This window comes from Carcharodon carcharias, chromosome 8 (assembly GCF_017639515.1).
Source record: "Carcharodon carcharias isolate sCarCar2 chromosome 8, sCarCar2.pri, whole genome shotgun sequence".
NCBI classification, from domain to species: Eukaryota; Metazoa; Chordata; class Chondrichthyes; order Lamniformes; family Lamnidae; genus Carcharodon; species Carcharodon carcharias.
Window position 1 is genome coordinate 158,412,183 of NC_054474.1, and position 576,716 is coordinate 158,988,898.

General features: G+C 41.8%; 3 protein-coding genes and 1 long non-coding RNA gene across 15 annotated transcripts in view; 1 reads left to right on the top strand and 3 right to left on the bottom strand.

The window, feature by feature from the left end:
* Positions 1-7,076: 7,076 nt before the first annotated feature.
* Positions 7,077-169,752, bottom strand: LOC121281216 (neuronal calcium sensor 1). The gene is made up of 9 exons (XM_041194005.1): positions 169,670-169,752; positions 164,111-164,862; positions 122,952-122,976; positions 15,562-15,700; positions 13,137-13,215; positions 11,957-12,045; positions 8,749-8,826; positions 8,270-8,393; positions 7,077-7,378 (listed from the first exon to the last, which is right to left on the bottom strand). Exons 2-8 carry the CDS (start codon positions 164,172-164,174, stop codon positions 8,295-8,297), a joined length of 573 nt encoding a protein of 190 aa, XP_041049939.1. The 5' UTR covers positions 164,175-164,862; positions 169,670-169,752; the 3' UTR covers positions 7,077-7,378; positions 8,270-8,294.
* Positions 169,753-172,264: 2,512 nt separating this feature from the next.
* Positions 172,265-315,889, bottom strand: gpr107 (G protein-coupled receptor 107). 8 transcript variants are annotated; one of them, XR_005943722.1, is made up of 19 exons: positions 315,778-315,881; positions 299,614-299,736; positions 289,343-289,393; positions 288,338-288,426; positions 288,059-288,237; positions 286,619-286,656; positions 285,629-285,676; positions 285,417-285,527; positions 283,056-283,189; positions 281,260-281,335; positions 272,694-272,767; positions 270,818-270,935; positions 266,491-266,621; positions 265,206-265,249; positions 239,754-239,803; positions 237,457-237,540; positions 228,215-228,336; positions 204,284-204,478; positions 172,265-173,554 (listed from the first exon to the last, which is right to left on the bottom strand). XR_005943722.1 is itself a non-coding variant. In XM_041193146.1 (19 exons), exons 1-18 carry the CDS (start codon positions 315,877-315,879, stop codon positions 204,382-204,384), a joined length of 1,671 nt encoding a protein of 556 aa, XP_041049080.1. In that variant the 5' UTR covers positions 315,880-315,881; the 3' UTR covers positions 173,474-173,554; positions 204,358-204,381. The 8 variants fall into 8 exon arrangements, 6 of the variants coding, with proteins under 6 accessions (XP_041049081.1, XP_041049080.1, XP_041049079.1 ...); XM_041193146.1 differs by having other exon boundaries at positions 173,474-173,554; positions 204,358-204,478; XM_041193147.1 differs by lacking the exon at positions 204,284-204,478.
* A 12,219-nt stretch (positions 315,890-328,108) lies between these two features.
* On the bottom strand, positions 328,109-334,009 carry LOC121280698. The gene is made up of 3 exons (XR_005943691.1): positions 333,934-334,009; positions 331,217-331,256; positions 328,109-331,135 (listed from the first exon to the last, which is right to left on the bottom strand). It is a non-coding gene; the product is annotated as an uncharacterized LOC121280698 (long non-coding RNA).
* Positions 334,010-342,202: 8,193 nt separating this feature from the next.
* LOC121281570 (formin-binding protein 1) overlaps positions 342,203-576,716 on the top strand; it is a 274,207-nt gene continuing 39,693 nt past the window's right edge. For 3 of the 5 annotated variants that reach the window (XM_041194557.1, XM_041194556.1, XM_041194554.1), the window contains exons 1-13: positions 418,563-418,714; positions 428,144-428,259; positions 445,590-445,646; positions 447,084-447,231; positions 490,564-490,626; positions 491,549-491,653; positions 511,954-512,082; positions 513,857-514,003; positions 531,398-531,592; positions 534,902-535,084; positions 554,544-554,558; positions 561,670-561,779; positions 571,118-571,250. In XM_041194557.1, the coding sequence (XP_041050491.1) occupies positions 418,688-418,714; positions 428,144-428,259; positions 445,590-445,646; positions 447,084-447,231; positions 490,564-490,626; positions 491,549-491,653; positions 511,954-512,082; positions 513,857-514,003; positions 531,398-531,592; positions 534,902-535,084; positions 554,544-554,558; positions 561,670-561,779; positions 571,118-571,250 (1,428 nt within the window). In that variant the 5' untranslated portion in view covers positions 418,563-418,687. Of the gene's footprint in view, positions 342,361-418,562; positions 418,715-428,143; positions 428,260-445,589; positions 445,647-447,083; positions 447,232-490,563; positions 490,627-491,548; positions 491,654-511,953; positions 512,083-513,856; positions 514,004-531,397; positions 531,593-534,901; positions 535,085-554,543; positions 554,559-561,669; positions 561,780-571,117; positions 571,251-576,716 lie in introns of those variants that run through there. The other 2 variants (XM_041194555.1, XM_041194558.1) reach the window with 2 other exon arrangements.

A 576,716-nucleotide genomic window follows, 5' to 3' on the forward strand; every position in this document is an offset into this window, starting at 1 on the left:
CCCTGGTTACCCTTTGTGTGGTAGTAATATAGGATGCCTGCAAATCAGGGCAAGATATTGATTGGGTGGGATAGTGTATTTCAGAAGGAGGCACAAGAGAAGATGGTGCCAGAAGGGCTACATGAGTTCTGAGTAATAAAGTGACGGGCTGTTTGCAATGATTTGGAGTCTTGACTTTGGAGGCCTACTGGAAACTCCTTTGAATCAAGGCCTCCCTGGCTCCCAAAAGCTGCCTTATTGCTGGAGCACCATCATGACCCTGAGGCTGAGCAGGCTCTTCCTCAGAGTTAGCACTAGAATTTTCCTCGGTGGGTTTTGGAAGCACATCGCTTTCTTCACCCTTCATCTGATCGTCCCTGGAGACAGCCAGATCGTGCAAGACATAGCACACAACCACAGTGAGGGACAGGTGTTCTGGAGGATATTGCAGAGATCCTATGTAGCAATCCAGACAATAATGAAACTTCATTTTCAGAAGGCCTTTTGTCCTTTCGACGATGACCCTCGTGCAGACATGGCTTCTGTCGTACCTCTCCTCCTTGGGCATTCTTGGATGTTTGATTGGTGTCATTAGCCACCTTTTGAGAGGATATCCCTCATCCCCCAGCAGCCAGCCATCCAAGTGTACAGGGGTTATGAACAGCCTTGACACTTGGGAGTGGCAGAGAATATATGAATCCTGGCAGCACCCAGGATATCTGGCACAAACCTGCAGGATCTGCAGTTGCGGACGTTCAGAAATGGAGCCACTTAAAATTTACAAAGGTCCTTGGCTCTCCAGAAGGTGCCTTGATGGGCACGTGTGCATTCAATGGCTCGTCGAATCCTTGGGAAGTCTGCAAAAGCCGCGAATCCTCTGGGTTGCTCTGCCTGGCTGTCCTCGTCTGTCTTGCATAGCGGTGTTGACTCTTCTGAACAGTGCTTTATGCAGCTTTGTGATGCGGATTGTGACAGTCCACATAGATCTCCCGGGACAAACCTGAGACAAAAATTAAGGGCAACAGTTCATTGTAGCACCACTGGTATTGGGTGCCCACCCACACAGCTAGAAGCTATCTCGGGCCCTAACATCTCACAGATTAAGGTCACTGTCTGCCTTAAGAGGCGGATCCTTCTTCAGCACTGGACCTCGGTCATCTCAAGGTAGCTGGATCTCAGCCTGTACACTCTTCTGGCAGGGTATTGGCGCCTTCTCCTGCTCCTTCTCCCTTGCAAGGCTTGCTGGCCTTCCACCCCTTCAGGTTGTGCTGCTTGGTCTTGTTGGCAGATTCGATGATGCTGTTTGCAGCCACCTGGCCTCCTCTCTCTTCTTGCCCTCTCCTCCTCATCTGAAGCAGTGCCTCCAGCTGAATAAAAAATGCCCATTTCTAACCTTATGCTTTGCAGAGGTTAAACCTTTATTATGATGAGGCCTGTCTGTGAAAGCCTCAAATGACTTAAGTCGCCTAAACTACGTAGAAGATGAACAGAATGCTTCAATAATTAATCAGTAATGCCCAGACTTACAACTCATTTTTAAACTTCTACCTTCTCACTTCTCCATTCCTTCTGATCCTTTTATCCCACCCTGGGTGTAAGAAGTTGAAAATATGTGATTCCCACCTACTCGTTTTGCCCGTGCGCCAACCATAAAAATGAATGGGCCGCTCAAAATTGCTGTCTATTGGCCCTTTAATTGCCTTATTAGGCCCTTTAATTGAAAGCGGGTGTGCTTTCGACATGCGCTCACGCCCATTAGTGTAATCTTGCGATGTGGTGCAATGACATCAGGAACTCCTCACGACGTCATTATGCACTATTTAACCCTATGGTCGGCAGTGCTGGGCACCTGCACGGGTGATGTTACATTCTGGTCAGAGTTTTTTTGATTACAGAAATAGCTGGCAGTTATAAGTCCCTTATTATATCCTTGAAACTTCCCAAACCACTTCACTGTCACTTACTGATTTTTGAGATATAGTATCACTATTATTAAACCAAACTTAGTAGTCAATCTGAAGGTGCTGATTGAAGGAGCTATCAATTATTAAGAGAACTCCCTGAAAATAATGTCATGGGATCTTTTCTGTCCACCTAAACATGCAGGCAGCGCTTTGATTCAACATGTCATGTGAAAGATGGTACCTCCAACAAGGCAGCATTCTTTTGGTGCTACATTTGGTGAGGATAGGTTATGCACTCAAGTTCTAGAGTGGGGCTTGAACATGCCACAGTTTGTCTTAGGCATACTACAGACTGAGCCAGGTTGACACAATGAGGAATTAAAACTGAAAATATGTCTTAATTAATTGTTGGGATTCAGATGACTTGACAATTTGTAGGATTATGAAAATCACTCACAAGATACTTATATTTTGTGTATATTGGAGGGGAGAAGACAACATATTGCTCATATAATCAGAATCAGTCATTACAACACTGAAGGCCACCATTTGGCCCATCAGGTCGGTGCCAAGTTTCTGTACAGCAGTCTAGTCAGTCCCATACCCCCGCTCTATCCCGACAGCCCTTCAAGTTTATTTCCACCAACTGCCCATCCAATTTCCTTTCAAAATCACAGATCATCTTCGCTTCCACTTCATTAATAAGCAGGGAGTCCCAAGTTATTACCAATCACTGTGTAAAAAGGTTCTTTATCACGACCCCCAAATCCCTTTGCCTAAAACCTTAAATCTGTGTCCCCTAGTCTCTTCACCATCGGCTAATGGAAACAGTTTTTCTTTGTCTATCTTGCCTAAACCTATCATAATCTTGTGGGTGCATTTTGTTTTTTCTTGTTAAAAAGTGCATGAAATGTAAGGGGGAGATTTTCTTGTTAATGTGCTTGGGCAGAATAGATTGGCTAGGTGCAGCAGACAGTGGAGAACTGGGCAGGGAGGAACACCTGCTGGGGACGGAACTCACCCCATTTTCCATCCCTTTAAATTAATGGAGAATGGGATGGGCTCCTTTACACCTATGCGATTCATCCCACCTGATCTTTTGCACCAGGCCAATCTCATACACCCAAGCCCTGTAATGGGTGAATCCACCTCTGTCTTTGAAGCTGGGGCAGTAATTGCAACTCTTGCGAATTCGCCATTGAATGAGAAGACCACAACAGGCCTGCTCCCCTTTAATGGGCAAGTTTACTAATCTCTGACAGGAAAAGAAAACTATTCCTTGCAAATAAAACTATTCAACTACCACTGTTGCATTGCAGTCTGCTTCACACCAAATGTCATAACTTCAGCCAGAAAAACAATGTGAAAATTAGTACATTAAAGAAAAAGTAAACAGCTGTTGGGACAGAGAGGGGATTCAAGCAGTTCCAAAGATGGCAGTATAACTAGTGGTACTCTGGAGCTATGTACAATGAAAAGACATTGAAATCATGTCTGCGGTTCTTCACACAGTGATTTTCTGATCTCAGCTGGTCAAAGAGAGAAGTTAACGGGAAATGAGTGCTTCAGGTGAAGGAACGGTGCATAATTTAGGAAGCTGCCTTTTGATCACAGGCAGAGACTGAGAAGTGAAAGTACATACCCGACATTGGCCCCCTCTTCGTCATTCTTTCTGCCTCCAACCACCCCTCCTTTAGTTCCTCAGACCCCAGTAACACTCGTTATTTTACAAAATGTGAGAGCTGTGGCTCAGTGGATTTCACTCTCCCCTCTCCGAGACAGAAGTTTGTTTGATATTGATTTGTTTGTTCGTTCCATGATATAACACTTCTGTTCATATAAAGCTGCACATCCTCTGACATTCCAGAACCATAGGAGCACCAGCCAATCATAAGGGATACGGAAAAAAACCTTTAAAAAATACTGCAACTCCAAATGCATCTGTTCCATTGAATAAAAAAGTCATCTGGTACAGCTTGGTTCACAGAAGCTTACAGCATAGGATGAAGCCACTCAGCCCATTGTACCTATGCTGGTTCTTTAAAAGAGCAGTCATGCTTAGTTCCACATTCGTGCTTTTTGCCTGTAACCCTGTAAGTTCCTCATCCTCAAGTACCTTATCCAACTCTTTCTACAATTATTTATGGAATCAGCTTCCACCACATTGTCGAATAGAACATCCCAAATTACAACAACTCACTGAGTGAAAAGTTTCTCTTCCTTTCCCCTCTAGATGGGGTTAATGATTTTGAGTTTGAGACCCACTTGCCAAAGTGAATAGTTTCTCTATAAAAACCTCTCATCATCTTGAATATCTTTATTAGGTCACTTCTTAACCTTCTCTGTTCCAACCTCTACTCAGAGGTGTAATCCCTCATCCCCAATAACATCCTGGTAAACCTCCTCTGTACCCTCAGGGCTTTACACATTTCCCAGAAATGTCTACAAAACTCCACCTGAGGTCTAACCAGTGATTAACATATTCTCTGTTTTTATATTCTATCCCTCTACTTATAAACACAAATACTTTTAAAAATCATCTTATCAAATTAGTTGATCAAACCCTTCCCCCATTCTAGGCTTATCAACTCTGGGTGGACATATTCTAGATCTTTCATCACCGCCTCAGATACCCCACTATGTCAAACAGTTTTTCTTTTTTATTTCCAACAACTTATTTTATAACTAATTGATAAGAGTGTTCAAAGAAGATAAAATGTCTCGATGGCCCCGCGATTTTTCTCCAAGGCTGCTTGCAGCAGAGTTTATGAAGTTAATCTTTAATTCCGGAAGAGTTCAGAACAACCCTGGAGGCTTGGCTATCCTACCCCATCCCTTTACTTTTTGTAATGAGATAATTAAGGCAGGTTAGAAAGTTATCAGCTGTTTAAAAAGTGTCATGAAGATATGATGGGTCACAGTGCAACCAATCACTACATTCAGTCATCAGCCAGGCATCTTCCAAATGTACCGTGAAATGAATCCACTATTCATATAAAACAACAAGATTCCTCATTACTATATTGGTCTAGTGTGCATCTGTTACAAAATATATGTTTGCCATTACTGTTGAGAGTGGTTTTGTTTTGGTGCAGCTACTGTCCATGAAATCTCTTAAATATGCTGCCATTTAAACAAGAGATTAGACCTCAGCCAAACAACTCAAGGCAAGCCCATTGGATCCCCTGGGTAGATATACTCACAGCCTTTACCACTTTTGACTGAAATTGGCTTGTCGTATTCCTTTTGCTTAAGTTGTTCTGATTACAATAAATTATGATCTACACATGCACTGCTTGTTAAACATGCACAGCAGATAAAGCAGATAATTTTGGAGAAGATTCAGACAAAAACAGGAAATGTGTGCCACAGAAAATGGGAATAACACACGCTAAATTTAAAAGTGAAATTTCTACAAAAAAACAAATTGAAATAAAACCCTCAAAAATTTACCATGGACAAAGAATAGAAGCAAGAAAAATGAGAAAACAGATGATTAAAAAAATTTAAGATGAGATTAATTAAGGTGAGACTAAAAAAAGAATGGTATGGCATGGCAAAAGCCATGATGGTTAGGATTGGGGAAATAGTAAGAAGGAGAGAGGGATAGGGAAGAGACAGTCCAGCAGAGAAACAAGGCTATACCACTTTTGAAATGTTTCCTCTGGACCTGCCAAAAGCAAGAGTGCATAACATGCAGCAAGAGCTGTTAATTGCATTTTAGAACTGGACTTGTCTGGAGTGTTGGAATTTGCAATTGTGTATTAAGTGAACATTATGAACTATAGCGTCAAAGCAAACAATGAAACATTAAGCAAAGCAATTTAAAAATATCAAAAATATAACAAGTAACACTCCGCATTGTAAACCACAAAGTATCACTTCATGCAGCAGTTATAATCTCATTTCTATTTTTTTTAATTTGAAAACAGATATTAAATGCAATAATAAAAAAAATCAAAAGGTAAAAAAACTCCAAAACAAATGATGCACCGTAAAGGGATTACATACATCAATCTAGGTTTTAGAAATACTCTAGAATTTTGAAGGGACGAGTAATTCTATATTGATGATGCTCTGTGCATGTTCAATTCAGGTCAATTATGCTCAACTCAGCACTGTTAAACCACAATACAGATCACAAGTAGTTACTCCCTTATTTTTTTTTAAATTTAGATTCTTGTTAACTGCACATGTGTGGTCAGTATATAGGATTTCCTTACTGGCCAACCTATCAATATCAATGAGGCATTCATCACTCCACAAAATGGGGAAAAAAGATTTCCTTTTAACTTTAAGAAAGAGCACCTTGTGTGCAATGTGCAAAAACATGCAATGGCTGAGGGGTCAGTTTAACCATGGGTGTGACTAACAGGTCCTGGCTTGTGTGGGAGCACTGTGTACATGTACTGTGCCACTCATTTACAAACTAGACCAAAATTAATTCTGGATCGTGGTGAAATAAAATCTCAAAATTGATGCAATTTAGGTCAAGCTACAATCTCCTTGCATTAAGAGCATCCATGATTACGCTATGTGCCATCATGATTGAACCATGGTTAGCCCATTTCAGGCCATTCCCTTTGCTGACCAATGACAGAAAAAAATAAAATATTAACGACTGATGATGAGAACCCTAACTGTGTGTGGTAGATAAAGCAACAGGCAAGCGTGTATTGTGAGGGCACAAGATTGAACAACAAACAGCTTTAATCCTGGCTTTATGTATGCACCAGAATCTTTTGTTGTATTACTGCCCTATAATGCATTCCAATCTGCGCGTTATCTTACGTTAAAACAATCTCTGAGAAGACATTAAATCAAGAAACTATTGCAACTTGGAAACCATTTGCAATGATAGGACATTGAGTCAGTTATGGTATAACATTTTGATATTCACCGTACCTTCAAGTCTGACTTAATGGCTGAAAGATACAAGTACGGTTTTGAAAACTAACCTCTTCTTTGCCTCAAAATAAAAGACAACAGAAAAACACAATGCAATCTCACGATTAAATAAATAAAGAATATACGCGATAAACCACTTTTCACTTAAAGCACGAAACACACACAAAGTCTTCACTTCGCAGTACTCAGCTGCTAACATTTTCTGACAATACAAGACCAGCAATTTCTTTTGTTTCTTTGTTTAAAACACTAATTGAGGCGGCCGGGGCAGCCAAACAAAAATAATTCACAGCTAGAACAATTTAATTCAGTCTCGAATCGTACAAAAAGGCAATTATCAATACTCCTTTCGATCAAGTCTTTCCAAAAAAAAACGGAGGCGTGTGTCTACTGCAGAGTTCTCAAGTCTAAAAAAAACATTTTAGGTTCTTAAGCTGAGATTGGCAAATGGAGACAAGCAAAAGAGCTCAGCTTGCACACACCCGTGCACTCCTGTTCACATCTAGGTGAAGGTGAGCGACTGCTGGACCATCGAGCTGCTGCACAGAACCGTTCAAATGGCACCAAAATGGTTCATCCTTGAGCATCTGGAAAGGAAACGGATAAGCGGTCAATGGATAGAACCACAACTGCCAGTCCTTTGGGTAGTTACTTATAGGATAATGAGGGCCAGTTTACATTCTTTTTTTCCATTCTGACACTGTCTGATGTTCTACAGATCCCAGGTTCAATTTCTAGTCTGTACACAGTTAACTGATCTTGCCCAAGGTGACAGTGGACCTCTGAGTTAGGGAGGGAAAAAAATAAGTAACGGTTTCTGCTTCGACTGTTATCCAGCAGCCTCTGCTGGAATGTATAGACATCTGAGCAAGACATAATCAGAATAAAGTATAATCCCTCTGACCATAATCCAATCACTCACTATCTAAGATATAAGATTTAAGTGTCTAAACCTGGACGCTAAACATAAACTTTCTAAACAATGCCAGAGTTTTTCGACTATATTTGTTCGACAAAAAACACATTTTAGTAGCCCACCAAAATAACCGACAGGCAGCAAATGGAATCACACACTTTCCTTAAGGTCAACAATGAAGGGAGGTAGTCTAAAGAGTATATCAGAAATCTTAATTCTGTGCAAGTGTGGAATGTGCTTTTGTTTTTTGACATGCGGTACATTAATAAATTTACACTTCAAAGTCAGCAGCATATTAAGAAGGAAGATCAATAATTCTAATCCAAGTATCTGATTTGACTGCGACTCAATGCCCAAAACAGCCTCAATTACAATGCATCGGAATGTATTAACCAATATAACATATTATAGTGGGAGTTATCAGGGGTGAATCTAAAAATAGTATTGGGAAGTGGTTTCTAGGTCACATTGAAATATATAGAAAAGTCTTGTAACTTTTTTATGGTAGAAAACATGAGTATCTGCAGTTTCAAGAACTAAGGCTATCACAATTGTAACTTACCATGGCGCAAGGGAGGTGGCAGGGACTATACTAGGCCATCATATAGAGAAAGCGCTTGGACAATGGATGGATCTGCTTTTGATCCCTCTTGAAACTCCTGTAGGGTTAACTTGCCATCAGCATTCTGTAACACAGGTAACCAGAATTACTGAATTGCCATTAATACAGGTACAATGCCAAGCTCCCAGAAACCACCTGATAAGTGGAAGTACAGGCTAAGTTTTAAATGAGAAAGGCACTCTGGTGGTAATTTCCAACTTTTCCACTTGGGCAGTAACTTGGCAGAGTGGATCATAAGGCAAGAAACCATCAATTTTCATGCCATTCAATGGAATACCATTTGGGCAGGTCCTAAAATGGACAGGCAGTCCACTCCACCAGGTAACAGCCCAAGCTCTGAAGTTGAAAATTACCACCTCTGTCTTTTTAAATCAGTTCTTTCCGATTTAAAATAATAAAACAAAACCAAAACTTATTACCTTGTCCATCATGGCAAAAATCCTATCCACCCGTTTCTCTGGCGTGTTCTCCTCTTCAGGAAGTTCCACTGTATTACCCTGAGGACCCAAAACATTATATATTAAGAACTAAAACTGGCAAGAACTTTAATGAACAAAGACAACTAACATTTTATATAACCTGGCCCAAGCACAATCGGCTTGTACCCAACTTTTTTAAATGAGCCAGGAGCCAGGATGTTCCAGGCTGTCTGTTATACCAGTATGCCCCTCAATGTCACTGAGTTTAGTCAGTATTTCATCTTTAAATTAAATCAGTACATAAAGTCAATGGATCCTGAAATGTTAATTTACCTGAAGTGAACGATACAAATTTATGTTTGGATGTTAGGTTGAGGAAGGGTCATATTAATTACACATCAACAATGGCAAAATAGAATGGGGTACGAGACTCATGACTGTGATTGTACCAGCAGCGAAAGAAAAAACAAAATCCCAAAATGAGGGAAATGGAAAATGTAAGAAAAACAGACAATTTCATTTGGTAGGGCATAATTCAAGCAGAGGCATTCTTTACATATTCAGGAGTCTGGGTATCTCCCTCTAACCAAAAGACACAAGAGGATGGTTGGGTACCTTTTAATTTGTTACCATTTTGTGGATAGTCCAGAGTACAGGTTAGGGACCATTTCACCAATTTTATGACCTTTAACGAGTACAAGCTTTGATTTTTTCTCTCAGTTTCACATCTGGCCTCAGCTGAAGCAAGAATTGGTTGAACTGTTTACCCACTTCTTGCAGGGAATTTTGCCCATTCTGGTGCATTTACCAAATAGCCTGGCAGCAATTTCCTTTATTTTACCTTCCATTGATTTTATTAAAATTATTATTAACAGCAAGCTACTAGCCATTTCTCAAAATCAAAATGCACTTTTCATTTGCTTGATTCTTGTACATGCTATTCTGCTTCTCTTATTTCCAGTACCTGCTGCTGGAATTATCATACTCTGTACTGTTTGAAATTTAAAGACAGCCTCCTTTAACCCAACAGGAACTGAACACCCAATTCTCTACCAAACCTTATTCAGATTCCTTGGTTGTCATGAACATTATATTTTAATTTTGTTGGGGTTGGCAATAATTTCTCCAGTTGAAGCCTGCTTTTCAGTTTTTTAAAAAAAGACTTATTACATATATAGGAATAGTCTGAGCAATAAAAGCAGCTGGGGAGCTACATTTTATTGGACAAGCACATTAGGTTACAGTAGTAAAATGATACTTACTTTCTTAAATCTGAGCTTATTTCAACTTCATAACAATGATTAATGATCTCTCTAGAAGTGTTAAAGCCCTGGCTCTGTTTCAGTCTACATCCAAATTGTATATGAATGACAGTCATACATTCCTATTGTCGTGAAATCCATTGATCTTTGGGTCCCTATGTGCTAAAGTAGTCATCGGTGGAGATTATAACATCAATGGTACAGGATGCTCCAATGCTTGTTTTATCGATTCTTGCCTAGTAACAAGAGTGGGACCCTCTGGGACTGTTTTGATAGGTCCCCAGATCATTTCAAGGATCAGTGAGCAGCTCTTCCTGATTCAATTTCGGGAAGTCAGCCTGCAAGTGTCACAGAAACAGGGACAGAGACGGTCCCAGTTAAGTGAAAGAAAGAGTGGCAGGGGGCAGACTTTAAGTAAAGAGGGCCATTGGGGAAAAGGTACCCCTTTGGTGCAGTGGCTTGCCATGGCCATAAATCTGAAAGTGTGCTTGTAAGTTAGTGTTTGAGTATATTCAGGAATTCAGGGAGAAGGAATCTCGGAAGGCGAAATTGAAACCCCTATAAGGTGGGCCATTGCTAAAGCCGTCCAAGTGGGAGCAACTTTTGGAGAGAATTTCAAGGAAAGATCTTCAAATGTGGAGATTGGAAACCCACGAGAGGGAGATGAAGTTTCAGTGAGATTGGCTAACTCACAGTGGGACTAAGGTCTGGGTGATTTGTTGAGAAATCTACGGAATCTGCTTCGGTTGCATCTGTCATTTACTCTGTGGTGTGGTGTGTCCTACCACAGTTCTTCTGTTAATTCAGATGTACCTTATGTTTATCCTGAATGTTAGAGTATAAGATACATATTGTTTTATCTTTCTGAACTTATATCATAAAGTTTATTTTTTTTCTTTTGTTTGTTCAAAACCTGCGGAATCTTGTGGCTTTATTCCAAAAGCAGTGTCTTAAATCTCAACCTTTAAATCTCTACTTTAAACAAAATGTTGCTTGTCCCTAACCAGATCTCCCCCAACGTCATGGGGTCTGGCCAAGGATCGTAACACTATTGTGTTAGAGATAGTTACATGCTGAAGCGCTTCTTCATTTTTTGAATGGAAACATTGCCCACACACCATAACAAAATAAGCTACACATGCTTTCAGTTGGAGCACCAGCAAGAAGAAATGCATTTTTACTTAATGCTACAAAATAAAACTCCACTTACGATTCCTCTTCCCCAACTCCTCCCAAAATATATCCAATAACTGAATTCTGCCTACCAGTTAACATTTCTGGTTCTTCTACACTATTCTGCTTTCAAAAATGTACCTTTAGTTTCTGTACATGGGCTACATCCCTTGCAATCTGTAATCTATCTCTTCTTACTTTAGAATGTTTGTTCAACTGGCTTGTCAGTGAATGACTTAAGACGTAACAATGCAAAATTCTGCATACCATGAACATTTTTTAATTTTAAAATATAAGAATACGTCTCAACGCGGGGGAAACATTATTTTAATAAGAACCAGGCATGAACACACACTGGAGTTTCAAATCAGCCATGATGCAATTCAAAGAAACAATTCCCATTCTGAGCTGAGTGCTGGAAACAATCTACAGAATGGTATCTTGCTTTTACCTGCAAAGCCCACAGCCTGCCACTTACATTCAGCACTTTAGATTTACTGAAGTAATTTCCCAAGAGCAAAGACAAGAGTGAAAAAAACTTCCAATCCTTATTTAGGAGGAAACTATTAGTATTAAAAAAAATTCAATTTTAGGCTAGTACAACTTCTTTTATTTATATATGGTTTTGAAATATTTACTTAAAATGTATTAAAGAAAGATACTGTTCCTTCATAATTAAGAAATTCACTTTTTTCAAAAAAAAAGGAAATATGCTCCAATTACAAACTTGGAAGACAAAAGTACAATTTATATTATCTTTATAATTTACTCACCACCATTTGATAAATAGCATCCACAATGTTCAGCATCTCGTTCCTGGTGATGTAGCCATCATTATCTAGGTCATACAGTTTAAAAGCCCCTGAAACAACATGTCAAACATTAATACATATTCAAAATTAATGCTCTTTGGCATACCAGCAAAAATCTAGACTTCTGTAATTATGTTTATGTTAGTATTTCAATTACAATCTAACCAAAGCTGACATTTGCTCCACTACCACTACCCTGTGAGGGACAATTAGACAAGAACACATGTAGATGAGGAAGAAAAACATGTTGTCATCATTAAGAATTCAGTAACACATTATGAAAAATGTGAAATGTTTATGTGAAGTCCATTTAAACTGAGAATTGATACTGCAGTAGGCTTACAGATTATTTGCTTATAAATTTAGATTGTGAATGGAGAGCATTTTAAGTTGCAGACTGAAGAATTGATGACTACTGATCTGCCATTAGCCAGAACGTTAGTTGATCTGCGATTATCAGTAAGGTAGTGGTTTTGTTATTGGGCTAATATTCCAGAGATCTGGATTAATAAACAAGAGGACATGGGCACATGTCTCACCATGGTGGTTAGAGAATTTGAATAGCAAAAAAAAAAATTTGAAAATAAATCAATAAATGTGACTGTGAAAATCTTGGATTGTCGTAAAAGTCTAACTGGTTCACCCCAATGGCTGGGATTTCACGTCAAAAGCCAATGGACATTTTTATGGGTCACCAAATTTTCCGTCCCACCCTCAATGGGTCTCGCCCAGCGCGACCAGAAAATCCCAGCCCATGTCCTTTAGGGAGGGAAACCTGTCATCTTCACCCTGTCTGACTTATATGTGACTCCAGCCCCTCACCAACATGGTTGACTCTTAATTGCCCTACCAAATGGCCTTAGTAAGTCACTCAGTTGCATCAAACAGCTCTCAGGGGAGCTAGGGACAGGCAATAAATGCTGTGAATAAATTTTAAAAATTATTTGACAGTGGAAGCAAAATGTGGAAGAATATTCCCAAAATGTAGCACTGAAATTTTCTTATAAAAGCATGGAAAGCTACACACTTATTCAATTGTGCATATACAATGGGTGCTGAGAATTAAAGATGGAGATGAAGTTTGACAAAAATGAAGACTGAACAAAATGGACATAAGACTTGAGTCAAGTGAGTTACTTACATCTCAGTTTTTCATCCAGAGTCCCCCTTGATGTTACTGACAGTGCTTGGATAAACTCAGAGAACTCAATTTTTCCATCCTGAAAATCCATTCAAAAAGTATTCTTTATCAATTCACTTGTAAATACTTTGATTTTCAGCTTTGTCTCACTGATAATGCTTTTGTCCCTGATTCAGAAGATTGTGGGTTCAAATCCTACTCCAGGGTTTGAGTATATAATCTAGGCTGGCACTGCTGTGCAATACTGAGTGATTGTGCTGCAGTGTTGAAGGTGCGTCTTTTGAATGAGATGTTCAACTGAGGTCTCAACATCTCTTTCAAATATTTGCAAAAGATGGCATGGCACTATCCCAAGGAGAGCAAGAGAGTTCTCCCAGTGTCTTGGCCAACAGTTCTCCCTCCACTGTAAAACCAAAACAGATTAGCTGTACATTTACCTCAATGTCTGTGGGGCCTTGTTGTAAGCAAATTGGTTGCCCTGTTTTCCAAATAAACCAAGTGATGACAGTTCAAAATAAAATTTATTGGGTGTAAAGTGCTTTGGATGCTGAGGATGTGAAAGGTGCTATGTAAATTAAAGCTTGTACTTTTCTCAAAAATCTACATAGAGACATGAGATGTCACCTGAATTCCCTGAGTCCTGGGAGTGTGAGCAGAGTGGTACTTTGGAGCCCCAGTAGACTGAGCTGCAGAATGGTAGATCTCAGCCTTGTACTTCTGAGGAGTACTGAACTGAGGCAAAGCACAATGGCAATGGGGGCATTAAAAACAAAAAAGCGAGCTCCAGCTGCGCTCTTGCATCTCCTCACAACATTCACTCAGGAACTATCAATAGAGACCTGAGAGTTGCACATGCACAGGTCCGCATGGCTACAAACACTGTGGGTAGAAAAAAATAAGTTTAATTTTATTTGTCCACAAAAAAGTAACCAACAAAAATGTGTGTGTGTTATGGGTCACCACAGATTTTAAAAATAATATATGTTGCTGTACCCAAAGCTAAATCATGCAAATCTCACCGTGCACAAGTCATCCTTGACCAGTTGCCTTACTTGAAATACATTCCAATGCGCAAAGCAGCATTAAGTCACAAGCAGGGTGACTAACTATCAAGGATTTTCTAGGACTGTCCCATAATTTGGCCTTCTGTCCTGTGTTAGGCTTTCCCTGGCCATGTTTTGTCCTAAATTTCTGGTATCCCATGCAGGCCTTTTTTTGCGTATGCATCAAGCACGGTAGGTTCATGGCTTGTGCTCAGGGGTAGATCCAGCAGGCGGCAACATAAGAATTGGGGCAAGTTGCTCTGAAGGTTTCAGCAGCACCGACCCTCCCAGCCTTGACAGGTTCACCTCTCCCTAACAGGTTCACCACCCCCCACCACCATGAAGTTTGCCAGCACCCGCACTGTGAAGTGTCCCTTATTTTTTTCAAATAAGAGTTGCTCACCCTCATCACAATCTGCACTTAGCTATATATCAGGGGCAGGATTTTCCCGTTGGCGAGCGAGGGGTGGGGTCCGCTTGCTGACACATGAAATGACGCGTGGTGAGGTTGGGTGGAACTCCCGACATCACCGCGCCCCATTTAAATTTTCAGGTAGGCGGGGGCATGGCAAAATCAGCTGTGTGCCGCCAACCTGTCAATGGCCAATTAAGGCCATTGACAGAGTCATTGAAATAATTAATGGACCTGCCTGTCCAACCTTAAGATTGGCGGGCAAGCCAGGAGTCCTGGCGGGCTTCAGAAAATGCATGAAACCTCATCCACGGGCGGAATGAGGTTTCATGTAGGTTTTTAAAAATTTAATTAAAGTTTTTAAAAAGTTATGGACATGTCCCAACTCATGTGGCAATGTCAGGGATTTTTTTTTTCTATTTTTAATTTTTTTTATTGTAGAGCAGATCTCCTTGAGGCAGCTCTTAGCCTCAGGGAGATGAATGCACGCTTTCGTGCGCATACGCCAAAGAGTGCACTTTCGGGTTTAGGCATTCCCCCCTGCCCGCACAGGGTGCTTCCGTGGGGACGTCACGCTGGGCGGGCCTTAATTGGCCTGCCCATGTAAAATGGCGGCACGGCCCTGATCGGGGGCGCCAATCGGAGGCGCCCCTCTTGCGCACTCGCACTTCAACTTCCTGCCCCAGATCTCCATTCTGACCAAACATTCACCTAGCTCACTTCTAAACATGTTAACTGACACATTAACTGTTTTAAGTTGACAGTCTGTTCCTTATATTCATTAGCTTGTGGGGAATTATCACCTCCTACCATCTAAGATCCTGAATGTAACTTGTTAACTTTGAGAACATGTATCTCAGCTGAGCTTGAAGTGTGCACAGTATTAAAAGTCCAATTTGCCTCTCTTGTGAAACTCCGATAGAGACAAAATTCTTCTGCCTGAGTAGAAGTTGGAGAATAGACTACTCACTTTGTTTTCATCAAAGACATTGAAGACAAATGTAGCAAACTTAGTCGGGTCTCCACAGGGGAAGAACTGTTTGTAGATTTTCTGGAAGCCTGCAGCATCAAGCTGTCCACTGGGGCAGTCTTTAATGAAACCTTTGTACCTGTCAGAAAAAATATTAGTGAAGGTTATTTCACCAGTGAACATACAAATTAATATACACACTTCAAGTACATGTTTAATTCCAGGATTAAATTAAAGTTCCGTGCTTAAAATAGTTTCATAAACTATAGAATGGCATAGGAGGCAGCCATTCGGCCCATCGTGCCTGTGCCAGCTCTCTAAGGGATACACAACAATCCCCTTTTTTAAACCTACAGCACTGTGTAGGTCTTCTCTTCAGATAATTATCCAATTCCCTTTTGAAAGCCTCGACTGAATTTACATCCACCACATGCTCAGGCTTTACATTCCAAATCCTAACCGTTTGCTGCGTAATGTCACCTCTCAGTCTTTTGCCATTCACTTTGAATCAGTGTCCTCTGGTGCTCCATCTTTCTGCCAATAGAAACAGTTTCTCCCTATCTAAACTGCGCAGACCCCTCATGAATTTGAACTTCTCTATCAAATCTCCTCAAAGGAGAACAGCCCCAGCTTCATCAATCATTAAATATTAATGTGCTTTCTTGAACAAACAATGTTAAAGGAAAACATACATAAAATCTGCAATTGTATAACAGGCTGGTCAAATGCTAAAACTGATGTAAATTAAATAACTGTCCCTCTCAAAGCACACCAACAAATATACTTCCCAAATTATAACGTTTATCATACAAGTTGTTCTGCACTATTTAGTGCTGTTGTTTATGAAATCACACAGCAACTCCTCTATAATCAGAACATTACAAAATGAGAATACCCTTCAGGGACATTTGATCCAACCCAGAATATAAGCTCAGCACCTTCCCACTACACTACCTTGTTGTTTCTCTTAAAGGGCCGGGGTGTCTTGGCTTCAGTTGAGTGTAAAACATGACACTTTGCCCAATTTCCAGCAGAAGAGTATACAGTGATATTATAACATAGGTACAATTCAGTTTCAGACATGATTAAATGGCCATCTTTTATTCTGTTCTTTCACAATCCCAGTAACTCGGCAGAAAGAATGCACTAAATTTATTTTGTTAGAATGAATTTCTACGATTAGATGTCTCCAGCATTTATAAGATCTAAATAGTTGTTTGATAGTTCAGAACTTGAGTATTGCTGAAAAAAAACATTTTTTTGAAGTTTTTTGTCTTGCACTTCTCAGGACAATTCGCAAGAAAATACCAATGTCAGGGGAAACATCATATTTATACTGTAAGAAAAGAGTGCTGATTGGTTGGCAAGTGGATTCTCATTGATAGTGGTGGTGCTGTGGAGAATGCACCAATTGATGGTAGCTGACAGTTAACTGACGAGCATTGTTTGCAATTTAAACCAGGCAGCTTGACTCCGATTGGTTAAAACATTGCCCTGCAGAATGAACCATTAAATGCCGTCACTTAATTTCTTTAGCTGAAACAGGTGCAATGCATATACATGTTCCTTCTGTCTGCAAAGAACAGGACACTATGTATTAATATATGTAGCTTCCAGTACATGCAAATTTTCAAGGGCAACTAGGGATGAGCAATAAATGCTGACCCAAGCCAGCGAAGTCCACATCCGTGAAAAAAAAGCACCACACTCCGAGCCCAACTGAAAATCTTAAGTTGGTTGTCAGCATAATTCTTAACACACTGAGGAGTATTCAGCAAAGGTTGTCCAAATGTGGAATCACATGTAATGTTGGATCACCCTCATGATGCTAAAAACTAGGGTAACAGTGTGTTCCCGATAAATGCATACCTAACCCCAACACCAAAGAATCAATCTTCATTATTTTGCCTTATACCTCAGAGTAACTATTTGGACTTCCCAGGGTAAAGCTAAGTCATACAAACCAGGAAGGTTGTCAGAGTAATCTATAGTCCACATTGAGTTGGCTAATCTCAGCTGTGCAGCAGAGGGAAGGTACAATTGGCCTCAATTCACTGGTGCTAGGAAGTGGATAACAACAATCGGGCAGGGATTACATGGCTGATTACCATTGTGGGACTCCTGCTGGAATATGGGAATGCAACGCAAACTAGAGGAACAGCACCTTAACTTCTGACTAGGCACTTTACAGCCTTCCAGAATGAATATTGAGTTCAACAATTTTAGATCATGAACTCACTCCTCCATCCCCACTCCCTTTCCAATCCTCCCCTTTTTTCCCCAATAAATCATATAGATTTTTCTTTTCCCACCTATTTCCATTATTTTTTAAATGTTTTTCCATCCATTGTTTTATCTCTACCTTTTGGCCTATTTTGATCCCTTCCCTTCACCCCACCCCAGCCCCACTAGGGCTATCTGTACCTTGCTTGTCCTGCTTTCTACCCTTAATTAGCACATTCTTTAGATAATATCACCACCTTCAACAACTCTTTGTCCTTTTGTCTATGACATCTTTTGGCTGTCTCCACCTATCACTGGCCCTCTATCCAGCTCTACCTGTCACCCCCCCGTCCCACCACCCCCCCCCAAACCAGTTTATATTTCACCTCTTTTCTATTGTTCCTTAGTTCAGTTGAAGAGTCATATGGACTCGAAATGTTAATTGTGTTCCTCTCCGCAGATGCTGTCAGACCTGCTGAGTTTTTCCAGGTATTTTTGTTTTTGTTTTGGATTTCCAGCATCCGCAGTTTTTTACTTTTATCTTAAAGGAGAAACTGTGATGGGTTTTATGCCATTGAAAGGGGCAAGGGGAGGAAAAACAAAAGGAAAGATCTGAGATAGGGCAGAGGGTGGGAGAGATTAAATGACAAAGATATCTGGGAACAAAAAGCAAAAGGAGTGGTAATGGTTGTAGTAAAGAAACAAAACATTTATCCAGAGCAAGTGTGAATGACAGACTAATGAACAACTCTGCCCGAAAGCAGAAACATGAAAAACAAGATTCAGGCTGGTACATAGTAAAAACAGAATGAAAATGGGGGACAAAGTTCACAGTCTGAAATTGTTGAACTCAACACTGAGTCCAGAAGGCTGTAAAGTGCCTAGTCAGAAGATGAGGTGCTATTCATCGAGGTTACATTGAGCTTCACTGGAACTCTGCAGCCAGTTTAGGACAAAAATGTGAGCATGAAAGCAAGGTGGTGAATTAAAATGGCAAGCAACAGGAAGCTTGGGGTCATGCTTGTACACTGAGCAGAGCTGTTCCGCAAAGCGGTCATTCAATCTGTGTTCAGATCTCCCTATTGTAGAGGAGAATGCATGGTGAGCAGTAAATACAATATACTAAAAGAGGTACAAGTAAATTGCTGCTTCACCTGCAAGGAGTGCTGGGGGCCTTGGACAATGAGGAGAGAGGACATAAAAGGCCAGGTGTTACACCTCCAGTGATTGCATGGGAAGGTGCCATAAAAAGGGGATGATCGAGGAGTGGACCAGGGTGTCATAGAGGGAACAGTCCATTTGGAATGCTGACAGTGGAGGGGAGGGGGAAATGTGTTTGGTGGTGGCATCATGCTGGAGGTGGCGGAAATGGCAGAAGATCCTTTGAATGTGGAAGCCAGTGGGGTGGAAAGTGGAAAGTGAGGACAACGGGAGGGAGAAGAAGGGATGACAGCAGAAATGCAGGAAATGGGTCAGATGTGGTTGAGGGGCCTGTCCACTGCAACATTGAGCTCTTCTACAGTCACCTTTGCCTCCATGCTCACTTCTTTGGCCAAGAGTCCTCCCCACAATCAATGGGCCCTTTCACCCACCTGCAGTCTTTTCCATCCAGACAGAAGTTGTAATTTCTTATTACAGGTAGGATAACTATTTATTTTAAAAGTAAAGCCCTTAATAAAATATTTTTCCCCTTTCTGCAGCAAATATCGACTCTGGGCACTGTTCCACTGGATTTCTAAACATGCACAAGCATCATAGTAGAACCCCAGCCAATCCTCACTTGGCATCCAGGTGAAGACTTTCAATTAGGACAGTGGGTATAACTAACAGCAGCAAGAACCTGGCAGAATTTTCCCTTCCAGAATTCAACAATGCTAAGATAAATTCCTATCATTCCAACTGTTGCCCGGTCTAATGTCGTGGAACTCAGCATTGACTGAGCAACAAGCCCATTCCCACCTAGTTAGCATGGTTCAGTAGAATGAGTGGAGACATTTAACCACGGTTAAATTTAACCACGGTTAAACCATGGAAGCTATGACACTTAAAATTAAATTAATTATACTAGACGGGAATACTTTGCAATCTCAAAGTGATACTCATTCTCCCATTCTTCATTGAGTATTATTCCACTTGCTTAGGTCTGAGAGCTACAAACTGACTGACCTGCTGAGCATTAACTAGGCAATATCACAGTAATTAAATGTAGCAACACAAGAGAATTATAGATCATAGCTTAAAAATAGTTACAGTACATGGCCAAATTTTATAAAAACCTAAAGCTATTGCATTGCATTCAAGAAAATCAAAGGCATTTAAATGCACTTAGGTATTTCAAAAAGACATGCAATCAAATTACCTATCGACTAAGAATGATTTTGTAACTAATTTGATTTTTGTCAGGATGATGAAAGATTTCTTTCGAGCTTATGAATACTACGGTGATGAGGCAGCAGCTGAAACAAAAAAAAGGCACTCACTCAAGAGGACAACGAACAAAACACAGACGATTGTCTGTGGAATATCACAGCACTTTCTGTACACACAGGCCCTGCAATCGTGGAACCAACAGAAAGGTTGTTTACATTCAACATAAAAAATATGAACCAAGGGCAGAAGCTGACAGACAGGAACAGAGATGCAGGTTTATTGGTCAGATTTATAGGCCTGCATTAGAACCAGATGGTACCAGCTGTAAACACAAGATGAAATATAGAATAATTAGAATAATTAACAGCTCCCAAAGAACGTTAACCCAGTCATTCAAAATGGGCGAATCTGATGATGTCACAACGAGAAAAAGAATTAATTTTCTGTTAAGCAACTCATCCAAACTCCTCCAGAAGGTTGATGCTGAATTTTAATCTTCAAGGATGCTATCTTTTGTTTGCCTGTGTACATATTGATAATAAATACTGATTGCCAGAGCTTTCAATTATGTTGTGGTTGTAAAACAGGCATGATTCAACCAGCCGCGTACTTCCCCACCTGATTTTCTTGCATATTACGTTTAACTGTAGGCACATACACTTTACTTATTGTTATGACGTGGCAGATGATATGTGCCATGCGAATCCAATCCACGAGTGAAACTTGATCACGGGGTCACAACTGTTTTGCAATTTATATTTCATTTCGAGGCGCGTGCCCTGAATTCAGAAGTAATGACTACTGCGATTTCAAGATTTTTAGAAAACTAAACATTTATTGACAAAAGAAAAGGTTTCAAGCACATACATAGGTCTATAAATTACTACTATAACTCCTAAAACCTCTAATTAATCTAGCTCCCACTTACAGCTCCATTCAGGCAACAGTAAAAACAAATAGATTTAAATAGACCCAAGCAAAGCGACACAATACCCAGGACAGTGAGTTTCAAAGTGAGTTTTCTCAGCTTCAGTTGCTGTAGACAGCAACTTGATGCACAGAGGCTGGAAACTTTTCACACTTGTGTCAGATCTTAGAATGCCTTCCCCTCTTACACATAGCCTTATCTCCTTTATACATGTTTTCCCTTTTTAATGTAAATTTCATTGTTCCAATACATATTTGGAACTTTACCTTTCTCATAACATAAATCTTTTCGTAGTGCTAATTTTATCAGTAATCTTTGGGAAAAATAAACACACTGTTTGGCTTAGCTTCTTCTTAACATCTTACCATCTTTTTGAAATTCAAACTAATGTAATTTATCTAAAAATGCAAATGTTCCTTACACCTCACATTCTAAAACTTCAGCCATTTTACGTATTTAGCATTTCAAATCTTGTTGCTTGTTGATAACCCAAAGCCTCCAGACCAGTTGTCTCCAATTCAATTAATTCTCACACATGCACACAGAGAAACTAATCCAAACCCCACTATTAACCCACTTTTAGAATAAATCACAATAATATTATGAAAATGATTATATTTTCATGACATTATCTTAGTTCTTTTAACAGCATGTGATATTGCTGCTGCTCCTAGCTTCAGTTCCCAGGTCAATTCCTTTAGGCAGCCTTATAAATAAGCTTTCTATTTATTCCCTTCCCTAGACCGCTGTGTCCCCTGCAGTTAAATTTTATTTTCAGCTGTTTAAATGCAAGTTTAAAGTTTATTCAAGCTTGTTGTCTGCCATTCTAGCCTTTACTTCTCCTTTTAAATGCAGTAGAAATAGGAGCAGAAGTAGGCTGTTTGGTCCATCAAACCTGCTCCAGAATTTAATAAGATCATGCCTGATCTTCTCAATCAACTCCATCTTCCCATATTGCCATTGTTTCCCTTAGTGCCCAAAAATCTATTAAAAGTCTCAAATATAATCAATGTCCGAGCATCCACAGTTCTCTGGGATGGAGAATTAGAAAGATTTACAACTATTTGAGTGAAGAAATTTCACCTCATCTCAGGGTTGAATGGCTGACCCTCTTTTCCTGAAACTATAACTCTCCAGCCTAGGTGGAACAACCTTTCCGTATTTACTCAGTCAAGCCATTGAAGAATTTTATACTTTTCAAAGCGATCATCTCTGATTCTTCTAAACCCTAGGGAACATAGGCCGAGTTCACTCAATCTCTTCATAGAACACCTTCTCATCCCTGGAATTAATCTAGTGAACCTTCATTGCTTCTCCTCTAAGGCAGGCTTATCCTTCCTTTAGGTGGAGACCAAAACTGTACACAGTCCTCCAAATCTAGTCATTTTCACATTGTTGGCTGTGGGAGCTTGCTGTGCACAAATTGCATGGCCGTGTTTCCTACACTACAATGGTGACTCCACTGTAAAAGTACCTCATTGGCTATAAAATGTTTTGGGTCATCCTGAAGTCATATCAAGTTAACTGGCAGAATTTTACCAAGAGCTGAATTTTACTGATTCCATTCTGAAGGTACAGCGCAGGAATGGTAAGTTAATGATATGAATGAACAGAAATGCTTTTAGTGAAAACCTTCTGAATAGTATGCAGAAAACCCATTTTTCCAATTCAAAAACTGAGAGCGTGACCCAAGCACAATATTTCTTGTTAAATTTGTAATGTGGACATATTTCGGTTCAAATCTACTACAATGACACAAGTATAGCTATTAAGCTTTGTCTCAAATCCTATGCAATTTGGCACTCAAAGCTTTCATTATGTTACTGGGCTTAGAATCTACAGAAATAGAACTCTTAAAGTTTGGTCCAGTTGTAATGCCAACTCTCACTTTTATCAAGAGTGTGTCACCAGAACTTCATCATCAAACCTTACTGTTCTTTTCACATATGCAGGTCCTATGACTTCACCTTCACTGGGGTCCAATTCCATGGATGCCAGCTGCCGTATTGTATCTTGCTAGTTTGCTCGTTCTTCATGTCCAACCACATGCAACAAATTCTGGCAAGCTACTCAATAACAGAATCTGACCCTGCCCATGCTTCAACCTCACTGGATAACTATCAGGAGAGAGCACTCTGGTTGACCTTCCCACCCTGTCCCCTAAACGTGACTGACTGAAATAGTGGCACACTTTTGTCATTTAGCTAATGTTTGTGAGAATGTGATAAAAGACTTGTGTGTATATTGCATCTATGACCTCAGCACATTCCAAAGTGCTATACAGCCAATAAAGAACTTTTGAAGTGCACTCATTGTTGAAAGAAACACAGCAACAAATTTGCACACAGTAACATCCCACCAAGAGCAATGAAATAATGACCAGATAATCTTTTTTTAGTTGTGTTGGTTGAGGTCAGGATATTAGGGAGAACTCTCCTGTTCTTCATAACAGTGCCAATAATTCAGCTGTGTGTGTAAAACTCAGTTTAATATTCCATTGAGAAAAACACTCAGTACTGCACTGAAATGTCAGCCTAAAGTTTGTGCTCAAGCCTCTGGGGTAAGACTACAAGCTTCTGTCTCAGAGGTGAATATGCACACACTGAGCATGACTAATTGGGTAATAGTCTGTTAACAGGGGAATATGGCTTTGATGGGTGCACTCACCAACCTGGGTCAGAATACCAGCATTCATTGTCTCTGTCCTTCAGATGCTGAGCATTAGGCTGAATTAAATATAGTCAAGAGTTTGCACTATTTTGCATACTGAATGAATCTAGACACCAAAAGCCACCAAACCCAAAGGCAAGAAGATGATGCTACCAGTTACCATATAGTAGTCAAAATGTGTTCACACTCATGCAGGACTTGTATCAGGAAAATGGCCTCTTTTCCCATGACTAAAAAATTTTGGGGATATGCAGCATTTTAGTCAGACTGGTGCTGCTCCAGAAAGTACAGCACTGAAGAGCTTTCTGGATCCATACACTGTTCTTCAGAAGTTTAAACAAGGAATCTGTTACTGCACAATCTTCATTATGTCCATGCTTTAGAAACTGAAAACCCACAGACCACCTTGCTACTGAGCTTTGGGCATGTCAGTGCACCGAAAAATTATCAAAGCAACTGGGACTTGTAACTGCAACTTACTTTAGCCACAAGAGGGAAACACTCTGCAGTTTACTGAAAGCCTCTCGTGGCAGGAATCAGTTCCTGTGTACTTAAAATTTCAAGACAGAATTTGAAAATAGCCTGAAATCTGAGCACAGCGTTGCAATTAGATCTTCAACAATGCACAAAAAAAAAATCATTCTACTGGTAACCCAACAGATAATATATATGTTAATCAACAATTGCTCAATAACAACATGTTAATTGCATTACATTTTTCTCCAGCAAAGCTGATCAGTATTCAAGCAATTGTTAATGGAATAACACATTTTTTGCATAAATATTCAATGCTCAAATCATTGTTACCAATAATCTTGAATTGGAACATAAACTAATTAGTGTGAGTGGATGAAAGTGGCAAATTTCATTCTATTCCCACACTGCATGAGCCAAGTCAGTCAGACGTGGCACTTTGAATACTTCAGAAAATTAGTGTGCACCCTGCAGAACAATGAATTCTTTTAATTAATAAATCAGAATAAATGCTCATTTCATCCTTGACAGACTTATGTCCTACGGCGCCATTCTGTGATAAGCAGTGTGCTTTTTACAATCTACACATATTACCACAGAAGTTGGCATGTTATCACTGTATACTAAGTATGGCATGATACAGAGCCATAAACTGTGGAACACCTACTAGTTCTGGAGTGTGACACAAGCACAAATAGCAGCACCCTGTAGATTGAACATGTTCCTCAGTCCATCTACATTCAATCACATTTTTCTGCTGCACACTGAGTCCAGCACTGCATATAAGATTTATGCAGATGAGGAAAGCCATTAAGATCTGAAAGAAAAACAGAAAATGCTGCAACAACTCAGCAGGTCTGACAGCATCTGTGGAGAAAGAACAGAGTTAACGTTTCGAGTCTGTATGACCCTTCTTCAGAGCTAAAGAGAAGTAGAAATGTGATTAAATTTATACTGTTTAAGGGGGGTAGAGCAGGTGAAGCTGGACAGAAGACCAGCGATTAACTGGGGGCTAAGGAAAGATTGACAAAGATGTCATGGACAAAAAGACAAAGCGAGTATTAATGGTAGTGGTAAGGGCATAAAGCTAAGAAAGCAGAATGTGATAATAGCAGATCAAGGGTAAGTACTCTGTGAAAGAACAACACGAAACAAGTGACAGATGGCTCTTTTGGAGATGGGGTGGGGGAGGGGGTGGTGGTTAGGGAAAAAGGATGGAAACAGGGATAAAAAGGGGATGCAGAAGGGGATAAAACAATAAATAAAAATAAGTGGATTAAAAATAAAAATAAATTTAAAAAACAAAAGGAGCTTTAAAAAGGGGTGAAGATCAAGGGGAGAGTTCATGGTCTGAAATTGTTGAACTCAATGTTAAGTCCAGAAGGCTGTAAAGTGCCTAATCGGAAGATGAGGTGTTGTTCCTCCAGTTCGCATTGGGCTTCACTGGAAAATTGCAGCAGGCCAAGGATGGACACGAGAGCAGGGTGGAGTGTTGAAATGGCAAGCAACAGGAAGGTCTGGGTCATGCTTACGGACAGACCAAAGGTGTTCTGCAAAACGATCACTCAGTCTGTGTTTGGTCTCCCCAATGTAGAGGAGACCGCATTGGGAGCAATGAATGCAGTAGACCAAATTGAAGGAGGTGCAAATGAAGCGCTGCTTCACCTGAAAGGAGTGTCTAAGTCCTTGGACAGTGAGGAAGGAGGAGGCAAAGGGGCAGGTGTTGCACCTTATGCAATTGCAGGGGAAGGTGCCGTGGGACGGGGGTGAGGTGTTGATCTGGAAGTCCTTTAACCACAATATTCAATTATTTCTTAAATGATTCCAGGGTTCTTGCTTCCATTGCTCTATCGCGCAATGATCACCCTTTTTGAGAAGAATTTCTTGATGCAAGTGCTAACGCTTGTTCCTACTAGTTTGAGCCAGCAGCCTTTCTAGTACTTCTTGTACAGTTAATTTCAAATAATATTCCAGGTTAACCTTTTCTAATCTCTTGACTATCTTACATATAACTAAGATCATTTGTCGGACTTCCCTAATAATCAAAAAGGCTAACACAGAAGGTTGGCCTTGGCCTGGACTTTCACCCTGAGGCAGGTAGCGGGAGTCCGGAAAAGTCCCATCTTGGCCTGCTTGCCTCGGGACAAAGTGCACAAAAAGGCAGAATCTTCATTGCTGGGGAAGTTGAGGGGCAGTGGCAGAGGAAGGGTGGTGGGGGTGGGTGCGGACTGGAGTCAGGCAAACCAACCTGGGAAGAAATATGGAGGCAGTCATAGGGGCTGCTGGGTGCATAAGCGGGCTGTTTAAAGGTCTGCCTCAGTGCTGTGGGACTTATTCCCAGTTAAAGTAAAAACATCAAGGCCCTCCAGCCCTTACCCCTCACATCACCTCATCTTCCAAATAGTCCCAATGCCAGATCCTTGCCACCTCATATCTCCCACAACCCCTCATGCCCTCTATGCCAAGCTATGACACTTTCACCCATCCCTATGGTCCCTCATTTCCCAATGACAGCCTAGGGCATTTCCATGCTCATTGACATGCTCTACACTGTCTTCAACCAATGAATGCGATAGTGTATAATGGAATGTGTAACAAAAAAAGCTTTAAAACAGTAATTCATTCATAACTTTCTCTTATGTTGAGAAAAGTTATTTCACTACAAGCTAATAGAATCAGCCAGACCCTTTGAAATATCAATAATAAAAACCAAAAACTTCGAAACTGCTTAATTTGTGTAAGCAAACATTGTGAAATTGACAGCAAAGATCAGAGAGCCAAAGCTGTCAATTAAACAATGCTTTCTCTGGAGCACAGGTGTTTTAGTAGGCTAATGGTTGTTCTGTGCTCTCAGTCAAGCATAAAAAAATGAGGCTTGGCTGAGAGCTTACACAACCACTGGAATATCAAAACATATGCGTCCCAGAAAAAACATTGTTTGATTGACAGCTCAGGCACTCTGATCTCTGCTGTCAATTGCACAATGTTTGTTTACATAAGCTAAGTGGTTTCAATGCTTTGTGATTTTGTTATTGATACTTTAAAGGCTCTGGATGATTGACAATTTTATCAGCTTGCAGTGAAATGACCTTTTTTTCCAACATAGGAAAAGCTAAGAATGAATTACTTTTTTAAAAGCTTTTTTTACACATACCATTACACACTATAGGGGTCATTGGTTCAAGACACTGTATAGTGGATCAATGAGCATGGAAGTGCCATGGTTTACATAGGGGCCACTGGGGTGGATAGAAGGGCAGAACTTGGCAGAGGGGCATGAGGAGGTGTTATGACACAGCAGTTGGCAAAGCTGAGGTATTTAAAAATCACAGAGGGAAACTTTAAACAATTGTCATAACCTATATTTTAAGTGGTATGTTTGAGGTGCAGCTCTAAATTCGGGAATCAGACCACCAGCTCTCGAGAGGTTTTTATGTCAAACTACATGAGACATTTATTAATTTACACAAGTTAAATATATGTACATGGTTAAAATTGCTACTACCATAACTTTTAACAAATTCCCAAACTAATCTCCTTTAGGCAACTGCAACCCATAGATTTTAAGCAGACATCAGGCAAAGCATTTTCAACTTACAAATTCAAAATGAGGTTCCTTTCACTTTGATTCTTTTGCAGACACAATGGTAGGCTTATCGGCTTTGATGTACATGCCTCTGCCCTGCACACACAAAACTGCTATCTGTTATACCTAGCACATCTCATTGAATGTAAATTATCATTGTAACACCAACCCCTTTGAACTCCACCTTTTCTAACAATAAAACCCCTTTCATAGTACCAATTTTATTAGTAATATAAACATTGCTTGGTCTCTGCTAGCTAGGTGCCAGATTTCACTCCCCTTCTTGAATGCTCTATTCAACAAAATGCAAATGCACTCTACCTCTCTTACATCTAAAAACTACTATACAAAGCACTCAGACTAACTGGCTTTAATCCAATTAAGGCACACCTACAGACTAACCCTCCATTTAAAATTTTTTTAAATAACATTATATACATTAATAGCTTCATGACAGAGGACCTTTTGAACTTTCCTTTTAAAAGATCCCCTCACGCAGGCTAGGGTTCATGACTCCTCTAAGGGGTGGCGGACCACAACTCTTTTAAGAGCCTGGCCCGACTCCATGAAAATTGTGGAGTAGGAGATAGCTAACTCCGCAATGGAGTCGGCCAGGTCGGGAGTGCCTGATGCGGGCTTTTGACAGGAATCAGCATGCGCCCTTTAAAGGCGCTCCTGAAAATCAAACAGCCCAGGAATGGAGTTAGGAATTCTGGAATCAGAACCACATGCCATTTTTAAAGGGGTCCTTAGGCATCCTAACCCAGTGAAAATCCAGGCCTTCATCTCAAAAGGATTGGAATTAAAACTGATGGAAGTGATGCTTCAAATATACATTCCTTGATCAGGCTCCACCTAGAGTACAGTGTTCAGCTTTTGCACCGCACCTCAGGAAAATATACTGCAGGGGGTACAGAACAGAATGATGTCAGGGCTTGAAGAGTTAAATTAGAACAGGTTGCAAAAACTTAGATTATATCTTTGAGTTTAGAAGGTTGACTGATGATCTAATTAATATGTTTAAAATGATGAAGAATTTTGATTGGGCCAATAGAAAGGAACTATTTTCTTTGGCGGGGAAATCTAGAATAAAGGTATTATCTTTAAAATTGAACCGGACGATGTAGGAACAAAATCAGGAAGAACTCAGGTCAGTGGTAAGCTGGAATTCTCTCCCAGCAAAAAACTGAGCAATAAATATTTGCTTAATAAGGGCATCAAATGATATGGAACGAAGGTGGGAAAATTGAATTGAGGTATAGATCAGCCATGATCTAACTGAATGATGTGTTAGGAAATAGAGACAGTTTAAGTAAGTTATATTTGTATCTGTAGGTGTTAGGAATGAGTTTTAGCTTTAATGTTTAAGTTTGATTTGTATTTCTGTATGTGTGTGTTTAGGAAAGGGCAAATTAAGTTTTAGTTTCACTTTAAAAAGGTGCCTGCAATTCTAATGAGGTTTTTACAACTGTTGCAGCTAAGGTGAATAAACAAGAGTAGAAGAATTGGGCTGTTGCCTAGCAACAGGGGTCCAGAGAGGCAGGTCCCTCCCACAGACACACAAAAGCTAAAGAAACAGTAATTTTTAGTTCAGTTGGTTTTGAAAGTAGCTGCCAGGAGAGAATGGAACAAATGGGACAGATAGCCAGTCCCAAGCTAAAGAGAAGACCCCAAAATCCCAGGGAAGTAGAATAGGGGAAACTCCCAAGCAGGCCTTCTAGTCAAAGGGAGGACAGGAACCTGGAAGAGGCTCTGTTAATGAAGTTAAATGAGAGAGAGGCAGAGAGAAAGGGTCCAAGCTTCAGATTTAAAGAGACAAAAGCTGCAGAAAGCAGATTTAAAGCGAAAGCAGATTGCAAGAGGCAAGAAGGTTCAAAGAGACAACCGAAGGTCTGTAAGGCTTTGCTATGGCCATGTGAAGCAGTGGGTATTGTTGACAGCTGAGTTGGTGAGAATACGTATGGAAGGCAGCTTGAATGCATGTGGTGACCCAGGGAGGGGGAACATCGGAAGGAGAGTTCGAAACCCTGGAGGTGCACCCTTGCGGAAAGAGTCTGAGAGAAAGCGTCTGTTTGGGAGAAGATTCCAAGGCGAGGTCTTGGAGAGTGGAGATTAGAAGCCCTTGTGTGACAGAGTGCAGTAAGATCAGTTGGCTCATGGTGTGACAAGCATCTGGGTGAAGTTGAGGAGAGATCCATTGCATCTGGTTGAGGTGGCATCTGTCACTTGGTTTCAGTGTGGTGTGTCTGACCACAGGGTGTCTATTGGTACATGGACTGAGTACTTACTGTGGACTTTAGAGTATAAGATAGCTTTTGTTAATTGTGTTATCCTTACAAATCTGTATATATCTGTAAAGGAATAGTTGTGGGTGAAGGAGTGTTGTAATATAGTTCATCTTTTCTTGTTTATAAATGTTTTATTCTTTTGTTAAAAGTTCATCGGCTGACTCCTGTGACTCTGTTCAGTAGCTACTCTCCACACATCTAAACAAACAAATAAAAGTTAGGATCTATCAAGCTGGGCCCCACTCTGGGATCAGGCTTGTCCAGGGGTAACCTCAGCTGGGATCATAACAGATGGAACAGGCTTGAAGAGGTGAATAGCCTTTGTCTGCTGCTATCTTTACGGGCTGAAAGATCCAGATTTCTCCAGTCTTGCCTCATAGCTCAGAACCTTGACATTCGGGATCAGCCTTATTGCTCATCTCTCTGCTGCTTGCGGCACTTTAATGGCTCCATGGTGTCTCAGTGGACACAGTACTCATGCTGGAGTCCAATTAGAGCATTGTGTAATCTGATCAGTATTTCCTCTGACTTGTTTTGGCCTTGTAATTCAACATTGTTGGTTTTGTTGATTGCTATTCTGAACAAAGTGCTCAGCACTGCTGCTGTCTTTTGTGTAAGACAGTACATCACCATATACAGTAGCTCACTGGTGCCCTGTACCATCTCAAACAGCAAAAGGCCACCATTGTATGCAAAATACATTACTTAATAAAATTACAAGCAATATGCATTATGTAAAGTGTGACACTTCATTGTAGCTTGGGTATGCTACACTGAGCAGTAAAAATATTGCACATTTAAAACCAGAGTAATTGCCATACTGACCAGTACAGTGAAGCCAGAAACTTTACAGAACCAGGGACCTAGAACATGAGAGGATTTTTTTTTTGTGTATTTAACTTCCAGGTCCTTGGTCACACAAAACAGTCAAACCTCTTTTAATGTGTGGCAGTTTCCCAGCTTCACTGTTACTTCAAATTTAATCAACACTGAGCATAATGGGCCAATGCTCTGTTTTCCCCACATACCAAAGAATGGAGCAAGTTGCCAAGTGGTACAGTAATTGACTGGTGTTAGTCACTTTTGTCACCAGCACACTAACATGTAAAAATCTTAAAGCAATGCCTTGCATTATAAACCACCACTTTTCTTTAAATATTTGAGTTAATTATCAATGAAACATTAATGAGAACTAAACAAGAGTAAAACAATTGATGAAACCTGTACAAGTTCTATTTTTATTAGAAGGTCCAGACTGGAGGTTTTTTTAAAGAATAGTTCTGATCTAGATGGTGTGCCATTTTCATCTCTCACACATGGGGCAGAAATTTCTCCCCGTTGGGGGGGTTTTGAGGGGGTGGGCGGGAACCTGATCGGCACCCCCGATTGGTGGTGCACCGCCATTTTACGTGGGCCAGCCAATTAAGGCCCACCCAGCATGACATGCGCCCGGAAGTGCTGAGCGCTCCCTGTGCGGGTGGGCGGATTCCTTGAGTTGGGACCTGTGCTCTTTCATGCGCAGAAATCACCCTGAGGCACAGAGGTGCCTCAGGGAGATTAGTTTAAGTTTCAAAAATTTAAATAAAGAAAATTAAAAATTTTAGGACATGTCCCCTCATGTGACAGTGTCAATGAACATTAATGGAAAAATGTATTAAATTTATAAACCCTTCATGAAACCTCATCCCGCTCGTGAATGAGGTTCCATGAAACATGTGAAGGCCACCTGGGTTCATCACCTGCCCGTCAACCATAAGGTTGAACGGGCAGCTCAGTTTATTAATTTAATTGCTTTTTAAGTGGCCTTAATAGGCCTTTGACAGTTCGGTGGGCGCGTAGCCGAGTTGGCTGCGCGCCCACCAAACTGAAAATCTAAATGACGTGCAGTGACATTGGGATGCCTGCCTGTCACCATTTTATGTGTCGGGGAGTGGGCCCTGCCCTCGCTCGCCGACCTGAAAATTGTTCCCATGGTTTCTCAGAAAATGACTTGAAACAATGCATAATAAATAGTCAGTGTTTTTTGTCGAATATGACTCTACTTCAAAGAAACGTCATACCAGACTTGAAACATTAACTCTGTTTCTCTCTCCACAGATACCGCCAGACCTGAGTACTTCCGGAACTTTATTATTTCAGATTACCAGCATCCACAATATTTTGCTTTTATTACACAATAAATAGGTTTTTTTAAATACCCATAATCTCTACCATGAGAATAAAAGATAGGAAGAAAAAGCTATAAAGTTCAATAGACATCTCCCTTAATATAGATAAATGTCAATTTCATCAATGCCCTTAAGGCCAGAGTTCTAGATACTCCTTTTAAAAAATGCATTCTACATGTCTGCTCAGTACTGTTGCCATGCCCGGCCCAGCTTTGTCTACACAAGTCTGCAGAGAATTCATTATCTCTATTTTATTGGATCTGCGAGAAATAAATAAGGGTAGCTTGATACTATCAGACAATTTGACCTTAGGGGTGGCAGCAAAGCATCCATCACCCTTGGATGTTCTCCTTGCAATCGATAGATGCATTGCCAACAAATCTAATTTTCATAACTCCAGGGAGGCAAAGATTGAGATAAATTTGAGCCATGGGCAATATTTGTTTTGTTTTCTGAATACTATGCTCATTAAAGTGAGGGTGCTAGCGTTGGGAATGAAACAGATCTCTAATTTCTTCTCCTCTTCCTACTTAAATGGCACCTAAACCTTTCAATTTTTCTTTCTTCCTCTATTTTTAGCTCTTGTGGGGTTTTTTGCAGGTATGTAAGCTTTTTTTAAAAAAAAAAAGTCTATGCTATATTTTCTATTCAATGGATACATTAGTGTCTCTCAAAATTCTAATGCAGGACCTATTGAATTATTCCCTAAAAACTATTAAATTCAAATCACCTTTCCCCTTGAATGCATCAACAGTCCACAAAAATGCACTGGGTCATATGGCTTAACTGTAAACTATGTTTTTGTTGAAATCACTTTTCATTCTCAGGGTGTATGCTTTGCTGCAAAAGTCAGCACCTACTGATCCATCTGTGGTTGCCCTTGAGAAGGTGGTAGTGGAATTTATTCTTGAACCACTGCAATCTATGCTGTGAAGGTGTTCCCAGATTGTGGATGTGGAGAAGCTCCAGGGACAATGAAGGAATGGCAATATAGACCCAAGTCAGGATGGTGTGTGATTTGGGAGGTGGTGATATTCCCTACCTCTTACTGCCCTTGTTCCTTCAAGGTGACTGAGGTCACTGGCACTAGCATAGAGCCTTGATTTTTTGCTGCAGTGTGCACTACAGATAATACAAGCTGATGATTAGGCTAATGAATGAGGTATTAATCTATCCTTTAAGAGCTCTTTGAAATGTTAACATAAAGGATCTATCTTCAGAAGCTCTATAATTCATTATTTTTGGTAGACATATTAATAAATATCAGAAGTAAAACATTGCTATTTAAGCACAAATCTAGCTTTTGCTTGTGGGTGTTCAATTAACATACAGAACAATATTTTTAACTTGTGTTATTTGAAAGAGCCTTGAAATTTTTCCCTCTCCCTTAGTCACTTTCAGTATGTGTTGAAAATACAATTAGGAAAAACAAAAAAATCACCTGCCCACTATCTCAGCCAGCGGCAGCATGTGCTACTGAGAGAGACTCAAATTACAATGAGCTTTCCAATTTTCCAAGTGTTTCTAACACTGGAGTTCCAGAAAAGGCACTTAAGTTCAACCCTTGAGAATATCCCTTATCTTCAACAACTGTAAAATGCTCGCAAGGCTAGGTTAAGTACTTTGATTGATTTTGACTTTTTCCCTTCCCTCCTAAAAAATGCAATCCATCTTGAAAGCACAACTCAGCATTGGCTGAGATAATAAATTGAAAAAACAGTTTATTCAGTAGGGTAAACATTTTGGAAAAAATGGCAGCATTACTATACAGTATGGTATTTTGCTGTAACTTCATTTGTTAGTATTGCGAGTTTTGCTAAAAGCTCCTGTTCAATACAGTAGCAATAACAAATTTCTCAACAGTTAGACAAGGAATGTGCAGTCATTACAGTATGTTAAAATTTCACAACATTGTGAAGAATGCTCTGTAATGCTCAAATATTTCCTGATTTAAACTGCTTTCTTTCCCAACCTTTTCAACTTTGGTGGTCCTCCTGTATTATGGATTTAGCCCCTCCACCTATGTTCCTCACTTAAAAAAACAAACTGAATTCTAATCTCATTCAAACATGTGTTGTTGGTCTAGATGGTTGGATTTCTCATATTAGGTTACTACTGGTGACGTGATGATGATATTCCTGTGTCTTTTGTTGCAATGCTGATGTTTACCCATTTATTTCCAACACGTCAACACTTCTGCTCACATACTGGACAATATCAATATTCAGTATTTGTCCTGTATCACAGTCTATCAAGGCTTTGATTTCAAAGTTCCATAAAATAATAATTACAAAGCTGGCCATTATAGTAACCACCATAGAGGACTATAATCTTGATCGGAAGATGACTGTATCACCTTGGCTTGTGTGACTTACCTTCTCATGCTTTTGGTGCCAGGATCCAATGTACTACTTTGAATCTTAAAAGAGAATGACATCTAGATTTGTAACTTCAGAATTTCCATGTTTATTCTCATTTTTCTCTATCGTTCAAAATATCATAATGACGCTGTCGGTAAAAATCCATTGCAAATTGGGTTTGATCAAAATTAAAAATGGCTCCATGAGTTCACTGAATAATGCTATATAGTTTCATACAATACATGGAATAAACGTGAATAATGGTTAAGCAGAATATGCACACGAATGCGGATAATATAGACATATAAAGTAAACCAGGAATACAACTAGCAAATGAGCGTAGAAGCCATGTGCAAATTATAGCAAGGAGACATGAAGGGGGAGAAGGAGAAATAGAGCTACATAGGTAAAAGGTAAAGGTCATATACACTGAAGAGACAGTGAAAAAACACACAGACATGTACACAGACTAGCATAAAGTGCAACAGCAATGCAACACATTGAAGTTTCACTAAATGATCAACAGAGTGGTATAATCACATATGATTCAGTTGCTGCTTTGTTCATTTTGCTGTAGCTTAACAGCCCAGATGCAAAGAAACATTTGGAGTTCTGAAAAAGTGCTTTGTAAGTTGGTAATGTTATTCAAATGTAAAGTGCTACTGCAAGAACAGTAGAAAAAGGTTGCATTGTACAATTTGAATTGTAAAATTATGTAATTCACCAATAAAATTAATTTGCGCTTTTTATGAACACTGAAGCTGACCTATTAAAGCAAACTCTCAAACACACTTTCATGAAAAGCAAATATTTTCAAACATGACAAAATTGAAAACATCTGGGATGTAAAATATTTAAAAACATGAAGACACAGCACTCTAAATTAGTCTGCATTAACAACATCATAACACATTAGAAAAAGCTGCACAATTATATTTTGCCGAGTTTCATTAATGAGGGAGGCACAACCAATGTACCCTCTCAATTTTTTTTGTTGAATGTGAGCGATTTGTTTAAGCGTGCAAGTCCTTTAAATTTCAATGCACGGTAACTTAAGGGGTTGGCTTGCGTGCAACTCAGAGGAAATATTGGGCACAACATATTCATCGCTTTCAGTACACATAGAGGTGTATTAACTTATTTTAAAAACTGCAAATCATTGATGGGCTATAAAATTCCAGAGAATCATATCTGATGTAAAGTATCTAGAATCCTTGAATAGTGCAGCACAGGAGATGGCCACTTGGCCCATCAACTCTGGGTTAATTCTTATATTGCCTCTGTTGCTTTTGCCAAGTGCTTTAAATTTGTGCTCTTCAGTTATTTTCAGAACCTGCAGCCATCAGAAAGGTTTTCTCTTTACTGACTACCTAAATGCTTCATGATTTTGCACAGCTCTATCAAATCTCCTCTTCACCTTCTCTGCTCTAAATAGAACAACCCAGCTTCTGAAGTCTATCCAAGTAACTGAAGACCCTCATCCCTATCTATCCCATTCTAGTCTATCTCTTCATGTCAAAATCCTCATGTCCTTCTTAAAGCCCGGGACCTCGAACTGGAAATAATACTCAAGCTGGGGCTAAACTAGTGTTTTATATAGGTTTAGCAAAACTCTCAGGCTTTTGTACTCTGTGCTTTAGTTTATAAATCCCAAGGTCTGACGTACTTCACCAGTCCTGCCACCGCCAAAGATCTGTACACAAACATCTTCAGGTCTTTCTGTTCCTGCATCCCCTTTAACATTGTACCATTTAACTTGATTTGTCTCTCCTCATTCTTCCCAGCAAAATGCTTCCCATCTCAACATTTCATCTATCATGTGTGCATCCATTTCACCAGCCTAGGTCCATTACTATCACCACACTGTTCACTACAATTCCAAGCTTTGTGTCATCTGTAAATTTCAAAATTGTGCACCATATCCTCAAGTCTAAGTCATTAACGAATATCATAAACAGCAGTTTCTAAGTCCTGAATCCAGGGGACCACTATATATTCCCTCCAAGCCAAAAAATTGCCAAATAACATAATTCTATTTTCATTCCCTTCAGCAGTTTTGGATCCACTGTGCTACTGCCCCTTATATCCCATGGGCTTCAATTTTGGTAACAAGCCTATTATGTGGTAGTTTATCAAATAACTTTTTATGTACATCATCAATTACTACTGGCCCTCATCAAAAAACTTAATCAAGTTAGCCAAACAGGATTTTCTTTAAAAAATCCATGCTGACTTTCCTTTATTCATCCATACTTATCCAAGTGGCTGTTAAGCTTTTCCTGGATTATTTTTAAAAGTTTCCTTACCATCAACACTAAAACACTAAACCTGTAGTTGCCAGGTTTATCCTTCTTCCCTTATCTGAACAAGGGTGTAACTATTTGCAATCCTCCAATCCTCTGGCACCACCTGTGTATCTAAAGAGGAATGGAAGATTGTGGCCAGCACCTCCGCAATTTCAACCCTTATTTCTCTCCGCAACCAAGCAACCTCAGTATCCTATCCAGGCCAGGTGGATTATCCACTTTAAGTACTTCCAGCCTTTCCAGTACCTCCTCTTTGCCAATTTAGTTGCATCCAGTATCCCAAAAACCTAATTTACCATAGCTTTGGCAAAGCCTTCTTCTTTGGTAAACACCAATGCAAAGCACTCATTTAGTACCTCAGCCATGAATTCTGTCCTCACCAACAGATCTCTATTTTGGTCCCTAATCAGCCTCATCACGCTTCAAACAATCCTTTTTTTATATAATAGAGCATCTTATACATTAAATACGACAAATTTGTATTGGGTCAATGAGTTGTTTAAATTTCAACACAATCAGAAACTATATAGTTTATTTAAAATTATACAACGGAAATATAATGTAAATCTTTCTGTTAGATTACTTATCCATTGCTTATTCAATGGATAACTAATATTAAATAATACAATTGGGAAAATACTACGAGTGTCAGGCTTGCATTATACTTACACTCAGCATTGTGGATCAGTACCAGAATTGTGTGAATGGACAGTGAACTGCCATTTAGTTAGGTGCACAAATATTTTATACATAGTTTTCATTAACTCTTTTTTAATTGTATAAAGCTCCATATTTAGCTGTTGAAAGCTATCTTGCTCCAATGGTTGCATTCTGCATTTGACTCTGAAAGATATTATTTTAAAATAAAGTGCAGCTTTTTAAAATTTAATCATAGGATGTGAGCGTTGTTGGCTAGGCCAGCATTTATTGCCCATCCCTAATTGCCCTTGAGAGTGTGGTGGTGAACTGCCTTCTTGAACTGCTGATGTCCATGTGGTGTTGGTACACACACACTGCAGTTAGGGAGTTCCAGGATTTTGACCCAGCGACAGTGAAGGAACAGCAATATATTCCCAAGTCAGATGTTGAGTGGCTTTGAGGGGAATTTGCAGGTGGTAGTGTTTCCATGTGTTTGCTGCCCTTGTCCTTCTAGATGGTAGTGGTCGTGGCTTTGGAAGGTGCTGTCAAAGAGGCTTGGTGATTTCCTGCAGTGCATCTTGTAAATGGTACACACTGCTGCTACTGTGCATTGGTGATGGAGAGAGTGAATGTTTGCGGGTGGGGTGCCAATCAAGCAGGCTGCTTTGTCCTGGATGGTGTCAAACTTCTTGAATGCTGTTGGAGCTGCGCTCTTCCAGGCAAGTGGAGAGTAATCCATTACACTCCTGACTTGTGCCTTGTAGATGGTGGACAGGCTTTGAGGAGTCAGGGGGCAAGTTACTCGCCGCAGGATTCCTAGCCTCTGACCTGCTCTTGTAGCTACAGTATTTATACGGTTAGTCCAGTTCAGTTCCTAGTCAATGATAACACCCTGGATGTTGATAGTGGGGGATTCGGTGATGGTAATGCCATTGAATGTCAAGGGGAGATAGTTAGATTCACTCTTATTGGAGATGGTCATTGCCTGGCACTTGTGTGGCATGAATGTTACTTGCCACTTGTCAACCCAAGCCTGGATATTATCCAGGTCTTGCTGCTTTTGGACATGGACTGCTTCAGATTTGAGGAGTCACAAATGGTGCTAAACATTGTGCAATCATCAGCAAACATCCCCACTTCTGACCTTTTAATGGAAGACAGGTCATTGATGAAGCAACTGAAGATGGTTGGGCCAAAGACACTACCTTGAGGAACTCCTGCAGTGATGTTCTGGAACTGAGATGATTGACCTCCAACAACCACAACCATCTCCTTTGTGCTAGGTCTGACTCCAACCAGCTATATTACTCCTGATTCCCATTGGCTCCTGTTTTGCTTGGGCTCCTTGATGCCACACTCGATCAAATTCTGCCTTGATATCAAGGGCAGTCACTCTCACAAAACCCCTAGAGCTTACCTCAGAGCTCATGGAGTTGTTGTCCGTGTTTGAACCAAGGCTGTAATGAGGTCAGGAGCTGAGGGGTCCTTGTGGAACCCAAACTGAGTGTCAGTGAACAGGTTATTGCTAAGCAAGTGCCACTTGATAACACAGTTGATGACCCCTTCCATCACTTTACTGATGATCGACAGTCAGTCTGAGAGTAGGCTGAGTTGGATTTGCCCTGCTTTTTTTCACATTGCCGGGTAGATGTCAGTGTTGTAACTGTACTGAAACAACTTGGCTAGGGGCACGGCAAGTTCTGGTGCACAAGTCTATTGTCATCAGGGCCCATAGTCTTTGCAGTATCCGGTGCTTTCAGCTGTTTCTTGATATCACATGGATTGAATCGAATTGGCTGAAGAGTGGCATCTGTGATGCTGGGGACCTCTGGAGGACGCCGACATGGGCCATCCGCTTGACAGGACTGAGTTTGCACTGTCGTTTCTGGTGCCTAGGTCAATGCCAGATGGTCCATATGGTTCCAATCCTTTTAGGCTTTTTAGCGGGTTGATACAACTGAGTGGCTTGCTAGGCCATTCAAAGGACAGTTAAGAATCAACCACATTGCTGTGGATCTGGAGTCACAGGTAGGCCAGGTAAAATGGAACAGTTGAAACTGGAGTCTCATTCCTCTATTCTCTCTTAAATCTATCTTTCTTTCCATTTTCTCTTCCTGTATCTAATGTGGCTGTTTCTTTTTCTATCTTTGAATTTAATTGATTAAGGAGGTTTCTTTCCCTACAGGGCATTGGTGAACCACATGGGGTTTTAAAACAAGCATTGTTAGGCTTCTAATTGCAGATTTTTATTGAATTCAAATTTCACCATCTGCCATGGTAGGAGTTGAACCCAGGTCCCCAGAGCATTACCCTGGGTCTCTGGATTACTTGTCCAGCAAACAATGCCACTTTGCCACCATCTCCTAACTAGCAAAAGTACCATCATGTTGCTTGATATGTTGCAGCCAGTATATGAATACCAAGGAGACACAACAGGCCAGAATTTGCTGGAATGTGGCATCCTGCTTGATGCCCCATTTATTAAATTCTTTCTTCACTCAAACTTTTTTTTGCATGGCAAAGCGCAAGATAAGCAAGTTAATAACAGTGTGACCAGGTCACTGGGGCATCTGGGACCATACCATCTCCTTAATCAATTAAATTCAAAGATAGAAAAAGGAACAGCCAAATTAGATACAGGAAGAGAAAAATGGAAAGAAAGATGGGTTTAAGAGAGAATAGAGGAATGAGACTCCATTTTCAACTTTCCATTTTTGGGCTGGAGAGATTGAGTGGCACTGCAGGGAAATAAATTGAGTTATTATAAGGGTACTTACATAGTTAAATGCAAGTCTTAAATTTCTGCATCAAATTTAATTCATTTTATGAGTGCAAATGCAGAACTGCTTGAAACTCATGAGGAGGGTTATCAGCCAATCCTGCTTCCATGAGGCTAATGTTGGAGCAGCATAAGTTGTCCAGAAGCCTGTGGCAATTCACAACTTATGGAATATATTTATTCTTTTCCAAAATTGCCTGATTATTTAAACACTAATAGTGACATTATTAGTGAGGGGGCTTGAAGGGATAGATACTGAGAGGATGTTTCCTCTCGTGGGGGAACCTAGAACCAGGGGGAACTGTTTAAAAATAAGGGGTCTCCCATTTAAGATTAGGGATTTTTGTCTCTCAGAGAGTCTCTACTCTTTGGAAGTAATTCTTCTACAAACAGCAGCAGAGGCAGAATTAAACAGATTTTTGATTGGCAAGAAAGTCAAGGGGCTATGGGGGACAGGCAGGAAAGTAGAGTTAAGACCACACACACAATCAGATCAGCCATGATCTTACTGAATGATGGGAGCAGGCTCGATGGACTGAACGGCCTACTCCTGCTCCTATTTCTTAAGATGTGCACATTAAGCTAACCATTATAACACCAATATAACATCACAGGAGTAGCACACAATATACTATTTAAATTCTGTATGTATGAGTTCTTTTCACCCAGTTTGAAAACAATGACGATCAAAGTATTCATTATCACTGACTTATGAAAACATTTGCACAAGTGAATGAACTATTCTAATGTTGTTAATGCATCATTATAAAAGAATAATCCCAGCTGATTGTAGGGAACTACATAATAAAAGACAGTTTTGGGAACGGAAAATTTTCCATTCATTACAAGCATCAGGACCATCCAGGGCACAGATTAGAGACTAAATTCTATCCACTTTGTCCAAATGAGGGGCTTTACCCCAAAATCAAAGCAACCTACTCTACACCAGTGTAACATTTCCATTTCAGCCATCCTAATATGGCCTGTATGAGCAAGACTGATAAGTACTTCAAAATTATGGGGAGGTTTCTCTAGAAGGGGATTGGGATTGCCCAAACTCATTTCAGTGAAGATTGAGCTGACAGAGAGAAAATAATCATCCTATCAGACTTGGGTGCATTCAATTTCAGAATAGTCAATGTTGTATCTTAGTGCATCACACAATCTTCTTCCCAGTTTTAAATTATGAGAACAAATGTCTCTTGGATTTATTTTAAATATTGCGGCGAATGAACATATGATCCGGTTAGGGACCAGTAACATTTTGTTTAAAGTAGACATAGTTTGAGATCCCAAGTACTTACCAAGAAGCTAAAGCCACGGATTCTATGGTTTTTGAACGAACAAAATAAATTTTACAATAAGAAGTCAAGAAAGTAAAACAATCTACAATATCGATCTTATACTCTAACATTCAGAATTAATATGAGGAATACGTAAATTAACAGGCAAACACACTCACTGCACAATACATGGCAGATGCCACCCAGATAGATCCCACAGATTTCTCAGCAACCCTCCTAGACATCAATATCCACTGTAAGTTACACAATATCACTGAAACTGTCTCCCCTGTGAGGGCTTGCAAGTCTTCGTTTTTCTCTTTCGAAGATCTAACTTCGGAATTCCCTCCAAAAGTCGCTCCGACTCAGAATGCCTCAACAACTGCTCATCTTCAAGGGATTCAATCTCATCTCCTGAGAGTATGCTCCCCTGGATTCCTGCGTCTGCACTCCAGCACCAACTGACAGGCACAACCCCAGCTCTTCAGCTACGCTGAGCAGAACACCACTGCTTCAAAGAGTTATCTTTGCCCCAACTGCCTGTAGCACAGAATCACTGAACATCTGCTGCCTTTTCGCTCTCCAGGGCTTTTTCCCGAGCCTTCAATAGTTGAAGACTCTGTCAACTGCAGTACTTGTACTGCTTGAAGCCTCTTTCTTTGCTCCTCTCCCCAATGGTTTTTCTCCTTGGTGGTTCCTACCGGCAATAGTATCTCCCCAGCGATAGTCTCCTCCTGATGGCTCTTTTCCTGGTTCCTCTCTCTGGGACCTTCCCTGTCCCCTCTTCCGGAGTTTCCTTTGCCTGTCTGGGGCCTCTCCCTGTCCTTTATCCCTTTATCCCTGTCCCCTTTCGCAGGCCTTCTGTGTATTATGGCACCCCATTCCTGGGGTCCATGATTGGGTTTTTGTGCCGTTTTTCCACAGGCACCCCAGGCACTTGCCCCCGTCTGAAGGTCTCACAACACTGAGTTGCACATGTGCAGCCTGCTCCCGATTCACAAATATGTGGAAAATCCTGGGGCATGTCGGGACTTGTAGTTCCCAACCTCTGCTCAGAAATCCAGTGTTCCTATTTCTTGACAAGTGCCTTTCACGACGTTAGGGCATCCCAAAACATTTTACAGCCAATGAGCCACTTTTGAAGTGCATTCACTGTTGCAACATTGGAAACAAGGTCATACAAGATCCTACAAACAGCAATGTCATAACAGAAATGTTCTCGATTGGTAAGGGGATCAAAGGTTATGGGGAGAAGGTGGGAGAATGGGGTTGAGAAACTTATCAGCCATGATTGAATAGCGGAGCAGACTCGATGGGCTGAATGGTCTAATTTCTGCTCCTATGTCTTATGGTCTTATAATGACCGGATAATCTGTTTTAGTGGTTTTGGTTGAGGGATAAATGTAGGCCAGTACTATTAATTTGTCGAATATAGATAAAGGATCTTTTAAGTTCACCTAAGAGGACTGTTGGATCTGTTATTTAATATCTCATCCAAAAATCACTCAATACTGAAGTGTCAGCCTAGATTATGTGCTCAAGTCTCAGGAGTGGGTTTTGAATTTGAATTCAAAAGATCTGACTCAGAAGAAACAGTGCTACCATTCCATGTAGAATCAAGAAGCAGCTGAAGGCACTGCATACTGCAAAGGCTATGGGCCCCAACAACATTCTGGCTGCATTATTACAAAGACTTTCACTCCAGGACTAGGTGTGCCCATAGCCAAGCTGTTACAGTACAGCTACAACACTGGCACCTATTTGACAATTTGGAAAATTACCCAAGTGTGTCACGCCCACAAAAATCAGGACAAATCCAATCTGGCTGGTCTACACCTGATCATCAGCAAAGTGGTGAAGGTATCATTGACAGAGCTATGGGTGGCACTTACACAGCAGTAACCTGCTCACTGATGCAGTTTGTGTTTCGCCAGGGCCACTCGGCTCCTAACCTCATTACAGCCTTGGTCCAAACATGGACAAAAGAGTTGAACTCAAGAGGTGAGGTGAGAATGACTGACCTTAACATCAAGATAACATTTGACCGAGTGTGGCATCAAGGAGCCCTAGCAAACCTGAAGTCAATGGTAATCAGGGGAGAAAATCTGGAATGGGTGGAATCATACAAGCAGAAAGGAAGATAATTGCGGTTGTTGAAAGTCATTCATCTCTGTCCCAGGACATCACTGCAGGAGTTCCTCAGGGTAGTATCCTAGCTCAATCATCTTCAGCTACTTCATCAATGACCTTCCCTGCATCATAGGATCAGAAGTGGGGGTGTTCCCTGATGGTTATACAATGTTCAGCACCATTCTAGACTCCTCAGATACTGAAGCAATCTGTGTCCAAATGCAACGTGACCTGGGCAACATTCAGGCTTGGGCTGATAAGTAACATTATCACCACACAAGTGCCAGGAAATGACCATCTCCAATAAAAGAGAATCTAACCATCCGCCTGAGACTTTCAGTGACATTACCATTGCTAAATGCCCTACTATTAACATCCTGGGGGTTCCCATTGACCAGAAACTTAACTGGACCAGCCATAGAAATACAGTGGCTACAAGAGCAGGTCTGAGGCTGGGAATTCTGTGGCGAGTAAACTGCCTTCTGACTCCCCAAAGTCTGTCCGCCGCCTGCAAGGCACAAGTCAGGGATGTGTGAAAGGGAGGAAGGAGGGAAAGAGAACATCGCAACTGAATATTTCTTGGTTCTCATCAGAAGTCCACACACTTGCACTTCCCAGTACTGGTCAATGAACAACATTCATAAGATAGAACACCACCTGATTTTCCCCCTTCCCAAATATGGGGAAGCTGAGATCAATTGCAACACCTTCAGGTTGCAGGGTCTCTAATAATTGTTACATATAAAGTATTTTGGGGAACAAAGGTTACTTTAGATGTTGCATTTTAAAGCATAGCATGTTTAGGCAATTTTAAAAAAACACCTATAATGACCGTCTAAGAGGGTTAAATTATGAGGACGAGTTGAATGGAGCAGAACAAGGAGGTATAAACTTAAAGTTGGAAATAAGTCACTCAGGAGTGATATCAGGAAGCACCTCATCAGCCACAGGGTAATAGAAATCTGGAACTCTCTCTCCAAAGCGTTGCTGAGTCTAAGTCATTTGAAAATTTCAACTGATAGAATTTTGTTCGGCATATGTATTAAAGCTTCTGAAACCAAGGTGGAGATGGAATTAAGATATAGGTCATCCATAATCTAAATGAATAGTAGAACAGGCTCAAAGAGATGAATGGCCTATGCAAATAAATTGTCTTTGATGTTTTCTCAGACTGTAAATCATAAGCAATTCATTATCTTGTTCTGGTAATCAATGAAAACTCTCAATCATTATATTGGAGATCCTTATTTTGGTTGCTCACAGAGGCAGATAAGAGACTAGGACACAGGCTGGCAAGTGAGGTTTTTGAAACAGGATGCTGTGTAAGAGTTTTGCAAACAAAAGTTGCAAAGGTTTTTGTCAAGAGCAAGAGGTCAGGAATGCAACAACAGTTAAAACAAAACTTGATGAAGCAAACAATAAGACTAAAAACAAAAAAACTGCGGATGCTGGAAATCCAAAACAAAAACAGAATTACCTGGAAAAACTCAGCAGGTCTGGCAGCATCGGCGGAGAAGAAAAGAGTTGACGTTTCGAGTCCTCATGACCCTTCGACAGAACTTGAGTTCGAGTCCAGGAAAGAGCTGAAATATAAGCTGGTTTAAGGTGTGTGTGTGGGGGGCGGAGAGATAGAGAGACAGAGAGGTGGAGGGGGTTGGTGTGGTTGTAGCGACAAACAAGCAGTGATAGAAGCAGAATATCAAAAGATGTCAACAACAATAGTACAATAGAACACATAGGTGTTAAAGATAAAGTTGGTGATATTATCTAAACGAATGTGCTAATTAAGAATGGATGGTAGGGCACTCAAGGTATAGCTCTAGTGGGTTTTTTTTTTATTTTTATTTTTTTTTATATTTTTTTTTATATAATGGAAATAGGTGGGAAAAGGAAAATCTTTATAATTTATTGGGAAAAAAAAAAAGAGAAGGGGGAAACAGAAAGGGGGTGAGGATGGGGGAGGGGACTCACGACCTAAAGTTGTTGAATTCAATATTCAGTCCGGAAGGCTGTAAAGTCCCTAGTCGGAAGATGAGGTGTTGTTCCTCCAGTTTGCGTTGGGCTTCACTGGAACAATGCAGCAAGCCAAGGACAGACATGTGGGCAAGAGAGCAGGGTGGAGTGTTAAAATGGCAAGCGACAGGGAGGTTTGGGTCATTCTTGCGGACAGACCGCAGGTGTTCTGCAAAGCGGTCGCCCAGTTTACGTTTGGTCTCTCCAATGTAGAGGAGACCACATTGGGAGCAACGAATGCAGTAGACTAAGTTGGGGGAAATGCAAGTGAAATGCTGCTTCACTTGAAAGGAGTGTTTGGGTCCTTGGACGGTGAGGAGAGAGGAAGTGAAGGGGCAGGTGTTGCATCTTTTGCGTGGGCAAGGGGTTGTGCCATAGGAGGGGGTTGAGGAGTAGGGGGTGATGGAGGAGTGGACCAGGGTGTCCCGGAGGGAGCGATCCCTACGGAATGCCGATAAGGGGGGTGAAGGGAAGATGTGTTTGGTAGTGGCATCATGCTGGAGTTGGCGGAAATGGCGGAGGATGATCCTTTGAATGCGGAGGCTGGTGGGGTGATAAGTGAGGACAAGGGGGACCCTATCATGTTTCTGGGAGGGAGGAGAAGGAGTGAGGGCGGATGCGCGGGAGATGGGCCGGACACGGTTGAGGGCCCTGTCAACGACCGTGGGTGGAAAACCTCGGTTAAGGAAGAAGGAGGACATGTCAGAGGAACTGTTTTTGAATGTAGCATCATCGGAACAGATGCGACGGAGGCGAAGGAACTGAGAGAATGGGATGGAGTCCTTACAGGAAGTGGGGTGTGAGGAGCTGTAGTCGAGATAGCTGTGGGTGTCGGTGGGTTTGTAATGGATATTGGTGGACAGTCTATCACCAGAGATTGAGACAGAGAGGTCAAGGAAGGGAAGGGAAGTGTCAGAGATGGACCACGTGAAAATGATGGAGGGGTGGAGATTGGAAGCAAAATTAATAAATTTTTCCAAGTCCTGACGAGAGCATGAAGCAGCACCGAAATAATCATCGATGTACCGGAGAAAGAGTTGTGGAAGGGGGCCGGAGTAGGACTGCAACAAGGAATGTTCCACATACCCCATAAAGAGACAGGCATAGCTGGGGCCCATGCGGGTACCCATAGCCACACCTTTTATTTGGAGGAAGTGAGAGGAGTTGAAGGAGAAATTGTTCAGCGTGAGAACAAGTTCAGCCAGACGGAGGAGAGTAGTGGTGGATGGGGATTGTTCGGGCCTCTGTTCGAGGAAGAAGCTAAGGGCCCTCAGACCATCCTGGTGGGGGATGGAGGTGTAGAGGGATTGGACGTCCATGGTGAAGAGGAAGCGGTAGGGGCCAGGGAACTGGAAATTGTTGATGTGACGTAAGGTGTCAGAGGAATCACGGATGTAGGTGGGAAGGGACTGGACAAGGGGAGAGAGAAGGGAGTCAAGATAACGAGAAATGAGTTCTGTGGGGCAGGAGCAAGCTGAGACGATCGGTCTACCGGGGCAGTTCTGTTTGTGGATTTTGGGTAGGAGATAGAAGCGGGCCGTCCGAGGTTGGGCAACTATCAGGTTGGAAGCTGTGGGAGGGAGATCCCCAGAGGAGATGAGGTCAGTGACAGTCCTGGAAACAATGGCTTGATGTTCAGTGGTGGGGTCATGGTCCAGGGAGAGGTAGGAGGAAGTGTCTGCGAGTTGACGCTCAGCCTCCGCGTGGTAGAGGTCAGTGCGCCAGACAACAACAGCACCACCCTTGTCAGCGGGTTTGATGACAATGTCAGGGTTGGACCTGAGAGAATGGAGTGCAGTAAGTTCAGAGAGAGACAGGTTAGAATGGGTGAGAGGAGCAGAGAAATTGAGACGACTAATGTCGCGCCGACAGTTCTCAATGAAAAGATCGAGAGAAGGTAAGAATCCAGAGGGAGGGGTCCAGGTGGAGGGAGAATATTGAAGATGGGTAAAAGGATCCGTTGAACTGGGAGAGGACTCCTGCCCAAAGAAGTGAGCCCGGAGACGAAGACGGCGGAAGAAGAGTTCAGTATCATGCCGAGCCCGAAATTCATTGAGGTGAGGGCGTAAGGGTATGAAACTAAGTCCTTTGCTGAGCACTGAACGTTCAGCATCGGAGAGGGGAAGGTCAGGGGGTATAGTGAATACACGGCTGGGGTTGGGATTGGAAGATGGGGTGGGGACGGAGGGACAGGCAGGGGTGGAGGGTCCTAGATGGGTGTTGGTGTCGATGAGTTGTTGGAGCTTGCGTTCCTTAGCACTTGAGAGAAAGAGAAAAAGTTTCTTGTTGAGGCGTCGGATGAGCCGAAGGATAAAATGAAACTGGGGGCACGCGCAGCTTTGAAAAAGGGTACGGCGGTGCTGCTGGAGGGAGAGGTCGAGTGTGTTCATATGGCGGCGCATGGCACTGAGAGTGGATTTCAGAATGTGACGGGAACAGCAGTCCGAGAAACGTTTTATGTCCCGGAGATACCTGTAATCCTGGGTGGGTTCGAAACATGAGGGGTGGAATTTCAGTTGAAATCCATGTGGGGTAAGTCGGAGACGGAGACAGTCACTGAGAAAGGAGATATGGCTGTGAAAGCGGGTTTTAGTAAACACCTTGTCAAACACTAGGAGAGAAATGGAAAGCAATGAAGGTGAACAAGGCAACAGAGAAATCCGGAAATCTTGTCGCAGAGAGGAACAGAACTTCTTCAAGGAGGTAGGCATTTCTTGAAGAGCAGTGGCAGTCAATTAAACACAGTCCCTTCCCACCTACATCCGTGATTCCTCTGACACCTTACGTCACATCAACAATTTCCAGTTCCCTGGCCCCTACCGCTTCCTCTTCACCATGGACGTCCAATCCCTCTACACCTCCATCCCCCACCAGGATGGTCTGAGGGCCCTTAGCTTCTTCCTCGAACAGAGGCCCGAACAATCCCCATCCACCACTACTCTCCTCCGTCTGGCTGAACTTGTTCTCACGCTGAACAATTTCTCCTTCAACTCCTCTCACTTCCTCCAAATAAAAGGTGTGGCTATGGGTACCCGCATGGGCCCCAGCTATGCCTGTCTCTTTATGGGGTATGTGGAACATTCCTTGTTGCAGTCCTACTCCGGCCCCCTTCCACAACTCTTTCTCCGGTACATCGATGATTATTTCGGTGCTGCTTCATGCTCTCGTCAGGACTTGGAAAAATTTATTAATTTTGCTTCCAATCTCCACCCCTCCATCATTTTCACGTGGTCCATCTCTGACACTTCCCTTCCCTTCCTTGACCTCTCTGTCTCAATCTCTGGTGATAGACTGTCCACCAATATCCATTACAAACCCACCGACACCCACAGCTATCTCGACTACAGCTCCTCACACCCCACTTCCTGTAAGGACTCCATCCCATTCTCTCAGTTCCTTCGCCTCCGTCGCATCTGTTCCGATGATGCTACATTCAAAAACAGTTCCTCTGACATGTCCTCCTTCTTCCTTAACCGAGGTTTTCCACCCACGGTCGTTGACAGGGCCCTCAACCGTGTCCGGCCCATCTCCCGCGCATCCGCCCTCACTCCTTCTCCTCCCTCCCAGAAACATGATAGGGTCCCCCTTGTCCTCACTTATCACCCCACCAGCCTCCGCATTCAAAGGATCATCCTCCGCCATTTCCGCCAACTCCAGCATGATGCCACTACCAAACACATCTTCCCTTCACCCCCCTTATCGGCATTCCGTAGGGATCGCTCCCTCCGGGACACCCTGGTCCACTCCTCCATCACCCCCTACTCCTCAACCCCCTCCTATGGCACAACCCCTTGCCCACGCAAAAGATGCAACACCTGCCCCTTCACTTCCTCTCTCCTCACCGTCCAAGGACCCAAACACTCCTTTCAAGTGAAGCAGCATTTCACTTGCATTTCCCCCAACTTAGTCTACTGCATTCGTTGCTCCCAATGTGGTCTCCTCTACATTGGAGAGACCAAACGTAAACTGGGCGACCGCTTTGCAGAACACCTGCGGTCTGTCCGCAAGAATGACCCAAACCTCCCTGTCGCTTGCCATTTTAACACTCCACCCTGCTCTCTTGCCCACATGTCTGTCCTTGGCTTGCTGCATTGTTCCAGTGAAGCCCAACGCAAACTGGAGGAACAACACCTCATCTTCCGACTAGGGACTTTACAGCCTTCCGGACTGAATATTGAATTCAACAACTTTAGGTCGTGAGTCCCCTCCCCCATCCTCACCCCCTTTCTGTTTCCCCCTTCTCTTTTTTTTTCCCAATAAATTATAAAGATTTTCCTTTTCCCACCTATTTCCATTATATAAAAAAAAAATATAAAAAAAAAATAAAAATAAAAAAAAAAAACCCACTAGAGCTATACCTTGAGTGCCCTACCATCCATTCTTAATTAGCACATTCGTTTAGATAATATCACCAACTTTATCTTTAACACCTATGTGTTCTATTGTACTATTGTTGTTGACATCTTTTGATATTCTGCTTCTATCACTGCTTGTTTGTCGCTACAACCACACCAACCCCCTCCACCTCTCTGTCTCTCTATCTCTCCGCCCCCCACACACACACCTTAAACCAGCTTATATTTCAGCTCTTTCCTGGACTCGAACTCAAGTTCTGTCGAAGGGTCATGAGGACTCGAAACGTCAACTCTTTTCTTCTCCGCCGATGCTGCCAGACCTGCTGAGTTTTTCCAGGTAATTCTGTTTTTGCAAACAATAAGACTCATTGACACAGGTATACTGTGGTGTATTCTTTTTGTATCATTATGAGAAGTTTTACTTTTTTTTTAGAAAATTAAAAAGTTGCATCATGTGCAATTTACTCATCAAGTTGTATCAGATCTCATCTCACCAAGAGTTTACTTGGTCTACCTTAGAAGAAATTGAAGCTGTACACAAGCAAAACGTACAAACGTTCAGGTCAAATCAAACACCTGGGTTATGCTATTGTGCAAATGGATATACAGCAGTATGAATCCATTCCCATCAAGGTAAAAATGCTCAGACTACATCTGGGACCAAATGATAAGACTGTACCAGCGAAGGTACCTATGAAAGATCTGAATGTGTAACGAGCCACCCTAGTTGAAATCAAGCAATCAGGCACAGATTGAGGGTGAAACTAGGGACTGCCTGGTCAGTTTAGCTCAACAGGACACCAGATGGTATATTTATCCACTGCACAGTGAGGCACCCACTCTAGCTTTATTTTGCTATCAGCTCTGATAGTGAAAAAACTGATAATTGGTCAAAAGTCACAAACCACAAGCATAGTGTCTACTTTCACTAATTGTAACTAGCAACGTAATGCAGAGGGAAAGTGAGATTTTGTTGTTGGCTTTAGGGTAACTAAAATGTCATCCTAGACAAACGTATTTGGAAACCTCCCCTTAGGGACAACACTCCTGCCAAACTCTCCAAACCAATTATGCGTCTGCTGGTTACAATGACCAGTTATAACTCTTTCCTAAGCATGAAATTCGACATATTACCTTTCAAAGAATTGTGAATTGGTTTCAAATCTCATGTGCACAGAGCTTACTGCAGTATTCCTTGGAGCATTTTCACAGAAGAAAAAAGTGAGAGACCATCACAGACACTGCAATAAGAACTATTACAAATACAATCTGTCAAAGAACTTTAAATTGCCAAAGCTCTGCAATCCCAAAGAATACACAATTCCCACAAGCAAACACATCAAAAGCTGACCTTTTCTGACTGTTCCTTATGGATCTGGCTGGTATATTGGATATGAGTAATGCAGAGGCAATTAGTGAAAGCTGACTCCACACACACACAAAGATCTGAGAGCTGCTGTGTCTGGAAAGCTCCATTTCCAAGTGCAGACATTTCCTTCTCCTCACACAGCAAATACTGCTAAGAAATCCATCAATGAAATTAATTACATTTCTGCTGGGGATCGCAAGGTTGATTCAGGGAAGGAGGGGATAGGGAAAGTTCAATTAATCTGTAGCATAAACAGCATATATTGTGGGTACAGTAATTATTGTAAATGCAGTAGGCTGGGTGGGATTAATTCACTAAATTACATTTGCAGCTTTCTTGTCTTCCTCTTATTTTCCCTTTAATATCCTGTGATTTTTATTGCTCTTATTTCTTTGGCTTTGGCAGGATTATGGTTACATTACGGTACTGGATCAGTCTTTGAATGATACGTCTAAATTATAATTCATAGTCTGCTGCATCTGAACTCTAGCCCCCAGGAGAAAGGTCAGTGCCTGTATTCCTAAATGTAAATGTAGAGTTGTGCTCACAGCTGGTAAATATTGCATGCTTTAAGTGTTTGAGTGGCAGCACTTGCAATCTCAAAACATTAAGAAAGATTCTGCTTAAATTGTGTCCGATTGGTTCCTTTTTAAGTCCATTTCAACACGTCAAGCCTCAGAGACACAAGATAGCCTCCATTATATTTCAAAGCAACAGCATAATCACATCCTAAATTACCTTCACTGATTGACATCTCCGAATAAGGGCTTTCACCCATTCCTCTTTGGGGTATCATTTTCAAAGAAAGATCAAAAATAATGTTTTATGTGGATTTTAAATTAAGAGAATCCTAGCTACTTTGAAACATTTTGACTGATCTAGATTATCTACACCACCCAGTGTACCCACAGAAAAAAAAAGCTTCAATTTCCTTTTTAGCATTGGACCCACTAAAATAGAGCAATACAGCCTTCTTAGTTCAGCTTGTTCTGCAAAGGTTGACGGACCAGTGACCAGCTCCACAAGCCGATGTACATGTGCCAAGAAGTGGGAGAGCCGTACTAATGGAATATCTTCTCCTGCAAATTCTGACAATTCTATTCCTTGACATTCACTCACCAAACACATTTTCTTAGACAGAACGATATGCACGATATTAGCAAAATTAAATATCTGTGAAGTTGAAAACTTGAAATTTTTTTCGAAACCTGTATATTTCCTTGATTCAGAGCATACAATATGATCACAGAATTAACAAAATTTTCGACTCCTCTACACACACTTCTACAGCTCTGTCACTGTGGTGTCCACTTGGTAATGTGGAAGCGTTCCCGCCTGAGTCAGAAGATCGTGGATTCAAGCTTAATTCCAGAACATGATCTCACAATCAGATTGACACTGCAGTCCAATGCTTTGGGAGTGCTTATTATTGTTGCAGGTGCTCTCTTACTGATGAGACGTTAAACTGGGTTCCTTTCTGTCTTTTCAGATGGACATAAAAGATCTTGTTCGAATGTTTAAACCAGAGCTAGGAAAATCTCTTGGTATCTTGGCCAATACTTATTCCATATCAAAACAACTATAAACAGATTAACTGGCCATTTATCTCATTGCTTTATGAAGGTCTTGCTGAGAGCAACCAAGTTGCTCTCCGTAAGTTGGCTGCCACTTTCCAAACATAAATAGCAATGACTGTACTTCAAAAGTAGTTCATTGGATGGGATGTGCATTTGAACATCCTGAGAATGTGAAAGGCGCTAGGTAAATTTAATTTCTTAGTTCTTTCCTAACCTCAGCAGTTCAGGTTAGCAGCCAATAAACAAAAAAAATTATCAAATTCCATGAGAGCACATCATCCTTTGAACATTGTAACTTCTTCACAACATGACATATACAACAGCTGTGGTAAAACACACGTGAAAACAGCAACATTTAAAAGAAATTGTTGCAGTGTTTGAAAGTTATACATCTGATGTGAACACAGTTCACATTTTGATAAATCACTCAGTACATTACAGTATATGAAGTGCACCCTTTGAGGATTTTTCTGAAAACCAAGTTGCTCTCCATAATTAGTGAAAACCCAAGCAGTTTAATAATTTCAACAAACATAAGGTGAAGGTGCTTGGCACTCACTCAACCTATCTATATCCATCTGCAACCTCTTTATGCCCTCTTCAAAACCTACTTTCCTACCTATCTTTGTGTCATCTGCAAATTTAACTACCGTGCCTTCGCTTCCCTTATCTAAGCCATGGATATAAATTGTAAAAAGTTGAGGCTCCAGCACAGACCCCTGGGGGACTGTACTCATCACATCCTGCCAATCAGAAAAAGCCCCATTTATGCATACTCCCTGTTTTCTGCCAGCCAGCCAATCTTCTATCCAGGCTAATATGTTACCCCCTACACCATGAGCTTCTATTTTCCATAATAACCTTTGATGTAGCACCTAATCCAAGTACAGTACGCCTACAGGCTTCCTTTTATTCGCAGCACATGCTCCTTCTTCAAAGAACTCCAATAAATTGGTTAAACATGATTTCCCTTTCACAAAACCATGCTGTCTCTTCCCAATTACCTTGGGCAGGATTTTACGTGCCAGCTAGCAGGGGCGGGGCCCGCTCGCCGATGCGTAAAATGATGCCCGGTGACCTCGGATGGAACACCCGACGTCACCACGCCCCATTTAAATTTTCAGGTAGGCGGGGGTGCAGCAAAATCAACTGTGCGCCCGCCAACCTGTCAATGGCCAATTGAGGCTAGCGACAGAGTCAATTAAGTAATTAAAGGACCTGCCCGTCCAACCTTAAGGTTGACTGGCAGGCCAGGAACCCTGGTGTGACTTAGAAAAAGCATGAAACCTCATCCACGGGTGGGATGAGGTTTCATGTAGGTTTTAAAAAATTTTAATAAAGTTTTTGTAAAAACTATGGGCATGTCCCAACTCATGTGACAGTGTTACATGAGCGGACATGTTAGGGAAATTTTATTTTTTTATTTTTAACTTTTTGACATTTAGAGCTGATTTCCCTGAGGCTGCACTTAGCCTCAGGGAGATAAGTGCAATCTTTCGTGCGCGTGCGCGAAAGAGCACACTCTCGATTTTGGGATTCCCCCCCTCCAACCCCCCCAACCCGCACAGGGAGCGCATGGTGCTTCTGTGCGGACGTCACACTGGACGGGCCTTAATTGGCCCACCCACGTAAAATGGCTCTGAGCCCCCAATTGGGGGCGCTGATCGGAAGCGCGCCTGTGCGCGTCCGCCCTTCAACTTCACCCCAACGGGGGGAAAATCCTGCCCCTTGAGTTTTTCTAAGTGCCCAGCTATAACCTCCTTAATGATCGATTCTAATACCTTCCCCACGACAGACGTCTAACTTACTGGCCTATAATTTCCTCTTTTCTACCTTCCTCCCTTCTTGAATAGAGGGGTTACATTTGCTACTTTACAGTTTGATAGAACCTTTCCAGAATCTAGCAAATTTTGGAAAATTAACACCAATGCAGCTACTACTTCTTTAGCCACCTCTTTTTAGACCCTAAGATGAAGTCCATCGGGACCCGGAGACTTGTCAGCCCACAGCTCCATCAGTTTGCTCAGTACTGCTTCCTTAGTGATTGCCATTTCACCAAGTTCCTCTCTCCCTTTCACCTCCTGATTTACAGCTATTACTAGAAATTTTTTTGTATCTTCTATAATGAAGACCTAAGCAAAATATTTGTTCATTTCATCCACTGTTTCCTTATTATCAACTATTAACTAGCCATTGTCATTCTCTAGAGGACCAATACTCATCTTACTTACTCTTTCCTTTTTAAATACCTGTAGAAACTCTTGCTATTGGTTTTACATTTCAAGCTAGCTTCCGCTCATACACTAATTTCTTTCTCCTGATTAACCTTTTAGTCATTCTCTGCCATTCTTTATATTCTGACCAATCATCTGACCTGCCACTCATCTTTGCGCAGTAATATGGTTTTTCCTTAAGTTTGATGCTTTCCTTAACTTCTTTAGTTAACCACAGATGGTGGGTCCTCCCCTTAGAATTTTTCTTTATAGTAGGAATATACTTACCCTGTGTATTCTGAAATATCCCCTTAAATGTCTGCCACTGTTTCTCTATTGATCTATCCCCTAGCCTAGTTTCCCAGTTCACTTCAGCTAGCTCAGCTTTCATGCCCACATAGTTGCCCTTAATTCAGTTTAAAATACTAATCCTAGACCCACTCTTCTCCCTTTCAATCTGGATGTGAAATTCAATCAGATTGTGGTCTTTGCTACCTACGGGTGCCTTTACTCTGAGGTCATTAATTAATCCTGTCACATTACATTATACCAAGTCTAATATAACTTGCTCTCTGGTTGGTTCCAGAACATGCTGCTTTAAAAAACTTCTTGAAAGCATTCTATGAACTCCTCAGCCAGGATACTACTGCCAATTTGATTTTCCCAGTTTATGTGTAGATTAAAATCACCCATGACTATTGCTGTTCCTTTATCACAAAGCACCCAATATTTCTTCTGGTATACTTTGTCCTACATTGTGGTTACTGTTAGGGAGCCTGTAGACCACTCCCACTAGTGACTTCCTTTCCCTACTATTCCTCATCTTTACCCAAACTGATTTTACACGCTGATCTCCTGAACCACGGTCATCTCTAACTATTGCACCAACGTCATCCCTGATTAACAGTGCTAGCCCAACACCTTTACCTAGCTTCCTATTCTTCTTAAATGTCATATACCCCTCAACATTCAGGACACAATCCTTGTCATCCTGTAGCCACGTCTCTGTAATGGCTATCAGGTTATATTTATTTAATTCAATGCACACTCTCAATTCCTTTACTTTGTTATGAATGCTATGTGCATTCAGATATAGAGCTTTTAGTTTTTGTCTGTTATCTTTGTAACATCTAGTCATGATGGGTGTATTCTTAGGTTTTCTTCGCTGTCCCTTGCTGCCATTCTCTGACCCTCATTTTTCATTTTACTATTTTGCTCTCCTGCTTTGACTCTACCCCTTGATTTGCTACCTCTATCCAAGCTTGATCCCTCACCATCCCTGCCCCCTACTTGTTTAGTTTAAAACCCTCTCTACTTCCCTAGTAACAAGGCTCGCCTGAACACTGGTCCCTGCACAGTTCAGGCGTAGGCTGTCCCAACAGTACAGTCCCCACATCCCCCATTACTGATGCCAGCACCCCATGAATCGGAATTCACTTCTCCCATACCAGTCTTCAAGCCACGGATTAATTTCCCTAATTTTATTTGCCCTAGACAACTTTGCATGTGGCTCAGCTAATAATCCAGAGAACCTTTGAGGTTCTGCTTCCTAATTTGGTGCCTAGCACTTCATATGACTATGCAGAACCTCTTTCTTTGTCCTGCCTTTGTATATGACATTCAAGAAGAATACCTATGGTACCTATGTGTACAATGACAACTGGGTCCTTCCCTTCTAAGTTCCTTTCCAGCCCTGAGCAAATGTCCCAAACCCTGGCACCAAGCGGGCAACGCAGCCACATGGACTCTTGCTCTTTACTGTAGAGAACTCACTATACTATCCCCACTACTATTACATTCTGGTTTGCTAAACTGCTTGAATGGCTTTCTGAACCATGGTCAGTTGGTTCATCCAGCCTGCAGACCTCACTTTCGTCCACACAGGTTGTGAGCACCTCAAACCTGTTTGACAATTGGAAGTCTCAGGCTCCCCCACAACTGCGTGCTTGATCCCTTTAACTGCCTCACTCACAGTCACATCCTCCTATCCCTCACCACTGTCCAAAACAGATGACCCTATTCTTAAAGGTATGACCATCTTCTTGAACTAAGTATCCAGGTATTTCTCCCCTTCCCTTATGTTGCACAGTGTCTGCAGTTTGGCTTCCAGATCAATAATCCTGGTCTGGAATTCCTTTAGCTATTTATACTTTCTGCAGACGTGTTTTCCCTGGATCGCCTTGGCATCCAGAAGCTCCCACACTCCACAGCTTCAACATAAAAAGCAATGGCAGGGCAGGTGTTATGTTATTTAGTTAAGTTAATTACTTTCTTAATTAACTTAGAATTATTCTTATGTATACTACAATTTACTGTGCTTATTAAAAGCTAGTACCACCTACAACTAAAAGTTATGTGTTACTTAATTACATAGGTGTGTGTTTTCGATATTTATTTTAATTGTCTTATTTTTATTTTAAAGTTTATTTTTACATACATTTACTTTTTTAATATTTATTTTAATTAATAAACCCCACTACTCCCAATAAGCTTTACTACTGCTATTACAAAAACCTTATTAAGAAGAAAACCTTACAGTTACCAGTAAATTGTATCAGTATTTAAAAGATAAATGAACAAAATGGGTAAAATACTCACCAATCACTTATCTAGTTCTCTAAGACGTCACACATGATTTTCTCCAAATCTGGTCAATCCACTGAGACCCATCGGCAGCAGCTGGCTCTTTTATCTACTGGCTCCTCTATCTCTCCTTCTCATGCTCTTTTATCTCCCAGCTATATGATTTGTATAGGGGGGATTGCTCGAGATTGCTAGCCAGTTTCAAGAAAGGTGACAAAACTGAGGCAAATACAGATCCACTAGTCTTTTATATCAGGAACAAACTTGATTCCTACATGAAAATAATCTACAGTAGTCAACATGGATTAGAGAGTAGTCAAATAGCAGTCAACATAGATTTAGAAGAGGACAATAATGGCTGTCCAATTTTTCTTCTGAGGGAGAACATGAATTAAGAAATAGGTCGAGGGTTAGAAAGTGACAGTTACTTGTTTGAGGAGTGATGTGAGGGCAGGTGGCAGGAATGCTGCAAGGATCGGTGTTGGGTTGCAGCTGGCTGTGCAAGGCATGTCTGTAAGCACGCATCTCAACCAATGAAAAGTGGCTTTAGATGCAGCGTGTTGCTGTGATGTGAGTCAAGTAGGATCATTTTGGGTAATGTTAGTATGGGATGAATGGGCATCACTGTAGGAGAAGGATCTGGTACCTAAAGGATTAACATGAGACTGAGTACAGTACCACCCACGCAGCAATGTAAAAAGGCAAATGACCCGGAGCTAGGGCCAGGATAGAGTTGAGCAGCAATGTGCAAGGACCTTGTACAGAGTCCTCTCCATACCTACTGTAAATATGTACATAGTTCAGCATTGTTAATAAAGACTTCCTTGTTACTTATACGAGACTGCTTCATGTTGTCCAAATAGTATCCTTCAAGCGTAGTGACAACAGAATATATCATGGGAACAGTGGCAGAATCCATCATGATGGCAACAAGGGATAAAAAAAAAATTAATTTAAAATATAAAAATCCTCACTACAGTGCTGAAGAACTAAAGGAAAGGACACCTTCAACACTTCTTACATTGAGGCAACCTGAAGTTAAGATGCTGAGAAAACTCACCAGAGAAGCTCCAGAGAAATGAGAGCCTGGAAGCAAGAAAAAGGTAGAAGTTTAAACTCAGGCAGAAGACTCCACTGAATCCCCTGTGGAAGTGCAGTTTCAACCAAGCAGAGCCAGCAGCCTGCAGGGCGAGAGAAAATTCTTTCAAATTTCCAGGCTAGCCAGACCTGTGAATCCTCTTTTAAATCACATCAGCCAGAAACACCGCTATTAATTTCAATCACTAGCCCGAACCCTGACTTGGTACCCACCCCACGTGGCGACCAAATTCGGAACGGAACGAAGAAAAAGATGATGACCGAGAAAACTTTTTTTCACCTTGTGACTCTTCAGCCTCACAGCCAGCGAGAATTCCGCCCTCTTCATCCGTTCCAATCGCAGAGCAAGAAGTCCCTTGGCAGCCCTCCAACCCTGCAGCCATTTTGGTTTCTCCTTCTCCATCGGAGAGCTGCCCCCATTTTGAAATTCGCACCAAAACATAGGAAGCAAGTGAAAATCCCTTCTTCATTGATAACCAGTGACGCCATCTTGAAGTCAGCTTCTCTCTTAAAGCTACAACTACACTTCAAGAATTTTAAAGATGGATCACAATTCTTCGCTCACACCTCCAATGGGCTTCACCTATGGCCCTGATCAGTCCAGAATTTGAGTTATTGGGGGGGGGGAAATCTTTGAGGTGCAGCACTGCTGCAGGATTAAATAGAAAAAAATCAGAGGCAGAACAAGTTATCACACTATTTACCCCATTGGGCCAATTGCAGACAACATCATTGCAAAGCAAGCTTTAGATGAGTCATCTGCTAAATTTGGCGATGTCTTAAAATCTTTCAACATTTTCTTCAACCTGAGATCCAATAAAATCCTGAATGTGCCAAACTTGACAGGAGAATCCAGCAGCCTGGGGAATCTGTTGATTCCTTCATCAATAATCTCTACTGCATAGCAGAAGGGTGTGAATATGGCAAATTAAAATCCGAGCTCATCCGAGGCAGAATTGTGGTGGGCATAGTGGACAATTCATTCTCTGATCTCCTCCAAGCCAAAAATGATCTTACTCTCAACAAGGCTGTCCAGTTGGTTAGACTCTCTGATCTGCGTGACCAACACAGGCCAATCTCAGAGGAGAGAACACCTCATGGGGTATAAGGCACACCTCAGTCCACCATATCAAGCACAGGGGCTGCCCAAGTCAGAGTAAGCCACCCTAAACTACCCTGCCAAATGACCTTGCTGGTGGTGTAGTGCAAAGCAACCCCACAGGAAAGACCAATGTACTGCAAGTACTGCCCAGTGCTTCCACTGCCACAGACAGGCTCATTTTGGTAGGCTGTGCAAGTCGACACCCCAACACCACAGAGACAACCCGAAAGCCCCAAAAGAACCACAGCCTCTCTTCTTGGGTGACATGAGGTGATGCGGCTTTTCATTCTGAAACACAAACATCATGGTGAACAGCCATCTAATGAACTTTAAGTTAAATTCAGGTGACAGTGACAGTCCGATGGGGAACCATAGCTCCAAGGCCTCTGAGTCTGTACGACGGATACTCCACTTTACGGTGCAGGGAGAGTCCAACTCCTGGTCATTGACATGAGATATGGCAATAAACAGGTCACAGAGCTGATCTCTGTCGTGCAAAATTAGCCTTTCTTTATCCTCAGCAGGGATGCCTGCATATATCTCAATCTTCTCCAGTCGGCAGAAGAAGTGAAGACAACCACGGTCCTCACACAGTCGGAATGACATCCTCCTGGAGGTTCAAAACAATAAAACAGCATTTAAACGTTGACTTTGTTTGTAATCTCCCCTCTTTTCGTGGAGTAGGACTGTTCTTCACCATCTCAGGTCCCCAAACCTTCCCAAGGGCCAGGCCAACCTACCACACTTGAGGCAGCCACCGCATGCCTGGTGGACGTGACAACAAGGCCAGAATGACCTTCAGAGAAGCCTCTACCTCTACCAGCAACAGCAGACACGCCAACCACTGCACAAACCTGACAACCTCCAGCCAGCATGCCAAATCCACAGTGTCTGCTGCAACCAAGGAACAGCCTCACACAACCTACACAACTAAACAAAGGTGAGCTATCTATCCAGTCTTTTCTACCCACAGAAAAGCTCTCTCTCCCAACCTCAAAGAGCTGTCAAACACCCAAAAAGGCAAAAGAAAAAAAAACACCTACAACCTGATGAATACCAGATTCATCCACCTATAAAGAAATCATCACGGCTAACTACAACCAATCATCTGCAAACCATCCAGGCCGACCAGGCATGAGGCACCGTCCATCAATCGAAGATGTGAATGTAGCCATGTCTACATCCCAGAACAACCTCCAAAGCACTGCCAAGAGCAAGGACCTCTAGAGCCGGCCACTCTCCCGACCGGACGGCAAATGAAATGTGGCAGAGGTACAAGACCTCCAGACCGCCTGAATCTCTGATATCAAGGACTTGAGGGGGTGGGAGGGTGGTAGAAGGGGTAATAAGAACATTATTAATGCATGCTGTTAATGTTTAATGTTAATGTTGTTAATGTCTATAATGAAATAGCATAGGGTTAGAATAGTTTATAGTTGTACTATGAAAGTTGGTAGACAAGACATTATGGTAATGTAAGATCTGAAACAAACTGGAAGAAAACTAATGTCAGTTTCTATCCAGGGGATAAAGACTGGGGGGGAGGCATCGTAGAAGGATCTGGTACCTAAAGGGTTAACACGAGACTGAGGATAGTATCACCCATGCAGTGATGTAAGAAGGCACATGACCTAGAGTTCAGGCCAAGCTAGGGCCAGGCTAGAGATGAGTAGCAATGTGTGAGGACCTTGTTTGAAGTCCTCTCCATACCTACTGTCATTATGTAAAGATCAGTATTGTTAATAAAGAATTCCTTGTTACCTATACAAGACTGCGTCATGGTATCCAAGCAGTAGCCTTCAAGCGTAACAACAACAGAAAATATCATGGTAACAGCAGTAGAATCCATCAATTTGTAAAATCTAAGTTTATTTTTTAAAGTTTTGTGATATGTTCCCAAAACTTTGGAGAAACCCTGAAAAATGTTCGAGGTGGAATGTCCAACTTTACAAACTAAAACATTCATAAGCACAAACCACTTCAGGTTATAGAAAAAGCCAATCAGAGCATTACAGTTGTTGAGAATGCCTATCCTTCCTATGAAGCAGCAGGATAATCTAACGGATGGGGCTAATCAAAGGCACCTAATTTTTAAACACCAGTCTCAGAAATGAAGTAAATATGCCAGCCCTAGCTTATAAGCCAGACAGGTGGTGTATTTTGAGAGAAAATCTCTAAGACAAGACACTGGATATTCATTTCAAAAAGTTAAGCGCTCAATGAAAACTGACTGCCTTGACAAGGAACTTATGCAAGGAGTGTGACAAATATCTTACTGAATATTTCGCCAAATAAATAAAATGTTATAGAAAACAGATTGCTTGCTCACTTGACAGCAGAGCTCAAAATGAAAAGTCTGAATACTGCAAGTCTGAAATAAAACAAAAAATGCTGGAATGTGGTAGCAGATGAACAATTCTGATCAGGTAAGTCCAACCTGACATATTAACCTATTCTTTTACAGCTTAGTTGAAATAGTTATTAAATGTCATCTATAACTTTCTAATTGTAGCTCCGAAAAGCATCAGAAAAATAGGGCTACAAAATATAATTAGCATCAGTAAATTTACAATTCTCAGGTTGCCAGTCCAGCTTACTATTAAATGCAGCTTGGCTGCTCATTAATTTCTTTATTGCAACACTTGATCAATAACAATTGATTATTTTATTGCAAGTTTTGTTCAGTACAACTCCCCAATATGTACAAAGTGGTGTAAGTCTTGGTGAAGAATGATGTTCAAACTCTTTTCACTGAAAGAAAAGGTGAACTATATCTGAGAAATAAAAATGCAATAGTCTTGATAAACGAAAGTACATTTCTGTGATTTAAAGGTGGTAGCACTTATTCTCCAAGTCATAAGGTTGAGTGTTCTGTGCCTCCTCTACAGGCTTTAACATATAACCTAGGTTGACAACAAAACACAGTAATTTTGCAGTGGCTTTCATTCAACTGAAACATTAAAGTGAATGGGTCTGTCTACTCTCTCAAGCAAAGGCAAAAGTCCCACAACACTTTGTCGTAGAGGAACACCTAGTGTCCTGGCTAACTTTTATCCCTCAACTAATAACACTAAAACAGATTATCTTGTCATTTATCTCCGTATTCACAAGTCCTTGTTACGTACAAACTGGCTGTTGCTTTACCCTCGCAAATTAATGATTACACTTACTGCACAGAACTTACGGCATGTTCTAAGCTACGTGAAAGGTGCTACAGGTCTGTTGGAAAATAAGTGCGTTATTATTCTATCCTAGCTGCTTTTCACAAATATTCGCACTGTGGGAGGGATGGACTGCCCTTTCCTGTTGAGCTTTATGTGAAGGGGTTTGGGGTGGTAGCTGAATTGATTGACAGTTTTCTGGCCAACTCCTAAACAGGAGTATGGGATCAGAAACCAAGCCCCAACTTCTAAGGGAACAATAATCAACATATGCCTGGTCAGGTTTTGTTGAAAAAGTTGCCTTTGCTCAGGCAGGATCAGAAAGTTCGAAATTTTACTGCAACAGTTCAGTCAAGTGCAGTTGTGCGGTATGTTCTCTATTTTGTATCAATACACAAAGAACTAAGTCAACCTGACAATGACTGTTGCTCTGTATGTTCATCTTATTGTGAAATAAAGCAACTTAAAAATTCCTATTGAGTCTCACCTCACGGAATAATAGTTCAGTACACTTTCTGGGAGACTGAAGTAGCATTCATAGGTCCAGATCACAAAGGGATGTGATTGCTACATCCTCATGTTATGCTATTGCACAAATAATAGGAACAAGGACAATGTAATTCAGCCCTCACAATAGCAAAATGCATAATAGTAGATGCTGGAAATCTGAAATATAAACAAAAAATGCTGGAAATACTCAGCAGGTCAAGCAGCACCTGGAGAGAAAAATAGGGTTAACATTTCAGATCTGTGATGTTGACCTGGTGACTATTTCCAGCTTTCCTGTTTTACTTCTATAAAAGCAAGGTGCCGTGACTAATTAAAGGAGTGACTGATACCACTGAGCCAGGGAAAGTATCAAAAGAGACCAGGATTTGGGAAAAGTCCAACCATTGAGAATTACAAGGTGAAGCAGGAATCAGCCAAATCAGACCACAAAAGACAGCTGGACCTTCACCAAAAAAACTGTAGGTAAAGAAACTCAGGACAGGGTAATGTAAAACTCCGAAAATGAATAAAGACCACCCAACTGCCTGTTGTCACAATCCCAACATTAGCTTAAGGTCAAATTTGTAAAGCCTACAGGAAGCTGGGAACACGGTGTGGTATAAGGCCCAACGTGGAGCACTCAATATCCTTTGGCGAATTATACAAATTTGTTACAGAAAAAAGCTACACAAACATGCATGCTTTAATGAGATTGATAGAAGCTTTCATGACAGGCCTGGGAGTAGAAGGTAGCACCCAGTGCAACACTAAGCTATGAAGTCATTCATTTCGGAAGGTCACAGGTCCGATTCCAGTTTATACTGGGTTAGCTGATGCCAGCTGGAGCAGTGGCTGGGATGCAATAATTGATTTCAGCATATCTGGACTAGGGACATCTCAAGTCAGCCAGGGTTTCCAGTCCTGCTGTCTCATCTATTCAAACATTGATATGTGGGTGCAAACTGAGGACAGGATTGGACTTTGCTGTGATGTCTTATAATGAAACAGTCTAACACTCAGTGCCTTGATTCAAAATGACCAGTTGGATGGAGTCAGAGAGCATGGGGCAGTGAGCATGCAAGAGTCAAAGGGGAAAGGAGAAGGACTAAGAAAGACAAAGTGCAATGCTTGACTACTGTCCTCCACCAAATAATGTGGTAACTTTTAACTCATTCCTATTTGAACCATTTGAAGAAATTCACTTAAAAGTCATACTGCTCAAAATACTTCCAGTAGCTACAATCCAAGTTTGGAAGAATAAAAAACAATGGGTCAATTTTAACCATTGCTTGAATGGGCATCGTATCAACATTTCAAGCAACCATTATTATTATTGAAATGGACTAACTGCACCAAGATTGATATAAAGGCAAGTTGATATAAACAAAAGTTGATCAAGGTACTGAACAACACTTCACTGCAAAGGTGCTAATACATAAAGAACTCATTTCTCTTCAACTCAATAGTTTATGCTTGAGTTACTTGCAAAAAAGTGACAAAAAATGATAAATGTTCTTGCTTCAACACTGACCCATAAAAATTATACGATTTCAAAGAATCCCTTCATGTATACACAGTGTGAGACAGTCATGCATAACCCTTTAATTAGATTATAATTGGTTAGCTCCACTCTTTTCATTCAAGCCTCCAAAGGCTGTATTGCTTTCTATTGTGCATTTATAAAAATGTAGATTTCTAATCACTCCTTTGAGATAATCATTGTTGATTTAAATTATAATTTCATCCATCTGATGTTATCTAGGTAGGTCTGAATGTGTTTCATCAGACTAAAGGGTGGCTGCTGAAAAAGCATCTCAATTGCCAAAAAAATACATTTATTATTCAACACTCAATAGTTTGAGTTTGACAGCCAGTCAGCAACCATCTGTTATTACTGGGCTTGATTTGCTTGCAATAAGCAAGCGAAAATCCAGTGTGCTTACTTTGCCAGAAAAAAAAACAATTTTCTACAAGTGAGTTTAACAAAAATACTGACTCTTCTATGAGTGCAATTGAAGACAGCAAGATGACTGAAAAAAATGCCTCATCACCTATTCTCCAAGACTAGTCATGTAAAGATGCTGGGTATAAACTCCCAAAGGACCTACAGGACTCTGAATTAAGACTGCAGAATCTGTAAGCAGTAGGTCCAGCATCGGAGTCAGTGGCCCATCATCAAAAGAAATGTACCTAACTAACAATGACATGCAATACATACTGGCTATCCTTCAAGGAATATACTCCAAAATACGTGTCTTCTGAAGTTACAATTATAACAAAAAATAAATCAGCCATCATATACAGAAAATGTCATATCTCTCCATTTCAGCAGGATAACAAAAACCCCAATCGACAAAATAAATTATGTACAAAATAAAACAAATTAAAAGTCGATATTATTTGAGACTTCAAATTTAATCAAAAATATCACCCCCCCATTGATACTTTTTCATTAATACTTGCATTTTTCCATCTGATTTAATTTCAAATTTTTTTTCAAAAACAAAATCCCACAACCTGCAAATCTCACCGGAAATTTGAATCAACTTTTAAAATGTTAGTCAGGGATATAGAGGCTTAAAATCAATATTAAGCAGGAGAACAGAAGCTCCTTTAGTAAACCCTCAAGACATGAGAAATAATTTCAACTATTTTCTAATTAGCTAATACTATTGGCAGTTACTTCAATTATTAAACAAATACTGCAGTCTAAAGATCAGAAAAATAAACTGCAGTTCATAAAATTCTTGATTCAAGCATAACATTACCTTAAACCAAGGGCAAGGTTTTTGTATTCATTCATGGTAAGAGGGGATTACTGGCTAGGCCAGGTGTAGGTACACCCATAGTGCTGTTAGGGAGGGAGTTCCAGGATTTTGACCCAGGGACAGAGACGGAACAGCGATATATTTCCAAGTCAGAATGGTGAGTGGCTTGGAGGGGAACTTGCAGGTGGTGGTGTTCCCATGTGTCTGCTGACCTTGTCCTTCTAGATGGCACCGGTTGTGAGTCTGGAAGGTGCTACCTAAGGAGCCTTGGTGATTTCCTGCAGTGCATCTTGTTCATGGTACACACTGCTACCGCTGTGCATCAGTGGTAGAGGGAGTGAATGTTTGTGGAAGGGGTGCTGATCATGCGGGCTGCTCTGTCCTGGGTGGTGCCAAGCTTCTTGAGTGTTGTTGGAGCTGTACTCATCCAAGCAATTGGAGAGTATTCCATCACACTCCTGACTTGCGCCTTGTTGATGGTGAACAGGCTTTGGGGATTCAGGAGGTGAGTTACTTGCTGCAGGTTTCCTAGCCTCTGACCTGCTCTTGTACCCAAAGTATTTATATGGCTAGCACAGTTCAGTTCCTGGTCAATGTTAACCCTCCCCCCCGCCCACACCAGGGTGTTGATAGTCAGGGATTCAGCGTTGGTAATGACACTGAATGTCAAGGGTGATGGATCAATTCTCTCTTGTGGAGATGGTCATTGTCTGGCATTTGGATGGCACAAATGTTACTTGCCACTTGTCAGCCCAAGCCTGGATATTGTCCAGGTCATGCTGCATTTGGACATGGACTGATTTAGTGTCTGAGGAGTCATGAATGGTGCTGAGCATTGTGCAATCATCAGCGAATATCCCCACTTCTGACCTTATGATGGAAGGAAAGTCATTGATGAAGCAGCTGAAGATGGCTGGGCCTAGGAAACTACCCTGAGGAACTCCTGCAGTGATGTCCCGGAACTAGATGTTTGACCTCCAACAACCATAAACATTTTCCTTTGTGCAAGGCATGACGCCAACCAGCAGAGAGTTTTCCCTTGATTCCAGTTTTGCAAGGGCTCCCTAATGGCATACTCCATTGACTACTGCCTTGATGTCAAGGGCAGTCACTCTCACCTCACCTCTGGCGTTCAGCTCTTTTGTCCATGTTTGAACCAAGGCTGTAATAAGATCAGGTGCCAAGTGACCCTGACAGAACCCGAACTGAGCGTCAGTGAGTAGATTGTTGTTAAGCAAGTGCTGCTTGATAGCACTTCCATCACTTTACTGATGATGGAGAGTAGACTGATGGGGCAGTAATTGGCTGGGTTGGATTTGTCCTGCTTTTTGTCTACAGGACATAGCTGGGCAATTTTCCACATTGCCGGGTAGATATCAGTGTTGTAGCTGTACTGGAACAGCTTGGCTAGGGGCACGACAAGTTCTAGTGCACAGGAGTGCCTGGTGCTGCTCCTGGTATGCCCTCCTGCACTATTCATAGAACCAGGGTTGATCCCCTGGCTTGGTGGGAATGTTAGAGTGGGGGATATGCCAGGCCATGAGGTTACATATTGTGGTTGAGTACAATTCTGCTGCTGTTCATGGCCCACAGTGCCTCATGGTTGCCCAGACTTGAGTTGTTAGGTCTGTTTGAAATCTATCCCATTTAGCACAGTGGTATTGCCACACAACATGATGAAGGATATCGTCTATGTAAGACGGGACTTGGTCTCCACAAGGACTGTTCGGTGGACGTGCCTACCGATACTGTCATGGACAGATACATCTGCAGCAGGCAGGTTGGTGAGGATGAGGTCAAATATGTTTTTCCCACTTGTTGGTTCTCTCACCACCTGTCAGGAGGCCAGCCTAGCAGCTGTGTCCTTTAGGACTCGGCCAGCTTGGTCTGTAGTGGTGCTACCGAGCCACTCTTGGTGATGGATGTTGAAGTCCCCCACCTAGAGTACATTTGATGCCGTTGCCACCCTCAGTGCTTCCTCGAAGTGGTGTTCAACATGGAGCTGATTCATCAGCTGAAGGAGGGCGGTATGTGGCAATCGGCAAGAGGTTTCCTTGCCCATGTTTGACCTGATGCCAAGAAACTTCCTGGGGTCCGGAATCAATGTTGAGGACTCCCAGGGCAACTCCTTCCCAACTGTATACCACCACCTCTGCTGGGTCTATCCTGTCGGTGGGACAGGACATACCCACGGATGGTGATGGTGGTGTCTGGGACACTACCTGTAAGGTATGATTCCTTGAGTACAACTATGTCATATTGTTGCTTGACTGTCTGTGAGACAGCTCTCCAAATTTTGGCACATTCCCCAGATGTTAGTAAGGAGGACTATGCAGGGTTGACAGGGATGAGTTTGCCATTGTCATTTCCTGTGCCTAGGTCGATGCCAGGTGGTCCGTCCGGTTTTCTTCCTTATTGACTGGTTTTAAGCTGTTTGATACAACTGACTGGCTTGATAAGCCATTTCAGAGGGCATTTAAAAGTCAACCAAATTGCCGTGGGTCTGGAGTCACATGTAGGTCAGACCAGGTAAGGGCAGCAGATTTCCTTCCCTAAAGGACATTAATGAACCTTTGTAAACCAATTGTCTCAAGCTGTATTCATCCCATTTTCTGAAACCATTCTGCAGCTGTTCTTTTGAAAATTTTTTCAAAAGGACAGCTGCAGAATGGAACTTGGGACTAAGACATCCACCTTCTCATTCTATTGGCAAAAGGCATTTTTGAGAACCTAAATTTGAAAAGAACTAAACAGTTTCTGCACAACCACATTTTGTGTGGACAGTAAACTCCAAGAATTACACAATAAAACCTGTGCTGTAATACTTTGCATATCATCTCCTCTGTGCATGTGCTAAAATATGCCACAAATGCTACCAAACGACAGGCAGGGCTCTTACTTTCAAATGGTGTCTCAATCATTCTGACTTCTGTTAGCCATTTAGTACGTTATATCTGCTTTTCTATTTCTGTCTAATTATCATAGATCGTGGCATTTAAATCAACTTTTGAAGCCTCGTGGGTGTTGACTTATATGCCAAGTATAAAATGCGGACTGCCGGAACTGGAGTAGGTAGTCACCATTTTGAAATGTGCAAAAACATAACACTGGTAATTCAAAGTAAATCAACGTGACACTTTTTATTGAATGAATTAATTTTACAAGGTCGCCTTTAACCACAATCAAAACATTTTAAAAACCATCAAATTCATTCTGAGTCACTTTGGCTATGGCATCATTGTAAGGACCCCGCTCTGGATCAGATTTGGCGTTTTCGGTTTCAGAATCATCCCTCCACAGTAAATCATATTTAACATCTTCTGAACAATCTGATGACAGATTGTGCATTAAAAGCATCCTGTGATTTGACGATGAAACCACACAAAAGATCAAGCTGGGCAGTACACATATTTCCACTCTTTGTGAAGGTTTTTTCTCCGTTAACCATCCACCTATTCCATTCAAAGCAAACATGATTCTCGAATGCCTTGTTGAGACATACGTCCAAAGAATGAATAATGGATGTCAGACCCCCGGTATAACTGTGACGCGGGTGTTATTTCTTCGCCAGGTGCCTCTTGATCTCATCAGTTAAATGGGGTCTGCACATTCCCCACACTAATAAGCTACGGTCTTTGCACAGGCCACCAGGACACCTATTCCACAGATTCTCAATCCACAACTTCACTCCATTCTCATCCATCCAAACAGTGTCATGAAAATGACCACAGGTTTTAATTTCGTTCTGACGGCGATGCAGGCAAGTACCACCATGAATCTTCTCTTCTCATGTCCTGTGGTTTTCACTGGAACTGTTTTCCCATTCCATAGTTCCACTGTTTGGCAGATCAAAATTTATTGGTGTTTCATTCATACTGCCAATGTGACACAAGGTTTTTGATGCTGTCTGATGATGAATCGCTGGAAACTGGCAATTTTGGCATTGAGTTCTTCTGGCATTCTCTGAACAATCTTGGTCTTCTGAAACACTGGACATTTTTGTTCCATGAAGCAGCTACATGAACTAGCCATTACTCTGAAATCTCTGCTGGGCTCAAGGCTTGATATGGCCCATTTAAGTGCATATATATGCATTGTATTTCTGGTGACAAAACCATTCTGACGATTTTTGAGGACCCTTTCCAATATACGCTTCTCAAAGTCAGGCCAGTGGCTGGTCCATGTTCTCAAGATTCATTTGGTCTTGGGCATCTTCTTCCATTCTTGCACCAGTTTTTTTAAGAACACCGAATTCCCTCGTTACAACGCAGTTATTTGATGAATTAGCAGATGTTATGATTTTTAGCTTGAAACCAGCTGAACCCTTTTCTATTTGTCAGTTGCCATGCATGGTCTGCTTTGTGTGGGTGTGTTTAAGGCATGGCCCGTATCATCTGTTTGATCCCATGTGTCAGGCTTAGAAGGTGAGTAAAACATGTATTCTTGAACTGAAAAACTGAGGCCGACTCCTAATGCGGAGGTAGCATTTCTTAGCAGGAAAAGGGGAGCTTGACTTGTATGCTGAGTATAGGTCCAAATATGGTGCTGAGAAAATGGGGTCGTCTCATTCGCTGGGTCTACTTATACAACACAGTCTACAGTATTCCTAATCACATGCTGCCATGGGGCAAATTCTGCTCACCCTGCCCTTGAATATAGCTGCAGCTTAAGTCTTAAATTCACATCACAGTGCAACTATGTAACAGAGTCTGATTTCTGTTTTTGCCCCTGTAGCATAAGGCTATTGGATTTCTTTCTCCTGAATTGTGGAATGTGACCCCCAAGTATTAACAAGAATCCTGAAAACTTATCAGTTGCCTTGAAGTGATTTTGGTCATAGGCCTTCATTCAAGGCTGTTTCTTGAGCTGCATGCTGTTTTTTGTGTTGTCAGCTTTGTTGGATGGTTTGTCAACTTTCCTGCATTTTGTAGGTTGGCATGACTAAAGAAACACTGTTCACAACATATTGCTCTCTTGAAGACAGGGCTTGTATTTGGCTATGGATCATTTGGTGCTCACAACCCCCAATGAATATTCCTTCATAGAAAGTGAGATCAGCAGGTTATACTTAACTGCAGATGCATCACATCAGAGTCCGATTCTATTATCATTTGATGTCAGCATATACACACTTCCTGAAATGAGTTACTGAATAGATCAGTGGCTGGATCTTGACAAATATTTTTCCCTTCCAAGCCTGCGGGTACTGAGACCAACAGTAACTTTGCCCTGGAGAAGATCACCAAATTCTACACAGATCAGGGAACGACCCTGGCACCAGCCTGATCTGTATAGTTTTTATACTGTACCACTTGATACATTACCCACTAAATCAAGAAAGATCTTAATTTCTTAAAACTCAATAGCCTAAAAAGAACTTAAACTGAAACCAGCACATCCTCAAAGGATGTTTAACACTCCATCCATGTAGACTCATGTAGGGATGAAACTGGTTGAGAATGAAACCAAAATTGCAGAAAAGAAAAGGAATGTAAACACCCACCCTACAACCCAATCCAAAACAGCTGAGTGTAGCCTCAAAAAGTTAAAAATTGTTTGGCCTTAGGAAGGCCTATACATTCAAATATCATTCTGCTTTAAAGAGGAAAATATTATACCAAAAAAAGGCTAAACATTCCATATATTTCTGCAAGCACTGAATGACAGGCACCAGCAGTACGTGAATCCCTAATCAAATTGACTGCAGCAGCAAACCTGCAAGAATAGGCATAGCCGATTCACTCAGCTGTTATGCTAATTACTCACAGAGGCAGTTTTAACACAAACACTAGATATCAAATTAACACACCACCACTAAAGAGGCTATCACTTCTAAACGATCTTCACCGACACAATCAGAGGCAACGTGTACAATTCAGAATTTACACATCAAATCGTGTTAATTGATGGAACCATAAATGGTCATGACAAGTCATACCTGTGCACAGTTCAACTTGTGCTTAATGCCTCATTTTATGGTCGTATGCATCTAATGTATAATTGCACACCAATGCATCAGCCGACAGATAACACAGCAATCATGACTTTATTTCAGTCTTGGAACCATTTAGATATGTTGAAATTACTCCTGTACTGCTAATAGTGTAAACAACCACTAGTAAATAGTTTTTTTATTTAAAATAAAGAACAAAACCATTGCTATCTCATACATTCATGAGCTGTTGCTAATCAAACGGGATATTGAAGAGATCAATAGATTTCTAGATATCAGATATACCGAGTGCAGCCTTGGCAAACGGAGTGCAGCTGCCTGAGTGAAACTTGAGTTTTGTGAGAGGGGAGTTTTAAGTGTTAATTTTGTTCTTAAATTTTGTTCTTATATCTAATCTAGTCTGTAATCAGCAGTAACTGGAAAGTACTGTATAAGCAGGCTAAGTTCTTTCTTGCAGTTCAAAAAAACAGGGTAACTCTTTCCAGTGCAAACCCGTTTCCATCTGTTTCAGATGAGGTTATATTGTTTCATAGTTTGCCATTGTGAGATTTGAACTCTTGATAATCTTTTAAATGAAAACCAAATCAACAAAATTGGGATAAATCAGGCACAGCCCCTAATTCAGGTCAGCTGTAAAACCAAGGACAAAGTTTAAAGGAACCTTACAAACTTTAAATCAAAATGTGATTAAAGGGGTCAACAAAACACCCCAGTCCCCGCGGTGTCCACCGAGCACGGAAGGCCTCGAGAGTGTCAGCAGACACCGCGTGCTCCCTCTCCAGGGACATCCGGCAGCGAACGTAGCCGCGGAAGAGGGACAATCGGGCGGGACTCCCCCGTCGATCACCCGCTGCCTGGACCTGTTAATGGCCAACTTGGCCAGGCCCAGGAGCAGGTTCACGAGGAGGTCCTCCTCCTTCCCGACCCCCTTCTGCACCGGGTGCCCATAGATCAGGAGCATGGGGCTGAAGTGCAAACAAAACATCAATAAAAGGTTTTTCAAGTAACTAAAAAGGGAGTGCAGCCTACAACACCCTATGTATACATGGTCCACGGACTCCACAAGACTGCAAAAAGGGCACGTGTCCTGAGAGTCCGTGAACCTATGCATCCTCTTATTATAGGGGACTGCTGCATGCAACACCCTCCAACCCAGGTCCCCGATAGAAAGGGGGAGGACACCTCCATAGAGGGCCTCCCATCGGGGGCTTCCGCCGCTGGACGGCAACAAGGCATGCCAGGGCGTGTCCGGGCGACGGACAAGGGCGAGAAAATGGAAGGTGTGCAGCAGCAGTCCATACAAAAAGCCCCTATTTGCCGTGCCAAAAGGCACAGAGGGCATGTCCCCGAGGCGGCTCATATTGCAATAAGATGTAACTCTTTCGAGTACAAACCCGTTTCCATCTGTTTCAGATGAAGTTACATTGTTTCATAGTTTGCCATTGTGAGATTTGAACTCTTGATCCTTTTATTTTCTACTTTCCTCAGAAAGAAGAGCAGTGGCCTTGGTAAGTAGGACTTGTGTAACTCTTTTGAGTATAAACCCATTTCCATCTGTTTCAGATGAAGTTACATTGTTTCATAGTTTGCCATTGTGAGATTTGAACTCCTGATCTTGGGGTTACAAACCCAGTACCATAACCACTTGGCTATTTAGGCCAAGCCAAAGGATGTAACTCTTTCAAGTAAACATGTTTCCATCTGTTCTTATTCAGATGAAGTTACATTGTTTCATAGTTTGCCATTGTGAGATTTGAACTCTTGAGCTTGGGGTTACAAACCCAGTACCATAACCACTTGGCTATTTAGGCCAAGCCCAAAATTATGTACTTACATTGTTTCATAGTTTGCCATTGTGAGATTTGAACTCTTGATACTCTTTTGAGTAAACATGTTTCCATCTGTTTCAGATGAAGTTACATTGTTTCATAGTTTGCCATTGTGAGATTTGAACTCTTGATAATCTTTTAAATGAAAACCAAATCAACAAAATTGGGATAAATCAGGCACAGCCCCTAATTCAGGTCAGCTGTAAAACCAAGAACAAAGTTTAAAGGAAACTTACAAACTTTAAATCAAAATGTGATTAAAGGGGTCAACAAAACACCCCAGTCCCCGCGGTGCCCACCGAGCACGGAAGGCCTCGAGAGTGCCAGCAGACACCGCGTGCTCCTTCTCCAGGGACATCCGGCAGCGAACGTAGCCGCGGAAGAGGGACAAACAATCGGGCGGGACTCCCCCGTCGATCGCCCGCTGCCTGGACCTGTTAATGGCCAACTTGGCCAGGCCCAGGAGCAGGTTCACGAGGAGGTCCTCCTCCTTCCCGACCCCCTTCCGCACCGGGTGCCCATAGATCAGGAGCGTGGGGCTGAAGTGCAAACAAAACATCAATAAAAGGTTTTTCAAATAACTAAAAAGGGAGTGCAGCCTACAACACCCTATGTATACATGGTCCACGGACTCCACAAGACCGCAAAAAGGGCATGTGTCCTGAGAGTCCGTGAACCTATGCATCCTCTTATTATAAGGGACTGCTGCATGCAACACCCTCCAACCCAGGTCCCCGATAGAAAGGGGGAGGACACCTCCGTAGAGGGCCTCCCATCGAGGGCCTCCGCCGCCAGACGGCAACAAGGCACGCCAGGGCGTGTCCGGTCGACGGACAAGGGCGAGAAAATGGAAGGTGTGCAGCAGCAGTCCATACAAAAAGCCCCTCTTTGCTGTGCCAAAAGGCACAGAGGGCATGTCCCCGAGGCGGCTCATATTGCGGGGCACCAGCACCCGAGGGAGGGTTCGGGGCTTGGGGCCAATGTGGAATTCCGTCCGAACAGGGGAACGCTCAGACGGAAGACCACCGCGCACCTGGGCCACCTCAAGACCCAAAATAACGTCGGGTCCGAGCACGACCGTTCTCAGGTCTTGGATGGCATCGGCTGCGACCTGGACACTCACAGACGCGCGTCGCGCCAACTCCTGCGGGAGCATCCAGCCCAGTCCTCCGCCACCCAGCACGTCCCCGATCCTGGTCACCCCTGCGGCCACAGCCCTCCTCTCCGCCAACCACTGAAAAGGACGGAGGGGCGGATTCCTGAGCAGCGGCTCTCTGACGATAGCCGCTACTCCTGACGGGGGAGAGCTGCGTCGCGAGGCGACCACTTTCCAGACTTTGATCAGGTCCTGGTAAAAGACGGGCAACGCCTGCAAGGAGCCACCGAGGCCCAGCTGTTCTATAAACAGGAGCTGCACGTCATAATTCAGGCCGTGCACCTGACGGAAGAAATATGTCATCAGGGCACACCATCTAGGAGGAGGCTCAACGTAGAGGTATCGCTGCAGGGTCTGAAGGCGGAAAGTCGCCACCTGTGTGCGTAGGCACACTAGCGCCTGACCACCCTCCCTAAGCGGGAGACTCAGAACCTCGGCAGCGACCCAGTGCAATCTTTTGTCCCAGAAGAAGTCGACTAACAATCTCTGGATTCTTGTGACAAAGTCCGGGGGAGGGGTCAAAGTGACCAGCCGATACCACAACATGGCGGCGATCAGCTGGTTTATGACCAGAACTCGACCCCGGTAAGATAGCACTCGGAGCAGTCCTGTCCAGCGCCGCAGGCGAGCGGTGACTTTCGTCTCCAGTTCCTGCCAGTTTGCCGGCCAGGATTCCTCAGCGGGGCAGAGATGGACACCCAGGTAGAGGAGGCTGGACCTGCTCCAGGTGAAAGGCCTGAGCTCCTCGGGTAGGGGATCCATCTGCCACTGACCGACCAGGAGTCCAGAACACTTACCCCAGTTGATCCTGGCAGAAGAAGCGGCAGAGTAGACCTCCTGGCACTCGCGCATCCTCCGCAGGTCAGCCGGGTCACTAAACATAAGGAGCACGTCATCGGCGTAAGCCGAAAGGACCACCCCGATGCCCGGCCCGCGCAGAACCAATCCCGACAACCTCCTCCGCAAGAGGCGCAGGAAAGGCTCCACGCAAATAGAATACAACTGGCCAGACAGGGGGCAGCCCTGACGTACCCCTCTCCCAAAGCGAAGGGGCGCCGTCAGGGACCCGTTAACCTTCACTAGACACTCCGCGGCAGTGTACAGAAGTCGGATCCGGGCGACAAAATGCGTCCCGAACCCGAAAGCTCGCAGAGTTCCGAGTAAGTATTCGTGATCCACCCTGTCGAACGCCTTCTCCTGATCGAGAGACAGGAAGGCGCTCGACAGACCAGCCCTCTGGGAATGGTGGATGATGTCCCGGACCAGATGAATGTTATCATAAATGGTTCGGTCCGGGACGGTGTAGGACTGGTCAGGGTGGATCATGTGGTCCAGCACGGTGCCGAGCCGAGAAGACATGGCTCGGGCGAAGATTTTGTAGTCCGTGCTGAGGAGGGAGACCGGGCGCCAGTTTTGAAGAAGGCGGAGATCCCCCTTCTTCGGTAGCAGGGCAATCACGGCCCTGCGCCACGAAAGGGGCATCTCCCCGGTAGCAATGCTCTCCCCCAGGACCCCCGCGAAGTCGCTCCCCAAGACGTCCCAGAACGCCCTGAAGAACTCCACGGTCAGCCCGTCTAGTCCCGGGGTTTTGCCCCTAGAAAGACCGTCGAGTGCGCCGGTCAGCTCCCCCAGACTTATAGGGGAGTCGAGCTTTCCGGCGCACTCCGGGCCGACCTGCGGCAGGTCCTCCCACAAAACTCTGCAAGCTTCCTCACTGGACGGATCCGGAGAGAAAAGGGCAGTGTAGTAATCTCGGGCAATGGCCCTGATGCCCTCCGGATCCGAGACAAGTGATCCGTCGTCGGCCAGCAGCGTAAAGAGCTGCTTACGGACCCCGTGCCTTTTTTCCAGTGAGTAGAAGAAGGGAGAGCCACGGTCCATCTCCTTAAGGAAACAGATCCGCGACCTCACGAACGCGCCCCGAGACCCGACCAGTTGCAGGTCCCGCAGCGCGCCCTTCTTCTCATCGTACACCGACCGCAGGGCCGGGTCCGCGTCGGGCTGACGGAGACGTGCCTCCAGGTCGAGCACCTCCTTCTCCAACTCCTCGACCCTGGATTTGCGTCTCTTTGTCGACCCCTTCGCGTACTCTTGACAGAAAACTCGGACGTGAGTCTTGCCCACGTCCCACCATAGCCTCAAGGAGGGGAAGCCTCCCCGCTTCCTTCTCCAGCCGGTCCAGAAGCGACGGAACGAGTCCAGGAACCGCTGGTCTTCCAACAACAGGTTATTAAAATGCCAGTACGCGGACCCCGTCCGAGCGCAGAACGAAGTGAGCTCCGCCCACACCAGACGGTGGTCCGTGCACGGAACCTGCTGTATAGAAGCAGCCGGAACGCAGGACACGTACGCCTTCGAAACGTAAAGGCGGTCGAGTCTGGACGCTCCGACTCCAGGTGACACAAAGGTGAACACGCTGCAGTCAGGATGGAGATTTCGCCAGACGTCCACTAAGTCGAAGGACCTGACCAGGTCCCGCAACTTACTCACACCTCGCGTGCAGTGCGGGGTACCGTGACGGTCCCGGACCCCGAGGGTGCAATTGAAATCCCCCCCGAGGACGATGCACTCGCCAGCGTCGATGGAGCCGAGATGAGTGGACACTTCTTCAAAGAAGCTCGCTTGCTGCTGCGTGCCCAGGGGAGCGTACACATTCACAAAGTGAAGCACCGCCCCCCCCAGACGCACAGTCAGGTGCAGCAACCGGCCTGGCACTGGCTCCTTGACCCCCAAGATCTCCGGCTGAAAATGCGGGGCCAACAAGATAGCCACCCCGCCAGAATTGGAGGCTAGGTGACTCATGTAGACCCCCCCTCGCCACTCCAGGAGCCACGTGGCTTCGTCTCCCGGAACGGTATGGGTTTCTTGCAGGAAGCACAACGCGTACTTCCCGTCCCTGAGGACCGAGAAGTTCTGGAACCTGCGCTGTGCGGCCCTGCTGCCGCGGATGTTGAGGCTGGCTATAGTCGTCTTCATTGTCAAAGGTACATCAAACCTTCACCTTAAGTCATTAAAAAGAAGAAGAGGACTTTTTAGTCCTTCCTCTCCTTCAGGAGCCCAGCGAGAAACGTTTGGACCCTCCGCCGCGCGTTCCTATCCAACTCAGGAGACTTGAGAGCCTCGCGAGTGGACCAGAACACCAGCGGAAAAGAATGCCACCGGTCCAAGGCCAACTGAACCCTGTCTCGGCGACCGCGATGACTCGCCAAAAAGTCCCGGAGTTCCCTTGGGGGGATGAGGGGGGAGTCGGTGGAGGGCACCAGGGGATCCACCGCCTCGCTTGAGAGCGACTCAGCGTAATCTCCAGCGCTCACCACGGACACCCCGTCCTCCTCCAGGTCGTCGCCTCCAGCTTCCGACCCCTCCCCCGCATTGAGTACGGGGGCTGATTCGGAGTTGCCAGCTGGCTCTATCTGTGCCTCGATCCCACCCCCAGGATCAAGGCCAGAGGGGTCCTCTCTGGTCTCCTCTAAACGTTTTGGGTCAGAGGGCAGCGGCAGTTCTGATGCCCGCTCTCCTCCCGGCACCGGGTCGTCCGGGGAGCTCAGGACAAGCTCCTGACCTAAAACTAGGACGCCCGGTGCGAAGGTTTGGGAGGGAGCGGGAAGGCCTTCCTTTTCGCCGCCACCCAATGACCCGTTGACATTTTTTAAATTTTGAAAGTTGCAGTCCCCCGATGAGCCAGAAGGTACCTCGGGGGTATCGAGGGTCTCTGTGTCGGGCACCACCTCAAGGGAGGTGCCTTCAGTCACCCCCGAGGGGCCCTGTTCAGGGGACTGCAGCAGGTTGACAGGGGTAATAGTGGTGGGAGTCGGTGCAGGGGTTTTGAGTTCCCCCAGAGGACAGGGCGAGATTTTACTTGGTGGAGACGCCACCACCTCTTCATCGGGGGAAGGGACACACCCAACTTCTTCAGTTTGGGCATCACCCACCTCCTCCTCCGAAGCGTGACGTCTCTTCCGGGTCAGGCTGGGGGCTAGGGAAACCTCCATTTCCGAGGCCCCCTCCTCCTTGTCCAGCCCTCCCGGACACTCCACCCTCTGGGTTTTGGGTGTTAGATACCCCGGCTCGGAGTCCCGCGTCCCTTCCCCGCCGGCCCCGGGAGCACGCGCAGGGACGACGCCGGGCCCAGCACTCGGCGCCTTAGCACCCACGGGCCCGGGAGCACACGCGGACACGACGCCGGGGCCGGATGTTGTCTTTTCCCCCGAGCCGGTGCTTGCAGGTGTTTGGGGGTTTTGGGGCGTTTCAGGGGCCGCCTCCAGGTTGCGGGTCTTCCTCTGCGCCTTCTTACGGCGTGGGGGCTCTCCCCCCGCCTCACCGGCAGCCGAGATGGCAGTGGCCGCCGGCGTCGCTTCCCCTTGCGGGGAGGGAGATGGAGTGGTGGCGGGGGGAGGAGGGGCGGTGCCAGCCGTGGCCACTTGGGTGGGGCTCGTAGCCTTGGAGGCGGGGCAGTTCTTCCTCACGTGCCCCGCCTCCTTACAAGCATGGCACCGCACGCCCTCCACGGTCCAGAAGACCCGATAGGCGGTCCCCTCAAAATTGATAACGAAGGCCCCCTCCAGGCACTCCTCCTGGGCCAAGCGGACAAATACCTGGCGCCGGAAGGAGTACACATGGCGGAGGGCCGAGTCTTTGAGGCCGAGCGGGATTGGTGCAACCCCCGACCTGACCTCCCCCAATTTATTAAGGTGGGGGAGGAGGAGCTCACTGGATAGAAAAGGCGGGATGTTCGAAATAATAATTCTCTGGGCGGTGGCCTCAAGGGGGTCCACCGCCAGAAAAGTCCCGCCCACAGTGAGTCCTTTTTGCAGGGCGAGGCGCACCGCCCGCTCGGACCTCAAGAAGAATATGGCCTTCCCATACATTTTAGAGGCCGCGACAATGGCTGAGGGGCCGACGACCCCAGCCATAGCCTTTACGCAGGCCTCTATTGTCATTTCAGGGTGAGCATAGCTCTTTACCCCAAGGGCCCTGGTCAGGAGGCGGAAAGGTGACAGGGCAGCGGGAGCAGCTGGAGCCGCAGAAGCAACCACCCCCGCATAAGTTTTCTTTTTTTGAGGCCCTGCCACCGGTGACAAAACCGCCTCCACATTAGCCCTCGAGGGCCCGGCCACAGGTGATGGTGAATTGGCCTTAGGGCCAGAGCCACGCCCACCCCGGGAAGGATTGGCCATTTTGTTTTTTTCTTTTTATTTTTTTTTTTAGAAATATAGGGAGGAAAGGGGGTGGGGGAGAGAGGTAGAAACAACCTCCCCTCTTTTAGGCAGGAGAGGAGAGGAGGGAGAGGAGTAAAAGACAGGGAGGCACAGGAGGGAAAGAGGTAAATGTCCAGGTGGGTGTCCTCGATGGTGGATGGACGGTGGGTGGGGGCCTGATGTTCTTCAGGCAGGGGGAGGCGATGTCTTCACCAGCTATTGCTGGCCTTACTGGGAAAAGGGCTGGGTGGGGGGGAGGGGTGGCAGAAAGATGGTTTCAGCACACACACACACACCCTCCCGCTCTTCCTTCCCCAACTCCTCTGGCAGTCTTCTTGCCTCCCCCTACAAAAACACAGTCCTTAATTGCCCCCACCTTAAACAAAAATACACAGTTCAGACACCCACCTAGGATGTTGTTTTCCAACTCAGTCCTGGCCTCCTGGCCTTCCTGTCCTGTAGCAACAGTAGCAACTGTTCTCTTCTCTCCCTCTCTCTCCTCTAGCAGCACAGGGGCAAGGCAGCAGCAGCAGCACTGGAGGAGCAGCAACAGAAGCAGCAGCAGCACACAGCAGAAGCAACAACCCCAAAGGCAGCAGCAGAAACAGTTGAAACACTGAGGAGCAGCAACACCAACACCACACACCTTCTCTCCTCAGTACCAGGAAACCAACTGAATCCACAATTACCTCCACGAGATCGTTAGGAAAGTGAACTCTTGATACTCTTTCGAGTACAAACCTGTTTCCATCTGTTTCAGATGAAGTTACATGTTTCACAGTTTGCCATTGTGAGATTTGAACTCTTGATCTGGGGGTTACAAACCCAGTACCATAACCACTTGGCTATTTAGGCCAAGCAGTTCAAACAGGGTAAACTCACTCTCAGCTGTAGGATTTGGGTAGTTAATTAGCTAACTGGTTGAATCTGGTTACTAGCCCCAGTTCAGTTTACTATAAATTCAAGGTTCTTTAGTACAGCTGACTGACCGAGTGAAGACTTGAAATTTGGTGAGAGGGGAGTTGTTTGTTTTCTCTTGATCTTTCTCACCCCCTGAAATTGGTTCTTGCTCGAATACAGGGAAAGGAGCTAGCTGTTTGGTGAGTATCTGGTAAGTGGGTAAGTTCTATTCTATCCCTAAGGTTTAAAATAGTACACAATTTGGTGGTAAAGTCATGTAAGAAAGCAACATAAATAAATGATTAATTTAATTAAGTAATTATTTAAAACACATTAAAGATGGCAGACAGGTGATGTGTCAAGGCTGCAGCATGTGGGAGCCCCTGACTAACATTGTGATCCAGGGCAAACACATCTGCAGTAAGTGTTTGTGGCTTGAGGAACTTCGGCTCAGAGTCATTGAGTTGGAGGCTGAGCTGCAGACTCCAACACATCAGAGAGAAGCAAAGTTACCTGGATGTTTTATACCATGAGGCAGTCACACCATTAGGATAGGGTCTTCTGATTTGGTCAGTGGCTATGGACAGGGGGGTGTGACTGTGAGTGAGGCAGGTAAGGGGTCCCAGAGGACAGCAGTGTGAGCCTCTGCAATTGTCCAACAGATTTGAAGTTCTCTCAGCTTGTTTAGATAAGAACGGGGGCTGCAGGGTGGATGAGCAAGTGTGGGGAGCAAAAAGGGTTGTAGTGGTGGTAGGGGACCGTTTAATAAGGGGGATTGACACTGTTCTCTGTAACAAGGAGCATGAGTCCAGACGATTTTATTGCCTGCCCGGTCGGTGCCAGGGTTCAGGCTGGAGAGGAACTTGCAGTGGGAGGGGAAGGATCCAGTGGCCGTGGTCCGTGTAGGTTCCAATGATATAGGGAGGATGAGTCAGTATGACAAACTAGGCACCAAATTAAGAAGCAGAACCTCAAAGCTAATCATTTCTGGATTATTACCTGAGTCATGTGCAAATTGGTATAGAATAATTAAGATTAAAGAAATAAACGCATAGCTCAGACTGGTGTGGGAGAAGTGGGTTCTGGTTTGTGGGGCACTGGCACCAGGACTGAGGAAAATGGGATCTGTACCATTGGGACGATCTACACCTGAACCGTGCTGGGGCTGGTGTCCTCGCGAGCTGCCTAACTAGGGAAGTAGAGAGGGTTTTAAGCTGAATAGTGGGGGCAAGGGAGCAAACGTGGGAAGATCTGGTAAACTGAAGAGTAGAGACAAGTCAAAAGAGACAGGTATTAATATGGGAAACGATAAGCAGATTGTGACAGGAAGGGGCAAAGAGTACAATGCTAAGAGTAAATCAGCTGATAAAGTTAGACACTACAAAAGTAATAAAAGGACAAAACTAAAGGCTCTAAGTGCATGTAGCATTTGAAACAAAACAGATGAACTGATGGCGCAAATAGAAATAAATAAGTACGATCTAATAGCCATTGCAGAGACAATGGCTACAGGATGGGATAGATTAGGACCTAAATATTGAAGGGTATGTGACATTTAGGAAGGATAGGAAGTTAGGAAAAAGTGGAGGGATGGCTTTGTTAATTAATGATGATATAGCACATTAGGGAGGGATGACCTAAGTTTAGGAAACCAGGATGTAGATGCGGTTTGGGTTGAGATGAGGAATGATAAAGGGGAGAAGTCACTTGTGGGAGTGGTGTACAGGCCCCTTAATTATAACTACACAGTAGGACAAAGTATAAAAGAAGAGATAATGGGAGCTTGCCAGAAAGATATAGCAATAATCATGGGGGATTTTAATCTACATATAGACTGGAAAAATCAGATGGGCAAAGGTAGCGTAGATGAGTTCATAGAATGTTTTTGGGATAGTTTCTTAGAACAGCATGTTCTGGAGCCAACCAGATAGCAGACTATACTAGATCTGGTACTGAGTAACAAGATAGGATTAATTAATAACCTCCCAGTGAAGGCACCTCTAGGCAGCAGCGATCATATTATGATTGAATTTTACATCCATTTTGAGGGAGAAATGATTGCGTCCAAGACTAGTGTTTTAAACTTAAGGGCAATTATGAGGGCATGAAAGCAGAACTAGTTAAAGTGAACTGGCAAATGAGGTTAAGGGATATGTCAATAGAAGTTCAGTGGCAGACGTTTAAAGGGACATTTCGGAATACACAGAATCGATACATTCCAAAGAGAAAAAAAAATTCCAAGGGAAGGGCCCACCATCCGTGGTTAACTGATACTGTCTTTAACTTTTTTAAACTTAAAGAAAAAGCATATTATTACACAAAAACGGGTGGCAGGTCAGAAGATTGGAAAGCATATAAAGAACAGCAAATAATGACAGATTAATAAGGAGGGAAAAATTAAAGTATGACAGAAGGCTAGCTAGTAATATAAAGACAATAATAAGAGTTTCTATAGATATTTAAATAAGAGTTAACAAAATGTGTTGGTCCTATTTGGATCCGGGGAATTGATAATGGAAAGTAGGGAAATGGTGGATGAATTAAACAGGTATTTTGCTTCGGTCTTCACTATAGACGACATAAGTAAGATCCTGGAAATAGTTGTAAATCAGGAAATGGAGAATGGGAGGAACTCTGGAAAATTACAATCATCAGGCAAGTGGTGTTGAGCAAATTGTTGGGGCTGCGGGCTGACAAATCCCCAGGTCCAGATGGACTTCACGCTAAGGTCTTGAAAGAAGTGGCTAGTGAGATAGTTGCTACACTGCTATTAAATTTCCAAAATTCTCTATATTCGGGGAAGGTTCCATTAGATTGGAAAATAGCAAATATAACTCATTTATTCAAAAAAGGAGGTAGATAGAAAGCAGGAACCTGGAGGCCAGTTAGCCTAACATCTGTCACAGGGAATATGTTAGAAGCTATTATTAAAGATGTTATAGCAGGACACTTAGAAAAATTCAAGGCAATCAGACAGGGTCAACATGGTTTTGTAAAAGGGAAATCATGTTTAACCAATTTATTGGAGTTCTTTGAAGGAGTCACATGTGCTATGGATAAAGGGGAACTAGTGGATGTACTGTACTTAGATTTCCAGAAGGCATTCAATAAAGTGCCACATCAAGGTTATTGCAGAAAATAAAAGCTCATGGTGAAGGGGGTAACATATCAGCATGAATAGAAGAGTGGCTAGCTAACAGGAAGCAGAGAGTTGACATAAATGGGTCTTCTTCTGGTTGGCAGGATGGGATGAGTGGTGTGCCACAGGGATCAGTGCTGGGGCCTCAGCTTTCTACAATTTATATAACTGACTTGGATGAAGGGACCGAAGGAATGGTTGCTAAATTTGCTGACGACACAAAGATGGATAGGAAAGTAAATTGTGAAGAGGGTGTAAGGAGGCTACAATGTTACATAGATAGGTTAAGTGAGTGGGCAAAGATCTGGCAAATGGAATATAATGTGGACAAATGTGAAATCGTTCATTTTGGCAGAAAGAATAAAAAATAGGTTTATTATCTAAATGATGAGAGAATGCAGAGCTCTGAGATTGAGGGATCTGGGTGTCCTAGTGCATGAATCACAAAAAGTTAGTATGCAGGTTCAGCAGGTAATTAGAAAAGCTAAAAGAATGTTATCATTTATTGTGAGGGGAATTGGTTACAAAAGCAGGGAGCTAATGCTTCAGTTGTACAGGGCATTGTGAGACCACATCTAGAGTATTGTGTATAGTACTGGTCTTCTTATTTAAAGAAAGATATAAATGTGTTAGCAGTTCAGAGAAGGTTTACTGGACTAATATCAGGAATGGGCAAGTTGTCTTATGAGGTAAGGTTGGACAGGCTAGGGTTGTATCCACTAGAATTTAGAAGAGTAAGAGATGAATTAATTGAAATCTTTAAGATCCTGAGGGGTCTTTACAGGGTGGATATTGAGAGGATGTTTCATCTAGTGGAAGAATCTAAAACTAGGGGTCACTGTTTAAAAATAAGGGATCATTCATTTAAGACAGAGATGAAGAGAAATTTTTTCTGAGTGTTGTGAATCTTTGGAACTCTCTTCCTCCAATGACGTTGGAAGCATAGACTTTGAATATTGTTAAGGCAGAGTTAAAAAGATTCTTCATTAACAAGGGGATGAAAGGTTATCGGGGGTAGGCAGGAATATGGGGTTGAGGTTACAATCAGATCAGCCATCATCTTATGAATGTCAGAGCAAGCTCAAGGAGTCGAGTGTCCTACTCCTGCTCCTGCTCCTTGTTCATATGTTGGTAGATGTTTAAGATATCAAGGGATATGGGGATAGTGTGGGAAAATGGAGTTGGGGTGAAAGATCAGCCATAATATTGTTGAATGGTGGAGCAGGCTCAAGAGGCTGAATGGCCTACTCCTGTCCTATTTCCTATGAAACTTCACTGGGCAAGGCACTTATAAAAGCATAACTATTTAATCAAGGTTACAAAAGTTGGCTTGGTTCATTGGTTGCACTCTTGCCTCTGAATCAGAAAGTTGTGTGTACAAGGTGAACAGCAGACTTCAGCACAGTTTAGGTTGAATCTTAAGTGCAGTGCTGAGGAGTGCTGTTTTGTTGATGATGTCAGCTTTGGGATGAAATGTTAAACAATGGCTCTGACTGTTCAGGTAACATAAAAGATCCCATGGCACAGTCCATAGCAAAACAAGAGTTCTCCTGGTGTTCTGACCCAAAACGCATTCTTCAATCACCAGCCATCGATTTCATTGCTGTTTGTGGCAATAAACTATTTACAACATTTGGCTACACAATAGTGACTGCACTTCAAAAGTAATTTATTAGTTGTGAAATGCTTTGTGATGAAGACATGAAAAGCGCAATGTAAACACTACTGCTTCCTTCCAAAAGAAGAATGGCCAATTAGCAGTTAACATTATGTTAACATCTTTTTTGATGACAGGATGATTCCAGATGACCCAGTGACCAATCCATTATCCATGAGCTAGACAGGATCTGAGTCTTAGTTCTGATTTGCTGCCCCTTCTAGCACTCGCACTGGCTGGTTCAAAGGCTATCTGGTGGGCTAGCAGTGCAAAGGATCTGCTGTGTAATTTCAGCTTGCTGATGTCTCTGTGAACAAGAATCGCTCAGCCTGTTCTTTCTTCATGTGATACCTATTATAACTTCCATTCCCAAGGATGTTTGGGAGATTTGTGATCAGTCTCTGCCATCCCCTCACTGACTTCCCATGCATACTGTCAGGATCAAGTATCTTTTACACCAACTTATTCAGTACTATTTTCATCTCTAATTATCCCATTAATTGCTCCACCAGCCATACTTTTGCCTTGTTGTTTCCACTATCAGCTCTTTGCAAAAAAAAGGAGCAAAATATTTGTTCAGTATATCAAAATTTTAACCGTTTTAATCATTGTGGTTATAAATTGTTTTACTATTTTTGTTTCTGCCTTCATACCATTTAGACCATCTAATCTTTTATGCTCTCCTACATTTTCTAGACTCTGCTTGTTTTTCCTTTTATCATTAGTCTTCTAAGTGCATTAACTGCCACCAGCCATTAACATAAGAATCCTATTGTCCATTTGGTGTTCAATATTCATTGCCCCAAAGTTTTGGAGCCAGGTTTACAGATTCTAAATCTGTTTTTTCCTGATTAGTTTCCATAAAATCTTTTGTTTTAACTCATTGAAGTGTCATCAGCAGCAGGCCAAAGAGAACCAAGTGGGATAGAATCTTGCCTAGTTGCCAGATTATATTTAAATATGTAACATGATCTGTAATGAATAATTCAAGTCTTATTAATCTTGGTTAATTTGATTTAACTAATTTGTTAATTGCTGAAAGGATCAATGGTGTCACAAATACCAGATTTTCAACCATGTTATAATGCAGGTTTGTTATACTGTCTGAAATTTACCTTAAATTCCCATAAACAATAACTGTAGCATGGAGACAGATGTGAAGAAAGCACAAACATAAAGTGCAAATATGAAGGGTGTGGGTGGGGAGAAAGGGAGAGATGGGGAACATGAGAGAGCACACACATAAGAGGGATGGGGGCGGAGAATGCATGAAGGTGATAGAGAACACGTGTGCAAGAGATGGTAAACACACATGCAAGGGAAAATGGGCAAGAAATATTGGAGAGAAAGATAGAGACTGACTTGTAAGATCAGTTTATTAAGGAAAATGTATGCAAAAGAGAGAAGGAGCATTTACAGGAGGGACGGAGGTGCAGAGCACAATTGAGAGGTCAAGACTGACAGCAAGCATACAAGAGATAACGAGAGAAAAAAGGCATGACACAGTATAGCTGCGTGCAAGGAATATCAAGAACACATGCCAAGGAGAAAGATTGAAAAAGTGAACATCTGAAAGAGAAAAGGTTGGACAGTGTGTGCCCGAGACAAAAAATGAGAATATGTAAGGGGGGAGGCAAGATCTAGAACTAGATCTCTCATGCGAGAGAGACTGACAAAGATGGAGGATGCAAAAGTGGAAGATGTAAATGGAAGGTGTCAAACTTCTCAAGGGTTGTCAGAGTTGCACTCATTCAGGAAAATGAAAAGTATTCCATCCTCTCCAGGTTTACATACAAACATATGAAATAGGAGGAGGAGGCCATTTGGCCCCTCAAGCCTGCTCTGCCATTCAATAAGATCACGGCTGATCTGTTTGTGTTTCGAATTCCACATTCCCATCTATCCCCAATAACCTTTGATTCCCTTGCCTCACAATCTATCTACCTCTGCCTTAAAAATATTCAGTGATCCTGTCTCCACTGCCTTCTGAGGCACAGAGTTCCAAAGTCTCATAACCCATAGAAAAAATTTCTCTTCATCTCTGTCCTAAAAGGGTGACCCTAATTTTCAAATGGTGCCCCCTAGTTCTAGACTCACCACGTCCACCTTGTCAATATTGTTCAGGATCGTATATACTTCAATGAAATCACTCCTCACTCTTCTAAACTCCAGTGTAAACAAGTTCAGTCTGTCTAACCTTTCCTCCTAAGACAACCCACTCATTTCAGGTATCAATCGAATAAACCTCTTCTGAACTGTCTCCAGTGCATTTGCTCCTTGTAAATGTTGGAAAAGTTTTGGGGAGTCAGGAGATGAGTCACTCACTGCAGAAAACCCAACTTCTGATCTGCTCCTTGCAGATACATTATTTGCGTGGCTGGACTAGTTAAGTTTTTGATCATTGTGACCCCAAGGATATTGATGGTGGGGGATTTGACACTGTAATGAGTGAATGTCAAAGGGGGTGGTTAGATTTTCTCCTATTGGAGATGGTCTTCGTCTGGCACTTGAGTGTTGAAATATGTACTTACCGCTTAACAGCCCTATGTGGTTCAGGTCTTGCTCTTTGCAATCATGGACTGTTTCACTATAAGGAGTTGCCAACAGAACTGAACACTGTGCAATCGTCAGTGAACATTCCCAAGTCTAATTTTAAGGAAGCGAAGGTCATTGATGAATGCCTGCAGTGATGTCCTGGAATTGAGACAACTGGCCTCCAGCAACCACAACCACCTTCCTTTTTGTGAGGTATGATTCCAGCCAATGGAAAGTCTTCCTCCTGAATCTAATTCACTTCAATTTTACTGGGACTCCTTGATGCCACACTCTGTCAAATGCTGCTTTGATGTCAAGTGCAGTCATTCTCACTTCACCTCTGAAATTCAGCTTTTTTGTCCACATTTGGATTAAGGCTGTGATGAGATGTGGAGGCGAGTAGTGCAAGTAGCAGGTTATTGGTGTGTAAGTGCCACTTGATAGCACTGTCAATGGCCTCTTCAATCACTGTTGATATTTGAAAGTGGACTGGACAGTAATGGGCCTGAATGGATTTGTCCTGTTTTTCTAGTTTGTCAGGTGGATGCCAGTGTTGTAGCTGTACTCAAATAGCTTGATGAGAGGTTAAGCTAGTTTGGAGCAGAAATCTTCAGCACCACAGCTGGATGTTATCAGGGCCTATATTCTTTGTTGTATTTAATGCACATAGTTATTTATAAGGTGGAGTGAATCAAGTTGGCTGAAGACTAGCATCTGTGATAGTGGGGACTTCAGAAAGGGGCCAAGATGAATCATTCTGGCTGAAGTTGAGTGCAAACACTTCAGCCTTGTCTTTTGCATAGGGAATTAAGGGTGGAAATGACACTGGTCATAAACTTCCAATCTTCCTTAGGTAGAAGGGTGGTGTCAGAGAACTGGAGGTTGCAAGTGTTACATCCTTATTCAAAAAAGGGTGTAAAGATAAGTCCAGAAACTGTAAGCCAGTCAGTCAGTTTAAACTTGGAGGTGGGCAAAACAACAATCTGGAGAAAATTAACAGTCACTTGGACACATGTGGATTAATTAAGGAAAGCCAGCACAATTTAAGGGCAAACTGTGTTTAACTAACTTAATTGAGTTTTTTAATGAGATAATGGAGAGTTGATGAGGGTAATGTGGTTGATGAATTTCAAAAGGGTATTTGTTGAAGTGCCACATAACAGACTTGTCAGCAAAGTTGAAACCTATGGACTAAATGGGAAAGTGGCAGCATGGATTACTACAGCTCCTCACACCCCGCTTCCTGTAAGGACTCCATCCCATTCTCTCAGTTCCTTCGCCTCCGTTGCATCTGTTCTGATGATGCTACCTTCAAAAACAGTTCCTCTGACATGTCCTCCTTCTTCCTTAACCGAGGTTTTCCACCCACGTTCGTTGACAGGGCCCTCAACCAGCCCATTGCCCGTGCATCTGCCCTCACGCCTTCTCCTCCCTCCCAGAAACATGATAGGGTCCCCCTTGTCCTCACTTATCACCCCACCAGCCTCCGCATTCAAAGGATCATCCTCCGCCATTTCCGCCAACTCCAGCATGATGCCACCACCAAACACATCTTCCTTCCCTTCACCCCCCCCGGTGGCATTCCGTAGGGATCGTTCCCTCTGGGACACCCTGGTCCACTCCTCTATCACCCCCTACTCCTCAACCCCTACCTATGGCACCTCCCCAAGCCCATGCAAAAGATGCAACACCTGCCCCTTCACTTCCTCTCTTCTCACTGTCCAAGGGCCCAAACACTCCTTTCAAGTGAAGCAGCATTTCACTTGCATTTCCCCCAACTTAGTCTACTGCATTTGTTGCTCCCAATGCGGTCTCCTCTACATTGGAAAGCCCAAACGTAAACTGGACGACCGCTTTGCAGAACACCTGCAGTCTGTCTGCAAGAAAGACCCAAACCTCCCTGTCGCTTGCCATTTTAACACTCCACCCTGCTCTCTTGCCCACATGTCTGTCCTTGGCTTGCTGCATTGTTCCAGTGAAGCCCAACGCAAACTGGAGGAACAGCACCTCATCTTCCGACTAGGCACTTTGCAGACTTCTGGACTGAATATTGAATTCACCAACTTGACCTCCCTCCTCCATCCCCACCCCCTTTCCGTTTCTTCCTCCCTTTTTTTTCCCAATAATTTATATAGATTTTTCTTTTCCCACCTATTTCCATTATTTTTAAATCTTGTATGCCCTGCTAGTCTTTCCACCCCAACCCCACTAGAGCTGTACCTTGAGTGCCCTGCCATCCATTCTTAATTAGCACATTTGTTTAGATAATATCACCACCTTTAACGCCTCTTTGTTCCTTTCTCTGTGACATCTTTTGATTATCTGCTCCTATCACTGCTTGCTTGTCCCTACGACCACACCACCTCCCCAAACACCCCCCCCCCCCCCACCTTATATTTCACCCCTCTCCTAATATTCACTCAGTTCTGTCGAAGGGTCATGAGGACTCGAAACGTCAACTCTTTTCTTCTCCGCCGATGCTGCCAGACCTGCTGAGTTTTTCCAGGTAATTCTGTTTTTGTTTGGCATGGATACAATGTTGGCTGAATGACAGGAAATAGAGGGTAGTGATGAATGGTTGTTTTTTTGGATTGGAGTCAGGTTCTCCAGGGTTGGTACTGGGTCCACTACTTTTCTTGATCTGTATTAATAACCTAGGTGTCCAGAGCACAATTTCAGAATTTGCAATTGACACAAAATTTGAAAGTATGGCAGAACAATAAGGAGGTTAGTGATAGACTTCAAGAGGACATAAAACTAAAACACTGTGGATGCTGGAGATCTGAAATAAAAACAAAGTGCTAGAAAAACTCAAGGTCTGGCATCATCTGCAGAGAGAAACAGTTAACTTTAAAGAGTCCAACATGACTCTTCTTCCAAATATTATTGGACTTGAAACATTAACTCTGTTTCTTTTTCCACAGATTCTACCAGGCCTTGCTGAATTTTTCCAGCACTACCTTTTTTATTCAACAGGACATAGGCAGGATGGTGGAATGGGCAGATAGATGAAATCTAATGCAGAAAGCATGCAGAGATACATTTGCTTAAAAAGAATGAGCAGAGGCAATATAAACTCAAGGATACAATTTTAAAGTTGGTGCAGGAGAAGAGGGACCTGTAAGCACAAATCATTGAGGGTGTCAGGGCAGGTTGAGAAAGCTGTAATTAAAGCATAATAGTTCCTGGCCCTTATAAATAAAGGAATATAAAGTTAAAAAGCAAGAAAGTTATGGTGAACCTTTATAAAACATTGGTTTGGCCTCAAATGGAGTAGTATCCAATTCTGGGCACTACACTTTAGGATGGACATGAGGCACTGGAGAGGTAGCAAATGTAGATTTACGAGAATGAAGTCCCTCATCCCTGAAGCCAATTATGTGGATAGACTGGAGAAGCTGGGGTTGTTCTCCTTGGGGAAGAAAAGGTTGAGGGGAAATTTGATGATAAAGCTGTTTAAAATCATGACCGGTCTGGACAGAACAGATAGAGAAACTGTTCCTATTGGCAGAAGGGTCAAGAATCAGAAGACAATTTAAGGTGAATGGCAAAAGAACCAAAGGTGACACAAGGGAAAACTATATTTTACACAGTGAATGGTTAGCGTATGGAATGCAGGTGGAGCCAGATTTAATGCTGGCTTACAAAAAGGAATTGGATAATTATCTGAAAAGAAAACATTCGCAGGGCTACAGGAAAAGGGCAGATGTGGGACTAGCTATGATGCTCTTGCAGAGAGCTGGCACAGACCTGGCCTCCTTCTATGCTGTACTATTCTAAGATTCTACATGTTGGGTTCTACCATCATTGAGCATGGCGCCTTCTCTTCCCATTAGTTATTTATTCTCCACCACTTATCACAACTAGATGTGGCAGGAATACAAGTTTTCTTCAAATCCATTGATTGTGGGATCACTTAGCTCTGTTTATAGTGTGCTGCTTCTGCTGTTTAGAGTGCCAGGTTGGCACTTCATTTTTAGCTACATCTGGCACTGCACCTGGCATACTCTTCTCTCTTTATTGAAGCAGGATCAGTCTCCTGGTTTGATGGTAATGTAGAGTGAGGGATATGCCTGGCCATGAGGTTACAGATTGTATTGGAATACAATTCTGTTGCTGCTGACGGCCAATAGTGTGGACACCCAAATTTCAGCAGCTAGATATTTCAGAATCTATCCCATTCAAGACGATGGTAGTGCCACATAACATAATGTTCTTAGTGTGGAGAATGGACTTTTGTCCCCACAAGGAATATGTAGTCATCACTCCTTAGTAACTACTTGAGACAGGTAGATTGTTGAAAACAAGGTCAAGTAGATTTTTCCCTCTTGGTGGTTCTCTTGTCATCTGTCCCAAGACCAGACTGGCAGATATGCCCTTCAGGACTCAGCCAGCCTAGTCAGTATTGTTGCTACCAAGACATTCTTGGTGATATACATTGAAATTCCTCATCCTTCCTGCCCTTAATGCTTCTTCCAAGTGGTATTCATGCAGAATTAATAATTCATCAGCTGAGGGAGGCCAGTAGGTGGTAATCAGCAAAAGGTTATGTTGCCCATGTTTGACCTGGTGCCATGAGACTTCATAGTGGTCAGAGTCAATGTTGAAGACTCCCACGGCCACTCCCTCCCAACTGTAAATCATTGCGCTGCCACTTCTGGTGGGTCTGTCCTGCCAGTGGGCCATGACGTACCAAGGGATGGTGATGGAGGAGTCTGGGATGTTGGCTGAAAGATATAATTCTGAGAATCGGCTGTTGCTTGACTAGTCTATGGGACAGCCGTCTCAAATTTGGCGTAGATCTTCAGATCCTAGCAGGAGAACTTTGAAGGGTTGACTGGGCTGAGTGTGCCTTTGTCATGCCCAAATCCGATGCTGAGATTGATTGTTTAGTGGTCTGTTCAGTTTTATACGTTGTCATAGCTTTTTAGTATAATTGAGTGGTTTGCTCGGCCATTTAAGAGAGCAGTTAAGAGTCAACCACACTGCTGTGGGTCTGGAGATACAGTTAAGCCAGGTCAGGTAAGGATGGCAGATTTCCTTCCAGGAAAGACATTGGTCAACCAGATGGATTTTTATGATACTCCGGTAGTTACAAGTTCAGTGTTACTGATACGACTTTTATTCCGGATTTATTTAATTAACTCTCTAGCTGTTGTGTGTATTTTCATTGTGATCTTATGAGAGCACACCATTAAGTCAATCCATGTATTACTGAGAAACAGTGAGTGATTTTAAAATCTTGCCATTTTTCTCTAACGCTCAGCATTTGGAGGAGAGGCAGAGGATCAAGATGACAGTGCAATTTTAGGGAGATTATGGTGGTGTAGTGGTAATGTTGGTGGGCCGGTAATTCAGAGGCCCAGGATCATGCTCTGGGGACATGGATTCAAATCCCACAATGGCAGCTTGTGGAATTTAAATTCAATTAATCAATCTAGAATATAAAGCTACTTATAATCATTGTTGGAAAGGCCCATCTGGTTCACCATGTCCTTTCAGGAAGCAAATCTACTGTCCTTATCTGGTTGGGCCTACATGTGACTCTAGACCCACAGCAATGTGGTTGACTCTTATTTGGCCTCTGAAATGGCTTAACAAGCTATTCAGTTTCAAGGGAAATTGGGGATAGGTATCACATGCTTGCCTTGCCAGTGATGCCCACAGCCCATGAAAGAATAATAAAAAGAATATTTTGTTCCATTCTTTACTGTCTTGGTTGGAATTTATCTTCCTTTTCTCATGAATTTCTGAAAGTGAGCCTGGGATTTGAACTTGTTTCCTTTTGATTCCTAGTCTGGTTACATAACCACTATGCTGCCATTCCTCATAATTGCGGCCATATGCTCTTAAGCCTCTGCCAAATTTGCTCTATGAAGTATGTAAAATATTCCAAGGAATTATTCTCCCTGTGATACTTTCTATGTATAGAGCAAGAACCTCCCCACAAAGCACAGCCAAGAATAGCAACTCAGTGTCTTAGCAAAATCAAAGTACTGTGCCACTGACCCGGCAATGTGCATTAATACCCTAACATATTATTTGACCCATTTAAAATATATTAAAAACAACCACACAATTCAAAGGTAGTGAAGCAATTCACAAATAAATGTCTCAGCTGTTTTTGCTGAAACATTTTTATCCAATGAAACACAGAAATCAATAAAACTCAAATCTCTGGGTCATAAAAGGTAAATTATGAGCCTGTGCCGTCACACTTCAACTTAGTCAGTTGTTTGAAGCACTGAGTTCACTTAGCTTTAGGTTAAAAATACTCAAAAAAATTATGCACAAGCTCTTTGGCAGCTCTCACTGACTCTCTTGAGAGATTTGCTATTGGTGAATCTAGCACTGCATTGATGTAATACTTTCATGTTCCACACCAAACATCTTAAAGACTGACCTAGAAGATTTGCAGCACATTAATAATCACAATTATGGTTTATTAAGTATTTTCAGATCTCAAATAGCTAAATCACATTTCCAAGTTCTGACAATTTTTCATTCTGGCTTTACACTTCCCACAAACATACTGCAGTTCTATGTAGCAGTTGTGCGAGGGAACTAAGTTTTTTTCAAAGAATTAAATAATCATGGATTGAACAGCCTTCCTCATGTATTTATATTGTGATCTTATGAGAATGCACCATTAAGTCAACCCATGTATTACTGAGAAACAGTGAGTGATTTTAAAATCTTGCCATTTTTCTCTATGGCTCAGAATTTGGAGGAGAGGCAAAGGATCAACACGACAGTGCAATTTAGGGAGATATGGTGGTGATGTCGGTGGGTCAGTAATTCAGAAGCCCAGGCTCATGCTCTGGGGACATGGATTCAAATCCCACAATGGCAGCTTGTGGAATTTAAATTCAATTAATCAATCTAGAATATAAAGCTACTTATAAAGCATGACAACCATCATTATTGGAAAAACCCATCTGGTTCACCATGTCCTTTCGGGAAGCAAATCTACTGTCCTTATCCGGTCGGGCCTACATGTGACTCTAGACCCACAGCAATGTGGTTGACTCTTATCTGGCCTCTGAAATGGCCTACTAAGCCACTGCTTCAAGGGAAATTAGGGATAGGCATCACATGCTGGTCTTGCCAGCGATGCCCACAGCCCATGAAAGAATAATGAAAAGAATATTTTGTTCCATTCTTTACTGTCTTGGTTGGAATTTATCTTCCTTTTCTCATGAATTTCCAATGGCAAGCCCCGGTAATCTCAAATATTAAACACCCAAATTTACCAACAGGGGAGCAGGAATCGTGGCTGATCCTCTGGCTTGCCAAGGGATACAAAGCACAATTCTACCATTCCCTATCACAAAACCACAACTGAAATCAGCTATCTCAACATGGGGAATCAAACTTGGGACCACTGTGGTCTCTGCAGCTTAATATTACACCATAGTAATGTCATATTCCAGTATATTATGAACTTTCTGTTAATACTTTAAAATTTTGAACTCAGCCTATTAAAATGGCTGCTGCAAATTATGTGACCTTTGGCATTTCGAAATCCAGACAGTCGTGCATCTCGAGCAAATACCTATTCACAGACATCTGGAGAATTCACACATCCCTTTGTTTAAGGATGGACCACCAATGAAAGAAACAGCATTCCATCCTGCCCGTCTTTCGGTTTCACCATGGACAAAACATCGAAACTCAATTGTGTTAGACGAATGTGAATGGGTCTCCATCGACCTTGCATTATATTACTATGTTATTATTATTACATTCCCTTATCCAAACTAGACTGGGTGAATTTCAAGGTGTCAAATGACAACATAGGGTGTGTAATCAACACACCATCTTTTTTTTTGAAAAAAGGATTTTTGAACTGGTACAAGTCACATGGTGAGTGAGCCATTTTGTTGTGTGCTTTTAAAATAACAGCGAGTAGCTGTTCTGCAGATAGAGTTCCATTAGGAAACATTTAACCAGCTGCGAGTCATCTAAGCAGCCAAGAGAATAAACAGCAAAAGCTTGAAAGTGGGAGGAGTACTTCCCTCCCCTCCAAACCTGTTCCAACTTAAGTTCGTCTGAGAACCAATCTCCAGGAAATTTGACTACAAGAAGCCTCACAGCTTACTGAGAATCTTCTGCTTTAGAAGATCTTCACTTTGACTAAAGTATCAACTCATCTAAAAAAATTGAGGCCTGCCACAAAAGAAACAGAGGCAATCATAAATTGTAATTGCAAAATACTGCAGAGGTTGGAAATCTGAAAGAAAAACAGGAGACCTGCTGAGTTTTTCCAACGTTTTCTGTTTTTATTATAAATTGTATTGTTTTACCTTCATCTGTATCTAATCTTTGTGTGTGTGATGGTGTACATGAGTCAAGCGAGTGTGACATCGTGTTTTAAACATCTGAGGCACCTATGTAATAATAAATAACTTTCTTAATTTTTTAAAACTCACAAAAAGCTTGATGGGATCACTTAAATTGGGAAAATCCTCAGAGCAAGAAACACACATCTTTTATATATAAACATATTGATCACAGGCAATAAAAAGGAACACACAAATTCTGTCCATGAAAGTACATTTATCCACTAAGGTGCAACCAACCAGATTAGGAAATATATTTATCACCAGAGCCATCAGGTGATCCAAAACATCGTTGATGATAAAGAACTCACAATATCAGGGAAAACAAAATAAAAATGAGTTCCATTACAATATTTTGTAGAAACAAAACCAATGGGATATGATAGAAGACTTGGAGAGCTATGAAATTATCTTTGAGGGATGAAATATTGCTTTCAAAATGGAGTCCAATGAACTCGTTCAAATTCTCAAAGGAACTCCAGACATCCCAACCTGCAACAGCTACACTCACAGTGTTAGTCCATTCGACATCAGTACTGGCTAATTTCTAATGAATTCTTATTTTTTAATTATGAATGGTAAATTTAATTCAATTCATCAGAACTGAGGGCCATAAATATAAGATAGACACTAATAAATCCAGTTTGAAATTCAGGAGAAATTTCTTTACCCAGTTAATGGCTAGAAATTTGGAACTCACTACTACAAGGAGTAGTTGAATAGCACAAATGTGTTTAAGGGGAAGCTAAATAAACACAAGGGAGAAATTAACCAAAGGCTTGCGGATAGGGTTACATGAAGAGGGGTAAGAGGAGGCTTATGTGGTGCATAAACACGAGAATGGATTAGTTGGGTCGAATGATCCATTTCTGTGCTCTACATTCTATGTAGCATCACAAATATCATCATAAAGATACAATCTCCCAATCCTTTGATCAACGAATAATAATTACACCACCTAGAAGTACCCCTCCAAGCCACTTATCATCCTGGCTTGGGAATATATCGCCATTCCTTCACTGTCGCTGGGTCAAAATCCTGGAACTCCCTCCAGAATAGCACTGTGGCTGTAAATACGCCACATGCACTGCAGCAGTTCAAGACGACAGCTCACCATCACCTTCTCAAGGGCAGTTAGGGATGGGCAAGTAATGCTGGCCTAGCCAGCAACGCCCACATGCCATGAATGAATCAAAAAAGTTACATCACAATTTATTACAGATTCTTTATATTTAAATGCATTTTCAATAGTTTTGAATGTTCAAACTTTTACAGTTCATTGCCCAAGAAGCTTGGAGAACAAAATAGTTAGTTTAAAAGTGACAGAAACCAATGCCACCCATAATCCATCGACAAGGAAGGGGCCAGGATTAAGATTACAGTGAACAGCTAAAGTTGCATGGATTGGAGCTTTTCTCTTTAGAAAATATAAAACTTAGGGGTGACAGGATATAGATCTTTGAAATTATGAATGGGTCAGACATGGTAGGTGTGGAGGGGATGTTTTCACTTGTGCAAGAATCTAAAACAGGTGGCCATAAACAAAAGATAGTTCCAATAAATCCGACAGAGAAACAAAGAAAAATTTCTTTAATCAGAGTGGTTAGAAAGTAGGATTTTCTACCAGAGGAAGTGGTTCAGCTAGTTGCTTTCAAAAGGAAACTGCACAAGTACATGAGAGAAAAATAGAAAGATATGCTAAAAGGCCGAGATGAATTAGACGAAATGAGAGAAGACTCTTGTGGAGTATAAGCACCAGCATGGACGAATTGGGCTGAATGGCCTGTTTCTGTGCTGCATATTTTATGTAATTTCACATAAGCTCTCCTTGAACCTCCTGAATAATTCATCCAGAACAGAACTAAAATTGATTTTCTGTTCTTAATCTACACAAAAATATACAGAGCAATAAATACTACTGCAATACTTAAGTTAAAAGGAGAAATACATAGAATCTGCTATGCTTTTAATTAATCAAAAATATCAGAGCACAGGTAGAGTCTACTTTTTTCAAGTGGCTGTTATACACACTGCAAAGTCCAATATACATTTTTTTATTCGTTCATGGGATGTGGGCATCGCTGGCTAAGCCATCATTTATTGCCCATCCCTAACTGCCCTTGTTCAGAGGGCATTTAAGAGTCAATCACATGGTTATGGTTCTGGAGTCACATGTAGGCCAGACCACGTAAGGATGGCAGATTTCCTTACCGTTAGTGACTAATGGTCCACTCATTAGTGAGCTAGATGGGTTTTTACGACAATTGGCAATGGTTTTGTGTTCATCATCAGGCTGTTAATTCCAAATTCACATTTCACCATCTGCCATCACAGAATCAGTGTAGAAGAGGCCCTTCGGCCCATCGAGTCTGCAATGACAGGTGAGAAGCACCTGACCTACCTACCCAATCCCATTTACCAGCACTTGGCCCATAGCGTTGACTGTTATGACGTGCCAAGTGCTCATCCAGGTACTTCTTAAACGATGTGAGGCAACCCACCTCCACCACCCTCCCAGGCACCGCATTCCAGACCGTCACCACCCTCTGGGTAAAAAAGTTTTTCCTCACATCCCCCCTGAACCTCCTGCACCTCACCTTGAACTTATGCCCCCTTGTGACTGACCCTTCAACTAAAGGGAACAGCTGCTCCCTATCCACCCTGTCCATGCCCCTCATAATCTTGTACACCTCGATCAGGTCGCCCCTCAGTCTTCTCTGCTCCAACAAAAACAACCCAAGTCTATCCAACCTCTCTTCATAACTTAAATGTTTCATCCCAGGCAACATCCTGGTGAATCTCCTGTGCACCCCCTCTAGTGCAATCACATCCTTCCTATAATGTGGCGACCAGAACTGCACACAGTACTCCAGCTGTGGCCTCACCAAGGTTCTATACAACTCCAACATGACCTCCCTACTTTTGTAATCTATGCCTTGATTGATAAAGGCAAGTGTCCCATATGCCTTTTTCACCACCCCATAACATGCCCCTCCGCCTTCAGAGATCTATGGGCACACATGCCAAGGTTCCTTTGTTCCTCAGAACTTCCTAGTGTCATGCCATTCATTAAATACTTCCTTGTCAAATTACTCCTTCCAAAATGTATCACCTCACACTTTTCAGGGTTAAATTCCATCTGCCACTTATCATTTCATTTGACCATCCCATCTATATCTTCCTGTAGCCCAAGTCATTCAACCTCACTGTTAACCACCTGGCCAATCTTTGTGTCATCCACAAACTTACTAATCCTCCCACATAGTCATCTATGTCGTTTATATAAATGACAAATAATAGGGGACCAAGCACAGATCCCTGTGGTAAGCCACTGGCTTCCAGTCACTAAAGCATCCTCCTGTCATCACCCTCTGTCTCCTACAACTAAGCCAATTTTGAATCCACCTTATCAAATTACCCTGTATCCCATGTGCATTTGCCTTCTTTATAAGTCTCCCATGTGGGACCTTGTCAAAGGCTTTGCTGAAATCCATATAAACTACATCAACTGCACTACCTCATCTACACACCTGGTCACTCCACAAAAAATTCAATCAAATTTGTTAGGCATGACCTCCCTCAGACAAAGCCATGCTGACTATCCCTGATCAAACCCTGCCTCTCCAAGTGGAGATAGATTCTCTCCTTTAGAACTTTCTCCAATAGCTTCTCTACCAGTGATGTGGGACGCATTGGCCTGTAGTTCCCTGGCTTATCTCTACAACCCTTCTTAAATAGCGGAACCACATTAGCTGATCTCCAGTCCTCTGGCACCTCCCCCTGTGGCCAGAAAGGAATTAAAAATTTGGGTCAGAGCCCCTGCGATCTCCTCCCTTTCCTCCCACAGCTGTCAGGGATACAAATCATCTGGACCTGGAGATTTGTCCACTTTTAAGCCTGCCAACATCTCCAATACCTTGTCACTCCCTATATCAATTTGCTTAAGAACCTCGTAGTCTCTCTCCCTAAGTTTAATACCTTCATCCTCATTCTCTTGGGTGAAGACAGATGTGAAGTATTCATTCAACACTCTAGCGATGTCCTCTGGCTCCACCCATAGATTGCCCCCTTGGCCCTACTGTTTCCCTGGTTATCCTCTTCCCATTGATATACTTATAGAATATCTTGGGATTTTCCCTACATTTACCAGCCAGAGCTTTTTCATACCCCCCCTTTGCTCTCCTAATTGCTTTCTTAAGCTCCACCCTGCACCTTCAGTACTCCACTAATGCCTCTGCTGTTTTGCTTCTCTTGTACCTGCTAAAAGCTTCTCTTTTCCTTCTCATCGTAACCTGAATATCTCTAGTCATCCATGGTTCTCTGGGTTTGTTACTCCTTTCTATCACCCTTGAGGGAACATGTTGAGCCTGTACCCTCCCCATTTCCTTTTTGAACACCCCCCACTGCTCCTCTGTAGATTTCCCCACAAGTAACTGTTCCCAGTCTACCTTGGCCAGATCCTGCCTTATTTGACTAACGTCCCAATCCAAAACATTTTTTTGCAACTTGTCGATTTCTTTATCCACAACAAACTTAAACTGTACCATGTTGTGGTCGCTATCACTAAAATGCTTGCCCACCACCACCTCAGCCACCTGTCTTGCTTCATTCCCCAGAATTAGGTCCAGCACTGCGCCATCCCTTGTCGGACCCTCTACGCATTGACCTAAAAAGTTCTCCTGTAGACATTTCAACAAATCCGCTCCATCCAAGCCCTTAACACTATGTCTATCCCAATTAATGTTGGGAAAGTTGAAATCACCTAATATAATTACCCTATTGTTATTGTTTTTACACACCTCCACAAATTGTGCACATATTTGCTCCTCAATTTCCCGCTGACTATCTGGGGGTCTATAATAAACACCTAACAATGTGGCTGCCCCTTTTTTATTCCTAAACTCTACCCACAAAGATTCATGCGATGCCCCCTCCAAGATATTTTCTCTCCTTACCACAGTAACTGACTCCTTAACTAACAATGCAACGCCTCCTCCTCTTTTTACCTCCTCCTCTGAAGATTCTATATCCCGGAATGTTGAGCTGCCAATCCTGCCCTTCCCTTAACCACATTTCAGTGATGGCTACTTTATCACAATTCCACGTGTCATTCCTCACCCTTAGCTCATTCATTTTACCTGTAATACTCCTGGCATTAAAGCAGAGGCCATCCAGCCTTGCCTTACTCCCTTGAAGCTTAATGCAGCTGTACTCCCTCTGACTTGATTGTTTTACTGTATGATGATGTGTCCCTGTTCTGCTAACATTCTGTGTCCCCTCCCCCTGCCAAATTAGTTTAAACTCCTCCCAACAGCACTAGCAAACCTGCCCGCAAGGATGTTAGTCCCACTCTGGTTCAGATGTAGACCATCACGCTTGTACAGGTCCCACCTTCCCCAGAAACAGTCCCTGTGATCCAGGAATCTAAAACGCTCTCTCCTGTACCAACTCTTAAGCCATGTATTCATCTGCGCTATTCTCCTATTTCTGAGCTTGCTAGCACGTGGCACTGGGAGTAATCCAGAGATTACAACCCGAGAGGTCTTGCTTTTTAGTCTACTGCCTAACTCCCTGAATTCTTGATGCAAGACCTCATCCCTCTTTCTACCTATGTCATTGGTACCAACATGTACCATGACCTCTGCCTTATCACCCTCCCCCTTCAGGATGCCTTGCAACCATTCAGTGACATCCCGGACCCTGGCACCAGGGAGGCAACATACCGTCCTGGAGTCACGTTGATGGCCACAGTAGCACCTATCTGTTCCCCTGACTATAGAATCCCCTATTACTATTGCTCTTCCTCCCTTCCTCCCCTCCTGTACAGACAGGCTGCTTGTGGTGCCAGAAGCTTGGCTCTGTCTGCACTCCCTAGAGGAACTAGCACCCTCATCAGCCTCCAAAATGGAATACCAATTTGTGAGCGGGACCCCAGGGGACTCCTGAACTACCTGCCTATTTCTCTTGGATTGCCTGGTGGTCACCCATTCCCTTCTTTCCTCAAGTCCCTTCATCTGCGGTGTGACCACCTCTCTAAACGTGCTATCCACGATGCTCTCAGACTCGTGGATGCTCTACAGTGTCCCCAGCCGCCGTTCCAGCTCTGAAACCCGAGCTTCCAGGAGCTGCAGCTGGATACACTTCCTGCACACATGCTGGTCCCGGGCACTGGAAGTGTCCCTGGCTTCCCACATGGAGCACGAGGAGCACACTACTGCTTTGAGCTCTCCTGCCATGAATTATCCCTTTAAATTAAACCTTTTAAGTCAATTACTCTAGGGCCCTTCTTTCCTGATCCTATACAAACTATAAACCACAAAAGACCTTAAATTATAAGTGATTAAAGTAGTAAATTCCTTACCCACTACTTACCAGTGATTCCTTTCCCTTGTAGCCTCTACTGCTGCAGCAGGGCAAGACCCATGCTCTGAAGATTTAAGAAGTTGGATAGCAAGGAAAAAATGCAAAGAGCACCTCATCCCCTATGCACCGAATTCCCACTTTGCACCAAATTGCCAATACCCACTCTGGCTGTGCCCCACTCAGGATGTGCCCCATTCAGGATGTGCCCCATTCAGGATGTGCTCTCTCTCTCTTGTTCATGTGCAAGCACACAGATGGTGGGGTTCGAACCCAGGTCGCCAGAGCATTAACCTGGATCCCTGGAATAATAGTCCAGTGACAATAATAATATGACATTGCCTCCCCGTAAATCATCAACACCTATATCCAAGCTGATTGTCACCATTGTCAAAAATTTTATATACAGATTTTCCCTTTATTTACATCAAAACAGGCATGATTAGACTAGCCACAGGGCCTCAAGGCCATGCCATCTCACAGCTCCTACAGCTATCCACCTTAGAAATATACAGCAGAGGGGGAGGCCATTCAGACTGTAGCATGTGTGTTGGCCATTTGGAAGAGCAGTCATGTTTAATCCCACATCTACACTTTTTGTCCATAACCCTTGTAAGCTTTGTATCTTCAAGGAGCTGTCCATCTCCCTTTTAAAGTTATTTATGCAATCAGTTTCCATCACTTCTTAGGTACAGTCTTCCAGATCATGACAAGTCTGAGCGAAAAATTTCGTCTCATCACCGCTTCCAGAACTTTGACCAATTACTTTGAATCTGTGACTTCTGGCTATTGACCCACTCACCTTTATTTTTACCTACTCTATCAAAGCTTCTCATCATTTTGAAAACCTCTATTAGGTCACCTCTTAACAGTCCCAACTTTCCCAACCTCTCCTCATAACTGAAGTGCCTCAGCTGTGGTAACATCCTGGTAAACCTCCTCTATTCCCTTTCTAAGGCCTTTAAATCTTTCCCGAAGTGTATTGGCCTGCATTGTGCAAAATACTCCAGTTTGAGGCCTAACCAATAATTTATAAAGTTACAGCATGATCACTTACTTGTATATTCTATTTCTCTAAGAGAGGCAGCAAGCCCACCCCACGCTGGTCATGTGGGGGATCTCACTTTATTTCCATCTCACGGGTCACACCAATGCCACCTCTGTTCGCCCACATTAAGCACTTACTTTTTTTCACAGACCCCCATTTAAGAACCACTGATCTAGTCCTCTGGCAATACTCCTGCATCCATTGAGGATTGAAGGGTTGTGGCCAATGCCTCTGCTATGTCTACTTCTGCTTTTTTCAGCAACCTCATATGCATTTCATGTGGACCAGGCGACTTATAAACTTTAAGTGATGCTAGTCCTTTTAGTACATCTTCTCTTGATATTAGTATCTTGCCCACAACTTCCCTCTTCTCTTTTAGTGCAATCTTCACAGCATGCACTTCCTTTGTGAACATATTAGATGAAAAATATTCATTTAATACTTTAGTCACTACTACATTATTGCCTCTACCTGAAGATATGCCTTTGGGGCTACAATAGGTCCAACATTTTCCCTTGTTAACTGCTGACACTTTATGTTTATAATAAGTTTTAGGGATCAATTTAAATGTTGCCTACTAATCTATTCTTGTAAACCCCTCTTTGCTTCCCATATTAACTTCTTCCAATTTCCTTCTGTACTTGGCATAATCTTCCTGCTAATTAACTGAATCTTGCTCTCAGTATTTTTATAGGCCTCCTTTTTCTGTTTTATTTTAAACTTTTATTCCCTTTCTCACCTGGGGGCATTAGCTGTGGATGCTTTACCCCTTCCGTTCAAAGAAATGTACCTAATTTGTACCTGAACACACTCCTCCCTGAATGTTCTCTTTTGATTTTTACTGTGTAACCCTTCTCAAAACGTCCATTTTGTTATTATCTAATAGGTTCTGTTGAAGGATATTAAATACTCAGTAGCTTAAGGTACTAAGGTGAACAGGTGCTGGGTATCAGTTAACTAATCATACTCGGGTGTGTATATGAAGAAGAGTCAGCCAGTACTGGGTGTCTGGTGTTAGAGTGGAGAAGCCCTGTACCAAAACAATAAGCAGTCTCCACCAAAGCATCCTAGTCTTAGTGTCTTCTTCACAACCAGGCTTGGGAATTCCACTGACACACCTTTTTATTCACTCATGGGATGTGGTGTTTCCCACCACTAATTGCCCTTGAGAAGGTGGTGGTGAGGTGTCTTATTGAATTGCTGCAGTTCATGTTGTGTTGTGCCATTAGGGAGGGCGATTTTGACCATGCAACAGTGAAGGAACGGTGATACAGTTCCAAGTCAGGATGGTGTGTGGCTTGTAGGGGAACTTGCAGGTGGTGGGGTTCCCATGCATCTGCTGCCCTTACCCTTCGAGGTGGTAGAGGTCTCAGGTTTGAAAGGCACTGCCAAAGGAGGCTTGGTGACTTGCTGCAGTGCATCTTGTAGATGGTACACACTGCTGCCACTGTGTGCCAATGGTGGAGGGAATTAATATGTTGAAGGTGGTGGATGGGGTACCAGTCAAGCAGGCTTTGTCCTGAATGTTTTTTAAAAATTCATTCTTTCATTGCTGGCTAGGCCAGCATTTATTGCCTATCTCTAACTCCCCTTGAGAAGCTTTGAGACACCTTCTTGAACCACTGCATGGAATAGAGGAAACCCACAGTGCTGATAGGGTGTCTGAAGGTTTTGACCTAGTGACAGTGAAAAAAACAGTGATATAGTTCCAAGTCAGGATGGCATGGGGCTTGGAGGGAAACTTCCATGTGGTGGCGTTCCCATACAGCTGCTACCCTTGACCTTTGTCCTTCGAGGTGGTAGAGGCTGCAGGTTTGGAAGATGCTGTCGAAGCAGCCTTGGTGATTTGCTGCAGTGCATATTGTGGATGGAGCATATTGCTGCCACTGTCCATCATGGTAGAGGGAGTGAATGTTTAAGATAATGGGCTGTACTGGCCTGTATGGTGTCGAGTTTTTTGAGTGTTGTTGGATCCTCACTCATCCGGGCAAATGGAGAGAATTCCATCACACTCCTGACTTGTGCCTTGTAGATGGTGGAGAGGCTTTGGGGAGTCAGGAGGTGAGTTGTTCGCTGCAGAATTCCCAGCCTCTGGCCTGTTCTTTTAGCCACAATATTTATATGGCTGGTTCAGTTCAGCTTCTGGTCAATGGTAACCCCCAGCATGTTGATACTTGAGACTTCAGCAATGGCAAAGCAACTGAATGTCAAAGGGAGATGGTTAGATTCTCTCTTGTTGGAGATGGTCATTGCCTGGCACTTGCATGGCGTGAATAATACTTGCTACTTAGCGCAAAGCTGAATGTAGTCCAAGTCTTACTGCATATGGATATGACTGCTTCGGTATCTGAGGAGTTGTGAATGGTGCTGAACATTGTGCAATCATCAGTAAGCATCTCTGCTTCTGACCTTGTGATGTCGGGAAGGGCATTTAATGGTGTTGAGATTCTCGAACGTTTCTCAAGCTGCACTCGACCAGGTAAGTGGAGAGTATTCCATTACACTCCTAATTTGGACTTTGCAGATGGTTAACAGGCTGAGTTACTTGGCGCAGAATTCCCAGCCCTTGGCTGCTCTTGTAGCCACAGGATTAATATAACATAAGAAACAGGAGCAGGAGTAAGCTATTGGCCCGTCGAGACTACTCTGCCATTTAATAAGATTATGGCTGATCTGGTCGTGGTTTCAACACCATTTTCCTGCCTCCCCCCCACCATAACCCTTGACCCTTATACTCATTGAAATTTAGAAGAATGAAAGGCGATCTTATTGAAACATAAAAGATTCTGAGGGGCATGTCATAGGTGGATGCTGAGAGAATATCTAGAACTGGGGGATAGATTCAGAATAAGGGGTTTCCCATTTAAACTGGAGATGAGTGTGGCAATACAAAGGAGGGAAGGGAGACAAGGTTATGATAGCACAGGAGAGACTCCCAGAGGGTTGTTAACATGCGTGTGTTTGAAGCCAGGGAAATAAATCAAGTGGCACTACAAAACAAATTACATTGGGAATATGCTCAAGTGGTGGTTGTGGATGTGGGGGAGGGGGTGTCAGGGCATGCACTAAACATCTGGGAGTGAATGAGAACAGGCTATCACTAACATATCAAAAACAAAAACAGAATTACCTGGAAAAACTCAGCAGGTCTGGCAGCATCGGCGGAGAAGAAAAGAGTTGACGTTTCGAGTCCTCATGACCCTTCCACAGAACTTGAGTTCGAGTCCAAGAAAGAGTTGAAATATAAGCTGGTTTAAGGTGCGTGGGGGGCGGAGAGATAGAGAGAGAGAGAGGTGGGGGGGGTGTGGTTGTAGGGACAAACAAGCAGTGATAGAAGCAGATCATCAAAAGATGTCAATGACAATAGTACAATAGAACACATAGGTGTTAAAATTAAAGTTGGTGATATTATCTAAATGAATGTGCTAATTAAGAATGGATGGTAGGGCACTCAAGGTATAGCTCTAGTGGGGTTTTTTTTTATATAATGGAAATAGGTGGGAAAAGGAAAATCTTTATAATTTATTGGAAAAAAAAGGAAGGGGGGAAACAGAAAGGGGGTGGGGATGGGGGAGGGAGCTCACGACCTAAAGTTGTTGAATTCAATATTCAGTCCGGAAGGCTGTAAAGTCCCTAGTCGGAAGATGAGGTGTTGTTCCTCCAGTTTACGTTGGGCTTCACTGGAACAATGCAGCAAGCCAAGGACAGACATGTGGGCAAGAGAGCAGGGTGGAGTGTTAAAATGGCAAGCGACAGGGAGATTTGGGTCATTCTTGCGGACAGACCGCAGGTGTTCTGCAAAGCGGTCGCCCAGTTTACGTTTGGTCTCTCCAATGTAGAGGAGACCACACTGGGAGCAACGAATGCAATAGACTAAGTTGGGGGAAATGCAAGTGAAATGCTGCTTCACTTGAAAGGAGTGTTTGGGTCCTTACTAACATATTTCTGATTCCTCATACTCCATCTTATCTGCATGGCTCTAAAACACCTTCTGACACTGTTTCTTAATTGTCTCTCAAATAGATGGTGCAAACTCTCACCTTGTTCTTTTCTCTCTCTGCTCCTTTCTCTTTCTTCAATTTTTTCAGTATTCTGTTTTGAATTGGTAACATTGGTATTCAGTGGGATCTGGGTATCCTCCAACATTAATCACGGAAAGTTAACATGCAAGTGCAACAAGCAATTAGGAAAGCAAACAATATGTTAGCCTTTATTACAAAGGGAACAGAGTATAAAAGTGGTGGTCTTACTGCAATTGTACAGTGTTTTGGTGAGACCACACCTGGGATGCTGTGTACAGTTTTGATCTTCTTACAAAGGAAGGATATAGCTGCCTTACAGGGGGTGCAACGATGGTTCATTAGATTGATTAAGCAGTCTGTCCCATGAGGAGAAAATGAATAGTGTATGGGCCTATATTTTCTAGAAAAAAACCAAAATTCTTAAGGGACTTGACAGTCTCAGAATAAGGGGTTGGTCATATTGGACTGAAATAGGGAGAAATTTCTTCACTTAAAATGTTGCAAATCTTTGGAATTCTCTACTCCACGATGCTGTGGACACTCAATCATTGAGTATACTCAAGTCAGACTTCAACAGATATTTGAATACTCAGGGAACCAAGGGATATGTGGATAGTGAAATTGTAGCTGAGGTTGAATATCATTCCATCATCTTATTGAATGGCAGAGAAGGTTCAAGGGGCTAAAATGGCCTCCTGCTCCTAATTCTTGTGTGTTTTGCTTTCATCTGTTTTCTTAGCTTTCCCTCACTCCTCTAGTGATTCAGGGATCACTGGAGGGATCGGCCACACACTAAAACTTCAGGAACTGGAGCTGGAGGTTTCCAGCCAGAGCCATGAGCCAGCCTGAAGAAAGCAAATGGAACAGAAAGGCAGGGGCATTTACAAAAAGCATCTTCTCAGAAGAAAAATGTGAGTAATGTAAATTGAGAAAAAAAATTAACAAGGAACAGCGAATTTTGGTGAAAAAAGCATTGCAGTGAACAGGCCTTGAAAAAAGACTGCTGAAAGAGAAAATTAAAAGCAATAGGCTACTAAGCTTTCAAAAACAATACAATCCAGAACAAACTGAAAATAAGGGAAAAAACATAATGGTGGCCTAAGTTGAGGGAAGAGAGTTTAGAATCTAGTGCCACAGTGCCACCCAGTGTCTAAAGCCTGCAACTGTAAAGATAACAGTTCATAGGAAAACAGCCATTATTTGCACACAGTTTTAGCATTTTAAATCCTAAAAATCATACCGGGGCAGTGCACGCAGATCACTGAAGTTTACAGTCCTGCAGAAAGGAATTTAAGAAACTGGCAATAAGATGTCCTGTTCTGGCTAGAATAGTTTTTAACAGGCTATTCTTAAAAATACTCTGCAGCAGGAGAGGCATATTATAGGATGTGAATCAAAGCTGCATGAGGTTAATATCCTCCAAGAATTTCCATAATGTGGAGAAAGTTGGACTAAGACAACAGGGGTTATGTTTTCAAGTACAGCCTTTTAAAAAAAAACAGCCATGCAGCATTTTTGGACTTTTACCTATTTGACCAAGGTGAGATTTTGCTTTAATGAATGCTATGATGTATTGTGTTCACAAAAGGTAAATTTCCAGAAAGATACAAGTGATTAACAATATTGATTAGGATGGTTCCCAAGTATGGCGGCCACACAGCCATGACATCATGGACTATTTACTTTTGCATGTTATATTAGCTTTGAGGCAATGAGGTTTCTAAAGATATGGTCCCAGGTATTTCTTACCATCAGGATAGAATGAGTGTTCATTGAATACACCCAATTTTGCTGAATAGAAGGCATCAGTTTCCACATCAAGAGGGTGGAGAGTGACATCTTATTCAACTGATAACTTGGTGGCCCAAACCTCAGCACTGAAATGACAGAGTGATCAAAGACTACTCTGGAGAAAATTCAGCCAATCAGGGAGATTGAAAGGCTTCCAATCTTGGTCAGAAACCGTGTGCAACAGAGGAAGTTAGCTTAGGGACAGTTAGTTTGAAAAATGTAAGTTTTATTTAGACTATGGCAGAGTTCCATATTTTTATTATTTGTTGGGATAGTGATTAGTCAGTAGATGAATCTCACTTTGAAACATGTACTCTGCTGAGTCATGTATTCTACGTAAAATGAACAGTTTGCTGGTTTACAATTGTGTCACAAGAATACTTTTCTGTCTGTTGTGAACACATGAGAACACACATGACACATACATGTGCAAGATCAATAGGGTCCATATCACAAAGCCCATGTCACTCCATCACTTAACTATATTCCAGGCAACAACATGGTTTCTAGGTGATAGGACAACCAGATCTACTTAAGGGAATGATGGATGTTGCCAAACACAAGTGGACAACTTGATGGGAAACAATTCATTTTATGTTCCTTAATTAAATGTTCCTCTGTCCCCTAGAATTTCAATCAGCTGAAAGATTGAGGTTGATTTATGCAGCAATGAGAGAGCCAAGTAAAATGTGGGTAGGCTGGAGAGATCAGCAGGCTAGGGAGGCACAGAAGCAGAATTTCCATCTATCAGGTTTCACTCTCTGACCAGAGTGCAGTATTCCAAGTGCAGCCTAGCCAAGGATCTATCCTAATTTAACATAATATCTGCTTTCCAATTTTATCCCTCTGGAATTGAACCCCAATGCTTTGTTTGCTTTCTTTAATGGCCGTATTAAGTTGCGTCACTAATTTTAGTGATTTGTATGTCTGTCCCCCAAATCCCTCTGCTTATCTATCCCTGTTATACACTTAATTTCCAAAGAGTATATGCTCATCATATGGTTTCTACTAAGGTGCATAATGCGCCAACTTATGCTTATCTATACTGAAATATAGAAAATCACCTGTACAACTATAACAACTTATACTGATATAGTGCTTTTAATGTAATAAAATGCCATAAGGTGCTTCACAGGAGCACTACAAAGCAAAATTTGATACCAAACCACATAAGGATGACCAGAGGTGAGGTGAATATGACTACCCTTGACATCAAGGCAGCATTTGACGGAGTGTGGCGTCAAGGAATCCTGGGAAAAATGGAGTCAATGGGAATCAGCGGGAAAACTCTCCAATGGTTGGAGTCATACCTACCACAAAGTAAGATGGTTGTGGGTGTTGGAGGGCGATCATCTCAGGCCCAGGACATCACTGCAGGAGTTCCTCAGGGTAATGTCCTAGGTCCAACCATCTTCAGCTGCTTCATCAATGACCTTCCTTCCATCACAAGGTCAGAAGTGGGGATGTTCACTGATGACTGCACAATGTTCAGCACCATTCCCTACTGCTCAGATACTGAAAGAGTCAATGTCTAAATGCAGCAAGATCTGGACAATATCCAGGCTTGGGCTGACAAGGGGTAAGTAAAGTTTGTACCACACAAGTTCCAGGCAATTACCATCTCCAACAAGAGAGAATCTAACCATCGCCCCTTGACATTCAATGGCATTACCATTGCTGAATCCCTCACTATCAACATCCTGAGGGTTACCATTGACCAGAAACTAACTGGACTTGCCATATATATACTGTGGCTATGAGAACAGGTCAGGAGATGGGAATGCTGCAGCGATTAACTCAACCCCTGATTCCCCAAAGCCTGTCCACCATCTACACGGCACAAGTCAGGAATGTGATGGTATACTCCCCACTTGCCAGGCTAAGTGCAGCTCCAACAACACTCAAGAGGCTTGACACCATCCAGGACAAAGCAGCCCGCTTGATTGGCATCCCTTCCGCAAATATTCACTCTCTCCACCACCAACGCACAGTAGCAGCAGTGTGTACCATCTACAAGTTGCACTGCAGGAACTCACTAAGGCTCCTTAGACAGCACCTTCCAAACCCACAACCACTACCATCTAGAAGGACAAGGACAACAGATAGATGGGAACACCACCTGGAAGTTACCCTGCACATCACTCACCATCCTGACTTGGAACTCCCTCCCTAACAGCACTGTGAGTACACCTACACCACATGGACTGCAGTGGTTCAAGCTCACCACCACCTTCTCAAGGGCAATTAGAGATGGTCAATAAATGCTGGCCTAGTCACATCCCATAAATTAATTTTAAAAAGCCTATTTTTTTGCCCAAGTCTTAAGGTGGAAAGAGAGGTAGAGGCAAGAGCTTTATGGTGGTTATTCCAGAGTTTAGGGCCTTGGCAGCTGAAGGCACGGCCACCAATGTTGGAACAATTCAAATCAAGGTGTTCAAAACGTAGAACTAGAGTACGGATATCTTGGAGGACTGTACGGCTGGAGGAGGTTTGAGGGATAGAAAGGGCAAGGCTAAGGATGGATTTGAAACAGGATGAGGATTTTAAAATTGAGACATCACTTAGCTGAAAGCCAATGTAGGTCAGCAAGTACAAGGGGTGATGAGTGAACAGGACATGGTGCGAGCTAGGCCAAAGGCAGCTGGGTTTTGGATAACCTCAAGTTTACGGTGGGTAAAATGCTGGAGGCTGTTAGAATAGTCAAGTATAGAGGTAACAAAGGCATGGAAGAGAGTTTGAGCAGCAGATGAGCTGAGGCAGGACTGGCATTGGGCAATGCTATGAAGGTGGAAATAGGCAGTCTGGTAATGATGCAGATATGGTTCAAAACATCTTGGGGTCAAACACAAAACTAAGATTGTGAACATTCTTGTTCAGCCCCAACAGTTGCCAAGGAGAGAGATGGAGTTGGAGTCTAGGGAGCAGAGTCATCGGAGGAATTGAAGACAATGGCTTCAGCCTGCCAGATATTCAACAGGAGAACATTTCTGCTCATCCATCACTGGATGTTGGACAGGCTGGCATTTAGGGACTGTGGAAGGGTAGAGAGAGCTGGTGATAAGGTACAGCTGGGTGTCGTCAGCATACCTGTGAGAATTAACTCTGTGCTTTTGGATGTTGTTGCCAAGTAGTCTAATGTAGATGTGAAATAGGAGAGGTCCAAGGATAGATCCTTGGGAAATGCCAGAGGTAATGAAGTGGGAATAGGAAGATAAGCCATTAAAGTTGATGCATTGACTATGATTAGGGAGGTAAGAATGAAGCCAGCATATACAGTCCCACCCAGCTGGATGACAGTAGAGGATCGCTAGTGGAGGATGGTGTGGTCAACCAGGTCAAAAGCTACAGACAGAGCAAGAAGGGCAGAGAGGGACAATGTATGACAGTCACAGGATGCCTTGTGACTTTGATGAGGGCCATTTCAGTACTGTGACCCAGGGCGAAAACCTGACTGGAGGGATTCAAACATGGAATTGCTACAAATATGGGCATGGATATGGGAAGCAGCAACACATTCAAGCACTTTGGAGAAGGAAGGTTGGAGGTGGGATGGTAGTTTGCAGGCATGGAAGTCAAGGATTAGTTTTTACAGCAGAGGAGATATGAATACACATCCCAGAGATAAAAGAACCATCCCTCAAACAGTCCTGTTAGTCAGCACCTTCCACCCAAATCTGGATTTCATCTAATCAGGATTGAAGGATCACATACTGATTTCACAATCTATTTGTATTTAACTTTTATTTCCCAAAAGGGTGTTGTACACTGGGGAGGGAAACCTAATGAGAGGTGGCATAAAGCAACCAGTAAGCTTTTCACAGGCATTCTATTTTCAGCCAATTCCATTCACTCAATGTGATATCAAGTAACGGCTGAGGCATCAGACACTAACAACATTCAAGCAATAGTACTGAAGACTTGTGCTCCAGAACTAGATACACCTGAACCAAGCTGTTCCAAGACAGCTACAGCACTGGCACCTACCCGGCAATGTGGAAAATTTCCCAGTTATATCCCATAGACGAAAAGGACAAATCCAACCCAACCAATTACCACCCCATCCATCTACTCACGATCCACCAGTAAAGTCATGAAAAGGGTCATCAACAGTGCAATCAAGTGGCACTTACTCAGAAACATCCTGCTCAACTGATGCTCAGTTTGGGTTCCACCAGGACTACTCAGCTCCTGACCTCATTATAGCCTCAGTTCAAAGATGGACAAAAGAGCTGAACTCCAGAGGTGAGGTGAGAGTGACTGCCCTTGACATCAAGGCAGCATCTGACTGAGTGTGGCATCAAGGGGCCCTAGCAAAACTGGAGTCAATGACAAGCAGGGGAAAACTCTCCACTGGTTGAAGACATACCTAGCACAAAAGAAAATGGTTGTGGTTGCTGGAGGTCAACCATCTCAGTTCGAGGACATCACTGCAGAAGTTCCTCAGGGCAGTGTCCTAGGCCCAATCATCTTCAACTACTTCATCAATGACATTCATTCCATCATAAGGTCAGGAGCAGGGATGTCCGCAAAAGACTGTACAATGTTCAGCACCATTGCAACTCCGCAAATACTGAAGCAGTCCGTGCCCGTATGCAGCAAGACCTGGACAACATTCAGGCTTGGGCTGATATGTGACAAGTAACATTCCTGCCACACAAGTGCCAGGCAATGGCCATTTCCAACAAGAGAGAATCCAACCATCTCTTATGGCATTCAATGGCATTACCTTGCTGAACACCCCCCCCACCCCACCCACTTTCAACATCCTGGAACTACCACTGACCAGAAACTGAGCTGGATTAACCATATAGATACTCTAGCTACAAGAGCAGGTGAGAGGCTAGGAATCCTGCGGCGAGTAACTCACTTCCTGACTCCCCAAAGCCTGTCCACCATCTACAAGGTACAAGTCAGGAGTGTGATTGGATACTCTGCACTTGCCTGGATGAGTGCAGCTCCACCAACACTCAAGAAGCTTGATACCATCCAGGACAAAGTAGCCCGCTTGTTTGGCACCCCATCTACCACCTCAAACAACCACTCCCTTCATCACCAACGCACAGTGGTATCTACAAGATACACTGCAGAAACTCACCAAGGCTCCTTCGACAGCACCTTCCAAACCCGTGACCTCCACCACCTAGAAGGACAAGGGCAGCAAATGCATTGGAACACCACCACCTGCAAGTTCCCCTCCAAGCCACTCACCATCCTGACTTGGAACCATATTGCTGTCCCTTCACTTTCGCTGGGTCAAAATCCTGGAACTCCCCCCCCTAACAACACTGTGGGTGTACCTACACCACAAGGACTGCAGACGTTCAAGAAGGCTGTTCACCACCACCTTCTCAAGGGCAATTAGGGATGGGCAATAAAAATGCTGGCCTAGCCAGTGATGCTCATGTTCCATAAAAAAACTTCTGAGTTTAGCCAAAAGTAATGCACATTTCTTGCAAACAATAAATGAAATGAGCATTTTGAAAAAAATTACATTGAGCAGCTTAAAAAGTTCTTCTTAAATGGATCAAACTCAGTCTTTTAACTTAACATGAGCAGAGTCTGCTTGCTTATTACATTGCAATCTATATAAATATAGCCGTTGTGCAGATTTTTTTCAAAACAGTATAAACATATACACATCTTTAACCACTGTTGAATATTTGATCACAATATAGAAGTTTTAAATACAGAAAGGTGACAAAACTCATTAGCTCTGACTATGACCATTATAATGTAACTAGATTCTTTGCAAATAAGTCCTTCCAGTCCCTTGTTGCAAATATTGCCGTCTGGGATCTTTATGAATATCTTTAACCTCAAAATCAACTTTCCTTCAGTAAGTAGCGGAGTTCATTCAGCATTTCTCAATCAAAATCATCAAACTAGAATCATAGAATGGTTACAGCACAGATGAAGGCCTTTCAGCCTGTGTCTGCAATGGCCCGCTAAAGGAGCAATTCACCTAGTGCAACTCTCCTGCCTTTTCCCCATGGCCCTGCACATTTTTCCTTTTTGGATAATAATCCCTTTTGAAAGCCTCAATTGAGTTGACCTCCACCACACACTCAGGTTGTGCATTTCAGATTCTAACCACCCGCTGTATGAAAAAGTTTTTCATGTTACTATTGATTCTTTTGCCAATTATCTTAAATCTGTGCCTTCTGGCTCTCTATCCTTTCACAAGTGGGAGCAGTTTCCCCCTTCTACTCTGTCCAGAGTCCTCATGATTTGGAATACCTCCATCAAATCCCCTCTTAACCTTCTATTCTCCAAGGAGAACAGGGACTGCAGCAGTTCGAGAAGGCACCTTCTCAAGGGCAATTAGGGATGGGCAGTAAATGCTGGCTTAGCCAACGACGCCCACATCCCATAAATAAATGAAAAAAACAGTCCCAACTTCTCCAATCTATCTACGTATCTGAAGTTCCTCATCTCTGGAACCATTCTTGTAAATCTTTTTTGCACCCTCTCTAATGCCTTCGCATCCTAACTTGAACTACTAAATATAATTGCATTGTTTCTCAAGATCAGTGAATTAAATTACCCATAAAACTCAATAATGCTGATACATTTTAAAACTGAATTTTTTCAACATCCGACATGTGAAACCAGAAGTGTAAGAAGATGTAAGCAGAATTTTATTCCACTCATGCAGTGACAATGATTAAAACATAGAGATGTTTTCCCTTTCTCAACATTTGAGACATCACATTACCCAGACAAATTTATCTGTGCAGCATGCAGCTAGTAGTGTAACCCAAGTACCACCCTCAGAGGATTTTCTTTTGGAGGCGCTGGTGACAGCAGTGCAGGTTGGGGGTGGGGCAGAAAAGAATTGGCACAGAACCTTGGCAACCCTCCACTTCCTCATCCAAGTCTCCTTCTGTTTTCCTTTTGCTGCTTTCCATCACATTCCACCACACAAACAAACAAAGTAATCTAACACGGCATTGTAGCTTGGTCAGTACTAAATATTTAAAAATAGGTCTGCAGAATGCCTGTTCTTTATTTTATATATACTTGAATTTAAAAAAGTAAGTGCTTTTGGGTTAAGAATGGGAACCTTTGTGCCTCATCATTACCTGGTGACCGCTGGTGGAAAGTTGGCTGGGTCATTGAGCAACCCCAGGACCTGGGTCAGCTGTGTTACACCACTGCAGCCACAGCCAGTTGAATGGCACATGATTTGCTGTTTAGACTCACGTGATGTCTGTGAAATTATACCCCAGTCTATGCCTTCAGGAGAAGAGCAGCAAGCATCAGGACAGAAATGGAAGGGAATTATATAGAGTCATAGAGGTCTACATGTTAAATGAATAATTTTACCAATTTCCACAAGGTGAAGAGAGCAGAGCAGATTTTGCAATTACAATGAGAACATCCACGCATGGTGTTTATATAACACAAAACCTATACAAGTGCTGCAGGGTTCCATACTCGTTGCTCTGAAGCAGCTGGCTCCAAGCTAAGATATTTCAGTAAAATTAGATTATACTTCTCAATCTACCATAATGTTGCATTTGAGGAGTCAAGACTAAGAGTAATCTTCAGATGAAATGGATATTTACAGGGCAAGGGATAACCAAAGGTGGGTACAGAGCCATAATTTTGTCCCATTTTAAAATTATTGATTTCCTGTCTTTATTTTTTATATTCCTCTATTATAAATTCAGATATGCACATTTGAAATAAAAACAGTTTATGTAAATATTTCATGCTGTAATTCTATCCTTGCAAGTAATAAGCAGCAGGCAGAAGCGTGTCATTACAGCATGACAAGTTTACACAGGCAGTCTTTCCTTTATAAATTCGGCTGTGGAAGTTTAAAGTGGAAAATATTGGAAGAGATTGTCCAGATTTAAGATTTACTGGACACACACAAGGACACAAGAAATAGGAGAAGATCATTTGGCCTGTCAAGCCAATACAATCATGGGCTTCAATGTTTTTCTTCCAAGACCAAATGATGACTGTAGCCTGCTGACTATTTCAGTACATTCCTCATCCAGGGAATTATAGACCTGTTATCCTAACATCTGTAATCAGGAAACTATGAGAGTCAATGAGAAGGGTCTCAAGAACAAAATTATTTCAAAGACAACATAAGGGGAGGTTAGAGAGAAACTAGAGAAAGATGCGAATTCAGGGCTAGGGCAGGGGGACCATTAATGGAAGTTTATCCAGGCATGCTAGTGGAAGGGAGGGACGTGGCAGGGACAGCTGATTGGATGGTCTTGATCATAGTGACAAAGAAATCCATGAACTCCTCACACTTACTGTTGGGAGTGATGGTGCAGCAGACAGGGGAAGGGGGTTTAAGAAGATGGTTTGCAATAGAGACAAGAAAGCAGGGTTATTTTTGCATTCCAGGATGATCCTGGAATAGTGAGCAATTTTAGCAGATGAGAACAGGACCCAGTAGTGCTTTAGGTGATCCAGCCAAGCCTGGCAGTGAGTGGCTAAATCATAATCTTTCAAGTTTGTATCTCTAGCCGCTGGCTAGACCAGCATTTATTTCCCATTCCTAATTGCCCTTGAGAACGGAGTGGCTTGCTAAGCCATTTCAGAGGGCATTAAGAGTCAACCACATTGCTGTGGGTCTGTCACATGTAGGCCAGACCAAGTGACAGCAGCAGCTTTTCCCTTCCCTAAATGGCCTCAGTGAAACAGATGGGTTTTTACGGCAACTGACAATGGTTTCATGGTCATCATTAAACTCTTAATACCAGATTTTTTATTGAATTCAAATAGCATCTGCCGTGGTGGGATTTGAACCCAGGACCCAGAACAGTACTCTGGGTCTCTGGATTACTAGTCCAGTGACAATACCATTACACCACTGCCACCCCCCCCACGCGAGAGGGTAATGGTTTTATTGGGGACTCAGGCATCACAGGTGGAGGTGAAGGTGGGGGTGAGTAAATCAGTAGTTGCAAAAATATTGTGGTGAAATGTCTTAACTTTAGACTATACAAAACTGAAAAGTTTTAGATTGGCAGAGGTGTGGAAGGTTGCTAAAAATTCTTGACTACAAATCTGATTTGATGGTTATGCAACAAAGTCAGTCACTTTTCAATAGGAGTCCTTTAGTACAGGGTCAGCTTTCATTTGCAGATCTTTTTGAACCAAAACAATATTATTCATTCAACTCTGGATCAGGGGTTACTCACACAGAAAAAAAATAACTTCTTGAAATATTTCTGCACGTATCAGCTTGTTGCAATGGTAAAAGGACAAAAATCAGTACAATTGCTGATTGGGAGTTACAAGCATCATCTTCCATTTGAACAAAACAGTTGTATTTGCAATTTGTGCCGCAGGATTAAGATTAGGCCTTTTGTCCACGGACTCACAGTTAAATAACGTCTTTCTTCCTGTGCACTCCAGGTAACATGAAATTCATTGCAAACCAGAATAAATAAAATATTTCAACAACATTAATTTGAATTTCCGATTCATTGGTGTCACTAAACGATAGTGACAAGTACCTGATTTCCATTTCAACACTTCAACACTATTCAACTGCAATTAATTGCAACAGAGGAAAGCACATTTCAGGTCATCCTGTCTCTGGTTGTTTGGATTCTTGATGATCTCTTTCAAAGCTATCACATTTTCTCTCCTTCCTCTCCATACAACACAAACTAACAAACAGATTCCCTTCAATAAAGCTGTTGCTTTTCAACTCCATGTCAGTTCATAACTGCAGTTATGTCAGTTAACACATTGTTCTAGCTAACACAGCATGCAGTCTTTTTGTATGCCAGTTTTTCCATGGCAAGATAATCAAATCGTAGTTTTGATGATGCTGTAGCACATTTTGCATTATGAAAAAGGGCTTCTTCTCATAAAACAAAACAATTCAAGCATTGAGTTCTGGTCACCAAACTTTAGGAAGGATGTGAGGGTCATTGTGAGAGTGTAGAGGAAATTTACCAGAATGCTTCTAGGGATGAGGGATTTTGGTTACAAGGCCAGGTTGAAAAAGCTGGAGGCAGATTTACTTAAACCTGATTATCCCTACATTAATCTTCTGAAATGTTAACCTAAATGTCCTCATCCACATCCATCATTCATTCTTCAGTTGGTGCACTTTCTTCCTTGCAGCAAGGGAGATTTGATAGCGGTGTACAAGATTACGACAGGCTTAGATAAGGTAGACAAAAATAATTGTTCCCGTTATCTTACAGTGGAAGGACCAGAGAACACAGATTTAAGGTTTTGGGCAAGAGATGCAGGGGGAACATAGGAAGAACTTTTTTATGCACTGAGTAGTAATGACCTGGAACTCGCTGCCCATGAGGGTGGTGGAAGAGGAAACAATCAGTGATTTCAAAAGGAAACTGGATGGGTGCTTCAATGAAATAAACTTGCAGAGTTATGGGGATTGAGCAGGGGAGTGGGATTGACTGGATTGCTCCATCAAAAGCTAGCGTAGATGGAATGGGCTGAATGCCCTCCTCCTGTGCCATAACTGACTCTGAGACAGTTATTTACAACTGTTTTATTTTATTTGCAACTGTTCAGAGGACAAAAACGATGCAAGTCTTAGAGGTTATCACAGCCAACCAATGTCCTTACACCTTCACCTCTAAGCGTAGGCTATGAGATAACTAACAGCAAAGGAAACCTTGGCTGATGAAACTAATTATATTTTGTCTAGCACCATGGTGTCAGAGATCAGCGTACTTAGCAGAGACAATGGATTGGATATCAGCGTACTTAACCTGCACAGCTGAAGCTACTTGCTTGGCTTTACCAATTAAACCACTTGGGGAACCTGCTGTAAGCACTTCAAATCCACTACTGGGAACATCCAAATGGATGAAATTGAAATTGAAGAAATTGAAATCCATTGCTGATGTTTAATATAATTTTGGAAGCACTAACAAACACACTGTTCTGTAAAAAAAAAATGAACCAACTAAAAGCTTTGGCTGCAAAAACTCTGCTCTAAAATCAAAAATGAATGTGAAGAAAAGCAAGAAAACTTAACAAAGATTTATAAATTGTGACAAAATGGCTATGAACTGAACTGAGACCTTTTTTGTAAAGAAAACAACGCTTAAGGTACTAAATTTTTGTCAGAAGATGAACATGCCATTTCCATGCTTAAAAGTCAGCAAGAACAAGTTGTGGACCACCTCACTGCACAATAATACTGTAATGGGTGAACAGTCTGAAATTAAATGTCAACTGGAGGCAGATTTAATTAAACCTGATTATCCCTACATTAATCTTCTGAAATGTTAACCTAAATGTCCTCATCCACATCTATCAGTCATTCTTCAGTTGGTACACTTACTTCATCACAGCCTGACACACACACTATTTTTCTTCATCCATAGGACTTCACAAGATGAGCCGTTCAAAGGAAATGTTAGCTCCAATGCTTCAATGCTCTCCCAAACATTAACCTTGTTCCTTCCTGACCATACATACATGACTGTTTCCTGGGGCAGCAAAGGCCAACTTTGATACTTCCATCCAAAGCCTTCCCCCGAACTTGTCCTCTGCATCATCCCTATTCCATTTCCCAGTTACTTCCTTCCCATGCATCTGCAATACTGGCAAAACTCCCAAAGCTGCTCATTTGCCATTACCTGGATGCCTAGATCATGAAGTCTTTGTATCAGATGGCAGCAGGGATAAAAGTATTCACTAGTCCAATTGAATACTACCTTCAATCATTCATTAGCCCAAATGGAAGCCCATCATCTCTGGTTTGGACATCATAACGAAGATAACTTGCCATTTGTATCCTAAGGCTAATAATGTTGAAAAATAAGCATTATAAAAACTAAACTGTTATCTTCAGTACTGTTGGTTTTCTGTTTCTGTGCATACTAACAGTAGTATCAAAACATGAGTTACTGATATCAAAGGAGCAGGCAGGTATAAAAGATTCTATATGAATTTCTAACCTATTTTTGTGCTCAGCAATGGTAAAGATGCTAACTTTGGGCAATTTTCCTTTTTGGGCGCCCAGTAAAATCAGATGTAGCACACTTACTGAAAAAATACCACAACTCCAACTGAAGAATGGCATCCTTTACTCACCAATGTGAATTTTTCCATCAATGATGAAACTGTCAACTTTTGACAAAAACTGGCCAACAAAATGGTATGCAGTGGACCCATGCTCTCTGGAAACTGGTTTGAGACAGACCAAATTGAGATACCTTCTGCTACATGGCTTAAGAATCCATTCTAAATAGAAAGTGAGTGTCAGCCAAAGGCCATCAGATCAGTGTTCAACACTGCTCCTTCTCAACCAAGCATTTCCTTGAGTACTCAGTAGAAGAAACACTAACTGATTTTTCCCATCGCTAATCCTGCATTGGTATGAAGTGTTCCAACCATCACACTGGTTCAGTCAATTAGCTCATCACAATCAAGTTATAAAACCTGAGAGCTTCCTAATCCGTAATACGGAGTGCCACAGAAGGGAAGGCATTCAGATTAGACTTGTATGTTTGGCAAAAAATATTTTTTCCCTTTTTAAAAGATTAGGAACACTGGACTCACCACTGTTGGACTTCTTTCTCAGTAACTGCAAAAGAAAAAAAAAAGTTACCAGATTTAACAAATAGTCCATATAATATATACACCCATACATATATGGAATCTAATAACACATGCCAAGAAATATTTCCTTCATACTGCTCATCATACTTTGCCATACTGTCACTTATAATTGTGAAAGAGAAAGGTCACATTTCAAACCATGAATTATTGATTGCTAATTTAATTATTAGTTGCAGTTGCTTTTTTGGGGGAGAATTTGCCATCTTACACATTAGAACAACAGCCCTGAATATAGGTCTATGAGATGCAATTGCAATGGAAATGCATCAAGGTACAGACTCACCAATCCTTAAGCATCAGGTAGACCCAAACTTCCATCACATGTACAGAGAAAGATTATGAGGGAAAAAAGTTAATTTTCGTTCATACCTTGTGTAGAATTTCAAGCTACTGTAAATATATATTGGCATTCTCTGCAGTTAATTCAGATTGTTAAATTGCTTTGACATTTTTGATACAGGTATCATAATGGCACCATCACACTCTCCTTCCTGCCTAGTTCCTGCTGACACTCTTCACATCTTCTTAACTCATTCAGCCTGGCAGGCCAGTGCCCACCCTTGTACATATGAGGGAAAAGAAAAGAAATTACATTTTTTTTTAAACTGCGGAACTGTGGAGAAGCCCATACTACAGGATACCAAAACTGAAAGGAGCAAACCTGACAGCACTCTGGAAGCATCTTCATTATGCGGACTGCAGAGGTTCAAGAAGAAAGCTCATCATCACCTTCTCAGGGTCAACTCAGGATGGGCAAAAATGCTGACCTTGCCAATTCCAAGGATGACAATAAAGAGAGGCCTTGATAAACCCAGGAGTAGAAATGATATGATCTAAAGCTTGAGTTTTAAAGGCTGTATGTTATAAGAGGAGGCAGCTAGGGGTGCAGATTGTTAGGATGTTTCTCAGATTTAGGAAGTGCATGGCCCAGATGCAAATGTACAAAGGGCAAGGGAAAGGAATAGACTCAACAAAAGCAATGCAACTTTTGGTTTTCACTAACATGCATTAGTGGAGTTGGGAGTGACTGAGGGAATTTTTATCAGTTGCAGGATTTGTTATTTTTGCCAGCAGCAGGTGCATTAACATTTAGCAAAGGGCATCAAGTTTGCACAATTAAATCACAATTTAAAATTCAATTATGCCAGGTTTTATTTCACTGAATGGCACAGGGAATAGCACAACCTTATTTGTATAATGTTCAAATTGGGTCCACTTTTGGCATATGCCACACCACTATTGTGGAGGGGTAGGGGAAGCTCAAACAATGGAAAATTCAACAAAAATTCAACAGAATTAGTTGGCCATATTAAAAAAACTGTCCAATTTTGCAAGTTACTGACTGCCAAACTCCCATTTATCAAACATTTATATTCAAGAAAACAAAATGACTGCCAAGAGAGCCATTATGAAAAAGTCATTCTTATTCTGAATTACCTGAAGCACTGTTCTAACTTTTCTTCAATGTGAAGAAAAAAGGCAGCAAAATAAAATGAAAAAGTGAAACATCATCCTAATTGTAGTGGGGGTTTTTTGCCTCTGACAACTAGCTGAGGCAAGAATGTATTTATTTGAAAAAAAGGTGAATGTGACAAAGTTTGAAACCTCAAGCAAGTGAAGAAAGGGCTTTGCATTAATTATTTTATGCATGCAATCAGCCTTCATGGTAGGTCCAAGAACAAGACATTGACCAATATGAGGGAAGAGAGGGAACCTCCCTTAAAATCAGTTTCTTAAAAAATTTCAGTTATGGGTGAGAGCATACATTCATGTTTTCTTTTGTAACCAGGAAAAAGTAGATGCCCAAGGTTTTAGAGGTGAGGGTGAAGGGGCAAGAGAGATGCTTGGTATTGAAGAAAAGGAACTAGTGGTTTTTAGTCTTAGGGCTAATCTGAGGATAGTGGATAATGCAATCATTCACAACTTAAAATGGTCCAGTTCAATCTGGTGATCATGTGTCAACACTTACCAGCCATGGGGAAAAACATGATGCAACTGTTTTTTTTCTCCATTATGTCTGTCGGGACGCATTCTGCCTCCATTCAATGATTCTGAGTAATAATACGGCTGCGATTGGCAAATTTGCTATATGGCTATAATTGAGGCTGCATTCAACTTCTCTCAGCCCTCAGATGGCACCAGCCAACCAATAATTCATCCCTTGGTGTTAAGGGTGGATTTTGTTGCCTCGCTCAAAGAATCTTTACTGAAGGTACAATATGATTTTATCTCTTCAAATATTGAAACTGTAAATATGAAAAGTATTCAAATATTCTGCTCATGAAAAATAGGAACATAATACACTGTACTTAATAAATAGGACTGTTTGGAATGAAGACGTTTATTGTTTGGCTATAAGAACTGCCTCCATGTAGCAGCAGTTTGCCATCAATCTTCAGGTCATTTTTTGTACCAAAGACCAATAATTCACATGGGCAGATGAGTAGGGCTCTTATTCCCACAGCTGCCTCTCAGCAGAACTATTCTACACAAGATTTATTTTTGGATGTCTTGTCTGTCTGCTCCTCTCAACATAAGAACAGTGGATACCACAGATAAATCTGCAGAGAAAAAGATAAATAAGGACAGCACTGGAAATACATGCACATGAATTTATAGGCTTTTTCATCCTATTGTATCACCTTTCCTCCTCCATACTTATTTCCATCCAGTGCTTTCATTCAGTCAGTACTTCACCAATTTCTGCAACTGCGAAAGTAATAATACATACCTAACTAAAATTATTTCACCGGAAGTTTTAATACCAAGCCTATAATAAAAATCTAATTTATTTGTCTTCTACTGTCCTTGCATTTTATCATTTTAAGCAGTCAGTTTTCACCCTTTTTCTGAAGCAAACTACTATAGGTGATGCAATCAAATGATTGATTCCTCAAGTGTAGCACCACAGTCCTCAACGAGTCCCAAGTATCAGTTTGACTTACTAGTGGTCAAGAGCTTGGCCTAAATAGCCAAGTGGTTATAGTACTGGGTTTGTAACCCCAAGATCAAGAGTTCAAATCTCACAATGGCAAACTATGACACAATGTAACTTCATCTGAAACAGATGGAAACAGGTTTGTACTCAAAAGAGTTACTAGTGGTCAAGATTGAGAGTTCAGCCACAATGTAGAACTTTAGCACATGATCTAGGATGAGACTGCAGTGCAGTGCTGAATTAATTCTCACATTTTGGTTGAAACATTCTAGAACAACTGAATGCAAGCCCTGAAACGTAGAAAATAAGAGGAGTGGGTCTTTGAGCCTGCTCTGCCATTCAACATGATCATGGCTGATCCTCTATCTCAACGCCATACTCCTGCGCTCTCCCCATACCCCTTAATGCTTTTAGAATCCAGAAATCTATTTCCTTCTTAAATATATTCAGTGACGGCCCCCACAGACTTCTGAGGTGGAGAATTCCTTCACTGCACTCCCTCTATGGCAAGTATATCCTTTCTTAGGTAAGGAGACCAAAACTGCACACACTACTCTAGGTGTGGTCTCATCAAGGCCCTGTATAGCTGCAGAAAGACAACCTTTCTCTTGTACTCAAGTCCTCATGCAATGAAGGCCTCCTTAACTGCTTGGTGCATCTGTATGAAAATGTCTATTGCCTCCTAACATACTGCAGATGGTTTCAATGCATATTATGCAGTTTTTTTAAAAAACATTTTTGTGGTGGGGCTGTTGTGATGGAAAAATGATAGATCCAGACTCTTGCAAGTGAATTGTGTGATGACAAAAGTGATATTTGGATTTTACTGACAGATAAGGCAAAATAATTGTTTCTGTGCAAGGGCAGGTGAGACATTGACATTAAAATTAGGACTATTACCCAAGTTTAATATTAGTCTGGAAGACTCCCACAAACATCTGGGAAACAGTGATCAGAAATGCAGCTAGAACAAATGAATATATCCTGTTACCCAAGTAAAGGAATGTGTATTCTGCTCATTTAGCACTGGGTTCTGGAGACCACATCAATTACTGAGCACAATATAACACTGACACCATATAGAAATTTAATTAGTCACATACTTTTTGATAAAGAATAAAGTATAGGATTATATGAATTTAAAATACAGCACTGCTGCTTGTCTCTGCACTAGCCGTCACATATCATTGGAAAGACAGCAAAGGTCAGGAAATTATGTAGTTATCACTTTAGAAATGTGACTGTCTATGCAAATAGTTTCATCTCAATTTTGACATTTATACAATTCAATTCATATGATCATCACCTGAGGATTTCAATGGGATTTTGACGGATAGAGCTTCCAAGTTCTTATTTATAATCCTCTGACTCTTAGAATAGAATAAATCATGTCTTCCAAACCTCCATTGCCAACCGAATCCAAAGCTCCCATTCTAACCCACCGCTTATCCCTTTTATGGGAACGTCTCCTCCACTTTACACGCCAGATCCTTTTTGACAGCTCCAGCTGAGATTGGAAGTACTCCACGTTAGAAAAATTGCCCAGGCAAATTTACGTTTTACAACACAACGTGCTTCACCATTGATATTAGTCGGATTTCATAAGCTATTTTTCCCTTCTGTCAAATATCATTTGGTCCCAGATACACAAGAGCCTCCACTTCCAAATAAATACAGTTTTTTCAGATGTACCATAGACCTTGGTAATTATTTTGAGCTTGGGTTCTTGTAAGCTTTCCTTGTTCCTTTCTCTTAACATATAAGTTAATATATCTCCTACCTTAGCTAGGAGCAGTGGTTCAAATCAATGACCAAGTAGCTTTAAATGTGGTGAAAGAATTAAATGTGGACATAAGCTGAGCAGGCTCCTTCATCTGTATTCATGACTATGGATAATTTCTGGTGCTCCTGTTATTTCTAAGCCAAATAAAATTTCTGTGACTTAGTTTCATCGCTTTCTGAAATCAGAAATTTTCACATCAAACAAGAATACTTTAAAATATTAAGGCAGGCTTCCATAAATTATGGCATTACAATAACCCAACCAATGCAAATTGCTTCAAACATAACAGCACTGACAGAATACAACAAGGTTGTGAGGCAGTAGGGATAGTTTAGATTGGTCTCACAAAACGGTCAGCAGAGAGCTAATAGGCAGGACTTCTTTCTGTGCTATAAATTTCTATGGTCCTTCCTCAACCTCTCTGTTGGGTAAAATGGCAGAACTGCAGGTTGGACCAGTGTCAGTGAATTCCAGAAATGTCCACATCCCAAAAAAAAGAATTATCGTTGCTTTAAGCTCTCTACCAATGTCAAATTGGGGAAAGACATGCTGGGTTGTGGGCCCAATGGTCTACGCTTAGGCATGGTGTGAGCCAGGAGGCTCATCAAAAAACCATAGAAGATTCCCTCTTTTTATTAAAATCCGTGAGCTGTGTGAAACATCAGAAATAAAAGAAAATCAACAATAAGGAAACATCTGTTAGCCTAGCAAGCTTGTCCTTCGAAGACTAAGCAATATTTGTTGCCCAGCATTAATTGTCCTGAGGATTAAGAGTCAACCACGCTGTTTGTCCACGCCAGACTGGGTGGGGTGGCAGGTCACTTCCCAGAATGACAATAGTAAACCAGTTGAACTTTTAATGACAAACCACCAGATTTCATGGTAATTGTTTCTGCTATTAGATCACTAATTACCATTGTGTTCAATTTCACAACTTATTATGGTGGGATTTGAACTCTAGATTGCTAGCTCAGGAACCTAACCACGTAGCAACTGTACCTGAGCATTACATTTTCAACTCCCCCAAGATGAATCCATTTGTAGACCACTCCTAATGGTTATTGTCTTATCGTCCTTTGGGCAAATCAGTTTAAATGCACTTTGCAACAATTCTAAATTTATATTCCACTTGACTTAAATTACCAACTAGTACCAACATGTAATACAGAAAATATTTAAAGTACAAGGTAAATTTATCCCTCTTATAATTGGTTATTTGAAACTATATGGCCTACTGAGCAGAAAGATTTCCCAAATATGGAAGGTCCTCAGAGTCTAAGGAGCTGTTTGCAGAGAGAGCTATTTTTGAGGATAATCTATAACAAGCAGCTGGAACAAGGAGATTAAAACTAAAATTAAAGCTTTTATTGTGAATCTACTCCAAAAGGCATTCAATAAGTGCCATATAAAAGGTTATTGCACAAGATAAGAGCTCATTGTATTGGGCTAACATATTAACGTGGATAGATCATCAGCTTGCTAAGAAGAAACAGTCAGGTTGGCAAATTGTAACTAGTGGAGTGTCACAGGGATCAGTGCTGGGGCCTCAACTATTTCTGATCAGATTAGTTCCTTAGTTGAAGGGACAGACTTCATTGTAGCCAAATTTGATGATGCAAAGACAGGTCAGAAAGCAAGCTGTGGAGAGGATACATGAGTCTGCAAAGGGATATAGATAGGTTAAATAAGTGGCAAAAAAACTGGCAAATGGAGTATAATATGGGAAAATATGAGGTTGTCTACTTTGGCAGAAAGAACAGAGAAGCAGAACATGATTCAAATAGAGAAAGATGCAGAAACTGCATGGAATTTAGACTTGATGTAGGAACGTTACTTATGCTAAATATGTCCCCATTTTACAGCACCTCCGTTCACACAATGCTTAAACGCATCAGGCTAAAATTCCAGGAATTCAACCTCAATTCCAGGAAAGCAACTCCTTGCCTAGGGTTAATTGAGATTGTGATTTCTTGCATTGGTCTTCATTGGCAAGTTAGGAACAGCTTTGTGCTATGGATCCATGTCTATTGTGTTGAGCATTTCCAAATTCATGGCATTTAAGACGCCTACAGTCAGTGGGTCAGTCCATTCATTTCACAGCATGGACTAGATTCAAAACAAGGTCCTAGAGAACTAGCCCACTGAGACACCCAGCTCTTCAAATGATTTATGACAACCGTACAAAGCCTATTAATTTAGATTTTTTTTTAAATAACCTTTCTTGGAAGTTAAGTGGTCATTTTTGCTTAGGGCAAAGTTTATATTGCAGTTTATTGTCAACAAGCCACATGCTTGCAGTGAGGAGACATTAACTGTAATTAGGGCAATTTACGAAGAATTCAGATCGAGCAACTATATTTAGTGTTGTTACATCAAATATTTGTGATAACAGCATCTGTACTTGCCATAAACAACATTTAATACAGGATGGATATTACCGATTGTCCATTTCATTTGACAAAGGATTTGCTTTGTTTCAAACAGAAATTAACAAGATTTCAATTTTTAAAGATTAGAGTTTTTTTTAAAGGTTTTATTACATGAATTGAAATCCTACAGCAACTGCTGAATCAGCTATTTCAAATACTTTATAGTGAAGAGTATTATACCTTAGGGGCTGGTTAGTTCAGTTAGCTAAATCGCTAACGTATGATTCAGTATAATGCCAACAGCGCAGATTCAGTTCCTATTCCGGCTAAGGTAGACTCGAGACCTCCTCGCTCTGCCTGAGAGTGGAAGGCAATGGTGTAATGGTATTGTTGCTGGACTAGTAATCGAGAGATTCAGGGTAATGCTCTGGGGACCCAGGTTTGAAGACCGCCACGGCGCATGGTGGAATTTGAATTCAATAAAAATCTGGAATTAAAAGTCTAATGATGACCATGAAACCATTGTCGATTGTTGTAAAAACCCATCTGGTTCACTAAGGAAATCTGCCATCCTCACCTGGTCTGGCCTACATGTGGCTCCAGACCACAGCAATGTGGTTGACTTTTAAATGCCCTTTGAAATGGCCTAGCAAGTGGGTCATCAGCAGCAGCATAATTGTACTCGATCACAATGTGTAACCTCATGGTCCGACATATCCCCTACTCTACCAACACCATCAAGCCAGGGGATCAACCCTGGTTCAATGAAGAGTGCAGGAGGGCATGCCAGGAGCAGCCACAAGCATACCTAAAAATGAAGTGTCATCCTGATGAAGCTATAACACAGGACTACTTGCATGCCAAACAGCATAAGCAGCAAGTGATAGACTGATCTAAGCGATCCCACAACCAATGCATCAGATCTAAGTCCTGTCACATCCAGTCGTGAATGGTGGTGGACAATTAAACAACTCACTGGAGGAGGGGGCTCCAAAAATATCCCCATCCTCAAAGATGGAGGAGCCCAGCAGGTCAGTGCAAAAGATAAGGCTGAAGCATTTGCAATAATCTTCAGCTAGAAGTGCCAAGTGGATGATCCATTTCGGCCTCCTCCAGGGGAGGGCCCCAGCATCACAGATGCCAGTCTTCAGCCAATTCGGCAAAGAGCAGTGAGAAACCAGGGGATTGGGAAGCCTACAAAGACCAACAGAGGACAACTAAAAAAGAAATAAGGAGGGAGAAGATTAAATATGAGGGTCAACTAGCCAGTAATATAAAAGAAGATTGCAAGAGTTTTTTTTAGGTATATAAAGGGTAAGAGAGAGGCAAAAGTGGACATTGGGCCGCTGGAAAATGATGCTGGAGAAGTAGTAATGGGGAACAAAGAAATGGCGGAGGAACTGAATAGGTACTTTGCGTCAGTCTTCACAGTGGAAGACACGAGTAACATCCCCAAAGTTCAAGAGGGGTGAGTATGGTGGCCATTACCAAGGAGAAGTTGCTAAGAAAACTGAAAGGTCTGAAGGTGGATAAATCACCTGGGCCAGATGGATTACACCACAGAGTTCTGAAGGAGATAGCTGAAGAGATAGTGGAGGCGTTAGTGGTGATCTTTCAGGAATCACTGGAGTCAGGGAGGGTCCCAGAGGACTGGAAAATCGCTAATGTAACCCCCCTGTTTAAGAAGGGAGTGAGGCAAAAGACGGGAAATTACAGGTCGATTAGCCTGACCTTGGTCGTTGGTAAGATTTTAGAGTCCATTATTAAGGATGAGATTTCAGAATACTCGGAAGTGCATGATAAAATAGGGTAAAGTCAGCATGGTTTCATCAAGGGGAGGTCATGCCTGACAAATCTGTTAGAATTCTTTGAGGAGGTAACGAGTAGGTTAGACAAAGGAGAGCCAACTACTTGAACTTCCAGAAGGCCTTTGACAAGGTGCCGCACAGGAGGCTGGTCAGTAAGATAAGAGCCCATGGTGTTAGAGGCAAGGTACTAGCATGGATAGAAGGTTGGCTGTCTGACAGGAGGCAGAGAGTGGGGATAAGGGGTCCTTCTCAGGATGGCGGCCAGGGACTAGTGGAGTTCCACAGGGGTCAGTGTTGGGACCACAGCTTTTCACTTTATACATTAATGATCTAGATGAAAGAACTGAGGGCATCCTGGCTAAGTTTGCAGATGATACAAAGATAGGTGAGGGACAGGTAGTATTGAGGAGGTGGGGAGGCTGCAGAAGGATCTGGACAGGTTAGGAGAATGGGCAAAGAAGTGGCAGATGGAATACAATGTGGGGAAGTGTGAGGTCATGCACTTTGGTAGGAAGAATAGAGGCAGAGACTATTTTCTAAATGGGGAGAGAATTCAGAAATCTGGAATGCAAAGGGACTTGGGAGTCCTAGTCCAGGATTCTCTTAAGGTTAACTTGCAGGTTGAGTCGGTAGTTAGGAAGGCAAATGCAATATTGGCATTTATTTTGAGAGGACTAGAATATAAAAGCAGGGATGTGCTGCTGAGGCTTTATAAGGCTCTGGTTAGACCACATTTAGAATATTGAGAGCAATTTTTGGCCCCATATCTCAGGAAGGATGTGCTGGCTCTGGAGAGGGTCCAGAGGAGGTTCACGAGAATGAACCCAGGAATGAAAGGCTTAACATATGAGGAACGTTTGAGGGCTCTGGGTCTATACTCGATGGAGTTTAGAAGGATGAGGGGGGATCTGATTGAAATTTACAGAATACTGAAAGGCCTGGATAGAGTGGACGTGGGGAAGATGTTTCCATCAGTAGGAGGGACTAGGACCCGAGGGCACAGCCTCAGAGTAAAGGGAAGACCTTTTAGAACAGAGATGAGGAGAAACTTCTTTAGCCAGAGAGTGGTGAATCTATGGAATTCATTGCCACAGAAGGCTGTGAAGGCCAGGTCATTGAGTGTACTTAAGACCAAGATAGATAGGTTCTTGATTGGTAAGGGGATCAAAGGTTACGGAGAGAAGGCGGGAGAATGGGGTTGAGAAACTTATCAGCCATGATTGAATGGTGGAGCAGACTCAATGGGCCGAATGGCCTAATTTCTGCTCCTATGTTTTATGGTCTAATTCAATTCACTCCACATGATATCTAAAAACAGCTGATAGAGCAGCTCTGAAGATGAGTTTCCAATTTTCACTAGATACAAGGGAGGTACCAGAGGACTGGTGGAGAAATGCAAACATAGCTCCATTGTTTAAAAAAGGATCAAAGGAAATGCCAAACAATTATAGGCCAGTTAGTCTTATATCGGTGGTGAGCAAATTAGTAGAATCAATCCTGAGAGATAGGATTAACTGTCATGTGGAAAGGCATGGACTAGTCAGGGATGGTCAGCATGGATTTGTTAAAGAAAAGTCTTGCCTCACAAAATTGATTGAATTCTTTGAGGAAGTGACAAGAAGGGTTGATGAAGGTAATGCAGTGGATGTTGTGTATGTGGATTTTAGCAAGGTATTTGACAAGGTCCCACATGGCAGAATGGTCAGGAAAGTAAAAGCCGATGGGATTCAGGGTAATGTGGCAAACTGGATAAAAGGTTGGCTTTGTAACAGGAAACAAAGGGTAATGGTCAATGGATGCCCTTGCGAATGGAAAGTTGTCTCAAGTGGTGTTCCACAGGGCTCAGTGTTGGAACCCTTGCTGTTTGTGTTATAAATTAATGATCTGGACGTGAACGTGGGGGGCACGATTGGGAAATTTGCAGATGACATAAAGATTGGCCGAATAGTGGATAGTGTAGAGGATAGCCATAATATCCAAAACGATATAGATGGGTTGGTGGGGTGGGCGGTAAAGTGGCAGATGGATTTTAACATAGAGAAGTGTGAGGTCATACATTTAGGGAGGTCAAACAGTTACCAGGGATTACAAAATAAATGGGAATATACTAAGACGGGTAGATGAAGTGAGAGATCTTGTACACAGGTCCCTGAAGGCAGCAGTTCAAGTAGACAAGGTTGTAAAGAAGGCATATGGAATGCTCTCCTTCATTGGTAAAGGTATAGAATATAAAAGTAAGGATATAATGTTGGAATTGTATAAAACACTGGTGAGGCCACAACTGAAGTACTGTGTGCAGTTCTGGTCACCAAATTACAGGAAGGATGTAATAGCTCTGGAGAGAGTGCAGAGGCGGTTACAAGAATGTTGCCAGGGTTAGAAAAGTGTAGCTATGAGGAGAGATTGGATAGGTTGGGATTATTTTCCTTAGAACAAAGAAGGCTGAGAGGTGACTTGATTGAGGTGTACAAAATTATGAGGGGAATAGATAGAATGGACAGAATAAAATTGTTTCCCTTGGTGGACCACCTTCAACTGCTTCATCAATGACCTTCCCTCCATCATAAGGTCAGAAGTGGGGATGTTCACCGATGATTGCACAATGTTCAGCACCATTCGCGACTCCTCAGATACTGAAGCAGTCCATATCCAAATGCAGCAAGACCTGGACAATATCCAGACTTGGGCTGACAAGTGGCAAGTAACATTCAGGCCACACAAGTGTCAGGGAAGCACCATCTCCAACAAGAGAGAATCCAACTATCGCCCCCTGATGTTCAATGGCATTACCATCACTGAATTCCCCACTATCAACATCCTGGGGGTTACCATTAACCAGAAACTGAACTGGACTAGCCATATAAATACTATGGCTACAAGAGCAGGTCGGAGCCAGGAATCCTGCGACGAGTAATTCCCCTCCTGACTCCTCAAAGCCTGTCTACCATCTACACGGCACATGTCAGGAGTGTGATAGATGCATTGCCTGGATGGGTGCCGTTCTCACAACACTCAAGAAGCTTGACACCACATCCACAACATTCACCACTGACACACAGTAGCAGCAGTGTGTACCATCTACAAGATGCACAGCAGGAACTCACCAAGGCTCCTTCGACAGCACCTTCCAAACCCACAACCACTACCATTTAGAATGATAATGGCTGTAGACAGATGGAAACACCACCAACTGGAAATTCCCCTCCAAGTCACTCACCATCCTGACTTGGAAATATATTGCTCTTCCTTAGCTGTCGCTGGGTCAAAATCCTGGAATTCCCTTCCTAACAGCATTGTGGGTGTATCTACACCACATGGACTGCAGCGGTTCAAGAAGGCAGCTCACCACCACCTTCTCAAAGGCAACTAGGGTTGGGCAACAAATGCTGGTCTAGCCAGTGAAGCCCACATTCTGTGAATGAATAATAAAAACAAAACACTGAATAACTACAGAGAAAACAGCTCAGGATGAAGGATCAGCAAACAATAAGCCAAGGGCCAGAGCACACATGATGATGAGACCTAAACTCAGAACTTAAAACTTTGGTTCAAATTGTATATATATTTTTAAGAAGGAACAAACACTCCACTCTCTTAGCCAGGAGTTTTCAATGAATCTGGACTGAGATTCCTCTATAAGCATGCTAATAATCAAATAGAAAAATTGGCTTAGTCAAAAATGAGTTGCCATCATAAACTGAACTCAATTCTGTCCTCACCAGAAGTCCACACACAAACACTCTCAGTAGGCATCACAGTTACTAACCTGGTTCAGGAACTACAGGCTATTTTCTCTTCCCTAACTGACTGATAATGAGGACCATCAGTAGACATATTGTTGTCCCAGTTAAGATCAATTAATCCAGGAGAAACAAGGAAGTTTTGATATTCAAAGTTTTATCAGTGGCCTTTTATATACATCAAAACCAATTAGAGTGAGACAATTATGATGAGATCTTTTCTGTCTATTTTTTGTTCAATACATGTGATCAAGCTGAGAAACAGCAGTGCTAAGGAATGTTGTGTTTTCTTCATTTATCCAAGTCGATTATCAACATCAGATACTGCATGAATCAGGTAGGACATGGAAATCTCAACTGGATTCAGTATACTGCCTCCTACTGAATCATGGCATTTGCATTTATGAAGTTTTATTGATGCGTGGGTGATTATTATAGGATACAGTGTTATCAGACACAAATGGAAGGAGTTCAGGAACACTCATTAAATTATCATTTTAAGAGTCAATTTCGTAAAGGATTTTTCTATTGGTCAGTAACAAGGCTGGATGCAAGATCACCTTAAGAACAAAGGGAAAGGTTAGGTTTTTTAAAATAACAAGTAGCTGTTAGGACACAGAATGTGCAACTAAATAAGTGCTGGAAAGAACCTATATTCGCTCTAAAAATAGAAAGCTGATGTTATAAAAATTGAAAGGACATGGGAAATGGGCAGAGGTGCACATCTGGGTGGTTAGTTCTTTCTGAAAGCTTGCACTGACACAATGGGCTGTGTTGTAAAAGTCCTGTGATTTTGCAAGTCATGAAGGTGCAGTGATTCAGTGGTGACTGATATGGAACAAGGACAAAATCTTCCATGGCTTATCTTTGGTTCAGCAAAGAGTGCATAAGAGGAACAATGTCCTAGGTGTTGGCAGCCCTATAAGCAGGTGAAGCTGTTCCGCTTCCAAACAAGCATTCCCATTTAAATGTTAAATTGTAAATAACTTTCAATTGTTGATTTCCAACTGCATTCAAGATTGATGATTACCAAAGCTGAATGGGAGCCAACTTAAGTTCATGATGTCTTTCATGTAAAGAATGCCCAAAACCATTTGTAAAGGAAGCAGCAAACATGAATTGCAAGAGGGAAGAAATGGAAAGTTTAGAGGGGGCTTTTGAAAGGAGGTAGTAAAGTCATGATGGACGTGTGGGACTTTGTATGGAATGGGATAGACAAGATCTGGCCACAATATTCTGGATGAATTGTTTTTTCGGTGTAGAGTTGAACTGAAAATGGCAGTGAAGGGGAGCATTACAGAAATTGAGTCTTGTAATGATGCAAGTATGAATAAGGGTTTCAGTGGCAATGATTAATGGTAGGAGCAAAAGTGGACAATGCTCTGGAGATGGAGGTAAGCTGTCTTGAGGGTGAAATTAATTTGTAGTTCAGTTGGTGATCAAACAGGCAGTCTAAAGAGGCACACTTGCAAATTTAGTTGAAGCGGACAACTGAGGATGAAATGGAATCAGCTTTTACTGAAAGCCAAGCAGGATAGGTCTGGTTTTACCAATGTTGCATCAAAAAAAATCTGGCTCAAACCAGACTGGACGGACTGAATATCAAATAGGCATTTGAACAGCACAGTGACAGTCATGGAATAAAGGTAAGAGATGGGCCAAGTGTTACTGGTATGCAGAGAGAAGCTGACCCTTCACACTTTCATTGCAATATCACATGGGAGCTGAGTTCAAATCCCAGTCGAGAAGCAAAATGGAAGATGTGTACTATTTGTAAGGAACTCACGTGAAAGGAGTTTGGGTACATTTTTTGTAGCTGTTAGTTCACAGCACAAAATGGCCCTTAGTTTAGCACAAATCCACAACCTTGATAAGGTCAGAGGGATAACTAACGCAGGAAATAAAAACTGCTAATAGATCTGATTTGCATTGCTCACACATAAAGGATTCAGTTTTATAACAATAAGCGTGTTTATGCTATACAGGGGACAATATCAGGGCCACTGATTTACTATGAATGAATAAGTCAAATTCAATTTTTATTATGATATCCTAGGATTTTTCCTGGTGCTCTGGGAATTGAACACCACAAGTCTATCTATTATTCTGTCACTTTCTGTTTGATGCATAAATGCTAGAAGCAAAAGAAAATGTTCAACGTTGAAAGGTACTGATGCAGTCTGGGAAACTGAACATAAAGCATGTTTTCAGACTGCACAATCTGAATTCTGCGAGCAATGTCATAGTCCTGGGTAAAAAGACATCAAGTCTAAGTCTAGGCTTTTGCAAAAGGCTGAAGCCAAGTTAAAGTTTTCAATGAAAGCATTAAAAGACATAAGATTATTCAGAAGATAAATGTAATCCTGTAATTGTGAAAGATATAAACTTTATATTTTGCTTAAAATACATTTGACACAGAAGTTGCTGTTATTGAGAAAAGGGGGCAGTTAATTTTTATTTCAGAAAGAAGGTCAAGAGGAAGTTTGATAGAGGTGTTCATGAAGAACACCTTTGATAGAGAAAACAGGGGAAATTGTTTCCAGTGACAGAAGGGTCAGTAAACAAAGTACTCAGATTCAAGTTGACTGGAAAAAAGCAGAGGCGACATCAGGGATTTTTTTTCTTTAAACACTGAGTTGCTGTGATCTGAAACCCATTCCCTGAAAGGATTGTGGAAGCAGATTCAAGAATAACTTTCAAAAGGGAATTGGATAAATACAGGAAGATAAAGAATTTGCAGGGCTTTGGGGAAAGAGGAGAGTGGGACTAATTAGCTAGCAAAGAGCCAGCATAGGCATGATGGGCTCAATAGCCTCCTTCTGTGCTGAATCATTCTACAATTCTCAAGCAATTTGATTGATTTATGACGAATCAATAATGGATGCTCTGTAGCACATTAAAGCAGTGATTTTGCAAGACAGCATGGTGTAACACCTCATACATTGAACACCCTATCACACTGCCATCCACAGGCACCACAGGCAATTGCCAGTAATTAGGACACTATTACATTGTGCAGTCATAAGATTTCCCTTACGAACTGGTTTACAAAGGTGTTTTCAATGAAGCATACATCCCATGTGCCAAATACAATAAATATATTGCTTAAGTGGAGTGCTTTGCTCAGTGTTGGGTGAAGGTACAATTCCTGGGATGGTAGACAGAAAGCTTTACATCAACATTTGGCCCATGTTAAACTTGAGTTTGAAGCATTTCATGTTGATGAGCGTAAAGGGCTCACATTAGAAGCACCTGATACTGATGTAACGATGATGCAATGACACACGACTAAGTAACACGAGATCTGGAGGGAGGTAAAGTCCAACCTCATGCAGGGTTCCTAAGATGTACATAGAGCTGTAAATAAATAATAATGGTTTTAACGAACCACAGTCTTGAGTGGCTTATTTAAGGAAAGTAAACAAACCCCAAAGAACCCCATCTAGACTCCGAACATGTGACAAAACATGGTGACAGCGAATGAAAGGCCCAGAAAAACTCCAAGAGAAGATCACAGACCTGACAAGCCTACAGATCCTTAAAAGAAGAATGAAAGGAATGAATTGAAGACTCACCAAGAAAATAGTTGGAGCATCACGGGTACAGCAGATGCAAGGTGAGACAGACCTGGAGTCCGGACATCAGTGAGCCAACCAGAATCAACAAGCAACAGTGAAACCACAACAAGGCCAGAGCTTGGTACAAACATAAAATCTACACTACCTCTCCCAGAACCTTTCCAAAATGTTGAAGGCTCACAACAAGCTCAGCACTGGAATAAAAGGAAAAATAAGTTTTCCGGGTATAGAACCACTTTTGGTTTGCGCAAAAAGATCAGGTCAGTACTTTATGCAGTTGGTGCTAATGCTGACAACATAACAGCGAGACAGGGAGTCAATGAGACTTCAGCCTTTACGAGGAGGTCCTCCAAACATTCAATTCATATTTCAATGTTTGCAAAAATTTAATTATCAAACAGGCAAAATTTAATTATCAAACAGGCAAAATTTAACAAGCGTAAACAAAGACCAGGTGAAAGCATGGATTCATTCATCAACAATCTATACAAGTTGGCAGAAAATTGCAACTATGGAACATTGAGGGAAGAATTTATTCGTGATCGCATAGTAATCTGGGTCCTAGATAAAGCTCTATCAGATCTCTTGCAAATGAGAGAAGATTTAACTTTAATTAAGGTAGTACAAATAAACTGCTTGTTCACAGGGAAAGAGAGGTCCCAAGAAAATGAATGTGAGGCCATTCAATATGTAAGCCAGAAAACAGAAGCCTGCGAAAACAAGGAAAAGCGCACCAACTGTCAGCTGGAAATGCTCTTGGTGGGGCAGGAAAAACATGCAAAGGCAGGAAGAATGCCCAGCAGGGGGAGCAGCGTGCCACAATTGTGGGAAGTTAGGACATTTTAAAATTGTTTGTCAATCTAAAACACAGCGTGCAAAAAGAAGAAAAAATATTAAGGCCAAACCACATGCAAGAATTGGAAGGACCACAAAAAAACCTCAGAAAAGCACGTGAAACAGAAAATAAATACCGGAGCATTAAACTTGAAGTGGAGGAACATCCCAGAGTTTAAATTAGACTCGGGGCAGGTGCTTTAGTCTCATCTGACGAAGTAAAGTGGCTTAAACACATTACACTTCAGCCATCATCCATCCAGTTACAATGTGCAGGTGGGACTACACAAAATCATAGGACAATACCTGGCAAAATTAAAACACAAGGGTAGAGAAACGATTGAACCTCCGCGTGTTACGCAGAGCCAAAAATTATTATTAAGCTGGAAGGCATGCTTACAATTGAAGCTTATCTACAACAATGATGAATTTATTGACAAGCAGTACAGTAGCACATTCAGGAATTAATTTCCAGGATTATTTACAGACTTGAGAAAGCTGAAGACTGAATATCATGTTTCCCTAAGAGCTCAAGCTAAACCAATTTGCTTCTTCAAACCGAGGAAGGTCCCTCATCCACTCTTGGACAAAGTCAAGGGTGAAACTGAGCACATCCTACACCAGGGGATTATCTCTCCAGTAACCATAGCAACAAACTGGTGTTCTGGAATGGTCATGGTCCCCAAAACCAAATGGCTCAATTAGAATCTGTGTGTATTTAACTCAGGCTAAACAGATCAGTGGAATGCAAGATCCACCCAATGGCCTCAGTGGATGAGTGTCTTGCCAAACTGGCTAAAAATACTCTATTCACCAAATTAGATGCAAACAACGGATTTTGACAGTTGCCTCTGAATAAAGCATCCAGACTGCTGACTACTTTTATAATGCCAGTCATTATTGTTTTAATAGATTACTATTTGGAATTGCTTCTGCTCCAAAAATATTCCAGAGAGCAATGTTTCAGACCCTAGAAGGAACAGAAGAGTAAGCTATTCCGTCACTGTCACTGGGTAAAATCCTGGAATTCCCTCCCTAACAGCACCATTGGTGTACCTACACCACATGGACTGCAGAGGTTCAAGAAGGCAGCTCACCACCACTTTCTCAACGACAATCAAGGATGGGGCAATAAATGCTGGCCTAACAGTGACACCCAATGTCATGAATGAATATTTGATGACATTCTAATACACGGCTCCATGAGGACAGAGCATGACCATGGAGTGAAAGCAATCTTGAAAGTTCTACAGGATGTAGGTTTGAAATTGAACAACAAATGTGAATTTGCAAAACGTATGATTAAACTTTTAGGGCACATTGTACAATCTTCAGGGATAACAGCTGACTCACAGAAAACAAAGGTGATGAGAGAATTTCCACAACCCAGAAGCGTCACAGGGATACAAAGATTCCTGAGAACGGTTAACCAAGTAAGCAAGTTTCTACAAATTTGGTTAAAACCAATGAGCTGTTGAGACAACTTTGTGAAAGAATATGGATTCATTCACATGACTAGCTCATCTCGATAAACTCAAGCGAATGGTGAAGCTGAGAGAGGTGTTCGAACCAAAGACTTGGTAAAGAAAAATCAACATCTCAAATCAGCCCTTCTTAGTTATCGAACCTCACTGCTACAAAATGAGTTCTCACCATCAGAGATGTTAATAGCGACTGAGAACACAACTTCCAGCTCTGCAACAGAAACTAGAACCAAATATCACCTCGAATGACCATGAGAGAGTTAAAAAGCATGTGGAGGAACAGAGATACAAGCAAGCTTGTAACTTCAACTTTAGGCACAAAGCTCAAGACTCATCAATTCTGCAGCCCTGGGAGAGGGTATGGATATGAGACCAACAGAAAGAACGCACAATAATAGAAAGAGCTCCACAACCAAGATCTTGATAGATTAAGACACACTAGGGAAATATAATGGAGAAACCGCAGCGCCTTAATATCCTTGGAAAGAAAGCCAATATCAACTTGAGTTTACTATTCAGACCCAGAAGGAGATAAGGAAGAAATAAGACAAGGCTCCACAACCATCCAGGAGTAGGACATTCATATCGAACAAAGTTAGAGTACAAAATGTCCTCAACCTCAGAAAGAAATCAGAACAAGATCAGGAAGATTGGTCAAGGCACCTCAGAGACTAACTCTGAAGTCTGAGATTTTGGGGGAAGATGTAGGATGACATATGTAATTGGGATAAAGACTTGTGGGGGAGATGTGGGGCAAAAGGTTAACATTAGACACTTGGCGCAGGAGGGGGAGGGGCAGGTGGGCATGCAGGTGGAGCAACATAACAGAACATCCTTGCTTAAATATCACCATCAGTAGCTTACAAAGCTAAATTTTCAGATGGTAAATTTACAAATGGCAATTGGACTTGTTAAGACAAGTGAGATAGAATTGCAGGTGATCAATAGTGCTCAATCCTGGAACTCCCTTCCTAACAGCATTACCTGTGTACCTACACCACATGGACTGCAGCAGTTCAAGAAGGCAGCACACCACCACCTTCTCAAGGGCTATTAGAGGATGAGCAATTAATGCTAGCCTAGCCAGCAACAGCCACATCCCATGAACGAATAAAAAATCCTGCTATATATTGGATTATGACTTTAAGCACTGGAGCAGGTAAGTATCTGTCACTTCTCCAGATTGCCTCTTTGAATTTTCTTCATCAATTTATCTCATTATGTGCAATTCTCTACAAATAAACAAAGCAACAGCAACCAGCTGACTATAGGTTTCCTTGACAGACACTTATACTATGTGACCTAATATTGTGTCACCCAGTTCAAGAAAGCTCTATGGTCAGTTCCCTGTGTGTCTGAATTATCTGTCTTGGTGGGATTTTAACACTCATATTCAGGGTTATTTGTTTGGGCCTCTGAATTAATAGTCCAGTAACATAACCATTACACTAACTTGTCTTCTATGTCTGCACTTGTGCCCTGTTTGCTTATGATGCAAACTATCTTTTGATTCTCATTTCAGATCAGCCAATGAGAGTTGAATTTTTGTCTGAATCTGCCGACTGTCTTTGTCCAGAAGATACAACCATATCAAAGATGTTACAAAGCATACAAAAAGGACAAGTGTCAAACTACTGGCGCTGAATTATATAATATCTTTGCAAAATCTTGAAGACTGTTTATAGTAAAACCGGACAGCTAATCTTTCCACTGCATTCTTAACCACCTCAATTAAATTCAACTTGCCTCCATTAATACAAACTGGAACTACACATATTAATGCAAGTCCACACAGATGGATTAATTATTAGCCACAATTTCAATGTTTAGCTTTTACATGCCCTTTAAGGAAAATAATTATTACTTAGAATAGTCAGCCTGGGACAAAATTGGCAATTCAAGACAAGGAAACAACCAAGATGACGAGACAGTGGGCATTGTTTGAACCTCTTCTAAAATGCTCCACAATTTGGGAAAAATAAAACAATGGACACAAGACAATCACCATTTTTTTTAAACTCCCTCCAAGCATCACATCCCATCAAAGGTCAGTGTGAAATTAATTACTAACGTATATGTGTGTGTAGAACAAGCCTAACAGAAAGTTATTCTCTCTCATGATGGAGAAGTTCCTCGTTTTATTTGGCAGCTCATGAAAATCCTAATGGAGACTGGCAAATTGCGTTCCATTACCCCATGTGACTGACATATCAATATACTATGCAAATTGGTCACTATTGAAATTACTGTTTTTCTGTGATTTTGCTAAAAAAGCATACTTGATCCAATAATTAAGATAAAATTCTCCTCAGGTATACAAACCAGGAAAAATACAATCATCTTTACACAACGTTAAAAACAAAAAACTGCAGATGCTGGAAATCCAAAACAAAAACAGAATTACCTGGAAAAACTCAGCAGGTCTGGCAGCATCGGCGGAGAAGAAAAGAGTTGACGCTTCCGAGTCCTCATGACCCTTCAACAGAACATCTTTACACAGCTATTGTCATTTACCTTTACCTCTCACCAAACTATATGAATAAAATATTTTGTAATGCACTAACCCTATTCCTTCCACAGGTTTCAACAGCTTCAGTAAAAACTTTCAATAACCGTATTGACTCAGTTCATGAAGGACAGTGACAATTACTTAGGGATTGTTCTGTACACACTTTTTATTCTTTTGTGGGATATGAGCATTGTTGGCAAGGGTTGCCCATCCCTAATTGCCCTTGAGAAGAAGGTGGTGAGCCACCTTCTTGAATTGCTGCAGTCCATCTGTTGTAGGAGCAGCCAGAGTGCTGCCAGGAAGGGAGTTCCAGGATTTTGATCCAGCGACAGTGAAGGAATGGTGATATAGTTCCAAGTCAGGATGGTATATCAGTTTGATGCGGAATTTGCATGTGGTGGTGTTCCCGAGCATCTGCTGCCCTTGTTCTTCTAGGTGGTAGAGGTCATGGGTTTGGAAGGTGTGTTGAAAGAGGCTTGGCAAATTGCTGCAGTTCATCTTTATTATGGTCCACACTGCTGCCACTGTGAGCTGGTGGTGGAGGGAGTTAATTTTAAAGAAAAAGGAAAACACGTTTTCTAAAAATGCTGTCTCTGTAACTGAGTGATAAGTTAATACAGTCTTTTCGCTTTGGACAACTGAGATTCTATTTAGCTTAGATGGCAGGGATGACTGTCGGCAGGCTGTACAAATTCTAGGTTAAATGATAATGATAATAAAATGATAAGTCTCAACCCAATTTCTCAACACTACTTACAGCTAAACATCGCTCCCTATGCTACACGGTAAACCATGATAACTGGTGTGAGAAATTACAAATATAAAACTGGCATAATTCTGTAGTTGGAGGAAAGGCTCATTACTACTGCAGTGCATACACAGCTTTATTCCATAGTTCCCTGCACTTTAGCCAATGCTAAATGCTTAAATTGAGGAAGTATTCCATTTCTTAACATCTGTCTCTCACAATGAAGATAATAAAATTACTGCAGTTTTTAAAATAGCTGAAAAAAATTATAATAAAAAAGAAATTGGATGACTTCAACATAATTTCTAGACAAAATCAGCACTTCATGTACCCAAACAAAAACAAGCGTAATACAACAGAAATTATCATTGCAGACATTGTAAGAATAAACGCTGGAATCATTGAGTAGGTATTTGTACCATTGCAAATAACACCTCAATATTACTCTAAAAGGCTAAAATTTTCCAACAGCAAACATATTGATTACGATCCTTGCCTTCCCGAGGGAATCAATGGAAAGCTAGTGCAAAGCTGCAAGCTTTTGTTTTTAGGAAGACACAAATAAAACTGCCTGAGCCTGCACGGGCTGTGTTACCATGTGAATGAGGTGAAGGTTTAAAAAAAATAAAGAGAAAATTACATTGTCTAAAATATATTTTCTGTGATAATAACTAATTCGTAACCACAGACAAAGCACTTGGCCTTTATGAATGAACAGTCACACAATAAACAACTATGGATTGATTGGGCTGTTAAATTCTAGACCGTATACATCAAGCCATTTTAAGACAAACATTCTAAACACACAGATTCCTCCAAAGTACTTTTCAAGCGTTAGATTATCACATCATCTGGATCTTACCAATGGTAATATTTTCATTAGAAAATATCTATTTTGGTCAATAATGATTCATCTAATTTGTCACATAATCCTAATTATTATAAACAGAAATCAACTGAAGTACGTCTGCTCTCTTTAGATTGGGTTTTCTGCTTTGCAATTGGAGGGTGGGGGAATTGAAGAATCTTAAGTTCACTTGTGGGTTTTTTCCAGTAACATTGTGAGCACAGAGTGTTATTTGAACCCACAACTCCACAGATAATACTCTTCCCCCCATTAATTAATCCAGAACTGAAGTTAATTTCTTAAGTGCACGGAGGGAACTCAATACAAAAAAACATTTCCAGGACGAGCAGGTTTTAATGCTTTAAAAAGGTATATAACTGAAAATACAACAGTAAGTGCGCATATATTTACTCCTTATAACAATATATAGCTACAATAGAACATTTAAAAATCAATTTGATAAATACATTAAATTTAGTGTTCTCCCCAATTAGTCACATCGCAAAGTCCGATTCCAACTGAGACTCCAGAAAACAAAAATCATACACTTCCTCATGGCCCATCACCAGTTACACAGCAGTAGTGACAGAAGTCTGGAAGTTGCAGAGCTTAGGACAAGAAGTAATAATGACTGTTAAAAATTTATAATTTCTTTTGCCAAACCAAAATTTGCATTTTGTCAGGAAGATATAATAATGTTATTAGAATTTATCATAAAATCGTGATGTTTGTGTGTGTGTGTGTGGGTGTGTGAGAGAGAAACTTAATTGGATTAAAGGCAGCTGGTTTGAAGGCTTTGATGTATTAGAAGATAAGCTAGGTTTGAAAAGTTTAAGTAGGTAAACATGGGGGAAGTTTAGAATGTAAGGTGTAAAGGACATCTGCATTTTTCAATAAACTAGACTAGCTTGAATTCAGGAGTGAGTGAAATATTATGCCTAACCAGCAGAACTTAAGAAACAGTGTTTATTTTTCCCAAAAGATTACTGGTAAAATTGGTACTATGATAAATTTTCATGATCAGGAAGCTAAATTCCAAAGATATAGTGAAATAATGGGAATCTGCATTCAAAGGGGAAAATAGGTATAAAGGAGAGAAGTGTGTGTGTAAAGGCAGGCATTTTAAGATCTAACACGTGTAAAAAGCATTCAGCATCTACGCCTCAAGCTGCTGTCTACAACAAACTGAAGTTAAGAAAACTCATTTTGAATGGATTGTTCAGGATGTCATGTTTCTTTGCTTGGATCTTTTAAAATATGTATGTCTTACTGTTGCCTTAATGGAGGTGTAACTAGGAGTCAAATTAATTAGGGAATTTAGAAGTTATTATGGTAGTAATTTGTAGATATATGTATGTGCTTAAAATAATTTCTCTTATCAATAAATGTTTAATCTAATTTTGCAAAAAGGCTCGGTGGTCTTATTACTACTGAATTCAAAGCCCGCATCTTGAAACACAAATTGCAAAAACAGTTGTGGCAGTTGTCTCAAGTTTCTCTCTGGGATTTGAACAACTCAGCATTTACCATCGGCTGTGCTGTAACACATTTCAAATATATGTCTCAGTGCTATACATTATATGTAATAAGCAACCAAGGCAGAATAATATGCTTATTATCCCTGTAAACATATTTTGAAAATTCCATGTGAGATCACGGTTAATATTAGTTACAATTTCAAAAAGTTAATGGTATCTATTGTGATTCAATTGTAACTTATTCTTTCCCCATCCACCCCCTCCCCATTCTTTAGCTGGGAATTGGGTTGAAAGTCCATTATCCTTATATTACTTACCTTCAAAAATTTAATGTAAGGATAGAGCTTTATAATAATTAAAGGATTAAAGTTACAGTTGAATTGCAAGCCATTAAGAGCCACAGGCTGATCAACAGTCTGAATTTGGAATAAGATGAGAAAACTTGGGTTTTGTAACTTTGAAAAGAGAAATTTGAGGGATGTTCCTATAAAAGGGTATACAATTGCTCACAGTATAGAAAAGGTAAATAGAGTCATAGAGGTCTACAGCACAGAAAAAGGCCCTTTGGCCCATTGAGTCTGCACCAGTCAAACAAGGACCTAGTTATTCTAATCCCATTTTCCAGCACTAGGCCCATAGCCTTGTATGCCATGGCTTCACAAGTGCACATCTAAATACTACTTAAATGTTAGGAGGGTTTCTGCCTCTACCACCCTTTCAGGCAGTGAGTTCCAGGTTCCCACCACCCTCTGGGTGAAAGAATTCTTCCTCACATCCTCTCTAAACCTCCTGCCCCTTACCTTAAATCCATGCCCCCTGGTTATTGATCCCTCCACCAAGGGGAAAAGTTCATTCCTGTCTACCCTATCTACGCCCTTCATAATTTTATACACCTCAATCATGTCCGTCCCCCCCCTCAATCTCCTCTGCTCCAGGGAAAACAACCCCAGTCTATCCAATCTCTCCTCATAACAAACTCTCCAGTCCAGACAACATTCTGGTAAATCTCCTCTGCACTCTCTCTAGTGCAATCACATCCTTCCTATAATGCAGATTCCAGAACTGCATGCAATACTCTAGCTGTGGCCTAACCAGAGTTTTATACAGTTCCAACATAACCTCCCTACTCTTATGTTCTATGCCTCAGCTAATAAAGGCAAGTATCCCATATGCCTTCTTAACCACCTTGTCTACCTGTCCCACTATCTAAATCCAGAAAATTATTTTAAATTGCAAGATTTGAACAAATTAGTAGAAGGCAAATTTAGGCCCGGAATCAGGAAAGTTTTCTTCAGAGTGATCAATATATGGAACAGGCCCCCAGACACAGTTAAAGAAACAAAGCCCTGGAACCATATAAGAAGCAACTGGATTAACGGAGGAGAGAAGTTATTTTGAACAATTCTGAAATGATGAGCTAAAAATCTAACAGATTAACTTTATCCATAATTATCCTGTGAACTGGAGATTTTTTTTTATTTGTCCTTGGGATGTGAGCGTCACTGGCAAGGCCAGCATTTATTGCTCATCCTGAATTGCCCTTGAGAAGCTGGCGGTTAGCCGCCTCCTTGAATTGCTGCAATACATCTCAATGCCCACAGCGCTATTAGGAAGGGATTCCAGGATCTTAACCCAACAACAATGAAGGAAGGGTAATGTGTGGCTTGGAGGGGAACTTGCAGGTAGTGGTGTTCGCATGTACCTGATGCCCTTGTCCTTCTAGGTGATAGAAATTGTGGACTTGGAGGGTGTCACTGAACAAGTCGCTGCAGTGCACTTGTATAAGGTACACACTGCTGCCACTGTGCACCAGTGATGGAGGCATCGAATGTTTAAAGTAGTGGATGGGGTGCCAATCAAGTGGGCTGCTTTGCCTTGAATGGTGTTGAGCTTCTTCAGTCTTGTGGAGCTGCACTCATCCAGGCAAACGGATAGTATTCCATTACAGTCCTGACTTGTGCCTTGTAGCTTTTGGATAGGCTGTGGGGAGTCAGGTGGTGAGGTACTCTCCACAAAATTCCCAGCCTCTGACCTGTTCTTGGTCCAGTTAAGCTTCTGGTCATTGGTGACTCCAGAATGTAGATGGTGGGGGATTCAGCAATGGCAATGCTGTTGAATATCATGGAGAGATGGTTAATTCACTCTTGCTGGCAATAGTCATTGCCTGTGGGAATAATGTTACTTGTCACTTATCAGCCCCAGAGTGAATGTTGTCCAGGTCTTGCTGCCTGTAGGCATAGACTGCTTCATTATTTGAGGAGTTGAAAATGGTACTTAATGCTGTGCAATCATCTATGCATATCCCCACACTGATAAAGCAGCTAAAGGCAATTGGGCCTAGGACACTACCTGAGGAACTCCTGCATTCTTAAACATGGGCTAGTATTTACACACATATTGGACATCACCCAACCAGAAGAAATGTTTTTAGCCTGCTCTCATCCCTCCCTAAAGCAGCTGGTTTCAAAACAGAACAAACCTGCATCAGGTCAGCAGCGTCTCTGCTTAGCGGAGTCCATTGCTTTGCAAGCCACAGCAAGAAGGAATGGAAATTTGTTTCAGTGGACAGGAAAAATATAAAATCAGAATTGCAACCTCAAGTTTCTGCAAAACAACTTATATTGGAAATATTCAATAGGACTAGGTTCCAATTAGTTTAGACAAAGCTATCATTCATTAACAAGTCAGCATTCAGTCCCCAGCCAATTTCTGGAAGGCACCAAAATGCTGGGAATCAATGAAAGCAGATTTAGCTTTTGAACACTTTCTGCTGGATTCCATCGATCATTATTTCATGCTGCAAGAACAGAATGTTAGGAATGCAAATACAAAGTTATTTTCCTTTGCATCACTGATAAAGCATTGTGTATGTCTCCCAGGACTATGCTAAATGTTAGAATGCACCTCAGGCCAGATTTCATTCATTTAGCACATTTAAGCTTCTGCATCATTGTTTTAACCCTTTCAATACTCAAGTAGCATGTTTGCGATTTATGCCTACGTGGCCTCATCAGTAGTTAACTGCAACTTCACTCACCTCAGTGATTTTCTCACCTCACTCCCGATCCCAAAGGCACTGACTCCTCATTCCTAAGGTGAGGTATTACAGGTGCCAACTATCCTCCACAACATTGTCCTAATGGCTGTTACTAATGTATGAGCCTCAACAGGAAGTGTTGCCATGCAAGTGGTGGGATAGGGGGAGAAGAGGAATAGAAGAGGAGATACATTAGGCTGCCTCTGCTGCTTCCCTCTCTTCCCCTAGCCCACCAAGTCAAACTTCCCCCAAGTTCTCCCTAGTCCTGAATATGCATCATTCTCTAGTTTATAGAGTTATACAGCACAGAAACAGGCCCTTCGGCCCATCTTGTCCATGTTGGCCATCAAGCACCTATCTATTCTAATCCCATTTTCCAGCATTTGGCTTGTAGCCCTGTATGCTATGGCATTTCAAGTGCTCTCTAAATACTTCTTAAATGTTGTGAGGGTTCCTGCCTCTACCACCTTCTTTCCTATTTCCCATCATGACCACGATACCCAACTCCTGCTCCCTTGACCCTATTCCCACTAAACTGTTGACCATTCAACTTCCCTTCCTGACCCTCGGGTTAGGTGATATTGTTAATGATTCCCTTTCTTAAGCTAATCTCCCACCTTCAAATTTTCCGCCATCACCCCTCTCCTCAAAATAATAACCCTAGAACCCTCTGTGTTTGTAAATTACCGCCCCAACTCCAAACACCCTTACCATTTCTAAGCCCTTGAACATGTTGTCGCCTTCTAAATCTCTGCCTTGTCTTTCCAGCAACCCTGTGCTTGAATCCCTCCAATCAAGTTTCCAACCCTGTCACAGTACTGGAATGGCTCTCTATATCACAAATGATTTGCTATGTGGCTATAAACTTTGTAAACTTTCACTCATTTTTCTCAACCTATCTGTTGCCTTTGACACGCTTAACTGCAAAATCCTCCTCCAATGCCCTCCTCTGACACCTGGCTGGGTGGGACTACACTTGCTTAGTTCCATTCTTATCTATCCAGTCATAGCCAGAGAATCACCTCCAATGGCTTCTCCTTCCAAACCATTACCTCTGGAAGCTCCAAGGATCTATCCTTTGCCCCCTTCTATTTCTCATCTACATGCTGCCCCTCAGTGATATCATCCAAAAGCACAAAGTCAGATTCCACACACATGCCAACACCATCCAACTTTACCTCATCACTACCTCTCTCTGGTTTGTCAAACTGCTTGCCTGACACCCAGTTCTGGATCAGCAGTAATTTCTTCTAACTAAATATTGGGAAGATATAGGGAACCAAAACCCTGCTCCCTAGTCATCAACTCCATCCCTCACTGTGGCCACTGGCTGAGACTGAATCAGACCACACACAACCTTAGTATCGTATCTGACCTGGGTTTGACCTTCATCTATGCTCACTGGTCTATGCTTATTCCCAGTCTGGCAACATGTTGATTTGAAAATTCTCTCGTTTTCAAATTCCTCCATCCATGGCCTCACCCCTCCCCATGTCTGTGACCTCTTTCAGGCCTACAACCATCCGAGAACACTATACTTCTTTGTTTCCAATCTCTTGTGGACCTCCAATTTTAAGTGCTTCACCATTGGTGGTGTGACTTCAGCTGTCTAGGTCTGGAATTCATTCCCTAATTTCTCTGCCTCTGTTTTCTCTGACTTTCATCAAGCCTTTGGTCATCTGTTATAATCTCTCATGGTTCAGTATCAAATTTGGTTTGATAATGTTCCTGTGAAACGCCTTGAGACACAAAGTCGTTATGACAATTAAAGTTGTTGCTGTGCCTGTCACCATCTGCCACTCCTCTTCTTTCCTTCATTCTCACAACACTTCCCTTTGCTGCTCATCTCCTCCTGTGCTCTCTCCCCATGATGATTCTCTCTCTCTCTCAATAACTTCTCACCCTCTCTTTTGTTTCTCTCTGAAGCTGCTCAGAGCCGATATGAGCAGGCAAGGGTGACTGAGAAAGGAGCACTGCAGCAGCCAAGAAACCTTGCAAAAGCAGCCACCGAATGAGCATATAAATATACGAATTAGGGTAGGAGCAGGTCACTCGGCCGCTCAAGCCTGCTCCACCATTCAATAAGATCATGGCTGATCTGATTCCCACATTCCTGCCTTTCACCCCCTTGTTTTTCAAGGATGTCTTAAAAATATTCAAAGACTCTGCTTCCAATGCCTTTTGTGGAAGAGTTCCAAAGACTCACGACCCTCAGAAAAAAAAAATTCTCAACTGTCTTAAATGAGCGACCCCTTATTTTTAAACCTTGCCTCCTAGTTCTAGAATACTGCACAAGAGGAAACATTCTCTCCATATCCACCCTGTCAAGACCCCCAAGATCTTAAAGGTTTCAATCAAGTTGCCCATAACTCTTCTAAACTCCAGTGAATACAAGCCTAACCTGTCCAGCCTTTCCTCATAAGACAACCTGCCCATTCGTGGTATTAGTCTAGTAAATGTTCTCTGAGCAGTTTATAACACATCTACATCCTTCCATAAATAAGGAGATCAATACTGTACATAGTACTCAAGATGTGGTCTCACCAGTGCTCTGTATAGCTGAAGCATAATCTCCCTACTTTTATAATCAATTCCCCTCACAATAAATGATAACATTCTATCAGCTTTCCTAATTACTTACTGTAACTGCATACTAGCCTTTTGTGATTCATGTACTAGGACACCCAGAACCCTCTGAATCTCGGAGCTCTGCAATCCCTCACCATTTAGATAATACACTTCTTTCTTATTCTTCCTGAGTGAATGAGTGTAGCGGTGACAAGTAGAGTTTATCGCTTACCATAGCTTCACTGATTTCTTCAAACTGAGCGAAAATTGTCAATGTTATAACCAAAGGACAGTTGTTGTAACATGTAACTAAGTTAGGAACTGCAAACATATCAGGAAGCACAATCACCTCTAAATGGCATTATAAAAACAAAAGGGGGGCCGCATTTGTTAACAGATGGGTTGAGGCTGATAAATTGTTCTCTGGTCTAGATGAACCTTCCCTACAAGCAACCCTTTAGTTATTTTGCAAGTTAAACTATGACGTAGAAACTGTCCTGCAACATCTGACACCACACAGGGGGCCTCAGCAATTATAAATGTACTCTTAAAGAGCTGTGGAGGATGTACAATGGCAAACTTGTAGAAGCCTTTAACTTTCATGATGCCTCACAGTCTCAGCAATCTCAAAAATTAAAAATAATTTGATAATCCTTATACAAGCAGTTAATGGAATCATTACCATTAACGTTTAGCATAACACTTAATCCCATTAAAGGTAAACCAATTTCACATCTCCAATCCCATACAGAATACTGCAGAAATTTCGAATGATGCTGCAACACTAACAACATAAGAAATTGAAGCAGAAATAGGATTGAGCCTGCTCCACCTAAGATCATGGCTGATCTTTTATCTCAACTCCTTTGCCACCCAATCCTCATTTCCCCTGATTTGCTTAGAGTCCAAAACTCCATTATCTTAGTCTTGAATATGCTCAATGACTGAGCATTCATAGCCCTGTAGGATAGAGAATTCCACAACCATCTGAGTGAAGAAATTTCTTACCTCAGTACTAAATGGCTGTCTCCTTATCCTGAGACCATGAATCCCAGTTCTTGACTCTCCAGCCAGGGGAAACAGACTCTCGGCAAAACTCTCAGAATCTTACATGTTTCAATGAGATCACCTCTCATTATTCTGAATTCTAAAGCATATACCATTCTACTCAATCTCTCCTCACAGGTCAATCCTCGCATCCCAAGAATCATCAGTCTAGTGTACCTTTGTTGCACCCCCTTCCTAAGGCAAGTATACTTCTCCTGTACACAGAACTCAGGTGCAGTCTCATCAAAGCCCTGTACAACTGTAGATAGACTTCTTTACTCTTATACTCTAACCCCCTTGCAATCAAGACCAACATGGCATTGGCCTTCCTAATTGCTTGTGGTACCTGCATGCTAACTTTATGTTTCGTGTACGAGGACACCCAAATCCTTCTCAGCATCAACATTTATTAGCTTCCCATGCCTTAAAAAATATTGTTTTTCTATTCTTCCTCCCAAAGTGAATAACCCCACATTTCCCCAATTGTACTCCATCTGCCATCTTTTTGCCCACTCACTTAACATGTTTATATCTCTTTGCAGTCTCTGAGTCCTCTTCAGATCTTACTTCCCCATCAAGCTTTGTGTATTAGCAAACTTGGGATACAGTACACCCGATGCCTTCATCTAAGTCATTACTGTAAATTGTAAATAACTGAGGCTCTAGCACTCATCCTTGTGGCATGCCATTAGTAACAGCCTGAAATTGACTAGTTCATTCCTGTTTTCTGTCCTTTAACCAATCCCCTATCAAAACTAACATATTAGCAACAGCCCCATCAGCCCTTGCCTTATGTAACATTATTGAATGCTTTTTAAAAATTCAAATATACTACATTCACTTGTTCTTTTTATCTACACTGCTAATTACATCCTCAAAAACGCTAACAGACTTGTCAAACACAATTTCCCTTACTGAAAACCAGGCTGACTCTGCCTAATCATTTAATTTTCTAATCATTACCACTCCCTTAATAATAGATTCCAACATTTTCCTGATGACTGATGTCAACTAACTGCCTGTAGTTATCCTGCTTTCCCTCTTCCTTTTTTCTTGAATCACAGTGTTACATTTGCTACCTTCCAACACAATGGAACCGTTCCAGAATCTAGGAAATTTTACAAGATCACAGCCAATGCACTGCTATTTCTGCAGCCATTTCATTTGGAACTTAGGATGTAGGCCATCAGGTCCAGGGGGATTCTTCAGCTTTAAGTCCTGTTAATTTCTCCAATGCATTTTCTGTATTAATATTATTTTAAGTTCCTTAGTGTTTTTTTAATTCAATCTGGCTAGGCCAGATTTTTATTTATTGCCCATCTCAAAATGCCCTTGAGAAGGTGATGGCGAGCTGCCTTCTTGAACCACGGCAGTCCATGTGAGATAGGTACACTCACAATGCTGTTATGGAGGGAGTACCAGGATCCTGACCGAGTATGTCATGAGAATCTTGGTTCTCCACTATATCTGCTATGTCTTTTGTGGACGTGTGCACATTAGACTGCACAACGATACATAAGCGGCAATCGATGGGAATCTTGGTCTAATTTGATTAGTAAAACCATTAAGAGAAACTAATCATGGTGTGGAAATGCAATCATACTGGAAGAATTTGAACACAAATGGGGGCTGAGCTATTTGGTCTCAAGCCACCCTCCTGCAAGGAAGCTCTAATTTAAGGCAAACTATCCCTGTACAGGTTGGGAGATAAAAAGGATCAATTCTGGGTCAACCTATAATATCGGAGTGGGTGAGGAAGGATGGGTGCAAGTCAGAGAATTTCATTCACTGTTCACCTTTAGTAATCAGTGCTGAACACTGCATGTGTAAACATTAGTCAGGACAGGGTCAGACAAGGGCAGTCAAACAGCCTGTATTCATTCGCAGCCTAGCCTCATGCATGAACAATGACCACTTCAAGATACATGAGTATCTTTTGGAGATGGTCTTAAGGAGAGAAGAAAGCATGCAAAAATGAATAAGTTAAATTTGAATCATATGGCTAATAGAGCTACTTCAAAGGTGACACCAGGAAATACAGTGCTTTTTACATATAGTGAACTCTACTAAATGTCAGCCATGGCTCAGTTGGTAGCAAGCTCATCACTGAGTCAAAAGTTTCTGTGTTGAAGTCTTACTCCTGCTTGAGCAGGAGTCAAGGCTGACACCCTAGTACAGTACTACTGAGAGTGTGCTACACTGTTGGAGGTGCTGTCTTTTGGATGAGCCATTAAACAAAGGCCCCATTTGCTTGCTCAGGCGGATGTAAAGATCCCATGGCACTACTACGAAGAACAGCAGTTTTCCCCGATATCCAGGCCAATGTTTATCCCTCAATCAACAGCATAAAAACAGATTATCTGCTCATTACTACACTGCTGTTTGAGGGAGCTTTCTGTGTGCAAATTAGCTGCCCCGGTTCATACATCACAAAGTGACTATACTTCAAATTCATTAGCTGTAAAGCGCTTTGAAACTTCCAGTGGTCGTGAAAAGCACTGCACAAGTGCAAGTCTTTCTTTTTATTAATTGGGATATTGCTCCTGGAAATGAAAATTATTTTGCAATTACTGAATTAAACTATGATCTTGCACACAAAGTGGATTTAAGGGTACACATCCAAACTTTCAAGTGTTTTCACTTTAGATGCCAACCGTGTATTTCCAGTATTTTTTAACTTTTATTTTCACAGGCTTGATCATAATCATCACAGAAGGCAATACATCTATATTAGCTTTTACATAATACAATATTGCAATTGATGATAAATTGTAATACCTGACATATCTCTCAATCTAATCTAGAAATAAAGCTGCAGGGCATTTAGAAACAACTGTTTTTCCATTGTTTCTGTATGTTGGTTGCTAAAAGGCTTAGGAAATATGGGATTAGCATACTGCCCTCAACCAAACCCATGTGACGAATATCATGAAGCGATAACAACATAAACGTCTATATTTTCAGAAAATTGCAAACACTCTATATTGTTTTTTATGATGCAGCAGAAATTGCTCTGCAATTGACAGCCAGGAAATCTTCTTGCTATGCAGGAGCATCTGAAATTATTTATGCTGCAGTCATTAGATAGGCCAATACACCGTGCCTCGAAGCAGCAGAACATTAGTTAATTTCCATCACTGACTCCAAAGGTTGGCAAAGTGCTTACCTCAGAAGGAAGCAAAGAAGGAAATGGCAAATCATACCATTTGCTTGTATTCCATTGTCACTCAGCTAATAATAAGAGCTACATTAAAAAAAAAGAGGGAGCAAGTTGAAACAAAAGAAAAATAAAATCATGCATTATACTTTGGGATAGAAGGCTAGTTTTTTTTTTGTCACTCAGTCTCACATATTGAGATGTACCAGCTATATCTGTCGGTGAAGTATCAGTACTGAACTACCTATTCTTATATTTTTCTGGTATATTTTTCAATGAAGTTACTTTTCTTGGCCATTTAGGTGGCTAGCCATTGCACATCTGGCTTCAGCCTTGTAGCTGGTGCGTAGGTTTTGAGTGGTCAGGTGATGAGTGGCACATTAGAATACCCAACTTTGCCCTGGCACTGTAGTTATGGTATTGATATAGCAAGTCCAGTTCAGCTTCTGGTCAACAGTGAAATTAGTAGATGAGAAATCAGCGATAGTGCTGCATCTCAAGTTCAGGAGGACATAGCTAACCTTTCTCTTGTGCAAGATGATCATCACCTAGCATTTATGTTCTTTTTCATTCCTTCACAGCACTTGGGCGTCACTTGCAAAGCCAACATTTTTATCGCCCATCCCTAATTGCCCTTGAGAAGGTGGTAGTGAGCCGCCTTCTTGAACCGCTGTAGTCCACGTGGTGTAGGTAGAGACGGGGTTCCAGGATTTTTACCCAGTGAGAGTGAAGGAATCGAGACACAGTTCCAAGTCAGGATGGAGTGTGGCTTAGAGGGGAGCTTGCTGGTGGTGATACTCTCATTCATCTACAGCACTTGTCCTTTTCGAGGGTAGTGGTCGCGGGTTTGGAAGGTGCTTTCAAAGGAGCCTTGGTGAGTTGGTGCAGTGCATCTTGGAGATGGTGCACACTTTGCTACTGTACATCAGTGGTGGAGGGTGGGAATGTTGAAGATGGAGAATGGGGTACCATTCAAGTGGGCTTCATTGTCCTACATGGTGGTGAGCTTCTCAAGTGTTGTTGGAGCTGCAATCATCCAGGAAAGTGGAGAGTATTCCATCACACTCCTGATTTGTGCCTTGTAGATAGTGGGCAGCCTTTGGGGAGTCAGGAGATGAGTTACTCTCTGCAGAGTTCCCAATCTCTGATCTGCTCTTGTAGCCAGTGTTTATATGGCTGGTCCAATTCAGTACCTGGTCAATGGTAACCCCCAGGATGTTGAATACTGGGTGATTCAGTGATGGTATTGCCATTGAATGTAATGGGGAGGTGGTTGGATTCTCTCTTGTTGGAGGTGCTCATTGCCTGGCACTTGTATGGCAGGAATGTTGCTTGCCAAATGTCAGCCCAAACCTGAATGTTGTCCAGATCTTGCTGCAAATAGGCATGGACTGCTTCACTATCTGTAGGCGTGAATTATGCTGAACGTTGTGCAATCATCAGCGAACATCCCCATTTCTGATCTTAGGATGGAGGGAAGGTCACTGACGAAGCAGCTGAAGGTGGCTGGACAGTACCCTGAGGAACTCCTGCAGTGGTGTCCTGGGACTGAGATGACTGACCTTCAACAGCCACAGCCATCTTCCTTTGTGCTAGGTATGACTCCAGCAGGTGGAAAGGTTTCCCCCAATTCCAATTTACTCCAGTTTTGCTAGGGCTCCTTAAGTTCAGCTCTTTTGTCCAAATTTTGACCAAGGCTGTAATGAGGTCAGGAGCTGAGCAGCCCTGGCAGAACCCAAATTACATCTACAACTACAAACTACAGCATCAGTCAGTAGGTTATTACTGAGTAAGTGCCGCTTAATAGCACCGTCGACAATTCCTTCCATCACTTTGCTGATGATCGAGAGTAGACTGATGGGGTGCTTATTGGCCAGGTTGGATTTGTCCTCTTTTGTGTGTATAGGAGGCACCTGGGCAACTTTCCGCATTGCTGGGTAGATCCAATGTTATCTGTACTGGAACAGTTTGGCTAAGGGCGCAGCTAGATCTGGAGCACAAATCTTCAATACTATTGCCAGAATATTGTCAAGGCCCACAGCCTTTAGAGTATCCACTGCCTTCCACCATTTCTGAATAAAACAGAGTGAATCAAATTGGCTGAAGACTGGCATCTGTGATGCTGGGGACCTTGGGAAGAGGCAGAAATGAATCATCCACTTAGCGTGCGGCTGGCTGAAGATTTTTGCAAATGCTTCAGGCTAATCTTTGGCACTGATGTGCTGGGCTCCCCCATCATTGAGGATGAGGATATTTGTGGAGCCTCTTCCTCCACTTAGTTGTTTAATAGTCCACCACCATTCAGGACTGGATGTGGCAGGACTGCAGAGCTTATCCGTTGGTTAAGGGATCACTTAGCTGTCTGTCTGTCTGTCGCATGTTGCTTTCACTGTTTGGCACACAAATAGTCCGGTGTTGTGGCTTCACCAAGCTGACATCTCATTTTTAAGTATGCCTGGTGTTGTATCTGGCATGCCCTCCTCCAAACTTCATTAAACCAGAGCTGATCCCCTGGCTTGATACTAATGGTAGAGTGGGGGATATGCTGGGCCATGAGGTTCCAGATTGTGGTTATATACAATTCTGCTACTGCTGATGGCCCACAGCATCTCATGGGTCCCCTGTTTTCAGTTGCCAGATCTGTTTGAAATTGATCCCATTTAGCATGGTGGTAGTGCCTCAAAACATTATGGATGGTACTGTCAATGTGAAAATGGGACTTTAGCTCCACAAGGATTGTGCAATGGTCACTCCTACCAATACTGTCACGGACAGATGCATCTGCGAAAGGCGGGTTGGTGGGGACAAAGTCAAGTAGGTTCTTCTTTCTTGTTGGCTCCCTCACCACCTGCCGCTGACCCAGTTTCGTAGTTATGTCCCTTAGGGTTCAGCCAGCTTGGTCGGTAGTGGTGCTACTGAGCCAGTCTTGGTGATGGACGTTGAAGAATTTTCCAAAATTTGCCAGGTTTTGGAAAGGTTCCATCAGACTGCAAAGTAGCAAAGATAACCCCTCTACTCAATAAGGGAGGGAGGTGGAAAACAGGAAACTATAGGCCAGTTAGCTTGATGTCTGTCATGGGGAAGGTGTTAGAATCAACCATGGAGGAGGTTAAAGCTGGGCACTTAGAGAAACTCAAGGTAATCGGGAAGAGTCAGCATGGTTTTGTGAAAGGGAAATCATGCTTAACTCCAATTTATTGGAGTTCTTTGAAGGAGTAATGTGCACTGTGGATAAATATGAGACTATATACATGTGTACATGGATTTCCAGAAGGCATTTGTTTAAGTGTCACATTAAAGGTTATTGGGGAAAATAAAAACTCATGGTTTAGAGGGTAACAACATATTAGCAGGGATAGAAGATTGACTGGCTGGCTGGCAGAAAACAGAGTATGCATAAGTAAGTTTTTTTTTTAAATTCATTCACAGGATGTGGGCTTCGTTGGCTGGGGCAGCATTTATTGTCCATCCCTAGTTGCCCTTGAGAAGGCTTTCTTGAACAGCTGCAGTCCATGTGGTGTAGGTACACCCACAGTGCTGTTAGGATGGGAGTTCCAGGATTTTGACCCAGCAATATATTTCCAAGTCAGGATAGTGAGTGACTTGGAGGGTAACTTCCAGGTGGTGGTGTTCCAATCCATCTGGTGCCCTTGTCCTTCTAGATGGTAGTGGTCATGGGTTTAGAAGTTGCTGTCTAAGGAGCCTTGGTGAATTCCTGCAGTGCATCTTGTAGATAGTACACCCTGCTGCTACTATGCGTCGGGGGCGAAGGGAATGAATGTTTGTGGAAGGTGCTGTCTAAGGAGCCTTGGTGAATTCCTGCAGTGCATCTTGTAGATGGTACACCCTGCTGCTACTATGCGTCGGTGGTGGAGGGAATGAATGTTTGTGGATGGAATGAATGTTTGTGGATGTGGTGCTAATGAAGCGGGCTGCTTTGTCCTGGATGGTGTCAAGCTTCTTGTGTTGTTGGAGCTGCATTCATCCAAGTGGGGAGTATTCCATCACACTCCTGACTTGTGCTTTGTAGATGGTGCTGATGTTACGAGTGGAATACTGCAGGAGTCTGTGCTGGGACCTCAACTTTTTACAATTTATATCAACCATTTAGATGAGGGGAGCGAAGGCATGGTAGCTAAATTTGCAGATGACACAAAGATAGGTAGGAATGTATGTTGCGAAGAGGATATAAGGAGCTTGCAGACTGACATAGATATATAGGGTGGGCAAAAGTCTGGCAGATGGAGTATAATGTAGGGAAATGCGAAGTTGTTCACTTTGGCAGGAAGAATAAAAAAGCAGAGTATTACTTAACGGAGAACGACAGCAGAATTCTGAGATGCAGAGCGATCTAGGTGCCTTAGTGCATGAGTCACAAAAAGTTAGTAAGCAGGTACAGCAAGTAATAAAGAGTAATGGAATGCTATCCTTTATTATGAGAGGAATTAAACATAAAAGTAAGGATGTTATGCTTCAGTTATACAGGACATTGGTGAGACCACATCTCAAATATTGTGCGCAGTTTTGGTCTCCTTATTTAAGGAAGGACGTAAATGCAATGGAGACAGTTCAGAGGAGGTTCACTAGATTGGTAGCTGGAATGAGTGTGTTGTCTTATGAGGAAAAGTTAGACAGACTGAGTCTATTTCACTGGAGTTTAGAAAAGTGAGGGGTGGCTTGATTAAAGTACATAAGATCCTGAATGGAATTGACAAAGTGGATGTGGAAAGGGTGTTTCCTCTTGTGAGTGAGTCCAGAACTAAGCCGGGGGAGGGGGGGGGGGGGCTTAATAATTAGGGGTTGTCCTTTTAGGACAGGGATGAGGAGAAATTTCTTCTCTCAGAGGGTTGAGACACTTTGGAACTCTCTGCCTCCAAAGGCTGCGGAGGTGGGGGTCATTGAATATTTTTAAGGCTTGGAGTGAGTGGCTTGGAGGGGAACTTTCAGGTAGTGGTGCTCCCATGTGTCTGCCAAACTTGTCCTTCTAGATGATAGTGGTCATGGATTGGAAGGAAGTGTCTAAGGAGGCTTGGTGAGTCCCTGCAGTGCATTTTATAGATGGTACACACTGCTGCCACTGTCCATCGGTGGTGGAGGGAGTCAGATTTTGTGGAAAGGGTGCCAATCAAGCAGGCTTGCTTTGCCCTGGATGGTGTCAAGCTTCTTGAGTGTTGTGGGAGCTCATCCAGGCAAGTGAAGAGTATTCCATCACACTCCCAACTTATGCCTTGTAGATGCTAGACAGGCTTTGGAGGTGTCAGGAAGTGAGTGACTTGTCACAGGATTGCTAGCCTCTGAGCTGCTCTTGTAGCCACAGTATTTATATGGTTAGTCCAGTTCAATTTCTGTTCAATGTTTTTTTTTTAATTCATTCATGTGATGTGGGCATTGCTGGCTAGGCCAGCATTTATTGCCCATCACTAATTGCCTTTGAGAAGGTAACCCCCAGGATGTTGATAGTGGGGGATTCAGCAATGGTAATGCCATTGAATGTCAAGGGGCAATGGTTAGGTTCCCTCTCTTGTTGGAGATGGTCATTTGCACCACACAAATATCAGGCAATGTTACTTGCCACTTGCCAGACCAAGCCTGGAGATTATCCAGGTCTTGCTGCATTTGGACATTGATTGCTTCAGTATCTGAGGAGTCATGAATGGTGAGTATTGTGTAATCATTAGTGAAGCAAGGTCAGTAATGAAGCAGCTACTGATGGTTGGGCTTAGGACACTACAAAAGATATGTTGATGAGGACAAAGTCAAGAAGCTTATTTACATATGTTGCTGCAAGTCCAGTCTGGCAGCAACGTCATGGTTAGTGGCGGCAGTACCAAGCTACATTTAGTGCTGGACAAAGGTTGGAATGAAGGAGTCTGGCTGACATTCTTTAAGTATAACCATGCCAAGTTGTTCCTCAGTGAGGAGGACTTTCTGCAGGTTTACAAGGACTTGCCGTCCCAAAACAATCCCAATGGATTCATCTGCAGACTAGATTGTACCCGTCGGCCTTGCCCATAATAAATCAGCTGGGCTTTTAACAACAGTCTGGAAACTTTGTTGTTTTTTTGATGAGAGCCCGCAAAGCATATGATTTATTGAACCCAATTTTACAACTTGTCATGATGGGATCTGAACTTAGACTAACAGCCCAGAGAGTTTAATAAAGGACAGGAAAGTAGAGTTCAGGCCACAATCAGATCAGCCATGATCTTATCATATGGCAGAGCAGGCTCGAGAGGCCAAATGGCCTACTCCTGCTTCTAATTTTCTATGTTTGTGTGTAATAACATAACCACTCATGCAGTACAGGATTCATCATAAACTCAAAACTGTGTGGTCTTGCTGCAAAGATGTTTTTCTTCAAATGTGCAATCTTTGCCAACATTCCAATGCCTTACAGAGTGATGGATGGTCAGTGAGAATGCCCTTCAGATAAGGAATTAAACAGAGGGTCAATTTGCATGTTTGCGTTTAATATTAAAGATTCCATGTTTACATTCCAAAAAAAACTGTGTTCTCATATCCAAGCTAATATTCTTTCCTCAGCCAGTAACGTTAAAAAAAAATTAACTGGTCATTGATACCGTTGTAGGAAATAGCTGATGCAGAACGGCTACAAATCTATCACACAATGTCACATTTATGACAATTAACAATTTTTGCATGGAGTGGAGTGACTGAAAAGTTTGATTATATGATTAATATGACATGACAGGGTGCTAAAAAATTAAATATTGAAGGGAGACTACCTGGAGTATGAGCAATCAGGTTGAGGTCAATAATTATTCACCAGAACCATTCCCCGGCAGAAAAAGACTCAGCAAAAATAAATAACGTTATCATTAACTTGCCTCCAACCACTCTGCAGCATGACTTAGATTAACTTTATTCAGGAGGTTATGTGGAGAAAAGGGCAGCAGGGAGAAATCACAGAATTCCCCCCGAGCCTGCCAAACAGGAGTCACTTTTAAAAAATAAAGTGGGTCACCTCAGCTGCTCTTGTGCACCTCCTAATAGCTTGTTCTCATACTGTGTTAGCTGGGCGACGCTAAGTTCCATGCCACTTGCCCAAAATGCAGCCTAAAAAAAATGTGCATGGCACAGGGAAAGAGAAAAAAAAAACCGAAGTTGAAAAATAAACATGCCTTCATAGTTCACATTTTTCTTTAATACTTACAGTATGTTTTCCTCGTCAGCTCCTCTACAACTTCAGGCTTCAGCTTACTGTTGGATTTCCCCATTGCAGCAACTTAACACATGGGAAAATGTATTTTTTGGTAAACGTACATTAAAGTTTGAAGAAATCTGAGATTCAAACAGGTCAGAAATATTGATGGTGAGCTTAAGTTAGTTCTTGAAATGAAATATTCTCAGGATGCCTCCTGTGTTCTCTCTACGTAATGTTGCACAGCTGTGGTTTCCTTGGTGATGGTTTAATAATGGCCTGTTTGTCGCTCCACCACAGGCTCGATAAGCAGCCCAAACACAATGTCAAAATTCACTCCGGATTTTTCTTTTCTTCAGAATCAGAGAAGCTTTTCTTTGGTGTGAAGCGTCGATAGCCGTTGTCCCCAGTTGCCACGACAGTTTGCTCAATTTAGCCCCTTGGGGAGGTGGGTGGTGTTTCCAGCTTTCCTTTGGTATAGTGTTGATAATCACTGACCCTGGCTGCAATGACGATTGCTCAATTTAACCTCTATGGGCAATGGGTGGTGTTTTCAGTGTTTCTTTGTCTTTTGTATCCTCTGGGTTGAGTCAATTTAATGAGTTGTTTTATTCTGTTCTATTTTTAGAAATTGATGATGCACTTTAAACTGTTCAAGCGTGGTTACAGCATTACAGTACTGCACATGGTCAACTCTCTCAATGCATTGGTGTCCTGGGTTACAGTGCATGGAGCAGTTAATCAATGCTACAATCCTTGGAATCCTGGAAGAAACAAAATAGCACAGGTACTGTACACAACGATATGATTATACAGATCACAAGAGGTCAATTCATTGCAACTGGGTGAAAAAGATCCATTAACAGGACACCTCATGCTCCCTTAAACTAAGGAGGTAATTACACTGTCTGCACTGATGGTTCAGCTCGGTAAAGCAATGATCAGCTTAGCTGTGCAGATCTCAAAAGTCCCCATGTTTGATTCTCTAACTGTATTGAATTTGCTGATCTCAGCTGGGCTACCAGTAAGATGCTGGAATTCTATTAATTCATGGGATGTGGGCATCGCTGGCTAGACTAGCCCGTCACTAATTACCCTTGAGAAGGTGGTGGTGAGCTGCCTCTTGAACCGCTGCAGTGACTGTAATGTAGCTACACCTACAGTGCTGTTAGGGAGGGGGTTCAAGGATTTTGACCCAGCGACAGTGAAGGAACAGCAAAATATTTCCAAGTCAGGATGGTGAGTGAATGGAGGGGAACTTCCAGGTGGCTATGTTCCCATGTGTCTGCTGCCCTTGTCCTTCTAGATGGTAGTGGTCATGGGTTTGGGAGGTGCTGGCTCAGGAGGCTTGGTGAGTTCCTGTAGTGCATCTTGTAGATGGTACACACTGCTGCTATTGTGCATCAGTAAATTTATTACTGAGTGGCAGAGAATGGAAGAGGAAATGTAGAGGAGTCCAAAGTCAGAGCTGTGCAGGAAAGAATTTGATGAGCTACAGGGTGGGGCAAGAGCATGGAAAATTTGTAAATGGTACAAGGATTTAGAATTTGCTACATGTGCGAGACAGGGAATCAGAGGTGGTTAGTGGGTAACAAATGAATTAAACTTATTGTGGAAAATGTGGGTTGTGAAGTTTTAGCTGAGTCATGTTTGAGGAGGAGTTTGGGGGACAGTAAAGAGGGTGTTCAGGATGTCAAGCCAACAAAAGCACAGATAATAGCTAATGCAAAGATCTGGTGAAATGGAATGAAGATAGGCAATATTGCAAATGTGGAAGCATGTTGTCTTGATAATGGATGATATGCAGTTTGGAACCCAGCTTAGGGTCAAATAAGACAGCAAGGTTGTGCAGGGAGAGGAAGAGAGTTATCAGCTAGATTACAGATTTTTTTAAAAAAAAACTGAAGCTGAAGATGGCTGAAACTCAAACAGGAATCCCCCTTCCGATCACTATCCAGCAATGCCTGTTGGAATTGTTTGTGGTGTGGGTACCAGAGGAAAAAACATGCTTGCAGCAATAAGCTGTTAATGACACTCATATTCCATGCAGGCAACAAGAAGGACATGCTTTGTTCCAACGAATCGCCTCCTTCAGAGGGGCACAGGTAAAAGGAGAAAACTGGAAAAAAAGTGTATAGATCAATTAAGCCATCTGCAATAAAGCTTAAAAACAAAAAAACTGCGGATGCTGGAAATCCAAAACAAAAACAGAATTACCTGGAAAAACTCAGCAGGTCTGGCAGCATCGGCGGAGAAGAAAAGAGTTGACATTTCGAGTCCTCATGACCCTTCGACAGAACTACTACAGTTCTGTCGAAGGGTCATGAGGACTCGAAACGTCAACTCTTTTCTTCTCCGCCGATGCTGCCAGACCTGCTGAGTTTTTCCAGGTAATTCTGCAATAAAGTTTGCTTTGCTGGATTCAGATAATATACAATGCAGCCAAGTGAATTTGATTTATCACAAACTCTATTGAAAATAAATTTGGTAGCACAGTTTCTTAATGCTCCACTGTTTTTCATCCCATTTCTCTACCCCACTCTCCGTGTTGAACCCTCACACTATGGTATGGATCCATGGACAGAACTTATCCTTTCATATTTTGCACAGAGTTCTGGTTGGCTAATTGACTGCAGGTGAGACAACATAATTACACCATCTAGTTCATACTCAGCATTCACCCATTTCCATTAGGACTTGTGCAGCTGTCAGAAGTGAAAAGCTTGATTAATTTTCTCCTCTATAAATAATAGAGTTGATCAACTTTTGAGTTCTGAATGACTCTGGCTTTACCATAGAACCACCAAACCTTCTTTTTAAATAAAGATATCTATATACAAAATGAATACCCAGAGTCTTCACAACAACCAAATGCTAGCAAATGCCTTGTCTCAGTTCACAGTGAGCCTTTGATCTTTCCCACACATACCCAAATAGCAAAGCCTGCATACAGCATGGTGACTCCACCAGTTCAACATATTCCCTGTGTACACAGTGGAATATAAAAGCATTGTAAATACTGCAGAGACCCCTAGGGTGAGCACATCAATGTTACACCAATTTTAACTTCTGGGATTCCCCTTCGCAGTTAGATTTCAAGCTTCCTTTTTAGAATCATAGTAGACAATACAACTTTCAGCCAATTCACACTACACCCATGAATTCTTAATTTGCACTATTTTTTGACACAGCATATGTAATCATATCAACAGAAAAAGAAATCAAACATTTATGGGGCTGCACCTGACCCAACATCAATGCCCTCAATCAAGTGTTAGGAATATGCATCACCCTCTAAGTGCTCTCCAGGTAAATCTGATATCATCCTTGATGATGTCGGTGGAATTGACTGCTTCAATTCAAATACATGGCCAAATGGCATGGAGCAGAAATATGCAATTTTCAACTTAAATCACTGCTTAAATGAAGCTTAATTAAGTATGGAAGAAATAAAGCACAAAACAAAAGCAAAATACTGCCAGTGCTGGAAAACTGAACTAAAAACAGAGAATGTTGCAAACACTCAGGTCAGGCAGCATCTTACTTCAACAAAACAATTTGCATTCATATAACACCTTTAACATAGAAAAACACCGAGATAAAAACAAAAAAAACTGCGGATGCTGGAAATCCAAAACAAAAACAGAATTACCTGGAAAAACTCAGCAGGTCTGGCAGCATCGGTGGAGAAGAAAAGAGTTGATGTTTCAAGTCCTCATGACCCTTCAACAGAACTCGAAACGTCAACTCTTTTCTTCTCCGCCGATGCTGCCAGACCTGCTGAGTTTTTCCAGGTAATTCTGTTTTTGTTATAGAAAAACACCCCTTGGTATTCCACAGGAGTATAAAACTTACAAGAATCAGTATTTACATGCTATTGTTTTTACAACTATAGTAACCCTTGCACTAACATGTATGAATATGTGAATAGTTCTAACTCACTGCAGCAGTTTCCCAAAGCAACATTTCGGAAATTTCATATGCAACACTACTGATTGATTGCTTGTTATGTACTGACCATACAGGTACTGTGAATGAAATAGACCATATTCCCATCACAGTTAAGCCATTAACTGTTAATCAAAAGTAGAGCTTAGTTTCAGTGTAGATAATATTGTACTATAAACACAATTTAACATTTAATTGATTTTAATAGCTTATTTTAAGCTCGAGTTCAAAATGTTTTCTTCATAAGAATTTTTTTCTTATACATATTGGTATAATAAACTTTGACTGTTATTTTAGTTAAAATTTTAACTATTTGAGATATCGCGTTCCTAGAAATGAGCGTTTACATTTGTCACTCTGATCGTTAATCTAACTCCGGCCTTATGATGCTGTCAGCTATGTGGCATAGACAGTGCAGACAAAGAGAAAACCCTGTCGCTACAAATGTCAACACATTCCTCCCTATCACACCAGCAGGCTTAAAATCAGACCTTGCGACGAGTAAAAGCAAAGACCCTGAGACGCAGATTTAAAAAAAAACAAGATTTCACACATACATGTATACATAAGGAGAGAGAGGGGGAGAAATTAATCTCTAAATAGAAGGGAGAAAAAAGAAAAAACACAGATGCAGTTGCATCTAATCCGAAGAAAGAAAGTGCAACAGATGCAAGTTCGTATCCCGAACTGCGGTTCATCCACGCCTTCTGGAAATCATTGCCCAACACCCACTGCATTTGTCTAACGAATATATATAAACCTCCATCCACCCACAAATGAAAGGGGAAAAAGAAATTATATACACAAAATATGAAGGCATAGCAGCCCACACACACACACACACCAACTAACGTAGTTAGGGTTTCTACAACTTAAACAAGCTACAGGATTTGCAAACTAGCAAATATTTGGGTCGAAATAGGAGGAGACTTTTGTCCCCTTCAACTTAAATCAGTGTCTGATATGCGGTGTATTAAAATATGGACTACGTGCCACCCAGCAGGTCAAGAATCGTGAAACAAGGGGAGATAAATAAAACTACCAGAACGCTCTGAATCATTGCAAACACAAAAAGGACATCAAATGGGAAGACTGGAAACAAAGCTAGGCCCGTCACTCTTTGTGTGTGTGTGTGTGTGTGTGTGTGTGGGGGGGGGGGGGGGGGGGGGTGTCGAGGGGGAAAAAGATGCATTGAAAAATAAAGAAACGACACTCTCACAACAAATTGATTTCGAACCTGAGGGAAGATAATACTTCCCGCTGGCTGCCGGAAAAAAAAAAGTTTCAAACATTTTCAAAGAAAAACTGCACCTTTCGGAGGTTTTCTATCTGTGTGCGGGGGGGGGGGTGGGGAGGTGTAAATCAGGGCCAGGCCAGTCCTCCCTCCCTCCAAAGCAACCGCAAAGCCTCCGAGTCTCCCCCCTCAAAAGGCTCCCTCAGGTCTGCGGGAGGGGAATAAAGGAGGGGGGGGGGGGGGGCATCTACTTTAAATACAGCTTTCCCGCTCCATCGTCGCGGAGGCCGGATCCACTATTGACCGCCCCCCCCCCCCCCCCCCCCCCCCCCGCCGGCCGCGCCGCTATATATTTCCCTCCCCTTGTTCATTTTCCCCAACCCACTCACCTCTCCGCCCGGCGCTCCCTCCGCCTGTTTGAATGAAGCGGAGCCGCTTCTCCCAGAGCAACCGCAGCGCCTGCGCGCGCATCCGCCTGCGTCAGGGGGCGGGGCCGTGCGCCTAACGCCATCGCATTCCAGGACCGTGACGTCACGGGACGCCACCCCGCCCCAATCAAAAACTTCTGTTGTTGCTGCTGCTGGCAGAATCGGGAATGACTTGCATTTATATAGCGCCTTTCACGGCCACCGGAACACCCCCTCCCCCAAAGGGCCCGTGACCTCTACCACGTAGAAGGATAAGGGCCGCAGATGCATGGGAACAACGCTGCCCGCAAGTTCCCCTCCAAGCCACACACCATCCTGACTTGAAATTATATCCCAATTCCTTCACTGTTACTGGGTCAAAATATTGGAACCACCCGCCCCCCCTCCTAAGAGCAGTGTTGGTGTACCTACCACCTCATGAACTGCAGCAATTCAAGAAGATGACTCACCACTACCTTCTCCAGTGCAATTAGGGATGGGCAAAGAATGCAGGCGTAGCCACCGATGCCCACATCCCATGAAAAAATAAAAAATGCTTTGCTGTCAATGAAGTGCAGTCCTGTTGTAATGTAGAAAACGCAATAGCCAATTTGCACACAACAAGCTCTCACAAACAGCAATATGATAATGACCAGATAATCTGATTTTTGTACTGTTGGTTAAGGGATAAATATTAGCCAGAACTCGAGGGATAACTGCCCTTGCTCTTCTTCGAAATAGCACCATGGGATCTTTAAGGTCCACCTGTAAGGACACAGAGCAATAAGTACATTAAAGGCAGATAGGTCCTAGGTTTATCATGTCATCCAAAATACAGCACCTCCCACAACTGTAGCACTCTCTCAATAATACACTGAAGCATCAACCTTGATTGTTGCACTCAAGATCTCTGGAGTGGAACTTGAAGCCACAACCTTCTGTCTCAGAAGCAAGTATGTTACCCACTGAGCTACAGCTGAACCAAGCCATCCTTTGTCTCTAGCCTCTTGCAATTCTGATTAGCTGGTGTGCCTCTTCAGTATGCAGCAATGCGCCTATCAAGAATTAATAACTTTGGAGAAAGAGTTGATATGTGTTTTATATGTTGCTTTTGTTCCATTAAGGTTCGTGCTGCATGTTAAATCTTGCTTCCATTTCAGACATCCAGTGTTACTCTCAAGCCCTCCCAGGTCAAGTATAGCACATAGCCAGGTGCAAGGTAAATCTCCCCTTTTAATTGTGTTAAAATGCTGAGGATTAAGTTAAAAAAGGAAAATAGGAGTTTTAGTGAGCTAAACCCTTCCAATCAATGCAGAGCAGCAAGCAACAAAATAAACTACAAAGCCACACTTTAGGATGTAAGTCAGAGGACATCATGATCAAGTTGTACAGTGTTCTGGTCAGACCACATATTAAGTGCTGTGTCCAGTTCTGCTCACCAAGAAGCAAGGGATACATGCAAACGTGGGAAGCAGTTGAGTAAACAGCCATAAACTGATAGAATTAAAGCTCTATGTTATGAGGAAAGGCTATCATTTTTTTCTTTACACCTTTGTGAATGTCATGGATTACTGATAGAATTAAAGCTCTATGTTATGAGGAAAGGCTATCAATTTTTTCTTTACACCTTTGTGAATGCCATGGATTGTATTTCTATATTAAAAACACTATATAAATGCAAGCTGTTGTCTTTGAGAAAAGCAGCCTTTGATAAAGGAAAGCATCTTGCTGATGAGCTTGCAAAGATATACTAGATAGTTAAAGGCAGAGAAAGGTTAAATACAAAATAGGACTTAAAACTAAACTGTGAAAGGCACAACTAATACCAGAACCTCCTTCTCACCAAGAGTGATTGAGACATGGAATGGATTTCTGGGTAGAATGGCAGAAGTAAAAACTCTAGAAACATTGAAGAAAATATTAGATGCTGCAATGAAGAAAAACAAAATTTTTCTGGATTGAGATCGCCAGAAAAACATTGTCATCTATAATTATCTTGTGATCGCCATTCTGCCTGAAAACATGCTTCATTTCCAACCTCAGAATACACTTGCTTCACCGGTGCAACTTTCTTTCTATTCCCCACTAAATATTTTCTCTGGCTCCCTCTGAGTGAGATTTCCAAATCAGGAACAATTCTGGACTGCAGGCTCAAAAGGAACTGGTTGAGGATGCTCAAACTTATTTTGCATTTTTGCAGTGAATATATTCCTATGTTTGGTTAATGTGCTTATTCTTCTGCGAATAAGGATGGTAACAAGCTACAGTTGTTGCTCTAGTTCAGGCTGAGCGACATCACAATTCTGTTGCATGATAGCGCGCATTTGTAATAGCTGGTACTCAGTCAGTGCAGTGGTCCACCTTTAAGACAGAGTAAAATGTGTTTAGTTTCAGGAACACAAAAGAATGGAAGACAAACTAATCCACAAATTACAAGAAGGAGTCAATGAATGGCTGAAAATTATCAATGAAGAGCTGGTGTGGCATAAAAGGTACAACTTGGCACAATATCAAGCCTTTAATGTGTGCAAGTCTAAAGTGAGCAGCCTTGATCGTGTTCTTTTCCAAAAATATACTTTATACACAAAATTTGTAAAGGTACATTACATAACAATTCAAATTTGACATTACATAAAGTGTAATACAGATCATTATTTTTAATACAGTATTTCATGTCATACATTCTCTGGTGCATACAGCCAAAGGGATTTTACCACCACCCACCCCCAAACCAGTATACAATGGTGGGAGTGCCTTAGCCAGTGGGCTTTCCCCATTGAACTTTTGTGGTGGCTGCCCCAAGCTTTAGTTCACCCCTCAGCATGGAATCATGGACCCTGGAATGTGCTAGTTTGAAACATTATGTCGTCAATGGCTCTTTGCACTGAAAGACCCACTAGTTTCAGGTAGACCAATGAGTGTCTTTCGCTAAGTTCATGGCCCTCCAATAGTAGTTGATGTTTATCTTGGTTTCCGGCAACTGTCCGTAGAACACAGAGTCCTACATTACAGAGCTGCTCAGGATGAACCCTGAAAAAAACCATTTTCCAATCTCTTTCCAGACCTGTTCTGCAAAAGCACATTCTCATCCTGAGAAAAACTTGGTACTTGACTAGCAAGATGTTGTATTACAGCTGCATCCCTCTGAGAGCTGACTATCTTTCCACTTTACAAAACTCTGTTTGTACTCAGCAGCCATTCTAAAGTTACCACCATTAGACCCCTTCCTATCGCCTTTTATTACCCCTTCCATACTACCTTTTTTGTTATTTGAAATTGTTCCCCTATTTTTTGTTTTCATTCTTCTCCTGACCACACTGACTCTTGCTGGGTATAATCCCATTGTTACCAGCAGTTCTTTGGTAGCCTGTCCAAGTGACAGGGATTTGTATGTGCAAATCTGGACAGCGGATGCTGACCATGGAGAGGTGGAAATAATTATGAACGTGAAAAAAGGAACTGTAAACTGTTGTGTAGTCTATCTGACTAATCGTCAACATCAGAGCTTCTCTGATACTGATACAAAAGTAGAAGACAAAGCAGCCATTACACTAGATGATGCAGTGATGCTTAAATTTCCAATGAAATCACTGTATTCCTTTTTTTTAAACTAAAATGCCTTAATTGAGAAAAAGGAAATGCAAGAGGTGATTGCAGAGGTTTCAAAACCCATTTTACCGACTGAGTGATGCATTTAAAATGGTAACCTCAGCTCACAGTTGTAGCTCATCATCTCAGTTGCAAACTCCAGGAGAGAAGGCAAGGTTAATCAATAAGTAAAGGTCAGGTGACACAGAACTTGGGTTCTAAAATTCTGTTGATTGTAGGATGAAGGGCAGACTGCAGAGGATAAGGAGTTCTTTAGTCCTGAAGTACAGGATAAAAACAAAGTTAGAAAGGAGACTGGTACAGCAATTCTAAATGTCAATAGTCTTGATGACGGCAACAGAATCCTCTTAAAAATAGGTGGAATCTTGTAAATTGGATTCTTTCTTTAGCAAATGATCTCCCTCAACCAAAGTTCTGTGAACATAGTTATTGACATGTGTTTATGGGAAATGCATGAAAAATTACAAGAAAACAGCCCTGTTCCTTTAATTTATGATGCCTTCCATACTCCCAGCATCAACATTGTGAAATTATTTTGGAAATTTGAAAATTAACTTCCAACACATATGCTGGATCTTCCAGCTTTGCCTCAGTCCCATCTGTTATCTCTGAGCCGTTGATTAATGGGAATAGCTCTACCCACAATGTAACAAAGCTGCAGATTGGCTGCATAACTCACCAAAACCTTTTTATCACTTCACACTGAAACACAAACAAGACTTGTGTGTAACATTGTATTTATTATGTGATAATTATGTAATGCCTGGGAATAGCCTGCTACAACACACAGCCAGCAATGGCAAAAAATAACTACAAATGCAGTTTCAGGGATTCCAAATTCAGTTGTCCTCACATTTTTTTATGCAGTTGAATATCATCTGTGCAATTCCTCAGTACTCCATTTAGTTTTATTTTTCAGGAGAAATTATTTCTATGCTCATTAAGAGCTGACCCTGTTATAGTACTGTGCCAGACAGACACAGCCTTCCTAGATTCAATGCCTGGTCTGCTGGAGAGAGGGGGAAAATAGTCTTGTGTCCCACACCTCTGCTGACAATGTACATATACTGATGTTGAGTGAGATTAACATTCACTCTTTAGATGCTCATGAGCAACATTACCATTTGGATGTACTCAGAGAACTGTGGCTCAGCAACTTTAAGAGAGAAAGAGGAAAAAAAAATTCCAGAATAGAATATGGCTTAAACTTCCAACATTTATATTATAGCGATTGAAAACACAAGGACTGTTTTCAACTGAACTCAATTTTCTTATAAAAGCAAGTTGCTCCATTCACAATTTATTTCCTTTCAACTGAAAGCTGGGCTTTTCTATCGCATTGTAGCAGCGATTACAGCAGAAGACTCCGCATTCAGGCATTAAGTGCATTATCTGGTTATTATGAAGGAACAGGTTTAAATGTCCACACATTAATTCAGCTGACAAATGCATTGTGTTTCCTAAAGATCATGTGTGGGAATTAATTGCAAGGTTAGTCAGTGAGACTATAATAAAGTAATCCAGTGTCCTTGCAAAATTGCACCGAGATGTTCTGATGTCATAAATGTGACCTTCGGATAAAATGTTGTTGCTCTGCATTAATAATAAGCTGACTTTATCCTTCCATTCTCCATCCTCCTCTCCCAAAGGCACTGACACTTGCTGAGACATAGTTCACAGTGATTGACTCTTAACTGCCCTCCGAAATGGCCTACCAGCCACTCAATTGTATCAAAACATGACAAAAATGTCACCTTGGGAGTGCCTTCCCCACAATGACATGTTGTAATCCTGGAGCAGACCTCTAAGTTTTTGATAAGATCTGGTTAGGGACCAATAACATTTTGTTTAATGAAGACAAAGTTTGAGATTCAAGACAACCTGCTCAGTGACTAAAGCCACAAGATTCCACGAGTTTTGAACAAACAAAAATAAACTTTACTATACTAGGTCAGAAAGATAAAACAATTTGCAATATCTATTGTATACCCTAACATTCAGGGGTAATATGAGGTACATGTGAATTAAAAAGCAAACTGTAGTTGAACACACCACATTTTACAATAAATGACAGATGCAACCAAGACAGAATCCACGGATTTCTCAACAACCCACCCAGACATCAGTGAACACTGCGAGTCAACCTATCTCACTGAAACTCCATGTCCCTCACAAGGGATTCCAGTCTTCACCTTTGAAGATCCAACCTGGGAATTCTCTCCAAATATCGCTCCAACTCAGATGGCATCAATGACGGCCCAGCTCCCAGGGTTTCAATCTCAGCTCCCAAGATTCTGTTCCCTGGATTCATACATATGGACACAGGAACTAGGAGTAGGAGTAGTCCACTCAGCCCCTCGAGTCTGCTGCGCCATTCAATAAGATCATGGCTGATCTGATTTTAACCTCATATTCCTGCCTAATAACCTTTCATCCCCATGCTTATCAAGAATCTATCTATCTCTGCCTTATAGATATTCAGGGACTCTGTTTCAACCACCTTTTGATGAAGAGAATTCCAAAGTATCACAACCCTCTGAGAGAAAAATACTTTTCGTTATCTCTGTCCTAAAAGAGTGACCCTTTATTTTGAAACAGTGGCCCCGAGTTCTAGATTCTCCCACAAGAAATATCATTTCCACATTCACCCTGTCAAGTCCCCTCAGACTTACACAAGGGAACAAGTCAGCTCTTACTCTTCTAAACTCCAGCAGATACAAGCCTAACCTGCCCAGCCTTTCCTCATAATTCCCGAATCTGCACTCAAGCACCAACTCACAAGCACAACTTCAGATCTTTGGCTGCGCCAAACAGAACACTACTGTTCCAAAGGGGTATCTTTGCCCAACAACCCATGGCACAGAGCCACCAACCTTCGACTGCCTTCTTCACTTCAAGTCTGCTCCCCACAGCCCTTCCCCTGTTTGGAGCCTATTTCTCTGCATCTCTGTTTTTAACTGGATTGGGACCTTTTCCTGTCCCTGACCCCTCTATGGGACTCTATTTTTGGGACTTCTCCCTGTCCCCTCTCTCTTTTTGATCTCTCCCTGTCCCCAATCCCTCTGCCATGCCTGGGACACTAGTCTTCTATGATACGCTGCTCCCGTTCACATGACCAGGTTTTCGCACCATTTTTCTTCCTGCACAGGCAAGCTGGGCACAAAGGACATAAAAAGTGCAAAACTGCACATTTACAGCTCGCTCCCCGTCTGCACATGTCTGAGGTCCGTCGGGTGTTGAAGTTCCCGACCTCCGCCTTCAACGAGGTAAGTACGGTTGTCATAACACCTTTCCCCTTGGAAGAAAGAACGCTTCACTACAGTGAAGGGTTCTTTACAATGGCTTTACAATTGCTTCACAAGGAGTACTTATCATAAAGTTCTAACAAATATTTATTGCATGCTACACAGGTAAACTTTTTCATTTTGTTCCACAATTATACATCGCATTATAAAGTTACAAAAATTTAACCAAAACAAAAGCCAGTACATATAACAAGTAGGGTCAGCAGGATGAAAACATCATAGAATTGTCATAACTCAGAATTTGCCTTTTCACCTACACCCTTTCTTTGAACTCTGAATAGAACACCAACAATTATTTGATTTTTGGCCATAATCTTTTCATGGTCAACCAAAGGTGGTGAAGATACATTAAAGTTTTGTTTAGAAACATTTTGCTCAGCTTGTATTTCTATTTTGTACCAGGGTTTTTAACCTTGGTGTGACTGCAAACCAATACTCTGGTGGTCTTCCCCTCTTCAAAAATTGGTGCATGTTAATCATACTATGTGATACAAATGATTTTTGCATTGGTTTGTCAACTTTAATACAGAATAACATGAGGTTTTTTTTTAACTCTTCTCCTCTGTTAACAGAAACATGTCTCCCACAGGTCCTTTAAGTTTGCGATGGAAACCATGTTTGTCTGATTGACAACCAGTTTCAAAATAACCACCTTCAATCACTTCCCCATAATAGACTTTCTCTTTTTATTGTTTTGATCAATGCCAGATGTATAAACTTCCACTGAGGGACTTTTCCTCTCTTTGTTCAAGGCATTTTCTAGCTTATTCAAGATATGTGCCACAGCCTTCTACACGCTTGCACACTCTTCCCATTGATGGGAAAAATTGAGCCTTCATCTCCATCTCTTTCACAATTTTATCCAAGTGCTTGTTTACTCTCTTATTTTCCAATTCTCTTCCGAGTTTACGAATCTTTTCATTCAGCTTAGCACCTACTCTGGTGAGTTAAGTTGCCTTTGTTTCAGAGTTATCTGCGGAACCCTTATACAACTTCACATGGGCATTCAGTTCATTTTGGAATCTTTCTCCCATGGTTACTGTTTCTTAGACTCTTTCAATTCACTTGTTCCATTCTCAATCTCTTTCTTAGAATTTTCCTCAGCTGTATTTAAAGTCTGGATTTGCTCTTCCATACCACACATATCATCTTTCATTTTCTCCAGATTGCATCAAAGTTCAAGAATTTAATTGCTCTTTTCACAATGAAGTTCTAACAGTTGATCAGTCTTTAATTCAGCCTTGAACCAACTGTTCTGATGCATCAGCAATTCCTTTTCCAGTTCAAGATGTTTTTCATGATACTTAATAGAGATTTCTGATATTTGATGTTCATCAAGTTTTATTTGAAGATCTATTTTCATTTAATTTGCTTCTACAGTTTATCATCTAGACAGTTCAAGCCCTGCTTCAAGTGTTCAACTTCCTGTGACCGACATTCAAGTGTTCTCACCAGTTCTCATTTCTCATTAACAAACTCAATTTTCGGGCAAGAGAGTCAATTCTCTACATGAATCAGATTTTCCTTCAGTTGCTTGTTATCAGCAATAAGCCGTTTGTGTCTGGCCACAGTAATTTTTGGGAGTTTGCCAAGATCAGCATGATCAAGCACCTGCCACAACACTGTTGTTGCCATAGACTGGCCAAATCATTATCCAATATAAAATCTAGCCCCTTGATAGGTAAATTAGGGACAACTGCTACTGTAACAATTCTGTTAACTAAGGCACTTCATAAAGTAACTTTACACAAGGGAACAGGTTCATAAATCCTATTAATACCCCCCATTAATACATTTTCCTTCATCAAACCATCTGGAACACAAATTGTATCATCAGTCACTATCAATAACTGAACTGCCCCAGTGTCTCTCAAAATATTAATTTGTTTACTTGTTTTGTTTGAGAAGTAAGGAAACACTTCTCTCTTTGAAACAAAACCTCTAAAACCTTCAGTAGCCTGACTTATTTTAGCTGTAGTCAAGGAAGAATTCCCTTGATTATCCTGAGCCATATCACCTTTTCTAGCAGGTTCTGAGGGAACACATTTCACTTGTGCTATTGCTATGGTTTTAACACCCATTTCCTTTTGAGGTACAGCCTTTTCTAAAGACTCCTTAAGAGTTCCTATTACTGCCGCTAGCTTACTGTTCAGCTTCCAATAATGGGCTTCAAGATGCCGTCTTATGGCAATAAAAGCATACTGGTTTATTTACATCACTTTTATCCTCTAACCTACCAATTTTATAGACTGGGACAGCTTCTGCCTTCTCCAGAAAGCTAGACCCTTTTCTGTTTCTCCAGCTTCCCCGTGGTCTTAAAAATGGAGATCTACTGCCCCTAGCAGCCTATGCAATAAGTCATACCCATCTGCGGAACCACTGCTTCCCATACCTTAGAAACCCTACGGTTTTCCAGGCGTGATCTAATAGCTATCAGGAGGCTATTTTGAAATTCTTCCGGTATCATTCGCTCCTCTCACATGAGAGTCCATGTATCTTTTGTTCACTTTAATATTGTAGCCACCTTTTCAAATGATAAAATATCTCTCAATTCTGTCTTCCGTGAATTTAGGCAATAGGCAAAAACTCTTTGTTATATCAAAGCTCAGGATGAGTCCCAATTTCTCATCCAAACTACTAGATCTCTTTCACCCCGTACCCTGAGCTATTCTCTAGCCAGTTCATGCTGTATGATTTCTTTCTCTCTTTGAAACTCTCTTTCCCTTTCCTTATCTTTTTCTTCCTTTACTAACCTCTCTCTCTGGAGTTCAAGCTCCAGCTTTTGCATTTCCCTTTCCATTTCTTTTGCTCTTTTTCAAGCTTTTTCATTTCTTTTTCTATCTCAAGCTGCTTCATCTGCAACTGAATTTTAGCTAACTCAACTGAATTGCTATCTGGATTAACTTTTTCTTCTTCCAATCCCAGATGCTGATCTATTACCTCAATCAATTCTGCTCTCTTAGCCTCTGCTTTTAATTCTAACTTTTCTGCTAGTGTGATTAACCTAGCCTTGGTTAATTGCTGCAAATCATTCAGGGATAAATCTACCCTCTCTAGAAAAGTCGTAGCAATTGATGAAGCCATTCTGCTTTTCCATCCGTATAGTAAAATTCACTGTGGAAATCTTATAAACCTTAATCTTGCAAGCTCCGAGGTCTGTCAGGAGTTGAAGTTCCCAGCCTCCACTCTCAATGAGCTAAGTGTAGTTTCCATAACAACTATAGTGGTTCAGGAAGGTGGTTCACTACCATCTTCTCAGGGACAATTTAGGGATGCGTAATGAATGCTGACCTTCCAAGCAAAGCCCACACTGATGAATGAATGTAAACAAAAACACACATTTCTTGTTATTCCAGCAAGTCAGTCTCCTAAAGAGAGAGAGTGTATGTGCGTCCATGTGTGTTTGTGAGCAGGAAACGAAAGGAAGAAAGAAAATAATATATAAAAACAGGTTTTGGGAGAATACGCTTATTTGGAGTTCACACATTGGGTAGAAATTACAGTGGAAGCCAAGAATTCACAATGCTGGTCTTTCAGTTACAAATTATAAATGACTGGTATTGCATTATTTAAGAATTATTGTACAGAACTATGCATTAAAGGAAAAATAAATAAAATAACTAACATCAGCCAACAGATAAGTGCTTCCTAGGAAGAAAAAGCTGAATCCAGAAACTGTAATATAGTATAGTCTGTATTCATGAAATCAATAATTTCTCTCCACAACTATTGTCTCTGACAATTTTCCCATATATTATAAATGCAACCCAATTAAACAGTGAATAATGGATGCTGTGAAAGATGTTTTAAGACAGCAATTCAACTGACGGAAGCTTAGCTCATGATCAACAACAGCAACAACTTGCATTTATATAATGCCTTTAACTTAGTTAAATATCCCAAGGTGATTCACAGCAGTGAAATCAAGGAAAGATTGTCACTGAACCAAAGAAGAAAGCTTGGTCAAAGAGCTAGGTTTTAAGGTGCATCTTAAAAGAGACAGAGGTGAAAAGGTTTAGGGAGGAGACTCTGAGCTTAGGGCTGAAGGCAGGGCTGTTAATGGTTGGGTGAAGGAATTGGGGGGTGCACAAGAAGCCAGAATTGGAGAAATGCAGATTTGTCACAGGGTCGTAGGGCTGAAGGAGATCAAAGAAATAGGGAGAAGCAAGGCTATGGAAGGATCTAGCACAAAGATGAAAATTTTAAAATCATACCCTGGATCAACCTATGCTGAAATAAAAGCAAAATACTGCACACCCTGGAAATCTGAAATAAAAACAAAGGCTGGATGTTGTCAAACCTGCTGAGTATTTGCAGCACTTTCTGTCTTTATTTTATCAACCTATGCTGGTTCACGGACAATTCTCCACACTTCCTTGGCTCTCCAGTTTTAATTTTAAAACTTCTGGAAGTGTGCACACTGGAATTCTGCCCCTCAAACAGTTCCTGGGCTTATTTGCCTGCCAATCCTGTCTCCGAATCTGGGCATCAGTTCATTGGTGCTCCAGTCTTACTCTACCCTATTAATATTAAGTTCTTACCTATAAAGGATTTCTAACTTCAACTTTGGGCCATAATTATTGTCTCTTCCCTCTTCATGATTTATAATCAGGGCACATCTATTTAATCTTTGTTATGCCTTCATAGCCATAGTTTCCATGTGTCCATTTGTGTGTCCACCTTGGCTGCTGTTCTGGACTCGAGCCCATGGTTTGACTCCTCCCTTTTCTTTTTAACCCCTCTTAAACCATCCTCGACAATCTCCTTGCCTCCCTTTACACAGTCATGCTTTTCATTTCTACCCTCCCTCACCCCACATTCTTTGCCTCCATAAATAAATACCCCAATCCTTCACTACTCCTCTACATTCTTACCAATTCTCTCTTAAATATGCTCACATTTCACCTCTGTACCTGTCTTGGCATTCTCCAAAAGGCACTCATTGCAGGCTCCTTATGAGCAGCAACTACATAACCCTACTCTCACCAACTTTTCAGCTTAACACAAAACTTGCCCTCACCTCCTGCAACAAATGCGAGGCACTCATGTACCAGTCACTATGATTGAGACCAGCTGTTCAGCTGCATTCTTCCCTTCCCCTTTCCCACTGCCAAGCCTCTCTGCTCTCTAAGCCATCCTGTTTTAGCCCTGATCTTGAACCTTTTCATCTCATATGTCCTCTCACGCTTTCTCTAATCTTGTCCAGGAGACCCACTTTCTGCTCCCTTGACCCTACTTTCACTGAACCATTTCCCTATCTGGATCCTGTGCTCACTGAAATCGTAAATAGCTCTCTCTCTTTGGGTATTGTCCACCTCCACTTCAAATGGAGCGCATCATCTGAAATCCACAGCTGAATCGGTCACAAGTCTTGACTTACTTAACCTGCATTCTATAATACCTATACTCTTCCAGCTATAAAGATTTTCACTGCCTTTCCCAGGTTCTCGTGCATTGTGGAACTCTTGAGCATCTGTAAAGTAAAGATGATTACACAGTTGCAGTTCCCTGCAAGGATTAGATGGCAGAGCATGACCCAGGATTAAAGGGAAAAAAATGTCTCCATCATTTAAAAGTAATACAAAATTGGGATTCATCCTAACACTATCAGTCTTCCAGAATGATAGATGGCTGTGTTCATTAAAAACTTTTGTCTAGAAGTCAATGATTGCAATACCCAATCAGGTGCTTATTTCAATGTATTGACTTAAATAGCTCAGATTTACAAACTGGTGTTCACAGGCATTCCAGATTTGATGCTTGTATGAGTTGTTGGAGATGGAATGCTTCACCTTTTAATTGGATAAATACCTGAACCAGTGGAAAATACTGGCTGAGTGGAAAGAATGGGGCAGTGGTTTAGGTTTTGCTTGCTTTGGTGAACAGTCAGCACTGATCCGATAGGTTAAATGGCATCTTTCTGTGCTATAAGCTTCTACGATTCTATAGTACAAGAAATGAGAAATGACCAAGCTTTCGGGGACTGGAAAAGATATCACAAACAAAGAAATTGGTGTGGTTCAGATGCACAGCAGACTGGATGAAAATTCTTTGTCTTACAATAGGTTGTAATCCCAAACTCAACATAATATTTCCCCTTCCCGTCATTTCATCAGTATGACCTTTCTATTTCACATTCGAAACATCCTTTCAAACCTCTCGATATGATCTCCAGTTTACTGCTGTGTGTTCAAATCTGTGGGGAACTGTATTCAGAGTATGCCAGACTGATTTCACTTAGGACCTTACAGTTGGGAATCAGAAAGTGCAACTGTATTTATTCCCATCAGTTTGGGCTAGATTTGAACCTAAGCTCCAGGGTTGAAAAAAAATGGATCAGGCTGCCATCTAGTTCAGTTTTTGTTTCACATTTGTTTTTCTTGCCTTTAGATTTCAGTTGTGACCTTTCAGCAAAGACCTCTAGGTCAGCTGGTCAGATAACCAGTCCCAGCACTTCTGCAGGACATCTCGAGTTGGTATGATACCTTTTCTTTCCTCCTGTATTAGAATTATAGAATGGTTACAGCACAGGAGGCCACTATTTGGTCCTGTGTGTCTGTACTGACCCTCCGAAGGAACAATTTACCTAATGCCACTCTCCTATCTTTTCTTCATAGCCCTGCGAATTTTTCCTTTTCAAATAAAGATCCAATTCCCTCTTGAATTCCTCAATTGACCCTACCTCCACCCACTCTCAGGCAGTGCATTCCAGGCCCTAACCACTCGCTTCATGAAAAAGGTTTTCCTCATGTTGCAATTGTTTCTTTTGCCAATTACCTTACATCTGTGTCCTCTCCTCAATCCTTCCACCAATGGAAGCACTTTTTCCATATTTACCCTGTCCAGTTCCCTTAAGATTTTGAATACCTCTATCAAATCTCCTCTCAATCTTCTCTTCTCTAAGGAGAACTGTCCCAACTTCTCCAGTCTTTCTACTTAAGTGAAGTACTTCATCCCTGGAATCATTTTCATTAATCTTTTCTGCACCCTCTCTACTGCCTTCACATCCTTCCTAAAGTGTGGTGCCCAGGACTGAACACAATACTCCAGTTGAGGCTAAACTAGTGTTTGATGCAAGTTTAACATAACTTCCTGGCTTTTGTACTCTATGCAGGATGCCATATGTTTTATTAGCCACTTTCTCAACCTGTCCTGCCACCTTGAATGATTTATGTGCACTTATAACCAGGTCCCTCTGCTCCTGCACCCCCTTCTGAATTGTACCCTTTATTTTATATTGTCTCACTGTGTTTATCCTAGAAAATTTAATCACTTCATAATTCTCTGCATTAAATTTTGTCTGCCACTTGTCTGCCCATTCTACCAACCTGTCTACGTCCATTTGAAGATCTACACTATCCTCCCCCGGTTCACAATTATAATTCAAAGTTTTGTGTCATCCGCAAATTTTTAAATTGTGCCCTGTACACCAAGTCCTAGGTCATTAATATTGTGATGAACCTCAGAAAAGGAAAGAGAAAACTTTGTTTTTAAAACGGAGATCGGGGTCCAACGGTTTCTGTACACGTGCCAGCCCCAAAAGGTGGCACACGCGCAGTGTGTTCTTTTTATGATCTTGGGGGTTTCTGTGCATGTGCCAGCTGGCAAAATTTACTACTTAAAAAATAAAGACTCACTTCTCTTCTTCTGTTGTTACTTAAATATAGGGTGGTTAATTGAAGTGCTTTACTTAACCCTTATTATCAAAAAAATTGAAATTTTTAATTGCCAGTTCCTTAGATTAACTTCCTAATTTAGAAATGTAGTATTAGGGTGCTCAGGGCTGAAAGGGTTAATGTGTGGGATTGGAGAAACAGTACCACCCACATGATGTTGTAAGAGAGTCACTTGACTAAGAGTCTAGAAGGAGAAAGCTCATGGTTTAGACTGAGTAACACCTGTAGTCTTGTCTATCTGCAAATAGCTATGTTCACACAATAAACAGTTATTATTCTGACATATCTATGGTTCTGCAACTGTTCCTTAGCCAGGCACAAACAACGTACAACATGATTCTAAACGTGGGATCTTACGTGGCAGCAGTGAAGGACGCCGAAATCTTTGAAAAACAACAGGAAAAAAATAGCTGTGAAGGACCCCAAAAGATCCAAAAAACAACTTTAAAAATGTTTGCAAGTCTGATCTGAAAAAAGGCGCCAAAACTGAAGATTTCAGTATGAGTTCCAAAAGAACTCCATGGAAGTCACAGAGGCTGAGAGGCAGAGAAAAAAAATCAACTGTTTGTCTTACTGAGGGCTACACCGTAGCATGTGGTGATCCATGAAAAATTCTGATTCAGCAGCAGAGTCAAAGAACCAGGCAATGATCGAGGAAGGGTGAGCATACATTGAAAACGGCTCCAAGTCTTCAGATAAGCAGCTCAATAAGCAGGCAGCACTGGGCAAATTACATTTTTAGCAAGTGCAGGTTTGCCTACACCCTGCAGCCGGAGTCTGAGGTCGGCACCATTACATGTGTTGACAGCATGGCAGCAATGGAAAAAAAAACTCGGCTGCTCAAACACCATTCCCAATGTGAGGAAAATAGTGAACAGAACTTAATAGTAACTTCCAGTGATTATTAAAAAACTCCACAGAGTTCCTAACCGATTACCAAAAAGTGTCAGTGACCGAAGCATGTATCATGGAAAGGCTGATTAGTGCAGAAAAACTCCATTACTGCAACAGAAATTTGAAAAATCATGGCAAACCTCCTAAGAGCTTAAAATAGCTATGGATTCCACATTCACCTTGCCAGACCAATCTGGGAGGATGGAAGGGCCAGACCAAACACAGAATTGCGAAATTGGGCATCGAATTAACAAGGTGAGAGTGACTCCTTATGACATCAAGGCAGCATTTGGCCGAGTGTGGCATCAAAGAGCCCTAGCAAAACTGAAGTCAATGGGAATCGGGGGAAAGCTCTCCACTGGTTGGAGTAATACTCAGCACAAAGATGGTTGTGGTTGGTTGATATCACTGTAGGATTTCCTTAGGGTAGTATCTTAGTGTCAAACATCCTCAGCTATTTCAGCAATGACCTTCGCTCTGTTATAACGTCAGAAGTGGGAATGATCGCTGATGATTGCACAATGTTCATCACCATTTACGACTCCTCAGACACTGAAGCAGGCTGTGCCCATATGTCACAAGACCTGGACAGCATTAAGTCTTGGGCTGATAAGTGGCAAGTAACATTTACACCACACAAGTTCCAGGCAATGATCATCTCCAGCAAGAGAATTTAACCATCGCCCCTTGACATTCAATGGGATTACCATCACTGAATCCCCCATTATCAACATCCTGGAGGTTACTATTGACCAGAAACTAAACTGGACTAGCTCTATAAATACTGTGGCTACAAGAGCAGGTCAGAGGCTGGGAATTCTGTGGAGAGTAACACACCTCTCGAGTCCCCATAACCTGTCCACCATCAAGGCACAAGTCAGGAGTATGATGGAATATTCTCCACTTGCCTGGATGAGTCTAAAAGCACTCTAGAAGTTCGACACCATCCAGGACAAAATAGCCCACTTGATTGACACCCCACCCACACCTTCAACATTCACTCCCTCCACCACCAATGCACAGTGGCAGCAGTGTGTACCGTCTGCAAGTTGCACTGCAGCAACTCACCAAGGCTCCTACGACAGCACATTCCAAACCTGCGACATCTATCCCCTAGAAGGACAAGGGCAGCAGATGCATGGGAACACCACCACCTGGAAATTGCCCTCCAAGCTACACACCATCCTGACTTGGAGCTAAATCACCATTCCTTCACTGTTGCTAGATCAAAATCCTAGAAATCCCTCCCTAACAGCACTGTGGATGTACCTACACCACATGGACTGTAGTGGTTCAAGAAGGCAGCTCATCACCTCCTTCTCAAGGGCAATGTCACTGTCACCGACATGCCATGAAATAATTAAGATGAACTATGGAAGAAGAGATTTTTAAGATTCAGAATTTCTTCCTGATTAAACAATAAGTCAGAGGCTGAACAAGTCAATACATTATTGTACTTTATTGGCATAATTAATGATGATGTGATAGTAAGACAAGGCATTAATGAAACATCAGACAAATTCAAAGAGGTCTTAAAAGCCTTTGATAATTATTTTAATTTATAGAGTAACAAGGTGTTATAAAGAAGCAAGTTTAACAAAAGGGTCCAGAAACCTGGTGAACCAGTAGGCGCCTTTATCAATGACCTGTATCGATTGGCTGAGGGTTACGAATATGGTGAACTTAAAATTAGCTGATGCGAGAGTGCATCGTAGTCGGGATAACCAATGACGCCCTATCTGGCCTACTGTAATCCAACGAAGACTTAGCTTTGGAGAAAGCGATACAGTTAGTCAGACAATCAGAGGTCCATCAGCAAAATAGAGCCATACTAACAGGGGACGACAAACCATGGTTCAAAAAATCCCCAATGACGGTACAGCTAATTAAACAAAAGAATGTCAAAGATACTCCAGGGAAAATAACACCTTATGGAACAAAAGTTCAAGATGGCACTAAACCATGCCAGCGCTGTGGTGCCAAAAAGCCCCACAGATGCAAACAGTGTCCTGCAAGGACTGCAGAACGTAAATAACTGAAACCTCTAGATACGTAGAGGATAACGAGAGAATCTTCGCGCACAAGGCAATGAACGAAATAGAGGCATCCCAAGCAAGAAGGGGAACAACAATGTTTCCTAGGCAAGATCAAAGATCCAGGATACACATTCTTGAATGTGAACATTTGTGTCAATGGACACATCACTAATTTCAATTTGGATACAGGAGCATTTATAACAATCTTGTCCAATAAAGAATTGTGCCCAGCAAAACTATGGCTGAGGACTACTGAAATCCAAGTTATACAATCCATGAGGGATTAAACTACAAGTCATAGGCATGTTACAAGCAACACTCCAATACAGGAACAGATGCTGGAAACATTATATGTTATTTGCAATCAGGAATTTTCTCTTCTGCGCAGAAATGCCTGTGTAAATCTCAATCTCATCAAGACACCAGAAGAATCAATGAACAGTCATCGATGACACCAAATCGGAGCCCTTCAAACCATCCAAATGCTCTGATAACCTTGATTGGGACTTCAGTGCAGAATTTTTGACACTCTTCACTGAGGCTGATAATCCTGCCCTTTTCCATCATTGTCTAAGGGACGGAGAATAAACTTGCTCTTACTGAAGTGGTAATGAACCAATAGGGCCAACGAATACCTGAGTACGACCATGATCTTCATCACTCCGTGCGCTAGCTGAGGTGGAAGATGAAACTCAGGCTATAGAACACACTGGTACAATATCACATTCATTTAACAGTGGTGACCCCCTATCCATCCACCAAAAGTGGTAGTCCAGGATGCAAGCAGCCAAATAAGTCCAGAACCAGAGACAGAACAGAACTAGGCAATGTCCACCTCTTCTGTATTGGAGGACACTGACCTTCCTGCTACGCCGGGGTTACTGGAGTTTGAAGGAAAGCAAGATGAAGATGATCAAGTGCCTTCCTTACAGCTTCCTCTCTTACCTACTCAATTATCTCTGGAAGCAGCAGTCCAGGATTCCCCAAGACTTCACAAGCCAGAGGTTACAAGGAGTCATCGTTTCCAGAAATAGAGAGAGGCAGAAGAAACCATCAAAAGGAACCAGGGTCAACTCAACAAACAAGAATAGAGAACATAGTAAACGTAAAGAAAGGGATAAACCCACAAAATCGAACCATGAGAAACAATGGGCAGGATTTTTAGATCGGTGAGCAGGCGTGCGCTCGACCTGATCAGATGCAAAATCGTGCAAGATGCCATCGGGCAAGCGTCCCGACGTCATCCGGTGTGCATGATATGTCGGTCGGCAGGCGTGCGCAAAAGTCAGAAGCACGCCCACCAACAATTAAGAGGCCAATTAAGGTAATTAAAGGTACAACTGTCTACCGATTTTTTGTGGTCCGTCCAACCTTATGGTTGGCAGATGGCCGAATCATCCAGGCGGCCTTTGCATTTTTCTTGAGACCTCATCCAAGGGCAGGATGAGGTTTCCGTTATTAAATGAAAGAAAAAGAAAAATCTACGGACAGCATGTTTATGTTCAGGTGACCGATTGTGATGCTTGCACATTTTCTTTCTGCTTTAAAAAAACTTTATTTAATGCGTTTCAGCTCTCTGCCTTCAGGGAGCTTTTGCCCGTGCTTGTGCTGACATCAGCACCCGCCCTCTTCCTGCCCCCACCCCGGCAGCGCTGAGCTTCTCAGCGCACGTTTCACTCTGGCTGGCTGTTAATTGTCCAACCAGAGTGAAATCGCGCCACTCGCTAACCTAAAAATTCTGCCCAATGGTTTGAGAGAGGTATAACAGCAAGGAGAGGAAAAAGAGGATCAAGTCTAGATCCAGATAAGAGAACCTTCCATTACATATTTAGGAGAACCAGATATTAAGAGTCAAACTGACAATGCGCCAGATACTGCAATTTTTACAGAGAACCAACCAAGTCAAAGCAAAGAAGTCCAAAAGGAGATTACTGATCTTCCAAGCCTCACAAGGACACAATCAGACAGAGAGTTGTGAAACCTCCAGCCCGATTAAACCTATGGGCCAGGATTTTCCCCTCGGCGATTTGGGGGCTTGGCCCGCTCGCCGAGAAGAAAATGACGCGCGATGATGTCGGGAGGAATCCCCAAAGTCATCCCGGTCCATTTAAATCTTAAGGAAGGTGGGCGGACAGCGAAATCAGCTGTCCGCAGGTCAACCTGTCAATGGCCAATTAAGGCCATTGACAGGCTCAGTAAGGTAGTTAAATGGCCTGCCCGGCCAACCTTAAGGCTGGCGGGCAGGCCAGGAGCCCCAGCGGCCTCATGAGTTTGTTATCAACATGTCCCAACATTGTCACATGAGGGGGACATGCTAATAATTTTAAAATGTCTCTATTTTTTGACTTTACTTATCTTTCACTAAACTCCCTGAGACAGGACTTTGCCTCAGGGAGCAGTGCGCTATTTTATGCACATGCACGAAAGAGCGCACTTTGACAGCTGGGGATTCCCTCCCCCCCCCAACCCCCCACACAGTCAGGCAGGCCGCTGGGCAGGCCTTAATTGGCCCACCCACTCAAAATGGTGGCGGGCCCTGTTTTGGTGGTGGAATTCGGCTGCCCGCCCGCCGCCCAGCCGGTGGGGCCCGCCCGCCAGCCAAAGGCTAAATTCTGCCCATGGAGTCAGAGACTTGTAGGGGGAGAAGGGATAGTATGTAAACATAAATGTAAAATAGGTTTGGACAAAGACTTGGGGGACAGATGTAGTACTAGGGTGTTCAGGGCTAAAAGAGTATCGCCCACATTGTGATTTGAGAGTCACGTGACTAGGATTCTAGAAGGTGAAAGCTCATGGCTTAGATTGAGTAACACCTGTGGTCTTGTATATCTGTAAATAGTTATGTTCACATACTTTCCCGAAGATCATCATCCTGCCGTGGTGGAGAGGCTTGTGTGTTCAATGAACCCAAGAGCGATACCGTTCAGAGCTCACGCTCCTGGTAGGATCTCCCATGGTGGCAAGGTCGAGGAAGAGGTTCCAGACGAAGGACATTCCAAGAAGTCCTCAACGTCAGAGCAGGTGGAGGAGGGCTGTGGCCCCACCGGCTGCAAAGGTGGAAGGCGGCTGCAATGGGAAAATGGCCCCTGTTGTCGTGGTCCACCATGTCACTGAACCCGGCCACCAACCACCAAGACCTTGTGGAACCCGGCTGCGTATACGAGTCCCCATGGTAAACTACACCACACGCAGGCCTGTTAGGCAAAAAGCTTTGTGGTGATGCAGGATTAGCGACAGGGGCAGGGCTGTAATACCTGGAGGCCCCCAGCCAAGATTCTGCACACAGGCAGTTGTGACAGGACAGGGGTGCCTTTCGGCAGCTGCATCTGTGACTGAACAGTTCTCTTCAGGACACCCTCTGCTCACCCCAAACTGAGAGGGGGACAGAAAAGATGCCATCAAGGTGCAAGCCACTTCAAGACTCAGCAGCTCAACAGCGAGGCAGAACGGCGTTGGCAGAGGAAGGAGAAGGAAGCCAATCTGGGGGTGTGATTTCCACTCCCCTGTGCAACAAGATGCTCCCGCTGCAAAAGAACACGTGGACCAGAATTGGGCTCTTCAGTTATCTGAAGTTTCACCAAGCCGGACGGATGTCATCCTTGATTCCGAGTGCCCACTGACAAGGTTCACACAATACACAGTTATTATTCTGACATATCTATGGCTCTGCAACCATTCCTTTGCCAGTCACAACCAACATACAACATGGAGAAAGGAAAACAGAGCTACAATACTCACCAATCAACTCATAGCCTTCCTGTGATGTCACAGTTTGACTATTTTTCTCCTTCTTACTTCAGTGATCCCAGCCTGTTTCACAGTGATCCTAATCTGTTGCACATGCCTCCCAATACTCTTCAGAGTGATCCTGACCTGTTGCACATGCCTCCCAATCTGCTTCACTGTGATCCTGACCTACTGTACATTCCTTCCATTCTGCTTTAGTGATCCTGACCCACTTCACACTCCTCCTGGTCTGTTGCAGTGATCCAGACCCACTTCACACACTTCCTGGTCTGCTTCACAGTGACCTTGACCCACGTCACACTCCTCCTGGTCTGCTTCATAGTGATCCTGACCTGCTGCACACTCCTCCTAGTCTGCTTCACAGTGACCTTGACCCATGTCACACTCCTCCTGGTCTGCTTTATAGTGATCTTGACCTGCTTCACACTTCTCCTAGTCTGCTTCACAGTGATGTTGACCCATTTCACACTCCTGGTGTGCTTCACTGTGATCCTGACCTGCTGCACACACCTCTTAGTCCTCTTCACAAATACCCTGGCCTGCTGCACATGCCTCCCAATCCTCTTCACAGTGATCCTGACCTGCTGTACATTCCTTCCAGTCTGCTTTAATGATCCTGACCCACTTCACACTCCTCCCGGTCTGCTTCAGTGATCCAGACCCACTTCACACTCCTCCTGGTCTGCTTTATAGTGATCCTGACCTGCTGCTTATGCCTCCTAGTCCTCTTCAGTGATATTGACCTGCTGCATATGCCTCCCAGTCTCAACAATCTGACAGCTTCATGGTCACTTTTAGGTGACAATAATTTTTTATTTCCTGATTTTTTTAAACTGAATTCAAATTCTGGAGCTGCCATGGTGGGATTTGAACTCTCAAACTCTGAGCTTTTTAGTCCAGACCTCTGGTTTGCCAGTCCAGTGACATAAACACTACACTACCCTTTGAGGTTGTCGTTGCATTTGTCCTCAAGAGGAATAGCTACTATACAACGAATAACATTTGATTTAATTGAAAGATTGCATACAATACAAAAGAAAATGAAAACGGTTTTTGTTGCATTGACCTTTTATTGTGGAAATGCACAGATATTGATTGATTCACTTCCCCGTGTCATCAGGTTTTAAATAGCTTATAAACTAAATCGTCACTTAGAAATGCAGCCTTTGTTGGCCAGTCACCATGTGGCAGCCTTTGATTTAGTGATGGATGTCAGTGTTAATTTAAGGTTCAAGGCAGTAAGCCAAGGTAAAAAATCTGAAAGTTAAGCAATATCAAGATGCAGCACCATGTACTTAGAAGATGGATTGGGCAAAGTTCCATTCAGTCAGGTGCTATTGGCAGACAACAGCCATCTGCTTGGGACATGTGTCAAGCCATTGACACAGAACAAAGGAGGAACATTAAATTTAGGTCAAGACCATTAAAAGTGAATACCACTCTACCCTTGCATAAAACAGATTAAACCTGAGGATTGCAATGAAGTGAAAAACAAGAACACCTGATGTTAATAAGTTTCTATATGTGTAGCTATCACTTCATCTGAGCTCCAACCTTTCACAGCTTATGTACGACAGGCTGTCCAACCCTTAATAATTGCTGTCCTGGTATCTTTTTTTTAAATTAATTCATAGGATGTAGGTATCACTGGCAAGGCAAGTATTTATTGCCCTTGTTCAGAGGGCACTTAAGAGTCAACCACATTACTGAGAGTCTGGAGTCACATGTAGGTCAGACCAGGTAAGGACAGCAGATTTCCTTCCAAGGGACATTAGTGAACCATATGGGTTTTCACAACAAACAACAATGGTTTCATGGTCATCATTAAACTTTTAATTCCAGATTTTTATTGAACTATCTGTCGTGACGGTATTCAAATCCAGGTCTCTGGATTACTGGTCCAGCAACAATGCCACGACGCCATTGCCTCCCCTCTCTATCCACAATACTAATCAGCTGAAGTTCAGAACTGAAGACGTAGAACGGAAAATGCTGGAAATACTCAGCAGCTCAAGCAGCATCTGTGGATAGGGAAACCGAGTTTGCACTGCAGGTCGAAGACCTTACATAACTCAAGGTCAGTTTACCCCTACCCTAACTATACTTTAACACAGGAGCGAGTAGGAAGAATAGCAGCTCTTGACAGCGGGGTGAAGACTTTCTTATAGTGGTTACAATACCCATAATATGTGCATCTAACTCAAGAAAGAAATGCTGTGATTTACTGTCACGAGTAAGATATTATCCATTTATTGGTGACAATGACATGGAGGTGCATTACATAAGGTACTGTACTGTGAAGAGCCAAAGAATGCTTTCCTATGTACGCTAATGATCCCCAGATTTACCTTGCCATCACTACCCTTGATCTTGAAGCTGTCAAAATGCAGTCTGACTACTTATTCCACCTGAAGTCATGGATGAAACACAACTTTCTGTAGTTCAATATCAGTAATGCAAAACCGGCCTGTTAGGTCTTGCCAGAGACTTTGCACCTCCATCTTCCTGGATCCCCGCTAAAACTGAAACCAATAGCACACAACTACAATGTCCTGCTAGACTGAGTTCAGCTTCAAGCCTAACATCTAGATCACCTGCTTTCAGCTCAAAAATATTCCTGGTGCCTGTTCCATTTTCACCCCTACTGCCTCTGAAATCTTTAGTCATGTCTTTGTTATGTCTCAACTTAACTTTATCTCTAATCTCACAGGAAAACCCCTCCAACTCTTTGCTTCCAGCTATCTCCTCCAGCCACGTCTCTGCTTTGAAATCCGACTTTTTGAAGAGTATTCCTTTCTCCCCACCTCAACCACCAATGGCAAAGCCTTCTGCCATCTTCCAATCACTTCAAGCACCGCCATCTTGCTCATCCCTCCCCATCTTCAAAGGCCTCCTTAAAACATATTCCTGTAATTTTTTCTTCACTCACTTTCCTTAATTCTCCTCTTACTCAAGCCCAAATCCAAAGTGAAATGCCTTCAGATGTTTTGCAACATTAGAAGTGTAAGTTCTTGGGTAGTATTCCGGGAGTACCAGCAGCTCTTCAAAACTTCACCCAAGTGGCCAGTTTTGGTGTGTTGTTCAACCATGGATTCATCACGGCTGAGCTAAAACCTGCCCTAAGCCAACATTCAAACATTAGTAGAATAAGTATCTGAATAGCAATCAGGAGCAGGAATCTTGTTTATTTAGGTTCTCAAAGCTCAGGAATAATGAGGTCCATTGTGCAATCTTCTACTGCCACCCTGAGATCTGCAAATTTAGCACAGATGGATCTACAAGTCTACGTGGCATTGCATTTACCAATTGAGCTACTTGATGTCTTTAATCACGAGGGCAATGTCCATGGTTTAGGATCTTTTTCTCATAAGGACCATTTACAAAAGATGCAACGCAACAATTTCCAAAAGTTGTCAAATCATTCACATTTATTAGCACAACCTAGAAATACAGATCACTCCAAGGACATTTCATTGACTTTTCTATTTTCTGGCAAATCAGACTTATAAGTTAAAAACACTCATGATTATTGAAATCCCTTACAAACACCAGCCCATTAGGTCAAGCCAGTTTGATCTCAAAACGCCAAGTGACTGAGTATCCTCATTGAAAAGGACAGCAAGTGTTATACACATACACTCCAATCTGCGCAATGATTCAAGTGCCCTTATTGCATTGTTTTTTAAATTGATAGTAGAGACGGCCCAGAACTGTGACAGGCAAGAATGCTACATTTTTTACATGCTTAAGAACAAAAAGCACTATCCCACAAGTGGAATTTCACCATCACGTCACATTAATTCTGAGTGAACAGTGTGTTCAGAATATTAAATATCTACAAAGCATTTGTTTAAAAACAAAAGTAGTGCATAGCCCCATTCCCCATACCATTCCGCTGTGAAGAGATCAGCAGGTTATCTGTTCCAGACCTCCAATTTAATTGAAAGCAAAAAACTGCAGATGCTGGAAATCCAAAACAAAAACACCTGGAAAAACTCAGCAGGTCTGACAGCATTTGCGGAGAGGAACACAGTTAATGTTTCGAGTCCGTATAACGCTTCAACAGAACAGTTCTGTTGAAGCGTCATACGGACTCGAAACATTAACTGTATTCCTTTCCGCAAATGCTGTCAGACCTGCTGAGTTTTTCCAGGTATTTTTGTTTTTGCCTCCGATTTAATTGTTATTCTACAGACAATAGGTTGTGTATCCGCGTGGCCTGGGGAAGTGGATGATCTGCCATGGTCTCATCCTATGCTCCCCAGTGAGGAATCACTCAGCTACTGTTTACTCCAGATGAGCCAAGCCAAGATCATGAGATACTGATAAGGAAAACTGTTGCATGTTTTGAACTTTGATATCGCAGGCAATCTACTCCTTCAATCCCAATTTAGCCAAAATTTTTAACAGCACGTTTGAAAGCTCAACATGTAGAGAGTTAAATTTATGAAACAGCTCGAAGTCAAAATGATCAAATTCAAACCATAAAAGTAAAACAAGCCACAGTTTGAACACAACCCACATTGTGATCTGACAAAGGGATGCTGCTGCAAATCAGTTACTTTTGTTCGTCTGAAGATTCATTACAGTGAAGCAATTGCTCATCTCCTGTGTTGCAGTTCCAAGAGGATGACTGTGTGTCAGCCTCTAGTGTGGGGCTGGATTGGTACTGGGCCTTAAAATGAACAAGGCTGTGGGAAAGCAGCAACTGAAAAAATCAAGCTCAAATTCTGCTGGTGCACAAAGGGTCTAAGTCATATTACCTGAATTGTTCTAAGTTTTCATTAACATGCATTTACTTTGCCTTCATTTTTGTTAATCGGTCAGGATTCTCTGAGCAGTGGCCTAGTAGTTCCCATAGGAGGAAATGATAAAGCCAGAGCCATGTGCAGACTACTTGTACACATTTACCTTGCACCTGGTTCAGTGTTGCATCAACAGAAAGAGAAATTCAAGTCTGTTACCAATCTGCCCCCTCAGCCTGAGCCAGTCTTTTTCGGGGGAAGTTGGAAGGGAAGAGAAAGTAACTTGTAAACATGTGCCCACATAAAAATATCAACATTTTGTTGTTTATAGTTCTCACTGTCTATAAATTAATGATCATCTTCATGGCCTGTCAGTTTTAAAAAGCAGGTTCTTGAGTACAGATATATTGCAGCATCAGCTTAATTTGTAGAAACAGATATTTACATGAAAAATTGTATTACTGATAATTATACACATTCACGTCATTAACAGGAAACTTATTGGACATCCCATGGGTGTGCAGTTAAGCAAAGCCCTCAGGCTCTGTAATTGTCACTATATACTTGTTCTAAAGGCAGTCTTCCCTTCACTTGGTCTGAACTTAAATGTGCTGAAAGGCAAAAAAAATGCCAGCGATTAAGTTTCCAGGTATTAGAGATGCTTCAGTTAAAACCTGAAAAATGAATCAGCATTCTCTCCCTCTTTCGTATATGTCCCCTTCCAGGCATTTTTAAATGTACTTCCCTGTAGGCTTTCGGGCCAAATCTGTTCCATCAATCATCCTCCTCAGCCAAGCCCTGCCGTTACAATATTTTAGTCATCCTTAAGTTTCCCTGCTATCTCTCTGGAGAAATGTTTGTAACCCCTTTCATTGGGCAGCTGGATAAAATTAGGAGCTCAGCAAGTAGGCAAATCTATCAGTGGAGAACCACAACTCTGTAATTTGGAGCTGGTACAGATTTGCTGCTTATTTTCTGGAGACAGAGATTGTTCCAGATAGTGGCACAGCACTATGTGGGAGAGAATGGATTTGATCTTGCTGATGATGTCAACATAAGAATCAGCATTTCTGAAGTGGAGCTGGGGATGGCAATCGATTCATCTGCTTTAATCCTAAAGGCTGCTTGTTTTAACTGCATGGCAGAAGGAGAGATTTTTAATAAGGATGTGTGGAACATTGTACCATTTTTCTTCTTAAGCAGTGTTTTCAATGGATTGTGGGGGGGGGGGGGGGGGGGGGGGGGGGGGGCGCGGGGAGAAGAGGAAAATGTTGTTGTCAGCAGGATCAGACGCCATCTTTACGAAAGCTAGATTTACCTATTACCACATTTGGAAACTTTCTTTTTCCTTTAAAATATTACAAGTGCAGCTAGGCCAGGCCTTGTCCTACATTCCAAAATCTGTCCTCAGGGATGAACCGGAGTTTTTGGTCAAACAACAGTAGCACTGCAGTGAGGCCAGCATTATACTATACTAGATTTTCATGTATGGGAGGGTCCCATTTCTAATCAAATATGATTTTTGAATAAAATTTACAATGGGCAGACCACCTGGTGCTGAGGTAGAAACTAAGAATGAGATGAACTACAAGCAGCAAACTAAAAAATATTCCACAAAATTCTGTTGTCTTTTCCAACAAACAATGACAAGAGATATTTCTGACAAAAATAAGTGAGTTATTGATATTGATAATAGTTCTGCTCACAGCCTGGTTAAATTCACACCTTGTTTAAAATGTGAATGGCATTTGTGCTTCATTTCACTTCTGTTAACTTCATGTGTGTTTGAAGTAGGAGACTTCATGCTAAGTGACATAAACTCTTAATTATAAACCAACAGGACTTTTTACATTTCTTTTAAATAGGTTTCTAAAGAAAATATCTAAAGTGTATTGAATCAAAAGATTGATTTATTTGGGGAAGCAAAGATAAAACAAGTAACATATTTCATATTCCTGATCATTTTCTTTTCAAGTGGGAGTAGCAAGGTGGTGGATTGCCTTATGTATTTATACCAATTTAATAGATATTTCACTCTGGTTACTTCAAATAGGAAATGCAAATTGGACATGGTAATGAAAGCAGTCTATACAGCTCCACAAATTCAACTGTGGCTCTCGCTTCTGATTTGCCATATGTGGCACAATGTGGGCTCAGGTGGGGAGGGATTAAAATATACGGTTACTTCTGCATTTCTAATAATTCTCCCAAAACACAGTGCACTATGTGCTGCATCCATGCAATATTGAGCAGCATTTCCATGTTGATGTGTACCATCTTTCTCTTAAAACACATAATATCTATAATAGTTTAAAGGCTATTAACAGCTTAACTTCCCCTCACCCATGTCCTCAGCAGACCAGCTGCGCCATGTCTCTGGGCCTCAATTAGGAACCATTCAGCTCTGCTATGGTGCTGCAGCTGTGATTCAGACACTGTTCAGGTCTGAGGCTCTGTATAATAGATTGCTGAATACTTGCACATAATATGGGTTTCACAAGGCTATCAAAGAATACCACAAAATGAAGTTACACTATGCCACAGCATTCTAACACCAACAGAGATTTCTACAGGCACAATTAACAATAATTAATTACAATCAAGTCTATCTAATGGAGTTCCTGAACAGTCTCCTATATTCCATTATATGTAGTAAGTCCTTACAAACAGAATGCCCCAAGGTATCAAAAGTGTTAATATGCTGCTACATTTCTTTTAAATAGGTTTCTAAAGAAAATATCTAAAGTGTATTGAATCAAAAGATTGATTTATTTGGGGAAGCAAAGATAAAACAAGTAACATATTTCATATTCCTGATCATTTTCTTTTCAATCCATTAGTGTTTTCAATGCAGAAACCCACCTTCTCTTGTAACTTGTCTCTGACCACCTACAGATCTGGCATTAATTAATGCTGTAACATTCGCACCCCTACATCCACTGATCAAATTTCCTCATTGCTCAGACATACTTAGATCCCTTTTGCTACCCTGCGCTATTGGATATCAACATCACTGTGTCTCTCCAACTCTTACCACACTTGTTTTCCTTGCTCTAAGTCCTGCTGTGCTCAAATTAAAATGGCACTGTGACTCACCTTAGGTTCGGGATTTTCAAACTGAGAGTCCACCCAGATTCCTGCCTCAAAATTTTCCTGGGGTCCAATACTGGAATCAATTTACAGAAAAAAAAATCTGGTACAACACTCATGTTCTACACACAATTTCCTTCAATTTTCCCTCTCCTTTACTCCAAAACATTGAGTCTTATTGGGAAATGATTCAGACAGTTCTCTGATAGCTGATCCAGATGACCATACTTCATGTGCGTGCCTAGATATTGAGTGTTCCCACAACCATTGAGGCATCACAGCAATATAAAATTGATCATGTTTTTAATATACTTTGTAAACATAAGATTTTAGTTTTACTATGAGGAATATCTAATGTAAAAATATCAATACTGACCTAAATTTTCTTATACTGACAGGCCACCTAGTTTGGATATTTGCAATCATTTCTACTGCATCAAGCTGGGATCTGTCTACTAGATAGTTTGGGCGCATGACTAAATCAATCTTAACGCCAATCTCAATCCTAGAAAATAATTAGTCAACATCACCTGACAAGTAAAGTCCTCTCTCCAAACGGTCAGCATCAATCATAATTCAGGACACTGTTCATAATGAATCAGCTTACTTTGGTTGCCCTTTGCTACATACAAGAATGCTGATTTTAAGTTGCTACTGTGCAATTTGGAACAAATCAATTTTGCAATGAAATGATATAAGAAAAACAGAAACCCTATTTGCAGCATCAGTTCTGAACACTTACAAAGGTGCTGCAAATTCTCTCTCACCAGGATTGCGCCATCCCATCAGGTTTTACAAGAGATCTGGCAGAAATTTTGAGGCTGTAAAAATTATCCTTTGTGACCAATTACCAATGGTGATATTCAGTGAATAGCCAGGGAAATCAACAAAAGGTCAGTCCCTGAGATTCTTGCTACAGTATAATGTGCAAAAAAGGAGTGCCAGATTGTGCTGTTAAATTGTTTTCGGAACACTGCAGTTGTAAAATAACACTTTGCCACTAAAAGCCTGCAGTAGACTCATCAGTCATCTACCTTCCTTATTGTAAAATAATGACAAAGCACTAAAGATATAGTAGGAAAATAATTTCTTACATGCTCTTGACTTTGCTCTGGTTTGTAAGTTCAAACTCTTTGACTCACGTGATGACTGCGAGAGCTCACTTCAAATTCAGTTTTCTTTCTAGTCCTATTGAAAGTTCTTCTCTCCTAACACTAATAACTGAAAAACCATTAAATGCAGAGAAAACACATGGACGATGCAACCGTAGTAACACATCCACCATGGGTCTCGGAGCGCCATCGCAATTTCTGACACTGCCTGAACCATTTCATTCATCATCATCTTGTAATGCACTCCGATGACATCTGCCTAACCCACTTTACATTTTAGGGTTGAGTTCAGAGGACATAAACTGCGAGTACGAAGCAGATGATTTATGAAGCTTGACAAATCCCTCAACTAGTCTACTTACTATTTGCAAGTCATCTGAGGAGTTGGACTCCTTCCCTGTGATAGCTGCTATGACTGACAAGCTAGGCAACACTGGTGATTTTTCTGAACAAGTTTTTTTTTCATAATTGTGACCAGGAAGGGCATTCACCATGTAGCATATTTAAAAGATTTTCCTCTCAATTTTCTCACCTGTCTTTCTGAGGGTTCAAGCTCATGCTGGTGTATGGTTTCACAGGGATCAGCTGCCTTCTGGTACCCTGTACAAGTGACCTGATACTATGCATACATCAGCATGAGACAGTTTTGACAATCAGGTAAATCACAGCCAATCATGATCTTAGTTTCACCTAGTGTCAATACGAGAAAAGAACATTCCCTTATCAGGAGGAACACTGGTTGATTTTTCACCTCTTAACACAGGAGTACCTGGGCCAACCATATATCCCTAACTTAGATCAACAAACACAGCACTGACTGGGGTGTTGACCCTGGGATTTAGTGCAACACTGGGTGATACTTTTATTCACTAGTTTTCAGGGAGTTTATCTAAGGTACGGCATGAAATTACTATTTACTTATATTTTAAAAATCAGATAAAGTCAGAATTTTCTATAAACCAACAGAAGTAACTAGCATAGTGCTTTACTCTGTCTCTGAGAAACTTCTCAAAGTTATTCATTCACAATTAATTCAACAAATTATGTAGGTGAACACGTGAAAGAAATTAATCTAAAATGTTAAGATTAGAGAGACCTTCATCAAAAGGTGATGGAGCATTACAACACATCTAAAACTCAACAAAGAATGATCAAAACACTTTGAAGTTAAATATTAATAGTAAAAGTTTACATGATTTACTAATAGCACATCGATACTCATGTTACTAATCCCTGGAAAGGAAAATCAGAGTAATCTGTTATCCATGCTCTACAAGTATACTTACAAATGGACATGATTGCAATGCAACAATTATTTGCTTTACGAAATTACTGAAACCAATATCAGGCAAAGGGTCTAACGACCTATTAGCTCTGTGTTAGCAGCTGGTATGATTTTCATTTGATTCATGCTCCTTCCATGTGCTCCCCACTTCTCTGAAGGTCTCAAATCATGCTGTAGGTACCTGTCGCCCTCCAGTAACTCACTCAGGTAGTCAAACTTCACGTGAACACAGTAATTAACTATTAACCAATGATGGGTGGGAGCGGCTATGCGCTTGGTTTCCTGGCTATGATCTGAGGTTAACAGTCACAAACGCACACGCAGACTCCTTCAGAAGCCTCAGCTGATTTGTCTTCCTCCCTAATTTGGGACAACGGAAATCAATTATAGCACTTATAATATACCATCTGAGATCAACTAATATGGCACTGATTGTGATTGAAGCTTAGACTTCATTGTCTGATCTCACCTAAAGATTGCTCATTTGGCTCAGTTCCACACCAGGTAGTGTGCTTACTCACGGTACCATAGAGATCCCACCTTTGGGTCTGAGAAACCATTTTGTTCCTGTATGCAGCATTCTTAAACTTTACTTAAAAATCCAAAAATTTGCTTCAGTAAACTAATGCTAGCATTAAATAAGGTTCAGGTTCTTTTGTGAAATATATATCATCATGCTTTGCATTGGTCCTATTCAGTTTCATTCACATCCTCACCAAATCCAGTTCTAATGGAAAAGAGCATCAAATTGTCGCACAGTGAGTTACTGTAATGCACTAATGTCCTACACTACTGCACTGCATACTTAAAAGTGACTAAATCAAAGAAATTCACACACACAAACAAATCGGGGATCAAGAAGTGCACACATAGAAGAGAGTTCAAAACAAGAAGATCTGCTGCCTCTTTTCCCTACCAGGCCCTTGAAGCCCCTTCCCTAATCATGCTTTTCCATGATCTAAAACAATATAATAACTACCCCATTTTCTCACTTTAAAGTACTACAGACAACTGGATGTCAAATTTTGGAAAATGACTGCCTGTTATTTCATGGGTACATTGTGCAGTGATCAGTGAAAGAGAGGGTCCAGGAAGATTATTTTGGGATGGGTAGTTATTTTGTAGAATACACACTTCCAATTAAGACTAGTACCCTGCTACCCTGCCTTTCATAGGAATATAAATCTGTAAGAATTCTGTATCTAAAACCCCCATTGAACAAGAGAAATTTATAGGCTCAATGTGTCACCGTACCAACATGCTGCAGCAAAGAGTGGTACTAAGTAGTGCTGTGCCTCGTTCCCTCTGCCATAGGAAGCACATTTCTGATAACAGCTGCATCATCCTGGGATGTTCCACACCAAGGACAAATTGGTGCAACCTCAAAAGGGGAAGGAGAGGTAAGAAGGGAGACTGAGCAAATCATAGTGCACAGCAGTGGGCAGTCCTTCTATCAAGACGGATGTCAGCAAGTTGTCTGACCAAATTCCAAATCCGCAGGAAAAAGGCAGAACTATATATTTAAGAAAAAAAAGGTGGAAATAAAACATAAAAAGGGCAAGACAGTAATTGGTTTGTAAAGAAACATTTCACTTCCATCCTCCGGGTTTGCAGCTTGTAACACACGTGGATTGCAGTATTTGTGTGATAAAGCTTTTAAGGGTAGTGTGCCTTGTACGTTAGACTTTCTAATGTAATGTAATGAGCTCTCACTGCTCCACACAGCGTATTTCTGACAATTCAGCCTCACGATGTTACTCCTACACACTACTTAGCAATCCAAGAGCTGTACAGATACACCAACATAGCAGCCAAGTACCAGAAGCTGAAGGAGTGGAGGATCTGAGTCACAAACTGCAGTAAATTCTGCCTGATTTTAAATTCAATTTTCAGAAGAAAGTAGCGTAAAATTTAATTTAAAAATCTAATCAGTTTAGATCATCTAATTTTAAGTATTAATTTAAATCATTCACTGCTGTCTGACTACTCTGCACAGTTAGAAATATTAGATTCAACTGTAATACTGGCTTTCTTAATAAATTTTCTCTTATTTTGACAGTGTCCATTTATACTGGGGACCAAGTATCACATGCTGGTTGCCACTGGTACTTTGCACAAGTAACCATTCTTCATCTGAAATCCACACACACTTTACACAAGGAGTCATAATTGGACAACATTGAAGAGTGGCAACCCTGGGTGATTTCCCCTCCCTTCCTCCCCAGCCTAGGGCTGCTGAGACCAGATTAACAACTGCTGGCCTGCTGAAATCAGCAAACTAAGTTCAGACCAAGGATTAAATCCTGGTGTGTTTGGCTCAATTACACACGAGACAAGAGCAAAGAGACACTGGGGAGCCCATCAATTACATCCTGAATCCAGGAACTGCTGTGCAAGTGACAATTTGTATCTTTAGTCATGAATCAGTTAATAATTCTAATTTTAAAATTACTCTGTGCCATTTGGTGGAGTACAAAATTAAACAAAAAATATAGTTTCCATTCAATGGTTCTTGGCTGAACATGCCCTACTTTTACCTGAGATGACAAGCAAACTCAAGTTGCACTCTTGCCCCTCAGATTTGATTTCAGTTCGTGTTTGATCTGAGTTGCACTACTCATCCCCCCTCCTCATGCAAACAACGACCTGCTTTGTTACTGTAACCCGCTCTGTACATTAAGTCTGGTTCAGAAAAATTCAATTGATCACAACTTCAGTTGGGGAACTAAAGTGTTCTGCAGCCTGGAGTTTGCATTTATGGCCACAGAGTTATGACAGAGGCTTGTCTTCAGCCTTAAAATGTGCACAGTTCAATGAAGGAAGCTTATATCAATATACTGACAGAAGAAGTACCAGTTCGCTGTGAATTACAGGAAACCTGTGACCCAAATTAATTTGCATAAATAAAGATAAAGACCTCATAAGCTAGGAACTACCTTTAGACTTGTTTGAGCTAAACTGGTAATCAGGGTGGGTATGAGCAGCTCTGGCATCAAATGGAGTCCTGTGCACCAGGCAAATGGAAAACTGCAAATATTTCATGGGAAAATGTTATTTTTCTTAACAAAATACTGAGCTTTAGTTGGTGTAGAAGCACCTCTTTGAGCCCTGAATCAAGTGTTTTCTGTGCATATTCCATACAGAATGAAGAAGGAAGAGCACTCAAGTTACACTCGTGTCTCTGTTGGTGGCCCATCATGCCACTCTGTCCTGTTCTCCTCTCTGCTCTGCGGGGCCATTCGATGTTTGGTTAACTTTTTTCATTCCTTCCATGATTCCAGTTGTAGTCACCCTGCAAAATAAAAGAACATACAACTTCTGTACCACTGTAGATTCAAATAAACCATCAAGAAATAATGGGGTTGACATTTCGAGTCCTCATGACCCTTCGACAGAACTTGAGTGAATTACAGGAAACCTGTGATCCAAATTAATTTGCATAAAGATAAAGACCTCATAAGCTAGGAACTACCTTTAGACTTGTTTGAGCTAAACTGGTAATCAGGGTAGGTATGAGCAGCTCTGGCATCAAATGGAGTCCTGTGCACCAGGCAAATGGAAAACTGCAAATATTTCATGGGAAAATGTTATTTTTCTTAACAAAATACTGAGCTTTAGTTGGTGTAGAAGCACCTCTTCACTCAAGTTCTGTCGAAGGGTCATGAGGACTCGAAACGTCAACTCTTTTCTTCTCCGCCAATGCTGCCAGACCTGCTGAGTTTTTCCAGGTAATTCTGTTTTTGTTTTGGATTTCCAGCATCCGCAGTTTTTTTGTTTTTATTTAAGAAATAATGGGTATTGTCCCCTAGGTTAACAGTAGCTCTTGGATACTTCACTCAAGTGGGCATTCTGCATGTGTGAGCTCGGACAGAAATACCTGTAAAGTATATAACCAGAGGGGAACTATTGCCAAGCCTGATCAAGACTTCATGAGACACTCACAAATGTGTTCTTTCCAGGTGGGATCACTAGAAAGCATTCATGAGTGAGAACCCTGGGTGGTATACGCTTCATAGATCAGAGGCTCTGAGGCTAAACACTAATCCAGCCACTGGTCTGGCCAAGATTTCCAATTCAACAAGCTACTGAACTCCTCCTGCAGAATGTCTTAGGCAGATGATAAAGAGGAGAGAATGCCAAGCACAAAGTGAATTCAGCATTGACCATGAATTCAACTTTGGATGTTTATAGTCTTGTGACTCAGCACCACACCAAAATGTCACTGAGCATCGTCGGAGGGGGCCCTTCCATGTTTTGGAAAAAGTGCTCTCTTTTTCTGTTCAGCTATTCTCACAATTGCTTTGTTTTGTCATCCCCCTACCAGCCCTTTTAAGCCTTAGAATTCTATGTTTGAGCTTTGGATATCCAATTCAAGCACACCTGCAGTTACCATGAACAGCAAGTTCTCTCTTCAGTTAATGGGCAGTAACAAAGGGCAGCTCTCATACCTCCATTCTTGTCTCTCCACCCCTCCCCAAGATAGGTTCCTCTTCAATTTGCCATCCTGGCATAAGGTCCTGAAACTCACTTTAAATGCAGCCCACTGCAAATATCTGTTACTGTGATGAGTGCTACAAACCAGTACAGGTTGTGCCCTTGACTACCTCATCACCTTTCAGAATATCCACTTTAGAACTGAAATAAGTCAGCCTTAATGTTGTGGAAATAGTACTATTCAAAAATTAACCTGAGAGGGAAAATAGATCCCCAAAACTACAGAACATAAAGAAATGCACAGATAAGTAAAACCTATATAGTTTAAAGAAAACAGCTTGCTATCTGGATTCAATGTAGAATCATTACTGCAGTGCTCAAATTGTTGATTAGTTCATCATAATATACCAGGTAAGATTCCAGTTCAAGGATGAAAATCAATAGGAGATCAATTAGATCAACAGGACAGACCACTACAGTGATACTTTTTAATGTTTACCAAGCTATCCTAAATCATAGGGTATACAATATAGTTAAAAGCATTTACATGAAGTCCAGGGAATCAACGCCCAAAAACCTAAATTCAAGTGACCTTTTACAGTCTGGTTTCAGGTCTGCCAAAAACAAAACTCGTCCTGCTCAAGCAGAACTGCAGCATTGTGAAGAGATAGCAAGGAAAACTGCAGACCTGCAGTGCACACAAGTAGTCCGCAGACAGAGGTTCATCTGCCAAAAGCATATCCCAGTTGCCCTTCATAACACAGATGCTGCTGCATCTTCACAAAGCTCAGCACAGCAGAGGTGAAAATGATTAAATAGAGCTGCGTTTCAGGGGCTTTTTAAAAGAAACATTATAAATGTACAGATTTCTCTGCCTTTTGATCCTTCCTTTGCCACCCTCCTTCCCCAACTGGAAAATTTACTCTCTGACTTCTCTTAATCCCACTCATATAGCAGAGCTAGGAGATACTTGAAAGCAATCTGGTGTAGCTGGCTATTCAAGGTCTTCTCTGTACATGGGAAAAGGGTAAGTGGAGAAACAATGGTACAACATCTTATACTAGTATTTGGTGGCACAGAGCTTGGTGTCACTCCTCAAGTAGCTCTCCAAAAGGAGTCCCTCTGGTAAATTTCAAGAAATGTCACTAAGACAAAACCTTGTGTGCTATGTGCTGCCATTTCAAAATCTTCCCAGTTTATTTTAAAGAAAAAGGCTTGTATTTTATAGTGCTTTTCACAACCTGAGCGCTTTATAGCCAATTAAGTATTGAAGTGTCGTCACTGTCATAACGCAGGAAACCTGGCAGCCAATTTGTGCACAGCAAGATCCCATAAACAGCAATGCGCTAATGCCCAGATAATCAGTTTTTTGAGATGTTGATTGAGAGGTAAATATTGGCTAAGGCACTGGGGATAGCACTCCTGCTCTTCTAACTAATGCCATGGGATCTTTTACAGCCATGAGAACAGATAGATGAGACCTCAGTTTAAGGTTTCATCTGAAACATGATACTTCTGACAGTGCACCACTCCCTCAGTACTGCACTGGACTGTCATCTTGAATTTTGTGCTCTAGTCTCTCTGGCATGGAGCTTGGACCTGAGTCAGAGGGCTGCAGAGGTGAAAGAGTTACCCACTAGGCCATGGCCGACAACACATGATTTACAAAATTTCTCTGAATTTTTTTTAGACAGCACTCCTTCCTATTGAACATCTTATGCACGTGACAAGGAGGAAAGCTTCTTTTCATTTGTTCCATCACTGGCTAGGCCAGTATTTATTATCCGTCCCGAATTGCCCATGAGAAAGTGGTGGTAAGCCACCTCCTTAAACCACTGCAGTTCATATGGTATAGGTATACCCACAGCACCGTTAGGTGAACACTAAGCAGGAGGTAAATTTAGCAGTGATGATTCTACCTAGAATATTTCTAGTCTTGTGGTGCAGCATCAGGCCACAATATCACGGTGACCCTTAGAAACAAGTCCTCCACACTGCATGACTTTATTTTAAAAAGTGCTCTCTTTTTTTAGTTTAAGTATCCTTATTTAGATGTACCTACCTATTCCGTTAGATAATTTTGTGTCCCAGAGAGACTGACACTAAATGAATGTAGACAAACCTTTTAACTTCTTTTCAAGCTTCATCACTTTCATCACTATTGTGCCAGCAGTTTATCAGTTGATAGTTTTTGAGATTAAATTTTCCATGAATTCAGGTTTTAAGAAAATCAGTCACTTGGTAGTACGGAAATTAAATATTGCTGAAAGAGAGACATGTTGCCAAAGCTTTTCATCTTGCATTCAAGGCAAATGCAAGAATGCCAAATTTCAAACAATCACAACAATTTATGCTGTAGGAGTAGAGTGATTAGTTGGCAAGCCGACTCTGATTGGCCAAGGAGTTGCCATGGCGAAAACAGGGAACTATAGGTTCCTCATACTTCCAGTTGGTTCAAAAAAGGGCTTAAAGAAATTCAATGTGAAGGAGCACTATCTAAAAAAAAAACTTAATTTCTGCTCTGGATCAAGGTTCCCTTTTCACTTAAGAGGCAGGGTGTTAAAAATGTTATCACCTTAATCTAGACCAACTTCAAACTCAGATTTGAGCTCACGGCTAGTGATCTAAGTTCCTACACTTTTGCCCATAACTTTCAATCTCTGGGGTGTCGTACCCAAAGGTGCAGAGGGGGACTCTCCCTCCCCCTCCAGAAGTCCCCGTGTGAGGATTGCACGGCCATTGCCTGGGAAGTTCCAACTTCCGTTGGGAAATTATCCTGCACTGGGAACCATCCGAAACTCTGATTTAAATTGCAATCTTCAGATGGTTCCAACTGTCTTACAGGGACAGTTACCCAAGAAAGGTTAGAAGAATTAAAACCACTTCGCACTCCTCTGTAATTATAATGCTGACCCCCCCCACCCACCCCACACCCTCCTGACTACTCCCCAACTCCAACTACCCTCCCCACCCACCGACTATGCTCCCTATCACCCGCAGAAACCCTTGACCACCTTATCCACCCCCTGACTACCTTGCCCACCCCCTGACTATGTTTACCAATCACCTCCCCACTAATCACCTGATCCCTCTCCCCCAAACCTATTCACTTACCTTACAGACCAACCTTCTCCCTGATTTCTCAAATAGGCAGGACCTTTAAACCTGCCTGCTTTATGGCACTCAACTGAAGACCTTGGCAACCCACTGCGCCGCATTTCTCTCAGCTGGCCTGAGTCGGAAGGTCAGGCAAGAAAGGTGCAGCTGCATTTCAGTGTAATAACTGGCAGCAGAGTGGCAACCTGACTGTGATTGCCACTCCACAGAAGTTATGGCCCTAATTAACCCCTATTTGGCCTGGACTCAATCTCAAAATGCAGAGGTGAAAGAACAGAAAATTATTTATAACTTCAGTTTTACAACGAACAAACTTAAAAATGAGCAAAAATGACACATGGAGGATAATACAGTGACCCATTTGCTGGCCACCAACTGTTGATCATTATCAGGTAAACCTGTAGCTGATCATCCTTCAATATGGAGCTTGTAGATTTGTGCTCACTTCCTAGGTATTTATTACTTACTGCAATGTTCTTGTGTGAAGACACAGTGACATAGAAAATGGTTTCCTCTGTTGAAAGCTAAATTCTTAACATGACAGCTTACGCCAAGCTCCTGCTGACTGCCTCATCGTGTTTGACAGATTTAGTGATTTGTACAGATTCTGTGGACACACGACTATAGCTCAGCTCTCAGCACTGTTCTGGCTCAGTTCTTGGTCTGGAATTGGTTTTGGATGTCACTTTCACCATCTGGTGCAAGCAAAAAGCAGCATTGATTCACAGGTCAGAAGTAGGAGCTGCTCTTCATTTTTTTTTAAAAAAGCGACACGTCATGACTAAAATCAAAAATCTTTCGTCATCTGATAGCAAGAGAGAAAAGTAAATCACTCAATTCAAATACAAACATTCTGTGTAATTTGTTTAGGCCCCATAAGGTCAGAGAATATGGAGCCTGAGGATAAGTGGCAGAATGGATAGGAAGATGGCTTCAAGGCAGAAGGTAAGAGTGCAGGGCACTTATTCAGGGTGGTAGGAGGTGGGAAGTGATGTTCCACAAGGATCAGTGCTAGGTCGACTGCCGTTCACAATTTATATTCATGATTTGGACTTTGGAATCAAAAACACAACTTCTAAGTTTGTGGATGACATCATAGGAAGACTACAACAAATTACAGGAGCACATCAATAAATTTGTAGAATGGGCAAATAATTGGGGCAAATGAATTTCAGCACAAATGATTGTGGGGTAGTACATTTTGGTAGGAAGAATAGGGAGCTCAGAGGGACAGTAAGGGAATTATGCTAAACCTGCCTCGAACCTTGGTTAGGCCATACTTAGGTGTACTTTGTGCAATTCTGATTGCCAAATTATAAAAGGGATGTAGGGGCACTGAAGAGTGTGTAGAGAAGATTTACAAGGATGATTCCAAAAATGTGAGGGTATACATACAGGAAAGGAAGAACAAGCTGGGTCTCTTTCATAATGAAAAAAGGCTGAGGGGTGACCTAATAAAGGTCTTTAAAATTATGAAAGATTTTGATAGGGTGGATACAGAGAGAATGTTTCCACTTGTGGGAAAGAGCATAACTGGAGGCCAAAGATAGTCATCAAGAAATCCAATAGAGAACTCAGGTGAAATATTTTTACCCAGAGATTGGTGAGAATGTGAAACTCACTATCACAAGTAGTGGTTGACGTTAATAGTATAGCTGCATCTAAGGAGAGGTAATATAAAAAAATAAGGGAGAAGGGAATAGAGGTTATGATGGTAGATTTAGATGAGGTAAGATGGGAGGAGGCTCGAGTGGAGCATAAAACTGGCATGGACTGGTTGGGCTGAACAACCTGTTTCTGTGCCCTATATCCTATACAATCCTATGTAAAATTGCCATAATATTTCCATTGGCCATTTTTTCTCTTAGTAGCTCAAATTTTTAATGTCATAAATATGGATTTAAAAGTAAAAACATTCAAATAAATAAATATAAAGAGTCAGTTATGGCAGAGTTGGAGACCATTCAGTCCATCAAGCCCATGCCAATCTGTTACAGTAACATGATTAGATTTATCAATTAAATTTATTGTGTATTTTAATGCCCTTAATAAAAGCTTGAAGTTTTAATAGCCTTTTAATAACACTGAAAAATAAAGGCATATATTTCAAAAGTTTTACTGGGCTAAAATTTATTTTGAGCATTTGTTCGTGTCTGCTGTATGTGAGACGGGAGAGTGTAGCTTTTGTTGTGTTGTATAAACTTTAGAAAGCATGTTAAGCTGCACTGGCAAGTTAAGAGAAATGTCAAGAGAGTGGGCAATTCTTCAGCTGAATGTTAATAATCCAAAAAAAACACCAGCTGCAGCACCATCATTGGTAGGAGGATATAATTACAGCATGGCACATGGACATAGGTCGTTCCCCTTATAACGCAAGAATTTATAATTGAAATATAAAATATGACTTCCAACCATGAAATGAGTTGGATCTATGCACCCTGGTCCAATTAACCCCTAACTATTATCTTCAACTTGTGCAACACCAGGAGAGATCATTCAATGAAAATTATTTGACTGGAGGAGCACACACTATTGCTTTTTTTTGCATTATATAATTTAGTGCATAATATATTATTCTACTGCTAAAATGAAGCTGGTACATCTTTTTCAGGCCCAATTGTTATATAGGCACATCTTGAGATCAATTAGAGGCTAATTACTCCAAGACAGATCCACAGGTCACTTAAGAGTAAGTTTGATGTTGAAGAAGTTTCTCTGTGGGTTGGAGACCCCAGCTTCTTCCCTAGGTCAGAAGAAACCAGCAATAAATGAGTACACCCCAGAAGTTTGCAAGTGTAATGTTTTAAGTGTAGCAGTGTGTTTCAAGACTTTTATATCTCCAGCTGTAGCACAGAAGGTGTCCATTTATAGTGAATTATACTGGGAAAAGTGGGGAAAACAAGAAAAGATTTTAACAGAAAATGCTCAAAATACACAACAGCTTAATCGCAGTTTTAACTGCTGTCGAAGGGTCATGAGCACTCGAAACGTTAACTGTTCTCCGCCGATGCTGCCAGACCTGCTGAATTTTTCCAGGTAATTCTGTTTTTGTTTTTGTCAACAGTTTAATCAACAGCTGAAAGAATAACAGAGGTTATATTTCAGGTACAGCTTGAGATGTTAACTTACTGATCTATTAAGCATTTGACCATTTATTCTTTACATTTTGCTTTAACATAGTACTGTGAGTGTGCTGCATTATTGAAGGTATTACCATTTGGATGAACTGTGTACTGTCCTCCTAAGCAAATGGAGGTTAAGAATCCCAAGGTGCTACTTGCAAAAGAGCAGGGAGTTCTATAGTTCTGGCCGACATTCTTCCCTCAACCACCACCACCACCAAAAACAGAACAACTGTTTCTTCATCTCACTGTTAATTATGGGGCATTAGTACACATAAAATTGCTGCTGCTTTAACCTACATAGCAGCTGTGATGGCTTTTACTGTATAAGACGCACTTCGGGACATCCAGAGAGACGTGAAAAAACATATCATTAAATAAATGAGATATTAAATTTTATTTGCGAATTTCATATCTTGCTTCTGATTATGCTTTACAAAGTGTGACTTCAATCTTGCACTGAAACATTTAACAAGATAACCGCTACTTGAGACAAATCACAGTAACCTGTGGCACAAGAACTGTCAACAATCACTCACAGCGTTCCCCAGATTTAGGGCTTGTACAGTTTTTCCACAGCCTACAGCTCAATCTATTTTTGGCAGTCAATGGGTAGAAAATTAGGTCCAGCCAGTGTCATCATGCAATTTTCCTTATATTCCCCACAAGTGAAAGAGAAAGGCAAAAAAAGTTCAAATTTTGTCATGTTGAGCATCACTGCTCACTCCACTCACTAACTACTATCTGGGCTGCATGATATCAACGCAGCAAAGTATCTTTTTAAAGCTAATAGGTATAGGTTGTATTCACAGGTCAATTCACTACAAGACAATACATGCCATTAAAAGACTGAGGTAAGGCTTCATCTAGAATTATGTTCAGGTTTAGTCCCTGAATAGGACATGGGATATTGAGGCTTTGGAAATGATGAAAAGGAGGGCCACAAGATTGAGTCCCAATTTAAAACACCTCAGCCACTCAGGTAAATTTGAAGAGCTGGGTCCGTTTATATTACAGAAGCGCAGACTTGGGCTATCTGATCTGAGGTTTATAAAATAATCAAGTGACTAGACTGTATTTATGTGGATAAATTATTTCAACTGGGTAGCGGAGGTCATGCTTACAAGTTACTTGGGGGCAAAATTAGATTGGATGCCAGAAAGTATTTATTTTCCCAGAGAACAATAGACCTATGGAACAGCTTAATGGCTTGTGCGGTGAACACAAATTTGCTGCATGCTCCCAAGAGAGAGTTGGACCTGTTCTGGCTAGGGCAAAGATCACGGTTTTAGGTGAGAGTGACTGCCCCCGACATTAAGGCAGCATTTGACCATGTGTGGCATCAATGAGCCATATCAAAACTAAATTTAAATGGAATCGGAGGAAAACTCCGCTGGTTGGAGTCATACCTAGCACAAAAGGAAAATGGTTGTGGTTGTTAGAGGTCAATCATTTCAGCTCCAGGACATCACTACAGGAGTTCTTCAGGGTAGCGTCCTTGGCCCAACCATCTTCAGCTGCTTCATCAATGACCTTCCTTCCATCATAAGGTCAGAAGTGGGGATGTTTGCTGATGATTGCCCAATGTTCAGCACCATTCGCAACTCCTCAGATACTGAAGCAGTCCATGTTCAAATGCAGCAAGACCTGGACGATATCCAGGCTTGGGGCTAACAAGTGGCAAGTGACAATCACACCCCACAAGTGTCAGACAATGATCATCCCCAACAAGAGAGAATCCAACCATCACCTCTTGATGTTCAATGGCAGTACCATCACTGAATCCCCCACTATCAACATCCTGAGGGTTACCATTGACCAGAAATTGAAGTGGACTAGCTGTATAAATATTATGGCTACAAGGAGAGCAGGTCACGGACTGGGAATCGTGTGACAAGTAACTCACCGCCTAACTCCCCAAAGCCTGTCCACCATCTCTACAAGGTACTAGTCAGGAGTGTGATGGAATACTCCCCACTTGCCTGGATGAGTGCAACTCCAATAACACACAAGAAGCTTGACACCGTACAGGACAGAGCAGCCCGCTTGATTGTTTGTGGATGTTGTGCCATTCACTCTCTCTACCAGTACCGACGTACTGGTGGGTGGGGGAGATAAGATCTAGAAAATTTGTCTCCAACTCCTTTAGGCAATCCTAACAGCAGTGTGTACCATCTACAGATGCACTGCAGGAATTCACCAAGGCTCCTTTGACAGCACCTTCTAAACCCACGGCCACTACCATCTAGAAGGACAAGGGCAGTAGAAAGATGGGAACACCACCACCTGAAAGTTCCCCTCCAAGCCTCTCACTGACCTGACCTGGAAATATATTGCCATTCCTTCAGTGTCACTGGATCAAAATCCTGGAGCTTCTTTCTTAACAGCACTGTGGGTCTACCTCCACCACATGGACTGCAGTGGTTCAAGAAAGCAGCTCACCATGACCTTGTCAAGGGCAGCTAGGGATGGGCAATAAATGCTGGCCTAGCCAGTGAAGCCTACATCCCATGAATGAATTAAAAAAAAGAGGGTACACTCCTTGTAACATAAATTAGGACTAAAATGGTTTGCTGAACTAGTTTGGATTGCCTAAAGGAGTCGGAGACAAATTTTCTAGAACTCATCTCCCCCACACTAGTTTGGGTTTTTTAGTCTGTTTTATTGCCTCTTCCAGGTGTTTATGTGGCTACAGGTGGGTAGTGAGTCTTTCTGTCATGATGCACAAGCATCCTCAATAATTGAACAACTTCTGGTCCTGATACAGGTGCACTTAGAGGTCATTGTACAATTAGGAGAAGAACCCTGGCCAATTTTACCTTCCAAACCACAGTACTAACAGCAACTGCAGCGCCCAGAACGTTGGCTGAAATCAGTCAGCAACATCTGCCACAGTGTGGGTAAATTTAGGAGTTCTCCCACTTGGATGCCACAGAATGACTTGAAACAAGTCATTCGATCTCTTGAACGCCAGTGAAGCTAAGTATTCTGCTTACTTTTAATCCCCCAGTCCTTGTCTGGGAGGTAGAGTGATCTTCTGCCTTGAATCACACACTGAAGCAACTTAGCTGAGGAGCTACTAGCTCCGGCATATGCCCCTGAGTGAAGGCATTCCCTTAACTTGAGCTTTCAAGGTGAAGGGGCACTCTGCAGCCTACAATGCCCAGGCTGGCACAACAATTTACCAACAGACTTGTTTTCCTCCTGAATATTTAAAGAAGAAAAGATATTCCATAAAATCTTCATGTATTTTGAAAGTACCCAGGGCCAGTTTTAATACAGTTTTGCTTTAGCCTTGGCTTATTTGTCAAAAATGTTTTAAATGGTCTGTACCATCCCAGACATTTCTTCTTTAAAAATCATATTGAATAAACTGACATACATAAAAGCACGAAAATGTATCCCAATGTTTTGCAAGGACAGCAAGCACTGTTGCTAAGGAGACAAGGTACAGATGTCACAGTAGAATCTGGCAATTTCCACTGTGAGCATCTGTACCTCTCTCTCTGTCGTTTAGTTTAAAACCTACCTAATCAAACAAGCATTTGGTCACTTGTTCTCATGTCTCCTTTTTTGGCTCGGTGTTAAATTTTAATGCTACTGGGACATGCCTTGGGAAGGTTTATAACATTAACATTTAACAGCGAATGCAATTTGTGAGGAGAGAATAGAAAATGAAGGACACTATAACCCGATAAAGAGGAGAATAAAAGGAGGTATTATAAGAGATTTCATAAGATACATAGCAGAACTGTGAATGTGCAAAGGGAGCAGGGTGGGGGGTTGAATGGAAGCAGGAGGAATTTGGTGGCAGATGAGCAGGGAAAAGAAGAGAAAGGGTGAGAAAGGCCCACAGCTAGGAAATCAATTTGCAGGCAGTGTGTCTATCAAGAATTACCTGTCTTTTTTTTGGGGTGGGGAGGGGGTGGGGACTGTTATGATCCTAGACCAGACTCCCAAGCTTCTGGCAAGATCTGAATAGGAACCAAGGGTGTTTTGTTTAATAAAAACAGAAAATGCTGGAAAAATGGCAGCATCTGTGGAGAGAGGAACAGAGTTAATGTTTCGAGTCTGTATCATTCTTCTTCAGAGTTCTTGTTCTTTAAACAAAACATTCTGTTTAAAGTAGACAAAGTTAGAGATTCAAGACACTTGCGAAGAGAATAAAGCCACAAGATTCCATGAGTTTTGAAGAAACAAAAATAAACTTTACTATAGAAGGTCAAAAAGGTAAAACAATTAACAAGATCTATCTTTCAGGGTTAATCACACATTCAGGGTTAATATGAGGTACATGTGAATTAACAGGCAAACTATGGTCGAACATGCCACACTGTACAATAAATACACCAAGACAGTTCTCACAGATTTGTCAGCATCCCACCCAGATGTCATTAAGCACTGTGAGTCAACCAATCTTGTTGAAACTCTTGTCTCTCTCACAAGGGGCTCCAAACTTTTCACTTTCGAAGGTTAAACCTCTGAATTCCCTCAAAGCCACTCCAACTGCCTCAACGACTGCACATCTCCCAGGGTTTTAACCTCATCTTCTGAGGCTCCATTCCTCTGGATTTCCGAGTCTACACTGTAGCCTCTACTTACTCGCACAATTTCAGCTCTTTAATAGCTGGCTAGCTTCACTTGGCTGGCGCTGCCCCTGGATTTCACCAAGCTCCAATGGCCTCAGCTACACCAAGCTACAAATGGCTCTTAGGGTTTCTTCTGAGCCCTAGCCCTTTCTAGCATGGAGTAAGTGACCTTCTCAGCTCCCCAGGGCTTCTACTAAGCCCCAGCTACAGCAGCACCTTTTCCCCTGCTGCAGAGCACTCTCTCCCACAGCAAAAACACAGATAAATTGAAACCCTAGAACCTTAAGCTCCAGTCATCTCCATGACAACACAGCCTTCCAAGGCTCACTGAATGCTTTTAAATTAATTGTAGCTCTAACTGCCAAAACAAGAAAACCTCTCCGGGCTGCACTCCTCTGCAAGCAGTGTAGACACCTCGTCTCCAATTCTCCAGCTAAGTAAGCCACCTGTTTTTAATAATCTTACCCTTCTAGCTGTTATACCTTTAAGTCAACATTGCCTCAGCCTTTTAGGTGTAATAGTCTTCAAGCTGCATTCGTTGCATTTATCCCATTTTCTACAATATCTTACTCTTCCCAGAACTAAAAATACCTCTAAAATATTACTATGAGCTATGAACCAGGTATTTATAACTGGGGGGTGTTAGTTAGGACAAGTGGTGGATGGAAATATTCAATAGTGGCATGGGGAGAGGAATATCAAACATCGAAAAGTGAGGAATTTGTTGCCTCCACGTTTCACAGTGCAGTCACATCTTGGGGTTACCATGGTACCGAGGCTGATTCAGGCCTGCACTCAGGTGCTGGTGACTGCAGTCAAGAAAATACTTCAGGAGAACACGATAGGGAATAACAGTTTGTTTACTTGCTAGAAAACGTATTTTTCCAAACATTTTCCTGCATTTCCTTCCTCTGGTATTCTTCCCAAATTCTTTTTGGGGGTCATTGACACATAGAGCTGAGGTGTAGGTAGAGAGAATAATTATTGAGGCTCAAAGAAGGATCAGTAAAATGGCTAATTTTACTTGTAATTTCAGGCTGGAGCCTGAAATATCGTACAACAAAAGAATACTTGAAAGCAGTGGGAACCTGAAGTAAGAATTTAACTGCTGATAAAACACAACCCAAGCTCTTAACTTTTTCCAGTGAGGCTGTCTGTACACATGCAGGATAGAATGCCATCAAGTAGATCAAATTTTATAATTATGGTTTGACGGGTTTTACATATGCAAAATTCATTATAAATGTAAACATGCAAATTTATAATGGAGGATAAAGTCGACAGAAATGCACGAAGGGAAGTCAAATGGTGCAAACCAGAAATGCATACACACACACATAAAGTGGACCAGAATGCGATGTTATGATGGTTTCTAGTTTCTTTAACAGAATAATTTCACCCTGTTAAGCTTTCCTCAAGTATGCTGAAAATGCCCAGCTCTACTTCACCACGACTTCTCTGGGCCCCTCCACTGTCTCTAAATTGTCAGATTGCTTATCTGACATTCAGGATAGAATGCTCAGAAATTTCGTCCAATTGAAAACTGTGACGATTAAAGCCATTGTGTCCAATCCCCAGCAGGTACAACGTCCCCTAGCTACTGGCTCAATCCCTCTTTTGGTAACTGTCTAAACTGAACCAGATTGGGGACCAGACATTTGACCCCGAGCTGAACTTCCAACTACAGTACCATCACGAAGACTGCTATACCATCACACAACTTCACCCCACCTCAGCTCATGTTTTGCTGAAATCCTCATCCTAGGCCTTTGTTACTCCCCAGACTTGACTATTCCAACACTCTCCTGCCAAGCCTCCCACATTCTAAACTCCATAAACTGGAGGTCATGTAAAACTCTGTTGTCCTTGCCCTAACGCTCACCAAGTCTGGTTCATATATCACCCCTCAATGACCTACACAAGATGTTCAGCAACATCTTGACTTTAAAATTCTCATCCTCGATTTCAAATCTCTCCATAGCCTTATCCCTCTGCAATCTACTCCAGCCCCACAACGCTCCAAGAAATATGCATTCCAGCATCCGCAGTTTTTTTGTTTTTATGCATTCCTCTAATTCTGGCCTCTTGAGCATCCCCTATTTTATTTGCTCCCCCATTGATGGCTGTGCCTTCAGCTGCCTAGTACTAAGCTCTGGAAGTCCCACTCTGAACCTCTCTGCCATTGCAACTCTCTTTCCTCCTTTAATACATTCTTTAAAACCTATCTCTTTGACCAACCTATTGGTCATCTGACCTAATATCACGTGACTCCCTCAAATTTCACTTCAAATGTTCCTGTGAAGGAAACACCTTGGAAAGGTTTATTATTTTAAAGGCACGATATAAGTACAAGTTGTTATTCTTTCCAAAAACTTCCTGTAACCTACAGGGAGTGTAAAATAATTGAAATTCTGTTCTTGACTACCTCTTAAAGGTGCCACTTTAATAATGATGTGTACTGCATGCAAATATTTAACATGGTGAAATTGCCCTGGTAAATCACTGACGCTGCAAGGACATTCAACTTATTTGTTGAAAGTGTGCAACCCAAAATCTGTGTGTTTTGAAGGCCCCTGTTTGACAGTAGAAAAATCAGATTGGGAATGAGGAGAATCATCCTGCTTTATGTACTTATATAAATATATTGCAACACAATGCAACAAAAACACAAACTAGATGCCAAGTGTCACTGGAGTAATTTGCATTTTATCTCTTCTATCATGGACAACACATTCCAGGCAAACACACATTAGAAACAAGTTTTGAAATGACAATGCAACTTCCTAACTGGTAGATTTTTACCAGTGAGGGAGTAGCAATCTACCAGTGAGGGATAGCAATTTTCTATGATTCACCATGTGTACTATCATCTAGGTCCAGGGACTTTAAAGGGCTGAGACATCCAAGTTCACCAGTTCTGAAGAAGGATGGTGAGCAGCCAACAGTGCACCAGCCACTTCTGAGTGTGCAGAACCCACACTTCTAGCCACCAAGCTCCTTCAATTTCTATTCAGGCTACCACACTGCAAATCATAGTCCCTGCCAGCCTCACCATTGCCACAGCTGCGTACTATTTCCCTCCTGGCCTATTACTCCTCACCTTTTACTCAAATTTGTCCCCTTTTTTTTATTCTTTCGTGGGATATGGGCACCACTGGCAAGGGCAGTATTTGTTGTTATTCTTAAATTGAGTGGCTTGCTAAGACATTGAAAAGGGCACTAAGAGTGGATTACTGTGGATCTGGAGCCACATGTAGGCCAGACCAGGTAAGGGTGGAAGATTTCCTTCCCTAAAGGACATGAGTGAACCAGATGGGTTTTTACAACAATCAATGAATTTTGTCATGGTCATCCATTACTGAGACTAGCTTTATATTCAAAATTTATTAATTATCCTTAAATTCCACCAGCTGTCATAGTGAGATTTGAACCCATGTGACTAGTGCTGTGACACTGCCACTACTAGTCCAGTGACATTACCACTACGCCATCTCCCCTAGTTTACAGCTGTGCCTTAAACTACTCCTTTCTTCACTCCAGTTCAATTTTAGTCTCTACAGGATATTTCCCATACAGCTTGCTACCCACTTCTGTTGCCAATTTCTGTGGAAACTCCCCAACTTGCAACTCATGTCTTACATCTCTAGGTTTCCCAGCTTTTTTCTTCAGCTGGACAGCAAGAAACATTTACCACTTCAGTGGTCCTGTTCTTCAGTCTCTCCAACTACCCAACACCAATGCAGATCACAGGCCACTAAGATAGCTCCCTTTGACCATGTCATCATCCTCCTCTTAAGACATGGCCAATCATTCATTGGTTCCTACAACTCCTATCCAATTCATCCACAATTCTAACTGATAGAAATGTTAATTGTAACTAAAGGCTGCTAGAACACATAACCCATTTCACCTTCACTTTAGCAACCATTAGGTTAAACTCTAAAAAGTAAATCACTTTTTAATGGAAAAAGGCTTGTGCATGGGGGCTTGGAATTTTTATGTATGGGTGGTTCGTCATCTTTTTGTATGTTGGAAGCACCATACTCCGAGTGTAAAGAGATCTCACATTTGCAAAGTTTGTTTATTGTGTCTATGTGGTGTCTTGCATTTTATGTATATGGGGATTTCCACTTCTATACAGTCAAAAAAAAGTTTTGACATGTACACCTGGCTCCTAAGATCAATAAGGTAGGAATAGAAGCTCCACTCAGACTCAAATAAGAAGCCAAGGCTGCAAGCAGTCTGATTGGAGTGGGACTAGTAGGAAGAGAACACAAGAGGCCTATGACAATGCAGTTTGCTGATTCAGCTGTCTCATTCATATTGAAATTAACAGTCATTTCAACTCTATATCACTCTATCATTGTTCATAAGTTTTCACTTCTGGCAAATTCTATTATGATAACGGGCATTATGTTCCACACTCACTAAATGCTATTCTCACATTCCCCAATGCACATTTTACACAGGAATGAAAACTGTTAGTCTCAACCCATGTTGCACTGTTGCTATTAGAAGCACCATATGGCAACCAACACATCCCACATTTTCTCACCAACCTCCTTCGACTCTTCCCCACCTGACAACCCCGTAACATTCAAACTAATCCGCAGAATAATACAGACAACAATCTGATGGGAAGACTCCACCTTTCTTTTCATGCGTTTTTGTCTAGTTTCCCTACATTTGTTTTATCTTTATCGAAGCAACATCAATGGGCAACAGGGCAAGCTACTGACCTCTCTGGACTTAGTCAATTCTTCAGCAGTGTTCTGAGAAGTTAAACAACCTGCCTTGCAACCTTCCATTCTTTCTTTGGGAACAGTTCCCAGCTTCTGTTGAATACTTTAATCAAATAGTGCAGACACATTTCACCGAGTGGACAGGTGCACGCAAAACTCCACCATTACTGGTGTTGTATCAGACAAGATTCTACTGTAATAAAATGAGCCCTATGTTCCTTTGTAACACTCTGCTTCAATCTTGTACAGTGATGTGTCAAACCATTTTAAAAAGGTCCAGACTCATTTCTGTCACTGCTTTCCAAGTCCAGTTAATACCAATGCAGGATGTCTAGGCAATGGATTAAAAAATATAAACCCAACTAAATGTTCTGTTCTGGAAATGAGGTTAACAATCTCACCTGTGGCAGGGCAGTATCTGAGCTACCAAGTCATCCTTGTACGTAATGGTACTCTGAAACGGACAAGCTGAATGTCAAATCTAGTAATTACTTATGCTCAATATAAATTTTTAATGGATTAATTAGATTATAAACAATTAATCAACACCTCCACAACTGTCATAATAATAATTCTTGGTGGGAGTGCAATTGTCAACTGTCTCATTAGCATTAAAATATAATTTTCTCCCTACAGAACAAGCCATTCAGCATGATCACTTTAAAGTGAATGAAGCTAGATTGGACGGCGGTGTTTGATCTGCGTTCAAACCCAGTCCAAGAAGATAGGATGAACAACTCCTGTTTGCTGACTTAAATAGTCCTATAAAAGATGACGTAAAGCATTCTCAATCTAGTTTCAACTAGTCATGGGATTATAGCATGAAAATTGTTCCTTAGTTCAGCTGTACATTGAATTATAAATGTAATACTAATCAGAAATGCCCCGAACATTATAAATTTAGAAAATTGTAAGAATTTGAGCAACAGGTTCCATGAACCTACTTTCTCACCCTATCCTTAATCACTTTTGCCTCCAAAGTACATTTAGTTGTTTTTGGAACTTATTTGTATTGACTCCTCCTGTGTCTTAACTGAGCAAATTATTCCTAACTTTTTTATCCTGAGGAGAGAAAAGTTCCTTTTCTGCTAACAGTATAGTCCCTAGGGTATGAGTCATTTACTGCAGTATCCAACTTAATTTGCACAAATTTAGGCAATCTTCTTCATAATCTCAAAGTATTCAATTTTTGCTTCAATTAAGTTTGCTGAATTTTGCAGAATGAAGATTTGTCACTAAATCGCTTGCGGAATGAAAAGTTGTAACTAAGCTCATTAATATAGAAAAATAAGTGAACAAGGCGCCCTCATGACAAGCAGATGGCAATATCAGAAACTTGCAACTCTGCTGAGTATTGTTTTATAATCTGTGAATTAATATGTTAACAACTCAGTACATTGTACAGATAATGAGACACCAATCATGGTTGATACTATTGTAGAAGACAAAAAGCCAGCAAAGAGAAAAACTGCTAGAAACACATAGCAAACAGAATCCACGAGAAAATGTTTCAAGTCAGTTCTAATGACCAGATACACTTGGAACATTGACCCATGATGCTGATTAGCTGCTGTGAATTTCTTGCATTTCTTTTTTATATTTCAGATTTCCAGTAGTGCTTTTATTTTCTCACAGGTGAACACTAGGTTACCTCACCAAGTTAAAACATGGGATGTTCAGTTAATCGAAGACCATACATTGGCTGTCTCTAATTTGTTACACTGCTAATCTAACATTCAGTACTGGATGAGCAGAAACTGCCTCCAACTAAATACTGGGAAGACCAAAGCCATTATCTATGGTTCCCACTACAAACTCTGTTCCCTACCCACTGACTCCATCTCTCTCCCTGAAAACTGAGAGTGAACCAGGCTGTTCGCAACTTTGGTGTCGTATTTGGCCCGGAGATGAGTTTTAAATTACATAACCGCTGCATCACCAAGATTGCCTACTTCTAACTTGTGACATCACTAGATTCTGCCCATGCCTCAGCTCATCTGCAAATGGTCTAATTTAACTTCAGGCAATTGCCATAGAGAGGGATGGAGTCGTTGGCTAGGGATTAAGCTTTTGATCATCTGTTCTACTAGCTCCATATGTAGCTTGATGTCAAATTCTGTTCTATTTGGGATGTTTGACTATAGTAAAAGTACTATATAAAAGCAAGCTGTCACTGTGTAAAACATGTGGGTTCCCAGAGGTCAACAATGTTTTCCTACTAGTTTTCGAGGATTGTTGGGTCTAAAAAGTCTGTTGGCCCCATTTCCTACACCATTGGTCCAGATACAATAACCTCAAAAAGTTTTTTGCCATTTTCCCAAGTTTCCAAAGGAACGGAGAAGAATGGGCTGCATTCCCAATGAGATAGTGGTTCAACGGCGTTTGTGAGTAACTGAGGCATAAAGTCCCAACAGATTTCAGGTTTGATCAAAGACATTCTAATGGGGAACCAGCAAATGTAACGTATTTGTATTTCCAAAAGGCTACTGATAAGGTACCACACATAAGGCGACTTAATAAGATAGGAGCCAATGGTGTTGGGGGTAGTATATTAGCATGGATAGAGGATTGGCTAACTACTAGAAGACAGAGTGTTGGGATATGGGTGGCATTTTCAGGATGGCAATCTGTAACTAGTAGAGTGCCAGAGGGATCAGTGCTGGGACCACAATTATTTACAATATATATTAATGATTTGGATGAGGGAAATGAATGTACTATTGCCAAGTTTGCGGATGACACAAAAATAGGTGGGAAGGCAAGTAGTGAGGATGACAAAGAGTCTACAGAGGGATATAGACAGGTTAAGTGAGTGGGCAAAATCTTGGCAGGTGGGATATAATGTGGGAAAATGTGAGGTAATGCACTTTGGCAGGAAGAATAGAGGAATTGAATATTACTTAAATGGAGAAAGACTGAATAAAGCTGCAGCACAGAGGGATTTGGGGGTCCTCATGCATGAATCCCAAAAAGCTAGCATACAAGTTCAGCAGGTAATAGGTAAGGCAAATGGAATGATGACCTTTATTTCAAAGAGAATGGAGTATAAAATAGGGAAGTCTTGCTAAAACTGTACACGGCATCACTTAGACCACACCTAGAATACTGTGAACAGTTTTGATTCCCTTACCTAAGGAAAGATATAGTGGCATTGGAGGCAGTCCCAGAGAAGGTTCACTAGGTTGGTCCTGGGTATGGTTGAGTAGGTTGGGCCTGTACTCACTGGAGTTTAGAAGAATGAGAGGCGACCTTATTGAAACATATAAGATCCTTAGGGGGCTTGACAGAGTAGATGCTGAGAAGTTGTTTCCCCTTGTGGGTGAGTCTAGGACCAGAGGGCATAATCTCAGAGTGAGGGGTCGTCATTTAAAACAGAGATGAGAAGGAATTTCTTCTCTCAGAGGGTTGTTAATCTGTGGAGTTCTTTACCACAGAAGGCTGTAGAGGCTGAGTTGTTAAGTATGTTCAAGGCTGAGGTAGACAGATTTTTAATTAGGAATCAAGGGTTATGGGGAAAAGGCAGGAAAGTGGAGTTGAGGATTATCAGATCAGCCACGATCTCATTGAATCATGGAGCGGACTGGATGGTCCGAATGGACTACTTCTGCTCCTACGTCTTATGGTCCACTGCAGCATCATCACAACCCTGACAGCAGCCTTTTACCCTCTCTGACCCAGAGGGGCACTGCAGAGAACAGTATTCACAAAAGGTGAAACCATAGGTAGCCAGGCTGTGTTAAAGCTGCAAATACTGCTTTTCCAAATTAAAACTGGAAAATGAAGAGTTTTAAACCAGAGTATTAACTTACTTTTTCTCTTTCAGATCCTGCTGTGTTTTTTTCAGCAATTCTGTTTTTAAATCAGGGAATGTAACAGCATGAGCCCAAAACCATTTACATAATAAAGATTTGCACAACAGGCAGATTGAAGACGATTCACACTCCAGCAAATAACTGCAACTCAGCCTAATGCTTGACATTTCTGCTTTGCTCAATAAGAGTCACAATTATATTAACTAAATTACTTCATTAAAATTAACATATGGAGGCGTGCGGAGCTTGCACCCCATCAGAGAAAATCATATCAGGGCATTTCTATGTTCTACTTACTCATTAACAGAGAAACAGTGTAAAATTAAACTGCACAATTAACTCATTACACTCTGAGCAATGTTTCTCCACCCACCAAAAGTTGACAGTACGGCAATCGGCGCTGGCATCACATGTCCATCAGCGCACTTCTTGTAGAATGAAGTGCAATGAAAGATTAAAAACTGCTACTGACATGTTAATATCAGCATTTTTATGTTGTGAAATCTGAACATTATAGACTTTTTTTTGCCAACAAGCTGTCTTGTTTTGGAGAGGGTGAGAGAAAGAATTGCAGGTTCACAGAAATACCCAATTCATCAGGCTCATGCACCATTCTTTGTGCACTGTTAACTGGCTACAGTACACATATATGCAATTGAATTTTGATATAATGCACTTGAACATCCACTGCCCTCAAGGATTTGGTCAAATTGTTGAGTTTCTTCAAACTTTGCGGATGGACATCTCACTCAGCAAACCACATCTGCCCTGGGCCCATTTACTGAGAGAAGATGGTCTCTTTCAGAGTAAACAATATTCCTTGCTTTTCATTTAAACTCAACATGGATTCAGAGCAGTAGTGAAACTCGAGATAAGAGACGATCTGTGGTGAGGTTTCACAGGATCAGAGTGAAATCAAGCTTAAAACAAAAAGGGGTGGGGAGGAGAACCTGATGCAGGCAACCACAGAGCCAAAATGAATAACAGATGGACGAATAAAAGCAGTTGTATGGCATTGACTGGAAGAGTACCTGTACAGAAATAGCTTCATAAAATATCAACTTAGAAGGGAAAGCTCCGCTTGAAACATCTCATTAACTTCTTTCAGATTACAAGTATGTAGCTTAGACATAGAAAAGTTTACACAGAGGCTTCTGATAGAAGCAAAACCATGAGAATTAAAGGTAGATTACTGCTAAGGAATTGCAGTCTGACAGGTGTCATGGCAGACAGGGAACAGCTGCTTGATGGAGGATTATAAGGTTGATGTCTGCAGCCAAGTTATTTCTAATTTACATAATGACCAAGGTGTAGAAGTCAAATTAAGCTTGTGAAATCTGCAGAAACAACATTAAAATGGCAAGCGCAAAAGGGATAAAGAATGCAGTTAATGATGGGGAGATTTTAATCAGTTGTGAAATTGCACAAGGGACAGATCAAATTCAAAGCTGCTAAATGTTTACTGGTGAAAATGAATGAGCCAAGTTTGCAATTCACAGAACAGGGACTTTTAGAAGCAAGCAAGAAGCATTAGGGTTGAACAGTATCCTCACCCCCTTCCAATGTTGACAAAAAATTGGTCCAGCAATTCAAAATGAAAATTGGATACATAGCCAGAAGAGTAATAAGTCAATAGGTGTAGGCCAAGGCTTTATAATGCAGTGGTTATAATACAATTGCCATATTCCAGACAACTGTGGACAACACACTTCAGCAAACATGTATTGGAGGAGGATGAAACAAAAAGCGATACAAATGTGTTCAAGTGTATAGGGATGAGCTTATGAGGAAAGGTTACAGAAACTCAAGCTAAAAAGACCTGTGAAAAAAATTAAAGGTGTATAAAATATTGAATTATTTAATACGAACACAGTAAATAGTTCTAGAGGGCATTATATATTAAATATGCAGCTCAATTTTCATGCAATACTCGTGTCAGTCATGTTCCAATGAGAAACCTTGTTATATTCAGAAATGGCACTGTGACAAGAATTTTCAGTATTAAGGGTGTCACACCCTATCAGATTCACCCACAACGGGTGGTACACACAATAGTTACTATTGTGCAGGTATTTGCCTGTGTGTTCTGATAGCCTTGCGTTTAAAATATTAATTTAAACTTTTTTCACAGTTGGAACAATCTCTCAAATGAAAATTAAATTATTAAATTCAACTTTTAATTTTTCACCCCTCAGCTGGCCTGCTCCCTCCCCCCTTGGCCTCCTCTTTAGGAGCATATTTTGAAACTAGCCATCTTGCTTTGCCTGAGGTTGTTATTTCCTGCTGGAGACCACCCACCTTCAGCATTTCTCAGACAGAACGAAGAATTTGGCATCAATTTGTAAAATTACGCTTCATTTAGTATGACACAGGATCCGCACAGGTGAACTACATGATATACATGAGTATTATTAATGATGCCTGTACCATACCCAACGAACAGAGACAATAAGCATCAGTTTCGAGATGTAACCCAAGAAGTGGAAATCAGCATCTAATAATAATTCAATGGTTCACTGCACATCATAATGGAGCCACCAATCACTCAATACAAAATGTTACAGACAGATTTCTGGAAGTTCCTGAATATGCAGTCACAAGAACAACAAAAGCCAGTAACTCTTAACATTCTGAAAGTGAAGGTTCAGAATGAAACTGCTTATCCCTATATAATCCCTCTGGCCCATCCCCAATTCTGAGAGCACTCAACATAATCCAATTCAAATTATTGCTTGCACTATATGTGAAAATCATGGCTTGCAAAGCTTCCCCTCCGAACATGATGATCCATCTTATTAAAATGAAATAAAGCAAACTCTGCAGGACCAACCTGGGATACAGCGCTTCACATTTATTGTAATTATCGAAGGCAACACCAGCTTCACATTCATTCTTGCAGAAGCTGGTGCCTCAGATAAGAACTTCCAGCGTCTTTAGCACCTGATTCCTGTGGTTCAGTGGCCTAGCCAAGTCCTTCTTACATTGATCAGGCTAAGTCGTAATCATTCAAGTCTTCAATACAGTGAAAGTGAAAAAAAAAGAATTTTGCCTCATTTGTTCTCTTTCTCCCTCCCACCCTCATTCCAGAGGTAATCATGCAGGTTAATACGGACATTGAAACAAGCAAGCAAGTCTGTCACAGTCACTAAGCACAAAACGACATAAAGCAACTGTTCTGGTTGAAGGTAAAACTTTAAGCTGAAATTACTTACACTTCATCCATCTCTACATCTTCCTCATTCTGAGGTAGTTGAAGATAGGGATTGTCTGAAGCCGGTCGGAACTTGTAGCCCGTCAAGCAGAAGAATATGAGTGTGGCAAGTTCATCTAGGAACTAAAATTAATAGAACCTTTATCAGAAAATAATGCAATGGATTTTGGATCAATGAATGTGAAGTTCCTGAGCTCTGAAAACTTGATGCCTAAAGTTGCACTTTCATTCAAGTTTGTGTTCTTAATCCAGAAATGTACATAAAAGATTAATTACATTTTTTCTAAATTTTAACAACATAAAAAGCAGAATTTATAAAAATGAAAACATATTCTCCAAAGCTTCAAATTTTTCAAACAATTAAGACACTTGATAATTAAAAAACGCTATTACAAAGCAAGTGGTTTTCACCATTTCTCTATTACTAGGTCGCAGTGTCCCTTAAGTATTTTCCCTTTCCGCCATTGCTGTCCCCTCCCCATTCCACAGCTTCAAGGTTGACAATCATCTTTATGCACATGATTTCTACTGAAGTTTAATAATAACTCTTGTGATGCTCATTTTTTTGTTTTAAACTGCTTGCTTCACAATGTTTTCAACAGAGGCCTGTGACTAAATTACCCAACCTCTAGTTTAAGGGTATTGTGAGGGGCAGGCAAAAAAAGTCCCAAATTGGTGAATGGGGCAAAATAATTGTAGAAGAAACCTTACCCTTCCTTAAAAAACATGGCCAAAAAAGAAGCACTCTCTTGTTTAGGGCCAATGGGACACCTGGAAGAATGGCATAATGCCACAGCAGAACACAGCAGAGATACACAATGGGGATTCAAAGAAAGACCATGACAGCCCTGACTCTCTCTACCTTTCTGCAGGATCCTATAATCTTATGTCGCAAATATCGGTGACAGTTCCCCTGATAGTCTCCTGAATTAAAAAGGTCTCTTCTCTAGAGGTGTGACATAGGACCAAACAATCATAGTATGAGGCTCTGATCTTGTCGGTGATATCAGTTATAAGGGAAAGTTAAATTTCATAATTAAACTAATCATCATAAGTAAACTAAATTAACATAACTCAGGAAGACATCACTTTTAGCAAAACAGGCACATTCTGCAAAATCGGTAATGTAGAAAATAATCATTTAAGGGCAGCATTTCTAAATTAATTAATTTGCATATTTAACTTTCAAAACATGTTTCTCTTATTATAACAAGTATATTTCAGTTCCAATGGTTGTGTTATTAAACAATTACTCCAAATAATGTCATAAATCAGTCTTTAAAAGGTAGCATGCATTATATCATTTTTCTCTTATGTTGTATAATTTTGTCAGCTTTCTCCTCCTCCTCTTCCTTGATGGGATTGACTCGAATTCCCATAGCACCCTTCAAAAACTCACTTTTTTTTTCTTTCACGGAACGTGGGCATCACTGGCTAGTCCAGCATTTTTATTGCCCATCCCTAATTGCCCTATAACCGAATGGCTTGCTAGGCCATTCCAGCGGGCAGTTAAGAATCAACCACAAGAGTCAACATGAACTCACATGTAAGGGTGGTGGATTTCCTTCCACGAAGGGCGTTAGTGAACCAGATGTGTTTTTACAACAATCACTGCAACTAGCTTTCAATCAAAGATTTTAATAAATTGAATTTAAATTCCACCAGCTGCTGTGGTGGGATTTGAACCGCTGCTGCCAGAGCATGAGCCTGGACCTCAGGATTACTGGTCCAATGACATTATCACTAAACCGCTGCCTGGAAAGGCAAGAAATCTAGACCACAAATCGAGACAAGAAAGTTTAGAAATCTGTAATAGGTGGATACAGATTGGATCTGTAGGGCTCAGTTACATACCCACCTTTACCACTGAGCCAGTGGAGGAGCAGTCGAAAATGGTTTTAAATTTTATAAGATTAACAAGCTGCATAACCTGTAAACTAGGCCATCTTCAATCACATATCTATGATAAAACTAGGGAATGAATAAGGAACTGGCTATAGCATCAAAATCAGTAGATTAGAGAAAAATGTCATGGGAAGAGGAAGATCAGAGAACTTCCCAGGGATTGGTGTTAGGGCCACTAGAGTTTGTAATGTTGATCTACAATATGGGTTCAGAAAGTCAAATGCAAATTGGTCAAATTTTCAAACAAATCAAAAACAAGGAAAACAAAAAGTTTCTTTCAAGCTAGGAGTAATCTCAGTTGACAGCACTCTTGTCTCCAAGTCAGAAAGTTGTGGGTTGAAGTCCCACTTCAGGACTTGAGTACAGAAATCAAGACTGTACTGAAGACATTCTACACTTTTGGAGGAGCCATTTTTTGGATGAGACATTAAACCGAGGCCCTGTCTGCCCTCTAAGATGGATGCAAAAAAAAAAAACCCATGGCACTATTTTGAAGAGCAGGGAAAGTCCTGGCCAATATTTATCCCTATCACATCACAAAAACAGATTATCTGGTCATTATCACATTGCTATTTGTGGGAGTTTGCTGTGCACAAATTGGCTGCTGCATTTCCTGCAGTGCAAGAGTGACAACACTTCAAAAGTACTTAATTGACTGTAAAGCGCTTTGGGACATCTGGCGATCATGATAGGTGCAATATAAATGAGAGTGTTTCTTTCTTTCTTGGGAGGAACCATGGTATCAGGAGAGGCATCCCAGAAATTACACAATGAGTGATAAATTATGTAAATCGACAGATGAATTTTAACACAGACAAGTGTAAATGATTCATCCAGGATGGAAAAATGGGCCAGACATGTACTCCATGAAACTGTTATAACTGCCAAGGAAGAAAGTGAAAGAGGTCTAGGAATCTTCATAGACTCAACAGGTGGAATTCTCCATAAATGGGGCTAAGTGCGGTGGTGGGTGTTTTTGGCAGTGCTGGAATGGCGTGAACTTGCACTCGATTTTGTGCTTGGAGGCTCATTAATTATGCAAAGGCGCGTATCGGTTTGAATCAGCTGGCGGGTCAGGAGTTCATTTGTGTGGCTGCTGTCAGCTGGTGCGTTCGAAGGTCTGGGCACCATATTTAAAGGCCAGTCCAATACACAATCTCACTCTCTTCAGCCCACCAGAGATGTCTAGTGGCCAGAAGAGGAAGGCCAAGAGCCTCAAGAAGGAGGCAGCACCCTCATGTACCGGGCCCTCGAGGCCTTAATCAGAGGGGTGCAGGCACAAAGGCACACATTCTAATCCAAGATGGCTGCAGGAAACACAGCAGCCTCACCTCTCCGGCCTGGGTGGTCACTGTGGAGGTCAGCACAGCTGACAACCATGCCTGAAATGCCAGTGCAGGAAGAGGATGAATGATCTCATCCGCTATGCCAGGGTAAGTCATCCTTCAGCTCCCTCCAATATCAAACTCTGATCATGGCATCATGCACGCAAACAGCTACTCTCTTCAGGGATCTCACACAACCATTAGCAGGGGACACATTTATACACTCTTTCTCTCACCAAGACTTTCACTTCACCATCATCCCATCTATCATGTTGCTCAAGTTCCATCCTCTGGCTCTTCTGGGGAGGGCTCAGCACACACCCAACCTTTGCTCCCTCCCTTCTCATCACATGCTTTTCTTTTTCTTCATACAGGCCAAGCTGGCACACAACTGGCATGAGAGATCACAGACCGGAGAGGGATGGCCGACATCATTGTCCTCAATGAATTTGAGGCTGCTGCAGCCAAGCTGGCTGGGGAGGACAGGAATCACTCTCGTGGGGAGGATTGGCCTCTCTCACCAACCTAGCACTGATCATAGCTCCAACACTTCATCAAATCCAGACATTCACAGTGAGTCACATGCAAGTCCTATCTAACTCATGCTCATTAACTGAAACTCTATTTTCTATTTTCTGGGCAACAGCAGATCAAGACCCTCAAACCAGTCCAGCACCAGTGTGAGCTCACAGATTTTACCCAAAGAGGAAGCTGCAGAAGAATCGTTACGACACTCACACGAACCCTCCACCAGTTCAGAGAGACACACGTCAGTGGGGCACAGCTGTAGATTAGGCTCTGCCTCACTTTCTAGGGAACACCTCACCGGCGCAGCCCCCCAGCAGTCGGAGGCAGGGACAGCCCAGGGCTCCAACACTTGGAGGGCTGCTGGAGACCAGCCGCCCACTCAGTCCAAGTCAGATGATGAACCTCTGCAAGTGGCCAAATCAATGCTGCAGATGCAATGAAAGGTGGCAGAACATCAGGCAGAGATTCGACAGTCACTCAGCAAAGTCGAGCGAACGATGGAGGAATCCGTCCGCGTTCTGTTTGATGTTGTGGCCCCAACATGCGAGTGCCTCAAGGTCACCATGGGAAGGCAGGCGGCCACCATGAAGACCTTGGTCCAGCAGGTCTTGCCAGATTTTCACTCGGCCCTGCACTCCATGGTTATGCACCCTGGTGGGTATCATCAGGATGTAGGCGACATGGGGATGAGGCACTTTGACCCTCCCCTCCAGGTACACCATCTCCTGCAGGAGTCAGGGCAGGGCCCTCGGGCATCCACAGGGAAGATGAGTGTCAGCTGGACCTCCCAGGGGCTTCCTCTCAATACTCCAAGGGTGTGCAACCGCTCATAGCCCCCTCTGTCTGTGACCCTATCTACGGTAATTTCTCAGGCTGCCGAAGACACTTCTGCCCCGAGCAGGTGACACTTATCAGGCAGGAGCCCTCCAGTCCTCGGACCACCAGAGGCTGTCCACCAAGGTCATCACAGGCATCAGGATGTAGCAGTCAGCGGGCTGCCTCCACCTCTGCAATGGATATCAGGGCTGCACCCAGGCGTAGTGTTGGAGTTAGGAAAGTTAAGAAAAATTGATGGCACTTTTGGGTCACAGGTGTGCTAGACATGTAAATAAATTGCACTTTTGTTACTACATTTGATGGTTATGTGAATGTTCCTGTTAACTGAAGGCATTGTGATTTTGTATTTTGGAATCCTCTTATTTAGAGATTTAGCTTTGTTCCCACTCAATGAGTGTCCCACTGCGAAATTCATATTCCTGTGATGTCAACCTCAGTTGAACTAGTCTCTGCACCCCTTGTGTGATGTCAGGGAGATATGTTTAAATCTTCATTGGACATGTCTGATATAAGCGTTTCTTACCCTTCTTTCTCAAGAAACTCCATTGAGTGAGGGCAGCTCATCAGCATTGATATTCTGGCGGCATTTGCCTCTTCAGAAGAAAAGACATGCACAGGAGGAGGAGATCCCTAGGAATGTCCACATCTCAGTCGCAGCCGTGTTTGTATCGTTAGATGGCGGCAAAAGTTCAAGTCTTCTCCCACATCTCTCTTTTTCTGAAGTGGGTTCTCAGTTCCCAGAGTCAGCTCACTCACAGAGCCCCATAGACCAAAGCAAAGATCATGGCCTGGCGAATCATGAGGTCAGAGCGTGCAAGTGTGAATGCGGGACTTGGTCTCACTGCAAGTGGTGGACACCTCCTGAACTGAAAGAAAATAGCATTGAAGGCTAGGAGAGATGTGGCTATATTCTCTTACATAACTTTATTCTTCCTGGAACCTGTCAGCAATTAATGTATCACGAGCACATCTTCATTCCTCCATGGTGTGATCACGTTGATACTGACCCTCAGCAGCCTCACGGGGTTCCTGGGCCTCCAGATCTTCATTCTCCGATGAGCTTTCATCCTCCTCCAGGTCATCCTCTGGCAGGGGTTTGGCACTGCCAGACTGTGAAGGGCGCAGCACCCTGCGATGATGTGGGAAACCCTGTTGGGAGTGTATTGTAGTGAGCCACTTGAGTGGTCCAAACATCCGAAGCACATCTTCAGAAGCCCTATGGCCTGCTCTATAAGGGAGTGTGTGGAGCAGTGAGCAGCGTTGTATCACTCCTCGGAATGACTCTGAGGGTGATGCATCGGTGTCATCAGCCAGCGTTTCAGTGGGTACCCCTTATCTCCAAGCAGCCAGCCTTGCAGGTGTAATGGCCCCTCGAAAATCTTCGACACATGGGAGTGGCTCAGGATGTAGGAGTCATTGCAACTCCCAGAGTACCATGCACAAACATGCAATATGTGCTTCTGGTGATCACACACCAGTTGTACATTGATGGAATGATAGCCCTTGCGGTTTATAAACATTGGGGCCTGCTGCCATGGAGCCCATATAGCCACATGGGTGCAATCTATTGAGATGGCGGCGAAGCTGGTGAATCTTGCAGCCTGGCTATCTTCATCCAGAGCAAACCTGACATAATGATAGGTCTTCTTGTAAAGGGCATCAGTGAACTCCTTTATGTGTTGCGGACTGAGAGACGCTGCACAGGTCCCTGTTGATCCTTGGAAAGACCCAGAGGCAAAGAAATTTAGCACTGTAGTCACCTTCAAAGCCACTGGCAGGAGATACCCTCCAACTCCATGTGGAGTCAGGTCTTCATGAAGAATGTGGCATATGTGATGTACCCCAGAGCTCAGGACAAGTGCAGACGTGCACAGCATTGCTTCTCACTCATTTGTACACAGGAGACGCTTCTATGATAAACACCAGGTCTGGTGAGTCAGGGGCTCTCCCCTGACCCTCCTGTTCATGCTCTGATTCCGCTTGACCATGCCCTCCTGCTGGAACTCTGTGCGAAATCGCCTCTCCCTCCTTCGCTTCCTCCATTGCATTAGGATCCTGACAAAGGCAGCATTGAGCCCTGGATCCATATGCGCTTGTGTCTTCTCTCTGAAAGAAAACATTGAGGACATTAATCATTATAGGGGCAAGAAAGTGAAGCTCAGAAGATGGCACATTTGGAAACTGTAAGGGTCCATAGTTTTTCCTGCCCTACTTGCATGGTGGCTGATGCCACCTTGTCCCTGAGATACCAGCACATATATTGAGGTGATCAAGAATGCATCGCAGATATGTCACATCTTGGGCCCTACATGGGATGCTAAAGTTTCAGTGAGATGAGTGACCCAACCTAGCTCTGTGCTCCAATCTCTGATGTGGCATACTAATGACCAATCAGTTGCTCATGGTTAATGAGTGGATGCCCTTTGACCTGTTAGGAGTGTCAATTCTGGTGAACATGTGACAGGCCTTCATTGATGGAATGCCATACATGCTTCACTATTGCCTGCATTCCCAAATTCTACATTCCTATGTGTTACTCTCGAGATGCAGCAACTGTGATGTGAAGCCATTGAGTTCTGAGTAGCCCCTTAACAGTGCTAATGAAGCCATTGGCTTTCATCACAATGAGGTCTTCCTCCTTTCTTTCTAAGCAGAATCCTGCTCACTCCTGCAGCAACAAGGGATTAGAGAGCGATCCCAGAAAGGCCCCACCTTGTGTTCACCATTCCCTGACTGCCATTCCACAGCCTTCTCTCCCCATTGTCCCCCTAGCGTTCGCCCTTCCTTCTGACTGCTATTCCATAGCCTTCCTTCCCCGTCGCCCCCATGCTCACCCTTCGCAGGGCTGCCATTCTACAGTCTTCCTTCCCTGCTTCCCCCCTCGTGTTCATCAACCCCACCCTCGCCTCATAGCCCACCCCCAGTTGAAATCTTAGTTCCTGAAAGTGCAGACCTGCATGAGCACCACAGCACAGCGGTGTTCCTCGGGGCAAAGTAGGCAAAGAGCAGGGGCAAACCAACCCTACAGCCCCAGCAGAGTGGCATTTATCACAACAAGACCAACATTGCGCTATGGCTGGTAGGCTGTGTATGTTCCACTCACCTCGAAGTTACCAGCGAACTGAGGTCCGACTTGTGCACGCCAGCCCTTTTCAAACGGATTTGAGGTTGACGTAAATCCTCGCTGGCGTGACACAAGATTGGAAGGCCTGGCAAGATTCTGGCAAGCAGCTGACATGTTAATGAATGGGTTATGGCATTCACGCCACCAGTCAGCAGGATAATCGACCCGCCATGAACACACAATCGGGAGAATTGGAACCTATTTTTACGACAGTGGATTTGCGACTTTTTGCCTGGCACTGGATTCTCCACTCTCACCCACCATGAAACATGCTGCAGGTGGGATGGGAGCATTCCACCCAACATGTCCAACCATTGCTTTGCAACAAATCAACTGAGCCAATAGAATGTTGAACAATATCATGAGGACAGTGGAACACAATCAAGAAAATTACAATCAAAACTGACAGTGCTCTGGTCAGACACCTTGCAACTCTGTCCAATTCGGTCAATGAAATGCTGAGGAGACACTCAAGCACTGGAGGCAGTGCAAAGAGCTGTGAGGCTGATCTTCTTGTGTCAAAGGTTTGAGTTAGGAAGAAAAACTTGGCCTTTTCTGTCTTAAAAGGAAGTTGCCTGAGAAGTAATCTTGCTGAGCCACAGGAGGTATTAGTCAGTGTGGAAAAGGTAAATCTGGATAATTAGAGTGTAAAACAAGTAAATACAGGTCCAAATTAGTAAAAGGCCAAAATAACGCTGGTATCAGGGATGTACTACTTCACACAGAGTACTCAACACATGGAAGGGATAGACTAGTGAAGTCAAAAACCTTTGAAAAATTGAATAAATAACTGGATGTTACAATGACTACCTTTTAGGCTATTTCTGGATGAATAAACTGAGATTGGCCAAATGCCCTGCAATCAACTTCTGATAAAGCAGTAAAACGCAATATGTCATCACCTCCTGCCCCCTTCCTTTCTCTTTCGATTCAGTAGAAATCCTGAACAACATTATAAAACAAGTCAATTTTCTCTTGATTGATTGAATCTGAACTGCAATAGCAAGCAACCCCATGACCAACTCATCTACATTTCACCAACTTTAACTTTAACACCTATGTGTTCTATTGTACTATTGTCGTTGACATCTTTTGATGATCTGCTTCTATCACTGCTTGTTTGTCCCTACAACCACACCCCCCCACCTCCCCCCCCCCCCCCCCCCCCCCCCCCCACCCCCCACCTCTCTGTCTCTCTATCTCTCCGCCCCCCACACACACACCTTAAACCAGCTTATATTTCAGCTCTTTCCTGGACTCGAACTCAAGTTCTGTCGAAGGGTCATGAGGACTCGAAACATCAACTCTTTTCTTCTCCGCCGATGCTGCCAGACCTGCTGAGTTTTTCCAGGTAATTCTGTTTTTGTTTTGGATTTCCAGCATTCGCAGTTTTTTTGTTTTTATTTTTTTGTTTTCATCTACATTCTTGCGTTACAATATAGAATACAGTAAGAAAGGCCTCGGAAAAAAATAATTAACTAATTTCTTTTGGTGAAAGTCAGGCCAAATGATGAGTGTACTTACCTGATAGAGCCATTTCCATTGGAAGGGCACAATGATTTTGATCAGAATTGCTATGATTCGTGTAAAATAAATGTAACACACAATCTGAAAGACAAAAGAAGCAAAATTAGCATTTTAAAAACAGCATCATGACAGGCTAAACCTGGCTGAGTGTACATTTCAACGTATATTCCTCATTTAAATTCTAATTAGCACTTAATCTAATTAGTGGAGATATTCATGATAAAGTGGGGTACTGCAGGAATAGCAAAGGATGTCATGGGATTCTCTGGAACTAATAATCTAAAAGCAATGATAACATTTGAAGTGCATGATCTCAATTCAGAACATTTAAAGTTTAAATAGTTACTAGAGTTACAGCTGCTGAACATATTGTCCAGTTTGTAAAATAGTGGTTTACTTCAAAATCATCACTAAACATAACTCAATTCAATTGTGACTAACTGATCTCAGCTGGGCAGGGAAGTGGGCTGTTATAACTGGCTACAGTATCTGTGGGCTAAGTAAAAATAAAATCAGCTAGGATTCCTGCTCCTGATCCCCATCAAGTGGCCCCCAACTAAAAGGGGCACACGGGTGGTCATTAGTGAGAAAACTATTAAGGTAACATTCATGGTTGAGTATGTTACCTATATTTGTTGCTGGGATCCATGCATTAAGGATGATTACTTGAATGAGGTATTGGGCTGAAGGCTCCATAGATTTCCACCATAAAGCCACACCTTCAAGTGAAGGGAGAAAATTGGGAGACAAAAAAAAAAGTGCAACTTTTCAAACAAATTAGGAATGGTAAGTCAACAGTTCTGTCGAAGGGTCATGAGGACTCGAAACGTCAACTCTTTTCTTCTCCGCCGATGCTGCCAGACCTGCTGAGTTTTTCCAGGTAATTCTGTTTTTGTTTTGGATTTCCAGCATCCGCAGTTTTTTTTGTTTTTAAGTCAACAGTAGGGCCTTACTCTTTTAAACTAATATGCAACGATGCACTTCTAACAGAACAATATATTTTACAGGGCACCTTGGAGCTCTTCCTAAAATTATTCTGGAAAGCAAATTAAAGGACATGATTTCTAAATCCTATTAAGTACTCAAACCAATTCTCTTTCAGGAATCTATTTAACAGGTAAAGGCTTATAGAAAGCAAAAATGTAGATATTTACACTTGACTGAACATAAGTGTGTTGACATTCGTACTTCCAAGGTTTTGTCTGCTAGCACTGAGTTTTATAGCATGAGTTAATTGGAGCAGATTTTAACATCAGTCCCTACTGAATTTATATTATCCAAGCGCTAAGACAGGCAATGCTGTTACGCCAGCAACAGATTCAAAAATAAAGCAGCTCAGAAGGTGCTACAAGATTCCAAGTATCATAAGATTCAGCGCTAGCCAACAAGCAAATTCTGTGGGGATCCAATTGTTTATAATAACTATGTCTGTGCGAAGGCAGCTGGGAATTTAGAGAAAGAAACTGACTGTCTGGCTCAAAACAGATGTTTGGATAGATCTAAAGAGTTGGTGTAATTCTGAAGTCTATCACTCTGGGACAAATGATTGGGCAGGCAAGGGTAATCTGAAACCCAAAAATGGGTGAATTTTAGTCGAAAGGGAAGAGACAGACAGACAGAAACAAAGAAGCATGAGAGAGAAGGAAAGAACGTAAACCCACTTCAAACTCACCCACTTCCAGTTTTAATGGAGACGGGATGAGGGACAGGTGACCAGTCCACCACTCTCATGAGGAGGGTTGGTCATTAAAACCTTTTAAATAGGCTGTGAGCCATAATTTTATCAAGGTTTGTATTTCTGGCTGCTATCATTCAGGTTTCTCTGGCCTCGGGAATCCTTTCAGGTAAAAGGGTGTGAGAAAGCCTGGATCCATAAAGTTAAGTGTCTTTATAGCCATGCGTGTGGCCAGGTACAACAATCTGCCATGTAAACACCCCGGCCTCCAAGATCTCGCCCCAAACCAATCTCTCTCCATCGCTGACAGTTCCCCTACCACTGCCAAACAACAACCCAGAATCCTGGTCTGTCACCTTCCTGATCGCCCTGCCGACATGCTCCACCCAATCACCCCATCATTCCACCCTGAACTAATCTAAGTTTCTCCTTAGCTGTGGTCTTTTCTGGAGCCTTCCTCACCTGACAGGTAGTCAAACATGTCAATTAGGCTGGCAAGCTGGAAAAATGCCCCGCATTTCCTGACCATAATTCCTGGTGTCAGTGCTTTTTACTTGAGTGCTTACCCTAGCATCATTGTTTCCTTTCAATCATACCAACAGGATGAGCTAAAACTTACCATAACATAATAATGTCTGAAAAGCTTCAGTTTCGCCAAGTTAACTGCAGCTGTAAGAAGACAATGAGAGGAAAAAAAATAATAGGATCCTAACACGAATTAAACTGAGAATCAAAATACAACATCAGTCCTAGCAACTTTGAGAAGAAATTTCTTACTACATATTTCATGTCCATTTCTTTACATGGGTGGTTGTTTTGCTAGCTACCATTCTCCCTTGCTTACTTTTTTAATAAACAGTCAAGACCCACAGCAAAAGATACCATCAAAACTGAACAGGATAGGAGAAAAGGTGTGTTACATCTTTGATCCTAAAAGCCCATAGATTGTAGAGGGAGGAGGTCTGAAGGTGAAGAATTATACAGTTTTGAAGTCACAAAGTCAGACAGGCAGACATTCAGTCCATTGAGTCTATGCTGGCTCTCTAATCCAATCAGTCCCATTCCCCCACTACCCCATGGTCCTGCAAGTTTATTTCTCTCAGGTGCCCATCCAATTTCCTTTGAAATCATTGATCGTCTCTGTTTCCACCACCCATGTAGGAAGCCTGTTCCAGGTCATTACCACTCGTTGCATAAAAAAAGTTCTTCCTCATATTCCCCCTGTATCTCTTGCCCAAAACCTTATATCAAATCTCCCCTCAATCTCCTTTGCTCCAAGGAAAGCAACCCCTGTGGGAAAGAATAAATCAGGGCAGGCTGTGGTGGAATAAGTATTTATTCCAACCCAAGTGATAATGCAAGAGCAAGAGAGTCTGTAGATCTTAGGTGAATGAAAGTGGAAAATTCGGAGGTGCATTAATCATACAAGAACCAAGTGCACCTATCACATATAATAACACAACCTCTAAACTAAATCCTAACCAATGCAAACACTAAGGCTATAAGGACTGATGCATCAGGAGCATGCTTCTAAAGTGCTGTGTTGTCTCTATTGACAGGAGCCCATGTAAACAGCATATTGTATCTCCAGTCATCTATGAGGGATTCAAAAGGAAGGAAGGAAACAAATGGCCTGTCAGCCAGTGTATCTCTGGTTCTGTGTTACGCAGATGGTAAAACTTGGTTGTGGCTGTTTGACATGATGGTTAGTAGGTTACAAGTCAGCAGGTGCTTAGCCTCTTCACATTGTTTGTGACTGAAGATCTGCGCTGAGCTATTCCCTGGGCAGCTGTGTGCCACAGATAAGAGACTTTTAAACAGAATGTTCCAGCATTAAATATTAATGGATGCTCAATTCTGTTCATTCGGGACCTGCCACAGGAAGGCTGCCATGAAATTTTTGTACTGAAAACTTACATTCAGTTCCGCCAAGAAATAATATACCGAGATCTTTAGAATCTATTTTCCATGTTTAATGTTATACAGATGATTCCTATTAGAAGTCTTAGATATTTATGCATTCACATACGTTATCACATCAGCATTTCTGCAGCTTTCTCCTTTTTCTTATTTAAAGCTCAAAATCCCACACTCTGCGGCAGCGCCCCTCAACACCCCAGCTCAAGTAGGCCCACTCCTCAGCCAAGGCTAGGTTGTATAGAAAGTAGGAGCTCAATCTCCTCCTTCCACTGTTACAACCGCAGACAATGTTATTCGCTGAGCAAACAAAACCCAGAGGGAAACTTGTATTACTGATCATAACCTTTTTTTTGTATTTTGGAAACAAGGGGAAAACTACTCATTCCAGAAGCAAAATCCAAGTAACACCTTTAGGATTTTAAAATTAGAAGATTTAACAAGAAGGTAAAAACTCAAGCACATGAGATTAAAATTACACAGTTAAACAGTCTTAACAAAACATTTCCCCCCAAAAAAACTACTTGGTCAAAACACACAAACCACTTGGCTACAGCTCCCTAACAGATTTTTAACCACAAAAATCCAATAATATCACACAACACAAAAACAGCTGCTACTTTAATAAAGTATACCACATGACTTCTCACTCTCTTCCACTCTGCTGTAGAAAAAAATCAAAGGAAGTTCAGGAACAGGCTGCTCTCTGAAAACAAAGACTTCTCTGGCTTGAAACTGAATGGCTGTTTCAAGTTCACAACTTTCCTCAGCACAGAGCTGGTCTCAGGCCATCTCCCCCACACAGCCAACACAACCCAATTTAACATCTTTCCTTAAATATTCTTTTTAACTTTGATCTTAGACTCCATTGTTCTAAGCACCTCTTTGAATTCAATTTTTCCAAAATATAAAAATCCTTCATGTCTTCCTATTGCCTCCACTTTCAGGTAAAATAAAATTTAATAATCTTCCCTTATTTACCTATGGAAACCTTTATAAGTTTAAAAGTCCCTTGTCACTTCCAAACTCCCTTTGAAACTTAACAGCTCAAAAGTTAAGTTCCTACTTACCTTAAAAAGCAAAATTCAAACCCAACCTATTTACTCGTACATTAAACACCACAGCCTCTCATTACAAATGCATGCATCTATCAACTTTACCTTTCATCTCTCAACTTTACCTTTCATCTCTCTGCTCCCACAGACAAACTGTCTTTACTAATCTTCCCCCAGTTTAATCTCCCTCACACACATATGCACGCACACACACACACACGCGCACACACACATAACACACAGCCTTCTTTACAGAATGCCACCATATTCCCAAAAATATGTATTTTTAAATCCATCTTGACACTATTCATGCGCGAGTTATGTGTAGAAGCTCGTTGTTGCCAGCGGAGTTCCACACAGCATGTGCTTTCAGCTTCAGGATATGAGCATGGACAGCAATGGAAAAACAATAAGCTGAAGACTGTATTTTGGAGCAACAGCCTAGAATTGTACAGCACAAAAGGCGGCCATTAGGTCCATCATGTCTGTGTCAGCTCTTTGAAGGAGAGGTAATTAGTCCCCAGAGCCCTGTAAATTTCTCCTTTTCAAGTATATATCCAATTCCTTTTGCCTAACAATAGACCAGTGAAATGTGTGTAACAGATGCCACATTTTGCCATTATTTCTTGAAAACTGAAGGTCATAAAATGATATAATCAAGACCTGAACATCAAGACTATAATAAAGAAATACTTAATTTCATTTAACAACTGAATCGAGAACTCATGATTTGAATTTGACACAGCATTTGCACTGACCAAGAATGATTTTTCTTATGCATCCTGGAAAGTGCATGATATTAAGGGCTTAAATCCACCCACAATGCCACAAATTGCAGAAACTGAGAACTGATGAGTTTCCAACACAACCAATTATAATTGAGGAATGCACAAAACCAGCAGGAAACTGTAACTTTTCAATATACTTCCTGATCATTTGCTAGGCTAGGTTTAATGTAGTCCATCTGAGAAAGAGGTGAAGCAAACCAATCTGATTCATTTTGTCAGGCAAGTCTGGACTGGTATTCAATTTCTGTTATAGAATATTTTTTTCAAAAGCAAAAATCCGGTTCTAATTTGAGAAAAACAAGACTTAACCCCTTGACTGGTCATACACTTGGAATACATTTCCGTACTGCAGTTTATCAGCATCTAAAGTAACAGCTTCAGGCATTGCATGCAACGTGATCCAAATACCACATGTCACGAACTTGCTCAAACCCTATAAAATGCAGACGGTCAAGCTCTTATTTTTCTTGCCATGCAAGAAAAAATTAATTGTAGTTTCTGGCAAAATAGACTACAAAGCATTAGGCATTAACCCAGATGAGTAAATTAAACTCAGATGTTAGAGTGATTTTAATTTTCTGCTAACTGAATTGCAATTCATTGAGTTCATACCACATTTCATGGCCTGGCCTTTATGGTCAGCAGCGAAGCAAGGGTGCTCGCCACTGATCTTGTAGAAAGCTGCCCACAATGATCTAGCGAGCTCTGTGGCATGGTGCTCCCCTTTCCTAATGGCAGTTTAAATCTGGCGCTAAGTCAAGGGGATGTCTTGGCCTACAGTAGCAGTGGTGTCACTGAGAAGGTAGGCAACTAAATCGTACACACAGCAAACCAGGAAGTTAAAGGCACTTAATTTCCTTCACTTGGAATCTATGTTTTCAGAGAGTGAAATAAATTATGATAGGATTAAAATAAAGATTGAAAAAAAGACATTAAAAACAAGAACTTTTTGTTTTAAACATGTGGATTTTTAAAAACCAATATTGAATAATTTGATATTCCACAGGGTCAATGAAGGTGTTCAGCAGTATTTATAAAATTAGCACTCAATGAATAGTAATTCAGTTAGCAATTACATTTAACAAAATGTGACTTTCAAGGGTTTTATAGCAAGATTAACAGTGTAAGGGTGAAGGTTCCCATCAAATCAACTGATTTCCATTGACTGCAGTCAGCAGTGCCTCAACAGCACACCCTCGGGGAGTGTATAATCATAGGCAGTAACTTCTGGATTTCCGTGTTTTTCTGCGCATCTGCGGACTCCAGAAGTTACTGTCAGTTTCACTGGAGTAATGACGGTGAATGCTGACAATTACCAATGCAAAATCCTGGTCAATATGATAATGGATTGTGAACTAAAATACAATGTTGCACACTAAATATGAATTCCATCCCCACCCCACCCTCAACCCAAGTACAATCGTGTTCTCGCCTGATTTTCACATACATGCACTTACTTCCCAGTAGGAGTGATAGCAGTCACGGATGGAACCACAAGCTGATTTTTTTCCCCCTCTGCTTAATGAATTAATCTAAATTAGAAACTGTGTAATAAGTTTTTCAGTCTGGGTTACAAATAAAAAACTTTCCCTGCCACCCACCCCACCACTCCAACTTATTAATTTGGGAAGTTGTTTTCCTCACGTCCTACCTTTCCCCAACAGCCAGGATGCTGTCTGCTGGCAATAGTCTTAAAGGACACAGCTGAGTGCAATAGGGTCACTCTTCCCTCTGCTTCTGTCTCACTTACCAAATAAACCCATGTAAAAAGTCAAAGGCTCACCATAAATAAAACATTGGGGCAGGAGGAGAAAGCAAAGAAGATTCCACATTCCAGAATACAAATGCTCGAAAAGTCTGAAAGGTTATCTGATGGACAGAAGCTTATCTTTGCCTGCATGTTTATCCTATTCCATCATTCTAGCTTGAGCTGTCAGAAGAAATTTTCATCATGTATCAAAACAAACAGGCTGACATTGCCACTGCTTCACTGGGGCCTAAAGTTAGCAAATTCCCTTCACACTTGTATTTTCTCATTTTGACAAGTCAGTTTAAAATAGATGAAACTATATTTTATGAATAGTAAAGCTAATGCAACAACCAACACCACTGGTCTCAAGCAGACCCCTCAGCAATTTGCTGAAGATCACTTCAGTCAGAACCTCAACAACACAAAGTCTGAAGGCAGTTATTAACATCATAAACTCTAATTCTTTCCCTGAACTTCAAAATTACAGAACAGCTTACTATTCTGCACGCTCCCGTCTTCCTATGATCTACACCAAAAACAAAATACCGTGGATGCTGGAAATCTGAAACAAAAACAAAAAATGCTGGAAATACTCAGCAGGTCAGGCAGCATCAATAGAGTGAAAGAAAGCTAATGTTTTAAGTTGAGATGATCTTTCATCAGAACTGATGAAAATTCTGATAAAAAGTCATCTTGACCTGAAACATTAACTCTGTTTTTCTCCACAGTTGCTGCCTGACCTACTGAGTATTTCCAGCATATTTTGCTTTTATTCCTATGACCTACAGCTGGGCTACTACTCATTCAGCCTGGAGACCATACTTGTTCCTTGCAAGTTTCCACTTAGTCCATTTGTTTCTGGTCATATCTGCTGCTTTGCAGCTGCTGATACTGCCCCCAATGCCACTGCTGCCTATGGGATGATTTACCATCCCCATCCCCTCACTCACTGTTCTCATGCTTAAGTGTTATGAATACTATCTAGAATGTGCAATGTGTCAATCCCTTTTGCTGATGGATCGAGTGCTGGAATATCACATTTGTTCTCTCGGTAAGTTTGAATATATCTGTTAAATCAAAATGTGCAACGCTCTTGTTTAAATTGAAAAGTTTATGAATGTTTAATATAAATATCAAGCCAAAGCTTTAATTAATGATTGAACAGGGAGAAACTGTCTATCAAGAATATATCCAGTCTCCTCAATATCAATGGCCACTGCAGCACATGGCCAATCAGCATGAGGAAAACCTCTGAGGTAGACTAAGGACACATGGCCAGACAGCGGCACAGATATATCTGCATGCAGACACACAGACACTAGAAAGAAGAATCCACTGTTGAGTTACTGGCTGAGGAGACAAACAATGGCACGTAATCTCTCTGCTCAATTATTGAATGAAACACAAACACTAAAATAGACACAGGTATGGAGACACATGGACATAGGTACGCAAATGAAGAAACATAGATGCAGCACAGAGAAAGACCAGAAGATAATACCACAAATTCACAAACGTTTCCACATTTTGGATGCAAAATGTGCACAACTGGTATTGTTAATACATACATGAGGTTGCATTGCAATGGGTCCAAGGAGGTGATGCTCAAGTAAGCTTCAGATGTTGGTCCTTGACCAAAAGTTATAGATTTTTAAAAGCCAAGCTCTCCATTGTGCAAATACCAATTCCTTTGCCTCACATTCTTTATGATTGTTTTCAGCCAAGACTCATTGCACTATTGGCCTAAGGCCTTTATCCTGGCTTCTCAATAACAATGACTTTTCTTTGTAGCTTTGCTCTTATTTCGCAAACATGTTGCCAAGACAAAACTCTCACTAATCCCCTCTTTGCCTAATTACTTCTCTCAATTCTGTGAAAAGCGTCCTTCAAATTTACTTTTTCAATCAACTCCACTAATTTCCCTCCAACTCAGATGTGATCCCCTCTTTCCCCCTCCAGGTGTGAAGCACCTCAGATGTTTTACTAGGTTCAGATGCAATTATAAAATCAAAGCTATGCTGTTGAAAATGAAAATGCTGTGCTGGCTGGGATGAACTGAGATAGGTCTTCCCAGCTTTAGCTAATCCAGCAAGTATACTGCAGCTCAGTGCAAGAGACCTACACACTGCACTCTGAAACCAAACGCAAGATGCAACGAAGAACAAGGACTCAGATTGTCTCTCTCTCTCTCCAGAAAGCTTGAAGCAACGGCCAGCCACTTCTTCACAGCCAACAGCCTTTATACCTGCAGCAAAAATTCCAAAGTACTTCACTTGGGTGTTACCAAAAATATTTTCACACTGAGTCACATAAAGGAGGTATCAGAACAAGCTTAGTCTAAGAGGGGAGAGGTAGATCTTAAGGAGCATCTTAAAGGAAAAAAGGTAGTGATACGGAGAGGTTTAGGGAGAGAGAGTTCCAGAGGGTAGGGCTAGGCAGCTAATAGAAAAGGAGCCATTCAACCTACTCCCAGCAATGGTCTATAATACACACAGGTTGGTGGGTGGGGTGGGCAGGGTGGTAAGCAGGGAGCTACGAGTTGAAGAAGCCCGCTTCTGGCAGGCAAAAAGAGTTGAGGTTTTTTTTTAAATATATGAGGCGACTCAATTTTCTTTTTCTCTGTCCTAGCGAGCTGTGCACTATTCCTGGCCAAGATTGCACTCAGGTAACTTGTTTACAGACCTCTGCCAATGTCAGTCAGTAATCAGCTGTACAATGGTGCAAAGAGTACTGGAGAAAATTGCTGTCTGATTTTCTTTTATGTGGCAGGGAAGCAACTAATCTCTGGACAGTGCCCAGGTTAGACTGGGGAATGACTGGGCAAAGAACTACACATCTGACCCTCAGGAATTTGCTTTTCCCTTTTTGTGCACATGAATTCTGTACTTTTCTCTTTGTTTCTCATTGAGTAGCTGACACTGTCTTTTAGAAATTAGGACGGAGAATCCAGAGGAGAACCCGAATATTTGTATCCCATACATGAGAAGTTTGATAAATACTTGTTAAGTACAGTGTATCCAAATGATGTCGATACCGTTAAAAACTATATAAAATAGCAGAGATGAACAGGGATTTCTGTTGTTCCTGTAGTAAAAATCAAATTAAGTTTATTTTTACATGTTTCTTTCAGTGTTTGTGAATTCCCAGAGATATGCAGTATATCTTGCAACTATTCTGATCACAAATGTCCTTCCAGCAATGTGTGCATTGCTAATGGAGGAAACAAGCTAATGCCATGGTTCTCTGCCTCCTGGACAAAACAATTAATTCCATTATAAAGAAAAGTAAAAACTCATGCTTCAGCTGCATTGCTCTGTAAGTCTGAAAACTGATCACTGACATCAATTTCATCTGCAACTACTTCTGCAGCTACCAAGAGCTCCAATGACCCAAAGGTCATTTACAGAGTGCTCTGCGTTTAAACTCTATTCTTGCATTATTTCGTATCTTTGGACAAAAGTCGGTGTCACTATTACTTAAGTACAATGTTTAAAACTTGTTTAGTTTTCATTCTAATACATCACAGGCAATACAATACTGCTCTTTTTGCATTTGCTGCACTTTGATTTGCCTCCCTTCACTCCATAGAAAAAGTTAAATTATACAGATAAAGACCATGTCACCCATTGCCTTCTCCATTGGTTAATTCCACTTCACTTGCCTGCCCGCCACACAGTCATGTTTCTCAAATTCTGATCTCTTCAGAACAGCAATTAAATGTGTTCTGGACTCATTTATAATGACACAATTCTTATACCCTTTGAGTGGAAAAAGTTCTACCCAGCTTTGCTTTTTAACTCCTAACTTTCCAAAATTGAACGTGTTCCTGGGATTTGAACTACTTGGCACAATGAACAACTTGTCTAAGATAGTTTTGTCGATTTTCTGCACCACTGCCCCATCCAAGTTGATCTGCTTCCAAACCTGCACCAATGTTGTCAAGTACAAAGCTGCCCAATGCAAGGTCAGTCAAACAGGAAAGAAACAGAAACTAGCCTAATACAACAAGCAGACAGTCATATAGTTTCCTTTAAAAGATCAATCACAAGTTTCAGAAGCACCTCAGCTTCAAGAAACTAACTACCTTAACGGCCAACAGATGTCATGAAAATAGAAGGTGCTTTCCAGCAAATTTCTTCTTAGACAGTTTTATATTTTCTCTGTTAAAACTAACTGTTGCAAACATTTTTTTATTCATTCATGAGGTGTGGGCGTCGCTGCCGAGGCCAGCATTTATTGCTCATCCCTAATTGCCCTTGGAGGTGGTGGTGGTGGTGAGCTGCCTTCTTGAACCACTGCAGTCCATGTGGTCTAGGTACACTCACAGTGCTATTAGGGAGCAAGTTCCAAGATTTTGACCCAGTATGAGTGAAGGAATGGTGATATATTTCCAAGTCAGGATGATGTGCGGCTTGGAGGAAAATTTCCAGGTGGTGGTGTTCCCATGTGTCTGTTGCCTTTGTCCTTCTAAGTGGTAGTGGGTTTGGAAGGTGCTGTCTATGGAGGCTTGGTGAGTTCCTGCAGTGCATCTTATAGAAGGTACACACTGCTGCCACTATATGTCGGTGGTGGAGGGAGTGAATATTTGTGGAGGGGTGCCAATAAGCTGGCTGCTTTATCTTGGATGGGGTCAAGCTTCTTGAGTGTTGTTGGAACTGCACTCAGCCAGGCAAGTGGGGAGTATTCCATCACATTCCTGACTTGTGCCTTGTAGATGGTGGACAGGCTTTGAGGAGGTGAGTTACTCGCCGCAGTATTCCTAGCCTCTGACCTGCTCTTGTAGCCACAGTATTAATATAGCTAGTCTAGTTCAGTTTCTGGTCAATGGTAACCCCCATGATTTTGATAGTGGGGGACCATTGAATGTCAAGAGGCAGTGGTTAGATTACCTATTGTTGGAGATGGTAATTGCCTGGCACTTGTGTGGCACAAATGTTACTTGTCATTGTCAGCCCAAGCATGAATAATGTCCAGGTCTTGCAGCATTTGGACATGGACTGCTTCAGTGTCTGAGGAGTCGCAAATGGTGCTGAACATTGTGCAATTATCAGCGAACTTCTGACCTTGTGATGGAAGGAAGGTCATTGATGAAGCAGCTGAAAATAGTTGAGTCTAGGACACTAATCTGAGGAACTCCTGCAGTGATGTCCTGGAACTGAGATAACTGACCTCCAAAAGCCACAAACATCTTCCTTTGTGCTAGGTATGACTCCAACCAGCGGAGAGTTTTCCCCTGCTTCCCACTGACTCCAGTTTTGCTAGGGCGCTTTGATGCCACACGGTCAAATGCTGCCTTGATGTCAAGGGCAGCTATTCTCACCTCTCCTCTGGAGTTCAGCTCTTTTGCCCATATTTGAACCAAAGCTGTAATGAGGTCAGGAGCTGAGTGGCCTGGGCAGAACCCAGTCTGAGTGTCAGTGAGGAGGATATTGCTAAGCAAGTGCCACTTTACAGCACTGTTGATGACTCCTTCTGTCATTTTCATGATGATGGAGAGTAGACTGATGGGGCAGTAATTGGTTTGGTTGGATTTGTCCTGCTTTTTGTCTACAGGACGTACCTGGGCAATTTTACACATTGCTGGATAGATGCCAGTGTTGTAGCTGTACTGGAATAGCTTGGCTAGGGGTGTAGCAAGCTCTGGAGCACAAGTCTTCAGTGCAATTGCCGGAATGTTGTCAGCGTCCATAGCCTTTGCAGTATTCATTGCCTTCAGCAGTTTCTTGATATCATGTGGAGTGAACTGAATTGGCTGAAGACTGGCACTTGTGATGCTGGGGGTCTCCAGAGTAGTCTGAAATGGATCATCCACTCAGTATTCTGGCTGAAGATTTTTGTGAGTGCTTCAGCCTTATCTAATACATGACCCAATATCAGGATAGTTAAGAATCCTGCAGAATCAGATGAATGTTTGAGAAGTGCATATTACTTATTTAGAAAGTAGTTGATCTCCCATGGTGCTGTTTACAGATTCATACTGATTCACGCTGTTGGTGCTCAGGCCTGTGAGAATGCGACATCAGGGATGAGGTAGTAACTTGGCAGCTATGTCCCTTTTTTGAGCGTGAAGCCATGACCAAGACTTCGTTGGGAAGGGAACTGTCAAAATGGGGGTTTCCTGTTTGAGGTAAACTTTCTTTCTGGTAGGTAATTGTTGTGGAATGCTGATTGATGAGAAAACCAATTAGAAAGCACAAAAATAGACATGGCCAGAATTTGATGTCCTGCAGAGGGGCACGTGCCTGACCCAAACAGGCGTAAAATCGCTTGAGATGACATCAGGAAAGCGTCCTGACATCATTGCACACTCTTGCGATATTTCACTTAGTGGGTGCGCGTGGCAGTCGGAAGAGCATCTGCCAACAATTAAGCAGGCAATTAAGCTCATTAACGGCCCAATTGTAAGCAAATTTTCATGGCCTGGCCGACCTTACAGTTGGTGGATGGGCCAATTGGCCAGGCAGCCTTTACATTTTTGATGAAACCTTATCCGGGGGCGGGATGAAATCTCCATAAGGATATAAAATAAAAAGAAATATCTAGGGGCAGCATTTTTATGAGATATGCTCTTGTTATTCACAATAAGAGGTGTGTTGGAAGAATTAATCCAGGCTGATCTTTTGGTTCAAGCTGGTTTATTTTCAAGACAACTCCTCGGTGCTACTGACTTCCAAGTCACTTCCACACAGTGTTCCAGCTGTATCTTTTTATTCTATTTAGATGGGATAATCAATGACCACCACCTGTTTAACTAGCAATTGTCTCTAACAGGGTGATTGCCATGCAGTATGATTATACATTGAAAAAAAATTTTTCTTAAACAAAGGAGAAAGAAATAATCACTTATTTCCACATCTATATAGTTCCCATATTTCCTTTACTGAATATATATATTGTATAAAAATATATATATATTTTGTATAATATAAAAAAAACAAAAAAGTTTTTTTCTCATTGTATATCATAAGACACTCTTCTAATACTTTTAATAATTTCTTAGAACAGGCACTTCTTTTTATAAAACAGTCTAATAGTTGGTGACTTGTGTCTCTTCTCTCTAACATATTTTACGCTGGCTAGGTCTATTCTTAGCCTTTTTTCAGTGACACCCTTCGTGGAATGAACATTGTCCCAAAGAGACCAGTTGTCAACGTAACATTCTATGGGCAAACTATTCTCACATTGCCCCTTATATAATATTTCTGTCAGTATATTGGATAAGTAAACCCCTATATCTAATGCTTCTACCAAGGCCAGCATTTCAGCAGCTAAGGTGCTTTTCACTACCCTTTATTTTCTTGGCCAATCAAGCCAGCGGGCAACATTTATCATTCTTTCCCACCAAGAATATGATAAACCCTGCTGTGCTTGAGTACCCATCTGGAAGATTGGCATGTGAAGCATTGCTAAAAATAACCAATCTCATATCATCTGGATCACCCAAGGCTGGAAACTTGAGCACACATCCCTCAGAATTTAATTTTTAAAGTATTTTATTTACTCTCAGAACTTGTTCAACTGTAGCATGTTTCATCATGGTGCTCAGCACCACACATCATAACTAGCGTCAGGCCTAGTCTGAGCGCACAACCAGTTCAACTGCCCAATCAAACTTCTCAACTGTTCTGTTTCTTCCTTGGTAGCAGGATCCTCTTTTTGTGAGGATCTAACCCGAGTTACTGGGATATAATTAACATTTTCAAGATAAGATTGTTGATTCAATGCAACTCCTAACTCGCTCTGCTTAATGTCTAAACCTATGTATTTAAAGGCCCCTGAAACCTGACTTCCGACCTGGAATTCCTTCTTTATCTTCTCGATTACCCATTGGTCAAATTCTACAGAGCCTCCCCACAGGAAATCATCAACAAGCATGATAAGAATTCCAGCTAGTTTTTCCTTATGGTACCAGTAGGACATCATGGGGTCTGCCTTTAACTAAATGCAGGACAGGACAGACTTCACAGAAAAATACAGTACTCTTGATGCATCATTCAACCCATAAACACGCTTATTCAATTTCCATAGCTTTCCTCCTACATCCCCAGCTTCTTTGGGTGGTTTCAAAAAAAATTTCCTTTGAAACTTCTCCCCCTGTAAAAATGCAGCCTTTATATCAATCGATTTACACTCTCGCGAACAGGATGCCAAAATAGTTTCAAAAATCTTCAAACTCACTTTCCCCACAGTAGGCAAGTCCACTCTGACATCCTGATCTCCTAGTCTCTCTTCAAAGCCTCGCTTTGGCCTTACACGTGCCATCTGGCAGTGCCTTTTCTGTACAGATCCATCTGTGAGATAAAGCTGGCTGTCCTCTGGCAGGTATTTCAGAATATACCCCAAATTCCTTCCAACTTTCTAACTCTTTCCCTTTGGCTTCCTTTATCAGCTTATTTTCCAATTTATTAGCAGCTACTAGAATTTCTCAGTCATAAGGACTTCTACTTCTATTGAGATTGCTAGCTTGCTCTCTATTCCTCCTTGTTAAGCTGCGGCCTCTACTCACATTCCTCTCCCTTTCTGGACTGCTACTATATGATAGTTCTCCCATGCAAGCAGAACCCAGTTCGCAAGTCTGTGATTTTTTTCCAAGGTCATGACCGCTTTCTGGTCCACTGTCAGAACTCATACTGTGCTTTCTGGGTTTCCACATCTTTACCTCGTTTGCCAATCGATAGGTCTTGTCTCCTGTCCTTCATCCTGCACATTAGCCAATGTTTGTATTTACCAGTGACCTTTCCTGCTCTCCCTATGATAGTGGCACCCCTCCACACACTGGTCCCTTCTGGCATGTATGTTACCTTTGTTCCTACTTGGGTAATTGCCCTTTTGGACGAATAGTGTTATCCTGTACCTCTGTGTTCCTTTGTTCATAGTCAATCAACCCTGTATCTGCCATCGTCTGCTCCTCATAACTACCCAGTGTGTGTATGTGTATGTGTAAGTGCATGGCGCCTCATGTTCTACGTCCTGCTCAGAACCTGTAAAGATATAGTCAGTATCAATTAACTGGGAAGAATGTGCCCTAACAGTTTGATTGCCGTCTTGCACAATTACTACTTTCCCATCACTCCGTATTACCTTGCCAGGTCCTTTCCACTCTTTCTGGCCTTCTCTTTCAAAATATACTATGTTGCCTTGTCTAAACTGTATTCCTGATAGTTTTATGTGGTGCCACAGGGCTCGCCAAATTTTCTCAGAAACCTCAGCTCTAATGAAAGCTTTTCTGCCCGCATGCAAAGCGTTCAGATGAGCAGAAAAGGTGGAGCTAATGCTAGTCCCTTCTAGAGCAGGGGAAGCATCCAATAACACCAACGGCAATTTCAGATTTCTTCCGTATACCAACTGGTACAGACTGTATCCCCCAGCCATTTGCAGAGAGTTGTTTGCGGCACCGCCCATGCTAGTGCCGTTTGCAATTTACAATCTGGTTGATCAGCCAATATCTTATGTAACATATCACCTATTACTGCATGTTATTTTTCACAAAGACCATTACTAAATGGGCTCTCAGCTGCAGTGTGCTTAACTATGATGTTTAAATTTTTGCACATATCTCGAAATTCATCATTGGCGAATTCCCCACCATTATCTGTGAGGAACTTTGTTGTTGTTCCTAATTCTGTTCCAACCCATTTCTCCATGACCTTATCAACAATGGTCCTTTTGTCTTTACTATGTATCACATTGGATAGGCTAAATCTGGCTGCCATATCTATGAAGTGTAGTAAAAAAAAATACCCCTATCCTTGTCCCAAACTTTCAAGTCCATTGCCACTGCATCGTTAAACTCCCTGGCTAGTGGCAAGCTCACAACAGTGGTGTCTTGCAATATTTAAGGCAAATTTCGCACTGAGCAATGATTTGTTCAATAGGTCATCATAACCTTTATCAATCACTCCCACATCTCGACGAAGAGTCTTCAGTTTCTGTGGTGCCGGATGTGCAAACTGTCAATGTAATTTTCAAATGATCTTCTTTTTGTCCACTAAATTCCTATTCTCAGCAGTTACAAAAACTTCATGGACTTTTTGATGAGAAATATCTGGCTTCCTTAGTGGCAAACAGAATGGCCTGAGTAAAATGTAGATCCATGTTTTTTTCAAACGTGACTGCTCTATCATATCTAGCGTCATCTGAGCCTTCTTCGTCGCAGAGCGACTCAACAATAGTAGTATCTCACTTGAAACCACATCAGTACTGATAAAGAGATTGATGCCTGCTCTCTTACAAGGAACGACCACCCGTTTGGGGGATGTTAATGTATTGTCATCTCCAAACCTGAAGCAGGTAGAGCTTTCATGCTCTTGAAATTCCGCTGGTCTGCCTCATCGAGAGACCCCAGATAACAGTCAAGCCAGTCCATGCCACACACCGTAGAAGTGCAACCACAGACCAGAACTGCACAGTTGAAGGAATCTACCATCAAGATACTCATCACTGGATTCAAATTCTCAGTGATCAATACAATTCCATCTTGGCAGTCACCATAGTCATTTTCAGTTTCAGATGAATCTGTCTCATGGGTCACTTCAAAAGCACGATTCCTTCGCTGTGGGGAGTTCGTCATGTAATGATACTAGGAATCACACCGAAAACACCGACTAATCATTCCCCATGCATGTTTTGAGTTTAAACGCCTACGGTCCCAGACACACCTTTTTGTCCCGACTCTCAAATTGGCTAGGGTTAAAACAATTTTCAGACCTCTTGTCACTAACCCCATCTTTGTATTGGAATCTTTGTCTAATATTTGGTCGACCTCGAAATTCAGTCGCCATTGAATCCTCCAGCCTGTGTTTCACAGCATAGTTGTTCGCATTTGCTAAGAAAGTGGAAGGGAAAGTGGAAGATGTTTCCCCAGAAATCTTTTCAGGGCAGCAGCCATTTGATCTAGGCGAGGTTCTTTCCCTGAACGCCTGTTAGTGCTAAAAGACTATCAATGTGAGAAATGCAAGCACAGTCCAGTAATTTAAATGCCAATACCGATTCCAGAATTTCAAGTTCAGATCTCTGTAGTCTCCTGTACCATTTATCAAAATCCATGATATATTCTCATGGACCGCTCATCTGATTTCCTAAACCTATAAAAGATCATCCAAGCTTCATGCACTTCCAATAACTCATCCTTTTTGTAATACTTATCCAAAAATTGTAACAGAAGGTTCAATCCCTCTTCATGATCCAAATCATCCACTCTCCACCTAACTCCTTTTCTTACTTTTGGCTGGCAATGATAATGCCAAAACCATACCTTGCTTCTGCCAGAGTATGGAAGTAACCCGGGTCCACGTTTCAACGTCAGCTTTTCATTGCTGATAAGGTTCAGAGTCAGAAAAAATTGATGGATAGTCAAAACTTGAGATTTTGCACCATCCTTCCTCCAATCCGTAACTTAAATTGTCAGCAATAGTACACTTCTTTTCCATCAGAGGATTGAGACAAAAATCTTCATATACAGCAATCAATCAGCAAAGCTTAAAGTTCATCCTCTGCTACCACGTTACTCACAATAAGAGATTGTGGTGGAAGAGTTAATCCAGGCTGGTCTTTTGGTTCAAGCTGGTTTATTTTCAAGACAGCTCCTCAGTGCTACTGACTTCCAAGTCACTACCACACAAAGTGTTCCAGCTGTATCTTTTTATTCTATTTAGATGGGATAATCAATGCCCATCACCTGTTTAACTAGCAATTGTCTTTAACAAGGTGATTGCCATGCAGTGTGATTATTTATACATTGACAGCTCTCAGGTGCTTGACTGTGCTGCATGGACATTTTTTGCAGCATTTGTGTGCTTTTTTTTTTATTAATTGGAGGTCTGCAGCTCTCTGCCTTCAGGGAGCTCAGTGGAAGCGCTCATCAGCACCCGCCCTCACCTGCAGTGCTGAGCCTTTCTCTGGGCGTGTTTCAGGCTGGCTCTCCGTTAATTGGCCAGCTAGCATGAAATCGTGGTTGGGGGACTGTTTCCCATCCATACCCGGGCACGCTAATCGCGTGCGCCCAATGAGCGCGAAATTTAGGCCATAATTTAGGTCCTGGACTTGACTGATGTGTATTGTGCCCCAGTGGAAAATTCAGGTGTGGATGTACTTGGTTGTAGTAAGTCGCAGTCCAGGCTCAAACACAAAGAATGATCACAAGAGTGAGGTTCTGAAGAGTTCCAGTACTCAGCAATCAACAATGTGCCCAGAAAAATTGCTGGGGGCAGGGAGCAGAGAAACCACAGGAGAGTGCATAATTTTGTTTTAAATTATTGAGTGAGCGGGTGGCATGGTGGCGCAGTGATCAGCACCGCTACCTCAGAGCTCCAGGGACCTGGGTTCGATCCTGACCTCCGGTGTCTGTCTGTGTGGAGTTTGCATGTTCTCTCCATGCCTGTGTGGGTTTCCACCGGGTGCTCCGGTTTCCTCCCACTATCCAAAGACGTGCTGGTTAGGTGGATTGGCAACGGTTAACTTGTGTCGTGTGCATGTGTATGCTTGGTGATGGACTGGCGTCCCATCCTAGGTGTAACCCGCCTAGTGCCCACTGCCTGTCGGGATAGGCTCAGACTCCCCACAACCCTGACTTGGATGAGACGGTTCTGGAAATGTGAGTGAGTGATTATTGAGTGAACTTTACCTCCATCAGTAAAGTTATCAGATTAAATCCAACAACCAACTGCTTAGACAGAAAGGCTTACACGCAAAAAAGTAAATACATGTTTGCATCATGTCTAGCGTAGCAGAGGGAGTGGGATCTCATCATAAAGCAGCCAGTTCTAGGACAGTGTCAGACTTCGATGGCTGCAATATTGTAACTGAGTGCTGCACTTATTAAGTGAAAGACTGGTGCGCAAAAGATCTCTGCCTTTAGCACGGGCGAAATAGCTTCAAACCTAATGATCGCCTTTCAGGCAGAACACAGCAGCTGCAGGACGGAGTGACTGGAATTCTAAGAGAGCTCTGTTCTCCCCACAAAGACACTCCATCCATAATATAATACTAACCATTAGTGCTAGAAAGGAGATGCAGCAATTGCTGCAGTTATATCTACCATAGGAACAGGCAGTCATTTAACCTTTTCAGTCTAAGAAACAAATGCATGAAATCGACATACTCACAGGCATCATTTTTCCATTTGCTTCTATACAGCCAATAAACAAAAGACAGCTACCAGGAGAGCAAGCAATTAAATTGTTCAAAAAATCTCAAACTACTTTCAGTAATAATGTTGATTGCTCACCGCACTCTATAACTTGCAGCTCCTGTCCTTCAACGAGAAATTTAGTATAACATTTTTAAATACATTCCCGGCTTTTGACTATAATTCTCTGGACCTATTACAAAATCTATCTATTGCTACAATTTTCTGTCCAGACTCCAACACAACTCATATGTAAAGGTCTGCTCAACACCAGACTATGACGACACCTTCCAATAACTGTATGACAGTACCTCTACCACCTAGGGGGACAACGGCAGCAGGTGCATAGCAACACCACCACCGGCAAGTTCCCCTCCAAGGCACACACCATCCTGACTTGGAACTCTATTGCCGTTTCTTCACTGTCACTGCGTCAAAATCCTGGAACTCCTGTCCTAATAGCATTGTGGGTTTATCTACACCACATGGCCTGCAGCAGTTCAAGAGGGTGGCTCACCACCACCTTCTCGAGTAATAATTGCTGGCCTTGCCAGAAATGCCCACATCCTGTTGCCAGACCCTGACACAACTTCACAGGGTTGGCATTCACTTTTCCACAATTGGTGTTTCTACTACAAATCCCACAGCGCATGAGAGAGAGAACAAACTGCAAATCCCACAATGATTGACAGGCTCCTGTTATGGAATCCTAAAATTTAGGGTTGCTTAACACTCCAGTTCTGACAAGTTGCTCAGAGAGGCAGCTGATGATTTTCTATGTGCTGAATTTTCAATAAGGAGGAGCTTTGCAGAGGTTTGGAAATTCTACATGCACAGAGAAAAAATACAAGTATCAGCCACTCTGGACCACCTAGAGATTTAGTGCAGAATGACATTATTAATTAGCTGCTAGTGAAGGCAGAGGAAGGCTCAAGTAGTGAAGAAAAGGTCGGATTACTCAGAATTTCATCCATTTCCTCAGAAAGTCTCCTCTGTACACCATCCCTGACTGAGAGGCCAGCCTCAAAACTTGCTCTCATGCCCCCATCAGTATCATTTACTTAGACATTTGTGAAAGCAGGCCAAGTATCTTTTTCTTCAGGCCTTCCTCTTCAATCTTTCTACTGCGCTACAGCTGAGATTTGAAGCCCACAGTGCTTGGGGAATTGCAGACACAAATTTAGGTTAAAACACTCTGGCACAACATTCAACATGCTGTGACACCATGAATTCAGCCTTATTTACAAAACTAGTAGATCTCCTGTGGAATTGCTCACACTGAGTCAGACAATACATGGTTGTATAACAAAACTATTAAGCAATACGAAAAACAATGTATTAAATTATTAATAGATCTCCCACTGAGCTGCTTCCAGGAACAAGATACAGAGGGAACACGTGGGTGATAGCTCAGGTCACACTGGTAGGCAAGATATATGGGAAAAGTAGGTGGAATTTTAAAATTAATGTGAACTCTTACATATAAACTGAAAATACTTATGTTTTTTTAAAGACGGGCAATAACAGCAAATTATCTTATTTTCTCCTTGCTGTTTGTGGGACCTTGCTGCATGAAAATTGGCCGCTGTATTTCAGTACAATTTACAGCTGGCAAACATCACAATGCCAACCAATCAAATTAGTTAAACTGCTTTCTCTTATTCTTTTGACTCACCTTGTCTGTTCCATACAATTAAAACAAATACGTGTTAAGTACTCCACCAGAAACAAATAGCATTTGCTCCTTAGAAAATGCATCCAAGGTTTTTTCCCCCTCCCAAAGACTTCTTGCAGAGGTCTGAGTGTTAATTCTGCTCCATTTCTAGAACTTGTATTGTGCACATGAGCCTTCACTGAATGAAGAGGCTGATTCATGGAGTGTACAACTTGCACCACTATGTACATGTCTCAGTTATTCTGCTGAAAATACAACTCCCTAATTGCAGCTGCAGGAGCACTGTTGCTTTTTTAGGTGATGAGTTTAACCAGGGATCAACAGTGACTATACTTCAAAAATACTGCATTACTGGTGAAGCACTTTGGGACTAAGCAAGTTTGTGGAATGAGTTATATAAATTCTTCCTTAATTCTGGAGACCAGCCAAAAGCAACGCGACATTCTGAATGCAAATTAATTTTTGTAATCATGCTAGACTGCCCGACAATAAAGTTCAAGCATTCCATCAGTTATTACACAGTGTATGCATGAGAACCCTGGTGCTTAGCAATGCAATACAGAACAATTTTATCTAGGCTAGTTGCTCAACAATTGCCCCAGAGTTTTTCCCTCTCTGTGTACAGTTCTGGCATTTTTGTTGATGTGATGTCTCTGATATAGTTCATTTATTCACCCATTCTCTCACTCTAATCATCCTTTCTGTACAATTCCGCATGCCCCTTCCAAAGTACCTTTACTGTTGCAATGGATTTCTGTGCCTTACCTCTAATGAAGTCCAGCATACTGAGAAAGACAGCAGCCAATGTGAACCAGGTCAAAGATGGGTTTGGAGATCAGGGGCTGACAGGATGTCATGGAGTTGGTACAACACACACAGAAGGAAGAGAAAAAGGAGCGGAGCAGAGCTGGGGTGGATGGAAAATGGACGAGAGGCATGGGTAGATGTAATAAGAAGAGTGGAAAGGAGTGAGTCATCTAATGCCTAGTAGGGCTCGTGGAAAAGTGTGTGAGCTTGTATCACTCTTTTGGACAAAACGTTAAACTAAGAGCCCATCTACCCTTTCAGAGAATGCAAAATATCCCATGCTGTGATTTGAAGAGAAAGGCAGTTCTACTCCGGTGTCATGGCTAATATTTCTCCTTTACCAACATCACAATAACAAATTACCTGGTCATTATCACACTGTTATATGGGGAACCTTGCTGTGCTCAAATTGGCTGCTGTGTTTTCTACATTACAACAGTGACTAACTAACACTTCAAAAGTACTTTTTTGGCTGTAAGGCACTTTGTGACATACTGAGGTTGTAAAAGGCACTATACAAGTACAAATTTTTCCTTGATACGGAGTGTTCAAAGAGAGAAGAAATTGGGGCTGTTTAAATTAAACCTCCTCCTGTCCGTAACATTATAATGGCCTCTACCAGGTCAACCCTCAGTCTTCTCTTTTGTAGTGAAACGAATTGTGCAAAAAGAGGTTTTTTTGTGTGGTATTACCAAGCTACTGTGAATGGAAAAATTCCTCCTCAGCTGCAAAGATTCCATGGAAAACAGAACAATTCCTATTTTTGTGAGAGAAATCCACCATTCTAGACAGCTATAGGATCAATCTGTAGGAATCTCATCAACATTAAGAATTTCTGGGATCCATTTCCATACTAATCTATGCTATTGTTAGTTTTGCTCCAGTGAAGCTGAAAAAAAATTTTAAACACTTGAACACAGTGAAATGGGTTGCTGTTGCCCTTTAAATGTTAATTTACACGAGGGAATCATCACGTGATAAATGAAGTATCAATTCTGTAGGCAGCCAGATTATCATTGACGCCCCCAGAGTAAACAATAACTGTGCAATGCTCTAAACTCATGCAGTCACTGAATTCAACAATTATGGGAAGGGTTTCAGGTGAAGATGCAAACCAAGCCAACCTGCTCATCATGGAGAAGTTGTTAAATATCAGGGGACATATGTTCAAAATTATGTAAAAAGGGAGAACTTAAAGGAAAAAAAAGTAATAAATCGAAGCTTTTCAGTTAACAGACAAAATACTTGGTAGAACAAGTGGGCAGGATGAATGGGTTTGAGAGACAGTTGAGATGTGTTTCTACAGAGAAGCGAATGATGAACGTAGTGAGAAGGTGGAGTTTGCCTATTAAAAGGTTTCCATGTTTTTCAGAGATGTTCTCTGTAAGATGTCACAATCATTCATGGTTACTTTAATGATGTTAGCACCAAAAATCATTCCTGCACATTTCAGTCTTTCCATAATATATTCTATTCTATTATTTTCTTCTTCCAACAGCTACTTCTTTCTTCCCAGTGTGGTGCACTGCCTAGTTTGATTGGCACCCCATCCACCACCTTCAACATCCACTCCCTCCACCACCGATGCACAATGGTAGCAGTGTGTACCATCTAGAAGATGCATCGCAGCATCTCATCAAAGCTCCTTCGACAGCACCTTCCAAAACCACAACTTCTACCACCCAGAAGGAGAAGGACTGCAGATGCATGGGAACACCACCACCTTCAAGTTCCCCTCCAAGCTACACACCATCCTGGCTTGAAACTGTATCGTCATTCCTTCACTGTTACTGGGTCAAAATTCTGAAACTCCCTCCTTAACAGCACAGTGCGTGTACCTACATCACAAGGACTGCAGCAGTTCAAGAAGGCAGCTCACCACCACCTTCACAAGGGCAATTAGGGATGGGCAATAAATGCCAGCGATGCCCACAACCCGGTAAAGAATAAAAAAATCCCTGGGAATCAGCTGTTTCTATAATTAGGCCATTATCCAATCTCTCACTAGATCTTGGGAGCTGTCTCAATTTGGGCTGCTTTTGGACTCTTTTCCCTTGCTAAAGAAGCCAGAATTCTGCAAAGTTAAGAATTTGATATGTTGAAAATAATGGGGGCAAAATGATGAAGCACCAAATGTACTGTGCCTCTCAACTTGATAGACCTTATTAAACCACTCAAGTCTAGTATGCTTGAGATGAGAAAAATAGATATGTACAAAAATATTCTCAGTCTAAACGTCCTCCAGCAATCTCTCCCCCATTTCACTTTCGTGAAAAACAGTTCAACAGGATATTTTTTGTGAGATATTGCTAGTCAATAACAGACCTATGGAAGAAAAGGAGGAATCTTTCCTGTTACATTTACTTTGATAGTTAAGCAGAGCCACTGCAATGATGATTCAGTCGCAAATAAAATGCAGAGATCTGCATTCAGAAATAAGGATGAAAAATCAGAGAATGCTAACATACAGCAAAAACACAGCTCTGCACAGGTGGAGGAAGAAAGAGTGCAAAATCTGTTTTGTTTTCCAAATCTATAATTTTCAAACATGCTTGGAATGTGTGAAACACTTTACTCCTCTACAAATCCTGCACCTGTGCCCCTTCCCAATGCTCCACAGAAATAAATTTGTCCTTCAATTTCTTGACTGGCCTCCAAAATATAGCTCAGCAATCAATAAACCAATCAGCACTCAATAAATAATCTGGAAAACTCCACCAGAGACTAACTCCTCATTTTTTCCACCACCAGGTCAAATAAGTTGATAGGCAAAGGGTCAACGGGGAGCTAGCTTCCTTCACATGGATTTGTTATTAGGGAGCTGGGCAGCAGCACTGGCTCCACAGTCTGAAAATAAATAGCAGCACTATTCTGTCAAAAATACTTGGACACTTGATCTCTTGAAAGACATATCTTCTGCTTCAAAAAGAAAATACCAGTATGGGATCAATAATACATGTGAATTCAGAGTTCCCCCTGGCTTCCAGTAACATTCTGAGTATCATGACCTAATGGTGGAACAGGATCACTTTCAGGAGACAAGTTGAAATGAAACAAGGTGCTAAAGAAATGTTTCCACAACACACATCCACTCCAGACTTAAATGCCAGCATTGAAACGTAGGACATTTGTAAAGTCCAAGGACTTAATTCCATCGGCTTCAAATTGCCAAGTATTAGATATTAATCCACAGGATTAATATTAATATTAAAATTAATATTAATCAATAGATTTTGGAGACTAATGACATCAGGTGATATGGAAATAGCATGGGAAAGTGGCATTGAGGCAGATAATCAACCATGATCTAATTGAATGGCAGAGCAGGTTTGACGGGCTGAATGGCCTATTCCTGTTCCTATGTTCCAATGATTAACTAATTTTACCATAGACTAGCCCTGCATGTGAAAGCAAATGTGACATCAATCCCAACATGTAATAAGAAACTGTATTCTTTTATAGTGTGGCAATTAGAAGCTGAATGTTATGATTAATCAAATATAAGTCACAGCATTGCACCAGAACGCTATAAAAGCATATTCCGGAACTTTAATTTATCCTCCATCTCTTCTTTTATATGTCCCAGGTTGAGAGGTTTATTAAGTAACTAAATCTCAGATCTTGCTGCAGAATTGTTGCTAAAGATTCCAAAATGTTAGCTGTTCCTCAGCGGCTCCGAGAAATATTTATCAAGCTTATCCTGTGAAGTTCTGACCATGCTAATCACTGAGATTGCAGGTTTGATAGCAGCCTACATTAATTTAACTGATCTCAGCTGAGCAAAATAACAGCTGATTGTAGCAGTATTATTGGATTTTGGAAGGAATGGGGTGGTAAGGGAGAAGTAGACAAGGTTCTTGGCCCCAATTGCTACTCATGACCCTTGAAAGGTCAATCGGTAAATGTCAAGTCAAAACAGGACTGGCTGCAATAATTTCTAACACCCTATTCGCATTGCCCTGGTTCAAACTTAAAAAATATCTGCACGTACAAGGTAGTGGAAGGGAGCAAGTGCTAATCTAACCTAACCGAGCCAGAGGAGCAAGGAATTTTTAAAAAGAGAAATGTATTAAAAGAAAGAAGTTGTGGACTGTTGATACCTGACTGTGTTCCTCCATAGACAATGCATGAATCCCAACTGTTGTGTTTCACACACTCTGCGCTGTTTCAATTTTAAGATCACTACAAACTTCTAAAAGAGCATAAGACACCAGGCTAAACATTGTCTTCCATTCTTTCCCAGTTACCAGCTTTATTTTCTTTCCCATATCTGTATATGCATTGCTTTTGCTGTTTTAGATACCAATTCAATGTTTACGGATGAACTGCACAGCCCTGAGGTGATGTTTTGCTGTAAATTTTTTGAACCAGGTATTTTTTTCCACAATGGTCCATTGTTTCCGTGATATGGGGGAGGAGGTGGGTCGTGGCATTGCCACTGGACTAGTAATCCAGAGATCCAGGGTAATGCTCTGGGGGTCAGAGTTCAAATCCCACCATGGTAAATGGTGAAATTTGAATTCACTAAAAATCTGGAATTAAAAATCTGATGATGACCACGAAACCATTGCCAATTGTCGTAAAACCCATCTGGTTCACTAATGTCCTTTAGGGAAGAAAATCTGCTGTCCATACCAGGTCTGGCCTACATGTGACTCCAGGTCCACAGCAATGTGGTTGACTCTTAAAAAATGCCTTCTGAACAAGGGCAATTAGGGATGGGTAATAAATGCTGGCCTAGACAACGACACCCACATCCCATGAACAAATTTTTAAAAAAGCAAGCATCAAAGAACCTGAATTCACGAGGTGCAGGTTTTCCAAACATATTCTATAATACTTGACACCCACACTAATGTATCTTCTGCACTGTCCAGTTTTTGGCTGCAGTGATAGTGTTCTGATTAAAACTGCCTACACAGCAACCATTCAGATTTCTAGATTCTTCCTTACCTTTTCCATCTATAGCTGACACCTCTTGCAAATGTCTAATTGACCTGTGAGTGCAATGATGAATAAAAATTAGAGTGTACTCAAGCTTGTGGAAAAATGCTGCAGTGTCAAATTAAGCCACAGACAAACTGTTCAAAATACTTGAGGTTTTTACTAGGAATGTGTAAGTTATATTTAAAGATTAATGTAATGGAATTATCAAGTCACTACACAGGCTTTTATATATTAAAGGCCACCACTATGCAATAAATGATACATGCCTACATCATTAAGTGGCCTCTGAAGACACCTCTCATAATTTTGCTAACAACGCACCACTTGTCCCCATGCTTTATTTATGGAAATGGGCACAGAGAGGAGCAAAGCAGATTTTCCTACCATCAACATCTGTTTGGATGTTAGTCAGGCAGAGGACACCCTCCAATATCTGTTGCGCCTGACACAGAATTATCAGGCACTCTAACAGCACAGGCCGAATGCCTGATACTCCTGCAAACCTGAGGAAAGTTAGCCACTGCTTCAGCTCCAAGGTGCCTGTACCCATCCTGACCACCCTGTGATCTGGCTGTTGTGGGAAGCTCGGGTCAGGGTGGGCCTGGGTACTAATATGGTTCAGAGATCCACCCATGACCCCTGGTGCATATGTCAGATGAGATTGGCCCCTTGATGCCTTAACTTGTACATGAAGAATGCCTACCTGGGAAAGATACCAAAAGGCTGCTTCCACGTGAACTCGTAACCTTCATGAAAAGAAGATCTAAAGAGGCCAAACAGAAATTGACTGCTGTGGTAGTGGTGGTTTGGTGGGGAGAAAGAGAGAGAGAGAGAGAGAGAGAGAGATCTGAGGTGTATTTTCAGCTTCTTGGGTGGAACCAGGGTCTCAGCAGCATAGCACCAGGGGTAACTCAACTTGAATTGGTTAAATTGAATTATCTGAATGACGACTCCTAATACTATGTTTTCTAACAGATTCCAGGGAGTGGGCAGTCTGGATAGACAAGGGGACATTTTGACTTTTCCTTCCTCACTCAAGGCATAATTCATCATGGACACCATTAAGTGACCTCTGAAGACAGCTCCCATAATTTTGCTAACAGCGTACCACTTGTCCCCATGCTTTATTTACAGAAATGGGCATAGAGAGGAGCAAAGCAGATTTTCCTTCCATCAACATCTGTTTGGATGTTAGTCAGGCAGAGGACACCCTCAAATAGCCGTTGTGCCTGACACCCAAAATGTTGGCCGACACCCAAAATCAGCAAGATTAAATCATGGCCACACTTACCACACCACAGGGAACAGGATGGCACCACAACACAGGAGGTCGACAAGAAAGAGGATCTCCTTCCACAGTCCATATTCAGTCGTCCCTTCTTCTGTCGACTCAATAATGATGTAAGCGACATTAGCAAGGACCTAGAGAACAAAGTAGTTTTACTAACAGCCAACTTCGGCAACAGAGAAAAGATTTCTCTCTGCACCAAATGATCTTGGATTAAGCAATGGGTCTGTATGAACACATTTAATTCAGCTGCTTAAAGCAGTTTGATCTGGATCATTCATTGTTTGGGGGGCAATGGGGGAGTTGAGAAAATGGAGATGGAAGAGCAAAGAACTTTGCACTCCAGGTAAATTTTATCAACATCAAACACCCCCTGGTCAGGTACAGCATGGTCAAGATGCAGTCTAAAACTTGCAATACTCTGCTTTAACACAACACATGAAATCTCACAGCACCCTCCACTGGACCAGTATGATATTTCTATTTCCTGGGAAAACTCATTTCAGGAGTTTCCAGATAACACTCCCAATTTAAGAGCAAATTTTGGCCACTTTTTACTGTGGGCCCACAAATACCAGAAACTATGTCCAGGCTACACCAAAATCATTTCAAGTAAGATTGTTCAAGCTGGACAGGGGAAGAGAGAGAAAGGTCTATCCTATCATAAGATAAAAGCAAAATACTGCGGATGCTGGAAATTTGAAACAAAAACAAAAATTGCTGGAAAAACTCAGCAGGTCTGACAGCATCTGTGGAGAGGAAGACAGAGGTATCGTTTCAAATCCGTATGACTTCATCAGAACTAAAGAGAAATAGAAATGTGGTGAAATATAAGCTGTTTAAGGAGGGTAGCGGGGACAGGCAGAGCTGGATTGAGGGCCAGTGATAGGTGGAGGCAAAGGAGAGATTGCCAAAGATGTCATAAACAAAATGTCAAAGGGGTGTTGATGGTGGTGATATTAGCTAAAGGATGTGCTAATGGTGACATTAAGGGTAGAAAGCAGGATGAGCAAGTGACAGATGGCCCTAGCAGGGGTGGAGTGGGAGGGGGGAAAGGGATCGAAAATAGGATAAAACAATGGATGGAAATATATTTTAAAAATAATAATAGAAATAGGTGGAAAAAGAAAAATATATATATAAAAAATATATAATAATTATTAGAAAAAATGGGATCAAAAAAGGGGGTGGGGATGGAGGAGAGAGTTCATGATCTGAAGTTGTTGAACTCAATGTTAAGTCCAGAAGACTGTAAAGTGCCTAATCAGAAGATGAGGTGCTGTTCCTCCAGTTTGCATTGAGCTTCACTGGAACATTGCAGCAGGCCAAGGTCGGACATGTGGGCACGTGAGCAAGGTGGTGTGTTGAAATGGCAAGTGATAGGAAGGTCTGGGTCATGCCTGGGGACAGACCGAAGGTGTTCCACAAAGCGGTCACCCAGTCTGCGTTTGGTCTCTTCAGTGTAGAGGAGACCACATTGGGAGCAACAAATGCAATAGACTAAATTGAGGGAAGTGCAAGTGAAATGCTGCTTCACTTGAAAGGAGTGTTTGGGCCGTTGGACGGTGAGGAGAGGGGAAGTAAAGGGGCAGGTGTTGCAACTTCTGTGGTTGCATGGGAAGGTGCTGTGGGAGGGGGTTGAGGTGTAGAGGATGATGGAGGAGTGGACCAGGGTGTCCCTGAGGGAAAGGTCCCTATGGAATGCCGACTGGGGGGTGAAGGGAAGATGTGTTTGGTGGTGGCATCATGCTGGAGTTGGCGGAAATGGTGGAGGATGATCCTTTGAATGCAGAGGCTGGTGGGGTGATAAGTGAAGACAAGGGGGACCCTATCATGGTTCCGGGAGGGAGAGGAAGGTGTGAGGGCAGATGCGCGGGAGATGGGCCGGACATGATTGGGAGCCCTGTCAACCACCATGGGTGGAAAACCTCAGTTATGGAAGAAGGAAGACACATCAGAAGAACTGTTTTTGAAAGTGGCATCATCAGAACAGATGCGACAGAGGCGAAGGAACTGAGAGAATGGGATGGAGTCCTTTCAGGAAGCAGGGTGTGAGGAGCTGTAGTCGAGGTAGCTGTGGGAGTCGGTGGGCTTGTAATGAATATTGGTGGATAGTCTATCACCAGAAATTCAGACAGAGAGGTCAAGGAAGGGAAGTGTCAGAGATGGACCATGTGAAAATGATGGAGGGGTGGAAACTGGAAGCAAAATTAATAAATTTTTCCAAGTCCAGACAAGAGCATGAAGCGGCACCGAAGCAGTCATTGTATCAGAGAAAAAGAGTTGTGGGAGGGGGCCTGAGTAGGACTGGAACAAGGAATGTTCCACATGCCCCATAAAGAGACAGGCATAACTGGGGCCCATGCGGGTACCCATGGCCACATCTTTTATTTGGAGGAAGTGAGACGAGTTTAAGGAGAAATTGTTCAGTAAGAGAACAAGTTCAGCCAGACGGAGGAGAGTGGTGGTGGATGGGGATTGTTCGGGCCTCTATTCAAGAAAGAAGCGGAGAGCCATCAGACCATCCTGGTGGGGGATGGAGGTGTAGAGGGTTTGGACGTCCATGGTGAAGAGGAGGTGATTGGGGCCAGGGAACTAGAAATTGTTGATATGATGTAGGGCATCAGAGGAATTGCAGATGTAGGTGGGAAGAAACTGAACAAAGGGAGAGAGAATGGAGTTAAGATAGCAAGAAATGAGTTCTGTGGGGCAGGAACAGGCTGACACGATCAGTCTGCCAGGACAGTCCTGTTTGTGGATTTTGAGTAGGAGGTAGAAATGGGTCATCCAAGGTTGGGAGACTATGAGATTGGAAGCTGTGGAGGGAAGATCTCCAGAGGAGATGAGATAGTGACAGTCCTGGAAACAATGGCTGAACAATAGTCCAGGGGGAGGTAGGAAGTGTCTACGAGTTGGCTACCTCTGCAAGGTAGAGATTAGTACGCCAGACAATAACAGCACCACCCTTGTCAGCAGGTTTGATGACAAAGTCAGGATTGGGCCTGAGAGAACGGAGTGTGGCAAGTTCAGGAAGAGACAGGTTAGAGTGGGTGAGATATCCTATCAGTCTGGTCTGGTTATAAATCCCTGTTTCAAAGATGAAAGGAGTGCATGCTGACATACAAGGGCCCAAGTATCACAGCTGGTCTTTCCTAGTTTACAGTTCCAAGTTTCAGTAGGCCATGAAGGCATAATTCTAGATAATGACAATATTTCAAGATTATTTGTACATGTAAATGCATGCTAGAGATCTATAAGTTTAAAAATCAACTTAAAATGGAATCACATGGTAGATCTCCACATAATTAGAGGTTGCTATCTTCACACTGTCCTCAGAGGGGATGCTGAGCTTAACATTTCTGAAATTTCTATTTCCCCCACCATATCATTTCCCCCAAGATGTCCAGCAATTCAAATACATGGTTTAAAAGAAAATCCCTACTGATAGTGCAACATTCATTTTGTTTGCTTGAATTTCTCTCATCCTTCAAAACACCCATTTTTCAGGTTTAGGCAATCCTCCATGACTCAAAGGATAAAATGAGCAAAATCTCACGGCAGCAGTAAATGCTGTTCTTGCTGCAGTCACAAAGGTGCACTGTCCAGCCCAAAACCCAAGACACTGCCCAAATATTAGGGGTAAGCCAGCAATTCTCCACTCCTTAAACTGGTAGACAAACCTGGGGTAGTATCAGCACAGAATAAAGCATAGCATCATGTGTCAACTTCATGACATTGGTAGGCTAATATGCCCAATATATGCTCCTACCACCATGCCACCATCAATCCCTCCCTCTGTATCCCCCATCAAACTGTTTCATACTTCAACTCACTTGCATGCCATCTCAAATCTGGGAAAATTATTTCAGCTTTCCAATCCTGCTACAATCTCATGCAACATCATCTAACCAATAATTCACTTACTGCATCTTTGGCTATGAGGGAAGAGCAGGGGAGTGGGAATTATCGGGTAGCTCTTTCAAGTGTCAGCAAAAGCAAGATGGACTGAATGCCCTCCTTTTCTGTGCTGTATCGTTCTACAATTCTTTCTTCCATTTCTTTCAAGTATAGCACCTGCACAATGAGTACTGGCCCTTCAAGGTTTCACAAAAAAAAAATCTAGTTTCATCCAAGGAATTTGCATTCAGGATTTGAAAAAGCCCAGAACACTGATATCTAGTCACATAAAGGTTCAGCAAGGTCTCGTGCCTATATTTCAGATTTTTACAATGGAATCAGTGAAGAAATAATCTAAGCTCAGACAAATGGCAGATGTGTGTAGACTGTGAATGCTGCAAAAGGGACATTAGGCATCAGCATTGATCTTTACCTGGAGTGGAATAACTATCATGAAGATTTTCTTGTCTTTGTCTGAAAGAATGTGTTTAACGAAAGCCCAGCCAGTTCCTATCAATGCTATCGTGATGAACAAGAGAGCACCTTTCAACCTGTAGAAGAAAAAAAGGAACAGCATAAAGCATTAGTAAAAAAGAAAGGACAGTCGGCCACAAAGACATTTTCCACAGATGGAACTATGTCTTTGTGGCAGTAAGAGTTACAGCTGTCACTGCAAAATTAATCAGAAATGGTGCTCCTCACTTAATTAGATACCCGGAGTTCAAGCCATTTGTCTTATAAAAGATATTTACCAAATGGAGTACTTTAATGCAGATGTCTCTTATTAAATAGGAAATGGTGGATTTCTCAAACACTCAAGTAATCAAGTTGAGGGGTTCACAAAATGCTAACCAGAAAGAGCTTAGCTCAAAGATTCATAACCTATTATCTGCATTTCAGTCTAAATTATTCCAAGGTGTTGCTCACATCCCAAATCCTGTGAAGGAGGAGGGTTAGTGATCTGCTCTCACACCTCCACCAATGTTATCTCTGAAACTGGCTGCAAGAATACTTGTGAGAGCATTCCAGGGCAGCTGGTGCAATTTAAATTCAATTAATAAATCTGGAATACAAAGCTAGCCTCAGTAATGGCGAGCATGAAACTATTACTGATTATTATAAAAATGCTTCTGGTTCACTAATGTCCCGAGCACAGCACAAACAGTACATAAGATTAAATAGATGTGATATTTAAAAAAATCAGCTCCTATGTCATATGGTTTTCCCCAGCTATTTTAGTGGTCTATTACCAAGAAATATGTGTTAGACTGCTAAGGTAAAGTAGAGGGAACTTTGCTCTGTGTCTAGCTATAGTTGAGTTCCATTCCCCTAGCACTCCTCACTTTGAAGAGTACAAGAGGACTAAAAGGAGCTCACTATCCTTAATAAGTGCAAATGACAACAAAGTTACATTAAGTAAAATTTACGGCACACTTCTTACTGTCGCTCATATCTCTTACAACTCTGCTTCACACTGGTTAGCTGCATCCTGGCAATAGGTACTTTGTGCACAACACTCCCATCAGTTTTGTCACATAATACTACTGCTTAAGGCCATAAGGGAGCAGAAAAAAGCTCTAAACACAAAACGAAAAAATGAAATGCTAGAAATACAGAGAGTGCCAGAAAAGATAAACAGTTAATATGCCATGTGTAGGCTTTTTTGTCAGAACTCATCAGAGCAGATGAAGAGCCTATACATGAAATGTTTATCTTTCTTCTTTCAGATGTTGTAGGATTTGCTGTGAACTTCCAATTTTTTTTTACGCTGCTTTAAATTAATTGCTTCTACCCTTCATCAAGATATATTTTTATTTACATCCTTTGGTGCATATGAAATTTAAGATAATTTTATAAAAAACTGTTTTTCTCCTTTAAGTTTCCTTGCTGCTGAGAGAGTATGACCTGCTCTCAGGCCTCAGTCAACATCTTTACCAAACTTGCCTCAAGGAGGAGCACGTGAACACTCAAGCAATGGGGCTGCTAAATGATCCAGTGAGCAAGCAACTCCACTAGCCTTCGCTTGGAGAGGCAAACGTATAAAATATAGTGCATGCGGATTCATTTACCGAGACCCACTCGATTTCTTATGACCCACACTCCACAGTTCCATGATGCGCTATTTGATCATCTTGGTGCACACTTAACAGTCTGTGAAGAGTTGTGATTCTTTAATTGTTCCTTTCCCCCACCTCCCACAATTTTTTTTTTGTAATTTTTTTTAGTCATTTGTTTTAGAAACACCTTTGGGCTTGACAACTTTCAAAAAATATCCCATTGATAAAGGCTCAACACGATAGACTACTTACAAGTGAGTTATGTAGTACACCACAGCCCAACCTTCAATGGGGTAACCCTGAGTTGAAATAAAGTGATAATCAATCTGTTTTGAGAGAAAAAAAAGAGCATTAATGTCAATTAATTGATGATCTATGGAAGGAGTACAAATTGATTTTATGGGAGTGATTTCTCTGGAATCTCTCCACACATCCTGCCTCCCACTCACTATTAACCTCAGCATTCTTGGTGGAGATGGTGGGTCTCAGCCCTCAGTTATTGCTTCTGGGAGCTGGTTGTGAGGTACAGCAGCAGAATAGTTCCCTCCTGACATGTGGAGATACCTAGCCCCAGATCTACTGTTAAAAATTATCTACGGCTCCATGTCTTCTTGAATTCTGGTTTATAATAGAAATGTTGAAAATTCATAATGAATCATTTCTGCAGAGGTTACATGATGGAATTTGCACAGGCTATGTTATAAAAGTCACATATTGATCTGGAGATTTAATACTTTTAGGGTTGATGAAGTTTCATTCTTAATTGAACAATGGCCTCAATAATTGTTTAACTAAGCCTATCTATTTGTCTTGCACCATAACTGCATAAATTGTCAGTAACAAAGTAATCTCATTAGTCAGCTACAGCTCTTGGGTACTTATGTCGCTGAACAGACGATGACGACAAATAAACAATCAGGTCAAGGTTGTATCACTGAAGAAAGCAGACAGATACTTTTGCAGAAGAATGTACACAGATACAATGCCTTCTGTTAATTTAGGGTGCCTGCTGTCACATAATCTGACCCCATCCCACCCCACCATACTTCAGATCTAAGTACTGCACTTCAGCTGGGGAAGCTGTTGTGGTCTTCAATAAAATTGCTGAAGCTCCTTCCCACTGAGCCGACATGGACAAATAGTACTCAAGGTTTCTTCTTTCTTTCTCTCTGAACAGCAACCACCCCTGCCCCCCACCACACTCCCCGACAAAGGCTCCAGATAATCTCTCCAGGGACCAACCAACATGAGTTTTAAAGAAGAATCACGCTGGACTCGAAACGTTAACTCTGTTTCTCTCTCCACAGATGCTGCCAGACCTGCTGAGTGTTTCCTATTTTATGTTTTCATTTCAGATTTCCATCATCTGCAGTATTTTGCTTTTATATTGGCATTATGGAGACTGATGCTCAAACACTAATCTTTGATGCACGACTGCCTGCTCTCATGATTTTACCTTATGTGTCTTTGGCCCTGACAGAATCCCATTGGTGGCCCAACAGAGGTGGAGCCTTTCAGTTGCCTTTTGGTGGTATCTCTCAGGATTTTAAACAAAAGCAATGTTTGAGGTGTGAAAATTGCATTATTTACATCAAACAGCATTTTGCCAGCAAGGAGTATGAGCTGGGTTTTATATGGGTTTTAGTACTGATACGGCTGGTCATTTAAATGTGACACAAAACAAAATTGGTCGTGTTCTGTTAGGGGGGGATCAAATATAATAACAACAGGGAAAGGGGGTAAATACTTTTGTTTAAAACCATGCAGTTATTAAAAATGATTTTCCTTTGTACTTTGACATTTATACATTTGTTACAGTAGAAAAATTGTGAATATGCATCATTTATGTTGGTGCTACAAAACTCGAGTGTTGTACCTGTATTTGTGCAGTGTGCTCATTCTAAAATGCTAATCATTTAATCCCCATGCACACTGAAATGCTTAATTGTCCCATCATCAAACCACAGGAACAAAACAGTGAAAGAAACTCAGCCCATCTCCCCATTCCACTCACAAAACCATCTATCTGAGGATATCAGTGAAAACAAGCAAACATCATCGCCAGTGCTTTTGTTCAAACCGACAGCCCTGATTTTTTTCTTTATTCTTTCATGGGATGTGGCAAGGCCAGCAATTGTTGCTCAAACCGTAATTGTCCTTGAACTGAGTGGCCTAGCAGTTAAGAGTCAACCACATTGCTGTGGGTCTGGAGTCACATATAGGCTGGACCAGGTAAGGATAGAAGATTTCTTTCCCTAAAGGACATTAGTGAACCTGATGGGTTTTAACGACAATCAATGATAATTTCATGCTCACCAGCTGCCATGGTGAGATTTGAACCCATGTCCCCAAAGCATTTGGTTGGGCCTCTGGATTACTAGGCCACATTACCACAACACCACCATCTCCCTTAGGGTTAATATTAAGCCAGCTTATTATGTTGTTGGCAGCGCCAGCAATCATCACTCAGGATATTGTTTCTGAAGAGTACTTAATGAGAACAATGCTGTATCAGTTTGATGATGGGACAATTAAGCATTTCAGAGTGCAGGGGATTAAATGATTAGCATTTTAGAATGAGCACACTGAACAAATACAGATACAGCTCTCGAGTTTTGTAACACCAACATCAGTGATACATAGCCACAATTTTTCTATTGTAGCAAATGTATGAATGTCAAAGTACAAAGGAAAATCACTTATAATATTTGCATGGTTTTAGACAAAGGTATTTTCTCCCCTTTCCCCGTTAGAATTACATTTGATCCCCAAAACAGAACAAGGACAATTTTGTATCAGTACTAAAACCCTGAAAAATAATTCCAAAATATAATATGGATTAGGTAGCACAGCCTCGACCAGTATGTTTTAGAGTCAGGAGCTATGATAGATATTCCAGCGCACTTTTTCCTGATTCAAGGCAGTAGGTGGGAACTAGCATACTGTGGCTGAATGGGAATGAAGAGCTGTCCCACCTCAAATTAGAATAAAATAGTATTCTTCCTGGTACAAGTATGATGAAACCAAATACTAAAAGAATGGATTTCTTTCATAAATAGCAAGTTAATTTAAAAAAACGCTATACATTACTTTAGCAGATTCAAACATGGAGTACTGATGGGAAACTACAAGCCAGTTAGTTTAACATCTGTCATAGGGAAAATGTTAGAAGCTATTATTAAAGAAGGTATAGCAGGGAACTTGGATAAGCTTAAGGTCATCAGGCAGAGTCAACATGGTTTTGTGAAAGGGAAATTGTGTTTAACCAACTTATTGAAGTTCTTTGAGGAAGTAACATGTGCTGTGGGTAAAGGGGAACCGGTAGATGTACCGTACATAGATTTCCAGAAGGCATTTGATAAAGTGTCACATCAAAGGTTATTGCGGAAAATAAAAGCTCATGGTATAGGGGGTAACATATTGGCATTGATAGAAGATTGGATGGCTAACAGGAAGCAAACAGTAGTCATAAATGGGCCTTTTTCAGGTTGGCAAGATGTAATGAGTGGCACAGAGATCAGAGCTGGGATCTCAACTGTTTTCAATTTCTATAAATGACTTAGATGAAGGGATTGTTGCCAAATTTGCTGATGACACAAATATAGGTAGGAAAGTAAGTTGTAAGTAAGTAGAGGACATAAGGAGACTATAAAGTGAGATAGATGAGTTAAGTGAGTGGGCAAAGATCTGGCAAATGGCGTATAATGTGGGAAATGTGAAATTACCCATTTTAGCAGGAAGAATAAAAGAGAAGCATTTATCTAAATCATGAGAGGTTGAAGAGCTCTGAGGTGCAGAGGGATCTGGGTGTCTAGTGCATGAATCACAAAAGGCAAAAGGCTAGTATGCAAGCATCACAGAATTGCACAATTGTTACGGTGTAGAAGGAGGCCATTCAGCCCATCGTGTCTGCACTGGCTCTCTGAGCATTTTAACTTAGTACCAATCCTTTTTCCTTGTAACCCTGCACATTGTTTCTATTTAGATAATCATCCAATGCCCTCTTGAATACCTCAATTGATCCTGCCTCCACCACACTTCCAAGCACTGCATTCCAAACCCCAACAACTCACTTTGTGAAAAAGTTTTTTCTCACCTCACTTTTGCTTCTTTTGTAAAACACTTTAAAACTGTGCTCTCTGATCTGTTTATGAGCAGGAACACTTTCTCCCTATCTCCTCTCTCCAGGCCCCTCATTATTTTGAAAACTTCTATCAAGTCTCCTCTCAGCCTTCTCCTCTCCAAGGAAAACAGTCCCAACTACTCCAATCTTTCCTGATAACTCAAGTGTCTCATCCCTGGAGCTATTCTCATAAACCTCTTCTGCACTCTTTCCAACACGTTCACATCCTTCCTATAGTGTGGCATACAAAAGTGGGGAGGTTATGCTTCAGTTGTACAGGGCACTAGTGAGGCCACATTTGGACTATCTTGTACAGTATTGATCACCTTATTTAAGGAAGGACGTAAATGCGTTGGAAACAGTTCAGAGACGGTTTACCAAACCAATACCTGGAACGGATGGGTTGTCTTGTGAGGAAAGATTGGATAGACTAGGCATGTATCTGCTGGAGTTCAGAAGAGTAAAAGGCAACTTGATTGAAACATATGAGATCCTGAGGGGTCTTGACAGGGTGGATGTGGAGAGGATGTTTGTGGGAGAATCTAGAACAAGGAGCCACTGTTTAAAAATAAGGAGTCACCCATTTAAAACAAAGATGAGGCAAAATTTTTTCACACAGGGGGTCTTGAGTCTTTGGAATTCTCTTCCTGAAAAGGTGGTGAAATCAGAGTCTTTCAATGTTTCTAAGGCAGAGGTGGATAGATTCATGGTAAGCAAGGGGTTGATAAGTTATTGGCGGTAGGTGGGATTGCAGATTTCAGGTTACTATCTGATCAGACATGATCTTATTAAATGGCAGAGCAGGCTCGAGGACTGAATGGCCTACTCCTGCTCCCTGTTTGTATGTTGGTATTCAGTGTTAACAGATTTTTAAATTGAGGTTAGAGACCCAATCCCATTCAGCACTTAATCTTAGCTCTATCAATGTAAATGAGCTGAGTGTAGTGGGGGAGAGTGAGAGAGGAGGACACATTTGGTAAGTCCACAGCACCTACTGCCAGTCAGCTATTGGGGGCATAAGGCTACCTGAGGGGCAGAACAGAAGTCTATGAAGCCAGATGGAACGGAGCAAGAAAATCTTATCCAAACGTCTCTCTTAGAAACAGCCACAAAATAATTGGCAGCTCCAACTTGATGTTAACAATTGTAGCTCTGGCTAAAATCCATAAACTCTATACGAATCAAACTTGGGACATTGAATACATAAGCTATACAGACCAGCAATGTAAAAACTTGCTGAGGCAACAGGGAATCCCCAAACATCAACTTAAACCCATCTCCTCCCTGTGTCTATATTTTTAAGGTTTTCATATATCCATCTATACCATTTCCCAACAGATAAGAGAGGAAAGTAACATCATGCAATCACTGCTGGGCAACAGGCTGATTGGATGTGCTGCACAACAGTATATGTCAATTTTTCCTTCCAAGGAAGCATCTTAATTACAAGTCAGTGCAGTACTTTAATTTCTCAAGCCCCCTCATCCTCCTCTTTGATCACAATCGAGAACTTGGTCACTACAGATTTTTTTTATTCTTATGGTTGGGGAAGCAATTATAGTTTGATGTTGAGGTTAATGATCAATTCAATGGCTTCAGGTGACACAGTATGAATGGTTACTATGCCACCAAGAATGGATCTCTTATGGCAGAAGTTCAGTATGTGGGCGATGGTCTGACTTGAATGGCCATAATCACAACTTGAGCTGTTCTCGTATTACACACATGGAGCAAGTGGCCACCTCTTCCCTGGCCTGTCATCAAGCAGTGGAGGGCTGCTCAGATTTTCCTTGGAAGAGTGAAACTGGGACTTCACCATTTGGGTCAGTTACCAGGTTGCGGTTGGTGATGTTTACAGTCAACCAGGAGGTACACTATCGAGAGGTGGGGTTGTCATCAGTTTGTAGGATGTGGAGTGTGATTGACTAGGGTCTATGGGAGTCCAAACGGGTGCATGGGTTTTTTTTTTTAGATCCTATATCAATGGGAGTGCTTTGTTAGCTCTCAGTTGGTGGTATTCTTTGAGGAGGATGTTTTCTCTGCAGACATCAGAGGTTCGATATTTGCCAGCTTAGGAAGCCACTCAAGCTGTGCTGGTCTCAACATCCTAGAAATAATTCTGATGGTTTCCCATAGGTGAACATCTACCACATTTGTATAGTGGATCCTGAGCCAGGTTGAGCAGCAGTATTCTGTTGTTGAGTAGACCAGGGTGTTACAATCACTGCAGATGCTATTTGCTGAGCAAGCCAGATCCCAGAGGGAAACCTGTCTTACTGATCATCAATCTTGTTTTTCTGTAATTTGAAAACGAGGAAAAGCTGCTGACCCAAAAAAATTAAACTCCAGTAATACCTTTAGGATTTTAAACATTAAAAGATTTACTAAAAAGAAAAAGAACTTAAGCACATAACATTAAAGTTACACAGTTAAAACAATCTTACAGAACAAATCCCAAAAAACTCACTTGGCTAAAACACACAAGTAAACAGCCTTCTTGACAACAACTCCCTTATAGATTTTAACTATCTTTGTCCCCTTTCATCTCAAATTCCACTGCAGCTCTTTGAACTCAACAAATTTTTATATTTGGAGAAGTTATGTTCTCCTATTGCTTCTACTTTCAGGTCAATAAAATTTAATATACCTTCTCCTGTTTACTTATGAAACCTTTGTAAGTTGTAAAAGTTCTTTGTCATTTCTAACGTTCCCTTTGAAATTCAACAACTGAAAAATCAAGTCACTACTTATCCCATAATGCAAATTTTAAATCCAACCTATTTACTTGTGAATCCAACCCCACTGTAACCTCTCATTATGGACCTAACATCTTTACCCTTTTATCTTCCAGTTCTCACAGGCATGGCATCTTTATTAACCACTCCTAGTTTAATTAATCATAGACACACTCACAGTCTTCTTTACAAAATACCACCCAAAAAATATTAAAGAAGAATCCATCATCAGAAGGTTGAGTGAAGCAGAAGGTAGTGTGTTGGCTCTGTTGTCTCAGGCAGTACCTGCCAGTTTTGGTATGAGATTCACTCTTGTCTTGACTTCGGCTCCAGTGGTTTTGAGGTGTTGCCAGTAGGTCAATGCATGGTCAAGGATGATGCCAAGATATTTCAGCATTGGGTCAAGGGTGAGTTGCCAGTCACAGAACTGGACGTGAAATTCTTCCCTGTCCTTCGAGTTGATCAGGTGAAAGGCGGAAACGACAGTCTTAGCTGAAGTCTCCATTTGTTTGGTTGTAGTCTCCATTTTCTGAAGTAGACTTCTAGAGAACACTGATTCTCAGTGAATGTTTTCACAATGTCCTAGAGTTCTTTAGCCTGGAAAGCCAGGACCAAGACGTCAGCAAACGCAAAGAGCCATTACTTTGTGGGGGGCGGGGGGAGAGTGGTCACTGTATATATGTTGAAGAGAGCTGGGATGAAAACTGATCCCTGTGGGACCCTGTTGTTGGTTGATTTGGTGGTTGATTTGATCTCCAAGGTTGGAGGAACCTTCACATGGTCCTCCTGTTAAAGTAAGTTAATGTTGTCAAGGAGGCACCGAACCCCAGCCACCAGGCTCCCAGTCCAAGCAGTAAAGCACACTGGAAAATGGATTCTCTCAGGGTTAACAAAGTCACTATTGTTATGATCCCAGCTGATGTTAAAACTGGACAAGTCAGATCCCAGAGTGAAACCTGGCTTGGTAGGTCCTAACTTTGTTTTTTTTTTAAAGAAACAGTGGAGGTCAGTTACTGACATATTCACAAAAATCTGCCAGTATACTATTAATACAAAGAATAAAATGTTTATTAAACAAGAAAAATGAACTATATTATGCTAGACAAAAAGATTGGACAAATAAATATCAGAAAATGATACCCAACTCACACTATTCCTTTTAGCCCAGCAACCCTTACAGACACAAAACCCCAGTGAAGATTTATTCCTGTCTCAACACCAAGGTTTCTTGTTTTGGCAAGCTCATTTCAAACAGCTTTCTTCTGGTAGACTTCTGAACATTCACTAGATGCTTTCTTCAGCTGGTATCTCTCCCTGAGACACGCAAAAACCACAATCCAAGTTCACTATTACTTCAACTTCAGAGCAAATACATCAGTTCCCTAAACTCAGTTCCACAGCAGGCTTGCAGAATTTCTTATTAGAGAGATTAGATCTTCTGCCTGCACTCTTTGGTGGATACACACTCATTGACCACCATTCTGTTTCCTTGTCTCTGGACCCCTGTCGCTAGGCAATAGCAGTTTTTTCTACTTTATCTTCTATTTAACTTCACTAAGTTGGTAACCCATCTCTTCACGTCAAGAGTGTAAAACCTCATTAAAAATGCACATATACAAACAGGGCCCTAGACTTCACGGCACCCAGCTCACAAAAAGCTCTAAATGAAACTAAAACCAGGTTTCACCTTTCTTAATAGCCAAATACAAAATATAAATTAAACTTAAAGCTATACATTGTTCCTAACACTATAGGTAAATCAGAGGGATTGCCCAAGTGCAACACTCCACTTCACAGGACACTGCAATCACAATAATATTAATACACCAGTGTACCATTCAACCACACAGAGCCTGTTAAATAGGCTGATCTTAAACAATTCATAAACTGACTTTGTTACAAGGCGTTGTGATGATTGTTCTTGTCATAAAAATGCTGAAATGATATTCAGGTCACTTACAGCATGGAAAACGAGAGAGAGGGATTTGGTGAATGCAAGCGCCCCCATCAGCCAATGGATCTTAAACACATCGTTGCTAGGGAGAAAAGAATTCAAGTGGTAAATATGCTGATCACATTGTCCATTTTATTACATGATGGATGGAAGTTAAGGCAAATCTTAATCATTACATTTTCACTTTCCCTATATATATGAGCGTAAATTGCAAGCAGGAATGAGTTGGATTCTGTATTATTTTAAAGTAATAAAATGTGGGAAAATTACAATCTGATCACTTCAGACTTCTGATCTACAGTGGCCTCACCTTTAAGTACTAGTAGGGAAAATGTTCCTACCTCAATCATGTATATAGCCTGGATTTTTTTTTCTCCTTTTAATGTTTATTCCCTTCCCATGTTCTCTTCCTTTCATCAGGACCCTAATTTCTAGCAAAAGGACAATCTAACTGCTGCAAATTGCCCTCTAATACCTCAACCATCGTTCATGGGTGAACCCAGACAGTACGTTCAAAGAAGGGAGCATCAGAGCCAAAACTGATCCAATCACAAGCAGTGTACCACAGGAATCAAAGGCTAGTAACCAGCAGTGAAAGTCCTGATTGAGCTTTCTTCTCCTCAACCCAGGGAATATAGGATCCTTACTGGTAAAAGGGTAAAATCATCCATCATTCTCAGATCTAAGATCCAATGTGAAAATGCTCTGGTCTATGTGGTTTAGCACAGAACCATAATGTATTTACCTACTGAGGCTACAAAACATGTTGCATAATGTTATTGAAATTCAGACTAGCAACAGAGCAAGCTAATGGAATCGGATCACAGTGTTTGAATGAGAAAGATTAGTGAGGTGTTATGTTTATGGCTCTTGTACGAATCCAGACTTATCTCTAGATGTTCTTTAATACGTGTTAAACCACTATGAAAAGGTCCCGGGAGCCAGGCACCTTACCAGGAACACCTACAACTTAAACCACAGAGCTTTGGATATTTTCATGTAATCTTAACAACTAATTTAGTGAAGGTGCAAGCTAAAAACGTGGTGTTGTCTCTTGTAATTCAGTAAATTTTAGGCATGAATTTACTGTGTTATGCACGACCACTTGAATGGTGAAAACCATCTAGTGATACACTGAAAAGGCATCTAGAGCTGTGTATTAACAGGGTGAAGTACGACTGAATAAAGTCTGCCATTAACAATGGTAATAATGAGAGCTATTTGAGCTGATGAACTATTAACAATACATAAACCAGTACATAAATAATACTAATAAAACAATACATAAACTGGCTTAAATTGGATTATTTTACAGTTTGTTGAAATCAATATTTTAGCTAAACCCAGTAATAACACCAAAACTGCAGATAATCACCAGGGCCATTGGCTTACAATAACCAAGGAAGTTAAATTCTGTTTTTATTGTGGGATGAGTATTATGTTTTGAGATCATATTCCACAACTCTATTCATTTTTACATAACATCTACAAACGTTGATCATCACTTCAACAAGCAGAAACACGCCTCCTCTCCACCCCAGCAACACATTATAATTAACACCTACCAGTGTAGGAGGTCTTTGTACGTTAAATAAAAAAAAATACCTAAGAAAATTTCAAAACAGAATGATTTATTAAACATGTATAAAAATCTAACATGGAAATTAGATCGAAAATGTCATAGATGGCTGGAATCTATGAACACAGCAGTATTCTAACTGCGGATGTTGCTCCGTAAAATTCATATGTCATTAGCGCATTGCAGACCCTGTCCTCCAGGGTAATAACTATTTGCACTGTACCTGCGTTTCCGGAGGATGTAAACCCAGACAACTCCAGCCAGGAAGAAGAAGAAAGCCATGGAGATGTAGAGTTTGGGGAGGGGGATCTCTCCTGCAGACAAATAACTGCCAGGGTTCTGTTCCACTATTGTAATCTAGAAGAAAATCACACAAGACCAGAAATGTGAGGGAGCAAAATACTATACCATGTACTTTCTTCTTCATCCTTCTTCAGACTTGAATGGTTTAAGGCGCATTGGAGGCAATTAGGGAGAAAGTCCATAACAGTCTTATAGGGACTAAACTAGTCATTTCTGGTTCATTAATAGCTACAGCAATAAGTTTCCCAATGAAGGGTTAAGTCATCAGTGAGCTGAAGTCCTCCTGATGAAAGGGACCCACACAGAAATGCACCTGTTGTTTTGCAAACTTCTAGGCCGGATCTTGCGGTCAGCAGCAAAGCGGAGGTGTACGCCACTCAATGTGTTCAAAATTATGTGCCGACCTTTCTCGTAGGCTGCAGCGGGAATTTGCTCTCCTGGCTGCTGTGTGGATCTATCAGTGAGGTGAGTAAGAAGGCCTGGCGGCAAGGTGCAATTCCTGCAAAGCCACGCCCTCTTTTAACACTGCAAGCTAAGGGAACTCTCCTGAAGATCTGCCTTCAACTTAATGACAGGCAACTGTGCACAATGATTTGAAATGTTTTCCTTAATCAACTTTTAATTCTAGCTCCCCAAAACACACTCCCTACCATCTCTGGCTCTGCTCACCATCCCCACCCCTTCCCCTACTGCACCAACGCCCGGCTCTTCTCCGACATTGGTAATCACATCTACCTTCAATCCCTGCCACTCAATTGGCTGAAAAAACTAGCAGAGCCAGGGTACAGCCAATCAAAAAACAGTTAATCAAATCAGCTGGGATTGAGGAGCTGGGGATGCGGGGGTATTTTGACACTCGAGCTGATTTAAAGGGCTTCGCTCTGAGCAGGCTGCACACTAGTTAGGAGCAGCCCTAAATAAATCATTGTAAATAACAGTGCAATTGCAGGGCAGTCAGCCCAAGTGCCCGACTGATAGGTCACGGCAGAGACCATTGCCCTTTCTGGCAAACTGCTTAAGTAAGTTAGTGTTTGCTGCTGTAGGAATTGCAAGATCTGGGCCCCACTTTCTAACTGACCTCACCCACCCCTTGCCAAGCATTGTGACTTGGCCACTCGGTCAATCATCTTCAACTTGGGTAAACTGTAAAACCCCTGCAGATACCATTTGTTCTGCTTATAGCTCCTTCAACCTGCTCTTCATCACCGTTAGGTCCGTACTGTTAAGTATGGATTCACAGTGCTTGTTTTAAAAGGAGCTGGATGAGTTCCTAAGACTCAGGATATCTCCAGTTATAGATGATAGTTGGGAGAGGCAGTGGAGCAGGGTCGCTATAATTATTGACATCAGAGGCTGCCGTCTTCTAGGGTTTGTCCAATTGCTTCAGGGGGAGTTAAGAGTGCTATCACTGAGCCATTGCTAACATCTATATAATGCACATTACCCTGTTGCTCAGCGGGATCCATCCCTTTCCAAGGTCTAGCTGCTACATTAATCAGGTTTTAATTGCTATTTGATGGCATAACTTTGCAATACTGTTAAGTTTCAAGCTCTGGGTCAATTAATGACTCCTTTTAAATAAAAATGATTGTTTTGCGCCTATAACAAAATATAACATCTGGTGTGTGATGAATGTTTGATATTTTTAGTTAGGTTTTCCTCAAAACTTATCATTTAAATCTTGCGGCCTCCAGAGTGGTGTCACACTCAAGAGTAGAGAGATTTCTGCAATATCAATAATGAAGCAAAGGCAACAGCCTCAAGGCAACTGATGATTACTGTGTTTTGTAACAAGTGTTAATGGCTGAGAAGAAAAATTCAAAGTGCAATTCGACAATATTGTTACATGTGCCTGAGCTCATATCCCAGCAGAGCAGGGGATCTGGGAGATTTTTTTGACTGAATGAAAACAGAAGTGATGTGAAACTTGAAGACGACGATGACAAAAATGTTAGAAGTCTAAAACAAAAATATAAAATGCTGTAAAAACTAAAGAGGACAGTCAGCATCTCAAATCTAAATCAAGTTAACATTTCAGACAAGTCCCAATAGTTTACAGCAGAAATATAAATCTTTTTCTCTCTGGTGCTGATCAATGTACCATGCATTCCAGCATTTCCTGTTTTTATATTTAATAAATTTAGTTTCAAATTTGCATTTAAAGCTTTCACAATGCTATAAAAAGGATAACTGCTCTAAACTAATATTTAGCAGATTTGCTTAAATGTTCCTAATAACTCTTTTGCTCCATAAAGAGTAATGATGCCTTCCTCGTACTCACATCCATATCAAAGCGGAAAGACTGCAGAGATGGCTTTTTGTCGGTGTAGCAGTTATGGAAGTACAGACTGTAAAGTCCCTGTTCCTCCTCAGTATTAATGGTAAGTGAGAACTGCAGAGAGAAAACCATGTGGTTAGACAATTTGTCAGTTAGAGTAAGTCAGTGCAAACATTATCTAAAACGTAAAGGATCAACTCGTAAATCCTACTTACCGTGAATGAATAGGATGCATTTTTTTCCTTCAGTGGAATAGTTTTAGCCTAAAATAAAAACACAAATTATTCTTTTGCTGCTTTTGTTCCCCACATTAATGTCCAATGATCCTCACTCTGCAATGACCTGTTCCTCCTGGCGCCTGCAACACTCTGAAAGCAGCGACCTGTGTTGTAGCAGTTGCTCTCCAGTAGCTCAATCAAATAATACTAAACCGATCAGAGAGCATCAATTTTCTTATCTACACTGCTCTCTCTTCCCTGCCTACCCAGACTTCCCATACTTTATAGTTAGGGATTATGTACAGCATTGAGTGTCCAGCTTTAGGGAATATAATAATAACCTTTATTTTGCTTCCTCTACTGTTGTTTGTTAGAAATGTCAAGCAATTATGACTCCTCCACTGTACAGCTATTCCAGAACTTGTGCTCTGGTTGAATACTGCACATCTCAAACATAAGAACATAAGAAACAAGAACAGGAATAGACCATTCGGCCCCTCGAGCCTGCTCCACCATTCAATAAGATCACGGCTGATCTTCTTGTGTCTCGATTTCCTCATTCACATCTAACCCTGATGACCTTTGATACCCTTGCCTAAAAGAATCTATCTACCTTTGCCTTAAAAATATTCAAATGCCTCACCTCCACCGTCTTCTAAGGCAAGAATTCCAAAGTCACACAACCCTCAGAGAAAGAATTTCTCATCTCTGTCCTAATAGGGTGACCCCTAATTTTAAAACAGTGCTCCTTAGTTCTGGACTCACCCACAAGACTCACCTTCGATGTCAACCTTGTCAAGGCTGTTCAGAATTCAATCAAATCACCCCTCACTCTTTTAAACTCCAGCATATAACACCCTACCTAATATTTCTTTCAAAGGAAATGCTTTGTATCACAGTTTCCTAAGAAAGAGACCAGGCCTTCATCTTTAAAAGAAAAAGACTTGCATTTATAGCAACGAAAATAAAAACAGTACATTTACTGACCTTTGGTTCAGCAACACGTTTCACAGATTTTGGCTTTGCTGTGGAGGAAAATAAATGTGTCTTTAGCATAAAATAGCAAGTGGTTATCTGTTTGTTTTAAAAGAATCTTCATCCAGATTTTGTGCATAACTTCTCAAGAAGACAGGAATTTGACTTATTAAAACTCGCAGGCATAACACTCAACACAATGGATACCATTGGTAATGTGCAGAATCAGAGCTGTGTCAAGCCAGCGTTCCAAGAATTACATATTTTACTGGTTATTCCAATTATTAAATCAAATAAGTGATGGAAAATACTAAGTAGCCAAAATTTGCCTTTAATTTTATCTTTCCCACTTTAAGGCCCTTCAGTATGCAAGGTTACCAGCAGGATTAACAAGAAACTGACCCAAGACATTTGTTGCTATTTCCTCATCTTTGTTCCCATCTTCCACTTCTAGTGGTACACTAAGCATCAAAGTGCACTGCATCTAAGGAATGTGTTAATAGAAGAAGCTAAATAAAATGATTATATGCAAACCTACACAAAAGCTCCACTCTCTTTGGCAGGCCTCATCACAAACTAACAGGGCATACCCTACCACAACAGGTGAAATATTGCCCTCAAGGTTAAAGGCGTGTTAAATCCAAGCACTGATCAAATTATCCCAACCTCAAACGTTACGTAGTTCCCAACATGCACACAACAATGCAAACGGCTCTGAGTGTGCCTCGCTATCCTGCTTTCAAACACTATTATAAAACCAAAGTGACTTCACAGTATGTGTATTGTTACATTCCAGCAACCCAGCTGGTAAAGGATAGAACTGGAGCCAATCTTTACCAACTTTTGTAAGCATTTATTTATGAGTTACACATGACAAGTAAGCATCTCCTAACCCACGAACCACACTTTCAGTCAATGTTTATAGGGCACAAGTGAATCCCCAGTTAATGCCACCATTTGCATATAATTAATACGCAATTAACATGTATGCTCTGTTTTAAAAAATATAAAAAGCTCTACAGTGGAGAATTTAAGTCTACAACAAAGCTTCAGCTCTTGGAATTACAACAGTTATTTTGTCATTCTCGGCAACAGTTACCTTAAGCTTCCACAATCCATTAATGTGTCTAAGAAATGTAGAATCAGAGGTGAGAAAAGACCATTTGGCCAAAAATATTGCTCCCTCTAATAGTGATCTTCAATATCATATTGCCAGAAACCCTAGAGTTTCTTCGAAAACTTGCAGGTTGTTAGCCCTTTACTATTCCCCAGCTTGTGGGGAGGGAACAAGCAGGTGACTTATATTAGTTCTTTTTCAGGTCTCCTCTCTGTGTAATTACCAGACAGTGCAGAAGCGTATCTTGGGGGTGATGTGATTAACAACTTTCCTTCTTGCTCATGTTTACCAACTATTGGAGGAGCCAAAAATGAAAACACGCATCAATTTCTTACCTTTCTGCGCTTCAAGCTGCTTCATGGTTTCATTCTTCTTCTGTGGTTCTGTTAAGTTCTCTGGTTCACTCTTTGGTTTCACATCTGTCTTGCTGCTTTTGACCTTGGCTGGTTGGCTTTCTGCAGTCCCAACATCAGTGGCCTTTGGCTGATTGTTGCCAGATGTCAGGACTCTAACTCTGTGAAGCAATAACAGGTGGAAGTGGAATATGAAGGAACAACCAAGGGGCCATTGGCTGAAGATTCCAATGGGAAATTTGTTTTTTGATGCGTACTCACTGTAGTTTTCCAAAGTCAAAAAGGAAAAGTGTGACAGGTACATCAATTGGAGGCTTTTTCTTCAAAAAGCAAAAATCAATATCTTCTTCCTATTAAAAAATCAGATCACTACAGAATAAAGAACAGTTTTTATGTGGGTTGTTGAATACAAGTTGAATCAACAGCAATCCGAGGAAAGACTGCATTCACCAAAATGATCCTTGTGGGTCCAGCTTTCTGCAAGTTGAAATTCTTCACCTACACTTGCACTGAGCCTGACACGAGAATTCATGCAGAAGTCAAGCGTGAATCTAGCTGGGCTGTGTACCTCACTGGATGCTAACTATATTAATTAGATACCAATTGTGGGAAGAAACCGATTCATAGACCACCGCTTTAGACAGGATGAACTTCTGATTAGGCTTCCATGTGTGGCATAGAAAAGCTCACAAAGAGATCAATGAAGGTGGTCCTCCTGAATCTGGAGGAAAGATATATTGTTAGGGTTTAGCATTTAGTGCAAGAGGTAATTCAGATTTTTGTTTTTACAAATTTCAAGGGGAAGGAATACATTGAATGCAAAATGTATTAATCAAAAGTGGTCCATTCAAAAGGTTGTGGCAAACAAATCAAACCCCTTGTTCCAAAAACGAAACCTCTCCCCTCGTGGGTAAAGGTACTCTCTGAGCTGATTTGATGAATCTCAGTCAAGGCCACAGATGGGCTATTGCCAGTGGCTTCAGCGCCCCTTGCCTAAGGGAGGGCAATATCCATTTGGGATTTGGGATTCCTGCTACTGCTAAGTATCCAGTGGACCCTGGCCAAGAGTACATCTGTGGACATCAGAGGAGGACAGCTCAGCTGTGATACCTCCAAAGTCCAATGATCTGTTTCCTCTCACAGAAATCACATAGCAAGAATGGCCATTTGGGTACAATACAAGAGACTTGATGATGTTCTTGGAACTGTACAAAAAAAAGGGCGAAAAATTTAATTGCAAATCCCATGCCAAAAAAGCTAACTTACCAGATAGGATGAGAAGCCATCATTCTTGGTTCTGTCCAAACTGAGCCCCAGCTGAGATGAATGCAAAGGAAAGAAATACATTAGTTAGTTATAGTTAAAGAAAGAAGGAGAGAAAAATGTGTTTATATCATGCCTTGCACACCTCAGAACATCCCAAAGTGCTTTGCAGCCAATGGATTACTTTTGAAGCTTTGACACTGTTGTTACGTGGACAAATGTAACTGCCCATTCAATAAAAAGCCAGGAGAACCAGGTCCAGTTGATCTGCTTTGGTGTTGGCTGAGGGATAAATTTTAACCAGGATATCCAGTGAGATTATTTTTAATTAAGTATTCACCTGAACATTCAGATGAGTTAAATATCTCAAAGTTAGAAAGATTTCTAATTTTAAGTAAAATCTTTTGAACAATCTGGAATGCATCAATATTGAACATACCTTTTGCACATATATTTTTGGACACAAATGCAAGTCTTTTCTTTTATTGCATGTCAGAAAAATTCTATGAGCAAGCAAGAGCCTTAAATGCAGCACTGTAGGGTGTACCTACACATGTCTACTGCAACGGTTCAAGAAGGCAGCTCACCACCACCTTCTCAAGGGCAACTAGGGATGGGCAAGCAATAAACGCTGTGAAAGAATAAAATACACGCAGGTCTTTTCAGTCGTTTCGTGAGTGTACAAGTACAGGCCAACCGGCAGAAAATTGGTAAAACTAACAGAGCTAAGAATTAACAAAAGCAGCTAGCATTCTCACTCCTTGTCACAACTCTTGGTGGAAAGTGCAGCCACATGGAAATCAGGTGAGAACACAACTGGCTTTGGTTGTGATGCCTCCCAAAGGCAAACAGCTTACTGACATTCACCATAAAGGATTATACAAGGTCCATTCGTTCGAAGCAGATCCTCTTTTCAAATTTAAGGATGGCACCAATCTCAAAAAGGACAAAGAATGTTTTAAGGGTACTCTGAAGGCCTCATTATAAAAGGGACAAATTGACATTGGTGTGTGGGAAGAGCTTGCCACAAACTGCCACGTGGCAGCCTCATCCAACAAGCCGCCATACAGTTGGAAACTGACCACATAAACCCTGCTGTGGAGAAGTGACGAAAGGAGGAGAGAGAGCAGAACCCTGGGAAGAACCCCCTCCCTATCGCCCACCTCAGGGGAACTCGTCTTCTCTGCAAAGACCTGTGGCTCCAGGGTTGGCCGGCTGTGTTACCTGAGGACACACAAATTCATGGAGCCTGGCAGACTTCATCCTTGTTTTTTGCGACTGACAACATCAAAGGTCAATAATGAGGGTTGGCCATCAGGAATGTAGCAGCACTGAAGAAACAAATCAGAATTTTCAAGAGAGTTGGGGAGCTCTGGGGTCTACATACCGTTTTGCTTTCTTAGGATTGACATCCAATTATTTAGCATTTTAGAATATTTTCCTCCTAATCTGGTTATCTCCTCAAGACACTAACACTCCGGGACATGGATGACAAGGTAATTAAGAATGTTGAATGCTAATCAAGGCATCTCAGTACATCCATCCAGAAAGGTCCAACGTTCCTCCACTGCAGCATTTAATAAGTTCTTAAATTATTTCCAGGTTTCCACCTTCACAGCAATCTGGATGTTCATTCCATATATTTATCACTATGTGAAGAACTTCCTGATATCAGTGGTCTATTCAAATTTTACTAGTTTGAATCTCTGACCATTTGTTCTGCTCTCACAATTTAGATTAACACTCTGGATTTATCTTTCATGTTGCATTCACGACCATGTATTTCTCTCTGTAAGATCATCTTGGAGATGTCTGTTTTCCAGTTCAAAAACTTCACGTTTCCCCCCGAGTATTTCTTTAGAATTTATATCTTTCACACTAGGTCAGCCTTGAGGTTCTTTTCTGTCTCCAGCATTTGAATGTTTTCTTTAACTATCAGTGACTGGGGCTGGACACAATAATCAACCTGTAGCCCCGACATGACTTCCTCTGACAGGTACCCAGCATATACGCGTTATGCCATTGAACATTCCATCCACATTCTTTCTTGACTGCTGGCCTGTATTAGGTGGACATGTTAAGTATCAAGGATGCAAAGGCTCCTAGATTCGCTTTCAACTCCACTTGTGGTAATTTCAACACCAACTGAGAAGCATAATTTCTCCCCTATGAGTAACATTTAATAATATATTAGAGATCTGCCGTTTTCCTGAATGCATGATTTGTCCAAGTCATTCAATAATTTTGAGCTGCCTCCTCCAAATCCACTGACTCTCCTAGTTTATCATCTGCAAATTTAACTGCTCCTACTGAGGTTCAAATTATTGTCACTCCAACAACACTCAAGAAGCTTGACACCATCCAGGACAAAGCAGCCCGCCTGATTGGCATCCCTTACTCAAACATTCACTCCCTCCACCACAGACACACAGTGGCAGAAGTGTGTACCATCTACAAGATGCACTGCAGAAACTTACCAAGGCTCCTTGGGCAGCACCTTCCAAACGCACAACTGCTACCATCTAGAAGGACAAGGGCAGCAGATGCCCAGAAGTTCCCCTCCAAGTCTCTCACCATCAACACTTGGAAATTTATCGCCGTTCCTTCACTGTCACTGGGTCAAAATCCTGGAACTCCCTTCCTAACAGCACTGTGGGTGTAACTACACCACATGGCCTGCAGCGATTCAAGAAGGCAGCTCACCACCACCTTCTCAAGGGCAACTAGGGATGGGCAATAAATGTTGGCCCAGCCAGCGACGCCCACATCCCGTAAAAATATAAAACAAGGAGAGTGGATCATCACCAGTTCCTGCGGCACCTTACACAGTACTCCTCTGCCATCCTGGCATGACTTCACTATGAAGTACCTGTTGTTTTCTACAGCACTCAGCCAATTCCTTATCCATTTCCAAGATTCTTCCTGGATCCGCAAAGCTTTTGAATTTAACCAATAGCCTATCAGGTTGATCAATGTCAATTAACTTTGGGTGGCCTTGATACAGGTTTATTCAAAACCCAATTAGGTTGTCACTACAACAAGATGTCTAGCAAACATGTCAAGGATATTTTCCTTTTGAATCCATGCTGATGGCTCTTTATTACTGTTGGGCAAAACTTCAAATTTAGTCAAGATAAACTATTCCATTGCCCTTGACACCAAGTGTGGCATCAAGGAGCCCGAGCAAAACAGGAGTTGATGGGAATCAGGGGGAAAACTCCCCACTGGTTGACGTTATACCCAGCACAAAAGTTGTGGTTGTTGGAGGTCAATTATCTCAGTTCCAGGACATCACTGCAGGAGTTCTTCAGGGTCATGTCCTAGGCCCAGCCATCTTCTGTTGCTTCATCAATGACCTTCCTTCCATCACAAGGTCGGAAGTGGGGAGGTTCACTGATGATTGCACAATGTTCAGCACCATTCATGACACCATCCATGTCCAAATGCAGCAAGACCTGATCAAAATCCAGGCTGGGCTGACAAATGGCAAGTAACATTTGCACCACACAAGCGCCAAGCAATGACCATCTCCAACAAGAGAGAATCAAACCATTGTCCCTTGACATTCAATGGCATTACCATCACTGAATCCCCCACTATCAACATCCTGGGGGTTATCATTGACCATAAACTGAACTAGGCCAACCATATAAATACTGTGGCAACAGAGCAGATCAGACGCTAGGAATCCTGTGATGAATAAGTCACCTCCTGACTCCCCAAAGCCTGTCCACCATCTACAAAGCACAAGTAACGAGTGTGATGGAATACTCCCCACTTGCCTGGATGAGTGCAGCTCCAACAACACTCAAGAAGCTTGACACTATCCAGGACAAAGCAGCCCGTTTGATTAGCACCTCATCCACAACATTCACTCCCTCCACCAATGATGCACAGTAGCAGCAATGTTTACCATCTACAGGGTGCACTGCAGAAACTTATCAAGACTCATCACGCAGCACCTCCCAAACCCACCACCACCAACATCTACCAAACCCACCACCACCAACATCTAGAAGAACAAGGGCAGCAGACACATGAGAACACCACCACCTGGAAGTTCCCCTCCAAGCCACACACCATCCTGACTTGGAAATATATCACTGTTCCTTCGCTGTCGTTGGGTCAAAATCCTGGAACTTCCTCCCTAACAGCACTGTGGATTCAAGAAGGCAGCACACCACCACCTTATGAAGGGCAATTACATTGGGCAATAAATGCTGACCTAGCCAGCGATGCCTATGTACCATAAATTAAATTTTAAAAAATAGTGTCACTCTAAATCGACGTAAAATAATGAGTTTATAACTGCCCATATCAATTTTGCTAGCCCTTTTGAATATGGTGCCATCTACCTGCAGCTTTCCAAACCTCCCCATAATGATGTCAAAATTTCACAAAGATTCTCTTTGGTCTCTTTCAGCACTGAGACATGTATCATCTACCCCAGCATTTATTAATTTTCAGTTTGTAAAGCCTGCATAGGACTTCCAGTTTTTTTATTTATCAGTCAAAAATTATGCTTTGATGAATGTTTTTATTCATTCATTGGATGTGGGAATTGCTGGCAAGGTCAGTATTTATTGCCCATCTGCAACTGTCCTTGAGAAGGTGAAGGCAAGCCACCTTCTTGCCTGGCGACAGTCCACATAATATAGGCACACCCACGGTGTTGAGTGCAGGAGGCATGCTGCTTATGCCTTTGCTAGTGAATGCTCGTTCTTGTTGCAATGTTTTTGGTTCTGCAGATATTCTTCTTTTCTAAGTCTCTCTTCACTCCTCTGACCACCTTACCAATTGTAGAATCATAGGATCATAAGATGATATAACACCATCGTGACTGTGCTGATTCTTTGGAGTCATCCAATTAATCCCAATCCACTGCACTTTCTTCATAGCCCCATAATATTTTTCCCTTTCAACTATTTACCTAACGCACTTTCGAACGTTATGACTGGATTTGCTTCCACCTCCCTTTCTAGTAGTGTATTCCAGATCACAACTCGCTGCGTAAAATTATTTTCCTCATGTTGGCTCTGATCCTTTTGCCTCTCACCTTAAATCGGAGTCCTCTAATTACTGACCCTTCCGTTACTGGAAATAGTTTCTCCGTATTTAACCTTATTGACACCATTTAGGACCTTGAACATCTCTATGAAGTCTGAGCTCTCGCATCCCTGGAGCTATTCTAGTAAATCTGGACTGTTGTATCATTTGTGTTGCACAAATGGAGAACATAAACTTTCCAGCTTAGACAAATATGAAAGAAAAATGAAGTTTGGGTGATTTAGGTTTACATAGGATCATGTCATAACTTAAATAAAAATTAAAAATCAAATTAATATGCAAATATGTTAGTTCCATGGTCTCACAGCTCCCCCTGGTGACACTATGGGCAGAATTTTCCCATTGGTGTGTGGGGGTGGGCCCCACACATCCACGCGTAAAATGACACTGGGCGAGTGTCCCGATATCACTGCGCGCCCTCGCAATATTTCACTGGGAGGGTGTGCGATGATGTCTGACACGCACCCGCCATTAATTAACGGGCCACTTAAGACCCTGGACTCACCAATCGATGCAGATTTTTCGATGCCCGTGCAATCTTCAGGTCGGCGCACGGGTAGGCGGGTAGGACATTTGTATAAACCTCAGCCACGGGCGGGATAAGAGGGCTCACTGGGGCCGCGAGTATGCTCTGTCAAGTATTTATTTATGAAAGATTTTGAAACTTGCCTGTGTGATCTGCAGTTCTTCAGAACGCATACCAGCTGCTTCAGGTCAGTACTCTGCAGTGAATAATCTTTTCTGGGCCTGCAGGTCTCAGGAAGCCTTCCCTTAGCCTGGGAATGGGAGCTGAACTGTCCACTGGAGACAGCTCCTCTGAGGAGGAAGGGAGGGCTTGTAGGGGGAGGAGGCCAGGAGTGCAAATTCACTTCCGGAGAGTCACCTTTGGGAGGACAGGCGCAGGCACAAGGGGTGCAGGGCCAAGAGGTAGTCGAAGGCTGAAGGGGCCACAGAAGACACCACTATCCTGCTGCCAGGGTATACAGGCGGTGAAGCAGCTACTGCAATATGTCTGAGGCGCACTGCCAAAGGAGGCTCCGTCTCGCTCAAAGTAGACAGTCAACTATATCTGTCAGATAATTGGGCCTGAGATCTCTGCTAACTGTGTGGGTGGACACCCCATGCCAGCAGCTCTGAAGGTCACAGCTGCCCTCAACTTCTATGCCTCTGGCTTCTTCCAGGGATCGATGGGTGATCTTCGTGGTGCCTCCCAATCAGCTGTGCACACTTGTGTCAAGCAGGTCACTGACGCTCTGTTCAGGTGGGCATCAACCTTCATTCCCTTCCGCTGCGACCAGGCAAGCCAGACACAGCGAGCCAGAGGCTTCGCGGCCTTGCTGGCTTCCCCCGCGTCCAGGGTGCTATAGACTGTACACATGTGGCCACCAAGGAGCCAGTAGGTGAGCCCGGTGCCTTTGTCAACAGGAAGGGCTTCCACTCCATGAACGTGCAGATAGTGCATGATCACAGGATGCTGATTCTACAAGTCTGCAAGGTACCCAGGCAGCTCCCATGATACCTACATCTTCAGACACTCCCAGGTGCCAGGGCTCTTCAGTGCTCCAGCCCAGCTGGATGGATGGCTGCTGGGTGACAAGGACTATCCCCTCAGAAAGTGGCTCATGACCCCTCTCCACCATCCAAGAACAGAAGCTGAGCAGCGGTACAATAGGAGCCAGGGCACCACAAGGGCTGTGGTGGAGAGAACCATCAGCCTTCTCAAAATGTGCTTCTGATGCCTGGACCACTCAGGGGGTGCACTCCAGTACCTCCCAGATCATGTCTCGGTGATAGTGGTAGCATGTTGCGCTCTCCACAATCTTGCGCTGGAAAGGGGGGATGCAGTGGACGATGAAGTGGCTGCGGCTGCACACGATGAGTCCAGCAGTGAGTCCGAGGATAAGCGTGCACAGGGAAATGCTGAGGGGATAGACACCGACCCAGGCATACTCCAGGGAGGCAGGGACACTCAGGCGGCTTTAATCCAACGAATTTTCAGCTAGCACACAACAGACGGACTTCCAGGACAAGCCTGGGCTGTAGGCTCGATACTCGACACCTGACTGCAAAATCTGCCAGGTTAGGAAGTCACTAAGGGCTTTGTTAATAAAGCTGAATGTTCAACAAAGCACTCATTACAGTTCTGGAAACTATACACATGCAGAAGAAAAGAGGCACCTTCAGCCATGGTGACATCTCTGAATTTAACATGTCAAGCAAGCCAACTTATTCCAAAAAAAAGAGAATAGTGTTACAAATCAAAACAAATCATAAGGACCTCATCTTGGGCCAGCACAAAAGCACCAGTGAAAAACCCGTGGTGTGTCTAAGGTGCTTTATGTTTTCATTTCCGGGTGCTACGTCTTGGTGCTGCCCCATCGCTTGGAGTGGCATCTGAGACAGCCTGCTGACTCTGCTGTCCTGTTGGCCTCGATAACCTTGGCAGTCGTCCTCTGGCTAGTGGAGCCAGTGCTGGGAGGGAGCTGCCAGTTCCACAGCTGGCATCTCCCCAGTAGTCGCAGCCTCACTGGATGGTTCAGTCACTGGGAGAAGGGCGGAGGAGCTGCTGCCTTCATCCGGAGCGCCCTGAGGTGCCCGCAGAGACGCCAGGCAGCTGCTGTGCCGACGTGAGGTCACTTCAGACCTCCCTGCTTGCCGTGGATGGATGGGCACTGAGCTGGTAAACTTGATGCCCACACCATCTCCCACACTGGCACTGACCAGCTGAGGTCAATGCCAATGTGAGGGCTTGCTGGTCAGAGCGCATCCCCAGGAAGCCCTGATGGGTCTTCTGGAGGAGCCTCTCCACGACAGTCACCACTCTCTCCATGGAGGATGCATGGTGCTCGGACATGTGGCTCATTGCTTCAGTGATCATCTGCGTAGACTCCTCCACCACGGAGACCAAGCCAAGCATAACCTCGTGTATCGCCCCCAGATGGACCCGCACACCCGGCCGCATTTCCTGTAGCTGCTGCATTGCGGCCAACTCCAGAGGCACATCATCAGGCACCGACTAAGCATGTGCCTGGTCCCCTGCAGTCCTCCGACTGCTGGCGCCATGGGCACTCTCTGTCTCTGCCAGCTTCTCCAACAACTGTGAAGTGCCCTCACTGCTGTGCCCCAGGACACCAGCCGACGTTCTAACTCCCGAGGTGCTAGTGTCTGCGCTGGTGCCTGCCTGGCAGAGATGGTGTGATGCTGGTGAGACTTCAGGGCCCTCAGGTATGAGAGGGGACCTCTGCTGCTCCTCCTTCTGGCCCTGCTCCACTGATGCTGAAAGGAAGAACAAGGACATTGGATCAGTTAATGTGCAGACAAGGTCAAAGTGCATCCTTGTCCCCCGGATCATTATGCGCTCATCCTTCCATAAGCAATGGTCAAGCCATGTTACAAAATTAAATTACTTAACATTCAGCACTGCTATGACTGTTGGGAGAACAATGCTGACCTCACTGCTGGGCATACACACCTGGCTGTGGCACCCCAGCCTCACTGACACCAGTGAACCTGGGCACATGGCACCTCTCCAAATCCAGGGCTCCTGCTCAAACTGGCTGAGAATGGCTAACTGCACCTGGCCGCCACCAGTCCTCACACGCTCTGCAGCGTTATGAGCATTCTTCTCCTGAAAATGAGAGAAGAGCATTGATTTGTGCAAATTGTACATGGACTCTCTTCGCGCACGGCCCACCCCAACCAGAGTGGGACATGTCAGGGCTCCAGTGCCTCCTCACCCCACTGCTGTCGAACACTTGAAGCTCCCCTCTCAGCATGTCATCACCCTGACTTGAACGTCCTGCAATTCAAGCATAGCACCTAGGTGCAGCTCCTCCAGGTTGTCCCCAAAACAGTCATGTGGGTCTCAATGTAACACATGCTGCAGGCGCAGAACCCATCTCTTCACCACCGTCTCAGGCTGATTTTGGCATGGGCAATATCTGCTGGCCCACCCAGCAAAGGACACATGCCATCAATAATTCATTGCAGTCACTACACTCAGACTTGGTGGGGAGGGGGTGCAGCAGGGGTGGAAAGCCGACCTGCTGGGTTAAGTGACCAGTGCCAACATGGTACTCACCCTTCCAGAGCGCAACAAATTTTGAAGCGCTTGCAACACTGGATCCAGGTGCGCCACACCACGTCGCAGCAGCTCACCACCTCCGCCACCTCCTCCCAGGCACGTTTCATCATGTGGGGGGGTGCCTCCTCCTCCCATCCTGGGGAACCAGCACCTCCCGCCGTGCTGCCACTTCCTCAAGGAGGGCAGCAAGGCAGTCATCGGAAAAACAAGGGGCACACTGACCCTACCCTCCGGCCTGGCCTGTCCCGCTGCCCTACCCTTTGGACTGACCTGCTCAGCAGAAGCCCTCTGGTGAGCCCCTCCTCTTGCCATTGTGAGCAGCCTTGCAAACGCTGCCAGTGCTTCAGATAAACAGGCCGCCAGGTTGCCATTAGACCCAGAGGACAATGCACTCCCACCACCGCCTGCCCACTCCCACTATCCTCAGGAGTCGCGCATTACGCTGGGCGGATCAATTATGGTGGTGCTGATCCGATTGTGGGCAGTGATTGGGTCCATGCCCACCCTCCCCCCCCCCCCCCCCCCCCCCCCCCCCCCCACCCCCGCCCCCCCCAACCAGAAAATTCCATCCTACGTTAGTTCTAAGGTCTCACAGCACCCTCGGTGATATCATGTTAATTCTGTAATCCTGCAGCGCCCTCTGGTGACTGTTAGTTGTACAGTCTCACAGCAACCCCATGGTAACTTAGTTCCCTGGTCTCACAGCGCCCCCTGGTGACAGTGGGTGAGTTTAGCAGTCTCTTCATGCTCACCGGTGACTGTTAGTTTAGCAGTGTCATTATGTGCATGATGTTCCTGTGCTGCTGCTGCCAATATACCAACAATGGAGACGGGGAATTCACACATCTTCTAAGTGTCAACAATGCCTAAGCAAGTAATGATTACCCTCAACATGGAACAATAATCCCATTTCCAGACAACATAGCACAAAAAAAGCCACCGGGATTTGTTATAAGAAAAATACACGTTGAGATAGTGGTGTATTATACAGAATAAACCAAACACCATTGCAACTGAAACAGCACGGCACTGCTTTTCTCTTCATAAACCTCTTTTACCTGCTAAGTGTTACTATAACAGAGTGAAAAATACTTGAATACTTCATGAAAAATACTGAACTCACCGCAGGGTTGTCAACAGTTTTGAAGTCGAAACCCTTTGAAGTCAAACTGGTCATTTCCACAGTCATATTTCCATTCTTGAAGAAACCAAATGTGTTTAAATGGATCTTTTGCCTAACATCATCCTGTAAAAAGAAACAGCCATATTTACCCAGATTAGAAGACAAAATTCAGGACTTTTACAGGCAGGATGCTGGTCTAATGAGCCTGTGCCCACTCTTTGAAGGAGCTGGCCGCTTAGTCCCTTTCACCCTCTGTTAGGAAATAGAGATAGTTTAAATAAGTTATATTTGTACTTGTGTGTGTTAGGAATAAGGTTAAGTTCAATTTATATTATTTTCAATTTGTGGGTTAAAAGGCGAAACCTGGGATGTAGTTTCATCTTTTGACTGGAGACAACAGGGCTAAAACTCTGTTTGTATACCTGCATTCCTAGTAACAAGGATCCAGAAAGGGGGACACGCATGCAGACACACACGCGCATGTGCACAAGACACACACACGCACATGCACACACAAACATGTGCACCAAAAGCAGTTTGAGTTCAGTTGGTCATTATGCTGCAAATTGAAGAGAGCAGTTTAAGTTTCTCTCTACCTGACATACTAACAGACTGCTGAGGGAAATAAGTCTAAGAATTTTCGATTAATTGCTCTAAAGTTAAATTAACAATGAATGTCAAGGGATTTCTGGATCTCAAGGGAGATACCAAGTTGTTAGCAGTCTACTGGGAGAGGGAACTGCAGAAAGAGTAGATTTCCCAAAAGAACCAAAAGGTTCCAAGGCCAAGGAGTGAGACAGAAAGAACGGGTCCCAAGAAGACCTTCTAGTCAAAGGAAGAACAGGAGTCTAGAAAAGGTCCTGTTCTGTCGAAGTGACAGTAAGGAGCAGAGAGGAAGGCACCAAGTTTCAAGCTTAAAGGGAGAAAACTGCAGCAAGCAGATTTAAAGCAATACAGGCATGCGAGAAGCCACAAGGTCCAAGGAGACAGCTGAAGGTCTGTAACTTTTTACTACGGGCATGTAAAGCAGTCATGTACTGTTGACGGCTGAGTCAGTGCATGGAGAGTACATGGACAAAAACTTGAATTTGTGTGGTGATCCAGGGGGGAGGAACATCAGAAGAAGAGTTTGAAACCCTGGAGGTGGACCCTTTATGGAAGGTGTCTGAGAGAGGTTTGGGAGAAGATTCCAGAGCGAGTTATTCACAAGTGGAGATTGGAAATCACCGTCTGAAAGACAGAGTTCAGCGAGACTGATTGGTTCACGGTGTGAGAAGCGTCTGGGGGAGTTGATGAGAGATCCATAACATCTGGTTAGGGTGGCATCTGTCACTTAGTTTCAGAGTGTGGTGTGTCTGACCACAGGTCACCTATCGGTTTACATGGATTGTGTACTTACTGTGAACATTAAAGTATAAGACAGCTTTTGTAACTTGTGTTCTCCTTACAAATCTTTATATACCTGTACATATATTACAATACTCCTTCACCCACAACTATACCTTTTTTTAAATTCATTCACGGGATGTGGGTTTCGCTGGCTAGGCCAGCATTTATTGCCTATCCCTAGTTGCCCTTGAGAAGGTGGTGGTGAGATGCCAGCAACTGGGGATTGGCAATAAATGCTGGCCGAGCCAGCAAAGCCCACATCCCATGAATGAGTAAAAAATGAGGTATAGTTGTGAGTGAAGGAATATTGTAATATAGTTAATCTTTTCTTGTTTAATAAATGTTTTATTCTTTTAGTAAAAGTTCATCCACTGACTCCTGTGATTCAGTTCAATAGCCACTCTCCACATACCTAAACAAAAATTAAAGTTAGGATCTATCAAGCCGGGTTCCACCTGGGATTTGGCTTGTCCAATAATACCATCAGTTGGGATCATAACATCTCCAACTGTTGTACTTGATAACTTCTGAGTAATGTTGAAAGAAGAAACTTGCTGTTGAAGCTTTTTGTCTTGCACTCATCAAGGCAGATATGCAAGAATACCAATTGTAAAGAGGACAACAATTTATACTGCATGAGAAGAGACTGCTGATTGATTGGCAAGTGGGCGCTGATTGGTGGAGGCATTGTCATGGAGAATGCACCAGGGAACAGCTAACTGCCAATCTTTTGTCCAAATTCGAACCAGGCAGGTTGACTCTGATTGGTCAAGGGGGATTGCCACGGGGAATAAACCAGGGAATGACTGACCCCAAGCTTTTGTTTAGTGAAAAAGGTGCAATGCGTGGACATGCTCCTTCTGTCTCAAAGGATACGGCCCTGTGGGTGCATATATGTAGCTTCTAGCACACGTAATTGAGCTACACTGCAAGCTTGACTGATAATCTTAAATTGGTTGTTAGTTAATTCTTAGCACAATCAGGGTTGTTTAGCAAGTGCTGTCCAATCATGGAATCACATCTAATATTGGACACTATGTTTTGAGTTTTGCAAGCATGGGCTTTTTGGGTATGGTCAGTACTTTGCCTGTTGCAAAAAGCCAAAGGGATGTGTTGTTTGATACATTCCGCCAATCATTAGAACGTACAGTCTACATACCTGGCATCATGAAATTCATATGCCACATTACTCATTTGTGTGATAGGCAGAATGTCATTTTGGCTTGATGGCAGCATCCTGTTAGTGGAGAATACCACTTGTGTTGTTACTGCATAGCAGTGTGAAATGGTTCACCTGTTGCTCCAATTTTGTGAGACAGCTCACCCTTCCTAGATAATCTGAGATAGACTGTGCACCTTTTCAGGATCAAAAGAGGTGGCCTTCAGCCCATTCCTGAGTTTGTGTGAAACAATGGTCTGATTAGGCTAGCCATTGTCCTGCAGGATGGCTTTGATGTGCCCTATTTCAGCACCAAGCTTGCACAGTGAGCAAATGGCTCAAGCCCTATTTACAAGTTTGCTAATAAGGCCAATCTTATAGCACGTGGAACTGTAGGAATCCCAACATCTATATTAACCAGTGAAGGCAGGCTTGCGGTAGAGAACCCATTGGCAGAGTTCTCAGATAGCACGTCAAGGAAAGGGGGCTCATTTGGCGGCTCCATTTCAAAGGTGAGCACAGGATGAAGCCCATCCCTGTAAGGAAGTTCTTAGGTGCAGCTGTGGGTTCAAATATTGCAAACATATCATATACGGTTCAGTTTTTGGTTTTTGCAAATGCGAAAGAATCCTTCACCATGTATGTGAAAAACTTGCTCAAAACTGGTTGTAGCAAATCGCCCAACCATTTGGCCAATTCATGTTAGGCAGAACCAGCTGTAGATAAGATAGATTGTGTAGCCCATAAGTACACGGATGTGAGGGCAAATCCTATCATATATACCACCCAGCAGCTCGTTCCCTCTGCCATGAAAATATAACAATTTTCATAATACTCTAGTGATTTATTGTAAAAGTGGGCTAATAGTGGGATTTGGAATGGTTTCTCTGTGTTTATCTGTGTGTGTGAGGGATTTAATTGAATTGGAGGCAGCTGGTCTGGAGGTTTTTGCATCATCAAACAAGAAGCTAGGTTTGAAATGCTAAATATGTAAACGTGGCTCAAGTTTTAGAATGTGAGGTGTGAGAACAATTTGCATTTATAGATAAATCAGGTTAGTGTGAATTCCAAAGAGATGGTAAGATGTTACACCTAGCTGAAAGAAGCTAAGCCAAATAGTGTGTTTATTTTTCCCAAAGGTTGTTGATAAAATTAATACAATGAAAGATTTATATTACAAGAAAAATAAAATTGCAAAAACATATGGGAACAATGGATTTAGCATTAAAAGGGGGAAACATGTACAAAGGAGATGAGGTTATGTGAACAAAGAACAAAGAAAAGTACAACGCAGGAACAGGCCCTTCGGCTCTCCAAGCCAGCGCCGATCATATTGCCCATCAACTAAAACATTTTGCACTTCCGGGGTCCGTATCCCTCTATTCCCATCCTATTGATGTATTTGTCAAGCTGCCTCTTAAACACCACTATCGTACCTGCTTCCACCACCTCCTCTGGCAGCAAATTCCAGACACTCACTACCCTCTGCATAAAAAACTTGCCCCGCACATCTCCTCTATAGTTTTCTCCTCTCACCTTAAATCTATCTCCCCTAGTAATTGACTCTTCCACCCTGGGAATAAGCTTCTGACTATCTACTCTGTCCATGCCACTCATAATTTTGTAAACTTCTATCAAGTCGCCTCTCAATCTCCGTCGCTCCAGTGAGAACAATCCGAGTTTCTCCAATCTCTCCTCACAGCTAATAACCTCCAGACCAGGCAGCATCCTGGTAAACCTCCTCTGCACCCTCTCCAACGCCTCCATATCCTTCCGGTAATGTGGTGACCAGAATTGCACACAATATTCCAAGTGTGGCCTAACCAAGGTTCTATACAGCTGCAGCATGACTTCCCAGCTTTTATACTCAATACCCCTGCCAATGAAGGCAAGCATGCCATATGCCTTTCTGACTACCTTATCCACCTGCTTTGCCACTTTCAGTGACCTGTGGACCTGTACACCCAGATCCCTCTGCCCGTCGATGCACTTAAGGGTTCTGCCATTTACTGTATAATTCCTGCCTGTATTAGACCTTCCAAAATGCATTATCTCGCATTTCTCCAGATTAAACTCCATCTGCCATTTCTCCGCCCAAGTCTCTAACCAATCTATATCCCATTGTATCCTTTGACAATCCTCTTCACTATCTGCAACTCCTCCAACCTTAGTGTTGTCTGCAAACTTACTAATTAGCCCAATTACATTTTCCTCCAAATCATTTATGTATACTACAAACAGCAAAGGTCCCAGCATTGATCCCTGCGGAACTCCACTAGTCACAGCTCTCCATTCAGAAAAGCACCCTTCCACTGCTACCCTCTGTCTTCTATGACCAAGCCAATTCTGTATCCATCTTGCCAGCTCACCTCTGATCCCGTGTGACTTTACCTTCTGTACCAATCTGCCATGAGGGACCTTGTCAAAGGCCTTACTGAAATCCATGTATATAACATCCACTGCCCTTCCATCGTCGATCATCTTTGTCACTTCCTCGAAAAACTCGATCAAGTTAGTGAGACACAACCTCCCCTTCACAAAACCATGCTGTCTCTCACTAATACACCCATTTGCTCCCAAATGGTAGTAAATCCTATCATGAAGAATCTTCTCCAATAATTTCCCTACCACTGATGTAAGGCTCACCGGCCTGTAATTTCCTGGATTATCCCTGCTGCCCTTCTTAAACAATGGAACAACATTGGCCATTCTCCAGTCCTCTGGGACCTCACCCGTAGCCAGTGAGGATACAAAGATTTCTGTCAAGGCCCCAGCAATCTCCTCCCTTGCCTCCCTCAGTACTCTGGGATAGATCCCATCTGGCCCTGGGGATTATCCACCTTAATATTCTTCAAGATGCCTAACACCTCCTCTTTTTTGATCTCAACATGATCCAGGCTATCTACACACTCTTCCCTAGACAACTCGACCGTTAAGTCCTTTTCTTTGGTGAATACTGATGAGAAGTATTCATTTAGTATCTCTCCCATTTCTTCTGGCTCCACACACAGATTCCCACCTCTGGGCCTACCCTTTCCCTGGCTACCCTCTTGCTTGTTACATATGTACAAAAGGCCTTGGGATTTTCCTTAATCCTGGTTGCCAGTGACTTTTCATGACCCCTTTTAGCCCTCCTGACTCCCTTGCTTAAGTTTCTTCCTACTTTCTTTGTATTCTCCATGGGCTTCATCTGTTCCCAGCCTTCTAGCCCTTACGAATGCTTCCCTTTTCTTTTTGACTAATCTCACAATATCCTTCGTTATCCAAGATTCCTGAAACTTGTCATGCTTATCCTTCATCCTAGCAGGAACATGCTGGTCCTGAATTCTTATCAACTGACGTTTGAAAGCCCCCCACATGTCAGTTGTTGATTTGCCCTCAAACATCCGCCTCCAGTCTAGATTCCACAGCTTCTGCCTAATATTATTATAATTAGCCTTCCCCCAATTAAGCACCTTAACCCGAGGACTCCTGTTATCCTTATCCACCAGGACCTTGAAACTTACTGAATTATGGTCACTTTTCCCGAAATGCTCTCCCACTGAAACTCTGACCACCTGGCCGGGTTCATTCCCTAATACCAGGTCCAGTATTGCCCCTTCCCTAGTTGGACTATCTTCATATTGTCTCAGGAAGCCATCCTGGATGCACCTTACAAATTCTGCACCATCCAAACCCCGAGCACTAAGTGATTCCCAGTCAATATAGGGAAACTTAAAATCACCCACCACAACAACCCTTTTGCTTTTACATCTTTCCAAAATCTGCCTACATAACTGTTCCTCAATCTCCCACCAGCAATTGGGAGGCCTATAGTAAACCCCCAATATTGTGACTGCATCCTTCCTATTCTGGAGCTCTACCCATATTGCCTTGCTGCATGAGCCCAACCAGGTGTCCTCCTGTCGTACAGCTGTGATATTCCCCTTAACCAGCAGTGCAACTCCCCCACCTCTTCTACAGCCCTCTCTATCCTGCCTGAAACATCTAAATCCTGGAACGTTTATCTGCCAATCTTGTCCATCCTTCAACCAAGTCTCTGTAATAGCAATAACATCATAGTCCCAAGTACTAATCCAAGCTCTAAGCTCATCTACCTTGTCTGTTATACTTCTTGTGTAAGGAGAAGGAATTCTAAGATCTAACACAAGTGAGAAAAGCTTTTGTGCATCAAGTTTCTGTCTACAGTAACCAAAGCTGAGAAAACTCATTTTGAATGTGACTGTGCAGGATATTGTGTTGCTTTGCCTGGGTCTGTTTAAATCTATTTGTTTTTACTGTTGCCTTAACAGAGGTGCAACTGCGAGCCAGATTAATTAGGGATTTTAGGAGTTATTATAGTAGTAATTTGTAAACCTATGTATGTGCTTGAAATCTTTTCTTTTATTAATAAATGTTTAATTTAGTTTTTGTAAAAAATCTCTAAGTCTTGGTGGACTTATTACTACTGAATTCAGGACACACATCACGAAATAAAATACAATTGCAAAATCATTGTGACCGCATGATCAAGTTTCCCTCGGGAATTTCATCAGCCTGGCGCACATCATCTGCCACGTCATAACACTTCTGTGTAAATTTTTCAAAATATTTATCCACTTCATCTTCTAAAAGCTATTAGGGATTCCTTTTCCAGTTTCTTGTGGAGCATTCCACATCTTAACATTCCCCATATAAAAAAAATTCACTCAGTCTCTCCATTCTTTTTAATAATGGTCGTAAACTTTCTCTCCATTACCTAGCTACCAACCAGTGGAAATAGTTTTTTTTCATTTTATGAAAACTTCTCATAATTTTGAATTCCTATCAGATCACCTCTCAATTTCCTTTGTTGAAAATAAAGCAGCCTTACTTGCTTTTGTCTCTCCTTAAAACTAAACTCATCCCTCTACATCCTCCGTCTAGTCTTTACATATCCAAAATTGGACAGACTATTTTAAGTGTGGTCTAATTAATCTTTCTATAAGTTGTTTCCCTCTTAGCTCTTGTGATCTTTCCCACTATTGACAAAACTTGGAATCTCATGTGCTTTTTTAAAAAATTACAGCTTTACCAGCATATCCTACCACTTTTAAAGATTTGCACGTCAATACCCTCAAGTCTCTTTGTACCTCGATTTTACAATTTCTCCATTTATTGTATATGTCCTTTCTTTATTCTTCCTTATAAAATATATTCACTCAATTCTCCAGAGTAAATTTCATTTAACTGCTCAATCTACCAATGTGTTTGTATCCTGTTGAAAGTCACTCATTTTCACAGTTAACAATGCTCCCCACTTTTGTGCTATAAATAACTACACAATAAATATATCTCCTGCTTCTTCGTCCGCTTCAGCTAGTTGCACATTACTGTCCTTCCTCCACCACTCCGAGTCAACTTACACATCTCACCCCACATACAAGAAGCATGTTTAGGAGCAGACAAGGAAGGAGGAGAGAGGATGTCATTGTAGATACACATTGTGCCCATTTTTACTTTGTAGGCAAATAGTTGAGTGGTTTTCTTCCAATGCTGAAGAATTAGAAACTCAGAACATTTGGGATATTACAGATTGCGGTGTGAGTGATTGGTCTGTGTTGTATGATACATGCCCACATAGACCGATTCTATTCCTGTCTTGTACTATTTGCTAATCATAATCTAGATTACAGCAGATACACTACAATTGGAGGTTGTGCCCCTGGGGCATAAAGTGAAAGAAAAATCCCACCCCTCACAACTTTCAAGCAATCCATGCAAGAAAGAATAGTGAGGGTAAGATCATGCTCTGTTGTGATGTTTGAATTAACAACAAGAGCCACTCTCTGACTTCACATGTTAAGAATGGTCACTATACTGAATGTGTTCTTCCCAAAAGACACCATCTTACACAGGAACCTGAAAGTATTGACAGTCTTATATTAAAAAGATTATTATATCCCTTTGGGGACAGGTATTTTCAGGCAGAGTCCTGGAACAATTTGGGAACTCTACAGCTGGCAATATTTCCTGCCACTCAGACTCTACACAGTTTCCAATTTCAAAAAAAAGTGTGTGAAGTACTTTCGCAGTGTAAATGAAGGCAAGTAAAACTTCTAATTTGGAAACAATTAACTTGACTTCAGAATTGAAGAAACACTTTCAGGATTGCATACGGATACAGCGCAGAAAGACTTGTTCCCTAACTATTCACTTGCCAATTTTTTCCCTCCAACTGGTTAACATGCCCACCCTCCAGTTACACCTAATAAACTATTATTATTCAAATGCTTCATGAACTTTTAATTATAATTCAATGTTAATCAATTTAAAACTCCTTCTCAAGGGAAAAATGGATAAGCAAGGTAACAATGGACACGTCAGTCTATCACAAGCATGAGATGGCTTCTCGAAGCCTTATTACAGGTTACAATTAATAATTGGAAAGATAAAAGTTAATTAAAGTCAGCGAGCAAGTATTTTTTCTAAATTTTATATTAATATTAACTTGATAAAATTATGGATGTTATGTATATGAATTTTGAAAAGGCAATTGATAAGAAGCAACACAAGAGACTTTTTGCTAAAATTAAGATATCCTCTGTTAAAAGGATTGTAGCAGCATAAAAGGAGTTGTCTAAAGGACCAAAAGTGAATTGTGTCATTATTAGTGCAACATTTCTGAAGGGGTTTATATAGCGGCGACCGAGGTGGTCAGGTATTGGGATCATGGCTCAAAAACAATCTGACTCTGGGAAAGGGGTAAAATATCAAATTTTACAGCTGACACAAAAAAGGGAAGAATCTTTAGTAGTTTTATAGGGGAAGCAAATAAATATTTGAAAAAAACGTTTAAAAAGGTCATAGAGGATGAGACTAAGTGGGCAGCTGTTTCAACGATCCAGCATGGACACATGGGCTTCTTCTTATCGTATCCACGGACAGTCTGTACATGGCCCAATCAGAACTGGTTACATTTTTGCGCCTTGTTGTTGAATTCGGCAAGATCTGCAACAGTGCAGAGTTCCTCTAGTGATAGGCATTGCAGGAGATGTTGCATAGTCTGTGGCTCAGTTCTACATTCACAAGTTTAACGGGCTGGTTGTATATCCCCATTTGCTTAGTGATGCCTTTGAACAACCTACACCAGTCCGAAGTCTGTTAAGGCACTTCCAGGTTGCCCAGTTGCAAGTAGCTCCTGGGGGAAGGCTTTCATCTGGTAGAATTTCCATCACTGGGGGTTGTTCGAGACTGGCGAGCTGGTCTTTCCACAAGGCGATGTAAGCTTCAGATGGGGTTGATTGTAATGGAACAACACTGTTCATGAAGCTCTTCCTTGACTTTAGGCGGCTGGGTGTAGGTGTATGACCATGTTGAGGGTGCCTCTCATCTGATGTTTGACGGAGTCGCTCTTTCTTGCTGGCTACCATTCTTCTTATATCAGGGGGAGCGATACCCACCAGGACATATAGGCAGGATATATATATGGGCTGATTGAATTTTACAGCTCAGAATGAGATCAATGATTCATCACGTTAATCTACTGATCTATTTACTATACTGCAACAGCTCAGAGGAAAGCTGCTATGGGGCTATAAAATAATTGAATGGCTGGATAGCATCCCTATTGATAAACAATAGCAGTTTAAAAGGCTGGGAAGAAATCAGGGGACATGAATGTAAGCTATAGGCAACAGTCGGAAGAGACTAGATGTTTGATAATTTTCCTTCTCCCAGAGATTAGTTACTCCCTCTGGAATACAACACCCGCTGCTGTGGTGGGTGCTGGCTCTGGATCCCAAAGGGGAGTTTTTGAGATTGCAACATATAGACAGTGAGTGTCTTTTACAGGTAACATTTGGTGCATGTGATCTTCTCAACTGGTTTTGATTGCCTCAGGTGAAGAGGGAAGAATTTCCCAGAGTATTTTATTATCCTTCATTAGCCCTGTGGGTTTTTCCTTTGGTTTTTGCCTTTCCTAGGAATCTACCTGGGGATGGATGGGAGGAGGGAAGAAGTATGCAATCGTGATGGTCTGGCCTTCATGATTTGGAGTAAGTTTGTTGGACCATCTGATCTTATCCTGCCCGTCAATTTTGTACATTCATATTTGCAAAGAAAACATTTATTAATGTGGTAAAACTCTAAATGTCTTTCATTTTGCAGTGAATTTCAAACAGAAGGGAGTTGTAGTTTTGCCACAGGCCTGAGCAGGAGGCAATTCAAGAGGGGGTAGCAAAAAGACAAGTGGTAGTTGTAGGGGATTCGATAATTAGGGGAATGGCTAGGGTCCTTTGTAAGCAGGATCGAGAGTCCCACATGGTATGTTGCCTGCCCGGTGCCAGGGTGAGGGACATCTCTGACCGGCTTGAAAGGATATTGGAGAGGGAAGGGGAGGATCAAGTTGTTGTGGTCCACATTGGGACAAATAACATAGGTAAGACTAGGAAAGAGGACCTGTTTGGGGATTATCAGGAACTAGGAACTAAATTAAAGAACAGGTGCTCAAGAGTTATAATCTCCGGATTACTACCCGAGCCACATGCAAATTGGTATAGGGATGCGAGAATAAGGGAAGTAAACACGTGGCTAAAGGAGTGGTGCGGGAAAGTGGATTTCCATTTCGTGGGGCACTGGCAATAGTATTGGAACAGGAGGGATCTCTACCATTGGGATGGTCTCCACCTGAACCGATCTGGAACCAATGCTCTAGCGAAAAGGGTAAATAGGGTGGTCAACAGGACTTTAAACGAGAAAGTGGGGGGCGGGGGGGACTCCAAGAAGTATGACTAACGGGAAACAAAGTAGCAGGTTAGCGTGTGGTGGTGGTGGGGGTGGATTCAACTTCATGGAAAATTATGAAAAAACTGAAAAGAAATGAGAGCCCAGGAGAGGCGATTAAAGTATCCAGAACACAAAATAGGACAGAGTGTTTGGAAAGGGCTAGGAATCTAACTTCAACCACATCAGATAAAGGGACGACAATGAGAAAGGGGACAGGAAATACAGGACTGAAGGTGTTGTATCTGAATGCACGCAGTATACAAAATAAGATAAATGAGCTTGTGGCACAGATTGAAATTGGCAGGTATGATGTGGTGGGCATTACGGAGACATGGCTGCAAGGGGATCCGGACTGGGAGCGAAATATCCAAGAATATACATCCTATCGACAAGATAGGCAGGTTGGCAGAGGGGGTGGGGTTGCTTTGTTAGTAAGAAATGAAATTAAGTCGATAGCAAGAAATGATGTAGGGTCAGATGATATTGAATCTGTGTGGGTAGAGTTGAGGAACTGCAAAGGAAAAAAATCATAATGGGAGTTATGTACAGGCCTCCAAACAGTAGTCAGGATGTGGGGCACAAGGTACACCAGGAGATAGAAAAGGCGTGTAAGAAAGGCAAGATTACAGTGATCATGGGGATTTCAATATGCAGGTAGACTGGGAAAATCAGGTTGGTAGTGGATCCCAAGAAATGGAATTTGTGGAATGTCTACGAGATGGCTTTTTGGAGCAGCTTGTGGAGCTCACTAGGGAACAGGCAATTCTAGATTTAGTGATGTATATTGAGGCAGATTTGATAAGGGAGCTTAAGGTGAAGGAACCCTTAGGAGGAAGTGACCATAATATGATAGAATTTACTCTGCAATCTGAGAGGAAAAAGCTGGAATCAGATGTAACGGTATTACAGTTGAATAAAGGCAACTACAGAGGCATGAGGGAGGAGCTGGCCAGAATTGACTGGGAGATGAGCCTAGCAGGAATTCAGTGGAACAGCAATGGCAGGGGTTTCTGGCAGTAATTTGGGAGACACAGCAAAAATTCATCCCTAGGAAGAAGAAGCATACTAAAGGGAGGATGAGGCAACCATGGCTGACAAGGGAAGTCACGGACAGAATAAAAGCTAAAGAGAAAGCATACAATGCGGTGAAGAGCAGTGAGAAACCAGGGGATTGGGAAGCCTACAAAGACCAACAGAGGACAACTAAAAAAGAAATAAGGAGGGAGAAGATTAAATATGAGGGTAAACTAGCCAGTAATATTAAAAAAATTGCAAGAGTATTTTTTAGATATATAAAGGGTGAGAGGCAAAAGTGGACATTGGGCCGCTAGAACATGATGCTGGAGAAGTAGTAGTGGGTAACAAAGAAATGGTAGAGGAACTGAATAGGTACTTTGCGTCAGTCTTCACAGTGGAAAACACGAGTGGCATCCCCAAAGTTCAAGAGAGTCGTGGGGGGTGCAGAGGTGAGTATGGTGGCCACTACCAAGGAGAAGGTGCTAGGAAAACTGAAAGGTCTGAAGGTGGATAAATCACCTGGACCAGATGGATTACACCCTAGAGTTCTGAAGGAGATAGCTGAAGAAATAGTGGAGGCGTTAGTGGTGATCTTTCAGGAATCACTGGAGTCAGGGAGGGTCCCAGAGGACTGGAAAATCGCTAATGTAACCCCCCTGTTTAAGAAGGGATTGAGGCAAAAGACGGGAAATTACAGGTCGATTAGCCTGACCTCGGTCATAGGTAAGATTTTAGAGTCCATTATTAAGGATGAGATTTCAGAATACTTGGAAGTGCATGGTAAAATAGGGCAAAGTTCACATGGTTTCATCAAGGGGAGGTCATGCCTGACAAATCTGGAAGAATTCTTTGAGTAGGTAATGAGTAGGCTAGACAAAGGAGAGCCAATGGATGTTATCTACCTGAACTTCTAGAACGCCTTTGACAAGGTGCCGCACAGGAGGCTGCTCAGTAAGATAAGAGCCCATGGTGTTAGAGGCAAGGTACTAGCATGGATAGAAGATTGGCTGCCTGGCAGGAGGCACAGAGTGGGGATAAGGGGGACCTTCTCAGGATGGCGGCTGGTGACTAGTGGAGTTCCACAGGGGTCAGTGTTGGGACCACAACTTTTCACTTTATACATTAATGATCTAGAGGAAAGAACTGAGGGCATCCTGGCTAAGTTTGCAGATGGTACAAAGATAGGTGGAGGGACAGTTGAATTGAGGAGGCAGGGAGGCTGCAGAAGGATTTGGACAGGTTAGGAGAATGGGCAAAGAAGTGGCAGATGGAATACAATGTGGGGAAGTGTGAGGTCATGCACTTTGGTAGGAAGAATAGAGGCATAGACTATTTTCTAAATGGGGAGAGAACTCAGAAATTTGGAGTGTAAAAGGACTTGGGAGTCCTAGTCCAGGATTCTCTTAAGGTTAACTTGCAGGTTGAGTCGGTAGTTAGGAAGGCAAATGCAATGTTGGCATTTATTTTGAGAGGACTAGAATATAAAAGCAGGGATGCGCTGCTGAGGCTTTATAAGGCTCTGGTCAGACCACATTTAGAATATTGTGAGCAATTTTGGGCCCCATATCTCAGGAAGGATGTGTTGGCCCTGGGGAGGGTCCAAAGGAGGTTCACGAGAACGATCCCAGTAATGAAAGGCTTAACATATGAGGAAGTTTGAGGACTCTGAGTCTATACTCGATGGAGTTTAGAAGAATGAGGAGGGGTCTGATTGAAACTTACAGAATACTGAAAGGCCTGGATACAGTGGACGTGGGGAAGATGTTTCCATTAGTAGGAGAGACTAGGACCTGAGGGCACAGCCTCAGAGTAAAGGGAAGACCTTTTAGAACAGAGATGAGGAGAAACTTCTTTAGCCAGAGAGTGGTGAATCTATGGAATTCATTGCCACAGAAGGCTGTGGAGGCCAGGTCATTGAGTGTATTTAGGACCGAGATAGATAGGTTCTTGATTGGTAAGGGGATCAAAGGTTACAGGGAGAAAGCAGGAGAATGGGGTTGAGAAACTTATCAGCAATGATTGAATGGCGGAGCAGACTCGATGGGCCGAATGGCCTAATTTCTGCTCCTATGTCTTATGGTCTTATGAGCAATTTTATGTCTCTTTCTCAAATGATTTTTAAAAAAAATTTCTTTGTGGTCAGTTTGATTACCATCAGGCTTAATACAAGTTCAGAAGGTTTTCTTCCAGAAAAGATCTATGCAAAATTGGATGATACATAATGACATTCCTGAACGATCCCAAATCATTCATTTACACACAGGTTAAAGGACTAAAATCAGACTGCCCCTTAATATATGTAGAATGTAAACCCAATGATGCCAGACAATAAGGGTCCCTATCAAGAGACAGTAAACAGACAATGGGGCTGCAGCTGACAAAGTAAATATAACACAAGACATCTGAAACTCAAAATTCTACAAACATTAGTTTCATATGTCCATCTCACCCATTCTCACTGATCTATTCAGCTCCCAAGCTCCCAGTGCTTCATATTTGCAACTTCGCTATTGTGTTTCAATCCCTCCATTGCCTCAGCCCTCCCATCCCTAACCTCTCCTATACCTACAAATCCCGATTTCATTCCTCTGATTCCAGTTTCTTGTGCACTCCCCCTCCCATATCATATCACAGGTAGCCAGGCTTTCAGTTGTCTTTATGTTCTGAAATCTTGTTCCTAAACACCTTCCAACTTGTCACCTCTCTCTCTACCGTTAAGACACTCCTTAAACTCCACCTCTTTGACCTACTTTTAGTCACATCTTGTCATCATTTTTGGTTCATCTAATTTTTTTCTCACACATTTGCTAAGCACCAAGGGTCTTCTGTTAAAGGTGCAATACAGGCACAATTTGTTCTTCTGTGATACTCTTAGTTCATCATTTTATTATGCACCCTCTATCATGAAACTAACATTTTTTTCATTATATTATTGTGGTTTATTGTAAAGTAGGTTTATGGGTATGAGTGTGGATGGTTGTCTGTTTCACTGACTTAATTGAATTAGAGTCAGATAGACTGCAAGTTTGAAATTATCAAAAGAAGTAAGGAGTAAAAGGTATTTGAAATGCTAACGAGTAAACATGGATGAGGTCTTAGCAAGTAGGATGTGAAGGAAATTTGCATTGTGAAATATGTGAAAGGATTGTTTAGGTTTCAAAGGGATGATAGGATGTTTACAATTAACAAGATAAGCGAGGCCAAGCAGTATGTTTATTTTCCCCAAACATGTTGACCATATTGGCAACATGAAAGATTTTTATATTATGGGAAAAGAAAATTTCCAAAGACATATAGAACAATGGAATTTACAGCTTAAAGAGAGAGAAACATATATAAAGACAATGGAATGGTATGTTTGGGGGTGGGGGCATGTAAGATCTAAAAGGAGTGTATAAAACAGCCACTTTAGCAGAAGTTTGCTGTGTCCAGTAACCAAAGGTGGAGGAAAGCCTTTGGAATTCCCCTCTCGAGTGGATGCCAACTCAGTGTACAGGCTGGCTTACTCCGGCACCCGCTCTCTTAGCTCAAGCGCAGCAAGAGTTAATACCTTCAGGAAAGGGCGGAAAGACGTGAAGAAAATGTGACAGCCATCAAAACACATCCAATTATTCAACCAAATATTTAATTATTCTAACGAGAGGTGGTAGAACTCGCACCGGACGCTTTTTACAAGAAGGGGACTCTGACCAGTTGGGAAGAACACAAAGCAGCAAAAGGCCGGCTCCCCAACCAGAGAGAACTGTCCAGATGTCAAGCTGGATCCATTGTTATAAACCATTCCCACCTACAGTGAATTCATCGCGAGAGGAATAATAAACACAATCGTCAGTTCTCCGGGCCTCAGCCTTTACCTTCAGGATCAGGCGATGGATTCGGCCCCGCACCGACGTCGACAACAAAATCCAGAGCAGAAGCGTCCAGCTCCGAACAACAGACACATTCAACGCCGCCATTTTTTGAGCAACGTCAACATCCGGATGAGCTTTTGAAGTCAGAGGTCACTGGGAGCCATGGCAACCAGCAACAGCGTCAACGTAGCAGGACGTCATGACGCCATCACGATGGCGGCCCGAGCACCAGCGATCCAGAAGCTGACGCAGGTCCCTGTGGGGGGCCAGTAACAATAAGCAAGTAAACCCGCAAGGGAATTCCAGAAGGTCCAGGAGTCCACAAAGAACATTAAGGACGACTTAACTCTTCTGATGAAGAGTCATACGGACTTGAAGCGTCAACAGATGCTATCACACCTGCTGAGTTTTTCCAGCTATTTTTGTTTTTGTTGAAGGATAGCAACAGGCTAGCAGGGGATAAAAGATTTAAAAATAATGGAAATAGGTGGGAAAAGAAAAATCTATATAAACTATTGGAAAAAAACAAAAGGAAGAAGGAAGAAACAGAAAGGGGGTGGGGATGGAGGTTGGGAGTTCAAGACCTAAAGTTGTTGAATTCAATATTCAGTCCGTAAGGCTGTGAAGTGCCTAGTCAGAAGATGAGGTGTTGTTCCTCCAGTTTGTGTTGGGCTTCACTGGAACAATGCAGCAAGCCAAGGACAGACGTGGGCAAGAGAGCAGGGTGGAGTGTTAAAATGGCAAGCAACAGGGAGGTTTGGGTCATTCTTGCGGACAGACTGCAGGTGTTCTGCAAAGTGGTCGCCCAGTTTATGTTTGGTCTCGCCAATGTAGAGGAGACCGCGTTGGGAGCAACGAATGCACAAGGATGGTCTGAGGGCCCTTAGCTTCTTCCTCGAACAAAGGCCCGAACAATCCCCATCCACACTACTCTCCTCCGTCTGGCTCAACTTGTTCTCACACTGAACAATTTCTCCTTCAACTCCTCTCACTTCCTCCAAATAAAAGGTGTGGCTATGGGTACCCGCATGGGCCCCAGCTATGCCTATCTCTTTATGGGGTATGTGGAATATTCCTTGTTCCAGTCCTATTCCGGCCCCCTTCCACAACTCTTTCTCTGGTACATCGATGATTACTTCGGTGCTGCTTCATGCTCTCGTCGGGACTTGGAAAAATTTATTAATTTTGCTTCCAATCTCCACCCCTCCATCATTTTCACATGGTCCAGCTCTGACACTTCCCTTCCCTTCCTTGACCTCTCTGTCTCAATCTTTGGTGATAGACTGTCCACCAATATCCATTACAAGCCTACCGACTCCCACAGCTATCTCGACTACAGCTCCTCACACTCCGCTTCCTGTAAGGACTCCAACCCATTGTCTCAGTTCCTTCACCTCCGTTGCATCTGTTCTGATGATGCTACCTTCAAAAACAGTTCCTCTGACATGTCCTCCATCTTCCTTCACCGAGGTTTTCCACCCATGGTCGTTGACAGGGCCCTCAACCGTGTCCAGCCCATCTCCCGCGCATCCGCCCTCACGCCTTCTCCTCCCTCCCAGAAACATGATAGGGTCCCCCTTGTCCTCACTTATCACCCCACCAGCCTCCGCATTCAAAGGATCATTCTCCGCCATTTCCGCCAACTCCAGCATGATGCCACCACCAAACACATCTTCCCTTCACTCCCCCAGTGGCATTCCGTAGGGATCGTTCCCTCCAGGACACCCTGGTCCACTCCTCCATCACCCCCTACTCCTTAACCCCTACCTATGGCACCACCCCATGCCCACGCAAAAGATGCAACACCTGCCCCTTCGCTTCCTCTCTCCTCACTGTCCAAGGGCCCAAACACTCCTTTCAAATGAAGCAGCATTTCACTTGCATTTCCCCCAACTTAGTCTACTGCATTCGTTGCTCCCATTGCAACTCTACATTGTAGAGTCCAAACATAAACTGGGCGACCGCTTTGCAGAACACCTGCGGTCTGTCCACAAGAATGACGCAAACCTCCCTGTTGCTTGCCATTTTAACACTCCACCCTGCTCTCTTGCCCACGTCTGTCCTTGGCTTGCTGCATTGTTCCAGTGAAGCCCAACACAAACTGGAGGAACAGCACCTCATCTTCCGACTAGTCACTTTACAGCCTTCCGGACTGAATATTGAATTCAACAACTTTAGATCTTGAACTCCCTCCTCCATCCCCACCCCCTTTCTGTTTCTTCCCCCTTCCTTTTGTTTCTTCCAATAATTTATATAGATTTTTCTTTTCCCACCTATTTCCATTATTTTTAAATCTTTTATGCCCCGATAGCCTTTCCACCCCACCCCCACTAAAGTTGTAACTCTTTCGAGTGACCTACCATCCATTCTTAATTAGCACATTCGTTTAGATGATACCACCACCTTCAACGCCTGTGTTCTTTTGTTTTGTCTGTGACATCTTTTGATTATCTGCTCCTATCACTGCTTGCTTGTCCCTACAACCACACCAACCACCCCCCCTCCCTTAAACCAGCTTACATTTCACCCCTCTCCTTAGATTCAATCAGTTCTGTCGAAGGGTCATGAGGACTCGAAACGTCAACTCTTTTCTTCTCCGCTGATGCTGCCAGACCTGCTGAGTTTTTCCAGGTAATTCTGTTTTTGTTTTGGATTTCCAGCATCCGCAGTTTTTTGTTTTTATTTAAGGCTCTTCTATACTTTAAAAAAAAAGCACCGATACCATGTTCCAGGCACATAGAGGTTCTCTCCACCTGAAACATCCAGTTTTTTTCCTTTCCACAGCTGCTATGACCTGCTGAACATTTCCAGCATTTGTTGCTTTTATTGCAGGTTTTCAGCATCCACAATATTTAATTGCATGTGCTAAGAATAAACTAATAAAGAACTTGCACTTATAAGGAAAAAACAGTAAAACTTGGAAATTAAGGGTGCCAGTAAAACTGGTCTGAACTGGTCCTGTATACCTTAAAGTCAAACTCAAGTATTACTGGCGCCAGTATATGGATTTTTGGACGGGCGCCTATAATCCAGTAACTCGGAGGCTGAGGCTATCGGATTGCTTGAGGCCAGGAGTTCTGGGCTGCTGTGGATTATGCCGGTCTGGTGCCCTCACTAAACTGGGCTGTCCCCAGGAAATGGTGTCCCTGGAGGAATCGGGGATCTCTAGGCTGTGTGAAGAGGGGTGAATTGGCAGAGGTTGGAAATGGAGCATATCAAAGCCCCAGTGCCCATCAGTAGTTGGATCGCGCCTGTGAATAGACGTTGCCTGGTTGACATCGTGAAACTTAGTCTCTATATGGATTTTGTATTAGGATTTGGAAATTTTGAACTGTTTTTTCCTTCAGGTGACTTTTTTTTGAATTTACATAAAGGCTGACAAAACTATGTGGTTCTAAGAGCAGAGAAGGTTAGGGAAGAATTGATAAGTCTGCAAAGTTATAAATAATTTGAGTAAAAGAGAAACTGTTCCTGACAGAAATGTTTCAAGCAAGAGGACATGGATTTAAGATGATTGGCAAAAGAACCAGAGGGAGGATGAAACAAAAACAAATATAACTGGAAAAACTCAGCAGGTCTGACATCATCCGTGGAGAGGAAGAAGAGTTAACGTTTTGAGTCCGTATGACTCTTCGAGTTTTTTTTTGCATAACGAGTTTTGATTCAGAATGCAGAAAAATCAGTGGAAGCAGATTCAATAACTTTCAAAAGGAAACTGGATAAATAATTGAATGGTAAAAGCAATGCAGGACTTATAAGAAAGTGCACGGGAAAGGGACCAATTGGATTGCTCAACAAAAGAGTTGTCAGGCTCAACAGGCCTTCAGGTTCAGGCGCTGGATTTGGGCCCAGACTGACATTGACAACAAATTCAAAAGCAGAAAATTGCAAATGAGATGCTACAGGATTATAGAATCCTCACTAGATACAGATGATGTGCCAGAGGATTGGAGGTCTGCGAATGTTGTACCATTACTTAAAAAGGGTGCATGGGATAGGCCAGAAAATTATAGGTCAATCAGTCTGGCTTTGATGGTGAGAAAATTATTGGAATCAATTCTGAGAAGCAGAATAAACTGTCACTTAAAAAGGCAAGGATTGGTCAGGGATAGTCAGCATGGTTTTGTTAGGGTAAGATGGTGTCTCACTAACTTAATCAAATTTTTTGAGGAAGTAGCAAGGAGGAATGATGAGGGTATTGCAGTGGATGTTGTCTACATGGATTTTAGTATGGCATTTGACCTCCCACATGGCAGACTGGCCAGAAAAGTGAGATCCCATGGAATACAGTGGAGGGTGGCGAGTGCATGTCCACGGGTCCCTAAAGGTGGCAGGACACGTGGATATAGTAGTAAAGAAAGCACATGGAATGCTTTCCTTTACTGGACGAGGTTGAGAAAACAAAAGCAGGGATGTAATGCTGGAACTGTATGAAACGGTATAAAACCTTTCACATGCACAAAGGAGTGCACTTTGACAGATGGGGAATCCCTCCAACCCCCGCACAGGAAGCACATAGCGCTTCCTGTCGGGCAGGCTGCTGGGCAGGCCTTAATTGGCCCGCCCACTCAAAACGGCAGCGGGCCCCGTTTTGGTGGCAGAGTTTGGCCACCTGCCCACCAAAGGTAAAAACTATGGCCACTAGTTAGGCCACAGCTGAAATTTTGTGTGTAATTCTGGTCACCACATTACAGGAAAGATATAATTGCTCTGCAGAGAGTACAGAGGAGATTTACAAGAATGTTGCCATGAGGGAAGAATGATTAGGATAGGCCTGTTTTCCTTAGAATAGAGGCCAAGGAGTGACCTAAATGTGGTATACAAAATTATAAGGGGCCTAGATAGGGTAGACAGGAAAGACTTAATTCCCCTAGCTGAGGGGTCAATTACAGGGGGGTGGCAGCGCATGCATTTAAGGTAACTGGTGAAAGGATTAGAGTGGACATGAGGAAAAACATTTTCATCCAGGGGTTGGTGGGCTCCTGGAATTCACTGCCTGAATTGGTGGTTAAGGCTGAAATGCTCAACTCATTCAAAAGGTGCCTGGATATGCACCGGAAGTGCTGTAACCTGCCACGCTATGGACCAAGTGCTTGAAAATGGGATTAAAATGAGCAAAAACTCAGCAGGTCTGGCAGCATCGGCGGAGAAGAAAAAAGTTGATGTTTCGAGTCCTCATGACCCTTCGACAGAACTTGAGTGAATCCAAGAAAGGGGTGAAATATAAGCTGGTTTAAGGTGTGTGTGGGGGGGGTGGGGGGTTTGGGTGGGAGGAGAGAAGTGGAGGGGGTTAGTGTGGTTGTAGGCACAAACAAGCAGTGATAGAAGCACATCATCAAAAGATGTCACAGACAACAGAACAAAAGAACACATAGGTGTTAAAGTTGGTGATATTATCTAAACAAATGTGCTAATTAAGAATGGATGGTAGGGCACTCAAGGTATAGCTCTAGTGGGGGTGGGAGTGGGGGGAGCATAAAAGATTTAAAAATATTTAAAAATTTTGGAAATAGGTGGGAAAAGAAAAATCTATATAATTTATTGGAAAAAACAAAAAGGGGGAAGAAACAGAAAGGGGGTGGGGATGGAGCTCAAGACCTAAAGTTGTTGAATTCAATATTCAGTCCAGAAGGCTGTAAAGTGCCTAGTCGGAAGATGAGGTGTTGTTCCTCCAGTTTGCGTTGGGCTTCACTGGAACAATGCAGCAAGCCAAGGACAGACATGTGGGCAAGAGAGCAGGGTGGAGTGTTAAAATGGCAAGCAACAGGGAGGTTTGGGTCATTCTTGCGGACAGACCGCAGGTGTTCTGCAAAGCGGTCGCCCAGTTTACGTTTGGTCTCTCCAATGTAGAGGAGACCACATTGGGAGCAACGAATGCAGTAGACTAAGTTGGGGGAAATGCAAGTGAAATGCTGCTTCACTTGAAAGGAGTATTTGGGCCCTTGGACGGTGAGGAGAGAGGAAGTGAAGGGGCAGGTGTTACATCTTTTGCGTGGGCATGGGGTGGTGCCATAGGAGGGGGTTGAGGAGTAGGGGGTGATGGAGGAGTGGACCAGGGTGTCCCGGAGGGAATGATCCCTACAGAATGCCGACAGAGGGGATGAAGGGAAGATGTGTTTGGTGGTGGCAGCATGCTGGAGTTGGTGGAGGATGATCCTTTGAATGCGGAGGCTGGTGGGGTGATAAGTGAGGTCAAGGGGGACCCTATCATGTTTCTGGGAGGGAGGAGAAGGCGTGAGGGCGGATGCGCGGGAGATGGACCGGACACGGTTGAGGGCTCTGTCAACGACCGTGGGTGGAAAACCTCGGTGAAGGAAGAAGGAGGACATGTCAGAGGAACTGTTTTTGAAGGTTGCATCATCAGAACAGATGCAACGGAGGCGAAGGAACTGAGAGAATGGGATGGAGTCCTTACAGGAAGCGGGGTGTGAGGAGCTGTAGTCAAGGTAGCTGTGAGAGTCGGTAAGTTTGTAATGGATATTGGTGGACAGTCTATCACCAGAGATTGAGACAGAGAGGTCAAGGAAGGGAAGGGAAGTGTCAGAGATGGACCACGTGAAAATGATGGAGGGGTGGAGACTGGAAGCAAAATTAATAAATTTTTCCAAGTCCTGACGAGAGCATGAAGCAGCACCGAAGTAATCATCGATGTACCAGAGAAAGAGTTGTGGAAGGGGGCCGAAGTAGGACTGGAACAAGGAATGTTCCACATACCCCATAAAGAAACAGGCATAACTGAGGCCCATGTGGGTACCCATAGCCACCCCTTTTATTTGGAGGAAGTGAGAGAAGTTTAAGGAGAAATTGTTCAGTGTGAGAACAAGTTCTGCCAGACGGAGGAGAGTAGTGGTGGATGTGGATTGTTCGGGCCTCTGTTCAAGGAAGAAGCTAAGGGCCCTCAGACCATCCTGGTGGGGGATGGAGGTGTAGAGGGATTGGACGTCCATGGTGAAGAGGAAGCGGTTGGGGCCAGGGAACTGGAAATTGTTGATGTGACGTAAGGTGTCAGAGGAATCACGGATGTAGGTAGGAAGGGACTGGACAAGGGGAGAGAGAAGGGAGTCAAGATAACGAGAAATGAGTTCTGTGGGGCAGGGGCAAGCTGAGACGATCGGACTACCAGGACAGTTCTGTTTGTGGATTTTGGGTAGGAGGTAGAAGCAGGCCATCCGAGGTTGGGCGACTATCAGGTTGGAAGCTGTGGGAGGAAGATCCCCAGAGGAAATGAGGTCAGTGACAGTCCTAGAAACAATGGCTTGATGTTCAGTGGTGGGGTCATGGTCCAGGGAGAGGTAGGAGGAAGTGTCTGCGAGTTGACGCTCACCTCCGCGAGGCAGTGCGCCAGACAACAGCACCACCCTTGTCAGCGGGTTTGATGACAATGTCAGGGTTGGACCTGAGAGAATGGAGTGCAGTAAGTTCAAAGAGAGAAAGATGAGAATGGGTGAGAGGAGCAGAGAAATTGAGACGACTAATGTCGCGCCGACAGTTCTCAATGAAAAGATCAAGAGAAGGTAAGAATCCAGAGGGAGGGGTCCAGGTGGAGGGAGAATATTGGAGGTGGGTGAAAGGATCCATTGAACGGGGAGAGGACTCCTGCCCAAAGAAGTGAGCCCGGTGACGAAGACGGCGGAAGAAGAGTTCAGCATCATGCCGAGCCCGAAATTCATTGAGGTGAGGGCGTAAGTGTATGAAACTAAGTCCTTTGCTGAGCACTGAACATTCAGCATCGGAGAGGGGAAGGTCAGGGGGTATAGTGAATACACGGCTGGGGTTGGGATTGGAAGATGGGGTGGGGACGGAGGGACAGGCAGGGGTGGAGGGTCCTAGATGGGTGTTGGTGTCGATGCGTTGTTGGAGCTTGCGTTCCTTAGCACTTGAGAGAAAAATTTTCTTGTTGAGGCGTCGGATGAGATGAAGAATAAAATGAAACTGGGGGCACGCGCAGCTTTGAAAAAGGGTACGGCGGTGCTGCTGGAGGGAGAGGTCGAGTGTGTTCATATGGCGGCGCATGGCACTGAGTGTGGATCTCAGAATGTGACGGGAACAGCAGTCCGAGAAACGTTTTATGTGCTGGAGATAGCTGTAATCCTGGGTGGGTTCAAAACACGAGGGGTGGAATTTCAGTTGAAATCCACATGGGGTAAGTCGGAGACGGAGACAGTCACTGAGAAAGGAGATATGGCTGTGAAAGCGGGTTTTAGTAAATACCTTGTCAAACACCAGGAGAGAAATGGAAAGCAATGAAGGTGAGCAAGGCAAAAGAGAGATACGGAAATCTTGTCGCAGAGACGAACAGAACTTCTTCAAGGAGGGAGGTATTTCTTGAAGAGCAGTAGCAGTCAATTAAACACAGAGATAAAAACAAAAAAACTGCGGATGCTGGAAATCCAAAACAAAAACAGAATTACCTGGAAAAACTCAGCAGGTCTGGCAGCATCGGCGGAGAAGAAAAGAGTTGACGTTTCGAGTCCTCATGACCCTTCGACAGAACTTGAGTGAATCCAAGAAAGGGGTGAAATATAAGCTGGTTTAAGGTGTGTGGGGGGGGGAGAGAAGTGGTGGGGGTTAGTGTGGTTGTAGACACAAACAAGCAGTGATAGAAGCAGATCATCAAAAGATGTCACGGACAACAGAACAAAAGAACACATAGGTGTTAAAGTTAAAGTTGGTGATATTATCTAAACGAATGTGCTAATTAAGAATAGATGGTAGGGCACTCAAGGTATAGCTCTAGTGGGGGTGGGGGAGCATAAAAGATTTAAAAATATTTAAAAATAATGGAAATAGGTGGGAAAAGAAAAATCTATATAATTTATTGGAAAAAACAAAAGGAAGGGGGAAGAAACAGAAAGGGGGTGGGGATGGAGGAGGGAGCTCAAGACCTAAAGTTGTTGAATTCAATATTCAGTCTGGAAGGCGGTAAAGTGCCTAGTCATAAGATGAGGTGTCGTTCCTCCAGTTTAAATGAGCAGCTAGTTTATCTTAGATAAAAACAAAAAAACTGCGGATGCTGGAAATCCAAAACAAAAACAGAATTACCTGGAAAAACTCAGCAGGTCTGGCAGCATCGGCGGAGAAGAAAAGAGTTGACGTTTCGAGTCCTCATGACCCTTCGACAGAACTTGAGTTCGAGTCCAAGAAAGAGTTGAAATATAAGCTGGTTTAAGGTGTGTGTGTGGGGGGCGGAGAGATAGAGAGACAGAGAGGTGGAGGGGGGGGGGGCTGTGGTTGTAGGGTCAAACAAGCAGTGATAGAAGCAGATCATCAAAAGATGTCAATGACAATAGTACAATAGAACACATAGGTGTTAAAGTTAAAGTTGGTGATATTATCTAAATGAATGTGCTAATTAAGAATGGATGGTAGGGCACTCAAGGTATAGTTCTGGTGGGGTTTTTATTTATTTATTTATTTATATAATGGAAATAGGTGGGAAAAGGAAAATCTTTATAATTTATTGGAAGAAAAAAAAAGGGAAGGGGGAAACAGAAAGGGGGTGGGGATGGGGGAGGGAGCTCACGACCTAAAGTTGTTGAATTCAATATTCAGTCTGGAAGGCTGTAAAGTCCCTAGTCGGAAAATGAGGTGTTGTTCCCCCAGTTTGCGTTGGGCTTCACTGGAACAATGCAGCAAGCCAAGGACAGACATGTGGGCAAGAGAGCAGGGTGGAGTGTTAAAATGGCAAGCAACAGGGAGGTTTGGGTCATTCTTGCGGACAGACTGCAGGTGTTCTGCAAAGCGGTCGCCCAGTTTACGTTTGGTCTCTCCAATGTAGAGGAGACCACATTGGGAGCAACGAATGCAGTAGACTAAGTTGGGGGAAATGCAAGTGAAATGCTGCTTCACTTGAAAGAAGCTAGTTTATCTTTTTTGGCTGGCACAGACACAATGGGCAGAAAGGACTCTTTCTGCACCATGACTTATCTATGAGTCAATGGAAGGTTGGATATGAAGCAATTGTTGAAAAGAATAGAGGATTTGAAGTCTTTTAGTAGAAAATTATGGCAACCATTTTAAAAGGTTTAGAGTCTGAATCAGAGGATAAGAACAGACTGATGATATCAGTGACCATCAGGACAGGGATGGGGAAAGTTGGGTGATCAGGATCTGGGACATTAAAAGTTCAATGGTACAGTTGGTAGATTTTAATGAGGGAGATAAATTTTGTGATAGTAAAGTTGAAGATGGATGATAAGAATAAGGGAAGATGAGCATGGAGAGGCTTGGATGGTGGAAACGGTCAAAGGAAATAGGCAGCAGAATGTATTTAATATTGATTTTCCTTTGCTCCCAGTACAATTCTATCTTGTAGATGTGAGAAAATTCTGGATAAGAACTTGTATAAAGCAACCTAAGCAATACAGGGCAGATCAGTTACACAACTTAAGAGACTAAATGAGACAGAGGACCAAGGGGATCTAAGGATACTACGTACAAATCACTAAATGTAGCAAAGTAGGTTAATAAAGTCATAAAAACACCAAACAAAGCAGAGATTAATTTCCAGAGGGATGGAATTGAAAAGCAAGGAAGACATCTTACATTTATATAGAATCTTGGTTAGAGCACATTTGGGGCACTGTGCACAATTTTAGTCTTCACTTAATGAAAAGAAAAAAGATTTACAGGGATGATAGAAGAATTAACTGTTAGGAAAACTGAACAGGCTGGGGCTCCTTTCTCTAGAAGGGAGAAGGCTGAGGGGTGATCTTTATGTTAAGAATTTGATAGCATAGGAAGTGGAAAAAAAATTTCCAATTGCAGGGGAGACCAAAACTAGAGATCATAGATATAAGTCACTAATAAATCCAATAGAGAAGTCAGGATAAAATTATTTACCCAGAGATGGCAAAGAATGCAGAACACTTTTTTTTTAAAATTTGTTCTTGGGATGTGGGCACCATTGGCTCAGCTAGCACTTATTACCCATCCCTAAATGCCAGTTCAGAGGGCATTTAAGACAATGTAGGTCTGGAGTCATATGTAGGCCAGACCTGGTAAAGAGAGCAAATTTCTTTCCTTAAAGGACGTTAATGAACCAGTTGGGTTTTTCTGACAAACAACATTAATTTTGTGGTCATCATCAGACTTTTAATTCCAGATTTTTAATGAATTCAAATTTCACCATCCGCCATGGTGGGATTCAAACTCGGGTCCCCAGAGCATTACCCTGGGTCTCTAGTCCAGTGACAATACCACTACACCACCTCCTACAAGGAACAGTTGGAGCAAATAGCATAGATTCATTTGAGGGTAAGTTAGATAAGCACATTAAGGAGAAGCAAATAGAAATATATGCTGGTCGGATTAAAAGGGTGGGAGGAGGCTCATGCGAATTATAAACACCAACATCAGCCAGCTGCACCGATTTTGTGCTGTAGGCTTGATAGCACTATATTAATATTCTTCAAAGAGCTTAGATATGGAAGAAATTCCACTGATTTTCCACATGCTGATTTCTCTGGTATTTGATCTTCACTATTCCCTGTTGAATGAACAATTTGTCTATTCACTATCTCTTTGACCATCTGTTTTGATTCAACTGAGACATCCAATACTTTCAGTAAGTGACTGTCAATTCAATAACTAAGTATAAAGCAGTTGTTCCTTAAATAGGTACATAATCCTGAAATGCTCCATAATCTTAATCGTTTTAAAGGGAATACATGCAGCTTGGTATATTTACGGGTGTCCCATGGCAACTCTTCTATGCTGTTTTAGTTTTTACATCTTAGAAGCAGATTGGCAACAGTGGTCATCCTTCAATAACATTTTGAACAGGTAACACTCTCAATGCACTGACTCAAGTCATGATGTCAGTGGAATGAAGTTTCACGATATTATCAGCTTCTAATTAGTTCACCCATGTAAAATTGAGCAAGAGGTGATTAAGTTATAAAGATACGCCCACAGGGGTGCAGAACGTGACAATTAGGTAAAGGAACAAGGTTACTCTGGGGTAACAAACCACGTAAACGTTTCCCAGTTATTCTTCCGCCACAACTTCCACCTTCCCTGAGTGTACCACAGACAGGAAGCTACTGCAGGGAGGAAGGCAAAGTCAGAGCGATAGCTATGGTATATAATTCTCTCACACAGGGCATTGTTCAGTTGCACAAACAGGTATCTGGGAAGCAGGTCATCTCACCAACTTCTCTGCCAAAACATGGTACAAACCAAACATGGTTGAAACAGTGCAAAGAGGATTTTTTAAATCACTTAACATGAAAGAAAATAAATTCTGAATGAATTAAGGAACTGTAAAAGGAAAGCCAATAACTTTAACAATTTTTTGACTTTATACAATACAATCTTAAAACATCATTCAACATTTTATTGAATAAATCTTTTATTGGGTTCTCAAGAATGTACATACACAATTCATGAAGCTATTATCCTGATACATGTACCCTCATACTTTATGAAGGCATTGTGCAATTAACGATGCATTCACACCGATATTTTGAGAGCATTATATTTTTGGTTAAATTAAGACATAGCACATTCTCATCTAGTATCATTGGGAGGAACGCATTGTCACATCAGGCTACTTTTTTTAATCTTTCATGGTATATGAGCATTGTTGGCAAGGCCAGAATTTATTGTCCATTCATAATTGCCCTTGAGGTGGTGATGGTGAACTGCCTTCTTGAAACATTGCAGTCCATCTGATGATTAGGAAGGGAGTTTCAGGTTTTTGACTTGTACTGTGAACTATGTGGGTTGTGAGGGGAAGAGGTTGGTGGCTTGTTTGGCCTTGAGTGAAATTGTTTTGGGTATACTGAAAAGGGGCCCTGAATATTTATGGTTAAGTTGCTTGGGGTTGGTGAGTTTCATGGTGAGCAATAAGGGGTTATCTTGTTTTCAGGGGCTCTCCAAGCAAACTGGCTGGTATTTCCCACATCTGTTTTTAAATATACATTTATTCTTTCCACTCCTTAATTCAGTGGGTGTGGCACTGAGCTAGTCAAAGAATGTACATAGAAAATTAAATGTCAGGACGAGAGAAGCAACCTGGCCAAAATACATTTTTTTTGTTATTTTCCCTCACGCTTTGTACCCACCCCACCAGCCAGACCACACATCATTTCCAAACATATTTTGAGAAAGTCTAGTATTGAAATTACAATAGATCCCAGCAAATGCCTGGAAAATGACAAGAATCGAGGTGATCTAAACTTGGGAGCTCAGCTAGATCTGGGAGAACGATCTCTGCAGGGATAATGCAGAATGTCTCCCTGGTCCAGGCTTCCTGAATTTCAGTCCCACGATTTTTTTGTACTTAGTGCTTAATGCAATTTTGTTTTTAAAACTGATATGCTATTACTTAGATTGTCATTGCTTGCCAGTGGCTCAATATTATGCTCAGTTGGACATAATTTTTGCATGTTCCTATTAGGGTGTTGGTTGCACAAGCAAGTTTGAGCCTACAATAAAAACAGAAAATGCTGGAAAAACACAGCAAGTCTGGCAGCATCCTTGGAGAGAGAAACAGAAGAAACATTTTGAGTCCGTATGACTCCTCTTCAGAGCTGAAGAGAGGTAGATATGTGATGGATTTTATACCGGTTACGAGGGGGTGGAGCAAACTAGAAGTTCATGGATCGGTGAGAGCTCAGGAGAGATTGACAAAATATCATGGATACAAGGCAAAGGGAATGTTAATGGTGGTGTTAAAGCCTAAAAAAGGCACTGATAGTGGCATGAAGGTAAGATAGCCTTACATTTTGGGGGGGGGGGGGGGCATTTAATAATATTAATAGAAGAAATTATTTTAAGCACGTACATAGGTCTACAAGTTACTACAACTTCTAACTCCCCTAATTAATCTAACTCCCAATTACAACTCCGTTAAGGCAACAGTAAAAACAAAATACATTTTAACAGACTCGGGCATTGCAACACACAATACCCTGAACAGTCGAATTCAATGTGAGTTTTTCTCGTCTTTGGTTCATTGTAGACAGCAGCTTGAAGCTTAGATGCTGGAGGCTTTTCACGCTTGTGTTAGATCCTAAAATGCCTTCTCTTGCACACAGCTTTCTTTCCTTTATACATATTTTCCTCTTTGAATGCAAATTCCCATGGTTTCACTATGTCTTTGGACTTTACCTCTCTAATAAATCTATCATAGTACCAATTATACCAGTAATCTTTGGGAAAAATAAACACACCGTTTCTTAACTTCTTCTGGCTAAGTGAAGCATTTCACCCGCTCTTGAATTCAAGCCAGTCTAATTTATTTAAAAATGCAAATGTTCCCTTTGCACTTCACATTCTAAAACTTCACCCATGTTCACATACTTTATATATCAAACCTAGCTTATCTTCTGATATATTAAAACCTTCAGACCAGCTTTCTTTAATTCAATTAAGTCCCCCACACACATACAGACCCGTAGACACAGACCCCACTATTACTCTACAATAAATTCCAATAACATTATGAAAATTATTATATCTTCTTGAAATCCTGAGGTCTGTTTTTATATCAGATTCCCAGCATCTGCAGTATGTTACTTTTAAGATTGAGCCTTTGATAGATAGCCTGCAACCCAAATATTAAATGAGGAATAATGGATGATAAGGAATGAATATGAGCAGTCACCACAACAAGGTTCTCACAACATTGCACTTTAGCAGTAAAGCCTGACAATTTATCATTTGAACATGGAAACATTATTTCCACTGAAAATGTTATCATTCAACCTTTATTTTATAATAATATTTTTACTGAAAGGTTGTGATGGCAACACTACATAATAGTCATTTTTCTTTCTTTTGCCAATTTTCTTCCCTCCCTTCTTCAAACTGCTGACTCTTGATGGAGAACAATTCCATGGATGCTGGAGAACAATTCCATGGACAACAGCCACCTTCTTGCATCACAGAGCCTAGAGGCTGAACGCTGGCAGGTTGTTAGATTACTGGGTAGAATTGTCAAACCTGATACTGTGCCCAGTAGATTTCCACACTTACGAACCTTCACTGGGGGTCACTAGATTTTGTGCAGGACTGGGAGATTAAGTTGATTTTCAGCATGAATTCACACAACATCCCTTCCAATAGTCTTGTGGATGTAAAGCATGAATTACAAATGTTCAAATACTTAAAGTTAGAAGTTTTCAATATACTGTATGGAGTGTACCCATAACCTGGAGAAAGAGCATGGGGCATCTGTCGAATTGCTCGAGGCCTTCTGCAACAGATGGCCACTGCAGAGGCTGGAGTGTGTCGTAGAAATGGGAAATAATATTATTTAATTTGTTAATTTTTCTTTCTTCTCATGATTTAGGAGTGCTTTTATTGGATTTTTTGTGTTGACGACACTGGGGAAATCCAGTATCTTGTTTGTCGGCTAAGCAAATGAGACACACTGCATCAGAACCAATACATTAAACCACCTTCTCATGCAACTGAAAATAAGTTATATCTTTACCTTTGTGATTTTTCTTGTCCATCCTGAGGATGTGGGCTCCCTGTTAGGAAACATGTCAATTGATGTTGGTCATATTGAGCTAGTGGCCAATCTCCATGTCTGAGCCTTAACAAAGAGTGTGAATGGGCCATTTGACAATTGCGTATGATAGCTAATCATATACATGCATTTTCCAGCAAAGATCACTGAACAGCAGTCAAGAGTAGGAACCCAAATAACTTTATGCTCCCTAATGCTGGGGCTGAGGATAAACCAGCATAGACTAGGGATGAAATCTTGCTTTACCATCTCATTCAGAAATGTGTCACTTCCAACAGTACTGCACTGAAATGTCAGCTTAAATTATGTTCTTAGATAGCTGGAGCAGGAGCTTGAACACCTAACCTTGTAACTCAGCAGCTATTGCACTACAACTGAGCCAAGACTGGTTAGAAGGCACCATATCATAGAATCATACAGCACAGGCTTTTTGGCCTATTCAGCCCTTCTGCCAGCTCTTTGCAAAATAACTACAGAATACACAGCACAGAAGGCCATTCAGCCCATCATGTATGCACCAGCTCTCCAAATGAGCAATGTACCTAGTGCCATTCCCCCACCTTCTCCCAGTAACCCTGCACATTCTTCCTTTTCAACAGCTATACAATAAGTCTCACTCCCACATGCCCTTGCCCCTTAGGCCTACAAATATTTCCATTTTGAATATTTTTCAAACTTACTATTGAATCTTGTTCCACCATGTCTTCCAGCAGTGCATTCGGATCATAATAACTCGCTGTCAAATGTGTCCTTGCCAACCCTCTTGCACTTTTGTCAATTATTTTAAATCTATGTTCTCTGATTACAGATCCCTCTGCCAACGGAAAATATTTCACAGATTCACAATCTTTACAGTGTAGGAGGAGGCATTTGTACAAGCTCTCCAAAAGCACATTCTAGTCCCACTCATCTGCCTTATCCCCATATCCTTGCACAGTCTCTCTTTTCAGATAGCAATCTAATCCCCTTTTGAATACCTCAATCAAACCCGCCTCCACCACCCTTTTTCTTCTATACCTTTCTTGAACAACTCTAATAAACCTTGTCTTTGCCTGCTCTGCTCCAAGGAGAACGATCCCAGCCTCTCCAGGAAAGAACAGGGGAGTGGGACTAATTGGATAGAGCTGAAATAGACTAGATGGAAAGAACAGGGGAATGGGACTAATTGGATAGAGCTGACATAGGCTTGATGGACAGAATGGCCTCCTTCTGTACTGTACAAATCTCAATCCTCACGCTTCTCTTCAGAGGATGACAGCCCTGTGAATAACATATCAGATGAATATCAAAGGTGGGAGACATTAGCCTATGAAATACAGTGACCAGCCATCTTTCTTGATTATAATTCATATTCACTGGCAATTGCAATGTGGCAAGTAAAATTCATGTCAGGCATTGACCCATCGCCAATGAGAGAGAATCTAACTTGACACTCAACATCATAACCATCACTGAATTCCCAACTATCAACATCCTTGGAGGGGGGAGGAGGTGGGGGGGGGGGTGGTGGTCAGAGGAGTTACCACTGACCAGAAACACAATATAAATACTGTGGCTGGAGTAGGTTAGAGGCTGAGAATTCTGCAGCAAGTAACTCACCACCTAACCCCTCAAAACATGTCTAACATCTATAAGGCAGAAGTTAGGAACGTGCAGGAGTGTGTGATGGAATACTCTGCCTGGATGTGGCAGCTCCAACACTCAACAGCACCAAGGGCAAGGCAGCATGCTTGATTGGCACACCATTCACAAACATTCACTCCCTCCACCACTGGAGGCACAGTGGCAACAATGTGTACCATCTACAAGGTGTACTGCAGCAAGTCACGAAGGCCCATTAGACAGCATCTTTCAAACACCTGACCTCTCCCAAGGGCAGCAGATGCTTGGGAACACCACCACCAGCAAGTGGCCCTCCAAGCCACTCACCATCCTGACTTGGAACTATATCACCATCCCTTCACTGTCACTGGGTTAAAATCCTGGAACTCCCTCCTGTGAGTGTACCTACACCACATGGACTGTAGTAGCTCAACCTCAAGGGCACTAAGGGATGAACAATGAATGCCAAATATGAGAAAAAAAAATGCTGTGTTGAGGGCTTCTCATATACATGTCACGTCCACTATAAATACTAGCGTGTTAGGGGCTGCAGAAACCTATCTTGTTCCTCACTGAGTGGTTCAGATGCACTTCCCCAGTCCGCCGGCGGGGTCGTTGCCGAGACCCAGAACTCCGCCTCCGCCAGGCGCGTGCCCGTACTCCGGGCACTCCAAGAGCGCGCAATCGTACACGCGCCCCTTTCCACTTCAGTTGAGTCAAATAAATAAATAAACAAACAAAAAGCCCACAGACCATATCACCCTCCATTAAGAAATTCCACCCTTCTATTTTCCGTACGCGTTTCACACCCTCCGCCAATGGCCCCGCCCGAAGGCAGCTCGCGTGCGTGGACGCCCTTCTTCAGCCTTCCACGTGCGCCATCGGCGCACAGGCTTTTTGAAGCGTTAATTTGTCCCTTTTACGCCGCCAAATCAGCCAAGCAGACCGTTACTCACGGTAATTGTGTTTGCACGCGGTCTATTAACTGTTATTCAGGCCCTTTTCTCTCCTCCCGCGCGGACCGTTACTCTGACCCCGCCCCCTCCGGTTTTTTTTTTTGGTTTGTTGACTCTCACCGGAGATCTCGAATGACGCGCCGCCTGCCTGACCGAAACCGCCGATTCACGCCCACATTCTGCGCAAATGGTGTCACAAGCCCCGCCCATCAATACACAGACGCACCCGTTGACACCCCCCCCCACGTCAACACTGCCCCTCCCCGACTGGGAAGAACCCCATACCCATTGGGACACACCCCCTCACACTGGGACACACCCCCTCTCTCCCACTGGGACACACCCTCTCCCTCATTGGAACATTTCCCCACCCACTAGTTCACACCCCTTCCCCAATTGAGACACTTTCCCAACCCATTGGAGCACTTCCCCCTCTCCCACTAGGACACAGTCTCTTTCCCCATTGGGACATACTCCTACCCAAAAACAGAATTACCTGGAAAAACTCAGCAGAACTGTCGAAGGGTCATGAGGACTCGAAACGTCAACTCTTTTCTTCTCCGCCGATGCTGCCAGACCTGCTGAGTATTTCCAGGTAATTCTGTTTTTGTTTTGGATTTCCAGCATCCGCAGTTTTTTTGTTTTTATACTCCTACCCCAACTAGGAAGAATCCTACCCATCTGCCCAATTGAGACAAACCCCTCCCCCACTAGGACACACCTCCTTTCCCCCACTGGGACACTCACACCACTGGGACAGACTCACTATTCCAACTGGGACACACGCCCTCCACCCTCCCATATTGGGATAAACACACACCCCGAACTGGGACACACCCTCTTCCTCCAATTGGAACGCACACCCTACTGCATTAGGAAACTCTCTCTGCCAACTAAGACAACCCCTCCCCCACTGGGACTGCCCCATTGGGACACATCCCCTTCCCCACTGGGACACATACCCTTGAACGTTCTTTCGCCACTGGGACAACCACTCCCCCACGACTGAGACAAACCTCCTTCCTTCACTAGTACACAACTATTCTACCCCACTGGGACATGCCCTCCACCAATGGAACACCCCCCTTTATCCCACTGGGACACCCCTTCCCCTTCCCCACTGGGACACATTCCCCAACCCTATCCATCCACACTTGAGCCCCAGGCTGCTCCTATCGCACCCATTCCCTCTCCCCATATCACCCCCTCCTCATCTCCCTCATCTATCCTGCACCTACTATCTCCCCCTCCCCCATTTCCCATCTCCCATTCCACCTACTCCCCATCTCCCCCATCCCAATCCTACATTTCCCGCTCCCCCAATCTCCACTTCCCCCTATCTCACCTTCCCCTCCCGCCTATTTGCCTGGTAGACCTCACATCCCCCTGTCCGCCCCTCCACTCCCCTATCAACCCCTCCCCCATCTGCAACCACTCCCCTCACCCCATCTCCACGACCTTGCCTATCTTGCCCTCTCCTCCCCTCCCCTCTCCATCACCGTCTCCCCATCACCCCTCCTCTCATTCCCCCCTCTCCTCCCCCTTCGCCATCACCCCTCCTCTCCTGCTCCACCTCCTCCCCACCCATCTCTCCTCCCCCCTACTCCCCACCCATCTCTCCTCCCCCCTACTCCCCACCCATCACTCCCCCTTCCCTGTCCTCCTCCTCCCCCTCCTCCCTCCCCCTCCTTCCCCTCCCCCCTGCCCCTTCCCCCTCCTCCCCCTTTCCCTTCCCACTTCCTCCCCTCTTCCCTTCCCCCTCCCCCTCCTCTCCCCTCAACCCCCCTCCTCCCCTCTTCCCTTCCCACTTCCTCCCCTCTTCCCTTGCCCCTCCCCCTCCTCTCCCATCCCCCTCCCCCTTTTCACCCCCTCCCCCTCTTCACCCCCTCATCCCCCCTTGCCCCTCCTCCTCCTCCTCCTCCCCTTCCTACACCCTTCCCTCCTCCCCCATCCCCCCCTCACCACCTCCTCCTCCCCTCCCCCCCTCCCACATCCCATCCCCCCTGCCCACCCCTTCTCTCCCCCTCCCCTTCCTCCTCTCTCCCTCTCTCCCCCTCCCCTTCCCCCTCTCTCCCCCTCCCCTTCCCTTCCCCCTCTCTCCCCCCTCTCCCCTCCCCCCCTCCCACATCCCATCCCCCCTGCCCACCCCTTCTCTCCCCCTCCCCTTCCTCCTCTCTCCCTCTCTCTCCCCCTCCCCTTCCCCCTCTCTCCCCCTCCCCTTCCCTTCCCCCTCTCTCCCCCCTCTCCCCTCCCCTTCCCCATTTCTCCCCCTTCCCCTCTCCGCCTCCCTCCCCCTCCCCCGCTCCCTCCCCCCCTCCCCCCTCTTCCCCTCCCCCTTACCCCTCCTCTCCCCCCTCCCCTATCCCCCTCCCCCTCTTCCCCCTCCCCTCCCTCTCCCTCCCCCTCTCCCTCTCCCCCTCCCTCACCCCACTCCCTCCTCTCCCTCCCTCCCCCTCTCTTCCCCCTCCCCCCTCTCTCCCCCTCCCTCTCCCCACTCTCCCCCCTCTCTCCCCCTCCCTCCCCTCTCTCCCCTCCCCCTCTCCTCCTCCCTCCCCCTCCTCCTCCTCCCCCCTCTTCCCCTTCCCCCCTTCCCCCCTCCTCTTCCCCCTCCCTCCCCCTCCCCCCTCTTTCCCCCTACCCCTCCCTCCCACCTCCCCCTCTTTCCCCCTCCCCCCTCTTTCCCCCTCCCCCTCTTCCCCTCTTCCCCCTCCCCCTCTCCCCCCTCTTCCCCCCTTCACCCCTCCCCCTCTTCCCCCCTCCCCCTCTTCCCCCTCCTCCCCCCCTCCCCCTCTTCCCCCCTCTTTCCCGCCTCCCCCTCTTCCCCCCCTCTTTCCCCCCTCCCCCTCTTCCCCCCTCTTTCCCCCCTCTCCCCCTCTTCCCCCCCTCTTTCCCCCCCCCTCTCCCCCCCCTCTTTCCCCCCTCCCCCTCTTTCCCCCTCCCCCTCTTCCCCCCTCCCCCTCTTTCCCCCCTCTTTCCCCCCTCCCCCTCTTTACCCCTCCCCCTCCTTCCCCCTCTTTCCCCCTCCCCCTTCTTTCCCCCTCCCCCCTCTTTCCCCCTCCGCCTCCTTCCCCCCTCTTCCCCCTCCCCCTCCTTCCCCCCCTCTTTCACCCTCCCCTCTCCCTCTTTCCCCCTCCCCCTCCTTCCCCCTCCCCCTCCTTCCCCCTCCCCCTCCTTCCCCCCCTCTTTCCCCCTCCCCCTCTTTCCTCCTTCCCCCCTCCCCCCTTTCCCCCTCTTTCCCCCTCCCCCTCTTTCGCCCCCTCTTTCCCCCTCCCCCCTCTTTCCCCCCTACCCCCTCCCCCCTCTTTCCCCCTCCGCCTCCTTCCCCCCTCTTTCCCCCTCCCCCTCCTTCCCCCCTCTTTCACCCTCCCCTCTCCCTCTTTCCCCCTCCCCCTCCTTCCCCCTCCCCCTCCTTCCCCCCCTCTTTCCCCCTCCCCCTCTTTCCTCCTTCCCCCGTCCCCCCTTTCCCCCTCTTTCCCCCTCCCCCTCTTTCCCCCTCCCCCTCTCCCTCTTTCGCCCCCTCTTTCCCCCTCCCCCCCTCTTTCCCCCCTACCCCCTCCCCCTCTTTCCCCCTCCCCCTCTTCCCCCTCTTTCCCCCTCCCCCTCCACCTCTTTCCCCACTCCCCCTCTTCCCCCCTCCCCCTCTTCCCCCCTCCCCCTCTTTCCCCCCCCCCCTCTTTCCCCCCTCCCCCTCCTCCTCTTTCCCCCCTCCCCCTCCTCCTCTTTCCCCACCTCCCCCTCCCCTCCCCCTCTTTCCCCCCTCCCCCTCTTTCCCCCTTTCCCCCTCTTTCCCCCTCCCCCTCTTTCCCCCCTTTCCCTTCCCCATCCCCCTCTTTCCCCCTCCCCCTCTTTCCCCTCCCTCTCTTTCCCCCCTCCCCCTCTTTCCCCCTCCCCCTCTTTCCCCCCTCCCCCTCCCCCTCTTTCCCCCCTGCCCCATCCCCCTCTTTCCCCCCTCCCCCTCTTCCCCCTCCCCTTTCCCCCCTCCCCCTCCTTCCCCCACCTACCCCCTCTTTCCCCCTCCCCCTCCCTCCCCTCCCTCCCCCTCCCCCTCTTTCCCCCTCCCCCCTCTTTCCCCCTCTTTCCCCCTCCCCCTTCCCCCTCCCCCTCTTTCCCCCTCCCCCCTCTTTCCCCCTCTCCTTCCCCCTCCCCCTCTTCCCCCTCTTTCCCCCTCAACCTCTTTCCCCCTCTCCCCCTCTTTCCCCCCTCCCCCTCTTTCCCCTCCCCCTCCCCCTCCCTCTTCCCCCCTCCCCTCCTCTTCCCCCTCCCCTCTTCCCCTCTTCCCCCTCTTTCCCCCCTCCCCTCTTTACCCCTCCCCCTCCTTCCCCCACCTACCCCCTCTTTCCCCCTCCCCCTTCTTTCCCCCTCCCCCCTCTTTCCCCCTCCGCCTCCTTCCCCCCTCTTTCCCCCTCCCCTCTCCCTCTTTCCCCCTCCCCTCCCCTCTTTCCCCCTCCCCCTCCTTCCCCCCTCTTTCGCCCTCCCCCTCTTTCCTCCTTCCCCCTCCCCCTCCCCCCTCTTCCCCCCCTTCCCCCTCCCCCGCTTTCCCCCTCCCCCTCCTTCCCACACCTACCCCCTCTTTCCCCCTCCCCCTTCTTTCCCCCTCCCCCCTCTTTCCCCCTCCGCCTCCTTCCCCCCTCTTTCCCCCTCCCCCTCCTTACCCCCCTCTTTCACCCTCCCCTCTCCCTCTTTCCCCCTCCCCCTCCTTCCCCCTCCCCCTCCTTCCCCCCTCTTTCCCCCTCCCCCTCTTTCCTCCTTCCCCCTCCCCCCTTTCCCCCTCTTTCCCCCTCCCCTCTCCTCTTTCGCCCCCTCTTTTCCCCCTCCCCCCCCTCTTTCCCCCCTACCCCCTCCCCCTCTTCTTCCCCCCTCCCCTCTTCCCTCCCCTCCCCCCTCTTTCCCCCCTCCCCCTCCCCTCTTTCCCCCTTTCCCCCTCTTTCCCCCCTCCCCCTCTTTCCCCCCTCCCCCTCTTTCCCCCCTCCCCCTCTTTCCCCCCTCCCCCTCCCCCTCTTTCCCCCCTCCCTCCCCCTCTTTCCCCCTCCCCCTCCCCCCCTTTCCCCCCTCCCCCTCTTTCTCCCCCCCTCCCCCTCTCCCTCTTTACCCCTCCCCCTCTTCCCCTCCCCTTCCCCCCTCCCCCGCCTTCCCCACCTACCCCCTCTTTCCCCCTCCCTCCCCTCCCTCCCCCTCCCCCTCTTTCCCCCCTCCCCCTCTCCCTCTTTACCCCTCCCCCTCTTCCCCCTCCCCTTCCCCCCTCCCCCTCCTTCCCCCACCTACCCCCTCTTTCCCCCTCCCTCCCCTCCCTCCCGCTCCCCCTCTTTCCCCCTCCCCCTCTTTCCCCCTCCCCCCTCTTTCCCCCTCCCCCTCTTCCCCCTCTTCCCCTCCTCCTCTTTCCCCCTCCTCCTCTTTCCCCTCCTCCTCTTTCCGCCTCCCCCTCTTCCCCCTCCTCCTTTTCCCCACTCCCCCTCTTTCCCCCTTCCCCTCTTTTCCCCCTCCCCCTCTTTTCCCCTCCCTTTCTTTTCCCCCTCCCCCTCTTTCCCCCCTCCCCCTCCCCCTCTTTCCCCCTCTTTCCCCCCTCCCCCTCTTTCCCCCCTCCCCCTCTCCCTCTTTACCCCTCCCCTCTTCCCCCTCCCCTTTCCCCCCTCCCCCTCCTTCCCCCACCTACCCCCTCTTTCCCCCTCCCCCTCCCTCCCCCCTCCCCCTCTTTCCCCCCTCCCCCTCCTTCCCCCACCTACCCCCTCTTTCCCCCTCCCTCTCCCTCCCCCTCCCCCTCTGTCCCCCTCCCCCCTCCCTCTCCCTCCCCCCTCCCCCTCTTTCCCCCTCCCCCCCTTTCCCCCTCCCCCCTCCCACCCTTTCCCCCTCCCCCCTCTTTCCCCTTCTCCCCTCCACCCCCTCTTCCCCCTCCCCCTCTTCCCCCTATTTCCCCCCTCCCCCTCTTCCCCCTATTTCTCCCCTCCCCCTCCCCCTCTTTCCCCCTCCCCCTCTCCCTCTCTTTCCCCCCCCTCCCCCTCTTCCCCCTCCCCCTCTCTTTCCCCTCCCCCTCCCCTCTTTCCCCCCCTCCCCTCTTTCCCACCTTCCCCCCTCCCCCTCTTTCCCCCCTTTCCCCCCCCCTCTTTCCCCTCCCCCTCTTTTTCCCCCTCCCTCTCTTTCCCCCCTCCCCTCTTCCCCTCCCCCCCTCTTTCCCCCCTCCCCCTCCCCCTCTTTCCCCCCTTTCCCCCTCCCCATCTTTCCCCCCTTTCCCCCTCCCCCTCTTTCCCCTCCCTCTCTTTCCCCCCTCCCCTCTTTCCCCCCTCCCCCTTACCCCTCCCCCTCTTTCCCCCTCCCCCTCCTTCCCCCTCTTCCCCCTCCCCCTCTTTCCCCCCTCCCCCTCTTCCCCCCCCCTCCCCCTCCCCCTCTTTCCCCCCTCCCCCTCCCCCTCTTTCCCCTCCTCCCCTCTTTCCCCCCTCCCCCTCTCCCTCTTTACCCCTCCCCCTCTTCCCCCTCCCCCCTTTCCCCCCTCCCCCTCCTTCCCCCACCTACCCCCTCTTTTCCCCCTCCCCCTCCCTCCCCCCCTCCCCCTCTTTCCCCCTCCCCTCCCTCCCCCACCTACCCCCCTTTTCCCCCTCCCACTCCCTCCCCACCCCCTCTTTCTCCCTCCCCCCTCCCTCTCCCTCCCCCCCCCCTCTTCCTCCCCTCCCCCCCTTTCCCCTCCCCCCTCCCACCCTTTCCCCCTCCCCCCTCTTTCCCCCTCCCCCCTCTTTCCCCTCCCCCTCTTCCCCCTATTTCCCCCCTCCCCCTCTTCCCCCTATTTCTTTCTCCCCTCCCCCTCTTTCCCCCTCCCCCTCTCCTCTCTTTCCCCCCTCCCCCTCTTCCCCCTCCCTCTCTTTCCCCCTCCCCCTCCCCCTCTTTCCCCCCTCCCCCTCTTTCCCACCTTTCCCCCTCCCCCTCTTTCCCCCCTTTCCCCCTCCCCCTCTTTCCCCCTCCCCCTCTTTCCCTCCCTCTCTTTCCCCCCCTCCCCCTCTTCCCCCTCCCCCTCCCCCTCTTTCCCCCTTTCCCCCTCCCATCTTTCCCCCCTTTCCCCTCCCCCTCTTTCCCCCTCCCCACTCTTTCCCCCTCCCCTTTTTACCCCTCCCCCCTTTACCCCTCCCCCTCTTTACCCCTCCCCCTCTTCCCCCTCTTTCCCCCTCTTTCCCCCTCCCCCTCTTCCCCCTCCCCCTCTTTCCCCCCCTCCCCCTCCCGCTCTTTCCCCATGTCCCCCCTCACCCTCTTTCCCCACCTCCCCTCCCCCTCTTTCCCCACGTCCCCCTCCCCCTCTTTCCCCACCCTCCCCTCCCCCTCTTTCCCCCCTTCCCCCTCTTCCCCCCTTTCCCCCCCTTCCCCCTCTTTCCCCCCCTTTCCCCCCTCCCCATTCCCCCTCTTTCCCCCCCTTTCCCCCCCCTCCCCCAATTTCCCCCTCTTTCCCCCCCCTCCCCTCTTTCCCCCCTTTCCCCCCCCTCCCCCTCTTTCCCCCCCTTTCCCCCCCTCCCCCTCTTTCCCCCCTTTCCCCCCCCTTTCCCCCCCTCCCCCTCTTTCCCCCCTTCCCCCCCTCCCCCTCTTTCCCCCCCCTCCCCCTCTTCCCCCTCTTCCCCCCTCCCCCTCTTTCCCCCCCTCCCCCTCCTCCTCTTTCCCCCCTCCCCTCCCCCTCTTCCCCCTCCTCCCCCTCCCCCCCTTCCCCCCCTCCCCCTCCCCCTCTTTCCCCCCCTCCCTCTCCCCTCCCCCCTCCCCCCCCTCCCCCTCCCCCCCCTCCCCTCCCCCCTCCCCCTCTTTCCCCCCTCCCCCCTCCCCCCCCCCTCCCCCCCCTCCCCCCTCCCCCTCCTCCCTCTCCCCCCTCCCCCTCTTCCCCCCCCTCCCCCCTCCCCCTCTTTTCCCCCCTCCCCCCTCCCCCTCTTTTCCCCTCCCCCTCCCCTCTTTTCCCCCTCCCCCCTCCCCCTCTTTTCCCCCTCCCCCTCCTTTCCCCCTCCCCCTCTTTTCCCCCTCTTTTCCCCCTCCCCCTCTTTTCCCCCTCTTTTCCCCCTCCTTTCCCCCTCCCCCTCTTTCCCCCCTCTTTTCCCCTCCCCCTCTTTCCCCCCCCCTCCCCCTCTTTCCCCCCCCCTCCCCCTCTTTCCCCCCCCCCTCCCCCTCTTTCCCCCCCCCCCTCCCCCTCTTTCCCCCCCCTCCCCTCTTCCCCTCCCCCTCTTTCCCCCCCCCTCCCCCTCTTTCCCCCCCCCCTCCCCCTCTTTCCCCCCAAGTGCCGCGGTCCCTCCCCGCCGGAGCGCGCTCCCGTCCCGCTCCCGCCCTGTCAGACGTTGTTGGCCATATTTGTCGGCAGCTTCAAGAGTTGCGGGGACAAGAGGCCGGTGGGAGACCATGAACGGGAAATAAAGCCCGAAGCCCCCCCTCCCTCCCTCCCTCGGAACCAACTCCTCCCCGAGCCCTGGCGGATTATCGGCACTTGGTGCCGTGCCTTTTATCGGCTGCCTGATCGCTTTGAGATCTCGTCTCGATTATTTCTCATCTTAATTCTGGAATCGCCCGCCAACCATGAGCTGGGGAACGGAGCTGTGGGTGAGTGAGAAACAGGAGGAGGGGGGAAATTTTTTTTTTTAAAAAATAGGGTCTTTTATTAGTAAATTTCTCGGCTGTTTAATGCAATATAAAAATGTTGGGATTTATTTCCCCCCTCAGCTCAAAATCGGCGACGGTTGGGTGGGGGGGGGGGGGTTGGTGGAGAGAGGCACTGGGGAGGGAGGTCGATCCATTTGTTTGTGGATCACTTGTAGAAATATTATTAACCGTATCAATAATGACTTGTGGTTTTTATTTAAAAAAAAGAAAACAACACTTAACAGGTTTTATATCCTCAAACGCATTTTTATTTTTTGTGAATGGATCGGACGGTTGGAAATATTAACTCGAGCTTGGATGCAAACCCGGCAGGGGAGGGAAGGAGGTTGTTTAATTTTATTGTGGGTTTTTTTTTTATTATTATGGTTAAAACCGTTTTGTGTTTTTTTTTTAAAAAAAACCTGACCAGAGGCGAACCGACCGTCTGAGCCAAGAGGAGATCAAATAAGCTGAATTGTTTGCGATCCAACCTGACTGAATTGGAAATTTGCAGCATCTCTCTCTGGTGGCTTAATTTTTTTTTTGCCTTTAAAAAAAAACATGAGAATTTATTGTCAAAGGCAGAGGAAGTGAAATGGTACGTTAAGCAAGAAGAAAGTCGTTGGGTGTATGCATTCAGCACCTGACCATGGCAGACAAAGGTATTTTAATAGGTTGCAAGTTATTACTGTTCCTTCCCCCCCCTCCTCCTCCTCCTCCTCCTCTCTCTCTCTCTCCCCCCGTTAGTAATGTGGGTAAATCCTGAAGGAGAAATGCTGCCTCTCACGCCTTGGATACGCATGGCAATGCTTGGCTGTATCGAACCTATCCTGCATTTAGATTCTTCTGGAAAGGGGCTTTGCCAGAAGGTATTAGGTCCCAATATACGCCGGTGGGATCGAGGTGAACCAATAAGGGCGCAGAGGTCATCGCTGAGAAATGGTGTTTTGCTGAAGGGAGCCGAAACTGCTCTTCAAAGCCAGAAAATGACCTTGCTAATAATGCAAAATTTGGTTGTCTACCTGGGGACGCCGAATGATGTTTATGGTACAAGGTTGGGACGTGATTCGTTTAAAAAAAGATTGAAACCAAAGTTAAATCCAGTTGGATTGAAATGGTTACTCGTAATTTGGAAAAAAAAATTGGGGTTTGTAAACGGTGTAGAGAAGTTAGGGATATCGTATAATTAACTCTTTGTGGGAGATCAGAATTTGTCTTTGGGTAAAAAAAAAGATTGCATTCTAGTGAATTTCAAGTGATTTACTTAAGAATTTAAATTTCAATTATCACATAATCAACAGCAGTAAATATTCTGGCCAGTGATTGGGTGTGATACTTCTGTGCAGTGGGGAAAGTTTTAAACATGAGCAAGTAAAACTACCTAACACATATCTATCTGTATTCTGTATAGTCACTTGGTTTGTGATCTTTTTCCATCACATGTATCTGGTAACCCTTTAAAGTGGACATATTTACAGATGAATGATAATTGCTGTCAACCTCCTGGAAGCTGTTGTAAGCAGAACCTAACTAAATTGGAAACACCACCATGAACTTCACAACCAGTGAGAATACAGTTCGCATTTTGTGAATGTCATTACAACGTCATTGACAAGGTCGCTATAATCTGCTCCTAGGCCATTTTGTTTCTATTTAGTGGTGTGATATGGGTGACGGTGGCATGGCTGCATTTATTGTCCATCCCTAGTTGACCTGGTGCTATAACGTCAATGACTCATAAGTGAACAAGTAGTTTGTAACAGTGATCTGAATGATACATTTGCCTTGACATTATTCCTGGGCATATTTTTAAATGCAGTCTCTTACTTTTGATAATTAGTTTATTCTCTTGTATCTGTCATTCAGAAGACTGACTGACTGCCTTTACTATTGATGGTATTATGATTTTAATGATTAAATTAGTTAACGGTTGTAATAGATCAAGAAATAGCCTACAGTTGAATCCATGATGATTTTATGACCTTTAGTATTTTATGATATATTACAGTAATATTAGTGTTTATATGCTTTTAATACTTTTATCATATCTACAGTCCACCATAGCAGTTCTTAAGGATTTTTTAAAAAGGGATCTATTTTATGTGGGGTGCTTTAGATTTTGAACCAAAAATTTCCCTGCATCTGCCAATCCGCTAACAGCACTTAACCCTAGGATTTACAACAATTAGACTGGGCAATTTTAAAGCCACCGATCAGCTTAAAAACAGCTAGCTCCATAGCTAAACAATGTATTGTTAAGTTAATGCCTCAATCATTATTTAAATGATCTGCTTTATGGTCAGTAATGCTGCAGGAAATTGGCTAACTTGCATTTAGCATGCCCACCAACAGGAAATGTTACATTTCTACATAGTATGCATCATATCAGTAAAGCAGTAGTAAATCGTGCCTGATCTGACATTTCCTCAGCACAACAAATGCTCTTTAAATTGCTCTTAGAATTTGCTTTTTTAGAGCACTCCCTCCCCACCTCGAACCAAAGTCTATATAAGTGACTGTATCTTTGTCCTTTATAAGGGACAACTGAGTTAAACATAACTCCACCTTAGCTTATAGCTTTTCTCAATGCAGCCCCTTTAAGCCTGTTCATGAGGGGACAGCAGATGCAAAATAAAATAAAAACAAAACATTGCAAATGCAGGAGATCCGAAATAAAACTGAAAACGCTGGAAAAACTCAGCAGATCTGGCAACGTCTGTGGAGAGAGAAACAAAGTTAACATTTTGAGCCCAACATGGCTGTTCTTTGGAGCCTGAAGTTGTTGGACTGCTGATACCTGAGACTTCTCTCGAAAGACAATGCATGAATCCCACCTCTTGTGTTTCACACACCCTGCATTGTTTTTAAGATCATTGCAACCTTCTAAAAGGGCCCAAACCCAAGTTCGGAAGAAGAGTCATACTGGACTCAACTTTAACTCTGTTTTTCTCTCCCCTCAGATGCTGCCAAACCTGCTGAGTTTTGCCAGCATTTTGTTTTTATCCCAGACGTAAATGTTTCCTCGTTAAATAATACTAGGAGTGATATGGTTGACGCCTCTGATATACAGCAAGAAATATCATGAAAGATCAGCTCCTTCTGTGAATAATCCCTGAAACAACATTTCAAAATAACATAAATTCGCCTGTGATGATGAGAACTAAGCACTTATTATGTGATTCAAACTCCTTGACCAAATTGTATCTTTTTAGCTCACCCATCATCCATTGCTCTATTTTCAAGTAAATCAATAACCTAAATTATTAACTAATAAGACTAAAGCAGCCTTTAAGTTTTAGGATTTTAAACACTTTATAATTCTAAATTACTGGGGGGTGCTAGATGGACAGTTGGTTACTGCTCTTTTTTCACCTTTGGAATTTGGGTTTTGATCCAACTTTCCATAGCAGGATGAATTTTTAGTTTTTCTGATATTGTAAAGATTTTACTTGAAATGACTTTAGGGAGATTTTAGCAGACGTAGGTCAATGATAGAAACGGCCAATGATCTTGTTCAAGTTGACACAGTCACTCAGGGTGGTTGGTGTGAGACGTGGGAAATTTAACATTGCTGCTTTTCTAAAATTTGGGCAGATTGGATGAGTTCCATTCCCTAGCACTGGCGTTTCTGCTTTGATATTAAGAATCTAAATGGCGTTTAGGAGCAAAGGGATTTGGGGTACAAATATGCATATCACTAAAAGTTGGGACACAGGTTAAACAGGGCATAAAAAGACCAAACTAGGCACTAGGGATCCTACCTCGAACCTTGGTTAGACCACACCAGGAATACAGTGCACATTTCTGGTTTGCATTTTCTATAAATGATGTAAAGGTGTTGGATAAGACACAAAAAAGATTCAAAAGAATGATAACAGAACTGAGAGTTTATAACTATTGCATTATATAAATGAATAGGCTGGGGCTCTTTGCCCTCGATAAAAGAAAGCTAAGGCACAACCTGATAGAGGGTCTTTAAGGTAATGAAAGGGTTGAATAAAATTGGTGAAAATGTTTTGACTTGTTGGGGCGACCAAAATTAGAGATCATAAATGTAAGATAGTGATTAATAAATCCAGTAGGGAATTCAGGAGAAACTCTTTTGCTTAGAGAATACTAACAATGTGGAACTTGCTACCACAGAGTCGTTGAGGAGAATAGCATTGAAGCATTTAAAGATAAGTTAGATAAGCACATGAGGGAGAAAGGAATAGAAAGGTATGCTGATGGGGTGGATGGAAACTTTGTGGAGCGTAAACAAGAGCATAGACCAATTGGTCCAAATGGCCTGATAGTAGTGTACAAAAACCTTGAACTTGCAGCTTTATTTTGCAGACTTTTTTTCCCCATTCATGTTGGACATGCTACTCAAGTAAACTGTTGAACTCATAATACCAATTCTACTTTTCATTTGGAGAAGAAGGGAGAGACCTCATTTTGTCAGTAAACTCAGAACATTTATCAAATCTTGAACACTTAGTTTTAATAAGTAAGACACCCATTCATTCTTTGAATTTTAAAAGTACACTTTTAGACTGTGTAACTTTTAATGGATAGTTACCTGAAGTATAATAATAGAATCTTTATCTGTAAACCAATATGAAAATGCAACAACTAGGTTTTCAGTCAGGATAATACTTGGTTAAGGAGCTAAAATTTATTTCAGCGTATATCAAACAGGAGCAGTGAAAGTAGTCTTCAGTTAAACTGAGCAAGAATGCGTTATACAAGTGCTATTAATGTTGAAGTTTACATTTTAAAGTCAAAGCTACGCAATTACATGTAAAGGAAAATAATAAATATCTCAAGTTTATTTTGTAAGTAGCAGCCAGTGCTTGCTTTACTTTTGAAAAGTGTGAAATGGCTGATACAACAGTTGATATATTGTGAAATTATTATTTACGTCTTTAAAAGAGACTAATTGACTCAACTTGCTGTGATCGCGTGTTGCTGCTTAGTTTTGAAGTGTGGATTGATTCTTGAAACAATTATTTCACACACACTTTCCTTCAGTGTAAACAAGCTTTTAATTGTCCACTGTGTGTATGTTTCTCATCTTGGATTAGATTAGATTTTGTTTAGTGGTTTGTTGTTGAAAATGCACCATAATGGAAAGAGATTTACTCCCTTAGATTAGGCCAGTGGTTTAAACTGAATTCTCAAGCTGCCATGGTGGGAATTGAACTTGTGTTCTCTAAATTATGAGCCCAGGCTTCTTTATTATTCAGCCAGTAACCACGACCATACCCATGTCTAATATTCACAAGCTGTGCCTAAATATCTCAACAAATGTAATCAATCTTTAACATCCTTGTAGGCCATAGCATTGGAAAGATCCTTTTATACATATTTGGAAATGAGAAAGTGAATCAGTTGTGTTTACAGTAGCTTTAGACTACAGACATACTTGAAACTATCCTGGTCTACTTAGCTTAGTTACTTACAAGTTTACCAACTAAGCTATTGGAGGAACTAATTTTAATGTTTTTAGTGCGTTCTCTCAAAAATAAACAAGAGCTTGAGAGCATGATTGGTCATTTAGTAAACTTGTTAAACCATATTTCTAACTAGGTAGGCAGCAGAATCATCTTGATGTGGCTTGAATTCCAAGAAAGGAGAAGGATGATATCTGTTATATACATCTGTTTAGTGCCTTTTTTTAGACATGAGTTGACAGGAAGGAGTTGGTATGAATGATGTGCTGTGGTAACAATCTTAACTTTTTTAAGATTGAATGTTGTATGCAAATTCCAGGAAGCAAATTAGTTGAAGTCACCAATGAATTATTAACAACCGTCTCATAATCCATAGGTTTTACATTTACCAAAGTTTATTAATTAAAAATGTACATAAGCACTGGAGGCTTGCAACATCCTAATGGCCTAAGATACCTATTGCAAAGTAATACACAGTTGTACTTTTTCTCCATTATAATAACTGTGATTGATGGAAAATGTGTTAATGAGACCGTAATTATCATGGATCCTTGAAAAAATAGTTGGATTTTCTGGGAATAATAAATTATTTGTGTTTCACAGTGCAGTGATATCAGCCTTGCAATACTTTTTCAAATATACATTTACAAATTTATAATTCTTTGGAGCAATGAAATAATTGTTTAAATTGCTGTTGACATTAGAATTGGATGGCATAGGATCATTGGGAATGAGATGGATAGTACTAGCTGGATTGCTGAATATTAAACCAGAAATACACTTAACAGAATTGTTTTACAACCCCTGTTGCAGCAGTCTTAAAACCAGCTGAATATTCAAATTTATTTGAATTGTAAAACAGGATTGTAGAACCGCAGAGGTATATGTAAAAATATTTTAAGTGGATTTCATTGTTCCAGAGTATTGGTACTGCAGAACTTTTTCAAACTTCAGGTGTAGAATTCTTAATGACTTGATAGTTTAGCAAGGAAGTTATGGTAAACTTTTATAAATCATTTGTTAAACCACAGCTAGAGTACTGTGTCTAATTCTGGACATAGCCTTCATCACATCCTTCCTGAAGTATTATGGAAAGGGTACATAAGAGATCTACCAGATAGGGGTGAGGGATTTTGGTTATTTAAAGAGGCTGAAGAAACTTGAATTATTTTCCTTAGAGCTGGGAAGGTTAAGTGGAGGTGTTCAAAATTACAAGGGGTTTTGATTGAGTAAATAATGAGAAACTGTTTCCAGTGACAGAAGGTGGGCAAACACAGATAATTGTAAAAAAACTGGAGGATGGAGGAAAGGATTATCAGTAACGCACTGCCTGAAAGGGTGGTAGAAGCAGATTCAATAGTAACTTTCAAAAGGGAATTGGATAGTTATTTGAAAAGGAAACATTTATAGGATTATGGAGAAAGAGCAGAGAAGTAAGACTAATTTGTTAGATTTGTCAAGAAGCTGGAAAGAGCCCATTTGTACCAAGCTGTATGATGCAAATCAAGTAAAGATTCTGAGGAAAGCTTACAAAGAAATACCATAGGCTGACTGTTTTTCAAAATTCTTTGTAAAGTTCAATTGTGCTGAAGGTTTGACGTGGCAAATGTGATGTTTGCCCGGCTCCTTCAGTGATGGTGTGGTCTTTATTACCAAGTCACATTGTGCTGTCTTTCCCCCTGCTCCTAGCACCTTGTCCTCCTTTCAAGAACAAAATCTTGTTCCACATCTCATAGCTTCCTTTCAGAATTCCAATTGTCTTTCACACCCTGAAGCCTCTTCCCCCAAGATATTTTCTCACTCCTCCTCCCTCAGCCAATGAAATCACCAATAATATGAAATTACTAAGTCAGCTCTACTTCGTCTTTTTGCTTTGAATTCATTGACTTTCTGACCTCTGAAACTTTTCTTATCAGCTTTCACAGTCACCCTTTGCCCATCCCCTGTGGCTTCTTTCTTCCTTTGGGCATCTATGACCAGTTACTTGTATATATACCAACCCGCATGCCCCTCCCTTAATTCCATTTACCTCTGTGCCTATGCCTGGAAAAATTCTCCCACAAGTCATTTAAAAATGCAGTTTCAACCTTTCAACTGTCTTTTCATTTGTCATAGTACTTCTACAGCAGACTAATTCCACAAAAACTCCCATACATCCACTCTTGTCCCCATCGAATCCTTAACTTCTTGTATCCTGTTATTTTCCTCTGGCGTTACTCCCTCACACACTCCAGTGCAAGGGATGCAGCCTTCACTTCAATGTATCTACTGCAAAGTTGGTTTAACCAGACATTCCTGGATCACATGAACTGTTATCATGGTCCTCTAAAAATCAACCACTACTTCCAGAATCATCCTGGAGAGCAAAGATAATTATAGCTCTATTTTCCATTATAAACTGTGCCCTTAAACCTTCCTAACACCACCGCCCCAACCATCCCCTTTCTCCCTTTACCTTCAACATGAAGTGTGCAGAGCTTATGGACATCTTTGTCACTTTAGTTAACACCATTCACTGCTTCTAGTGCATCCCTGCTTTCCCCATTCCCAGCCCTGAACCCTCATCTCTCTCTGGTTTCTTGGTGAGCTCACTGAATGCTCTCGCCAAGGTCATCTTGTTGAAGACTCACCCCCAACCGCTGTCCCCCGCCCCAGCCGCTGTTCCCTTGCCCTCATTTTCACTGTTATGAAGTGGAGCTAGAGCATTAGGAATGAGTTAATGCTTAAGTTTGATTTGTATTCCTGTATTTGTGTGTTAAGAAAGGCCAAATTGAGTTTTAGTTTCACTTTTAAAAAGGTACCTGTATTTCTAATGAGGTTTTTTACGACTGTTGCAGCTAAGATAAACAGACAAGGGTGGAAGAATTGGACTGTTGCCTAGCAACAGGGGTTCAGAGAGGCAGGTCCTTCCCACAGACACAGAAGAAGTAAAACTGCAGTTTGTTTTGGAAGCTGTTGGAGTTCAGCTGGTTTTGAAGATAGCTGCCAGGGAAGCAACCTGGAAGGGTCAGATAGCCAGTCCCAAATAAAAGAAAAATCCAGGAGAGTGGAACAGGGGAAAGGTCCTGTTAATTGAAGTTAAGAGCAAGGGGCAGGGAGAAAGGCTCCAAGCTTCAGATTTAAAGAGACAAAAGCTGCAGAAAGCAGCTTTAAAGCGAGAACAGCTTGCAAGAGGCAAGAAGGCCCAAAGAGACAACTGAAGGTCTGTAACTCTTTGCTATGGGCATGTGAAGTGAGGTATATGTTAACACTGAGTCAGTGAGAGAGTATGTGTGTGGACGACAGATTGAATGTGTGTAGTGACTCAGGGAAGAGGAACAACAGAAGGAGAGTTGTAAACCCTGGAGGTGAATCCTTGAGGAAGGTGTCTGAGAGAAAGCGTCAATTTGGAAGAGGTTTTCAAGGTGAGGCCATGGAGAGTGAAGATTGGAAACCCTTGAGTGAAGGACAGAATTCAGTGAGACTGGTTGGCTCATGGTGTGACAAGCGTCTGGGTTGGGCGGGTGGGGGGGTGGTAGTTGAGGAGAGATCCACAGCATCGGGTTGAGATGGCATTTGTCACTTGGTTTCAGAGTGTGGTATGTCTGACCACAGGCTGCCTATTGGTTTACATGGACTGTGTATGTACCGTGAACATTAAAGTATAAGCTGGCTTTTGTAACTTGTGTTATCCTTACAAATCTGTAAAGATATGGTTTTGGGTAAAGGAATATTTTAATATAGTTCATTTTTTCTTGTTGAATAAATATTTTGTTAAAAATTCATAAGCTGACTCCAGTGACTCTGTTCAGTAGCCACTCTCCACATGTCTAAACAAACACTAAAAGTTAGGATTTATCAAGCTGGGTTTCACCCTGGGATCAGGCTAGTCCTGGGTAATCTCAGCTGGGATCATAACACCACTAACTGCTGACCAAATACTTCCCTTCCAGACATTTTGGAAGCTCATTCTCCTTGTTTACTGGCCCCCTTCCTTTCAAAACTACTGTCATAACAACCCTGCTTAAAAAAAACAGATCTCCTTCCATGACTTCCTGTTTGAATCTCTCCAGTCTAGTTTCTGTGCCTGCTGTGGCACCAAAACCATTGTCCTCCTTTGAGCTGTGCAGCCTTTGGCATAGGCAACCACACCATTCTTATTCAAAGGCCCCCCTCCATTGTCCAGCTCTGAAGGACTGCCGGTGCTTGGTACCTCTCTTACCTATTAAATCATATCCTGGAGCATCTGTAATAATGACTTCTCTTTCAGCACCTACACCGTGGCCTCCAAAGACCCCTCTTCTTCTACATCTACACACTACCCCTCTCTGATATCATCTGCAGACATGTAGTCAGCTTCCATGTACAAAACGATCACATCCAACTCTAGCTTTTCATTAACTGTCTCAATCCTTTCATTGTCTTTGTCATCATACTGCTTTTCTAACATCCAGTGTTGGATCACTTACAATTTCCTCCTGCTAAGCAGTAGAAGGATTGAAGCCAGCATCTTTTCTCATTACTTCCCCCCACCCCTCCCAACAATCTCCATTGCTACAGATTCTGTCCACTTTGCTGGCCACTTCAGAACATCTGCTTTGCATGGAGGTTCTTGATCTTATTGCCTCTCCATCACAAAGGCAACCTGTTTTCACCTCTGTAACATCACCACTATCTTACCTCATTTGTTGCTCAAACCCATATCCAGCTGCCTCCAGACTCAACTATTCCAGTGCTTTCCTGCCAAATTCCCATCCTTCACTCATTGTAAACTTTAAGTCATCCAAAACTCTGCTGCCCTTATCTCATTCTATATGAATTTCCACTCATCTATCATCCCTGGCCTTAGTGACTTACACTGGTTCCCAGTCTCCCAATGTTTCAAATTCTTTCATGATCTCATTCCTCCAGCCATACAAATCCTTTGCTCCTCTGACTCTTGTCTTGACTTTTCACCTTTCCACCATTAGGAATGATGCTTTCAGCCACCTAGATCACATCTGTGGAATTCTGTCTGCCCCTCTAACTTCCTTTTGGATCCTTCTTAAAACCAAGCTTTTTGATCAAGTTTTTGGTTAACCCATCTAATATCTACTTCTCTGGCTCAGATTTTTTTCTTACATCTTTGTGAAACACCATGTTTTTCCCTCTATTTTAAAGGCTCTATATAAATACAAGTTGTTTTATTCTCAACAGGTGGGACCTAGGTGGCTGAGGGCATGGTTGCTTATCATGAGGTTGGGGAGGCAGCAGGGTAGGCTATATATACATGAGGTGAGAGGCAGAGGAATAAGAAAAAAGCTTGAAATTCAAGGCCAGTTAAATTTACATTTGTTATTGGTAAACTTCTTGAGTCTAGAGTGAAATCACTTATTGCTTGGGAGGAATCTGAGCTAATCAGAGCCAGTCAGGATGGATTTCTAAAGGACTGATGATGCTTTACCAACCTAAAAGTTGTCTTTTGAAGAAATGAGTGCATAAATGATTATTAGAGATGGAATTTTGTTATTGAGATATAATTTTAGTGAAAAATTAATGTTTTTCCCATTACTTTTTTAGGAATTTCACTTTGGCTTTTTGCATGTGTTTGGGATCAGCGATGTAAAGTTAAAAATGAAAATATTGTAAGAAAAATTTAAAGATTCTAAACAAGGAAGAAAATAGTTGGGGGAGTAGAACCCAGTGTTGGGCATGTGCAGAAAAAGTTTAATTTGTGACCCTGTACTTGAGCGGTTATTAGAAATTTGAAAAAAAGTCTAAGAATGTGTGTCTCATTAGCAAGATGGCATAGTCTGGTACAATTAATTGGCTTTCTATTTCTGAGGGCTGTTAAGCACCAACCATATTGGTGTAGGATTGAAGTCACCTATAGGCCAGATTTTTGTAAATTGAATTCAAAGACCCATGGTGGGATTAGAACTTGCATTCTCTCAATTTATTAACCTAGAAATATAAACACTACTGTACTGAGAACTCTAAGCTGTTGGATTCTCTGCTCGCCGGTTTAAAAAAATATTCTGGAGACTTGCAGAGAGATATTTTATCCTAAGCATATTTGGGGCAACCTTTCAATCCAGCACATCAAACTTGTGTATTAGCACAATAAACTAATATTACACAGAATCACAGGAGGTCATTTGGCCCATTGTGTTTGCGTCGGCGTATTGAATGAGCAATTCACTTTGTGCTATTATTCCGCCTTCTCCCCGTAACCCAGCATACTCCTCCTCTTCAGATTACAGTCTAATTCCCTTTTGGATGCTTCAGTTGAACCCGCCTTCGCCACACTCTCAGGCAGTGATTTCCAATCCTTAACCACGATAGATCTGCCTTTTTCTGCAACTTCTTTAATCACTTGTGCTGGTGGAAAATGAAAATACCAACTGTTTAACGTGCAAAAGGAGTGGATTGTGTTACACTGCTTGGTCTCTGCTTTTTAAGATGATTCATGCGAAGAATTAATAGTTTACAGAAACGGCTACAAACCTGGGAAAAACCTGTTGTGTGTAATGGGACAAAGCTGATTAAAAGGGCTGAGCTATTTTCTTCTTGCTTCTGTGACATTTTTCTGTGTGCATAATTGCTTTAGTCAGGAGAGTGCACCAGTGTGATATTTTCTATTTTCCAGAGCAGTCATCATTAACCTTGGTCTGAAAGATTTTGAAGCTGCATGCTTTCCTTGGTTTTCTATTGCAGACCTATGCCTGTGCAAAAACTGATTACACTGTCCAAACTTATTTGAGTTGGGACACTTGGGCAGACACTTTGTTCTAAGATTCTAAGGTAGATTTGAACTGGGACCTTGGAGGTCAAAGGACATCTTACTCACTGTGCTACAAAGACTCTCAAAGACTGCCATTTTTAAGCTTTAAATCTTGATAATAGCTCTGCCTTCTTGGTCTCTGGAATTGTTCAATTCTATGGCATTTTTATGACAATCCAGCACCAATTTTGTTTGTATTGTGTATTGATTCTTTCATGTACTCTGTGATAGAAATCATCTTTAATTTGTTTGATCCACAAGTGCAGCTCAAATAATATAAAGAAGCTTATTCTTAATTAACCCATTGGAGATTGCAGAGAAAGGCTCACATTTTCACTGAATTGTGTTTTTGTTCAGATGTTCATTATCACCACTATTATCAAGCAGTAACTAATTAAGGTGTTTAGACACAAATCATGTAAAATAATCAATCAAAACCTGAGATGACTTTTAATTCAATAAAGCATATCTTTTTTAACATATATACTGTGAAATTTATGTAACAGTTATTTATTTTTGGCTTTTCTGTCATTTTTCATTAATAGTTTAAATGCAGGCAGGTGATGACCAGTGTGTTCTGTATCATTGAATTTATGACATCTACACTAAATGGTAACTTACTGTTATGTGATCACCATGGTTTAGTGGCAAAAAAAATGCAGCAGAGAACCATTAATTAACATAGCATATGTATTTGAGTTTATGTAAATTTAGATCACTGAATTCATTCAGGAGTCAGTGAATTTGACTTGTTCAAATCCTGTACCTGTTTGCCTCATTGAGGATTTTGGATTTAATCTTTAGTGCAATGCGCTTCAATTTATTCATCTGGTGTGTTACCAACTCAAATTTATTCTGCTTTGGCAAACTTACAAAGCTGGGTGTAGGTGTTGGAAGGTTTAAGAGAAAGTTGGAAAGTTTTAAAATAATTAACTTTTATTATAATTGAGATAATTTACACTTTCTTGCATTCTTGTCTCTCTTCCTTGCAGTCAGAAAGCGATCTTAGCGTGCAGTGTTACTTTGCCTCATTCCTTCAAGAACTTGCAAGTTTTTCAATGTCCCCAACTTAATTGAAGATAGCACACATGCATTATATTTTACATGGTATAATTTCCTTTTATAACAGACTTAACTTAAACAGGAGTAGACCATTCAGCTCCCTTGTCCACCATTTGGTTAGATCATGGCTGATCTGTATCTCAACTTTATATACCCACCTGTGCCCTCTTAATCAACATCACACCCACTTGGACTAAGTGTGCTTCTGATCTTAGTACCCTTTATGCGAGGAAGTGCTTTCTGTCTTCATTTCCAAATGACCTCACTCTAATTTTAATAGTATGTTCCATTGTTCTTGATTCCTCTCCCAGGGGACATAGTTTCTCTGTGTCCCATTTGAATCATTTTAAACACCTTGATCAGATAACCCCTCAGTCTCATATCCTCAAGGGAGTACAAGGCAAGTTCATGCGACCTGTCCTCACAATTTAACCCTTTTAAGTTGCGGTATCATTCTTGTGAATCTGCACTCTACCCCTTCCAATGTATTCTACATGAGGTGTGGTGTCAAGAACTGAATGTAGTCTTCCAGATGGGGTCTGACCAAGGCCAAGGGTGAACTGCCTCAGAAGATACACTTACAGTAAGGCAGTATATCTGGTGCATATTTCCTGTTTATTATTATCCTTTGTGTACATGCTATAATTACCTTTCTTTGAAGTGTACGTGTTTCTAGGACTGACCATCTCCCCTTTCCTCAAAGAACCTTACTTGTCCCCCTCTGCCCATGTAAGCTGCAGTCTACATTTGCCTGGCAGATGTTAAACTGAACACTGTAATGAGGTGCATCACTGGAACTCTTATGCCGACCCCAACATCCTGGCTACCCATTCTGTCGCACACATTCCCCCCCCCCCCCCCCCCCCCCCCCCCCCCCCCCCCCCCCCCCCCCCCCCCCCCCGGCACCGATTCACTACAAAGCAGCGACCCTCCATGGAGCGCAGCAAATTGAGGAGAACAAACAACAAACACCTCTGCACTCACCAACTCCCCTCACCTGTCGGGGATAAGGCAGGGCAAGTGGGACTAGGTGAAATGCTCTTTCAGAGAGCTAGTCAGACTCGATGGCCTTTCTGCACTGTAAAGATACTGTGTAAAACATAAAACATGATGAAGAAACAAAAGAATTCACCAGCAGTAGACAGTACTGTTGTCAGATAATACCTGCAGGCTATTAATTGACATCTTGATCAACTAGCATTTAATAAAATTTAGGCTTTACATAGTCTTGCACCCCAGAATAATATATTGTGATTTACATGGTATAATTTTCCTGTCTGTATATAAGGCATATTCTCTAATTAATGTGACCAGTGCCATATAAGGTTTGGTAGTTAGAATAAATGAGTGTAAACGATGAGTTTATGTGCACTATGAACATAGTTGTTGCTTTTCTGCTCCAGTAGGATTCACTGAGTAGCAATCAGAAGCATGAATCATGGCTCCGTGAGTCAAGAGAACTGAAGCCAATTAAAGTGCTCCAATTGTCGACCTCTGAGATTAGCTAACTCAGTGTAATCTGGGAATTGAACCTGCATCCTTAGGGAAGCCAGATCCTGTTTTTAAACATAATTGGAACCAAACCACACATGGAATGTTGGAAAGTGGTTCAAAATCTTAGAGCAGGCAACTTTATGATCAAAAAATTATGGTTTTTACTGTATTGTAGAATATTTTAAAGCACCTCCTTAGTACATCATGGATAAGCGATTGGGAAAACTTGACAAAGACTTGGCATATTTAGAATTAAAAACTTTAAATTTGGTGAAACATTAGTTTTCTTTGGAGTCTTGAATATTCTTCATAATCATAGGTGAAGCTTTAAGATTATGAGTAATTTGGAATATTTTCAGTTCAGATTTTTTTTGTCACTTCTAATGCAAGTGAAAACCATCAAACGAATTTCCCCTTTCTGATACGGTGGATCACTTCTCTGTTTATTGATTATAAAGATGTGCAGTTTGTCAAATAAATCTTCATCTTTGAAGAAAAAATTTAAAACAAATGGATCATCCAAGATCAGATTCTATTTCATTTCATGTAAAGTTGGTCAGGGTAAGTGGTATGCTATTGCATTGAAGTGAGATACTATATCACAGTTGGTGTAAAAGCAGATGACCTTCAGGATCCACATTAACTCAGGAATGGAGTATTTGTGCTATTTGTTTCTTTTTAATAGTGCACTGTTTCTGTTCCATTGTCTTCAAGGAGGTCTCAATGGAACATTAAATCATTAGCAGCATGATGGACACCATATTAGTGTTTCAGAAGGGCTTACCATGCAGTATCCCAGTGTAAATTTGATTATTGGTGCTGTAGTTCCCGTTCTCAACCATGCTGTTGGAGCCAACATGTAGTACCTACTCAAGTACTCTTAAAGAATTGCATCATTGTTAGACACGTTATTCAGGAAAATTTTCCTAGAGTTGTTAATATTCGGCTAAAGACAAACGTCACTAGATGCAGTGTACTTTGTTCTCACTCCTTTGTTAATGCCAATCTTACATTGGAGTAAAATAAAATATATCTGAGTTGTTATGTGCGCTTAAATAGCACAAGGATGACTCCTTCTGTGCAGATACTAAATACTGGTAATGGCAGCCAGAATAAAAGCTCGTCATTGCAAGTTGTAGCCAAACAAGTGATAGAAGTAGTGTTTTTCTTGTATACGCATATACAACACATCTGGTAAACCTTAGGAACAAATACTTCTCATTATAATTGTATTTGAATGCCAAGAAATATAAAGCCATTGAGATGATGGTTTTAAAGAATGTACTCTGTGGCTACAGTAGAACAGTAGATCTAATTAGATTGTCCTGTTTCTTAGGAAAACTCAGTACTGAAACTAGTATCATTCAGAGCCATAACCAGTTGAAGAAAATTAGAATAGAAATTTTAACACATTGCTATAAATCATAGCTTGAAAATTGTTGATTGACATCTAATTTGGCAAGGATATACTGTTCCAAGTGAATGTGTAGTGAAAGTAGTAATAATTCAATAAAACAATTGTTTCAGTTTTTCTATAGTTTTGGGGGATAGATGTGACACTGGACCATGCAAACTGTATTAAATTTCTCACCTGTCATTGTGCCTCAATTGGGCTCAGTGTTCCTGGATTATAGAGGAGGGAAATCAGCTGGGGTTTCCCAGTACTTGTTGTGTTTCCATGGTGGAAAGCCTACACACATTGCTTATGAGAAATTGTCAGGTACCAGAGGATTGCAGGCTCTCACTTAACTATATCCTAGAATGACTTAAGAATTTGACAGTAGTAAATTATAATAAATACTCAGCTAAAAAGAAGAGCACACATTTTGAAGGATAATTAATTATATTGTTAATTTTATTAAACTCAGGATTTTGAAATTTGATTGGAAATCAGTATTAAGTTGGTCTGGCGGTTTCTGAAACTCTACATTGTAGCTTAGGAGTGTGTAGATTTTCTTTGCCACAACTAAGCTGTTGTTTCAAATTTATAGCAGTTCATTAGTAATTATTTTCTAGCAGGGAATCCAGTGATGTAAGAAAATCTCTCAAACTCTACATGTTAGGTACACTAGAAAATAAAACTGGTACATTTTCTGAAAATATTGTTGATTGATTGTTTATGAAAAGGGGAAATGAAGCAGAAGTATAATCTTATGATGCAGAAAACACAGAAGTGAAATAATTGTTGGTCATGTGTCATATACAAGTTCTGAATCATCAACAGAAAAGGAAATGAAAAACTGGTGTTCAAAATATTAATATTTAAGCTGTACGAATTATCTTAAATAGGATTTGTTCTGAAATTAATGAACATTTAAAAGTTCAAGAATTCTGGTTTTGAGCAATTAGTTGTATTGATGTTTGTTGAGTTGAATCATTAATTTTATTTTTTAGTCAAACTGAAATTGATTGGAACATAAAATCTGACATTTCCAGGAGTGTGTTCTATCTAAACTATTCAGAATTAGTTTATAATAGTATTTTTTGAGATATTTTTGGTTGCATTCTTCAAAAATGCGTCCACCAAATATTGTTTCTGTGCATGAATCACAAGCCGCTTTATAACCAAAGCTTCTTTTATTGTTCATGCACATTAGACAATATCTTTGTGGAATTAATATATTGAAAATTAACACACTTCCATTTCTTACACAAACATTAAGTATATTATACATATAAAACATAAGATTATTTTGATTGAATTGAATTATACATTTCACGTTATATTAAACCTATGTGTCACTTGACTTGTCCCATATCCGCACCCGTTTTTTCATACCACTTTCACCCATTACTACAACTTGGAAAAAGAAAAAAGATCAGAGCCCCATAGCCAAGACAGGAAATGTCTGTTAGAAACTCATTTACAACCCCCCAAAGGCACTTGTGCCAGTCCAAAGATCTCTCAACCCATTGGTTCTGTTAAAAGACTTACCTTCTGATGTCGTTATTTCATAGTTTTCTAAAAATTTGTTGATCAGCTGAAAGTCTGAAAGCTGGCAGTTCTCAATATGACCTCCAAGTTTTTATTACGTGTTGATCACCCCATGAGAAAAATAAAACTTGATGCATATCCAATCTCCCTCCCTTCTTACTTAAATTTAATGGATGGTTTCTAGCTTTACTTAGCTACATCACCTCCAACAATCTATCCATTTGTGTGTTGTTTTCAATGATTTTGAAGAGCTGAATCAGACCCTGTCCCAAGTGTGTGCCTCTCCAGCTATCCAAACTCAAAGCATGAAGCCTTTCTCTACAGCTCAGTGCAGTTAAACGAGGGATCGTCTGTACTTTATCTAGAGCCAAAGTGATCATCTTGGGGTGGAAGTGATCAAAAAGGTGCAGGAAACTCCAAATAAGATGTTTCCCCAGTTTCACGTTGCCTTATTATAATGGCCTTAGTTTTATTCTAAATAATCCTGTCAGTAAAGCCCAGGACTTTGTTCACTTTGGCTGCAGCAACCAGATGCTGAGCTTGAACCTTTGAGGAAAGGTTGTTGACCATTTTCAGGTCCCTCCCTATTGCTGTTACCTTCATTATAAATATGTCCATGTGATATTTACCTAAATTCTGTGTATCCACAGAATTTATCAATATTGCAAGGTATTTGCTAATCTTGGGCTGATTTCCTCAATCTTATCAAAACCAGTTGTAATCTATTTCCATCTTTTAAGATCCTGCCTCCATGGCACAAATTAATATCCGTATAATACTATGTCCTGCCCCAGATAATTAGTAATTGGTGGGGACCCAGCAAAGAACCCTGGAGCACCCAACTAGTAACTTATGATAAAAGCAAAAAATTGCGGATGCTGGAAATCCAAAACAAAAATAAAAATACCTGGAAAAGCTCAGCAGGTCTGGCAGCATCTGCGGAGAGGAATACAGTTAACGTTTCAAGTCCGTATGACTCTTCAACAGAAGTAAGTAAAAATAGAAAAGAGGTGAAATATAAGCTGGTTTTAAGTGGGGGTTGGGGGGAGGAACACAGGTAGAGCTGGATAGAGGGCCAGTGATAGGTGGAGATAGACAAAAGGACAAAGAGGTGTTGAAGGTGGTGATATTATCTAAGGAATGTGCTAATTAGGGGTAGAAAGCAGGACAAGCAAGGTACAGATAGCCCTGGTGGGGTGGGGTGAAGGGAAGGGATTGAAATAGGCTAAAAGGTAGAGATAAAACAATGGATGGAAATACATTTAAAAATAATGGAAATAGGTGGGAAAAGAAAATTCTATATAAATTATTGGAAAAAAGGGGGGGATCGGAAAGGGGGTGGGGATGGAGGAGAGAGTTCATGATCTAAAATTGTTGAACTCAATATTCATTCTGGAAGGCTGTAAAGTGCCTAGTCGGAAGATGAGGTGCTGTTCCTCCAGTTTGTGTTGAGCTTCACTAGAACAATGCAGCAGGCCAAGGACGGTCAGGTGGGCATGAGAGCAGGGTGGAGTGTTGAAATGGCAAGTGACAGGGTGGTCTGGATCATGCTTGCGGACAGACGGAAGGTAGTCCGCAAAGTGGTCACCCAGTCTGCATTTGGTCTCTCCAATGTAGAGGAAACCTCATTGGGAGCAACAAATGCGGTCGACTAAATTGAGGAAAGTGCAAGTGAAATGCTGCTTCGCTTGAAAGGAGTGTTTGGGCCCTTAGACAGTGAGGAGAGGGGAAGTAAAGAGGCAGGTGTTCTGCAGTTGCATGGGAAGGTGCCGTGGGAGGGGGTTGAGGTGTAGGGGGTGATGGAGGAGTGGACCAGGGTGTCCCAGAGGGAACAATCCCTGAGGAATGCCGCCGGGGAGGTAAAGGGAAGATGTGTTTGATGGTGGCATCATGCTGGAGTTGGCGGAAATGGCGGAGGATGACCCTTTGAATGCGGAGGCTGGTGGGGTGATAAGTGAGGACAAGGGGGACCCTATCGTGGTTCTGAGAGGGAGAGGAAGGTGTAAGGGTGGATGCGCGGCAGATGGGCTGGACACGGTTGAGAGCCCTGTCAACCACCATGGGTGGAAAACCTCGGTTAAGGAAGAAGGAAGACATGTCAGAGGAACTGTTTTTGAAAGTGGCATCATCAGAACAGATGCGACGGAGGCGAAGGAACTGAGAGAATGGGTTGGAGTCCTTACAGGAAGCGGGGTGTGAGGAGCTGTGTAGTTGAGGTAGTTGTGGGAGTTGTTAGGCTTGTAATGGATATTGGTGGACAGTCTATCACCAGAGATTGAGACAGAGAGGTCAAGGAAGGGAAGGGAAGTGTCAGTAATGGACCATGTGAAAATGATGGAGGGGTGGAAATTGGAAGCAAAATTAATAAATTTTTCCAGTTCCAGATGAGAGCATGAAGCAGCACCGAAGCAATCATCGATGTACCGGAGAAAGGATCATGGGAGGGCGCCGGAGTAAGACTGGAACAAGGAATGTTCCACATACCCCATAAAGAGACTGGGGCCCATACGGGTACCCATAGCCACACCTTTTACTTGGAGTTAGTGGGAGAAATTGTTCAGTGTGAGAACAAGTTCAGCCAGACGGAGGAGAGTGGTGGTGGATGGGGATTGTTCGGGCCTCTGTTCGAGGAAGAAGCGGAGAGCCATCAGACCATCCCAGCGGGGGACGGAGGTGTAGAGGAGTTGGACATCCATGGTGAAGAGGAGGCGGTTGGGGCCAGGGAACTGGAAATTGTTGATATGATGTAGGGTGTCAGAGGAATCACGGATTTAGGTGGGAAGGGACTGGACAAGGGGAGAGAGAATGGAGTCAAGATAGCAAGAAATGAGTTCTGTGGGGCAGGAACAGGCTGACATGATCGGTCTGCCGGGACAGTCCTGTTTGTGGATTTTGGGTAGGAGGTAGATTTCTCTGATCTATTGTTGTAGTGACTTCAAAGGGTCAGGTTTACCAAATTTGGCTTCTGTTTACTGAAGTTGTGTTGACCACCTGCTGTCAAACCCAAAGATTCTTAGTGACGATTAACATCATTGCAAATTATGCTTTCCATTAATTTTCCCACCTGGAAGGTTAAACTCAACAGTCCATAGTGTCTAGATTGTGAGGTTAATCATTTTTTAAATAAGTGCATTGTGCACTTTTCTTCCATTATTTGACTCCTTTGGATTTTAGTAAATTGTTGAAAACATTCATCATTAATTTCAGCCATTTCCGTCAGTACATTAGGATAAGTTAAGTCTGATGCTTTTTTCTATTTGAGTAGCTTTTAATTTTGTGTGCACCATGTCCCCCAGTGCTAAGCACCTTATCTGAGTTCTAGCTTTAATACCAAAAAAAGGCAGGCCCAGCTCAGATTTAAACTGTTGGAAATTTTAGAAATTGTGTCAATCTCCATAGAGACTGATAACCTTTGAAAAGAATTTTGAACTTCCAGTTAATAGTTGAAGGGATGATACAAGAAGATTCCACACCTTAAGACTTCTAGTGAACAAAGTACTAAAAGCACTATTAACTAAACACTATATTTGTAGGCAGCTTATAGTTTAAACTACAAAACAGAACAGTCCCCTTTTTTCCTATTAGCATAATGGAAAACATAATTCATAGATATACCTTACACTACTTTTAAGAAGCCATTCAATTCTCCTAGAACCAGTCCAAGGGGATTCTTAGCTCCCAAAAGCTTACTTCTGATTTTTTCCTTTCCCAACCTGGAAACTTTAAACCCCAGAGCTGTCTTTCACAATGCAACTTTTCCTGGAAACTTCCCCCTTTAACTAAAGCTAGGTGAATCTTCCAGCCTGGCTTTAACTCTTCATGAATTTGGTCTTTCCAATCCAAGTGCGAGCTCCCACTCGCAATCCTGTGTGGTGACCCACAGCATTTTGCTGCCCATAGCTGCTCTCCTCCTGAATCCTGGCAGACTCACTTTGTCTTTTCAGGGATATCTTACAGACCCATCCCCTCTCAAATCCATCTCCATGGTAACATGAATCACATGTACCTTGTATCCAAGTAGAAAATCTGATTAGCAATCCTTGAGAGTCCAACTCTCCATCTTGAATCTACATGGACTGCTTAAAACAGAAGTGTTTACAATCTGACATTCTGAAATTTTCTGGGACTTTGGAGACTCCCAGTCAATTCACTGTTAGCACACAGGCTGCTGCTGTTGTCTCCAAGTGTAAACACCTTGCATCTTCTCCCAGTAAAACAATCTGGGCCCCCTTTAATCTCTAATAATTAAACCACCCTGGCCTACTGTCATGCAGACTTCAGAACAGAATATATACCCCTCTGCTTCATTTTACCTTAAAGACACAGTCCCAAAATATAACAATTTTATAAACCTCATAATTTTTAAAATTTTATATTGTTATAATTAACGCTTCCTTTGTCTTTCCCTTTTCCCTCTTTCAATGCAACCTTCCTTCTCACTTTGTATCTCCTTCTATACCTGACTAGATGTTAAATTCATCCATTCTAATTTGCACTTTGGCCTTAGTTCTTGTACTGTTTATTTCCCCAACCTTCAATCTGAGATGTTAAGGAGATGCACCTTTGCTTCCCCTGTGCACTGAGACCCCCAATGCCTTATTTTCTTTGCTACAACGTCATCAGCTCTTAATTTTATCAACTTGCCACGTAAAAAATTTTGAAACTTGATTGTGCAAGTTTAACAGCAGGCACCATTAGATAGATGCCTTGCTACATCCAATTCCGGCTAATATTTTAAACTGTGTTCAGGATTGCACCACAGTTGACAGGTGACCTAAAGGTGGTGGACCGCCTTGCTGATTTAGATCATGCTATCATAATACAGTGTTAAAAATGTGGAAATGAAATAAGCAAATGAAAAATGACAAAGTTTCAAGATGCTCAGTTACAGGAATTGAGAGACTACCTCATTGTGCTTAATAAGAGAGGGAGCTGGGTGAAAATTAATGTAACAAACTAAAGAACAAGGACATATTGTTACAATCCAGTTAGGGGCCAGTAACTTTTTGTTTAGAGTAGACCAATCTTGAAATCCCAGTTACCCACTAGGAGGAGGAAACCACCGGATTCCACGGTTATAAACAAACAATAAACTTTTACTTTTCTGACTTTGTATAATACAGAATTTATTATATCTATGTTATACTTTAACGTTCAGAATTAGCATGAGGTAAATTTGAATTAACAGGCAAACTCTGGTTAAACACACCAAACTGCATGTAAAATGGCAGATGTGACCAAGACGGATCCCACAGATCTCTCAGCAACGTCAATGACCACTGAGAGTCAGAGTCTCGTTAAAACTCCATCTCCCTTATGAGGGATTTCAGTTCCTCATTTTCAAAGATCTAGTCTCTAAATTCCCTCAAAATCTGCTCTGACTTGGACTGCCTCAACAACAGTTCACCTACCAATGGTTCAACCTCCTGAGACTGTGTTCCACAGGATTCACAAAGCTGCACTCTCACCTCCTAAGTACCTGCATAATTCCAGCTGTTTCACAAACCCTTAGCTTCACTAAGCTGGCACTGCCCCTGGGTTTCTCTGAATTCCAGTCTCTCGACTGCTCTGAGCTATAAATGGTTTTCAGAGCTTCTCTCAGCCCTAACTGTCTCCAGCACAGAACCAGTGACTTTCTGCTCCCTTCTCAGCTCCCCAGGACTTTTCCTGAGCCCTAACTGCACCAACCAGCTCCTAGTGCTTCTCTGTGAGCTGCAAACCACACAAACTCCAAACTGCAATTCTCAGCTGCACCGTTGGCTCCCAGGGCTTTTTTGAGCCCTGCCTGAACTCTGCCAACAGCAGCATCTTTTAGGTATCCAACCTCTTCCCCTGCTGTAATACACTCATAAATTGAAACTAGAAAGCCTTCTTAAGCTGGACCCATCTCTCTGACTATGTAGCCTTTCAAGGTTTGGTGAATGCCTTTAAACTAATTTAACTCTAAACTCCCAAACAAAATATCTTTCTGACTGTACTTTGCAAGCAGTATAGACATCATATCTCCAGTGAAGTAAGCCCACCTGATTTTTTGGTTAGGATCTTGCCTTTCTAGCTGTTAACCCCTTAAGTCAACATGGCTCCAACTTAAATGTAATAGACTCCAAGCTGCTTTAGTTGTATTTATCTCAAATTCTATTGTTAAACTTTAATCTTCCCAGAACTAAACATTACCTCTAAAATATTAATACGAATCATGAAATAGATATTTGTAACAACATTCAAAACAGAGTTATATGGAGGAGAATTATGATGATCCTAGTCCAGAACCCCAGGTTTTTGGTAAGATCTGTTTAGGGACCAATAACATTTTTAAATTTGACAAAGTTTGAGATTCAAGACACTTGCTAAGTAAATAAAGCCACAAGATTCCATCGGTTTTGAACAAAGAAAATAAAATTTACTATACAAGATCAGAAAAATAAAACAATTTACAATATCTATGTTATACTCTAACATTCAGGGTTAATATGAGGTACGTGTAAATTAACAGGCAAACTGTTGTTGAGCAAACCACACTAGTAAATAGCAGATGTGATCAAGACAGATCACATGGATTTCACAGCAACTCACCCAGACATCAGTAAACACTGAAACAACCAACTTTGTTGAAACTCTTGTCTCCCTCATGAGGGACTCTAAACTTTTTGCTTTCGAAGATCAAGCCTCTGTATTCCATCAAAGCTGCTCCAACCCAGAATGCCTCTACACACCTCCCAAGGTTTCAATCTCGACTCCTGAGACTCTATTACCCTGGATTTCTGAGTTTGCACGGCAGCTTTTAATTACTGGCATAATTTCAGCTCTTTAATAGCTGGCTAGCTTCAATGAGCTGGCATGCCCCTGGATTTCACCAAGCTCCAATCTCCCCAGCCACTCCAAGCTCCTAGGTCTTCTTGTGACCCCTAATCCTTTCCAGCACGGAACCAGTGACCTTCTGCCAATTTCTCAGCTCCCCAGGACTTCTAAGTCCTAACTGCACGTCGGTTAGCTCAGTTGGCTGGTTGGCTGGTTTGTGATGCAGAGTGACGTCAACATCACGGGTTGAATTCGTGTACCGGCTGAGGTCATCAATGAAGGCCCTGCTTTCTCAACCTCGCCCCTCACCTGAGGTGTGGTGATCCTCCATTTAAACTTGCCACCAGTCGTCTCTCTCTAATGAGAGAGCAGCCTATGGTCCTGTAGGACTATGGCGACTTTTACTTTCATCAACTGCATGGAGCTATCAAACGGCTCCTGGGGCTTCTCCTGAGTCCTAACTACACAAGCCAGTTAATGGCAATACTTTTGCCTGGAGCCTGCTAACAGAAGCCCCTTTTTGGTATGGCTTTTTTCTCTGTAGAACGCTCACTCCCCCAGCAAACATAGAGATAAATTGAAACCCTAGAACTGTCTTAAGCTTCACTCACCTCCATAACCTTACAGGGCTCACTTGCTTAATTAATTATAGCTTTAACTCTTAAAAACAACTCCCTGGGCTGCATTTCTTTGCAAGCAGTGGAGATCCTCGTATCCAGTTGTCCAGCTAAGTTAGCCCACCTGCTGTTTTATGATAGACTCATAGATGTTTACAGCACAGAAGGAGGCCATTCGGCCCATCGTGTCCACACCCGTCAGCAAAGATCTGACTACATTAATCCCATTTTCCAGTGCTTGGCCCATAGCCCTGGAAGCTATGGCACTGCAAGTGAATATCTAAATACTCCTTAAATGTTGCAAGATTTTCTGACTCAACCACCCTTTTAGGCAGAGAGTTCCAGTCTCTCACCACCCTCTGGGTGAAAGAATTTCTCCTCAACTTCCCTCTTAGCCTTCTACCTCTTACCTTAAATCAATGCCCCCTGGTTATTGACCACTCTATGAATGAAAAAAGTGCCTTCCTATCCACCCTATCTATACCCCTCATAATTTTATACACCTCTATCAGGTCCCCTCTCAACCTTTGCTGCTCCAAGGAAAACAACCCCAGCGTACCCAACCTTTTCTCAAAGCTCAGACCCTCCAGCCCAGACAGCATCTTGGTAAATCTCCTCTGCACCCTCTCCAGTGCAACCACATCTTTCCTATAATGTGGTGACCAGAACTGCACGCAGTACTCCAGTTGTGGCCTAACCTGCGTTTTATACAGTTCCAGTATAACCTCCCTGCTCTTGCTTTTATTAGCTGAGGTGTAGAATACAAGTACCCAGTATACCTTCTTAACAACCTTATCTACCTGCCCTGTTGCCTTTAGGGATCTGTGGATATGCACACAAAGGTCCTTCTGATCTTCAGTACTTTCCAAGGTCCTACCATTCATAGTGTAATCCCTTACCTTGTTAGTCCTTCCCAAGTGCATTTCCTCAAACTTTTCCAGGTTGAATTCCATTTGCCACTGCTCTGCCCACCTGACCAGTCCATTGATATCCTCCTGCAGTTTACGGCTATGCTCCTCATTATTCACCACCCCAATTTTTATGTCATCCGCGAACTTTTTTATCATACCCCCTACATTTAAAGTCCAAATTATTTATTTACACCTCAAACAGCAAAGGCCCCAACACTGAACCCTGTGGAACCCCTTTGGAAACAGACTTCCAGTCACAGAAACATCCCTCTACCATCACCCTCTGCTTCCTGCCTCTCAGCTAATTTTGGATCCAACGTGCCACTTTCCCTTCGACCCTATGTCCAGTCTGCCATGAGGGACCTTATCAAAAGCCTTGCTAAAGTCCATGTAGACTTTACCTTTCTAGCTGTTAGCCCTTTGAGTCAACATGGTCCTAACCTTTTAAGTGTAATAGTGTTCAAGCTGCTTTAGTTGCATTTATCCCAGTTTCTACAGTTAACCTTTAAATCATCTCAGAGCTAAAAATTACCTTTAAAGTATTACTATGAACCATGAACTAGCTATTTATAACAATATTGAGAGTAAGCTACAATGGCTTCTTAAAAACTTATTTTAAATTCATTCATGGAACGTGGATGTCGTTTTCAAGGCCAGTGTTTATTGCTGATCCCTAATTGCCCATTGAGAAGGCGCAGTCCCTGTGGTGAAGGTGCTCTCACTGTTCTGCTTGGTAAGAGTTCCAGGATTTTGATCCGCAACAGTGAAGGACCAGTGATAGATCTTTGAGTCAGGATTTTGTGGAGTGAAACTTGCAGGTGGTGGTGTTCCCAAACACGTGTTGCCCTTGTCCTTCTAGCTGATTGAGGCTGTGGATTTTGAAAGGGGTTGGGGATGGGGTTCTGATCAAGTGGGTTGCTTTGTCCAGGATGGCATTGAACTGCTTAAGTATGGCTAGCAGTGCATTGATCCAGGCAAATTGAGAGTATTCCATCACACTCCTGACTTGTACCTTGTGGATAGATGGTGCAAAGGCTTTGGAGAGTCAGAGGTTCTCAATACTGAATACCCAACCTCTGATCTGTCCTTGTGTTTACAGTGGACTGCAGTAGTACAAGAAGGCAGCTCACCACCACCTTCTGTAGGGCAATTAGGGGTGGACAATAAATGTTGGCCTAGCCGGCAACACCCACATCCCATAAACAAATAAAAAAGATATTAATGTGATTGGTCCAGTTATATTTAAGGCATTGGGATTCAGCAATAATAATGCTGTTGAATATCAAGGGGAGCTGGTTAGACACTTGTTGTCTGGCATTTTGACACAAATTACTTGTCACTTACCAGCCCAAACCTGAATGCTGTTCAGGTTTTGTTATATGCAGGCATGTACTCCTTCATTATCTGAGGATTGCAAATGGGACTGAATACTGTGCAATCATCAGCGAACATCCCCATGTTATGGAAGCAAGGTCATTGATGTAGTAGCTGAATATGACTGGGCTTAGGATATTGCCCTGAGGAACTTCTGTAGCAATGTCCTTGGACTGAGATTATTGTCCTCCAAAAAACACAACCATCTTTTTCTGTGCTAGGTATGACTTAAGCCAGTAGAGAGTTTTCTCCTGATTATCACTGATTTCCTTTTTACTGGGGATCCTTGATTTAATGAGGTCCCCTGGCTTCATTGTAATGGTAGAGTGAGGGTTATGCCTGGTCATGAAGTTATAAATTGTGGCTGACTACAGTTCAGTTACTGCTGGTGATCCATGGTGCCTTGTGGATGGCTGGTTTTGAATTGCTAGATCAGTTCTGAATCTGTCCCATTCATCTCCGTTGGTAGCTTCACTCAACATGATGGAGTGCATCCTCAGTGTGAAGATGGGACTTCATTTCGACAAGCACTGTATGGTGGTCATTCTTAACAATGCTGTTGTGGGCAGGTACATCTGCGACAGGTAGAATGGTGAAGATGAGGTTGAGTAGATTTTTCTCTCGTGTTGGTAATCTCACCACCTGCCATAGGCCATGTGCAGCAGCTGGGTCCTGGTCAGTAGTGGTGCGACTGAGCCACTCTTGCTGATGGATGTTGAATACCCTACTCAGAATACATTCTGTGCCTTTATCATATCCAAAGCTGATGCCAACCATGTGATGTGTCCAGTTTTATATTTCTTATGCTTTTTTCATAGCAATTTGATGCAACTAAGTGGCTTGCTGGGCCATTTCAGAGGGCAGTTAAGAGTCAGCCACATTGTTGAGTGTCTTGAGTCGCATATAGGCCAGACCAGGTAAGGACAGTAGATATCGTTCCTTATAAGGATATTAGCGAGTCAGAAGGGCTTTTATGATAGCCTGGTAGCTTAATGCTCACCAATTCTGATGCTAGCTTTTTATTCTGCATTTTTAAAAAGTTTAATTAACGGAATTTAAATTTCCCAGCACATCGCGGTGGAATTTGAACTCCTGTCTCCAAATCGTTAGTTCATGCCTCTGCATTACTCGTCCGGTTAAATAGCTAATATGCTACTGCACCCCCAGAACTAACCATGAGAAGCTGTAGGCTCATTGTCAGCTATCCTCTCAAATTTACAGAAATTAAGTTATGTTTTCAATAATGCAGATGATTGGGCAGTATTCAGAATTTTCAAATTTCTGGTACTTGCATGTTGCAATATGAACTAAGATACACATGTTGAAAATTATGCTTTTGTGCTTGTATCACTGGATTGTCCCTTGTCAAATGTTGCCACAACAATAATGCTGTGCACCATTTGTTTTTTGACTCCTTTATACCATTTTTTGGGGAAGCAAGTGATCCAGACGTCCACCAATTCCAATCTTGCATTCAGAGCCAGTTGTATGACAGAAGGTCCCTCTCTCAATTCATACATAGAACCCTGTTGGAAAACTTTTTATATTTTATTGGTACGGTTGTAGCCAATACATGTAAAATTTGCTAAGATAAAGGCAAAATACTGCGGATACTGGAAATCTGAAGCAAAAACAAAAAGTGCTGGGAAAACTCAGCAGGTCTGACAGCATCTGTGGAGAGAAAGACAGAGTTAACGTTTCGAATCCACATGACTCAGAGCTCTGAAAAAGAGTCATATGGATTCGAAACGTTAACTCTGTCTTTGTCTCTGCAGATGCTGTCAGACCTACTGAGTTTTCCATCATTTTTTGTTTTTGTTTGTGTAAACTTTGCTGTTGCATTTATTCTAAATTGCAAAGATTTCACTCTGTTGCTTTCTTGTTTCTGTTCACTAAATTTAGTGACAAAGCCAGGATGTTATGATCCTGGACCCAAATTTTTGGTATGAGTCAGTTAGGGGCCAGTAACATAATTAAAATATGCAAAGTTTGAGATCTAAGGTACTTACTTCGAGAATAAAGCTACAAGATTTCATGGTTTTCTCAGCAACCTACCCAGATGCCAGTATCCACTGTGGGTTATACAATCTTATTAAAACTCGGTCTCTATCATGAGGGATTCCAAACTTTTCACTTTTGAAGATCAAGTTTCTGAATTCCGTCACTGCTGCGCTGATTCGGATTGTCCCAGTGACTGCTCACCTCCCAGGCTTCAATCTCATCTCCGAGGCTCCGTTTCCCCGGGTTCCTGAGTGTGCATTCCACCAACTCACATGCACGACTTAAAATCTTCAGCCGCACCAAACAGAACACCACTGCTCCAAAGAATTTCCTTTGCCCCAATGGTTTGCATCACGGAGTCACCAACTTCCCGCTGTGTTTGTCAGCTCTCTTGGGTTTCTCCTGAGCCCTCACTACTTGGAGCCTGTTAACCGCAGCACTTTCACTGTTTGGAACTTCTCCCTTCGCACTGCGCCCCAGTGATTTCTCTCCTCCAAGTGGTCTCCTCTCATTTTCTCTCCGTCTCTGGGAGTTCCTTGTCTCCTGTCCTGGGACTGCTCTCATTATGGCGCCCAACCCCTGTGCATGGACAGTTCACTTCTGATCCATTCGTGCGTGGAAACTGCCAAGGTATGTTGGGTCTTGTAGTTCCTGACCTCCACTCGAAAATCAAAAGTTCCTATTCCTTGACAATCCTCTCAGAATTTTGCACTAACATTAACGCATGAAGGAAATTATATTTACTTATGAAAATTAAGACATAACCTTATTTTTTATCCCAGGAATATTCAAGTATTATGTTTTTGTGGGTTGCTGCAGTGCATACCCTGAAATCTTCAGTCACATGAGAAATTTAAATCAGTGTTCCTGTTAATTAAACAGATCTAAGTCTTCTGATTTGGAATTTATTCTCAAGTTAGGCAACAGGGTTGAGAACAGTATTTGTTCAATCTTGACATCTACCAAATTCATCTGGTCTCTCTTCTCTTCATCCTTATCAGTGTCATGGATTATGGACTGTAACCCTTCATTCCTTAATTTAAAAAAAACACATGCAAGGTATGTGAAAACAATGCGAATTGAGTTTGACTTATTTTACTGATAACCCCTTAAAGGAATTGCATGATTTTGCCATGCTCACAAGAAAGCTCACTTGTAGAGAATTCTTCAGTGCTTTAAAGCACCAACGTAGTTTATTTCCAGTCAAGCCAAAACATATTTTGTCCATAATAAACATCTATTTTAAATAAGTCCTGGAAAAATGCGAGTGCATCCAGTTCTTCAGTGTGTTAATGATGGTCTCAACTGCTGCACTTAGAAGCCTGATCAGCTGAAAGAGCTTACTAAACTTTGCCTATTTCAGTAAGCAATCTCAATTGATTTGATTTGAGATTTGAACTTGGGGCCTATTTGTGTAGAATAGTGTTATGAACTATGAAACAAGATAGTCACATGTTTTGGAAATAGCTTTTAGTTTGAGAATTTCATTTTTTAAATAAATGAAAACACTTTTTGTTTGAAAATGGTAACAATTCCAATGTAATGTAAATGCAATCAAGCCTGGGTTAATTACAGTTAAAAGGTAACCTGTGTTTATTCAATAAGATCAGAGTTGATAGTGAGAATAGTGAAACAATGGATGACTTGTCTTTTAGCATTTGGTAGAGACAGTTTATCTCAAGGCATTTTAAAATAGGCTTTGTAGCTGGGTTAAACCAAGAGTATAAATTATGTAACCCCATATGAAAAGGAGCTAGGGACATATATAAAAAAGGGAATTCCTTGGTATCAGCCAGTCTGGAAAGAGGACAATCATATCCATTAGGGATATGTTACTCATGTGGATCACAATGTCAAAAGGTGTGTTGAAGGTTAAAAAATTAAGTAGTTTGCATTTCTGTTTGGAGCATCCAAAAGCATATCATGTTGACATGGAAATGGTCAGTGGGGATTAGGAAGATCCCTTTGTTTATGTGCGTGATTGCTCAGGGAGTTTGGAACAGGCAAATAGAAAGCGTTTGCCAGGAGTTGTGAACCAAGAAATTTGTGATGGTGCTGATCTTTTTTTAAAGTCACCAAGCAAGAAAACGGTGAAGCCTGTGCTTGATCTGAAGAGTCCATGGTCATAAGGTTGTAAAGGAAAGTTGGAGGGTCCCTTAGCCAAATGCTGATGGAAGGACCCCCATAAACCTTGTATGTCAGAGAATAGCTGGAGCACATTGAGACAAAATCAAAGTGAATTCCTTAGGACTGTGGCACACCTTTGGGTTAGTCCCAGTAGAGAAATGAATGAACCTTCAAGATTCTTGTAGAGTCCAAGGAAACTCTTGGGAGGGAGTGAAAAGTAGAACTGGGTTGATAGCATAAGTCTATATAAACTGTAGCGTCACGTTAGTGGTGCTTGCTTTGCTTAATTTTATTTTTCACAGTAAAGTTTGTTTTTGTTTAAAAATGCAAAAACCTATGGCATAGTTCTTTAAATTAATCAGTGTTCAAATTTATCTTTAAAAGTTAATGCGCTCTGTAACTTGAATTTAACAAAATAGTCATACTGTAATAAATAATTAACATTGGTCAGTAGATTTTAGAAATGCTTTTTTCTTACCCAAGTAATTATGTTAAAAATATCTGAAGCCCTTTATTTCACTTGAATTTGTTTGTCAACATAAAGTAAATCGCAGAATCTTTACAGTTCAGGAGGAGGCCATTCGGCTGGTCGAGTCTACACTAGCTGTCTGAAAGAGCATTCCACCTAGTCTCACTCCCCTACCTTATCCCTGTAACCTTGCACATTCTGTCTTTTCAGAAAGCCAGCCAATTCCTTTTGGAATGCCTTGATTGAACCTGCCTTTACAACCCTCTCAGGAAGTTTGTTCCAGACTCCAACCAACCCCTGGGCGAAAATTTTTTTCCTCAGATCAGTTTTATTCCCTTTGCTAATTATTTTGAATCAATGCCCTCTGGTTCTTGATGCTTCCTTGAGTGGAAACAGTTTCTCACTACTTACCCTGTCCATACCCTTCAGGATCTTGAGTACCACTATCAAGTCTCCTGTTAGCCTTCTTTTCTGCAAGGAGAACAGCCCCAACCTCTCCACTTCATCCATGGGATCATTCTCATGAATCTCCTCTGTGCTCTCTCCAATGCCTTCACACCCTTCTTCAAGTATGGTGCCCAGAACTGGACGCAGTATTCCAGATGAGACCTAATTAGTGTCTTATACAATTTCAACATGACCTCCTTACTCTTGTACTCAATGCCCCTATTAATAAAGCCTAAGATACTATCTGCTTTATTAACTGCTCTCTCAACATGCCCTGCTGTCTTCAATGAATATGTATATGTACACTGAGGTTCCTGCACCTCCTTTAGAATTTCTCCCTATATTTTATACTGCCTCTCCATGTTCTTCCTGCCAAAATGAATCACCTCACACTTCCCTGCATTGACCTTCACCTGCCCTTATCTGCCCAATCCACCAACATATCTATGTCCTTTCGAAGTTCAAGACTATCCTCATCACAGTTGACAATTTTTCCAATCTTCGTATCATCTGCAAATTTTGAAATCATGCCCTGAATACCACAGTCTAGGTCATTTAATATGTATCAGGAAGAGCAAGGGTCCCAAAACTGAACCCTGAGGAACCCAACTGCAAACCTTCCTCCAATCTTAAAAAAAACTAGTAATCATTATTGTTTGTTTCCTGTCACTCAGCCAATTCCTTATCCAAGTGCCTGCTCTCCCTTGTATTCCATAAACTAGAATTTTGATCACAAGTCTGTTGTGTGGCACTGTATCAAATGCCTTTTGAAAATCAAAATACACATCAACAGCGTATCCCTTATCAACCTTCTCTGTTACCTCCTCAAAAAACTTCAAGTTAGTTAAACATGATTTTCCCTTAATGAATCCATGCTAGTTTTCCTTAATTATCCTGCACTTGTCTAAGTGACTATTGATTTTGTCCCGAAGTATAGTTTCCAGAAGTTTCCCTACCACTGAAGTGAAACTGGTCTGTAGTTGCTGGCTTAATGCTTGCATCCCTTTTTGAACAAGGGTGTAACATTTGCATTTCTCCAGTCCTCTGGCACCACCCCTGTGTCTAAGAAAGACTGGAAGATGATCACTAGTTCCTCTGCAATTTCCACTCTCACTTCCTTCAATACTCTTGGATGCATCACATCCAGTCCTGATACCAAATCAATTTTAAGTAAAGATAGCCTTTCTTAAACCACCTCCTCCTCAATGGTAAATTCTTCTAGTGTACCTTATAATAGAGTGGTCACTGCCCCCTAAATGCTCTCCCACTGATATTTGATTCACTTGGGCCAACTCATTCCCCAGAACCAGCTTCAACAGTGCCATCCCTCTCTGTGGACTGGAAACATACTGTTGCAGAAAATGATGCTGAACACATGGACTATCTTCATTCCAGGAACTCTCACCCCTTTTGTCCCTTTGCACTATTCCTATCCCAGTCTATATTTGGATAATTGAAGTCCCCCATTGTAAATACTCTATAATCCTTGCACCTCTCTGTAATTTCTTTGCAGATTTGTTTATATGCATCCCTTCCACTAGTTGTTGGTTTATATTGTACACCGGTCAGTGTTATTGCATTTATCATTCCTTACCTCCAGCCAGAGAGATTCTGTCCTTGTCTCCTCTGGAACATCATCTCTTTCCAGTACAGTAATGCCACCTTTCCTCACTGCCACTCTCCCCCCGCCCCTTTTCTTCTTTTCCTGTCTCTCCTAAACTCCTTGTATCCAGGAATATTTAATGCTCAGCCCTGCCCTTCTTTCCAGATCTCTTGTTATAGCAATGATATCATAATTCCATTTGTCAACCTGTGCCTGTAGTTCACCAGTCTTATTAACCACCCTCCATGCATTCACATACACGCACATTATCCCTCATTTAGGCTTTTTTACTCTCTCCCTTACTCTGACCCCATCTTGTGATTTAGTATTGCCTACTCTAATTCTATCAAGCTCGCCAAGTATTTTCTTACCTTAACACTACTTTCTGATACATCCTCCTTGTCAGTTAAAAATTCTCTGCTTCCCATTGCCAGTTCCTCTCCTCTCCTCCACTCTGAATTTCCCCTCAGGTTCCCACCCCCTGCCAATCTAGTTTGAACACCACCCCCCCCCCCCCCCCCACCGCCCTGGACAGTGCTAGCAAATCTCCCAGCGAGGACATTACTCCCAGTTCTGTTAAGGTCCCACCTGCCCCCGAATCTGTCCCAATGCCACAGAAATCAAAAACCCTTCCTCCTACTCCACTTCATCAGCCATGTGTTGAACTGCTCAATCTTCCCATTCTTATGCTCACTTGCATCTGACACTGGGAGAAATCCTGAAATTACTGCTTTTGAGGTCCTGATTTTTAATTCCCTTCCTAGCTCCCTAAATCTTCTTTCAGATTTCATCCCTTTTCCTATCTGTGTCATTGGTCCTAATGTGGAGTACAACCTCTGGCTCACCATCCCCTAAAAGAATGTTCTGCAGACGCTCTGTGACATCCTTGACCTTGGCACCATGGAGGCAAAATACCACCCCGACATCATGTCTATGGCCGCAGAAACGCCTGTCTGCTCCCCTAACTATGGAATTCCCTACCATTATAGCGTATCAAATCTTCCTCCTCTCCTCCTGTGCAGCTGAGCCACCTGTGGTGCCACAAACTTGGCTCTTGCTACAGTCCTCTGAGGCACCATCTCATTCACTAGTATCCAAAATGGAAAAACGATTAGAGACCGAGATAGCCTTGGGACTCCTACACTACCTGTCTGTTTCCCTTAGATACTCTGGTGGGCACTCATTCCCTCTCTGCCTGTATAGTTCTTTGCTGCGGTGTGACCACCTCTCTAAACGTGCTATCCACGTAACCCTCAGCCTTGTGGATGCACCACAATGACTCCAGCCACCGCTTGAGTTCCACCAGCTCAAGTTTCTGAAGATGGTGACACTTCCTGCAGATGTAGTCATCGTGGCCATTTTGTGCCTGCATGACTTTCCACGTCCCGCATGATGCACATTCCACATGGCCGAGTTGCACTGACATAGCCTAAGCTTTATATAAAAGTGTTTGGTATAATAAAGCATGGTATAATATAATAATTAACCTGTCACTCACCAATTGTCATCTCTGTGCCGAGTCCAGAAAGGCCTATACTTGCCAACCAATCAGCTTATGGGACTCCTGTAATGTAATTTATAGATTTTATCTGTAAATTTCTGGCTATCTCTCTTGTCGAACTCCTCTTTTATGTTGTTTAGTTGGCTTAATTCAGTTACTTTCTTAATTAACTTAGAATAATTCCTATGCATACCACACCTCTTTCCCCCGTGCACCGAATTCCCACATGAACCTAATTCGCTACTCACTCCGTCTCCGTCTCACTCAGACGTGGTCTCCTGTCTCCTCATGTGCCTCTTTTATAACCTGTTGTACTTTATTTATCTTAGGTTGGTCTCGAGTGATGTTTCAGTCTAAAATGTGTTTTATAATTACTTATCGATAATAGCATATTGGTGTTGGTGCTTCAGTGTGCTTTAATTCAAAACAAGGAATAAATTGTTGATTACTAAAGGCTTGTATAGTAACCCATGGACTGGGGAAACTACAGTAGATGCTGTAAATCTGAAATACAAACAAACAATACTCGGCAGGTCTGCCAACATCTGTACAGAGAGAAACAGTGTTAATGTTTCAGATTGATGACCTTTCATCAGAAATCATTAGAGCAGATGAAAGGTTATCAACATGAAATATGTATTCTCCTTCTCTCTCCACTGATGCTGTCAGACCTGCTAAGTATTTCCAGCATTTTCTGTTTTTAATTAAGTAAAGGATTGAGTTGCTCCATGGAGCATTATTTATTAAGGCAATTGACTTGCAGTGGAAATTTCAGCAAAAATCTGTAAATACAGTGAAATGGCATTAAAAGACATGAAGCACCAATCTTTATCTCAGATATAAAAACAAAAAAACTGCGGATGCTGGAAATCCAAAACAAAAACAGAATTACCTGGAAAAACTCAGCAGGTCTGGCAGCATCGGCGGAGAAGAAAAGAGTTGACGTTTCGAGTCCTCATGACCCTTCGACAGAACTTGACTCAAGTTGTGTCGAAGGGTCATGAGGACTCGAAACATCAACTCTTTTCTTCTCCGCCGATGCTGCCAGACCTGCTGAGTTTTTCCACGTAAATCTTTATCTCAGGGTTGCCGGAATACAAAGGACAGGAAGATATCCTTTAGTTATACTGAGCATTGTTCAGGACCTGTCTGGAACACTGTTCACTTTTGGACATCACAATTCAGGAAGAACATATTGAACTTTTGAGAGAATGCAGTGCATGTCCACTAAAATTAATCTGGGGCTTAGAGTTATAAAATGAGGACAGGTCATATAAACATGACTTGTATTCTTGGTGTTTAGAAGATTGGTGATCTAATCAGGTCTTTAAAATATGAAAAAGATCTGGTAGATATTTTCAAAGAATTTCACAGCGCAGAAGGAGGCCATTCAGCCCATCATGACTGCAATGGTTTTCCGAATGAGCATTTAGTGTTATTCTGCTATTCTCCCTTTAACCCTGTATATTATTCCATTTCAAATAACCATCTAATTCCTTTTTGAATGCCTCAGTTGAACCTGGCTCCACCACTTGAAATGCCTGCTAGATGGGAATGAGTGTGTGCTGTCAGAGATGTGTGCTCATCCTGATGAACCTGTCCACCTGTGAGGATCATAGTTTGCTCGTAAATGGCTGCCTAGCAGTGCTTCACAGAATCCCTCTGAGGTCACAGAATGCAAGTTGATATGCCATCAGTGGCATGACTGTGCACTCATTGACTTTGGGTTCCTATAAATGATTAGCCTTTGTGAGATGGACAATGTTGAGGACTAATGGTATGAAAGCAATGCTTTGGCACAACTCCTGAGTGCTGAGCAGTATTGATGAAGGGAATAAGTTACCATTGACTACTATGTCAAAACTGACTGGGCTACATTTCTCCCAGATGCCAAGACAATGCAGAACGTAAACTGGCTGGCTTTCGACAAATGTAAGGTTACAAGCATTTGACAGTAATCACAGGATGTTCCCGCTGACCCACTCTCTGAGGACAATGCTAATCAGAACTGGGGGGCACTGTTTTAAAATTAGGGGTCGCCCTTTTAGGACAGCAATGAGGAGAAATTTTTTGAGGGTTGTGTGACTTAGGAACTCTCCGCCTCAGAAGGCGGCAGAGGCTGGGTCATTGAATATTTTTAAGGCAGAAGTAGATAAATTCATTGTTAGGCAAAGGAATCAAAGATTATTGGAGGTAGATGGGAATGTGGAATTTGAAACACAAACAGATCAGCCATGATCTTATTGAATGGCAGAGCAGGCTCAAGGGGCCAAATGGCCTACTTTTGCTCCTATTTCATATGTTCGTATGTGCACTCTCAGGCAATGCATTCCAGAACCTAACCATTTGCTGTGTAAAAGTTTTTCACATCGATTTTGCTTCTTTTGCCAATTACTTTAAAACTGTGCCCTCTCATTCTCGATCCTTTCATGAGTGGGAACAGTTTCTCCCTTTTTACACTGTCTAGACCCATCGTGATTTTGAATACTTCTATCAGATCTCCTCTCTATCTTTTCTTCAAGGAAAACAGTCCCAACTTCTCCAATCTATCTTCATAGCTGAAGTTCCTCAACCATGGAACCATTCTAGTCAACCTCTTCTGCACTCCCTCTCCATTGCCATCACATCCTTGCTAAAGTTTGGTGCCCAGAACTGAAGAGGTTTTTAACTCTGGTGGGGGAGTTGAGAACAAGGGGACACAAAAACATAAATAGGAACAGGAGTTGGCCATATGGTGGACCTACTCCACCTTTCAGTAGCATCATGGCTGAACTTCTACATCAGCTCTACTTTCCTGTCCTTTCCCCGTATCTTTTGATTCCCCCAGTGTCCAACAATCTATTGATCTCAGTCTTAAATATATTCATCGTCTGAGAATACACAATCCTCTGGGGTAGAAAATTCCAAAGATTCACAGCCCTTTGAGTGAAGAAATTTCTCCTCATCACAGTTCTAAATGGCTGACCTTTTATCCTGAGACTATAGTGCTATGTGTTGTAACATGGTTAGTTCCCTTATAATTCTGCTTTAGAGCTTTTTTCCAGTGTGTTGCTTGAAAATGTTCTTCATGCTATGACCACTGTGTTATCAACACAGTTCACTTCAACTGTATTATTGTTAGCAGCTTTAATTTTTTTCAAGACAATAGTTACATTGCAAAAATTATAGATTGTAGAATATATGAATATAATTCTATTTCCCAGGTTCAACTGCTATCTGCATAATCCTGGTTAAGTTTTAGTCAGAATTTGAGCAAATTGCTATCTTGTTCTTACTGATAACAATTATCCCTTATTTCTCTGAATCCTAAATTCAGTGCGTCACTAATTCAGTCCTTAAAAATATTTGCAGTCACATATAATTTACTAGAACAATACCAGAGCATAAAGGGTTAAATTGGAGGACAGATTACATGCCCTATATTTTTTGAGTTTAGAAGGTTGAGGGGGTGATCTAATTGAACAGTGTAAAATGATAAAATGATTTGATATAGATACAGAGGACATTTCTTCCAGTGGGGGAAATCCAGTGCAATATCCAAATTAGAGCCAGGCTATCCAGGAGCAAAATCAGGAAGCAATTTTATGCACACAGGTTGGTGAAAATCTGGAGTCCCAAAAGGCTCTGGATGTTGGGTGAATTGACATTTATATCGATTATATATATTAAGGGCATCCAGGGTTATGGAGAAATAGCAGGTAAATGAAGTTGAGGTCAGCCCTGATCTAATTGAATGGTGGAACAGGCCCAAGGAGCTTAATGGCCTATTCTTGTTCCTGTGAAAGAATATTAGGAAATGGCTCAAATTGTGTCAGGCTTTTTCCATATAGGAAAATCATATTACATAGAATTATGAAGTAATGTGGACAGAGGCCATTTGGCCCAGTCAGTGATGATGCTTATTCTCTGGATGAGTAGAGTTCAAATTCCACCTGCCCACACTGTTCTAAAATAAGTTTATCTCAATTTCCTTCTCTGTAAATCATAGGTCATCTATCTGACCTATTCTTAAAAAATTGAAATGGAAATCCCTGGAAATAAATATAGACCTGGGATTTCTAAGTGAACCTGTGAATCTACACTGGAGGAGAGAAAAAATAATTTTAAATGGAGGAATGAAGAAGTGATAATTGGAGTCAGTTATTTGCATATGTCAGCAGCGAAGGATTATAGAAACAAGTGTTACTATAATGACAATATGCACAAGTGGTAAAATTCATCTCTTTTACTAGTGACAAAAACAATACTAGTACTGTTCTACAATAAAGAATCCTGAATGTATTACTTTTTGATTATGTTACCATTTAAAAAGAAAATATCAATAGAAATCTATAAGTAGACTTATTGCTGTTTGTGCCTCTGGACCTTGATTCACAGGGATTATGGGGAAAGAAGATAGTTATATAGTCAAAAATAAAAATTCAAATTTGAGAGAGACATGTGCACATGGAGATGTTTTATAATCAACCTATAAAGGTGTTCTTTCAACAGTTATTGCTCAGGATTGTGTTTTATTTTTTTTAAAAAGTTAATACCTTTGGTAGTGAGGTATATTTGAGAACCTTTGTGTGACCACACCATGGGGTTAAAGTTAAGCATTGGTGTAAAGCAGCTACTGAATTTGCAATGTAAATCTGGAGTTGAAGTCCAAGCTGACTGGAGAATGCAGACCGAGATTAACTGGAGATAGAGCCTCAGGCTGCTTCAGTTTGATACTGATCGATTTTAAACTCAATGTGACCAAATTTGTTTCTCAAAGTTTTCGGGGACATTTGGACAACTTGCACCATTTGTAAACCTATCTGATCGTTCTTAAGATATTGAGTTTCCCTTCTCTCTCAAACATAAATATTGAACATTTGGAATATTATTCGATAATTATATGTATCCAGGCACATAACTGTCTCCTAAACAGGACTGTTTGAGTGCTAGCCAAAAATGAAATGCTGTAAACAGGGTTCTTCTGCCTGGCTAGAATCCAAAATGCACACTATAACACTTCTACCGTATTTGAAGATGGTCCAGTTCTATTTGGATAGCAGTTTGCTCAGACTTAAGTCAAACAAATGTATCATATAATTTGTATGATATAATTCATTTTTTTGTGATGAGCTGGCTAAAATTGGCTATGCACCATGTCTAAAAATGGAGCTAATACTATCTTATTCAGTTGTCTGCATTATAATTTTGAATTCTTAGTTGGAAGCAATGATGTGCAAATGAATCATAAAATAGAAACATAAAATGGTTGCAGCACAGAAGGAGGCTATTCAGTCCTCTGTGTTCATACTGGCTGTCTGCAAGAGCAATTCAGTGAGTCCCGCTCACTTGTTCTTTCTGCATAGCCCTGCATTTTTTTTCTTCAGATAATTATCCAATCGCCTTTTGAAACCCACAATGGAATCTGCCACCACCACACACTCTCACAGTGCATTCCAGATCCTAGCCACTTGCTCATGTTGCCATTGATTTCTTTGGCCATTCATCTTAAATTGAGGTTCACTGGTTCTCAACTCTTGTTTCCCCCTATCTATTCTATCCTATCCAGATCGCCTTATGATTTTGAACACCTCTATTAAATCTCTCAGCCTTTTCGAAGGAAAATGGTGTCAGCTTCTCCAATCTGTCCACATAATTTAGGCCCCTCATTCCCCAGAACAATTCTCATAAATCTTTTCTGCACTCTTTCTAAAACCATCTTGTCCATCCTACAGTGCCCAGAATTAGACACTACCCCACCTGAGGCCAAAACAGAGTTCTGTAAATGTTCAACATTGTTTTTGAACTCTGTGCCTCTATTTATAAAAGCCCAGGATTCAGTATGCCTTTCTCAACTTGTGCTGTCATCTTCAATGATTTGTGCACATATACCGTTGGGTCCCTCTGTTCCTGCGTACCTTTCAGATTTGTACCCTTTATTATGTATTGCCTCCCTTCATTCTTCCTACCAAAATATATCACTTCATACTTGCAGCTGATAGAATTTAATGCAGACATGTTTGCCCATTCCACCAGCCTGTCTATGTCCTCTTGAAGTTTATTGCTATCATCCTCACAGCTCACAATCCTTAGAACTTTTATGTCATCTTCAGGTTTTGAAATTGTGCCACGCATATCAAGCCTAGATCATGAATGTATATCAAGAAAAGCAGTAGTCCTAGTATTGAGCCCTGGGGAAGACCACTGTGTATAACTTCCTCCTGTCCGTAAAACATAAATTCACCACTACTCTTTCCTGTCACTTAACCAACTTAGTATCCACATTGCCGCTATTCCTTTTTCGTCCATGGGCCTTGACTTTACTGAAAAGTCTCTTATGTGGCACTTTTTAAGAAGCCTTTTAAAAGTCCATGTGCACCATATCAATTTCATTATCCTAATCAATCCTCTCTCTGCTACCTCATCAAAAACTCAATCAGGTTAGTTAAAAGTGATTTGCCTTAAAGAAATTCATACTGGCTTTACCTACTTAATCCACCTTTGTCCAAGTGACTGTTTATTTTGTTTTGGATTATCATTTCTAAAAGTTTTCCCACTACTGAGGTTAAACTGACTGGCCTACAGTTGTTGAGCTTATCCTTTTGAACAAGGGTGTAACATTTTCAATTCTCCAGTCCTTTGACACTTTCCCTATATCTAAGGAAGATCATTGCCAGTGCTTTCTCAATTTCCATCCTTTCTCCCCCAGCATCCTCAAATGCATCTCATTCAGTCCTGATAATTTATAAACTTTAAATATGGCCATTTTAATACCTCTTTATCAATTTTTATCCAATCCAGTGTCTCAATTGCATTCTCTTTCATTATGATTTAGGTAACATCATCTTTGGTAAAGGGGAATGCAAAATACTCATTTAATACTTCAGCCATGCTTAACACCTCCATGCATAAATCCCCTTTTTAGTCCCTTTTTGGTCCTTTTGCTACACTTTTGCTATTTATATGCCTATAGAAGACTTTTGGATTCTCTTTTACGTTTGCTGCTAGTCTTTTCTGATACTCTCTGCTTCTCTTTAGTTTTTTTTCACTTCCTTTCTGAATTTTCTATACTTAGCCTGGTTTTCATGTTTTATCAACCTGGCAATCATCTTGTTCACTCCTTTTCTGCTTCATCTTACTCTCCTGTGTATTTTGTCATCCAAGGAGCTCTGGCTTTGTTCTACCTTTTCCCCTTGTGGGAGTGGACTTTGACTGTACCTGAACCATCTCGTTTAAAGGCAGCACATTGTCCAATTAGAGTCTTGCCTGCCAATCTTTGACTCCAGTTTACCTGGGCCAGATCTGTTCTCCATTCACTGAAATTGCCACAACCCCCCCCTCCCCCCAATGAATTATTTTTACTCTGGATTGCTCCTTGTTCTTTTCCATAGCTAGCCTAAACTTTATGACACTGATCACTGCAGTGATTAAAATATTTTTCATCGAGGGCTGCTCCTGAGATTTTTTGCGTTGAGTGCACTTGCACTTCCCTCAATTTAATCTACTGCATTCGCTGCTCCTAATGTGGTTTCCTCTACATTGGAGAGACCAAACGCAGACTGGGTGACCACTTTGCGGAATACCTTCGGTCTGTCTGCAAGCATGACCCAAGCCTCCCTGCCCCTTGCCATTTCAACACTCCACCCTGCTCTCATGCCCACATGTCCATCCTTGGCCTGCTGCAATGTTCCAGTAAAGCTCAGCGCAAACTGGAGGAACAGCACCTCATCTTCCAACTAGGCACTTTACAGCCTTCCAGACTGAATATTGAGTTCAACAATTTTAGATCATGAGCTCTACCCTCCATCACCATTCCCTTTCCGATCCCCCCCCCTTTTTTTTTCAATAATTTATATAGATTTTTCTTTTCCTACCTATTTCCATTATTTTTAAATAATGTTTTATCTCTACCTTTTAGCCTATTTCGATCCCTTCCCCCCACCCCACCCTCACTAGGGCTATCTGTACCTTGCTTGTCCTGCTTTCTACCCCTAATGTCACCTATTAGCACATTCCTTAGATAATGTCACCACCGTCAACACTTCTTTGTCCTTTTTTCTATGACATCTTTTGGCGATCTCCACTTATCACTGGCCCTCTATCCAGCTCTACTTGTCCCATCCCCCCCTTAAACCAGTTTATATTTCACCTCTCTTCTATTTTTCCTTAGTTCTGGTGAAGAGTCATACGGACTCGAAACGTTAACTGTGTTCCTCTCCGCAGATGCTGTCAGACCTGCTGAGTTTTTCCAGGTATTTTTATTTTTGTTTTTGTTTTGGATTTCCAGCATCTGCAGTTTTTTGCTTTTATCCATGTTTCTTTTCCCTCAGTACTTTTGTTTAATGTGAGTGCCAACAAATATTCAGGATACTGACTTCTAAAGGTCCAACTTTACAGCAAGAGGAATACGCACTAATTCTGCAGGAATACTTGCAATTTAATTCTGCAGCACCAAGCTAACCATTCTTTTTACAATAGACATTGAAAATCTGTACACAAATATAGAAACGGGCAAAGTTATACTGGCTGTCTGAAATGTATTTAACAAATTTCCCAGCCTGACAGACCAGATGAAGCTATAATTTGCTTACTACTTTTAGATTTAAAAAAACAAATTCAATAATGAATTTTATCTTCAAAGGCACAGCTATGGGGAAGAAATTTGCCCTAGCTTATGCAAAGGTGTGCTGGGCAAAGTAGGAAGAAAGTGTATTTAAAAAGTATCTCAGACTCCCTATCTGTTACTGTGGACACTTGGATGACACATGGGGTATTTGGACTCACACAGAAGCAGAATTAGAAGAATTCAATGTCCTTTATAATCATCACCCCTCCATTAAACTTAAAGCCACAATACACAAGGAAAGCATTAATTTCCTCGACACCACAGTATTTACATCGGCACAAGAAAACAACCGGCATAAATTAGCAACAAAAAGCAATTTTTTTTCAAAATAACTGAGATAGATACATAGACACACACAGACTGAAGGTCCTTCTGGAGAATATCATGAGTTATTTAGTCACCAGTCAAACGCAGGACAATCACTGCCCTGTATGTGGTGTTTGCCCTGAAATGGCAGGGATAGATACTGTACGGATTTGGTGGTTTTAAAAAAAACAGAAGCTAAAATAGCTAATTTACCCTACCTCAACCATAAAGCCCAAACACAAACCCTATGCTAATTTATCTAAGTTACCTAAACCTAACAGCAGAAGCCATTACTTACCCCCCTTCAAAACAGCCTCCCCTCAAATTAATTCATGATGGCGGCAACAGAACCAGCCAGAATAACTACTCCAGCTCCTCCAATCACAGGTTCCCTTTCTCCTGCCCTTGCTGCTCCTCCAATCATAGATCCTGACCCTTGAGCAGCAGCAAGAGAGAGAGAGAGGGAACCTGTGATTGGAGGAGCTGGAGCAAAGGAGAGGTTTAATCTGTGATTGGAGGAGCAGCTGCTCACATATTTAGTCTTCCACATATGGGGCTGACTTTTCTCTTATTTTTTGCCCCCATCATTGGGGGCTTTTTAGGAGAAGTTCACCTGCTGCTCCCATGTATTTTGAACCCTGGATCACTGAACACCTCCCCCAGTTCCACTTAAATCTTTTGACCTACCTCATTCCACAGAACCAGATCCAGCAATACCACCTTCATTCACCTGGAACATACTGAGCTGGAAAATACTCCAGAAAGCTCTTCAGAAACTCTTCCCCCTCTGCTGTTTACAATATTACTGTCACAGTTTATATTAGAATTCTTAAAGTCCCCCATTATAATAACTATATTTTTTGCAATTTGTAATTTCCTTGCAAAATTGTTCCTCTCTATCATTCCTACTAGTTTCTGGCCTATAGAATGCACTCCGTAGTGTAATGGCATCTATATTGTTTCTTAGCTCTAATCAAGTAGATTCTGTTCTTGACTTCTCTCGGGCATGGCACAAAAATATTCTCCCTAAATAATACTGGTACGCCTTCTCCATCCTTTCCTTCCCTATCTTTCTTGAATGTCTTGTATTTAGAAATATTCAGTACCCATTCCTATACTTTTTTGAGTCAGGTCTCCATTATCACAGAACATCATACTCCCATATGTTTATTTGCACCTGCAGCTTACCAAACTTACTCATCACACTCCGTATGTTCATGTGCATGCTCTCCATACCTAATGTAGATCTTAGTGCATCCTCTTAATTCTCTGACCCTACCTAGTGTCTTCCTATTTCTTACACTGCTGGTGGCTGTCTCACCCAGTCCTTTGTGTATCTTGTTTTTCCTTGCTAATGTTACATCCTGGTTCCTAACCCCTTCCTAAGTTAGTTTAAACCTGCCTCATAGCATGAGCAAACCATTCTGCAAGGACGTTGGTCCTGGTCCCGTTGAGGTGCAGTCCACTGGTCTGTACAGGTCCCCCCACCTTCAGATCTGGTGTGTCATTATCTCTAGAATCTATAGTCCTCCCTCCTGCACCAACCCTCCAGCCAAACAATCATCTGTTCTATTTCTGTACTCAATAGTGTGTTGGACTGGGGATAATTTGGAGTTTATTATCTTTTGAGACCCTGCTTGCTGGTCTCCTTCCTAGCTCCCTAAAATTTGCTTGCAGGACCTCATCACTTTTTCTGCCTGTAACTTTAGTGCCAATATAAACATGACCACTGGCTGTTCACCCTCACGCTTCAAAGTGCTCTGCAGCTGTTCAGTGACATCCTTAACCCTGGCACCAGGGAGGCAATGTACCAACCTGGATTTGCAGCTGTAGAAACACCCCTCTATATTCTTAACTATAGAATCCCCTATCCCTTTTGCTTTCCCCTTCTTCCTCCTGCACCCCTATACAGCTGAACCAGCTATGTTGCCGTGGGCCTGGCTCTGGCTGCACTCTCCAGAGAAGCCACCATTCTCTCCAGCATTCAAAACTTTGTACCTGTTGGAGAATGAGATGCATGCAGTACTGCAGAGTTACTGCCTGGTCTTTCTTGACTACCTGGCGGTCACCCATTCAATCTCTACTAATACTGTCTTGAGCTGCGGGAGTGAACACAACCAGAAATGTGCTATCAACAATGTCAATGGAATTATCAGCTTCATGGATGCCCCACAGTAATTCCAGCTGCTGCTGAAGCTTGAAACTAGGAGATTGAACTGCTCCAGCTGCTGACACTGCTTGCACATGTGATTGGCCAGGACAGGAAAAGCATCCTGGAGTTCCCATATGGAACAAGATGTGCACTCAATGGGACTGAGATGCTTCACCAAGCCCCTATTTATTAGACCATTAATTAACAACAGAACTAAACTTAGGACGTAAATAAGGATTAGCCAGCTAACCACCAACCAGCTACTTTCCTTGTGCTGCTGTCACTTTATAGGGAGGTTATCTTAACTCATTATCTATATATCTCACTTAATTTATGGAAAAATTCAGAACCCTTTGGTGTTACCATCCCTGTTAATTTAAACCTTATCCCCTTAGAACTGATTATTTAATTAAATTCTTCATAAATTATATGATAAATTATCAAATTAGCTTTAGTTTTTATCCTAATTAATTGATCTAGGCTTACTTTTATAGTTGTTTAAATTAAATTAAACATTTACCATTATACTCATCCTGCATGACTCCTTGTGCCTTTGACGTCACTTTGAATTTATCCCCATCGTGTTCTCGGATTGCCGCAGCTTTTATTCTTGCTTTACTAACTTTATTTTTTAAATTTCTAATTTTTGTGGGAAATAATTTGCAGATTTTAAGTCTCTGTGCTGGACTTCCTCCTGCTCAAACCCTGTTCTCTAATGATGGTCTCTGTTTTCGAATCCTAGAATGCAGAAGGAGGCCATTTGGTACATCATGTCTGTGCTAGCTCTTTGAAAGAACTAAAATTAATTCCATTCCCCTAATCTTGCACACTAAACCTCTTCAAATATATATCCAATTTCCTTTTAAAAGTTCCTGTTGAATCTGTTTACACTAGCCTTTCAGGCATTGCATCCAGCTCGCCATAACTCACTACCTGAAAAACATTCTCCTGATTTCCCCACTGTTTCTTCTGTCAGTTATATTGAATCTGTGTTCTCTGATCGCTAGCATATAACTATTAATACCTGTCCCTCAATTATTGTTGTTTTCAATTTCATGTTCTTCAGGCTGGAGCATCTAATATCTGTTGTTCAGGTTCTTTATTTCTTTCCTTGTGTGAATGGAGCTGTTAATTATACATCTTATTAAACACCTCCCTCCCTTGGTACTTCCTTGCCTTGTAACAAGGCACTGCACTGACATACCCAAGAACTCCCACTAACCAATCCAATAAGACTAGAGACCTGTCCAAATTCCAAGGAACTGAGCGCTATTGAGGCAGCTACAATACCACTTACATTTTTTGGTTTTTGAAATGAATGGGAAAAGTAATCTGTGGACTGAAGTACTTTTATGTATAATTTAGAAACAGAAATTGTTGCAAATACTCAGCAGGTCAGGCAGCATCTGTGGAAAGAAACAGAGTTAACGTTTCTGGTCAAAGTGATCCTTCAGCAAAGGGTAAAAGTAATTTTATCTTGCTTACTGTAGATCTTGGACTTCATTTTAGATAATTTGTTCATTTTTAAATTTAGAAAGGCCTATCATGTTGATTCTTTGTAATGCAATTCATTGACATTTGAATGCTGAAGTAAGAATTGGCAATTGTACTGCGGAGGCAAGCCTTTTATGTATTAACAGTATGCTTTAGTTCAGATAGTGATTTCCTTTGTGAGTTAGTGGCTTGTTTTTAAGATAGGAAATGGTTTTCCTGTCATTCTGATGCCTATAGCATAATATTTCCTGACGCTGAGCTGAATTAATTAGCACAATGATGTTTAAATCTAAATTAAAAATTAACTAGCCATCTCAGATACTTGTGATTATAGTGAATCTGGTTGCAGATCAGGCTTTGAGGCTGCTAAAACTGCTTCATCCTTAACCTATTTTAACACCTCTCATGGAAAGCATGTACAAATAGAACGTTAAACAGACACCATGTGTCAAATGTCACTATCAGTCTCTTGTGTTTGCCTAATTTGCATACCTGATGTACAGATAACTCTGTTCTGGAATCAAACCATGTATATTAGTGCTCTCGAATGAGACCGCAAAGAATCCCAAATGATGCATTGTACAGCACGATGCATTGTTTGCTTATTCACAATATGATAGCAATTCATTTTGAGATCAGTATTGTATTGATGAATGCAGTGTACTGCAGTTTTACACTTAAATTCTTAAAAGTGCTTGTAGATTTTTAACAATAGTTTTAATCTTGCCTAATATATGTTCCCCTTGATGGGATGGCTAATATTGTTCAAAAACAATAGGTTATTACCACTTTTTTCTACAGTCCAGTGATAGAATTGAGTTTTATTAAGCAATTTCATAGATCACTTGCATGGTATTTCAGTAATCATGTACTTCTAGACTCCTTAAAAATAAGCATGTTAATGGCACTTCAGTATGAGCATATTTTTTATTATTTTTATAGCAATATTACCAGAATTAGCACTAACTTAACTTCAGTCAGAAATTCAGAAATGACTATACTGAAGTTAGAAAGTACAAGTTCCTTGTAATTCAGTTTGTAGTACCATGGATGCAGAATATAACTGAAAACAATGTATAGTTCTTGTAAATATTTGGTATAAGACTGGAAATTTAGGCCACTTATTTTTGCTGAATGTATATAGATATTCTCAGTGCGCGTCTTTGTGGTCCTGACCCAGTTCAAATAGTCTGTCAATTTTGCAACACCTAGCACTGTTCTCTTCACTCCAGTTTCCAGATTTCCATTCTTCATTTGTGCACAGAGCTAGTGATAAGTGGAACACTAAAACCAAATTTTCCACTCTGAAGAACTACAGAGACAGAAGCCTCCTGTGTTGTATATTTTTGATGTGAAAGTAAGGTCGGACATTTTCTTTGTAAATCTCCTTTTATGTCATATGTGCAATCTTTTGTGTATAACGGTGTAATTTAAATAGAACAGATTATTTGAAAAACTAATGAGGGTACATTTCCTGAAAGGTAGACCTTAATTTCTGATGTAGTTTAGTAGATGCATTTAACAGGATGGATCTGTTTGAACTAAAAAGAGAGTTCCATTAGAATCCAGGTTATTGATGCCCATTTTTGTTGAGCCATCTGCTTTGGGGACAAGGAGTCCATTAACGCCTAAATCTAGATGCGGAGCTTGATTGATATGCCAAATTTTGATATCGGGTTTGGGGAAAATTTCTACCTTTCTCTAGTTAGTTTGTTATCTCCCCTCCTCCTTTGTTCATGAGACCCATGTACTGCCCTCTTGACCTCATTGCCACTAACCATTTGTCAATACCAATGACATAGAGAGCAGATGTTGATACCTCTATGGTCAGACTTTCAGGAGCTAGGGAGGAAGTTAAAAAGTAGGACTTCTTGAGGTAGTAATCTCTAGATTACCTCCCAGTACTACATGCTAGCAAGAGCAGAAATAGAAAAATAAGGATAATCAATGCATGGCTTGAGACATGGTGCAGGAGGGAGGGCTTCAGATTCTTGGGGCATCGGGACCAGTTCTGGGATAGGAGGCACCTATTTAAAAGGGATGGGTTGCACCTCAACAGGACAGGAGCCAGTATCCTCATGGGGAGGTTACTAGTGTGGAAAGTTAAATTGGCAGGGGGCTGGGCACTAGAATATAGAAGTAAAGAGGAATGAAGTGCATAAAGGAGTGAGTGCTGGACAGTACTAGAGAAGAAAGTCACACCATATTAAACTAAGAAGGACTACAAGAACGATAAAGATGGGATTAGAATGCATGTATGTAAATTCACTAAGTGTGATGAATAAGGATGGTGAGATACAAGCGCTAATATATCCCACATATCCACGCCATCACTAAGACCCCTTATTTCTACCTCTGTAACATCAGCTGTCTCCTTCTGTGGAAGGGTCATGAGGACTCGAAATGTCAACTCTTTTCTTCTCCGCCGATGCTGCCAGACCTGCTGAGTTTTTCCAGGTAATTCTGTTTTTGTTTTTAACTGGGCGGTAATAGTTTCTGTGATAGCTGAAACCAATGTGACAATTTTAGTGAAAACTGATAACATTGCTATTTAATTGCAATAGTTAAGGGAGATAGAAAATTTATGGCAGAGAAGGAGGTCATTCATCCCATCATGTCTGCACTGGCCAAAAGCAGAATAAAAAAAGAAACTCGCCGCTCATTTTAAATCCCACTTTCCAGGACCTGGTCCATAGCCTTGCTGGTTACAGCACTTCAGGTACAGATCCAGGTACCTTTTAAATGAGTTGAATGTTTCAGCTTCTACCAACAATTGAGACAGTGAATTCCAGGCACCCACTGCCCTCTGGGTGGAAAAGATTTTCCTCATATCCTCGCTAATCCTTCTATCAATCACCTTAAATATATGCTCCCTGGTAATTGACCCCTCAGCTAGGGGAAACAGGTCTTTTCTGTCTATCCTGTCTAGGCCCCTCATACTTTTGTACACCTCAATTAGGTCATCTCTCAGCCGCCTCTGTTTTAAGGAAAACAACCCTAGCCTATCCAATCTTTTCTCATACCTGCAATTTTCCAGCCCTGGCAACATTCTTGTAAATCTCTCTGTTCTCCCTCAGAGCAATTATGCCCTTCCTATAATGTGGTGATCAGAACTGTACTCAAAATTCCAGCTGTGGCCTAACCAGTGTTTTATACAGTTCCATCAGTCCATCCCTGCTTTTGTATCCAATACCTCGTCCAATAAAGGAAATCATTCCATTTGCTTTCTTTACCTGCCTATCCACCATTCCTGCCACCTTCAGGGACCTGTGGGCATGCACTCTCATTTCCTCAAACCTTCTCATTTATTGAGTATTCCCTTGCTTTGTTTGCCTTCCCCAAATGCATTACCTCTCACTTTTCTGGATTGAATTCCATTTGCCACTTTTTCGCCACTTTTTTGCCCACTCAACCAAACCATTGATATCTTTCTGGAGATACAGCTACCTTCTTCGTTATCAACTACATGGCCAATTTTTGTGTAATCTGCCTCCCACATTTAAGTCCAGATCATTAATATATGGGAGGTGGTGGCATAGTGGTATTGTCACTAGACCAGTATTCCAGAGACAGAAGGTAATGCTCTGGGGACCCGGGTTTGAATCCCATGACAGCAGATGGTGAAATTTGAATTCAATAAAAATCTGGAATTAAAAACCTAATGATGCCATGAAACCATTGCCAATTGTTATAAAAACTCATCTGGTTCACTAATGTCCTTCCCTAAAGGAAATCTGCTGTGCTTCCCTAGTCTGGCCTACATGCGACTCCAGACCCACAGCAATGTGGTTGACTCTTTAAAAAATGCCCTGTGACATGGGCAATAAATGCTGGCCTAACCAGTGATACCCATATCCCATGAACGAATTTAAAAAAAACAGCAAGGGCCCCAACACTGAGCCCACTTTACATTCACAAAATCATCCATCAACCATTACCCTTTGTTTCTGGTCGCTAAGCCAACTTTGGATCCAATTTATCACCTGTATCCCATGGGATCTCACTTTTCTGACCATGTGGGACCTTGTCAAATGCTTTATTAAAATCCATGCAGACAACATCTACTCCACTGCCCTCATCAATCCTCCTTAAAAAATTCTATTGAGTTAGTAAGATGATTCATATTGCAATAAAAGTGAAAAAAATTAAGATATGGAGGATTTACAAGTTGACTCAGTGAGAGCATTTGCACTTCTGAGTCATAAATTTGGGGGATTTGAGCTGCATTCCAGGACTAGAATGAATAATCTAAGCTGATCATTAAACCTGATACTAAGGAAATGCAGCATTGTTGGAGGTGCTATCTTTTGCATGAGATGTTCAGGCAAAGTTTCCCCTTTTGGGAGCAATTTTCCCAATGGGAGGTTTTCCCATTGACCAGTTTTCCATTGACCAGTTTTCCTGGGCCATTTGGTATGCTTGAAATTACACTGATTAGTTGACAGTTCAGTGATGTAACTTAGGATACAAAATTTGGCCACGTGATTGAGGAGGATTACTGTAGACTGCAAGAAGATATCAATTGACTGGTCAAGTGGGCAGAAAAGTGGCAAATGGAATTCAACCCAAACAAGTGTGAGATGATGTATTTGGGGAGGCCAAACAAGGAAAACTATTACAGAATAAATGGAAAGATGCTGAGGGCTGTAGAGAAAGTGGGAGACCTTGTAGTAATTGTTCACAGATCCCTGTGAGGGCCTTTCTAAGCAATATTACGATAAATAGTCTTGATCAGCATGTCCTTCCCGTTTGGGGCGATAACCGGTTCAAAACATCCCGGTATTGGTTAAACCACCCCCCCCACTCCCCCCGAATTACCAAGTATGTTAAATATTGTTATTGTTTAGATTGGGTATGGTGGATACACCTGGTGACACTGCAACAGCTACCAAATCCTCTCTTACGCAAACTAATGAGGATGACTTTGGGAGACCTCTTACTGATCCTATTTTGTTAATAAGTGGAACTTCTAATTTGGAAGACTATAACCAGTTGTTACTTAATACGGATGGGACTATTATGTGTGCTCAAGACAACATAAGTGTAAGAGATCAGAGGATGGCTACTGAAGTTGGGCTGCTCCTTGAAACTGAGCCTTTATCTATGCGTTGAAGTTTGACAGTTTATAATACCGATTTTAAATTATTTAAAAATAATAGCGAAATTCTCTTTAATCCGGAATCTATAAGAAGTCATATTATCAATAATCAGGCTCAGTTTTCAAATTTTTGGATAAAAACATTTTGAAAGTCAGTATCGAGATAAATTGTCCCTGTAGTTACTTTATATGTCAAATTTATGATTTAATCTAAACTTAGGGAACACTGTAGAAATAACTGTCGGATTTTAAAACTTTTGGTTATTTGTAGTGAATGGTAGAAAAGCGGTGAATATCGTGCTCTCATTGCATTTTGCATAACGGCATGCAATTGCATTCATGAAATCAATGCCAGCACTGATTAAGGATGCGGTCTGTGTGAGAATTTTAGTCTTTTTGACGCAAAGAGATTTGAGTAAACATGAAGATCATGTCCATCTGGAACTTAGAAACCAGAAAAGAATTGCTGCATTAGGCCGATCTAAATTGTTGGAAAGCAAAAATTCCACCTGGTCTAGAGAAGCAGTACTACTTCTCCTTCGATTAGAGAAAGAATTTGTTGGTTTTAAAAATATTAATGTTATGATAGCCAGGGCATTAACAACAAAAACTAAAAAGCAAATCTCCAATAAACGGTGCAACGTAGAAATAAATTTAGTGCTTCAGAGGAGATAAAGGTTAATAGTAATTTTTTTAGCTCCGTTTCTTCTGCTGAGGGCGAGAGTAATATGATGCCCCATAGGGAATCAGTTAAAGAATTACCGGTAAATAGGGATATTTTGCAAGGGATATATTGTTGTTTAGAGGTTTAGGGATATCTGGTCATAAACATAATAATTTTGGCACCTTAACGTTAATTAGTATGACCCTTAAGTTGTCTATGGTTCTATGGTTAGACAGCCATACAGCAGGTTCTAATAATGATCAAATTAGTGGTATGGTAGATCAAATTTTTGGGAAGGTAATGTATACTGGACAAAAAGATAGAAAAGTTAACAATTAGCAATTGGTTGTGATTGATCACTCTAAGCCTGTCAAAAGAAATCCACCCTTTAAATATACTGGGCCTCGGAAGAGATTCACTAAAAAGGAAAAAAAAAAGAAATTCAGACATAAATTTAATAAAAACGGCTTGGCTAGGGAATTAATGGGTGGTCCCAGCCAAGTATCATGTCCTTTGAGTTTGGGTGATTTGGAAGAATATTTTAAACAAAGATTATCTAAAATTAATAGTAAAGCAGATTTAGGGAAATTTTCTTAGTGTCCAAATAGGGCCAACAATTCTAAATTGTTTAATGTGATTAGTGAGAATAAGATTAAGATAACTAGTGATCAATTTAAGAAAGATACAGCCCCAGGTCCTGATAAAATTACAGTTAAAGTTTTAAATTACTTATTTGCCAAAAACCCAATGTTATTTCCCAATATATTTACAATTTGGCTTAGATCAGGTATCATCCCAGATAACATTAAAGATTATAGGATGGTTTTAATACCAAAATCTGACACATTTAAGACACTTGAAAATGTCAATAACTGGAGTCCTAAATGATTAGTTCCAATATATTAAGATTATTCAGTAAGATTATTGCCAATAGGTTGTCTAAAGCAATAGAATTAAATCAAAGGCAAAAGGTTTTTTATAATAGGGTCCTCAGGTTGTGTTGAAAACATCACAATCTTTCAAAACTGTATTAAGGGCGCAAAGAAACATAGGAAGGATTTTGCTGTCATATTTGTCAATTTAGCTTAGCCTTTGATGAACCCATACGACATAAGTGTAAATAAGTGTAAAATTCATTAATCTTATTGGTAATTTATATAACAAGCATAATAGAGATTAACATAGGTAAATGAATCTGATTTTAATCAAGAAACATGTCAAACAAGGGGATCCCTTGTCACCGTTGCTTTTTAATATTGCCATGGACACTTCATTAACTACGTTGGAAGAAAAAGATATGGGCTTTAGACTGGATGGTGACTCATCTCATTGCATTGTACCTTAGACGCATTACCTAAAACATCTTTAACTATTTTAAGGTTGTAAATCTGATCCGTTTTGTGTGCCTTTACCGACGATATAGCTCTTCTGAATGATTCTTTTTCAAACTTGGTTAAAAACCTCTCAATTCTTGACAAATTTTGTGGTAAGACAGGGCTCAAAATAAATATTAAGAAAACAGCTAGGTTTTGTAAATCTCATCCTTTTAATTTAATAATATGAGCCCTTGGAAAATCAATGGCAACGATCTCAAATTTATCTCACCAGGGAACTTTGAAAAATATCTTGGTGTGAGGATTGACCCCGGGTAGGACAAAGAATTGAAACCTAGAACACCAAATTTCAATTATGGGTCAGTAATTTAATGCTGAACCTTCTGAAATCCTCTTAATGTTCCGATATTCTAAAAGCCTTTATTATTCCTTGTTTTTATTATCATCTGGTTTTAACAGAAGCCTCACAAAATACATTGATTTGGATGGCATCATTAAGAAGGTTGTTAAGAATATGTTACATCTGCCAAAGGATATATCTGATGGTAGTTTATATTCTAAGACAAGGAATGGAAGCTTGGGATTTCCAAATTTGCAATTCAAATTCCTATTGCAATATTCCAGAAAATGGATTCATTGAGATCTTATACTGATAAGACAGTTATGGCTTCCTCAATGTGGACATTGTGCAGAAAGTGGATCAGATTTACAATCTTAAACTAGTTAAAGACATTTTAGATAATGCATCTAAGGTGCCTTTGCCAGTTGTTTGCCATGTCCCTGTTCATGAGAGTTTAATAATTTTAATAATATTCTTCTGGGCAGTTGTAAAGTAGGTTTATGGGGGTAAGTATAGCTGGGTCTATCTGTGTGTGATTTAACTACATTTGGAGTCAAGCTTTAACTCATCAACAGAAGCTTCGTGCTTGATATGCTAATGAGTAAACATGGGTGCTGTCTTAGCATGTAAGGTGTGAAGGGAGATTTGGATTTCAAAGGGTTTGCAGTCTGTTTACAACTAGCCAGATAAACAAGGCTAAGGAATGTGTTTATTTTTCCCCAAGATTACTGACAATAAATAGTAGCAACATGAAAGCTTTTATAAAAGCAAAATACTGTGGATGCTGGAAATCTGAAACAAAAACAAAAATTGCTGGAAAAACTCAGCTGGTCTGACAGCATCTGTGGAGAGAAAGACAGAGTAAACGTTTCGAGTCTGAAGAAGTTCTGAAGAAGTATGTTCTGAAGGAGAGTCATATGGACTCGCCATGAAAGTTTTTATTTTGTGAGGAAGATACAGTTTCAAAGATATACTAAACAATAGAATTTACATATTAATAAGAATTAATAGAATTAATTAATTAATATAATTTACATAATAATAAGAGAGAAACATATATAAAGGAGAATGAGGCTATGTGTCAGGAGAAGGCCATGTGAGATCTAACAGAAGTGTGTGAAGTAGCTTTAATAAAGCCTCCAGTACTTGTGCATAAGTCTGCCGTCTACTGAAGATTGAGGAAAGCCATTTGGGGACTTCCACTATCCAGGGTATTCTGTTAATTTGCTGGATCTGTTTAAAATCTCAAATCTTTTTGGACTGTTGCCTTAAAGGGGGTGTAACTAGGAGTCAGGTTAATTAGGAATTTTTAAGAGTTATTGTAGAAATTTGTAGCCTTATGTATGTGCTTGAAATCTTTTATTTTGTTAATAAATATTTTAATTAATTTAGTTTTAAAATCTCAAAGGCCTGAATTTTTCCGTTGGTGAGTCGGGGGCGGGGCTCGCCGATATAAAAATGATGCGGGATGATGTCGGGGGGAACCCTTGACATCATCCCACCTCATTTAAATATTCAGGAAGGCGGGTGGACAGTGCGATCAGCTGTCTGCCCGCTGACCTGTCAATGGCCACTTGAGGCCATTGACAGGATCATTAAGGCAATTAAAAACCCTGCCCGTCCAACCTTAAGAATGGCAGGCAGGCCAGGAGCCCCAGCAGGCTTCTGAAAAAGCATGAAACCTCATCCACTGGCGGGATGAGGTTTCATGTCTGTTTTTAAAAATTTTAATAAAGTTTTAGTCATATTTATTAACATGTCCCATCTCGTGTGACATTGTCGCATGAAAGGGACATGTTAATTTTTTTATTATGCTATTTTTGATATTTAAAACACTGTCAGTGATCTCCCTGAGACAGCACTTAGTACCAGGGAGATGTACGCTCTTTCACGCCTTGTTAGAATTCGAAAATATGCATTTGATAATTTTATCAATGTTTTAGCTAGCAGGACAGGTTGATAAGGTGGTCAAGAAAGCATATGGGAGCCTTTCATTTGTTAGCTGAAGCAGAGAAAATAAGAGCTGCGTGGTTATGCTGGGACTATATATAACATTAGGCCACAACTTGAGTACTGTGTGCAGTTCTGGTCACCTCATTACAAAAAGGATGTAATTGCTGTAGCAAGAGTAGAGAGGAGATTTACGAGGATGTTGCCAAGTCTAGAAAATTGCAGCTGTGAGGAAAGATTGGGTAGGCTGAGGTTGTTCTCCTTGGAACAGAGGTGGCTGAGGGGGGATTTGATTGAGATGCACAAAATTCTGAGAGGCCTGGATAGAGTGGCTGGGAAGGGCCTGTTTACTTTAGCAGAGAGGTCAGTAACTTGGGGGCACAGATTTAAAGTGATTGGTAGAAAGATTAGAGGGGAGATGAGGAAAACGTTTTTACCCAGAGGATTGTGAGGGCCTGGAACTCACTGCCTGTGAGGGTGAGAGAGAGGCAGAAACCCTCAACTCATTTAAGAGGTATCTGGATATGCACCTCAAGTGCTGTAATCTGCAGGGCTATTGACCAAATGCTGGAAAGTGGGGTTAGTTGAGGTGACTCGATTTTGGCCAGCGCAAACACGATGGCCCAAGTGTCTTCTTCCTGTGCCATAAGCTCTCTATGATTTTATGATGTGAGCAATGCTGACAAAAATGAACTTGTTGCCAAACGCTAGTTGCCCTAAAAAGGTGGTGGTGGGTCTTGCCCTTGAACTACTACAGTCCCAAGTAGTGCACTGACAAAGGAATTCTGAAATATCGCCTCAATGATGATGAAAGAATGCAACATACACCCAAGTCGGCATGGTGTGTAATTTGGAGATGCTTCCATGACATTACTGCCTTTGTCTTTGGTAGTGGGATTGGTCATGTTGTTGGTACTGGTCACAGAGGGCAGAGTTGTGAGGTTGCCAAAGTAAACTTGGTGAATTACTGAAGCGTAGATTGTAAATGCAGTGACATTGGACTTGTCCTAGGCAGGAACTAGCTGTAGTGCACAAGTCTTCAGCATTACAGCCAGGATGCAGTCAGGTCCCCTAATCTTTGCTGTGTCCGATGCACTTAGCCATTTATTAATGTCATGTGGAGTGATCCAAATTAATTGGACATGGGCATTTATTGTTGAGGGGATTGTCGGCAAAGGTGAAGTAGGATCATTCACTAAACACTTTTAGCTGACTTGCAAACACTTGAGCTTTGTTTCTCTCACTTCTTTGCAGGATTTGTAGGTGTGTAAGTGTAGGTGACTTTGCAGGTGTGTAAGAAAGGCAAGGTTACAGTGATCATGGGGGATTTCAATATGCAGGTAGACTGGGAAAATCAGGTTGGTAGTGGATCCCAAGAAAAGGAATTTGTGAAATGTCTACGAGATGGCTTTTTGGAGCAGCTTGTGGTGAAGCCCACTAGGGAACAGGCAATTCTAGATTTAGTGATGTGTATTGAGGCAGACTTGATAAGGGAGCTGAAGGTGAAGGAACCCTTAGGAGGAAGTGACCATAATATGATAGAATTTACTCTGCAATCTGAGAGGAAAAAGCTGGAATCAGATATAACGGTATTACAGTTGAATAAAGGCAACTATAGAGGCATGAGGGAGGAGCTGGCCAGAATTGACTGGGAGATGAGCCTAGCAGGAATTCAGTGGAACAGCAATGGCAGGGGTTTCTGGCAGTAATTTGGGAGACACAGCAAAAATTCATCCCTAGGAAGAAGAAGCATACTAAAGGGAGGACGAGGCAACCATGGCTGACAAGGGAAGTCAGGGACAGCATAAAAGCTAAAGAGAAAGCATACAATGCGGCAAAGAGCAGTGAGAAACCAGGGGATTGGGAAGCCTACAAAGACCAACAAAGGACAACTAAAAAAGAAATAAGGAGGGAGAAGATTAAATATGAGGGTAAACTAGCAAGTAATATAAAAAAAATTGAATGTTTTTTTTTAGATATATAAAGGGTAAGAGCGAGGCAAAAGTGGACATTGGGCCGCTGAAAAATGACACTGGAGAAGTAGTAGTGGGGAACAAAGAAATGACGGAGGAACTGAATAGGTACTTTGCGTCAGTCTTCACAGTGGAAAACATGAGTGACATCCCCAAAGTTCAAGAGAGTCGGGGGGGCAGAGGTGAGTATGGTGGCCACTACCAAGGAGAAGGTGCTAGGAAAACTTAAAGGTCTGAAGGTGGATAAATCACCTGGACCAGATGGATTACACCCTAGAGTTCTGAAGGAGATAGTGGAGGCGTTAGTGGTGATCTTTCAGGAATCACTGGAGCCAGGGAGGGTCCCAGAGGACTGGAAAATTGCTAACGTAACCCCCCTGTTTAAGAAGGGAGTGAGGCAAAAGACGGGAAATTACAGGCCGATTAGCCTGACCTCGGTCGTTGGTAAGATTTTAGAGTCCATTATTAAGGATGAGATTTCAGAATACTTGGAAGTGCATGGTAAAATAGGGCAAAGTCAGCATGGTTTCATCAAGGGGAGGTCATGCCTGACAAATCTGTTAGAATTCTTTGAGGAGGTAACGAGTAGGTTAGACAAAGGAGAGCCAACTACTTGAACTTCCAGAAGGCCTTTGACAAGGTGCCGGACAGGAGGCTGGTCAGTAAGATAAGAGCCCATGGTGTTAGAGGCAAGGTACTAGCATGGATAGAAGGTTGGCTGTCTGGCAGGAGACAGAGAGTGGGGATAAGGGGGTCCTTCTCAGGATGGCGGCTGGTGATTAGTGGAAATCCGCAGGGGTCAGTGTTGGGACCACAACTTATCACTTTATACATTAATGATCTGGAGGAAAGAACTGAGGGCATCCTGGCTAAGTTTGCAGATGATACAAAGATAGGTGGAGGGACAGGTAGTATTGAGGAGGCAAGGAGGCTGCAGAAGGATTTGGACAGGTTAGGAGAATGAGCAAAGAAGTGGCAGATGGAATACAACGTGGGTAAATGTGAGGTCATGCACTTTGGTAGGAAGAATAGAAGCATAGACTATTTCTTAAATGGGGAGAGAATTCAGAAATCTGGAGTGCAAAGGGTCTTGGGAGTCCTAGTCCAGGATTCTCTTAATGTTAACTTGCAGGTTGAGTCAGTAGTTAGGAAGGCAAATGCAATGTTGGCATTTATTTTGAGAGGACTAGAATATAAAAACAGGGATGTGCTGCTGAGGCTTTATAAGGCTCTGGTCAGACCACATTTAGAATATTGTGAGCAATTTTGGGCCCCATATCTCAGGAGGAGGTTCACAAGAATGATCCCAGTAATGAAAGGCTTAACATATGAGGAACGTTTGAGGACTCTGGGTCCATACTCGATGGAGTTTAGAAGGATGAGGGGGGATCTGATTGAAACTTACAGAATATTGAAAGGCCTGGATAGAGTGGATGTGGGGAAGATGTTTCCATTAGTAGGAGAGACTAGGATCCGAGGGCACAGCCTCAGAGTAAAGGGAAGACCTTTTAGAACAGAGATGAGGAGAAACTTCTTTAGCCAGAGAGTGGTGAATCTATGGAATTCATTGCCACAGAAGGCTGTGGAGGCCAGGTCATTGAGTGTATTTAAGACCGAGATAGATAGGTTCTTGATTGGTAAGGGGATCAAAGGTTACAGGGAGAAGGTGGGAGAATGGGTTTGAGAAACGTATCAGCCATGATTGAATGGCGGAGCAGACTTGATGGGCTGAATGGCCTAATTTCTGCTGCTATGTCTCATGATCTTATGGACTTCACCATGTTTGTGGATGTTCACAGTACATCTTCCTTAGATTAGTTGCTAGGTTGTCTGCTGATGTGCTCAGATGACAGCTTTACCCCGACCCTTTGCTGCTTTTAGCACATGAAATAATCCTATATAATCACTTCACTAGGTTCAGAGATCATTCTAAGAGATACCTGTATTGTGCCATGTCACTCATATACACTCTGAATTGAACCAGGGTTGGTGTCTTAGCTTGACTGATGATCAAGGATGGATGGATATGCCTGGTCATGAAATGCAGATAGCGGTGTGATCCAGTTGTGCTGCTGCTGATGGCTCTCACCATTTACACCCAGGGCAATACTGGACAGGCATGCCTACGACAAGTTTGTTGGTGAGGATGGAGTCAAGTAGCTTAGTCCCTCATGTTGGTTTCCTCATCATTGAAACAAGCACAGTTTGGCAATAATGGCATCCAGGACTGCCTGCTTGGATAGTGGTGTACTACTAAGCTACTTTTCATCATGGACATGATCCAGGGAGCCTTCTATTCTCTGGCGTCCCTCAGCTTTTCAATGTCATGATCAAGATTCATCAGTTGACCAGGTTTTCTTGACCTTGTTTGACTTGAAGCCATGGGGTTTCATAGAGTCTGGAGTCAGTAAGACTGCCATGGCCATCCTTATCCAAATATATCCCTTGTGTTCTCACCTCTGCTGGTGGGACAGGACATACCCAGGAGACAGAGGAATCTGGAATGTTGACTCATAGATAAGACGATGTTGGACTGTGGATTGCCTTGTCTGAAGGGCAGCTCTTCCATCTTGGATACCAGCCCTTAGATATTGCAGCGTTGACTGGAGAGAGATTGCTTTAGCCTTATCCTGATGGGATGTTTGGGTAATAGTTGATTAGCTCCATCTAACTTTTTTTCTTACTGAATCTTGCTTGTTTGTAGCTGGATAACTTGTTGGGCCACTTGGAAGGCATCAAGACTCAACCAAGTAGTGTGGAACTTGAGTCACATATAGGCTAGACTGGGCAGATGTGGCTGGCTATTCTCCCTGCAGGACTTGAGTAAACCAGTTGGATCTTCACAACAATCTAGAAGCTTTCATAATTATTTTTTCTTAGTGTTGGTCCACAAATTGCCAGATTTCTTGAATTCAGATTCGCAACGTCATGGTGAAATTTTAAGTGCATGACCTCAGATGTTTTTCTATTTTTTACCAGAGGTAAGAAAACTTTGAATGGGTTAGAAGAACATATCATTAAATGAATGCTACTAATTGTTCGTGTTGCTGGTAAAGTGCTGAATGATCTGCTGAATTATGCTACTTTAGATTTGAAAAAATGAGCTTAAATTCCACGTGGAAAAATTTGCATTCTTGCAGTCTAGTGCTGAATGTTGAACTGTTTTAGGTCAGTAGTGCTGGCATTTCCTAATTTATGCTATGAAAATAACAATTGTAGACTGTTTTGTTGCATTAGAGAACTGAACACATTCTTTACAAGATGAAAGAATACACAGTTTGTAAATAAGAGAAATATATTTGCATGTAAAGTAATTCATGTTTTCATAGAATTTTAACATTTTGTGCTGTTTCAGTATTTAGTAGAACTGCCCGTGCCCTTCGATGAATACTAATGGCTTTTATTTATTTCAAAAACAGAATTACCTGGAAAAACTCAGCAGGTCTGGCAGCATCAGCGGAGAAGAAAAGAGTTGACCTTTCGAGTCCTCATGACCCTTCGACAGAACTAGGCGAATCCCAGGAAGGGGTGAAATATAAGCTGGTTTAAGGTGGTGGGGGGGTGGGGTTGGGTGGGGGGGAGAGAAGTGGAGTGGGGTGGTGTGGTTGTAGGCAAAAGCAGTGATAGAAGCAGATCATCAAAAGATGTCACAGACAGCAGAACAAAAGAACACATAGGTGTCGAAGTTGGTGATGTTATCTAAATGAATGTGCTAATTATGAATGGATGGTAGGGCACTCAAGGTATAGCTCTATTGGGGGTGGGGGGAGCATAAAAGATTTAAGAGTATTTTAAAATAATGGAAATAGGTGGGAAAAAGAAAAATCTATATCATTTATTGAAGAAAAAAACAAAAGGAAGGGGGAAGAAACAAGGGGGGTGGGGATGGAGGGGGGAGGTCAAGACCTAAAGTTGTTGAATTCAATATTCAGTCCGCAAGGCTGTAAAGTGCCTAGTCGGAAGATGAGGTGTTGTTCCTCCAGTTTGCGTTGGGCTTCACTGGAACAATGCAGCAAGCCAAGGACAGACATGTGGGCAAGAGAGCAGGGTGGAGTGTTGAAATGGCAAGCAACAGGGAGGTTTGGGTCATTCTTGCGGACAGACCGCAGGTGTTCTGCAAAGCGGTCGCCCAGTTTACGTTTGGTCTCTCCAATGTAGAGGAGACCGCATTGGGAGCAACGAATGCAGTAGACTAAGTTGGGGGAAATGCAAGTGAACTGTTGCTTCACTTGAAAGGAGTGTTTGGGCCCTTGGAAGGTGAGGAGAGTAGAAGTGAAGGGGCAGGTGTTACATCTTTTGCATGGGCATGGGGTGGTACCATAGGTGGGGGTTGGGGAGTAGGGGGTGATGGAGGAGTGGACCAGGGTGTCCCAGAGGGAACGATCCCTATGGAATGCCAACAGTGGGGGTGAAGGGAAGATGTGTTTGATAGTGGCATCATGCTGGAGTTGGCGGAAATGGCGGAGGATGATCCTTTGAATGCGGAGGCTGGTGGGGTGATAAGTGAGGACAAGGGGGACCCTATCATGTTTCTGGGAGGGAAGAGAAGGCGTGAGGGCGGATGCGCGGGAGATGGGCCGGACACAGTTGAGAGCCCTGTCAACAACCGTGGGTGGAAAACCTCGGTTAAGGAAGAAGGAGGACATGTCAGAGGAACTGTTTTTGAAGGTTGCATCAGCGGAACAGATGCGACGGAGGCGAAGGAACTGAGAGAATGGGATGGAGTCCTTACAGGAAGCGGGGTGTGAGGAGCTGTAGTCAAGGTAGCTGTGGGAGTCGGTAGGCTTGTAATGGATATTGGTGGACAGTCTATCACCAGAGATTGAGACAGCGAGGTCAAGGAAGGGAAGGGAAGTGTCAGAGATGGACCACGTGAAAATGATGGAGTGGTGGAAATTGGAAGCAAAATTAATAAATTTTTCTAAGTCCTGACAAGAGCACGAAGCAGCACCGGAGTAATCATCGATGTACCGGAGAAAGAGTTGTGGAAGGGGGCCGGAGTAGGACTGGAACAAGGAATGTTCCACATACCCCATAAAGATACAGGCATAGCTGGGGCCCATGTGGGTACCCATAGCCACACCATTTATTTGGAGGAAGTGAGTGAGAGGAGTTGAAGGCGAAATTGTTCAGTGTGAGAACAAGTTGAGCCAGACGGAGGAGAGTAGTGTGGATGGGGATTGTTCGGGCCTCTGTTTGAGGAAGAAGCTAAGGGCCCTCAGACCATCCTGGTGGGGGATGGAGGTGTACAGGAATTGGACGTCCATGGTGAAGAGGAAGCGGTTGGGGCCAGGGAACTGGAAATTGTTGATGTGACGTAAGGTGTCAGAGGAATCACGGATGTAGGTGGGGAGGGACTGGACAAGGGGAGAGAGAAGGGAGTCAAGATAACGAGAAATGAGTTCTGTGGGGCAGGAGCAAGCTGACAAGCTTGCCCCACAGAACTCATTTCTCGTTATCTTGACTCCCTTCTCTCTTCCCTTGTCCAGTCCCTCCCCACCTACATCCGTGATTCCTCTGACACCTTACGTCACATCAACAATTTCCAGTTCCCTGGCCCCAACCGCTTCCTCTTCACCATGGACGTCCAATTCCTGTACACCTCCATCCCCCACCAGGATGGTCTGAGGGCCCTTAGCTTCTTCCTCAAACAGAGGCCCGAACAATCCCCATCCACACTACTCTCCTCCGTCTGGCTCAACTTGTTCTCACACTGAACAATTTCGCCTTCAACTCCTCTCACTCACTTCCTCCAAATAAATGGTGTGGCTATGGGTACCCACATGGGACCCAGCTATGCCTGTATCTTTATGGGGTATGTGGAACATTCCTTGTTCCAGTCATACTCCGGCCCCCTTCCACAACTCTTTCTCCGGTACATCGATGATTACTCCGGTGCTGCTTCGTGCTCTTGTCAGGACTTAGAAAAATTTATTAATTTTGCTTCCAATTTCCACCCCTCCATCATTTTCACGTGGTCCATCTCTGACACTTCCCTTCCCTTCCTTGACCTCGCTGTCTCAATCTCTGGTGATAGACTGTCCACCAATATCCATTACAAGCCTACCGACTCCCACAGCTACCTTGACTACAGCTCCTCACACCCCGCTTCCTGTAAGGACTCCATCCCATTCTCTCAGTTCCTTCGCCTCCGTCGCATCTGTTCCACTGATGCAACCTTCAAAAACAGTTCCTCTGACATGTCCTCCTTCTTCCTTAACCGAGGTTTTCCACCCACGGTTGTTGACAGGGCTCTCAACTGTGTCCGGCCCATCTCCCGCGCATCCGCCCTCACGCCTTCTCTTCCCTCCCAGAAACATGATAGGGACCCCCTTGTCCTCACTTATCACCCCACCAGCCTCCGCATTCAAAGGATCATCCTCCGCCATTTCCGCCAACTCCAGCATGATGCCACTACCAAACACATCTTCCCTTCACCCCCACTGTTGGCATTCCATAGGGATCATTCCCTCTGGGACACCCTGGTCCACTCCTCCATCACCCCCTACTCCCCAACCCCCACCTATGGCACCACCCCATGCAAAAGATGTAACACCTGCCCCTTCACTTCTACTCTCCTCACCGTCCAAGGGCCCAAACACTCCTTTCAAGTGAAGCAACATTTCACTTGCATTTCCCCCAACTTAGTCTACTGCATTCGTTGCTCCCAATGCGGTCTCCTCTACATTGGAGAGACCAAACGTAAACTGGGCGACCGCTTTGCAGAACACCTGCGGTCTGTCCGCAAGAATGACCCAAACCTCCCTGTTGCTTGCCATTTCAACACTCCACCCTGCTCTCTTGCCCACATGTCTGTCCTTGGCTTGCTGCATTGTTCCAGTGAAGCCCAACGCAAACTGGAGGAACAACACCTCATCTTCCGACTAGGCACTTTACAGCCTTGCGGACTGAATATTGAATTCAACAACTTTAGGTCTTGACCTCCCCCCTCCATCCCCACCCCCTTTCTGTTTCTTCCCCCTTCCTTTTGTTTTTTTTTCCAATAAATGATATAGATTTTTCTTTTTCCCACCTATTTCCATTATTTTAAAATACTTTTAAATCTTTTATGCTCCCCCCACCCCCACTAGAGCTATACCTTGAGTGCCCTACCATCCATTCTTAATTAGCACATTCATTTAGATAATATCACCAACTTCGACACCTGTGTTCTTTTGTTCTGCTGTCTATGACATCTTTTGATGATCTGCTTCTATCACTGCTTTTGCCTACAACCACACCACTCCCCTCCACTTCCCTCCCCCCACCCCCCACCACCTTAAACCAGCTTATATTTCACCCCTCCTGGGATTCGCCTAGTTCTGTCGAAGGGTCATGAGGACTCGAAAGGTCAACTCTTTTCTTCTCCGCCGATGCTGCCAGACCTGCTGAGTTTTTCCAGGTAATTCTGTTTTTGTTCTGGATTTCCAGCATCTGCAGTTTTTTGTTTTTTGCTTTTATTTATTTGTTGCCCTAACCTAGTATAGTGGAAACCCATTTAAAATAGCATAAAGGAACATTGACATTAAAATTTTTATATATAAATTTCTCTGCTTAAACATGTAACAGAGTGTGCAGCGACGTTCATTTTGGTATTGATCAAAAGCTCTATGTTGATCAGCACTGAAACAGGGGAAATTGGCTTTGAATACTCCACCTCCTCCCTGACGCACAAGTTACAGAGGCAAGACGAACATGTTGTTGAGTTACCTCAGAGATCATATGGGTCATACCTAGCACAAAGGGGGATGGTTGTGGTTATTGGAGGTCAGTCATCTTAGTTCGAGGACATCACTGCAGGAGTTTCTCAGGGTAGTGCCCTTTGCCCAGCCATCTTCAGCTGCTTCATCAGTGGTCTTCCTTCCATCATAAGTAGGGATGTTCGCTGCTGGTTGCACAATGTTCACCACCATTAGTGACTCCTCAGATACCGAAGCAGTCCAAATGCAGCAAGACCTGAACAATATCCAGGCTTGGACTGACAAGTGGCAAATAACATTTGTGCCACACAAGTGCCAGTCAAATACCATCTCCAACAAGAGAGAATTTAATCATTGCCCTTGACATTCAGTGGCATTACCATCACTGAATCCCCAACTGTCAACATCCAGGGGGTTGCCATTGATCAGAAACTGAACTGGATTAGCCATATAAATACTGTGGCTACAATAGCAGGTCAGAAGCTAGGAATCCTGTAGTAAGTAACTCACCACCTGACTCTCCAAAGCCTGTCCACCATCTACAGGGCACATGTCAGGACTGTGACCGAATGCTCTCCGTTTGCCTGAATGAGTGCAGCTCCAACAACACTCAAGTAGCTTGACACCATGCAGGACAAAGCAGCCCGCTTGATTGGCACCTCATCCACAAACATTCACTCCCTCTACCACTGATACACAGTGATAGCACTGCAGGAACTCACCAAAGCTCCTTCGACAGCACCTCCCAAACCCATGACCACTACCATCTAGAAGGGCAAGGGCAACAAATGCATGGAAACACCAACACCTGGAAGTTCCCCTCCAAGCCACACATCATTCTGATTTGGAAATATATTGCTGATCCTTCATTGCCACTGAGTCAAAATCCTGGAATTCCCTTCCAGATAGTACTGTGAGTGTACCTACAGCTAATTGACTGCAGTGGTTCAAGAAGGCAGCTCACTACCACCTCCTTGAGGGCAAGTAGGGATGGGCAATAAATGCTGGCCTAGTCAGCGACGCCCACATCCCATGAATGAATTTTAAAAAAAGACTCTTCATTGCTATATTTTTCATTATTATACACACAGATAGAAACATCAGTTTGACACCAGCTTATAATATACTTACTCTAATGCTCAAGAATACTGCTTGTTTAAAAAGAGATTGCATCTTTCCATTGGAGAGCTTGACTCTTCCTATCCTCTACATTATATGCCATTGCATATGGTCACTATTTTTCTCTTGTCATTTTCAGTAATGCTTACAGTGCTCTAGGCAATCGAAAATATTTTCTGTTCAGTGATATTTGGTTTTAACTTCTTTTCCAATTTAGTCGGCTTCTCGCAATAATATTGAATGATGGCTCCTTTTCGGTTTGTGAAAATTCTCAAAGCTGTCAAGACAGTTAAATATTATTTCCTCAAAAATGTTCACTGAGATTTTCAAGTACTTGAAGTTTGTAGGAGCAATGACTTCCACCTTTTGGCCATGCCCCCATACTGGCCATAGAAGGAAACAAGATGTTTCATTAGACCTATCTTGCATATGTCTAACTTAATCTTATCAGCTTTATTAAATATCATTTAAAAATGTATTCAGTATCTATATTTATAGGGCAGTTGTCTGGGAATGTGGAATAGTTTACTTTCCAGATACATTTTCAGAGGTTAGATTTGTATCTGTAAAATTTATATATCCAAAGTAAAGTTAGTTAAATAATAGATTTTCTCAATTTGTGATGGGGGAGGAAAGAGAAATTTTTTTGTAACGCTACCTCTTGTGCCCATGGTTATTGTTTGAAAATTGAAGCTTTCTTAGTATTCATAGCTGGATTTATTTAACTATTTATCCAGTGTTAATAGAATAAATACACATGCGATATTAATACAATAATGATCTGCATATATCAGGAGTGGCCAAACCGTGGCTTGCGAGCCATATGTGACTCTTTTAAAGTCCAGCTCCCAATTTTTACACACACACTGCAGCTTTACAGATAAAGTGGGCCGTTGCTAAAGCAGGGAATTAATCAGGACCATTTTGAAGAATCCTGGGGCCCTGGCTGGGCACGTGGAGCCACTGCAACTTCCAGTCCAACCCTGACCTGACTAGTCCAGCCTGATTTCTGAGAGTCGGTGATGCAGAGGCCACACCCCCAGTAACTGATGCTCCCGCGTGTAGCCAACAGGGTGCCTTGCTGCACTGGATCATCTGCAAGGTGCTGCCTCGGCTGTGGGAATTGATCCCCTGAATGGGGTTGGAGGGAGACCGAGAGCCGGGATGGAGTGAAAAGGTTGAGCCTGAGGTGGGAAGCTGAGAGCAGTGGGGTGGTGGTGGTGGCGGCAGTGTGTGAGACTGAGAATTGGGGCCTAGGGTTTGTCTCCCACATCTGGGCAAGGTGGAGAAATCCAGGTTGCTGGGAAGTTGGAGTAGAAGGAGGGGATGTGTGGGTCTGAATGGTGAAGGAGGGCTTGTGTGAGTGAGCAGGGGCTGAGTGGCAGAGGGAGGGTATGAGTGAGTGTGTGTGGGCTGAATGGGGATGGAAGACTCTCGAATGTCTGGAAATTATCGTACGTGGCTGTAAGGTTCAGATAGTTTGGCCACCCTGGCATACATCCTTATTTGTTTGTTTCAGGAACCAGGCGATGGATAATATACTCTGCTTTTTAAAATTATATTCAGCTTTTGTGGTTAAAGGTTACTAAATTATTCATGCCCTAACTATGCCAGGATTTCCGTGACCAACTAAACCGGTAATGGCATGAATTCAGTGCATCATGATGTAGTTTCACCATACTTCAATTGAGACTATCTGAAGATGATAGCCAGATATTTGCATCGCCTTGCTGATTACATTATAACAGCTGAACTGAACATAATGCCTCACGTACCAAGTATTTTGGAATTGTGTCGTGAGGTTATGATCTTCTGACGTGAGTCTAGCTCCAGGAATCCAGTGTTATGGCACCAGATTTGTGTCAGTGCATTGATATTAGAGACAACGGATGCTTCAGTGATAAATATCATGCATATGTACTTAGTTTGGTTAGATTAGACTGTTTCCAAAAAGCAAGTGTTTGGGATTTCAGGTATTTGACAACACATTCAAATCATTTAGAAATGGTTACGACTAGCCCTCTGCTGACATGCAGAAGGGGTTAGGGATTATGGAGACTGGAGCAGTACACAGAAGTGTTCCCATTATGATTGCTGCAGAGTCAGAGGGGGGATGAGAATTTTTTTTCAATTTTTTGTGAATTATGATGAAAAGGAATGTATTGCCTGAAAAGGTGCTGGAAATAGATTCAAAAAGAAACAAAAAATGCGGGATTTTGGGGTGAAGGGAAGTGGGATTAATTGGTCACTCTTTCAGAGAGCTGGCACAGGCACGATTTGCCAAATAGCTTCCTTCTGTGCTGTATGATTCCATAATAGTCAGTTTAAACACTCATATTTTGAATAATCACTTTGTCACTTTGTGTCACTTTGGAGCCCTGTCTTTTGAATAATTTCTTGCTTCATTGAGGAGCCCATTAAGCACAGGCTAAGAACCTTTTGGAGACCGCCTGAAACCTTCTAGTGCGGCCTTGGCTTATTTGGCACTTTCTTGTAAATTTCAGCCATTCTGAATGGACTGAAACTATAAGGTCACAGAACAGTGTGTTATTTTCAAAATTCCCACTGAGTGACCTATTCAAAGGAATGTTGATGTGATTGTAAGTGCAGCATGCATTTTGTTAGAATGGTTCCAAGTAAATCTGAGAAGAGATGTTGTGATGTGATGTAAAGCAGAAAGAACAAATGTAATATATCAAAAAGGAACCTTCCCAGCATCGACACAGTTCTGTTTATTAGGGAAATGTCCATATATTAACAATGGAGTAATAATGGCTGTGACTGGAGGAAAAAAAGCTTAACTTGCAACTTATAAGAGAAGATAATATCACCACCTTCAACACCTCTTTGTCATTATGTCTATGACATCTTTTGGCTGTCTCCACCTATCACTGGCTCTCTATCCGTTCTACCTGTCTTCTCCACCCCCACCCCCCAACCAGCTTATATTTCACCTCTTTTTTCTATTTTTACTTGGTTCTGTTGAAGAGTCGTACAGACCCGAAACATTAACTGTGTTCCTCTCCGCAGATGCTGTCAGACCTGCTGAGTTCTTCCAGGTATTTTTATTTTTGTTTTTGTCTTGGATTTCCAGCATCTGCAGTTTTTTGCTTTTAACTTATAAGACACATTTGTTTTTTATATGGTGTCAGAGATATGTTACTTTAGGGAAAGTGATTTTTTAAGTCTCTTTTACCTTGTTCATCTTCATTGCTTTCTATTTCCCTCTCAAACTTGATCAGGTTGTTAGAATTACGAGGTTAATAAGATTATTTAATTTTAGGACTGTAGCTTTAAATTTAGGGTAAATGAAGGAGGGGGTCACATGACCTGTTGTGCAGCCTGCCTGACATTACACCTAGGTGGATTGATTGTTAGGGATCAAAGGAAGACTGTTTTACTGAAAAGAAGGTGCAAGATATTTGCATTTGGAGACAATTGCAACAGAATATACCATGGATAGACCTTAAGTCTCCTAAAGTCCAGAAGGGTGTTACAGGTATTGGATTGTTAATAGTTGTGCCATAAACTATACATTTATTTCAAAGATGAAAGGGAGTTGGGCATTTCTACATAGATACAAGCCTAATGTGTGATAAGTATGAAGGAAAATGAACCTTTCTGTAACCTAAAAGTATAGGTTGCCTACAAAAAAGAAAATGGTGTTTAGTCAATGGTGTTTTTTTAAACCATTTGTTACAGTAAAAGTTTTAAAAAGTGATATCTTCCCATGTTATTCTTTCAGCTAATAACTAGAAGTTTGAATCTCTTTTAAAGTTATTGCCTCTATGGAGATTGTAACAAGCTGTCTACGAAAACTTGCTTTCATTACCATATCTTCTTTCTCAGCAACTGGTTCCAACCTGTTCCACATGGATTCCAACTAAAATTTCACCCTTCATGTTTCAGATCCACCCCCAGATATAGGCATCTCCGAGACACTCATCATTCCTCAAAGGGCTATTCTCACTCCTTCCTGAAATCCACACTCGATACCGTGCCCTGCCGCATGCACACACTTGACCTCTCTGTATCTGAAAACTATCCTGGTCCACAGTTTCCTTTCATCCTTTGTCTCATCCAATGTCTGAACAACAAAACTGATCTTAAATTGGTTGTTAGTGTAATTCTTGGCACACTCTGGATTGTTCAACAAGTGCTGTCCAATTGTGGACTCGGCCTATTGCAAACAGCTGAAATAACATGCTGTCTGATACTATCTGCCAGTCATAGGGACGTCCAGCCTATGTACCTGGCATCGCACCAGCACTGAAATTAATTTACCACATCACTCACTTGTGTGATAGACAGTCTTTTGGCTTGATGGCAGCACCCTGTTAGTTGAAAATACCACTAATTAAGATTATAAGTTAGGCTCACAGTGTGGCTTGCAAGAAGCTACATATATTCATGTACAGGGGCATCTCCTCTGCAGGTAAAAGAAACATGTCCAGCCATTATGCCTTTTTTTAATTAAAAAAAAAAAGTGGGGGGGAGAAAATTCCCTGGTGCATTTCTCCATGGTAACGTCTTGACCAATCAGCACCCTTTTCCCATGCAGTATTAATTATTGCACCCTTTGAAATTTGGCATTTTTGCATCTGTCCTGATGAGTACAAGATGAGCAATACTCATGTTAAATTGTCTTAAACTCTTTTATGTCATTATTTACCAATGTCATTTCAGCACATTGCTGAAAATAGAAGAAAAAAGAAATAACTTAAGTGTTAAAATAATGTAATTTACAGGCCTGGCACAAATAAATTTGGCTGTTGATCAAATCCCTTGAAGTTCTAAGGTTAGATTTCAAGCTTCTAGTTGGTTGTCTATTGAGAGATGTTACATTTCAAGGTCTCTGCAATTCACTATTCACAGCAATAATTACAATTCCTTCAACTTAATGTGGCTTTATATTTATTTGACACTTCTAGAAAAATATCCCTCTTCATATTTTTATGGCTGCTAAGACAGTGACGTCGTCCATGTACATGGAGGCTTTGACCCAATTGCCTCCACTGCTTGGGATCGTCACCCCTCTTATGCCTGGATCCTTCCTGATGGACTCAGCAAAGAGTTCTATGCAACATAAAAACCGGATGGGAGAGAGGGCAGCTCTGCCTGACTCCAGATTTAATTGGAAAGCTTTCTGATTCCCACCCATTGATTGAATCTGCGCTACTGATGTTTGTGTAGAGCAGTTGGATCCAGTTTCAGATTCCCTCCCCAAAATCCATTTTGGTGAGCACATCCAACATGTAGGTGTGTGATACTCTGTCAAAGGTCTTCTCCTGGTCCAAGCAGATGAGGCAGGTGCCCACAATCCTGTCCTGTACATAGGCAATCGTATCCCTGAGTGGTGTGAGGCTGTCAGAGATCTTCCTGCCGGGTACAGCTCAGATCTGGTCAAGGTGGATCACCAACTCCAGAGCAGACTTGACCCGATTGGTGATGATGTTGGACAGAATCTTACGGTGTACATTCAACAGTGAGGTGGGTCGCCAATTTCTAATTTCCTCCCTTTCCCCCTTGCACTTGTGGATGAGGGTGATGATGCCTTTCCTCATGAATCCCAACATGCTGCCTTCTAGAAGCATACTCTTGTACACTTATAGCAGGTCTGGGCCGATGCATCCCAGAGCCGAATACAACTCAGCCGGTAAGCCATCGTTTCCGGGAGTCTTGCTCTTCTCGAGGGACTCAAGGGCCTTAGTCAATTCATCAGGAGTTAGCGGTTTGTCCAGTTTCTCCCATATGCTGTTGTCTAAGACCTCTGTGATTGAGGACAGGAAGGACAGGGAGGCCATGCTGTCTGTGGGCTTCACGTCATACAATCCGGCATAAAAGAACTTACTGATCCTCAAAATGTTGGACTGTAATGACTTTACTGAGCTGCCTTCCTCCTTGACATCGACTGCAACCAGAGCAGGTTCAGCATGTTTTTCTGGCATTGGGCCATTTTCCTCAGTTCCTTCTAGACACCTTTGAGAATGAAAAACTTCTTGATGTTCTCCTCAATTGTTTCCCACCAGTGCCTTTGCAGGTACAGTTGTAGCCTTACAGGCTGGTTAGATCTTAAATGCCTCTGACTCACAACACAAACTCCTTTCTGTTTATACCTAGCTTCCCCTTTGAATGTAAATTTTCCATTGTATTACTCGGTTTTTAAATTTTACCTCTCCTAATAATAATCCTTTCATTCCACCAATTTTATTAGTAATATAAACACATTGCTTGGCCTCTCCCAGCTAAGTGCAAGATTTTACCCACTCTTTTAAATGGTTTATTCAACAAATGCAAATTGCACTCTAGATAAACATAAGGAAGTTAAAAGGTAATTAACACCTCAAAACTACTATACATCAAAGCACCCGGACTAGTTGGCTTTAACCCAATTCAGACACACATACACACAGACCCTTCTACAATTCCAGCTAAAAAATAATTTCCAATAACATTTTAGACATTAATATTTCTTCATGACATTAGTGACCATTGATGAGTATCTGAAAAATTGAGTCATGGAGTTTTGTAACTTCTTCTCAGGTTTTTATCTCAGGTTATCAGTGGTATTTTTTTTTTGCCTGTGATGTTTCTTGTTGCATGCTGCTACTATTTGTGTTTTGCTTCAGATAATTTTAGACATTAATTTTGTGGCATTTATTACTACTGAAAATAATTTGCTCAAGAAATTTAGCATTAATATTTATTTTTAAAATATAATAAAATTCACCAGGCAATAGGGGTTATCACAATTCAAAAACAGAAGTAAGATCATAAGAAAATCTCTGGAAAGAGAGGAGTATAATTACACCAAAGCTAGCACGTTAATAGGAAACGAGCAGGATCATCAGCAATGCTGGCTTTTACATAACAATTTTATTCTCCACTCAGAAAAAGAGAAACAGACAGACACACATACATGTGCACGCACACCCACACACACTACACCAACTTGCGTAGGTCACAGAGCATACAATAGAATTAACATTAATGTTTATATTAGACGGAAGGAATCTCTTTAGCTCCTTTCACATAAAATCTTAATAATTATGAAAGGGCTAAATTATTTCCTGCTAGTTTTTTTGGGGCTATAACTAATGTTTTATCTAGATTTTTTTCTAGTTCTCTTAAAAGATAACTCTTTAAAAACGCAAGAATTGAATAGTGCAATTTGCACTCCTAAACATCAGTTTGTGTATTTAGATCTTGTAGTAGTGGCTATAAGGTATGCTCCATGGCCCGTGCAATTCAGTGTACTGGGTGTATGGTGTTTCTCTCTGTTTCTCTGTAGAGAATAAAATTGGTTGGGATGTAAAAGCCCGCATTGCCCACAATCTTGCTTGTTTCCTATTAACATGTTTGCTCTTGATATAATTATATTCAGACACTTTCTTACGATTTTAACTTCTGTTTTGGAATTGTAATCCTAGTAAATCTAATTTTCTTATTTTAAAAATATTTGGTTCTTATTAGCGTAATTAATATGTCCTTCAAATTTTCTGTCATTTTTTGGTGGGGGAAGCATATTCTCAACAGAAATATAGGAATATTCGTACTATCAATAATTTTCCCTCTTTGTTATTCCTATAGTTTGCTCCATAAAAATGTCTAGTTCCTCCTTCCTCACACTGCTCACTTTTATAACTTAAAGTTGCAGTTTGTAATTGTTTAAAGAAAAGCTGATTTAAGATAGGAAGAAGCAACGGTAATTATAATTTTGAGTTGCTCTTATTTGATTTCAAATAGCAAATTTTCCAGGCAACATAGCTTTGTAACTGCTGTTTGAGTTGTGTGGTTTGAAATGTGCTTGAAGCTTGATCATTACAGGATGTGGTCAGGCACATGCTGCTGCAGCTTTTACACTTGCAATGAAGAGAGGTTGAAAGCTTCATGCCACTGGGTTTATGTCATGATAGAGTTAGTTGCAAATAAATTTGGAAACAGATGACTTCCTGAATCATTTTGGGTATCCCTGATTTTAAGTAATTTGCTGAAGATTTTTGTTAAGCATCCCTGAATGTGGCAAGTGATGTAAACATGGGAGACTGTTGGAGCAATACTGAGGTAAAGTGAAGAAGTGATTTGTAGGAATGTGTAAGCTGTAAACTGTGGCAGTTTGTAATTTAATGCCACCAGGTCTGGGGTGAGGTGATATTTGATATCCTTTGTATTATACTGAAATATACCAATAAAGCAAAATAACCAAGTTTATCACTTAGTTTAATGTAAATTATTACAGTGGCTAAAGACTTATACAAATTTGTTTTCGTATCGGTCAGACTGATGGAAACATTTTTTAAAAGTAGCTGCAGAATTTAGATTTTATGATCATCTTGTCACAACAAAATGCTATTTTATATTCTTGTTAAGATTTTCAATATAAGTAGAAAAGTGTTGAATGCAGACTATTTTAATGCCTGAAAAAATCCTTTAATGATCTCAAACATACTTTGATTTCTTTTTAAGTATCTGCCTCTTAAAAAAAGTCAATGTTTTATTGTAGTCTAAGGTGAAAATTTTCACTTGTTCTATAATCTTTTCCAAATATCTCTGTGATATGTGACTTGGGTATTGAGTGTCAAGTACTTTGTTGTATTGAAAACGTAATGTGTTGTACAAGTTTAAATAATTCTGTGATAACTGAGAACAGAAGGTTGATGAGATTTCCTTCTGAAAAACGTGTAGACACACGCACATGATTAATGTTCGAATTTTATTAAACCGATGAGCAATTTTTCAGTAATACATTACCTATTTTGAGGTACGTTTAATTTCTGGTGTTACAATCAGAAATACATTGCAATGTGGCAGTTTTACAGAACCAGTTTCTATTTATCGCAGCATTTGTTGGATGCTTTGGAGTCGTAAATTCATTTGTCAGGAACCCATGCATGTTTGTTGACTAAATATTCAGATCAGTGATAGCAATAAACCAATTTGATCTATTATGTGTTTACATATTTATCATTACAGGTTAAATATTTTTATATATTTCCTTGGCTATTGTCAATAACATTCTGTTTGGTATTTTTACATATTTTATGCATTTGTTTTGAGCTTGTCTTGGTGTTCCCATTCTTTGTACTGACTTGGGCCTTATAGAGAGATTTTAATGCCTGAAAAAAATCCTTTAATGATCTCAAACATACTTTGACTTTTTTAAGAGGCAGATACTTAAAAGAAATCAATGTTTTATTGTAATCTAAGGTGAAAATTTTCACTTGTTCTATAATCTTTTCAAACTATCTCTGTGATATGTGACTTGGGTGTTGAGTGTCAAGTACTTTGTTGTATTGAAAATATAATGTATTGTACAAGTTTCTGTTACCAGGTTTCTGTCACCAGGTTTCTGTCACCAGTCCAGTAATTTAAACATTTCACAAGAAAATCTTGTGGGAACTCTTATTTGGACATTCCCCTTTACTATTTGAAGATTTCTGTAAAAAATTGCTCTTTGTGCAAATAGATTAAGTATTCAATGTCAAATATATCTAATTTCTTGGAATATTTTATGCATTAAAGGTGCTCTATAAGTGCAATTGTTCCTGTTAAGTGCACCATCAGTATAATAGGAAGCTCTTAAAAGGAAGCCTGATGACAGCAGCTTGAATTACAAAATATTTTGCATTTTAAATGCATGTGTTGGACATTTAGTGAAAAACATCTTGTGCCACATCAGACAGTGCAATTATTTCTTGAGTAAGTTGATTGCTTGTTTAATCCAGTTTGTGGATTCATTATTTTATTGCTTTTTATCAAATGCACTGCTGAAGCATGACATATTTACTTTAGGCACTATAGTTTTTATCTGTTCTTTTTGCAGGGCACTTTTTTTTCCCACATGAACCATCTAGTTTACCTTGTTCACTGCCCTTATATTTTAATATCCCTCTAGTTATTTAATAGCTCTTTAAAAATAATTGATGAACTCTTTCAGCAAAGGTTTGTAACAATTCTCTGAAGAAATTTTTCTAATCTCTTCTTTGATAATTTATTTTAAATTTATGTCCCTTCATTGAAATCAATGGAAACAACACAATCATAACCTTACACAACCTTGAATATAATATCAGGCTATATTTTAATCTACTGGCCTTAAATGAAAAACCCTAATTCTCCTCATAAGACCATAAGACGTAGGAGCTGAAGTAGGCCATTTGGTTAATTGAGTCTGCTCCGCCATTCAATGAGATCACGGCTGATCTGATCATCGTCAACTCCACTCTCCTGCCTTTTCCCCATAACCCTCCATTCCCTTACTGATTAAAAGTCTGTCTATCTCAGCCTTGAATATACTTAACCAGCCAGTCTCTACAGCCCTCTGCGGTAAAGAATTCCACAGATTCACAACCCTCTGAGAGAAGAAATTCCTCCTCATCTCTGTCTTAAAGGGGCAGCCCCTTACTATGAGATTATGCCCGCTGGTCCTAGACTCTCCCACAAGGGGAAACAACCTCTCAGCATCTACCCTGTCAAGCCCCCTAAGAATTTTAAATGTTTCAGTAAGGTCGCCTCTCTTTCTTCTAAACTCCAATGAGTGCAGGCCCAACCTACTCAACTTCTTCTCATAAGAAAATCCCTTCATACAGAGGATCAACCTAGTGAACCTTCTCTGGACTGCCTCCAATGCCAGTATACCCTTCCTTAGATAAGGGGACCAAAACTGTCAGTATTCTAGGTGTGGTCTAACTTGTACCTTGTTTGGTTTTAGCAAGACTTCTCTATTTTTATTCCTCATTCCATTTGAAATAAAGGCTAACATTCCATTTTCCTTCCCTATTATCTGCTCAACTTGTATGTTAGCTTTTTGGGATTCATGCACGAGGACTCCCAAATCCCTCTGTGCTGTGGCTTCCTGCAGTCTTTCTCCATTTAAATAATATTCACCTCCTCTATTCTTCCTGCCAAAATGCATAACCTCACATTTTCCCACATAATATTCCATCTGCCAAGTTTTTGCTCACTCACTTAACCTGTCTATATCCCTCTGTAGACTCTGTGTTATCCTCACCACTTGCCTTCCCACCTATTTTTGTGTTGTTCGCAGACTTGGCGATAGTACATCGACTTCTCTCATCCAAGTCATTAATATCTATTGTAAATAATTGTGGCCCTAGCGCTGATCCCTGTGGCACTCCACCAGTTACAGATTGCCATCCTGAAAATGCACCCCTTATCCCAACTCTGTCTTCTATTAGTAAGCCAATCTTCTATTCATGCTAATATACTACCCCAAACACCATGGGCTCTTACCTTATTAAGTAGCGTTATATGTGGTACCTTACCGAACGCCTTTTGGAAATCCAAATATCTTACATCTACTGGTTCCCCTTTATCTTTCCTGCTTGTTACCGCCTCAAAGAATTCTAATAAATTTGTCAGGCATGATTTCTCCTTCATGAAGCCATGCTGACCCTGCTTGATTATATTATACATTTCTAAATGCTCTGCCATTACACCCTTTATAATAGACTGTAACATTTTCCCATTGACGGTTGTTAAGCTAACAGGCCTATGGTTACCTGTTTTGCCTCCCTCTCTTATTGAATAAGGGCATCACATTGGCCCTTTTCCAATCTTATGGGATTTTTCCAGAATCTAAGAATTCTTGGAAGATTACTACCAGTGCATCCCTATCTCTGCAGCTACCCCCTCTAATATCTGAGGATGCAGCCCATCAGGTCCAGGGGACTTATCAGCCTTTAGTCGCATTAGTTTACCTCGTACTTTTTCTCCAGTCATAGTTATTGTATTTACCACCCCCCCCCCCCCCCTCCCACTCCCCCATAGCCCCTTGATTTAGCATTTTTGGAATGCTATTTGTGTCTTCTACTATGAAGACTGATGCAAAATATTTATTCAACTCCTCTGCCATTTCCTGGTTCCCCATTATTATTTCCCTAGTGTCATTCTCTAAAGAGCCTATGTTCACTTTGGCCTCGCTTTTTTTTTATATATTTAAAGAAGCTCTTACTGTCCATTTTTATATTACTAGCTTGTTTACCCTCAGAGTTTTTCTCTCTTTGTTTTGTTTTGGTCATCTTTTGTTGGTTTTTAAAACTTTCCCAATCTTCTGACTTACCACTAATCTTTGCCTCATTGTATGTTTTTTCTTTCAATTTGATACTAACTTTAACTCCCTTGGTTAACCATTGTTGGTGTATCCACTTCCTAGAATCCTCCTTTCTCACTAGGATATATCTTTGCTGTGAGTCATGAACTATTTTCTTAAACATCTGCCATTGTTCATCAACCATCTTTTCTGCTAAACTCCTTTCCCAGTCCACTCCAGCTAACTCTGCCCTCATTCCTTTATAATTACCCTAATTTAAGTTTAGCCTAGTTGTTTCCAACCCAAGTTTGATAACTCAAACTGAATGCTAAATTCTATCATGTTGTGGTCACTGTTTCCTATGGGACCTTTAACTCTGAGACCATTTATTAAACCTGCCTCATTATACATTACCAGATCCAAAATAGCCTGATCCCTGGTTTGGATCCACAACATATTGTTCTAGGAAACTGTCCCGAATACACATTATGAATTCTTGCTCATGGCTACCTCTGCCAATTTGATTTTCCCAATCTACATGAAGATTAAGGTCACCCATTATTAATGTACTGCCTTTTTTACATGCCCTCATTATCTCCTGTTTTGTTATCTGTCCTATGGTATAACTATTGTTAGGGGGCCTTTAGACTACTCCCACCAGTGTCGTCTTCCCCTTGTTATTTCTTAGCTCCACCCATACGGATTCTACATCTTCCGATCCGAGATCATTTCTTGCTATCGTATTTATTTCATCTTGTACTACAAAGCTTCCCAACCGCCCTTTACTACCTGCCTGTCCTTTATAGAAATCGCATACCCCTGAATATTTAGTTCCCACTTTGATCTTGTAATCATGTCTCCGTAATGGCTATAAGATCATACCCATTAACCTCTATTTGTGCCGTTAATTCATTTATTTTGTTCCGAATAAAACTGTGTTTAAGTAAAGAGCCATTAATTTTGCTTTTTTACCATTTTTTCCCCTCTTTGACCCTATTTGCTGTTTTTTTTTTAAAGTTTGTATACACTCTACCCCTTCCTGTCACACTCTGGATATCAATATAAATAGCTGCCCTGCAATGCTGCCATATCCTTTTGCTTTGTTAGCCTACATGTCCCCTCTCCATAACCCTCCCCCAGCCATTTAGTTTAAAACCGTCTCTACAGCCCTAGTTATTCGATTCGCTAGGACACTGGTCCCAGCATGGTTCAACTGAAGCCCGTCCTACCGGAGCAATTCCATCTACCCCAGTACTAGTGTCAGTGCCCCATGAACTGAAACCCATTCCTCCCACACAAATCTTTGAGCCACGCACTTAACTGCTTGACTTTATTTATCCTATGCCAGTTTACCCGTGGCTCAAGTAGTAATCCCGAGGTTATTACCTTGGAGGTTCTGCTTTTTAATTTAGCTCCTAACGTTCAAATTTTTTCAGCAGTGCCTCCTTTCTAGTCCTATCAATGTCATTGGTACCAATGTAGACGACGACAGCTGGGTCCCTCCCCTCCCACTCCAAGTTCCTATCCAGCCCTGAGGAGATGTCCTTAACCCTGGCACTGGGCATGCAACACAGCCTTTGGGATTCACACTCATGGTTGCAGTAAACAGTATCTATCTCCCCAATTATACTGTCCCCTACCACTACTATGTTCCTATTTCCTCCCCCCTCCTTGCAGTCCGTACTCCATTCCACACTGATTCCAAGAACATCATAACTGTTGGACAGTTGCAGGGGCCAAGGTGCCTCAAAAGCTACCTCCTGGGTCCCCATACCTGCTTCACCTGCAGTCACACCCTCCTGTCGCTGATCACAGACCAAATTTTAATTAACTAACTTGAGGGGGTGTGACCGTCTCCTGGAGCAGAGTGCCCAGGTAACTCCCCCCCCCGCCCCATCAATGTGGCGCAATGTCGACAGCTTGGACTCCAGCCCCTTAACTCGGATCTGAAGTTCCTCAAGCTGCAAACACTTGTTAACGCTAATATAACTGTAATCCCCCTTGCCAGTAACATACAAATGAAATCCACACTGCAACTTTTCTATTATATGCACATCTTTCCTACCATGGAATATCCCTAAGTGAATACCGCAGCTGAATTGATATCTTGCGAAAATTTAATATAAATCTCTTGCTTCTTTTACTCCATGCCTCCAGGCACAAAGCCAAGCCTTTTTAGTGGCTTTATTTTTGCTTAAGCTGCATTATTAAATTACCTGTTATCTGCAACCAAGATCATGCTAAACCTCTGCTCCATTTAAAAGCTTAACATTTAAGATGCATTTCCTTTTCCCATTGCAGCTTCCAAAATACATTAGTTCATTATTTTCTACTTTGAACCAGATCTGCTACCAATCTTCCCAATCTGCTTGTCTATGGGATGCCACTTACCAGTTCTGTAGCATTCCATATACTGTATGTTAATTCAACCTGATTTAATTCAAGATACATATGACATGAAAAATTACTTTGAAAACATTTCCCTACAGTTTTCTCTGCATTGTGCTGATGGGTCATGTTAGAGTATGGTTTTAAATATGCCAGATGTTCTCTGGCACTTCACTCAAGGAGTCATTCTTCATGTGTGTGTTTCTAGAATATTCCATGTCGGGGCAAAACTGCTGAGCTTGGTCCTGTCTTCACTCAATGTTCATAATTGCACTTTCCAGCAAAGTACCACTTGATGGCCATCAATGCTGAGGCCCTTGAAAGATTTCTGCCCTCAGAAATGGTGTGCTGAGACTAATTGTAGCTGCCCATTTGATGCTTTGGCTGTGATCAAATAACTTAGCACTGATTGTAAATTGAGTCTTTGATTTTTTTTATTGTGGTCTCAACTTCACTATCTAAGGCATTAAATAAAATATTTCTAACTGAATAATGCAGAAGTAAATTACTGTCTACCAAGGAGCTAAATTTAGGGAAAAAATTGGACTGTGCAAAAGTTGAACTTCCAGATGACGAGCGTTGTAACATTAGATACTGTAGAAGTACTGTAGCTGTGATTGTAGTGACCATTTCCATTGACTTGATTCTGTCTGCCAGTGTGTTCATTGGTGGTAGTCTGATTGTAAACAGTGTCTGTTGATACTTTCTTCCATGGTTAAATAATTTAAGGCTTGATGGTGTTCTCATGGAAGCTGAATGTTGCAGGGTTCAGTGTGAATGTTGTATCAGGATAATTTTAATAACTGCTAATGAATATTTTACTGGATCTTTAAAGCATATTAGTTGAATAGCCCTAGCACTTGCCTCAGAACATTAGATAAAATATTTAGGCTATTAAAGACCTTGATTCTAAAAGCATTTAACAGTTTGTGCTGAAACAGTGTTGCTCCCTGCACATGAGATCAAAAACTCATTGAACTGAGGGAATTGGAGTTGCAAACGGTTGTGTAGTGGTTATGGTACTGGATTAGTAGCCCAGTGGCTGACAATTCAAATCCCACGGAAAAACTCAGCAGGTCTGGCAGCATCGGCGGAGAAGAAAAGAGTTGACGTTTCGAGTCCTCATGACCCTTCGAAGGGTCATGAGGACTCGAAACGTCAACTCTTTTCTTCTCCGCCGATGCTGCCAGACCTGCTGAGTTTTTCCAGGTAATTCTGTTTTTGTTTTGGATTTCCAGCATCCGCAGTTTTTTTGTTTTTTAATTCAAATCCCACCTTGGGTTGTGAAATTGAGTTAAATAAATCTGTTAATTTGAGGGTTAGAACCCAAAAAGTGACAGTGAAAGCAGTAGATGGTTGTAAAAAAAACAACTGGTTCATTAATGTCCTTCAGGATGGGAATCCATACCTTAACCCAGTTAGCTGAAAGGTAACTCCAGTTCAGCACCACATGGTCAACTTTTGATGTCCTCAAAGCAACTTGGGATTCGGAATGACCCATATCACAAGAACCAAGGAAGGCTAATTGCTCCATTGTATTGGTGCTGTGATGTTCTGCAAATTATACTGAAGCAATTGATTTCTTAGTAGTACCAATTAAAGTAACTTTCTAGAACAGTTAACACTTCTTTTTAATGTCTTATAGTTCGTGGTATTTGAAAAATAGTCTTCGATTATATTCATTTAGCGAGAATACAGGAGTACTGGGTTTCTTTTTTAAATGGAAAAATGATTTGTTTGCTGAAAGTGAATTGATTGCCCTTTTCAGATTCTATCCTCAATGCTGAGAATGGAAGCAGTTGTCCCCTTTCGTAGGATTTGTTGCAACTATGATTTGGGGATATGATGTTAAAGCATAGATTCATGGAAAGCATGGTTTTCATTTTATATTTATTTCACAACTCCATCACCCTTGGATGAAAATGTTGTGCATGATTTCATTTTTACTCCCAATTTCCTAATTTTAAGTCTTTAAATAATATGCCAATTTTTCCCCAGATTATCTTGTAAACTTCACACTAGGGTCATGTGAAGTATTCATTTCTTAAATGGTTCAATGTGTCTAAACCTGTGGGGCATCTAGTCAGGCTTCTTTAAGACAGCATTGTGTGGTGCTGGAGTTATTGTTCAATGAAGAAAGATGCTAAAATGAACTAAGGCATAAAGTGACACTTAATCGAGTTCTGAAGAAATGAAACATCTTGTTTTATAATGGTAATTGAATGTCAAAATATGAAATCTAATGAAAAACCTGTTTACACAATTGGTCAAATTCCCACTTACCTCTTCAACAGGTTTCATATCTTGATTCATTTCAGTGTCATGCAGTTATTGCAGCTCTTTTTTTTCCTCTCTGCATCTGCTCAATGACTTAAGCTGCCCATTCCTCTAATGTTTCTGCGAAGAGGTGTTTGGCCATATGCTTGGTGGACTGCTTGATGTGTGCATTGCACTAAAATCAACCCTCACTTGAGGCTGCCTATTGAGTTCTGATTACAAGTTAAAAATTTTTATAAAAATAATACAGGGTTGTTTTTCTGATCTTTTTAAAGGGGAAAACTTTTGTATCCTTTCTGTTTTAAATCATAAATACTTGTTCATTAACAGTTGCTCCAGCTCTCTCACTCATTTGATTCGTCCATTGCAATTGAACCAAATGGTCAACAATGTGCTTTAACCCAAAGCACTTCATCCCGGAATGTATGCATGGTTTTCCAGTGCAATGTGCAGCATTCTATAATCTAATACTGTATAGGAGTGCAATATGATATTAAAGACCATTTCCATTCCCAAGAAAATGTGGAAAATAAATTTTTCACATTCTGTAAACTATTTAAGTATTTGGGGAAATAAAGACTTGCAATTTGAATGTAATTCTGAAATACATGAATATTTATTTTCCACATGAAAACTGGGTAAAATCATGTAATGCCAATGATGTATGTCTGGTTTGGGAAATGTGATCTTGGGTGAGTGAAAATATGTAGCAATTTGAAAATAGGCTTGAAACTTGACAAAAGAAAAAATGATCATAATCTTTCTCTGTCCAACAGGATCAATTTGACAACTTGGAAAAACATACACAATGGGGTATTGAATTTGTAGAGAGATACAACAAGTTTGTTAAGGACCGAACAGACATTGAGATCAGCTATGCAAAGCAGCTTAGGTGAGTACTGTAAAAAGGTAATGTAGTTAATTGCATTTCTGATCAGTAAATAAGAGGTGAGTAACATTCCTAATCATAAGGCAGGTGATCTCAATGTTTATATCCATGTGGTATATACATGTGTACTTCAACATTTTTGTAGTTTTGTTGGTAAAATGAGAACACAAAATAAGTGTTTTTAATCATTGCTTTAATTTCTTTTGTTGCTGGATGGTGGTAAGTGCTTATTAAATATATACAATAAGGGTACATATACCTGTATTGCGTAAGTGCATGTAAGGTTTTTTGTGCAATTTTACAGGCCCTGTTAGAATTTAATTACTTACAGGATTAAAGATGATATGAAGATCTAGGCAGGCTGCTATAAAAGGATAATTAATGACTTGGGGTAGGTTAATTATCAAACGTTAATTACCAAACCAATAATTTTATTTATCTACAATCAGTAGTAACAGGTCAAATCGATGTACTGCTATCTACACAGGTTGCACCATAAAAATTGGCAATTCCTGATAACAAATCAAGTGAAAAGCAGTTTGAACACTTGCAGGTCTGTGGTTTATATTTAGTAGCAGATGTGGTTCAACTGGAAAAACCTCCCGCTTTCTTTTGAATTATTGGAAACACAATGCAAGCTAAGAATTGGAATAGGGCTAGCCAACTTGGGATATGGTTATACGCTCAATATCTGTGGTAAGTAAAACATTGGCATCACTCTGAAGGAGGGAAGAATGAATCAGTTGGAGACATATAGAATAATAAGGGTGTTGACATGGTTCTATGTTTAGGTGCCTCAGAGATTTAACTGGAGCCGCACAACTTTTCTGCCCTCTGTGCCCATTTGAGGGACTGGGCATTGGGGAGGGGAGGGGCTGTTGAAAGCCACTCCCATACACTCATCCCCTCACAACCCCCACCCCATTGGCCCCATCCTTCCCTCACTCAGCTTTGGTCTGGGGTTCCACAACATTCCTGGGCAGTGGTTGCATTGCTGACAGCTGCGAGTGCTCCTGCTGGCACTGGCAGCAATGAGTAGTTGCAGGCCTTTGACCGGCAGCTCTCAGCAGGCAGGACTCCTGCCGTTGGGGCCACAATCCCAGGGGAGGCCCTTCAAGTATTGAAGGGCACTTGATTCATTTGGGTCTCCCCCCCGCTAAACTAATGGGGACTCCCTGCTGGTTTACTGACCAATGGATGGGACCCCTGTTGTCCTCACTAAATCCAGCCCAAAGTCAGAAGGTGTGATAAAGTTATTAGGGTGAAGTTCGCATCATGCAGCAATGAACTGGAGACTGAGGTTCAGAAGCTGTTTGAAGGGTAAAGTGTTGGCAGACATGGTGATAGAGGTACTTGTGTGAGAAAGAAGATCCAGCTGGTGTGCAGGATTGGTGGTGGGGCAGGCCAAAAAAAAAATGGTGCTGAAGGTGGAGTCAGCATAAAACCCAAAAACAGTTAAGAAGTCCACTTAGCTCAGGAGAGTGAACCTGAAGTGGAAAAACCAGTAGACCAGTCACAGGCTCAGCAGGGAACAAGAGCTGTGGGGGAAGGGTTGTAAACTGAATAAAGTTATATTAAAATTCAAGGAAGATTCAGCAAATGAATCCGGGGATGTTTTCTAACGCAGGAGCGTAGTCTTGATGTCCAGAGAAGTCCAGAAATTTGGAAGTGGAATTTGAGAAAAGATCCAGTGCTTATACTGAGGAAAGTGAAGAGCAGGCATGGTCAGGGAGTGGGCTGTCACAGTTCAAGTTAGCAGTTAACTTATAGTTAGGGCTAAAGTGCATCCACAATTAGAGCTGCCTTTGGTGGTGGTGGTGGTGGTGGGTGGGGGAGGGGGAGAAGGAGGCGGTGTGGGGACTTAAACAGTGGTGGGGAGGAGATTGAGGGGGAAAGGACAAAGGATGACAGTGGATGGCGAAGGAGAAGTGAACAGTATGAAGCACTCAAAGGAGTGAACCACCCAAAAGTTCTTAACAGACAACAAGCCAATGATAACTCAACAAATGGCCTTTCTTTACACATGAACTAACATACAATGTATTGGTCTGTGTTCAAATATGAAGGGCTGAGCTTGACCTTGCGCTCTCCATACAGACATTTTTAAATGGGTGGGTTACTGGACAGTAAGAAGTGCACATCTGGCAGATTTAAAATAGAATGGGTAATATGAATATAAGTGCCAAAATAGAAGGGACAAGTAGTACATTCAAACGCCTCAAGAAACAGAGATAGGAAGAAATTGTTTTCAACATAATGGTGGGTATATGAAATAAGACCTATAGCGGAAAAATTGTCATGGTTTTGAATAGCTCAAGTAGGATTGATATTAGGGATTGAAAACTTTGGAAATTGATATAAATGATCAAATTCTCCATAGAGCACAGTGGTTTGTTTTCTGCTGGCGATATGGAACTGTCATTAAGGAAGTTACTGGGTTTTAGTAATACTTAAGGTGTAAGGATATGTGGTTTTCAAAAGATCTGCCTCCTCAATGATGGCTGAGAACAGCGTGTTGGCCCAAAAGTCAAGGTTGAAACATTTGCAATCACCTTCATCCAGAAGCAGAGTTGATGGTCCGTCTCGGCCTCCTCCTGAAGTCTCCAGCATCACAGATGCCAGATTTCAGACAATTTGATTCACTCCACATGATATTAAGAAATGTTTGAACATCCTGAATACATATGACCCTGACAACATCCTGACTGTAGCACTGAAGATGTGCTCCAGATCTTAGCGAAACTGTTCCATTACAATTGTAACACTGGCATCTGATGGGGAAAATTGCCCAGGCATGTCCTGTTCACAAAAAGCAGGACAAACCCAACCCAGCCAGTGACTGCCCCATCGGTCCATTCTTAATGATCAGCACAGTGAGGGAAGGTATTAAAGACGGTGCTATTAAGCAGCATTTATTTAGCAACAACGTGCTCACTGATGCTCTGTTCTGCCTCGGACACTCTGCTCCAGACGTCATTATAGCCTTGGTCCAAGCATGGACAAAATAGCTGAACTTGAGAGGTGAATTGAGAGTAACAGCTGTTGACATCAAGACAGAATTTGACTGAGTGTGGCACCAAGGAGCCGGAGCAAAATTGAAGTCAATGGGAATCGGGGAAAGCTTCCCATGGGTTGGAATCATACCTGGCAAAAGGGAACATGGTTGTTGTTGTTGGAGGCCAATCATGTCAATGTAGGACATTGCTGCATGAGTTCCTTAGGGTGGTGTCTGAGACCCAACCATCTTCAGCTGCTTCATCAGTAACCTTCCTTCTGACCTTATGGTGGAAGAGGGACATTCACTGGCGATTGCATTGTTCAGCGTTGTTTGCCACGGCGCAGATACTGAAGCAGTCTATGCTCACATACAGCAAGATCTGGGCAATATTCAGGCTTGGAATGAAAAGAGCTGTAACATTCGTGCCACAGTGCCAGGCAATGACCATCTCCAACAAGAGAGAACCTAACTTTCTCCCCTTGAGGTTCAACAGCATTACCATTGCATAATGCCCCTCCATCAACATCCTGGGGGTTACCATTGACCAAAAACTTAACTGGACTAGCCATATAAATACAGTGGTTACAAAAGGTCAGAGGTTGGGAATTCTGTGGGCGAATAACTCATCCTCCTGACCACCCAAAGCCTATCCACCATCTAAAAGGCACAAGTCAGGGGTGTGATGGAATACCCTACATTTGCCTGGATGAGTACAGCTCCAACAACATCAAGGAGCCCCTTGCCACCCAAGACAAAGCAACACATTCATCACCTTAAACTTTCACTCCCTCTACCACTGGTGTACAGTGTCAGAAGTGTGTACCAGCTACATATTTTTCCTAAATATGTTTTAAATTATGATATTTAATTTCCAGTCTGTATACTTCTGTAGGCATATCTCAGTCATCCCTACTATATCTGCTTCCTTGCAACCTGCCAGTGTCTCCAGTTTCCTGATTTATTACAGACAGTGCATTTCTGCACAGATAGTTTAACTCATTTTTAATAGCTCTTTGACTCACTTTATTTTTAACCAAGTTTTCCCACTCTTGTTCTGCAAGGCTGTTTATTCCTCACTTAGTTCTCCTACCCTATCTTCTTCCCCAATCTGTTTATATTTAAGCTTTTTTTTCATTTCTGATCTCTCCTTTGTAGAATTCAACTTTGTCACCTTCTAACTGCTGACACTTCTTTATTCTCCATTCCTATGTTTGTTCTAGAAATGAGTAATATAATTATTCAGGTTCTGTATTTTTTTGAAAGTTCAACAACATCGCTCCATTGTTTTAGAGATAAAAATATTACATTTAAATGTAATTTCTATGCATTGGAAAATTCAGCAACATATACTAACAAAAATCAGTAACATAGGCCAGGATTTTCCCCTCGGTGATTTGGGGGTGGGGCGTGGTCGCTGAGGGGAAAATGACGCGGTATGACGTCAGGAGGAATCCCTGATGTCATCCCGGGCCATTTAAATTTTTAGGAAGGCAGGCAGACAGCGAAATCAGCTGTCTGCCCGCTGACCTGTCAATGGCCAATTGAGGCCATTGACAGGCTAGTTAAAGTACTTAAAGACCTGGCTTGGCTTAAATAGCCAAGTGGTTATGGTACTGGGTTTGTAACCCCAAGATCAAAAGTTCAAATCTCACAATGGCAAAACTATGAAACAATGTAACTTCATCTGAAACAGATGGAAACAGGTTTACTCAAAAGAGTATCAAGAGTTCAAATCTCACAATGGCAAACTATGAAACAATATAACTTCAGGCTTACGCCGATGACGTGCTCCTTAACTTTTATTGATGTTTTGTTTGCACTTCAGCCCCACGCTCCTGATCTATGGGCACCCGGTGCGGAAGGGGGTCGGGAAGGAGGAGGACCTCCTCGTGAACCTGCTCCTGGGCCTGGCCAAGTTGGCCATTAACAGGTCCAGGCAGCGGGCGATCGATGGGGGAGTCCCGCCCGATTGTTTGTCCCTCTTCCGTGGCCACGTTCGCTGCCGGATGTCCCTGGAGAAGGAGCACGCGGTGTCTGCTGGCACTCTCGAGGCCTTCCGTGCTCGGTGGGCACCGCGGGGACTGGGGTGTTTTGTTGACCCCTTTAATCACATTTTGATTTAAAGTTTGTAAGTTTCCTTTAAACTTTGTTCTTGGTTTTACAGCTGGCCTGAATTAGGGGCTGTGCCTGATTTATCCCAATTTTGTGGATTTGGTTTTCATTTAAAAGATTATCAAGAGTTCAAATCTCACAATGGCAAAACTACGAAACAATGTAACTTCATCTGAAACAGATGGAAATGGGTTTGTACTCGAAAGAGTTACTTAAAGACCTGCCTGGCCAACCTTAAGGCTGGTGGGCAGGCCAGAAGCCCCAGCGGGCTCCTGATTATTGATGAAACTTCATCTACTAGTGGGATGAAGTTTCATGTCCATTTTGTACAAAAATAATAAAGCTTATATGTTCTTTCTTAACATGTTCCATCTCGTGTGACGTTGTCACATGAGGGGGACATGTTAATTTTTTAATGTTTCCAATTTAAAGTTTTTTTATCACTCAGTATTCTCCCTGAGACAGGACATGCACGAAAGAGCGCTCTTTGACAGATGGGGAATCTCTCCCCCCTACGCAGGAAGCGCATAGCACTTCCCGTCGGGGATGCCGCTGGGCGGGCCTTAATTGGCCCATCCAAGGGCAAGAGTCTGCCCATAGTCACAGCAATGGGTGTTGCCCTGACTAAGCACAGTAGTGGTTGAATGTCATAATGAAGTCTGCCAAGGCTTTATACATATGTCTGCCACATGAAGATTGTGTTGACTGATTAGATCTAAAAGTGTACCATATTTTATGAAGGGAGGAAGAACTGTCTTTTTTTTTCCCCGTTCTCTACCTCTGCCTTGCACCATTTGGGGATTAAGGGTAAAAGTATGCTTTGCTTCTACCCTCAAAAACTTCTGTGTAACGAGATTTTAAAGAAATCAGGATAATACTAAATATCACTCACTTGATAGGCATCCTGTCCACCAATTTAAATATTAATCGACTCCATCAGTGGCACACTGACACAATCAAGGCTGTTCCAACAGAACTTTCAAACCAATGACCTCTACCACCTCAAAGAACAAGGACAACAGGTGCATGGGACCAGCACCACCTGCAATGTCTCGCAACATCCTGAGTTGGAGCTTTTTTACTGCTCCTTCATAGACACTGGGTTGAAATCCTAGAATTCCCTTTCCAACAGCACGTGGATATACCTACACCTCATCTCTGCAGGAGTTCAAGAAAATGGCTTACCAACAGCACCTCATGCTGGTCATCTCATTAATGAATATTTTAAGAAAAGCCTTCATATTTTTCCTCCACTGATAGCCTTGCTGTGACCAAGAACTTGACGTAGGAAGTATGTTCTACCTGTCTGGCACAACATTTTTTAAAAATTCATTCATGGGATTTGGGCTTTGCTGGCTATGCCAGCATTTATTACCCATCCCTAGCTGTCCTTGAGAAAGTGGTGATGAGCTGCGTTCTTGAACCGCTCCATGTGGTGTAGGTACACCCGCAGTGCTGTTAGGAAGGGAGTTCCAGGATTTTTGACCCAGTGACAGTGAAGGCATGGCGATATATTTCTGTGATTGCCATTGTCGTTTCCAGTCCCTCGGTTGATGGCGGGTGGTCCGTCTGCTTTCATCCCTTTTTTTGTGACTTTGTAGTGGTTTGTTATAACTGAGTGGCTTGCCAGGCCATTTCAGAGGGCATTTAAGAATCAACCATATTGCTGTGGGTCTGGAGTCACATTTAGGTGAGACCAGGTAAGGACGATAGATTTCCTTCCCTAAAGGGCATTGGTGAATCAGATTGCTTTTTACAACAATCAACAATGGTTTCATGGTCATCACTAGACTTTTAAGTCCAGATTTTTATTGGATTCAAATTCCACCATCTGCCCTGGCGGGATTAATAGTCCAGCGACAATACCACTACGCCATCGCCTCCCCCATATTAGCACACCTGTGACACCGTGTAGTTACCAAAAGAGTTGGTTATTTTTCCATTGTTCTCTTCAATCTTGAACACTTCTATCTTGTACATCCACCCATAAGTTTGAAGAGTGAAGGCACAGATTGTGTTCTTTATTAATATATTTGCTTTATAGCTGTAGCATTACTGCGAAGCAGTTTAGCTGTGTGCTTTGGTTATAGCATAAATGTAGTCTGTATTTATACTTGGGCTGGTCTGACAGTACAGAAAAGTGCAATAAGCTTCCTAAAAGGGGGATTGTCACCCTGTTTCCTTTCAGAGTTGATTTGTTCCTCAATGCCCAATTTACACAATGTGTTTATTGTTGGTGCAAGGCTGAAACTATTTCTCACTAATACCAGACTTGTAATGTAAGTGCTGCTAAGACTTCATTTGTAGTAATGCACCTTGTCCAACCTACAGAAAGGTTATAAATTAAGACTGGCTTGCTTCTCACCTTGCTTTCCCCCCATGTAATATCACATTACTGCTATTCTTAGAGTTGCAACTTCCCATCACAGAGGTATTGATGGATTTTCCAGCTTCAGTCAGCTCTGGGTTGACAGGTGCTGCTTGTGTTGTCTTTCCTGTGATCACAATGGATAAAAATTTATCACATTTCATTTTAAAACTTTTAACTAATAATTTTACATCAGTGCAAATGTGGTCTGGCTGTTTGAAAGAGGAGAGAGAGAGAGCAAACAGTTGGCCTGACATCAGTAGTATTGAGAATGTTAGAATCAAGATTATTAGGGATGTGATAGCAAGGCACTTAGAAAGTCGAAATGGCTTCGGCAGAATAAAGGTGGTTTTATGAAAGGGAAATCATGTTTGATAAATCTATTGGAAGGTGTAACGGAGAGGGTAGGTAAGGGACAAACCAATGGATGTAGTATATTTCGGGTTTCAGAAGGCATTTGATAAGGTGCCACACGAGAGGCTGTTACATAGATTAGTGCTGATGAAATTGGAAGTAATATATTAGCATGTATTGAGGATTGGTTAACTACGGAAAATAATAGGTGTAACTGGAGTATTGCAAGGTTCAGTGCTTGAACCTCAACTGTTTATAATCTACATCAGTGACTTAGCTGAGTGGACCAAGTATAATATACCCAAGTTTGCTGATGATACATGGGAAAGTAAGCTATCAGGAGGACACAAGCTGCAAAGGGATATAGTGATTGGATAAGAAGATGGCAGATGGAGTATAATGTGGGGAAAAGTGAAATTACCCACTTCTGGTAGGAGTAATAGGAAAGTGGAATATTTTTTTCAAAATGTGAGAGCCTAGGAGATGTTGGTATTCAGAGGGATTTGTGTGTCCTTGCATGGGAATTACAGAAAGCTAATTTATAGGCTCAGACAGAAATTAGGAAGACAGTTGGTCTGTTGACCTTTACTGCAAAGGAATTGGAGTATAAAAGTAAGGAAGTCTTGCAATTATAAAGTTGATGAGATCACACCTGGAGAAATGTGTACAGTTTTGGTCTCCTTCCCTTTGGGGTATATACTTACCTTAGAGACTGTGAAACAAAGGTTCAATTGTCATGACTCACTGGGGATAATGCGCTGTAATATCACTGTTCCCCGAGCCACGACAGATGTGAAAAAGTTTGACCAAACCATCAGATTGCCCCAATTCTACATAACTATTTAATTTAGGTTAACAGAATACGAGCACCAGTTTTGTAAACTTAATAAGTAAATAACTGTTTATTGAACAAATTGTCTTTAATTAGTAGCAAAAGAAAGAAATATGAACTGCTAACTTCTAACTCAATAACTTAAACTCTACCCCCTTCTTAAATCCCTGTATGTATACACACACACCACACAAGACACACAAACCATGGATTTTAGGGGTAGGATAAAACAGTTCAATAGCACCAGTCAGGAGTACAGGATTTGTAGGTTTGATTTAGATCGACGTCTTCCAAATTCCTTTCCGTTCTTGTTGATGACATGAAGGTAGTCCTCCAGAACTTTCAGTATTTAGTTCACTAGTTGAGAACTTGCTTTTCAATGTCTCTAACAATGGTTTCCCCCTTTTCCTTTTACAGGGATTTTAGAGAGAGAGCAGGATATAGAGATGAGGAGAAAAAAAACAGTTAGCCATTATTGTGGAATTACTGGAATCTTCCAAACACAGGAGAAAGAGGCTTTAGGTCTTGTTCCTTTCAGGCTCAGAGTTATTCTGCTGCACTCGCACAAAACCGTGTCACCTGGTCAGGAGCCAATTAAAATGCTGTTGTCAAGGTAGCACCCTTGGTCCAGGACTCCATCCTGTCTTTCATGACACAATATGTTCCAGGACTGCAACATTGTATATATATCTCATCCTGTTGCAGTGGACATGTCTTTCAACTGCAGCCACTGTAATTTTACCACAGTCCAACAGAAAATAAAAAGATGTTCTTTACAGGATTCCAACAGAAATAAAAGGATATGTTCCTTACACAATAGATTGGTTTTTGGGATGAGAGAACCGTCCTATGAGGAGAGATTGAATTGCAAGGGCCTTTATTCTCTGGAGCTTAGAAGAATCTTATTGAAACGTATAAAATTTGTGGCACTTGGCAGGGTGGATGCTGAGAGGCTGTTTTCCTGGCTGGAGAGTCTAAGGATCATAGCCTCAAGAAAATTTATAACTATTTACAACTGAGATAAGAATTTTTTTCTGCTCCAGTTGTTAATCTTTGGAATTCTTTACCCCAGAGGGTTTTGGATGCTCAAGTCATTCAGTATATTCACGATTGATATCAATACATTTTTGAGCACTAAGGAAATTGAGGGATATGGGTATAGGACAGAAAGATTGAGCTGATGTAGAAGATCTTACTGATTGGCGGAGTAGGCTTAGGGTGCCATATGGCCTAATCCTGCTCCTATTTCTTGTGATGGGGTATGATTTGTCAGTAGTCTGGGATTTGATCCAAGAGTTGAAGTCTGTTGTTGCATTTGTCTTACTGCTTGTTCCCAAGGTTTGTGAGATCTGGCGGCCTCCTGTGCAAACTATCGTAACATTGATGAATAAATCTTAACAGTCAAAATTAAAATATTTTGATAAAACTAATTTGTATTTGAAAAAATGTATAAAATACTGCTATTTTGGCAGTTTAAAACAATGATAATGTATTCAGGAAAGGTAGATAGAAAATTGAAAAACAGATACAAACAGAAGGTGTGAATGAAGCATGGTGACACAGCATGATGAAGATCAGTTTTGTGCCCATTGTTTTCCAAAGACTGAGTTTCTGATTTCAGCAGATCTGTTATTGGGGTGTGCCAATTGCAGGCATGTCATAGATTTAAAATTATTGGCAAGAAGAACTAGAAGGGAAATGAGAAATTTCTTCTCAAGAGGGCTGTTAAGATCTGGAATTCGCCACCTGAAAGGTTGGTGGAACCAAATTCCATAGAAACTTTCAAAAGGCAATTGACATGTACTTCAAGAAGGCTTATTTGCAGGATTATGGGCAAAAAGGTAAAAACTAAATTGGAAGCTTAATTGCATTGTATTGCATAGTATACCTGCAGTGGTTGTATATTCTTTCCAATCTGTTTCATATGGCCTATAACAATTAGTATGAAAGCAGTATGAAATGGTTAGAGTGCTGTGAAAATACATGATGAGACTGGTGTAATTTATAGTATATTTATAATTGTTGTAAACTTTTCATCTGTAAATCTTTAACAATTGGTATGAAAGCAACATCCAAAGTTTGGCGTACTGTGAAAATGTTTTTTTAAAAGAGTTCATCAAATAAAATTGTTGATTTATCTGATTGATGGGGTAATAGTCGGGAGTTGAAGGGAGCAATAATATAGGCCTTCACTACTGGGCTAGGGAGAACGAAAACAAGATCCTGTTCCAGATTGCCAACCAATGACCCATGTTAGAAAGTACATGTACATATGTCCAGTGAGAACAAGATCAGGTTGGCCTTTCAGCCTCTATGTTTGAATACCCTGGCAGTACTTATTGTTGAGGCTCACAGAAGAAGAGAGGAAGTGGTGGCATAGTGGTATTATCACTGACTAGTATTCGAGAGACCCAGGGTAATGCTCTGGGGAGCCGGTTTTGAACCTCACCATGGCAGGTGGTGAAATTTGAATTCAATAAAAATCGGGAATTAAAAGTCTAATCACGAAGCCATTGCTGGTTGTTGTTAAAACTCATCTGGTTTATTCACATCTTTTAGGGAAGGAAATCTGCTGACCTTACCTGGTCTGGCCTACATGTGACTCCAGACCCAAAGCAATGTGGTTGACTCTTAAATTCCCTCTAAGCAATTAAGGATGGGCAATAAATGCTAGCCTAGCCAGTGACGCCCACATCCCATGAACGAATAATAAAAAAAAATTTGGGCAAGGTATTGAAGAGTGGCTTGTGCCCAAGGAACTGCCTAACCCAGCAATCATTGGTGCCTCAGAAGAGGAAAATATTGACAAAAGGGTCATATTATGTATAGTAGTTTTCAGATGTTAATTAGACAAATGTAAGGAAGGTAAAAGGTAAAGTATAAATTTGCATTTGTTAAAATAAACCATTCAAGACTGCAGGTGAAATCTTGCACCTAGCTAAAAGACGCCAAACAATGTTTATTTTCTGCTTTCTAATAAAATTGGTGGGTTGAAAGGAAGTTGGTAGGAATTCTTTGTTACTGCTTTAAGTATAGAATCTGTAAATTGTATACAAATACAACCAGCAGCTCAGTATTGTGTACAATGTATTACTTTGGTTCTTGAAGAATGGAATTAATGCCATAAAATTGATGGGATGTCCTGACAATGTAATTTTATTATTTCTCTTGCTTATGCACTATTCTCAACCACTAATGCCACCAGTTCAGTAGTAATATTGAAGCTTCCCTATTCCACTATGCATGGTATTTATGTTATTTAAAATATTAGCAGATCTCCTGTGGCATTTCTGACTGAGTCAGAAGTTCTATCAGAACAGGGGCACGATATCAAGAGACCTCAATTTCTCTGCATTAAGGCAGCCTTGGGAACTGGGGTAGGCTAGTATTTCCAGCAAAACTTGAAAACCCTGGAAACAGTAGGGCAGGTACTGGCAAATGGAGAGCAGGACCTCCTGATCTGGGTGCATTGGAGCAGTTTTGTGATCAGGGAGTACAGGGATTGTAGTCTGTGTGAGGATCATGGTAGGGTGGAGTGGAGATGGAGGAGAACCCCAGCATATAGAGTGGGGAAGTTTGGGTTGAGGGTCCTGGGGTTCAACAGGGCTGAGGACTGGATTTTGGAGCATGGGAAGAGTAGAATCTGGCAGTATTATGTTGATTTAGACTCTGCTTCCTCTGATATTATCAGTTCGAACTTTCTGGAAGAGGAACACAGTTTTTCTTTGGCCTCTTTTGAGCCATCAGCCCCCAATCCTCCACTGTATTTCTACTCATGAAACTTCTCTGACTCATCTACAATCCCTTTTCTCTCCTTTGACCACCATCCATTGTTAGCCAGTTCCAGTATTTTTGTTCCTCTCAAAGCATTTAAGCATAAATGTTTAGCTCATTGAACTTATGGGTGGAAAATTATAAGCTAGGGGTGCAGTTTCCTGATTTGCATTTCAGATATATGCTGGGGATATAGAAGTAGGAATTGAATGCTTCATTAGTGACATTTCGGACATATCCATTTTTTATTAAATATATATATTTGTGGCAAACAAACCTTGTATCATAGAATGCTGAAAAATGCATTGTTTACATAGTTTCTACAGTTTCATATAGCTGTCTACATCACATTTAAAATATCTTGCATCTGCATGCACTTCCTTCTGCACAACTTGACTTCCTGCTGTCACACTTGTGTCAGCTTTTTTCTCACTTTCTATTGATATTTCTGTATCTATAATCTGTTTTTCCTATGTAAACTTTTTGTTTTGTTTATACAGTCTGGCCACATTTAATATTAACTGCAATTTTCAAAGCAAAAAAGTTGAATTTTTAAAACATCTACTTACCTGCACCGTGCTTTGGTTGGTGGTTGGAAAAAGGCATTGGTAATCACTTGCATCTGTCAGAAAGATTGTAATTTCTAACATTTGTAATAAAGGAGAGAAATAGACAGAGGAAAGCAGGTAGATGTTTTCTTTCCACATTCTCATGGGAAGTTCTTTAAAAATCCTAAATAGAAAGAGGTCTTTGGGGCCCAGCACTCCATGTTATTGTTTATCCTCTGCACCAGGAACAGTTCTAACTTTGTGTGCCCATCCTGTTTCCAAGTTCTTTATGCCCCTTTCTTTCAGCCACTCCCCATCCTATTCTTAAATGCTGACATAGTCTTTGCTTCGAAATACTAACTCGAGTCCTGCAATCCACAGTTGAGATAAATCTTTCCTTCTTTCTTAACCTCGGGCAAACAAACTACAACCTCACATGATGCTGTTCATAGTTGTTACTGTTCATTGCTATTAAATGAACGTTAAACTTGACTTAGCTAATGCAACCTCTTTCTTTCAAAGTCTTTAAGAAAAAACCCAGAAAATTTAAAATGATCACTCACTGAAGGCATATACTTTTCAACTTGTTAAAATTCTCATCCTTGTCTTCAAATCCCTCTATAGTCCAACCCCTCTCTATCTCTGTAACCTTTTCCAGCTCCAGAACCCTTGAGAAACTCTGCCCTCTTAAACTCCCCCCTCTTCCTATGCCTCACCACTACTGGCTGTGCCTTCAGCTGCCTAGGCCCTAAGCTTTGGAATTCCCTCCCCAGACCTCTCTGCCCCTCTCTACCTCCTTTAAGACCATTCCTATAATCTGTGGCTTTGACCAATCCTTAGGTCAGTTCACCAAATAGCTCCTCCTTTGTTGTCATGTCAATTTTTATCTAATTAAATTCCTAGGAAGTGCTTTGGGATCTTTTCCTGCTTTGAAGGTGATACATCAATTGAAATTTTAGTTGTTATGATCCCTGAACCATGGTGTTTTCTTTAAATATTAGGCCTAAAAGTATCCTCCAGATTGTAAAGGGGGTGAGGTGGGGGGGAATATTCGATTATCTGAATCAGACACTGAATCAGAGTATATCTGCTGTATACCTGTAAAATTTGTAATAACAGCTTTATACAAAACAATGGTATCATACCAGCTATGTATTTGTAATTTTGTGTACTTGAAATACAATTTGATAAGTTGCTTACTGTTCTGATCTGCAGTAGATCAGTTGTTATTTGTGTCGTTTTTGTGATACTACAGCCAAATGATTGTGACTGATTAAGGCCTGTTTCATTTGAGATTTATCATATTTCCCTTTAATCACTGGCCTTTGCAAAATCCCATCTTTAGATTGTTTTAAAAAATGTTTAATTTAATATTATAGTTTATAATCTATAAAAGTAAAATGACTTTGGATAAATGCAAGTCCTCCGTCCCCAGAAACCTAGCAAAAGTTGGCCAACAGCTTTAAAAAAATTGGCAAAAAACACCCCAAAAAGCTGACAGCTCCAGAACAACCTTGATGAGAAATCTGTGGAGGAAAAAAGCATGACCACATGAACACCTGATGGAAGAAATACAAATGTTAAAGCCACAGTTCAAGGGGAGTCCATAGCTCTGTTCTACCAGTGAATGTTGAAATTTTACTTCACAGAGTTATGTATTGTGTATTTTGAGCACTCTATACTTGGATTTATTTTCTTTTTTAAAGGTTAACTCTTTAAGCTGATTGCAACTTAGGTTTTCAACAGACCAACCAAGTCATCACTTATTTCTATAAGTTACCTCAACATTCACCTTGACCAACTTGCGCAAATTCAAAGATACACTGCACTCCCCCTGGGCCCAGTTTAGAGGTACTATAACCCAGCTACTTTCCCTTAAATAGAAACTCCTTTGCTCTAACTTCCCTGTCCTGCAATACTCGAGTGCCGTCAGTACTGCTGATGAGCAGCTTAAAGCTTCTCTTAGCATGAATGGAAGTGAGTTTGGCAGCTGTTATCGTGCAGGCAGGAGTTCCTTAATCTCTTGAAAACTATCTGTTTTACTATCGGTATACAACAGCCAGAATACCTATCATTAGGAACAGTCTGCTCCTGATACATTAAAATTAGAATTCTTGTAGGAGTGAAACTGAAAGAGAGTGGCCTGGGCCACGCTAATTTTAGTCAGAAGACATTGACAGTAGATGTGAAATGTTGATGTCTGGCATGTATGTTGGCCAGCTCTACAATTGATTAACCTGGTGTCAGTCTTGTAAAATTGATATTAAATGTTTTATGTGAATATCTTAGTATAAATATGCCTATATTTGGAAAAAACATTATTTTTATGTTGACCTGTGTTACTTTTTAAAATTGAAACAACTGGATATTCCTAATTACCTTAGTGTGTGTGAGGCATCTTTATGCAGCTGTTTCACTGTTTCATCATTCATTACAGCAATGAAGAAATGGCATCCAATGGATGAAGCATTAAATGAAGGCAACTTTTGAGTGAACATAAAAAATCCCATGTCACTACTCAATGAAGAAGAGGGGATTTCTCAGCATTCCTCCAACTTTCACTTCTAATACACACACACATTTTACCGTTATCAGTCATGCCTTTAACCATATAGGCCGTGTGTTCTGGAATACGCTCCCTAAATTTCTTTGCATCACAAACCTTCCTGACCTCCTTTAAGAGTTGCCTTAAAAATCTACTCCTCTGACCAAGCTTTTAGTCACCTATCCTCATGTTTCGTGATGAAATCCCATCGACCTGAAACCTTACCTCTGTTTCTCTCTCCACAGATGCTGCCTGATCACCTGAGTATTTTCAGCATTTTTTTTTTACTTCAAATATTTCCTTCTTTGCTTTGACTTGATTTTTGTCTTGTAAAAGCATCTTGAGATTTTTTTTGTTTGTTGAAGGCACAAAATAAAAGACAAGTTGTTGATGTATTGGCCAATGGCTGTTCCTCAACAAGTATCTCTCAAACAAATTGCCTGGCATCCGGCAGTTGTGAAAGGCATAATATAAGTGCAAGTTCTTTTTTCTTTCTTAGTTAACAGGTTGATCTTCACTGTGTGGATTTCACTGGTGGCCAGGGAATTCATTCATTATTCAAGATAATTAAATTAAAAGCTCTTTAATCTAATATTCAGGAGGGTGTGTTTGAATTCTAATTAGGATGGAAAAATTAACCATGTACTTTTTAAATAACTTAATGTTTAATTAAGGTTCAAGAATGTCCATGTATTTCTGACAGATAATGTAGACTGCCATATTCATACTGAATAAAAAATATTTGAACACAAACAAGGTTTGTGTGTATTCTGGTGCTATTTGTTCCCATACTACCAATGTAATTGTAGGGATCTGTAGGTGAATGTGTGTTTTGTGCATAACATTGGTACAACTATTAAATTTTATCAGTCCATGTAACATTGTCATAGAGACTTCTGAGCTTTCTGGGGGAAGCAACTGGTGCTGGTTTGCAGTCCTGGTCACACACTGATGCTGGTTTGAACCCATAAATCAGTGAAATGTGATTCAGTGCTACTTATTATCAATTTATGCCCACTAATAGGATTTAGACTGCAGGCTTCTTTGTGCGCCATAGACTTGTTCAATATCTATTTGAAAACATATAGTGCAAGAATACCAGCATTTTGATAGTTAACCAGTGACTGCCATAACTTTGTGCACTTTTATTGATGCTTGTGCAATTGTGATTACAGAAGACTGAACTTCATGCATTGACTCCTGCTTTATATTGTTAAAACTGTCTCCTATTCTAGCAGCATAGGAACATTAGAAAGAGGAGGCCATTCAGCCTCTGGAGCATGCTCCACTATTCATTTAGATCATGGTTGATCTGTACCTCGGCTCCCATTTACCCACTTTGCTCCAAATCCCTTATTTACCCAACAAAAAACTCTCTCTTAATCTTGAAAGCTCCAAGTATCCTAATATCCCCAGTCTCTTGGAGAGTTTAAGATTTCTACTACCCTTTGTCTGAAAATGTGTTTCTTGATTTGGCTGTTAGATGACCTGGCTTTAATTTTAATGTTATGTCCCCTTATTCTTGACTCCTCCATCGGAAGAAATAGCTTATCCATATCTTTTTGTCTCTCTACTCCACTTTCCTCCTTTTAAAATATGTAGTTAATTGTATGATGATGTATATCTGGAATAAATTATTATTTGAAACCAATGTTTATTTTGCTTTGATTCAAAAATCCTGTAGTGCCATGAGGATGCACTATGAAGCAAATGGGTTTATTAAGTAAGCAGGTACTTGTGCTATACAGCTTAATTCGCAAAACCTTTTTGAGTTAATCTAGCTTATTTGTATTATTCTTCAGGAATCTTTCAAAAAAGTATCAGCCGAAGAGGAACTCCAAAGAAGAGGAGGAACAGAGGTGTGTTCCTTTCAGATTCAAAATAGCAATACAATCTTTTAATACTTCAAATACAGCAAAGGCATCCAGATACAACTGGTGTTATCTGTAATATTCTATCTTACTTTGTTGTAAATGATAATGTGAGTCACCTGTGCTTTCAAATTAGTCTTCCTAAAATCTAAAAATCAAAAAGTAGATTTTTAGAAAACTAGAACTTGTAGCAATGTTTTATTTTATGTACAAGGGTAATTATTTTTCAATATAAAGAAATGACTCTTAGGGGTGGCTGGTGGGGTGATGTTAGCAGGGTTTTACTGGAAGTAGAAAAATATTTTGAGGTTCAACATCAATAGTTCTTTAAAAACTTGAGCTTGTTCATACATAAAGGAAAAAGTAATTTGTGAGAATGTTGAAAATTAGATAATATATAAAAAAACAAAAAAATTTCCTATCTGTTGGGCAACATTTGAGTTTTTGATCCATCCCCTTTCCCTATTTCTTCTATGGATACCTATTGGATTTCAATTGTGGTGCATGTAAACTCAGAATAATTTTTAGGCTAATACTGCTGAAAGAAATTTTCCCTGAGTTAATCCTTTAAACACAAATGAAAGCTTAGGACATGGGCAAGGTGGAAAAGTTAATTACTGTAACCTAGTTTTGTCTTGTGAAGTAGCACACTGGTAAATTACAGAAGTTGCCAACTGTGGTAGTGTTAACACCTTCTGATGAGTGGAGGAGACAGACAATAAATCATAGGGTAATTCAAACCTGGTTAATCTAATGTACTACTTATCATCTTGTTATACAGTGGTAGTGTGAAAGTCTGGGACTTTTAATCTGTAAGATATTAAATTGATCAAAATGACTAGAAGAACAGAACAAAGAAAACCATGAGAGGGAATGAAAAAAAACACTGCTTCTTCCGTCAACGTAAGACCATGGCTTTGGTTTCTAAATCCTACCTTTCCCCTGAGAAACTGCTAATGGATTGCTAATGTAAGCAGAGAAAATGACCTAAACTGACCACTTACCATCTTGTTTATCCTACAAATCAAAAACCAATGATCACAGGAATGTTTTAAACCAATATATGCATTTGTTTTTACTTGGTGATATTACTTGGTGCCAATATTGCCCGAGTTATTTGGATGATATACAAAATCCTCAACACTAAATTGATCTGCTTTGAATGCATTCTCTCTTGTAGATCAGTTTCTGTTTGCCTGTACATATCAATTGTTAAAACATTCTCAGAATAAGATATTATGACATAATTACAATTCGTATTTTAGGAAATTTGGGAAGTCAACACATCCAATTTTTGGAAGTTCAGGATAAATTTTCAAAGTAGTTTACTTCTAGGCTTACTAACCCTGTGATCCTCAATTTAAAATTTTTGGAATTGAGTTTTTAAAGAACAAGTAGACTATAACTGAATACATTATTTTATAGATACACATCATGTCAAGCATTTTTAGCTGTTCTGAATGAAATGAACGACTATGCAGGCCAGCATGAGGTGATCGCTGAGAACATGAGTGGGCTAATATTTGCCGAGCTGTCACGCTATATCCAGGAGCTCAAGCAAGAGCGGAAATCGGTAACTTCTGTGTATTGCTTATTGCTGTTATTAATATAAATTGCTTTAGAAGGATTGAACTCTTAATTAAACTCTTTGTAAATTTTAAGGATCATTTCTGACATCTCCTAAAGTGGACAGAAAAAAAGTCAGCAGGAATTAAGTTTTTTATTATTTACGAAAGAATAAAATTTGCCATTTTCACCTGCGTCAATTCAAAATTCAAGATTTATTTTAATGGTGTTGATGAATTTTTTGCTCATTGATGCTCTTAGTGATATTCTAGTATCTTTGTATTTTACCTGAGGATTAATGGGATAAGCTTTTTCTAAGATAACCATCCAGAGATGTTGAAAGTTCACACGGGTTAATTATGTAACAATAAAAATTCACTACGATAAGAGTTTGGGATACACCGCTTACAGTCAAGTTCTTATGACTCAACGAGTAAACCATGTGGTGTAACATTGAATCTTGCATACCAAGGAGACAAGTGTTTATACATTTGAAGTCAGAAAATCGCAGCCTCTCAGTTACTACAATTGGTTTCAATGTCCCTTGCCTAGGGCTGGGGAGGCAGAGTAAGAGGGGAATGAATGTTTGTGGTCCAGCTAGGAAATAAGTGAACTCTGTTGAAATTGCATTTATGCATATTATAAGTGAGGACAGGTTTGGATTTTGTTGCAAGAGTGAAACACCATGTCAGTGCCAAGCACTTCAAGATAAAGTAGTTACATGCAAAGTAGCATTTCCTCTACTGTACCAAAGGAATGTGTGCCAACCCCAGGTTGAAATGAGTAACCATCCCTATGCTACCGTGTCTTTTTCCATTTCCCATGCTGCAATTGTATTTGCTTTGAGAGTATTTAGTATTGCATATTCGTTTGGTGTTCCTGGAATAGGTCCATATCCTTGCCCATTTGGAACTGGATTGAGAAGAAATTAAAAATAAAGATATTTTCTTTCTTGGAAATATTGTGAACTGTGAGGAGGCTAGTGTTAAACTCTAAAAGGACATGGACAGTTTGATGGAATGGGCAGACAAGTGGCAGGTGAAGTTTAAGGCACAGAAGTGTGAAGTGATCCATTTTGGCAGGGAGAAGGGGAGAGGCAATATAAAATAAAAGATACAATTCTGACAGGATGCAGGAGCAGAGGGACATACGGATATGTTTGCACAAATCATTGAAGGTGGCAGAGCAGGTTGAGACAGCAGTTAAAGCAACATATGGGATCCTGGGCTTTATAAATTGGGGTGTGAAATACAAAAGCAAGGAAGTTGTGATAAACCTGTGTAAAAAAACTAGTTTGACCTCAACTGGAGTATTCTGTCCAGTTCTAGACAGCACATTTGGGATGTGAAGACATTTTAGAGGGTGCAGAAAAGATTGACGAGAATGGTTCCAAGGATGAGGAACTTCAGCTATGTAGAAAGTTTGGAGAAGCTGGGACTGTTCTCCTTGAAGAAGAGAAGGCTGTGAGGAGATTTGATAGAAGTATTCAAAATCATGGGGGGTCCAGACAGAGTAGATAGAAAGAAAACCCTTTCCCTTAGTGGAAAGATCGAGAACTGATTTAAGGTGACAGGCAAAAGAAGCAATGGTGACACAAGGAAAAACCTTTTTATGCAGAATCAAGGAATTGTTGTGACGCATTTGGCCCATTGTGTCTGCACCGACTCTCCAAACGAGCAACTCACCTAATGCCATTCCCCTGCTTTCTCTCTGTAGTCCTGCACATTCTTCCTTTTCAGATAAAAGTCTAACTCCCTTTTGAATGCTTCAATTGAATCTGCCTCCAGCACACTTTTGGGCAGTGCATTCCAGAACCTAACCAGTCGCTGCATGAAAAAGTTTTTCCTCATGTCCTTTTGCTTCTTTTACTAATTACTTTAAATCTGTGCCCTCTTGCTCTTGATGATTTCATGAGTGGAAACAGTTTCTCCATATCTACTCTGTCCGGACCCCTCGTGATTTTGAATACTTCTTTCAAGTCTCGTCTCAGCCTTCTTTTCTCTAAAGAAAACAGTCCTAACTTCTCCAATCTATCTTCATAACTGAAGTTCCTCATCCCTGGAATCATTCTTGTGAATCTTGATTGCACCCTCTCTAATGCCTTCACATCCTTCCTAAAGTATGGTGCTTAGAATGGGACATAGTATTCTAGCTGAGGTCAAACTGGTGATTTACACAAGTTCAACATAATATAAAATTCAACATGAAATCAATGAATGTTTAGGACCTGGAGCACAGTCTTGAGAGTGTGATGGAGGCTGATTCAGTTGTGGCTTTCAAAAGAGACTTGGATCACTATCAGCAGAGGAAAGATTTGCAGGGAGAAGGGTACTGTAAACATTTGATAATGTGCAATGATTTAGCTACAATCATGTGCAATGTTTCATTTTCCATGCAACAAAGAGAATTATCTTTGCATTACATAACCTCAGTGCTGCTGTTCTGAAAATCAATGAAGGGATTGCAAGAAGTAAGTGTGTAAGTTTAGTGATGTTTCTCAGTTCACAGATGTCTGATATTAAGATTTGCATTTGTTTGAATATGCAGCTTCTAGGGTATGTGCACTTGCAAAACTGTATAATGTTCATTGCTCTACAGCCCCTGGCGGATTGTGTTTCTCTTTGTCTCAAAGCTACTTCAGGCTCCAGTTGCCTGCTTCTTTGAGAAATCTCACAGATAAACCCAAAACCAAAGAAACCCCTCCCTCCAATCTATCCCTATGGCAATGTGGCACACCTGGGATGTTCCAGATAGAGATTCAAACTCATTACCTCCTATTCCCAGACCTTCCCGTTGTTCTGCGAAACCATAGGAATAATTTGAACCCCTTATGAAAGCAGCTTTAGACATCTGTGTCTTCAAGAAGCTCACTTCTAACTCTGATCTTGCTAAATAAACATAGGCCGCCCTTTGAATTACAATTATTTCAGATTTGTTTACCAGCATCTCACCAGGTGTTTTCCTTTATTTTGCATTTAAAGATTTCAATCCCCAAACTAAAAGTTATGTTCCTAAATTATATGAACAAAATGAGGCACATGGTTACAAAAATTAGCATCAACTTCAGACCTCCTTTACTCTTTTCAATTTCCCTCACTCAAAAGTGGAACAAATGAGGTAATATGGGAGGCATATCAGCATGGCACTAGAGTTGTTAGGCAACAGACCTGTTTGGATTTGGCTAGTTTGGACTGCAATGCCTGTAGAGTTGTTTTTATTCTATTGGTCTATTGGAAAGTGGTCATTTCATTTGGGCCAAATCCTATTTCACCCATCATTCCTGTCCTTGCAAGCCTACGTTGGTTCTTGATCTTCCACTGTCTCCAATTTAAAATTCTCTTTCACATGTTTAAATCATTACATGGCTTTACCTGTATGTAACTTTGATGGCCTCCAGTTATACAGCCCTATCAAACTGCCCATTCCTCCAACTTTTTATGCACCCGCTTCATTTTGTCTAACCATTGACAGTAACCTAGGCCCCACACTTTCAAATTTTCCCTCCATTTCCCTGTCTTCCTTAAAAGCCACTTATTTGTCAAAACTTTGACTCATCCCAACTAATAGTATCATTTTTGCCTGATTAAACTCCTTTGATGCATCTAAGAATGTGTTCTCTTAACTTGCATTTATTTTGGTGTAAATGCTGTACTTTTGTTGGTTAAGAAACTGACAGTATAAACCAGATACAAATCTTTTTAATCATAATTACTTACCCTCTAAGACTGAAGCATTCTCTCCAGCCAGAAGGATGTACTCAGCTCCTCCAATGGCCAAGGGGGAAAAAAAAACATTTCTCAGTGTAGTGCAATGTCATACAGTCCAAAAGCTCCCATATCTGATACTGATTCATACTGAATTAATGAATTGCAGCTTGGGCAACAATAGGGTACTGCAGTTGGCCTCAGTGCCACTCAGCTAGGGAGGGGAAATTAGTCATGGCTCTTTGTTTCTCATTGCTATTCAGCATGGGAGAGAATTTGTGCAAGTGCACATTCTCAATTAGAATTGGCTAGTCAAATAGCTTTCAGACATTTTTCTCAGCTCATAGTTGAAAACATGACTATTTGAGTTCATGGACTTTTACTCCAGCTTCTGGCAACATCTTTCAAAAAGTGGGAAAATGTAAAAATCTGTATTGAGTAAAACTCCAGATATTTATGATATGAAGGCCAGAGACATCCTTAAGCCATTGACACAAAATACAATTCATGAGCATTTTTAGCTCAGGAGTGAAGTAATGATTTCTGAAGGAATTGAATGCTGGTTTTATGTAAAGATTAAGAGTGAATTATGGAATCAGAAATTCTTAGTTGGCTAGAAGACATGTAGAATATTTTCCCAACATTCCAATAACCACACAGACAAAGTTCAGCTAAATAAGTAATTTATTTAGAGAATTAAACGAATGATTTAGTTTTCAATTCTGCAAATCTAGATCCCTTTATAGGGTAATGTAAACAAGTTGTCAAAAAAGCAATACAAATAACAGTGACTGCATTGATTTAATAGCCCTAGTTGGATTAACAAATAAATTGAGGATTAATTATGTACTTCATGTTGCTGTAAACTATTGAAGATTGATATTTTATTTCAATCTAGTTAGCATAGTGGGATGTGTACTAATAGTCCTGGGGTGCCTGTATATGTGCCTTACCTGCTGTCTTGGCACCCCAAATGGAATCTAAGGTTCCATATGAAGCCTGAACACTCAGACTAGGTGTGCACTAATGGAGCTATCATTATCCTCAGAAAAGCAGAGGGGGAAATAATGGTATAGTGGTAATGTCACTGGGCTAATAATCCAGAGGCCCCAGCTAAAACTCTGGGGGGCACAGGTTCAAAGTTCACCATGGAAGCTGGTGAAATTTAAATTCAGTTAATAAATCTGGAATTGTAAACTCATCTTTATAATGGTGACCATGAAACTATTATAAAATTCCAACTGGTTCACAAATGTACTTTGGGAAAGGAAATCTGCCATCCTTACCTGGTCTGACCTACATGTGTTTCCAGACCCACAGTATGCAGTTGACTCTTAACTGCCCTCTGGAATGGCCTAGTAAGCCAAGGGCAATTAGGGATGGGCAACAAATACTGGTCTTGCCAGTGACACCCACTATCCATGAAAGAATGAAAAAAGAACAAATTTGCCATGAGCCAGCCTTGACTCTAGGAATAGTAATGCTAATTTCAATTGTTGCGAAGTATGTTTATTTCATGTAATTACCACACTGAGTAAGGCATCATTGTAAATGACAGCATGTGTAAAAAAAAAAAGCAGTAAAAGTGAAAAGGCTGATCAGCTGAAAGATGTTTCATTACACTTGAAACCAACATTGGAGTCAATATTTTAATGTTGATTAACAAGCTATGCATTTCCAATGTGTTCTGCTTTTATGAAAAAAATTATGGTAATGTATTCAAAAGAAAGGGCAAGGTGGCCAGCAGCAAAGTACATTGGCATATTTGCTATATCACTGAGTAGTTGGTTGTAGATTTTGTCCCAAAAACCTCGTGATTGTCATCTACCTGTTTTGGAGAGGGGGTGTAGTGGTTTCAGTTGAGATCAGGGAACTCAGTATAGAAGCTTCAAAAGCTATTTATAGGGGTAAATGAACAAATTACCAAAACACAGCAAAAGTTACACTGACTAGATTGTAACACTAACTATTTTAAAATGAATTTACAACACTCCTATGCTGTACAGTGTTATTTGTTCCATACAGAACACAAGTGGACAGATGTTTTAGAGAGAACTTGGTTAATTCTGCAATGTAACAAACTTGAAGTTGTTCTCTGATAACAACTCAAAACAAAACTTATGTATCTTGTTTACACTCTTGTAAAAAAGGAGTCATATAACAATGTAGGTCATAACTATGGAGCCTTGTCTGAAGGATTCAAAATCAGAAACTGTTGTCATTCACTCATGTGCATTGCAGCAGAACTAAGACTCCCAGTCAGATTTGCTTCTCGATAACCAATTGTAGCATCCCAAACAGTATGATAACTAACTCAGCACATGGGATTGCACTTTCAGCCTTAGGGTTTTTAAAATGTAGTTTTAATCTAATAACTCAATTTTCTGTGATTCTGAAAACAATTCATGTTTCAGTCCTCTACAATTAAATTTGTTTTAATCATGGTTGTGCAACATACAGTCAGTGGGCCAGAGTCTAGCCCGCCAGGGTTTCTAACCGGTCCGCGAACTAGTGCTCAAAATACACGCAAGCAGAAATAAGATTCTGTAAGGAACTGCTCCTCCAATCAAGGCTGTTTCTCTCCTGCAATTGCTGATTGTTTCTCCCCTAGTAAGCCTGTCTACGACTGGAGTACCAGTGAGCACTAGGAAGACGTTTCTCCCCTAGTGAGCCTGTCTATGACTGGAGGACCAGTGGGCACTAGGAAGATTTTTCTCCCCTAGTGAGCCTGTCTACGACTGGAGGACTAGTGAGCACTAGGAAGATGTTTCTCCCCTAGTAAGCCTGTCTATGACTGGAGTACCAGTGAGCACTAGGAAGACGTTTCTCCCCTAGTGAGCCTGTCTATGACTGGAGGACCAGTGGGCACTAGGAAGATTTTTCTCCCCTAGTGAGCCTGTCTACGACTGGAGGACTAGTGAGCACTAGGAAGATGTTTCTCCCCTAGTGAGCCTGTCTACGACTGGAGGACTAGTGAGCACTAGGAAAGTGAGAAGAATAGAAAGGCACTATTACCATTTAAATAGAGAGATTTCAGAACTCGGTGGTACAGAGGGACCTGGGTGTCCTGGCACATGAATTACAAAAAGTTAGCATGCAGGTACAGCAAGGGAAGCCAAATGGGATGTTGGCATTTATTGCAAGGGGAATGGAATACAGCAGCTATGCAGGGCCTTGGTGAGACCACATCTGGAATGCTGTGTATAGTTTTGGTCTCCTTATTTGGAAAAAAGGAGAAATTGCATTAGCAGTTTAGAGAAGGTTCACTCAAATCATTCCTGGGATGAGGGGCTTTTGTTATGAAGAAAGGTTGAACAGGTTGGGGCTATACCCATTGGAGTTTAGAAGACTGAAGCATGTAAGATCCTGAGGGGATTTGATGGGGTAATTAATGGGAAGATACCAGGGACAGTTTAAGAATAAGAGATATACTGTTTAAGACAGGGATGAGGATTTTTTTCTTCTCCCCTCAAAGGGCCAGTCGTATGTGGCATGGTCTTCCTCAGAAGAGCAGTGGGGGCTGGCAGAACCCTTAACTGCATCAACAGGCAGAGGGATCTGGGTGTACAGGTCCACAGGTCACTGAAAGTGGCAACACAGGTGGATAAGGTAGTCAGGAAGGCTTATGGCATGTTTGCCTTCATTGGCAGGGGTATTGAATATAAAAGCTGGGTAGTTAGGCTGCAGCTGTATAGAACCTTGGTCAGGCCACACTTGGAATATTGCGTGCAATTCTGGTCACCACATTACCAGAAGGATATGGAGGCATTGGAGAGGGTGCAGAGGAGGTTTACCAGGATGCTGCCTGGTCTGGAGGTTATTAGCTATGATGAGAGGTTGGAGAAACTCGGATTGTTCTCACTAGAGTGACGGAGATTGAGAGGTGACTTGATAGAAGTTTACAAAATTGAGTGGCATGGACAGAGTAGATAGAAGCTTTTTCCCAGGGTGAAAGAGTCAATTACTAGGGGACAGATTTAAGGTGAGAGGAGAAAATTATAGAGGAGATGTGCAGGGCAAGTTTTTTTTTTAAATACACAGAGGGTAGTGAGTGTCTGGAATTCGCTGCCAGAGATGGTGGTGGAAGCAGATACGATAGTGGTGTTTAAGAGGCAGCTTGACAAACACATGAATAGGATGTGAAGAGAGGGATATGGATGCCAGAAGTGCAAAATGTTTTAGTTGCTGGGCAATATGATTGGCGCAGGCTTGGAGGGCCAAAGGGCCTGTTCCTGTGCTGTACTTTTTTGTTCTTTGTGTGGTAGTGCTCAGCTTGAGGCCTGAGCACCAGAGCAGTGTTGGGGAGGGGGAGAAGAGACTGAGGGTGAGGCTGCCTGCTGGGTGGGGGAGGAGGGAGAAGACATCAAAGGGTATGGGGAATGCGCAGGATTATGGCATTGGGATAGAGGATCAGCCATGTTTGTATTGGATGGTGGATCAGGCTCAAAGGGCTGAATGACCTACTCCTGAACCTAATTTCTATGTTCCTAAGAGGCTAGGAAAAAGCTGTCTGACGGGGGTGGGAGCAGTTAGGAAGTTGATAGTGTCCTCTATGATTCTATGGAGAGGTGGTGAATGGTGGCATAGTACTTAACCATTGAATCCAATCCTCTACCATACAATTTACAGCAAAGATCACTGATCAGAAATCAAGAGCAGAATGATTTCTTTCACTTTAGTCAGGAGTAATGAGACTAATTATAGCATGCTTGCTTCCAGCCTAGGTAAGGTCATCCAGTCAGCACTTGAATGGAATTTTCCTAATCTGTGGGAGTTGTTTCTGCATGTTGCAATGCCTCCAACTTTGAGACTGCAAGGAAGTTTTTTTCTTTACTACCTTGGGAATATATGCATGGCATGGAGAAATACATTTTCATAAAATGAGTGCATGCTCTATTGTGCAAAATGTGACAGGATGATAAGAGTGTAGGTAAAGTTTTATTGATGTTGGTTTAAAATAAAGCACTTGGGTGATATCCAAATGCTTGTCATTTTTGTTGCACTCTGTCTAAATTTCCTGACTCTGATTTCAATATGGTATAAGTGTAGTCTGTTTTTACACTTTTGAAAACCTGAATGGATGGTGCAAAAGTAGTAACTATTGCTGTGGAAGGATGGAGGAGAAGTCACTTTCATTATTAGCAGAGAACTGTTTCCACATGTTCATACCATGTAATTTATCACTGTTTGGGCTCATGTAACCATTTATTTATTTCTTCATTAATACCTAGATATGCTTTCTTAAAAGCGGCAGACATGTTTAGGGAGGGAATCTGCATTAGTATGTGCTTTGGGGAGGAGTTGATCTGATCTGTCAGCAGAAAGCCACCATACAGGGTTGTGTATGCATAGGCAAATGAGGTGTGATTCAAATGCATGAAGGCAATTGTCCAGTCATTTAGGAATCACCTACCACCATTGTAGTAACTACAATGCTGGACATCTTATTAAATCAATGTTCAATATAGTCATGAGAAAGTAAGCTAATAAACTAGTATTCTCATTTGAAGTTTGTTAATGAAAACTGCAAAGTATGTGCATTTTTATGAATGACAAGATAAATTTCTATTGCCTTATCTTTGAAATTTTCACACTGGCCCCTGAGTGAGAAAGAAATTGAAATTTGACCCTTCACACAAAGTTTAGGCACCCCTGGTTAAAATAAAGTGTGTGCATAAAAATATGTTTCTCCAAAATAAACAGTTTGATATGGATCAAAATATTAACTTTGAATTTGCTGCAAAGTTATGACCCATAATCTGATATTTTTGCAGTCAGTCCATCATTCATAGCCTGCAGCTCAATGAGTAAATGGGTGGTAGAGTTTTGATTTGTGGTAATCTGTTTCTATTTTTTAAAAAACCAAAAAATGGAGATTGTTACAATACTGCTTAAGGAAAGGGGCTTGCTCTTCACATGCTCACTGCCTTATTAACAAATTCATAATTAACAAGTTGAGTATAAAGGAAACCTGTAATGTATTGATTTATATGAATTGCTGTCTTTAGAATCTGGTGTTTGATGCAATTCAGCTTTATGGTAAACTTTTAAAACTTTGTTTCTTGTAAGCATTGATTTTTGTTAAGAAATCAAAATGAAGGGCCAAGCTGTATCTTGAAAAGGACATAAAGTTTAAAAAGAATACAATATAAGACAAAGTAAATAAAAAAGGGGGGTTGATTCTGCATAACATGGCATTATGAACCAGGAAAACAGAATAATGAAAGCTGGGAAGAAAAGCACACTATTTGTAGCTTGAGTTTATGCCAGTTGTGTAGGTAGATGAAATTACTGAATTAAACAATGACTCTTTAAAAAAAACCTCTTCTCAAGCTGGGCTTTTGTCCCCCTATGGTGTCTCTCCCAATTACCCATTCTTCATGCAGTTCAGAAAAGTGAATGTCAGCTGGCTATTCTGCCATGTAGAACATCATAGTTGAATGAGCTCCTATCTTCACCTAAAAATGTAGGGAATATTTGGTAGCTTTCAGGAGTCTTTGCCCTATATGGTTTGCCCCCTCACCAGCCCACATTGCTGAGACCAACTATTTGCACTTAGCTCATGCTTGTCAGAGAAGTCTAAGTCAGCAGAGGCTGAAGATTGAACATCTGCATTCAGTTCCACAGTGGGCAGTGGGCTTTACCAACTGAGCATTAAGGGAAGTGAAATAAAGTGTTCATTAATAGATAGTGAACATGGCTTGATACAGTTTAAGAAATATCACCCTTGACCATTAAGTATGCATATTTCATATTGCACCATTAACTAGATGAAGTAGCCACACCCTTGATTTCTAACTGAAGGAGGATGAAACTAGGAATGATGACATTGAAAGTATAAAATATTAAGGATTTTACAGGGTGAAAACTAGGTTTGAATTTGAGTATTAAATGTTACAGTTTACAAGTATGCATATTTTCTGATGGTTAACTACTTTTAAAAATTGTTGAAGGCTGAAATGTACAGTATTAAAGGTTAATTCATAATTTAGTTTTCTGAAAAATTAAAAGCATGTGTTGCTTTGCTACTGCCATATCTGCTGAAAGTACCCCATGCTGTTGCTTGGTACCTCATGTAAAATTCTACAGATCAGTCCTGATAATTTGATCAACAGTTATACACAACTACATTCCAGCAGAGAAAAGCAAAATACTGTGGATGCTGGAAACCTGAAACAATAACAAAAGTAACTGGAAAAACTCAGCAGGCCTGACAGCATCTGTGGGAGAGAAAGACCATTAACGTTTTGCATCCATATGACTCTTCAGAACTAAAGAAAAATAGAAATGAGGTGAAATATAAAGGTGTTTGAGGGGGGTGGGACAGGTAGAGCTGGATAGAGGGCCACTGAAAGGTGGAGGCAAAGAAGCAATTGCCAAAGATGTCATAGACAAAAGGACAAAGGTGTTGACAGTGGTGATATTAGCTAAAGGATGTGCTAATGGTGATATGGGAAGGTGCCATGGGAGGGAGTTGGTGTTGGGGGTGATGGAGGAGTGGCCCAGGTTGTCCCTGAGGGAATGGTCCCTATGGAATGCTGACTGGAGGGTGAAGGGAAGATGTGTTTAGTGGTGGCATCATGCTGGAGTTGGTGGAAATGGTGGAGGATGATCCTTTGAATGCAGAGGATAAGCGAGGACAAGGGGGCCCTATCATGGTTCTGGGAAGGAGAGGAAAGTGTGAAGGCAGATGTGCAGGAGATGGGCCAGACACAGCTGAGGGCCTTATCAACCACTGTGGGTTGAAAACCTTGGTTAAAGGAAGGAGGAAGACATGTCAGAAGAACTGTTTTGGAAAGTGGCATCATCAGAACAGATGCGACAGAGGTGAAGGAACTGAGAGAATGGGATGGAGTCATTACAGGAAGCAGGGTATGAGGAGCTGTAGTTGAGGTAGCTCTGGGAGTCGGTAGGCTTGTAATGAATATTGATGGACAGTCTATCACCAGAAATTGAGACAGGGGGGTCAAGGAAGGGAAGTGTCAGTTATGGACCATGTGAAAATGATGGAGGGGTGGAAAATGGAAGCAAAATTAATAAATTTTAAGGTCCAGATGAGCATGAAGCAGCACTGAAGCAGTCATCAATGTACTGAAGAAAGTTGTGGGAGGTGGCCTGAGTAGGATTGGAACAAGGAATGTTCCACATACCCCATAAAGAGACAGGCATAACTGGGGCCCATGTGGCATCCCAGCAGTATTATTTAAAGGCTTAGCAAATTTTTAGTGGATTTAATGCACTATTAGAAGAATCAAATTTTAACAAACAGTGCAGTCAAGTGTCCACGGCACCATGTACATCTTAGTTATTGCTGTAAATTAATGAAATATTTAGAGTTTAGTAGGGAAGCTTGAAGAGCTCAAAGATGCTAAATCTTTCTAAATTAATCATATTGCACAGAAGGTGGTTATTTTTCCTGTTGTGCCTGTGCCAGCATTTTGGAAGAGCAATCAAATTAGTCCCACACCCTGCTCCATTTTCATAGCCATTCAGAATTTTTACTTTCCAAGTATAGCAAATTCCCTGTTGTTCTGCATAATTTTGATCATTCTTTGGTCTGTCTAATTTTCTTCACAGGCTGAGACTGAGTTCAATCATGTCTTATCCTGAAAGTTGTGTTAGATACCTTTTCCAATCCATTCTGCTGCTTGATTCCATTCCACTACAGAAATATGGTTTTGTGAAGGATGCAATACTTTAAATATAATATTGGAGTGTATCACAACAGTGGAAAATGTACAAGGACATAATGATAAAATGTATAAACCAATTTAAGTAATGAGGCATATATTAGTTTACCACTTCACAGTATGCCCAAATCATGGGTGTATTGCAATTCATGATGTCACTGTGTAGATATGTTTTTAATTGTTCATAGCCACAAATGCAGCTTTCACCTGGGCCATAAACCTACGGGTGAAGTCTCACATTTGATCCTTGAAAACAGTTCAGTCTTAATTTTTCTTTTGGTGTATATTTACTTATCCATTTAATTTTTATGGCAGTGATCTGCAGTTTCAGTAATGTTCCAATTTCTAAATGACTCCTGGTACAGAGTATTTTTATTGTTTCATAGGAAGTTCTGGAAAATTGTACTCATTAACTGAATGCTTTTCCAGCTAAAGCTAGCTGAATTACAAAACAACCTACTCAAGCTCCCACATATCTTTAGTCCTACCTTTTTCAATCCTTCACTTCTTTATGTGCTTCTTCATTTAGCTGATTTTTTTTTTTGTTTGGTTGCACATTTTCTCTGCCTGTTTGCTGGCTCCTGATGTATAATAAATTTGATACTTGCATTGTGTTAGGCTTCATGTTGATCTATCTCAAAGTGCTTTAGACAAGCAACAGCTTAAATTTACATATTAAATATATATTACATATTAAAACATTCCCTAGGCACTTCACAAAAACTTTATAAAGCAAAATTAGACACAATCACTTGAGAAGGCATTAAGGTAGATGACTAAAAACTTGGTCAAGGTCAGTTTTAACAATACCTTAAGGCAGAAAAAGAGGTGCAAGTCAGAGGGGTTTAGGAAGGCAATTCTAGAACTTAGGGCCTAGGCAACTGAAGGCATGGCAACCAACAATGAAGCAATGAAAATTTGGTTGCTCAAGAAGTCAGAATTACATGAATGGAGGTATCTCCGAGGTTTGTGAAGCTGGTGGAGATTAGTGATAGGGAGGAGCAAGGCCATGAAAGGGGTTGAAAACAAAGATGAGAATTTTAAAATCAAGGTATTGCTTGACCAAGAGCCAATGCACTTCAGCAAGCAAGTAATAGGAGAACAGGACTTGGTGTGAGAACATGAGCAGCAGAGCTTTTGATGACCCCAAGTTTACAGGAGGGTACAGTTTGGGAGACCAACCAGGAATGTGTTGGAACAGTCAAATCTCAAAGTAACAAAAGCATGAATGACGATTTCAGCATTAGTTGGACTGAGGCAAAGTAAAGTCTAGCGATTACATAGATACAGAAATAAGTGGCCTTTGTGATGGCATGGACATGTGACCTGGAGCTGATCTCAGGCTCAATCCAAGCTTGTGAGCTGACTGGGCAACATGTAGATAAAAAGAACTAAGGATAGATCCTTGAGGAACACCAGAGATAATGAGACAGAAGTGGGAAGAGAAGCCATTGCAACTGATTCTCTGGCTACAAATAGATAGGAAAGGAACCAGGTAAATATGATCATGCCCTGCTAGATGACAATGGAGAGGATTGGAGGAGGATGGTGGTGTTAGCCATGTCAAAGGCTGCAGACAGGTCAAGGAGGGATTGTGTACCTTTGATGGTCACAGAATTGTTATGGTGTGGAAGGAGGCCATTATGCCCAGCATGTGTGCACCAGCTCTGATCATTTTAACTTAATGCCACTCTCCTGCCTTTTCCCTGTAACCCTGCAGTGTTTCTATTTAGATAATAATCCAATGCCCTCTTGAATGCCTCAATTGAACCTGCCTCCACCACATTCCCAGGCAGTGTATTCCAAACCCTAACTACTCACTGTGTGAAAAACTCTCACCTCACATTTGCTTCTTTTTGCAAAACACTTTAAAACTGTGCCCAAGTTAATCGTAACCTCCCTGCTCTTGTACTCTATACTCCTATTAATGAAACCTGGAATACTGTATGCTTTAGAAACATCTCTCTCTACCTGTCCTGCCACCTTTAATGACTTGTGTACATATGTATCCAGGTCTCTGCTCCTGCAAACCTTTTAGAATAGAATCCTTTATTTTATACTGTCTCTCCATGTTCTTTGTACCAAAGTGTATCACCTCACACTTCTTTGCATTGAGCTTCATCTACTACCTATCTGCCCACTCCACCTACATGTTAATGTCCTTTTGAAGTTCTGCACTGTCTTCCTCAGAGTTAACAACTCTCCCTCCCAAGTTTTGTGTCATCCACAAACTTTGAAATTGCCCCCCGCACACAAAGATCTAGATCATTTATATAATATTTCAGGAAGAGCAAGGGTCACAATACTGACTACTGGGGAACTCCACTACAAACTTCCTTCCAGCCCAAAAAATACCCATTAACCATTACTGTTTCCTATCCCTCTGCCAATTTTGTATCCACATTGCTACTGCCCCTTTTATTCCATGACCCATAACTTTCCTCAAGTCTGTTGTGTGATACTGTCGAACGCCTTTTGGAAGCCCATATACACCACATCAATGACCTTGCCCTCATCCATCTCTGTTACCTCTTCAAAACACTTCAGCAAGTTAGTTAGATATGATTTTCCTTTAACAAATCCATGCTGGCTTTTTGAATCAATCCACATTTTTCCAACTGATTGACCTAGTCTATCCCAAATAATTGTTTCTGGAAGTTTCCCCACCACCTAAGTTAAACTGACTGGTCTGTAATTACAGGGCAGACTTTTACAACCTTTTTTGAACAAGGGCATAATGTTTGCAATTCTCCAGCACCTCCCCCAAATCCTGGAAACATTGAAAGATTATTGTCAGCACCTCTGCAATTTCCACTCACTTCCTTCAATATTCTTGGATACACCTCATCCATTCCTGGTGCCTTATCAACTTTAAGTACTGACAGCTTATCTAATACCACCACCTTATTAATTTTGAGCCCTTTTCTCCTCCTCTGTCACCATGGCCTGGGTGGCATCTGCCTCGTAGATAAAGACAGCTGTAAAGTATTCATTTAATATGTCATGCCTCCTGCCTCTGTGAATCCCCTTTTCAGTCCTACTCCTTTTTACCACCCTTTCACTATTGGTGTGCTTATAGAACACATTGGGATTTTGTTTTATGTTAGCTGCCAGTCTTTTTTCATAATCCCTCTTTGCTTCCTGTAATTGTTTTTACACATCTCTTGCAAACCTTCTGTATTCAGCTTGGTTCTCAATTGTATTTGCTACCTGACACCTGTCGTTAGCACAAATTTTCTTCTTTAACTTAATTTCTATCTCCTTTGTCATTCAGGGAGCTCTGGATTTGTTTGTCCTACCCTTCCCTTTTGAGGAAACATACCTTGACTGTGCCCAAGCCATCTCCTCTTTGAAGGTAGCCCATTGTTCAGCTACTATTTTTCCTGCCAACCTTTGGTTCCAGTCTAACTGGCCCAGCTCCATTCTTGCCCCATTGAAGTCCGCTCTCTGCCAATTGATTATTCTTACTCTAGATTGACCAATGTCATCCTAAACTTTACAATACAATGATCACAGTCTCCCTGAATGTTCCCCCACTGTCACTTGACCTACTTGGCCCACCTCGTTCCCAAGAACCAGGTCTAGTAGTGCCTTTCTTGTTGGACTGGACACATACTGTAGGAAACTCTCCTTAACACAATCTAGGAACACTTGTCCCTTACTACCACTATCCCAGTCTATATACAGATAATTAAAGTCCCCCATTATAACTAATTAAAGTCCCCCATTATAACTAATTAAAGTCCCCCATTATAACTAATTAAAGTCCCCCATTATAACTAATTAAAGTCCCCCATTATAACTACTCTGATGTTTACACCTCTAATTTCCTTGCAGATTTATTCCTCTATATCCTTTCCACTAGCTGGTGGTCTATATATTAGACCGAGCAATGTAATTGTACCCTGCTTATTCCTTAGCTGTAGCCAAATTGATTCTGTCCTTGAATCCTCTTTCTCCAGTACTGCAATACTCTCCTTAACCAAAAACACTACCTCTCCTTTTCTCTCCCTTCCTATCTTTAATGAACACCTTGTAACCAGGAACATTTAACACACAGATCTGCCCTCCCTTAAGCCAGGTCTCCATTATCACCACAACATAATCATACAAGGCAATCCATGCCTGTAACTTCCCAATCTTATTTACTATACTCTGTGCATTCACATAAATGCAGTGTAACCCTGATTTAGACTTCATTACTTGCTCCGACTCCATCTATTAACTTACTATTCTCTATTTTAGTGCTTTCTGCCTCACCCAGCTTTCCAAGCACCCTGGAATTACTTTTTGATATTCTCCTCTGGTTCCCACACCCCTGCTGAGCTAGTTTAAACCCTCCCCAACAGTACTAGAAAAACACCCCGCAAGGAACTCAGTCATGGCTCTGTTCAGATGCAACTCATCCAGCTTGTACTCATCCGCCATCTCCCCCAGAGCCAGTCCCAGTGTCCCAGGAATCTAAAGCCTTTCCTCCTGCACAATCTTTCTATTTATTCATCTGCCTTATCTTCCTATTTCTGTACTCACTTGTACATGGCACTGGGAGTAATCCAGAGATTACTACATCAGAGGTTCTGCTTGCTAATTTTCTACTTAGCTTTCTAAATTCCAATTGCAGGACCACATCCCCCTTCCTACCTAAGTCATTGGTACCAATGTGGACCATGACCTCTGGCTCATCACCCTCTCCTGGAAGAATGTCCTGCAGCTGCTCTGACATCCTTGACCCTGGCACCTGGCAGGCAACATACCATCCTGGAGTCACATCTACAGCCACAGAAACACCTGTCTGTTCTCCTAACCAGTGAGCCCCCTATCACTATTGCTCTTCCTTTCTTCTTCCTCACCTCCTGTACTTCCAAGCTGCTCATGGTGCCACAAACCTGACTCTGACTGCATTCCTCTGAGGAACCAGCAGCCTCACCAGCTTCCAAGCCAGAAAACCAATTTGTGAGCAGGATCCCAGGGGACTGCTTCACTATTTGCCTACCCCTCTTGAACTGCCTGGTGGTCTACCATTCCCTCTGTCTCCAGGCCCTTAAGCTATGGTGTGTCTATGCTATCCACATAGCTCTCAGCCTCAAATGTGCCACAGTGACTCAGCCACCTCCCCAGCCCTGAAACCCAGATCTCAAGTTTCTGCAGCTAGCAGCACTTCCTGCATATGTGGTCATCTAGGACACCAGCAGCATCCATGACTTTGCACATATTACAGGACATACATTCCACTCAACCGAGCTGCTCTCCCATTTCTTAACTCTACTTCCCTTATGTTAACTTTAATCTACTTTGGATTATTTCTATTACTTTATTATATTGGCCCTAAATTTATCTTATTCCTGGCACTTCAGTTAAATCCAAGTACAGCTACTTGTTTAAAAATATTACACTTTTTTAATTTACTCACCAGGTCCTACTTACCAAGGCCACCACTCTTTCCGAGGAAAGGAGCACCTCCTCCCCAAACTCCCTCAGTCACCAAATTCCAACTAAAGTATTCTATTGTAGCCAAACACAGCACTCCAGTGCAATTGCAGTCAGTATTATAAGATAGAAGTTCTGTTCCTCTCTGCGACTCGAACTCAAGTTCTGTCGAAGGGTCATGAGGACTCGAAACGTCAACTCTTTTCTTCTCCGCCGATGCTGCCAGACCTGCTGAGTTTTTCCAGGTAATTCTGTTTTTGTTTTGGATTTCCAGCATCCGCAGTTTTTTTGTTTTTATCTCTGTGTTTAATTGACTGCCACTGCTCTTCAAGAAATGCCTACCTCCTTGAAGAAGTTCTGTTCCTCTCTGCGACTCGAACTCAAGTTCTGTCGAAGGGTCATGAGGACTCGAAACGTCAACTCTTTTCTTCTCCGCCGATGCTGCCAGACCTGCTGAGTTTTTCCAGGTAATTCTGTTTTTGTTTTGGATTTCCAGCATCCGCAGTTTTTTTGTTTTTATCTCTGTGTTTAATTGACTGCCACTGCTCTTCAAGAAATGCCTACCTCCTTGAAGAAGTTCTGTTCCTCTCTGCGACTCGAACTCAAGTTCTGTCGAAGGGTCATGAGGACTCGAAACGTCAACTCTTTTCTTCTCCGCCGATGCTGCCAGACCTGCTGAGTTTTTCCAGGTAATTCTGTTTTTGTATAAGATAGCCTCCTTTTATACTCTCTGAACCTAGCCTCTGAAAACATGATTAAGCCAGTTATCCAATTAACTAGTTGCAGCTGCAAGCTGAGCCTGTATGAGCCCTCTTTTAAGGCTGGGCTAAAATTCACCTTCTTCCAACCCTAACAGCAGCTTTTAGTTAGTTGTGAGATTAAAGAAATGCTACACTTTAGATAGAATGTAACCCTTAATTTAACTCTTAAACTCCTTCACTCAGCAAACTCCAGCTGAAGCACTCTTCTGCAGCCAAACACAACACTCCATAGAATGTAATTTGTGACTTTGATAAGAGCCATATGATGTTGTGGTAAGGGCAGAAACATTACAGCGGATTCAAGCATGGAGTTCTGGGAAAGATGGGCTCAGATTTAAGAGGCAGCAGCATATTCAAGGAATTTGGAGAGGGAAGGGAAGTTGGTGATGGATCACATTGTCCTATTGGACCTTATTCTCCTCTATTAAAGCTACTTCAGGATTATACAGGAGAACAAAGATGAGCCTTGGATTCTTGTCTCCATTACCAACCATCTCCTTAAACTCTGATCACTGCGCTTTCCACCTTGCCTCCAAAAAAATATTGAAAACCAGCTAGAGTAAAAACTCCGAAACATAAAACATTCTTGCTATAATGGGGTGTCCAGAACTGCATGCTATATTCGGTGCCTTAACCAATATATTGTATAAATTCTTCATCATTTCCTTGCTTTTGTATTCTGTGCTCCTGTACATAAAACCTTGAATTCTATTTCCCTTTTTATGGCTTCTCTCTGCACTCTTGCAACCTTTATCCTTCCACTGCGAGTATTTTACCATTTAAGGTTTATGTAGGGTCTGTGTTGTAGTCTGTCATTTATGCAGTCCAAGTTGTGACTAAGCTAAAGATAATTTACAGTCGTGCCAGCCATGGTTACAGCTCTGTTTAAAATGATAGCACTCTAATAGACAAATTGTGGTTTGATTGTGTAATGTACATCATGTAGGATTGCGAGTCACGTTTGTTTCTTTAATATTACATGATGACACCTGTTAAAATGCCTGAATTGTTTCCGAAATCTATTAGCAACCTGGTTTTTGCTTGAATTCTCTGACCAGGTATATTTTTGATACAATCCATAAATATCACAAGTAATATATTTTCCATAAACCTTTAGTCACATAAACTTTATATGCCATATACTAATTTAAAGTCATATTTAAAATATGCATTTAAAATGTAGCCAAAATGTAATTCAGCAAGCATACCAAAACAGATTATCTGATCATTTATTTGTGGGACCTTGTTGTGCGAATATTAGCTGCCATGTTACCCTACATTACAGAAGTGACTACGCTTCCAAAGTAATTGGCCATAAAGCAATTGAGACATCCTGAAGTCATGAAAGATGTTATGTAATCACTATTTAGAATTATTTTATTATACTGTCATACTGCTGATGCCTTTGAGATAAACTTCTTGGCTAATTAAAATTGCAGCAGGCATGGCTTCCTGCTTATGTATTGTACCTGTCATGGGGAGCCGATCATTCTTTGTTTACCACATAGTATGATGGGCATGTACAGACTTAATTTGTTATTGAAGCACATAGATACAATTATTTGTTTCAAGGGACATATTTGTTATAAGTCACAGCTAGTCATAGTACATTTTTCAGTCTGGGTCAATGCAGCAACTTGTCAAGAAACTGTTGTTGAATTAAGAGTTCAGCTAACCAATTAACATCTGAATATCTGGATGTCTGATTGTACATACATTTAAAATTGAAATATCAGCTTCTCCATTACAAGTTCTCCACCAATGTTAAAGGACATATCACAGAATCACAGAGTGCAGAAGAGGCCTTTCGGCCCATCGGGTCTGCACCGACACATGAGAAACACCTAACCTACCTACCTAATCCCATTTACCAGCACTTGGCCCATAGCCTTGAATGATATGACGTACCAAGTGCTCACCCAGGTACTTTTTAAAGGATGTGAGGCAATCTGCCTCCACCACCCTCCCAGGCAACGTATTCCAGACCGTCACCACCCTCTGGGTAAAAAGGTTTTTCCTCACACCCTCCCTATACCTCCTGCCCCCACCTTGAACTTATGCCCCCTTGTGACTGACCCTTCAACTAAGGGGAACAACTGCTCCCTATCCACCCTGTCCATGCCCCTCATAATCTTGTACACCTCGATCAGGTCGTCCCTCAGTCCTGTCCATGCCTCTCCGCCTTCAGAGATCTATGGACACACATGCCAAGGTCTCTTTATTGCTCAGAACTTCCTAGTGTCATGCTGTTCATTGGATACTTCCTTGCCAAATTACTCCTGCCAAAGTGTATCACCTGTCACTTTTCAGGGTTAAATTCCAGCTGCCACTTGTCTGCCCATTTGACCATCCCGTCTATATCTTCCTGTAGCCCAAGCCACTCAGCTTCACTGTTAACCACCCGACCGATCTTTATGTCATCCACAAACTTACTAATCCTACCCCCCACATGGTCATCTATGCCGTTTATATAAATGGTGAATAATCGGGGACCCAGCACAGATCCCTGTGGTACGCCACTGGTCACTGGCTTCCAGTCACTAAAGCAGCCTTCTGTCATCACCCTCTGTCTCCTACAACTAAACCAATTTTGAATCCACCTTATCAAATTACCCTGTATCCCATGTGCATTTGCCTTCTTTATAAGCCTCCCATGTGGGACCTTGTCAAAGGCTTTGCTGAAATCCATATAAACTACACCTCATCTACACACCTGGTCACCTCCTCAAAAAATTCAATCAAATTTGTTAGGATTGACCTCCCTCTGACAAAACCATGCTGACTATCCCTGATCAAACATTGCCTCCCCAAGTGGAGATGTTTCTCTCCTTTAGAATTTCCTCCAATAGTTTCCCTACCACTGACGTCAGACTCACTGGCCTGTAGATCCCTGGCTTATCTCTACAACCTTTCTTAAATAGCGGAACCACATTAGTCCTCTGGCACCTCCCCCGTGGCCAGAGAGGAATTAAACATTTGGGTCAAAGCCCCTGCGATCTCCTCCCTTGCCTCCCTCAGCAGCCTAGGACACAAATAATCCGCACCTGGAGATTTGTCCACTTTTAAGCCTGCCAACACCTCCAATACCTTGTCACTCTTTATATCAATTTGCTCAAGAACCTCGCAGTCTCTCTCCCCGAGGTCGATACCTTCATCCTCATTCTCTTGGGTGAAGACGGATGTGAAGTATTCGTTCAACACTCTACCGATGTCCTCTGGCTCCACCCATAGATTGCCCCATTGGTCCCTAATGGGCCCTATTCTTTCCCTAGTTATCCTCTTCCCATTGATATACTTATAGAATATCTTGGGATTTTCCCTACTTACCAGCCAGAGCTTTCTCATATCCCCTCTTTGCTCTCCAAATTGCTTTCTTAAGCTCCACCCTGCACTGTCTGTACTCCACTAATGCCTCCGCTGATTTGCTCCCGTTGTACCTGCTAAAAACCTCTCTTTTCCTTCTCATTGTATCCTGAATATCTCTGGTCATCCATGGTTCTCTGGGCTTGTTACTCCTTCCTATCACCCTTGAGGGAACATCTTGAGCCTGTACCCTCCCCATTTCCTTTTTGAACGCCCCCCCACTGCTCCTCTGTAGATTTCCCCACAAGTAGCTGTTCCCAGTCTACCTTGGCCAGATCCTGCATTATTTTACTAAAATCCCATCTCCCCATGTCCAAAACATGTTTGCAATTTGTCTTTTTCTTTGTCCATAACAAATTTAAATTGTACCATGTTGTGGTCGCTATCACTAAAATGCTCCCCCACCACCACCTCAGCCACCTGTCCGGCTTCATTCCCCAGAATTAGGTCCAGCAATGAGCCGTCCCTTGTTGTACCCTCTACATATTGACCTAAAATGTTCTGCTATACATATTTCAAGAAATCTACTCCATCCAAGCCCTTAACACTATTTCTATCCCAATTAATGTTGGGAAAGTTGAAATCACTTAATATAATTACCCTATTGTTATTGTTTTTACACACCTCCACAAATTGTGCACATATTTGCTCCTCAATTTCCCGCTGACTATCTGGGTGTCTATAATAAACACCTAACAATGTGGCTGCCCCATTTTTCATTCCTAAGCTCTACCCACAAAGCTTCATTTGATGCCCCCTCTAAGATATCATTTCTCCTTACTGCAGTAACTGACTCCTTAACTAATAATGCAATGCCTCCTCCTCTTTTACCCCCTCCCCTGTCTTGCCTGAAGATTCTATATCCCGGAATGTTGAGCTGCCAATCCATCCCCTCCCTCAACCACGTCTCTGTGGTGGCAACTATATCGCAATTCCATGTGTCAATCCTCACCCTTAACTTATCCTTGTTACCTTTAATACTCCTGGCATTAAAGTAGAGGCCATCCAGCCTTGCCTTACTCCCCTGAAAATTAATGCCGCTACACTCCTTCTGACTTGATTGTTTTCCTGTATGACATGTGTCCCTATTCTGCTACCATTCTGTGTCCCCTACCCCTGCCGAATGAGTTTAAACTCCTCCCAACAGCACTAGCAAACACACCCGCAAGGATGTTAGTCCCGCTCTTTTTCAGATGTAGACTGTCCCGCTTGTACAGGCCCCACCTTCCCCAGAAACAGTCCCAGTGATCCAGGAATCTAAAACCCTCCTTCCTGCACCAACTCTTAAGCCACATTTTCATCTGCGCTATTCACCTACTTTTGTGCTTGCTAGCACATGGCACTGGGAATAATCCAGAGATTGCAACCCGAGAGGTCTTGCTTTTTAGTCTACTGCCTAACTCCCTGAATTCTTGATGCAACACCTCATCCCTCTTTCTACCTATGTCATTGGTACCATGACCTCTGCCTTATCACCCTCCCGCTTCAGGATACCCTGCAGCCATTCAGTGACATCCCGGACCCTGGCACGTGGGAGGCAACACACCATCCTGGAGGCATGTTGATGGCCATACATGGACCCCAAATTCCATCTTTTCAAAGATCCAGACACACAGCAGTTACAGCATTCAGTACAGATGGCCTTGAGACAAGGATATTATTGTGTGCTCAAATCACATTACAGTAATTGGACTGCATTGCAGATTGCCACGTGATGTGAGTGACTCCTATCCTTTTTTTTAAAGTACTGTATCTTGAGAGCTTCAATGGGCATTAACCTTTCAGCCACTGAAATTTTTTACCAACCATCAATTGTTTTAGTTAAACATCTACCTTAAAACTGATTTTCAGCACATATCTAAAAATTAATATAATGTAGAATTACAAGTGTACAGGATCTCTTATTTTAGCTTTACTTTAGTACTTTTGAATAAATTACTTGTAATTTTGAAAGGAAAAAAGTAATGCTTAAGCAGTGCTAAGATCACAACAATTTCATTTCTCTCAGGGTTGGTAGTATCTCTTGCACTGCATACATAATATTTTGTTATGCTAAGTACTCTTGAGCAGTATATGCGTGCATGGCAGTGCATTCAAATGTGCTTAATTTTTGCACAAGGCTGTTTTGATAGTTGCAGTTCACTACACTATAATTAGAGTAATGTGGACTGCTACTAAACATTTGGCACTAGAGATAGTTGTGTTTTTGAGGATTCGAAATCAAGTGAATTTTGTAGCCATTGAGATGCTAGTTTTGGAAATATGTAGATGAAGCCAGTAAATGAAAATAGATTTTGCCTACAAAAGGTGTAGCTATTAAAATATGAATTTCTCAACAGGTGGAATGTATTGTTACATTTTTGAAAGAGAGGTTTAGACTCCCATTTTGCTTAATCCACTCCAGACTTACCTATATTAATGCCCTCCTGCTGGCCTCCCATTCTAGTGCAACATAAACTCCAGCTCTTGCAAAACAGTCATCAGGTGTGATGTCCCTCATAATCAAATTGCCTGTTACATATAAAGGATAGCCACTTGAGCAAAATAATGGGCAATGACAGCCCATTGAATACCAGCGGAAGTTGATACAGTGTAAATGATTAACCATCAAGAATTATGTTTGTTTTAAGTTACTTTTAGAGAAAATTTAATTTAGGTCTCCAGACACTTATCTAAGAAAGTGATGAGGCAGTGAATCTGTCAAACTCACATATATAATAGATTATGTTATTCATATTCAAGGATGTCATTTAGGCAGATTATTGTCCTTCAGTAGGTTAAGTGATCATAGCACTGAAAGCTGCTGACATGTTGCTTTTGGTGTTTGCAGCCTTCATAAGTTAAAAATGGGATAGGAGCACAGAAATAATGTAAAGAAAATTAGTAAAAATTTGTTGCCCTGAATATACTATGCTGCTGAATCCCTCGCCTTCTATTTACTATTTTTTCAGATTTGTGTTCCCCAGATGGGAGCATTAATGATAGTGGTGACTGATTTTAAGACTTATTTTGGTTAATTATATTCATTAAAAAGTCAGTATAAAGCAAAGGAATCGAAAGATACTTGCATTTTACTCTATCTTTCACTAACTTTCCAATTAGTGACAAACCTAGCGAGAGGAGATGCAATTCTAGACCTAGTCTTGGGGAACGAAGAAGGGCAAGTGAGTGAAGTGACAGTTGGCGACCATATCGGGGACAGTGATCACTATTCGTTTAGATTTAGCATTACCAGGGAAAAGAACAGAGATAAGGCAGGAGTTAAAGACTAGGCACTTTACAGCCTTCCGGACTGAATATTGAGTTCAACAGTTTTAGATCATGAACTCTCTCCTCCATCCCCACCCTCTTTCCAATCCCCCCCCCTTTTTTCTTTTTTTTCCAATAATTTATATAGATTTTTCTTTCCCTACCTATTTCCATTATTTTTAAATGTATTTCCATCCATTGTTTTATATCTACCTTTTAGCTTTTCAGATTCTTTCACCCCACCCCACCCCCACTAGCACTATCTGTACCTTGCTTGTCCTGCTTTCTACCCTTAATTAGCACATTCCTTAGATAATATCACAACCGTCAACACCTCTTTGTCCTTTTGTCTATGACATCTTTTGGCCATCTCCACCTATCACTGGCCCTCTGTCCAGCTCTACCCCCCGCCCCCCGGCTAAAACCAGCTTATATTTCACCTCTTTTCTGTTTTTACTTTGTTCTGTTGAAGAGTCATACAGACTCGAAACGTTAACTGTGTTCCTCTCTGCAGATACTGCCAGACCTGCTGAGTTTTTCCAGGTATTTTTATTTTTGTTTTGGATTTCCAGCATCCACAGTTTTTTGCTTTTATCTTATGTAAAAGCCTTGAACTGGGGGAAGGCAAATTTTGCAGAAATGAGAAGGGACTTGGCTGAAGTTGACTGGACAGCACTGCTGGAAGATAAAACAGTGGAAAACCAGTGGGAAGCACTAAAAATTGAGATCCTACTTCTACAAAGTAAACATGTCCCCTAGAGTGGTACTGCCAAATTCAGACCCCCCCCCCCCCGTCTAGAGGAATATAGGGGAAGATCAAACAGAAAAAGAAAGCGTACGATAGGCACAAAGAACTAAGCACTTCAGATAGCCTAGACGAATATAGAAAATGCAGGGACAAAGTAAATAAGGAAATCAAAGAGAGGGCATGAAAAAAGATTAGCAAGTAAACTTGAAGATAACCCAAAGATGTTTTACCAATACATTAATGCTAAAAGGTTAGTTAAGGAAAAAGTGGGACCTATCAGAAATGGAGATGAAAACTTGTGTGTAGATGCAGAGGCTGTGGGAAAGGTTTTGAATGAATATTTTGTCTCCGTGTTTACAAAGGAAAGGGAGGATGTAGATATAGAAGTCCAGGAGGAACACTGCGAGATATTGGACGGGATTGTCATAAAGAGAGAGGAAGTACCCGAAGGGTTGAAATCCTTGAAAGTTTATAAGTCACCAGGGCCAGATGGATTGTTTCCGAGGCTGCTGAAGGAAGTCAGGAAGGAGGTAGCAGATGCTCTGAGGATGATTTTCCAATCTTAACTAGATACGGGGGGAGGTACCGGAGGACTGGAGAAATGCAAACGTAGTTCCATTGTTTAAAAAGAGATCAAAGGAAATGCCAAACAGTTATAGGCTAGTTAGTCTTACGTCAGTGGTGAGCAAATTAGTAGAATCAATCCTGAGAGATAGGATTAACTGTCATGTGGAAAGGCATGGACTAGTCAGGGATGGTCAGCATGGATTTGTTAAAGGAAGGTCTTGCCTCACAAATTTGATTGAATTCTTTGAGGAAGTGACATGAAGGGTTGATGAAGATAGTGCAGTGGATGTTTTGTACGTGGATTTTAGCAAGGCATTTGACAAGGTCCCACATGGCAGATTGGTCAGGAAAGTAAAAACCCATGGGATTCAGGGTAATGTGGCAAACTGGATAAAAGGTTGGCTTTGTAACAGGAAACAAAGGGTAATGGTTGATGGATACCCTTGTGAATAGAAAGTTGTCTCAAGTGGTGTTCCACAGGGCTCGATGTTGGGACCCTTGCTGTTTGTGTTATATATTAACAATTTGGACGTGAACGTGGGGGGCACGATTGGGAAATTTGCAGATGACACAAAGATTGGCCGAGTGGATAGTGTAGAGGATAGCCATAATCTCCAAAACGATGTAGATGGGTTGGTGGAGTGGGCGGTAAAGTGGCAGATGGATTTTAACATAGAGAAGTGTGAGGTCATACATTTAGGGAGGTCAAACAGTTACAGGAATTACACAATAAATGGGAATATACTAAGAGGGGTAGATGAAGTGAGAGATCTTGGCATACAAGTACACAGTCCTTGAAGGCAGCAGTTCAAGTAGACAAGGTTGTAAAGAAGGCATATGGAATGCTCTCCTTCATTGGCAGAGGTATAGAATATAAAAGTAAGGATATAATGTTGGAATTGTATAAAACACTGGTGAGGCCACAACTGGAGTATTATGTGCAGTTCTGGTCACCATATTACAGGAAGGACATAATAGGTCTGGAGAGAGTGCAGAAGAGGTTTACAAGAATGTTGCCAGGGTTAAAAAAGTAGCTATGAGGAGAGATTGGATAGGTTGGGGTTATTTTCCCTAGAACAAAGAAGGCTGAGAGGTGACTTGATTGAGGTGAACAAAATTATGAGGGGAATAGATAGGGTGGACAGGATAAAATTGATTCCCTTGATGGAGAATTCTAGAACCAGGAGACATTCATTCAAGAAAAGTGGCAGAACGTCTCGGGGGGACATGAGGAAGAACTTTTTTATGCAGAGGGTAGTGGGTGTCTGGAATTCGCTGCCCAAGTTGGTGGTAGAGGCAGAAACTCTGAACTCTTTTAATAAGTACCTGGATTTGCACCTTAAGTGCTGTAAGCTGCAGGGCTATGGGCCGGGTGCAGGAAGGTGGGATTAGAAAGGACACCTGGGTGTCCTCGGGCTGGCATGGGACAAGATGAGCTGAATGGCCTCCTTCTGTGCTGTAACTTTTCTATGGTTCTAACTCGGAGAGGAAACTGCGATCTGAAGAAAATAAAATCCCATAGTCACAGACTGTCCCATTTTATGTAATGAAAGTGAAATTGACAACACATGTGCCATTTTGAAACTGTCAGTCATTTAATATTCTTGTTCAGGCAGCAATGGTGACTGACTTTTGTGAGTCTCGAGGTGTAACCACATTCAGTTTTGCCCCATTGATGGAAAACAGCGCCAATGGAAATGGAATAATTGGACAGCTCATTGAGGGACATGGTGACTGTACTGATGCAGGACAAGTGAAGTCTTATTTTTAAAATTAATTGAATTTGTTAGGTGGAAACCTATTTTTGGAACTAGCAAAATGATATCATAATGAGAGAGTTCCAAATTTTTATGCAACCTGTAGAGAGTGTATAACAACCTGAACGTAAACATCTAAGATGGATATAAATGGAGGGAAACTAATGATTCATGGAATATTTTAGCAAATAGAATCACTATTTCTGTCTATCCTTCTCTTAGCCTCAGCGAATAACAGCTCTCTTTATTCTCCTACCCATAGCTACACAAATTGTAAGAATTTTATAGGTTCTGGAAAATTATTCTTCTTTAGAATGGGTCAAATTTTGAGGTCTCTAGAAAATGGTGCAACAGTTAAATGTCATATTCAGAGGCTGGTAGTCCAAGCAACAGCCATCAGTAACAAGGAAACAAAAGGAAGCCGAAAATGTTTACCCAAGAACCTAGTGTCTCAAGCAGGAACTCATATGATCTAATTGTCCATGGTTGAGAAAGCTGATGATAACACAAAGCATAGAACTACTATGATGGAGGAAACACGCTTTCTGTTATACCACAAGGAAGGAGAGCCAGCAGGATGAGATTCACTTGCTAAAGACTAACTTCTGTGTATTACAATTTGACCCATTCTAAAGAAGAATAATTTTCCAGAACCTATAAAATTCTTACAATTTGTGTAGCTATGGGCAGGAGAATAAAGAGAGCTGTTATTCGCTGAGGCTAATCGAAGGATGGACAGAAATTGTGATTCTGTTTGCTAAAATATTCCATGAACCATTAGTTTCCCTCCATTTATATCCATCTTAGATGTTTATGTTCAGGTTGTTATACACTCTCTACAGGTCGCACAAAATAGAGATCAAGCTATTTGGAGAGATTCAGAAGAAAAGGGAATTTACCTTGCATGTATTTTTTGACTCCTGTATTTTTAAGCTTTTCTATTGTACTCAATTTTAAAGACTGATCCTAAATGTGAATTTGCTCTGTGTGAACCAGTGTGTGACTTTATACACTTCTGGGAACGTAGCATTATTGATGGATGATCTGGACCAGAATCAGTAACACATTTTAAGTGTGTGGCTTTGCTTAAGCACACAAATGTACCACCTTTGCATAAGTGCAACTTTATGAATAGATACTAGTTTCAAATGAATTAATGCTCGATTCTAAGTGCTTTTAGAACAATAACTAGCATTCATATAAGCTCATTTTAAACAAGGACGTTTCACTGTGGCATAAGAAAAAACAAACAAAGATGTTGGGCTGAGTTTTGCCCTTGGCCAGCGGGCCTGACTGACTTGGCGGCGGGCAGGCCAATTAAGGCCTGCCCAGTGTGATGTCTGCCAGGAAGCGCGGTGGGGGGGGTGGTTCCCCAAATGCGACAATGTGCTCTTTCGTGCATGCGAAAGTCCCCCCCGACGTCATCCCGCATCGGCAAGCGGGCCCCGCCCCCTTCTCGCCGACAGAAAAATTCAGTCCATTAAGTGTGGTGACCAAAAGCTTAATCCACAAGGTGAGTTTTAAGCTCTCGGCTAGCATCAGACTATCTCCCAGCACAGAGAAAAACTTTTCTTCTTGCTTCTCTTTAACCAGTCTTTGCTTTTTAAAGGGTTACTATGATTATATCCCAAATATGGTTTCTTGTAGATTCTGCTTGTAGTAAACATATATGCAATATATAGTTCTAGTATGAATCAGTAGCAAATCATGTTGAATAATGAATTAGGAACCAAAAGTATCTACTTAATACAATTAGTGTTGTACTACGATAATATAAAGCAGAGTAGCCAGCCCCCTTCTATGCCTTTTGACCTGTATGCAATTTTGAAAGATTATCTATACATTAAATGTATAATTAAGCTAGAAAATGGATAGCAATCTGTGGAGAAAGAAACAAAGTTATTCTGTTTCCACAGTTGCTGCTTGACTTCCTGATTATTTCCTGCATTTTCTGTTTTTATTATACTCCAAAGACTCCTTAATCAGGCCTTCCCAGTTATCAGCCATGGAAAATCCCAGCAACTTTGCATTGTGTATCAGGGAACAGCATAATTGTTTATAATTGAGTGCACCATCATATCTAGTGAAATTTAAAAGATTTAAAAGATTATCATATCCAGTGAATCATCATATTTGAGCAAGCCAATTGGTTGAGATGAGGATTAGGTAGGCCAAACCAGCTAAGAGTTGAAAGCTCTCTCTCTGAAAGCTATTAGTGGGCCAGTTGAGTTTTTATGACAATCCAGTGGGTTTCATGATATTTTCTCTGTTGCTAGCCCAGAAATTGTCAAATCTATTGAATTCAGTTTCACAGATTGCCAAATTGCTTAAGTCTCGGAATGGCAATCACGGGCTCATCTAGTTCTATAAATACTATAGTACCATATCGGATTATAAAAGCAGCTCAAGCAGCAGGAGGGTGTGCCAACCTCAGAACTGATTGTTCATGCTGAGATCAAGCCTGTCTGGAGTGAAAAGCCATTGGCTTTATTTTTAAAATGAATGCTTGAAGGCAAGGCTATTGTGGGGCTTATCAGGGGTGCTACTCCTTTTAATAGTTCATTGAGCTTGCTCTTTCATTTTGTCAGTGCAGATCAACCATGTATGATTTCCTGAAGTGCAATGTGCTGCTTGTTTAGCATGTATTACCCGGGAAACTGATGTAGAATTTTCCACCTCATAACAAATAATTGTACCATGGGAACTGAGACACGGCTCCTAATTCTAAACAGAGATTGCCTGATTTAGATTACCATTGACTATTTTTGATTTATGCCTTTCTTTTCTCAAAACTAGGGTCAGTTAAATTACAATCAAACGTTTTCAAAATTGCTTGGTTGATTGTACACTTTCTTATTTCAAAAAATATTTTAGTCAACAAAAAAATTGAGATAATTTAGTATTTGTAGCTATGATTGTTTTGAATTTAAGATTTTCAGAATGAAGCACAGTTACCATGGGTTTCCCTAGAGCTTTTGAATTTGTCCATTGTATTAGCAGAGCCGTACAAACAGGAAAGTTCTAGGTTTGTTCCTCACTCAGTGTCACTACTGAACAGTTTAGTAAAATCATTTGCTTCTGTGCATCTGGGGTAGTGAGGGTGAGAAAATAGTCAGGGTCCCTGCATCTGATCACTTTCCAGTAACCCATGGTGCAAGATTGTGCATGTGTATCTGTGTGCAGTGGATGAGGAGAAGTTTGGGCTTGGCTGTGAAACTCCTCACAGTTGAATGCTTCTCCGATATGCAGAATCAAGGCTTACGTTCAGCTACCAAAGAACAACCGTTCACCTTCCCACTTGGTGATTTGATCTACTTCTAACCTTAAAGTTTAAAAAAGCCCTCTCTCCTGACGATGTAGAAAAATAGTTTTAAAAAGAATTCTGGGCATGCACCAATACATGATGTGTGTGCATAGCAAAAAGAACTTGCATTTGCATGTGACTGGTGCATCTGCAGCTTAAAATATTATCTGTCGATGTCAATATGGACAGAAGATAAGGCAAGTCTAAGTAATAAAAATCTCTTGAGATTCTGAAATATGAAAGACAAAGTGCTAAAATGCACAGCATCAAAACCTGCACACACAGCGCTAATCTGCCATTCTCTTTCAAACGTGACATGACCTGCTATACATTTCTGCAATTTGTGTTTTCATCCAGTAAGAGGGAAGTCAAATTTGTTTTCTGTGCGTTAGGCTAACAATGATAAGATGACTTCATCAGGAGGAAGTGGTTTCTCTGACTGTTCAGACTCTTCATTTTGGCTGTAGGTGTGAGCATAAATAAGGTATTTTATCGAATGGGGTTTTGTTGAACACCATAGTTTCCATTTCTCACTATAATTAAAATGCAAATAAAAGCAAACCAAAAAACTTATCCCTTTTTCTCAGATTGTTTATCTTCATAGATGTTTAAGGACACAAAAAATAAAATCTTATCTTATCATTTGCCAAGAACTGATATGTTTAAATTTTAGCCTAAGTAAAGACTTTGTCAAAACTCAAATCCAAATTCCAAACAAAAAAAAGCAAAATATCCATCGAGACAATTCAACTCTAAACTATTATCAAATCCTTTCACATTTAAGCTCTTATAGATAACAAATTTGAGTTTTTGTTTTGGCCATTCTGTAGCTGATCATGTTTTTGGGTGGAATTTTTTGTACCCGTTGGCGTCAGGCGTGATTGGTGGCGTGTGTGGACATTATGGCGTGATTGCTTTTAGGATGACAGGAAACTAGTTCTTGACCATGGATGGCGGGAACCTCATTGTAATACATCATATCATTATCAGGCCAGCCCGCCAAAACGTCCCCCATTCTCCCCCCCCACCCCCAAGCTGGATCAGCCGTCCATATTGGCAGGAAAACACGCTGGTGTGTTTCACAACAGCATATAAAAGGTGTGCACTTGGCAGCCTGCACACGGAGCTGAGTACACAGTAACATTGTGCAGCATTCGCCAGGGTCGCCTGTTGGACTTCAAGCTTTTGGGAAGTTGGGGTTAAGGGCAGCCCTGCCGTTGAGGCAACTGGTGGTGGGAGATTGGCAAGGGCAGCCCTACCATTGAGGCAACTGGTGGCAGAGGGTTGGCAAGAGCAGCCCTACTGTTGAGGTGACTGGTGGTGGGGGGATGAGCAAGAGCAGCTCTGCCATTGAAAATAGCGCACAAGCATTCGGGGTGGGGGTAGGTTGGGTGGGGGAAGTGGCCACATTTAGGGAAACCTGTATAAAGTGACCATTCCTCTGCAACTGAGGCAGTTCAGGTGCAGCCACGTTGATATGATTGGGGTACGGCTCCTGGCTTATCTGCCTACTCGAGCAATGCAGAGGCATCAAAATGCCACCAAGCGATCCAAAGCTTTTCACCCCCCTGCCCCTGGAACAGACTGCAAATTCATGAACATTTTAGTGGACTGCAGAACAGTTGGACGACTGCACACATTGTACAATCTCCTCGCTAAAGCTGCCCATGGAGCAGTCACTGCTGGAGGCACTCACAACCCCTTGCAATGTCAGCATTCCGGGTTTGGACCAGTTTCCTCCATAGATCAAACTAACAGGACAGCCATGCAGTGTACTAATCTTTGGCCATCCAAGTGGTGGCCAGCGCTCTCTGAGAAGCGTTAAGGGGTCGTCACACTTAACCGGACAGGTTCTTAGTACATCCATGTTAACCACCTCCAGGAGGGGTACATCAGGATCATGGAACCTGATGAACTAGCTGTATGCCTGATGGTCTACAGAGTGCGAAGACGACGGAGGAGAGAGAGACTGAGGCTCCTGGCTGCGCAGAAGCAGGAGCAGCAACCTCAGGAAGAAGGGGAAGCTGGGGCTCTGACACATGCCGCCCAAGAGCCACAACGAGCTGTCACTGGTCGGCCTCTAGCGACACCCAGGATCTGTAGACATCTAGGGTCGTTCCTGCAGATGACCGAGAACCAGTGTCGCCCAAGACTGCGCAGGTCTCGGGAACTGGTGGGTCACATCTGCCAGCTACTGCAGGATTTGGCACCATGGGGACATGGAAGGCATCCACTGCCAGTGGCCGTGAAAGCAGAGGCTGTGGCTGATGACATCCATGCGGCGGCCTCTGGCTGCAGCAGAGTTAGGATAAAATAAGGCTCCTGCTGCAGCTTGCAACTTGGTGGAGCAGACCATCGGGATGCTGAAGATGAGGTTCCAGTGCCTGGCCTAGTCTGGTGGAGCCCTGCAATACAATCTGCAGAGGGTGTCACGCATCATTGTCGTCTGCTGCACCCTTTACAACCTGTCACTCCAACAGGGAGATGAGCTGGCTGAGGAGGAGATGGAGGAGCTATACGTCTTCTCCGATGAGGAGGCTGCTGATAGATGAGGGTGACGAGGTCCTTGAAGGCAACGATGATGGGGATGAGGCCCCCGCACTAGTCAAGGCAGGTGCGCTCGGGAGGCCCTCGTAGCTGCTAGATTTGTGGCGGATGATGATGACGTGCAGTGAGGTGACACCATAGATCCTCACATCCCATCTGTGAACATTTGACTCCAGTTTGTCCATTTGCAGCGTGAATACCCTCTGTGAGAATGCCCCTGTCATGGAGACACAGTGGAGGCCATAATAGTCCCTCAATTGCAGGAGAATGATGATAATGATGACATGCAATGAGGACACTCCATAAATCTTCACATAGCCTCTGAGAATGGCTGACTCCTGTCTAGCTGAGGACAGCTCGCTTGCACTCTGTGATCAGCATCCTATCATAGAGATGCAGCCATGAAATTTTAGAAGCATCTGATCCTTTGTCCGCTTTCAGCACCTGAGCCTTTCAGGAGTACAGCATCAGCGGTCACAGATGCTGAAGGAATGGGGCCCAGCCACTCCTTAAAGGTGCTGAATGCACACCAAGAGAATGAGAGAATTCTGAGGCGCCTGCCCATTACATTCTGGCAGCAATGACAAGCACCGCTGAGGTACAGGCATCAGTAATGTTTCCAGGAACTGCGAGGCCGGACCATCACCTTGGTCTGAAGGCTGCGCAGGAAAGGGGCCCTGAGCTGAAACACTTGTCTTTACCTTGTGCAGAAAGGTTTCATATCTGAGTGACCAGAACACTGCTCATCAGAACAAGGAGCCATAGGCAGGGAGACATTCTTGTGAGTTTATTGACAATAGTGAGCAGCATGTATAAGTGATTAACACCCTTGCCCAGTCTGTGCAACTAATTCTCTTTAACTTTCCTAACCCTGCTGCTACTTCTTGGTGCTCCCCAGACATCCACAGTGGAGGTGGAAGCAGCCTGCTGACTGCGATGCCCTGTCTCTGATGACCTTGGCAGGCATCCTGTGGAGGGCCGAGACTTGGAGGGCCCAGCCTGCTTTTGGGGTGCTGCTGTGTGGCAGTGGCACCCTCCTCAACCTGTGGAACTGGAGCTGCTGAAATCACAGGAAGAGGGGAGTCAAATGGGCCGGACACACTTGGAGTCACCTGGATGGATGGACTGGAGTGTGCACCTGCTGATCCTCCTCCTTATGGGTGCCTGGGGGCCCCAGGCTGACTCCTTGAGGAGCAGGGGTAGCTGGAGTGAGATAGAGCTGCCTGGCACCCCTCTCGCGTGCACACTGTTGGAGGCCAAATATGACATTGGTGATGGAATTGAGCCCGCGAAGCAGTGCGAAGTCCTGAACCAAGGTTTCCATGGCGGCTGCCATCCTACCAGTGTTGACCTCGATGCATTGGCATGCCGGCGCTATCACCTCAGACTGAAGGCGGACAGATTCCTCCATCGTGCCTTGCAACCTGAGGAGTTCAGCAGACACCCCTATCTCATGTTTCTGAGTCTGTCTTTGCAGCTCCAGCAACTGTGTTATGACCGAGTCCAGAGGCTCGTCATATGACTTGGGCTCAGCAAAGTTCTGGCCAGAACCTGGGAAGTCCCTGCCTCCACCTGCTGTGGATCGGACAGTGCAATGTGCTCACCAGATCGTGATCCCCGGGCTATTCTAAAGCTAAGTCTCACTGAAGTGCGTGTCTCTGCACTGGTGGAGCGCGTGGGTGAATGCTGTGACAGATTTCGGGGAGAGTGCCTCCAGATTCTTCTTTGGGTCATGGACTCAGTCGGCTGTTTGGCAGATGTGCCTGCAGAAGCAAGGGGAGAATATTAGTGCATGGCAGTGGCCTGTGAAACAGGACACATCACTCAAAGCATGGTTGTCTGATGGACGTTGCACTGCTGGACCCTCACTTGGTAGAGCACCACCAACCTCACCATCAGCAAAGGACTGGTCTACATCTTCGCTGGCCAGCTGGATGGCTTTGTTTTCAAAGTCCATGAGGACCTTGATTTTGCGCATTCCGCCACTGGTCTGCGACTTCTCCTTCCTGTTGTGTGCCAGTTTGTCCTGCATGAAGAGAGATGGAGAAAGTATAAACAGTACGCCTGCCAGGTCAGATGATCAGTATGCCTGGCCTGCTTGAGAGGTGAGTGGTCCCATGGATGCCATGAGGACAATGAAGGTGCGTGTGAGAAAGTGAATGGTGATGCCCTTGAACTGGCAGTGAGTGAGATCACTGTGGATTTGTGATGGGTTTGTCAGTGTGTGAGTTGAGATTGATGAAAAGAGTGACTTACCCTGGCAGAACGGAGGAGATCATTCATCCTCTTTTAGCACTGGGTAGCTGTCCTCTCTTGAAAGGCATTGGCTTTGACCACCGCTTCCCAAGCTGGGTTAGTGCTGTTGCTGCCCATCCTGCAGCCAGAGTGGGGGCAGAGGACATCCTAACGGGTCTCCACGGCAACCAAAAGGCATTTGAGAGACGTGTCGCTGAACCTGGGGCTGCAGTCGTCTTCAGTTTCAGGGCAATATCTTTTTTGCAGCAGTGGTGGTCTGAAAGCACTGGAATGTGTGCTAGCGGCTGGACTTTAAATATGGTGCTGGCGTGATGCAGCGGTGGGGTGATGGCAGGCGGGTGGAAGATAGCCCGCCCACCATGGAAACAGTGTGTTTCCCGGGTGTGCATAAATAACGTGGCAGGTTTGGGACAATAAGGCATGAAAACCTGCCACCGCTGCCAGCTACCACAATTAGTGCAAATCTGGGACGATTCCACCCTTTATATTCACATTTTTAAAAAGGGATACTTCTCTTAGTGGTTTATTGAGTAACTGAACTTTTCACCCTGTTTTGTGTAGCTGGATGGAAACAGAATCAGTATAATTGGCCTCAACACCCTTGGATCACAGAAGAAAAATACCAGCCAGTGTACCCCTGCTGGAAACGTGTGCATGGATATCTAATTAAAGACTGGATCAGTTTTGGCTCTGGTCAAATTATTTGCCAACAGCTACTTTTGAAGCTCTCACACAAAGAACGGCTAAATAGGCATGGCACCAGAAAAGACACTTTGAAAGAATGCTTGTGAAAGAATAGTCCAATAATAAGTGAACTGCTTCAGCTGTGGGGCAGAGAATATTGGATAAAAACTGGAAGATTTACTAAAATCTGAAAGTGTATTTAAAAATTCAGTAGCTAGATTTCTTTCACTGTCAATAGCTTGCAAGAATTTTTAGTTTAATTTATAATAGCATAATTTGTAATGGAACCTTACTGCTGAGTTAATCACTTTGAATCTTGGGTTGTACCAATGTCATCCTTAATTAACAGAGCTACCCCTCCGTCTTTACCTAGCTCCTAGTCCTTCCTAAATATCCTGTTCCCTTGAATATTGAGGTTTCAATCTTTGTTATCCTGCAGCCATGTCCCTGTAATGGCTATCAGATCATCATATTTATTTCTATTTGTGCTGAGAATTCATCTATTTTGTTATGAATGCTACGTACATTCACATACAGAGCTTTAGTTCTGTCTTTTTTTTGTAACCTCTCGCCTTATCTGCTGGTGCACTCTTAGGTTTGTACACCTTGTCCCTTTCTGCCACACTCTGATCATCATTTCCCTTATCCCTACTTTGCTTTCTTGCCTTGTCATCCTTAGTTAATTTATCACATCTTCCCAAACTTGATCCTTCACTATTTAGATTAAAGCCCTCTGTACCACCCTAGTTATACCACTCATCCCAGCATGGTGCAGGTGAAGTTCAATTCTCCCAAATTCAATTCTCATTCTAGTTCGAGTTACTTGGTCTTGTCCTAGAGAGTGGTTGGGTGCCACAAACCTGGGTTTAGAAAGGAAGAAATTAGATGTATTGCTATTCCTGGTTGCTATCCAGCAACCTTTGCTGGAAAGTGTTTCACTTGTGGATGGAAGTTGGAGGTGGCATTAGATTTGGTTGTATTGTTCTATAGTGCTGTTGCCTGCCATCAGCGGCACTATATGCCAGCAACCATTAGGGAGAGAACTGGCAATGAAAAAAAATTAAAAGAAGGAACAAAAAAGAACAATGGAGTTCTGTGAGTCAAGTAAGCCACACATTCTAATGAAGTTCACAACGGAGTGATGTTCCACAGTCAGGAGACAAGGTCCGATAACTTTACCGCAAAATATCCCTCTGTCAGTGAGCCTTATTATAATGATGAGCTATACTTAAAGGCTTGACTACTTATCACATTTTTTGTGAATGTTCATCGTTGTTTAGTTGTTAGGGTTATGGCCATTTGCCATAACAGTAGGAGTCTTGCCATCATGCTTTTAAGATTGAAATATTTGAAAGAAAAGGCTGACTTTACCACCCGTACACTTATTATACATCCAGTATCAGTTTGGGAAGACTGTTCTTTTTACATTTTCATTTTCAAATTTTTAAGACAATGGACAATATTAATTCACAAAGTACAAACTGCTGTAACAAACAATCATAAAGAATGAAGAATTGCATTTAATAGCCCTTTTCATGACCTCAGGGTGCTCCCAAACCCATTACAGCTAATGGAGTACTTTTTGAAGCATGGCCATTGTTGTAATGTAGGTTATAATGAAAGTAATGTCAATCCTGCTGTTTCAAAATTCATGGAAAGAATCATGAATTGTGTAGCCTGAGCAAAAATAACCAGCAATATGAAAACCAAATTTTCAGCATTGAAAGTTAGCCACAAAATGCTTAAACAAATAGTGAAGGAGGTAATACCTCCTCTTGTGCATTAAAGCTGGATGGCTGCCAGCTCTGTTGGTGCCCTTAAAGGTTGACAATATTCAAATGACAGATTGGTCAACCAATTATGAACCAGGCTGAGAGGTTATATATTCTTTTGTGATAGGCTATTTTAGAGATATATTTATATATATCAATGATTTAGGTTTAAATGTAGGTGGCATGGTTATGAAGTTTTCAAATGATATCAAAATTGGCCATATGGTTGAGAGAGAACACTGTAGACTGCATAAAAATATCAATGGACTCATCAGGTGGTCAGATAAGTTGGAAATGAAGTTCAATCTAGCCATGTGTGAGGAAATGCATTTGGGGAGAACAAACAAGGCAAGGGAATACACAAATAAACGGTAGGATTCCGAGAAGTTTAGAGGAACAGAAGGACCATGGCGTGAATGTCCACAGACCCCTAAAGGTAGCTGGGCAAGTAGATAAAGTAGTTAAGAAGGCATACGGGACACTTCCCTTTATTGGTTTAGGTATAGAATATGAGGGTGGGGAGGTTATGGGAGAATTGTATAAAATACGAGTTAGGCTACAGCAAGAGTAGTGCAAATAAGATTGGATAAACTGAGGTTGTTTGCTTTGGAACAGGAAAGGCTGACGGGAGATTTGATTGAAATTTATGAAATGGGCCTAGATACAGTGAATAGGAAGGACCCATTTTCATTAGCAGAGAGGTCAATAACCAGGGGGCATAGATTTAAAGTAATTGGTGAAAGATTAGAAGCGAGTTGAGTAATTCATTTTACCCTTAGGGTGCTGGGGTCTAGAATTCACTGCTGAAAAAGTGGTAGAGGCAGGTACCCTCATCCCATTTTAATAAAAATACTTGGATATACAATTAAGGTGCCACAACCTATAGGGCTACAGACCAAAAGCTGGATGGTGGGATCAGGGTGTATAGCTCTCTTTCAGCTGGCATGACATGATGGGCTGAATGTACTGCAAATCTTCCTATTTCTAAGAGCAGCTTGTCTCCAGAAAAAAATCTACTTGCTGCAAGGAGGTAAAGCCAAAATCAAGTCAACATTTAGTCAAGGTGTCACCTTACTGTCCTGTAAGTGGTGAATCAGCTGCATGATCTTTGTGTTTGATATAAGTCCAACAGATATGCGCCATGGTGGCCAACCCCTGCCCTCTTCTGTTTGATTTTTCATGTAGGACCTTCGACTAGGCATTGTTTAAGGGTTCACTCAGGATGCCCTGAGTCATTGCAAAGTAGATGAACGTCTCCTCCATAGAGATGAATTAAATCCAACTTCCAGCCTTCGGTTTGTTAGAACTGTAAATATTCCTTCTAATTGGTTTGTTATAATAACCATTATCCATAAAAGTGTCAATAATAGAACGTGGAAGATTTGTGACTTATTAGCAAATATTTGAGTGTTTTTCTGTCAACTATAAAACTAGTGCCCTAGGCCCAACTACTTTTAACTGCTTGGTCAATTACCTACCCTCTATCATAAGATCAGAAGTGGGCATGTTCGCTGATGATTGCACAATGTTCATCATTTGCGACTCCTCAGATACTGAAGCAATCCATGTCCATATGCAGCAAGACCTGCACATATTCACGCTTAGGCTGAATGGCAAGTAACATTTGCACCACACAAGTGCCAGGCAATGACCATCTCCAACAAGAGAGAATCTAACCCAGGCTGTTGAATGAGGCAAGGAAGGAGATAACAGAGGCGCTGGCAATAATTTTCAATACCTCTCTTGGCCATCGGAGAGGTGCAAGAGGACTGGAAGACAGCCAATGTGGTACCGTTATTCAACAAGGAAGCAAGGGATAAACCAGGGAACAACAGGCCAGTCAGTCTAACCTCAGTGGTGGGGAAACTATTGGAAGCAATTCTGAGGGACAGAATTAATCTATACTTGGAGAGGCAGAGATTAATCAAGAACAGTCACTATGGTTTTGTTAAGGGGAGGTCATGTCTGACCAATTTGATTGAATTTTTCGAAGAGGTGACCAGGTGTGTAGATGAGGGCAATGCATTTGACGTAGTCTACTTGGACTTCAGCAAGGCTTTTGATAAGGTCCCACATGGGAGACTGATAAAGAAGGTAAGAGCCCATGGGATCCAAGGCAGTTTGGCAAATTAGATCCAGAATTGGCTGAGTGGCAGGAAACAAAGGGTGATGGTCAAGGGGTGTTTTTGTGACTGGATACTTGTGTCCAGTGGGGTTCCACAGGGATCGGTGTTGGGTCCCTTGCTGTTTGTGGTATATATAAACGATTTAGACTTGAATGAAGGAGGGTTGATCAGTAAGTTCACAGATAACACGAAAATTGATGGGGTGGTAAATAATGAGGAGGATAGCCTTAGATTACAGGAGGATATAGACGGGCTGGTCAGTTGGGCTGATCAATGACAAGTGGAATTTAATCCGGACAAGTGTGAGGTGATGCACTTGGGCAGAACAAACAAGGCACAGGAATACACGATGAATGGTAGGACCCTCGGAAGTACCAAGGATCAGAGGGACCTTGGTGTGCATGTTCACCAGTCCCTTAAGGTAGCAGGACAGGTAGATAGGGTGGTTAAGAAGGCATATGGGATACTTGCCTTTATCAGCTGAGGCATTGAATTTAAGAGCAGGGAGGTTATGCTGGAACTGTAGTTAGACCACAGATAGAGTATTGCATGCAGCTCTGGAATCCGCATTATAGGAAGGATGTGATTGCACAAGAGAGAGTGCAGACGAGATTTACCAGGATCTTGCCTGGGCTGGAGAGTTTTAGTTATGAGGAGAGATTGGATAGACTGGGGTTATTTTCCCTGGAGCAGAGGAGATTAAGGGGGGACATGATTGAGGTGTACAGAATTATGAGGGGCATAGATAGGGTAGACAGGAAGGAACTTTTCCCCTTGATGGAGGTCAATAACCAGGGGGCATAGATTTAAGGTGAGGGGCAGGAGGTTTACAGGAGAAGTGAGGAGGAATTTTTTCACCCAGAGGGTGGTGGGAATCTGGAACTCACTGCCTGAAAGGATGGTAGAGGCAGAAACCCTCATAACATTTAAGAAGCATTTGGATGTGCACTTGTGACGCCATGGCATACAAGGCTATGGGCTTAGTGCTGAAAAATAGGATTAGAATAGTTAGGTATTTGTTTGACCAGCGCAGACTTGATGGGCTAAAGAGCCTTTTTCTGTGCTGTAGACCTCTATGACTCAATGGGCAGAATTTTGCCCTTGGTGGGTGTGCGGTCCCCACTGGCTTCGACGGTGGGCGGGCAGCGACCCCCGCCACCGAAATGGGGCCTGCTCCCATTTTCAATTGGCCAGCCCAGTGGGCTGCCTGATGGGAAGCGCTATGTGCTTCTTGTGCACGGGGGGGAGGGATTCCCCAACTGTCAAAGTGCACTCTTTCGCTCATGCACACGAAAGAGCGCGCTGCTCCCTGAGACTAAGTGCTGTCTCAGGGAGAGTGCTGACAGTCTAAAAACTTTAAAAATAGAAAAATTACAAAATTATTAACATGTCCCCCTCATGTGTCAATGTCACATGAGACGGGACATGCTAGTAAGAAGTACAGAAACTTTATTAAAGTTTTTAAAAACGGACATGAAACCTCATCCCGCCGGTGGATGAGGTTTCATGTTTTTTCAGAAGCCCACTGGGGCTCCTGGCCTGCCTGCCAGCCTTAAGGTTGGACGGGCAGGGTCTATAATTATCTTAATTATCCTTTCAATGTCCTCACTCGGCCATTGACAGGTTGGCGGGCGGACAGCTGATTTCACTGTCTGCTCGCCTTCCTGAATATTTAAATGGACCGGGATGACATTGGGGGTTCCCCCCGACATCATCCCGCGTCATTTTTGCATCGGCGAGCAGGCCCCACCTCCAGCTCGCCGACGGGAAAATTCTGGCCTATGACTCTAACCTTTGCCCCTTGACATTCAATGGCATTACCAGAATGGAATATGGTATCCAAAAGTCCAAAAGTGCTGCTGTGTAAATAGTCACCTGAACTTATATGCCAGTGGACACTCTAAATTTTTCTCTCTTGTGTATGAACTGCTATTCCTCCACTCAGTGCATTTTGTTGAAAACCTAATTGAGATCAAGAACTCACCAACTCTTTTAAAATAGAATATATTTCAGATTTGCAATCTGCATTCATTTGAGATTTACAGACATTCTTAGGTGAAAACTAATAAATCAAAGAAGGTTTTAATGGTGAAAAAACATGCTTTAATTTCATTAATACTTTTAGAACATCAGAAAATGCAGCTAGTTACTAAAAGCTACAGAAAAAATTATTGCAAGTACCTGTGCTATACAATTGTCAACATTATTTAAAAGTAGTTTTTTAAAATGGATTTTCCCACCTGATATTCTCCTGAAAGGAAAGTGCAACTTAGAATCATAGAGGGAGTTGAAACAGTGCATTAATCCATTGGTTATGTGCCACTGCTTGTTTGGAACCAGAACATTTTTTATAGAAAGATTAATGTGCGTTGGTTCTCTTTCAGCATTTCCAAGAAGGGAGAAGGGCACAGCAACATATAGAAAGCTGTTGGAAACAACTTGAGGCAGTAAGTCTGATCCACATTTCACATTTTGGTGCATACAGCTGTCTTGGTAACTAAGCAATATATCATTCCTGATTGTTACTGAAAATTATCTTGTTTTATTTTGCACCACTGTCTTAAGAGTTAGATTTAAAATTAATTTAACAATTATAGTTGATGGTTCTCATTGTTCTGGTCAGAACATTCTATGCTCACTAACTCGAGATGCCTGGATTGCCATAATATCTTTTTATTCCTGCTAAAGATTGTGGGTGAATGATTTTGGTGCAGACTTTGTGGATCTTATATAAAATTCAGTTTCCATATAACACCCTAATTTTTGTAATGGAAGTTATGCCTAATGAATTTTACCCAGAAGCTGAGAATCCTTCATTACCTAATTTTGCGCATTTTTTTAAAGTGGTGATGAGATGTTGGGGTCGGGGCAGGTGCAACAATGCGCAAACAGATAACAGATAAAATAATATGAAGTAAAGTGCATATAAAAGCGTATGTTGCCACAGCAACTCGGACTCCTTGGGAAGACCAGTTGGCTCAGTTGGCTGGATGGCTAGTGTGGATCAGATCGGTGCCTACAGCGCAGGTTCAATCCTCATTCCAACTAGAGTGGATTTGGAACTTGCCTCCTTGACCAACCCGTGGTGGAGGTCATGGCGTTGTGTGTCGGATCTGCCTTGTATAGTGAACTCAATAAGAAGTAGAAGAAAATTGAGAAATCTGGTGCTCACAATATAGATGAAAGATTATTCCTTCCGCTATCCTGAATTAGCTGTTATCCCATAAGATTGGTAAATGCATTGTGTCATATGCAAAGCAGTTTCCAATTTAAATTGTTAGCATTAAAAAGTATACATATATTGAAAACTGGCAGAGCTCTACTTAACTTGGATTGCTTCTCTTAATTCTAAGTTTTGTTTTCTAATAGAGCAAAAGGAGGTTTGAGAGAGATTGTAAAGAAGCAGAACGAGCTCAACAACATTTTGAGAAAATGGATAATGACCTCAACGTAACAAAGGCTGATGTGGAGAAGGTATGCTGAAAGTAGCTAATAAATAGTTCAAAGTTGTTGCCATATGATCAGCCACCTGCCTGGTTTAGAGATTGTTTCTATGTTATAAATGTTACTTTTTGAAAAGCAGAAATAATTTTGGAGAACATACCCTCCAATTATTTGTGACAACTGATAGATAAGTGCTTTGTCAAAATTACTTTCTGCTCATTTTATACACAGCTGAAATAACAGATCATGCAGAAGAGAAACAGAACAATTTCTTAATTGGTGAAATTGAATTCTCAAAATGGAGTTCAGCTAATCTTCATTATGCTGCAAGGTGTACTGATTGATTGACAGCTGGGAATGGTAGACCAAGTGTAGCCTATAGATTCAGTTTGATGTAGAAATTGTGGAGTTTTGAGAATGATTACGTTGCTATAATCAAACTTGGAGTTCAGGTCATCTTCAACTTTAGACTTGTATGTTGCTCCTGGCAATGTTACAAGAGAGTGAAAAGAATACTGTTGGCAGCCTCCGTTTTCACAGCTGGCAGGGGATGTCTTCACCAGATGTTATCCAAGCAAGTATCTCCCATGATTCCAAAATGGATGTTCAAGAGGTACATTTGGATTTGTTGGATTGTAAATATCTCCTCTCATCAAATAGATACATTTGGTAACCTTTTTTATTTATAAACATGTACTTTATGCAGCTCTTTGGTTGAGGTAAGGTTGCTATTTCTGAGCCTTGCAGTCCTACAGGGCCCCAGTTAACTGATCTCAGTTTGGATGCTGCATTTGGCCACACCATCCCTAGGTTTGTAAATCAGCCAGAGATCCTGCTCATGATTGCTGTAAAACAATTCCAGTGGAAATGTGTATGTTTGTGCTCCATGAAGATAGGTTTTATTAGGCTTCTTTAGTTTTATATTCACAATATGTAACAGAACATTTAAATAATTAAGCATTTCAGTGATTGGACTCTAGTAAGTGAATAATGAAGACTTAGTATGACCTTTTTGGTTGAACAAGTTATCACTGCTCCAAATGTTAATGACGTGTGTGAACATTTTGAGCTTTAAAGAACAACAAACCTAATTATTCTTTTAATAGAGCATATTTCCATAGAAACAGGTATAGGGAAGTTTGGGCTTTGACTCCTTTCTAGAATTTGCTGAAATAAAATTTGGGCTTAAGGTAACATAAGAAATAAGAATGGAGGAATTGCTAAGTGGTGGATGTGGCAACAGTCCAGCATTTCAAAAATTAATGCAGCACATGCCACAGTACAAAGGAAGCAATTTATCTCTAATAAACCTTCGGACTACATATTTTTAAACGCTTGTTTTTTTTTCTGTATTGTAATATGTCAGCCAGTGAAGCAGACATTGTATGATCATTGGCCTGAAAATTGCAGGCTGTCCAGAATAAATAGTCTGCATTGTTGGCCAGAATGGTATGGTTATACAGTCCACATGTCTGCTTTTCACCTGCAAGAATTTGGGGCAATTAGTTGTTTCTGGAGAAGGAGCAGTCTGATCCAGACCAGTGCATCTGGGGATTACACCTGCAAAATCAATCATGTATACTTCTGCTTATCCAGGACAAATTTCTGAAGAAATTTTATCCCCTTCTCAAATATTATTTCAAGATAGGTTAAGTTTGATTAGCTATGTTTCATTAAAATTATTTTACATTCCTCAGCAACTGTTTTGTTTTTTGAGTCTAAACGATTTTTGCTTCCTTACCTGTCTATCTACTTTATTTTTCTCTTTTGTTACTCGGCCTCCCAATTTGCACCTCCGAGAGAGCTGCTGATATCGATCAAACTTGGCTCAATTAGAGGAAGCAAAGGATAGTTGTGTATAGACTTGCATTAGAATAAAGATGGTGATTAGCGAAATGTGAACAGGAGTCAATGCAAGGATCATTTATATACAACGTAAGCAATGATTTGGAAATGGAAGCCAGAATCAAAGCTGTCTCAAAATTGTTGTTACAGCCTGAGAGTAGAAGCAAGAAACAGTGTACATGTAGACTAACTACAGAGAGACCTGAATAGTTTGTAAGGAGAGGAGTTAGGGGAGAGAAGGACTGCTCTTACAAATACTAAGTGTTGCATATTGTGTTTTTTGACAAATGATTGAAAATAATGAGATGTATTTCAAAAGAAAGTTTATTACTCACCGCAAGGACTGCACTGATTTCCTCTGGTCCTGTAAACCTATTTTCATTTTGGTATGTGAGTGATGAAATATGATAGCTACATTCTGACAAAATAGAAAACTGGAGAAGCTTCTTGTGCTAATATTGTTATTATACTGGTAGCCTTGCTTACTTTCTCTTCTGTTCTCTCTTATATTGATATACATGAACAGGAATTTCAAATTAGTAGATCTTTTATTTGTCCTGATTTTTGTTGGCTGCTGCTGCAGTGCATAGTTTGTTGTTATTCTGCATGTGGTTTTTGAGCCATTTTAATGTACTTAACTGTTGGATTATCAATAATATTTATAATTATATTTAAATGTGTTATTGCCCAAATATTAAATGTGAATTAACTAATAAATAACATACTGAATTTTTTGGCATTTATTGTATGCCATGACAGATTGGTCTTCCCTTCCAAACAAGTTGACTATCTCAATACTATTCCCTTGCACTTTTTTCCAGAATGTCTTCATTTCTAATGTATTTGGCTTTAATCACCTCTTGCTTTCTGTGTTCTAATATTTTCCCTTCGATTCGGTTTCCTAGGTATCCCTTTAGCTTATTCTATCATTGTCTTTCACATAAATGAGATTACCACATTTGCTTTCCCTGCTTCCGTCTCATCAAATTTCCTACATTTTTTTATTCAACTGCAGTTTGGTTTTCGTTAAAGGATATTCAAAGCTTTTCAAATGTACAGGCATTTGACACTTTGGAAGTATTAAGCCAATTTAGTGCTGCTATTGAGGTGGTTTCTATCTAAGTAGCAGTTCTATGTAAAATAGATGAGGATCAAGAACTGTCTGATAGAAACATTGTGATTATGATGATATTTTTGTGGTACCTGCAGTGATTGTTTGGTGTGTACATAGAAATTACAGCACAGAGGCCCACCCTGTCCATATTGGCATTTGCTCTCCATGCAAGTAAATAGTTCTAATTGCGTTAACCCACCCTCTTCCATTCCCTTTCCCTTCATCCACCAATTTAATATAAATGTGAAACAAGAAGTTGATCCATGTCCATTTAGAAATAGAAATGGGTCTCTGCTCAGTTTCTACATCCTTCAGCAGTATCATCTCTGGATTGGTGTCTTGGCTTTTGTTTCGTTTTTAAAAAAAATTCTCACTCAAAAAAGCATTCACCCCACACTGCTCCTTTTGTCCCAGTTATTTTCTTAATGCGACAACTCAGGAACACAAATGATTGAAAATTTGGATTACATAGATGTACAAAACAGTTGAGAATTTGAGCCCTCTTAAAAACACTAATAGGCAGTAGTGTCACTAGACAAATTCAATTGATCAGAGGCATGTTGACATTACCAGATGACAATAAATGTTGAAAACACATGAACTGAAAAGATGAAAGGATTTCATACAATCTCTTAAGTGGCAGTGTGTGCCCATGTGAGGGCTAAGTAACTTAGGATTTTGGTACTATAGTACCAAAAGACCAAGGTGCCCTTCAATGTCAACCATGACTCAGTTGATAGCGCTCTCACCTCTGAATCACATGGTTCAGGGTTCAAGTCCCACTCCAGGGCTTTAACACGTAAACTGTTACAAGGGTTCAGACTTGAATACAATAAGTAATGAGACCGGCAAAGATATAAGATTATAAAATTCTTGAACTATTACAAGGATATTAATAGCACATTGATAGCTGATGAACAAGCGAATAACGTCATTCAGCACCCATCAATGAAAAATAAAACTTACAAATTGATTTCTTTCAATTCGCTTGTGTCTTCATTTTATAAATACCCATAGAAACTGAATACCCTCAATCAATCTGTGTTTTACCCTTTTAAACTAGCGGACAACTGGCCTTTTTCATCTAGCTCCCTGTCTTACTCTGAATTATGAGATCGAAGGTTTCTATATCCAGTTGTCTGAATGATACCCAGAAAGTTGAATCTTTCACACGGTCCCCAGCCTTGCCCCTCAATCTCTTTATCCACTTAAAAACTACTGGGTCTCTTTCACCCAGGCCTTGTGCCTTTAACTCAACCAGGAGACTAAAGGTTATGTGCTCCCTGAACAATACTCTCAGTACCCTAGTCCCTGTTCACACCCAGAGGGCTCATCAGGAGCCCAGGGAAAAAGATGTAACTTCTGACATGTTGGCCTACGTCTGGCTGTACATCACAGGACAAAGGAAATGTACACCTTTCTTATGCCCCTCTGTACATGTGTTTTAAAAAAAAACCTGTGGTGATCAGAGATTGGTTAACTCCCTGCCTGGTCACCTCTGTAGGTGGTCAAAGACGATGCAAGCCCTCATGAACAGAGTCCCTATAAATTGTTTCAAAATGCCTTTTTTGACTGTTACAGGACCCCCAAATATTGTACATGTTTGATAAGCATCGCACAGGTGTGCCTTCACAATGTTTCAAGGCTTTTCACTCCACTGACCACAATGATGACCCCATGAAAATAGAAGAAGTCTCAGGATTTCCTTAATGTGAATGCCTTGATAATCAGGCACAATTGGACTGCTTCCTGACCCCTTAAAGGCTTTTTGATCATTTTATTGCCTATATTCTCTTTAAGACATTCAATTTCTGTTTAAATGCTTGCTTGCAAAGGTAAATTGACCATTACTATTTTCCACTCCCTTAACGTTGTGTCCCCATAAAGATCAAGCTAGCAAACTCAGCAGTGGCCAGTCCGACTTAATCCCATCGTGTGTTATGTACATTCCCACATCATAATAGACATAACTATAGTCATAATATGCAGCTGAAAATTAATCAGTTCTTTCATCAATTCAGTCCATATTACGGGCTTGAGAACTTGAAAATTCAAAGCTGACACTCTAGCACAGAACTGTGGGAGTGCTGCATTGTCAGAGGTGCCATCTTTTGGATGAGATGTTAAACTGAGGCCTCATCTGCCTGCTTGGATGAATGTAAAACATCCCAAAGCACTATTTCAAAGAAGCACAAGTGATTTATCCTTGCTGGCCTGGCCAATATTAATCCTTCACTCAACATCACAAAAACAGATTATCTGGTCATTATCACATTGCTGTTTGTGGGAGTTGCTGTGTTCAAAAGTGATTACACCTCAAAAGTGCTTAATTGACTGTGAACTGCTTTGAGGTATCCAGTGATCATGAAATGTGCTTTATAAATGTAAGTCTTTCTTCCTTTTTCCTTCATGTTGAAGTTAATTAGAGGTGTCCAGAAAGACGTCAAAGGAAGTTTGCGTTGATGAATCATGCAGGCACTTTGACCACCAGAAGTTTATAACGAAATAGATTACATGTGATATAGAAGAAGCGTGTTAGATCCTTTGATCCATTCTAATGTATCAAAAAAAGCTCGAAACTTGAGCCAATGTCTTTATGGTAATATGCTTTTGTCTGACTGATGGTTTCTGGTACTTGTGATTTTGGAGTTGACTGCTCAAGTTCTGAAAGTACTAAGCTACTCTTGCGCTTAGATTCTTGTGGTTATTCTGACAGTGCTATAAGTCTAAGCACAATTCTATACAATGACGCAGTACAGCAATAATTGTGTTCTGGTTCTCCTTGGTTAATGCAATGTAATTTCTTGATACGTAGCAGTCTGAAGAATGAAGAGTGTTTTAATTACTGAGAAGTAGAGAGCTTTTCCAGTAGTTAGCAATATAAGGAAGTACAGAACTGGCAAAAGCTGCACTTGTGCTGATTCCCAAAAAATAATACCTCCTAATCACTCCTTCTTTCAAATATGTATCCAGTTGTCTTTACATATTCCATGAAATCGGCTTCTGATGCCAGTTTGTTTCTCACATTCACAGTCCTCTCTGTAAATTTTGCTTCTCTTGTGCTCCATTCTTTTTTAAGTTTGAGCCTGCCTGCTCTGTTTTTAGTGTCTGTGGCAATAGCAAGTGAGATTAAATTCATCTAATCTATAAAGATTTTAAATAATACTCCCCAACTCTTCTCCAGAGCAAACAGTTTTCGGCTCTTTAACCTCTCTAACACTTAATACTGATACTTAATATGGGTAACAGTTTCGTTGTCCTCTCCTGCAGTGCCTGAATATTCTTCCTGAGTAAAGTGACTAGATTTGTCAACTGTATTGTAGCTATGGCTGCAATGGCTATACCAATGCCTTGCACAGGATCATTGTCCTCTGCTGAAATTTGTGTTGTATCCCTCTATGTGCATTCCCAAGGTCCAGTTAGCTCTTGGTTATTTTGAATTACTACGATCCCTTTCCTGTGTTGTGTCCAATAGCCTAGAATCATTTAGATTTCTGCTGTTCATTTCTCTTGCCTGTTATTACCTTGTATTTGTACAACTTAGCAGCCCATCTTCCCTTTATTTAGTTTGCCCTTCATTCTTGTTTGAATTCTCCCTTTCTCCAATTTGGTGTCCTCTACAAATTTAGACAACTTTATTTCTGTCCAGTTCCAGATCATTTATAAACAATGTAAATACCTTAGCACTTATTCCTGTGGCATCCTATGATTGCTAACTATGTTGATGCAGTTCCATTCACAACCACTTTCTCCAGAGTAAACGGTTGCAGGCTCTTCAGCCTCTCCTCTGAGCACTTAATACTTAATTTAAGTATCAATTTGTTTGTCCTCTCCTGCACTTTCTGCATTTTCTGGTTCAGCCAATTTTGAGTCCACCTCAGAAGCTTGTCTCCTATACCATGTCATTCCCAATTTGTGGGCTAATCATTTGTGTGCCGTGGTATCAAAAGCCTTTCTGAAATCTGAAGGTAAGTCACCTCCACAAAAGTGCTTTTATGAACAAGTTTTGTCTTTTCCTCAAAGAATTCCAGTAAATTTATTAGGCTAGCAATTCCACCCATAAATCTGTGCTCACTCCTTTTCATATTGTATCCATCTTCAGGATGCCTTATAATTTATATACAACCATTGTTAGGCTCACTGATCTGTAATTCCCTGGGATGTCCCTCTGCACTTTTTAAAGATTGGTGTTATGTTAGCTATTTTCCAATTCTTCGTCACTACCTCTGTTGATAAACTGCTGTTCATAATGAGTTCTTAAAGGCAGTGAGTGACAAGGTCATAACAGATTTTATGTGCAAACCACATTTTTAAAGAAATGTATGTAGCCTGTCCGGCCTTGCTTTATCAAGAGCAATTGACTGAAAATCTGAAATAAAAACAGAAAATATTCAGCTGTGTTTGTGAAGAGAAAAACCGAATTAGCATTTCAAACTGGCGCTGGTGACTCCTTGTCAGATCAGTTTTGTGTTGCTTTAACTTCCTTAGCCTATCAGTGACTGTGTTAGCTGAAATTGTGATCTCTTTTAGAGTCAGTTTAGGGTCAGTGATAGGACCGTTGCCCCTGTGTCTGAGGATTGTATTTTGAAGACCCACTCCAGGACTTCCGCAAATAAACCAGACTGATAGTTCAGTGTGGTACTGAGGGAGTGCTGTATCGATGGAAATAGTGCCTTTCAAAAGAGATATCTGCCTACTCAAGTGGATGTAAAAGAGTACTATTTGAAGAAGAGAAGCCAGCTGTTATGTCTTGGCCAACATTCATCACCTAACCAAAATGGATAACCAGTCAAGCACTTTATTTGCTGTCAGTTGCTATACATTTGTCTATGAAACAATAATGACTTGATTTATACAAAACTGGTTTAGGTTTGTTTTTATAATTGCAAAGGGAGAGAACAGTAAAAGGACTGAGGAGAAAGAAATTTCAGCAAGGAATATAAAAGGAACAATTCATAAATTTCAAATAAAAATTGGCATATAAGGCAGCAATACAATATGAATAATGAGATGATATGGATACGTATTTCCAAAAAAGTAAGGGCTTTGCAGCAAAAACTGGAGTTTCTTACCTGAATGAAAGAAATTGGAGTTGAAATGAAACTTAACCTTTAAAAAAGACGTAATCACTTTGGGACTAATAAAACAAAGAGAAATCAATTCAAATAGATAAATGAAGAAGGAATCCCAGAATTTATGATCAGGGGCATAGAGTACAAAAATTTAAAAAAATACTAAACCTATACAAATCTCTGGTTTGGGTGGAGTAGAAATATTGTGTCCACTGTTAGTCTCCTTTCTTTATAAATGACCTCAAGGCTGTGAATAGTGACCAGAAGTAGTTTATTAAGATTATACCAATGATGAGAGGCTCCAGTAATTAAAAGAATCTAGAGAAATTGGGCTCTTTAAAACATTGAAATATAACCATAGCAGTGTACCAGCTAATCCAATGTATGGAGAGTCAAGTGAGTTTGAAAGGGTTATCATAATGCATGGAATGTGGAACAATATTACAAAACACTGAGGATAGTGTTTGATAAATGCACATGTCTAGAATGTCTCATCCATGCTGTGTCTCAAATAACGCCTTTGTTTTGTGCTAAGCCCCATGTGACCATACCCACAAAAATGTAGTTAACTTAGATTTAGAGAGACTTCTGTGAATGTGCATAAATTATATTTAATAGTTTAGGATTATGCACTTTCTTTAAGAGTTTACAGAATTGTAATTATGTTTACAATATTTAACTCTTGATAATTACAATATCAGTTATGAAAAATAAATGAAATCTAAATGCTGCATAATGACTAAACATAACCAAGTACTAAAGAACATGCTGACTTCTTGAGCAAATCATTATATTTCTAGTTCAAGCCAAACACCTCCTGAAAGATAGTTGATTACTTTTAAAATATCTGCCAAATTATTCAAAATTTTGAAGCTATTAAAACTAACATTTAGTATTTGTTAGGCAGATTTACAAGTAATTGCTAAATCTCCACATAATATTATGCACTTTTTAAAATTGGAGTGCAATACTATTTTAAAAAATAGTAATTTCTATCAATAAACTCTTTGAAATATTTACAGATTGTTTGACCTGATAACGTTTGTTTTATTATTTTTGTAATCAGTGCATTATAAAATATTTGTTGAAAATGTCAACAATTTGAAGAAAAATGGGTTCATATTCCAGCAGGGTTAACTTTGGTTCTACACCACTAAGAGTTTGCCCCTACAAATTGATTTTAAGATTAGTGTTATCCATGGGGCCACTCGATCTTCTTTGTCAGATCTTATCATTAAGGAAGTCTTAGCAATGTACTTAGAAAATCATAGTATGATTAGACAAATTCAACATGGTTTTATGAAAGGGAAATTGTGTTTGACAAATTCATTAGGGTTTTTTGAGGGTGCAACAAATAGAGTGGATAAAGGGGAACCTGTAGATGTAGTATACTTGGATTTCCAAAAGGCATTCAATCAGGTGCTACAAAAGGTTAATATGCAAGGTAAGGACTCGTGGAGTTGGGATAGATGATTGGTTAACTGACAGGAAACAGAAAGTAGGGGAACTTTCAAGGTGGCAGGTTGTGACTAGTGGAGTGCTGCAAGGATCAGTGCTGTCGCCTCAGCTACATACTCTCTATGCTAATAGCTTGGGTGAAGAGACAGAGGCCAAGATTTTCTGGCCACGTTGTGGGCGGGACCTGCCGTGGACGAGGCAACGCCCCAGCCAGAAGTCCATTGACTTGGTGGGACCAGAAGATCGCGGTGGTGGGCAGGTGCAGAAAATCCCACCCACAGAGTAAGGTATCTCAGTTTGCTGGTGATACAAAGCGTGGTGAGAATGCAAGTTATGAGGAGGACACAAAGAGGCTGCAAAGAGATGTAGAGAGGTTAAGTGAGTGGGAAACAAGGTGGCAGATGAAATATAAGATTGGGAGTGTGAGATTATCCACTTCAGTAGTAAGAATAGAAAAGCAGAATATTTTTTAAAAGGCATGAAACTTGGAAATGCTGATGTTCAAGAAACTTGGATGTTCTTGGGCAAGAAACACAAACAGTTAGCATGCAGGTATGGCAAATAGTTAGGATGTTAAATGACATGTTAGCCTATATTGCAAGGCGATTGAAGTACAAGAATAAGGTCTTGCTACAGTTATATAGAGCTTTGGTGAGGCCACACCTGGAATACTGTGTGTGGTTTTGGTCTCCATATTTAAGGAAGGATATGCTTGCATTAAGGCAGTACAGTGAACGTTCAGTAGATTGGTCCCTGGGATGAGAGGATTGTCCTATGTTGGGAGGCTAAGTAAATTGGGTCTATATTCTCTGGAATTTAGAAGAATGAGAGGCGACCTCATATAAACACACAAGATTCTGAAGGGAAAAACAAAAGTTGCTGGAAATCCTCAGCAGGTCTGACAGCATCTATGGAGAGAAAGACAGTTAATATTTCGAGTCCGTATGACTCTTCTTCAGATTGATAGAAGTTCTAAAGAAGAGTCATACGGACTCGAAACTTTAACTCTGCCTTTCTCTCCACAGATGTTTTGGTTTTTGTTTCAGATTTCCAACATCCGCAGTATTTTGCTTTTTATATTAAGATTCTAAAGGGGCTTGACAGAGTAGACAGAAGTTGTTTGCCCTGGCTGAGAAATCTAGAACACAAGGATGCAGTCTCAGGATAAGGGACATTTGGGTCCAAGATGAAGAGAAAATTCTTTACTCAAAAGCGTCACAAATCATTGCAATTCTACACTCCAGAGTGTTGTGGAAACTCTATTGCTGAATACCAGAGCACAAGAAGTAAGAGCCGGAGCAGACCATATGGCCCATTGAGCCTACTCCACCATTCAATCCGACCATGACTGATTTTGGGCTTTAGTTCCGTTTTCCTGTCTGCTGCTCATATCCTTTAATTCCCTGCGAGACCAAAAACTCATCTACCCCAGCCTTAAATGTATTCAGTGATGGAGCATCCACAACCCTCTGGGATCGAGAATTCCAAAGATTCAAAATTCTTCAGTGAAATAATTTCTCATCTCAGTCCTACACAAACGGTCCCCCTATTCTGAGACTGTGCCCCTGTACTTTAGACTCCCCACCCAGCAGAAACAATCTCTGTATTTACCCTATCAAACCCCCTCAGAATTTTATAAGTTTCAATGAGACCACCTCTCATTCATCTAAACTCTAGAGAATATAAGCCCAGTTTACTTAGCCTTTCATCATAAGACAACCTCCTCATCCCAGGGAGCAATCTAGTGAACCTATGCTGTATTGCCTCCAATGCAAGCCTACCCTTTCTTGAATGTGGAGACCAAAACTGCACACACTATTCCAGATGTGGTCTCGCCAAAACCCTGCACAACATAACAGGACTTCTTTATTCTAGTATTCCAATCCCCTTGCAGTAAAAGCCAACGTGCCATTTGGCTTCCTAATTGCTTGCTGCACCTGCATGCTAACTTTGTGTTCCTTATACAAGCACACCAAGTGTCTTTGAAAATCAACAGTTTAAATTTCATACCTGCTAAAAAATATTCTGCTTATTTAAGGCTGAACTGGACATATTTTTGGTGTTTCATGGAATCAAGGGATATGGAGAGGAGACAGCAAAATGGAGTTGAGACTGAAGTTCAGTCATGATCGTATTGAATGGTGGAACAGGCTTGATGGGCCAAATGGTCTTCTCCTATTTCTTTTGTTATGTTCTTATAAACTTAAGCCAGAGCCACTATTTGCAATGTTAAAACAATCCATTCCAAGGTCCAATATTTTTCGGTGTAAATGAGCCATAATTAGCTGTTTGTTTCCTTAGTTTAAATGAGTATCATTGAGCTTACTGTTGTCTTAAACTGTGACGTTACTAATGTCTGACTAGGGCTCAGTAGAAAAGAATGGAGACTGGTAGCCCTGAGTGATATGTCAGGTTTTATTTTACTGGCGAAACAAATGATTACTTCAGGACCATCTCGAGAACTGTATGTGTCCATGTTTCGCAGTACGGTTGCTTCTTATGAGAATGCACCATGTTAATGTCACAAAACTATCATTTTTCATAATATTATTGGGGGATATTGTAAAATAGGTGTGTGTGCGGCTGATTTAATTAAATTAGAGATGGATAGACTGCAAGGTTGAAATTATCAAAAGAGTTAGGTGTAAAAGGGCATGTGAAATGCTAATGAGCGAACTAGGGTAAAATCTCAGCAGATATGGTTGAATGAAATTTGCATTTAAAGATAAGTGGAGAGGTGTTTGGTATTCAAAGCGACATGATAGGGTGTTTACAACTAACAAGGTAAATAAGGCAGGTTATCACGTTAATTTTTCCCAAAAGTGCTGGCCATAATGACGACATAAAACAGTTTTATACTATGGGAAAAGTAAGTTCCAAAGACATGGGGGAACAATGGGATTTACTAATTAAAGAGAAATAAATATATTTAAAGAAGGATTGGAAGGCTACGGGTGTGTGTTCGTGTAATACCTGAAAGGTACCCCATGTGAAACAGATGTGGAAAAAGCCTCTAGCCAATTTTCAGAAGTCTGCTGTTCCAGTAACCAAAGTTGTATTAAAAGCCTTTGGAATTCCACTGTCAAGTGAGTGCTTGTGGTAACCTTGCTGGATTGTCGCGATAAATTTAAAATCTACCTTGGACTGCTGCCTCAAAGGGGGCGTGTAGTAGGGAGTCTGGTTAATTAGGAATTTTGGAAATTGTTATAATATTAAGTCACCATGTAATTGTAATCTTCTGTATGTGTTTTATTCTTTTCCTTTGTTAATAAATATTTTAATTCAGTTTGTAAAATCAAATCATTGTAGATTTGGTCAGCCTGGCAAACACCACCTGCTGTTTTATAACAGTCAGTCACTCCAAAAATGCTTAGATCTACAGTGTACGTTATTAGGAACTATAAAGGGCTGGAAATGCCAGTCTTACCAAAGAGAATATAACAGCTGTTGATGGACAAATAGAACTGTGAACACTTGTAGTTATTTGCCCATGGATGATATTCCACGTAATTACTTAATGATGTACAATGCAGGAATAGTTATAACAGGACTAATTTAAAGGCAGAAATAATTTGAGAATTGAACAGTTGTATCTACAAGCCATTTGCTGTTGATGTATATATCACATTTTTGTAATGATGGACATAAATATATAGTTAACCATATAAATTCTAATTTGGTAAAAAGGCAATTCCTAATAAAGAAAACTTTTATACTAATTTCCAATTTGTTTTGGCATAAAATCTTTATAGTTGAAAATCTGAACAAAAAGGAACTTGATTTCACCTGAAAGAATCCCACTGATTTGCCATCCTATGTTGTGAGATCAATTTATTTTAATAAGATTTTATCTTTATTCACTCTAGCTTTATTTGCTATGGCAATATATCTTGGCCAACCAGAGAGATCATCTGCTGCCAGGTGCAACACTGTGTCAGTGAGTTGCACATTTTTTTCAGCCAATCCCCTTCTTTATGTTCCCATTAATTGGAGTTATTTGACATTGCTCAAAAGGGACTCCCCAATGTGCATACATCATGCCACTTTGCTGCAGACTTAGATGGACTGTGGTGTTTGTTTATTTTCACTTTGTTTAACATGCACCCCCAAATAGGTAGTATTTGAATTTTAAAATCATATGAACACTACAAAGTTGTAGCTTTTAGCATTGCAGAAGAAAAAAAATTCATCTTCCTTGCCTCTGATTTCAATAGCCAAGAATTTGACTGGATAGTTTTTTTTATTCTTTCATGGGATGTGTGTGTCGCTGGCAGGGCCAGTATTTGTTGCCCATCCCTAATTGCCCTTGAACTCATAGGCCATTTCAGAGGGCAGTTAGGAGTTATCCACACTGCTGTGGGTCTGGAGTCGCATATAGGGTAGACCAGATAAGGATGGCAGATTTCCTTCCCTAAAGGACATTAGTGAACCAGATGGGTTTTTATGACAATCAATGATAGTTTCATGCTCACCATTACTGAGACTAGCTTTATATTCCAGATTTATTAACTTAATTCAAATTCCATTTGGAATTGTTGGGATTTGAACTCATGTCTCCAGAGTATTAGCCTGTGCCTCTGGATTACTAGTCCAGCAGCATTACCGCTAAACCCTGTATTGTATCATTATTGGGAAGATTTTCTGTGACATAGATCAGGTACTTGCATTTCTGAATGAAGCCTTTATTATTAATATATCACAGTTGGATTCTCAATTCTTTCAGGAGCTTATTTGCCATGGCCTCGTCAGGTTTAATTCCAGAATGGAACAGTATCGGAATAGCAAATTTGTGTGTCATAAAGGCAACAGTTCACTATCTATTTAGTAGCACATTTAAACAGGAATGAGTGAAAAACAAACAAAACTGCCAAGCAAATGTGAGGCTTATTTTTCCACTACACTTCCTAGTTTAATGAGATCAAAGAGTATCGTACTTATATATCAGATACAGCACACCAGCTCTGAGTTTAACAGGTGGAGGTTAAAAAGGGAAGCAAGGATTTGTTATGCACAGTACTTCCATTACTTAAGGGTCCCTAAGATGTCAAGCTGTTGAGGGTGGCAGAGAAAGTAGTTAAAATGGCGTATGGGATCCTGGATTCCATAATCATCGGCATCGAGTGTAAAAGCAAAGAAGTTATAATGAACATTTATAAAACACTGGTTCAGCATCAGCTGGAGCATTGTGTCCAACTCTGGGCATCACACAGTAGGAATGATGTAAAGTCTTTCGTGATGATGCAGAATGGTTCCAGTGATGAGAGACTTCATTTGCGTGGACAGATGGAGAAACTGAGGTTGTTCTCTTTCGAGAAGAGAAATGGAGAAATTTGGTAGAGTTGCGCAAAATCATGAAGGGTCTAGATAGAGCAGACAGGGAGAAACAGTTTCCATTGGCAGAAGGAACGAAAACCAGAGGAAATTGATTGAGGTGAATGGCAAGTAGACTAAAGGTGACATAAGAGAGAACTTTTTAATGCAACGGGTGGGTAGGGTCTGGAATGCACTGTCTGAGGATGTAGTAGAGGCAGATTCACTTGTGGATTCCAAAGAGGAATTTGATGAGCATCTGAAGAGAAAAAAATTGTAGGACTATGGGGAAAGAGTTTGAGAGTGGGACTGACTGAGTTGCTCTTGCAGAGAGTGGGCACAAACATGGCAGACCAAAAGGATTCCTTCTGTGCGGTAACCATTCTGATTCTATTTTATACAGCAGTTTTCTGCACCCTTACTATTCCAGTATTTTTTTGAAATTATTCAAAAAAAAAACCATAGGGCAACTGGCTGTTCGCTTTTGTACAATTGAGAGCATGTAAATGTTGTATGTACTTAGTCTTTGCACACAAGATCCATCAAGTGATCCTCATCAGTCATGCTAGTTGGTTTGAATTTGCAACACACTGCTCCAGTTTTATCCAAAACGGAGAGAGTGCTGCTGCACAGACACAAATGTGATGCATCATGGCTCACTTGCATGGCTGTTCAAAGATTATGGACCTCAGATTTCAACAATCCTGGTGCACCAAGTACAACCTGACAACAGGTAAGTTCAGTATATTCACTAATAAGGATTGCTTGCTCAGAAGTTGAGTTACTCCAGTGAGTAGGTGTAGCACACTTTCATGGTAACGTGGCATGCATTAAATTCTAGACATTGTTAGACTTAAATACTCGATTGAAGCTCGAACATCACAACTGCAGTTCATCACTGTCTTAGCTGAAAGAATTCAGTGTGATATTTGACCAAATTATTAATGTTCAACAGAGTAAATATATTAAAATGTAAAACTCAATTTTTAAAAAATTGCACATTGCTTTCACAAAGCTTGTGTGGTACTTCAAAAAATAATTTTGGCAAGTTTTCAAAGTTGCAAACTGATTTTATTTAAAAAGGATAATGTACTTTGAATATGTTGGGTTGGCACATTAAACAAACTAAAATGAACAAACCAATAATTGTTTTTTATTTAAATTAAGTTTGCAACTTTGATTTACTGCCTTTAGAAGAGATTTTTTTTTTGCAAATTGAGGCCCCATGGTCCTGCTTCAAACAGATGTACTGTTCTTTCATTTTAGTCTTCAGCAAATGGGCATTAGTAACAGTTTGTGCCCATTGCTTCAGAGTACTAGTAAACAGAATCCATCTTCCTCGGGCCTTTAAAACTGACCTATGGTGGAATTTACTAATCATCTGGTGTTTAGGATTAGCAGCCAAGCTGTCTCCAAGCTCTGTTTTTTTGTTCATTGTGAAGTTTGCTTGACAAGTAAACATTGTATTCCCATATTAAAATATTTCACTTGTGAATGTGTAAACAGGGTGGTATTTTGTATGTAGGAAGTTTTGTCTTTTTTTCCTTTTAAACTAAGGGACAATTCCAGTTTTAAACGGCAAAAGTGCAAAATTATTTTTTTATTCATTCTTGGGATCTGAATGTTGTTACCAAGGTCAGAATTTGTTGACCATCCCTATTTACCTTTGAGAAGGTGGTGGTGAGCTGCTTTCTTGAACTGCTGCGGTCCATTGGGTGTAGGGACATCCTTATGCTGTTATGGAGTTCCAGGATTTTGACCCAGGAACAGTGATATGGTTCCAAGTCAGGATGGTGGCTGACTTGGAAGGGAGCATGTAGATGATGATGTTCCCATGTGTTTGCTGCCCTTGTCTTCCTAGGTGGCAGAGGTCGGAATGTTTACAAGGGGCTGTCAAAGGAGCCCTTGGTGAGTTGCTGCATGAAGATGGTACACATTGCTGCCTTTTAGATGATGACAGCTTTGGGGAGCAAGGAGGTGAATTACTTGCTGTAGAATTCCCAGCCTCTGACTTGCTCTTGTAGTCATAGTACATACAAAACTGGACCAGTTAAATTTCTGGTCAATGATAACCCCTAGGATGTTGATGGTGGGGGTTCAGCGATGGTAATGCTGTTGAATGTCAAGAGTAGTGGTTAAGTTCTCTCTTGTGCAGATAATCATTGTCTGCCACTTGTGTGGTGTTACTCATCATTTATCAGGCAAGCCTGAATGTGTTTCAGGTCTTGCTGCATGGAGACATGGACAGGATCCATCCACCCCCCCCCCACCCCAACTGTGGGCGCGAGGCCAGTGCAGGTGAAGGGGGGCATTCCCTGAGCCGGGCGTGCAATCCTTCGTGCATGCGCGTCAAAGAGCGTACAGATCCCCCTGAGGCAAAGTGCTGCCTCAGGGAAATTGGCTCAGGTTTTAAACATTGAATAAAGATGATTTTTAAAAAGATTATTGACATGTCACCTCATGTAACACTGTCACATGAGCTGGGACATGGTCAATTTCTTTATTCAAACATTTCATACAAATTTTAATACCCTCATGAAACCTCATCCCGCCCGTGGATGAGGTTTCATGTTTTTTCTGAAGGTTGCCTGGGCTCTTCGCCTGCCCACCAGCCTTAAAAGTTGGGCAGGCAGGTCCATTATCTATTTGATTACTCACCACTGACCTTTTGATGGAGGCCAGGTTACTGAAGCAGCTGAAGATGAATAGCTCTCGGATGCTAGCCTGAGGAACTCCTGCATCAATGTCCTGGGGCTGAAATGAATGGCCTCCAACAACCACAGGCATCTTTCTTTGTGCTGGATATGACTCCAGCTAGTGAAGACATTTCCCCTGATTCCCACTGACTTCAATTTAACTACGGCTATCTCATGCCACACTGTATTAAATGATACCTTGATGTCAAGGGCAACTGTTCTCACCTCATCTCTTGAGTTCAGCTCTTTTGTCCATGTTTGAACCAAGGCTATAATAAGGCCTGGAGCCAAATGGCCCTTGCAGAACCCAAACCGAGCATGTTATTGCTGAGTAAGTACCACTTAATAGCACTGTAGATGACTCCATCACCTTGCTGATGATTGAGAATAGATTGGTGGGATGGTGATTGATCAAACTGGATTTGCCTTGCTTTTTGTGAACAGAACATACCTGAGCAAGTTTCCAATTTGTTGGATAGTTACCATTATTATAGCTGTTCTGGAGCAGCTTGGCCAAAAGTGTGACTAGGTATGGAGCACAAATCTTCAGCACCTCAGCTGAGACATTGTCGGAGTTATAGCCTTTGTTGTATTCAGTATGCTCAGTATGTTCCTGCTGTTTAGCACACGTGTAATCCTGTGTTCTAACCTCACCTTATTTTTAGGTATGACTGGTGCTACTCCTGGCATGCTCTTCTGAACTCCACATTGAGCCAGGATTGGTTCCCTAGTTTGATGGTAATGTTAGAGTGAGGGATATGCTGGGTCATGAGGCTACAGATTGTGGTGGTATCCAATTATGCTGCTACTGATGGCCCAGCGTACTTGTGGATGTCCAGTTTTGAACTGCTAGATCTGTTCTGAATCTATCCCATTTAGATGGTAGTGCCACTCAACATGGTGTAGGGTGTCTTGATGTAAAGATGGGACTTTGTCTCGACAAGGACTTTGCATTTGTCATTCTTTCCAATATAGTCGGGGATAGATGCATCAGCAATAGGTAAATTTTGAGGATGAGGTCAAGTGGGTTTTTCCCTTTGTATGTTCCCACATCATTTGCTGCAGCCCAGTATGACAGCTATGTCCTTCAGGACTCTGTCAATAATGGTACTGCTGAATCACCCTTGATGGACATTGAAATCCTTGACCTTAAGTTTATTATGTCCCTGTGCTACCCTCAGTGCTTATTCCAAATGGTTTTCAACATGGAGGAATACTGATTATTGAGTTGAGGGAAGGCAGAAAGTGTTAACAGCCAGATTTTTCCTTACCCATGTTTGTCCTGGAGTCACAAGTAGGCCAGATTGGATAAGGAAGGTAGATTTTCTTCCTAAAGCACATGAATGACTCAAATGGGTTATTATGGAAATCCAGTAGATTCATGCTCACAATTACTGAGACTCCCGATTTGTTGAATTCACTGAATTTAACTTCCCAGCTGCCATGGTGGGACTTGAACCCTATTGACCATAAGTCCAGGCTTCTGGGGTATTAGTCCAGTTATCAAACCACCAAGCTACCACGGCCAATGAATTGCTTTGCTATTGGGAGATTTTAAGGAGTTTTGAATAGCCTTAACTTCAATTCATTATCTGCTGTGGCTTGGCCGAAAAGTGCATTAAAACAGAGGTTTGCAATTAATAAATGAGTTTACTCCACACTTCATTGATATTTATTAATGTTATATTGTGTTTCAGTATTTATGTGTACTAGTTCTTATTTATATGTTCATGGGATATGAGCATTATTGGCAAGGTGAGCATTTATTGGCCATCCCTAACTGGCCTTGAGAAGTTTTATACACAGTTCTCCATGGCCAAAAGTTAACTGAATTTGACTTTCTTCATGTCCCTTTCCATTCCTCAGCTTTTGCAAGTGTCTCATATTGAGGTAATGCCCCATGAACAGTAAGAATCCTCAGGTACCTTATGTAAATAGCCAGCTATCTTCTGAGCTTAGACAGTGAGAGATGCCAGATTATTGGACTATATGGGGCATCACAACCAAGACTAGTCTTGTTCTTGCATATTATCTACACACATATTCTTCTTGCATGATTCATCAAGTAGAGATCAGACTGTGAACTTCAGCTGGCATTTTATTTCCCTTCCTATCCTACAATTCTGAGGCCAACAATTGTACTGTCACTGGCACCCTCATGTACATCAGCTAGCCAAGCAGTGAGCAGGGGACCTAACAGCTAATATTTATCAGTACAACATCTTATAGTAAATGTATCCACCAGGGAGCACTTCTTACAAATAAGCCTTGCCATACAAGTCAAAAGAATTGGAAACCTGCATTCATAAGTTTCTGTTACTTAGTATAGGTTGCCCATTTGCAACACAATCTGTGGCCCCTATGTAGGTATTAAGTGAAGGGAATAACTGTAATTGAAAGAAAGTGACAATTTAAACTCATCATTAGATTCTAGCATTATAAATTGAATTCATGTAGGTTTCATGTGCTGTCCTTCAGAATTCACTGGTTTTCTAAGAAAAACTATCAGGCCGCTAGAAAAACCCTACAAGTACTTGCCTGCTATCACTTGTGAAATATTACCTTATCCACAGATATTCATTCGTAAATGTCCTATGTAAATTTGTTGATGATACACTCTTATCTTTTATTTCAGGTTCTTGCTAACTTTCCTGCATTTCTATTGTACAATTTTTGTTTCTCTTTCTTCCATCCTTACATCTACTGGCTTGTACGTCATCTTTGTTAACTATTCACTGAGAAATAAAATAACTCCATCATTTATGAGAAAATGCACAAACATACAGTATGAAACTCAAGTATGGTATTATTGATTTTGTGAATATTTCTGAACAGGCACGGCAGCAGGCCCAAACTCGGCATCAGATGGCATCTGATAGTAAAGGAGAATATTCCAGTGTTCTTCAGAACTTTAATAAGGAACAACATGAACATTATTACACAAATATACCAAACATCTTCCGGGTAAGTTGGAATCTGGCTTCTTTCCATTATATAAGAATGCAAGACTGTAAATAGTCAAAAAAAACAGTGATCCACAATTTCACATTTTCCAGCAAATGACTTCAAAAATCCATGTATAAAATTTTACATACAGAATACACCCGTGCAGCATCACATCATAGAGTGGTTTTTGCACTTAAGGCATCACATGACCTTGTCAGTGAGTATACACATTTGTGTAAAATGTTTACATTTTTCATCATGCTGAGGTAGCAAAACAACTATTAGAGTTTATGTTTGCTTAGTAACGGAAGATGTGTTGTTCCAGTGGATTTAGCAGACAGATCGCTGCCAAACAACTGCCTGGTGCTTTCCTCATTGACACTGAGGCTTCCAGCTCATACCTGACACTTTTGTTTCACTCTGGAAGCAGACTTTCTGTGCTGTGGTAGGAAATTCCTGATCTTTTTCCAAGTCAAGGATTTAAAACTAAGAGCCCGAATCAGGACTAGCAATGATGCAGAAAAGTTGAGAAAAGTTCACTCTGAGTTTCAGGGAGAACAGGAAGAATTATGGAATGGGGGAGATGGCAAACAGTGCCTCTATTGGAATAGAACAGGGGAAAGTGTCTCTAAATGGAAGAGGATGTTAGAAAAGCTCAAAGTGGGGAGGAGTTCAGAGAAGACTCTCTCAACTCAGCAGGGTGAGGAGGAATTCTTAGAGAAGCTTTGTTTTCTTTTCGCTCAGCTATGAAGCTATTTATTGGTCCCCAAGTAATTCTCAATAATCCCTGCAATATAACTGGCTCAAAGCCTGCCTGTATTCCTGCTGGTTCAGTGTAGCTTCCTTATCCTTATCCTTAGCTTCAGGATAACCAGAATATATTTTTTTAACTAAGGAGCTAAGGAGGAATAAAAAGAAAAAAAAATTCTCCAAATGCTTAGAATCCAAAGTAAAATCAGAAAATGCTGAAGAATTAACCTCTACCTTCTGTTAGTAGACTGTGTGTATTTCCAACTGTCCTCATTCAGAAAAAAAAGTTCTAGTGAGTTGGTGGTTGACACTATAATGTACATTTACAGCAGTATCTGCATAAAAACTTGTGTGAAGTCCCATTTGTAGTTCAAGGAAATATTTTGTGATCTTCATTCACACACGTGTGCCTTTTAAGTTCTAACACACTGCTGCTATTTGCCTTGATATCTTACCATTCCTAACTATATCAGATACACCAAATTGAAAGATGTGCATTAATTTGTGTTTCTTTTAATAGAAGAAAATAAAAATTAAAAAGTGAAGTATACAGGCATCACCTTTAGCATTGCAGTGCTTCCTTTAAGGTGATAAAGCACTCATTACTCACCAATCATCCACTTTTTAAAGTAAGAAGTTCTTAACTTGGAGTGCTAGTAACAGGTTAAAAAAAATCAGATCCAAATTTATATTGTCACTACTGTAGATGATTAATGTAGATGCCCAGGAACAAAACTATAATTACAACAAATGGACCAGTAGAATAATTGATGTCATGATCTACAGCAACTATATATTTTCATTAAATTACAGTAGCCTTTAGGCTTTTAAATGATTAAATCATATTATTGTTGAATTGAGTATAATTCAGGATACAATATCTACTGATCAGTGAACAAGAACTAGGTAATTAAGCAATGGACAATACACCAACACCCTGACTCTTCCTGAAGACCATACACAGGGTTTTAGTTTGTCATGTATTAAGTATAGAAAATGAATTAATTAAAACTACATTTAATAATAAAATTGTTAATTTCAGAAAATTCAAGATCTGGATGAAAGAAGAATAGTCAAAATTGGTGAATCAATGAAGACCTTTTCTGAGGTTGACAGACAGGTCATACCTATCATTGGAAAGTGCCTTGATGGAATCACAAAAGCAGCTGAATCTATTGATGAAAAACATGTAAGTCTGTGTGCAATGGTTACTTAAATATAAGCTATGCTGAAATTGTTCCTGCTGGGCTTTGAGATTATAAATTCTATTTTGGGAAGTTTAATGTTGTAAAAGTGACCTTTTTCCATCACAAGATGAGCCTCATCAAAAAACTTAGTAACCATAAAGAGACCAAAACAGAATATCTGAACAGGTGGTAAAAGTCCTGTGGAAGAACTTCAAAAAGATCAAAAACAGAACTTTTTGACACTTAAAAAAAATTGCACCAAAATTGAGATTTGGATAATTGCAAACTGAACAGGTTTTGCTCTCGCAGGGTATGAAGTTAACTGAACTCCTCAAATGTCTCTCAGCTTTGCAACATAACTCTTATTCAGTTATTAATCCACAGTATGGACTGATGTTTTCCACTTGGTTTGTGTGTACAATAAATGTATGTGACTGACTAATGCAGTCTTCTCTATTGAGTAACCTCTCACGTGGGTTTGAAATTGTTACCTATATTGCTTTCAATTAGATTAACTGCAGCCTTTGCCATTACAGTATCCTGATTGACTGAACACTGTGGTTCCAAAATACATACACCAATTACATGCATCATCCCAAAACCACTTCATGCATGAGATTGTATTAGCTAGTCAGCCCCTTCATTATGATGTTGGTAGCAATTAAGCTTTCTTCAAAAGTGACCAGTTGTCAAACCTATACCGTTTCAGCCTTTTCAAAACTGGAAACTGCAGAACAATCAGCATCAGCTTTTATTGTCCTCCTGTATAGTAACAAAAATGTTGATGATCCATAGCAACTGTGTTTTGCTGATCATTAATACCTTTTTGCTTTCAGTACACTATAATTGAATAGCATTGAAGAATGCTTCCTCTGTAATGAATGTACAGGATTATTCAGACAACTGTGATTACGTTTTTCTGAAACTTTTGAAACAATTCCTTAAGGTTTAATCAATGCAAAATTATGTCACTCCGCTTTTTAAGAAAGGTGAGAGTGGGAAACTGGGGAACCGTAGACTGGTTAGACTAACTTCTGTTATCAGGAAATGCAGAGCAGGCAGGCCATTCAGTGTGCAATGCTGATTTTAATATCACGAGCCTCGTTTAGGAGGTCAACACTGCCTTAACCTCACAAACTGAACACAGTTGCATACAAAAATCAATTAATCATCATTATACATCCCCTTAGTGCCTCTCCTTTGTTCTTTTGCCTGTCCTGTTGTTCCTATGCTGTGCTAGGTCAATGGCAACATCATGGCTGGTGGAAGGCTGCTGACTTTCAGTGAAGACGACTGCTGATAGCCTTGGGGGAATGACCTCTAGGAGCTCCGGGCAAAAGGCCTGGCTGCAGACTACACTATCTCAGCATGGGCATCATAGGCACTAAGCATTTCATTGTGCATACCCATTATTCTTCTATCGTGTGCCCCATGGAAGTACTCACCTGAGTGCTCTGCAGCAGAATTTGTGTGCCACCTCTCCTTCTGGTGAGCTGATAACTCTGTTATCGTTGCCCTCTTGTCCTGGCTACAGCTCACTCCTGCCCAGTGTCTCATCAGTTAGCGTGGACACTGAGAGCATGTGTGGGAAGTATGCACTGTAGGTAGATCATGGTGTCAGTCAGTGCATAGCACTGTTTTGACGCCAGCGCTGCCTTTTTCCAACTCCAGCTAACACCCTCATTTGAACATACACAACTGAACTTACATTCAGCATTGTTATTTCACAGCAGTTGGTAAAGGTTGAGTTGTTTAAATCCCAGAGGGAAACTTGAACAACTGTCATAATCTATTTTCAAATTGCATGTTTGTGAAGCAGCACTGAATTCAGGAATAAGACCACCAAGCCTCAAGAGGTTTTTTATATAAAATTAAATTAAGCGTTTATTAATTTAAACAAATACAAATTAAACACATACACATGTTTACAAATTACCCATAATAACTTTTAAACAAATCCCCAAATTAATCACTCCCAGGTAAATCTCCACCAAGGTAATAGTAACCCATTGAACTCTCTTCATGACCAACAGCAGGGAGGTCCCCCCACCAGAGCTTTTTAAGGTGGTCATCAACTACATTCAGGTTAGTTCTGATGGAACATGGAGTGTGCATGTGTCCTTCCCAGGATAGCAGTCTTCTCCATGGTGCAGGGTGCTATTGACCGCATACACATGACTTTGTGGGTGCTGTATCTCAAAGCTGGAATGAACCGCAAAGATGACCACTCGCTGAACGTGCACTTGGTGCGCAACTGTGATTAGCATGCTGGTGAATGCCCAATATCTTGGCAGCAATCATGATGCTTTCCCTCTCTGGCAGCCCACTATTCCCCCAATCTTTCAGCCACCATGTCAAACCAGAGGGTAGCTACTGGGAAACAGGTACTATTTGCTTTAACCTGGCTCATGATTCCACTCCCCAACCCAACACATGTGACTGCAATGAAAGCCATGTTGCCACATAAAACATCATAGGGTAGGGCTTTGGGGTGCTGAAACAAAGGTTCTGCTGCCTGATCCACTCTGGAGGAGCCCTGCAGAATCCACCAGAATCTGTAACTTCATTTGGGTGGTCTGCTGCATATTCCATAACCTGGCTGTCATAAGAGCACAACTCTTGCCACCAGGGATACAGCGAGCAGCTCAAGAAGAGAAGGGGAGAGGGAAGAGGCAGCAACACATCACTGGTTCAGCTGGGCCATCCCTGTTCGCCCTGTTCGACTTCAGTTCCAATGAACTCAATCCCAAATCCCCATTGTGCAATAGTCCCACAAGTTACCAACCTTCTCCTATGGACCATCACAGCATCCTTTTGGCTACAATACTGAAATAAAAGCTACCACAGAATCATTCCATACCAATTTTAACCAACAAACCATCCAATACTCTGTGCAAAAATCAATTAATTGCCAGTCTGCATTCCCTTAATGCCTGTCCTGAGGGTGCTTCTACGCAGTGCTACAGCAGTGGCTGCAACATGGTTAATGGAAGGCTGCAGACTTACAGTGGGGGGGACTGCAGAAGGCCTTGCAGGACATCTTTGACCAGCTCTGGGCTTAGCAACCCAGATTCAGGTGGTCTCAACTCGGCATGGGTGGCAGCAATCTGGGCTGGCTGACTGACTGAAAGGGAACAGTAGGAACACTGGCAGAATGACAGTTGTGGAAGCATAAGTGCTATCATCCTGAGAGAGGACAGCAGGTTTGTTCCCCACAGAGCTGTTTCTGCAACCCAGAGTGGTACCTTAGCAATCCGAGTAATCTACTGGAGCACTGATTGCTGGGATGCTGTGAGACTCTGAAAGCCTATTTGAGCACTTCTACCTGCAGCCATGATGACAGCAGTCTGAGCTTGCACAACACTAAACTGAGCTTGCATAGCAACAAGCTGACATTTCAGGACCTCAGCCTGTGCTTGCACTGCTGTACTTAGGCATTGGGTGGCTTCTTCTTGTACTAAATGGAAGCTGAGACATCAGCCATCAGACCCTGCTGCATCATGGTTGGGTTCACATGTTTTCCCATAAATTGGCCACCACTTCCACACTTCAAGGAATGGGCTCTAAGTCTATGCAATGCCATGTGCCATATTGGAGCCAGCCTGCTCCATTTTACTTGATAGTGACAGCTGGCTTTCTGGCAGGCCTGCCTATGCACCAAGCATTTCTGTGTGCCTGCCCATCAGCCTAATTCTGTAAGCTGCTCCATAAAAGTCTCACCTGAGTCCACTGCAGAAGAATTCGTGCACCTTGCCTTCTGAGGGACTGGCACCTGCACTATTGTTTTGCCCTGCCCTGGCTGCAACCCAATGCTGCCCAATGACCCACCACATGCAGATCACACCATGATGCTGGTCTTTAGTTTGTATACTGCTTGCAACTGAGCTGGTGTCCGCAAGTGTGAGGTTGAGTGACGGTTTTTCTTCTTCATCAATCTCTTGTACCTCTTGCATTTCAGGATGCCAGATATGTTGTTGACCAAGTGACAGTTCTTGGGCACCTGAAAAGATAAATGCACAAGGATAAGGTTGGGTTGAGGAAAGGAGGGGAAAGCAACAGGTACATGCTTCCATCATCTGAAACTTACAAATCAGAAGAGATTGTGGGATGAGGGAAAAGTGGAATGTGAAAAGGTGGATTAGGTAGGAACATATCAACATCCTCTATGGTTTCAGCCCATGAGGGCATGCCCCCTTGCCAATTAGATGCTGTTGCCTCCAATCATGGGCAGTTCACCCTGTAAGAGAGATGGAACTATGTTAATGAATGTCATGCGCCTGCAATATTTCAACAGTGGCATGTGTGCAAGCTGTGAAATGAGTGTGAGGCTTACAGAAATGTTAAGCATGTTACAGTGAGGGGAGGCAATGAATGAGTAATTGATAAAAGCATAAAACTGCGGATGTTGGAAATCCAAAACAAAAACAAAAATACCTGGAATAACTCAGCAGGTCTGACAGCATCTGCGGAGAGGAATACAGTTAACGTTTCAAGTCCGTGTGACTCTTCAACAGAACTAAGGAAAAATAGAAAAGAGGTGAAATATAAGCTGGTTTAAGGGAGGGTGGGACCGGTAGAGCTGGATAGAGGGCCAGTGATAGGTGGGAGATAGCCAAAAGATGTCATAAACAAAAGGACAAAGAGGTATTGACGGTGGTGATATTAGCTAAGAAATGTGCTAATGGTGACACTAAGTGTAGAAAGCAGGACGAGCAAGGTACTGATAGCCCTAGTGGGGGTGGGGTGGGGGAATGGATTGAAATAGGCTAAAAGGTAGAGATAAAACAATAGATGGAAATACATTAAAAATAATGGAAATAGGTGGGAAAAGAAAAATCTATATAAATTATTGGAAAAGGGGGGGGGTCGGAAAGGGGGTGGGGATGGAGGAGAGAATTCATGATCTAAAGTTGTTGATCTCAATATTCAGTCCAGAAGGCTGTAAAGTGCCTAGTCGGAAGGTGTTTAATTGAGATGTGTGTAGGTGAGTGAAGACTGCTGTGAACATAGTAGTGTGTGAGACTACTGATTCATTTGCAAGGATATGACATCCAGTTGCATTGAAGGCCTCCAATGCTGCATCAAAGAATCTAGGGGCACAGACCCTGGGCTGTTGCACCGAAGATTATTTTCAACCAGTTCCAGCAGCTGTTCCAGCCAAATTATTCCTTGCCTTTCAGAGCTAACTTAGTAGGTAGCACAAAGTTTATGTGCTGCTGCATTGTTACGAAAGGATGCAGGTTAATCGTACATCATAATCTCTGTGTCCGGTTATCAGCCTAATCCAATTCTCCACTTATAGGATTCATTTTGAAAGAACAGTCCCAGTAAGACCAAGTTTCATGCCTGGCGGAATTTCCCGATTGGATTTTTCTGCAGGACCCATTTCTCATGTTTATACAATGTGAACAGACCCTCAGTTGTTACGTTAATCAAAAATAAGTGCACGTTGACAGAAGCCACTGTTTAACAATTTACCAGTATACCACAAGACATAAAACTCATGATCATTGCAAAGTATCTAATTTTTTTTGCTGTCATGAAAACTGCAAAGCATGATAAGGACATGAGAAATGAAGACAGTTACAAAACAAAGGGGCTGGCTGCCTTTAATGTGTGCACATACTAGTTTTAGTTCTGCTGTTAAAAGGTTCTTGAGATCTTGAGTTGGTTGAGCAGCACCTTGGCACATGGTGATGCTGTGGAATGGTGGGATGCAATTTTGATCACCCATCTGACTCAGTACTGAAGGAAGGCACTGAACAGGGCTGAAGAAGTCCTGTGTGATTCTTTTTAACAATCTGCTCTTATTTGTTGCTTGGTATTCAATTTTCATGGCAGTGGAAGAGTCCAAAGATATTGTTAGTTGCTTGATCATGCAGGAGAGCAAACACAATCATTTACCTTTCTGATGATGTCACCTCAACCTGAAACATAATTCTATTTCTCTCCACAGAAGCTGCCGACCTGCTAAGTATTTCCAGCAATTTTTGTTATTTCAGAATTCCAGCATCTGCAATATTTTGCTTTCCAGAAGTTTTTTGCTGAATAACAGTCAGGAATTCCACTTTATGTTCCCCTCCCTAGCCGAATAAGTTGATGCCAATTGTAATGCCAATAACAGCTGTGCTAGCTGAAATCGCTTAATTTAGCACAGACCTTAAGTGAACTCGAGAGCCCCTGGTTTCTATGGTTGAGTACTTTGGCTAAGTACATGTTGTGTATTTACCTACTTTGCCATTTAGCAAGTGGAAACCCTGATTCCTCAGTTGCTTAATGGAATTATTTTTTGTAACTTGATCACAGCTTAGCTTGAAACAGATGACAGTCCATCAGTGATAACTTTAAATACATACTGCTGAATACACAAATGATTGCAAACTTCTAATTCAGACAGCAATTTCCTGTTACTTACATTCTCTATCTCACTAACATGTTAGTTTCTTACTTATGGAAAGGCAGGAAGTATGTTAAATTCATGGTGATACAGCCAAGGCAATGGACAGGAAGCAAAATCCAAACAGATAATAAAAAGAATCAAGGTGACAAGAAATAGAAAATTTGCTTGCATTTATGGCACCAAGCTTAGAAAAGCCATACTTGCATTTGATTCATTATGCTGTAACGCTGACACAGTGTATCATTTGTTGTGCTTCAGATATGCAAAATGTATTGTTTCTATGCTTTTTATGGACAGGTTTGTGGCATATTATGTTTCTTAGTAATGCTTACTGTTTATTAAAATTAATTTGTGTATCACCCATGTGAGGTGAACTGAATTGTTATATGTAGTTGATTTGCAAAAATTAGCACAGTCAGAAATAATTGTTACAGAAAAGAATTCAGCCTGGCTATACACATTTCTAAAGAGTGTCTGTTTGATATCCCTTTTTATGGTTCCGGTGGAAGTTAACTGGAAGAATGTGTGTGCTTTTTTTGTCTTAATTACATCTTCCTGAAGTCTGAAGCATACAGTTCACTACCTTGGTGTCACAATTCACTCTGAGATGAGTTTCCAACCATACATAAATGTATCGTCACCAAGACGGTCTACTTTCACCTCCATAGCACCATCTGGCTCTATCTCTGCCTCAGTATATCTGTTGCTGAAAGCCTATCCATGCCTTTGTTACCTCTAGACTTTATAATTAGTAAAGAAAAAGTTCTGAAGAAATAAATGGGACTATAAACTGACAAGTCCCCTGGATCTGATGGCCTACATCATAAAGTTTTAAAGAGGGACTACAGAGAAGATAAATTTAAGTGTTTTAGAAAGACAAGAGCAGCAGCAGCACATGGGAACACCACCACCTGCAAGTTCCCCTCCAAGCCACACACCATCCTGACTCGGAACTATATCGCCGTTCCTTCACTGTCACTGGGTCAAAACCCTGGAACACCCTCCCTAAGAGCACTGTGGGTGTACCTACACCATATGGACTGCACCACCACCTTCATAAGGGCAATTAGGGATGGGCAATAAAAATTGCTGGCCTAGCCAGCGATGCCCACATCCCATGAAAGAATAAAAAAAAGTATTGGTTTTGATCTTCCAGAGTTCCTTAGATTCTGGAAAAGACCTTGCGGTTTGGAAGGCAGCAAATGTAACCCTGCTGTTCAAGAAAGGACGGAGAGGGAAAACAAGAGCTTTAGCCCAGTTAGACTGACATCGATAGTGGGGAAAATGCTGGAATCCATTACTAAAGACATGGTAATTTAGAAAAATTACAATGTGATTAGGCAGAGTTACCTTAGTTTTATGAAAGGGAAATTGTGTTTTAACAAATCTTTTCAGGTTTTTTGAGGATGTAACCAGCAGGGTAGAAAAGGAGAAACCAGTGGATGTAGTAGATTTCAGATTTTCAGAAGGCACTTGATAAGGTGCCAAGTAAGAGATTTTTGCATAAGATTAGTACTCTTGGGATTGCGGATAATATATTGGCATGGACTGAGGATTGGTTAACATACAAAACAGAGAGAAGAAATTAACAGGTCATTATTGGGATGTAACTTGTGGAGTGTCTCGAGAGTCAGTGCTTGGGCCTCGGCTATTTAAAGTCTCTCGATGACTTAGATGAGGGAATCTAGTGTAATGCATCCAAGTTTTGTGATTATACAAAGCTATGTGGGGAAGTAGGCTGTTAAGAGGACACAGACTGCAAAGGGATATAGACCAGTGATTAGACAAGAAGGTGGAGGGTGGAGTATAAGGTGGGAAGTGTAAAATTACCTGCTTTGGTAGAAAAAATAGAAAGGCAGAATATTTTTTAAAAGGTGGGACATTAATAAATGTCTGCATTCAGAGGGATTTGAGCGCCCCTGTATGTACACAGCTGCATGTTATTTTTGCAATTTATGTTCCCTCTGAGGTACACAGCTGCACAGCTATTTGGAATGTCCTGCACATTGTAATAAGCAGGCCGTGTACAACAGCAAGCTCAAATGGAAAAGGGGCAGGGCTAAGCATTAAACACCAACTGCAAAGGCTCAAGCAGCTGGAGAGAGAGTAGGAAAAAATGTAGCTGTGACTCAAGAAGCTTCAGGTTGAGAGAGAGAGAACCTAATTGGAGGAAAAGCAAGAGCATTAAAATGTAGAGCATTGATTGGACAAGCAGCAAGATCGAACTAGAGGGAGAAGTAAATGTGCCCTGACGTGAGACAGCTGGAAAGTGAGGGATTGAACAAGATCTCAGAACCCTGGGATAGTCAGAAGGTGAGAGTGCTCCAGATTCACAGGTCAAGAGTTGTGGGATGGGACGAGACCCGTGGATGGGGGCGGCGGCAGGAAATACCCCAGTAGTCAGTCAGCCTGCCTATGAGGAGAGAGAAAGGCACTTTGCATGCAGTATAGGAAATAAGGTAAATGAGCTTGTGGCGCAGATTGAAATTGGCAGGTATGATGCGGTGGGCATCACGGAGACATGGCTGCAAGGGGATCAAGACTGGGAGCTAAATATCCAAGGATATACATCCTATTGAAAAGATAGACGGGTTGGCAGAGGGGTTGGGGTTGCTTTGTTAGTAAGAAATGAAATTAAATCGATAGCAAGAAATGATGTAGGGTCAGATGATGTAGAATCTGTGTGGGTAGAGTTGAGGAATCGCAAAGGTAAAAAATCCATAATGGGAGTTATGTCAGCCTGTGGGGCACAAGATACACCAGGAGATAGAAAAGGCGTGTAAGAAAGGCAAGGTTACAGTAATCATGGGGTATTTCAATATGCAGGTAGACTTGGAAAATCAGGTTGGTAGTGGATCCCAAGAAAAGGAATTTGTGGAATGTCTACGAGATGGCTTTTTGGAGCAGCTTGTGGTGGAACAGGCAATTCTAGATTTAGTGATGTGTAATGAGGCAGATTTGATAAGGGAGCTTAAGGTGAAGGAACCCTTAGGAGGAAGTGACCATAATATGATAGAATTTACCCAGCAATTTGAGAGGAAAAAGCTAGAATCAGATGTAACGGTATTACAGTTGAATAAAGGCAACTACAGAGGTATGAGGGAGGAGCTGGCCAGAATTGACTGGGAGATGAGCCTAGCATGAAAGACAGTGGAACAGCAATGGCAGGGGTTTCTGGGAGTAATTTGGGAGACACAGCAAAAATTCATCCCTAGGAAGAAGAAGCATACTAAAGGGAGGATGAGGCAACCATGGCTGACAAGGGAAGTCAGGGACAGCATAAAAGCTAAAGAGAAAGCATACAATGCGGCGAAGAGCAGTGGGAAACCAGGGGTTTGGGAAGTCTACAAAGACCAACAGAGGACAACTAAAAAAGAAATAAAGAGGGAGAAGATTAAATATGATGGTAAACTAGCCAGTAATATAAAAAAAATTGCAAGAGTTTTTTTTAGATATATAAAGTGTAAGAGGGAGGCAAAAATGGATGTTGGGCCGCTGGAAAATGACGCTGGAGAAGTAGTAGTGGGGAACAAAGAAATGGCGGAGGAACTGACTTTGTGTCAGTCTTCATGGTGGAAGACACAAGTAACATCCCCAAAGTTCAAGAGAGTCGGGGGGTAGAGGTGAGTATGGTGGCTATTACCAAGGAGAAGGTGCTAGGAAAACTGAAAGGTCTGAAGGTGGATAAATCACCTGGACCAGATGGATTACACCCCAGAGTTCTGAAGGAGTTTGCTAAAGAGATAGTGGAGGCGTTAGTGGTGATCTTTCAGGAATCACTGGAGTCAGGGAGGGTCCCAGGGGACTGGAAAATTGCTAATGTAACCCCCGTTTAAGAAGGGAGTGATGCAAAAGACGGAAAATTACAGGCCGATTAGCCTGACTTCAGTCGTTGGTAAGATTTTAGAGTTCATTATTAAGGATGAGATTTCAGAATACTTGGAAGTCAGCATGGTTTCATCAAGGGGAGGTCATGCCTGACAAAGCTGTTAGAATTCTTTGAGGAGGTAACGAGTAGGTTAGACAAAGGAGAGCCAATGGATGTTATCTACTTGGGCTTCTAGAAGGCCTTTGACAAGGTGTCGCACAGGAGGCTGCTCAGTAAGATAAGAGCCCATGGTGTTAGAGGCAAGGTGCTAGCATGGATAGAAGATTGGCTGTCTGGCAGGAGGCAGAGAGTGGGGATAAGGGGGTCCTTCTCAGGATGGCGGCTGGTGACTAGTGGGGTTCCGCAGGGGTCAGTGTTGGGACCACAATTTTTCACTTTATACATTAATGATCTAGATGAAGGAACTAAGGGCATCCTGGCTAAGTTTGCAGATGATACAAAGATAGGTGGAGGGACAGGTAGTATTGAGGATGCGGGAGGCTGCAGAAGGATTTGGACAGGTTAGGAGAATGAGCAAAGAAGTGGCAGATGGAATACAATGTGGGTAAGTGTGAGGTCATGCACTTTGGTAGGAAGAATAGAGGCAGAGATTATTTTCTAAATGGGGAGAGAATTCAGAAATCTGGAGTGCAAAGGGACTTGGGAGTCCTAGTCCAGGATTCTCTTAATGTTAACTTGCAGATTGAGTCGGTAGTTAGGGAGGCAAATGCAATGTTGGCATTTATTTTGAGAGGACTAGCATATAAAAACAGGGATGTGCTGCTGAGGCTTTATAAGGCTCTGGTCAGACCACATTTAAAATATTGTAAGCAATTTTGGGCCCTGTATTTCAGGAAGGATGTTCTGGCCCTGGGGAGGGTCCAGAGGAGGTTCACGAGAACGATCCCAGTAATGAAAGGCTTAACATATGAGGAACGTTTGAGGACTCTGGGTCTATACTCGATGTAGTTTAGAAGGATGAGGGGGGATCTGATTGAAACTTACAGAATACTGAAAGGCCTGGTTAGAGTGGACGTGGGGAAGATGTTTCCATTAGTAGGTGAGACTAGGACCCGTGGGCACAGCCTCAGAGTAAAGGGAAGACCTTTTAGAACAGAGATGAGGAGAAACTTCTTTAGCCAGAGAGTGGTGAATCTATGGAATTCATTGCCACAGAAGGCTGAGGAGGCCAGGTCATTGAGTATATTTAGGTTATTTAGGTTAGAGATAGATAGGTTCTTGATTGGTAAGGGGATCAACGGTTACAGGGAGAATGGGGTTGAGAAACTTATCAGCCATGATTGAATGGCGAAGCAGACTCGATGGGCCAAATGGCCTAATTTCTGCTCCTATGTCTTATGGTCTAAATTAAAGTGATGGGACCTGCAATTCTGAGAGTGCTCAGATCAGCCCCAATCCTGTTTCTATACCAATCACAAATGGGGACTTTGATTGACTTTCCTCGTGTGTATCTTATTTTATTGCCCAGCTAACTGCAGTGACTGAGTCCAGATAACTCGGCCAGACTAGCAACAACATTGGGACTTCAGTCTGCTTTTGTTGTGCAACCTTCTTAATATTTGATTGGTTTTTAGGGAGATCAGCTTAACTTTTTTTCACAAAAACAGAAGGCTTTATCCAAAAGCTGTTTTATTCAGCAAGCAGTTGGGATCTGGAATACACTGCTAGAGACTGGGCGACAGATTCACTCATGGTTTTCAAAAGCAAACTGAATCATTATCTAAAGAGAAAAGAATTGAAGGGGCACAGGGAAAAGGTGGGAGAGTGGGACTAGCTAAGTTACTCTTGCAGAGGGTCAGCACAGGCATGACTGGCCAATTGGCCTCCCGTGTTGTAACCATTCTATGAAAGAATTTGCCTTCATGTAGCACCTTTCATGACCTCAGGATATCCCAAAGACAATTAAGTGCTTTTCCTTTTTTCATGTGATGTGGACATTGCTGGTAAAGGCAGCATTTATTGCCCATCCCTAATTCAACTTCACTTTTCTACGCTATTCACATACCCTATAGCCTTTTGATTTTTTTTTCTTTTTCTAGCCTAGGAGCACTGAAAACTGTAATGCCCTACTGCCGCTCAGCTGATTTCTTGATATCAAGCTTGTTAGCTTTGGGATTGATTGTTGGTCCATTGTTATTTTAGACTGACTGAATGATTGCTGCATTTAGATTTACAGTGAAGCCTGTGCACTGCTGCAGGTGGCTTCCTCCTTCAGTTTGTCTGTGTGTGCATCTAAACAATTGTGTAATGCTTCTGGCTCATTCATCATTCATGGATGGAACAAAGCTGAACTGTCTCCAGATGTTGTTTTGTTAAGTGTTCGAAGGATGTTGAATGCTCATGGGAAGAGAGAGATACTGTGATTTGAATTTTTTTTTATTTGCGCCTCCACTCCTCAAAGTAGCTGCTTAAAGGGAAAATAGAATGTCAGTTATTTTAGTGCAAGTTGCTCTATTTTGGGCTAAGAAAAAGAAGTTCAGAAAAATACTTGTAGACTTCATTTTAAATATTAAGTGTTTACCTGTAAGCTGGTTTTTATTGTTGCTATGCTGCTCTATCACCTTCTGGGCCAGGGATATCTTGCAGTAACTTTTTTGGATGCAACTGGAACCTCAACTTCAGAACCAGAGTCGATCTGGAGCCTCCCAACTCTACTTTTCTGGTTAGAAATGATAAAAGATTTTTAAAAAATATATCTTCATGAAGGTAGGAGAACTTAGAATTAAAAAGTACTCCCATCAGACACCCTTTCCCCTTTTTAAATTCACTGTACATGAAATTAAGCACTGCATTTAATTTGGCTACTAACTGATTAGTGACGATTTAGCAAATATATTATAAACAAATCTTTTGAAGTGCAAACTCTTGCAGCTGCAGTGTTTTCCAGATTACAAGATGTACAGTTTCCCATTCAATTTAAATATTCATCTGCCCCTGTGGTTGTCTGATGTAAGAGGAAAGCTGATATTATTAATACTGAAACTAGATGCTCTGCGTGGTTGTGTTAAGTTAGGGTTTGTCATCTTCCTCTGTTTTAATACGTGAAAGTTGTGTGGTCATTATTTTTATGAGTTCTCTTGCAAAAAACCGAAAACCACAAAGGAGTTAGGATGAACTTTTGTGTCAGAGTGAAAGAACCTCTGAAAAACTCTGCAGCTGACAATTCTGCCCCCTTTCAGTGTAGGCCAGTCCATGTGTTCAAGGCTACGTCCTAGGGAATACTTTGGTAAATTCTTGTGCTCTACTATACCTGTTACTACTAACAGTTGAAGCACTTCATTTTTTGGAATGTTGTGCCTGCAACAAGCACCTTCTGGAAAAACTTTCATAAGTTGCATGCAAGTTACAAAAGTCTCAGTAAGCATGTCTTAACCCAATCTAAGTGTACCCAGGTGAATTTAATGTTTCGCATACCAGTCAACCCCTTGGGCTCTCTGAACAAGATTACCAATTTAGTACCAAATTATGGTATCATGTTGTCTGCCTGTACCAACTGAGAGCTGGAATGAGACTCCCAAACTCATTCCATTTAGGAACATTACAGCTGGTAGAGAGAAAAACCTTTGTCCTATTTAACCTGGACTAAATTCCAATCCACAGCTAAAGGGTGTTGCATCAGCAGCACCATTTGTCTCACTTCCTTAAGTAGCCTTGATTTGTTTGCTGTTATTGTGGTAAATATCGTATCCTAGTATTTAAGTTGTTTCCCATATTTAGACATCATATAAGTAGGTCTTAACCCAGGACTTAAGACTTATACCAGGTTTTATAAACCATCTAGCATGGAATTTATATAACCAAGGGCCTGAATTTTTCCTGCATCGGGCAGGCTTGGTGGGAGCGGTCGGGAACCTGACCGCCGCCTGCGACCGGGTTCGCACTGCCGTTTTACGCGGGCAGGGCTGAAGTGAAATGAAGTTGAACTGTTCACACAAGCAAGTAGCAGTAAGTTGTAACCTAAAGTACTAACAACTCGCATTAGCGAGCCCACTCATCCCTCTTATCCCGCCCGTGGATGAGGTTTTTGAAAATGTGGCCTCCCCGCCTGCCCATTGTGCCCATGCGACGCCCTGAAAATTGCACGGGCTGTGCAAAATAAAATTCAATTGATGCCTCAAGGGCCTTAACTGGCCCATTAATTGATGGCGGACACGCCTCCGTCCTCATAGTGTGCCCGCCTTCCAAAATATCGTGATGGCACGCGGTGGCGTCGGGATGCACGCCTGATGTCATCGCACACCATTTTACGTTCCGGCATGTCGGGCCTGCCACCGCACGCCAAATGTAAAATTCTGGCCAAGGGATCAATGCTGGGACCATTTGTGTTCTTTGTATTTATAGATGATTGGACATAGGAAGCACTATCCAATTTGTTAACACAGAGTGGATGGTTTGGCAAACAATGACAAAGGGCCACAAAAGTCTTTAAGAAAACATACAGGTTAATGGAATGGCAGGCAGGTTAGCAGAATAGGCAGATAAGTGGTGGATGCAGTTTAATGTGGATAAGTTACGTAATACATTTGGAAAGAAAAGGGTAGGATTTTATACCTAATGAAATATACTAAGCTGTTTGGGTGAACTAATGGAACTAGGGGTTCAAATGCATAATTCATTGAAAATGAGAGTGCTGGAAGATAAAGCCATTAAAAAGGCTCATAGCATGTTAGGCCCAGAGAACCGTGGATGACCAGGGATATTCAGGTTACGATGAGAAGGAAAAGAGAGGTTTTTAGCAAGTACAAGGGAAGCAAATCAGCTGAGGCATTAGTGGAGTACAGAAAGTGCAGGGTGGAGTTTAAGAAAGCAATTAGGAGAGCAAAGAGCAGATATGAGAAGGCTCTGGCTGGTAAAAGTAGGGAAAATCTCAAGATATTCTATAAGAGTATCAATGGGAAGAGGATAACCAGGGAAAGAGTAGGGCCCATAAGGGACCAAGGGGGCAATCTATGGGTGGAGCCAAATGACATTGCTAGAGTGTTGAATGAATATTTCACATCCGTCTGCACCCAAGAGAATGAGGATGAAGGTATTGAATTTGGGGAGAGAGGCTGTGAGGTTCTTAAGCAAATTGATATAGGGAGTGACAAGGTATTGGAGGTGTTGGGAGGCTTAAAAGCGGACAGATCTCCAGGTCCGGATGATTTGTGTCCCAGGCTGCTGAGGGAGGAAAGGGAGGAGATCGCAGGGGCTCTGACCCAAATGTTTAATTCCTCTCTGGCCATGGGGGAGGTGCCAGAGGACTGGAGAACAGCTAATGTGGTTCCGCTATTTAAGAAAGGTTGTAGAGATAAGCCAGGAAACTGGAGGCTTCACTTCAGTGGTAGGGAAACTATTGGAGAAAATTCTGAAGGAGAGAATCTATCTCCATTTGGAGAGGCAGGGTTTGATCAGGGAGAGTCAGCATGGCTTTGTCAGAGGGAGGTCATGCCTAACAAATTTGATTGAATTTTTTGAGGAGTGACCAGATGTGTAGATGAGGGTAATGGAGTTGATGTAGTTTATATGGATTTCAGCAAAACCTTTGACAAGGTCCCACATGGGAGATTTATAAAGAAGGCAAATGCACATGGGATACAGGGTAACTTGATAAGGTGGATTCAAAATTAGCTTAGTTATAGAAGACAGAGTGATGACAGGAGGATGCTATTGTGACTGGAAGCCAGTGTCCAGTGGCATACCACAGGGATTTGTGCTGGGTCCCCTATTATTCATCATTTATATCAATGACATAGATGACCATATCGGGGGTAGGATTAGTAGGTTTGTGGATGACACAATGATTGGCCAGGTGGTTAACAATGAGGCTGAGTGTCTTGGGCTACAGGAAGATATAGACGGGATGGTCAATTGGACAGATAGGTGGCAGATGGAATTTAACCCTGAAAAGTGTGAGGTGATACACTTAGGAAGGAGTAATTTGACAAGCAAGTATTCAATGAATGGTATGACACTAGGAAGATCTGAGGAACAAAGGGACCTTGGTGTGTGTGTCCATAGATCTCTGAAGGTAGAGGGGCATGTCAGTGGGGTGGTGAAAAAGGCATATGGGACACTTGCCTTTATCAATCGAAGCATAATTACAAAAGTAGGGAGGTCATGTTGGAGTTGTGTAGAACCTTGGTGAGGCCACAGCTGGAGTACTGTGTGCCATTCTGATCGCCAAATTATAGGAAGGATGTGATTGCACTGGAGGAGGTGCAGAGGAGATTCACCAGGATGTTGCCTGAGATGAAACATTTAAGTTATGAAGAGAGGTTGGATAGACTTGGGTTGTTTTCGTTGGAGCAGGGAAGACTGAGGGGCGACCTGATCGAGGTGTACAAGATTATGAGAGGCATGGACAGGGTGGATAGGGGGCAGCTGTTCCCTTTAGTTGAAGGGTCAGTCACAAGGGGACATAAGTTCAAGGTGAGGGGCAGGAGGTTTAGGGGGGATGTGAGGAAAAATTTTTTTACCCAGAGGGTGGTGGAGGCGGGTTGCCTCACATCCTTTAAAAAGTACCTGGATGAGCACTTGGCATGTCATAACATTCAAGGCTATGGGCCAAGTGCTGATAAATGGGATTAGGTATGTAGGTCAGGTGTTTCTCATGTGTCGGTGCAGACTCAATGGGCCGAAGGGCCTCTTCTGCACTGTGTGATTCTGTGTTTCATAAGGGCATAGAGTTAAAGGGCAAAGGAGTAAAGGCTTTATACAAACATTGGTTAGACCACAGTTAGAGTGTGTAGTTTTGATGGAAACTAAGATTTTATATCTCACGAGTTCTGAGTTAGTAAACTTGCCCAATTTATCTTGAATTTTTTTAGATTATGATTTTTCTTACCATAGGTTAACCCTGCTGACACTAAAGTAGTGCTGTTTGCTGCAAGAAAATTTTATACTTTTTTGATGGTTTTGGCTCACCCAGTTTGTGCAAAATAGAATTTTGAGTTGCTATCTATCTGCTTTCTTTTGTAAGAAATTTATGTATTCCATATAATTGAGGGGTTTTCATGGAAGGCTGGAAAATGTGTCTTATTTTAGCTTTTCTTATTGAATAGATTTCTATAGAAAATGTCAGGCAGCTGGTGAAATGATATATATATATCATTTGTGTAATTTTAGGACACGCAGTTGGTGGTAGAGGCCTTCAAATCTGGGTTTGAACAGCCTGGAGATGTTGAATTTGAGGATTTCGGTCAGCCTATGAAACGAACAGTTTCTGAAAGCAGTCTTTCCAATAGCAGATCTGATGTCAAACAAGAAACCAAAGGTGGCAAATCCAAGGGCAAACTCTGGCCATTCATCAAGAAAAATAAGGTAAAAGCATTCAGGATCTGTGTACATAAACCTTACAGATGACTTGCCTCATTTAATATCTATCATGGTTTTGTGTAACTAATGTAATATTCCATGACTTTGTGTTTGTAATGGGGTTGGTGGCATCACTATGGATTATTTTGATTTTATTTCAATTTTAAATTGTAGTTTTGTTTATTTGTGTTTACCATGGTTTGTTGTTACATTTTGCTTAAAAACATCATATTTTTGTTTGCCATGCTAGTGACTAACAAACTGACCATATTTTTCTACATCATGTGCAGCAGCATGTTTTTTTTTACTCTCTTACTAAACACCCATTGACGTAACGATTATTTTGTTTAAACTTAAAGCAGTCGTTTTGTACTTTCCTGTGATATTTTTCTCATAGGATTTAGCAGTTCATAGTAGGTATGCCAGATTAACCTCAATTTTGCGTCCTAATAAATTTTCAGAGTATTAGTATTTATCAAAAATATTATGGTTTATAAAATAAAGAGGCTCCTCTCAGACAGCAGAGGAATGCACACTTTGTATGAATTTCATTAAAAATTTGATTTCAAAATAAAATTTACCAACATGAGAGGAATCAGTATAATATGTAATCTTGAATCCTGTAACTTGGCAAAAAATCTTCTTAAATCTATCTTACATGCAGCAGACAAACCAATCTGTAGTAATATTCAAAATCACTATGTGAAAAGTGGTTAAATATGGGCATAGGCCATTTTTATTGACATAACTGATCGCTATTCTGTAAATTAATTGAGCCCTCCAAATTGTGTTTCTACTTGTTTGTGCGCGTACACTATTTGTGGTAGCCATGGCTTAATAAAATTCCAGCGCTGCAATGTTAATCCTGGATCGTAATGATCAAGAAATTTATGTCCCTTTACCCCTAGATTCTTTTGTTCCTCAGCCCCATTTAGACTCTTATTTTCTGAGGAGGTGGCCTCTTTAGTCTTCTTCCTAACAGGACAGTCAGGTTGAGGGCAAGATAGAGGAAGGGGCCAGACTCCTACTCAGGAACTATCAAGTGGCTCCTGCAAGCTGCGTATGACCAGGTGATGCATAACTAGACACTATGCAAATATCTCCAACACGTGCCTAGCTCATGAGTAATGTAGTTTGGGCGCAATATCAAAGGTCTAGCAAGTACAAAGAAGCTGTTATCTCCAAAGGAACAGAAAGAAAACTCAGGCAAAAAGGTAAGAACACAATAATAAAATGATCCTCACTATTAATTTAATATCCCAATGATGAACAGTGTTGAACATTTAAATTGATTAATTAAGCATTGTTTCCACTGGAATTATTGAGCCCAGAGCACATCATGCAATGAGCTGGTAATGCAGTGAAGTAGGGACAGTGAGTGCAAGGGCTTCTAACAATGGGAATTTGGTAGAGTATGAAATCAGTGATTCATAGGAGTTTACTGTGTTAGTACAGGAACTTCTTTTTAGTAAAATGAAATTTAAGTTTATTTTTTAACTCAGTTGGTAGTTATCTCTGAATGAACTAGGCCATTGGCCAGACAGCAATTCGTGTAGTTGGGAGATGGTAATTTGTGCCGGATAAGTAGAGTTAGTTGCAAGTGTTCCAGCATGAGCCGAGAGCAAGCAGGTATGAGGTGAGAACAGAACGACTGTTGGACTAATTTCACTGGGAACTGAGAGATTAGGAATTGAGTGCAGAGTGGGAAAGAGTGCTTGCTAAGTAAATTAACTGATATTAAACACAAGGTATATAAAGTCAACAGTAGAAGTTCAGGAATCTAAAAGGTTGCTAAGTACAGTTAGAGAGAGAAAGATAGCCAATACAGATATTGAAAACAAAGACCTGACAGCCTTATCCTGGTAACAATTGAAGGAAAAATTGAGGGTAAAAACAGAAGAGGAAGAAGAAAAATTGAATGGGTGGATAACATTGAGGCGTGGACTGAAGGAGGTTTGAAGAAAGCCAGAGAAGAAATAAGATGATGCCAACAACCCCACTAAGGCTATGATAAAAACGAATGAACGAGTAATATAAACTTAAACCTAGAACAGGTTAACTAAACCAAAAGTGGCAGTACAGCAGGGGACTGTGATGTATTATTCCAGCAGGACTTGGGAGCTTCAAGCACCAAGTATTTACTTGGGCAAACCAATCTGTTAGACATGTCACAAATTCATGTCACCCAAGCTCTAAATCTTAGAACTTCAAATTAAAACAATGCCAGCACACGAGGGAGGGAGAGCAATTTCTGGATGAACTCTTTGAGGATGGTCATAACAATGAGGTATAAGGGAGCTAGCAATGGAGGAGAAAAGATGAATGAATACCTAAGAGGTTTTAAATTTTTATTTTGTTACCATTGAGTTCTTAGAGAAGCTTTAATTTTTATTTAGTTTTGCTTGGCTCTCACATGTAACATTGAGCCAGAAGTCATTGAATTTCAAGTTTTCTGCCTTTTTGAATCCTTTGGAAACCACTCACTTTAGCCAGAGGAATCTGTTCCACTGAGAATTTAGTTCATGGTACAGGCATGTAACTATTCTTTTTACCCTGAATTCCTCCAGCTGTTACATCAGTGCTTATTTAAAATTGAAGTCAAATTCTGAGATCCTGAATAGTGTTCCCAGATGACCATCACCTGAATATGAATCAGAATGTCATTTGTTCTTTGGTCAACCAGGATCAAAGTGTAAATCTTGAAGCATATTTATTGTTCCCTCCAGGATATGTTATGTGGGTGGTTTAAAAACATAGCTGTGAGGGAATGTTTGCTGTTATTCCCACTCAAATATCCATGCATTTTTGTTTTGTTTTTCCACTGAGCATAAGGTATTTTTTTGTGTGAATAAGGATCTCCACAGATACCTGTCATCGGGCGGTCCTTGCTTACAAATAATTAGAATTGAGAACAAAACACATGCACTGTGAGCACATGGATTACAAGCTGTATGTTGATTTTCCTCATGACGTGTCAAGCAGTATATGTTAGAACCATTAGCTTCTGTTTTGAAACAAAAAAATTCCTGGCATATCTACTGAAATATCATTTACAGAAGTTGATGTGTGCATGTTTTGCAGAACTGTAACTACTTTTGCATGAGCTTTCTATCAAAATATTCTTGTGGCTCTCTTATTTCATCTCTTTTTTTGTTTATCTTGAATGTCTTTTCATTAACTTTATTCATCTTATCAATTTTTTTTGCAATATCATGGCTTACATATTTTTGTTCATGGGCTTTTGTGGTTCTTATTTCTGTTTGCTTTTTTCTCCTTTTATTTTACCCTTTTTACTTACCCATCTCTTACTCGTAGCTTATGTCCCTTTTAACATCTCCTCATCAGCCTCCTCCTCCTCCCCCTTCCTGTTCCTCACCTTCTGCTGTTCCAAATGGCCCTCAGTCTCCCAAGCAGCAAAAAGAGCCCCTCTCTCACCGCCTGAATGAATTTATGACCTCCAAACCTAAAATCCACTGTTTCAGGAGCCTAAAGCGGGGGGTAAGTTTGCTTCGATCTCTTTGTAATTCACTTTCAACCTTTGCACGCCTTTTTAAAAAATGTGTGTGTGTTTGTATGTGTGTGTGTATATGTGTATATATATGTATGTGTATATATATATATATATATATATATTCTGGCTGAAACTGTAGAGCACTTTGCAGCTAGCAAATTATGTCCTTTTTCACTTCTTTGTACTATAATGCTTAAAAATGTGCAGAAATGCAGCTTAGGTTTTGCAATACTTTCTAAGGAGTTTCTTGAAGGCTTTTATTAATTTGTTAAGAAATCTTAACAATTTTACACTGGCAGATTTCATTAAGCAGAGGACACAGATTTAAAGTCATTGCCAAAAGAGCCATAGGCAAGATGAGAGTTATTTTTGCACAATGAGTTATGATCATCTGGAATGCACGCCTGGAAAGGTAGTGGAAGCAGATTTAATTGTAACTTTCAGAAAGGAATTGGTTTCTATTTTCCGAGGAGAAAATTGCAGGACCCATGAGAAAAATTCGGACTAAATGGATAGCTCTTTTAAAGAGGCAGCAGAAGCACTCTGGACCAAGTGGCCTCCCTCTGTGCTATAACATTTATGATCCCAGTGGTGCATTTAATTGATATGGTCTTTTGGGGCAAGATTTAAAGCAATCTTCAATCTTAAAAGCACAGTGCTACTGTAGTTTGTTTAGAATAGTAATCATCATAAGAGTATCCCTCGCTGCTGTGCTAATACCTAAGTGAAGCAATGCAGGATACTATGATTGACTCTAAAGTCATGGGCTGGAAAGGGGAAAAAGATAGGAATCCCACTACTGCTGGCTTTCAACTGTTCTCTACTGGAATAAGAATACCATTTGCTTTGACTTCGATGCATCTTGCGATCAAATAGATTGCTAACTTACACTGTCTATGCTCAATTGAAAAATGAGGACTTGATCAAAGTGCCAAAGGGCTTCAGACTCTCATGGAATGAGTCAGCACCTTTGAGATGAGAATACGTTGGGGTGTGAGACTAATTATTACAAAGCATATTAGAAATATTTTAGTGGAAAGAAATTGATAGAAAAGAGGCAGCAGAAGCACTATGGACCAAGCGGCCTCCCTCTGTGCTTTATTTCTTTCAGCAATTTGCTAGAAATCAGATATAAAAATGTTTAATACAAAACCCTATGCAAATTACCTAAGATCTAGATGCTCTTTTTCCCCTTGTGTATCTGTAGGAGATTTAAATCTGCTCGGCTCTGTTCAAAAGGTTACTTCCAATAGCAAAAGGTAACACTTGTGATACACACACATTGTTTCTCCTACAGTATCGTCGAATTATGTTGTATTCGCACCATCACTTCAGGCTTTTTGAGTATGGCTATATTCTGTGTCCCTTTAATGAGCTATACAACGATTCACATTTCTTGCAAATTTTATAGTTTCCTGCTTGTTAATTTTTATGTGCCCTGCCAGATGCCACAAAGTGTATAATGTGATACTAAACAGGTACCTTCTGGAAGGAAGAAAATATTTTGAAAAGAGTGAAATCATAAGAAGGAAGATTAAAGGAGAAATGTATTGAAAACTTAAGTTGCATTTCATGTTTTGTTCCCACATTAAGGAAGTTTAGGACAAAACAAATGCAAATGTTTATTTACTATTTTGGTTCCAACTAATTTCAGTGGCTTCATACAACCTGACAAAAGCCTTACTTACACAGAGAATTAATTAATCTAAAAATGCAAGTTAGCTAGAAGCCCCGATGGTAGCTGGACCACCAAATGACACAGTGGTTGCATCATCATGCCTACACTTAAATGGACTTAAGGGCCTCTTCCAAGGAATTTAGAAACTCGCAGTTTATAATGGCATAAGTTTTGCTTACCAGAATACTGAACATTGGCTCATCAAAGTGATTTGCAAAAGATCCTTTAGTTCATACTCAGTACTTGAAAGTCAGAGTTTGGATTTTTGTCAGTTCCAAATTATGCAGCTTTCAATTGCATTTTGACCGCATTGAAAATTCTTTTTTTTAAATGGTCTGTTCATTTTTATTTGTCACCTTGTGAAAAAGCTGCCTTTTTAACACCAGTCTAAAAGGACAGCTAGTTCTACTTTGTCCCTTAGTCTTAGTTACAGTTTTTACAGGCTTCGTATTCCACCAGGTACTTATGTCTTGGCAAAATGCTCATGATATTTTCTAGTTTATCTGCATCATAGTCAGTAGCCAGATTCAGCCTTCAGTTTCAGTATTATCGTGACCTGTCTCGATGTCCATTTATTACATAACAACACACAAGTGCAGCACAGATGAGGTAGGCCATTGCCCATAGAAAAAAGGAGTTGATTTTTAAGCAAATTGTGAAAAGCTTTGATACTCTTGTGATCCAGATATCAGAGCCCTGTGCTGAGCAAATTCGGAAGACAGTGAAAGGTGGTTGAATCTGAATTGAAATAAACACTGCAAATATGGTGAAATATAACTAATTATTTGCTTCTGATTATGATTGACCTGCATTTCATATAGGGAGGATTGAAAATAATTTTAAAACGCAGTACAGATTCCAATTCATAGAGATTCATTGAAAGGTCTAGAACCCATTTCTAATTACTTGCATTTTTTTGTGGGTCTGTTTTGCTAATTGTTATCAACATGCAAATAAGATGATGTAACTCTTGGAAAACATCACAGAAAATAAAATAGTTGATATTTTTCAGCAATTGGGGGGAAAATATGAGCTCCAATGGGTAACAAATGTTGCTGAACAACTCACTTCTTCAGTTAATGATATCAGTATATTTTCAAGTTCAATTTATTGTAAATTGGTTTATTTTTGCGAGAACCATGGTATGAAAACGTGTATGGCTTCAGTTGTGCAAAATGTCTAAAGTGGTTTAATTTTTAGAACTAAAGGCGATTGAGAACTGATTGAAAATTGCTTTTTTTAATTGACAATTGACATTTTTAAAAGATTGAACACAATGGTCACTCCTTTGACATTTGTGTCCTAACCTACCTTTCTACCGCTAATATTTTAAATGTATGAAATTTTATGTGCCTAGTGTATCTCTATGGAAATCAATGTCTGGACTTTTTGATGCGTAAAACTGAAAATTATGTGCATATTTATTTTTAAATTTTTTTGTTCTACATTTTTTCCTGTTTGATTTTACACATTTTCCATAGCATTATATAATGGAATTTCTAGTTTGAAAAAAAGGACATTTTCAATATTTGAGCATTTCGTAATATCCACAGTCTCAAACTTAACATGAAAGGTAAAAATTAAGAATTACAAAATATATTTCCTCAATCAAGGGCCTGCACAGTATTTTGAAAACCACTGCAACATTTGTCAGGAAAATCCACTGGGTGTGTTTCCAACTTACAAACAGTAGTGGTGTATACAGGTGCCATTATTTTCAGACAGTATATCGTAGCAATGTTACCAACTACCCAACATAAAATGGTAAGCTGCACAGCACAATGCAGAAAAAAGTGAAATATAATCACCACTTAACTAGAGTCCAGCAGAAATCAATAATTCATGAATTATATCAGAAGCTGAATTCCATTTTGAACACTCTCATGTGGATGGTGTCTTTAAATTAGAAGTGTAATAACCAGAGTGGAAATTTGAACTGAACCATTTGTTAGTTGTAGTATTTTTGTTGACTAATCCCGATAAGAAAAAGTACAATTGGAATTGATAAGTGATAAATCCTTCCACAGGTTTAAGTCTTATGGCAAGAAGCAAGTTAAAGGGAGCCATGTCAATGACATCAGAAACATTGAGGATAAATGTGTTCTTATAAATTGCATTAAGGCACTGGCTGGATGTAGAATGTCAATCTGACAGATTTCCAGGCTGCTTGTATTTGCTACAGGTATTCTTATGCTGCAGTCTCCTCCAAAGATTTTAATCTTTTCCTACCATCTATCTTGCAGTTTGCTCAATTAATGGAAGGTATATTTCTTGAGCATGGAGCCCATAAATAATTGCCTGCTCTGAACTTTGCCTAAAAATGCCTTACAGAATTAGTAATCAGAGTTATAATAGGATTAAGTAATATGGTTTCTGTGGAAGCTCTGCATGCCACAGGATATTAGAGTATGATTTTAGCTGCAACATCAAGCCTAAGAAAAATTTGCGACCAATTGCTTATGAACTTCATTCTGTACTTCTCATCCTTGTAAGTGTTTTGACACTTATAGTCATTATATTTGGATAGTAATTAATGTGTAAAGGTCTGAGCTGTTTTGCCTAATAAAGCTCCATATAAAGAGAAGGATATTCTAGTACTTTTCCAACTTGGGAAATTACTGCACAAATATTTGGTTCCAAATGTCTAGAGATTCCTATTTCTGCTGTAAATTTTATTCTATTCCTGCTAGCAATGGATGAATTGCCTCCCATTAAAATGGGCCAAATGTAAAATATTAAAATTACTATTTGCCATGTAGTTCAATTGGAAGATTAAGGATGTGTTTCTGTTCCAAGTTTCCCTTTCATATTAGAGAGGGAAGGCAATTGAAAAGTCAAACTTATTATTTGACTCTGATTCCAGCAAAATTCAGATAAACTTAGACCATAGAACATCCCTGTGATGTGAACAGAAGCTGTAACATTCCATCCTTGATTGAGGAAATACTGTATTTAAGGCCTACCCTGTGTTGTCCTAAATGTAGCAGGTAAAAGCTAGTTTTGAATTGCTGGCTCTTAATACGGATGTGTTCTTTCCCACAAACGTGCACCTCAGACTCGGTCTTTCTATTTTCAAAAAGAACTGATGAAGAGGACATTAGGGAAACCTACTTATGCATATGAGGCGAGGGAGTTTGTTGTAAGTCTATGTATGGTGACTTGCCATACACCTACCCTGCAGTTCTTAGCCCCACTTACACAAGCAACTAAGTCATATTTTGATCTCTTTTCACACTGACAAATACATGTTTAATTACAATTCTTTGAAATATATAATACTGAATAGGCTGAACATAAGTTACAATGAAATGTAGAATAGCATACAGGTATTTTAAAATTTGTTAAAGCTATAAAAGTTTATGACCTGCACAGTTTATAATGCAGAAAACATCAGGAATTATACCCATCAAATCTCATAGAAGAAGTCTTGCACCTTGAAGGAAGGTGTTAAGCCCTATTGAACTCTACTCTGTAATAACTGGCCCAATTTTTTATTTATTTTGTTAAAAACAATTTTGGTGCGATTTTGTTTATTTTTAGAAAGGTTAATGGCCTAGAATATTGTTTTCTGGATGCCCTTTGAATTAAAGTAATATGTTTGCATACCTCCATTGATAGACATTGACAATCAACTGAAACTGCTTGTGTAATGAAATATTAGGTTGGGTCACAGAGGTTATTACCAAAATATAGTTGACTTGAGATTAATTCTAAGCATCTAATAAACTAACAATTTTATTAGATGGTCAATGTAAGGTATCATGCTAAAATTGCTTCATTTTGGCATAGCACATCAGAATATCTGCTTGCAGCACTCTTGCCATAAGGTAAGAGTTTGTACCTCTGTTCTTTCTCAAACCGAGTTCTACTTTTATCCAGAGACCAGGCTTTCCCACAGAAAGGAACTCCAGAAGAATTGCCTTCTTTTTGTGCACTTCCCAGAAACCAATCTCAAAATAGTGTTTGCAAAAAGTAGGAATGGGCAGCTCCTTTAATCAGGTTAACATTTGGCATATGGAGACCCAAGAATGGAGAAGGAGAAAATTAACTCTTAATAATGTCTTTATGTTATCTTTGATTGTTGCTGAAGCATTTTCAACAGTTAGAACAGCCACCCTGCTCAGATCAAACTGTAATAAACCACCTTGAACATGTTGATGATGCAATTCAGCTGGAACAGTAATAATGACTTGTATTTATTTGGCACTTTTGAATGTAATTAAACATTCAGCGGCACTTCGCAGAAGCATTATGAGGCAAAATTTGACACGGGCCACATGAAGTATTATGGCAGATGATCAAAAGCTTGGTCTAAGAGATAGGTTTTAAGGGTCATCTTGAAGGAGGAAGGAGAGGTTTAGGGAGGGTAGTCCAAAGCTTAGGGCCCAAGCAACTGAAGACATGGCCACCAGTGCTAAAGCAGTTAAAATCAGGGATGCTCAGAAGGCCAGAATTAGAGGATTGCAGATATCTGAGAATTGTGGGGCTGAAGGAGATTATAGATATAGGGACGTGTCAAGCCATGGAGGCATTTGAAAATAAGGTTGAGAATTTTAAAACAGAGGAATTGTTTAATCAGGAACCACTGTGAGCAGAGGGGTGAGGGGTGAATGAATCTTGATGAAGTTAGGGCACAGGCAGCAGATTAATGGATGATGCCAAGTTTATGGAGGGTAAAATATGGAAGACTGGTTAGGAGTGTGTTGGAATAGTCAAATCGAGAAGGAACAAAGATACGGATGAGGGTTTCAACAACAGATGAGCTGAGGCAAGGTACAAAGTTAGGCGATGTTACAGGGGTGGAAATAGGTAATCTTTGTGATGGCACAGATATGTGATCAGAAGCCCATCTTGGAATCAAAAATGGCACCAAGGTCTGGTTCAGCCTTCGACAGTTGGTAGAGAAGGCTGGTATCAGTGGCCAGGGAACAGAGTTTGACATGGGGACCGGAAATGTTGGCTTTGGTTTTCCCAGAATTGAATTGAACAAAATTTCTGCTCATCATGTCTTGGATGGCAAATAGTTGCCAGTTTAGAGATAGGGGAAGGGTCAAGAGACGTGGTGGTGATGAGGTAGAGCATGGTGTTATCAGCATACATTTAGAAAATAACACTGTGTGTTTTTGGATGATGTCATTGAGGACAGAACATGAGTGAGAAATAGGAGGGGACTGAGAATAGATCCTTGGGGGGTGCCAAAGTTAATGCAGGAGCAGTAAGATAGGTGCTCATGTGATTCTCTGGTTAAGATTAGATTTAAAAGAAAGAATGGAACTGGGCATGTCCCATCTAGCTGTAATTTCATTCTTTTTACCTGATGATTTGTTTTAAGAAAAATTATCTCCTGACAAGTTGTAGGAGCCAAATGTATGTTTAAGAAAGAAAGTTAGAATTTAAAAGATAAACTGAAATGTCCATGAGACCTATAATTTGTAATATGCAACTTCACTGGTTTGTGTATTGTGGGTTTTTAAACTATAGTTCACAATACCAACCTAATATTATTTGACATTTTCTCTCAAAAGATTGACATGAATTTTATCATGTCTTCAGCTGTTGAAGATAATGAAGTCCAAATTGGAGCAATTGGTACCCCTTTTTCCTTGTTGAGAAAGCACATAGGTACACCTGATAACGCATATTCATTTGTACCAAGGACAGCTAACACACAAGTTAAAATGGTTGGTATGCGCCATATTCATCAACGTAGGTGAAACCAATTTACATATCTGAGAAAATAATTTCATTTATTAAGGAACATAGGTCCCAAAGTATGAAAATGCAGGTATTATTGAAAGACAGGTATAAAAGAAAGTGATGTGAAGAGGTAAAGGATGGAAATGTAGAATTGCATAGAAATTACAGCACAGAAACAGATTGTTTGCTCAACTGTTCTATGCTAGTGTTCACCACCTACCTTACCTCATCTACCCCTATCAGTATATGCTTCTGTTCCTTTCTCTGTTTTGTATTTATCTAGCTTCCCTTTCAATACGTGTATGCTATTCACTTCTACTACTCCATATGGTAGTAAGTTCTGTATTCTAACTATCCTCTGGATAAAGAAATTTTTCCTAAGTTCGTTATTGAATTTAATAGTAACTGCCTTATACTTATGGCCCCTAGTTTTGTACTCCCCCATAAATGGAAACAGCCTTGTCTACCCTATCAAACCCCTTCACGATTTCAAAGACCCTGAATTGATCAAAGGGCCTAACTCCTTACTGTAGATTAGGACAATGAATCATATGTTATACATAATCAATTTTACAGCTTTGGAGACAGAATTTAAATTTCTGCATTCCATTCCCTACCTCCCCCCAGCCCCCAACTCCTCAAACATTCAGACTGTAATTTAAAATGCTCCAGAAGGGCTTGTGCATGTGCTTGTGTTGCATTTTGCTGAGGTAAAATGACCATTACACTGCATAGTCCCACCTTAACCTTAACGAGCTGGTACCACCAGTAACTAGAAGCTTCTGGTTTGAGATTGGGCTACAGCATGAGAGGAGACACTATCCAAAATAGCTAACTTACTAGTGAAGAGAGATAAGGAAATAGTAAAGGCTGTTTGGAGCAGCATCATCTTGTGTTTGTTTTACTTGCATCTAGAACCAGGAAGCAACAGCACAGAACAAAAGGCATGATTTTGCTGTTATTAATTATTTTCAGTTCTATATGATTTTTCTGATGAAAAATACCAAAATAGAAATTCTGCAGATCAGCCCCAGTAGTGCAAGGACACAGTAACAATAACTGAAGAGATTGTTTCCTTCTCTGGTATCACCAGGGCATCATCTTTGCATTATATATGAGTTAACCTCATAATTATTGCTAATAGGCAAATGTTGCACAAGATGTACAATTTTAAAAAAGTACACTAAAGTTGCAACACAAGCCTAAAATGCATCACAAACATGTATCATTTTAAGAAGGATTTTGAAGAGATCTCTATATCCAAACCTTTTTTAAAATTTTTAATTCTAGCTCTGCCATGTGCGATTTACTATAATAAGGTTAACCTATTTGTGTAAGTGGGGTTACTGACTAGAATTCACAATAACACATGGACTTGCTGCTTCATTGTTATGTGTTATTGCATCTTGTGGCTCCAAATCCCATCATAATTATCTGTAGAGTAGATGCTTGCTAATGCTGTATTGAGAAGCATATGCAGGCTGAATACAATAAACCATAAGACTGTGATTTTGTGTTTCTCGTTGTTAGTTGTTAAAAGCTATAAGATCATTCTTGCTTGTTAGAAGATAAACTATTTAAATAAACTAAATCCAAATCAGTGTTGTACTAAATTAATGTTCCCAAGTTACGGCCTCATTAGCATGCTTTCATAGGGAGGAATATTATTGGAATAAAAATGTGCATATTTTAAATTCATTCTGGAAGTGTAAGATGCTATACTATAATATGGTAGGACATGGTCTCACCTCTTTGAATGTCTATGTGTTTAAAATCTCCTTCTCAATCATGTTATGCTTAGTGGTATCAAATAGTGTATAGTCAGTTTCTCGCAGAAAAGAATGGAAAACAGGCATTTCACCTTCGAACTCAGATACATACTTACAGCCAAGGAGTTGATCACCATGCTTCTGCATACTAGGGGATAGGGCTAAACATGGAGCATCAAAAGAATCAACTTCCTCTTTCACTTAAAACATACTTATTGTAAGACCTATATAAATTTTAGACAGTTAATGCAAAAAAAATGTGAAAATAAATTCTCAGCAAATCTCTACCTTGACAATAATATTGTAAAACTTGTACCACATGATCACTGGTTTAGATTTGAATAAATCAGCCTGATGATGAGGACTAAAAATGTGACTTTTTAAATCAGTGTTTCCTTCTCTTCTCAACGCATTGATTCCTTGTTGGATTTCAGCATCCCTCTAGTACTTTGTCCAAATGAACATTGAGCCCTGATTATGAGAGGTGGCAACAAAAACAACAGCTTGCTTTTATACAGTGCCTTTATATAGCCCCTTTAATGTAGCAGAATGTTTCAAGGCGTTTCACAGAAGCAAATATCAAACAAACGTTGACACTGAGCCAACATGAGATTTCAGGATAGGTGGCAACAAGCTGTTTGATTATGGAGGTCAGCACGGTTGAGCCCAATTCTATCCTCATCCTTTGGAAACACATAACCCATCAAAACAGGGATTGCTGGATAACCTGGACATAGCATCCTCCTTAACTCACGTGTGGTGAGGCTAATTGGCATATATTACTGCACCAGCTCAGATTAACTAGCACAGATTGTCTTGAATCCCACATATAGTTTTGCTATTGTAGAAAAATACATGAATTTGAAAGGCTTTGTGTTGAAGTTATGTAAATCTTTAATTCACAGTAAATAATATTTTACAATGTGGGCATGTTAGTTGAGTAATTTACCACAATACAAAATAATAAAATTGAGAAGCTAATGTGCATTGAAGTGGCTGCTTGCTTGAGAGTTAGGATGTTTAATGTATTTTACATGTGAGTATATCCTGCAAATGAGTTAAAGAAGAAAATTAGTCATACTTACTGTGGGAAACATGCCTAGCACCTTTGTGAGAGTGTTCGGCAGCAGCGGGGTAAGGCACTAGAGCCCTGACATGTCCCACTCTGGTTGGGGTGGGCCATGCGCGAAGGGAGTCCATGTACAATTTGCACAAACCAAAGCTCTTCTGTCATTTTCAGGAGAAGAATGCTCATAATGCTGCAGAGCGTGTGAGGACTGGTGGCGGCCAGGCGCAGTTAGCCATTCTCAGCCAGTTTGAGCAGGAGGCCCTGGATTTGGAGAGGTGCCATGTGCCCAGGTTCACTGGTGTCGGTGAGGCTGGGGTGCCACGGCCAGGTATGTATGCCCAGCATTGAGGTCAGCATTGTTCTCCCAACAGTCATAGCAGTGCTGAATGTTAAGTGATTTAATTTTGCAACACGGCTTGATCATTGCTTATGGAAGGATGAGCACATAATGACCCGGGGAACAGGGATGCACTTTGTCATTGTCTCCACGTTAACTGATCCAATGTCCTTGTTCTTCCTTTCAGCATCAGCGGAGCAGGGCCAGAAGGAGGAGCAGCAGACCCCCCACCACCTCTCACCTGAGGGCCCTGAAGTCTCATCAGTGTCACACCGTCTCTGCCAGGCAGGCACCAGCGCAGATACTAGCACCTCGGGAGTTAGAACATCGGCTGGTGTCCTGGGGCACAGCGGTGAGGGCACTTCACAGTTGTTGGAGAAGCTGGCATAGACAGAGAGTGCCGATGGCACCAGCAGTCAGAGGACTGCAGGGGACCAGGCACATGCTTAGTCGGTGCCTGATGATGTGCCTCTGGATTCATCCGCAATGCAGCAGGGGCAGGAAATGCAGCTGGGTGTGCAGGACCATCTGGGGGAGATACATGAGGCTGTACTTGGCTTGGCCTCCATGGTGGAGGAGTCTGCGCGGACAATCGCTGAAGCAATAAGCCACATGTCTGAGCGCCATGCGTCCTCCATAGAGAGAGTGGTGACTCTTGTGGAGAGCCTCCTCCAGAAGACCCATCAGGGCATCCTGGGGATGTGCTCTGACCAGCAAGCCCTCACATTGGCATTGACCTCAGCTGGTCAGTGCCAGTGTCGGAGATGGTGTGGGCTCCCTCCATGGTGAGCAGGGAGATCTAAAGCCACCTCACGTCGGCGCAGCAGCTGCCTGTCGTCTCTGCGGGCACCTCTCAGGATGCTCCAGTTGAGGGTGGCAGCTCCTCTGCCAGTGACTGTAGCATCCGGTGAGGCTGCGACGACTGGGGTGATGCCAGCTGTGGAACTGGCAGATCCCTCCCAGGTGGGGCCAGCACAAGCCCCACAAGCCAGAGGACGACTGCCAAGGTCATTGAGGCCAACAGGACAGCAGAGTCAGCAGGCTGTCTCACAAGCGATGGGTCAGCACTAAGACCTAGCACCCGGAAACGTAAACATAAGGCACCTTAGGCACACCACGGGTTTCTTACTGGTGCTTTTGTGTTGGCCTGAGTGAGGCCTTTATGATTTGCTTTGAATTGGAACACCCTTGTCATTCTGTTTCATTAAGTTTCTTTGCTTGTGATATTAAATTCAGGCATGTGACCATGGCTGAGGGTGCTTCTTTTCTTCATGTGTATGGTTTCCAAAAATGCTAGGAGTGCTTTGTGGGACATTCAGCTTTATTAACAAGACCCTTAGTTACTGTTCCTAACCTGGCAAATTTTGCACTTAGGTATCGAGCATGGAGCCTACAGCCCAGGCTTGTCTTGGAAGTCCATTTGTGATGTGCTGGCTGAAGGTTCGTTGGATTAAAGCTTCCTGGGTGTCCCTACCTCCCTGCAGTATGCCTGGGTCAGTGTCTACCCCCTCAGCATTTCCCTGTGTATGCTCATCCTCGGACTCACTGCTGGACTCATTGTGTGCAGCCGCAGCCACTGCGTTGACGTCTTCATCATCCACTGCGGCACCCCTTTCCAACGCAAGATTGTGGAGAGCGCAGCATAAGAACTATGAGCAGGAGTAGGCAATTGAGCCAGCCCCACCATTCAATACGATCATGGCTGATCTCATTTCGGCCTCAGCTCCAATTTCCCGCCCTCTCCCCATAACCTTTCAACCCGTTACTAATTAAAAATCTGTCTATCTCTTCCTTAAATTTATTCAGCGTCCTGACATCCATTGCACTGAGGTAGTGAATTCCATGGATTCACGACCCTTTGAGAAAAGTAATTCCTCCTCATCTCTGATTTAAATCTACCACCTCTTAGCCTAAAACTATGGCCTCTCATTCTAGAATGCCCCACAAGGGGAAACATCCACTCCATGTCTATTTTGTCTATCCCCTTTAGCATCTTATATACCTCAATTAGATCTCCTGTCATCAAACATGCAACCACTATCACTGAGACATGATCTACGGGGTACTGGAGTGCGCCCCCTGAGCAGTCCAGGCATCGGAAGGGCATCTTGAGAAGACTGATGGTTCTCTCCACCACAGCCCTTGTGGAGGCGTGGCTCCTATTGTACCGCTGCTCAGCTTCTATTCTTGGATGGTGGAGAGGCGTCATGAGCCACCTTCTAAGGGGATAGCCCTTGTCACCCAGCAGCCATCCATCAGCCGGGCCGGAGCACTGAAGAGCCCTGGCACCTGGGAATGTCTGAGGATGTAGGGGTCGTGGGAGCTGCCTGGGTACCTTGCACAGACATGTAAATCAGCATCCTGATTTTTAATATTTAATATTTTAATAACACACTATCTGCATATTCATGGAGTGGAATCCCTTCCTGTTGACAAAGGCACCAGGCTCACTTGATGGCCGCGTGTGCAGTCTATTGCATGCTGGATGCGAGTGAAGCGAGCAATCGCCTCAAAGCCCCAGGCTCGCTGTGTCTGGCTTGCCTGGTCTCAATGGAAGTGGATGAAGGTCAATGCACGCCTAAACCGAGCATTTATAACCTGCTTGACATAAGTTTGTACAGATGATTGGGAGATGCCGCAAAGATCACTCACCAACCCCTGGAAGGAGCCAGAGGCATAGAAGTTGAGGGCAGCTGTGACCTTTAGAGCCACTGGCATGGGGTGTCCACCCACACAGTTAGCGGAGATCTCAAGCCCAATCATCTGACAGATATAGTTGATTGTCTCCCTTGAGAAATGGAGCCTCCTTCGGCAGTGCGCCTCAGACATATTGCAGTAGCTGCTTCACCGCCAGTATACCCTGGCAGCAGGATGATGGCATCCTCTGTGGCCCCTTCCGCCTTGGTCCATCTCTTGGCCCTGCGCCCCTTGTGCCTGCGGCCTGTCCTCCCAAAGGTGGCTCGCCTGGAGACTGAATGTGCACTCCTGGCCGCCTCCCCCTCCTAACCCTCCCTTCCTCCTCAGAGGAGGTGCCTCCAGTGGACAGTTCAGCTTCCATTCCCAGGCTAAGGGAAGGCTTCCTGAAACCTGCAAGCCCAAAAAAGATTACTCACTGCAGAGTGCTGACCTGAAGGTTAAGAGTCCAGACAAAGCAGCTGGTATGCGTTTTGAAGTATTGCAGATCACACAGGCAAGATTCAATAACTTTGAAAAATCAATACTTGAGAGAGCACACTCACGACTCCAGTGAGCCCTCTTATCCCGCCCATGGATGAGGTTTATACAAATGTGTCTTACCCGCCTGCCCTTTGCACCCGTATGCCAACCTGAAGATTGCACATGTGCCGAAAAATCGGCGTCAGTTGGTGAGCCAAGGGCCTTAAGTGGCCCGTTAATTAATGGCGGGCACATAGCAGATATCATCGCACACCCGCCCAACCAAAAATCGCGAGGACGCGCAGTGACGTTGGGATGCTCGCCCACCTGCCAACAGGAAAATTCTGCCCCAGATCCCTTTGTGATATAGGGTTTCAGGAGAGGAATGAAAACCTGAGTGAAGTCTGCTTCACTGGTTCTATTTATTTTCATGCACAGGAAAAATTCAATTTTTGATCATTTACTGAAGTTCTTCTAGGAGAGTGGATTTTGAATTAGGCTCAGGTTCATGGAATGATGATTCTGGACTAGTGGTATAAAAATCTTTCATTAGGCTGCTGTATGTGTGCTATGTAAAATGCGTTTTGACAATCATGTCAGCTGCTCATGGGTGTTAGTCCTTAATGCAGTACATGTTGGAATTAAACTCTCAGTCGCATGAAGACACTCCATGGGCTGGATTTTCGGTCTGGTGTCAGGACCCCAACATCAGGATAATTTCTGGACCAAGCCCACACCACAACGGAAGTAGACCCCTGACGAGATTTTTAAAGAGGGCAGGCTTGCCACCCAAGTAAGGATGACGGGCGGCCTCTCTACACTGAAGGGCCAACAGGAGGCTCTCCACCACTGAGAAAACGGCACCCTACCAATGCAGATAAGAGAGAGAGCACCTCAGGATGGAGGTGCTCACTCAGCACTTTAAATAATTTTTAAAATAACAATGTCCCCAGCTGAAGACCACATAGGGTAAGCTATGGCCATTTAGAAGTCATGGGGGTGGAGGACTTGAAGCCCTATTGAAGCGCTGGCCTCCCCTCTCATTCAGTGCAGGAGAGGGACCTTAATAAACCCCCTAATTACTTCCATTGGCTACCTGCTGCTTGTGGACAGGAAGCTGTTTCACCACTGGTCTGGCTTTTTTGAAACTGGGTCTGAGACAAGTCTGTGATGGCAAACTGGATAGTGGTGGGAAATTCCAGGCCCACCTACTTCCTGCCCTGCTACCATCAGGCTTCAATAATTCAGCCCCTAATGGTTGATGTGGAAAATGAAAAATATATCGGTACGCAGTAAGATTACTCTTTCTTCTTAAAAAAACAATTTACCATGCACATTCTATTTGAAATTTGTCCCATTAGACACACTAGGTAGAGCCCAATGCCACCAGGAAAATGCCAAGGAGCTCCCTCCATCCACCCCCCCACCACCCTCAAACAATTTATTCTTATGAGGCTGGGGTAGAGGCACAATATTGATGCTTTATTTTGTGCTGCATCTGACCTGGAAATAATTGATGCTGTGTGCTTAAAATTGGAAGTTTAATTTCACAGTATGAATATGCCATTCTTTAGGAGAGCAGAAAAGCAATTACCATGGACATAAATTTAATTGGGTGAGGGGACATGGGAAAAAGACTATTTGTGAAGAAGCCTTGCCTGAGTTTTATATGAAGAAGTAGATGTTAATAAGTGTTTTGCTGTTGTTTTAGGGAAATTTTCTATGCATGGGTTAGAGATGATCGGGGTTTGGCTCAAAGATTAAAGATCTGTGGGCAGCTGAGCTAAGCTCATGATAGCGGGGTATTTTTTAGATATCGCAGGCAGTACCAGTTCAGCGTGTTACTCAGTTTTGCCTGCAGCCACATAAATGGCTCAAAGTGAGATATAAAGCTACTTCCAAGAAAACTAGAGTATTTACTTTATTTAAATCAAATTAAAAGCAACTTGGGCAGGCAAAAGTACATAAGATAAAAGCAAAAAACTGCGGATGCTGGAAATCCATAACAAAAACAAAAATACCTGGAAAAACTCAGCAGGTCTGACAGCATCTGCGGAGAGGAATACAGTTAACGTTTTGATAACATATGACTCTTCAACAGAACTAAGGAAAAATAGAAAATAGGTGAAATATAAACTGGTTTAAGGGCGGGGGGGGGTGGGGTATGGTGGTGGGACAAGTAGAGCTGGATAGAGGGTCAGTGATAGGGGGAGATTGCCAAAAGATGTCATAGACAAAAGGACAAAGTACATATTCCAACATGTTAATTGGCCACTGAAATATAACTCCAGCAGACTGAAATTGAGTCTTCAGTTTATATTGAGCCATTTCTGCTTTACAGTATATGTAAATCAGTAGGACTTGGTCCTTGAAAGGATATGGCTAATTCAAACTACAGGGCTCCCTCTGATTTCTATGGAAAAAGAATGAAGTCATCCTTTATGAAAATATTGAGATCATCTACATAATACCATGCCAGAAATCTGAAAAGCCCAGCCAACAATAAATTGCAATCAGACTTAAGATAATGAATAACATTTGTGAAGAGTTAGGATTGAATGCAGCCAGCACAAGCACCAAACTGGGCGTGATGGAGTACATAAGAAATTCAAGTTAACTTGCCTTCCCTTTGGGAATTACTTCACCTAGGACTTCGTGTAGATCCCTGAACCTAATGGGGAATTGGGAGCACATGTCAGTATTTTGATCTTCTAATTTAAAATCCACATAATTGGATACCTACGCTGTTCCTATTTATAAAAGGAGATCTAAGAACATGTATCTACCCATGTTTACATCAGAGGAATGATGGTGCAGGAAAACAGAAGGAGAAATCTAAAGAGGAATGAAAAACAAAAATTGAAATGAATGAGAGCAAATATACAGTTGACAGTGTACTCTGTAACCTTTAAGAAGGCATGCTGATATGGATTCTGCTTTTGGGACATTAATGAACAACTCTGGATTTTGTAGCCGAGAGAGGATCTTAGATAAGAAATAAACTCATTGTTGAAAAGTAATTGCAAAACTTAGGATAATATGCAACTTACTTAAGGTTGCCGCTTGTCCTAGGGCTGCTTTGTAAACGCAGCCTTATTTCCCCGAAAGTAAGGCACTAACATTATGATATTTTACAATAATATTAGCCATATTTGAGCCTTACATGAAAGGAGAATTTATCATTTTAATTTAAATGTTCTAATGATGCTTATCAAGTTTTGAATCCAAAATAAATGCTTTGTGTTCAATGCACAGTTTTCTAATACCAGAAGGATATACACAGTGTAATGTAACATTTTTAGTTTATAATTTTGATACTTATGAAACTTTGCAACTCATTTTTCAATTCATTCATTCTCAGAATGATAGACGTCACTGGCTCGGCTAGAGTTTATTGTCCATCCCTGGTTGCATTGATTTTATTTCTATTCTGTTTTTTTTATTTTGTTATGTATAGTTTTGATTTTTTCTGGTTCTGTTTTAAATATCTGAGCCTTTTATTATTTTGACTGAAAGTCTCACTTGAATAATCCACATACTAAGATTGCCAGTTTGAAAAGCTTAACAGCATTTGCTTTATTCAATTGAATCCTATTTAGTATAGTTAGTGTTCGATATACAAAAAAAACTACTCTGGCTTTTCAGTTTCTTGTTTATAATTAAATGGTTCCACCCCAAAAGGAATAAGCATACTTTTCCATTTGAAACTTTTTAAAGCATATTAACAGAATTTTTAAAATACTAGAATTTAGTTCAGCTAAAGTTCGATTTTAAAATGCCATATAATTTTTCCACAGAATCTGAGATACATAGTGCATTAAATGTGAAGCTTTCATGTTTGTGTTGTGCAAAGCAGTTTATGTCTGTTAGAAAAGCATATGTTGCATCTTCATTCTTCTGGGCTGAGGTTCATAAGGTCGCCATTCTGTTATGTCATTGGAATGTAAATAATATAATTTTGGTAATAAAGTTCATGACAATCAAAGAAATAGTCTTTGTATGTAATTATTATATGTTGGCTTTCATTAGTGGCACCAGTTTAAAACTATGCATCACTGACTATAGGACATGAGAAACAAATGCTGTCCAGCCCATCCATCTCAAAACACTGATGTTTGTGAAGCGCACTGAAAGAATAACTTAAATTCCTCTTTGATTGCTGCATTACTTATTAATCCAGTGCAGTCAAAGTAAAACATTGTTACTGACAGAACATAGCTCTAGAAGTTGTGTTTGACAGTAAAATTTAAGTTTGAAGGAATCTTTTACACCCATAGCTGCCCATTACACAATTTTGCTTGACTCTGTTCATTAAATGTCTTTAGCTTTTAACCAAACTGGTGAATGGAACACCATATGCTCCATCATTGTTTGACTTGGTTAGTTAGAGTGGCATTCATTGTTGTCTGATTGCAAAGCAACATTGGAAATTTCCATAGACTTGCATTTCAGCAATGGTTAGAACATCAATTAAACTGTTTTACATTTTTGAATATTTTTTCATAGCTGGAAAAGACTGTGCCTGTCTCATGTATGCCTGTGGACTAGAAAAACTGAGACACACCAGTGTAAAAATATCCACATTCCAGTAATTTATACTTGTAAGTTTAAAATTGCGGCAAGAGCACATTGTCATGGAATGCCTCAGTCTACAGGCTCCTAATCAATCATCACATAATCTGATACTTTGCCATTGGTCAGACCATTGGTAGTGCACTACAAATCGACACTTCATTGCTTATCAAAGACAACACATGTCTTGATGGTGCACTTTGAAGGACAATATAGAAATGACCAAAAATGAGAAGAGCAAGCTCTCTGGAATTTAAACTTTGTTGTATTGTCCTTGCAGCACAGTATGGAATAGAGGAATAAATAATAGGAAAGAATATAATTTTTATATTTCACTGGCAAGGATCACTCCGTAGTTCACACGTGGCAAAGAAGCAAATAAGTAGCTGTTCCTAATTAGCTACTGTGCATTTTCTATGAAGTATTCTGTTGGGTATATTAAATGCTGAAGGCAGGTGAATTACTTTATGATATGGGACGAATCTACTGTAGCACGAGAATAGTGATTGTGACAGAGGGAAATATGTGGACTGAGATACCAGTTGCATTTCACTAATGAACTTATATCAGAATAAATTTGCAGTTGTATTAGCACCTGCCAGAAATACCTGAGAGCATATCTGCTTTGTGAATTGGGTTTATGGATTGTAAGTATGTAGAGAGATGTTATTTGATTTGCAGTGTGTGATGATTTCTGGGCCACTAAGACGATGAAAATATGCCAGTGAATGCAAGGATGTAAGTTAGATTGATGTCTTGGAATCGTGCCTGCTTACACTTCAGGGGTACAGGTAGAAACTTTACAGTCATGTCTGAAGCTAAAATGGGTTGGATAGAATCCACAATAGAGTGGATTGTACATGGTTTGTAATAGGATAAACATAATGGACTGTTCCTTGCTTTCCTCATGTTCCTATATTACACTGTTTAAGCTGTACACTGATATTGTACAGCTTTTAGTTTTACTGTACAGAAATATTGTAGTTTTCACATACTCATCTGATGCATTTTAAGATGGCTTCCTTATGAACCAGGTTCAATAACGTTCACAATGTTCATTCAGTGCAGATAATTCTTATGAAGAATTTAAAAATGAGTATTCGTTTCCTATTGATTGTCCCTTGTTTTTTTTTCTCTTTCCACCTTTCCTCTTCAATTTCACGTGAAGCTTTCTCTCAGACTGGTAAGCAATGTGGCATTTTGTGTGTCCATTCGAGTTCTAAAATGATTTACCAATCTTGTCAACAATTTGTGAAATTAATTGTGACAATTTTTTGTTGTCTTTTGTATATGTTTGTTCTGTCAGAAAACTTTGAATACACAAGTCTGGAATCTAACTGAGGTGATCATGGTATCTTCGTATTAATCAAAACCTTAATTAATTAACATTTATGCAATTAAAAGTGCAACATTTTTTCTATTGATCTTTATACACCTGCTAATAAACTAAATAATTTGTATGTATTTTGTGTGGTAACTTCAAGTGTAACCAAACAAATTTGCTAATGTTCTGTCTTTTTTTATATTCTTTCACGGGATGTGAACGTTACTGGCTAGGCCAGCATTTATTGTCCATCCCGAATTGTCCTTGAGAAAGTGATGGTGAAACCCCTTGAACCTCTGTAGTCAATGTGGTTTAGGTACACCCAGTGCTGCTGGCATATTAGTACAGGTGGCCTATATTGAAATTGGATCATCACGGAATATTTTCTATATTCCAAGGTCACAGTACATGCAGGTATTGAGAAAATCAGCATGCTTATGACTTAAACATTTGTTCCATGAAGACAGAGCAGCTGATGCTGTGGTGTGTTGCTGGGCCAGAGGAGGTTCACGAGAATGAACCCAGGAATGAAAGGCTTAACATATGAAGAACGTTTGAGGACTCTGGGTCTATACTCGATGGAGTTTAGAAGGATGAGGGGGGATCTGATTGAAACTTACAGAATACTGAAAGGCCTGGAAAGAGTGGACGTGGGGAAGATGTTTCCATTAGTAGAAGAGACTAGGACCCAAGGGCACAGCCTCAGAGTAAAGGGAAGACCTTTTAGAACAGAGATGAGGAGAAACTTCTTTAGCCAGAGAGTGGTGAATCTATGGAATTCATTGCCACAGAAGGCTATGGAGGCCAGGTCATTGAGTGTACTTAAGACTGAGATAGATAGGTTCTTGATTGGTAAGGGGATCAAAGGTTACAGGGAGAAGGTGGGAGAATGGGGTTGAGAAACTTATCCTTTGCCCTGTCACTGATGGACCTTTGAGAAGCCCTCCATACCTTGTTTATATTCATCATGATATTCATAATTTGTCACTGAATAATACTGGCAACTTATATTTTCCTGTTAAAGTTGAAAAATATTTTAAAATCTTCCTTAAGAAACTAGGTTAGTCTTTCTCTCTTATTTTGTACAATGAGGAAAGTACACCTCCCTTAATATCAATGATTGAATTGAGAAATTTGTGTTGTGGAATCACCCTCAAAGAAGGAATGATGAGGTTGCTAAAATCATATATATTTGAGGAGACTGTGCTGAATTTTTTTTGGGGTGAGACCAAAGACAAAGGTGAACTTAGGAAAGCTAGAAGGTATTCTACAGCTTTGAGACTTAACGAATAACAGGGTTCTAAAATCCCTGTGCAGTCAAGTGGAGCAAATAAATATTAAAACTCATGTTGAAGTTAAATATTCAACCTAAGTAAAAAGCTTCTTCAGCTCAGTGTTATATGATTCTTTATCATAGTTTTGAATAAATCCAGTCTTCTAGATTTTGGGACGAAATGCTAAAACACACTGTACCTCCCTGTACTCCATTTAAATAATCCTATGAGCACTGAAACCCAGAGTTCTGAAGGAGATAGCTGAAGAGATAGTGGAGGTGTTAGTGGTGATCTTTAAGGAATCACTCGAGTCAGGCAGGGTCCCAGAGGACTGGAAAATTGCTAATGTAACCTCCCCGTTTAAGAAGGGAGTGAGGCAAAAGACGGGAAATTACAGGTCGATTAGCCTGACCTCGGTCGTTGGTAAGATTTTAGAGTCCATTATTAAGGATGAGATTTCAGAATACTTGGAAGTGCATGGTAAAATAGGGCAAAGTCAGCATGGTTTCATCAAGGGGAGGTCATGCCTGACAAATCTGTTAGAATTCTTTGAGGAGGTAACGAGTAGGTTAGACAAAGGAGAGCCAATGGATGTTATCTGCTTGGACTTCCAGAAGGCCTTTGACAAGGTGCCGCACAGGAGGCTGCTCAGTAAGATAAGAGCCCATGGTGTTAGAGGCAAGGTACTAGCATGGATAGAAGATTGGCTGTCTGGCAGGAGGCAGAGAGTGGGGATAAAGGGGTCTTTCTCAGGATGGCGGCCGGTGACTAGTAGAGTTCCACAGGGGTCAGTATTGGGACCACAACTTTTCACTTTATACATTAATGATCTAGATGAAGGAACTGAGGGCATCCTGGCTAAGTTTGCAGATGATACAAAGATAGGTGGAGGGACAGGTAGTATTGAGGAGGCGGGGAGGCTGCAGAAGGATTTGGACAGGTTAGGAGAATGGGCAAAGAAGTGGCAGATGGAATACAACATGGGCAAGTGTGAGGTCATGCACTTTGGTAGGAAGAATAGAGGCATAGACTATTTTCTAAATGGGGAGAGAACTCAGAAATTTGGAGTGCAAAGGAACTTGGGAGTTCTACCAGGATTCTCTTAAGGTTAACTTGCAGGTTGAGTCGGTAGTTAGGGAGGCAAATGCAATGTTGGCATTTAGTTCGAGAGGACTAGAATATAAAAGCAGGGATATGCTGCTGAGGCTTTATAAGGCTCTGGTCAGACCACATTTAGAATATTGTGAGCAATTTTGGACCCCATATCTCAGGAAGGATGTTCTGGCCCTGGAGACGGTCCAGAGGAGGTTCACGAGAATGAACCCAGGAATGAAAGGCTTAACATATGAAGAACATTTGAGGACTCTGGGTCTATACTCAATGGAGTTTAGAAGGATGAGGGGGGAACTGATTGAAAGTTATAGAATACTGAAAGGCCTGGATAGAGTGGACGTGGGGAAGATGTTTCCATTAGTAGAAGAGACAAGGACCTGAGGGCACAGCCTCAGAGTAAAGGGAAGACCTTTTAGAACAGAGATGAGGAGAAACTTCTTTAGCCAGAGAGTGGTGAATCTATGGAATTCATTGCCACAGAAGGCTATGGAGGCCAGGTCATTGAGTGTATTTAAGACCGAGATAGATAGGTTCTTGATTGGTAAGGGGATCAAAGGTTACAGGGAGAAGACGGGAGAATGGGGTTGAGAAACTTATCAGCCATGATTGAATGGTGGAGCAGATTCGATGGGCCGAATGGCCTAATTTCTGCTCCTATGTCTTATGGTCTTACGGAAGCAATGTACAGCTTTAAAAATGTGTAGTCCATTCCTTTCATTAAATTGCAGTATCGCTGACTTTACATTAATTGCTGAAGATGAATTGTTGCTGAGATTTCAAGAATAGGACAAAACTGAAGGGCATTTCCGACACGCAGTGTTCGTAAATAATTGCATATCTTTTGGAATTTACTGTGAAGCTAGACCTTTGGCACTGAATTAAGGGACATATATCTAAATATTTACGCTTTGGAATAACATAAAAACAATTTCAAAGATGCTTCCCTCTTAACATTATTATACTCACTCAGAAAGCAGTGGGTTTCAATCTCCTGCTTTACAAAATACCATGGGATATTTGCTTTTACCTTAATACAACACCTTTTTGTATTATTCCTGTCCATTATCTTTTGGGGCTCTCTTCCTCCCCCCTCCATACCAGGTAGCCAGATAAGTGAGTTTTCCATAACTTGTTGTTGAACTTTAAGTACTAACAGACAGAAGTGATTCATCTTTTTGTTTTCTGACTGTGAAGAGTCACTAAAATCTATTTCTTAATAACCTGGCCTAGATATGGATGTTGTGAAAGATTCTGCCCTAGTGCATGTATTGATACACCAGCCAGCTATATGAATGGGTCACTGAAGACTGTTAAGGGAATCAAGGTGGAACACGTTGTAATAATTTCATAAGAATAAAGAATTTAATGAAAGATATTCCTATGTGTTACAGTCTAAGTGTGACAGAGACTGATTAACAGTTCTCCTTTGAGGTTAACCTTTTGAATTTTATACATACATGCCTATTTATTCATGAATGTGACTTTATAAATTATACCTTGTGACATTAGTGTTGATTTTCTTTATATTAGTGCAATGCTTTACTTTGGTGAAAAGCTTTTTCTTACACAGACCAAATCAAATATACTGTAGCCCAATTTAAGCTACACCCATATAAAATTTTCATTCAATTAAGTTAATTTACTTATTTTATAGTTTGAATAAGGAATAACATTTTGGTGTTGTTAAATATTAAAAATAACTTCTCTAATCCATCCTGAATAATCACTCAGGAGTTGCACTGATTTTCCCTAATTGTAAATTGCAGTAACTGCATTGTCCTTTGGACTATATGTGTATTAAAGTGGGAATATAAAGTGCAATATGCAAAATTTATACAATGAAGCGCATGCTTGAAATATTGCAGAATTGAATTGACTCAATATATTTAACCACCGAATTGAAGGGTTGCATCCTGCAGGCACCCATGGTTACTTCCAGTTGAAAGCTGCTTGCGGGTTAGCTAAAAATTTGTACGGTTTGAGTTTACATACTAGAATTCAGACTCCACAGAAGAAAATGAAATGGATTCAATTTGTTGTTTGAGTTTCTGCAGACTGCAAAAGGCAAATTAGCTTATGTAGAGTAATAAAGATCACTTAAAACTGGAGATGGAGGTGTTATGAGTTTTCTCACTTGCTTATTACATGCACCTCTTTCCACATAAGAAACTGCAGTTTTAAGATATATCTGAAAAGCCACTAAAACAATTACAACCACACTTTTCTAATGAGCGTTGGCGACAGTTTCGGCTTTACTGAAGTGCCTGTTTCAGTCGCTTTACTGAAGTGCCTGTTTCAGTTGCTTCTCCTGTTCACGAAACTGCAATGCAAAACCAAAAAACGTTTTGGATAAAATAATGCAACAATAATGTTGGTGGATTTTTCAATTTAGAATTAAGCCATTTGAAAATTTGAGTTGACTATGTTTAGACTTCAAGATTCATTTGAATGAAACCTATTTTTTTAAAGCACTATATGGACTGATATACACAGTATAAGTATGCATACAATGTGCCAGTATCTTAACTAGTAATAACTTTTATGTCTGAGAATTTATTTGCGGTGTCCATGGACCTACATCTACAATTATATAGTGGGCTTAGTGAGGTGTTAATGTAATCAACTTTTGGTGAACCCCAACGCAGACCTGCCAGATATGCTAAGGCTGGCCACCAAGGAGACTTTGGGCTCATTGACCAGGATTCCAATGATGGTTTTGTTTGTTTCTTCTGGTCTATTGATTAACTCCTTACACCTTCATTATAGCCCATTTGAAGCTACTTACGTGCCAAGAGATACACACGAAAGATCAGCATTGTACAATGTAACTGGAGTGACCAATTGTAAAATTTTAATCATCTGTGTCCAAACTCCTGTTGGAATTCAACTTTATGTAGGAGGTTTTCATAAACCATACATAGGAGATGCTAACAGTATAGCAAATCTGGAGACAAAATTGCAGACAGGTTTTATTCGAAAATGGCAGCAGCATTAGAATTCTCCACACCATGACAATGGGCATTTTTCTGAAGGGTACTGGCTTATATGTGGAGTATTTTTGTGTAGCTTACTTCTTTCTCATGTATTTTTAGTCAAACAGAAGTTTGGTTATCTGACCCAGGAGCAGGTGATCTCTGAACTGTTCCATAGCTTTAAATTCCTTGGAATGGGATTAGAGGGCGATTAAAAGCTGACAAATAATGGAGCCAGATACCTTAAAATTCTGTATTCGCTTCTGAATTACTTGCTGTGAGTGTGTCTCCTTATGATCTTTATGTGAAATGGTATCAACAGTAACAATGTGAAATCCCTTGTTACCTCTTACGCTGCACTACAGCCTGCACAGGCTGCGACAAGACTGAACCATTTGCACAGGAGGGACATGAGAGCAAGATTAGAAAACATCTATTGTTCTTATTCTTGTCAACTGAATCTGCATTGTCCTGTGGGATATTATTTTTTGCAGTATAAAATAACATATTTGTATGCTACAAGGTGCGAGGACAAACAGAAACAACGGTTACATAATATTTAAAAGGATGTGCATTGCTAAATAGCCTTAAATAACTACATTTAATTTTGCGGAAGCACATGCACCAGTAAGGAAATTGTTCAGATTAATTTTCTCCATTAATGCCTCAGATTACTTAAAATCGACTAATTTTTGTGTGATCAGCTTATGCTGTTTTTGGAATTACTGTCACTCAATCTGTACTACAAAATATTATTCACAAAAAAATCATTTGACAGCATAATTTTTAAATTTAATCCTTTCCTGTCAAGGCAGTAGAAAAGTATATTTACTGTATTAAGGGGGAATTTGAGAATGCCTCTTATGATTATGATTAGGGATTAAAGGAACTACACTCAGATTTCTCCATATTGTCAACCCAAAATAATCGTTTCACCTATATTGGATTATTTTGGCTCGCTCCAATTGTGGTGACATCCGTTTTGGTGGTTATTGGCAGCTGCTGTTTTTTTGACCGCTTTCGTTTCTAGCAATGTATATTGTCCAGTGTTGAAAACTTGGGGGGTATGCTGTAAAGTATCCATCAGGAATTAGAGCTAAACTCCCCAATGTTTTCCCAGGAGTTTCTATGATAGCGGAGGACTGGCAAATGTCCAAAAGAATTTCAGCCCCATTGTTTATGCATTGTCCACTGGCGACATGCACAGTGGCAACTATGATATTTATATTTTGTGAAGTAAGAGCTAATTTGGATTATTGCGTGTACATGCACACAAATATCCACACGCAGGATTGGTTTAGGAATCATTTTATAAACTTTACTACTGAGCAGACAAAGTTGTAAGAAAACAGTACACCAACTCCTCCAAGTCAAATCTAAAATATGCTTGATGAATTTCTATCTTGGTTTAAATAACTAAATCATTAAGGCAGACAAATGGCCTGCATACTGGCTTAAACTTTATTTTAGTTTGAGACAACAAAACCCCTGGACAGGAGAGGCTTCTTTTAAAAGTGACTGTCACTTTGTTTAAATTTGGCAGACAGAACTGTGACCCCAAAAATATGAATCCACTTGAGACACTGACTTGTGTGATTATGATTTGGACAGGGCTCAGGGCCAGAAGACTTCAGTCATCTTCCACCAGAGCAACGAAGAAAGAAACTTCAGCAAAAAATTGATGAGTTTAATAAAGAAATCCAGAAAGAGATCGATCAAAGGTAAGAGCAGTGCTTCCTACCAGCAGGAAAATGCTTTTCTTTATGTGATCGTATTGACCACAATAAACTAATGACAGTACCTAGCAACAATAATTATCTGTTAAAATTCAGCTGTGAGCACTTAGCATCTTTTAATTACTTGTAGTTAAAATTTGAATCAACTATTATTTTACTGTTGATTTCCCTTCATTTTATGCCCTGGAAATCTTTTAACTCACCAGTTAATTTTTAAAAACCAATATACGTACTTGATTATCACCAAATATTTGGTGAATCAACAAAGAAAGGCCTTCACACATAGGGTTTTGACGGAGTTGATTCTTTTTTAAATCCACATAATGCCTATGAGATATCTCTGTGTTCTCAGAACCCTTAAAGAAGGGAAGCAAAAATACTTTACACTACATCTTTCCTTCACTATAAGCAGTAATTTTTAAATAAGTTTTTATAAGCTTTAGAAATAAGTTTAAATAACATTTTTAATGTTAGTGCTACATATGTTCATGTTATTGAAAATGGAACACTTTCAGTTTTGGGATAGAGCATAGTAAACTCCAATATTGTGCTTTAACTTCAACCAAAGTTAATTTACTTCTACAGCGCCGTTATGATATTTCATTTCATACCAACCATCCGTTTTGTTTCTAATCGGATAAACAGCTGTCACTGAATTATTTTGAGATTGATGAAAAAAGAGATATGTCGAAGCTTTTCATCTTGCACTTACCAGGATACTTCGCAAGAATACCAATATAAGGGGAAAGCAACAATTTGTACTGTATGTGAAGAGAGTGGTGATTGGTTGGCAAGTGGAATCTGGAAGAGGCTTTGCCATGGAGAATGCACCAATTGATGGTAACTGACATAGACATAGAAACTAGGAACAGGAGTATGCCATTCAGCCCTTTGAGCCTGCTCCACCATTCAATGTTATCATGGTTGGTCCTCTGCCTCAACGCCATATTCCCACTTTCTCTCCAAACCTCTTGATTCCCCTAATATCCAAAAATTTATCAATTTATATTTCAATATACTCAGTGACCCAGCCTCCACAGCCTTCTGTGACAGAGAATTCCACAGGTTGACCACCCTGAGTGAAGAAATTTTTCCTCATCTCAGTCCTAAATGGCCTGCCCCGTATCCTGAGACTGTGACCCCTGTTCTAGACTCCTCAATCAGGGGAAATGTCCTCCCTGCATCCAGCCTGTCTAGCCCTGTTAGAATTTGAAATGTTTCAATCAGATCCCCTCTCATTCTTCTAAACTCTAGTGAATACAGGCCCAGTCGAACCAATCTCTCCTCATACGACAATCCTGCCATCCCTGGTATCAGTTCAGTGAATCTTCACTGCACTCCCTGTATGGCAAGTATATCCTTTCTTAGGTAGGGAGGCCAAAACTGCATGCAATATTCCAGGTGTGTTCTCACCAAGGCCCTGTAATACTACATTAAGACATCCCTATTTCGGAACTCAAATCCTCTTGCAATGAAGGCCAACGTATCACTTGCCTTCCTAATTGCTTTCTGCACCTGCCTATTTAACTTGATTGACTGGTGTACAAGGACACCCATATCCCTTTGTATCTCCACATTTCTCAATATATCAACATTTAAATAATACTCTGCCTTACTGTTTTTCACACTGAGCATATAACTTCACATTTACCCATGTTATTACTGCATCTTCCACGTGTTTGCCCATGCACACAACTTGTCTAAATTGCCCTGAAGCCTCCTTGCATCCTCCTCACAACTCACTACACCTCCCAGTTTTGTTTCATCAACAGACTTGGAAATATTGCATTTGGTTCCCTCATCTAAGTTATTTATATATACATTGTGAATAGCTGGGGCCCAAGCACTGATCCCTGCAGTACACTACTAGTCACCGCCTGCCACGCAGAAAAAGACTCATTTATTCCCATTCTCTGTTTCCGGTCTGTCAAACAATTCTCAGTCCATGCCAGTTTATTACATCCAGTCCTACGTGCTTTAATTTTGCCCACTAGCCTCTTATGTGGGACCTTATCAAAAGCCTTCTTGAACTCCAAATACACCACATCCACTGGTTCTCCCTTATCTATTCTACTAGTTACATCCTCAAATAACTCCAGTAGGTTAGTTAAGCATGATTTCCCTTTCATAAACCTATGCTGACTTTGTATAATCCCATTAGTGCTTTCCAAGTATTCTGTTACCACGTCTTTTATAATAATAGACTCTAGCATTCTCCCCACTGCTGATGTTAGGCTAACTGGTCTGTAATTCTCTGCTTTTTCTCTCCCTCTTTTTTTGCCACCCTCTAATCTGCCGGGACAGCTCCGGAGTCTACAGAATTTTAGAAGATGACCACCAATGCATCCAATATTTCCACGGCCACTTCCTTTAGTACTCTGGGGTGAAAATGATCAAGCACTGGGGATTTTTCAGCCTTTAACCCCATTAATTTCTGAAGCACCATTTTTTTTTTTACTAATACCCAATTTTTTCAAGTCCTCCCACTCACTAGATCCTTGGTTCCCTAACATTTCTGGGAAATTATTTGTGTCCTCTTTTGCGAAGGCAGAACCAAAATATCTGTTCAATTTTTCTGCCATTTCTTTGTTCCTCATTATAATTTCCCCCGTTTCTGCATTTCTGACTTAAGGGACCTACGTTTGTGTTTGCTAATCTTTTTCTCTTCACATATTTATATAAGCTTTTACAGTCAGTTTTTATGTTCCTCCATTTTCCCCATGATCAATCTTTTTGTCCACTTTTGCTGAATTCCAAACTGCTCCCAATCCTCAGGCTTGTTGCTTTTTCTGGCAATTTTATATGTCTCCTCTTTGGATCTAATATTATCCCTAATTTATTTTGTAAGCCATGGTTAAGCCACCTTTCCTGTTTTATTTTTGCACCAGACTGGAATGAATAATTGTTGTAATTCATGCATATATTCTTTAAATATTAGCCATTGCCTTTCCATTGTCAACCCTTTTAGGTAAGGTTCCCCAATCCATCATTGCCAACTCGCACCTCATACCCTTTATTTAGGTTCAGGACCCTAGTTCCAGATTCAACCTCTTCGCTTTCCATCCTAATGAACAATTCTATCATTTTATGGTTGCTCTTCTGCAAGGGACCCTGCACAACAAGTTTATTAATTAATCCTTTCTCATTGCACAATACCCAATCTAGGATAGTCTGCTCTCTAGTTGATTCCTCAACATATTGGTCTAAAAAACCATCATGTACACACTCCAGGAAACCCTCCTCCACGTTATTATTGCTAGTTTGGTTTGTCCAATCTATTTGTGTATTAAAGTCACCCATGATTGCAGTTGTACCGTTATTGTATGCGTCTCTAATTTCCTGCTTAATGCCTTCCCTTATATCTCCATTACTGTTTGGGGCCTATAGACAACCCCCACCAACGTTTTCTGCCTCTTGGTGTTTCTTATCCCACCCAAACAGATTCCACATCATAATTTTCTGAGCCAATATCCTTCCTCACTATTGCATTGATTTCCTCCTTTACTAACACCTCCTCCTTTCCCTATTTGTCTGTCCTTCATTCCCATTCTTGGTCACTCTGCAGCCATGTCTCCATAATTGTAACTATATCATAACTGTTTATATCTATTTGTGCTGTTTATTCATCTACCTTATTGCGAATACTCCACGCATTAAGATATAATGCCCTTAGATTTGTCTTTTTAACCTTGTTAGTCATCTTAACTTTATTCTGCACTATGACCCCATTTATTTTTTCGCCTTCCACTTTTGTTTCTTACTTTTCTGTCTTTTGTTTCTATCCTTGTTTCTTCCTCCTCTGTCTCCCTGATCAGGTTCCCATTCCTCTGCCATTCTAATTTAAACCCTCCCCAACCGCACTAGCAAACCTCCTCCTACTCTTTCCCCCCCCCCCCCCCCCCCAAAGGACATTGGTCCCGATCCTGCCCAGATGCAACCAGTCCTGTTCATACTGGTCCCACCTCCCCCAGAACCGGTGCCAATGCCCCAGGAACCTGAATCCCTCCCCCCTACACTATTTCTTCAGCCACGTATACATCTGATATATCCTGTTATTTCTACTCTTGCTAGCATGTGGCACTGGTAGTAATCCTGAGATTGCCACCTTTGAGGTCCTACTTTTTAATTTACATCCAAACTCCCTATATTCAGCTTGTAGGACCTCATCCCTTTTTTTAACCTATGTCATTGGTACCAATATGTACCACAACCACTGGCCGTTCACCCTCCCCATTCAGAATGCTCTGTAGCCTCTCCGAGACATCCTTGACCCTGGCACCAGGGAGGCAACATACCATCTTGGAGTCTCTTTTGCGGCCACAGAAATGCCTGTCTGTTCCCCTGACTATTGAATCACCTATCACTATAGTCCTGCCACTCTTCTTCCTCCCCTCTTGTGCAGCAGAGTCACCCATGGTGCCATGGACTTGGCTGCAGCTGCTTTCCCTTGAGAAGTTATTTCCCACAACAGTCTCCAAAACTGTATATCTGTTAGAGAGGGGGACGGCCTCAAGGGACTCCTGTACTTCCTGCCTTCCCCAACTCCGGTGGTCACCCACCCCGTTCTGCCTGTTCAGCCTTTACCTGCGGTGTGACCACGTCACTGAACGTGCTGTCCACAATAATCTCAGCATCACAGATGCTCCACAGTGAATCCACCCACAGCTCCAGCTTCAAAATGCGGCTAGCCAGTAGCTGCAGCTGGACACGCTTGCTGCACACATGGTCGCCAGGGTCAATTGAAGTGTTCATGACTTCACACATAGCGCAGGAGGTGTATATCACCGGTGCGAGGTCTGCTGCCATGACTTCCCTTTAGATTAAGCTCATTCGTTACTCCCTTTAAAGAATACTAATTACATTAGGTGCCTTATTCCACTCCAAACACCCCCACTGCAGTCCAAAGTCCTCATCTTATTTTGTTTAAGCTAATGATCTGCAGTAGTTTAATTAGCAGAAGAAGTAGAAGTATTCTTTTGACCCGACTTACCAATCAGCTGCCTCCCCTGCATCGCGTCACTTTTTGAATCGTGATGTCCTCGTGTCATTTTCAGCCCCGAGTCTCCTCGAAACTCTCAGCTCCTACTCATTTCAAATCTCCATGCTGACTCTCAGCCCCTTCTCCTTTTAAATCTTACCAAGGCTGCCGCTCCTCTTGCACTGCCTCCTGGTCCTGCTGTGGGGACCGCCAGCTGTTTTATCTGTTCCCTCCTCTCGAGCTGTTTTATCTGCTCCCTCCTCTTGAGCTGTTTTATCTGCTCCCTCCTCTCGAGCTGTTTTATCTGCTCCCTCCCCCCATGCTCTTTTAGCTGCTCCCTCCTCTCGCGCTCTTTTAACTGCTCCCTCCTCTCGCGCTGTTTTATCTGCTCCCTCCTCTCGAGCAGTTTTATCTGCTTCCTCCTTTCGAGCAGTTTTGTCTACTCTGCTGCTCTCATTCTGTTTTATCTGCTCCCTCCTCTCGAGCGGTTTTATCTGCTCCCTCCTCTCGAGCAGTTTTGTCTACTCTGCTGCTCTCATTCTGTTTTATCTGCTCCCTCCTCTCGAGCTGTTTTATCTGCTCCCTCCTCTCGAGCTGTTTTATCTGCTCCCTCCTCTCGAGCTGTTTTATTTGCTCCCTCCTTTCGAGCTGTTTTATTTGCTCCCTCCTCTCGAGCTGTTTTACCTGCTCCCTCCTTTGGCGCTGGTTTGTCTGCTCTGCTGCTCTCGTGCTGTTTTATCTGCTCCCTCCTTTCTCACTGTTTTCGCACTGACAGTCAACTGCCAAGCATCATTTACTATTTGCTGACTCATTCCTCAGGACAAAGTCTTGACCAATCAGGGTCAAGCTGCCTGGCTTAAATTTCACACAATGGTTGGCAGTTAACTGTGTTACGACTGCAGTCGATGTTATTCACTGAGCAAGCCAAATCCCAGAGGGAAGATTGTCTTACTGATCATAACTCTTTTTGTGAAAACAAAGAGAAGACTACTGATCCCAAAAGCATAAAATCGCAGTTACACTTTTAGAATTTTAAAATTAAATGATTTATTTACACAAAGAAAAAAATACTTAAGCACACAAGATTAAAATTACACTGTTAAAGCGGTCTCACAAAACATTCCCCCAAAAGCCCACTTGGTCAGAATACACAAGTAAACTACTTGGCAACAGCTCCTTTATAGATTTTTAACCATAAAAATCCAGTAATGTTACCCAAAGCAAAAACTGCTGTTACTTTAGTAAAGTGTACCACATGGCTTCTCACTCTCTTCCACTCTGCTGTGGAAACTCAAGGAAGTTCAGAAACAAAAGACTTTTCTGGCTTGAAACTGGACAGCTGCTTCAGATTCACAACATTTATCAGCACAGAGCTGGTCTCAGGATATCTCCCCTACACAGCCACCACAATTTATCTAAACATCTTTCCTTAAATATCTTTTTTTCCTTTTCATCTTAGACTCCAATATCCTAAGCACCTCTTTGAACTCAACTTTTCCAAAATATAAAAATCTTTCATGTCTTCCTATTGCCTCCATTTCGGGTCAGATAAACTTTAATAACCTTCCCTTGTTTACTTATGAAAACTTTATAAGTTGTAAAAACCCCTTGTCACTTCAAAACTTCCATTTGAAATTTAACAGCTGAAAAGCCAAGTCCTTTTCTATCACCTAATGTATATTTTAAAACCCAACTTGTTTCTCATACATTGACCTTCACCACAGCCTCTCATTACAAATGCAATCAAGCACCTTTACCTTTCATCTCTCAATTCCCACAGGTAAGCTGTCTTTACTAATCTTCTCCCAGTTTAATTAATCATGGACACACCTTCTCAGCCTTCTTTACAGAATACCACCATATTCCTAAAAATAAAAAAAAAATCCATCTTTACAACTGCCGGTCACCATAAGTTGGTCTCTACCAATCAGAGTCCACTTTCCAACCAGTCAGCACTCTTTTCTCATATAGTGTAAATTGTTGTTTTCTCCTTGAATTGGTATTCTTTTGAGTGTACTATGAGTGCAAGGTGAAAAGCTTCGACATGTCTCTTTTTTCAGCAATACTTAAGTTCTATACTACCAATTGACTATTTTGAGATTGCCCGAACTCTCTCCATAAACATCGTTGTAGCAACAAACAAGAAGCTATTGTTGCACCTCAGTTTCATGCACATTATTGTCTCAGCTTCTGAGCCAACAAAGGATTTAGTCATGCCCACTACAACACCGCACACCCCCCACCCTTGGAGTGGGCTGGGTGAAAAAATAGAGTGAGATGGCCTCTTGCCTACCTGCCTCCATTTGAATTTTATTGGCAGCAAGACGGGTGTTGGATGGCCCACCCTTGGGCGACTTAAGGGCTTCTTCCTGCAGCCACTGTTACTTTCCATGGGTAGGGAGGGCCCACACTGTGTTGAGGCCACCGGGTATACCCTGGCAACCTGCCTTCAGGAGGTGAAGGGTTCTGACGTGGGGGAGAGGGTGCTATCCCTCCTGTTAGGTATGCTGTGCCCCCCAGTGGAAAGGGTTGCCTCTGCTTGATTCCCAGCCCCCTCGCCGGGGCCTGCCTGACTGGGCCTGGAAAGGCTGCCCCACTTACCTGAACTCCAGGCCTGCATTGCTGTTGATCTGGGGCTGAAGAGCTGTTGGTCCTCTTGGCAGCTCTTGGAGACAGGGCACACTGCCTCAGAGAGAGTGGGAGAAGCCAAAACCTCAGGCGACTAATTGCCTGAGCCATGCAAAATAGCATTGCAGCTTCCCAGACCAATGGAGATGTGCTTCCTCCTGACTTTCCAGCCATTGGATGGGGCCACTGCCCCTGAATAAACCTCTGATATGATGGAAAGGCGAGTGTCTGTGGATGTTGTCTACCTGGACTTTATTATAAATTAGTGCACAGAACTGGAGATAACTTTGTGACATGCATTGGTAATTGGTTGAGGGTTTGGAAATGGTAGGGATAAAGAGAAACATTTACTTTGTTTGGCAGGACCTGAAAGATGGGGTTCCCCAGGGAACTGTACAGGGGCCTCAACTTTTCACCATTTATATTAATGGTTAGGATGAAGAAGAAATGAGCCATGTACCCAAGTTTGCAGATTACATTGTTGGGAGGAATAGTAAGTTGTATAATTTGAAGAGGGAAGCCACAAAGCATCATAAACCAAGTGATTGGGCAATTTGGGAAAGCGTGAGGTCATTGAGAAAAGTGCATGGCAAGAGTGCACAGGCATTAAAAGCAATCAAAAAGGCTAATAGAAAGTTGGCCTTTATCTTTAGTTTGGAATATGGCAGTGAAGAGGTGATGCTTTAGCTATATGGAATCTTGTTCAGACCTCCCCTATAGCACTACATTCAGTTTTGGGCACAGCATCACAGAAAAACTGTGTTGACCTTGGAGAGGGTGCAATGCAGGTTCACCAGAATGATATCTCAACTTAAAAGGGTTAAATCATGAAGGCATCTTGCATAAATTTGATTTGCATTCCCTTGAGTTTAGAAAGTTGAAGAGTCTAACTGAGGTATTTTAAAATAATGCAGGGACTTGATAAAGAGAAGCAATGTCCTTTGGTGGGGGAATCCAGAACAATGGAGTATAGTTTTAAAATTAGAACCAAGCCAATTAAAAGTTTAAGTTGGGAAGAATATGTTCACACAAAGATTAATAAAAATCTGGAATATTCTATCTAAAAGTTGTGAATGCTGAGTCAATTGGAATTTTCAGGACTGCAGTTGATAGACTTTTGTTAGGTAAGGGTGTCAGTGGATATGCAGGATAGGAAGAGAAATGAAGTTGAGGTACAGATCAGCCAAAATCTAATGAAGTGGCAGAGCAGGCTTAAGGGACTGAAGCACAGGATATGCAAATTTCTCTCTTTTCCACTGCAGCAAGTGAGACGATCGGTGTTTTATTTTAACTACTTTTTCTCACTTTGCCCTGTTAATGGTCCATTAAATGCTCTTATCCTGATTGGAATCCCAGCTACATCTGAATCTCTAAATTTCCTAATTCTCTCCAGGGAACGTGGACCTAACTTTCCATTAGAATCTCTTTCAGTACAATGAAACCACAATGAAAATACAGGTTTTGTTTCAGGCCACATTTTGTTTTTATGCTTTAAAGTCCAGTTACTGATTGACAGGTTGATTAATTTGTGCATGCATTATTGCACTGCCTTGGTTCAGAGGAAGAGAAAAATTGTGCATTTGGCTAGTATTTTCCTTGCAAAGCAAACAGCCGTCTCATAACCTGATGGCTTTTGCCTTCATTTCGTATCGTTTTGGGTGGACTCCAACTGAAGCACAAGTTGGTACACTGAATTTATATTTTTTTTAATCCTCAGAGATGGTTTAACAAAGATGAAGGATGTATACATCAAGAATCCTCAAATGGGTAGGCCAGAGAGTGTGGATCCCAAACTGGCAGAAATTGAGCAAACTATTGAGAAACTGCAACAAGAGAGTCAGAAATTTGAGGTAATATATGAATGACATGAGATAAAAGTTTTTTTTTGCATAAAACTGATATTATTTCCTAAAGCTACATATATCCTTTCTGCTTCATGTTCCTGATCCATTAACCCTGAAGTAGCCGCCAACCTTGAGTTAATTTGTCAGCATGATGATAAATAATTCATTGCTGAAAGTTTTGGATATTGTTTCTCCACCCTTTCGTTAATGAAGCTGTCCTAAGTAGAATCATACTGCTAAGCGTTTTTAAAATGATCTAGATGTCTCTACATTATTGAAAACCTATGTAGAGCCTGTTTAAAACAAAATCTAAGGTCAATTGATCAGACAGACACTAATTAAAATGCAATGTCTTTGAATGACCTCTTCTACACAAAATCATTTTATGATTTAATTTAGTTAGAAGAAAAATCACTGTTCTGATTTATTGCATTTGATTCTCACTTAGCTGTCTGTTTAGCTGCAGTGCCAGCTAAATTGGATTTGAGCAATGTTGCATTTAATCCTTTGAGAACTGAAGGCCGTGGCCACATTGTTGACGTCGTATAATTTTTAGCAATCCACTTTGAATTGAAGACACAGAATAGTACTGTTTTTTGGAAAAATATAACAGCTGGAATTTAATGCCTGCCCCTGTGGTGAGTTTGGTGGTGGCGGGGCATTTAGTTGGGATGGTGGCAGGCGAGAACCCCATTCAAAAGCACTCGGTGATGAAGAAACCCGGAATTAGGAAGGAGGGTGGCCACTGAGAACCACTCCCTCCCCTGCTGCTGACTTCTTTCCCCCATGACTCCCCCCTCCCGCCATCGTTCACCCAGCAACAAACCTAGGCCTTGGATGGATATCGTACCAGCAGCAATCAGTTTCCCCTCTGGCCAGCAGTTGTCAGTTGGCAGGACTTCTGCCCCTGAGGCCCTTGACCCCAGGGAAGGCCTGCCACTGTCTGTCAAGTGCCTGATGCCTCCATTAAATCCAGCACAATGGCCGGAATCTTCTGGTCGGTGTGCGGGGGTGGGCCCCGCTCGCTGATGCATAAAATGATGCACAGTGATGCTGGGTGTGCGTCCCGACCTCACCACGCGTTATTCTGATCTTCAGTTCGGCGGGCGCGCACCAGAGTCGGTTGCGTGCCCACCGAACTGTCAAAGGCCTATTAAGGCCATTTAAATAGTAATTGAAGTAATTAACAGGACTGCCCGTCCAACCTTAAGGTTGGCAGGCAGACGAACAACCCAGGCAGCTTTTGCATTTTTCGTGGAACCTCAACCACAGGCGGGATGAGATTTCATGAAGGGTTTATAAATGTAATAAAAAAGTTATTAAAATTCATTGACATGTTCCAGCTCACGTCAGCGCTTCTGGGTGCGCGTCACGCTGGGCTGGCCTTAATTGGCCCGCCTACGTAAAATGGCAGCGCGCAGCTGATCACGGGCAGCAATTGGTTGCGCGTCTGCCCACGCCCCCTCCCGCCCAACCTGCCCGATGGAGAGAAAATTCCACCCCCCCCCCCCATTTCTTTTTTGTTTGACTATCTCCTTCATATCCTCCTTTACAGTGCACCCTAGATTGTGGCTGAAAGTGCATTTCTGTGGTCTCTGAAATGCCATGCAGTAGTCAAAAAATATTTCCTTTCTGATAACAAGTTCATGACTAAAAAACTCTATATATTTATAACATAAATGCTTCAGACAATTATAGCACAATTAAAGTCACTGAACATGGAAGGAAGCTTGCCTATTAGAATCTATTTTAAGGTCAGGACATTCTTTACATTTAATGTGCCCCATGAGATCAGGCTGTCAACTAAATAGTCTTCACTTCTTTTGATTCCCAGATTTGTCCTCCTGAGGCTTAGTTTCTCCACAAGCTATACATTAGAACATTCCTATCATTTCCATCCTTGCCAAGCTTCTCTGGCTTCCCATATCCCAGAAAGTTGATTTCAAAACTCTTGCCCCTGGCACTTGAGTAACTTGTTGACCCTCATTGATTAAGCTTGATAATGAACAACGGCCTTGAAGGTGCGGAAATAACATCAAAGCTTTCAAGAGAAGGGAAAATTTGAGACTCTTTAGTTTAATTATGTCGGTTTTAAATCTTGGGAAAAGTTTAAGCAAAAGAATAAGAACATAGCCAGCATATTTGCTGAAGTGGCTTTTCCTCTCAAGGCTGCATTGTCACTTCTTGTGTGTCCCAAGATTCCAGTCTTCTATTCCTCATCTCAACAACATTATTCATTGGGTCAATTTCATTATATAGTGATAATAACCATATTACTTCTTCATTATCATTCTCAATTCCACAATTATTTGCCATTCTCCATGACCCACTTTCTGTGGTCTTAGCATTGGTGAGACTAAAACTAACCTGTCTTTAGTTCCAATTCAGTCTCCCTACCTGCACACTCAGGCTGAACCCAGTGATGTGCAACCATATAAACCTCATCTTATTGAGAACTTCACCATCCACGTTCCAATTTGCATAAAGTCTCATTTGTTGGTCACGCTTCACCTCTCAAATTTCCACTAGCTCTCCATTTCCTGTCATAACGATTTCAGATAGCCTCATGCTCGGTCTTGCCTTTCCACCCATTTTCATCTCTACAACCAGATTGTACCCATTTCTGGTCTATTGTAAGACTTCAACCCTGTTTTGTTCCATCAGTGGTAGAGCTTTTAGCTACCTCAGTTTTTTGAGTTCTTGAATTCATTTCCCAAACCACTGCATCTTGCCACTTCTCTCCTCACATTCAGATTCCTCCTTAAAGAAATTTGAACTATTGATCATCTCCCCAATTCTTTTCTATACTTCTGCTGAGGCCTAGCCAGCACTTTGTGAAGTGTGTTTGGATGGTTTTACTGCATTAAGGGAGTTATGTAAGTGCATATTATCGTTGCACTAAGTAATTACTTCTATTGGCTCTCCATAAAATTTTGCTGTGGCGAACTGCCTTGCCTCCGCAGGACAGAAAATTGTTACATAAGATCTTAGCTTCAAGAGCTGCTCTGTATGGAGTGGTGTTAATTTTGGAGCCCTTGAGAAGACCATGTTTAATTTATCCACTTTGTCTAGCTGAAAACACGGAAGTGAAATGTAAATAACATAAAATGGAAACTGAGCAAAGGGAAGTAAGATTGTTTCTGTGTTAACCTTTCATGGTTACCATGATACAATGCAACATGCAATAGACTTATGAAGAAAACATTATCCAAATGAAGGTGTATTTAAGGACTGCACAGGGAAATATTTTAGGTTAGAATTCAATAAATTTTGATAGCTACTCACTTTTTTCCACCCAAATCTTGTCCTTTCAGCACAAGACAATGTCACTTGCTCTACGCTGTTTTGCTTAAGTGTACAGCAGATAGGTCAGTGGAAGGAAGGAAAGGAAGAACTTGCATTTGTATAGCACCTTTCACAGCTCAAGGACATCCCAAAGTACTTTTATGGACACTGAAGTACATCTTTAAAAATTATAGTTACCGTTGTTGATGTAATTAATATTCTAGCTGTATTGTGCATAGCAGGTTCCCACAAAACAGCAGTGAGATGCATGACTGAATAATCTGTTTAATGGTGTTAGTTGAGTGTTTAATATTGGCCGTGACTTTGAAAACTTAGCAATATATCAAGGGAAACAATACTCATATGTTTGCTTTAGGTAGTAAGATTACTCATAACTGGAAACTAGTTTTAAAATAATTGGCTAAAGAACCAGAAGTGAGATGAGATTTTTCTTTGCACACCATGGGAAATTGGATATTTCTTGAAAAAGGAAAAACTTGCAAGGCTAAGGGCAAAGAGCAGGGGAGTGTGACTAAATAAATAGCTCTTTCAAAGAGCCAGCACAGGCACATTAGGCCAAAAGGTTGCCTTCTGTGCTGTATGATTCAGTGGTTTTAATGATTAGGAAGTTAGCTGAAATGATGGCTCCACTTGATCTTCCTTCTGGCTAGAATTAGTATGAGAATGTTGGCTATAGTTAAAGTTCTGAAGTACATGGGCCAGCCACTGACACAGTACATTAATGCCCTGAAGTACTCTATTGCCACTTCTTCAATAAACTTTCAATTAGTATGGTGCTCATCTGCTTTAAAGTTTTATTTCTGATTTATGCAGAACACAAATTTGTTTTGATTAGGGCCTACGTAACTGATTGTATTTGTTTTCCAGTTTCTTCTCTCCTGTTTCATGGAATGGCCCAGTTCTATGGACCCTGTCTGTCCTCCTTGATCAAGTGGCCATTATTCTTGCTTGAGCATAAAAATGAGTATTGGCGAATTGTTGGCTCATGGGGAGCATCATAGCTATGTTCTATCCAGTTATTGGCACCATCATTAAGACTGCCTATGCCTACCTCAGTAGCATTGTTCATAACTATGGCTACCTCTGACTTCGGCCTCAGCTCATTTGCAGCTGAAACCCTCATTCATGCCTTTGTGACCTCCAATCTTGACTATTCTAATACAATCCTAGATGCTGTCCCACATTCTACCCTCAGTACCCCTTAAAGCTATCCAAAACTCTGCTGCCCATGTCCTAACTCTCATCCCCCTGACACCTCTTTCACTGACATGCATTCACTCTCACAATGTTGATTTTAAAATTCTCATTCTTGTTTTCAATTCCCTCCAAAGCCTTTTGCTATTCTTCTAATCTCCTCCAGCCCACAGCTCTCAGATATCTGAGCTCATATAATTCTGGCCTGTTGTGCATTCCCAATTTTAATTTTTCCATCTTTGGTAGTCACACCTTCAGTTGCCTAGACTTCACAGTTTCGAATTCCCTTCCTACAGCCCTCTGCCTCTGTTCCTCACTTTCCTCCTTTAGGAAGCTCCTGAAAACCAACCTCTGACCAAGTTTTTGGTCACCTAACCCAATACAATCGATCATAATCTGTAACCTCTTGGCCCGGCATATCCTCCACTCTGCCATTAGCATCAAGCTAGGGGATCAACCATGGTTCAGGTAGACAGAGCTAAGCGATCAAACAACCAATGGATCAGATCTAAGTTCTGCAGTCCTGCCACATCCAGTCATGAATGGTAGTGGACAATTAACAAACTGACCAGAAACTGAACTGGACCAGCCATATAAATACTGTGACTACAAGAACAGGTCAGAGGCTAGGAATAGTGCGACGAGTAACTCCCCTCCTGGCTCCCCAAAGCCTGTCCATCATCTAAAAGGCACAGGTCAGGAGTGTGATGGAATACTCTCCACCTGCCTGGATGAGTGCAGCTCGCACAACACTCAAGAAGCTTGACACCATTCAGGACAAAACAGCCCACTTGACTGGCATCATATCCACAAACATTCACTCCCTCCACCACTGACGAACAGTGGCAGCATGGTGTACCATCTACAAAATGCACTGCAGGAATTCACCAAGGTTCCTTAGACAGCACCTTCCAGACCCATGACCACTAGAAGGACAAGGGCAGCAGATAGATGGGAACACCACCACCTGGA

Bases quoted from the DNA above. Each gene is read 5' to 3' on its own strand.
- LOC121281216 (XM_041194005.1), bottom strand. From the start codon at position 164,174: ATGGGGAAATCCAACAGTAAGCTGAAGCCTGAAGTTGTAGAGGAGCTG. The intron at 15,701-122,951 runs GTGAGTCCAGTG...TTTTTCTGACAG, and splicing joins GAGAAAGAAGTCCAACAGTG to GTACAAAGGTTTCATTAAAG. The intron at 12,046-13,136 runs GTAAGTAACTCA...ATGTTGTTTCAG, and splicing joins TCTGGATGAAAAACTGAGAT to GGGCTTTTAAACTGTATGAC.
- gpr107 (XM_041193146.1), bottom strand. From the start codon at position 315,879: ATGGCGGCGTTGAATGTGTCTGTTGTTCGGAGCTGGACGCTTCTGCTC. The intron at 288,427-289,342 runs GTAAGTTAGCTT...ATTTTTTAATAG, and splicing joins ATGGCTTCTCATCCTATCTG to GAAGAAGATATTGATTTTTG. The intron at 272,768-281,259 runs GTAAGTGACCTG...CTCTCAAAACAG, and splicing joins TCTCTCTCGTTTTCCATGCT to ATTGATTATCACTTTATTTC.